The sequence below is a fragment of the Chanodichthys erythropterus genome, chromosome 7 (genome assembly GCF_024489055.1).
Source record: "Chanodichthys erythropterus isolate Z2021 chromosome 7, ASM2448905v1, whole genome shotgun sequence".
NCBI lineage: Eukaryota > Metazoa > Chordata > Actinopteri > Cypriniformes > Xenocyprididae > Chanodichthys > Chanodichthys erythropterus.
In genome coordinates this window covers 41,114,010-41,538,911 of record NC_090227.1, presented here as the reverse complement: position 1 = coordinate 41,538,911, position 424,902 = coordinate 41,114,010, and the positions used below count along the sequence as shown (strand labels likewise).

Genomic DNA, 424,902 nt, shown 5'->3' with positions numbered 1-424,902 from the left:
GGAAGCAGTCCCTCTCTCCCTACAATACTTCCTATTTACCAGATTGCTAAATTATTGCTAAATCTCGCGTCGGAGAGAGACATATTTGTTTAAGGTGTGTCTGGAAGAGACAGGCAAAGAATGTGCGTGATTTCAGATATTTGACTTCTTATGTTGATTTCAAATATTTGACTTCTTGTTTGCTTCTTAGAGGAGGGTTAGGCTCGGGGGGGAAACCAGAAAGAGCTCACAGAGAGCTCTATGATGCTTGAATCCCCGTACTTCCTGCTCAACCCAGTTCCATATTGCTCCAATGACGCCCAGCTGCAACCAATGAACATTCCAGATCACTTTTTTCATCATTTTGAAATTTCTGCCATAAGCCCTTAAGAGCAACAGGGACGGGCCAAATATGGGAAGGAGATTGTGCCCTGAACTTAGTGTGACCTTAAACCCAGCCCTGCTCTGCATGACCTCTGCTTTCTGCCCTAAAGAAGGCGGCTTTAACAGCCAGTTTTCCATGCATGGTCAAGCTCAGGATTTTCCTGCTGGATTTCTTCTTTGCACGCTTCCAATTCATCTTGCCATCTCGTTTTCTTTTATCTACTGCCCTTTTCTCTGTTTTATCTCTTTTTCTTCTTGTGGGGAAAGAGCATTCTGAAGGGCTTGGCAGTTTGACGGAGCAATCAAGTTGTTCTTTCACTTTTCTTTGGGCCATCTACCTGTCGTTGTCTGTTTCTCTAATTGGATTTTAAAGTAGGTCAGGCAGGGGAGCAGAGAAGTTAGAACCAAGGTTATCCAGAAATGGACTCATTTGCTGGGCAAGAACTTGATAGGAGTCTGAATTGGACTGATGAATATATAGCGGCTCTTTCCAGAGGCCAACAGGTTATCATGTACTTCTAAGTCCAGAGCTCTGCTTCCATTTCCCTGTTTTATGCTGATAGCTCACTCACACACACTTCCTACTGAGCAGTAAATCTTGGGTGTTGTGCAATACATGTGAATGAATTGCTTACTCAGTAGTTTAGCTGTCCTGAAACATTACTACTTTCATGATGATTATTTAGTACCGTTTCAACCTCTATTGACAGTCTGTGCTTTCAGTTGGTTCTGTTCTCTCAGAAAATCCATCTGGAGGATTAGGGCTGGAGGCAAGGCGAGGACAGGGGGAAGAATGGAGAACAGGAAGGAGGAGGATGAGTGAGGCTCATTGCTAGTGTATACAGGTGGAGTGAATGTGAGGATCCTGAAGAGATCTCAGCCTGTTTTTAATGCCTGATGGATTTGAACACAACTGCAACCACACACGCATACATCTTGGGAGTGAAACAAAATGCTTTTATGATCACACAAGCAGAGTATAGTTTCATTCTGAGGGTCTTCTACTGGGCCTCTACTGCCCTTTTATGATATTTGCTCCCTTGTGTCTGAAGCACTATGCAGGCCAATTGGAAAGAAATCATAAAACTCCTACCTCCAGGGAGGCAGCCCTGCCTGTGTATCGTCATGAGCACTTGGTTCATGGCTGGGCAGGGTTGTTGGTTGTGACAAGCCCCTGGTACCATTTCCTGACTGGAGCAATAGGAGGTTCTGGAATATGCTGGGTGCCCATAGGAAGGGTAAAAAGAGGGGGGAGGTGTGAAGCCAGGGGCAGCGTACGTGCCGCACAGCTTGAGACTGGTGCTGGAGGTGGAGACAAAAGGAACAGGATGCTGAGCCCTGCAAGAATGCATACGCCCCGGCAGTATGTGCATAACACTCATCCCTCCCACCCATGACCATGCTGGAAAAAGAGAGAAGAAATAAGACTGACACTGAGAGGACAGGGTGAATGAGGAACTGCACTGGGGTAAAAAGAACTTGCATCTCTCGTAAAGGAAATGATCTCTGCAGATAAAATTGCAGGGTAGAGTCGACTCTTGCATCACAGTTTCTGGTTATCACAAGAATCAGGGCTGATCAACATGCCACCACTGTGATTCACAGGACGTTTGCATTTGAAAACAAAAATGTTTATGCTTTGCAGGATGTACCTGATTAACATAGAGTGTGAATTAAAAGGCCACTGAAAACACATGTTTATTGTCACACTAAATACACACAAAATAAATAATTTGGAAATGCACATCTGTGTAAACACACTCTTTAGCTAAAGCCATACTTTTCCCACACACTCGCATACTGTCGAATATTTGGACGCAGCTGCTCGTGCCTTAATTATTACTATTGTGCACATTTTAGTTATAGTGGTATTGGGATGGCAACTTTAAGCAAGACATTTGAATTCACCAAAGAAGTCTATGAATAAAGAGCATTCTGTATCTTCAGAGCAAGAATTCTTGAGACACTTAAATTGTGTGTTCGAACTTTTGACAAGCAGTTCCACATTGTTGTTCCCTAAATGTATGTTCCTATGAACAGTCAGTGTTGGGGGTAACGTGAGTTACGTAATTAGTTTTTACTTTTACTTTTTTTTACAATTACTTTTTTCAGGTAAACTAGTAGCCTAAAGTAACACATTACTTTTAAATATACAACAAAAAATCCAAATAAGTAACGCAAGTTACTTTGTTTTCCCATTTATTGACCGACAGATCTCCTGTTCCCATGTTGAGAGAAAGTGTCAAGGTGTTGTTTGATGGTTATTGTAGTTCTAGACTAATGTGAGCAGGCATTTACTCATCTCACTTGCACACAAAAAAGATTCAGTATTCCTCAAAATGAATAAAATCAGTGAAAAGCAAAATCAGAATACTACGCAAACCTCCAATAATTAAATAAATAATACAAATATATTTTATGCATTTAATCTCTTTTTATTGATGATTCAGTTAAACTATAAGCAAAAATGACTTTAATTTTTTTGCTTTTATTCTTGAAGTAAGTGTTAAACTTTCTTCTCCTGCATCCTATTTTTCTGCAATCCAGAACAGAAGCACAGCTGAAAAGTTTGTTTGAGCTGCACCCTTATCTGTACATGCATTCATTTGCATTTCCTTCAGCCTGAGGCCAAAGTGTACTTCACTTTTTACGTGTACGTGAGGGTCAGCGTACAATGCGTGACATCGATTATATATTAATTATATATAATCGATTTTTAATCTCTATATTAAAAATGTACAATTCAGATTTTGATCTCCATATACATTTACATATATATATCTTCCAAGGGGTTTTTTCCCTCCTAGGACTTTTTTCCCAGTGCTAGCACGCTGGGTTTTTCTCCTAGGGGGTTTTTTCCACCCCTGGAAGTCAGCCGACATTGGCTTAATGTAGCACCATCTTGTATATGTTACATATTACCACGCTTGTTTGTACAGTTTTAACCACTTCCCTTTTTTTCTGTGCTTCTAATATGTAAAGCTGCTTTGAAACAATTACCAAATGTAAAAGCGCTATATAAATAAATTTGACTTGACTTGACTTGACGAATTTCGTCATCAGAAGAGTACATGCATAATGTACACGTACCATCGAATTTTTATAACTGCGCGTACTTTGTATGCGCAGCTTGCATGTGCATTTCATTTTTTGTAGTAATTAGTTTAACCACAAGGTGGCAATCGTGCTCTGGGGGCGTCAAGGTTGCTGAAGAAAACGGGCATGAACAGAACAGACCAGAACGCATGCAAGCTACAGCAAAGATGGAAGCCTACATAGATGTGAGATTGTGCGAAGACGTTAGAAAGTACCCTCATTTTTACAACTCTAGTATGAGAGAATACACAGATATTTACATGGGTTGTAACTTATGGTGAGAAATTGCTCAAAACTGCACATGCGTTGAACGCCTGTGTATACTTACGAGTCAAGTGAACTATACTTTGCAAGGCTATGCTTTCAACTGTGACGTAAAAAAACAAAGTGTACCCAGGGCTTTATTCGCCAATTTCGGTGTAAAAAAGGGCCTTTACATTAGCCCAAAAATTGAAATTTTTTGTTATTAAAAAAACAAACAAGCCCAGCCCAGATGAGAAAAAGTAATGCAAAAGAATTACTTTCCTTAAAAAGTAACAAAGTAACACAATTAGTTACTTTTTATGGAAGTAACGCAGTATTGTAATTCATTACTTTTCAAAAGAACTTTCCCCAACACTGCCTACGAAAGCCTGAATGCTAAGCTAATGTGTTCAAAAGCCCAGCTGGATTCCAGGCCTGTGCTGTACAGAATGCATGCTGCCGCGTCAAGTGTTGGCCTGCCTGGGTGTTGCTTACAAATGTAACTTCCCCTAACCTGAGGGATCTCAATCAAGTCTCTAACGCCACATAACATTCCTCAGTCTTAGTCAGCGGTAACAGTTTTCAGTGGAGGCACACAGCACCTTATATAAACCAGAGAAATGACTGACTTGGTTTGGACCACAGCAAATGTTTGTCACCCTGGAGGCCACTTTTGAGTGTGTTTGGTGACATTATAAAAAGGAGCATAGCGTTAATCCAATCAAGCTTTGAACATAGAGGCCAAACCAGGCCTGGACACAGAAGAATTGTCTCCAAATTACGATCTCAAATCCTTTAATCATATTTCCAAAATATTGCTGAGGTCTTCCTCTCAGAGGAGTTAGCTGAGAGATGTGGTTGATAAAGGGAATTGAAACATGCATTTGTGTCATTCATCTGTTTAAAGCACCACACACCGCCTGCTCGCCACGTGCAAGACAGTGGCAGTGGGATCAGTGAGGAGGTAACAGGTGACAAAGTACAAATATGGGCTCCCTCCACTCAACTGATCCAACATCAGAGAGCTGCTCTTTCTACTCGCACAGAACAAGCCCAGGCAGGTTGTCACGGCAACAGTGAGGGCACATAGTCTCACACTACCTGCGTCACCGGAATTCTATGTATGTGTGTGCGTGTTGAATTAAAGCAGAAGAAGCCTCTCATGATCCGCCTTGGAGAGAAAAGGCTGAGAACTTCAAATTCCTCTCACATTCATGTCCCTATGATGAGCGGCCGTTTTTACTGCTGTTGGCTGGAGCCGCAATCAGTGTTTCCAGCAGTGCTTTAATTACCGATCCTGGGCTGCGTCTTAAACAATGGGTTTATTTCAGAACTTTGTGACACTGTCACTCTCTCAAAAGTTTATGCAGTACAATCACTGTGCAATACAAATGTAAAAAAATTATGGGGTATTTTTTGTTGTTCACAACAACCCAAATTTCGGTTGGGTGGTTTTAACCCAATGACTGCGTTGTTTTAACCCAGCGAATGGCTGTTTTAACCCAGCGATTGGGTTGTTTTAACCCGGCGATTGGGTGGTTTTAATCCAGCGATTGAGTTGTTTTAACCCAGCGATTGGGTGGTTTTAACCCAGCGATTGGGTGGTTTTAACCCAGCGATTGAGTTGTTTTAACCCAGCGATTGGGTGGTTTTAACCCAGCGATTGAGTTGTTTTAACCCAGCGATTGGGTGGTTTTAACCAGCGGATTGGTTGTTTTAACCCAGCGAATGGCTGTTTTAACCCGGCGATTGGGTTGTTTTAACCCAGCGATTGGGTGGTTTTAACCCAGAGAATGGTATGTTTTAACCCAGCGAATGGCTGTTTTAACCCAGCAATTGGGTGGTTTTAACCAGCGGATTGGTTGTTTTAACCCAGCGATTGGGTGGTTTTAACCCAGAGAATGGTATGTTTTAACCCAGCGAATGGCTGTTTTAACCCAGCAATTGGGTGGTTTTAACCAGCGGATTGGTTGTTTTAACCCAGCGATTGGTTGGTTTTAACCAGCAGATTGGTTGTTTTGACCCGGCGATTGGGTTGTTTTAACCCAGCGATTGGGTGGTTTTAACCCAGAGAATGGTATGTTTTAACCCAGCGAATGGCTGTTTTAACCCAGCAATTGGGTGGTTTTAACCAGCGGATTGGTTGTTTTAACCCAGCGATTGGTTGGTTTTAACCAGCGGATTGGTTGTTTTGACCCAACGATTGGGTTGTTTTAACCCAGCGATTGCGTTGTTTTAACCCGGATGATTGGGTTGTTTTAACCCAGCGATTGGGTGGTTTTAACCAGTGGATTGGTTGTTTTAATCCAGCGATTGGGTGGTTTTAACCAGCGGATTGGTTGTTTTAACCCAGCGAATGGCTGTTTTAACCCAGCGATTGCGTTGTTTTAACCCGGACGATTGGGTTGTTTTAACCCAGCGAATGGCTGTTTTAACCCGGCGATTGGGTTGTTTTAACCCAGCGATTGGGTGGTTTTAACCAGCGGATTGGTTGTTTTAACCCAGCGAATGGCTGTTTTAACCCGGCGATTGGGTTGTTTTAACCCAGCGATTGGGTGGTTTTAAACAGTGGATTGGTTGTTTTAATCCAGCGATTGGGTGGTTTTAACCAGCGGATTGGTTGTTTTAACCCAGCGAATGGCTGTTTTAACCCGGCAATTGGGTTGTTTTAACCCAGCGATTGGGTGGTTTTAACCAGCGGATTGGTTGTTTTAACCCAGCGATTGGGTGGTTTTAACACAGAGAATGGCTGTTTTAACCCAGCAATTGGGTGGTTTTAACCAGCGGATTGGTTGTTTTAACCCAGCGATTGGGTGGTTTTAACCCAGAGAATGGCTGTTTTAACCCAGCAATTGGGTGGTTTTAACCAGCGGATTGGTTGTTTTAACCCAGCGATTGGGTTGTTTTAACCCAGCGATTGCGTTGTTTTAACCCAGCGATTGGTTGGTTTTAACCAGCGGATTGGTTGTTTTGACCCAACGATTGGGTTGTTTTAACCCAGCGATTGCGTTGTTTTAACCCGGACGATTGGGTTGTTTTATCCCAGCGATTGGTTGGTTTTAACCAGCGGATTGGATGTTTTGACCCAACGATTGGGTTGTTTTAACCCAACAATTCCGTTGTTTTAACCCAGTGATTGCGTTGTTTTAACCCGGCGATTGTTGTTGTTTCAACCCGGCAATTGGGTTGTTTTAACCTGGTAAATGGGTTGTTTTAACCTGGCGATTGGGTTGTTTTAACCCAGTGGTTAGGTTACATGTTGGCCCAACCTGCTGGGTAGTTTTATTTAACTCAGCTATTGTTTAAAAATGACTACATAGCACACTTAAAATGAATCCAAAATATGTTGGAAATTAACAAGAACATTTATTAATAAGTTTAAAGAACAATAATTAAACAATAAACATTCATTAAATTGCTTATAAATAAATGTTCACATTTTGATTATTATTGTTGCCTCTAATAATTATGCAAACATGTAACCCAATCGCTGGGTTTGTCCATTTTCAACCCAACTTGTGTTGTTTTCCACCCAGCATTTTTTAGAGTGTACAGTTTCATATTTCTCATTTCCATTTGGCTGATATAATCAGGAGATGTTGACCAGAAGTGATTCAGTCAGTGTTTTATGTTCGCGTGAAGTGGAGGCTTTGGGCTCGAAACCAGTTCCTAATTAGAAACTGCAGTTTAAATTCAACCATGCCCAACAGCAAACTAATCATAATCAACAAAAACAACTAAACCACTTCATGGGTCACATGCAATGTCACAAGAAGCTTAATTTCTGCTCTGAGAAAAAAAGTAATGCGAAAGTTTAAGCAATAGATTCATATTGTGACGTATAATGTCAGAATTGTGAGAAATTTTTACTTAATTTTTACATAATTTTTTTATTTTTACTCTAAGGCTTCCATATGTAATGCTGACTTGAATGTTGTTTGTGTACAGTATGCATTGCCATAATGCTGAACCATGTCTAAAATGAAACTGCTTGATTAATGTCAAATTGCATGCAAAGAACCTTGTGAAATATTAAACTAAACAGATGCAAATTAAGTTTGATGCTAACTCCTTAACGTTCACCAAGATAAACCTGTTCCACAGAAACAATCATGAAAAGTCACCTGTCTTTGTTCAACAGGGCTTCAAATGTCCTGATATGATCAGTTATATTTAATACTGAGGCGCAAACTGAAACCTGCCTTATCATTATGCAGCATCACACACATTTATGTCACATTTAACGTGGAAGATTCTAATCAAGCAGACACACACTACCACTTCCTTACTGTCAGCTTCAATCAATCCATTTAATTCCCCCTTTCTCCCATTTAAACGCTTGATTAGATTCTTTCCACAACAATCTTTCCCACCAGTCTCTCACAGAGCTTAGTAGTAAACATCCACACAAAAGCCACTGCAAAGAAGCAGCTATTGTCACTCAGAGTGTTTGCCTTCTCACAGAGGAATCTCTTTCTTTCAGGGCTAGAGGACTGTTTTTCCCTTTTCCCGCCTACATCAGGGGTGGTCTGGTGGAGATAACCTAACGGAGAGGTGCTGATAGAGATCAGATTTGGGAGGACTGGCTGGAGAATGGCCCACTAAAACAGTCACAGTTGAAAGAGAGAGGAAGATTGAGTTCTTTCAAAAACCCGATGCTCATGAATGGGAAAATGTTGTGGATTGATTATCTTCTGAAGAGATGTTAGGCAATGGAATAATTATAGTAATGACTGGACAGGCTGATTGTTTAGCCACAGCTTGACTTCTTTTTAAGCGACCGGGAAATTAAGACAACCAATCATAAACTAAATAGTGCTTACTTTGGTTATTTAAACAGGCTTCATGCATCCAGTCAACTGACCTCATTAATATGCAAATAAGAACGTTAGCACATGGGTTTGCAACTTTCAAAATATCAAAGGTGACACATGATCCTATTCAGAATGGTGCTCGGTTTCAATTTCAAGTGTAAACAGCCCATTAAAGTCGCCTGTTACATGTTATTTGAGATTCATGGTTATGGACGGGCAGATGATTTATAGGTTTGATATTCAGGAAATCCTCATTACCTAAATTTTTCCGTGGTTTATTTACTCCAGACATACACTCTGTCAATGATTAACAATGAAATTTTAATCCATTCATTAACATAATGCGTTAAAGTTTGTCTAAGGTCACCATGTTGAGTCCAGCCCTGTTATTTAATCTTTTTTAATTACGCTGTTCAGCATGGACTACAGCTCTGATGTGTATTGTCTTCGGGGTCAGTCTGGTCATTTGATTAAAAAGCAAGAACTTCCTGAATTCATTCAATACAATAATCGCATACAAAATAAAAGTTTGAGTTTGCATAATACATGTGTGAGTACTGTGTAATTAATATGTATATATATATATATATATATATATATATATATATATATATATATATATATATATATATATATATATATATATATATATATATATTTAAGAGAAATATGTTATTTATATACAAAATATTTTATTTATATATAATATAAATTATATAAAAATATAAATACATATACTTGTAAATATTTCTCAAATATATACATGAATGTCTTTGTATTTATATATATAATAATTACACACAGTACACCCACATATATTAGGCAAACTCATACTTTTATTTTGTATGTGATTACTCGCGATTAATCGTTTGACTGCCCTATATATATATATATATATATATATATATATATATATATATATATATATATATATATATAAACAAAATATGAAAATAAAATGTAACATATACATATATACATATAAAAATTGTTGCAATTATTTGAATTTTTTTTTCATATATATATATATATATATATATATATATATATATATATATATATATATATATATATATATATATATATATATATATATATATATATATATATACGTATATATATATATATATGTATATATATAAAGACTTTAGATGCAAAAGCCTCTCAGTGCTGTCTAAGATTTTCTTCTAAAATGAGCATTTTTATCAAGCTCATATATTTAGGCTCGGTAATTTCACTTTAATGGCAATTAATAGGTCCTTTTCATTTCCATTAAAGTGAAATAACTGAACATAAACATACAAGATTGATAAAAATGGTCATTTTAGAAGAAAATTTCAGAGAGCACTTAAAGGCTTTTAGGGCTTATATATATTAGAAATAATGCAGAATCTTAAATGTGTGTCATTATTTTGTTCTATGTCAGTTGTTGCATTTACAGAAAACATTTTTAATTATTTTAATTCATTTTAATAATATATTATTTTGTTTGTATATATATATATATATATATATATATATATATATATATATATATATATATATATATATATATGCACAAAGACAAACAAAATAATATATATAGCCTATAATTAAAATAATTACAAATAATACGTTTTCTGTAAATGCAACAATTAACACCTAATGCAGCTCACATTTTACACCAGTTATTTTCTTTGTGGTGACGAACCATAGACTGTAAAAAAAGAAGAACAGGCAGGATTTATGGCGGTTGTGACGCATTTGTTGAGGCCACGCCCCCTGTGCTTGATGCGTGACTGTGTTCTGTAAGTCACAGCGGTTATTTGAACTGATATGGCGGGGGATTGTCACGACATCCGCCGCTCAAATGTGTAACACAACGCGCTGCCGTGAGTTGAGCCGGGTCGTTTCTGCGTTTCTCATGCAAATCGATTCACAAGGGCGCTTTTAAACCTCCCTTCCTCCATCCTTAAACACACAGGCACGCACGAGTTCAGCTTGCTCCGTCAAAAATGTACGTAGTCTGTTGGCTATTCTTAGCCAATAACCGTCTGGTAAACTCATATTCCTGTCTTCTTCTCATGTATTAGGGGCTACGTCACGATCATCCCACTCCTCAGTTTCATTTAGCCCAAATCTGGGTGTATTTCCTATAACAGGCTGCTTGCAAGTCAGGTGTCTTGATACTTTATCGCCCTCTCTCACGGAACTGGGACAAGAAGTGCGCAGCAGTCACGCCATTCGTTGCCGTGTACGGCCTGATATGAGAAGCGACATACTGGCAATCAGCTTTAATTGATTCGCGAGATTGGGTTAACACACGTTTGCGTGCAGACAGCACAAAAAGACCATTTGGTGTTTAGGTTCCCTGGGAGGCACAAATCCCCCAGGGCTGAGCACAAGGCTGAAAAGTTGTATGTGGAAACAAACAAACCTCAGCAATCCTATTTATTGCACAAAGGAAAACATGCCCTGCTAGGCTATATATAACAGTCAGATGGAGAAAACAACATAACGTGTTATGTGAAAAATATCCGCACACAGATATACAAATAGACACATATGGCAATAGTTTTTTTAATATTAATTAACTGTATGGACTATCAGCTCCTGCAAACTGTGGTGCTTTTTTCATTTTCAGACAAGAAACAACCATGGTTACATGCACAAAAATATCTCAATATTAATCTGAATTGGTCATATTTCTATATGCATCATGAAAATGGGTCAATGACGGGTCATTTTTTTGTCCAGAGGCCTTAATAATGATAAAAAACAAAGTATGACATCCAACTATAGATCTCTTTTATTGAATCCAAAAGGTTTTAATTATATTTTGCTAAATATAAAGGTATTTTAATAATTTTTAATTGTCAAAAGGTCATTCGGTTTGACCATCCAAAGGCCAATACAGCCATTTCATTTGTGATTAAAATATATTTATAACATCATATATCAACATTAAAATTATGTGTAGAAGTCGTTGCTTTGTTATGAGAAAGAATGTCCGGAAAAATGAATTTCGTTGATGTCATTCGGAGTAACCAATATAAAGGGACCATTTTGGATCAAGTCATGTGATCAATATCATGTGACAGGATGTGACATCATTCAGACACCTGCAAAGGACCACATGATCGTGAAGCAAAGTAACTAACTCTTAACTATTTGAAAAATTAATGTTTTCACTCTCATACGCATGTCCAGAAACATCAGGTCATTTGGTACAAGCGCTATAAAACATGGAAAATGTTGTAATATTTAAAAAACTTGTATTACATATAAAATGTTTGATTGTACTTTTGCTAGCTAGATATCATCCTGTTAGCATTGTTTGAAAATATCGTCATATGGTATAACCAAAAGTGTCATTCGGTAAAACTGAAACTTTGGTTAAACCGAATGACTTTTTGGTGACAAATTTTGTCCATCTTGTAAAAAATGACAAAAGCAGTGATAATTGATTATAAAAACCACATAATCTCATTGTTAACACTTAATAAAACTTTATATCTATTATTAATTAAATCTCCATTGTGTGTTTTTTTTACACTTTTAAAATCCTTATTCGTCAATGACCCAAATATGTTAAAACAGTTGCTGTACTTGGATTAAACTAATATTTCCATTTCTAGAAATCAGCTGGCATCTGGGCTACATGTTACAATAGTTTACAGAAAATATATATATTTTTATGGTTTTTGCTTAATAGCAATTCTGGGTGATTGGAGATAAAAAAAAAAAAAAAAAAATCAGTACAAACAGGTGAATGCTCTTCTTTGTTATTTTTAGGGCAAGAACAACAATGTATGAGTTGATTAAATGAACAGAAAGGAAAATATTTGGAATAATGTTTGTAACCAAGCAGATCTCGCCCCCCTATTGACTACCAAAGTAGGGGAAAAAAAAAAAAAAATACTATAGTCAATAGGAGGCAAGATCTTCTTGGTTACAAACATTCTTCCAAATATCTAAATGATGGGTAAATGATGACAGAATTTTCATTTTTGAGTGAACTATCCCTTTAAATTCAAAATGAGAAAAAAATACTGCAATTTATTTTAAAAAAAGCAGTGCAATAATTGGCAAGAGCGAGCATGTCCAATATTTTCAGAAAAAAATGGTCAGTTTATTCATATTCATCCCATACGACAAGCGCCGTATATTCCAAGTGGGTATATGATAGGGTTTCCTGAAAAACAAACCAAAATTGAATGTATTTTTAAACGAAATTCTTGACCTTGACAGTTGGTCAAGTAGGTCACCGGCGGAACTCGACTCTCTCGTGAACACGTGGACGGCTGTTGCTGATGTAGTGATAAATTGTCCTCCCCCCACCAGGGTTGCCAGGTTTTAACAACAAAACCCGCCCAACTGTTACTCAAATCTAGCCCAAAACTAGCCCAATCGTGTTTCAGTCGGGGTCCCATGGCAAACATCACGTTCCGGGGTTAAAATCCTCTATTAAAATTTGCATTCCAGGGGCTAAATATCATGTTATTTGGGGTCGCTTCAGCCTGCGGACATGAAAAACAACCTGCGGCAACAGTGTAAAAGTAGTCCAATTCTAGGGTGACCAGACGTCCCCGTTTTCCGGGGACAGTCCCGGTTTTTGGTGTTCTGTCCCCGACTGGGGCTGTCCCTGGAAATGTCCCCCTTTTAAAGCTCCTTCAAAACAACCCGCAAATACATTACAAAAAAACCCGACCAGCATACAGCAGTCTGTTGGTTATCGGAGCAATTGTGTAGTGATCAGGTTCACCAACAGGGGGGCTCTGTAGCTACACTTGTTCGCACGCACGCACGCCGCTACTTCATGAAGAACGTAATCTGGAATGCGCCATTATCGTCAAATATCAAAATAAACATTGTTACCGGTTTAAAGGTAGTAACATACTAACTATTCATGTTAAATTAAAGTAATACTATTTGTATGTTTTATAACAGGGCCTCAACAGGGTGCGAGATTGTTTTGCACAATCTTAAACGTCCACAAAAGTTTTGCATATCATGTGGTGAAGGTACACTCTCAGATATGAATATAAATAAAATAAAATAAATAATACATGTGCAACTTACTTTGTGCTTAAAATGAGTCTAAAATGCAAAATAATAGTTAAAAATAGTTAACAGATGTAATTAAAATATTAAATCCAAAATGTTAAAAAATATTTGTTAAATGCCGTTTTATTTGTCTTATCTTATACTTATGTTTTATTTTTGTAATGTAAAGTCATTTTGTAAAATCATACTTGCGTTATAACAAGCATATTGTTTTGAACTGCTTTTACAATGCCTTTATTAATCGTGTAATAGTTTTTTGGTTAATTGTATTAAAACCAGAGCAAAAATCCTAATAATCAAACTAAATCATAATAATTATTAATGTAATAATATAAGGAACCCACAACAATTAAAAACAAAAACATTCAAAAATGTATTGTCCCTGTTTTTTAATATTTAGATAATAACAAATTAGATTTTGGTGATATTTTGACCACTCAAATAGGAAATGTCCCCAGTTTTGATTTCAGAAATCTGGTCACCTTAGCAATTTTGTATTAATTAGCTTATGTATTAGCATAGCATACGGATACCCGATTAGCCTGATAGCTTAGTTGATACACGCATTTACACTTACCCGACATGTCTTCACAATCATCTTTAATGTGTGAAATTAAGTAATGTCCAAGTATTTCAGTTATAAATAAAACAAATGAATGATGTTCAATTTTCACTTAATATATAGACTATTATTATTATTATTATCAATTAACAGTTAATCAAGTATAAGAAACTACATTCAGTTGGTTTTTATTATGCACTAATTCGTTTTCTTACGCATTATATTGTAAGCTATGTGTATTTTAAATGAATATAATCTGTATATATACGAATTAAGGATATTTATTAACTGACAGTTTGGGGAGACCTGATTTTAAGGAAGGACCTGATTTGTCATGACACCGGAAGCCAGTGATTATAGTTTATAAAGTTTTAAATATGGATATTTTTCCTACAAAAACACTTGCTTCACTCCAGAATGCATCTATTAACCCACTGGCCTCGTATGGATTATATTTATGATGGATTAATACGCTTTTTAGAGCTTCAAAAACTATTCAATGCCGTTACAAAGCTGGGAAGGATATTATTTAATATAACTCTGATTGTGTTCAGCTGAAAGAAGAAAGTCATGTAGCCTATAGGATGGCTTGAGGGCAAGTAAATCATGGGAACTATTCCTTTAACGTATCACAACCAGTACCAGTTGAATAATTCATTCTCACAACTTTGTATTATATTGCTTGCATTGCTCGATCTGTTAGCCGAGCATGTGTAGGCTTTCTGAGGTGTGTTGTTTCCACATACAACTTTTCAGCCTTCATTAAAAAACAAAATCTTACAAACATTGACAAACAGCATCCATAAAACCATAGGTAAACAGCCTGTAGCGAGAGCTTCTGAGAAATACAAATAGCAGTACAAATAACAGAGGACATATCCAATACCTCTATCTATGTATGCATTTTACAAATCAATAAAACAACTTCAGTGTCTTTTCATTTTTTTCCTCTAGACTCCACCCATTCATTCCTACTCTCACGCACAGACGCAAATACGCCACAGCATGCACAAGGGATCGCACGCACACACTCAGTCACATCCTAACGCACGCAAACACACTCATTCAGTGACTTGTCCTCTCGGCAAGGCTCTATTTACTTTACACACTTCCCCACACACATAGCGTGCCTGGATGAACTCCATAAACGCAAGCTTCCCAGTCCCGCGGGCACACCGCCATTAAACAGTAGTGGCTTTCCATTGGATTAACACGACATGCAATCATCCATGATCCTATACTATCGTTATTAATGACATTTATGTAACATTGGTACTATTCAATCATGACAGGATCAAAATCTAGAGACGCATTACGCGCAGAAAGAGTTAAATCCCGAATGCCCGGACATTGCGTGTCTTCTAGGGTTTAGCACAGAGAGACACATAAGGTCGGGGTTTCGAGGATTTTCTCTAAAAAAATCCCCTCAAAGCCCACTTGTTTTATTTTTATCACACACATCCTCGCTATTCTGCTGTAAATGCGGATCAGCTATATCACGAAGGCACAGTCGAGCTAATCTGCATTGTAGACACGATTACCGACCTAGATCTAATGAGCCCATGCTGTCAAAGAAGCGAAACATGGGCACGACGATGTCCTTAAATAAACGCGGTTCTGTTAGTGCGTGGGTTGGGTAAATGAATCACTCTCAGCGTTCTAGTCTCTACGCTGTTTGCGTAGAAACCTGCGTTGTCGTTATAGTGACTGCGCAACGCTCAAGTTTCACTTCTGAGGCGAGCTTTTAATGCGCATTGATTTATACGACTTGAGTTTAAACGATTTTGTAGCAAACGGACAAAATAATGGGTATGTAAATACTTTTTACATGTAGTTACACTTTTTAAAATCGAGTCTTTTCACTAAACCGTTGAAAGCAAGCAGAAATGTCACCAAATATGAAAGTTTTAGAGTTCCAGCTAGCGTGTTTTGTTATGCATCGTTGCTAATCTGTTTATGTTGAAAGGATTTAAAATGAAAAGCAAACGCTGCCGTATTAAAAGCCAAGTGTTTCGAAAGGATGAAATGAGACTAAATATTCATCTCTGGTTGATATATATATATATATATATATATATATATATATATATATATATATATATATATATATATATATATATATATCAGAGAGAGAGAGATAGATAGATAGATAGATAGATAGATAGATAGATAGATAGATAGATAGATAGATAGATAGATAGATAGATAATATTCTATAATATTCATATTCATTGCTTATGGGCTTATGTGGTTAATTTAGTATTGATGAGATGCTATTATAGTTTTTATTTTATTTTTTTATTTTTATATTTTTTCGTCTTTCATTTTACTATTAAAGTTTTCTTCATTTCGTTGTGTTTTTGTCATGTTTAGATGTCATTTCAAGATGTCTATGTAGTTTTAATGTTTATTCACCCCCCCCCCCCCCACTTTTTCACTTATTTTAGTATTTCTTTTTAAACTAAATGAAAATTGTTGCCTAGACAACTAGCTGAATAAAAAAACTTAGTTTTATCTATTTTATTATATTATATCTATTTTATTATATCTATTTTATTTATTATATTGTTATTTTATTTCAGTTAACATTTATTTATTTTTTTTAAATTTTTTAAATATATGAGTATAAAAGAGTATGAGTACTTACAACAACAACAACAACAACAAACAATTTATTTCGGTCCTTGCAGTCAATTATTCACAACAAAAATATACATAATAACTGAAAAAGTGGCTGAAGCCACTGCTTATTATGCCTACCCTTTATACATAGGCCTATATATCAAATGAACGTCATACTTTTTTTCCCTTGGACTTGATTACTACAAGATAACACAAGACATTTTCCAAAAACACACATAGATAATTTCAAAAATACACATTTCAAATAATAATACAATAGTTTAAATATTACATACTCAAATATTTCTTATTAAATTATATAATTATTTATCACCTTGTTTTTAAGCATTTTCTTAAATTTACAAAGTGATGTACACAATTTGAATTCCTTGTCACAATTGTTGTATAAGTTTACCCCTTTAACTTCTACTTTTTATATTAGTTCTTGCCCTTATTTTGCTAAACATACATAATCCTCTTAATTTATACTGACTTTTTCTTATTGTGAACAACCTTTGGATACAATTTGGAAGTAAATTATTATATACCTTATACATTACCTGTGCAGTATAAAATCCACTAATCCAGTATAGTACTATAGTAACTTTGATGTGTGATGGTTTGTATTATAGTATCACTATCAGTAAATTCAGTAAAATTAGCATTTTTTTTCTTCTGTCCTATAGAGAAGATCCCTATGGAGATGGCTGATAAAGACGACATGGAGATACACACCCCCTCATACCCCCTACCCCTGGAAATACAGCAGGTAAATAACATTAATTTCTCAGATTTTACACCCCTGCTGTGCAGGTGTAATTGCACAGGTTCTCAGATTTGTTGCTATTATACTCCATCATAATCACAGACACTTCTCATCTCTGCATGATAGAGAGGGAAGTTTGATATTTTGTGATCCGTTGTGCTCTGGGGCAGCTGGAGAGAGATATGAGAAGATCAGCATTCATTCTGTCTGATTTATCAGGTGCATTTGTGTCCTAAAGAGGTCATGTTGCGTTGGCTCGTTCAAAAGAGGTATATTATAAAAATCTACTTTGTTGTAGAAAAAACGTCTCGGTTACGTATGTAACCCTCGTTCCCTGAAGGAGGGAACGGAGACGTACGTCAGTAGTGACCGACGAATTGGGATATCGCTAGAGAGCCCCTATCAGCTTTGAGAGAACTAAAACAAGCCAATGAAATTGGCGTGCGATATTTGCATAATTCGCACCTCCCCTAACAGGTGGATATAAAAAGGGGGGCAGATGCAATCGCACTCTGTTTTTCGCTGAGGAGACAACCGGTGTCCGCACTGCAGCGAGGGTACAGAAACTGTGGCGACGGGACGTACGTCTCCGTTCCCTCCTTCAGGGAACGAGGGTTACATACGTAACCGAGACGTTCCCTTTCAGTCGGTCACGTTCGACGTACGTCAGTAGTGACCGACGAATTGGGATCCCAACTAAAACGCCACAGTTACGAAACCCCTTCCAGTGCCCAGCGCAGGCTCTAGCCGCCCGTCGCACCAAGGGGACGGAGAAGGGGGCGAGCTTACGCCGGGAAGTCTACTGCTGTTCCGATATACCCGCTAAGTACACTAGACTACACTGGGGAAGCGAACCCGTAAGGAACGCTGCGGAAACCACTACCTACCCAGAGGGGAAGGAATTTACATGGAAAACATATGGACTGGCCCGCAGGGCAGAACGCATATGAGTCCCTGGGATGGCTCCACCTGAGTAGGGGAGACTCATCTGACAGGAGAAAGCAGAATCTCTGCTAAGGGAAAGACACGGGCTCACCGTAGGGAGTAACCGTGGACAATACACATATGGAATCACTCACGTAGAGGGATTGCAACATATGGAACCCAACCAACAGACAACATCGAAGATGGATGTTGGTCTGGCATCAGACACTCCGCAATGCCCGAGCCGAAGGTGGAGGTGGAGGAACTCGACAGGGTTCACCGAACGGGGAACACGACTGGAGTCAACAGATGCACATATCCGGCCCAGGGGGCGGGAGTGGCATTGCAAGCCGACACGAGCACAGGTTCAACGCGTCTACCGGCTGGTGGAAGCGATTACACGGGAAGAACCAGCTTACACGTAAGCTAAAAACCCTAGCAAACGTGTTGGGTGTCGCCCAGCCCACAGCTCTACAATCTGTCAGCGAGGCGCCATGAGCCAGCGCCCAGGAAGAGGCCACTCCTCAGGTGGAGTGGGCTCTCAACTCGAACGGGCAAGGCACGCCCTGGGAACATAAGCCAGGGCGATGGCATCCACTAACCAGTGGGCCATCCTCTGCTTGGAGACAGCCTTTCCCTTCTGCTGGTCTCCGTAACAGACAAAGAGCTGATCTGAGGTCCTAAGCTTCAAGTTCTATCCACGTAAACACGCAGGGCGCGAACTGGACAGAGCGAAGCTAGGGCTGGGTCTGCCTCCTCCGAAGGCAGCGCTTGCAGGTTCACTACCTGATCTCCGAAGGGAGTGGTAGGAACCTTGGGCACATATCCAGGCCGGGGTCTCAGGAAGACGTGAGAATCCCCAGGCCCAAATTCCAGGCACGATTCGTCGACCGAAAATGCGTGCAGGTCCCCTACCCTCTTAACATGAGGCCAATGCAACCAGGAGGACGGTCTAAGAGACAGTACTTTTAACTCGACTAATTGCAAAGGCTCAAGGGATGACGCCGAAGTTAGCTAAGAACTAAGGTGAGATCCCTAGAGGGTAAGGAGGGTGGGCGAGGAGGATTCAGTCCCCTCGCCCCCCTCAGGAACCTGATGATCAGACCGTGTTTCCCCAAGGCTTGCCATCAACTGCATGGAGATGTGCAGCGAAGCGGCAACATACACCTTGAGGGTGGAGGGAGACAGCCTTCACTCCAAGCCCTCTTGCAGGAAGGAAAGCACAGATCTGACCGAGCATGATCGGGGGTCCTCTCGTCTTGCGAGAGGAGCACCATTCAACGAATAGGTTCCACTTCAACGCATAGAGGCTCCTCGTGAAGGAGCTCTAGCGGAAGTGATGGTGTCTACGACCGCCTGCGGGAGATCACCCAGAACCTCCGCATCCCGTCCAGGGACCACACGTGGAGGTTCCACAGGTCGGGACGTGGGTGCCATAGGAAGCCCCATCTCTGAGTCAGGAGGTCCTTCCTAAGAGGAATCGGCCAAGGAGGGGCTGTCGTGAGGAGCATTAGGTCCGAAACCCGGGTCCGAGTGACTAATATGGAGCCACTAACAAGACCTGCTCCTCATCCTCCCTGACCTAGCACAGGAGCTGTGCGAGAAGGCTCACTGGGGGAAAACGCATATTGCGTAGGCCCCGGGGCCAGCTGAGTGCCAGGGCATCCGTGCCGAATGACTTGCCGGTCAGGGAAAACCACTGGCCGAGGGCAGTTCCTGGGGAGGCAACAGGACTACCTGGGCCTCGCCAAGGTAGTGCCAGATCAGCTGGACCGCCTGGGGATGGAGCCGCCACTTGCCCGCAAGTGGAGGCTGCCGTAAGAGCTCGTAGGCTGCACGGTTAAGCACACCTGGGACATGAGTGGCCTGAAGCGACCTCAGATGCTTCTGACTCCAAGCAAGAGATGGCAGGCGAGTTGCGATATGCGACGGGAGCGTAGACCAGCCTGATGGTTGATGTACGCAACGGCCGCAGTGCTTGTCCGAGCGGACCAGTACGTGCTTGTCTGACAGCAGCTCCTTGAAGCGGCCCAGTGCAAGACATACTGCTAGCAACTCGAGGCAATTGATATGCCAATGCAGTCGAGGCCCCGTCCAAGACCCGAAACCGCATGCCCGTTGTACATGGCCCCCCATCCGGTGGTAGACGCATCTGTGTGGACCACAGCGTCCAAGGGGCACTCCCGCCCGCAGGAACAAAAGGGTCCGACCACCGGATGAGGGTAGGGCGGCAGCTCCGTGTCACGAGGACACTGAGCGTGCTGCGCTGCCACGGCCATCTCGGGACCCAGTCGCGGAGCCGGTGTTGAAGCGGCCTCATATGGAGCAACCTGAGCGGCGTGAACGCGGCTGCAGATGCCACATGCCCCAGGAGCCTCTGAAGTCTTTCAGTGGGGCCGCCATCCTGCGCTTGAGCGAACTCAGGCAGTTCAACACCGACTGGACGCGCTCCTCAGAGAGGCGCACAATCCGGGCGACCGAGTCTAGCTTGAGACTGAGAAAAGAGATCCTCTGCCCGGGGGCGAGTTTGCTCTTGTCCCAGCTGACCCAAAGACCCAACAGGCTGAGGTGAGCTAAACCATCTCCCTGTGTACGCACAACTGCTTCGCGAGCTGGCCAGGAACAACCAGTCGTCGAGGCAGTCGAGAATGCGAACGCCCTGTTCCTTGAGGGGAACAATGGCCACCTCCGCAACCATGTAAGGCGTGGAGCGACAGGGCCAGCCCGAAGGGTAGGAGTTTGTACTGACATGCTCGACCCGAGCGCAGAATCGAGACATGAAAGTATGCATCCTTCAGGTCGAATGCTGCAAACCAAACCCCGGGACGGACGCACTCGAAAATGCGCTTCTGCATGAGCACCTTAAACGGCAGCCTGAAGGTACCGGTTCAAGACGCGCAGATCCAGGATTGGCCATAGCCCACCGCCCTTTAGGGTACAATGAAGTAGGGCTGAACCTGACTTCAAATCGGCTGGAGGGACCGGCTCGATTGTATCCCTCGCCAGGAGGACAGCAATCTCCACTCGGAGAACAGGTGCAATGTCCAACGACACCCAAGTGAAGTGGACACCCCTGGACGCCGGAGGACACCGGGCGAACTGAATCGCATAGCCGAGTCTGATATGCGAATGAGCCAGCGGAACGGGCTGGGGGCACTAACCAGGCCTCCAGGCACCGAGCCAGCTGAACCAAACGCACCACAGACGTACCGGGGGTGGGGCAGCGAACCAGAGTACGGGGACCCGACTCGGGCAGCATGGTAGCGGCCCAGAGTGTGATCAGACTCTGCGAGGTAGCAGTGCGTATGGGAGACGGCACACGGGGCGCGGCCTGCACCAACACACTGACACCTGCTGGCGAGGTGAGAGGGGGCTGGGAGTAGCAACGCGGGGCGCTGCACACCGCCAGCCACACTCTTGGGACGTAGAGGATCGGAAAACAGTTCTTAGTGGGTACCGCTGGACTCCGGAGAGCCAGCGGCGGAACAGACCAATTCTCCACCCGGCCCTCCTCCGGGGAGGGAGCGATGCGAGCATCGTCCCCCGAAAGAACCGTTTACGTCAGCTCCAGGTCGCCATATCTCCAGGACCGTCTCCCGCTAGTCAGGTGACTGCGGGTTGAGCGGGCTGGGTTCAAGGCCAGTTTGTGAGATGAGCGCATCGAGAAAGCCCACTTTGACGACGGCACATCCCAGCAAGACTCGCCAGGGGTGTTTCTGGACCACCATGGTGGACATTGTCTGGCCAGGGGCCTGCGCTATGATTTGCATCCTGCGTAGCTCAACCCCGACTCAGAACTACCCACATGCAATGAGTGCTTTGACCTACTGCAGATTTGCCAGGGGCCAAGACTCATGCAGGGCAGAGGTGGTGTGCCCGTAGCACTGCCACCCCACCCTAGGGGGTAGTGAGAGAGAAAAAACTTGTAGTGCAGATTATGACCCTCTTGGTGTTCCATATTAACGCCAAAAAAGGCCACAAACTGCCAAGTTTTTTCATGCACATCCGGGCTAAGCCAGGGGGCGGGGCAAGGCGAGTACGCGTCGCACGACACCCCCAGGGGCCCGGGAAAGCATGGTTGCAAAGTCTGAATCCGATTCGGCATGAGCACACCACAACCGTGGGACGCTCAGCCTCATCTTCATGTTCAGAGTCCAACAATACTCTCTCCAATGTAGCAGTCGACATCTGATCCTCTGCTGGAGCCCTGACTAAGATGTTAGGTCCTCCATATTTATTTTAAGGAGGACCAGCAACACATGCAGAAGCTATCAGCCATGTTGGACGGTGAACGTGGCCGCCCAACTGGACGACACACGGCACCCTGGGCACCGACGTGGCCATGTTGTTTCTAAACATGATCCACCCACGAACATAGTCACAACATGTTTGCGATGCACTAGAGGAGTGGGGGGCCCACGGAGAATGACTCGGCGGGTATTGCCCCACTGTGATCCTCTGGTCACCCAGGCTTATTAACCAAAGTAGCACTTTTCTGATTCAGAAAAATAACTAGATCGGGGAATAAGTGAGGGGACTCCACCTCATTAAAGGCAGCCGAGTTTCGACCGTGCATCTAGAGCGCCAGACAGCGCGCAGGGTTGCCGTGGCAACGCGCGCTGTCAGCCGGCAATTCGACGGCACACGGCGCGCTGAGCGCTCAAGCCCTTACGAGAAAGGCGAGCAAACAACGTGCCGACGTGGACATATTTCCATAAGAAAATATGACCACCCACAAACACAGTCTCAGCACGCTAAGCAGACATGAGAGAAAATGATCGTGGCCGTCAGAGAGGATAGGAAACGACCGCCTCCAGAAACGCACAGACAGAATGACATCTTGAAAAAGACGCAGTGTCTGTCTGTGAAGCTCTTTTAGAAGGGGAAACTTCAGCTCTTTTGTGTCGAGACACACAGGGAGCGTCACGACGTGTTTAGAAAAACACAGGAGGAACCAGACCAAATCGCAGGCCATGTTTGTGGAATTACAGCGGAACGCTGGGAAAACAGTAGATGTTTCCACCCGGCTCACTCCAACTCGCGACCAAAAGTTTGCTAGGATGAAAGTCTTGGTCAATCAACAGGTTTTGAAATACCAAATTGTTTTTATTTTTTCGTTTAAAGGGGTCATGACATGAGAAATCAAATTTGCCTTGATCTTTTGGCATATAAGAGGTCTTTGTATCATTAAATATCCTGCAAGTTTCATAGCTTAAAATATCCTCCCCATTATAAACAAAGCATTTATTTAATCAAGCTCCAAAAATGGCTTGTTTGGATTTTGTGGCATTTGTGACGTCACACGGGCAAATACATTTGCATATGACTTCCTCAAAAGCAAGACATCGATGAATAATTATATCATCGCACCATAGGCCCCGCCCACTGGCATTCAGTCGCTTAATGGCTGACATTTGCCTACACTGGATGTGTTATTCTTAAATGACAGCGATTTACCTGTGTCTATTAAACCCTTGACAAGTACGATCACAGCGAACATTCAAATCTGTGTTTGTTCTGCCGCTGAGCCAGAGAGAGCAGTTGTCATGAATAAGTATGAAACAGCTTCTCAAACAGTCTTTTCAACCACACAGTATCATTATTTCTGTCTTACAATAATTCAAATCATCACAGAAGTAAAAGTTTATAGTTCAGATATAAACACCGATGTCTACGGTAGTGATGAAAATAGACTAATCACCTTTGGAAAGTAGCTTGACGCTTCAAATAAAGTATCAATTACATCGTAACACCAGTAGGTGGCGACAAGTGACTGTTAAAAAATGTTTGTGTCATTGAATCATTCACTCAATTGATTCATTCAAAAACGAATGAATGAAACAAGTGAAATGTTTATGAATGAGTCGCTGAATCATTCATTCAAACTGTTAAATATTTTTTTAAAATAGAATTTACATTTTGTCAGAACTTTCATTAAATGTCATGTTATTTTATTCAGTTGTCTATTCGTGGGAGAATTGTGATCCATATTTTAAACAAAAAAAAAAAAGTGTGATTCTCAATGAATCTATAATTGTGTAGATCTATATACAGTAGGGATGGGCATTTCAAGCAAAAATAATATTCGAAAATTGCTGGGAATTATTCGATTATTATTCGAAAATCGCACCCCTCCCCCACACCCGCGCATCAACACACAAACAGTGGGAGAGAGACCATTCATGGTTTCAATCTGTATGATATTGATAAACTGTTTAATTCATTGGAGATTATGCTGTCTTAACTCAAGCCATATAATGATTGTAATGTGCTAAAACATATTAATATGTTCGTTAATATAAGTGAAAGTAAAATCTGCATGGCCATTCATAACAGTGCGAAGCAGAGCGAGCGCTTTCAATTAATTCCTACGTTGAGCTTCCGGAGGAATAAACTGAAAATGCTCGCTCTCCGCCAGTGTGGACTATCAGTGACGCTCGCTCGCGGCGTTCGCCTCGCTTTTGTCCAATCCGGCACCTTTTTGTGGACACGCACCATGAATGACTGAGGGGATTTTACTTTCACTTTCAAATTAGCGCCAATTCGGGAGCGGTGACAAGTTATGATACCGATGTTGTTCCTGAACACCGGCAACACTGACTATCGCAGCAAGCTTACCTCAAGCCATATTGATTTTAGTCTGCCCAAACTCGTTATATCATTGTGAACAGCCTGAATGACGGCACGTGTGTCGTGTGAACACTGATTTTAACGTCTCTGTTATATGCCACGCTTGTCTATGTTCTGCTGTTAACAGCTTTTTAGGTGCGTTATTGGCAGCGTGCGCGCCTCCCTCTGGTTACATGAACGTGTCACCATTGGAAACATGAGGATTTTTTTAAGACGACAATCGCACAACCTATGCAATATTCTATAATTAAATCGACTAATCGAATATTCGAAAATCGTGACACATCCCTAATATACAGATGCGTGTTCAGTTTCTGACATACTCCATGCACTTGTATGTTTGTTCGGAGCATTTGACTGAAGATGTTTTGTAAACGAGGCACAGTGTAATGAAGAGTTTGCAAAGAAAAATTTGTTGAAAGATGAAGCAGCAACTGTATTGGATCTGACAGCAGCTGCATCACAAACTTTGTAAACAATAAACAATTTGAAAATGCTTTGTCTGTAAATGACGATTTTATATGGATAATATTTTCAAAACACTCGTGTGCAATAGCGAGTGAGCTATGCAATGATGTTAGCCAATCATAACAGTGACCATTTACTGACAAGCCTTAAAGGAGTCGATATTAAAATAATAAAAATGTCATGACACCTTTTAAAGTAAAAAAAAAAAAAAACTTTTTATTTAAAGCCTTATATGGATATTTAAATAGACTGTCTATCAGGAACATCACTGCTATTTATATGCATAAGGTTATTTTTGCTCTCTTGTTCCACAAAGGAACTGAAACTCGGTCACTGAGATACCTAACCTACGCTGACCATGTTTATCTCAGAGGATAAAAGCGTAAAAGTCACATGTACACGTTTTGTCCTAAGATGCCCTCAGTTTATGCAACGTATTTACATAGGGAGGATCCCAATTAAATGAACACCTCATGCTATTGTTTTCTATGGCCTAGATTCACTGCGTGCCACTCACAGGTTGAACACAAGGTCAAAAATGGCTTCAAGCTATAAACAATTAATTTAATGACTTTTATATGACTCGTAAATGTGACGTTTCAGATATCAAACAAAAATGATAAAGTACATCTGACTTTTAACAAACACCAACACTAACTTCTCTCTCTTAGGAATTTCAGATTGAATTCCCTTCCTGTTTTTTCCTTTCTGGCTTTAACCCACATCCGCCGGTTTTATAATGTTCAGCCTTTCCACTATTCATTTTTGATGTTAGCGTGGCAAGTGGCTCCACTGTGACAAGAGAAATGATGGAGATCCCACTGAGTCTCACTATGGTGCCTCTCTCTAGCTCTGCTTCTCACTAAATAATGAATGGGACAAAAACCAGCCACATTTTCTACCTTGGGAGACATGGGGGGATAATGGCGGCACATGTTGCTTGTTCAAAGGCATGATAGTAACCTCAGCTCCCTCCGCTGCTCAGCTTCCACACACAAACAACACATTCTCTCGCCTCTCACCTGTCTCTGCTGTGCATCTTGGGCTAGGTCAAAAAACGAACTAATCTAGTGCAAGATGCAAGTATATTTTGGTATATTGTGTAAATAACATGCGAGGTAACTTTATCAGGAACTGCAGTATAAAGCATGTGGTTTAAATGGCAAGAATGATGTTCTACTTTTACCTTTAAAATTTGGCATCACAGTTTTATTGAGGATGTCTTAAGATTTTTTTTTCTTCCATCCCAAACTCCATATGGCGACACATACGTGAACTATTACTCCCTTAAAGCCACCAATACGTGAGTTCAGATGTTTTTATTAGAGGAAGTCTTTCACATAGAGACTGGCTCAGACTTTCACAAGTCTCTGAGTCAAGTCTCAAACCCTTTATGGTAATAGTTTTCCCAGTTTTTGTTCTGGAAAAAAAGGGATTTCCTTCTTCATTAAGTCATGCATACACTATCAATAAAATGTTGTTTTTTTGTTGTTGAAAGAAACCAGTACTTTTATTCAGCAATGATGCATTAAATTGATCAAAAGTGACAGTAAAGGCATTTATGATTTTACTAAAGATTTTGATTTCAAATAAAAAAAAACACTACAGATTTAATGAGAAAACACTCATCAATGGTGTTGACTTATGAAATCGCACATGGCTTGTTTGAAAGCATATTAAAAACACCACATAGACATATAAACAACTTTAAAAACTTGATTCATCTACTTAGCAATGTTTTTAAAGACCACTTTAAAAACATTTTAAAAAATTAACTTTTGAATGTTGTATATCTAAAATATCAATGTTTTAAATGTTTTAGAGAACATTTACCTAAAATATATGATACTGCGAGTTGCCTCTGCATTGCTATGTAGATTCATATTTATCTGTATAACAATGCAATTTTTTTTTTATTAAGGAACTGAATTTATATATATTTATATATATTTTAAATGAAAATTTCTGGCAAAATTTCTCTCTGTTGGCAGGTGTAAATTTGTATCCTGTTATCATTGGCTTCTAAGTAGAATGTATAGATTATGGATGAGTTGTGAGCTGAAATTTCCTCCTTTATAACTCAAAGCTTCTGTGAAAAAAGCCGTAGCAAAAAAAGAAGCGTTCTTATTTCTCTCCCATAAGAACAATAGAAGACAACGCTCCACCCCCATCACTTTCAGTTTGTTTGTCTCCATGTGCATTGGGCTGTAGATCAACATGCGGGCAAAGGTGATTCTTCCCAGCCACTGCCCTTCTTCTCCCACCACGCAAGGAAGTGTGTGTGAAGGCGGAAGAGGAAGGAAGGAATTGGGGAACTCATCCAGGCGTCAAATTCGCCCATGAGTGCTGAAGGCCATCGTCTGCCCCCTCCTTGCCCCAAGTCCTATAGTCTACACCCCCTTCCCCAATTCAACAGCCATCCTGCTGTCATGTAATGTGTTGGCACTGTGGGTCCAGATGAGAATCTCAGCATTGGCTCATGGTACAGTGAGCACCACGGGGGGTCTTTATCTCCATGAAAATCCACAAAGCTGCAGTCACGAACCGTCCTCTCATTCACGTGCTCCACTCACAAACACCCACATGCTTGCTTTGAAACATACTGTAATTTAGGGAAATTAAGGAAAAATCAAGGAGAAATTCCTTAGCTGCTTACTCTTTTTCGTGATCAGCGGTGTCCAAGGCTATTTCATGGCTAGGAGGAGATGAGAGAAGATCAAATACAAAGGAAATGAGAGGCAGAAATTGACACTGGAACCAGTTCTGGAGTCTTAAAAGGATAAATTAAATTCTTTTATATTTACTCACTGTCATGGAGTTTCAAACATGGCCGTAACCACTGTAGACACTGAGGGGGACAAGTCCCCCCCAATTATAAGATGTGGCCAAATTATCCCCTGCCAAATATTTGATGTTCTTGCAGCTGCTCTTCTTCACTTCATTACACTCTGACCTGTTTGTTTTGATAAAAAAAAAAATAATAATAAAAAAAAAAATGTAAAGGTAGGATAGAAAATTTCAGAGAGGCTTTTTTAATATTTAGACTACTTCTGTTATTGATTGCTATCAGAATATTAAGAGAGTTTCAACCAGTATAACAAAAGTGTTTGTGAAAATCATTGCCTACATTAGATTTAAAAGTTACAGTTTTAGGCTCTTCTTCCTCAGTGCTCTAACAGCTCGACAATTGCAAAATATCTTCACTTTTTTCCTAAAATAACTTCAAAATATAAACTTCAATATGTTTTAAAAACAATTTACTATATAATTGTTTATCATTAACAGTAATATCCAATGACTGTCCATTTTGTAATTGTCTATTAAATTTTGCAGTTTTGAACTGAAAATGTATACTTTTTTATATGATTAATATAATAAATTATTGAATATATGTGACAAGAATCATCAACAGAGCAGTTTGCAATATATTAGATGTTAAATTAACAAAATACTATAGTATGTTATGCAGTATTAAAGGAAGATTTTGGCAAAATGAAAATTCTTTAGCTGTTGTTCACTGCAATGGTAAAATTTGTAGTAAATAAACATTTTTTTCTGGCTGTTCATCGCATAAAGCTATCATATAGCTTCAAGAAAATAAGCATATAGTCATATTAACTTCTTTTATGATTTTTTTGTCCTTTTTTTAACAATATACAGTATGTTAATCGAACACACACATGCACAAAAACGTAGGTTTTCTCTCACCAAAATGTTTAAGACATAGCCTTTGTTTCAAACAATATACTTTTATTTTTTAGGTGGACACAAAAGTAGAATTATGATATATGAAGCTCTTACATAAAATGTTCAGTTCATAGGTTATAGTCAAACGTATAAAAAAAAGTATAAAAAAATCATAAAAGAAGTTAATATGACTATATGCTTATAGTCTTGAAGCTATATGATAGCTTTATGTGATGAACAGCCAGAATTGATGTTTATTTACTAAAAATGTTACCATTGCAGTGAACAACAACTAAAGAATTTTCATTTTTGGTGAAATTCTCCTTTAATGCTGCATAACAATGCTGCAAAACATATTACACAGACAATTTCAGGTGTAGCTCTGTCATGTTTCAAGCATCTAAAACCTTTGCTTGTGACCCAACTTAACTGTACCATCACAAAAAAAGATTTAAATTTTTTTATTAGAGGAAATTCATAACAGGTTTCTTTGTGTAGCGGTTGGAGAGGGTTTGTTAATTTGCTGAGGTATTGGGGGTATGTTGCGTGCCTGTAACACTGACCCACTTCTGACACCGGATTTGATGGGGGCAGATGAGAAGAGGGGTGGGGTGGGTAGAAAAAAGATTAGGGGTCTGTTTTTAAAGACCGTGGCACGTAAACTGCTCTTGCCTAACTGGTGCATGAGACAATAACCTCTGATGCTTGATGATGGCAGAAAGATTCCATTTAAATTAATTATGGCTCTTTCCTTGATAAGACCTCTGCTGTTATTTTCAGCCCCCCTGCTATGTGTCATATGTTTAATTCAGCTCGTCCCTGGGAATTGTGGCAAGTGCCATCATATCAATTAAAAAGTCATAAAATAGGCTTATTTTGGCTTTGATGTGACCTTAAAGGGAGTTCACCCAATAATGCTGTCATCATTTACTCACCCTCAAGTTGTTCCAAAGCTGTATGAGTTTCTTTCTCCTGTTGTACACATGAGAAGATATATTAAAGAATGTTGGTATCCATTGACTGCAATAGTATTTTTTCTTCCTACTCTGGAAGTCAGTAGGTGCCATCAACTGTCTGGTTACCCACATTCTTTAAAATATCTTCTTTTGTGTTCAACAGAAGAAAGAAACTCGCACAGATTTGGAACCGCTTGAGGGTGAATAAATGATGACAACATTTTCATGTTTGAGTGAACTATCCCTTTAAGTGGGAAGTGTGTCATTTCTGCAAAACTAGCAGCATTAAAAGGAATTGCAGTCTATTTGTTTTAGTGTTTACAACAACATTGGCATCATTTGGGATGACCTCTTTGTCAAATAATAGAAAAAAGGGCTTGTCTGAAGTCATTATTTTTGCAATTCTCTTTAGTGCCGCTAATAGCATACACACTTCACCTTTCATTTGACTTCCCAGACTATTTTAAAATGTCTCCCCGGCATAAAATCTCAGTCAAATACATATGGAAGCTTGTTTCCTCCACTTAATAAAAAAATAAAAAAAGGTAATTGTGACTTTTTTTCTCACAATTGTGAGTTTGCATTTCACAATTCTGACTTTTTCTCTCAGATTTGCGAGATTTAAACTTGCAATTGCGAGTTAAGTCAGAATCACATGATATAAAGTAAGAATGGTGAGATACAAAGTAACAATTCTGACTTTTCTCTTGAAATTGTGAGTTTTTAATCACGCAATTCTGACTTTTTAACTTGCAAATTTGAGAGTTTATATCTCGCAATTCTGACTTTATAACTTCCAGTTCTGACTTTATAACTCGCAATTGCGAGAAAATACTCAGAATTGTGAGAAAAAAAATTGCAATTACCTTTTTTTATTTTTTGTTTAAAGGTGCACTCTAAAAAATGGTGGGTTAAAAACAACCCAAGTTGGGTTCAAAATGGACAAACCCAGCGATTGGGTTGTTTTAAACCAGCATTTGGGTTAAATATTTGCCCAACCTTCTGGGTAGTTTTATTTAAACCAACTATTGTTTAAAAATTGCTATATGGCTAGCTTAAAATGAACCTAAAATAGTTGGGAAACTAAAAACCAGATGCAATTAGAGACAACAATAATAGAGAAAAGGTGAATGTTTATTTATAAGCTTTAATATTTTATTAATATAAATGTAATAGTTTAATAGTTTATTAATATAAATTTATTAATAAACAATTTAATAAATGTTTACTGTTTAATAATTATTCATTGAACCTTAATAAATGTTCATTTCCAACATACTTTGGGTTAATTTTAATTAAGCAATACAGTAATTTTTAAACCATAGTTGAGTTAAATAAAACTACCCAGCAGGTTGGACAAACATTTAACCCTACCGCTGGGTTAAAACAACCCAATTGCTGGGTTTGTCCATTTTCAACCCAACTTGGGTTGTTTTTAACCCAGAATTTTTTAGAGTGTGGAAACAAGCTTCCATAAATACGTTTACTGAATCCGAAAGAATGATTTCTTTTTCCTTTATTCAATGAAGGTTATATAAAATGAACTTATATCTTTTCCCCGTGAGAAGAGATGTAGAAGCAGGGCCTTTCCTGTCTTGAAGTATCCATCCAGCTCAGTAAAAGGGATGTGTGTAAGCATGTGTATGAGGAGGCCAGTGTGTTTGAGCGCTAAGCGGATGTGTCAGTGCCAGGGGCAGAGGCCTCCCCGAGGGCCATCACTGTCACGGGAACACGTTCCTACTGGTGGCAGACATCGTCCCCTCAGGCCAGCATGTGCGTGTGTGTGTAAGCCTATGCATGCGTGCCTGTCTCTGAATGCGTGAGGGAGAGAGAGCGGGGGGATCAGGGCTTTCAGATTCCGTGCAAATGTCCACATTTCTCCGGGAGGCAGACAGTTGCGTGTGCATGTGTTTAGACAGTTGGGTAAGCAGGATCACAGACAGGCTTTAACTGAGATGGGGTCAAACTCGTAGAACCCAGTGTTGCATTTGTGTGTATGTGAAAAATCCAGCCATGATACACAACACTGTATGATTGATTAAAATTGGGAGAACGTAATGACTTGTTCATGATTCTACATACTGGTCAGTCCTGAAAATAAACATCACTGAGTAAAGGGGTGAAAAAGACTGGTGAGAGATGGGACGATACAAATGCAAATAAATCATTCAGCTTCCCCACTCTGCAAGAACCTCTCTATCACTTCTCTTTTCACAATGCTATTATCAGAACGAGTCGCAGACCGTATAGCTTTACAGTAAAATGACTGGAACGCACAGCTGCAGGCCCGGTCATCATAAACACATGTCTCTTACAGTAAGCATAACAGAAACTGATGCTGATACAAAAACTGAAACTGCCTGACCTTTTCTGTTAATTTCTGCTTGTAATCACAAATGCAACTGAAAGGGAAACACATCAGCTACATTGTGCTGTTTAGTGGGCTTTTGGTGTGGCATTTGCGCTCTGACAGGTCTCTTTCACACCGGGGAGGAGTGGCAAGGCTGGGTTGTTTGTCATTCTCAGAAGGTCTTTATAAAGCTGCCACTGGATTCAGTGAAGAGTGACGATGTAAAGAAATGACTGTGCAAATAATATCTATGAAATATAATCAGTGACTAATTTCTGGACTCCTGGCATTTGTGTGTGTGTTTGTGTGCATGTGCAGCAGCATTGCTAGATTTAAAGGTGCCCTAGAATTGAAAATTTAATTTACCTCGGCATAGTTGAATAAGAGTTCAGTACATGGAAATGACATACAGTGAGTCTCAAACTCCATTGTTTCCTCCTTCTTATGTAAATCTCATTTGTTTAAAAGACCTTCGAAGAACAGACGAATCTCAACATAACATGTTACGTAACAGTTGGGATCATTAATATGTACGCCCCCAATATTTGCATATGCCAGCCCATGTTCAAGGCATTAGACAAGGGCAGTCAGTATTAACGTCTGGATCTGTGCACAGCTGAATCATCAGACTAGGTAAGCAAGCAAGAACAATAGTGAAAAATGGCAGTTGGAGCGATAATAACTGACATGATCCATGATATCATGATATTTTTAGTGATATTTGTAAATTGTCTTTCTTAATGTTTCGTTAGCATGTTGTTAATGTACTGTTAAATGTGGTTAAAGTTACCATCGTTTATTACTGTATTCACGGACACAAGAGCCGTCGCTATTTTCATTTTTAAACACTTGTAGTCTGTATAATTCATAAACAACTTCATTCTTTATAAATCTCTCCAACAGTCTTTAATGTTAGCTTTAGCCACGGAGCACAGCCTCAAACTCATTCAGAATCAAATGTAAACATCCAAATAAATACCATACTTACGCGATTAGACATGCTGCATGATGAACACTTTGTAAAGATCCATTTTGAGGGTTATATTAGCTGTGTGAACTTTGTTTATGCAATGTATATAGAGTCGAGAGCTCGGGGGCGGGGAGCGCGAGATTTAAAGGGGCCGCAGCCTGAATCGGCGCATTTCTAATGATGCCCCAAAATAGGCAGTTAAAAAAAAATCTATGGGGTATTTTGAGCTGAAACTTTTGAGCTGAAACAGACACATTCAGGGGACACCTTAGACTTATATTACATATTGTAAAAAAAATGTTCTAGGGCACCTTTAATGATGGTAGGTGAGTAGGTAGATGTGTAGGTAAATGGGATTATAATAGATGGTAGGTAGGTAGATAGGTAGGTAGATAGATAGGAAGATGGGTAGATGGATAGATGGATAGATTAATGGATGAAGGGAAGGTTGGTGGATGGATGATAGATGAATGGATGATTAATGTGTAGATGGGTTGATATATGGTTACATACATTGTGGGCAGACAGACAAACAGACAGATAGATGGGGAGATGGGTGGGTAGACGGGTAGATAGTAGGGGTGTGATGAGGCGAGACACAAGATTGAGTTCACAAGAATGAGAGAACAATGAGATTTTTGCACAGTATTTTTAAGACGAAATACATAACTAGATAAATAGTCTGCAGGTGCATTTGAAATGTTTTAAATAATCATCTTGAAGTGAATGTCAATTCTACTTTCTGAGTATGAATTATGCAGTAAAAGACAACAATACTCAAGCACTGTAAAAGGTTTTATCACAAACTCAACTGACAGGCTTCTGTCCTGTATGATTTCATATGTGTCTCTTCAGACCTTACTGTACATGATTTATGAGCTTCTTCAACTTTTGACCCTTTTAACTGAACTCCTTTCCACAGAATTGTCATAGGAATAAAAACAGTATAAATGAAAATGAATAACAGTTTTCTCTTATTCTTATTAAGTGCAAACTATAAGTGCAACCATAATCAAAGTAATCAAATAGAGACCAAATTTTCCTTCAAGCATGACAAAGAGCTCAGAAATGGTTAAAACTACACAGCCCAGCCTAAGATAGCTTTCATATTGGGAGATATTTGCATGCATCAGGGAAACGCTTTCAAAATGCGGGGTATTGAAATCACATTTGAATGCGCTTTCAATTTGCAAATGCGTGTACTCTGTTCAACAAGATAAGACATTTGTCAGACACTTGGGATCTGCTGTGCAACAAATCCTCCGCCACGGTCTTGTCAGTCATCTTGTCACTTACTCTCATCACATGATCAGTGAACTCTGATTCCTGCCGCACTGCACACGACTATGGATGGAACTGAAGCGACTGTTATCCAACTCAATTAAATGTTTTTTTTTTTTTCTATAAAAATCAAAAAGACAGCAGAGGCATAATGTAAATGTAGAGGTTGCATATTCTATCCTAATCTCGTCACATTTGAATCTCGCGAGATCTCGTCACACTCCTGGTAGATAGATTTGTGATAGGTCATCTGTGTTTATATTTGTGTTTGTGTACAGATGGATCATTCAGAGAAGGCCTGTCGTTACTGTGGCGTGAGTTATTTGATCCTGCATGAGTTCCAGCGTCTGCAGGAGCGTTTGTGGGAAGTCGAGAGAGAGCTGGAGCAGGAGCGAGGAAGTGCGGAGAGAGAGAGAACCCTGAGAGAGGAGCTCCAGGAAGCCTACGCTCATCTGGAGAAGCTGAAAGCATCTGTGCTTCAAAAGGAGGAAACGTGAGTCTCAGTCACAGTTCCATGCCTGCAAACATCTGATTATTCTCAAATGAACATAAAACAGAATGTTTCATTTCATCTAGCAGATGTATTTTTAGATTAGGGTGAATGTTTAAATTAGGCTTTAGTTTTGGGTATCAGCATTTGTCTTAAATATTTATTCATTATTAGGCCTGTTGCACACATACTGCACCTGTGGCTCATGAGATTAATTTTGGCATCTCAAAGTGTAATGTTTGTATTTTTTGTTTTGAAAGGTTAGTAAACCCCTGCTGAAAAATCCAGCATAAACCAGCATGATTTCCATGTTGGTCCAGGCTGCTTTATGCTGGTTAGAGCTGGTTATAGTACTTGTCTAGCTGGAGGATCAGGATAGTCATGCTGTTCTCAAGCAAAACTTAGCTGGTGTACCCAGCACTTCTACTTCCCAGGCTGGGGACCAGCAACGTGTATCCCATGATGGACCCAGCATGCAAAACATACCAGCCGTGAATTTTAAACCAAGGCTTGTTGAGCAAAGCTGTGCTTTGAGTCTATGATTTAGATCCAGAATCATAGTGGGTTTTAGATGGGTACTTATCACTCACATTTTCTTCAGAAAGTGTAAAAATCTTCTATCTATCGTCCCATTGCAGTAAAAGAGACTTTATGGCAAAGAGAAAGACTAAATCCCATCATCCCCTTAAAAGTGTAGTTAGATTCTATAACAGCGCTGCACAGGAACTATGATTTTATGCCACCGATTTTCCTCTTGCTTCTCATGGTCTTTTTCACACAAGCTACAAAGTTGTTAAGCACCCACTGGCCAAAATATATGAATTCACTAATCTAGAAAATTTTACACCCACTGCATAACATACATTCAATCTTTCACTTCATACAGCATCCACCCACCTCTTACCCAGAGCGTTTATGGTGCTACAGTTTGGATTTACACGTCATTCTACCCAGTCAAACTAGTGAGTGAGTCAGATCATGACTGAAAACAAATTTTAGTATATAGTCATCTGGTTTACAAGCATATACAGTACCTAGTTAGGTCATGAAACTCTAGATGGCGCAGACTTATTAGTTCTTAACTCAATTCGGTAGAGATCACACTGTTATCTACATAGCGCAGCTGATTGGTTGCTGTTGCATTAGCGGCCAATGAGCTGCGAGCTCAACATTCAAACACTTACTGAAAATGTATTTTATTTGTTTATCAGCATGTCATGAGACAATTAACTAACATCAGAGAACCATGCAAATGTGTTGTTTAATTACTGAAATATTACTTTAAAGGGGTCATGGATTGAGAAATCATATTTTCCTTGAGCTTTTGACATATAAAGGTCATCATACTACAAGAATGTCCTGTCAGAACTGAAAACTTTTTTGTTAGTCCAAAAACAGTGGACTAACTTGTAACCAAGCCCAGATTATGACTGGTTGTTGAATGTGCCTATTTATTATGTAATAGAGAGGTGTAAAAGACGTTTTTTAAAACGTTTTTACTGTGTCACTATTGCTTTGTTACAGATCGTGTACTGATTATGTTTCTAACCAAAACCACCAGTTCTGATATGTAGTGATTCATGTACAGTCAGATGTTCTTTGTCTCAAAATCATTTATTGTCAGCAAGTAGGATAAAAATAATCTGTTATTTAAACTGTCATTATATATAGAAAGCGCAAGTTTATTGGTGACTCTCGCCAAAACTCCTGTTATATTCAACAAAACGAGTTTGCACTGTCAGTTATGATGAAAGCATCACTGCTTTCATGCGCTCAACAACATGTCTGTGATCAGCTACAGTGTTCATCACTGCAACCTTTCATGCTACGATCTAAATATAATGCTATAATCAAAACTTTTTACGGTTAGTTAACCTTGAGAGCTGTACTAGTAAAAACGTGCTAAAAGAGAGAGTAATACTAATACTCAGCTATTTCATATTGCAAAGATGTAAGCCAATCACAGCAGTGGGCGTTTACACTGAAGTCTCACAGCAGACACGCCCCTTAAAATAGAGCGTTCAAATAAGAGGGCTAAAATCAGGGTGTGAAAAATGCCTTTTATTTCTAAATTATGACATTTTCTTATTTAAAAATTATACTAACATTATATATGCACCCCAGGAAACATTATAAAATAATAAAATAATGCAGTTCATGACCCCTTTAAAATCTCAGAGGGTGCTTAAAGTATATATTTCGGCACACAAAAACATTTGGGAATCCCTGTCCTACAGGACCTTAGTGGGCCCCTCTCATCACCAGGTCGGGGACTCCGGTTCTCTGATGATGGCGTGTGTGTGTAAGTGTGATCACTATGTGTATATCTATTTGCGTATGTGTGAATAGTTCCTCGTGCTCTGAACTCTTTAGCTCTGGTTTCCCTCATGAGTCACTGTGGGAGAGACGGGCATGCATACGTCCTCTCTCCCAGCTGACGCGAATGCCAGGCATAATTATACCACCACAGCAATCAAAAATGAACCTCTCAACACCTACGCCTCCACAGCTTAGCACAGACAGAAATTCAGAGAACGAGGAGAGAGGTGCGAAGCGAGTGTGTGATTGTGGATCCTATTTCAGCGCTCTCTCCTACTGTTGCTGATAATAATAGCAGGTTGTGTTGACCGTGTAAGCTCACGAGAAAAACTGAACAGCACAGCGGTCGTGCTTCTAGATCGGCTCCCAACGATTCATTCACATCCAGCACATTCCAGACCCAACACGACAGAGCAGCGGGCGTAAGCGTGTGTGTTTGGGTTGTGTGTTTGTTAGTAGTATGCAGTGGACTTCTAAAAATTAGGACACAAGGTCACTTCTCTGCTTGTGGGCTTTTGAGCTGCATTTCAAAATCAGTCCAAGCTCTTTATTGTCATTGTAAGATTTTTTTCATTATATGTAAATACATAATTATAGATTTATAGTTGTGTATATATATAAAAGTGTGTAATGTTGCTGTTAGAACATAAATAACGTCTGCAAAGTTACCTATTTTACCAACCTGGTCTCAAAGGAGAGACGTACCCGTGCGCACGTTTTCGCGAGACACAAAATGATGTACCGACGAGTACGTCTCGCTGCAGTTTCCGACAGAAACGAACGCTAGAGGCCGGTAAAACGTCCATAAGCGCTTTTGCTTGTTTTGACGCACTTGTTTTCGATGACGGTCGGATTATGGATTCACAAAGACTTGTTTTCGCGCCTCCTCGCGCAATATCATGTCACGACTTCAAAACGCTTCTTACCGGAGTGCCCTGTTTGTAAACGAACGTACTTTGGACTTTCCGGCTCTATGTGTTTCGCTTTTTTTAACTGTAACCAAGCTTGCTCGGTAGCTTAGCTGATACGGAGTTGGACTTACGATGAGTCGTCGACTCCCCCCCGCCTGGGTACGAATCCTGTGAAAGGCGACTGACGGCAAAAAAAAAAAGAGAGAGAGCTGAAAAACGGTATAAGATCTTTTAGCGCCACTCACTGGACATTTCGCAGTGAAATTGCAGCAATATGTACTCATTGGTGCATTTTCGTCATGAGACCAGGTTGCATTTTACGCCGGACTGCTTCACAAATGAGGGTCAATTCAACGCTGGATTTGCACAAAAGATGAACATGACGGAACATGCTAGTGGATGAAATGACACTTTACTAAGCCACGCCCAAAAACCGCCACAAGCCAATCGTGGTTTAGCAACCGTTACTAGGCGCGGGAAGTCTGTCAAACTTTCGAGCGAGGGAAAATGCCGAAGCGTTGTCCGTATGCATTGTGTTAACCTGATACCCGGTATCCTAACAGTTTAGACGGGGTGGTGGAATTTTTTCCCTTCTCGAAACCTAAAACCCAAGGTGAGAAATGCCGGTGTTCTGACAATTTGTGCTACCCTGTTAGATTTTACTACCTCCCATTGAAACAGTGGGTAACATTAGCAAAATCTGAAAAATGCTAACGTTACCCATCAGATTGTGCTTCCAGCGTGATATTAACGTGGTTTATGGCTTTATTAACATCTACACTTTCCCCAACCCTAAACTTACCCTTAACAATAATGCAAGTACAGTGTTATTTATCATGACGACAATGATGTAATATTGATGAATGCATATGCAGTAAGTCCAGGTAACTTCGGTAAAGTTGGTTTTATATTTGCACATTCGGTTTCTGATAAATTCAGACTTTCCAATAAATGTGCAATAAATTAATGTTTGCGAATTTTAAGCAGCGACATGATATTGAAAACCAACGATTGTCAACTTACAACATTTTTCACAGTCGATCAAAATAGGCAAGTATTGTTTTAATGGCATATTTACTTGTGAATGTCCACTGAATGTCCAATGTAATGTGATTAACAAGGCTATTGAATACGGATGTCCGAATGTGCGAATATAAAACCAACTTTACCCAAGTGTCCAGGTAGCTAGCTAGCTAACTCAGCACATCATTGCTTGGAAATAATGACGGTTCTTTATATACATATATTTGAATGTGATTAAAGGCAAGACGGAGTACGTTAGCCTGGTGTGCTAAAATTATAAGCGGGAGAATGTTATCATTGCAAAGTTGTCAGGCTAATGCCATGTGTTTATTCCACAAGACTTATGGATAAGCTGTTTGATTTATAATTATTAGGTTATTTTCACAAATTTCACTTAACCTGCTGTGGATGAACAAAGCTTTTCCTCAATAAATTGTGTGTTTCCCATTTGAATGGTCAGCGTATGAGGTGGCTGCTGCTCGCGCTCGGAGCTTTAGCTTCAAATTTGATCAAATTATTTTCTAATCGGTTGCATATTATGTCATGGATATATCCCTCAAATGCATACTGCAGTCCCTTTTGTCTTGCTCTCTCAGATATTTCACCTGTTCGCCAAAAATGACTGATCATCTCCTTGAAAATGTCTGACACTGGTGCATACATACTGTAAATGACTTGCCAGGCTCGAAAGCTTGACAGGCGTAGCAACAGTAACTAAGGAGGGCGGGGCATAGCGAAGGGTCCATTGAATCAACTCCACAGCAACTACATAAATCTATCCACTAACCATTCAGAAACGTCCAGTTTCATTTTAAAAGTTGTAACTTCTTCCTGAGTCTCTCCATCAGTGTCGACTAATGCTGAACACCGTTACTGACAATCCTCATTTTGGCTTTCCCACTTCTGGAAAGCGGCCGGGAGCAGCAGCTCATTTGCATTTAAAGGGACGCACACCAAAACGGTGTGTTTTTGCTCACACCCAAATAGGGGCAAATTTGACAAGCTATAATAAATGATCTGTGGGGTATTTTGAGCTGAAACTTCACAAACACATTCTGGAGACACCAGAGACTTATATTACATCTTGTGAAAGGGGCGTTATAGTTCTACTTTAACAGACTCTCACAAAAGTGACATTTCGAGCAAACAGGCTCTTGACCTTTGTGAGAGTTTGTTAATGAATTTCTATATTGGAGCTTTGGTGTGCCGACTTTACAAAATCTCCTGATTCCAGAGGTTTCAGTAACTGAATGTTCTTCAGGGTTTACAGGCTTGAGGCCGTTCACACCAACAACGATAACTATAAAAATAACTATAACGATAACTATATTAGTGTCCGCAGATGATATCGTTCTGTTTATTCTAAAGCGTGTGCTTGTCTGCTGCTTTAATGCTCAAGCTTGTTATAGCAGGATTGATTCTGATTGGCTGTCAATGTTTTTATCGTTCATCAGCAGGATAAAATCATTCTGAAAGTGATTTTAATGATATTGTTTTTCTGTGCCGTTATCATTATAGTTGTGGTTGCTATTCTTTAATATTAAGAACTATTTTTAGAACTACATCTTAATCGTAAACTATACAGTTATCATCCTTGGTGTGAACGTGTCTTTAGTGACAAAAGAACTTACATGACTTATGCATTTACATGACATGTCTTTCTTGATTACAGGACAAGCCTTTTTGTTTTTACACACAAATAGCAATTAATCTGCAATTTCTACCCAATAAAATATTGTAGAGCTTGATATAACTAGAAAAATGTAAATTCATTATAGAAACGTCCATGATTTTTTTTTTTCCTGGATTTTTCCAGGAAAAAAAAAATCACACTTTAAAATAAATCCCTCACATGTCCAGATTTTCCAAGACTGTGGAACCCTGGTATCAATATGTTATTTATTACTTTTTTTCAACATAATACATTTTTTCATATATTTAAATATATATTTAATATAGCTTTTATTTATTACTACTAACTGTTGTTCAGCTGTTATTGTTACACACCACAGGTGTCATGACTCATGAAGGTCACAGGACCTTAAAAGCCCAAAGTATACTTCACATTTTACACACTCAGCGCACAGTGCACATGACACGAATTTCGTCATCAGAAGAGTGCACGCGTACTGTACATGCACCACCGTATTTTTGTAATAACTCACTAAAAACATGCTCACTCACAGATTTCAAATCATTTCAAGTTCATTTTGATTCTGATGTGATTAAAAGTGTTGATATCTAAATAGGTGAATTGTTTAGGCTGTAATTTTCATTAGTTTGAGACAGATTAGCACATCTGATTCAGAATGAGTCAGTCACAACCATGGCACTGCCTTCTTTAATGTGATTGTCATATGTAAGTCACCTTCAGTAACCTTATGAGAACACAATGAGTTCAAGGGAGGCAAAAGAGATGCTGCCCTCCTCTAAAACCTTTGGAAGAATGAATTCTTTGCATACTATTTGCTCTCATATATTCTTTTTTTTTCTTTTGCACTCATTATCTTTTTTAAAGGAGCATTTCATTTGTATTTTGGAAGATTGCCTCCATTTTCCTTCACATAAAGCTTAATCATACCTGTATTAACAGCTCAAAACATGTATCACAGTGAAAAAAAAAAAGAAAAAAAAAGTGGTTAGAGCTCAATATGCTGATGACAGACCTTTTTTTCTTTTTTGAAAACAGCTCTAGTTGAGTCTTTCGGTTTGACTCAGACAGTTTTGCGACCTGCTAGTGAACCCTCTGAGGTGACACAAAGCAGAACTCAAAGCTATGAAAGGAAGAGGCAGATGTGAGATGGCAGTAAATGGGTCGTGGGAGAGATGGCATGTGGTTGATTGTAGATATTTTAGTGGGCAACAACATCCGGGAGAGAGGTGTGAGAATGGCACAGACATGTTGCTTTGACGAAGAGCGTCGGCTAGGCTACAGTGCGTGCAGAATTATCAGGCACGTTGATTCGTACCAATTCCAAACCACATTAATCTTGATAACTACTATTAATTTTGTATTTAATCATTTATAAGTGATATATAATTGTTCATGAAGGCTGGAAATAAAAAACGCCTTATGTTTAGGTGTGCATAATTATTGGGTATGTTTTCTTTTACAGATAAAATGAGCCAAAAAAAGAGATTTAACACAGACTGAAAAGTCAAAAATGATTAAATACCCATGAGAAGGATGCAATACTAATGCAATACTAGAAACTGCAGTTAAGGCATGACCATTGGACAGTGAAACGCTCAGTGGGTCAGCAGGGTCAGACAGAAACAGGTGGAGAAGAAAAGAAACGTGTTAACTAAAAAAGAATTAAAGGGTTAGTTCACCCAAAAATGAAAATAATGTCATTAATTACTCGACCTCATGTCGTTCCACACCCGTAAGACCTTCGTTGATCTTCGGAACACAAGTTAAGATATTGTTGATGAAATCCGATGGCTCAGTGAGGCCTGCATAGACAGCAATGTTACTTCCTCTCTCAAGATCCATTAATGTACTAAAAACATATTTAAATCAGTTCATGTGAGTACAGTGGTTCTATCTTAATATTATAAAGCGACGGGAATATTTTTTGTGCGCCAAAAAAACCCAAAAACGACTTTTTAACAGTATCTAGTAATGGCTGATTTCAAACAATGCTTGTGAGCTTTATGAATCTTTTGAGTCGAGTCGTGATTCGGATCAGGTATAAAACCGGCAAACTGCTGAAATCACGTGACTTTGGCGCTCCGATCCACTGATTCGATTCGTAAAGCTCTGAAGCAGTGTTTTGAACTCGGCCCATATAGATATTGCTGAAAAGTTGTTTTTTGGTGCACAAAAAGTATTCTTATCGCTTCATAATATTAAGGTAGAACCACTGTACTCACATGAACTGATTTAAATATGTTTGTAGTACATTAATGGATCTTGAGAGAGGAAGTACCATTGCTGTCTATGCAGGCCTCACTGAGCCATCGGATTTAATCAAAAATATCTTAATTTGTGTTCCGAAGATGAACGAAGGTCTTACGGGTGTGGAACGACATGAGGGTGAGTAATCATTATTTTGATTTTTGGGTGAACTAACCCTTTAAGAATTAAGGTGAAGAATTAAGCGTGAAACCATCAGGAAACCTTTAGTCTCCACCACCACTAAAAATGACCCCCACTTAATAAGAATCACAAGCTGAAGTGTTGTTTTTATAGGCTTTATAGACAGACAGATTGAGAGTGACTCTTGAAGGACCAGCACCACATCCTCTTGTACCACTGTTTGAAGAATTTAAGTTTTGGAAGATCGGAGATGGACTAAAAATGATCTTCCAAAACTTAAAAGAGGATGTGGTGGATGTAGTCCCTCTCAATTGCATTAGTATTGCATCCTTCTCATGGGCATTTAATAATTTTTCATTCAGTCTGAGTTAAATCTCTTTTTTTTATCTGTAAAATAAAACATACCTAATAATTATACACACCAGAATATAAGGCATTTTTCATTTCCGGCCTTCATGAACAATTATACATCACTGATGCAGGTTTTAGAATTACAGCTGCACAGGGAACTTTCAACCACACAAAATAAAGTTAAAGATGAAGTGTATCATTATTACACCACTATCATCAAGCGCGTAGCTTTTTTAAGTGTGTCTGTGTGCGTGTGTGTGGCTTTCGCAATGATATAGATTTATCGGGCTGACGGCACTGTACTGGCTTTTGTGGATTTCACTTCCTCATAATGCATCACTCAGCTGTAGAGAATTTTTGATCTCAGTACATCTTGCACGCAAGTTTACCAAATGCTGTGTGTCTGTGGTGAGCCTGTATAAGTGTAGCTGCACCTCTGTCACTGCGAGGGTTAATGTGTTTGCATCAATGCGTATGTGTCACAGCTGCCATATATGCACATCCACACGTACAGCATGCAGGAACAGAGACACGCTATTTGCCTGTGGTTGGTGCAGGAAGTGGAAGAGTATATAGGTGTGTGCTATTTTTCTCAGCATGCTTTTCTGCCCTGCAAATACACAAAACACATACTTAGACATTCTGACCATCTGAAATGTAAAGAATAAAGTAAACACTCAAAGTGATTTGAATGCTTGCTTATTCAGATGGGATTTTGCACTTGTCACATCAAGGTGCGAACATACTTTATATGGCGGTACATTATTTATATGCTAATGCGTGTTTGCGAGGACTCTCGGTGATGGAAAAGGCTTTTGTTTTTGTGAAATTATGTCTGACAGCTTCAATTAGTTTTGAGATATGAATGTTGAAAGGGCCGAGCTTTGTTCTCACCTTAACTAATGGAGATCGACGGGCCAGCTGTGGTACCTGCTCTTCAAAAAAAAACATCCTAAAATATTCAGATTGGTGTATTTTTTGGTTTTTCTTTACTATCATTGTTAAAATAATTTATTTTTTGACCTCATATGCTTTGTATGTGGTCGCCAAGCCAGTGAGCAGTGAAGCAGTTCCTGTTTTCTGTCTGCGTGAGTTCAGACAGAGGTCACACAATGGCTTCTTTCATTATTGATAAGTGGTTCCCTTAGTCGTGAGAGTGTGTGAATTTAAATGACCCTCTGGGTCTCCCTGTAGGGCTTAAGTAAGACCTCATCAGCGTCATATCATTAATGACTCATCAGTATCCATGTCAGATTTCCATGTAACGGGCATAGGGTTGACAGGGTCAAAAGATCAACTGATGCATGATGGGATTGGATTTATACATGAAGACTGATGAGGTCTGGGTTTGCAGAATCGATTAATCTAGATCCAGTCTGTCTAGGGCTCTACAGGGGATCTGGCAGGTTTAAAAGGGAAGCATGGAGAATGTAAATCAGACACTCTGGGTTTGATTTGTCCAAAAGAAGCTCTGAATGAGTCAATGGAGTGATTAGAGATTCAAATCAGGCCCGTGTCATGCCACTTTAACAGGGAATTGCCCTAAACGTTTTCCTTTGATATGCCACAATATGACCTTTAAGCAAAAAAATGCAAAGCATCTTTTAGAAATGGATAAAGAGGATAAACTGTCTTTGCCGATTCGTACTGTGATTATGAAAATTACACTTTCTATACTGTATAGTAATAATTACTCTGAAACACATAAATACTGCAAGGAGATCAGTCTCAATCAACGATTATTCTTAACAAAAAATTACTTACTATTTTTATTTTATTTTAAGTTCCCAAGCCAGACTTTAGACAGTCAGTGTAGCTATTGTCAAAAATACTACCGCTAAAAAATGTGGGGTCAGTAAATTTTAATTTTTCAGTGAGGATATGTCAGATGATCAGTGACAGTAAAGGGGTATAATGTAAAAAATGATTTTTATTTCAAATAAATGTTGTTTGTTTGAACTTTTTATTCATCAAAAAATCCTGAAAAAATGTTTAATGGCTTCCACAAAAATATTAAGCAGCAAAAACTGTTACATCGATAACACATTCACATTGATAACTTTAATAATATTAGAAAATTAGTTTCTTGATCATCAAATCAGCATATTAGAAGGATTTCTGAAGGATCATGTGACACTGGAGTAATGATGCTGGAAATTCAGCTTTGATCACAGGAATAAATTAGATTTTAAAATATATTACAATGGAAAACAGTTATTTTAAAAGTGTAATAATATTTCACAATGTTACTGTTTTTTTGTTTTTTAATGAAATACATGCAGCCTTGGTGAGCAGACGAAACTTCTTTCAAAAACATAAAACATTTTACCATTCCCAAACATTCGAACAGTGATGCAAGTAAGTAAATAAAAAGAAATAATAAAAAACACAATTAAAGAATTAGTTCACTTTCAAATGAAAATTAGCCCAAGCTTTACTCACCTTCAAGCCATCCTAGGTGTATATGACTTTCTTCTTTCTGATGAACACAATGGGAGGTATATTAATAAATATCCTGACGCATCCGAGCTATAAAATGGCAGTGAGCGATATGTTAATAAAGGCCTTCTGAAGCGAAGCGATGCGTTTGTGCGTTCATAACTTCAAGTTATGAAGTCAAATATCTAGCTTCCGCCAGACCTCCTTCTGGATTCTTCAAAAAGCTTGCGCTGTGCGTCCTACACCTTCCCTATTCAACGGAAAAATGGAACTGGCGTCGCATCAGTTCCGTACGTGGCTCTCTCGCACTGTATTCGGTTGTTAAGTCTGACGTCACGCTGCAGTGCTTCCGGGTCCAGCACTGGGATCTCATACCACAAGAAAACAACAAACGCTGCTAATATACGCACACGATGTGGTGTAATACTTCCAAAAAATTATAATCATAACCTTTATCTCCATACCAGAATCCCAGATGACCAGACAGAGATTCATCTTTAAAAAATCGCTAAAATATTAATGTCTGTGAGCATGGAGACTGTTGTGTAGACTGTAAGTATTTTAAATGTTTAACTTTAAAATGTTAAACGTTTAATATGAATAAATAGCGCTCGCAAATGGTCGTCGAGATGCCATTCTCAAGTGAAATGAGTCGAGGCTTGGACCCGGAAACGCCGTTCCTTACGTAACGACTTAACAAGCGGATGACGAAACAGACAACTAGTTGTCCAGTCCTGTTCCGTTCACACAGCGCAGAGTTTCTGAGAATGCGGTTGAGTCCTGAAAATATACGGGTGTGAGTTCCGTTATAGAATGCGGTTGTCACTCCTGTAAATAACTGTACTGTGTGTGAACGTAACCGTGTTAAGGACCCAAATACAGGACTGACAACCGTATTCTGCTGCTATGTGAACGTGGCCCATGTTTTTTCCCCTCTATGCTTATCCTGCTCTCTTCTTCAGACCTTTATTGTAATGATTAACACACACACACACACACACACACACACACACACACACACACACACACACACACACACACACACACACACACACACACACACACACACACACACACACACACATATTTTAACACCTGTAAGTATTATTAAAAGCTCAGTTAATTGTGCAGTTTTTGTATGTGTGTAGGAGTGTATAGTTCATGCATCATATCTGTCTTCATAATATATTAAACCTAGACTTGACAGTTTAATATGGCCACAGTAAATGTGGTGACAGACATATCTTCATGCACATGCATTCATGTTTGTAAATGTACAGTGAGGTCCAAAAGATGAGAAAATCTGAGATGTTTTTCCTTTAAACCTGGAAACCAGGTCACTGTCTAGGTCAGACGTTCTTCTATTGAAGCTCAGATGGTGGTCGTATCCTCTCAGTGCTGGAGATCATGATCATCAGGTTTGACATGCAGCTCGAGTGCTGCTGGGCGACCAATCAAATACATTCACACATTCATGGACATTTTTTCAATTCAAATTTGAAGTCAAATTGTCATGCTGATAATATTATTTGTATTGGCGTTAGTAACAAATGCAAAATAGATGAATTCTCACTTGTGCTCTCAAACTTTTAGGCCACATTGTACATTTACACATAACGCTATAAAGCAATGCAAAAGGACATTTGGGCTGAATTACTTCAGCTGAAACAAAGAAAGCTTATGGAGTGATGATTAGATTACAATAATTCAGATACATCCTGGTCCTGTTGTTACTGCCATAGCAACCAGGCAAACAGTGAAGTCTGGCTGTGATCCTGCTCTGCTGTGGTCTGAGTCAGCACTCGTCATGCAAATACACCATTCCTCTCTCTCACCGGGGACTTCTTTCTTTCTTTCTTTCTTTCTTTCTTTCTTTCTTTCTTTCTTTCTTTCTTTCTTTCTTTCTTTCTTTCTTTCTTTCTTTCTTTCTTTCTTTCTTTCTTTCATTTGTCCTTTTTTATTTTATTCATACTTTCTTTCACCATTCTTTCTTTCTTTGTTTCTTTTATTAATCTTTCTTTCTTTCACTTGTTCGTCTTTTTTTTCTTTCTTTCGTCCTTTCATCCTTTTGTTCTTTCTTTTGATCTTTTATTATTCATTCTTTTGTCCATTCTTTTGTTATTTTGCCTAATTTATTCTTTGTTTTTCTTTCTTTCTTTCTTTCTTTCTTTCTTTCTTTCTTTCTTTCTTTCTTTCTTTCTTTCTTTCTATTCATTATTCTTTGTCTGTTCTTTCATCTTTTTTTGTCTAACTTCTTTCTTTCATTCATTATTCTATTCCTTTGTCTTTCTTTCTTTCTTTCTTTCTTTCTTTCTTTCTTTCTTTCTTTCTTTCTTTCTTTCTTTCTTTCTTTCTTTCTTTCTTTCTTTCTTTCTTTCTTTCTTTCTTTCTTTCTTTCTTTCTTTCTTTCATTTGTCCTTTTTTATTTTATTCATACTTTCTTTCACCATCCTTTCTTTCTTTGTTTCTTTTATTAATCTTTCTTTCTTTCACTTGTTCGTCTTTTTTTTCTTTCTTTCGTCCTTTCATCCTTTTGTTCTTTCTTTTGATCTTTTATTATTCATTCTTTTGTCCATTCTTTTGTTCTTTTGCCTAATTTATTCATTGTCTTTCTTTCTTTCTTTCTTTCTTTCTTTCTTTCTTTCTTTCTTTCTTTCTTTCTTTCTTTCTTTCTTTCTTTCTTTCTTTCTTTCTTTCTTTCTTTCTTTCTTTCTTTCTTTCGTTTGTCCTTTTTTATTTTATTCATACTTTCACCATCCTTTCTTTCTTTGTTTCTTTGTTTCTTTCTCTCTTTCATCCTTTCTTTCTTTCACCCTTTTTTGTTTCGTTTGTCCTTTTTTATTTTATTCATACTTTCACCCCTTCTTTGTTTTGTTTGTTTGTTTGTTTGTTTGTTTCTTTCTTTCTTTCTTTCTTTCTTTCTTTCTTTCTTTCTTTCTTCCTTCCTTTCTTTCTTTCTTTCTTTCTTTCTTTCGCTTGTTTGTCTTTTTTCCTTTCTTTCATCCTTTCATCCTTTTTTTCTTTCTTTTGATCTTTTATTATTCATTCTTTTGTCCATTCTTTTGTTCTTTTGTCTAATGCATTCTATGTTTCTTTCTTTGGTTCTTTCTTTGTTTGTTTGTTTCTTTCTTTATTTCTTTCATCCTTTTTTCTTTTGTTTGTCCTTTTTTATTTTATTCATACTTTCACCATCCTTTCTTTCTTTGTTTCTTTTATTAATCTTTCTTTCTTTCTTTCTTTCTTTCTTTCTTTCTTTCTTTCTTTCTTTCTTTCTTTCTTTCTTTCTTTCTTTCTTTCTTTCTTTCTTTCTTTCTTTCTTTCTTTCTTTCTTTCTTTCATCCTTTTGTTCTTTTCTTTTGGTCTTTTATTATTCATTCTTTTGTCCATTCTTTTGTTCTTTTGTCTGATTTATTCTTTGTTTGTTTGTTTCTTTCTTTCTTTCTTTCTTTCTTTCTTTCTTTCTTTCTTTCTTTCTTTCTTTCTTTCTTTCTTTCTTTCTTTCTTTCTTTCTTTCTTTCTTTTGCTTTTTTGACTTTTTTCCTGTCTTTCATCCTTTCATCCTTTTGTTCTTTCTTTTGATCTTTTATTAATCATTCTTTTGTCCATTCTTTTGTTCTTTTGTCTAATGCATTCTATGTTTCTTTGTTTGTTTGTTTCTTTCTTTTGCTTTTTTGTCTTTTTTCCTTTCTTACGTTCTTTGATCCTTTTGTTCTTTGGTCTGATTTATTCTTTGTTTGTTTGTTTGTTTGTTTGTTTGTTTGTTTGTTTGTTTGTTTCTTTCTTTCTTTCTTTCTTTCTTTCTTTCTTTTGTCCTTTTTTATTTTATTCATACTTTCTTTCACCATCCTTTCTTTCTTTGTTTCTTTTATTAATCTTTCTTTCTTTCACTTGTTCGTCTTTTTTTCTTTCTTTCGTCCTTTCATCCTTTTGTCCTTTTTTATTTTATTCATACTTTCTTTCACCATCCTTTCTTTCTTTGTTTCTTTTATTAATCTTTCTTTCTTTCACTTGTTCGTCTTTTTTTCCTGTCTTTCATCCTTTCATCCTTTTGTTCTTTCTTTTGATCTTTTATTAATCATTCTTTTGTCCATTCTTTTGTTCTTTTGTCTAATGCATTCTATGTTTCTTTGTTTGTTTCTTTCTTTCTTTTGCTTTTTTGTCTTTTTTCCTTTCTTACGTTCTTTGATCCTTTTGTTCTTTGGTCTGATTTATTCTTTGTTTGTTTGTTTGTTTGTTTGTTTGTTTCTTTCTTTCTTTCTTTCTTTCTTTCTTTCTTTCTTTCTTTCTTTCTTTCAACTGCATGTTTTATCCTTCTTTTTTCGTTCTTTCTTTCATCCACTCTTTCATTCTTTTCTTTTTCTATAATTCATTTTTTCTTTGTCGTTCTTTAATCTTTTGTCCATATGTTCACTTACTCACTTACATGTCTACATACACTCGTCTATGCGAATGTGAGAGATATTTTGTGTATGCAAACCCCAGTCCCTCCAGGATTTCGCGGGCCTTTTTTGTGATTGTTGCGGCCTAAAATGCCTGATGTTGCGTGAGCTTTTCCAAAAAATTGCGATGAAAGTTGCGGTGCTTTTTAGGTTTTTGTTGTGATTATACTGCGGAAGGAAATGAACCCTAGGTAGTGGAAGTTGAACGATAGTTGCGATTTTCCATTTTTGTAATTATAATGAGTAATATGTTAAATATTAAATTATTAAAAACATTAATTATGAAAAAAACATTAATTAAAAGAACAAAGACACTGAGAAATGATCCTATAAACAATCTTACCAATATGGCAAATAAAAGATTACCAGGATTACAAAAATGCAGCAAAATAGGCTTTACTTATCCAAATGTGGTTCAAAAGTTAAAGTGCACAGAACAGCACTACATGAAGTAAAACATGAATGTCTCAGCCTTCATATAAGTAAAACAAAACAAACATTAGTACTAGTACTGTGTGCAGGCAGTCTCTCCTGAAGACTACATAAAATAATAATGAACTAATAATATAAATGGCTCAGTATTCATATCAGAAATAAAAAACAATCTCAGTTCAAAATTTGAACAGAACCTCACAGCTTAATGCTGAAGATGCCTAAACAATGGAAAATAAAATACAATTTTGGCATCCATTAATTTCTTGAATTATCTAAAAAACAATGTAAAGTGCACACAGTCCTTCACTGTAAACATAACACACTTTCAGTAACACTGTGGAGAACTTAAGGGTATATAAACACTGACTCCAAATTCAAAAGGTGTCGATACATTCCTGGTGTCAGCACAACACAACACAATACAACATACAAAGATGACAAGGTTAAACACCTAGGCCTCATCAAAAGACTCAAAGTCCTCCTCAAAGTCTTTGTCCTCAAACGCTCCACTGGCAAGCCTCTGGTTATGGTACAGAAAGACCAAGGCTTTGAGGTTGTCATTTGTGACCGATCTCCTTCGGCTTGACAACACCAGCTTGTAGATGCTGTTACTCCGCTCAGCGTCTGCTGAGTTCACAATGACAGATTTGTATCTTATGGCCAGGCCACTGAGTATAGGCAGTCTCTCTTTAAGTCCATCCCAGAATATATCTAGATCTACAACTCCACATGCTGCAGCATGGACTGCAGCTGGACCAAGGCGTGTGAAGTAGGCATCCAGTTCATTTTTAGGCACATCACTGAAGCCTGGGATGGATTCGTAGCTGGACACACTATCACTCATAAATGCAATGTGACGAGGATCAAAGACCCTGACCTCTTTCAGGAAACTAATGGCAGGTTGCCCATCAGAAATGTACTTGCTCAGTTTGTCCTCTGCATTGATGTATGCCTGTTCCACTCTGTTCAGGATCTGCATTTTGATAGCAAAAGATAGATCAAGTCCCTCAAAGTATTCTGCGCATGTTTCATAGCTGAGATCTTTGTTGGCCTCTAACTTCATATGCAGATCCTCCAGGTAGTCAAAAGCTTTGGTGACTATAGGACGTCTGCTCTGGAAGATGTCCAGAAGTCCAATTAACACTCTACACTTATTTGCCATGATGCTGATCTGGACCTGTAGACTTTCAGCCATATTTGGATCCTGGAGCATTTCATGGAGTCTCTCCACTGACTGGGGTGTGGTTTTTCCACAGGTCTTTGAATAGAAAAAAACAAATGAGTCAAAATTATGTTCAGGCAATCAATCACAAAAATACATAGCATTTCATTCATCATTTTGGACATTTTGTGTATTTCTCTGTGTATGTGTTGGTATGTATGTCTTTGGTGGAACTGAAATGTATATTTGCCTGTAAGGTGCCATTGAGGAATTTTTTATTTGTAATATGGCGCTGTATAAATAAAACTGAATTGAATTGAATATATTTGTAATACTGTATTATGAGCAAAGAGAATGCCACTTACATCAATTTCCTTCTCAATAAATTCCTTGTACAGTCCGAAGTGCTCTGAATGGTACTGTACAGCAGTGAACCATGAGTTCCATCTAGTTGCACATGGATTTGGAGCCATGGTTGCTTTCCTTCCTGGTGGTAGATTTTTTGTCATGAATTGAAGATATCTTCTTTTGCGTGAGCCAGCATGGTAGAACATTTGCGAGAAACTCAGCATGAATGAATTCAATTGATCAAAAGGTCTCCGAAAAGCACTTCCGACAAGGTTCATAATATGAGCCATGCATGTTACATGCACTGAATTTGGGAATAAGGACTTCAGCGCAGCAGTATAGGCCTTCTTCATATAGGCTGCATTATCCGTGTTAAACACAATGACATCATCATTATCAATGCTGTATTCTTGAAGACACTTTACAACAGCCATTGACACAGTGGAGTGGTTACACTGCTCAAGGAACACTGTGTCTGCAAGGTACGCCAAAATTCTTCCAGACTCATCCTTCTCTAGTGGTGCAATTAGAATGTTCAGTACACATCTGCCCTCTACATCTGGAGTTTCGTCACAAATGACTGCAACAGGCTTTTTGGTTAAATTAGTCTTGAGAGTTTCTTTCTCCTGCAGGTAGACATCACCCAAGTATTTCTCTTGGAGCTGGTGGCTCCCAGGAATCGCTCCACCATTGACAACCTTCTCTTTGAGGAACTTCCTCAAAACAGGGTGGTCACTCTTTGAGAGTGGAATATTTACAGCTGTACATGTGGCTACCCAATCTAAACAAATCTAAACAGAAAATAATAAAAACATCAATACATCAACCACATTCTGGGATGGTATTGTTGGTGTATGTATGTATCTACATCCATCTCTCTATCTCTCTCTCATATATATATATTCATATATATATATATATATATATATATATATATATATATATATATATATATATATATATATATATATATATATATATATATATATATATAAATCAAACACGTACAGAGATAGCCATTAATATACTGACTATCATTTCCATTAGTTTAGTCCTGCTTATAATAGAACAAAATTTTCTGTTTTCTTTCTTTTTGTTTCTTTGTTCGGTGTAATGTAACCCTGGCAAAGAGAGGGGGAGAGACAGGGAGAGGGCTATTGATATGCAAACGAGAAAGCACACCAGCGCAATTAGCCTTTCGCCGAGCCCCGCCCCCCTTAGTTACTGTTGCTTTGTCCGACAAGCCGTGGCGCTGTCACGCCACACGCAGTGAAAAATACATCGCGGAACAAAGAGGATACTGACCACACATCGACAGACAAGACAGAGCAGGTTACTTATGATATTAAACAAAGTCCCAGCTTTTAAACCGTGTAGTTATTAAAGAAATTCAAACAATAAAAAACGTTTTGTTGCTCTTTAATGTGTCGTGACCATGGTCGTGACAGATTGCTGTAGATCCTCAGCTCAACCGCTCGTAAAAACCGATCATCTCTTCCTATTAGTCCATGAACATGAGAATGAATGTTGTTTCAAACGCGGAAAGACGTCAATACACACCATTTTTCAAGTTTAACTCCACCGAGGTTAATCTTTTAACTACTGGCTGCTTTGTCGGACAAAATGGCGGATGCGGCGTTCTGATTGGTTAGATCGCTTGTCAATCAAACTCTCGGCGAAAGGTCAATTACATGATAATATATACCAACTTTAACATTAACGATGCATGCACATTTAAAATAACTCACCTTAATTCTTTCAGAGCTTGCAATTGACTTGGATGCAACAGCCTGTGTCATTGTGATCTGTCTCGTCGTCTGACGTCCTGCCTGCATTTCTGCACATCTCATGTTATGCTTTGCGGTGGCAAAATGCTTGTCAATCGATGATTTCCTTTTGTGTTCTACCACAATGTTGCATGCAGTGCAAAATAATTTCCCCCCGCTTTCATGCAGAATGCCAGGGTACTGCTTTTGGCGATCTATTGCTGTTATTTTGCTCGGCAAGTGTGAAACGTTTGACTCGCACATGCTGCTTTTCTTAACACGGAAGTAAGGCGGAAGGTAATTTGTCGACGTCAGCTCCAGACGACGCCAATGATTGGTCAAATTTGCGGGAAAGTTGCGGTGATTGGTTAAAATTGCAACACCGCCCCGAATTCGCGGGGATTGGTTGAATTTGCGTTGATGTTGCAAATCGCAACATCGCGAAATCCTGGAGGGTCTGAAACCCAGAGGCCTCATTCATCCACCTGCACATAATATGCATTTAATATATTTTTTGTGTCTTGCTTGTATAAGGAAATCTAGGAGTAGGCCACACATTTAGCTCCAGGCACACATTGAAGAGGGTTGTGATGACAACAGAGGAGTAACCTGCAAAAGAATAAACAAGAGTAAAGGCCTCCTGTTGTGGCTTTGCAGGAAAGGAGAGTGTCACAATCATGCATAGGATTTTCATATTTCAGCCAGACAATTTGTGATCTCATTCAAGACCCAAATGCATACACTTTGGTAAGCCTGGGGAAAGGCGGATGACTTTTTGACTGAAATAACATCAGAGGATCATATCCCTGAGCGAAGGAGAGTGTGTGGTTTAGTGTGTCACATTAGTGTTTGTATGTATCTTGTTTGTGTTTTATGATGTTTGGTTTCCATGAATGATGCCATAGCAATGATTATAATCAAGGAAATACTTTAGGATGGGAAGGACAGGCTCTTTCTCTGTTACACATACACTATTGCCCTTTGAAATTTGCGTGCTACTTCTATTCTTGTTTTCACATTACCGCTTCATTTGCTCATCAGCGGCAAGTAATAAAATTAGTCAGACCGTACATGTCATTTCAGTTAATTAGGATAGGTTTTGTTTGTCTTCACAATGATTAAAGCAAACTTGCGTTATATCTCCAAAGGTTTGAGAAGTAATCCAGTGTAGTCCACATAGCTGCTTCTCAGTAGCCTGGATCTTTCAGTAAGACGGTGATTTAGACTGGAGCTCTTTGAACTTCTCGACTGATCGGGAATGCGGCCACGAGTCACGTCTCTGTTCTGTGTTCATTTCTCTAATGCTCCCCAGCTTCACACTGCTGATCAAAACCTCACGTTCAAACGCAGAGCTGTTCAACAGAGGGGTGAGAAGCCCACCGGGTTTTCCGGCATGCCGAAAGAAGTGGAAACTGCACATTTTGTTGGCATGATGCTGTATCAGACTTGGTAATCATTGCATAATTGGTTTGCTGTTAGATGATGTGATGTTGCTTCTGTTGTTCACAATGACTGGCAAGAGATGGTTGGATGTGTGGTGGCAGAATAGACTCGAGAATACATATTAAATTAGGTCCTTGTCGAATTTCATTAGATCATTAAATGATGACTCTCTTTATTTAATCGTTCTTTATGTGACAAACACATGGTATTTGCTCACATTACAGCTGCCAAGTTATTTTCTAACTCTGGTTCAAATAATAGATCTGGCATCCCTCTGCTTCATATCTGGTCAAAAATGAGTTGCAGGTTTGTTAGGGTGCAGTGCAGGCTATATTAATGTGGAACTTTGCCAATTTTCAACCTGCTTTATAATTTGTCAGTGTTGCTAAATGTATAACATATAAGCATTCATCAACTCACACATCAATTGTGGTAAACGGAAGCTCAAGTATGTTCGCTTGACTTGAGAGAAACAATGAGGTTCATTCTCGTGTGTTACGCATCACATTTGAGCTTCCGCAAGAACCAATGAGGTTCATTCTCGTGTTTTACGCATCACATTTGAGCTTCTGCGAGAACCAATGAGGTTCATTCTCGTGTGTTACGCATCACATTTGAGCTTCATCAAGAACCAATGAGGTTCATTCTCGTGTGTTACGCATCATGTTTGAGCTTCCGCAAGAACCAATGAGGTTCATTCTCGTGTTTTACGCATCACATTTGAGCTTCTGCGAGAACCAATGAGGTTCATTCTCGTGTTTTACGCATCACGTTTGAGCTTCTGCAAGAACCAATGAGGTTCATTCTTGTGTTGTGCATCATGTTTGAGCTTCCGCAAGAACCAATGAGATTCATTCTCGTGTGTTACGCATCACGTTTGAGCTTCCGCAAGAACCAATGAGGTTCATTCTTGTGTTGTGCATCATGTTTGAGCTTCCGCAAGAACCAATGAGGTTCATTCTCGTGTTACGCATCATGTTTGAGCTTCCGCAAGAACCAATGAGGTTCATTCTTGTGTTGTGCAGCAAGTTTGAGCTTCCGCAAGAACCAATGAGGTTCATTCTTGTGTTGTGCAGCAAGTTTGAGCTTCAGCAAGAACCAATGAGGTTCATTCTCGTGTGTTACGCATCACGTTTGAGCTTCCGCAAGAACCAGTGAGGTTCATTCTCGTGTTACGCATCATGTTTGAGCTTCCGCAAGAACCAATGAGGTTCATTTTCGTGTGTTACGCATCATGTTTGAGCTTCCGCAAGAACCAATGAGGTTCATTCTTGTGTTGTGCAGCAAGTTTGAGCTTCCACGTATCAAGCAGGTTCGGTTGAGCTTCTGTTTATGTTCACTGATCAATGTTTATATGTGAATAAAAGCCTAAAAGTGGTATTTGCATAGGCTGCATATGGAGGGACAGAAAGCTCTCAGATTTCAACAAAAAGATCTTTATTTGTGTTATGAAGATGAACGAAAGTCTTACAGGTTTGGAACGACATGAGGGAGAGTAATTAATGACAGAATGATCATTGTTGGATGAACTAACCCTTTAAGTGTAATTTTTAGTATATTTCTGAGACGTGCATAAAAAGTAGACTGAAAGTATTTTAAAATTACACCAATAGCACATTTTAATAAATTTGTTTTTTGTAAGAATCTAGGGAAAGCAATTGTATTATGCATTTCAAGGTGTCAAAAATGTAAATTTAATGAAAAAATAGTCAAATTAATTAAAATTTGCTATTTTAATGAATATTTCTGTTATGCATTTTTATGTTGTTAGCTTAGCAATATGGTGACAGTAACTCTACTAAAAAAAATTGAGTTGATTCATCTGTGTGAGCTGCCTGAGTGTAACAAATCACTCACTTATAAGGTTCCATTTCAGCTTATACCACATCTACACTGGACGCGAGCAGCACAATGTAAGCAGTAGAGAGCAAGCAGCTCACTTGGTAATCGAACAAAGCCAGTGACATAAATGTCTGTAAGTAGCATAAAATCATTATAGTGATTCACCATTGCATGCACTCGCACTGATAAATGTACGGAAGCACACGCGCACTCAGCCTCCCACTCAATCACACGTTAATAGAAAGAGCAGGTCAGTTCACCGGCTCGCTCACGCACAGCCAGTTGCTATCTGTTATCACGATTCTTTCAGCCTCCTACACCGTCCTGTAGATGAGGGAACAGCAGAGTCTGGGATTTTGCAGCCCATTATCACGACTCTTGGTACACACACACACACACACACACACACACACTCTGTAGGCAGCTGAAGCTCTGCTCTAATTCTGATCGAGTAACGTGAGGTAATGAACCAGACGTCGTGCGCTATTGAACTGTCTCTCATTAAGCCTCGCTTTGAGACAATAGGGCCAACGTCTGCTACATTTACCCACCGCTTGACAATGCAACAGCGTGCTGACATCAGTCTGCACTAAAGCTTAATGTATGGATTTATGCTCTGATGAAATAGTCTGTAAGCTGCTCATCTCTGCGGCAGTGAACATTTGAAGCTTTCTAAATACCCATAAGCCTCTGTATTTACCTGTGTGGATGGTAGGAATACAAAACGCAAAAAACAGAGACATCTGGAGATGAATATAATGTTTTGTGTTTCTCTCTCAATGCCCTTCAATAAGTGATGAAGATCCTGGATCAGGTCTCTCATGTCCTTACAAGACTGTAGCGTGTGTAATTTCACAGACAGTTCTGGGTACAGTGCATTCCGAAGCCATCTGTGGCTGCGCCATATTTCAGCATGGCTGGATCGTCTGACAGCAGAAGTGAGAACAGTACATTCTCACTCTTGAGAATGATTTGTTAAGGGAAAATCAAGAGTCAAAAGAGCCTCATCTTTCATTTCCTTTGTGGGGTTTTTGAAGTCCTTATTTCACAGTATGAGCAGAGACTCTAAGCATTTAAGCTCAAAGGGCCGTATATCAGACAAGTCAAGCTAAGAATGTTAATCTGGAAGCAGTTTTTGCCACTTGTGCACTTACAACCTCTATACATGCCATAAATTGATCTGGAAATTTAACATGATCCATAACAATAGAGTATATCCATTAGGAGAACTTTTATACAGTCGGTGATTGTTTTTAGGGATTTTATTGGAAAATGGCATCTGCTGAGATTTCATAAAACGTTGTTTGTTTTGTGTGTGTGTGTGTGTGTGTGAGAGTGAGTGAATTCCCTTCTGTTTTCATCCCTGGTATCCTGTAATCCTGTCAGTTTCATTTTCTTGCTATTGAGATTAAAAGATCATCTTTAAGGTTTTTAATGGGTTCATAACTAAAGAAATCTTTTTTTTTTTTCTTCTTGATTTGAGATATATGTACAGTGCTGTTCAAAAGTTTGGGATCCGTAAGATTTTTAATGTTTTTAAAAGAAGTCTCTTTTTCTCACCAAGGCTGCTTTTATTTGATCAAAAACAGTAAAATTGTGAAATTTTATTACAATTTAAATTTTTCTATTTTTAATTTCTAAATTAAAATGTAAAATATAATTTGTTCCTGTGATCAAAGCTGAATTTTCAGCATCGTTACTCCAGTCTTCAGTGTCACATGATCCTTCAGAAATCATTCTAATATGATGATTTGCTGCTCAACAAACATTTCTGATTATTATCAAATATTAAAAACAGTTGTGTGCATTTTTTTCCAGGATTCTTTGATGAATAGCTTTTGTAACATTATACACTACTGTTCAAACTTTTGGGGTCAGTAAGATTTTTTTCTTCTTTTGTTTTTGGAAAGAAATTAAAGAAATGAATACTTTTGTTCAGCAAGGATGCAATAAATGGATCAAAAGTAACAGTGAAGACATTTATAATGTTACAAAAGATTATATTTCAAATAAATGCTGTTCGTTTCAACTTTCTGTTCATCAGAGAAACCTTAAAAAAATGTACACAACTGTTTTCAACATTGATAATAATCAGAAATGTTTCTTGAGCAGCAAAGCAGCATATTAGAATGATTTCTGAAGGATCATGTGACACTGAAGACTGGAGTAATGATGCTGAAAATTCAGCTTTGATCACAGGAATAAATTACATTTTAAGTAGAAAACAGTTATTTAAAATTGTAATAATATTTCACAATATTACTGTTTTTTTAATATATACACTACCGCTCAAAAGTTTGGGATCAGTAAGATTTTTAATGTTTTTAAAAGAAGTCTCTTTTGCTCACCAAGGCTGATTTTATTTGATCAAAAATACAAAAGGAAAAAAAACAGTAATATTGTGAAATTTTATTACAATTAAATTTTTCTATTTTTAATTTCTAAATTAAAATTTAAAAAGTAATTTATTCCAGTGATCAAAGCTGAATTTTCAGCATCATTACTCCAGTCTTCAGAGTCACATGATCCTTCAGAAATCATTCTAATATGCTGATTTGCTGCTCAAGAAACATTTATGATTGTTATCAAATATTAAAAACAGTTGTGTGCATGTTTTTCCAGGATTCTTTGATGAATAGAAAGTTCAAAAGACTGAAATATAAATAAAGAAAGTTCTATTTATCTGAAATGGAAAGCTTTTGTAACATTATACACTACCGTTCAAAATTTTGGGGTCAGTAAGATTTTTTTCTTCTTTTGTTTTTGGAAAGAAATGAAAGAAATGAATACTTTTGTTCAGCAAGGATGCAATAAATGAATCAAAAATAACAGTGAAGACATTTATAATGTTACAAAAGATTATACTTCAAATAAACACTGTTCTTTTGAACTTTCTATTCAATAAAGAATCCTGAAAAAAAATTGTACACAAATATTTTGTACAATTGTAAACAATAAATGTTTCTTGAGCAGCAAATTGACATATTAGAATGATTTCTGAAGGATCATGTGACACTGAAGACTGGATTAACGATGCTGAAAATTCAGCTTTGATCACAGGAATAAATTACGTTTTAATTTTTTTTTCAAATAGAAAACAGTCATTTTAAATTGTAATAATATTTCACAATATTACTGTTTTTACTGTATTTTTAATTAAGTAAATGCACCCTTGGTGAGCAGATGAAACTTCTTTTAAAAACATAAAAAATCTAAATGCCTTGGTTTAAGCCTTAATTTTTTATTTTTGTGGAGATCAACTATAGCTCAACAGTCAGGATGTGTTAAGCTTTGAAGAACAGAAGTTTGAAGGGCATATCAATTTAATTTTAAGAAAAATTGATTCAAACTACTTTCTTAACCATTTTCCATTGTAGAGGGTTATTATCTGACATTCATTATTCAAAATGCAATTTAACAGCTTCCCCACAACAAAAAATGACCAAAACACAAAAGATTTAAAGTGTGTACACACACACTAGAGCCTTTCTGAGTTCAGCTACTGATAGAAGGGGAAAGCGATCCATTGAAGTTTTTTAGATTTCTTACACACACACACACAAACAGATGGTGTGAATGAAATACATGACTTTACCACAAGAACCCAAGAATCTGCAGCTGGGAATCTTCTGAAGGTCTAAATTTATTCATAGCCATGCCTTTTACCAGCACAAACACAAACAATAGCGCTCACTCACTCTCTCTCACGCTCTTGTTCCATCTTACACAAACACGAGTCTGAATTAGGCACTGAAATGGGCACACGCAAACATAATGACAGACAATTACGTTTCCAGTGATATCGCACTAATATATCAGCTATTGGTTCGGGTTCGATAATCCCCCGTTCGTGTCAGGGATCTCCCGTTGCTATAGCGACCTTGTCTGTGTGAAATCCACAAAAGCCCATAATACTCTGCAGCCTGTATATATATGCTTGTGTTTCATTTAGTCGCACACACTCCACAAACACAGCGCATAACGCAACCCTCCTGCTCTGTGGTTGGGCCTCTCTCCTGCCATTGAACTTTTATTGGGAGAAAAAGAAAGACTTTTTATATTTGGAAAATCAACAAGTGAAATGTTTCCACACAAACAATATTGTTCCTTATAAAAAAAACTCAACGTAATAATTATTGTTCCATCGCTGCTTTCTCTACATCACATTCTGTCTCTTTTCCAGCACGAGGGCCCTTGACCTGCAGCTGTGCGTGGTCATGCGTGAGATGGAGAGCGCGAGGGCGGAGAAAAACACCGTGCTTACAGAGCTGGAAAACGAGCGCTCTTGCCGCCTGCACCTCAGGTAAGGAAATGAGGGAACAATGGCGTAAAAAAGACAAAAGAACAAGCAGCTTTCATTGGGTCGTGAGAGCGCGTGTGGAGTGTCTGCAGTAGCCACCTCAGCCACGGCACGACAGGAAGAGCTCTGCAGATGGGAAACAACTGTGTGCGTGTGTGAGTACACTTGTGGGTGTTTGCAGGCACAAGTGTGAGAAAAAAATACAAAGTGAAAAGGGAAGGAGAACTAAAAAGAGAACAAGCGTACATTGATTTGAGCAGAATAGATTTCTGTGCAGTTGTTGTAAAATGGATTTCAAAATCCTTTGAACATGACTGTTGATATGCTTGACCATTGTATTTCTCATTTTAGTCATATTGCTTATGTAACGACTTATTAGGGTTCCTTATCTCTTTTAAAGCGTTTTTTTTTTTTTTAAAGTTTCCAGCCACCGTCACCATTTTTGATGATTTGAACAAAGCTTTCATGGCCTCCAGAATATTTTGTTGTATGAATATCTGAACATGCAATATATAAAAAGAAAGAGCTTTTAATCCAAAACCTTCATGGTTCTTTTTTATCAGCACATATATGTGGGTAAGTTTCATAAAAAAAGGAACATTTTAAAGAAAATTCTCAGAAAATCGATTTTCCCCCCCAAAAAGAATACATTGTTTATAAGCGATGCTTTTATCACTTGTTTCTGCCCCTTTTTTTCCTGTGTTTTGATTTGGAGATTCTCTACTCTTCCAGAAGATGTGTAATAGCGCCTCCTACCTTATAACAGTGAAAACATGGAAACAATGGCAAGGAAAGAGTTATTTTAAAGGAACACTCCACTTTTTTTGAAAATAGGCTCATTTTCCAACTCCCCTAGAGTTAAACAGTTGAGTTTTACCGTTTTCGAATCCATTCAGCCGATCTCCGGTTCAGGCGGTACCACTTTTAGCATAGCTTAGCATAGTTCATTGAATCTGATTAGACCGTTAGCATCGCGCTTAAAAATGACCAAAGAGTTTTGATATTTTTCCTATTTAAAACTTGACTCTTCTTTAGTTACATCGTGTACTAAGACCGACAGAAAATGAAAAGTTGCAATTTTCTAGGCTGATATGGCTAGGAACTATACTCTCATTCAGGCGTAATAATCAAGGAACACAGCGTCTCTCACAAACGTCTCCATGGTTGCAAGGCACGTTCCCTGTGCAAGCAGAGGCTCACGGGCGCTGCGTAATATCATTGCACTGCTGCAGCCATGGAACGGCAGCAAAGTTCCTTGATTATTAGGCCTGAATGAGAGTATAGTTCCTAGCCATATCAGCCTAGAAAATCGCAACTTTTTATTTTCCGTCGGTCTTAGTACACGATTTAACTACAGAAGAGTCAAGTTTTAAATAGAAAAAAACATCAAAACTCTTTGGTCATTTTTAAGCACGATGCTAACGGTCTAATCAGATTCAATGAACTATGCTAAGCTATGCTAAAAGTGGTACCGCCAGAACCGGAGATCGGCTGAATGGATTCGAAAACGGTAAAACTCAACTGTTTAACTCTAGGGGAGTTGGAAAATGAGCCTATTTTCAAAAAAAGTAGAGTGTTCCTTTAACTATCTAAGAGCATGGTCTGAAGCGCATGGCGCAGGTGCACTCAGGGCGTGTCCGACACTTTTGCTAGTTTAACGAGGGAAAAAAACGGTCTGCATGTCAGGCGCACGGTCCAACAGGGTTGCACCTAATCTCTTAATGAGTCATGGGTGTGTTTGGGGCGTAACGTGCAATTAACCAATCAGAGTGTCATCTCCCATTCCCTATAAAAGCCAGGTATGCTTGCACCATGGTGGATTTCTATTTACATGGTGGAATATAGACACCCTCAACTCGGTGAGTCAGTTTAAATAAGTATTGCCACGACTGGTCAAAATTGTGCAAATTTTATCCCATCGCCTGAAAACTGGCATCGTATATTATATTCCGAGTTGTTTTGTGGTAAAAATAGCAACAGGGCAGGGTCAGTAGCTCACAGAGTGCAACCATGATAACCAGAGTGTCCAAGAGACATCAAGCCTTAATAACCGGGGTTCCCTTTAAAGAGGAAATATCTGATTTTTTTCATGTTTAAGTGTTATAATTAGGTCTCCGGTGCATCTACCAACCCAGAAAATGTGAAAAAGGACAACCCAGTAACTTTGTTTTGGCAAGCCTTTCTCTGCAAGTTTGTGAAAAAATGCTAACTGGTCGTTGGCTGCACAGATGAGCACAGAATGCTATTTAGAGTCTCTTTAGCTAGGATAGCCTGCAAGTTGACCCTGGCAAGCTCGATTGCCTAAAAGGAGCGTTTCTGTCCGAGCGATATTTTGGAAAAAATATTAGACCATTCACGGCATTTGATAGCAATCATAAACATTAGCCTGGTGTGTAATAAGTATTGCCACGATTGGGCAAAATATTAGCCAATTTTATTCGTCATTACTGCAAATAGGTAATTCTGATACATGCAGTGACTATGCATTTTTACATTGTAAAATCTTTTACATTGTAATCCTTTTATTTTTAATATTTGGCATGTTTGTGTGCTGCTGTGCATCCCTGTGGCCCATCTGGTCTATATATATATAATAACAAATATTTGTCTTGTTATTTACTTTTAGTTTATTCAAGGCTTGTTCCTCCTGCTAATATCTGCTGTTTGTGATGTAAACCGTTAATAATCATGTGTTGTGAAGTGAAGCTGTCATGAACAGCAGAGGTCTCGGTTGACTGGCAGGTGATAATGCAGTCATGATCTCTCTGACAGGCCTTTCTGTCTCCTCCAACCATCACACACAAAGGCCACGATGGCGTCACACTGCAAAGTGCTTTCAGGAAAGGTGTGTGTCGGGGGAATGAATGCGAGTAAAGGAGTGTGTGGAAAACTTTTATTGGTGGTTAGTGTGCATCAGCTCAGTGACGTAAAATACCTGGAGTTACTTGAAAATCTTTTTATATAATAATCTTTTTCATTGTTTGCTCTCTTTCTCTTTGTCCCATTTTGACTTTGATTGATTATTTCGGCTGATGGTTCACACCTGCACAGGTTTTTAGAATCTATCAAATTCATAGTTACCAGCTTTTAATATATTGCCAAAGCTTACAGAGTATTAATATTACAGAAATAGACAATGCTGAAAATAAACACACAGGCAATTAAAGGTACATTAAATTAAAAATGTAAACAAAATGTAATTTTCTCTCATGAAAATATGCTATTCTGACATCATAAAACCCTAATGACCACAAGAGCTACAGTATGTTCACATAGTCAGTTTTTGGGAGTGACAACCACATTTACTTATAGATGTGAGTCTCAAAATGTCCTGTTCACACAGCGACTTACAGTTGAGTCACGAATAGTGTCTATATGAATGTGCAACGGGTGTTGTGCCCGTATTCTCAGACAAGTAACCATCACGAAGGTGACCAAAGTAATTTCAAAGATGGCGATGTCCAAAAAATGAAAAGTCTTATCACTTGACATGACAAGAGTCCAATCGAGCTGCGATCTGTCAGATCTTCATTAGCTGACATCAATGTTTATATCTGGGAGGAGAGCGGACCGCAATACATGGTAAACATGCATTTCTGCAGCGCAGAGCGGCTCTCTCGTGTGACGTGACAGAAAACTAGTTGTCCAGTCCTGTTCTGTTCACACTGCGTGGGATTTCCGAGAATGCGGTTGTGAGTGGGGGTTGCACTGACTAATCGACTTAAAGGTGCTCTATGTATGTTTTTGACTGTACTAAAGCATAAAAATACCATAATATGTTTGCAGATATTTATTAAACATGCTGAGTTCACATACTCGTTTCTCTGAAAACCATTGCTACAGCCAGTTATTTTACTTTGAAATTTGAGTTCTGTGTCGGAATTTCTGTTTTTGTTTCGGTCTGTGCAACACTCCACGTTGCCAATTTACCCAATAGTATTTCACCACCCAGGGTTGCCAGTTGGCGGAAAACACATGCAGCGAATTGCAGCCATGGAAGCCAGTGAACAAACTGGGTCAGAGATCGCAGACTCTACCCGACCTAAAAAGACTCAGCATCCATCTAAAAATCTCTATGAACGGGAGCATATTAAAACGCGATATCAACTCATCATAAATCAATAAATCAACGAATTATCTTACACTGTGTAAGTCTCCTCGCCTTCCAATGTCAATTGAGCTCGCTCCTGTTGCATGTCTTCAAACTGGCAACCCGCGAGAGCATCAAGTCTGAGGAGGAGGGGGCGGGGCAAACAATATTTTGAATTTGGACTGCAGTACCCATTTCAACCACTAGCTGCCATTCTTACATAGAGCACCTTTAATGCTCTGCCATGACGCTTTGAAGGGGACATCTCATGAAAATCTGATTTTTTCCATGTTTAAGTGCTATAATCGGGTCCCTGGTGTACCTACCAACCCAGAAAATGTGAAGAAGGACAACCCAGAAACTTTGTTTTGGCAATAGATTAGATTTTAGATTTCGCTCCCCTAGGGACATAGGAAGGGGATCTTATTATGTTTCCGCCCCTTAATCTGCATGTTTCCACCCACAGCGCCACCATTTTGTTTTTTTACTTTATCTGTAACTGATTTAGAATGAGCAAGAATCTATGCGAAATATAATAACCCAAAAACTGAAAAAAATAAGCTGTAATGTCGGAGCAATAGCCTTGTGGGCAGCACTGTGTCATATGCCATAGCTGTGCACAAGGCAACCCGCGTTCCAATCTCAGCTCGAGGTTCATGCTTATTTGTTCATGACGTCATCAGCGACTTGTTGACATCGACTTGACTTTAATCACATAAATGTCGACTTTAAAATAGCTGAAGTTGTTCAACCTTTAGTTGTGAGTTCTGAAAATTTATGGGTGTGAGTTTGGTTATAGAATGCGGTTGTCACTCCCTTAAATAACTGAAATGTGTGTTAACGTAACCACACTAAGGATCAAAATACAGGACTGACAGCTGTATTCTGCTGCTATGTGATCTAGGCCAAGGTCTTACCAGGTTATTCATTCAGTGATAATGATTGCATCATTTTATCACCTGTAGAACGAGGAGCTTATTTCCCTGGGTGCCCTTATATGTCATGACCTATTATATTGGAATGTGTGGCGTTGGTGTTAATATTACATCTGACTTTCTCAGGACGCCTTTTACATTTACAAGTGTCAAGATATGATCAAAGTGCTCTTGTGTGGTCTTGCCTTGCACCCCATAAAAATGTATCCCTGGAAAAACAAAATGTTCTATTCTGTGTTCCTGTGATGATAGGGATTGTAATGTTTCAAGATGGTTAAAGTGTTTCTCTCGCTCTTACATTCTCTGTATTTATTTATTTTTTTGCCTGTCCCGGTTGTGCAGGACTCTAGTGATGTGTTGCCAGTCAAACAACGGAACAGAGTACTCAACTTTCAAATCATTTAGTTTTGACCCCATTTGCAACATTTTATCAGGCAGTAATTACTAAACAATTTGCACATGATATGTACTGTCTGTCTTCTGAAAGACAAGTTTAAGTTTGCTCCTAAGTTACAAATGATTAGTCTTTTATTTTAAGAGCAACAAGAAATGTTTAAAAACTGTCAAACTTTATTAAGAGCTCTTAAATGCCTTATCTCCTTTTATTCAGTTTGATTTATTTTATTGTTTCCAAGACTGTCCCGAGACCTCAGTTCACCAAGAGCATCCCGAGTACATTTTTGTTAAACTCTAATGACTCCATTTTCTCTTTCTGCACAGCAGTTGCCAAGCATTTTTTCCCTGTTCTAAGCTCAAATACATGTTTTCACTGTTTACTGTACATACTTCACACTTTCCTGCTACCTAGCAATCTCGTAAAATCTTCCTTTTGATATGTTATCTTACATTTTTTCATGTGGATGTCAAAGCAGAGCATGACCCTTGTTTTGAATAGTGTTGACTTCATCTAGCACAATTTGTACTACAGACATGAGTGATACTTCAAAGCGTGCTATTATTTTAATCAGACAAAAATGGAAATTATGTTATCATTTAGGCCCTATTTACACCTGGTATTAGGATGTGTTTTGATTGATCGGATCACAAGTAGACAATTTTATCCACTTTCAACCTGATTTCTTTGAGGTTATGGTCTATGGGTGGGTAAATGTATGGGCTTTTCAGACCTTTTGACCTAATGGACAAAATAAGGGTGCACAATTTACATATGAACATGCCCGGAGATGGCGGAAGAGTATGAGTGTGTGTTAGAAATCAAGAATGGTGAGAGAACATTGTGCTTGGTACATTTTTTTGTCTTCAAACCAAACTTGGGGCTTTAGCCCAAGTTTAAATCCTGTCTGGCTAGCGCGCTTCCCGTAATGTTTATGCATTAGGTCAGTAGGTTGAGCCGAGCCTTCAGTTGGAGCTTCTGTTGAGGTCAGCAGGCCAAGTTTGTTTACCATTAACTAAGACCGGATGGGCAGGCAAACTCATGAAACCATATTTCACACTTGAAATGATAGTGAAATCAGTGTGGAATCGAGCCTGTAAGCTAAGCAACTACAAAGAACACCCAAACAACTGCTAAGAAACTTGCTAAAAACACTCTGAACTCTATAGCAATGCTCTGGCAACCACCCACCACACCCTAGTAGGGGTGTTGCAATATACACTCTTGACAATAACCATGATATTTATAAAATGAAATCTTGATATCAAATAATATTACACATACAATAGTATTATAAGTAATCCAGTGCCAGTAACTGGCTGACACTCCAAGATGGGTGTGGGTTTATTGCACCTTAATGCAGCATCCCACCATAAAATTGAAAAAATAAGAAAAAATGATGTTAAAGGACATGACGGATGAGACACTCAACCCTCACCTGAAAAAAGTAGGATTTCGTAAAAAAATAAGGGGAGTTTGAACCCCAGTGAACAGTTCTATTTATAAGTATAAGCTGTTTTTGTACACTTACACAGTTATGATTACAAACACTCTCTAAATCTCCCTACATTCATATGTGTGATTAATTGTTTATTTTGTGTTTTCTCTTTTTTTGGGCCATAGTTAAAATAAGCTGACTGATGGTATTATTATAAATGTCAATAGATATTTCAATAATATTGCTATTTTGAATTCCTTTGATGATAATTGTGAGCTGAAAATCTGATATTGTGACAACCTGCATTGTGGCGGTGACTTCCACTGAAAATCATTACTCATATTTTCATCAGAAAATATAAAACTGTAGTTGTGAAGAAGTCTTTCCCTGAAGGTCGGTAAAATGAGCGCTGAAGTATGCTGTCTTTATTCTCTACTTCACAAAGATATGAAGTAGATTTCACATCTTTGAACTTCCTCAGACATCAGAGCAAAGAAAAAATGAAATGGTGCGATTCTTAGATGTCTTTCCTCCTTAACCCCCAAGCTGTAATGTTAGCGTCACTTTAAAGAGCCCTTTTCATGTCTTGTGTGTGTGCATATTTATTTTTTGGAGTCAACTGTGCGTGCTCCACATATGGGGCATGTGCGTGTGTAGTGCGAGCTCACTGTAGCGTGAGGTCTAGCAGTCTGTTCGGTCAAAAGGTTTGTAGCCTGATTATAGACTACGCCCCAGCGGTTCAGAGAAAGAGACAGGGAAGGACAGCGAAAGAGACAGGAAGTATAAACTGTTTGATCCATGATCACCCCCCCAGGAAGGTGAAGAGCACCAGAATGCTGATAATGTTAATGATGATGATGATGATATGGGAGGTGATTTATAAAGACAGTTGTGATGAAGTCATGGATCTGAAACCGGACAGGCTGAGAATGCTGAGAAGCAGGGGAAAGGCGGGTTAGCAGCTGGCCAGACGCACACATCAAAAACAGACCCATGTGCTGTCCAGACACACTCCAGAAACACTTCAAACCCTGAGAGCGAAATGAGAACTAAAGAGACGAAAGGAATGGGGAACAAAGACAGAAAAAAAGCATGAAGGGTCAATCTGAATGGGGTCAGTCATTGCACTGCGGTCCAGTTTAACTGACAAATCCAGATGTGCTTCCAGGAAAGGCACACAGCTGTTGGTAGTGCTGATCAATCAGGTTTATTGGTGAGGTTCTTGTCTCTTCTCATCTCTCGTCTCGTCTCTGGTCTGGTCTTGTCACTGGTCTGGTTTGGTCTTGTCTCGTCTCTTCTCTCGTCTTGTGTTTGGTCTGGTCTGGTCTGATCTTGACTGGTCTCGTCTTATCTCTGGTCTGAACTCTTCTCTCACCTCGTCTCGTCTCTGGTCTCGTCTCTTTTCTCATCTCGCCTCTGGTCTCGTCTCTTCTCATGTCTGGTCTGGTCTGGTCTGGTCTGGTCTGGTCTTGTCTGGTCTGGTCTGGTCTCGTCTCGTCTGGTCTTGTCTGGTCTAGTCAGGCCTGGCCTGGCCTGGCCTTGTCTCGTCTCGTCTCTTCACTGGTCTGGTTTGGACTCGTCTTGTCTCTGGTCTGGTCTCTTCTCTCATCTTGTCTCGTCTCTGGTCTCGTCTCTTTTCTCATCTCATCTCGTCTCTGGTCTCGTCTCTTCTCTTGTCTCATCTCGTCTCATGTCTGGCCTGGTCTGGTCTGGTCTCGTCTCGTCTTGTCTTGTCTTGTCTTGTCTTGTCTTGTCTTGTCTTGTCTTGTCTTGTCTTGTCTTGTCTCATCTCTGGTCTGGTCTTGTCACTGGTCTGGTTTGGTCTTGTCTCGTCTCTTCTCTCGTCTTGTGTTTGGTCTGGTCTGGTCTGATCTCGACTGGTCTCATCTTGTCTCGTCTCTGGTCTGGTCTGGTCTCCTCTCTTATCTTGTCTCTGGTCTGGTTTAGATTTGTCTTGTCTCTGGTCTGGTCTCTTCTCTCATCTTGTTTCGTCTCTGGTCTTGTCTCTTTTCTCATCTCGTCTCTGGTCTCGTCTCTTCTCTTGTCTCGTCTCATGTCTGGTATGGTCTAGTCAGGCCTGGCCTGGTCTCATCTCATCTCTGGTCTGGTCTGGTCTCATCTCGTCTCGTATCTGGTCTCATCTCTTTTCTCATCTTGTCTCTGGTCTCATCTCTTCTCTTCTCTTGTCTCATCTCATGTTGTGTCTGGTCTGCACTGGTCTGGTCTGGTCTCGTCTCTGGTCTCATCTCTTTTCTCATCTCATCTCTGGTCTGGTCTCTTCTCTCATCTCATCTCGTCTCGTCTCTGGTCTCATCTCTTTTCTCATCTCATCTCTGGTCTCGTCTCGTCTCGACTAGTCTCATGTCTGGTCTGGTCTGGTCTGGTCTGGTCTGGTCTGTTCTGTTCTGGTCTGTTCTTGTCCTTGTCCTTGTCCTTGTCTCGTCTCTGGTCTCGTCTTTTCTCGTCTACGGTCTGGTCTGGTCTCTTCTCTCATCTCTGGTCTCGTCTCATCTCTGCTCTCGTCTCTTCTCTCATCTCGTCTCATGTCTGGTCTGCTCTGTTCTTGTCTCGTCTCTGGTCTCATCTTTTCTCCGGTCTTGTCTCGTCTCTGGTCTCGTCTCATTATTGGTCTCGTCTTTCACCTTATCTCTGGTCTTGTCTCATTATCTCACCTCATCTCTTCTTGTTTAATTACTACTTTTATCTCTTTCTTCTCCCATCTCACCTCTCTTCTTGTTTTATTTCCTCTTATTTTCTCATCTTTTCTCATAACATCTCTTTTCCTTGCATCTTGTTTTTTTTCATCCTATTCTTCCTTCTCTCTTTTCCTCTCCTCTTGTTTCAACTCCTCTTCTAGTATCCTGTCTTGTCTTGTTTCATTTCCTCTTTATTTCTCATCTCTTCTCATACCATCTCTTTTTCTTACATTTAATCCTTTACCTCTTATTTCATCCCATCGTCTCGTTTCCTCACCTCTCTTTTCGTCTCCTCTTCTAGTCTCCTTTCTTCTTGTCTTGTCTCTTCTTGTTTCATTCCAATCCTTACCTGTCTTGACTTTCTCATTTTGCCTTTTTACTGTAATTCTATTTTCCTTTCCTCTGACAATAGCCATTTTTCTCACCCTGTGTTATTCCCTTGTTATGAAAAATTAATTCCCATGATTCTCTGATTCCCACTGTTTTGCTCTCTCTTTCTCTGCCTCTTTTACTGTCTGTCTGTCTCCATGTCTCACCCTAACACTGCCATGTTTACCCGTTTCCATGACTCCTAGTCAAGTGGATGAGTGTGTGCTTGTGTATGTTTGTTTATGTGGCGACAGACTGAGATGGGGGGATGGATACACATATGGTTGGTGTGTGGTCGCTGAAGAGATTTCATACGTGTGTGTGTGGAGTTGGCGTCCTGTTTATTCACATTGAGAGTTCTGGCTTATCTGCCGCTGTCTTATTATGATGATGTAATGCTGGTGGGGATGAGAGGGGTGTGATGTAGGACAGCAATGCAGCCGAACTGACACAGTACTTCAAATCTACAAACCTCAATGAATCACCCAACTGAACACTGATGGTGCTGACACCCAGCCAGAAACTACACGAGGCCAAACCCAAAGAGACACAGACTGTCCCATAGAAAATTAATGGAGTTGTAAATGAAGGTCCAGCAGGAGCATGTTCATCTAATCCTGTTCATCACAACACTAGCGTGTACTGAATAAACAGCTGCTTACCAAATGTGTTTACCTTCAACTTACTCAAGGATTATATAAAAATGTGAACTCATAACAAATGAGACGTAGCTTAAAACTAACAGGAGTACAAATATCCCACCCACACATAAAGTGTAAACTTTATTTATCTAGGCTTATAGAGGTTTGTGTTCAAGGACTTGACTTTAATGGATCAAACCTGGTTGATTCAGAATCAAGTGTGATTTCAACATTGATTTTATTTTAATCAGTATTGATTGTGCTGGTTAATTCCTGTATTAAAGACAGACTGAGATCTCTTTATCATCTCAGTTGTTTCTTCTGAATACAATTGCTATTGAATATTTAATGAATGTGCTCAGACTGGCAAAGATACAAAAGTGTGCAATAAAATGTCAGAGATTTCAGCATGTTCTTGATTTTTCTTGTCTCTTTGCTTCTATTCTCATCTCGTCTTATCTCTTTTCTCTTCAAAATGAACTAAATTATTCAAGGCCCCGATAAACTCACAGTGAAGTTCTTTTTTGTTCTTTGTTCTTTCTCTGCTTTTAAACGACAACAAAAAACTGTTTTATTCAAACTTTATGCATTCTTTTTTTAATCAACACTTGAATATGGGTAAGTTTCATAAAGCAACATTTTGAGCAAAAAGCTGAGAAAATCACATTTTTGTCAAAGGCTACATCTGGATTGATTCAGAACGATGATCAAAACACAGACGGAGTACATCAAGTCCATCAACATCCATCCCTAATGCTTGCACAGTCCTGTAGCTCATCCTGGGTCAACATTTCATTCATTAACAATAGGCAGTTTTGATTTACATGCTGTTTAATGTTAGTGATCACGTTGTTTTACATATGATTACATATGATATTGCTTGTTTATGCAGCTTTTTTGCATGTGCTTTGATCAGGAGATTAAGTAGTCTTTCAAAAGTTTTTTTTTATAGCGCCCCCTAGCGAATAAAAGTGAAAACATGGAAAGCCGGAGTTTGGCAGGGAAGTGTTTTCTCACAAATAACATATTCCATGTTTGGGGGGGAAAGAGTTAAACATGAAAAGTGTAAAGCTGCTTCCAAAACTGCGTACTGTCTGAGTAGTTGATACATTTGAATTTAAACTTACTGTGCGACCTTTAAAAAAGTACGTTCTATGTAGTATGAATGAAATCTGGACATACTACATCTGCCATGTTGTCATTATCACATGACCTACTGCCGTCAGTTACGTCGATTCACCTCTATTCATAAATCTTCTCCCATGGCCTCATGGGATAGTAAAGTATCCATCGAATGCGCACTTCAGAATCTTGCCGGAAGTAGTAGGTCATTCGGGGACTTTTCACATACTGTTTTTCGAATACTATGAATTCGGACATACTAATCTGTTGACGTACTGTTTTTCATGTACTATACAGTAGAGCAGTATTCGATTTCGGACACCGCATAAGTGTCTCATTCAATTAGAATTTTTCTACAATGAAGCGGGAATCCGGTGTGTCCATGTTTTTACTCGCAGACGTCTGATCTAGACGGACTGAACAGAAGAAATGAACTGGAAGATTTCGACATCAAAGAAGGCGGGGCCTCAGATCCACACCTACCTTTTACATAATCGCCACAAACCAATGGTAGTATGAAGGTGGAAAGCTACCAGAGCGAACTTTTCTGGAACATTCCCAAAACAAACTGCAAATGAACTTTGTTTTAGCCTGATTTTGTTTGAAATTATGTCACAGCGGTTTATTCTTCGATTTCGCTTGAACCATATCGGGGCCTTTAATGTAATTTCTTCTCTTCTCATCTAATCTCTTCTCATTTAAATTAACTAACATTTCATGTAGTCTTCTCTAGTTGCCTCATCTTGTCTTTTCTCTTCAAAATCAACTCAAACTTTTCATGTAGTCTCTTCTGATCTTTTCTCTTTTCTTCTCATTCTTTAAAATGAACTAAAAAGTTTCGTCTCTTCTTTTCTCATCAGCATTGAATGTTTCTTCTCAATTTTTCGTCATCTCGTCTTGTCTCTTCTCTTCAAATAGAACTCAAATGTTTCATCTCGTCTTTTCTCATCGTTTCTTCTCATCGCTTCTCTTCAAAATCAACTCAAACATTTAATGTAGTCTCTTTTCTTCTTGTCTAGCCTCTTTCCTCTTTTCAAAATGAACACAAACATCTCATGTAGTCCCTTTTCTTATATACTTTTCTTTTCTCTTTCCTTCTCGCCATTTTATTGCCATATTGCCATTTTCCTGAGCCAGTATTGTTCTCTTGCGCTACAGCAGTGTAGTGAAGATATGTAGTATTCTTCTGTACTAAATTATATTCTTTGTGTGTGTGTATCAGATTGAGGTTTGTGCAGCAGCAGTGGCGTCTCAGGGAGGCTCTGGCCCTGCTGCAGTCGTCTCGTGGGGAGATGACGACTGTTAAGAGTCAGTTAACTCACTTCCTGGAGACCTGGGATAACAGCAAAGCACCAATACAGCAGAGTTGCATCAGTGCTGACGCAGGTAATTAAACACACACACAAAACAACCACTGCTCGTGTCCTGTGAACTCTGTCTTTCTTCAGAAAACATTTGCTCCTGTGATTTGTACATCTGTTACAACTTATAGGACGTGTATGTTTGTGCATGTCTTTTACACACGTGTTCTGAGCAGATGCAGGCAGATCAGAATCAGAGCACACACTCCTACACACCAAGGATGACAGTCACAATATATCTTGTCATGGTCTGAAATTAAAATAGAAAACACTCTCCCTCGGCCTGTGGGTGCGTGTTGGTGACTATGAGATGTAGGGCACACTGTTCCCGCTGTGCTGAGATAATTGCAGTATAATGATAATAGAGGATATGAGACATTTGCTATCGGAGCTGGAAGAGAGGAGAGTGTCGATGGATGGCAGGACTGTATGTGCCGCACAGTACTGTTGGTAGTCTTGTGGGGCTGAAATTTATTAAGCTCATGAGGATAGTAAAACCTTTTAGGAAAAAATAATGAATACACTCACCGGCCACTTTATTAGGTACACTTGTCCAACTTGTTAACACAAATATCTAATCAGCCAATCACATGGCAGCATTCAGGCATGTAGACATGGGCTGAATCCGAAATCACCCCCATTCCTTTATTCACTATTCTCTACATTAGTTCACTAATACAGTTCACTTAAAGAAGTGACTGAAAACGAGTGAGTGAATTCGGACCGCTTTTGCATAGTTTGTGCTTGCTGTTTAATAATCATTTGAAACTAAGCAAACTGGCAGCTGAAGTAGTAAGGTGAATGATTTATCTTGCAAATTATGTATAAACCTTAGATAAACAATTTAATATTAAACTAAAAATGAATTTATACCTGAATTACATTACGCTGTATGCTGTGGATGAGCGGTTTGTAAAATGAATGAATGAACGGATGAATGATTCAGCTGTAGGCGCCATTTTCTGGCGATACGTGGGAATGAATTCGGTGCGTGACTCTCACAGTGCATTATGGGTATTCTCTAGCCTCTCTAGCATACATCAGTTGTACACTTGTTATTGCACTAAGGTTGCACTAAAAGTGCACTCGATAATGTCCACTAAGGTTATGGACAACACTAAAAATGGCTGTTCCCTCAAATAATGCCCTATTTAAGGGTATGGGGGTGATTTCGGACATAGGGATGGGGTGTGTCTCAATCAGCTCCCTAGTTCAGTAATCAGGGGCACTGATTAGGGAGTCAGCCATTTTAAGGGCCGTCTCAATCGCAAAATCCCTCCAGTGCACTGAAACGTTCACACCCTAAAACGTCCCGCAATGCACCGTGAAAACCAGAGAGCATTGATGCTCTGAAGTTCTGCACTCACTACACTTAATGACGTGATAGATTTAAAAAAAAAAACAACAACATTATTTAAAGGTGCAGTGTGTAAATTTTAGCTGCATCTAGTGGCGAGGTTGCGAACTGCAGCTAACGGCAGCTCACCGATCCCTTTTGAAGCAAAATAGAGAAGCTACGGTGGCCATCTGGCTCACACAAGTCAAAGATGTTGTCGTCTGAGACTGCAGAGAGTATGTTAGCCAGTCAAGCAATGAGGTTCCTTCTTACTTCTGACAAAGAATGGTCTCTGCTTCTAATAAACCAGATGAGTACTACAACTACTTCTTCTTTGTGCGTATTCAATATAGTGATGATGCAAGCTGCCTCTAAAAACACAAACGATTTTGAAGAACTACAACATAGTGATGAAACACGCTCTGTAAAGTGTTTGTCCATTTAGGGCCGCTGTAGAAACATGCATCCACAGTTTGGAAATTTGTATCTTCGAGAAAACCAATGGAAAAAAAGAGAAAATAAAAAGATTACATATGATATATATAATGATAAAAATAATGCAGTATCAACCATTTATGTTAAATAAGGTTTTAAAAATCTACTGATTCTTCAGTTTGGAAATCTGAGTGTGGAAAGTATGGAACTTTGAAATGAAAATTATGCAGGAACCGTGTTCTGGATGTAGGAATTTTTTTCTTCAAACTGTGAGCTGGCACAGCCACGCTGATCAGGACACCACATTTGTATTCACTGCACTAAAAAGAGGGAACAAAAAAGACAGTGAAATTCAAAACAATATTATTCTGTTCATTTTATGAAGGATATCCTCAGAATGGCTTGTTTTGATGCTGGATTCAGCGTTCCGGCTTCATGCTGTCAGTAATGTAACCAATCTGTCAGAGCAGTTTCAAGCACTTCTTGAGAAATGTTTTAGTTAAAAATGTAGTATTAAAACAAATTTTGTATTAATGTGTTTTAATTAGACATTTAAATTATTCTGAGTGGCTGAGTTTTGCCATGACAAGCTGCTTTTGATGCAAGTAAAATTTACATACTGAATACAATTCATAGTTCACTCCACGCGGTAAATAATCTACTTTTATTTTAGATGTGCAGGAAAAATAAAGCGCTTGAAGCCACTACAACGTGTCACACGCAGGAATGTGTTAACTGTTTGAATGCATGATGCATCGCTGCGTTGGCTGTTTCAGCTTTGTTGATTGAAATGTGAGCAATCTAGTTTTGTTTTACGTAATTATCACCAGACTGAGATGTTCTGAAAAAACTTGGTGAGAAAATCAACCCATCCTCTGTGTCTGGGCAGTTCCTTGTTTCAAGACTAGCAAGTTTGAGGGGTCGGTGCAGATTTTCCTTTTCTGCTGTGTAATGGTTCCAGGTTGGGCACTGGATTAGGGTTGGTTGGTTAGTTGAGGTCTCAAGTTGTAGTACTCGAGACTGGTCTTAAGACCATTTTTTGAAGGTCTTGGTCTTGTTTTGGTCTCGGTCTTGTCTTGGTCTCAGACTAAAAGGACTCTGGATTTTATTTCAAGACTGGTCAAGACCACAACCAAGGGGAAATCACTAACTTGCCATTGCATTGTCTGATTTCTTTGTTAACATCATTAATTTGATTGGATGTAAAACTTAATGCTTTAAATGCAATCAATATCTTATTTCTAATTTCATTTATTTTGTCACTGTTGTGCCGAATCAGAAATCAACAAGGCATTGTCACCAAATGTCACCAAAATTAATACAAATGCCCACAAAATTCAAGATTGCAAAAAAGTACTTTTATAAGATCTTGATATTTATATTGTAACATATGATATATTTAATGCACAAAAAAGCACAGCCCTTCACAACAAAAATATATATGAACACTGTTGCATCTTTAATAACTTTTGAGGCTTATTTTATGGCATGGTGTTTGATCAGTTATAGAGATTAATTACACTCTGGGTCTATTGAAGAAATTTATGCGACGCAAAAACTCTAACAGCAAAAACAAATTTTTGACCCATTAAAGGATTAGTTCACTTTCAAATGAAAAAAGCCCAAGCTTTACTCACCCTCAAGCCATCCTAGGTGTATATGACTTTCTTCTTTCTGATGAACACAATCTGAGATGTGTTAATAAATATACTGACACATCTAAGCTATATAATGTCAGTGAACAGGACCAATGAGTTTGAAGCTCAAGAAATTGCATCCATCCATCATAAACGTACTCCACACGGCTCCGAGGGGTTACTAAAGGCCTTCTGAAGCGAAGTGATGCGTTTGTGTAATAAAATATCCATATTTAACAAATTATAAAGTAGCTTCTGCCAGACTGCCCTCCGTATTCACCTTACGAAGAAAGTGTAAAACTCTCGCATTTCAAAATGCTTACACTACATCCTACGCCTTCCCTATTCAACTTATGAAAAAGATAAGCTAGATATTTTACTTTATAACTTGTTAAATATGGATATTTTTCTTACATAAACGCATCTCTTCACTTTATTAACCGTGTGGAGTACGTTTATGATGGATGGATGCACTTTCTTGAGCTTCATACTTGTTGGTCCTATTCACTGCCATTATAAAGCTCGGAGGCGTCAGGATATTTATTAATATAACTCCAAGAAGAAAGTCATATACACATATGATGGCTTGAGGGTGAGTAAATCTTTGTGCAATTTTCATTTTAAAGTGAATGAATGCTTTAACGCATCTCTCACTGTATGTGATTTCACTGTTTAAGGCCCTTATTATTTTCCTTAATGCTGTAAAAAATAATATTTTAAAAGTTAAATTATTTCTGTTTTCATCCAACTTTAATCTTGTTCCACTTTTCATTCACACTGGAGCCCAACAAACCTGAATAATATAATATAATATAATAAAAACTTAAAGCATGAGACACAATTTCATGATTCTGGTTGTTGGGGGTTTTTTTTATAGTTTGTTCAACTTTTACTTATGGACAATTACTAGTGAGCGTAAAATGGATATTGGACCTTTTTTGGCCTGCAAAATTGCATCGAAATGTTGCTCATGTGACTACAGCTTAAGAGAGAATACTGTAGTTAAAGTGAGGGCAAAAGTGTCAGTATTTCGACAAGCATGTCTGTGCATACATGTTAAAAGATAATTTGCATGTTTGAAGGCATTCGTTCAGTTTATACATTGACATGCAAATCGCTTCATACACTGATACTAGCACATGGATACTTGTGTGTCGCTCAACATAGTTTTGGTTAGCAGATGATTCAGGTGCCGTAGGGTGAGTTAACCTCTCGTTCACCCCGTGAGGTGTGTTCCTCCTCCCCACGAACGTTTGGAACCGCCTTCCTTCTGCCTGTTGCACGTTCCATAAAGCTGCCAAATTCCTGCAAGTGCGTGCGTGTGTGTGTCATTGAGAGGTGAATGAGTACAAAAGACTAGAATCCTTTGAACCAACAGACAGGTATTTTGTTTACAGTTGCCTAAGGAGTGTTTAGGCTTAGTTTTTTCTGCCTCCCTCTACCTGTATTTCAGAATGTACGCGTAACACTTGCATTTTTTTTTTAATATGTGTATGTTACACTGCTCATGTCAGTTCAACTGAAAGCACTTCTAGGATGTTATATTTGGCTGTTTGTGTGTATGCAGGTTCTGCTCTGCTCAAAAAGACTGCTTGTTTATGTGCAGAAATGTGTGAGTGGGTAAGGGCCAAACCGATATGGGTGTGGATACAACAATTATGCGCTGCTACCTGTCTGTCTGCTTTCCACGGTTATGAGACATGAGGGGGAGACAAGATGAGAGCAGAAAGGTATATAAAGGCAGGATAAAAATATGACAGAGGAAAAGTTGAATAGAAAAGTTAAGGTTGTGTAATGTGTTGTTTTCAACTGCTGCTAAAGCTCCATGCTAAAGGACTAGGTTTGGTCTTACCTAAAGGGATAGTTCACCCAGAAATGAAAATTCTGTCATTAATTACTCATCCTCTTGTCATTCCAAACCTGTAAGACGTTGGTTCATCTTCGGAACACAAATGAAGATCTTTATAATGAAATCTGAGAGCTTTCTGTCCCTCCATTGACAGTCTGCACAACTACCACTTTCAAGCCCCAGAAAGGTAGTAAAGACATTGTTAAAGTAATCCATGTGACTCCAGTGGTTTAACCTCATTTTTATGAAGTGACACGAGTGCATTGTTTGTGCAAAAAACATAATTTACCACTATATTTACAAAATATTAATCTCTAACATGCATTCATGTAACAACGAGCGAGTTGGAGATTAATATTTGATCAGGAATACTTGAAAATGATAGTTGCATGGATTGTCAGTGGAGGGACAGAAAGCTCTCAGACTTCATTAAAAAGAACAATTTGTGTTCTGAAGATGAAGTCTTGTGAGTTTCGAAAGACACGAGGGTGAGTAACTAATGACAGAATTTTCATTTTTGGGTGAAATAACCCTTTAAAGTAAAAATAAACTATACAAATGAACCAGGTTTTTACCTACAACATTCTGATGCTCTAAGATGAAAAAAAAAGTAAAAAAATTCTGAGCCTAAGACACAATTCTGACATACAGTGGCCCCGTCCCAAATGGAACCCTAAGCCCTCGCGACCTTCCTCCAAGTCCATAGTTTTGTGACATAATGCCGGGTAGAAGTCAGCAATAGAGCTCTGGGCTTGCAGACTTGGCAAAAGTGCACATCGAGGGCGCATTTTGGCCACAAATAACCCTTTTCCACCAACATGAACTGGGTGCTATAGTTCAAAGCCAGTGATTGCCGGCTCAGAGTTGGTTCGACTGACGAGCGGGTTTGCCTTTCCAGAGAAAGCTTCTAGAGAGCTACCACAGAGCCAGGACTTACATCACTGTATGCGTCTCATCTTTCACAGCAACACTAGCACAGCAGCATCAAAACACAAACACACCAGGCTTGTTCGAGATGCATCCGAGCTGCACAGACGGTTCGGCAGATGACATCAAAGCACCACGAGAACGATCCAAAAGCACATCTTGTGAACTTACATTGGCATCCAAACACGGCAAATCCAACACGTTCGTGCAGTTTGCCGTAATTTGTATAGATGGAGATTGCAATTGAGCTACTATTAGCTCGATTAGCTGCTATTTCAAAAATGTTTGTCACAAGTTTTCTTGTTGGTCATGGTAACCCCACCCTCAGCCCCTGACGCAAGCGGTTTTTACTTATAGACCAGCAGTGTTTTGGTGCTACTTACAAAACACTGCAAACTGCCTTGGTGTAAAAGGGGTAACTCACAAACACCCTTCTGAAACCTAAAATGACATATGGCACACCCTATATCAGGGTTGTCCAGTTCTGCTCCTGGAGAGCCACTGTCCTGCAGAGTTTAGGATTAAACCATAGACTGTAAAAAAAGATGGACGCCGTGACGCCGCTTCCTTCCATTGTATTGAACTGAAGCCAACTGGACGCCAATGGGCGCTGACAAAAAAATTTCAATGTATGCATGCGTAGAAAGAATCTTCAGTGGAGCCCGGAGGCGGAGTCGTGGTATCAAACTTCCGCCCAGACGACTGCGTCATCATTGATGTATTTTAAATAGGCTATATAAATTATACACAATTTAAAATTCTACTTATAAAATAATAGGCTATTCTGTTTCTAGATCAATAATATTTTTGAAACCACAAATTCAGTAGATAAATGCCACTAGAAACAACTCTAAATCATCAGAAACGGTCCTGCCATTTTAAATAAAGGGTTAAACTAACATTACAGGAGATCGATTGCTGTAAACAGTGCTCTATAGAGTAGGCTATCATTAGTTTTATCCTGCTAATGATTATTTTATACCAGGGGCGGATCCAGACATTGTTAACATTCGGGGCTTAGCCCAAATCTATATTTTTCCAATGACATTTAAATTTTCTGTTAACAGCTTTACTTACATGAAAGGAGCTTTTTTTTTTATATATATATAGTATTCTTGAGTAAAGTTCATAAAATGTACATGATTTGGCACTTTAATTTGTAAAAGTTTGTTAGGTATACCTCCCCTAGGGGGGTCCAGGGGCATGCTCCCCCGTAAGAATATTTAGTACATTTTAAGGTTAAATGCATCAATCTGGGGCACTTTGAGAGCTCAAATCTGAGAGCTTATGCCCATACAGTGTGTAAATTGACCAAAGAAACAGCATTGTACCTCAACATGAAAGAGGGTTTAGTTTAGTTTTTAGTATTTTAGGATGCCAAACAATTATTACAATGAAATAATAATATAATAATGTTTTAGGCCTATATAATTATTCATATGACTAATATCCATACATTGTAAAAAAAATAAAAAAAGCTCTCTAAGTAAATTAAACTTTTTTATTAGAAATTTAAAGACTTTTGTACTAATTTCTAAGATAGGCCTAAATCCTTGAGCTTTTATTTTGATCACCAGATCACCAGCTGATCACGTGAGCAAATGTGCGCACTTGCAGCGCATACAGACTGTATATATACTTAATCATTGTATTTTGCTGTTTTATAAAGGCACAAAGACATATCACGGTTTCGATTTTAGTTCGTTGGCAAAATATAACGTTAGAGACCATTTACATGTTTTAAATTTTCGGTTCATTATGAAACGGTGGCACCAGGTCATTAATGGGAAACATGAACGTTTAGCTGACAAATGTGCCAAAGTTGTATTATCAGCTGTTATATCATAACAAAAACCCTTCAACCGGAGCGAAAGAAAGTCTTGAGGCCTGCCGCTGCTCTGAGGGAGTGACAGGGGGCGTGGCTCTGTACATCTGCGGTGTGCGTGAACTCGCTGTCGGAGAGAAGAGAGAGAAAGCGTTACCGGTAACGCTGTATGTATGGATAGTACTGTAGAAGAGCGGTATTGAACTGTTTAACATATTATAATAGAGAGAGATGTTTAGAAAAATGATATTTTGACAGCACTGTTAAGGGGCTTGACTCAAAACATTCAGGGCTGAAGCCCCGGCAAAATCGGCTAGCGCCGCCCCTGTTTTATACCCATAAAAATAATTAGTAACTGCCAGATAACGATCACCTGCTTTTTTCCTGTCATGGCTAATGTTAGGCGTGTTATCTTAACTAATAATGTTTATTAATTAGCTTATGAAGCACACATTTAACGTTACCAAGAAAAGCTCAGATATCCGTCAGATCCTGTAGGTCGGTTAGTTCAGTTTACTGCTGAACAGCTCATTTTGTCGGTGTGAAATAACACAGAAATTGAAAATTAATAGTTAGTTATATATCTTCAATCTCCCCTTGAAGCCCCGACAGTCCTCAGACAAGCTGTCAATCAACTGTGAATCATGACGACACGCCCCGTTTCTATAGCACCAAATTGCTAACTAAAATCAAACTTAATCCAAAAACGAACAAGTGAATATATATCAGTGTGATAACAACTACCTTAAATGACCAAAACCATCTTTTGGAAAATTTTATTTGAAGCATAATTTATTTTTTATGTTTTAACTTAAGTCACATTCGCCTGCATTGAGAGTTGAGAGGGCGGGGTTCATGACCTGTACTGCATCCAGCCTCCAGGGGGCGATTAAAGAGCCCGCAGCTTCACTTTTCAGGACGTATGTGGCACACCCGGATTAAACACATCTGAACCAGCTAATCAAGGTCTTAATAAGCATACTAGAAACTTCCAGGCAGGTGTGTTGAAGCAAGTTAGAGCTAAACTCTGCAGGACTGTGGCCCTCCAGGACCAAGTTTGGACACCCCTGCCCTAAAGTCTTGTGGACTTAGCAAACACACACACACACAGCGGCCATTGTAAGTCCACAAGACCACAAGTGCACATTAAGGCCCTATTCCAAATATCTGGGTTTCAAAAAAGCTTGTGACGACACCTTGGTGGCCGATATGCGCCCTCGATGTGCATTTTTGCCAAGCCTGTGATCTCCACAGCTGACTTCCACCCCTACTGTCAAAGTGGCATTACATCATGAAAATGTGGATTTAGATTAAGGCTTAGAGTTCCATTTGGGACAGGCTGAAGTGTGACATTTGAGGCAGGGACAGTATTTATTCTGGATGTTGAGTGTTTTTGTTGGTTTGTCCACCTTTTGCAAATTATAGTGAACAATTAAAGGGGTAGTTCACCCAAAATAGAAAATTCCCAAAATGTCTTCTTTTATGTCCGACAGAGGAAATGCATACTGGTTTGAAATGACATGAGGGTGAGTAAATTAGTAAATAGTTGAATAAATACTTTGCGTAGGGTAAAGGCAAAGTGCAGCAAAAGAAATTATTTTCCCAGCTATTTCTTACAGGTTCAGCTGATATTTTCTCCACACTGCTGCCTGTTGTCTGTAGAGAATAGTGCAGCCGAGCATCTAATATAGCCTCAGAGGTGCACACGCCGTCTTCGGTGCTTTGTGCCAGAGCGAATGCGTCAGACTTCAACAAGACTTAACTTGTGCACATACTACACCCGTCATATACTACACCACTGACATTGAATCTTCAGATTAGAGCTTGATCAATGACCAAATCTTACACATTTACTTTTGGTCTCCATCCCAGTCTAGTATTTGGTTACGATTTGGAGCTCTAGTTACACTTATTTAAAATTACAAAGGTATATAAAATACTTTCATTTTTAAAATTGAGGTTTTAGGTTTTATTTGGTAGTCTTTGGTACGGACGTGCCCCTGCAGTTCACACAACCTGGGAAAACCAAAAGCAAGTTCAGACACTCACACAGGGCAGGGCTTTAGATTGCGAGCACACACACTCACACACACACACACACTATACACTAGTATGCTAACGAGTTTCATCCAAAGCGTTCATTGAACCCTAACTCACGCTGGGTCAGCACTAGCAGCTGCTGTTCAGGTGCTTAGTCAGCTGAGAGAGACAGGTAGGGTTTTAATGTGTTTGAATGTGTGTGTGCATGTGTGTCCATGAGACAGCAGGTTTGGGACCGAATGCAACTGAGCTGAAGGTAACCACCCCATGACCTGAAGTGCATCAATCAGCAGGCAGAGGCTCGGCCTCTCTCTCTCTGTTTATGTGAAAGTTCATTGGTCTGGGTTGCTGACATGAATAACTGCGCCCGCTGTTGTGGTTAAAAGTTCTCTAGTATTTTCTCACCCATTAGATAATTTGCTTTGTTGTTGTCTTTGTTATGCCATGCTCAAGCGCTTGAGAGATTTTCTAGAGTTACTATGTGTGTCAGTCTTATCTTACTTTATATCAATGGATCAAAGGATTTACATAAAATATTTTCTCAATTGAAAAAAATAAATAAAATACTTACTTAAAATACAAACCATATGTGGTGTGAATCACTTATCTGAAGATACAGGGGCCCCAAAAAATATTAAAACACTTTAAAAATACACTCAAAATTACAGTAAAATGTAATTTATTCCTGTGATAAAATCTGAATTTTCAGCATCATTACTTCAGTGTTCAGTGTCACGTGATCCTTCAGAGTCACATGATCCTTCAGAAATCATTCTAATATGCTGATTTGCTGCTCAAGAAACATTTCTGATTATTATCAACGTTGAAAACAGTTGTGCAGCTTCATATTCTTGTGGAAACTGATACTGTCACGCTGGTTGTGTATAAATATGAGAACAAGACGAAGAAGATCAGATAACAGGTATTTTAATCCAACACCGATTGGCAGGTACACAACTTTCACATAAAGATGAGATCTGGCAAACACAGAACAGAACAAGGAGATTATATATATAAAGGAGCTAATGAGGGAGAATGTAATCAGGGAGAACAGAAACAGGTGTGGATAGTTAACTAATCAGGATACACACAATGAGGGCAAATGAACAGAACAAGACATGACAGAACTAATTGCAAATATAACAAAAGTCCATAGGTGTGTCAGATGCATTTTTTCAGGATTACATAAAAAAAAAAAAAAATAGAAATCTTTCGTTACATTACAAATATCTTTACATTCATTTTTGATCAATTCAAGGAAGGCACTTTTTTTTTTTTAATTATAGCATTAATTTGATATTATATTATTATATAATAGCATTTAATTTAGTATTTAAGCATTAAATCATTAATTGTATATTAATATTTATTTTATATTATATAAATATAATATGTGTGTGTGTATATATATATATATATATATATATATATATATATATATATATATATATATATATATATATATATATACTAACTTTTTTTTATTTTTAATTGTGGCCTATGTGTCCATACTTTATAAATAAAATAATAATAATAATAATAATAATAATAATAATAATAATGTTTTTAAATGTGGCTTACGTGTCTATACTTTTGGTCCCACTGTGTTTATGTACTTTAGCCCTGCCCCAAATACTCTGAAACTACCAGCATCCATTCAAACGGCCTGTTTACTGTGTCATTATACAGTCTGCTTTAGAGGGTGGGAACCATGCTGACTGGATTCCCCTGCACCTCACTGAACTCATTGTCTTTCCAGCAGGTCAAATTATTCTACGCTTGGGTATCTTGTTTTTATCATTATTCTTTTTTTTTTCTGAACAGTCTGCTTTGCATTTGAATTAATCTCAGGAATACTTGCAGGACAAAGCACTTCCACTACATTATGAGATTGTACCCCACAATGATGACAAACAAATGAAAAAAGTTAAAGTCCGACCACTTTCCCCAAATATATTTATTTTCAGAGCGTGCTCGTCTGAAACAGGAAGTGGATGGGTTGCAGGCGGAGCTGAAGAGTCTGCAGGTGGAGGTGCCAAAGTTGAGATCATACCTGGATGCAGCAAGAGAACAGATGCTGCAGTTGGAGAACCAGGTCCAGTCCCAGAAACTACTGCAGAACCAAAACCAAGAAGCCCAGTCTCTCATACAGGGTGTGTATACCAACAGTTGAAAGGATTAGTTCCCTTCAGAATTAAAATTTTCTGATAGTTTACTCACCCCCATGTCATCCAAGATGTTCATGTCTTTCTTTTGTCAGTCAAAATGAAATTAAGGTTTTTAAAGAAAACATTCCAGGATTTTTCTCCATATAGTGGACTTCAACAGGGTTCAACGGGTTGAAGGTCCAAATGTCAGTTTCAGTGCAGCTTCAAAGAGCTCTACATGATCCCAGACGAGGAATAAGAGTCTCATCTAGAGACACCATCAGTCATTTTCTTAAAAAAATAAAAATTATATACTTTTTAACCACAGATGCTCATCTTGCACTGCTCTGTGAGGCGCCACGCATTACGTAATCATGTTGGAAAGGTCACGTGTGACGTAGGCAGAAGTACAGCGCAAGTGTTTACAAAGTGAATGTGCAAAGACTAAGTCAAACAGCCTTTACAAAAAAAGGTAAAACAACGATGTTGAACGATTTTGAAATTGGAGGAGAAAATTATAGTTTTTAGCCCTGCCACGGTACTTCCACCTACGTCACGCGTGGCGCATCAAAGTGCAGTGCAAAACAAGTATAAAAGAATATAATTTTAGATTTTTGATGGTTTCTCTAGATAAGACTCTTGTTCCTTGTCTGGGAACATGTAGAGTTTTTTGAAGCTGCACTGAAACTGACATTTGGACCTTCAACCCGTTGAACCCTGTTGAAGTCCACTATATGGAGAAAAATCCTGGAATGTTTTCCACAAAAACCTTAATTTCTTTTCAACTGAAGAAAGAAAGACATGAACATCTTGGATGTCATGGGGGTGAGGAAATTATCAGGAAATTTGAATTCTGAAGTGAACTAATCCTTTAAAGGTGAAATGTGTCATTTTAGCGCCATTAGTGGCGGCAAACAGAATTGCAATAAGAATAATACATTTAAAATTCTCGGGAGTTTCCCCATTCAGCTGCTCAGCAGTTTTCACTTTCATTCTCTCTGTTTCCCCTGTTTATCTGTTTGCCATCCATGGAAATCCATGTACATCTGGTGTGTGTGTGTTTGTGTTGGACAGGTGTTTTGGGGATGCAGTCTCACACCATGTCAGTATCCACACATTCCTATGATGTGTTTCATCAGCTTTTTCAGTTCTTGTGTGTGTGTTTGTGTGATGTTGAGTGTGTGCATGGGGATGTTTTTGTTAGACAGGTGTTTAGGGGTAAGAGTCTCAGCCTCCCTGCTTGTTTCTTTATGGAGCCTCTGAAACTCTCAGTGGTGCAGTTAACACTTTTGAAATGTTTCCCTCATCAACAAGCCAACGGCCCCTAACCTCCATGAGCGGCCTGATGGGAGATGCTTCTGAAACAGAGAGAGAAACTTAAAGAAAGAAACATCACAAATGATTCTGTTGTTTTTTCTAGATCAAATGAGACTTTTTTTCTCCAAAGAAAAACACACCAATAATCTCTCTTTCTCTTTTGGAATAGATCTTAATGTCTCAAACTATGCCCAGATTTGTAAAGATAGAAAATACACAAACATTTAAAAGTTTAGGGTCGGTATATGATTTTGAATGTTTTTGAAAATCACTCACCAAGGCTGCATTTATCTAATTGAAAATAACAAAAGAAGTACAAAATATCATGGATTTTAAATAAATGTTTTCTATTTATATAAGAGTAATATATTTTAAAATGTAATGAATTCCTTCAATGCAAAGCTGAATTTTCAGCATCATTACATTACTATTAGTTTTCAGTGTCACATGATCCTTTAGATTTTTCTAATATTATGATGCTCAAGAAACATTTCTTATTATTCTCAATGTTGAAAACCGTTGTGCTGCTTCATATTTACACTGTGATGCATTTTCAGGATTTTTTAAATAAACTAACATAGAAATATTTTGTGACATTATAAATGTCTTTACTGTCACTTTTGAGTAATTTGAGTAAAATGTCCTTGCTAAATAAGCGTTTCTTTTTTTAATTAATCTTACTGACCCCAAACTTTTGAATGGTAATCTATCAAAAAAAGTAGTTCTTTCCAGGCCAAATTACCTGAGATGTACCATTCACATTCATTTTCAAGCTCTCGTATTAGATTTTTATCTATTGTCATGTTTGTTTTCTTAAAAATTTTTAGAAAAACTAATGAGACAAAATTAATTGATACATGAAATGTGGCTAAGAACTCCATTAAGTCTCCTGAACTATGAAAGAGCATAAAATGTTCCTCTGAGAAGCACTCATTGAACATTATTGAAACTAATTGATTTTTTCCCTCCAGTGTGAGACAAAAGAAAGGAAAAAATGGAGCAAAGCAAAAGTGTATGCGGGTTTACCTTGCTCTCCATCCTGCCTGGTCATGTTACGGTGACCAGAAAGCAATTATCTGTATGCTACTAAAGAGGCGAAGCCCCCCTCTTCAGCACTCTTTTACCCCATCAAGTAAATGTCACACTGACACGGGCAATGCAGTAGAGAGCACTTTCAGCAGAAAAAAGCACGACGTCACCTTAACCGGTCTCAGCCTCTCGGAGCCAGCCAGACAGCCGATTCACCAACAAACAGACAGAACAAAACAGCCCATTTTTCCTCTGAATAAAAGCCCTCTGGATCGACCCCCCCAGGCTTTATGCCGTTCTGGAATACATCCTGTTGTGAGTTAGCAGACCTGCTCGCCAGCACAAACAGTTTGAGAACAGAATGACCGCTTCCTCTGGACTGTGGTTTCAGGTGTTTATGGCTTGGCCCTCAGTTCCTTTAGAAACAAACACATTTGTTTCCCGTAATTTACTGTGGTTTTACACCCCCTTTTCACTATCTCTCCTTCTGCAGCTGCTGTTTTCAGAGGGATGACGCAACAACCTAATTATTGTCTCTTCATTCGGTAAAGACAATGTTGTGCTTGGTGATTTTCCTCAGGAGATGTGCTTCAAAATTAGACCAGTGTCTTACAAATAATTTCTCCCTGGATTTCTGAAGTCCCGCAGCCTCTCTGGGGTATTTTTGTACTCTGGTTTACAATGCTAATCATTAGGAGAGTGAGAGCGAGACAGAGAGAGGTCAGAATGACTTGCTCTGGTCGGTGGCAGTAAAGGGCAGCCTCTCATCGACTCCATCTATTCAAATACTGCCAGAACCTGTGTGGCTCCTGGCTGCGGTTACATGTGTGACCGTATGTTCCTGCTTGTTACATTGGCACCTTTGTAAATGTCAATAATTCTTCATGCAAATTGGTTGATCTTATCTCTCGTGTGTCTTGTGTACTTTATCTGTTCATAGGTAGATAGTGCCTGAAAAGAGCTGTTTATCCATGCATTATTAATAACCATTGACAGTCATATAACCACAACTCTGAATATAGTTAGAATATAGGCAATAAGAAAATTACAAATAATAATATTCTGTAAAAAAAAAAAAAGAGCCATTTCCACTTTGTCATATGTCATATATTTGACTTAAATAGTAAATAGTATATTTGACAGACCGTGTAATTAATGTTCATGTAGTGCATTTTCTAGATTTTTTTGACAAGACATTGTCACAAAATGTGATGCTGATGACCTCTATTGATTTCATTTCAAATAGTATTTCCATTTTAAGTCTGATTAAAAATTAAGGGAGCTAAAATCAAACTTAAAAATGTATGAATTTGATCAAAATACTTTAATGGCATTTATTTTAACTAAAGATAGCATGAGCAAGCAAAAGCAGGAAATCTATTTAAGCAAAACTAATGAGACAAAATAAATTCATGTGAAATGTGGCTAAGAACTCCATTAAGTCTCCTGAACTAAGAAAGAGCATAAAATATTCCTCTGAGAAGCACTCATTGGCCATTACTGAAGCAGATTGATTTTTCCTTCCCGTGTGAGACAAAAGAAAAGAAAAAATGGAGGAAAGCAAGAGTGTATGTGGGTATACCTTGCTCTCCATCTCGCCTGATCATGTTACAGTGACCAGAAAGCAATTATCTGTACTCTGCTAAATAGACGAAGCCCCCCTCTTCGGCACTATTAAAATCACAAAATCACTTTAAAAATCTCTTAAAATCACACTTAAAAATGTATACATTTCATTAAATTACTTTAATGGCATTTATTTTAAAGAAAGATAGCATGAGCAAGCAAAATTTTCAAGCAAAATATGTCACAGTATAATAAATATTACCATAATATTTGAGCAATATGTAGTTGGTGAGATATTTTAGAACATGTACAAAAATATATATTCACAATAGAAATGTCCATGATTTCCAGGTTTCCATGACTTATGGAAGGTATTTTTTTCCACATTCTGGTTTTCAAACATTAGTGGAACGTGTTCACCATAACCTGTGTGGGTTTGAGGGGAACTTACAGCGGCTGAGAGAGCTCAATACACTGCAACTGAAGAAAACACATGCAAATAGAAAAAAACAACAGCAAATTAAGAAAACATCATCAGTTTGACAACAAATGTGCTGCAAATACTCACAACACAACCAATAACAGAAACATGCTGCAAATACTCACAACACAACCAATAACAGAAACACGCTGCAAATACTCACAACACAACCAAATACAGAAACGTGTTGCAAATACTCAAAGCAAAGAAATACAGAAACGCACTGCAAATACTCACAACACAACCAAATACAGAAATGCGTTGCAAATACTCACAACACAACCAAATACAGAAATGCGTTGCAAATACTCACAACGCAAACAAATACAGAAACACGCTGCAAATACTCACAACACAACCAAATACAGAAACACGCTGCAAATACTCACAACACAACCAAATACAGAAACACGCTGCAAAATACAGAAACACGCTGCAAATACTCACAACACAACCAATAACAGAAACACGCTGCAAATACTCACAACACAACCAAATACAGAAAAGTGTTGCAAATACTCAAAGAAAAGAAATACAGAAACGCACTGCAAATACTCACAACACAACCAAATACAGAAATGCGTTGCAAATACTCACAACACAACCAAATACAGAAATGCGTTGCTAATACTCACAACACAACCAAATACAGAAATGCGTTGCAAATACTCACAACGCAAACAAATACAGAAACACGCTGCAAATACTCACAACTCAACCAAATACAGAAACGCGCTGCAAATACTCGCAAAGCAAACAATTACAGAAACACGCTGCAAATAGTCACAACACAACCAAATACAGAAATGCGTTGCAAATACTCACAACGCAACCAAATACAGAAACACTGCAAATACTCACAACACAACCAAATACAGAAACGCGTTGCAAATACTCACAACGCAAACAAATACAGAAACGCGCTGCAAATACTCACAAAGCAAACAAATACAGAAACGCGCTGCAAATACTCACAACACAACCAAATACAGAAACATGCAGCAAATACTCACAATGCAACCAAATACAGAAACGCACTGCAAATACTCACAACACAACCAAATACAGAAACATGCGGCAAATACTCACAATGCAACCAAATACAGAAACGCACTGCAAATACTCACAATGCAAACAAATACAGAAACGCGCTGCAAATACTCACAACGCAAACAAATACAGAAACGCGCTGCAAATACTCACAACGCAACCAAATACAGAAACGCACTGCAAATACTCACAATGCAAACAAATACAGAAACGCGCTGCAAATACTCACAACGCAAACAAATACAGAAACGCGCTGCAAATACAACGCAAACAAATACAGAAACGCGCTGCAAATACTCACAACGCAAACAAATACAGAAACGCGCTGCAAACACTCACAATGCAAACAAATACAGAAACGCACTGCAAATACTCACAACGCAAACAAATACAGAAACGCGCTGCAAATACTCACAATGCAAACAAATACAGAAACGCACTGCAAATACTCACAACACAACCAAATACAGAAACGCGTTGCAAATACTCACAACGCAAACAAATACAGAAACGCGCTGCAAATACTCACAACACAACCAAATACAGAAACATGCAGAAAATACTCACAATGCAACCAAATACAGAAACGCACTGCAAATACTCACAACACAACCAAATACAGAAACACGCTGCAAATACTCACAATGCAAACAAATACAGACACGCGCTGCAAATACTCACAACACAACCAAATACAGAAACATGCGGCAAATACTCACAATGCAAACAAATACAGACACGCGCTGCAAATACTCACAACGCAAACAAATACAGAAACGCGCTGCAAATACTCACAACGCAAACAAATACAGAAACTTGCGGCAAATACTCACAATGCAACCAAATACAGAAACGCACTGCAAATACTCACAACACAACCAAATACAGAAACATGCGGCAAATACTCACAATGCAACCAAATACAGAAACGCACTGCAAATACTCACAATGCAAACAAATACAGAAACGCGCTGCAAATACTCACAACGCAAACAAATACAGAAACGCGCTGCAAATACAACGCAAACAAATACAGAAACGCACTGCAAATACTCACAAAGCAAACAAATACAGAAACGCGCTGCAAATACTCACAACGCAAACAAATACAGAAACGCGCTGCAAATACTCACAATGCAAACAAATACAGAAACGCGCTGCAAACACTCACAATGCAAACAAATACAGAAACGCACTGCAAATACTCACAACGCAAACAAATACAGAAACGCGCTGCAAATACTCACAATGCAAACAAATACAGAAACGCGCAGCAAATACTCACAACACAACCAAATACAGAAACGCACTGCAAATACTCACAACGCAAACAAATACAGAAACGCACTGCAAATACTCACAACACAACCAAATACAGAAACATGCAGAAAATACTCACAATGCAACCAAATACAGAAACGCACTGCAAATACTCACAACACAACCAAATACAGAAACGCGCTGCAAATACTCACAATGCAAACAAATACAGAAACATGCGGCAAATACTCACAATGCAACCAAATACAGAAACGCACTGCAAATACTCACAATGCAAACAAATACAGACACGCGCTGCAAATACTCACAACACAACCAAATACAGAAACATGCTGCAAATACTCACAATGCAAACAAATACAGACACGCGCTGCAAATACTCACAACACAACCAAATACAGAAACATGCGGCAAATACTCACAATGCAAACAAATACAGAAACGCGCTGCAAATACTCACAACGCAAACAAATACAGAAACGCGCTGCAAATACAACGCAATCAAATACAGAAACGCGCTGCAAATACTCACAACGCAAACAAATACAGAAACGCGCTGCAAACACTCACAATGCAAACAAATACAGAAACGCACTGCAAATACTCACAACGCAAACAAATACAGAAACGCGCTGCAAATACTCACAACACAACCAAATACAGAAACGCGCTGCAAATACTCACAACACAACCAAATACAGAAACGCGTTGCAAATACTCACAAAGCAAACAAATACAGAAAAACGCTGCAAATAGTCACAACACAACCAAATGCAGAAACGCGTTGCAAATACTCACAACGCAAACAAATACAGAAACGCGCTGCAAATACTCACAAAGCAAACAAATACAGAAACGCACTGCAAATACTCACAACACAAACAAATACAGAAACGCACTGCAAATACTCACAACGCAAACAAATACAGAAAAACGCTGCAAATAGTCACAACACAACCAAATGCAGAAACGCGTTGCAAATACTCACAACGCAAACAAATACAGAAACGCGCTGCAAATACTCACAAAGCAAACAAATACAGAAACGCACTGCAAATACTCACAACACAAACAAATACAGAAACGCACTGCAAATACTCACAAAGCAAACAAATACAGAAACGCGCTGCAAATACTCACAACGCAAACAAATACAGAAACGCGCTGCAAATACTCACAACGCAAACAAATACAGAAACGCGCTGCAAATACTCACAACGCAAACAAATACAGAAACGCGCTGCAAACACTCACAACGCAAACAAATACAGAAATGCGCTGCAAATACTCACAATGCAAACAAATACAGAAACGCACTGCAAATACTCACAACGCAAACAAATATAGAAACGCGCTGCAAATACTCACAATGCAAACAAATACAGAAACGCACTGCAAATACTCACAACGCAACCAAATACAGAAACGCGTTGCAAATACTCACAACGCAAACAAATACAGAAACGCGCTGCAAATACTCACAACGCAACCAAATACAGAAACGCACTGCAAATACTCACAACACAACCAAATACAGAAACACGCTGCAAAATACAGAAACATTGCAAATACTCACAACACAACCAAATACAGAAACACGCTGCAAAATACAGAAACGCACTGCAAATACTCACAATGCAAACAAATACAGAAACGCACTGCAAATACTCACAACGCAAACAAATACAGAAACGCGCTGCAAATACTCACAACGCAAACAAATACAGAAACGCGCTGCAACGCAAACAAATACAGAAATGCGCTGCAAATACTCACAACGCAAACAAATACAAAAACGCGCTGCAAATACTCACAACGCAAACAAATACAGAAACGCGCTGCAAATACTCACAATGCAAACAAATACAGAAACGCACTGCAAATACTCACAACGCAAACAAATACAGAAACGCGCTGCAAATACTCACAACACAACCAAATACAGAAACGCGTTGCAAATACTCACAAAGCAAACAAATACAGAAAAACGCTGCAAATAGTCACAACACAACCAAATACAGAAATGCGTTGCAAATACTCACAACACAACCAAATACAGAAACGCGTTGCAAATACTCACAACGCAAACAAATACAGAAACGCGCTGCAAATTCTCACAATGCAAAAAAATACAGAAACGCGTTGCAAATACTCACAACGCAAACAAATACAGAAACGCGCTGCAAATACTCACAATGCAAACAAATACAGAAACGCGCTGCAAATACTCACAATGCAACCAAATACAGAAACGCACTGCAAATACTCACAACACAACCAAATACAGAAACGCGCTGCAAATACTCACAACGCAAACAAATACAGAAACGCGCTGCAAACACTCACAATGCAAACAAATACAGAAACGCACTGCAAATACTCACAACACAACCAAATACAGAAACGCGCTGCAAATACTCACAACGCAAACAAATACAGAAACGCGCTGCAAACACTCACAATGCAAACAAATACAGAAACGCGCTGCAAATACTCACAACACAACCAAATACAGAAACGCGCTGCAAATACTCACAACGCAAACAAATACAGAAACGCACTGCAAACACTCACAACACAACCAAATACAGAAACACTGCAAATACTCACAATGCAAACAAATACAGAAACACTGCAAATATTCACAACAAATACAGAAACGCGCTGCAAATACTCACAACACAACCAAATACAGAAACACTGCAAATATTCACAACAAATACAGAAACACACTACTCACAAAGCAAACAGATACAGAAACACGCTGAAAATACTCAACAGAACCAATTACAGAAATGCGCTGCAAATACTCACAACACAACCAATTACAGAAACATGCACGCAAATATTCACAATGCAACCAAATACTCACAGCACAACCATACAGTAACACACTGCAAATGCTCACAACGCAACCAATTACAGAAACTCGCTACAAATACTCACAACAAAACCAATAAAAGAAACATGCTGCAAATACTCACAACCCAACCAAATACAGAAACGCACTATAAATACTCACAACAGAACCAATTACAGAAATGTGCTGCAAATACTCACTACACAACCAAATACATAGACACTGCAAATACTCACAACACAAACAATAACAGAAACACACATAAGATCAGGATGTTAAATAAACAAAAAACTCACCTTACAGGTCATCGACAACACCACTGACAAATAGACAGTGAATTGACATTTGACAATCGACATTTATTTTAGCATCCTGATCATATGTTTCTGTGCGTTTCTATATTTGGTTGTGTTGTGAGTATTTACAGTACATGTGTTGTCAAACTGATGAAGATGTTTTCTTAATTTGCTGGTGTTTTTCTATTTGCTTGTGTTTTCTTCAGTTGCAGTGGGTTGAGCTCTCTCGGCCACTGTAAGTACTTCATACAACCACTAAAAATCACCTTGACACCAGGTGGTGTCATTTGTTTGCAGACACCACTTGGTTTTGTCATCTAATTAAATGACATAAATTTTAAGTAGCTTGGCAACTATAAACACTGAATGCTGTCATCAAACAAAACAAGATGAAGATTGGCTTGCATGCCCATAATTTGTGATTTAGATGTCCTGCGTGTCAGGTGACTGCAGTAGCACAACTCTAAATCTGTGGCTAGTCTGACTCCTACAGTTTCCTGTCATCCTTTCCTCCCTCTTGTCTTTTAAAATGTCTCCAGTTTCAAACACTTGGCCATTTTTCCTCTGTCTCTCTGCTCCCTTCACAATAATGAGAGCAGGTCTGAGTGAATACGGTCTCCTGATGCTGCATCGGATGTCACTGAGCTGAGATGATGAATGAGAATGCTTTCACTGGCCCGTGTTTGGGTGTAGAGTTCACCTTCAATTGTGGCTGCTGGCAACTGATAGGCACCAGATTATGCTTCAGTGCTTCATGAGAGATACAAAGCAGTGAGGGAGAGACAGGAAAAAGAGAATTACATTTATTGGCAGAGGAGGAAATGGATGAATGAGAAAAGAAAAGCAGATGAACATTTATAGCAAGTGACAAAAGACAGTGAGACAAAAATCTGTTTTCAACATTTGCCAACAGTAGATGCTAAGCCAAGTTGGATTTATAATCGTGAACATTTCTGAGTTTCCTGAAGCATTCCTTAATCTTCTGATCAACACCGTAGCCTGTTAAGGGCACATAGTGTCATGTTATTGAATTTTTTCCGGTTACATCAAGGATTTTTTTTGTTCTTGTTATTTTTACAGGCTTGAGGGATGAGGTGAACACTCTGAAAATAGGTCTCCAGAACAACATGCATCAAAAAGAGCATGTAAAGAAACTCCTGGAGTAAGTCATTTTTGAATAATCTACACTTTCAGCACATATTCACAATGAGACATGTTTTGAGTATACAGCAGAATTACGTTTTTTCCATTATATTAAATAAGTGAGCTGTCTGCTGGTTGCCTTCTAAAGCATCCAAACTGAAATGAAACATAACTGACTGAAACAGCTATTTAGTGACTGATGTGAAGCATGCAGGAGACTCAACTCACAATTGATTCCAAAACAGTTTGACATGTTGCTAAGCTATCAGTGTGATGAAGCACAAATATTCAAAAAAATATTTTAAGAAAAATAATTTCTCCCTGATTTACCCAGAATTCAGTGTTCTGCTTTTGATAGCTCTACATCATACACACTATATCCAAAGATCTCAGCACAACTCATATCACAGCTCAATATAACACCATTATCTATAAAACACTCCCCTCTAAAATGATTTAGTGTGTGTGGGGAACAGGAAAGAGCAGCATTTTATCATTTGCTCAGTTGGGTAACAGCCATTAAACAGCCAGTATTACATTGGAATGCCAATGCACTGCCGTTCACACCAAACAAGAGTATTTATTCAACCAAAGAGATGAGGATATCTTCCTTGCAATGTGTGATGTATCTCCTCATGAAGGGAGTATATTTTTTTTTTTGCTGGTGGTGTAGAAAGGGGGGAAGGCTTGCTAGCTCTGTGACCTGGCAGTGCGCGAGGAAGAAACATTTTTGTTGAGTGTCAGGTGTTGCTTCACACTCTGCACACCTCCCTCCTCTGAGGTTCATCACATTACACACACTGACTCAACATTGGCTCATACTTCTTTTATAATCTGTCCCAACTTCTGTTTTTCGGGCTTCTTTTATCCCTTTTGTAAGCGAAGGAGCCTCTCTCTGTGCCTGTGGATGAGAGCTGTCAGATGGCTCTGTGGCAGGACAGTGTATGTGATGTGACAGGGCGAGAGCTGGTGTAGCTGTCAGGGCCGCTCTGGCATTGACAGCTGTGTATGTGTGCGTGGGACGGGGCTCGTCGCGTGCTGGTTCTTCCTGCCGTCTGCGCTAATGTAGTTTGGAAGGTTGATAAACAGATCTGATGCAAACGACAGTCCTCCATCTTTGCAAAAACACATTGTTTGCACAGTAACGTTCAAAAGTTTGGGGTCAGTATGTTTTTTTTAAAGAAAATAATACTTTTATTCAGCAAGGATGCAAGGAAGCTCAAATGTGATGCATAAAGAGAATGAACCTCACTGGTTCTTGTGAAAGTTCAAACATGCTGCATAACATGAGAAAGAACCTCATTGGTTGGAGCTTCCGTTTACCACAACTGATGTGTGAGTTGATGAATGTTTATATGTGAATAAAAGCCTAAATTAAATCTGTTCATCATATAAAGCAATTGTGTATCTTCAGAAAATCTGGACTAAACCACTCAATTCATATGGATTAGTTTTATAGTCTCTTTATGAACTTTTTGAAGCCTCAAAGTGGTTGTCAATGGAGGGACAGAAATCTCTCTGATTTCATTAAAATAAATTAATTTGTGTTTGGATGAATGGAAGTCTTGTGGGTTTGGAATGACACGAGTAAATGATGACAGAATTTTCATGTTGTGAACTAACCCTTTAATGCCAACTGCGTAAATCTTGGCAGAAGTGTCTATTTTTATTGGAATTTTAATATTTCACCTTCGTTTCCTTCCATAAATCTATTTTACACTGTAGGTACACAAATTAGTTACACTTAAACCTATTGAACTCCATTAAATCCTCATTGAATAGGGAGTTTTTGAGTGGTTTATGGCCTATCTTGCATGCTTTATATTTCATCTTATGAATTAGTTTTATTATTTTTTTATCCTCTATGTAAAATTGTACAGCACTTTGGTACAACACACATTGTTTTTAAATGTGCTTTATGAATAAACTTGAACTTGAAATCCCAGGGCCGTTTAACTCTAAAATGATGCAGTCTTTGTTAATAAGCTTTCATTGTGTTTCATTCCATTTTCTCAGGTTTGGTGAAGTAATTACTAGTTTTTTCTTTTTTCTTCTTCTTCTTCCCCCCCCCTGTTTTCCGCTTCTGCTGTATTATGGAGCCAATTGGATAAATTATGCAGCTATATTTGTGTGGGTGTGTTGGTGTTGATGTCAGAGTGTGATTTATATGTGTTTACTAAAAAAAAATGTGTGTGTGTGTGTGATGTTTGAGAGAGAGAAATTATACTGTACTGCAAATCCGAAATCTCACCACTGTGTGTACCAGTGAAGCTATGCTAATGGAAAAAAATGTCTGGTGTTGCGATTAAACAAAATCTTACTGAAAGCTCATTTTTTTGAGATATCAACTTATTTTTAGATTTATGGAATGACTCACTGTAGAACATAAAAGTGTTTTGGACAAAAATAGTTCTTCAAAATCTCTTCTTAGACATTAGGTTTGGAATGATGTGAGGGTGAGTAAATGTTGACAGAATTTCCATTTTTGTTTGAGCAATCCCTTTAACCTACTTTAAGTTATACATGCAAACAAGCCAAGAATAACACCTGAATTATTCAACATTCTCAGTAAAGACACTCCAATGACTTTAGACCTCATGAATTAGATTGTGCTCGGCTTCTTTAAAACAGCATGACGTGTGTGTGTGTGCGGATACATGTGCCAAGGCTTTGATATCTCCATATCAGGGAAGAAAGAGCAGTGTTTGTATGCAGCATGTGTTCCCATGACAACTACATAACCTCTAACCCTATTTCAGACATGCATATCACACACACATCTGCCGAGCCAGTTTGTTTCCGTGACTACGCTGATACATGTCAGAAATAGTTTGAGGCTATTTAAAATACTCATGGAGCGACAGACCACCAATGTGATTAACCTGCGGAGAGAGAGAATGGAAAAGAGCAAGACTGAAAGCGATAAAGAGGATGAAAACTTTTGTAAATGAGCAGGACCTCTGCCCGGTGAGATATGAATTGATAAACAGTATATTAACTAAGAAATGTGAATATGCAAAACATTTCACTGGACCTTCTCAACTGATGAACTCAGTTACCTGGAGTTCAGATGTCAAACCCTGTTATTTTTTTCCACAGTATTCCCTCCTAAACACAGCAGAAAAACCTGATACGTGGTCTTACATGTCTCACAACGCTCCAGTAGTGTGAGTGTAGCCCCTCAGGCCTAAATCATGCATGTGGAACATCGAAGCGCTCTCTAAGAAATAGACTCACATGCCACAGATTCCACCTCCATTTGTTACCCATTAATAAACCTCAAAGAGTGCTGGCCACTGATTATTATAGGAGAGAAAGGAAGAGAATGATAAGGAAAGAACATGTTATTGCACCATTATTTTGATTATAAATTACATTTGTACTTGTTTTGAAGAAAATATGAGTGGTTCTTACCCTTGCAAAAGTTTCCTTCATGATCCAATTCCACAGTGGATGTCAGGTTGTTGCAATGCATTTGCTAAGGTATACAGTCAAACCAAAATTTATTCAGACACCTTGAACATTTCTTTCATTAATACAGTTTATTCACTATAAAATGGTAATAAAATATGAAAAGTTAAACTGTCAGAAAAAAATAATCTTAATTATGTCAGATAACACTTAAGCAAAACATGGTCAGGTCAAAGTGTCTGAAGAATTTTTGGTTCCAAATTTGTATCAGTTTTACTGGTAGAAGTCCACTGTATGAATAATTTTTGGGTATAATATGCCACAGTTTACTTTATTTTGCTATCCTCACTTACATAAATGAACTATAGTGTCCTGCAAGTAAAAATATATAAAAAATGTCTGAATAATTTTTGGTTTGACTTATATGCATGCAGTAAGGGTAAAAAGTTTGGAAACTTTACAATTTTTTATGTTTTTGAAAGAAGTTTCTTCTGCTCATCAAGCCTGTATCTATCAAAAAATAAAGGAAAAAAAATGTAATATTGTGAAATATTATTTCAATTTAAAATAATGGTTTTCTATTTTAATATATTTTAAAATGTAATTTATTCCTGTGATCAAAGCTGAATTTTCAGCATCATTACTCCAGTCTTCAGTGTCACATGATCCTTCAGAAATCATTCTAATATGCTGATTTATTGCAAATGTTGGAAACAGTTGTGCTGGATTCTTCAGGATTCTTTGATGAATAAAAAGATAAAAAATATCAGAAGAATCTTAGATAGAAATCTTTTGTAACAATATACACTACCGTTCAAAAGTTTGAGGTCAGTAATTTATTTTCTTTCTTTTTTTTCTTTTTTGAAATAAATGAATACTTTTATTCAGCAAAGATGTGTTAAATTGATAAAAATGTGATAGTAAAGATAACTAAATGATTGAATAAATGCTGTTCTTTTTAACTATTTATTCATCATTGAATCCTAAAAAAAAAGTAGTGCAGGTTCCAAAAAAAATTTGAATGATTAGAATGATTTGACACTGAACACTGGAATAATGGCTGATGAATTAAATTATATTTTAAAGTATATTAAAATAGAAAACAATTATTTTAAGTTGTAATAATATTTCACAATATTACCGTTTTTTCTGTATTTTTGATCAAATAAATACAGGCTTGATGAGCAGAAGAGACTATTTTCATATATATACATATATGTATATAATATATATATACATATATGTATATAATATATATATACATATATGTATATAATATAATATATATATATAATATATATACACACACATACACGTTTATATATAGTCAAACCAAAAATTATTCAGACACTTTGATCAATCTGAGAAATAAGTCATTGTTTTGGTGGTGCCTATATCCAAATTATTTTGTGGTCCCTAGATATGGCTAGGTTCCTTTCTTCAAAGTCTGCTTTTGTTTTGCCATTTTCCCAGTCACTTATAATAGCACACCTCTTCTCATCAAGGTGCATAATTTGAGGGATAATTCATATCTTCATTGCATGTCTTAGAGATTTAATCAAATACGTTATCCTTAAGTATGAGCTAAAGATCATCTCAGATCATTTATTTCTATCAAATCTGATCCATTTGGTAGAGGCAGACTTCTAGTGAGCATGTGAGAGTTACAGATTGCGTTCTTGTTTTCAGGTCCACTTGACCTGACAGCTGCCATGTTTTCATCCAAACAGGGACATCCATCTTTAACATGTTAATCCCATAATCATTTTCTCTTTCTTTCTCTCTCCCTTTTCCTCTCCCCCTCACTCTTATCTCTAGTGTCACAGAGATCCAGGGGAAATAAAAGGTTATCTTAACCCGCTGTCAGATAGCAGTGTGTCACAGAGCTCAGCGAAACCTTCAGGCAACCACAATAAACAAAGGAAGAAAGGTCTTCACCAAACCTCCATAAGACACCATCGCTCTCGTTCGGCTCAGCTGGGAGACACGAACTCCCCAGGTTCTCCCTAGACTGGCGTTGAGGGAGTCGATGGGGTAGGATGGGGAGTGTTGGCGTGTGAGGGTGAAAAATATTTGTGAGTTGGGATGGGGGGATGCAGAATGCTTGACAGACGACACCCGCTGGGAATCTATACCGTGCTGACCTTGAGAGAGAATTGGAGAAACTAGAGAACAAGGGAATGAGATAGCGAGTGAGAGACTGATTGTTATTCAACTTAGCAATGCAGGGATTTCTCTGCTATGTTGTGCTTAACATCAGGCCCCAGGAGCCTCGGCTGGCGTAGATGATTTGCAGAGGGCAAAAAAAAAAAGTGGAGAGGAGAGTTTCCCGTTTATTAGCACCCGGGCTCAGACATGCAAGGTCTGTGCTTGTGTCCTGATCGACAGGAAGGTCAGTCTGAGAGCCAGAGGGAGAATATGTCTGTGTGTGAAGTTATCTGGGTTGAGTGGGTGTGAGAGGGTCAGATTTTACCTCCATTGCTGGAACGAGGGATGCAGCGATGTTAGTTACTGATATGCCAATAATTATTTTCATGTTATGGTTGAAAACCAGTAAATGACTGAGTTCTATACTATACTATCTTTCAAAAGTCACTGGAGTAAATTACATTTTAAAATATATTTACAATATATTAGTTAAAATTAGTTTTAATTTATTATATTTCACAATATTACTGTTTTTACTGTGTTTTTGTTCAAATGCAAATGCAGAACAAGAAGAGACTTCTTTCAAAAACATTAAAAACTATTAAAAAATCGTACAGAGCCCAAACTTTTGAATGGTAGTGTATTATTTTGTATAAATAAATCAATCATTTTCAATGCTACAACATTATAATATACAGTGTGAAAAATAGATATTAAAGGGATATCTCACCCAAAAATGAAAAGTATCCCATGATTTACTTGCCATCCTAGGTGTATATTACTATCTTCTGTCTGACAAACACAATCGGAGATATATTTAAAAATATCTGTATATAATGGTTGTGAATGGGGGGCTGCATTTTGAAGCCAAAAATAATGCATCCATCCAAAAAAGAAGTAATCCACACAACTCCAGATCTTCTGAACCGAAGCAATGCGTTTTTCTAAGACAAATATCCATAATTAAAACTTTATAAATTCAAATAACTAGCTTCCTGCAGACGACACAGAATGCGCAAGTCGATTTGCAGCGGAAGAGGATCCTTTGACTTGACGCACAACGTAATGATGAACGCGGAAGCACAGAGGATAGAGAGAAACAAAACACTGTTCATGGATTATAAGTCTAAAATGATCATTTTTAAAGTGAAATGTCAGAGGATTTCGATATAAGAGAAGAGGAGATGTCTAAGCTTACGATACTCCTTCATCCTACGTCATTCATCACGTCAGAGGATTACTCTTTTGGCACAAGTCCACTTGCGCATTCTACATACGGTCGTCTCCCGGAAGCTAGTTATTTGAATTTATAAAGTTTTAAATATGGATATTTTTCTTACAAACTGCATCGCTTTGCTTCAGGAGACCTTTATTAACCCTCTGGAGTCATATGGATTACTTTTTTCTATGGATGGATGCATTATTTTTGGCTTCAAAATGCAGCCCCCTATTCACAACCATTTTAACCTTGGAGGACTAAGGATATTTTTAAACACATCTCTGACTGTTTTCATCTGAAAGAAGATAGTCATATACACCTAGGATGGCTTGAGGGTGAGTAAATCATGGGAACATTTTTATTTTTGGATGAACTATCCCTTTAAAGGTCCACTTGGTAACTTTTGGCCCTCTAGTGGTAGAAAAACAAAACTGCATGCTTTTTTGCAGAAGAACATTGTTTTGGATGTGCTTCGACTTTTGGATGTGACACTGCGGGTTATTATGGCTCTCCTATTATTTATAAAATATTCACATTCAATTCACTGACTGCTACCGAAAATCTCTAATATATGTGACAGAAATGTGATGCAATATATTATGCCTCCTTTGTCACTTACATTGTGGAGACAAGCCAAAAGACTTAAAAATGGACCAAATGTTACAATAGAAAATGTAAAAATGCAGAAAGTTTTCACGAGGGTTAGTTTTAAGGGTTGGGGGTATTATATTTTATATTATATTATATTATATTATATTATATTATATTATATTATATTATATTATATTATATTATATTATATTATATTATTATATTATATTATAAATGAGCAAAATCAATGGCAAGTCCATTGTATATTATAATATGTTAGATTATATTATATTGTTTTTATAATTTAATCGATGGCAAGTCCCGACCATGAAAGAAAAACAAGATTGTAGGATTTTCATGTACATATGCAGCAAATGTTTAGATGTTGCATGACACAATCGCTTGACTAGCATGCAGAGTTTGAGAATGTCATGGTGAATTAATGAGCTAAAGCAATGACAGAGTGATAGACACGCATGTAAACGCTGTCTGGCACGCATTAAACAAAAGCACGCTCATACACACAGGAACACAAAAGCCCCCTGTTTGCATATTAATAGTCTCGCTTAGCCAGGCTTTTGACTTGCGGCAACAAAGTTTGGTCCACTTTGCAGATTATTGTGACATGAAGAGGCCATCTGTCTGACGTGTTTAGATACAGGTAAATCTGATTGAGAAAGGTAACACTTTACAATAAGGATCCATGTATTAACATTAGATTACATTAGTGAACATTTACATTAATAAATGCTGTGGAAGTATTATATATAACCCTCCAACACAATCCAGGACGCCATTAAAATAAACCCTAAGCTTGTTTCCGACGCTGGGATTCTTCTGAAGTCTGTACAGAGACTCAAACTAGCTTTTAAACTGGACGCATCAAAGCGAATGTTCTTTCACTCTTTCATTTGTCCTGTCGTCGACAGACTCAAGTGTGTGGAGTGTGTCAGAAACTGAACACACATCTGTATAATGTATCAGTGTAGACAGTGTCAGTGATTATAATGGGTTATATTTGTGACGCACACATCCAGTGTAGGAAAATGTCAGCCATTAAGTGACTGCCTGCCAGTGGGTGGGGCCTGTGGTGCGATGATGTTTAACTAATCATTGAGGAGGAAGTCATATGCAGATATATTTGCTGTCACAGATCCCGTAATATCAGTTGTTTTTGGAGCTTGATCAAACGACTGCTGTGTTTATACGGAGGATGTTTTAAGCTATGAAACAGAAACCCTCAGGATGTTTTAAAGCTACAAAGACCCTTTTATGTGTCAAAAGATCAAGGCAAATTTGATTTCTCATGACCCCTTTAACAAAAACCTTATTATAAAGTGTTAACATGATAAGTAAGTGAATCTGAAGAAGAATAGAATGACCTAAAAAAACATATCTGTGAATGGTAGTGCATAAAATGACTGAGAAATGTGTGACGTTCAAATAACTTTCGAATATCTTTCAAATGATTTCATTCACAAACTTTGATTATTTTTTCCTCAGAAGCGCTTATCATAATAACATAATATCACTTGACGCCACTATGGCTTTCATTCTGTTTTATAAGACTCCCACACTTGTCACTTCTGTGCTCACTAACCGAGTTTCTTATTATTACTCAAACTACAGAGCGATGTTACAAAAAAACATAACACTTAACAGCTGTATGTCAGATTGAGTTTCCATCTCTTTTCCACCTGCTTTCTTGTTTTCACCTTCTCCCTCTCGCTCAGTGAGATTTCAACACCCATTACACCCTTGCTGGTACCTGCTAACATCACACATGGACGTGCCCTGGGCTACACTCGTTTACACGCCATTGTTTAGCTGCTCACGCTGAGATACTGGTGTTAGAAGCGGATGCCAGAGGGACATGCTTGGGTGACTTTTTTTGGGGAAGGGAAATTTTTTTCAGTATCTCTCAGCTCCACAGGCAATAGAGGAAAGAGGGAACAGATGTTAGCAGCCGCTGCTTTAAATAAAAACACATCTCTGTTGTCTTTCAGGATAAAGTCTGTGGAGAAAGAGGATCTGCAAGCGTTGTGGAGCGAACAGACGGCCGCCATAGAGAGGTACAACCGTAAGAATGAAACATCACACAGTTGTGCTTCGTTTTGCCAAGATATAAAAGTCTGAAAGGAATCAGATCTATACAGGAAAGTGGAGGGTTTAGAGAAACACTGACCAACTATTTAAATGTTGAGCATCAAGCACATTGGCTACAGATGCACCAGGAACCAATCAGCTTGTGTACACTTAACAATGTAATTGTCAGCAGGCTGTAATTCTTCAGTCGAAAAGAAATTAAGATTTTTGAGGAAAACATTCCAGAATTTTTCTCCATATAGTAGACTTCACTGGGGTTCAACGGGTTGAAGGTCCAAATGTCAGTTTCAGTGCAGCTTCAAAGAGCTCTACATGATCCCAGACAATGAATATGAGTCTAATCTAGAGAAACGATCAGTCATTTTCTAAAAAAAAAAAAAAAAAAAACTTTAACCACAAATGCTCATCTTGCACTGCTCTGTGATGCACCACGCATTGCGTAATCACATTGTGGTTAAAAAGTGTATGTGATTATATATATATTTATATATGTATACATACATATTTTAGAAAATGACAGATGGTTTCTCTAGATAAGACTCTTATTCCTCGTCTGGGATCATGTAGAGCTCTTTGAAGCGGCACTGAAACTGACATTTGGACCTTCAACCTGTTGAACCCCAGTGAAGTCCACTATATGGAGAAAAATCCTGGAATGTTTTCCTCAAAAACCTTAATTTCTTTTGACTGAATAAAGAATGACATAAACATCTTGGATAACACGAGGGTGAGTATATTATCAGAAAATATGAATTCTGAAGTGAACTAATCCTTTAAAGACCCATCAGCCCAGTGCCATCTAGAGTTTCATGACAGAGTTTGGTTTTTAAATATGATAATTGTTGTCCACACTTTATATTTTGCTAACTAATTCAACTTATATCTCTGAGAAGAGAAAAGCAGTAGTTTCTCATATACACACAAATACTGAACTCACTCACCAGGTTATAAATAGAAGCATGTCAGGCATCTTTGGTCACATTTTGTCTGTTTTGATTGATGTCATGGTCCACTAAACTGTGCACAACCATGAACTATTGTGTATTTGTTTGACTAGGGTGTGATCATGTGTTTGTCTATGTAAAAGTGTGGTGAGTGTGTGTGTCTGTGTGTTTATGTGTGGTAGAGACAGAGTTTGTTAGCGTCTGTCAGTCATCTGCAAGTGTCTCCGTGGATTGATGCACATTCCAGGCTGTGGTTTGGAGTGCTGTGTGCTGTTTGTCATGATTGCTCACCAGTCTGAAATGGAGAGAGGACAACACAGAGATAAAGAAAGGCTAAAAAGACCTGAAAGCTTTTCACTGAGGGCAAAGCGACCTCAGACATAAAAACACACTGGCATTACAAAACCCATTACAGGCATTAATCATGTATTTAGACACGTCATCAGTTGGACTGTTTCTACAGCATGGATAGAAGACAAGTTAAATCTCATTTGATACACATCATTTTTTTTCTTTTAAACATTTTTGCAGTGCCTGGTTATAAAAGCTTGTTTCTGCCATGAAATAAACAAAGTTGCAATTATGTTTTTATTTTTTATCTCACAGTTCTCTTTTTTTCTTGCAATTGCAAGTTTATATCTCACAATTCTAAATTTTTTCTCAGAATTGTGAGATATAAAGTCAAAACTGCAAGTTATATAGTCAGAACTGCGAGATATAAAGTCAGAATTGGGAGTTATAAAGTCAGAATTGTGTGATGTAAAGTCAGAATTGCAAAATATATAGTCAGAATTGTGTGATATACAGTCAGAATTGCGAAATATGAAGTCAAAATTGCGAAATTTTTTCATAGTCAGAATTGTGTGATATAAAGTCAGAATTGCAAAATATAAAGTCAGAATTGTGTGATATAAAGTCAGAATTGCGAAATATAAAGTCAAAATTGCGAAATTTAAAGTCAGAATTGCGAGATATAAAGTCAGAATTGGGAGTTTTAAAGTCAGAATTGTGTGATATAAAGTCAGAATTGGGAGTTATAAAGTCAGAATTGTGTGATATAAAGTCAGAATTGCGAAATATGAAGTCAAAATTGCGGAATTTAAAGTCAGAATTGTGTGATATAAAGTCAGAATTGGGAGTTTTAAAGTCAGAATTGGGAGTTTTAAAGTCAGAATTGGGAGTTATAAAGTCAGAATTGTGTGATATAAAGTCAGAATTGCGTGATATAAAGTCAGAATTGCGTGATATAAAGTCAGAATTGCGAGATATAAAGTCAGAATTGGGAGTTATAAAGTCAGAATTGTGTGATATAAAGTCAGAATTGAGTGATATAAAGTCAGAATTGCGTGATATAAAGTCAGAATTGCGTGATTTAAAGTCAGAATTGTGTGATATAAAGTCAGAATTGCGTGATATAAAGTCAAAATTGCAGAATTTAAAGTCAGAATTGGGAGTTATAAAGTCACAATTGCAAAATATAAAGTCAGAATTGCGAGATATAAAGTCAGAATTGCGAGATATAAAGTCAGAATTGCGTGATATAAAGTCAGAATTGGGAGTTATAAAGTCAGAATTGTGTGATATAAAGTCAGAATTGCGAAATATGAAGTCAAAATTGCGGAATTTAAAGTCAGAATTGTGTGATATAAAGTCAGAATTGGGAGTTTTAAAGTCAGAATTGGGAGTTATAAAGTCAGAATTGTGTGATATAAAGTCAGAATTGCGTGATATAAAGTCAGAATTGCGTGATATAAAGTCAGAATTGCGAGATATAAAGTCAGAATTGGGAGTTATAAAGTCAGAATTGTGTGATATAAAGTCAGAATTGAGTGATATAAAGTCAGAATTGCGTGATATAAAGTCAGAATTGCGTGATTTAAAGTCAGAATTGTGTGATATAAAGTCAGAATTGCGTGATATAAAGTCAAAATTGCAGAATTTAAAGTCAGAATTGGGAGTTATAAAGTCACAATTGCAAAATATAAAGTCAGAATTGCGAGATATAAAGTCAGAATTGCGAGATATAAAGTCAGAATTGCGTGATATAAAGTCAGAATTGGGAGTTATAAAGTCACAATTGCAAAATATAAAGTCAGAATTGTGTGATATAAAGTCAGAATTGCGAGATATAAAGTCAGATTTGCGAGATATAAAGTCAGAATTGCGTGATATAAAGTCAGAATTGGGAGTTATAAAGTCAGAATTGTGAGATATAAAGTCAGAATTGTGAGTTATAAAGTCAGAATTGCGTGATATAAAGTCAGATTTATGTGAAATAAAGTCAGAATTGTGATATAAAGTCAGAATTGTGAGATATAAAGTCAGAATTGCGAGATATAAAGTCAGATTTGCGAGATATAAAGTCAGAATTGCGTGATATAAAGTCAGAATTGGGAGTTATAAAGTCAGAATTGTGAGATATAAAGTCAGAATTGTGAGTTATAAAGTCAGAATTGCGTGATATAAAGTCAGATTTATGTGAAATAAAGTCAGAATTGTGATATAAAGTCAGAATTGTGATATAAAGTCAGAATTGCGTGATATAAAGTCAGATTTATGTGAAATAAAGTCAGAATTGAAAGATATAAAGTCAGAATTGTGTGTTATAAAGTCAGAATTGTGATATAAAGTCAGAATTGTGATATAAAGTCAGAATTGCGTGATATAAAGTCAGATTTATGTGAAATAAAGTCAGAATTGAAAGATATAAAGTCAGAATTGTGATATAAAGTCAGAACTGCGAAATTTAAAGTCAGAATTGCGTGATATAAAGTCAGAATTGCGTGATATAAAGTCAGAATTGCGTGATATAAAGTCAGAATTGCAAAATATATAGTCAGAATTGTGTGATATACAGTCAGAATTGCGAAATATGAAGTCAAAATTGCGAAATTTTTTCATAGTCAGAATTGTGTGATATAAAGTCAGAATTGCAAAATATAAAGTCAGAATTGTGTGATATAAAGTCAGAATTGCGAAATATAAAGTCAAAATTGCGAAATTTAAAGTCAGAATTGCGAGATATAAAGTCAGAATTGGGAGTTTTAAAGTCAGAATTGTGTGATATAAAGTCAGAATTGGGAGTTATAAAGTCAGAATTGTGTGATATAAAGTCAGATTTATGTGAAATAAAGTCAGAATTGTGATATAAAGTCAGAATTGGGAGTTTTAAAGTCAGAATTGGGAGTTTTAAAGTCAGAATTGGGAGTTTTAAAGTCAGAATTGGGAGTTATAAAGTCAGAATTGTGTGATATAAAGTCAGAATTGCGTGATATAAAGTCAGAATTGCGTGATATAAAGTCAGAATTGCGAGATATAAAGTCAGAATTGGGAGTTATAAAGTCAGAATTGTGTGATATAAAGTCAGAATTGAGTGATATAAAGTCAGAATTGCGTGATATAAAGTCAGAATTGCGTGATTTAAAGTCAGAATTGTGTGATATAAAGTCAGAATTGCAGAATTTAAAGTCAGAATTGGGAGTTATAAAGTCAGAATTGGGAGTTATAAAGTCAGAATTGTGTGATATAAAGTCAGAATTGTGTGATATAAAGTCAGAATTGCGAGATATAAAGTCAGAATTGGGAGTTATAAAGTCAGAATTGTGTGATATAAAGTCAGAATTGAGTGATATAAAGTCAGAATTGCGTGATATAAAGTCAGAATTGCGTGATTTAAAGTCAGAATTGTGTGATATAAAGTCACAATTGCAAAATATAAAGTCAGAATTGCGAGATATAAAGTCAGAATTGCGAGATATAAAGTCAGAATTGCGTGATATAAAGTCAGAATTGGGAGTTATAAAGTCAGAATTGTGTGATATAAAGTCAGAATTGCGAAATATGAAGTCAAAATTGCGGAATTTAAAGTCAGAATTGTGTGATATAAAGTCAGAATTGGGAGTTTTAAAGTCAGAATTGGGAGTTATAAAGTCAGAATTGTGTGATATAAAGTCAGAATTGCGTGATATAAAGTCAGAATTGCGTGATATAAAGTCAGAATTGCGAGATATAAAGTCAGAATTGGGAGTTATAAAGTCAGAATTGTGTGATATAAAGTCAGAATTGAGTGATATAAAGTCAGAATTGCGTGATATAAAGTCAGAATTGCGTGATTTAAAGTCAGAATTGTGTGATATAAAGTCAGAATTGCGTGATATAAAGTCAAAATTGCAGAATTTAAAGTCAGAATTGGGAGTTATAAAGTCACAATTGCAAAATATAAAGTCAGAATTGCGAGATATAAAGTCAGAATTGCGAGATATAAAGTCAGAATTGCGTGATATAAAGTCAGAATTGGGAGTTATAAAGTCACAATTGCAAAATATAAAGTCAGAATTGTGTGATATAAAGTCAGAATTGTGATATAAAGTCAGAATTGCGTGATATAAAGTCAGATTTATGTGAAATAAAGTCAGAATTGAAAGATATAAAGTCAGAATTGTGTGTTATAAAGTCAGAATTGTGATATAAAGTCAGAATTGTGATATAAAGTCAGAATTGCGTGATATAAAGTCAGATTTATGTGAAATAAAGTCAGAATTGAAAGATATAAAGTCAGAATTGTGATATAAAGTCAGAACTGCGAAATTTAAAGTCAGAATTGCGTGATATAAAGTCAGAATTGCGTGATATAAAGTCAGAATTGCGTGATATAAAGTCAGAATTGCGTGATATAAAGTCAGAATTGTGAGTTATAAAGTCAGAACTGTGTGATATAAAGTCAGAATTGTGAGTTATAAAGTCAGAACTGTGTGATATAAAGTAAGAATTGTGAGTTATAAAGTCAGAATTGCGTGATATAAAGTCAGAATTGCGTGATATAAAGTCAGAATTGAGTGATATAAAGTCAGAATTGTGTGATATAAAGTCAGAATTGCACGATATAAAGTCAGAATTGGGAGATATAAAGTCAGAATAGTAATATAAAGTCAGAATTGCGCAATATAAAGTCAGAATTGCGTGATATAAAGTCAGAATTGCGTGATATAAAGTCAGAATTGCGTGATATAAAGTCACAATTGCGAGATATAAAGTCACAATTGCGAGATATAAAGTCAGAATTGTGATATAAAGTCAGAATTGTGATATAAAGTCAGAATTGGGAGTTATAAAGTCAGAATTGTGATATAAAGTCAGAATTGGGAGTTATAAAGTCAGAATTGGGAGTTATAAAGTCAGAATTGTAATATAAAGTCAGAATTGTGATATAAAGTCAGAATTGCGAGATATAAAGTCAGAATTGTAATATAAAGTCAGAATTGTAATATAAAGTCAGAATTGCGTGATATAAAGTCAGAATTGTGTGAAATAAAGTCAGAATTGTGAAATATAAAGTCAGAATTGTGTGAAATAAAGTCAGAATTGCGAGATAGAAAGTCACAATCCTGAGAAAAAAGTCAGAATTGTGAAATAAAAAATCGCAATTACCTTTTTTATTTTTTTATTTAGTGGTGGAAATAAGCTTCCATACCTAGTACTGCAAAAGGAGGATAAAGGACAGAAGATGAGAGAAAGAGGACCTGATGAAAGAGGACCTGATGCCTTTGAGCTTAGAAAGCGGCACATATGTGCGTGATGTTCTGTGTTTCGAGGTCTTACACCCTCCCCCTCCTCTCCATATATCACAGCTCTGTTTCAAACAGAGTGATATTATATAGATATTAAATTCTGTAATGTGTCAGCAGGATTAAGCTGCGTGTGAAGCTCTGTGATGGAAGATAGAAGCACTTCCCACTCACAGGGCTTCGGGTTTCAGAGTTTCCCGCACCTCACACACATACACACACTTCACATCTCATTTTTCAAAGCTCCTTTAATTTTCACCATCTCAATGGAGCCACGATATCTGCAAAGTGGACTCATATGTCACAGGCGCTAATGATTTATTCTGATGACAGATATCAGACTGAATCTATTTTAAATCCGACCCCTGTCATCTTTAACCATGGTTCTCACTCTTCTATACCCAAAAAGTATGGAAGAGTGACTCCTTGGCTCCGTAACGCCCACAGAAAAGCCCATGTGCTCCCCACATTGCTTTCATTCCGTATTCAACTTTATAGTGAACATATGTTAAGCTTCAGTATTTCCTTAATTGTTTAGGCATTCCAAAGAAGCCAGTGTGTACTTTGGGAAAATGTTTTATCCACGGGATTCAGGCATACAAAAAAATCCACAGATGTGAGCGTGCCTGTGGGATGGCGCTTATCTTTGTCTGACTTAAGGACACCAGCTCAGATCTAAGGCCATACCAGCCCATTTTTTTGGCTGCCTGGTGCCTCTTAGAAGGGCCAGACGAGATCTGCTGCCACACTGTCTTATGGAGGAAACTGTCTGATCTTAAAATGATAACTGTTGCTCATGGGAAGTGTGTCATTATCACACCTTTTCCCAAAATGTCTTCCTCAACCAGGGAGAGAGGAGGCTGGAGGCCAACAGATAAGATCAGCTGTGTTTGGGAATTTCCTAGTTTTGTCCTGCAGGAAAAAGATAGACAAGGAGAGATAGGAAAGGGAGAGAAATAGAAATGTGACCGTTTCTCCAGGAAGTCCTCCTTCAGACAGGTATAGAATTTTTTTTTTTTCCAGATAAGTTAGCTTCATGTCAACTTCATGTCATCAGACATAATCCTATTTAAAACGGTACAATCCTGCAGTACCGAAGGCTGCAGTTTCAGGGGCACCATAATTCTAGGACACTAGTTGTTTTGTGAGAGCGCCACCTACCAAATTGGATGTCTGAAAAAAAGTGCAACCAAAGCAGTATATCTACCAAATACTAACAACTTACAGTGTTGCAAACCTACAGTTTGTCTTGAAATTCATCTTGATTGCTAAAAGGCTAATACCCTACAATAACAGACCCTACAATAAAATACATCTTGGATGTATTTTAAAGAGTCTATGCTGCGATTTTCACATACTTTTCAAAGTCCAGATTTTAGTTGATCCCGACAAGCGCTCATTGTCAGTTGTAAACACAACAGCTTTCTTCTTCCATGAGGGATTGTGGCATCATGGCTGATTTGTTTCCAGGCAGACCTTTTGTTTAAAGGCGGCGACATACATGTTTCCTATCCTGTAGAATTCACACAATCAGATGATGACTTTGAAACTCTGATTTTTGTCTGCAAAATCCAGTCATTTTAATAGGAATCCACACAATCTGGAATGCATAAAGTTTCCCCACACAGATTCCCCAACAGAAACCTGCTTGGTTTGAAAGTGATTTATGTGTGAACTGTGCTTACATCACTAAAGAATTGACAATAGACAACAACTTTTTTTTGCCCACAAAATTTTGCTAATAACCACAGTAATATTCTGTGAATGTTATCCATCTTATATTAGTGTCCTGAAACTGTAGCCTCTGGTACTGCAGACAGACCCTAATGATTTTGTATAAGATCTCTTTAAGAGTCTGTTTGTAGTTTCCAAAACGTACAGTTAGGTGTCTACCTGATAACATTTATAAACATCATAGGTGTGCTCACTAGGCGGAGATACTGTAGGTATCAAGCAAGTGACTTTTTCATGGTTACATGGTTTCACCAGTAGGTGGCAACAGGTGACTGTCTTTTTGAGTTAGTCGTTGAATCATTTTTTCAACCAATTCATTCACGAGCAAAATGTTGTAATGAATCAGTCATTAAATCATTAATTTAATCGATCGATTCAAACAATTTGATTCATTCCGCAATGAAACTCCAAGCTCTGAGACGCTTCAGTTGATTCTGCTTTTACTTACTTTGGAGCTATTTACATTTGGTGGACAAAGAAACTGGTGATATTGTGTATTAAATGTAAGTTGCCTAATATTAAGCTCTTGTTTATTGAACTGTTGCATAAAATAAAATCACTTGTATGGCATTGTGTAAATATAAGTTCACATTAGCATTCAAAACTTTTTTTAAAGAAATTAATACTTTTATTCAGCAAAGACTCATTAAATTGATCAAAAGTGTCAGTAAAACATTTATTATGTTACAAAAGATTTCACATAAATGCGTTTTTTTTTTTTTTTTTTTTACTTTATATTCATCAGAGAACACAGAAATAAATAAAATTGGTTTCCACAAAAATATGAAGCAGCACAACTGTTTTCAACATTGATCTAATGAGAAACGTTTCTTGAGCAACAAATCAGCATATTAGAATGATTTCTTAAGGATCATGTGACACTGAAGACTGGAGCAATGATGCTGAAAATTCAGCTTGGATCACAGGAATAAATTACATTTTATAATATATTCAAATAGAAAACAGTTATTTTGAAAATTGTAAAAATAATTCACAATATTACTGTTTTTACTGTATTTTTGATCAAATAAATGCAGCCTTGGGGAGCAGAAGAGACTTAGTAGTTTATTTAATTCAGTACTAAAACATACAGATAAAAATAATTCCATCTACTAATTATTTAAACTATTATTTGTGTGTGCTAAGTATTGTTTGTGCTCAGTTATTGTGTTTGCATAGCAACATGTGCCATTGCCAACTCTATTGGAATGTACTGTGGATATTAGCACATGGATACCCAGCTTTCCAACATCCAAACCACAACATATACTGGTCATTTCAGCATGGTAGGATGTATCTAGGCAGTATGTCCATACCGGCGTGATGAATACGATCCTCAACTGGATTGAACTGGAATAAATACTTTGAATGTTGCGATCCTATCGGACTTATGATAGCAACCTGAATCGCAACAAAGCACTGTTTGCCAGAGGAGAACTGGCCCCCCGACTAAGCCTGGTTTCTCCCAAGGTTTTTTTCTCCATTTTAACACCTATTTGCCACTTGTTTGCCACCTGATGTCACCTGTTGGAGTTTGGGTTCCTTGCCGCTGTCGCCTTTGTCTTGCTTAGTTGGGGACACTTGACAATCGACTTGACATTTGATATTCAACAGTATTCTTGACATTTATTCAACAGTGTTTTGATCTGCCTGCATTGACACTATTCTTTAAATTATGTACCAGTTATCACTGTAAAGCTGCTTTGACACAATCTGCATTGTAAAAAGCGCTATATAAATAAAGGTGACTTGACTTGACCATGCAGTGAAGCAGAACTCTTAGTTTCAGAAGAAAGCTCTTTAATTTGTGTGTGTGCAGATATCTAGCTTTTATGTGGATGTGTCGTGAGTCAATGTGTTCACGCTTTCCCCTGAAGGCTGTCCCAAGACCTGAGGGAGAAGGAGGAGAGCCGGTTGTCATGTCAACAAAGATGCGAGTCCATGCAGGAGCAGCTGTTGGCGTGGCAACAGAAGGAGGAGGAGGTAACCCAGAGACTGGAGCGGGCGGAGGGCGAGATGAAGGACCTGAGAGTAGCCCGGTCCACTTTACAGCAGGAGAGGTCTGTTAGACAAACACACTCGCTAGTCAGTCACACTCCACAGCAGGAGAGAATAAATAAAGTGTTGCTTGCTACACATAAATACATTTGTATTCAGCCACACTACAGCTGTACAGCTTTTTTTCTCTTTCTCTGTTGCATCCCTCCAACCCACCTGTTCCTCTCAATAGTCTGTCGACATGTCGGGACCTGTAGGATATGACTCACTGTTTGCGAACCTGTTTCCTCTCTATCTGTCTTCATTTACTATGGTAAAACAAAATGAAAGCTGTTATGCAGAAGCTGTGTTCCAACTAAAGCTGTGCGTTACTGGAATATATCCAGGATTAAGGGGTGTTATTAGGCATGATGTGAAGCAGAATTAGGGCTGGTTCACACAGAACGCGTTTTTCGTTTAAAAACGTGAGACGCATGGCAATTGAATGGGGGAAAAAAAAAAGTTGAATTTATTTAAACTTGACCGTCGTATTTTTAGAAAACTGTGTCATGTGCAAGAAGTGAGTGCAGCCGTCTATCTAGTCTGTGTGATTGATTCAGAATGTTTATGCATTCCACTGTGCTGCTTTTCCATTGTTTTTCTATGTAAGCTTGCCATAGACAGATGTGTTTGACCATTGACACTTCATTCTGAAACGCAATCAATTCTGAAACGGCGTCTCGCATTTTGAAGCGCACAAAAAAACTTCCATTCCACTGCACTGATTTTTCATTGTTTCCACTGCTGTTTCAATATGCATTTGACTCATATGGTTGACCATTTCACATCTTCGCGCATGAAGCATTGTTCTAAAAAATAAAAAAAAACATATCTTTAGACCAGGGGTTTCCAATCCTGCTCCTGGAGGGCCCCAATCCTCCAACCCCAATTAAACACATATGAATCAGCTAATCAAGCTCTTAAGGTGATGATACACGGGGCAACTTTTTGAGCAATGTTGCTGTCAACGGGCAACCTGATGAGACACACGGCAACTAATTAGGGCAACAGACAGTTGGCAGAAACTAATCAGAGAGGAGCAAATCTATTGCCAACTCAAAAAATACTTTATTATAAACACTTGTTAGGCACTTTATTTCAACCTTTCAAATATTTTCTTCATTTTTATTAAAAATAAATGCCTTTCCGATCTGATTTGTGACAGGAAAGGGAGAAGAGCGAGTTTGGCAAAAGGCGGATTCGAACCCGCATCGATCGCATCAAAAGCTATTCAAATGTCAAACGCCCTACAGCCCAAAAATCCTGTCTTTTTAGTATTTAACTGAAATCATTCAATAGCTTCATTACAGCATACACACATTACTTTCGGACAGTTGTTGGTATTTTAAGCAATATATGAGGTAAATTCCCTGTTTTGGGTTGACGCATGACAACTTACTAGCATAAAAAGATAAAAGTTCACATTCCTTTTCTCCGCTCCACTGCCGCTGAGAGGCCGCCATCTTGTTTGAATTTTTTCTGAAATCTCCGAACCGGTCACGTGATCGGCTGCTAACATTCTGATTGGAGGATCTCAAAAAATTACTCACAACCCTAACGTATCCAGATATAAATTTGTTGCTCATTCTCAATGGGAAAGTGCCCAAGCAACGTTGCCCGGCAACATTGCTCAAAAAGTTGCCTCGTGTATCATCACCTTTACTCTGCATAGTAGAAACTTCCAGACAAGTGTGTTGAGGCAAGTTGGAACTAAACTCTAGAGAGTCGCCCTCCAGGACTGTGTTTGGACACCCCTGCCTTTAGACCTTGCACCAGGGTTGCCTGGTCTAGCCCAATGACCATATCCCAAATATCAAAACTCAAAATATGCCATTCCTATTTCTAAAATACATATTTTACATTCACAATTATGGAAATTGAAAACCACTATATCGTAGTGATCATAAACACAGCTCAAAGGCTTTCTACCAATGGCTCTCCTTTGCAAAACATAACATCCAGCACAGTTTTATCATTGGTAGAATGTAATAAATTCCAATACAAACATTTCAGTCAAATAATTAACCTGTGGCAACAATTTAAAAGTAAACCAAAAACTGTGGACTTGGCAACCCTGCCTTGCACTGTTTTTCATCCCACTGCCTTCTGTGTGGATGACCCCAAACCTGTTTTTTTGCATTTCAGTAGGTATGTTTACATGGACAGCTTTTCCATTCCGATTGAGGAATCTGAACGTAGTGTTTTCATTAACGCTAAATAAAGTGGTTGGCTTGATATGCAGTGAGCATTTATATGCTTCAAGCTTCAAATCGGAAGTGATTTTTTGACATGCGCACTGCACGAATATACAGTTTCCCGCTGTTTGCGCATACTAACCATTCTCCTACATTGCTTTGTTTCTTTGTTGTAAAGATCTTAATATTTATCTATATCAAATAGTAAAAATGCCCCTTCCCATTGGATGAGAGTCCGAAACAAGGACTGATTGGACGTTGTTCTGCTCCACTTCACAGACAATGAGTGGAAGGAGAATTTTAGAATGACTCGACAGTCATTTAAGACACTATATTCAACAACAACAACAGCTTGTTCCATGCGTCATACGCCATTACGCCATTTCTGTTCATTGCACATGCTCAGAACTTTCCAGTTTTGAGTTACAATCTTTATATGTCCTCTCGATTGGATTCAGTTTGGGTTCCAGTGTTTACATGTCCTCTCGATTGGATTAGAAAAGGTTTAAACCAGTGGTCGCCAACCCGTCGATCGCGATCGACTGGTCGATCTTTATCACTATTCAAGTAGCTCGCGAAAATAACAGAAAAATGAGTACAAAAATACATTACATTTCTGCAGTCTTTGTACTGTATTTTTGTATTTATTTTTATGTTATTTTCTGGAGCTACTGGGACAGACAGATAAAGGTAAATAGCCCACATCATGTGAGTCTGTAAATGGCCATTAACAAGAGGCCAGAGATGCTGAAGAGGAGAGGAGAAAAATCTGGAACTTAGCAGGCAGAGCAGCTCACTCAATATAGAAAAAAAATATATATATAAATATTGAATTGGGGTTGAGGTATTATGAATTCATCTCTAAAATGAGATCAGTCTTCAGGAAGATTTCGATGGCAATGGCATTTTATTTTCCTCTTACCTCCGAATAAAGTAGTTAATTATTAGCGCATTTCAGCTTTGTTTACAGCGCTGTATCACTGCTGCTCCATAAGCGCCACCTGCTGTCAGAGAGTGAATCTGCGTCTCATTCAGCCTGCTGTTTTTGTTTCATGCTTTTTTTGTGTGTGTAGCATTTATAATTTCACAAAGATAAAGTCAGACCGTTCTGTTTTTGCTTTAAATTCAAATAAAAAACAACTGCTCATGCAATTTTCGTAGCATCTTTGTTTGGATTGTGATTAAAAAGCAGTGGTTCCCTCTAATTTGAAATGGCTATGTATTTTTGTTTATTATAATAATATTAATAATAAATATCTGCAACCAGTATCAGAATTGGCCAATTTGCTTGTAAAAATAAATAAATAAATCAGAATCTACATCTTTTTCTATCAAGCAGATCTTGTCTTTCAAAAATGTCGAGGTCAGGGATTTTGGGCTTAAAAGGTTGGTGACCACTGGTTTAAACCAACCCTTACAATATGAATGAAATAGTTTGGTGAATTCATTCCGATTGACGTGGCTACATGTCACTTCTTTTGACATTTTTCCAACTGTGCTACTAGTCCGGTTACAAATGGATTATTTGGGTCCATGTAAACATAGCTACAATGCTGCTTTTCGATAGTTTTTCTGTAAGCATTCACTAGACAGACTTGTTTTACCATTGCGATTGTATTTTGCAGCAAATTTTGGTAGCAATTCTTTCATTCTACTGCCCTGTGCATTTTTTAAAACAAAAAAAAAATTTTTTTGCATTCCATTGTGCTGCTTTTCCATTGTTTCCTTATGTTTCTTAACATGCGGTAGACTGACGTGTTTGACCATTGTACTTACATCATCTGCAGCTCTACACTCATGACACATTATTCTAAAACTATGGCACTCAAGTTAAAAGTGTTTCAACTTTTAAAAATACATCTTTCCCATTCCAGTCTCGTGTTTTTAAATTCAAAAACACATTCTGTGTGAATGGCCCCTACACCCCTCATCTCCTTTTTTATTAGATCTTCTATTTTTCTTTTTCACCTGTTCATCAAGTCAGTTCACATCTGTCTTCTCCTTTATTAGGGCATAATTGTATCAATGGCCACCTGTGTATTGAGTTTCTGTTTTTCTCTCTGTTAGTGGGCTTTTGTTACGTCCCAGCTGTTTATGTGTTTGGATGTCTGATGTTGTTTGTATACACTCCTCGGTCCCTGAGGTACCTGTCTGTTAGCAACCGCAGCACAGGCTTGTCTTCTCTGTCTTTCGCTTGTTGTGTTCGTCTTCACCTGTTTACACCTCAACTGTTGAATCGTCTAATGGTCTTGTTGCCATGCCACTCACTTCCCACATGTTGATGTCCAGGCTTGTCTGATCATGGTGTTGGTTGGTTGCTATGGAATTGTTAGGTGGTTGCTAGGGCATTTTGTGTGGTTGCTAGGGTATTATTTGATCTGTTATCAGATCTTTTCAAGAAAATGACTGATCAGCTCATTGGTCAGAACAACTAGATCCTGTCACACCAACTGTATAATATTGTATGAATGTTTTATGAATGTTTTCTAGTGTTACAGTTGTAGAATGCAGTGTTTTCTACTGGTAGTCATCTACTCGTGCCTGACGTTCTGCATACTGCAGCAAAGACTCGTTCTCAAAAATGTTCCTTCAGTTTGTCAAGAGTCACCTGGTCAAGTGCTATTCAACACCATTCATTCCAGCCCAAGGCAAACACTTGCTTTTCTAAAAATGTATTGATCTAGTCATTGAGCAGATTTTCAGACATGGGCTTCGTTAGGCAGGCTCATACTTGTGCTGCAGGTGAGGTGGGGTCAGAGGTCGCAGGTGTTTGAGTAATGAGATGGAAATGAGTGCTTAAGCTGTCGTCCTCTGAGGAACAGCAATGTCAGACTCAGCCCAAAAACAGAGCTTGATTATATTGTTAATTCCCACTGCACTGACAGACACGACCGTTGTTGACAGTCACCAGATTACAGTATGTCACTTCTCAGACATTCCACAACCGCTGATTCAGCTTGTTCAAATGGTGAAAAAATAAAGAGAGCAAACCAATGGCGACAGGGTTAAAATACTGATCCGACAAAACCCGACGAAGTGTCGTCTGTGGGCATCTGTCTGTGCAGTGTGAATTGGCGTTTAACGGCAGCCTGCCCTCAGAAGCAGTAATAATTACAAATACTAGCAGTAAAAAGACATGCACAAATCATTATAGCTTTTCTTTTTATTGTAGATAAACTGAGCAGTTTTTGTATTATGTCAGTTCATATTGATTCTAAGTCCGAGGAATAGGGAGGCAGTGCAGCCTCTCATTGATTTCTCATAGAAATCCTAAAGCATGGTGTGAATGTGAAGGAGGTAATGGCAAAAAACACAGTTGTTTAATTTGCCTTTAAAGGGTTATTTCACCCAAAAATGAAAATTATGTCATTAATTACTCACCCTCATGTTGTCCCACTCCTGTAAGACCTTTGTTCATCTTTGGAACACAAATTAAGATATTTTTGATGAAATCCGAGAGCTTTCTGACCTTCGTCTGCAACATAATTACCATTTTCAAGGTCCAGAAAGGTAGTAAAGACATTGTTAAAATAGTCCATTTGACTACAGTGGTTCAACCTTAATGTTATGAAATGACGAGAATACTTTTTGTGCGCAAAAATAACAACTTTATTCAACAATATCTTTCCTTCAGTGTCTGTATGAAAATATGAAAATGTATGTACAGTGTACTGTCCATGTCCAGAAAGGTAATAAAAACATCATCAAAGTAGTCCATGTGACATCAGTGGGTTAGTTAGAATTTGTTGAAGCATCGAAAATACATTTTGGTCCAAAAATAACAAAAACTACGACTTTATTCAGCATTGTATTCTCTTCCGGGTCTGTTGTCAATCCGCGTTCATAGCTCCGCAGTGACGCTGCTTGTGACAGCGGTTGCTGCTGTGTAGGAGCTTCTTCCATCGCTCTTAATTCTCCGTCCGTGTTTTCGGGTTCAAATAAATATGGCTGAGCAGAAAAATGCAAGTCTTCCTCTGAGACCATTTTTTGAAGGTTTTGGTCTTGTCTTGGTCTCAGATTGAGAGGACTCAAGATTTTGTTTCAAGACTGGTCAAGACCACAACTGCGGGGATAACGCTAAATTGCCGGTGCATTGTCATCATTAATGTGATTGAGTGTAAAACTTCCTGCTTCAGATGCAATCAATAATACAATTTGCAATTTGATTTATTTATTATACTGGGTGAGAAATTGATAAGGGATTGTGTCAAAAATGTAACCAAAATGAATGCAAATGCCCACAAAATTCAAGATATTGTTGCAAAAACAGTACTTGTATGAGATCTGGATCTTTATATTATACCTTGATATAATTAAGCAATATCACACAAGCTTGCACAAATTTGAGCACAATTGTAAACTTGATATTGCTTTTATATAAACATTCAATAAACAAAATTTTATTTTGCATTATTTATGCATTTGTAAATTTACTAAGTCGGATGCAGCTTCTGTGCCACGTCTGCAGTGCAAAGATGAATTTTGTTGTTAATGATTTCATTTGATTGTTAACAGCTCCATATAGTGTATTCTAATAGTATTTATTGATTAAAAAGTCATTTTTCAGGTGGTAATGTATATCTTTTAGATGAATTTAAGGATTGCTGGTCTTGTCTTGGTCTCGACACACTTTGGTCTTGGCGCTGCACTATGTTTACAACGTGAACAGCATCAGAGACAAACACGGAAGAGAATAAATTGTGGAATAAAGTTGTTTTTATGCACAAAAATGATTCTTGTCGCTTCATATCATTAAGGTTAAACCACTGTAGTCAAATGGACTATTTTAACAATGTCTTTACAACCTTTCTGGGCATTGAAAGTGGTGATTACATTGCAGTCTATGGGGGATCAGAAAGCTCTCAGATTCATCAAAATTATCTTAATTTGTGTTCTTACGGGTGTGGAACGACATGAGGGTGAGTAATTAATGACAGAATATTAATTTTTGGGTGAACTAACCCTTTAACCCAAATACCATAAGCATCAAATGAAAGTGGGGTAAGAAAAACCCAGAAGAGGGAACTGTGCCTTCAGACGTCCACCACACACCACTGTTTCTGAGGCACTGTGGGAAAGAAGAATAAACACTTTGTTAAAGTGCAAAGAAGTTAACAGAATGTCCTGACCGTGTGCTTGAACTGAACATGCTGTTTTAGTTCAGAGGGACAAACGCCGAGGAAGCACAATAAAAGGCAAGAGCGCTGTATTCTCACACATATTCACAGTCATACAATAACAGGGCTCTGCAGTAACCACGCTTTGCCAATTATCACAGTCCCCACTCGTGCGTTTCAGTCAGCTAAAGCAGAACAGATTCTGACCCCTGTTCTGCTCTATAGAGGACATTTTGTCCCTCTACTCCAGTATTCCCGCCCACCAAACAACTACTGCTTCAGCCTTTTTATAAGCACTGAATCATAAGAACAAACCCCTCTTTCATGCATCCGCATGGATCACAATAACACTGTTGATGTGTTTTATAGACAGAGAGAGTGAGAGAGAGTAACACTTCACTTCTGGTCTCCCACACGCACAGCCCAGGGTCGTACAACCACAATCACCAAACCCCTGAACACAGCAAAAACACTTCAAAGAGTGAGAGAGGCAGGAAGACGGCGGCATCGCTTTAAGGCCATTTTAGAGACAAAGTTTTGCTCTATCATTCAAATGTTTGGGGTCGGTAAGATTTATTTATTTATTTTTTTTTAAAGTAATTATAGTTTTATTGAGCAAGGATGCATTAAGATAATCAAAAGCGAGATGGTTATTGTAGTTCTACACTAAATGTGAGCATGTGTTCACTCATCTCGCTTGCACAAAAACAGACTCAGCATTCCCCAAAATGATTAAAAACAGTGAAATGCAAACTCAGAATATTACACAAACTTGCAATTAAAGATGTTAAATAATACAAATATAGCCTACTTTATTTATTCTCACTTCATTAAACAATATCTTTCCTGCTGCCCTAATAATCAAAAATGGCTTTAGTTAATCACATTTGTGTTTCATTTTTATTCCTGAAGAGTCTTAAACTTCTCCTGCATCCTGTTCTTCTTCAATCCAGAATGGCTGAAAGGTTTGTTTGAGCTGCTCCCTCTACTGTACAGACATGAATTTGCATTTCCTTCAGCCTGAGGCTTATTCATTTCACTTTTGGTGAGAAGGGACAATTGCCAAAAATAGAGGACTTTTGTTTTTTTGTTTTTTTAAACAAGCAAGCAAGCCCAGCTCAGGTTACAGAAAAGGTAACACAAAAGTCATGTAAACTAAGTTTCTTTTTAGGGAGTAACGCAAAATTGTAACACATTACTTTTAAAAGTAACTTTCTCCAACACTGCTGACTATCATGTCTAGTTCTTTCTTTTTTTGTGAATGTGAGTGTTTACATGTGTTGTCAGAGACAGTGAGATATATCATATACCTGGACATACAGTATGAGAGATATGCATATTTCCCCAGGAAACTTTATTCCCTTGTAAAACTTTTGCGTTCGCTTGCAAAACCTTTGTGTTTTTTGCAAGCGAATGTGACATTTCTGGGGAGAACGTAAAAATTTTGCTAGAGAATGCAAAAGCATTGACATATTTTTTCCTTCCATCTCATAATTTTTTCTTTCCCAATGTCCCTTTAGTGGCTCCGTACAGATTGCGTCCACTATAGTGTTTATGCAATACATTTTTTAAAACATTAAACATAATGATTTTTGATCTGTCTTGATATACTCTCTATATATAACCACCATAGACATTGAGGGGGACAAGTCCCCTCCAATAATTAGAAATGGCCAATTTCAATATTTGAAATTCTTCTTCTTATTTTGTCTTCAACGAAAGAAAGAAATTCATAAAGGTTTGGAACAACATGAGGGTGAATAAATAATTTATATATATATATATGACAGGGTTGCCAACTCTCACGCATCTGGCGTGACACTCACGCTTTCAGCATCAATCTCACGCTCTCACGCACACGCAAGAAATGTCACGGTAAAATACCTCCATTTTTCTCCCCTCTCAATCCGTTAATTTTCTGTTGATGACTAGACCACAGCGTATTAATGACAGGAGAGGAGTTTAAGACCCACACCTGTTACATCTCGCTACAACGTTCTCACTGCAGTATTCTCTGATCGTTGATTGGCTGAAAACCTTGCACCTGATACGTCAGTTGCGTGTGAGAAGTGAGAGAGATGCTGCGTTCCAATTCACCTACTTATACTACGCCCTAAAAGTATGTACTCTTTCTGTGAACAAAAAGTAATTACTTTTGAGTGTGTAGTAAAAGAGTAGACAAGCTTTGGGACATACTAACACGTCATACAATCGCGTCTTTTCTCTCTGTCGCATCCTGTCACCGTAAACTGGCCTGTCAATCACCTTACTTCCTCCACATTTCATTCAGCTCATTTCCTACCGTATCGGAGAGAAATGCAGCACGTTGATCTGCAGTCGCGGGTCTTTCATGTGGAGAACTCTCCTCATATTAATGCATAATGATGCATTTAAAAGTTAATGGCCATTATCGGATCTTCATAAAAGTCCACATTGGTATTTGCAGATGAAAAATAACACGGGTAACATTACATATATATTTTCTATCAGGTTAAACTGATTATTAGTCACTCAAATCTCTCAGCGTCGATTGCATATATCCGCCATGTTTTGTAGTTTTTTAACACTTTTTACTCGTGTTTGTAGTTCTGAACTGAAACCTCGTCCAATGCGCAATGGGTTGTGGGCAATATTAGCCTCTATAGTGTGCACGGATCCACACTTCGAAAATCTACCGGAAATAGTAGACCATCCGGGGACTTTTGCCATACTCTTTTCAACATACTATGCTTTGGGACACACTTATTTTAATCTCACATACTATTTAGGGTGGATAGTATGGACATTGGAACGCAGGGAGAGCCCCGGCCGCGCGCGCGCACTCAATATACAGAGCGGCCAAAGCGTCAAGCACAGAACGTCTTCAGCACTTCCGGATCATGCACACTCCGCCGCTGGCCAGGCTGCTTCTGCTTTACACACCATGGCCGTTATTTTCTCGAGAAAAGGAGTTTTCGAGGTTACGTAAATAACCGAGTACGTTATATACGTTTTGTTATATAACAACCGATATGACAACTTTAGCACATTTATCAGCTATACATTCATTCAGTGTTTTCCATTAATGACCCTCTGCTGCCGCCACCGTTTCATAATGAACTGAAAATTTAAAACATACTACGTTTGCCAACGAACTAAAATCGAAACTGTGATATGGCTTTGTGCCTTTATAAAACAGCAAAAGACAGTGATTAAGTATATATACAGTCTGTCTGTGCTGCGTGTTTTAACGAGAAGTGAGCGCATTTGTGGAGTGGGGGTTCAATCTTCAACTGGCTGGCGGCAGCAGCCACTGACAGGTCACATGACCTGGTGGCAGCTGCCAGTCTGATTCTGGCAGGTCACGTGACCTGCCAGTGGCGCTGGTGGCAGCTGCCAGTCTTGATTCTGGCAGGTCTGTCAGCGGTGGCTGGCAGAGTGTAACGCGTTCCTTATTTCTATCGTTGCATGAAAATACATAATTGTATTATTATTAATATAATCTTATGACTCTATTCTTTTGTATAATTCACGTTTTAGATGGGTTTATCTCAATTAAAGCAGTAAAATGACCGTGATCTCAACTGGTGGAAAATGACGCATAGCCCAGCCAGCCACTGCTGAGACGCGAGTATAACGCGCTCTCTAATCACTCTCGCTGCATCGAAATACATAATTTTATTATTATTAATATCATATTATGACTCTATTCTTTTGTATAATTTACGTTTTAGATGGGTTTATCTCAATTAAAGCAGTAAAATGACCGTGATCTCAACTGGTGGAAAATGACGCATAGCCCAGCCAGCCACTGCTGAGACGCGAGTATAACGCGCTCTCTAATCACTCTCGCTGCATCGAAATACATAATTTTATTATTATTAATATCATATTATGACTCTATTCTTTTGTATAATTTACGTTTTAGATGGGTTTATCTCAATTAAAGCAGTAAAATGACCGTGATCTCAACTGGTGGAAAATGACGCTCAGCCCAGCCAGCTACTGCTGAGACGCGAGTATAACGCGCTCTCTAATCACTTTCGCTGCATGGAAATACATAATTTTATTATTATTAATATAATATTATGTCTATATTGTTTTGTATGATTGACGTTTTAGATGGGTTTATCTCAATTAAAGCAGTAAAATGACCGTGATCTCAACTGGTGGAAAATGACGCTCAGCCCAGCCAGCCACTGCTGAGACGCGAGTATAACGCGCTCTCTAATCACTCTCCCTAATTTGTATGCATACTGCTAATAGTTGTGACGATTTTATGTTTTGTAATAACACGAGTTATGCAATAATATATAGCATAAAAATGGCAATTAAAACGTGAATTATTCTAATAATACGACCCTTTCTCAACATTAATCCTAAATCTGGATACAATAATTTTAGTGGCTGTGGGGAAGTTTAGGTCTCATTTCTTGATTTCATTTTAAAAAGGTTTGTTTGATGTAAATATTTAGATACATTGACTTTGTTCATTTCTTTTAAGGTCACGGGCAGCATAAGCAACATGACCACCTGTAAATCTGCTCATATTCTGAGAAAACTTGTTTCACAAATATGTTTCACATATTTACAATATTTGGAGGGGACTTGCATGTTTAAAAAGTTGTTGTTGAGTGTTAGCTTGTAAGTAAGTGTAAGATAAAAATTTTGTGGAATGCAGCAACTTTGATTGACCTAATTATTCATGCCTCTTTTTTTAATGTTAAAAATAATAAAATACATGTTTACATTTTTTAATGTTAATGTAAACAACAGGCGTTTGGGTAACATTTATTTGTCCATTTCTCATTAATTATATATATATATATATATATATATATATGGGAGGATGTACAGTTTGTACAGTATAAATAAAAATCATGAGTCCCAGTGCATGTGTGTATGAAATATGATACTCAAAAGTATGTGCATGTTTTTTGTTGTTGAGCATCATATTTATACATCAGGCTTTTATAGCTCAATTTTTTGAAAATCAATCATAATAGAATGTTCCCCGAAAGCATGCTGTGTTATATTTGACACTTACATTAACACGAAAAAAGTAGTTTATTAGTAATAGTAATTTTTAGCATTAAAAATTGTGTATAAATATGAATAATCAAGTTGCTTCAGTACAGTACATTTTTGCCTTACACATACTTCATATGTAGGCTATGTACTGTCAATCAGAGGACAGAAAGCATTAAGTAGATTGTATATATATTTGAGGTAAACCCATCTGAAACGCCAACCATACAACAGAATATAGTCATAAGATTAGCTCTATTAATAATAATAAAATTATGTATTTCCATGCAGCAAAAGTGATTAGAGAGCGCGTTATACTCGCGTCTCAGCAGTGGCTGGCTGGGCTATGCGTCATTTTCCACCAGTTGAGATCGCGGTCATTTTCTGCTTTAATTTAGATAAACCCATCTAAAACGTCCACCATACAAAACAATATAGTCATAATATGATATTAATAATAATAAAATTATGTATTTTCATGCAGCGAGACTGATTAGAGAACGCGTTATACTCGCGTCTCAGCAGTGGCTGGCTGGGCTATGCGTCATTTTCCACCAGTTGAGATCACGGTCATTTTACTGCTTTAATTGAGATAAACCCATCTAAAATGTCAATCATACAAAACAATATAGTCATAATATTATATTAATAAAAATAAAATTATGTATTTCGATGCAGCGAGAGTGATTAGAGAGCGCGTTATACTCGCGTCTCAGCAGTGGCTGGCTGGGCTATGCGTCATTTTCCACCAGTTGAGATCACGGTCATTTTACTGCTTTAATTGAGATAAACCCATCTAAAACGTGAATTATACAAAAGAATAAAGTCATAATGTTATATTATTAATAATACAATTATGTATTTACATGCAGCGACAGAGATATAGGGAACGTGTTATACTCTGCCAGCCACCAGAACCTCTGACAGACCTGCCATAATCAGACTGGCAGCTGCCACCAGCGCCAATGGCAGGTCACGTGACCAGCCAGAACCAGACTGGCAGCTGCCACCAGGTCACGTGACCTGTCAGTGGCTGCTACCGCCAGCCAGCTGAAGATTGAACCCCTACTGCATTTGTGCACGCGATCAGCTGGTGATCAAAATAAAAGCTCAAGGATATATCTTTTAAAAAGAAATGAGTACAAAAGTATTGTAAAAAAAAAAAAAAAATGTTTGAACCCTTTTTAATGTCCAGGTACAAGTCAATGCTGTTTCTTTGTTCAATTTGCACACTGTACATGGGTTGAAGCTCTTAATTTTGAGTTTCCAGAGTGCACCAGATTGATGCATTTAACCTTAAAATGTACACAATTTTCTTCCGGGGGGGCATACCCCCGGACCCCCCTAGCGGAGGTACATCCAACAAACTTTTACAAATTACAATGTCAAATAATGTAAATTTTCATACGACAACAAAAGCTCCTTTCATGTCATTAAAGCTATTAATAGAAAAATGAAATGTCTTTGGACAAATCTAGATTTTGAATAAGCCCCTAATGTTTACAATGTCTGGCTCCGCCCCTCTCAGGTAACAAAACTGACAAAAAATAAAATAAATTATTTCACCCCAATGACACTAAGTAAACATGGACTGACATTGATTTTTAAAATTAGGGTTACCAAACGTTTTCTCCGCGCACACGCGCAAACTGAATTTTTTTTACAAAGTCTCACTCCAGCCAAAGTCCCAAAGTTGGCAACCCTGATATGAAGAGTTTGGTTCCAAAACGCGATAAACGCCATTTTCAAAAAATTTGAGTTTCCGCCAAAATCAGTATAGTATCTGGTCGGTATTGAAAAGTCATTTATCAATTTTGCGCAAAATGTGATATCCGTCATGTTATTCTGTCATGTTTTCTCCCTTTCTTTCCAAAATGCGACAAATGCCAGTCTCCTTTTTCTGCAGAACGTGATATATCCGCTCAACCAATCACAGCGCACCATTCCACCCACTGTAAACATTGAAGGCTTTTTTAAAAAGCCGTTTTAATACCAATGTACTCGACAAATGTGTTTATTTAACCGTGCGGTGGCGCCAGATACTTATGGAAGCCCGTTTCCGCCACTAAAAAAAAAAAAAAAAACGCCACTTAAAAAAAAAAAAAAAACCACTAAAAAAAAAACAAAAAAAAAAAGATTAATTGCGACTTTTTATCTCAGAATTGCGAGTTATAAAGTCAGAATTCTGAGATATAAAGTCGCAATTGCGAGTTATAAAGTCAGAATTCTGAGATATAAAGTCGCAATTGCGAGTTATAAAGTCAGAATTCTGAGATATAAAGTCGCAATTGCGAGTTATAAAGTCAGAATTCTGAGATATAAAGTCGCAATTGCGAGTTATAAAGTCAGAATTCTGAGATATAAAGTCGCAATTGCGTGATATAAAGTCAGAATTCTGAGATATAAAGTCGCAATTGCGTGATAAAAAGTCAGAATTCGGACTTTTTTTCTCGCAATTAACTGATGGTCAGTATCTCTGTCTGTAACAGTGCATCAACGATAGACGTGCTGCAGTGAAGTCTGAAGCTGTTGGATGTATTAAAATGTTCCACTTCAGCTTTGTCTGATTTATTGCGCCTCCGCCACAGCTGATTCTTCTTCTTCTTATGATTATTATGATATTGTTATTATCGTGCAAAATTCATTAGTGTACCCATTCTGTTAAAAACAACTTTTATTGTCCAAATACCTCGACTGTAATTTGCAGAATTGCATGATTCTATTTCTACCCTTGAGTTGCAAAGTTAATGAAACATGATAGGTATTGGTTGTTTTAGTATTAAGCCCACTAGATGGCAGTAAAAGCAGTTTTTCTCCTTGAAACGCTGTGTACAAGGTTAACGTGGAAACATTATATATGCATATTCCTGCGTAATGCATATGTCCGGAGACTAATCTTTATGTGTCTCCTCCAGTAAATTCAATATTTCTTTATTGGTCAATCGGCGCTAAAAATAATCCTTTATGATGTCCTCTATTTAATGTATAAAAATAACAAAGCAGTAATCCTGATGGTCAGTCTCAATGAAAGGAAACGCAAGCAAAGTAAGAACTGTGAGAAATAACGTTTCACAGTAGTGAGAAAAAGTCAGAAATTCTGACTTTATATCACGCAATTGCGACTTTATATCTCAGAATTCTGACTTTATAACTCGCAATTGCGACTTTTTATCTCAGAATTCTGACTTTATAACTCGCAATTCTGAGATAAAAAGTCGCAATTAATTTTTTTTTTTTTAGGTGGAGTTTTTTTTTTTTTTTTTTTTGTGGCGGAAACGGGCTTCCATAGATACTCGTTAATCGGTGATGACAAATAATTTATAACATTAACAAGATGATCCGTTGAATTCATTTTGGGAGCAACGGCTGAATGTATTTTTAGTAAAATGCCTGTATATAAAATAAATATTGGCAAAGTTTAGACTCTGTCATATATGTGAATTAACTTGCTTTGTTGTGTATTTTCAATTTGAAAAATAACTTTTATATTGATGGATTAATTGCATTTTGGGGGAAAAAATGTCATGGATTTATTGCATTTTGGGAAAAAAATTATAAGTTTTTATAATAAACTTTTTAAAATCAAAATGTAGATTTGAATGTTTAATGTTTTTATAACCAAAAGATGCTATGTGAAAGTTTGAAACAGAAAATAGTGGTTTTCATCTTGACACTTTCTTGGTAAAGAAAACACCTTTTTACTCAAATTAATCAAAATGGAGTTATTGCGTTTTGGAACCAAACTCTTCATATATCATTCAAAACGGCCATATATATACATGAAATTGCATGATTCACTTTAATTCCACGAGACAAGAAACATTTTCGACATATTAGGTATATATATATATATATATATATATATATATATATAATAAAATAGTTTTTTTTTTTCTTTACATTTTAATGCCAGCCTAGAAAAGATATCTAGATGTTAGTTAAACAAATCTTTATTATTGTTCTTTATAATTATATTCTTTTACACTTTCTTTGAACCATTTGTTTACTTTATAGATTTGTATTGTATTTGAATGTTCAAGGTTGTTTTTGTAATTTTTGAAAAAAGCAAGCAATCTTTTAACCTTTTTTTTTTTTTTAGTAATATAAAATTGTGATATTCAATAATGTGATATGGAAAATTGATACGTCACACGCCACATGCTTATTTTTCCCCTCACGCCTGTGAGCGGTTACACATTTAGTAACGCTGACCTCAAAGCTGTATTGAAAATCCTAGTTACACTAAACTTCTTTCAGAACTTTTTTTGTCATGTGATTTTTTTCCTCCTTCCTTCCAACTTCTTCCATTTTCTGAGCATTTGCTTTCTATCTGCCACTCCGATATTTTTCCATTGATTTGATTACACAAGTGCAGTGAAGTGTGGACATTCCAGACTGGGTCTATTTAACACTTGTGTTTCTGAGAGCCACTTCTTCCAGACATCCCCCATTATAGGCCAGCTCTCTGGAGAACCATCACACAACTGCTGTCAGAGAGCTGCGTGTCTGTCAGTCCCCAACCTATCTAACATTAATAGTATGCGGCCTCACGGCACGTAAACCCCTAGACCGGCGAGATGAGACATTCCCTCTCTCTTTGAGTGGAAAAAACGAGAATACGCCTGGAATCTTTTGCTCGCTCACTCTATTTTCCTCTTTGTTTGAGCGCCTCTGTCTCAGGGGAATTACAGCAACATCCATTAACACATACTAGGGTGAATCAAAGTTACACTCATTTAAGGTTTAAAATATTCTGAATATCGTATTCGAGGCACGTTTTAACTCAGAGAGGTTAGGTCAGGGTGTGTGGATGTAGGAATGCTGGTATGTGGCGATGTGATTCAGTCAATCTGTTTGGACTTTGATGTTTCTCCTGAGCTGTTTATGTTTGTTTGTGTGCGTCTCAGTCTTCACCAATCCAGGATGGAAGTAGTCTGTCTGTGAAGTCACAGTTTCTGTCTCATGGGAGGAATGTTTGAGCCACAGAGGAATGTGCTGTAAAAATGGAATTTCTGCCAAGCTGTCTGTCTGTCTAGTCACCGGCGTTCCTCATATCCCCGCTGTCTGTCTCGGCTAATAGCAGAAGAGCTTTTCAAAGGCTTTTGTTTAAATCTTGACAGTTTGATGAGTCAAAATATAATCACAGTTTAAAAATGACAACAAACAGGAAGAGAGACTGTCTGTACATGACAAAATATCCTATTCTCAATGAGGATTAATATCCTTATTTCCAGTTCTTAAATGATTATATTAAGACTTTAGAGAATGTACAGTATCTTTAATATGTGTGTATTTTATTTCACTTATGTATTATTTATGCATTACCATTCAAAAGTATGTTTTTGATAGAAAGAAGCCTCTTTTGCTAACAAAATCTGCATTTATATGATTTTAAAAAACAGCAAAAACAGTAATATATTATTACAATTTAAAAATAACTGTTTTCTTTTTGAATATATTTTAAAATATAATTTATTCCTGTGATCAAAGATGAATTTTCAGCATCATTACTCCAGTCTTCAGTGTCACATGATCCATCAGAAATCATTCTAATATTCTGAAGAGAAACATTTCTGATTATTATCAATTAGTTATTATTATCAGTTCTTAGTTTAGATAGAATGTCATATTTTAGAAAGAACAGCATTTTTAAAATTAGAAATCTTTTTTAGAAAAGTATCAGTTTCTTTAAAAAAATAAAAAAATAAATAAAAATACTAACCTCAAACTTTTGAATGGCAGTGTATATTTTTATATGTATTTTCTCTTATATTTTTACTGGAAAACAAGTCCAAAAAGGCAAATTAAAAAATTATTTCTTTGCATTATACTGTTTATTTCTGGGCATGAAAAAGATACATTTTACAGAGTGCAGGATATGGTGCAGATTAAAAAAAATCTCTAATGTGAAAGCTAATAGATCATTTTGGATTAAAAAAAAAAAAAAAAACAGGCACACAGTCTCGCCAGTTTTCGTAAGAAACAGAACTCTTTTTCTCAAACATGTATGTCTGCTGTGTTAGTTTTGTCTTCAGCTGGGATTAGCAGTTGTTGTGAAGTACTCATTACTGCGTCTGACTATGTTGACCTTGTTTTAGGGCCTCTTCTCCATTTCCTTTGTAATTTCTCTTCATCCCTGAGGCTACAGACCAAGATTAGTCATAGTTTTATATAAGAATTTTTTATGACATCTGACAATTAACAAAAATAACAATTATGTTTCCATAACAACTGTATCAAAAACAGGAAAATATTCTTGCTCATAAATGTGTCTCAGTAAATGTGTGACTGTGACTCTTTGAAGTCTTGTGCAGTTGTTTAATTAAAACACCTTGTGTCGCAATGGCCTAATATCTCTTCTCTGTCTGTCTTTGAAATATTAAGACATTCAATCACGTCGTAGTGGTTTTAGAGGACTCGTGTCCTGGCAGGTTTGACAGCATGAGTCAGAATTAGACGAGACATTTTCTTAATTATGCTTAAGTTTGATCATTTACTCAATGATTAAGTATTTGATTTGCAGCTGTGCTGCCAGATGATTAATATGGTTGGTAAATTTACTGTAGACTTTCTTTTCACAGGGAGGAGTTGAGAAGAATTCATGTGGGAGAATTGGAGAGACTAGAGGAGAGCTTCAGAAGGAGGCTGAACGCTGCAGAGGAGCATAGTTCAAAGGTGAATTTTCTCTTATAATGGGTAGATTGGATTTATGATGGGTAATTTGTTCATAATACATTTATCAGAAAGACAGCATGGCCCTTATTGCGCTATTCTGAGATATCACAGTTCACATCTTCACAATTCACAACTTTCGCATCTTTCACATGAGCATACTGTAATTCAAAACATTTGTGTTTGCAGAAGAACTTCACTTGCACAACTTTTGAGTTGCCCCAAGAAACTTTGCATTCACTTTGTAAAAGTTGGGGATGTTTAATCTAGTTTAATCTAGATCAAGTTTGTTTAATTCCAAATCGATTTCTTTATCGAGCCAATTAGACTTACACACTCAGTCCCGAATCATCAAAAAGTTGGAAAAAACCTACTTAAACACGATCGCTTTATATGATGAACAGATTTTGGCTTTTATTCACATATAAACTTTCATCAACTCACACATCAGATATGGTAAACAGAAGCTCAAGAATGTTTGCTTGACATGTGAGAACCAGTGAGGTTCATTCTTGTGTTACGCAGCATGTTTGAGCTTCTGTTTATGTTTGCTGATCAGTGTTTATATGTGAATAAAAGCCGAAATTCAACCTGTTCATCATATAAAGTGATTGTGTCTCTTGGACTAAACCGCTCGATTCATATGGATTAGTTTTACAATCTCTTTATGAACTTTTTGAAGCGTCAATGGAAGGACAGAAATCTCTCAGATTTCATTAAAAAAGTCTTACGGGTTTAGAACGACATGACAGTGAGTAATTGATGACAATTTTTTCATTTTTGGGTGAACTAACCCTTTAAGGCAAGTTCCACAGCGAGTCACATGGCTAGTTATGAGGCAAATCATGCAACAACAAAGCTGTTCTCCCTTTTATACCGTCATTCATTTATGGAATAAGCTAAAAAGTTAACCAGTGAAATAGACTGAAAAGTTTACCAATATAATAAGCTTAAAAACTGACTAATAACCCAGGAAATTTAGGCTTCAAAATTTACTATGATATATATATATATATATATATATATATATATATATATATAATATATATATATGTCTGTAAGCAATAAGGTACGCGAGGCTGTGCTGTATTGTGAATAAGTGCGTTGTTAGGCACGATGCGAAGCGGAGTGCCTGCAAACCCTTCAGCCATGATTTGTATTGTTACCACACAATACAAATATAAAAGCCAAAAATATGTATCAATGCAAATTTCATGAGGTAAACTTTCAATAAAAGCCTTCCTTCTGCCGGAAAAAAAATAGTCCCTGACCGTGAACAGCAACAGAAGTTACATTATTACGTCATTAGATGGCAGCAAAGACTGTCTTTATGAGTGTATCAGTCAGTAGTGAAGACTTTTATATTGAAAAGACTGAATTGTTGTGAACAAGGAACAAGACGCAAGTGACAAATGCTTTGACTAGCGCTGTCAGTCACGGGAAAATCCCTTTACTGTTAAAAGGGCAAGATAATACATTTAAACAGATTTTTTTATTATGAACATAGGACTGACTTGAAGGAAAATGCTAAATCTGAATGCAGATAATAAACTCGCTCACTTGTTCTCTTCTTCACAAAACTCTTCTACATAATACAGTGAGCTTCAGTGAACAACATCAGTTGAAAACATACAGTTTATGTTGCTAAAAGTGGTTGCTGAGGGTGGGTGAAGCGGTCATAGCAGTGTTTTATCATGAATAAAATTGACCAATCAGAATCAAGGACAGGAACTAACCATTATACATACATATATATATATATATATATATATATATATATATATATATATATATATATATATATATATATATATATAAACTGCTAGCAAAATCGTTGAAATATAGTTTTATATATAGAGAAAAAAATGTATTTCAATACTTTTGCATTCCCTGCTTCTCTAAAAAACTGGTAATGGAAATATTTTAAGATGAGAGTAAAAACTATATTTCAGTGCTTTTGTAGTTTGCAAGCCATTGGTGGAATTCATCACATTAATTATGAACATTATTCACTAACATTGAATGAAGACTTATTTTGATCAGTAAATCTGTTGTTTCATCATTTAATATCTAACAAACTTCTTTGTGTGACATTTTTTGCTTTACAAATGTTCTTGTGCAGTTTATAGTATATATTTAGAATAAACGCCACTTGTTTTGATATTTTGTTATCTGCATAATGACTTTTATGGCTTTTGGGCCCAATGTATCTAACTTTTACTATATATATTCCCTTTGAACACTGAAGACACAAAGCGTTTCTGTGCAGTCCATAACATCGCCATCCCAGAGAAGTACCAGCACATTTTCTTTCTTTTCCTTCCGCCTGTACTTCAGTATAGTTCTTTTTCTGTTTTTATTATTTGAATTTCATTGATTTTTATTTTTTTTTATGTGGGCTGAGGTCTGCCCTCAGCATGCTAGTATTAAGAGGAATGCCGTTTGATTTAGTGCAAATTACATTTAAGACCCGCCGGTTTCCTGCTGTTAACACAGACATGCATCCAAGTCTAGGTGGAAGTGGTCTCTCACTGTCACACACATAAGATGCTGTCTCTCTCACTGACACAGAGCCTGTTGTGTTCTCTCACACGCACACTGTCTGCACTCTGGGCTCCATGAAAAGCATGGTGACCTTGGTCACGCCTCACTAAAAATACATGGCATGCCACCATCTCCCTCTTTGCTGTTTGTAATTGCTCTAACCATTTTATTCAGCTGCTGACAGTTCAGTATTTCAAAAACCCACAGTTGGTGAAAAATCCTTGTCTTTAATATGAGGTCATATGATCACTGAAGAACTACACAAACAGCTTTAGTTGCTTTCTGCACCACCACATGAGGCCTAAATTAACCATAATGAAAGGAGATGTAATGTATTTCATATCCCATTTTGCCCTGTTAGCTGTTTTACTCTTCAGTTTTCAGTGAGAAATAAACACTGCGGTAAGCAAGAATTCAGTCAACATGTAAATAAGAAAGAATGTGATGCAAGTGTGCAGGTGTTCAGGGGATTTGCATGGGGCTTCCTATTTGGTTATGTATTATAATGTCAGTTTTTCATTTTGAATGTTTGTCCTTTTTGTCTATTTTGAAATTATATACTATTATTATATAATTTATTCATATTTTGAATTAGCATTTTAAATTTTAGGTTAAGTTTCTGTAATTTTCTTTCAGTATTTTTATTTAGCTTTAATTTATTGTTGTTTCAGTTTTAGTTATTTCAGTTTAGTAGTAATTTTTACAAGCAACGTTTCTCATTTCCCTTCCTTAGATTATGTTTTTTCTCTAGTATTTATATTTTATTTCAGCTTTAATTAACAAAAACTATTTCTTTTACTAACACTTTATTTTACAGTCCTGTTCTGCATAAACATACTATGAACTTATTGTAGTAATGATACTAAAAAGTACATTCTAAAAATGCTGAGTTAAAAATAACCAAAGTTGGATTATAAATAGACAAATCCAGCAACTGGGTTGTTTTGACCCAGCGGTTGGGTCAAAGGTTTGATTTAACTCAACTATTGTTTAAAAATGACTGTATTGCTTGCTTAAAATGAACCAAAAATAGGTTTGAAATAGACATTTATTAATAAGTTTAATAAACAATAATTAAATAATAAACATTTATTAAATTGCTTATTAATTTCCAACCTGTTTTGGGTTCATTTTAAGCTTGCAATATAGTAATTTTTAAACAAAAGTTGAGTTAAATAAAAAACTACCCAGCAGGTCAAACATTTAACCCAACCGCTGGGTCAAAACATCCCAATTGCTGTGTATGTCCATTTTCAACCCAACTTTGGTTCCCATTCAGAATAGGACGAATAGGAATCTCGCTAGAGAGGCCAATCTACTTCGAGTGTAACTAAACGAGCCAATGCACATTGGCATGCAATCATATGCATCAGCTGCTTGCCTCGCAGCGCGGGTATATAATGAGCAGCAGGTGCGTTGCATCTTCAGCTTTTCGCTTCGGAGCCAAACCTTCTCAACACTGAAGAAGATAGCTACTGAAACCACGAGTGTGAACGAGTCTGCTCTTCGAGACGTCTCTTGGTTGCGGTGCAGGCGGACAGCGCAGCAGCGGGGCCGATTTCTCCTTTGTTTTTCTTTGCCTTTTTTATTTGAGCAAAAGCTGTAATCAGCGTGAAGGCCGTTCTCACGGCTGGTGAAACGGTGCGCCTAGAGCGCTAAAAAGCTGTTATTACAGCTGGTAAGAGAGCGCCTTCAAGGAGAGTGCACACGACAGGCTGCACATTTCCCTGTCTGTGCTGCAGCGGCTTTTCCCCTGCGTGCTTCAGCACCTAAAAGAGTCAGTCCTTGAAAGAGCTTACACGAGTAGTTCGCGTCTTTTTAAAGATGTCGTTCTACTTGTGTGTTTCTGGATGCGGTCGTTACCTGGCGCCTCGGGATGGTCACCAGCGCTGTATCGCGTGCTTGGGCTTAAGGCACGCTGAGGCGGCGTTTGTGGACGAGTCATGTACCCATTGTGGGAAGATGACCGTCGCGGAGCTGCGGTCGAGACTCCACTTTCTGCAAAGGGGTGGAGTCCCGGTCCCGACGCCTCGTTCCAATCCTCCTCAGAGGGTTGCTTCGGGCGGCGGGGCTGGTGACTTGAGGATCACGGTGAGCGCGTTTCCTTCGGGGAACCAACCCCCTAGGAACCCTCACCCCTCTTGCGCTCCGCAGCCAGTAGAGCTGCCGGGGGAACGCGGTGGACCACCCCAGAGGTGTGTACCATCCGTATCCTTCGGAGCTCCCCAAGATGACCGGATGTCGATCGCTGCATCGGAGGGTGAGCCTGACGCTTCTGGGGATGACGATTCGGCGCAGCTGCCTCCCTCGGGAGTGACGACTGTGCCCGAGTCAGACCCGGAAATGATGGCTATGCTTTCCCGGGCCGCCAACAGGGTCGGGCTCGTGTGGAACCCTCCACCGTGTCCCGAGCCCTCGAGGTTGGATGATTGGTATCTCGGGGTGGCAAGGGCTGGTTCTCAGCCCCCCACCCCAGTGCCTTTCTTCCCGGAGGTGCATGAGGAGCTCACTGGCACGTGGACGGCACCTTTTACTGCCCGAAGCCGTGTCGGTGGGTCCTCCTCCCTCACCACCCTTGATGGTGGAGCGGCTAAGGGTTATACGCGCATACCCCCTGTGGAACGGGCCGTTGCTATGCAACTGTGCCCTAACTCCACCTGGCGGGGGGAGCCGTCTCTCCCTTCCCGGGCCTGTAAGTACTCGTCGGATCTTACTGGCAAGGCTTATCAGGCCTGTGGGGAAGCCGCTTCCACCTTACACGCTATGGCGTTGTTGCAGGTCCATCAGGCCAAGGCACTGAAGGACCTGCACGAGGGTGGTCACGATCCGCAAGTTCTACAAGAACTTCGTGCCGCGACGGACCTCGCGCTCCGAGCGACGAAGGTTACGGCGCGGTCAGTGGGTCGTGCGATGTCCACCATGGTGGTCCAGGAATGCCATCTCTGGCTGTGTCTTGCGGACATGAGGGATACCGACAAAGTCAGGTTTCTTAATTCCCCCGTGTCCCAGACCGGCCTCTTCGGCGACGCGGTCGAGAACTTTGCCCAACAGTTCTCGGCTGTACAAAAGCAGTCAGAGGCGATCAGTCACATCCTGCCGAGGCGGTCAGCTGCTGCACCTCCACCGCCGGCGGCACCTCAGACTGCCCGTCGCCGAGGTGGCTCAACGGCCAGCGTTACCCAAATTTTCAATAAAAGAGCAGTTTCCTCTATCTCCGGGTCCGAAGAGGGCTCGGAGAGCAGTGGGAGGGCTAGAACCTCACCACTCTCATCCACCTCTTCTGTCGCCAGCGGACAGCAGCGAGCAGCAGGTAGGCAAAACCTCGACTGCTCCCTCTGTCCACCCGTGGAAGCAGGTAAGTGTTGCACAGCACACTGTGACCCCGCTTCGGGCCGCCTCACACAGAGAGCCTCCCGGGCCGCATCCCTGCGTTCCACCTCGCTGCCCCGCGGCGGGTACGCCGGTGGTCCCCTTGGTGCCGCTTGCGCGGTCTCTGGGAGCCTGGCTAGCGCTCCCCAGTCCGTCTCGCTGGCTCCTTCGGACCATCAGGCTCGGCTATGCAATTCAGTTCGCCCGGCGCCCCCCCAAGTTCAGGGGCATCCTCTTCACTACAGTGAAAGATGCCGATGCCCCTGTTCTGCGTGCGGAGATCGCAGTCCTACTGGCGAAGGACGCGATAGAGCCGGTCCCTCCAGCCGATTTGAGGTCGGGGTTCTACAGCCCCTACTTCATTGTACCCAAGAAAAGCGGCGGGTTACGACCGATCTTGGACCTGCGAGTTTTGAATCGGAGCCTTCACAAGCTACCGTTCAAAATGCTCACGCAGAAACGCATTTTCGAGTGCATCCGTCCCCGAGATTGGTTTGCAGCGATCGACCTGAAGGACGCGTACTTCCATGTTTCGATTCTTCCGCGACACAGGCCATTCCTGAGATTCGCGTTCGAAGGTCGAGCATATCAGTACAGAGTCCTACCCTTCGGGCTGGCCCTGTCTCCCCGCGTCTTCACGAAAGTCGTGGAGGGAGCCCTTGTTCCCATGAGAGAACAGGGTGTTCGCATTCTCAACTATCTAGACGACTGGCTTATCCTAGCACAGTCTCGGGATCAGTTGTGCGAACACAGGGATTTGGTGCTCAGTCACCTCAGCCAGTTGGGGCTTCGGGTCAACTGGGAAAAGAGCAAACTCGCCCCAGTGCAGAGGATCTCTTTTCTCGGTATGGAGTTGGATTCGGTCGAACAGATAGCACGCCTCACAGAGGAACGTGCTCGGTCGGTGTTGAACTGCCTGAATACGTTCAATGGCAGGACAGCGGTTCCACTGAAGTTCTTTCAGAGGCTCCTGGGGCATATGGCGGCTGCAGCGGCTGTAACACCGCTCGGTCTGCTTCATATGAGACCGCTTCAGCACTGGCTTCACGGCCGAGTCCCGAGATGGGCGTGGCAACGCGGCACGTTCCGGGTGCCAATCACTCAGGAGTGCCGCCGAACCTTCAGTCCGTGGTCGGACCCTTTGTTTCTTCGGGCAGGAGTGCCCCTAGAACAAGTGTCCCGGCATGCTGTGGTTTTCACAGATGCTTCTGCCACCGGCTGGGGTGCCACGTACAACGGGCATGCAGTCTCAGGGGTTTGGACGGGACCCCATCTGCATTGGCACATCAATTGCCTCGAGTTGCTGGCAGTACGCCTTGCTCTGAGCCGCCTCAAAGGCCTGCTTCAGGGCAAGCATGTACTGGTCCGTACGGACAACACTGCGACCGTTGCGTACATCAACCGTCAAGGTGGTCTACGCTCCCGTCGCATGTCGCAACTCGCTCGCCATCTCCTCCTGTGGAGTCGGAAGCATCTGAGGTCGCTTCGCGCCATTCATGTCCCCGGTGTGCTCAACCGTGTGGCCGACGAGCTATCACGAGCTGCGCTGCCCGGAGAGTGGCGACTCCACCCCCAGGTGGTTCAGCTGATCTGGAGAGAGTTCGGAGAGGCTCAGGTAGACCTGTTTGCCTCACCAGAAACCTCCCACTGCCAGTTGTTTTACTCTCTGACCGAGGGAACACTCGGGACAGATGCACTGGCTCACAGCTGGCCCCGGGGCCTGCGCAAATATGCGTTTCCCCCAGTGAGCCTACTTGCACAGACCCTGTGCAAAGTCAGGGAGGACGAGGAGCAGGTCTTGTTAGTTGCGCCTTACTGGCCCAACCGGACCTGGTTCCCAGAACTCTCACTCCTCGCGACAGCCCCTCCCTGGCCCATCCCTCTGAGGAAGGACCTCCTCTCTCAGAGACGGGGCACTCTTTGGCACCCGCGTCCAGACCTCTGGAAACTCCATGTCTGGTCCCTGGACGGGACGCGGAGGTTCTAGGTGACTTACCCCCTGAGGTACTTAACACCATCACTTCGGCACGTGCACTGTCTACGAGACGTGCTTACGCCTCGAAGTGGAACCTGTTCGTCGAGTGGTGTTCTTCTCGTCGAGAAGACCCCCGAAGATGCTCGATCGGAGTCGTGCTTTCCTTCTTGCAGCAAGGGTTGGAGCGTAGGCTGTCCCCCTCCACCCTCAAAGTCCATACTGCTGCCATATCCGCTTACCACGACCACATAGATGGCAAATCTGTTGGTCAGCACGACCTGGTCATCAGGTTCCTTAGGGGGCGAGACGGTTAAATCCTCCTCGTCCCCCCTCCATACCCTCTTGGGACCTTACTCTGGTGCTCAGAGCACTCCAGATTGCTCCCTTTGAGCCTTTGCTGTCAGCAGACTTAAAGATTCTCTCTATGAAGACTTTGCTGCTGGTGGCATTGGCCTCCATCAAGAGGGTAGGGGACCTGCAGTCATTTTCGGTCGACGAATCGTGCCTAGAGTTCGGGCCGGGTGACAGCCACGTGGTACTGAGACCCCGGCCTGGCTACGTGCCCAAGGTTCCTACCACTCCCTTCAGGGACCAGGTAGTGAGCCTGCAAGCGCTGCCCTCGGAGGAGGCAGACCCAGCCCTGGCTTTGCTCTGTCCAGTTCGCGCCTTGCGACTGTACTTAGAAAGAACTCGAAGCTTCAGGACCTCAGACCAGCTCTTTGTCTGTTACGGAGGCCAGCAGAAGGGAAAGGCTGTCTCCAAGCAGAGGATGGCCCACTGGATAGTGGATGCCATCGCCCTGGCTTACCAAGCTCAGGGCGTGCCCTGCCCGCTCAGGTTGCATGCCCACTCCACGAGAGGTGTGGCATCCTCCTGGGCGCTGGCTCGTGGCGCCTCGCTAACAGACATTTGTAGAGCTGCGGGCTGGGCGACACCTAACACGTTCGCTAGATACTATAGCCTTCGTGTCGAGCCGGTCTCCTCCCGTGTTCTCGCCTCAGGTCAGAGGCACGGAGAGGCCCCGGCTTAGTGTCGGCTTGCTGCGCTACATGCGCATTCTATTCTCCAGAGAGTCCCTACGGGCAGACCCTGTTGAGTCCTCCGGTTACCCTTCGGCAGCCGACGTGGCGGAGCGTCTGGCGCCAGGCCTATACTCCGTTGTATCTTTGAGAACCGGATTTAGGCTGGGTTCCATATGTGTGACCCTACGGGGATCCCATATGGCTTTTTCCACGGCTGCTCCTAAACGAAGCCCGTGTCTTTCCCTCTGGGAGAACCCATCTCTCATCGAGTGGAGTCACCCCAGTTCTTCCATATGTTGTACAACCTACAAGGTTAGTCCATATGTACTTATCCATATAACTCCTTCGGGGAAGGATATGGCTTCCGCAGCGTTCCTTATCGCATGTAAGGCTACGCTTTCCCAGCGTTATCCAATTGTCGCACTGAGTGGGTTTTGGGAACAACAGTGATCGACCCTCTCTGCGTGAGCCTGGTCCCACCGTCCTTAGGCAAGGGGGTTCAGGTGGCTCACGTCAGAGCGCTGGAAGAGGGCAGCTCCTGTGGCGCTTTGGTAGGGATTCCTATTCGTCGGTCTGTCCGACGTACGTCGAACGTGACCGACTGAATGGGAACGTCTCGGTTACATAGGTAACCCTCGTTCCCTGAAGGAGGGAACGGAGACGTACGTCCCGTCGCCACAGGCGTTGTCCTGCTGATGCTGCCGCCTGCTCGGTTCGGCTCCTCAGCGAAAACCTGAAGATGCAACGCACCTGCTGCTCATTATATACCCGCGCTGCGAGGCAAGCAGCTGATGCATATGATTGCATGCCAATGTGCATTGGCTCGTTTAGTTACACTCGAAGTAGATTGGCCTCTCTAGCGAGATTCCTATTCGTCGGTCTGTCCGACGTACGTCTCCGTTCCCTCCTTCAGGGAACGAGGGTTACCTATGTAACCGAGACGTTGTTTTTAACCCAGTGTACACTGTAAGTAAACTGATCTGGTTTGGTTTAACTAATAAATTCATTAGACTGAAGTTTAATTTATGGGTCAAGTGCACAAATGATGATCTGATTCTTAATAGATCTTCTATCTGAACTATATTTGACCTCAACCCTTATTTAACCCGTATTTGTGTGCACGCAGATGGAGGTTTTACTCCAGCAGAAACAGGCTGAACAGGACAAACAGCTGAAACAGCAAGAGATGGAGTTAAGAAGAGAAGCTGAGATTGAACTGGACATCCAAAGACAGAAAAACCAAGAGCTGCAGAACAAATACCAGAGTGAAAACCAGCAACTACAAAACAAGGTACAGCTGGCTGACCTCTGCCACACACATGTGATCTACAAGTCTTGATCATGGGTCAGTGACTTCAGAGTAGTAAAGCAGTTTAGTTTTCAAATAAATGTCACATTAACTGCGCCTTAAATATAGTGTGTTATTATAGTGTATATAGTAATATAATGATGCCAATATCAGCTCTCTCTGTATGATTGAGAGCTGTCAGTTAATTCACATGTATTTGGTGTAGGAAAAACAATTCTAGATTATACTGCGAGATTAAATACAAGTTCATTTATTTTTTTGAAAATGCTATAAAGGTTTTTTCTATGAAAACAACACAAATACAAAGGTTACAGGTCATCATGGCACATGCATTTCAAACTATTCAAAGGAGTTTGCATCATCTTGGGCATTCTTATTTGTCCCTTTGATCTTAATTTGATGAGTTCACAATTTTATATAATCATGAGATAAAGAAAAACATGTTTTACTCACTTAGAGGGCTTGAATTTGAGACTTAACTCACGCTCTCAGTTTCCCACTGGACTAATTAATTAACTCTCTGATGCATGAGTTATTAAACCACAAATAATAAAAAATATATATCTTTTTTTTTTACTGCACAAAAGATGAATAGAATAATTCCAAAATGTTTTCAGAAAAAAATAAGTCAAAATTAAGTGAGTTTTTCCTTAAAAAAATCTGCCAGTGGGGTAAGCAAGATAAACTTATTTCAAACTGAATACAAGATTATTTTGTTTACCCATTGGCAGATTATTTTGCTTGTTTAAAGAAAAAAACAAGACAATCATATTTACTTGTCTAGAAAATGCTTCTTGGTTTAAGAATGTCTAGATATTTGAACTGGAAACAAGACAAAAAAAATCTAAGAAAATAATTTTTTGCAGTGTGGCGGTTGATTGACATGATCTGCACCTCATGTTTATCTCTCTCTCTCTCTCTCTCTCTCTCTCTCTCTCTCTCTCACAGCTCTCTGTGTCTGTTTCTGTGTTTTTCTCTCTGAGAGTGTTTGTTTTTTGGCTCACACCTCTCCTTTGTTCATGGCCATAAATGATGTCTGATTACTGTCTGTCCAGTGGAGCCCGATACACCCTGTGTGTGTGTGTGTGTGTGAGAGAGAGAGAGAGACTTTGGCCAGAGGAAGATTGGTGGAGGCAGGTCTACTGGTCCAGAAGTGATGTTGAGAGGTTTTGTCTGCCTGCATGCCACAGATGAGGGGTTGCTGGGCACCGCCAACATGGGGAGGGGATTTGGGAGCAAGGGGGTGGTTTTTAATGTTCAAGTTTTTAAAAATATTTTTAAAAGAAGTCTCTTCTGCTCACCTGCTGCATTTATTTGATGAATAAGAGTAAAACGGTAATATTGTGAAGTATTATTACAGTTTAAAATAGCTTTTTGAATATATTTTAGACTGTAATTTATTCCTGTGGTCAAAACTGAATTTTCTGCGTTATTACTCCAGTCTTCAGTGTCACATGATCCTTCATAAATAATTTTTAGAAAGATTTTTTAACTTTATTGTTATCTTTACAGGATTATATGGATATGCAGATGAAGTAATTAGTCATAAGCACAAATGTTTTTTGGTGTGTGTTATTTTACAAACTGTATTTACATGTCTGCCTATCCCTCCCTTTAGATTCCCGCTCTCATTCATTCAGCCACACAGGAGCTCCAGGAGGAGTTGGCAGAGCTACAAAAGCTTGTTAATAAGCAGGAGGAGGAGATGCAACATATTCGTAAGAGCGCCTCCCAGAGGCAGCAGCAGCTACTGCAGGAGCAGAGGACGGGAGAGGCACAGCTGCAGACGGCCCTGCAGGAGCTGCGGCAGAAGACGCAGGAGCTGAACCAGGCTCAGAATCACATACACAAGCTCAGAGAAGAGAGGGCCGCCTTAGAGGAAGAGGTGAGGCACATCTCTCCTCCACTCCACTTACAGATCTGACCGCAGAAGGTGGGAGTTTGAGAAGAGTCATCGACTCGCATGGGCCACAGCCTGTCAGTCCAGAAATTGATTTAACAGATGCACATTTACATTATTTCTGAGCACTTTTCTTCATTGGAAGAACTAGCTGCTAGAGATTTTAATGCAATGTTCATGTGTATAGTTTCTGGTGTGGGTAGACATGGATAGAGGCATGCTGGGAAATTATCATTTCTTTTCAACATAATACATGAGTTAAAATTAAAAGGTTAGGGATTACCTGTAAAAGTATTAGGGAAAATGTATTTCCACAAAAATATTAAGCAGCACAACATCAATAATGTCATGTTTCTTGAGCACCAAATCAGCTTATTAGAATAATAATAAGAATAGACACTGAAGACTGGAGCAATGATGCTGAAAACACAGCTTTACCATCACAGGAATAAATAATTAAAAATATATATATATATTAAAATAGTTAATAGTAAAACGGTTATTTTTAATTATAATAACATTTTACATTATTTCTTTTTTTTTTTTTTACTGTAGTTTAATCAAATAAATGCTGCCGTTTTATGAGCATGAGAGACTTTTAATTTATTTTTTTTATTTTTTTTTTACACAGAGCCTTAACCTTTTAAATGGAAATATATATTTTTAACATTTCAAGTTACAGAAATTAAACATTATTATATCATGAAGAACTGTGAATTGAAGGGGTCATGACATGTTTTTTATTATTATTAATTCAATATGTTCCTTGAGGTTCACTTATAATGTTAATAAAGTTTTTGCACAAAAAACATATATATATGTGGAAAAATGACCCGTTTTTAAGTCCTTTAAAGGTGCCATCGAATGAGAAATTTACCTCGGCATAGTTGAATAACAAGAGTTCAGTACATGGAAATGACATACAGTGAGTCTCAAAATCCATTGTTTCCTCCTTCTTATATAAATCTCATTTGTTTAAAAGACCTCCAAAGAACAGGCGAATCTCAACATAACACCGACTGTTACGTAACAGTCGGGATCATTAATATGTACGCCCCCAATATTTGCATATGCCAGCTCATGTTCAAGGCATTAGACAAGAGCAGAACGTCTGGATCTGTGCACAGACTAGGTAAGCAAGCAAGAACAATAGTGAAAAATGGCAGATGGAGCGATAATAACTGACATGATCCATGATATTTTTAGTGATATTTGTAAATTGTCTTTCTAAATGTTTCGTTAGCATGTTGCTAATGTACTGTTAAATGTGGTTAAAGTTACTATCTTTTCTTACTGTATTCACGGAGACAAGAGCCGTCGCTATTTTCATTTTTAAACACCTGCAGTCTGTATAATTCATAAACACAACTTCATTCTTTATAAATCTCTCCAACAGTGTAGCATTAGCCGTTAGCCAAGGAGCACAGCCTCAAACTCATTCAGAATCAAATGTTAACATCCAAATAAATACTATACTCACAGGAATCGATGCATGCATGCAGCACGAATGACAAACATTTTGTAAAGATCCATTTTGAGGGTTATATTAGCTGTGTGAACTTTGTTTATGCTGGTTAAGGCAGTCGAGAGCTTGGGGGCGGGGGAGCGTGAGAAGGGGCCGCAAGCTGAATCAGTGCATATATAATTATGGCTCAAAATAGGCAGTTAAAAAAATTAATTAAAAAAAATCTATGGGGTATTTTGAGCTGAAACTTCACAGACACATTCAGGGGACACCTTAGACTTATATTACATCTTGTGAAAACTGGTTCTAGGGCACCTTTAAGGCTCGTCAGTAAACACCCACTGTTATGATTGGCTAATGTCACTGCATAGTATCAACCCCCACTCGCTATTGCACACAAATAAGTGTTTTGAAAACATTATCCATATAAAACCAGTATTAAAAGTATTATGCAATTATTTACTTATGGTTTGTGATGCAGCTGCTGTCAGATCCAATACAAATCTGTTTGCAAAAGTTTCTCTGCAAACTCTCCATTACACTGTGCCTCGTTTACAAAACAAAATGCTCTGAACAAACATATAATCCTCCAATATGATCCAGGATGCCATTAAAATAAACCCTCCACTTGTTTCAGATGCTTGGATCCTTCTAAAGTCTGTTTAAACTGGACACGTCAAAACAAATGTTCTGTCTCTCTTCCATTTGTCCTGTTGTCGACAGACTCAAGCTCATGGAGCATGTCAGAAACTGACGCACATCTGTATACTGTATCAGTGTAGACAGTCAGTGATTATAATAGCTTCTATTTGCTTTTCATGCAACACTCACATCCAGTGTAGGCAAATGACACCCAATATCCAAACAAGCCTTTTTTTAAAGCTTGATTAAATAAATGTTTTGCTTATATTGAGGAGGACGTTTTAAGATATGAAACTTGCAGGATGTTTTAACGGTACAAAGACCTCTTACATGTCAAAAGATCAAGGCAAATTTGTCATGACCCCTTTAAACAATGAAGAGTAGTACATATGAATTAACATAGCCCATTTTTAGTTCATGATACCTAATGCAATAACTAATGTTAACAAAGTGAACCTTATAATAAAATGTTACCAAATGACAGTGAGTAGTGAAGCTTGAATGAGTTCTGCCTCTGGCCATTTGGACATTCCTCTTGCAACACAAGAAAAAAAGCTATAGCAGCCGTGAAGCTTTTAATATTTAATATTAGTTGGGCATGATTGTATGTTATTGAAGTTTGGATATAATATTTTCTTTCTTAAGCTACATTGAAGCAAAATCTGATTTTAAATGGCTTTTACCGACCCCTAGGGGTAAAAGAGTGAAGAGCACGAGCTCTGACACAATTCAAATACTGCTTACACACAGCAGACAATTAATAATGAAGGCTAATAGACGTACTAACAAAACTCTCAGGTGCTCATCTCTGATGTACAGACACATGTCATTTATATAATGGTGCAAAAAATGTTAAGCAAGCAACTCTAGACTCACATAGGTGAGACAGTCAATGCAGCAGATAACTAGCACACATGTCAGAGGAGAGAATGAGAATAAATATCCAGCACCAAAATAAGAAACAGCAGAGGTGACATGAGCATGCGTGAGAGTATGGGAGAGATGAGTGAATCATTCTAGTTAGAGCGAGGGAGAGAGTATTTGGGGCAGTATTCTGTTGACACGCATGCCTGTGTCTCCAGGGGGCAGTCTGTGGTTTCAGTCACGACACTCTTGTCAGTTCTCCCTCTCATATTCATATCCAAAAACCCTTTCCTCCGCCCCTCAGGGTCCGCCACCCACCCCCACCCTCTTCTCTCTCTCTCTCTCTCTCTCTCTCATGCATGTCTCGCCAGTTCGTCTAGTTCAAGGTGCCGTGACGTGAATTTCACAGCTGACATATTCTTTTATTCGGGCCCCAGAGCGCAGCGTCTCTCTCTCTCTCATCTCCCTCGCCACGTTCAAAGCAAATGGCTTTCTTTTGTGAGAAAGATTTCGCTGCATTTTAAGAATCCATTAAAGCTATCTAAGATCTGACTGTGATATAAAATCGATACCTAAGGGCATTTAACGCTTCACCTTTCATAAGAAGCACCTTCTTGATGTTCTTTTCCCTTCCTCCCCCTCTCACGCTCTCTTTTTCTTTCGCTCTTTTCATCTTGTCTTTGAACTGTGCCTGCGCTCTTCAGAGGCATGTGAGATATTTTCAGACTTTGGTTGATATTTATGAGGATTTATGAGGTTGCAGGTTCAAGAGCAGGAGGGAAGTTTTCTAAATTAAGTTAGCTGCCTACTTAGACAGTATTTTAAGGCATGATGAAAGTATTTTAAAATATGCTCCCTTTTCAAGAGACCTCATTTTGGCCATTTTAAAGGTATAATTTTTATCGTTAGCAGAGGCCAATCGCGGCGACGAGCGAAATAATTGATGAGTCATTAGAAATGTGATTAAAATTAGATTTCTTTCATTAAAAATAATTGAATCTAATTAGTAAATGATCAATTTACACTATTTCTGTGTGCTATGTATTTCTAGGCTCATCATCAACTTAGCAACAAAATGTATTAACTATTGTTACAGCAATAATTTAAAACAAATATTTAGTATTATTTTCAGAACACCTTACAGTATAATATTCAATACAACTAATATTCAGGGTTGTAGCTAGGGTTCACTCTAAAAACGCTGGGTTAAAAACAACCCAAGTTGGGTTAAGAATGGACAAACCCAGCGGTTGGGTTGTTTTAACCCAGTGATTGGGTTAAATGTTTTCCCAACCTGCTGGGTAGTTTTATTTAACTCAACTATTGTTTAAAAATTACTGTATTGCTCGCTTAAAATGAACACAAAAATTTACATTTTTTAAATGTTTAATAATTTAACATTTATTATTAAGTTGAATTAATAATAATTAAACAATAAACATTTATTAAATTGCTTATTAATAAATGTTAACCTTTTGATTATTATTGTTGCCTCTAGTAATTTCCAACCTATTTTGGGTTCAAGCCATATAGTGAATTTTAAATAATAGTTGAGTTAGATAAAACTACCCAGCAGGTTGGGCAAACATTTAACCCAATCGCTGGGTTTTTCCATTTTCAACCCAACTTGTTTTGTTTTTAACCCAGCTTTTTTTCGAGGTTTTTGTTGTGGGCCTCCATCTGTTAAAAACTCAGGCCTCATATAAACCCCTATATACAGTAGTTCAGCCATGAAACTCTAGAGGGCGCAATTTGATTGGTCCTTTACATGCAATTTGCATGCAGTCATATCATTACTGCATGACACAAGCTGATTAGCCTCTGCTGATCCTGCAGCCAATGAGATTGCTTGCTCAACATTTAAATAGTCTGGTTCAGTGTTTGCTGTAGTGTAGTCCTGAAGATTTACTCTGAAATTCAACTTCTTTGGATAAGTGAACTGTCCTTTATTATTCCAAATCACTAAACATTGTTACATGATCTGCATATATTGATTCATAAATGAAGCAAACATGCATGCTCAAAATCATGTTTGATGGTTTACAAGTTGTGTATACTGCATAATGCACAGGAGTGAATCATTAAGCATATAAGCAAAGCATAAGAACACGTATTTTCAGTCAATGACAAGAGAAGCAGGAAGAAAACCTTGCTCTGAGGTTACAGCTAATAGTTTGCATGATAGCACTTTTTTCATGAAGATAGATTGTACAGGTTTGCATTTTACTCTGTGGTTTGCTGTTTGTCACATGGCCATACATTTGGATAGGCTGTCTGAACACAGCAAAATATGAATACATGCATGTAGCATGCATGCTTGCTCAGGTGGATGCTGGGGGTTATTTTCTCCATCTCTCTCAGCTTGCAACATAGTCTAATTTGTTAAAATTACACACAGTGTGCATTCTAATTCGGTAAGTTTGAGTCATATTGGCTCAGGCACAAACAGCTACTTTAGGTTAAACCTGAGGGTAGGGCAACCAGGTACACATTGCTAAAGTCGATAAATAACACACACAAGTCAAACCGCTAGATTTTAAGCCAATTGGCAAAGCATGCCCAGACACACATGGATGACAAACATGTGGTTCTCGTGGCTCTTCTGAGCAGCAACAGTACATGTGTCTTGGCGAAATATCTGTTTGTGTTCGGGAGCTGGAAGTCCTATTTCGAGAAGTGACGTGCTTGAAATATGTAGTTCAGTTATGAGAAACTAAAGCAGTGGTCTCAAACTCAATTCCTGGAGGACCACAGCTCTGCACAGTTTTGCTCCAACTCACACCTGCTTGAAAGTTTCTAGTAATCTTGAAGATTGATTAGCTGGATCAGGTATGGTTGATTAGGGTTGGAGCAAAACTGTAGCCTTGTCCAAATACCCACACTTGCGGTCCTTGCACTTGACCACTTGTCTGCTTACATGACATATTCCCTGTATTTGGCCCAAGTGTTCAATTGTGCGTGAAGACTGCAAGGAATCTGCACTTGGGCATTTTTAAGACATGGGACAGTCTCGTACACTTACTTCCTGTCGTGTGCACGAGCTCTCAATTGGCCAAGACCGCAAGTGTGGGTATTTGGACAAGGCATGTGCAGAGCTGTGGCCCTCCAGGAATTGAGTTTGAGACCACTGCTCTAAAGGGTGCAGGCCTTTACATGCAGTCTGCAAGCAATCACATTATTACCGCATGGCACAAAATGATTGGCCTCTGCTGATCCTGCAGCCAATGAGATTGTATGTTTAACATTTAAATAGTTTGGTTCATTGTTTGCTGTAAGTTAGTTCTGTAGTATGCTACAACCCCTCCACCTCCCCAGCTCCACCTGCCTAGATCTGCTATGGGACCAATATTCAAAGGTTTGGGGTAAGTTTTTTTTTTTTTTTTTTGTTTGTTTGTTTCAGCAAGGAAGCATTAAATTGGTCAAAAGCAACAGTAAAGACATACAAACGTTTACAAAAGGTTTCTATTTCATATAATTGCTGTTCTTTTGAACTTTCTATTTCACAAACAATACTGAAAACAAAAATGTATCACAGTTCCATTAAAAAAAATGAAGCAGCACAACTGTTTTCAGTGTTGATAATAATCATAAATGTTTCTTGAGCAGCAAATCAGCATATAAGAATGATTTCTGAAGGATCATGTGACACTGAAGACTGGAGTAATGATGCTGAAAATTCAGCTTTCATCACAGGAATGAATTACATTTATTTGTGAGACTTCTTTCAAAAACATTAATAAACCTTACCGACGCCAAACTTTTATAATAACAATATAAAATGGATAAAACAAATCGGAGCTGGTTTATGGCTCAGGTTCAGGTTTATAGCTGCTGTAAATTTCACCTGCCACAAGATGGCACTGTTTCAACACTCCTGATGCTTTGGATCTTTGCCCGAAATAATAATAAAAAAAGCTTAGATTCAGGAGGGCTTTATTTCTTCATCCCTACTGCACACAACAGGCACATCAACACACTGTAACAAACACACAAAAGCACAATAGCAATTGAACAACAGCAAGTCTAGTTTGAGCAGAGCTCCCTCTTCAGGCACTGCAGATACTTTTATTGCTCCTTGGTCATATTAACACCTGGAGATCACTTTGGTCTGATCCAATCCTGTGAAAGAAAGGGAGGGACGAGAGAGAGAGAGAGAGCACATATACATAAACAATACATCTCAGGACATAACAATACTTAACATTATATTATATTATATTATATTCCACCAGCGGTGTCTCAGATGCATTCTCTGCATCACATACCACAAGCACGTTACTAATGAAGAGATTCTGCGCAGGGCTAAAACCAGCAGACTTTCTGCCATTGTTTTTGAGCGTCGCATCAAACTGGCGGGTCACGTTCTGTGGCAATCGGAACAATGGCTAGCAAAAATTGCACTGACATGGATGCCTCCCAATGGACGCCGGAGACGAGGAAGGCCGAAGAAGACCTGCCGAAGTAAAGGGAGTCGGCGTTAAATGTGAAGAAGCCGATTAGGCCGAATCCCAGTCAGCCAGTCGCAGCCAGCGGAATATGCTTGATGCCCAATGTGTCCTGTAGCACACATGGACCTAAAAAAGAAAAGATATTATATTAAATTATTTCTTCTGCCTCCCTTCAGCTCACTTTGCTCCCATTTCCTGTTGACAGTGTAATATAAATGCTGTCCTTCATTAGTCGCTTGTGGAGCTGTTTGACATGTATCATGGACTCTGCATTGCTCTTAAAATGACTCTTTATCCTCTCTCTGTAGAGATGTGTGTGCATCAAAGCCTCTCCTTTCACTTTCTTTCACATCTTAAAATTGTCTTTATATTTGTGTTTGTATAGTAAGACAATTTTAGTATTCCTCCTCACACTTCATCCCTTTGACAAAATAAACACAACTGTTTATCCATCCTTTACACACACACACACACACCTGTATTATGGTTTTTAGTGTTCCAAACCGCACAGACCAGCAGTGTGTAAGCAGAGCATCAGAGTCACTGTAACAGCAGAATTGTGGTTTTGCTTTTGTGGTTTCACGCTGACAGCGTTTCTACTTCATAACAGAAAGACAGTGATTTATGGGTTGCTACAGTGAAGATGTATTTTATATACACTACCATTTTGGATTTGCTTGGTAATGTTTTTGAAAGAAGTCTCTTCTGCTCACCAAGGCTGTATTCATTTGCTCAAAAATACAGTAATATTGTGAAATATTATTAAAACTTATAAGAACTGTTTTCTTTTTTGATATATGTTAAAGCTGAACTTTCAGCAGCTATCCTTTAGAAATGAAAAATGTTCAGGATTCTTTGAATAGAAACAACATTTATTTGAAATAGAATATCTTGAAACATTATAAAGGTCTTTACTGTAACTTTTGATCAATTAATGTGCTTTTGCTGAATCTTTAAAAGAGAAAGAAAGAAATAATCTGACCCCAGACTTTAGATCATCTGCCATAAATTATAAAATGACTAACAGGAGTGAGCCAATGGGAATTATAAAAAAAAATCTTACCTATTGGTGAATAATAAATTCCTATGTGAAAAGTTTGACCTCTTAGCCGTTGTCAGTAAGATCGTCATTCATCAGTTTCCCCTCAGCTGCTGGACTGCAGCTTTGCTGACTCGGCCTCATGCTGTGATTTAAACTCTCTGCGGCTTCATGTGTCAGACGAGGAGAGGAGTGAAGCAAAGGTCACTTTGTCTACACAAGATTCCCGTATAGCGATTGACCTTTACTGGCACACACTTTAGTCTCTCCGGTACAGTTAGAGAGTGTATGGCTTGTTAAGCAGGCGAGTGTGTGTGTGTGTGTGTGTGTGTGTGTGAGAGAGTTTGTTTATATTACATTGTGGGGACCAAATGACCAAATGCGGGGGGGGAGGGAAGAAAAAGGGTGAATGTTTTAGCTTAGCTCTGGTTACATGAGCTACACTCCAAATCAGTATTACCACCCACATTCATTGGAGTCTAGCTAGGGTGACCAGACGTCCCGAAAAATTTGAAATCTAAACTGTTGTCCCGAATCCCGAATCTGGCCCTAATTGTCCCGAAAATTATACTAAAGCAAAATCTTGAGTAGCTAGTTATTGTCTGATAGGCCTAAACATTAAAAACTGTCTGCTGAGGTTCAGTCATCCTGCAATCGGCCCCCGCCGGCTGCTCATTGGCTGCAGCATCTTTTTTCTAAATTCTAAAAAAATACCGTAGGCGGCTAGGCGCGAATTTAGATATGCATGCCCTTTTTGTTTTAAAGGGATAGTTCACCCAAAAATGAAAATTTGATGTTTATCTGCTTACCCCCAGTGCATCCAAGATGTAGAGGACTTTTTTTCTTCAGTCGAATGCAAATTATGATTTTTAACTGCAACCGCTGCCGTCTGTCAGTCAAATAATAGCAGTGGATGGGAACTTCAACTATAACAGTAAATAAAACTTGCTTAGACAAATCAAAATTAAACCCTGCGGCTCGTGACGACACATTAATGTCCTAAGACACGAAACGATCGGTTTGTGTGAGAAACCGAACAGTATTTATATATTTTTTTACCTCTAATACACCACTATGTCCAACTCCGTTCAGCTTCCTGTTAGTGAGGTCAAAAAACGCGTTCTGTTGACGGAAGTGATGTCTCGCCCATATACTCCAATGAGCGCGAGACATCACTTCCGTTGTCAGAGCGCGATCAGACCTCACTAACCGGAAGCTGAACGGAGTTGGACATAGTGGTGTATTAGAGGTAAAAAAATATATAAATGCTGTTCGGTTTCTCACACAAACCGATCGTTTCGTGTCTTAGGACATCAGTGTGTCGTCACGAGCTGCAGGGTTTCATTTGGATTTGTCTATGGAAGTTTTTTCAACTCTTATTGTTTAAGTTCCCAATCACTGCTATTATTTGACTGACAGACAACAGCGGTTGCAGTTAAAAATCATAATTTGCGTTCGACTGAAGAAAAAAAGTCACCTACATCTTGGATGCACTGGGGGTAAGCAGATAAACATCAAATTTTCATTTTTGGGTGAACTATCCCTTTAAGCCTTGATGAAGAGAGCGCAAGTTGCTGCATCCGCGAGGAGGACAGTGATGCACGCGTAAAAGGAGTGATTGATTGTTCGTGGCACATGTGTACAAAAAAAATACTTCACTACACAATTATTTTGTTATTTTCGTTTAAGGTTATACAGAAAGGTCTGATTTACGCACTGTTACTTACAACAGTCAGCTCATCAGAATTTGCTCATCAGGTGTGCATTATGTTTTTTTATTATTATTATTTATATGTGTTTTTATTGAAGTTCTAATCAAAACAGCTGCTGAAATTACCCTGCTTTTCATAGATGTTAAAATTAAAATAAGGGAAAAAAACAAATGTATATGCAGGATTTTAGATAATTTTATAATTTGGACAAGTGAAATGTGGCCTAAAAATGATTATTATTATTATTATAGAAAGATTTAAATACTCTGTTGTTGTTTTTTGTTGTTGTTGTTTTTAAATATATATTTCTTTTATTTTTAGATTTTTAGTTTTAGTTTAGAATTTAGTAATTTTATGTGTTTCGTATTATTAAAACTATTTGTTTTATATTTATTTCCAATTGGTAATTTTAGTTCTGAAACGTATTTTGGCAATTTGCCAAAGCAACATTTCTAATTGTCATTTAAAGTTTTTCATGTAATATTTATATTTTATTTCAGCTTTATTTGACTTAACAAAAATAGTTTTAGATTTAGTTAACAATAATAACTCCTGTAGCAGAGTTATTCTTGTTAAATGTACAATAAGTGCCTGTAACTGCTTCATAGCCTTGCAGTTATAGACCCCTAGTTAGAACCTCTGTCAGCCAATCAGAATCAAGCGTTCATATGCCATTATAAATGCTTACAGTTCGAGACTGTGATTTCATTTGTGTACTGCAGTGTCTCATTGTGACCACTAGATGACACAGTTTCACCTTAAGATTGTAGCTGGTGAGCTCATGCAGACAGATGCTCCTCATTGCCTCTGTGTTAACAGTTTTTCCTAAGTCCCAGAGCTTGAGTGTGAAGATGCTGGAGTTTCCCACAAACGTGTGTTCCCAAAAGCACGTGTGACCTCTCTTGTGCTCACGTCAGCATCCAGCTGCACAAGAGTCTTTCCAAAAGGAGTTTCCCAGTATTTTATAATTTCAATCTTTGATTTTGTCTTTGATATCAGGAATAATGTGTGTTCGAAGCAAAAGATTAGAGTGGGATGTTCATTATAATTATCTGAAGTAATATTATTCTCAAAGGGTTAGTTCACCCAAAAATAAAAATAATGTAATTTATTACTCACCATCATGTTTTTCCACACCCACAAGACCTTCGTTCTTCTTCGGAACACAAATTAAGATATTTTTGATTAAATCTAATGGCTCAGTGAGGCCTGCATCACCAGCAATGTTACTGCACCCCTCAAGATCCATAAAGGTACTAAAAACTTATTTAAATCAGTTAATGTGAGTTCAGTGGTTCAATATTAATATTATAAAGCTATCATTCTGAGCACCAAAAAACTAAATATTGACTTTTCAACAATATCTATATGGGCCGATTTCAAAACACTGCTTCATGAAGTTTTATGAATCTTTTGTTTCCAATTAGTGCTTCGGATCTCCTATCAAAAGGCTAAACTTCTGAAATCACGTGACTTTGGTGCTCCGATTCACTGATTCGATTTGTAACGCTCTGAAGCATTGTTTTAAAATTGGCCCATATACTAGATATTGTTGAAAAGTCATTATTTGTTTTTTTTTTTGGTGCACAAAAAGGTATTCTTATAGCTTTATAACATTAAGATAGAACCACTGAATGTTTTTAGTACCTTTATGGATCTTGAGAGAGGAAGTAACATTGCTGGCAATGCAGGCCTCGCTGAGCCATCGGATTTCATCAACAATATCTTAATTTGTGTTCTGAAGATGAATGAAGGTCTTACAGGTGTAGAACGACATGAGGATGAGTAATTAATGACATTATTTTCATTTTAATGGTTTGTTCACCCAAAAATGAAAATTATTACTCACCCTCATGTTGTTCCACGCCTATAAGACCTCGTTCATCTTCTGAACACAAATTAAGATATTTTTGATGAAATCTGAGGGCTTCTGAACCACAAATAGGCAGCAACATCATTGCAACATCACCTACCCAGAAAGGTAGCAAAGACATTGTTAAAATAGTCCACGTGACTAGTGGTTCAACCTTAATGTTATCAAGCTACGAGAAAATTTTTTGTGCACAAAAACAAACAAAGATGAACCGTCAATTCAGAAACCAAGTAATTTGACAATTCCAGGTCAGGAGGCTGATCTCTCAGATATCTTCTGGTTGACACGCACAAGCTGCTTTGACTGAAGTTTTGCTAGTTTTTGTGTGGATTTATAGTTTATGGACAGTTTTGATTTTGATAATTACATCTAGAAAGGAAAAAGCATCGATGGCATCAAAAAAAGAGATCTTTGAAAGAGAAACTGAAAGCTAAAGTGATGATTGCCTCGGCCAGCGCGCAGTGGAGAGGAGAGGACTCTGCGTTTGGTATGTATTACTGCATTTACAATGCTTATACTCATTTTTCATAGAATTATTATTATTTTGAAATTTGAAAGGACAGCAACTAATCTATTATTTGACAAAAAATGTCAAAATTACGATATGGCAAGGCTGCTTGCAGAGCAGTCCGCAAGTATGCAGACTTGAATAAAATTGTCATTTCAGTAAATCTACATTTTGAATTTGTGAAATTGATATTATTACAGTGCAATCTATCTATGTGCATAAACAGTGATTTCTTGGTTTCAGTTGCTGTTGAAGATTAGTGAGCAGCAGCAGCTGACATCACATCTCCAGTAATGCTGAGGTGATGCAAATGATGCACATATAATGAATTACATAAATCTGGAAGATGAAGATCCTGTTCTAGATTGTAATAGACCACATATGCCTTATAATTTAAAGAGTCTTGTGTCTCCTGAAAGAATAAAACTGATCAAAATCAAAAAGTGCCTCTTTTTTGTTTTGTTTATTATAGCACAGACAAAATATACTATAATATGAATGTTTTATGTCATTTCAAAGCGTTTTCTGTAAAAATGACACTGGGATACTGCATTTATACCACTGTACATGGGTATTGGAAGACCCTTAAGGTGCATTTGAATAATTTCTTGCATACAACATGATAGAGACAAAATTCCCCTTTATTTCCTGTCTTTGCTGAAATCTAGAGGAAACAAACAACCAAAAACTGCTGATTACAGCACTATAATTTGTATCCCTTTCAGCAGTGTTTTATGTAACTTCAATTTGGGTAGGCCAAATCTAGGTGGAAATCCCCAAAATGGTCCCAATGCTTAGGAGGTTAATGACCAGGAAAATATAATATACGATGATGGTCCGATGGTGAGTCTGAAGCATCTGGAAATCTTGTTTTTGTTTACAGTTTGGTCCACCCGACTTGGCACCCCTGCGGACTTGCACACAAACTGCTTTGCAATCATTTCCCAAAAAGTAATTTGTGCGGGAATATTACAAAGTCTGTAAAAAGGACATTAACACAGGCCACACGCGGACGGGGCAGACGCAAAGAGGAGAACAGAGATGTGGCAGCAGAGCAAAATCTGTATCAGGCACAGAAAGCTCAATGTTCATGAAATATAGGGAGAAAAAAGATAAATATTGAATATTGGGGGTAGAGTTTTATATGAATGTATCTATGAAGGGGAACTGTCTTTGATGGCATTTTCTTTTCCTCTTATCTCCTCCTATAAAGTAGTGTTTAGAAGTGCAGCGCTGCTTTGTGTGCAGCCAGCGGTAAACAAGGAAACGATATTTATTGCTGCTCTTCCATAAGCGCCACCTACTGACAGACATTTTCATTCAGTCGGCCTGCTGTTTTTGGTTTGTGCTCATGCTACATGTGTGCAGGATCTTTGTTTGCATCATGATTAAAATGTAGTGGTGCCTCTAATTTCAAATGATTGCAGATATTTTTTTTTTAAGGCCAGTTTAGCTTGTTATAAAGCAAATAAACAAACAAATAATTTGCTTAAAGAAAAAAAAAAGAAAAAAAATCCAGTATTAGAATCGGCCAATTTGCTTGTAAAAGATCGAAATCAGCCATGAAAAACAATAAGGGGGAATTCCTAGTAAAAAAAAAAATAAAACATTATTTTAAAGATGTAATAAAGTCTTAATGTAGGCTAAATGTCAGCTCACTTAGATTTAAAAAATCAATTAAATTTTTTTTTCCCATCCGGCCCTCAACCTAAAATGAGATTGACACCCCTAGTTTATAGGGAAACATATACTTTAAGAAAGTTTTGTTTATAACCTGAGAAGTGTGAATGTTTCACAACTTCAGGAACGCATGATTGGAGGTCAGTCATGCATCTTTGGCATATTGTATAAAGAAACTTTGTACTTGATACCCATTCTTTTAATACCACTTATAGATGATCTGAATGATGATAGCAGCTCTATAGCCAAAATAAACAGCATGGGTTCAGGCTTGCTGTGTGCCTCGAGACAGAGACAAATATTGTGGGTGGCTTATCGGTGACTACGACTGCCTTTGGTTGACAAAGCAGGCGAGCTCTGGAAATGAATGAGCAAAATCTAAAATTGCCTAATAAGGCAAATAAATAATTAGACCATTTTAGAATATTTTTTTTTATAAAACTTGACGGGAAATCAGTCTGGTCCTGGGGCTTTACCACACTGCATGAACTTGATTAAATCCTTTAATATCTTGTAGTCGTAAAGTTTCATCCAGATTTCTTTTTTAAACTTTGGGGAAGTTTTCATTAGCCAGGAATGTTAAAGTCCCCCGTGGTGAAAATCAAGTTTTTAATGCTGTTTATATGTCTATGTGGTCTTTTTAAGGCAAACCATGTGCAAATTCATAAGTCAACACCATTGCCAGAGGTGTAAAGTATTTGAGTAAATGTAATTATTTACTCTACTTAACTATCTTTTTGGCTACTTTATAGTTGTACTGAGTATCAAAGATATTACTAAGTTTTACTCACTACTTGACTACATTTTTGAACAAGTAAATGTACTTTTTACTCCACTACATTTGTGATGAGTAATGCAATTTCACCTTACATTTTGCACCTAACTTTTTCTGCAGCAGTTTGTTTCTGCTGTAAAGCAGCAATATCGCCATCTAAGGACATTGAAGGTACTATATCTTGTGAGTTTTGCCTTTACTCACCCAAACTTGTCAGCAAGGATACTTTGCATGAATGCAAGTGCATTAGCAGGTAGTTGCTGAATCACAGGTGTTTGATTTGGCAGCGAAGTGCAAGTAGACACATGCGTGTGATGCTGACACAGGAGCTGGCTAATACTGAGCTGGTGTTCAGACATAATCACGGAAGTGCTGCACTTTGTTTAATGGAAGAGAAGAAATTGTTGAATAATGTAATTATTTTGTTTGTTTTTTTGCACACAGAAAGTGTTCCCGTCACTTCATAACATTAATTTTGTTGCTCTCTACTAAGGTCTTGTGGGTGTGGAGCAACATGAGGGTGAGTAATTAATGACAGAAATTTCATTTTTGGGTGAACTAACCCTTTAACTGATACTTGACACTTTGTAGATATTTAAGAGGATGTTGTTGACCTTGATTTATTTCAGTACTGAAGTGTTCAGTTTTATTTTGATTTTAGAAAATTATTTTTAACCAAGATTATGCTGCTATATATATATATATATATATATATATATATATTTTTTTTTTTTTTTTTTTTTTTGTTAAAGGCTAACATGCAATTGTCCAAATTCCCTGGTTATTCCTATTAATTCCCATATATTCCCATTAATTCCCATGAAAAGAATTTTGCACACACTGTACAACTATCAGTCTTTGTGATAATTTTGCAAGAGCAACTACTATGTGTTTTGTAATACTGTGTGTATGATGTGCGTATGATGACGATGGGAAAATATGAGTAAATAAGATGAAACGTCATTGAGAGGTGTAAGAAATGTTTTTATATATCCAAAAATATCCAGGGTGTGAGCATTACCGTTTCTCATTATGAATCAGAGGATCAAGTCTGCGTAAAAAGGGAGCAGCCAGCCGATCATTTCCCCTTTACATCACGAAAAACACTCCCTGCATCCCAATGTGTTAACTATCCACCCTAAATAGTATTGAATATTACTAATGTCACATAGCCTATTTAGGATGGATAGGAACACTCCCTGCATCCCAATGTGTAAAGTATGAGTTTTTTAAGTAATGTGAACAAGGATGGTTTGAGTGAAACTAACAACAGTGAAAGTTCTTTTTTTTTTTTTTTTGAGTGTTGGTAAAAAATTTTTGGTTAATTATTAGGCCTAAATAAAAATATCACAGTGAGACTTGGTAACCGCAGGTAAAACCATACATGGATACTCTCTACACACCTTCACAAAGAAATTAATTATATATTCCCCTACCAACCTAATAAATATATTGCAATATAAATGGCTATAAAAAAATTTTCAACATAAATATTCCACATTTCCACAAACCATGGTAATATACTACAGTTTACTCATGGTAAAAGTTTGTGTGATTTGGGTTTGGGTGATTTTGGGATTTAAAAGTCTTCTATCTTCATTCATGGCATGTTTCTCCTGTGTTCTTCATCAGTCTTGTTGGGAATATTGAGGCAGTTTCATCCAATTTAAAACTAGTGTAATCATCGAGTGATTTGTACTTTGTAACCGAGAGATGTGTGTCGAATTGAAACACTTCTCATTTGATGTCGCTAGATGCTAGATATGAATAAATACGGTAACAAGGAAAATATCATCCCAACATGTGTGCGTTAACACCGACCAAGACTAGAGATGACCTGATCTAATAATACTGTCCTTGTTGATCTGAAATCATTCCAGACGCAGTGAAGTGTTCTTTTGTGATTTATTATCTCTGCGTCTCTACCCCTATGGTTAAAACTGAAGTAGTAGACATGGCCAACTCAAGTTTTCCTTTCTCTTATGATTTTCAGTATGTTTCCTGTAGAAAGGCTATTTCTGTGTGTAATCTCCTCAATCTCTTAATCTCTGTGTTTAGTCTTTTCATATAATACATTCTAGATTTGTCCTTTGTACAAAGATAACCGCAGCTAACCACCATCTCTCGCCTTCCAGTGATCCAAGTCCTTATCCTTTTGAGTGGTTTATTTTCCCCCAGAGTCCCCAATGTGGTGTAACCAAAAAAGCAAAGCATCAAATATAAAATCAGGCATTCAAATAAGTGGACCACAAGCACTATTAACAGACATCGCATTAAAAAAAAACATCAATTCTGGGCCAATCAACAGTAAAGTTGTTCTTCATCAATACAACTGAATAGCCTGTAAAAGCGATTTTTGAGAAACCACTGAAAATCACTAAAACAAACACACCCCTACATAAAAGGATATCTTGATAGCTCCACCCTAAAAAATGCACAAACATGCTATGCAACACAGGCACTAATGAGTGGACACGCCCCTCACTGCTGATTGGCTACAAGTGTGTTTTGGTGCTCGGGCTGATCCACTTTCAACAGCTTTTCTCAGAAATCACTTACTGCACTTTTAATTAGCATAGATGAGTAAAGTGTGTTATATAATGTAGCAGACCTATCACCTTAAAGTTCACACAAAAATGGAAGTGATCATGATTTACTCACTCTCAAACCATCGGTGTATCTTCTTTCGGACGAACACAATTGGAGATATATTTCAACCAGTATATTTTTAAATATATCTCTGATTGTGTTCATGTGAAAGAAGATGGTCATATACACCTAGGATGGCTTGATGGTGAGTAAATCATAATTTTCATTTTTGGGTGAACTAACCCTTTAAACCCCTGGTTTCACAGACAAGTTTTAAGCATAGTCCCAGACTAAAATGCATCTTTGAGCTGAAAGCAACTTGCATTGGCATATCTTAAAATATGTCAATGCCATTGTTTTGTTTCAAGATGTACACCAGCAATGTTTTTTTTTTTTTTTTTTTTTTTTTTTTTTTTTCTTAGGCACTTTTATAGGCCTAATCCTGGCTTAATCTAAGCCCTGTCTGTGAAACCGGGTCAAAGTGTTTTAAACCTGATATCAAATGCAGGATCAATTATATACTTAATGAATCATGAAAATAGGGCATTGCAATTGTCAAAGCAGAGAAAAGTATATAAACCACCCTAAAAACTGAAACTGTGAAAATGTCTTAGGCCTACCTAGTAGTCAACATCTCTCTTCTGTAATTCACAACATTGCTGCCATAATATCAAGAGTTATTCACATGTAGCAATCCGCTGATTGTAAAAGCTGATCTTCATTAAGCAATTGAAGAGCAATGATTTATCCTCAACGAACTCCAACAGTTGTCGCGCTATGAAGCAACTGGAATCGTATGTCCTTCTGGGACTGCAACTTTTTCCTGTTTTTAAAAGAGGCATGCTTTCAGGTGACATCGGCGGAGATGTCTGCATCAATCCTCAAAGTAGAGCTCTCGTATTTTGTCTCACGTTGTCTGGCCGAGTTTAGCGCTTTTCCTTCTCCTGGAATTTATGAAAAAGCACAACCAGTGGGCGAGGAGGTCCAACTTCCTGTAGTTTTGAGCTCAAAAATCAAAGAGTTCTTTCCAATTTTGGAGGTTTTTCAAAACTTCCTGAACCATGATGACACAAATCTTAAATCCTTAGGTTTGCTCTTTGTTTTCTCATCAAGTCGATCCAGAAGTGTTGCGTTTTGCTCTTTCATAGTTTTGATAGTTATTTCGGCCACAGCAATGTTATCGTCCGTGAGTCTCTCTTTCTGTCTGGATCATGGAGACATCAAATCTTTCCCTACACTATTGTGACTAACTAGCTATCTATACTGGTGCTCGTTGTTGGCAGGGCATGTACTCTTTTGTTACTCATCTTGCTATATCAGTGAGACTGTAAATAAGCACCACTTTAATGCTTATGAAAATGATTTAGATTTCTGCAGCTCTGCTGACACGCCTCTTAACTTTGCATTGCAAAATAAATACTTTTTTTTTTTTTTTAAAGAATGCTTAAGTGTACTTCTTTCTCTCAAGCATAACCAACAACATACAGTTGAGAAAAAAACATATTAGTTCAAAGGCATGAAAACTTTAGACCACAGCAGAAGTGTAATAGATATATTCTTTATAAACATATGTATGAAATGCTTGCTAAAAGTGTCCAAAAAATAAATGGGTTACAGATTTACTGTAAATAAAGACATTTTCTAAGTTACTGTAGCTACTTTACATTTAGCGTAGTTACGTAAGGGTTGTGTTGGCCTGATGCCTGTTTCTGTTTCCCACCCCTCCACCCTTTTTTCTCTCTGTTATTTTTAGAAGTCCTTTCTTGAGGAGACGGTAAGGCGTGAGTGTGAAGAGAGGGAAGAGCTGACAGCAGCGCTGACACTAGCCAAAGAACAACTCAAACACACCACCCAAAATCCACAGGACACCCACACACACACCCGGCTCTCCAGATCGACACTTATGAACTCAGACCTCCCCGTCCCCAGAGTCAATCCCAGCCTTTCCTGTCCTCAGACACGTAACCGCGGCACCTCGTCCACTCAGAGCAGCAGACAGCATTTGTCTGAGTGGCGTCCTGCTAGTGTGGGAAAAAGTACGGCATCTTGGCATGGATCAACACGGCTGGCACCCACCCTACCCAAAATCAGCAAAGGTCGAGTTGCATCAGTGAACAACTCGAGCAAAAGCATCGTCTCGGTGAGAAGCAGACAGGACAAACTCTGATTCTCCCTAAAAAAGACCTCTAGATTGTATATTGTCATAATTATGGTTCCTGTCTAGTGTCATGTGACTTGTGTGGTCATCTCGAGACTAAGGTAATTACGAACTCGCCGTTTAGCTGTCATGTTTGCATTGTGCCTGGTCTAGCTGCTTTTGGTGAATTCTGTTCAGGTCAAGTTCTGTTGACTTGTATTTGTTTAATATTTCAATAAACTGCATTTTGGTTATCATCTCAACTCAACTCAATGTCACAGATTAGCATGGTCCAGATTTTGATTGGCAGTCTCTTAGAATAGTGTTTCTCAACCGGTGGGTGGGTCACAGCAGGGCCGTAACCACCATAGACTTTGAGGGGGACAAGTCCCCCCAAATAATTAGAAATGTCCAAACGCTTAACATTGACAACTGTTTTACAATAGTAATGTTCATGTAATTACCGCTAGTAATACCCGGTGACAATAAATACTCAATTTTTTTAATGAAAGTTCAGTATTGAATTGAAAATATGCTATTATTTACATGATTCATGTAGTTCAGAACTGAATGTGGCAAGACAAGAAACGTTTTGTGTGTTTTACATATTGGACATGCGAGTAAGAGTGAATTTGTGTGTATTTCAAAATAAAATATTTAATTGATTACTTCATAACTACAATAGACCTGGAACTTTTATCATTCTTGTGTCTTTTTTCCTCTTAAATCCCTTTTATTCCTTTTAATTATTTAATTCCTTATAAAAAAATAAAAAAATAACCCCCCATAACTGTAAATGTTTTACTGATGCAAGACTTTTATTTTGAAAGTCGTGTGTGAAAGCTGTTCTGTCCTCCGTAAAATGTGCTGTGCACAAGCAAACGTCAAATGTTTGGATTGTACCACTTTATAAAAAAAATCAACATCTGAAAGCAAAAGCAGATTTGCTTTCGTATTCCTAACACACGCCGTCTCTCCACCACATGACGACAACACTACAATTCAACCTGAAACCTCGCCTTCTTTCTTTGCGTAGGCCTGTGGGCAGGAATTATGCTAATATTTCACATAATGACATGGACATTTGCTTCGTAACTTTGCAGATCATATACATGCATGGATACAGATACATTACACACTGAAGGAAAAATAAAACATTAAAAAGCATACCACCCCTTTAAGGAAATGTATGAAGTGCACATTCACTGAATTTGTATGTTATAGACTGCTGCAGTTGTAACAAGGGCAAACACTGAAGCCCTCAGCCAGCTTGGACCGGTTCAAAGCACGTACTCACTGATTCTCACACATATTTGAACCGCCCAAACACAAGTAATGTGCTGCACCACCCTTTGAACGCTCTTTTCTACACTCAAACATTTCCCTGAAATGGAACTCATAAAGACTTGCCCACATCCTCCCACACGGATACACACACACACACACACTCCTATTCCTCTCCCTGGAGCAATTATTGCGGCGTTTATCTCATGTCAATGACTTTGATTTGTTTCTTCCTATGCCTTTCCCTTTGTTCTATGCCTCTTTCCATTTCACATCTGAAAAATGACTTAGTGAAAGTATGTGTATCAAACAAACTAAAAAGTGGCCCAACTTGAAAGACTTGTACTGCCCTTTACTTTAACTTGATCTTTTTTATTCATCAAAACAGCACAATTGTTTGATTATGAGAAATGTCACCTTGTTAGAATGATTTCTGAAGGATCATGTAACACTGAAGACTGGAGTAATGATGATGAAAATTCAGCTTTGATCACTGGATATAAATTACATTTTAAAGCTGCAGTAGGTAACTTTTGTAAAAATTTATTTTTTACATATTTGTTAAACCTGTCATTATGTCCTGACAGTAGAGTATGAGACAGATAATCTGTGAAAAAATCAAGCTCCTCTGTTCGTCCCAGTGGTCCTATTGCCATTTGCTGAAATACACCGCTCCCAGTAAAAACCAACCAATCAGAGTCAGGAGGAGTGTCTTAGCAGTGTCAATCAAGCTTGTGTGCGCGCTGATCACACTCTCATGCACAGCCACAGTGCACAGCGTGTACAGGCGTTCAAATTCAAGATTACCGGTGTGCCGCAGCTTTGCTTACTGCGGACAAACAATCCAGTTTCGTACATATAATACCCCATAAAGTGCGTATCATATGCACGCGAAAAACTCATTTTGGCGTATATATTCTACGAGATTACAAACTCGTACTACTGATACGCATTTTCATGTGATGATTTCGTGTGTTCCAGGCTCTATTAAGTCATGATATGCAGTTTTAAGATTTTTTCAGCCGCTGGCTCCGTTTTGGCTGAGGGCAACGTGACGTTTCATAATTTTGTTTTATGGCTATTTAACTTTTGTATCATACTAAAGCGCTGATTTTGTACGCTTGACTGAATTGTTTGCTTTATTTCTTATTGTATATTTTTATACCTTTTATAATGGCTATTATTGAACATTAAAACTGACATTTAACAAAAAGAGAAGGTTGTGTTTTATGTTAAAGCCTATTTCATTTCATTACAGTGAAGATAATCAGAGTATGCACAAATAGTATTACATTTAATATGTTTGAAATGAAAACAAAAATAATGAAAACAATTGTTTAATATTTCGTTTTGTTATAAATAAGCAGACATTGCAGATAATTAATCACTCGTTGCCTGAGGCAATTAATATGTTTTTGTTTGTTTCTTTGAAATAAAACAAAAAGAGGCAGAGTGGTTTAATAACAAATTTTGTTTTATTCTTGGCTAAAATATACATACAGAGATAACCGGAGAAGCCAGTTATTTGCGTACTGTAACATTACCGTTATATTATCTTACTAGCTATTTATTACTTATAGAAATAGTGCATATACGTCATATAGTTACATTACATGTATTGCAAAATACGTAATGTTTTGAGGACCAAGTTTGTAGTCAAAGTATGGGAAGGCCATAGTCAATGTAAATCAAATTGTTGGTGTTTTGTCCGTATCAGTGAATGTGCTATAACTGTTTATCCGCCGTCATCGGTGGCCCTGCTGGCTCACTAGCCTGCGCGTTCACGGCAGGCTCCGTTCTGATGGGGGAGGAGCTGTGGAGGGAGGGCTGTAGCGCAGCAGAGAGCAAGGGGGAGTGACCTGTGAGTTGTGCTTGTTAAAATTTTCAGGCTAAGTCAACGTTTTCTAAAAACTCCCTACTGCAGCTTTAAAACTAGAAAACAAAGTTCTAAGAAGAACTTTGATGTAGGCTTGGAAAAGCCTCGATGGGCAGCATGAGTCAAAAGAGGCAACGCACATGTCTGTTCTGTGTTCTGGAAGTGGTTCCGCCACAAATAAATAATTAAAGAAAGAAAGGACTTTACCGCTTTAAAGCCTTGTTTACACTGCACGCGTCTGTGGCGCGTTACGGATCCAGCTAGGTTTTGTTCCATCCTCTGCGTGGTGTCAACTCACACCAGAAGCATTTGCAGACGACACTGATTCAGAAAACATTAATTTACTAATAAACAATTAAAATGTCTCCTTGCAGTTTTTTGTCACATTCTTCATAATCATTATGCGGTTCTTTATGGGATGCTTTATGTGTGCGCTTGAGTGCTATATAGTCTATATTACGTAAACGCTCATTACACACACCAGAGGAAAAACTTTGCAGGTCATATGGCTGAGAGAGCATACTCGGATTCAGTGAGCTTATAATGCCGCATTTTATTGCCAGTAAGGATAAGGGCATTGTAAAAAAAAAAAAAAAAAAACAAGGCATAAGTGGAAAAATTAAATATATTTTTTCATAAAACGGCTATTTATACATATTTTTTTTATAGGTTATACATAAAATACTAAATAAAGATAAAAAAATCAACGTTGTTGACGTGTTAAAATTCACATGTTTTGGCCCTTTTGGCCTTCCATTCGTATCAGCTCCGGTAGCCGCATCGCAGCCCAATCGTGCCGCAGACGCATGCAGTGTAAACGAGGCTTAATGCGCAAATCTTTGCTCAGATGCCACACATCATGAATACAGTGACACAGTTATACACTTAAGAAGCACAAAGAAGCTCTTTGATGCATTATTGTGCTCTCTTAAATGAGATTCGACATGTATTTTGGACATGATAAAGCGAGAATGGACGAGCTTCGGAACGCGAGCCGTCTCCGTGTCACTCAGAAACGCATCCAAAATCTAAATGTACCTCTTTAATGCGTTCTTGTGATATAATCTTGTCGAATTGCTGTAATGTTTTATTTAAAAAGGTTGAAAACCCATGTAAATGGCGAAAATAGGGAGGACAAAAAAGAAAGTAAGGGCTGCTACAATATGAGCGAATTCAGCAGGGATAAACTTACCCAAGGTGTAAGACGTGCAAAGCTTTTTCCCATTATTGCACCCATTTTAGAAATCTGATCTTTCAGTCGTATTTAATCACTTTTCACTAATTTCCATCGCTCCGTGCATCTCACGTGCTCTGAGAGCGGGAACCCCGCGGGCGCTGCCTGAGTTACATGAGACTAGCGAGTTTGTTTCTATTTATCACACCAAACATCTTTTAAGCTCTAAAAGTATCTCATGTTTTCAATTGATTGTATATTAATACATTTGCTAGAATGGTTCAAATTGGCAAGTTTTAAAACACGTACAAATGAGGAACTGACAAAACTGAAAGTGAATGCATGAGCGAATGATTTCTTATGTTGGAGCCGAGCGCCCCCGGAACCGCTCCTCTGGAGGCTCATTTCATGAAATCAATGCAATTCAATAGGGAAAAATGAATTTTGATAAATTATTATTCGAAAACTGTAACTCTCACGCATTTAGACGCGATATGTGAATGGCCCCTTACTATATTTTTATCAAAATAAATGCATCCTTGATGAGCAGAAGAGACAGAACAAACAAATATTTGGTACAATGATAAATTTTTATTACATTGAATTATTATGAACACTTTCTTTGTTGGATGGCATTTAATCATTCCTTTTTTATCATCTGCAGTTTGTGTGAAGTATTTGGGGTGTGTATAGCTTACAACCATATCATTTTTGGACATGATTGTTAATTCCATCCCGGTCATCTTAAGTTCAAGTTCACATGGTCTCTTCCAAATAAACTCTTGAACTTTGAACCAGAGACTTTTATCCTTCCCTTACAAAAACGATTTGTATTGAGGTGTGCTGTTAGTATAATTCTTTTAAACTAAAAATAAGAAAGTAAACTCTCTTTTATGTACTTCTCAGAAATATGCATAAAATTACACTTTAATATACTTCACTGATATTATATACTGATAGAAAAGTCTACGCATATTTGTATAACATTGATAGTATACTTAATACATAAAGTATACCTAAAAATATACTTGAGATATACTTAAATGAATCTTAAGTATTCTTATTTTCTGTAAGGGATGGCTGAGCTGGGTGGCCTGTGTGCGATCCTCCTCCACACTTCCTGCTAATCCAACCTCTTAACTTTTTCCTCATCCTGAAGTGAGGGGAAGTCTTTAAATAAGTGCCAGCCAAAGTAAATAATCCAAATACAATACGAAAACCAGAAGAATTTGTGTTCTGTATTATCAGTCTCATAAAACGGAAGGCAGGAAGTCCAGGAAAGGACATTTTTGTATGCTTTCATCTTCTCATTAATCATCAATTAATTGTGGGTTGAGAGGGAAGTGCAGTCACAGTGCATATATTGAATAATGGAATGTTCTGGCACTATTTCTTGACATACAGTAAAGCAGCAGGAAACCATCTACCGGAATGTCGGAGGGCAGTGTAAAATGTGAGTGAAAACTGAGTGCACGTTCATTGTGTAGGTGGATCTCTGTTGATATTCAAAATAAATGGGTTTCTTATGCCTGTTTTTGCCTTATAGTTTATGAAAAAGGCAATGGTGACTATTTCTTGTAATTGCAACTTTATACCTAACAGTATATCTCACAATTGTGACTTTGTCTATCTCACATTTGTGAATTATCACATAAATGTTACTATAGTTTTGGCTTTATCTCATAATTATCACTTCATATAGCAACATTGTTTCTCAGTTTTACTTTATTCTTTGTCTCACAATTATCTGGTTTATTTTTATAGGTGGAAACGAGCATCTATTATTAGTGCTGACAAAGTCACATCGATTAAGAGGTCCAGGGCGTTTCCCTGCCGTTGGCCCAAGATACGGGAATAGGCTTCAGCATCCCTGCGACCCAACATAGGACAAGCGGTTTGAAGTACGGACGAACGGATGGATGGATGGATGGATGGATGAACATGGTAAAATATTGTTTGATAACACCTCTGCCTCCATCTGCTGGTCTAGTGAAATCATTACAGTAACTCTTAAAAAACCTCTCAGTATGGCATTTAGAATTTAACTTAATAAGCCTTTTACATTTTAATTCCCTAACAGCCTTTGTGTGACAAGAACCGAGAAAAGTATTTTACTAAGCATACTTGAACATACTTAAATGAAAGTAAACATATTTCCAAACTGTACAAAATAATATGAAAATAAGTACAAACTTCCATTTCAAAATATTAGCTCACATGATGGATATACAAGGTACTCATCTGTGAAATTTAAACAACAAAGTTTGTGACTCAGGGATCCAAATAATTTACAAATGCTCCCATATTTTATTCATCTTAGGGTGTATCAGACATGTAAGGTATTCCAGTGGTATCAGTTCCATTAACACTTTTTGCCATTAGTTCACAAAAGGGGGTTTATCAGTGATCCCAATGCAAAAGAAACTTTTTCTGTGCTAAAGTCATGCTAAAGTCTGCTAAAGTCATAAGGCCTTGGTCTGAAGCGCATGGCGCAGGTGCACTAAGGGCATGTCCGCTGAATCCACTTTTGCTAGTATAATGATGGAAAAAACTGCCGTGCCGGGCACATGGTCCAAAAAGGTTGTAACCTAGTCTCTTGATGCGTCATGAACATACATCAGAGTGTCATCTCCCATTTCCTTTAAAAGCCAGGTGTGCTTGCGCCATGGTGGATTCGCTATTTATGTGGCGGAATATAGACATCCTCAACCTGATGAGTCAGTTTTAAATATGTATGTATTGGCACGATTGGTCAAATAATCAGCCAATTCCATTCGTCATTACTGCAAATAGGTAATTCTGACTATCCATTATGGGCATTTATATATTAAAGGGGTGGCTCATTATGATTCCACTTTTTTAACTTTAGTTAGTGTGTAATGTTGCTGTTTGAACATAAACAACATCTGCAAAGTTACGACGCTCAAAGTTCAAAGAGACTTCAAAGGGAGATATTTTGAACATAAAAGGTGTGAGGTAACGTTAATCAGAGCTGCTAAGTGCTAACACAAGCTCCTGAAACTCAACCCCCTAATGAGAGCAGAAGCTTGTTTGCATTTAAAGAGACACACACACAAATGGAGCATTCTTGCTCACAAATTTGTGTGCTGCTGCGTGTCCCTGTGTGCGTAACAAGCAGAGTGTATGCTCGTTATGCACCCTCCTATAGGTGCATAATGCTAACGCACCCTTTAAATAACAAACAAGTTAGTTGCGTCAAAATAGCAACACGCCAACGATGCCTGAACCTTGTTTTCAGACCAGCACACCCATGGCCAAACAGATGGGCACAAGTGCATTTGCTATTTAAACGTGGTGCTGGATGTGAAAATGATAACTGCGTCAGGCTGAAACTAGCAAAAAACAATTGTCACGTCTGCCGTCGCACTGCACCAGGTGTGTGATAGGGCCCATAATACTGAAAATTATTAGCTATTATTATTATTATTAGCCACAGAAGTTAAATTATCGCTAGACATGTCCAGTAACAGTGTCAAGGGATCCATAGCTTTTGAATTTGACTGATAAAATGGACAGATGATTTTCCCAGTGAAGGAACTTTAATGCTTACTTAGTTTTTCCCCCAGTGTTTTAACTAAACTCATCAAAAACAATAAATAAATAAACATTCTCTTACATTTAACTGCTTTTATCTCTAGCAAATGTTATAACATGTAAATATTTGTATGAGCATAAAAAGATTCAACAACAGAGACAAAAACTGATGAACAGAAATTGAATAATGATTCCCTGAATAAAGGGGTGTCGATATGAAAAGTAACAGTCAGAATCTGGTTTGGACGATCAGCCGTCGTTCTGTCTTCCTGTAGCGCTGTCTTACATTATGCACATTTCAGTTTATTGTTCTGTTCACATCTGCAGTCCTCATGCCTCCTGCAGCAGGTCTATGGTATGTTCAGTAGGTGATCAGGGACCCTGGACATCTTTCTCCTGGTGTTAGAGTCGGTAGAAGGGTCTCTTTAATGTCCTAAGTTATTGTAACTTTGACCATAACCCTCTGGAGTCTGAGGCTGATTTGGGGCTTGGAGAAGTTTTGACATGCCCTGACATTTGTGCTTTTTTCTGTTGTTCATAAACATATACATGACAAAAGTGTCATTACACTGTATTCAGCACAAACTAGGCTACAATAATATGTGAGGAACATGTATGTACATGTTTGTATTTTTGAAGGAATAATGTTTATGCGTGGTTATTGAAAAAACAAAAAAACTTAAGTCACTGAAATAAAGCCAAAAAAAAAAAAGTATATTAAATCTTTGTTCACAAGACTTCTGGGTATTAGAGGTTGTAGACTAGAGGTTTTTCTTCAGAATTATGTAAACATTATGCTGCCTACTGCCTACATATAATACAATATATTGATTTAGTTTTTGTAAGACACTTTTTGTCAAGAAACACAGTATGTGTGGAGGCGTGAATCATCATTAATAATGGGCCATTTACACCCGAGAAGACAAAAGAATCACATACCAATGACCTGAAATGACTTGCATATTAATGAGGCCTTTCAGTCAGGTAGGCTGTGAAAAAAACCTTCTGTAATCATGTCTCAGCTCATCATAAACAGCAATACTGTGAAATATGATTACAATTTAAAATAATGGTATTCTATTATATTCTTTAAAATATAATGTGTTTCTGTGATGCAAAGTGTCTGAACAATTATGTTACCTCTATGGCATTTCATATAGGCTTTTTTTCAGGTTTAGGGAAGGAGCGAGGACTCAAATGCAGGGAAGGAAGGGCTTTTTATTAATAATAAAAAAAATAAAACAAAACAAGACAACCAAAACTACCCCGTGGGGGAAAACAAACTAGACAAAAACAGAACTCGACTCAACTCGACTCGACTCGACTCGACTCGACTCGGCTTGAAGGAAACACGAAGGAATATACAACATTCAGTGACAACGAACCAGCACAGGACTGCAAACACAAGGAGAATAAATAGGAGCGCAAATAAGGCAGGTAATGAGGGAGGACAGGTGGGGCAAATCAACCAATAATCAGGTAACAAGGTGGGCGGGGTCAAGACAATAGACATGAGAGCACATGGCACAAAGAAACACATGACAAGCCATGTGCTCACACCAAACAAAACAAAGACACAAGCACATGGCCAATGAAGACAAATCACAAGCCATGTGCTTACACAAGACGAGACACGAACACGTGACTATGAAACTCATAAGCCACGTGTTCACACAAAACGAGACAACATGAAAGCACGCGGCAGGTGGAAATAACCGCGTGCTACACAAAACATGAGACAAGAGCGCACGGCAAGTGAACGTACACACAAACCATGCGCTCACAATAAAGAGGAGCGCGAGTGTCCGAATCCCGACACGAAACCGAAACCAAACTAGACACGAGTGCCGGGATCCGAACGCCACGCTCCCAACATGAAACAAGGCACGCAGACAAGAGAGCGCACAGCCCCGAGAACCCTCGAGACGTACGCTCACACAAAAACACGACAAGAACGGGAGTGTCGCTTAAAAGCATGCACATTTGGAGAAATATTGATGGATTCTTATATATTTATGTCAATTTTCGATACTGAGAAGTAATATTTATTGTCATCACTATGAGTTTAAGTTGATATATTACTTATGTCTCTATGATAAGAAATGGGAGCGTTTAGCAGAAGTTCTACCCGGAAGACTCTAATGCACGTCATTGCTCATATTCTAACCAATCATTACACGTCACCTGAGTATATAAGTTCTGTTCCCACCCACTATCGTGTTCGCAGATACCATCGCCGGCGTTCAGTTCGCAGTTGACGTTCCACACGACGCATTATTGTGATTATCTAAATATTCACACAGACAATGTTAGCGGTAGCCCGATGCACTACAATGTGAAAACGTTTATTTTAGATGGGATATAATGCTGTAGCGTCATTTAAGTTCACGTTAGCCTATTATTTTGAACGTTAATTGAAGCGGTCGCACTATGAGAGTGATCGTATTCACCGTCTCAAAATTCAGAAGTGTGCACGTCCACCCGCGGATTCCATTTTCGAATTTCGTTTCAGCAATATCATCAAAGGGCCTAGCTATCATCAAAGCAATCTTCAATATTCTCTCGTCATTAACAGCCACTTCATCTCAGTGATAAGTATTTTCATCGTGTTATGCATTTTGATGTCGTTGGGTGTATAATCATACTCTTTTGCTCTTTACATACATCAGCAGAGCCGTACAGTGCAGTAGCACGCATTTATTTGAGACGGAACGGTGCTCGTTCGCATTGTTACATTCATAGCATGTCTTAATGATCCGCATGAAAGCGGGTGTGTCTCATACGTTCTGAAAAGTGAAGCCACGGGCTCTTTGATCGCCCCCTGGAGGCTGGATGCAGTACAGGTCATAAACCCCGCCCTCTCAATGCAGTCAAATGAGACTTCAGTGAAAACTTAAAAATAAATTCTGCTTCAAATAAAACTTTATGAAAAATGGTTTTGGTCATTTAAGGTAGTTGTTATCACACTGATATATATTCAATTGTTCGTTTTTGTGATGATTTAGATTTTAGCTAGCAATTTGATGCTATAAAAACGGGGCGTGTCGTCATGATTCGAACTTGATTGACAGCTCAACTTGTCTGAGGACTGTCGGAGCTTCGAGGGGAGATTGAAGATGTATTAACTAACTGTTAATTTTCGATTTCTTTGTTATTTAACACCAACAAAATGAGTTGTTCAGCAGTAAACTGTACTAACCGACCTACAGGATCTGACGGATCACTGAACCTTTTTCTGTAACATTAAATATGGGTGTTATAAGCTAATTAATAAATGTTATTAGTTAAGATAACACACCTAATGTTAACAATGTCGGGAAAAAGCAGGTGATCGTTATCTGGCAGTTACTTATTATTTTTATGGGTATAAAATAATAATTAGCAGGACAAAACTAATGATAGCTTACTCTAATTACAGCAATCGATCTCCTGTAACATTAGTTGAACTTGATTTAAAATGGCAGGACCGTTTCTGACGATTTAGAGTTGTTTCTAGTGGCATATTATATTGATTTTATCTACTGAATTTGCTGTTTTAAAAGTATTATTGCTCTAGAAATAGAATAGCCTATTATTTTATAGGTAGAATTTTAAATTGTATATAATTTTTATAGTCTATTTAAAATACATGAATGATGACGCAGTCGTTTGATATCGCGACTCCGCCTCCGGCTCCACTGACGGTTCCTTCTGCGCATGCCCAGGCTCCAAACTTACGTATTGCGTAACATGTCAGCGCCCATTCGGTCGGCCATTTTGGCTTCAGTTCATTACAATGGAAGGAAGCGACGTCGCGTCGTCCATCTTTTTTTACAGTCTATGCATGAAAGCGGAGTTGGACTCGTTGTCTAACAGCAGAAAGAACGACAAGCTTTGTAACTTGGGTATGCATGGCGCATAGTGTCGAGTGACTTCCCTTCTAACATTAGAGGCAGAAACATCATTATTTATGTCCTGTGCGGTAATAAGGCTATGTCATTTACATACTGTATATAAAAAAATTACCTGTACGTGTTACTTTCTGCAGTTAAAGTCTCCGTCTATGTCCTGTGTGTTCAGCTTCATGCACGTGCACCAGATTTTCTTTGTGCAAAAGAGGGACAGTCGATTTCATTCCATAGTTATTGCGTTATCTTTCTGCGACTAACGTCATATATCGTGATATGACAAATTAAGATTATTTGAATAACCCTTTTCGGAAAGTAGCCTAATTCTAGAACATTTAGGGTGATTTAAATGAAATAAAGGGTGTTCGACACATTTCAGGTAAGTATTCAGATCCAGGAAATGATTAATGTAAATAACACTGCATAGTCTTTACTGTTTTAAATGAATTTAATTTACCTGTGCTAGAGGCACAATCTCATCGGCGCGGAATCGCGGGCGCGATTGCAACGAGAGACTGATTTCAGTGCCACACGCGAGTCCCAGCCTGCATTTCCAGGAATAGGAACGAGTCAATTCATTCTACTGAAGTAGGCCTACTTGCAAGTGCTTAAATTCTACTCATACAGGTAAGTTTATTTTATGAATCAAAACTGAGGTAACGCATCGCTGTTTAACTTGGTCTAACGTTACACTATCACATTAAATTGCACTTGAGTGTTAAAGTTGTAGACTGCTATTCTATTAGTCTGTTGACCGTAAGCAAGATCAACAGCATGATATTCCAACATTCCATCGTGTTGAGCCACAACACGCCATGCTGACGTTGATCCTCGCTCCAATTCTTATTCCAAGTTTGCTTGCCATGTTCCATAGTGTTGGATGAAACCGCGTGCCACTAGACATCACGCAGCTGTCAATACCTGTTTCCACGGTTACTATCAAAGATTATAGAATAAAACAAGTCGTGTCACTCGTTTTGTTTTGAATGGGAGAAAGTGTATTGCGCAATATGGCGGAATATGTCCCGCCTTCTAAATAAGGTCCAATCGCTGACTGCTAAAGTCATCACGTCACAGCAGCGCCTCTTAGAAGCACCGGTTTCTATAGAAACGGTCAAACGCGTGCCTCAGAAAGGAGGCACGAGACGCGCATTTAGGTCTGCGGCTGTCAACATACGGAAGCTGTAAGCTTTAAAGTCTCATTCTCACTTTTGAGATTCCCGCTACAAGCTCGCAAATATGTGACTGCTTGTGAAAGTAAACCGTTCGTTTTGCTTAATTTTAATAAAGTGATAACCTGAAGGAAGCCTGCAGTATTTCTATTGGAATATTTAATGAAAAAAAAGAAAAAAAAAAAAAAAAAAAACTTAACATTGACAAATCATGTGACACTAAGGCTACTAATTTTAATAAATACACGCGGTGAAATAAAAAGAAATAAAATGATATGTAAATAATGTCTATAATAATTTGAAAGAAATCTTTTAATAGGTTATAACATTTGTTTGTGATGTTATGTTGGATTTATTGTGCATTAGCCACTTATAATATCCTGGGGCGGTCAGTTGAGCTACAAGTTTGCATTATATCTCAATTCTTAAACAATACACTCTGTGTCCTTGTGTCCTTCCGAGTTCATTCTTTCAAGGTCGCTGGCAAGACCGGACTCCACAAGAACGCAAGTCCGCAACTCTGCGTTCTTGGAATCGAGAAACGGCCCGAGAGGTGTTTCAAAGATGGCCACCGAGTGAAATGACTGTCTTAAAGGGACTTATTACTTCGCAGTACAATAAGAATCCAGGGATAATGCAGAATTGCAGTTCTTTAAAATTAAAAAAAAAAAAAAATAAATAATAATAAAAAAAAATTATCATTTTTATCTTGCATATCATCTCTAAAGCTGCAAAGTTATTTCTCTGTACTTTGTTGGTTAACATGCATGATACAGACAGCAGCAAGCCTGCTGTAAGTTAAGATCGAATGTGTGGAACCCCTATAATGATACACATCAGTTTCTTCTTCACGTTACCTAAGCCATATGCACGGTGTACAAGGACATTTGACATAAATCTGCATGTACGTGGATATCCAGGCAAAAATGGATGCATAGTGAAAGCAATTCGTCTTCAACGTGTGCGCACACAGAATAGCGCGTAAACTGACAGGACCTAAACATGTGCAACTATACTATTCTTGCTTCATGACTTGTGGATGCGCACATCGCGACATATCTAAAGTTATATATTGTGCTGCCTACTACACATCGACATCACAGTTACTGTGCTCCGTAGGTTACTCCACACCTGCCTGGTCATAAGCATTTCACTTGTGCTCATTGTGCCCCTTCTGTGCAGGGCACTCCCGAATATCTCTTTTCTCTTTACTAAGGTATTGAACAACGATGCTCATGGTGTTATACTTTTGAAAAGGTTTGCTAGCTTCAGCCAGGTTCAGCATTGTCAAGTAAAGTGCTTCCCTTTTGCAAGGGCATTGTACAACAAGGTTTCTCAATCTTTATCTGCCCCATGCATTAAGTACTTGCGTCATGTCAAACTTAATTTCTTTGGGGGTTCTCTTAGCAGGTTCTGACAGTTAGACAAAGTTCTCTCTGCTTAGTTCTATCTAGCCGTGAGTGGGAGTCACGCCTAAGCATGTTGAATGAGTCTTTCCTATAGAAAACATATATACCTTTTCATTATTTACTTAAAATGACTCATGCTCATTCACTCATTGTAATTGCATTACGTCGATTATTGGTTGCTAGTTACTAGCGATGGTGTCATTGTTTTCTACTTTATCTTCAGCTTCGGTCTTCACAAATGTGTACCTTTTATATCATTGGCTTATCGTGACATTTAATCAGTATTCATTATGGGCCTTTCGTGGCCTTTACTTATAACAGCCTAATCATGGTTTCGTGTAACATAGCACATTGTTGCTTTGCTTGGAATGGTCCCATGACTTTTGCGGTACATAGAATATATCGAAGTATCATACTAAATTGCCTATTATTGCTTTGACTCTTAGCATTATAGGTATATTGTTGTTATCAGGCTTACTGTTGACATGTCATAAAATCACCTATCATTACCTTACATTGTATGGCCTCTCATTGCATTCACATTTGATGGCAATCATAACTTTTAGCTACATGGAATATTGCTGCTATAACATTAAAGGTTTAATATAATGGCCATCATGACAGGTTGTCGTCATCAGGCTTATCGTTGCCGTCGGCCATCGGGCATATCGTGGCCATCGGGCATATCGTGGCCATCGGGCATATCGTGGCCATCGGGCATATCGTTGCCATCGGGCATATCGTTGCCATCGGGCAAATTGTTTGCATCGGGCATATCGTTGCCATCGGGCATATCGTTGCCATCGGGCATATCGTTGCCATCGGGCATATCGTTGCCATCGGGCATATCGTTGCCATCGGGCATATCGTTGCCATCGGCCATCGGGCATATAGTTGCCATTGGGCATATCGTTGCCATCACTTCAAATGGCTCATTACCTCACATTAAATGGTTTTCATTTTTGCATCAAATGACATGTTGTGGTTCTACACAAAGGCCTGTCTTAGCTCTTCATATAATTAAAACCTGTCATGGCCACCAGGTAAGTCTGTTTTATGTAACTCCAAGGTCTTCTCGAATTGGCCTATATTGACTTTTCAAGGTACAGGACCTTTGCGGTCTTTACATGTAAAGACCATATCCTTATGAGTCAATATTATTCATTACGTATGCCATTTATTCGTCATAATTTAATACTAGTACGTTACTAATGCAAACTACTGGTGGTGGTGTTTTCATACGATTTAATATCACTCGTTATGATTTCCCTATACTCACTCAGGGTCAAGTGAACGCTATCTCTATGGACCATGGTCCTCATACGCAGTCTTCTAGTATCGCAGACTAACTTGTCTTTCTGACCATAGCATCACTATTCACATCACTGGTATTCTTTTGTTAATCTAGGATTACCAAGGTTATGTTTATAACAAGCATTAGGTAAGGTTATAGCTTATCATAAAATCCTATATTTAAATCTTCCGTGGTAAGTATCCTATTGAGACAAACTACCTGTTACGGTGTCAGTTTCTATTCCTACTATTTACATCTATATGACTTGCTTTATTCTGCATATCGGGGTATCTCATTCATCCACTCTGTCTTCCCCTCACTATGGCCTGTCGTGGCATCATACATGATCTACATGGCATGTTTATACGCTGGCCTATTGGCCTACTTGGCTTTCATGCTCGACCTAATGTGGCAATGTTATGGGTTATGCGGCATTCTTGACATCATTAAAGCTGTGACATAATGATTCTTTCTGTTAATGATTAAACATTCATTTATGTCTGTGCATTCATTATCTCTTTCTCTTTGGTAATATTTAGGAACGTATTCAAAGAATCCTCCAACTGGTGCGTATTTCATTCACATTCCCAGTTCTTTTGGGGGTAGGCTCCGCCCCTGCCTTCATTTTCAGGCAGGATCTGCAAACGTCTGCTACCCTCCGGATTGTACTATGGACGGGGCCTACGCCAAAGAACATTATCATTTATTTGATATTTACATTCATACTGTTGAATAAATTGTATTCAAATGTTTCTTTGCTTCCCGAGTCTTTCTGGTAGAAATGACGGAGTATTTTAAGTCTGTTTTGCTGCAATGTGAAAAAAATCCTGCAAAACGCGCCGGCGCGTTTTTGGACCTCAGGGAGTTAATTATGTACCACCTGTAAAGTGTCTTAAAGGTAGGGTAAGCAATTTTAGAGAAGCTAGCAATAGCAAGCTAGCTTTGAAAGTCATTATAGAGCTAGTAATGGAGGCTTGAGCCATTGATAGCAGACTAATGCAGTTATTAATGAGAGAATGAGATTAATGAGAGAGAGATTAAGCATGTGTGAATTACCTGTATCTGTGCGTCTCTCAACAGTGTTCGGCAGCAGCGTCTCTACTTATAGCAAAACTGTAAGTTTATCTGCTCCAAGAACAGCACCGTTATTACCTCACTAGTAAGAAATGTTATGTAGCTTTTAAGTTGTGTTACGATCTCCCCTCTTTAAGTCTAGGGCTGTGGTCGCCAAAACTGGCCCGTCAGCAATAATATCTGGCCCGTGCCCTCAGCCAGGTTTTTTTGATAGCGGCTGGTTTTAAAATAGATCTGTCAAGACAGCAACAGTTACTCACAATCACTTCGTCTTTAGTGATTTTCCCTTCAAAATAAAAGTACAAGAACATTATTGCAGCAATGTTTTGAGATAAATTGAAAGCTTTTAATTTGAAAAGTTCTGAAAGACATTCAAATCTTTGATCTATGATCAATAGTCACACCTCTAAAATAGCCATCATGTGTGGTATGAAAAAACTAACAGTGAACAATTGAAACGTTTGCTTATAACGCGGTGCCTTCACGTGTTGGTACACGTGAACAATAAGAAACCAAAATTAAGCTTCCTTTTTATCAAAAAGATTGACAAGACAATCAGCAAAAAAATTTCTTGATCATGGATGCAGAAGAGCTGGGGGTATCATAAACATGATAAACATAATAAAACAATAATAAATAATAAAACAAGTCCAGGCCTAGTCCTCTCTCGTCCTTTACTGTCACTGTCTTCGCTCCCCTTTTATGCTTCTGGCAGCAAGTCCCCCTTTCCCTGCTCCTCCCCTTCATGGCAGACAGCAAGCAGACTCCTGTCTAGTCCTCTCCCTCTTGGACGGCAGCCACCCCACCTCATCCCAGGAGCACGGCAGCAAGCTCTCTGTCCCACCTGATTTATACTCGCTCAAGCACCACCGCCTCGGGCAGCCACTCACGGTTTTCACACTCCCAACACTCTGACAGCATGTCCCTCCTTCCTCCCGGGTTTGGGCAACAATGTAACACAGTTTGTATGTACGGGAAGAAGGAGGCGGGAACCGGCGAATGTTCAAACCATTCTTTAATATAAAATAAACAAAGAACAAAATGAAAGTGAAGACCCTCACGGACGTCTGCCGGCCACACAAACATAATAAAACATAAAGTAAAGTCCAGGCCTGGTCCTCGCTCGTGCTTAACTGTTGTCGTTCCCCTTTTATGCTTCCGGAGCTCCTCCACGAGAGACTCGAGACCAGTGCAACGCAGAGCTGACTCTCATTATCATTCATGCCATTCCCTCACTGCTCATCACACTGACATCTTCCATCAGTCACGAATGTTTGGATGTTGGATGATATGGATGTCATTTTAATCCGCAGACAGTTCTCCGGGTTTTTATGTGATTTCTCTCGTGTCTTTATCGCATTCATTTATGAGAAGGTCGACTCGCATGTATAGGTGGAAGGGAACATTATCAGCACATTCAATGTGAGTGTTTTGATTGTGCTGTACTCTTCTGAGAATGCCACCCAAAAGGCACTGACAGACTCCACACTTCTGAGTGCATCAATGACCAGGGAAGTTATTTGGAAATCAATTTACTCCATCTGAAATGCTGCCTCGTCCAACAAGGGCATCGTTTTTTTCACCAGGGAGGAGAAGTCTGGTCGAACTAAGAGAGGGTCATACACAAAAGCAATACTATCCTTTGGGATAGAGTAGTCCTCAACCCTAGAGGTGAAGTTGGCCTGTAGCTGCTTGAAGAAGTCCACCATCAGCTCTGTCACATGTCCCAGGGCCTGTGTTTTTAGTGTACTGAAATGTAGCAGCCGGCCACTTGATATATCTGATTACAACAACTCCAGCTTCCTTGTGAATAATTTCAGTTTTTCAACCATGTCCGCTAAGGATTTGCCTCTCTCCTGTAGCTGCAGATTAAGCTGGCTTAGGTGGCCAAATGTTTCTGCTAAAATGCAACATTAGACATGAATTTTTCATCTTCCAGTAGGGCAAGGTGATCAGCTGCTTCCCTAATCTTGCTTAATTTAAGAAACGCCTTGACCTCATCCAGAAGCACGCAGAAACTGCCCAACGCGTTTCCTTTGCTTAACCAGCACACATCATTGTGTTTCAATGAAGAATGCAGAACAGTTAGTTCATGCGTTCATGACTTCAAGGTTAGATTACTGTAACGCTCTACTGGGTGGTTGTTCCTCCCGCTTGATAAATAAACTACAGCTCGTACAAAATGCAGCAGCTAGAGTCCTTACTAGAACTAGGAAGTATGACCATATTAGCCCAGTTCTGCCATCACTGCATTGGCTTCCTGTTAAACATCGTATAGATCTTGTTAATTACTTAGAAAGCACTAAATGGTTTAGCCCCCCAATACCTAAGCTAGCTCATAATGCATTATAGTCCTTCACGTTTATTGCGATCTCAGAATTCAGGCCAACTGAAAATACCTAGAATATCGAAATCAACCACATGTGGTAGATCCTTCTCCTATTTGGCACCTAAACTGTGGAACAACCTTCCTAGCATTGTTCGGGATGCAGACACACTCTGTCAGTTTATACATTATATATTTATATTTTCAAATCCGTTAAAGGATTATTAGGCTGCATAAATTAGTTCAGCTGGAACCGGGAACACTTCCTATAACACCAGATGTACTTGTTACATCCATAAAATAATGACATCTACGCTAATATTAGTCTTTCTGTTTATCCCGAGGTTTACCGTAGTCAACCAGATTCGGGGGCGTTTCCAGATGAGACCGAGGACCGGTGCCTTGACACGACCACAACGCAGCCCTGTATCAGCAGAGATCGAGTCGACTAGATCATCCATTGTGAAGACATCATCAACACGACAGCCAGTGCCACAGTTTCCTCAAAATTATAATCACGATTATTAATCATGTTTATTCTATCAAAAGAGTAATGAAACTATGGCTATTTTGCAAGTTCTTTACCAACCTACACTTCACCCAAAAGGCCTGTAGGTGGCACAAAGACTTACATTTAACCAACTATGATAACTTCTTTAGATGGTAAATCAATACAAAACATGGTTTTGGTGAGCGCTTGTAATATGTATTCACATTAGATTTTAAAGCAACACAATTCGTTTGCAATAAGACAAACAAGATTCAAATTGCCCGGCAAATTCGTAAAGCAAAGAAAAATCATTTCTAGTTGATCAACATTATGAAAACTGGTAAAACCTTTAGGAACGTCAAAAGATAAAACAGCGAAATTCCTAATATTACTTCCAATATTTCTAAATTATGTTAATTTTCATAGAGCGGGCCAATATCGTGACGATTATTTAAAATCAATCGAGAGAAGCAGATATCGCTATCGTGATAAAATACGATTAATCGTGCAGCCCTAATTTAATTTAATTTGACTTGACATTTATTCAACAGTGCTTTTGATCTGCCTGCATTGACACTATTCTTTAAAAGGAAAAATAATATACCAATTATCAATGTAAAGCTGTTTTGACACAATCTACATTGTAAAAAGCGCTATATAAAGAAAGGTGACTTGACTTTCAGCAAGTCATCGTGAGGGGCCTCTTCTGACTCAGCCATGAGTTGTCAGAAAAGATGATGCTGTGCATTTGATGTTCCCCCGACAAAATTAATGACTCGCATCACTTTATCCATAACTTCCTTTAGCTCACCGCTGAGCCTGTTGCAAAGGCCACTCTGGTGGATGAGACAATGCATTCCATGCATTCCAGGCGATCTCCTTCACTCTGCTTACCAGACCTCTGTGATTTCCCACCATAGCAGGAGCCCCGTCTGTCATGATTAGGTTAACCTTATCAAATGTCAATGAATGCAGCCACTTTCATAAATATATTGTCTCCAGTTGTGTGCCCTTCTAATGGAATAAGAAAAAGCAGCTCTGTTCCATCAAAGTATCTAACATAGACGCACATCTGGGCTACACCTGTGTTGTCAGTGCTCACAGGGCTAGGGAATATTAGTTGGCCTGAAGGGGACCACTTATCATAACTTCCTACACAGCATCCGACAGCAGATTTGTGCACTGGATAGCAGCTTTCATCGACTTTTCATCGACTTGTCCCTGTGTCAATGCATTGATGAAATTAAAAATTGGATGTGCCTAAACTTCCTTCAGTTAAATAAAGATAAAACTGAAGTCAATGCATTTGGAAACAAAGATGAAGTTCTCAAAGTGAACATGTACCTTCACTCTAGGGGTCAAACAACTAAAAATCAAGTCAGGAATCTTGGTGTGATTTTGGAGTCAGACCTGAGTTTCAGTAGCCATGTAAAGACAATAACTAAATCAGCATATTATCATCTCAAAAATATTGCAAGAATTAGATGCTTTGTCTCCAGTCAAGACTTACAGAAACTTGTTCATGCTTTCATCACCAGCAGGGTGGATTATTGTAATGTACTCCTCACTGGCCTTCCCAAAAAGACCATAAAACAGCTGCAGCTCGTACAGAACGCTGCTGCCAGGATTCTGAGCAGAACCCGAAAACATGAACACATCACACCAGTCCTCAGGTCCTTGCACTGGCTTCCAGTTGCATTTAGAATTGATTTTAATGTACTGTTACTTGTTTATAAATCACTCAATGGCCTAGGACCTCAATACATTGCAGATATGCTCATAGAATATAAACCAGATCACTCAGATCATCAGAATCAAGTCACTTAGAAATACCCAGGGTTCACTCAAAGCAAGGAGAGTCTCCTTTTAGCTGTTATGTCATCTGCAACTGGAACCAGCTTCCAGAAGAGATCAGGTGTGCTCCAACAGTAGCCACATTCAAATCCAGACTCACAACATATCTTTTTATCTATGCATTTGCTGATTGAGCACTGTGCTATGTCCGAACTGTTTGCATTTTATTTTATATGTATTATCTTTTTATTCTTTTAATCACTTTTCCTGTTTTTATTTCATTTTTAATGTATTTAATATCTTTTCTGTATCATCTTGTTATTTCTGCATTTTAAATATTGCTGTCTGGTTGAAAGAGGTGGGAGAATTAGGAAGAAAGCATTTGTGATTAGGTTAAAATTTGGTAAATTTGGATAAGGGGACAAACAATGGGGAAATTTAAGCTGGTGCTAACGGTCTAATCAGATTCAATGAACTATGCTAAGCTATGCTAAAAGTGGAGTGTTCTTTTAAATTAGCTCCAATTTACTGTTAGATGTAATGTAATTACCTTGACAAACTATACATCATTAAAAAGATCTAAGACTCGAGCTTCAATTTTTAATCTCTGTTTTACTCTCAATATCATATAGTGACCGTTATTTGTTAATATGCGTCGGGAGTTATGAATATGAGAAAGAGTCGTTACCTTTTCATTGAAATATGAGCGTCAGCTTCAGCCATTGAGAAAAATCTCTTGTGAGATCGTCATGAAAAAACTTGACAAAATAACATCCCTCAGTGGTTTTAGCTTAAAAGCATGCACATTTTGAGAAATATTGATGGATTCTCATACGTTTATGTAAATTTTCTATACAGAGGAGTAATATTTATTCAATTTTTACCTAAAACGAACTGTTGTCCTTATTACGAGTGCTGGATACTCTGATCTACTGTGTTTTCAAGTCATACTTGCAGCCGGAGGGCGCTCTGAGCACATTTATTCCACAAATGACACATAGTGAAGGACAGGCATACCATGTGACATTCCAGGAACTAACAGAGGCTTCTAAAGATCGCTAAAACCATGGATAACATGCATAGACACTTTTGAAAATAATACATGATTGTGACGATATGTGGTTTATCTGTGTTCTTCACGCCATGTCGGGTATTCATAATAATAGATTATATTTATATTGCAATGCTAATCGAGATAGCATTTCTCATTGTGCAGAATAGCATAAAATAATATATTTTCTGTCTCATTTTTGATCCGAAGCCACATCACATCACAGAGGGTTGTTTAAAACACTCGACTCGTAAGTTTGGAGCAAAAACATGGTTTTAATCTTATAAATTGTTGTGTTTTGTTGGTGTGCTAAGCTAACATGCTAACGAGCCCAGAGATGCACCTGTTCTGAGCAATTGTAATGCAAATAAATAATTTTGAATTGTAAAGCTCATAGATTTTTTTCCCCCCTTTTTTCAAGAAGGACATTAGATACAGTTTTAAAGAAGGTGAAGTGAGAAGTTCGGTGAAATAAATGAGGGTATGCATCGACGTCACTTTCCCGCCAGAACGTGCTGCCTCAGCTGAAATGAGTGGTAAAAGAACCCGCTTGAATGACTGGATTTAATAGGGGAAACTGCAAAAACATGAGTAAAACAAACAATTACACTAAAGGTTGGACTCGAAAGTGTTCCTTACAACTTGTCAAATAAACCATATTGACATGCACCCAGGAGTCGTGTTTTCTGATATTTGTATGTGCCTGATTTCAATGCCGGGAAAACACATAAAGCAAATCTGCCTGTGAATATTTAATATAACTACAATATAGGTATAGGTTTAAATCCGAGTAATCACTTATATTAATGTTATACATATCGTCATATTGTCCAGCCCTAAACTTGTTTGTTTTTTGTCAGTGTTTATTTAAAAACACCCAATTATGCAGAATATAAGATGGTAAATATTTAATTGATGAGTTGTCAACACAATATATAACAATACAATACAGTATGATTTTACCTCAAAATCCAAGAATTTGACAAAAAATTATTAACGTTACTGCAAATCCATGTTTCTCTGCCTGGAGTCCAGTTGTTTCTGTGAAATTGCAGTGATTCATTTGCTTCTTTTTCTGTAGCTTTTGGCAGTCTTCAAATACATACCTCAGGTGTTTTGTACCAAAGCTGTTTTGTACAGTCAACCACAAAGCTCTTTCCCGTTTTGCATGCGGTTTGTTTGTTTTTCGCTGCATTTATGCTGAAAACCAATGCTGCCATTCAGTCTTGTGCCTCGTAACCGCAGTCATAACGGTCGACGGTGACGTCACATGCATACCCTCTATAGCAGAGATGAACTTACCTGCAAAGTTTAGCTCCAACCCTGATAAAACACAGGTGAATCAGTTAATTAAGATCTTCAGGAGCACTTCATAATTACAGACAGGTGTGTTGAGCTGGCCTAGAGCTGAACTCTGTAGGTCTAATCTCTAGAGCTCTAATCTCCAGGAACAGGATTGGGCACCCCTGCTCTATAGAACATCATCAATAATTATAATAAAGACAATAGAAAAGAATAATTAGAGCCATAAGCAGACCGGAGAGGTGTGAATGTGTTCAGGGGAGACTGAAACTGAATGGGGCAGTTTGCACCATAACAAATGAGACAATACACTTGAATAGATGCTTAGATGATGACAATAAACATCAGTTAGCATTTTAGTGTCTTTTCAATATAAAATCACACGACATGGTCTTGAAAAACATGAAGGCGCCTGAGGGACGACTGTAAGACACCGGCATAAAGTGCATTACAATAATCTTGAGCTGATAAAAGCGTTAATAGCTTTCTCAAGCGATTCAAAAATGGTTCGACCTAGGCCAAAAGACGTAGTTGAAAAACTAGCTTTAACCACACAATTTGTTTATCAAATTTCAGGCTACTATCAAAAGTCACACTGAGATTTCTGATAGTTGGTCAAAGCTTTGAAATCAGCTCATCAAAGTCAGTAGTTACAGACTCTCCAAATAAAATATACTCAGTCTTTTCTTCATTTAAATGAAGGAAATTTTGCTCTAACCATAGTTTAATGTCATAAATGCAATCAATTAGTGACCCAACTGCATCGGCGTTTTTTGGACTCAAAGGCAAGTACATTTGCAAATCATTTACATAGCAGTGATAAGCTATATAATGCCTGGCTATGGTGGACCCGAGAGGCAGCATATAAAGTGAAAATAAAACAGGTCCGAGAATAGAGCCTTGTGGCACCCCACGAGAGAGAGGTGGTGGAAGAGTCCCCAGTCACTACAGAAAAAGTACTATTGGTCAAATATGACCAGAACCACTGAATTGCAGTACCCTGAATGCCAACATAGTGATTAAGGCAAGACAGAAGGACTTCACTGTCCACTGTATCAAAGGCCACCGTGAGATCAAGTAGCAGCTAGAATAACAGGACTCTTAGCATCAACAAACCGAGCAATAATTTAATATAAAATTAGACAGAACTGAGGGATCCAGGTTAGGTTTTTTAAGAAAAGGCCTAACTGCAGCATGTTTGAAAGCAGCAGGAACAGCTCCCGAGCTAAGACATTTATTAATGAAAACCAACAGAAAAGGCCCCACAGTGGTAAAAAAAATGATGTAAAACTCCGGACAAGTTTTCAAGTGCCGTCCATTTCTAACGCGTCTTGACTGTTGTACAGTCTGACATGTAGGACAGCCGAGATCCCACAGTGTGACACGAGGATCATGTTCGTACAGTCTGGCAAGCAACAATCGTAAAGGACTATTATAAATCGCACAGTGTGCACCCGGCTTTACTTGCCAATCCCTGGTCTAGGGGTTAAGGGAAGATGTAACAAAAATGAGAGAGACCATGGGGACTTCTCATCTCCAGCCCCAGCTCCAGAAAGAAACGCTGCCAATGTTGTAGTTTCATTGCATTTACATCCCAATATCTGCACCAATCTCCCCAATGTGGTCTACGAAAACGATTCTGATGTACAGAATTTCCTTTAAAACCCAAACACTCAGCTGAGCAATAAGGTCTAATAGAGGCACTTGCATGGCAAAAGTTTCTATTGAATACAGCGCATTTTTGATAATCATGTGGATTTGGAACTACTATTACCTTATTTAAAGGTGATTTAGAACATAGCAAGCAATTATCCATTCCTACTTCTCTTGCAGTAAATGTTGCCCATTTATACCATTCATGATTTTGTGCTGTTTCCCAAAAAATGTCTTCATTACTATAATCATCAATTTGTTAATCTTTAACATTTCTACGTTGCTTTGATATTTTTTGCTCAATTACCAATTCTTCTTCTATTGGGTTTATTATTGAGTTGTTGTTAGGATTTTTGAGGACTGAAAAGTCAGTACTTGGGAAATCTGAGTGGCGTTGAGACCTGTAGCTTGAGATAGAGCTTGTATCGTCAATAAGCATATGATGATCATCAGATGCATTAGTGGATGTATTATTCTCACTTTGTTGGTTTTCTCTGCTTTAATTACCAGAAAAATTGGAGTATTGCAATAACTATTTCTTTCTATTAACACTCCTGCTTTCACTAGTCCTTCAATAGTATCTTTTATACCTTCTTCTGCTTCAGGTTTTAATGGATACTGTAATTTTCTTGGCAAACATGCACCTGGTTTAAGTTGTATTTTTATCGGGCTGGCTGATTTCACTAAACCTACATCTGTTGCATACTGAGACCATAATTCAGTCGGTACTTGTTGTTCTAGCTCCTTAATTAATTCATTTTCAACAATTTCCATTGATTCGGATGTTGTTATCATTTGTGTTCGAATTTTGTGGTTTATAACTATTTCCTGAGGAATACCAATGGATCAAATCAAATCAATGGGTTTATTGTTGACTTCCACTGGCATTGTTCAGCTATTTTCATCAATGGACCCAAATCTTTTGCTTCTAAGTCTTTCCCTACATATAAGGAAACACGTGGAACAGAATTAGGCACATTGAACCAATTTTTTGTAAACTCACTTTCAACTGTTCCCATTGCTGCTCAATGTGAGGTTAACTGAATCTTTTTTTCTTCCAGTTTCTTCTTGCCATTTTGTTTCTATTTTTATATATCTCTGAGGGTCATATATCATAGTACAATGAAATTCTGATTTTGGTGACTGTGCTTCGACAATTTGTGCTTCAATGTATCTTCTCCATGTATTAATAACTTGTCTCACATCATTTTCTAGTTGTCCTATCCAATTTGCTTTTGGTTCAGTAATCACCATTTGTTTTCCTATTCCTTGTAAGTCTATATAAACTCCTTCTGGAGAACACCAAATTTGGAGTCCTAATCTGCATAATGCATCTCTTCCTAATAAATTTACAGGAGTATCATTTGATACAAGGATAGGTATGGTTACACTTTTATATGCAAACTGGAGCAGTCATAGGAATTAGCTGTATTTGTCCTGAGAATCCTATTGTCCTAGCAAATTTTCCAGACAAAGGGAGATGTGAAACATAATTTGATTTTATACAAGAATAAATTGCTCCTGTATCAATAAGCATACACAGCAGGTAGGGGTAGCTGCACAGTTGATGGTGGAACATTTACAGGAGTAGTTACCGTCATTTGTTTGGAAGCTCCTTCTTTTTGTACTGTAGCTTGAATCTTTTTCTTGTGACGACTTGTTAATTGTTCAAGTTGTAACCGAGTCAATTTTCTTTGCAAGTCTTTTTCTTGATTTTTTCAGTTTTTGTTAATTTTTTCTGTACTGTTCAACAGCATGAGTCACATGATCACAAATCTCCTTGTGTGTTTTGGAGTTTAGACCAACCACATCTTCCAGTTTACTTTTTACTGGTTGTGGCATTGCATTTACTATAGCATTTCTGAACAGTGTAGCCATTAATGGGTCTCTCTCAGGATTCCCTTCAGTCTTTTGCTTCCATTTTTTAATTGTCGCTTCAAGAATTTCCTCCATTTTTGTTCCACCTATCACTCTTGCCAGAAGTGCTCTGATGTCCCCCCACTGCTAACAGTTTGCCCATTGTCTTTTTCTCAAAGACTCTTATCCATTTTCCAGTCCCTCAAGGTCCTGTGTAGCCCATGGAACATACTGTCCCTGTGTTCCTTTAATCAAAATTGGTAACTGTTTTGCTACAGGTCTAAGTGTATCTTTTTCTCTACCATGTGACCACCTCCCTTCATCAAATAATTCCTCCTCTTCACTTTCTACATGTATACTTTCTAACAATTTAGTTCTATCCTTTAGTAATTTATCTGTATCTTTTATTAATTTTTCTGTTTCTCTGATTCTTTTATCTATTTTATCTTCAAGTATCTGAGCTTGCATACCAATTTCATTGTTTTATTTTCTAAGAGTTTTTATTTTTTCTAAAGCAGTTCGTGCCTGTTCATAACAGTCTAAAGGCAAAGTTTTGCTAGATTGTTTACTTTGTGTTGTTTTTCGTCTTGCATCTGGTCCCAATTGTCTTTCTTTTTCTAATTCCACTTGTCCCTCCATTTGCATTGCTCCTGACACTGCTACCAATCCCTTAAGTATTGGAAACTGACCTTCTGGAGGTAAATATGGGGGTGGTTTAGCAATCTTTTTTCTTTGTTTCTTTATCTACTTCTTTTAATATATTTCTTGCCTGTTTTATATTCTTTAATATTTCTTCTCCCTCTTTTTTTGAACAATGCCAGTACTGCCTTTTCTTTTTCTCTTTTTGATTCTCTATTTTTTTCTTTTTACACTTCTATCTGTTACTTTATATTTTTTTATGAGAGTTTCCATTTCTTCACACAATGACACATCAAATGTACCTTCTTTGGGCCATTTTGTCATATCTTTAGTTCTCTTTGCCACTTATTAGACATTTTGTCTATTAAGTCCTTATATAATGGGTATTTTGACCCTAACATTTCCACCGGTGTAGTGGCTGCCATTATTTTCAGTCAATTTAATTCTCTTTCTTCTAGCTTAAAATAGAATTTTCCATACTCATGCACACATTATTTATGATTCAAATTTCTGTATACACAGCAAACCTATTTAAAACCAGGCCTCATGCACATGAAGGCCTACTTCTGACATGCATATGATTTTAATAGTAAAGTAAAACACAATGTATTATGCTATATTTTACCATAACAAAATCTTCTTCACTAACCAAAGATCAAACTGAAGCATAATTTATTAAAACAGAAAAGAAATAGAAAATAGCTTCAGTAGGGAGCAAGGCCAAAATAATAAACAAAAAGGTTAAAAATAAATTTTAATCTTCCAAATTACCTATAACAAAAAGAAAATGAAAAGAAAAACAGCAATACTTCCTTGTCTCACTCAAAAAAACAGGAGGAAACAATGGCACTCATCTCCCCACAAGTTTCCATATAACTCAAAAAAAACAGAAAAGAAAGCATTTACTTGGTCAGTGTCATTGTGGGTTTTGATGAGATTCACAGGAATGTGATTTGAAAGATCTCAGTAAGACATATGTTGTCTTATATTGTTTATGATATTGACTATCTAGATTTTGATCATCAGATTACAGCTTGATTGAACTTCTAGTGGGACTAGTTTAAATCATTCAAGTCGATTATAAACACAACAGGTATAGAAAAGGTTGTAAGTGACTGAGTGATCCGAAACCATTAATACAATTTGAATGAAATATCACAGTGTGGTGTTTATTAATGTTAGCTTAGCTATTTCTAATAAATTCAACCATGAGGTTTCTGGCAGAGGCTACAGAAATGAACATGTAGTGTTGTACGTGCGCTCTGTCTTCTCTTCTCATCTCTCAAGGTTTCTGTATATCTGGGACAGCATGACCTGTTTCCACACTCAGGCAGTCTATTAGTCACATTCACATGGCTTGGCAAACTGCTCCCCTTGCAGACAGGCTTCCTCAGATCCAGCCCTGGAGAGCAACTTGTTTCAGTGGTTTTGTAAACAGACACTTTCTGAAGACTGCTGAATTCCCAGGAGTGGCTGAATGTGACGTCTATATATTAATAACCATAAATTCATTTACCAAACTGTTTGCCATATGGAAGATTGAACATATCCCGGAGTCTAGAGCCAAATGCACGGACGCACCCTTGAGGGATGGCCAATTATGAAAATTAATCATGGTTTTTCTATAGTAAAACTGTAGTAAGCATATTTTTTTAGCACAAACCAAGGTTTTGATACATGTTTCTGCTATTGTAATATTGTTGTAGTACTGTAGTTAAACTATAGTAACCATGACTGTAGTAACCATGGTTTTTAAACAATTGTACATCAAATTACATCAAGGTTGTATTTAGGGATGTCCAGATCCGATCACGTGGTCGGAAATCGGGCCCGATCATGTGGTTTCAGACTCGATCAGAATCGGACATTACCTCCCGATCAGGACTAGGATATATATGTATTAGGCGTGCAACGGTTCTAGGTAAAAAATCGAACCATACGGTTCTCCACTTACGGACCGCACTTGCACTGCGGTCCATCTCGAATGACGACGCATCTATTGGTTAATATGGTTTGTTTAAAATAGCAACGTGGAAAACAGACAGAGTTTAGATAATGTATGTTTCAGTCGATGGATGCACAAAACGTTACAACAACGATAATCAGAAAGCGTGGACAAAACAGTCACTCTCTGTAAACTGTTAACTGCGAGTGCCGTCTGCTGTAATCTTTTAGCTTGGTTAGGAAAGAAATGACACAAAGGGAGCGCCATAATTTAAGCCTTGCCGATTTAAACCTTCAAGAACAAGAAGTGAAAGAGAACTCGCACGCGCTGTGAGAAGATTTGTGCGCTCATGCAACGCGCGCACACGCCTATTCCAGTCAGCGCGCAAATACTGAGTTCTCTTTAACGCCTTGCGCTTCAGCGGACAAATTCATACAGAAATTAAGTTAGCATGCCCGTCTTAGCGAGTATCCTAGCAAACATAGTCGGTTATGTCTTAAGTGAACGTATATTAGTCGAGAAAGACAGCGCATGTGGAACAGTATATGTACTGGATCGTGCATGTCTTATAGGGAAAACATCTTGGGTTACGAGTGTAACCCTTGTTCCCTGAGTAAGGGAACGAGACGCTACATCAGTGACGTGATGGGAATCCTCTGCATTTTTGTGTTCGTGAAGCACTATTGTATCCAAACAATGAGAGAACGTGACGTCAGAGGCGGCGACGTCGCGGACCGGAACCTATAAAGCATGCCCAGAAACAAAGAACGCTAGCTTCTGTGATATGTCTGAAGTAAGCGCTCCAGGCATGCTGGAGGTACGGCAACGTGACGTAGCGTCTCGTTCCCTTACTCAGGAAACAAGGGTTACACTCGTAACCCAAGACGTTCCCTTTCGTGGGAACTATCGACGCTACATCAGTGACGTGATGGGAACGCTGTCCCCACTACGCCGTGCCTCCGAGTGCCTGGCTGCTATCTTGTAACACCAAAGCACCCGGAGTACTACTCACATTAAGATTATAAAATCTGATGAAGGTGTGCTGGGATGACCATCCAGCAGCGCCACAAATATCCGCCAAGGAAACTCCTGACGTGAGCTCTTGAAGCAGCCATACCTCTTGTTGAGTGTGCCCTAACATCCAAGGGGCACGGACGCCCCAGGGCTTTATACGTCAATGAGATGGCCTCAACCACCCATTTACTCATCCTCTGCTTAGACGCTGGGCCCCCTCGACTCGGGGACCCATAACATAAAAATAGTTGGTATGATTTTCTCCACAGGGCAGCTCTGTGAACATAAGCGTCCAATGCCCTCATAGGACACAGCAGATTAAGTTTTTCCTGATCCGGATTAGTGAACGGAGGGGGATAAAAAGCCTCCAAAACGATAGGACCTGGGACCCTAGTGGGGACCTTAGGAATGTAACCAGGCCTTGTATGTAGAAAGGCCTTAACCATGCCTGGTGCAAACTCTAAACATGATGGTGAAACCGAAAGAGCTTGAAGGTCACCTATCCTTTTCAAGGATGAGATGGCCAGTAAAAACACAGTCTTCAATGCGAGCATTTTATCTGACACATCTTCCAAAGGTTCAAAGGGCGCCTCAGCCAACCCTTGTAACACAATGGCTAAGTCCCAGGTCAGAGATTTTGGGCGTACTGAAGGCCTCAGCCTCAGTGCGCCACAAAGGAAGCGAACAACTAAGGGGTCTCGACCTACCGAGACACCACCCATAGGAACATGATAGGCTGAAATAGCAGCCACATACACTTTTAATGTGGAGTGAGTTAAGCCTTCTGAAAGCTTTTCTTGAAGGAATTGAAGCACATAGCTGACAGATGAGTGGACCGGGTCCACCCTATGAAGACTACACCATGTAGCGAAAACCCTCCACTTATACATATAAAGCTTCCTTGTAGATGGAGCTCTGGACTGAAGGATGGTCTCCACAACCTCGGTTGGGAGACCAGATTCTATGAGCCTTGCCCCCTCAGGGGCCAGGCCCACAGTTTCCACATTTCTGGACGGGGATGTAAAATCATGCCGCCCGCTTGGGACAGGAGATCCTGTCTGACTGGAAGCTCCAGAGGAGAGCCATGAAGAAGTGATACTAGGTCCGCAAACCATATTCTTGTTGGCCAGAAAGGAGCCACCAATATCAGGTCTACCCCTTCCTGACGGACTTTGTCCAGAACTCCCGGGAGCAGAGAGACTGGGGGAAAAGCATACAGACGTCGCCTCAGCCACGTCTGTATCATGGCATCCAACCCCAGAGGAGCTGGGTGCCTCAGTGAGTACCACAGAGGGCATTGAGTTGACTCCTCTGTGGCAAAGAGATCGACTTCCGCTCGACCGAATGTTTTCCATATGAGCTCCACTACCTCTGAGTGAAGCTTCCATTCCCCCGGACTCGCGCTCTGCCTCGACAGAGCGTCCGCCCCCATATTCAAATACCCCGGAATATACGCCGCCTTTAGCGAGAGTAATTTCCCTTGGGTCCACAGGAGGATGTGACTGACCAGTTTGCATAGTGGACGAGACCGCAGTCCCCCTTGGTGATTTATGTAGGAGACCACCGTAGTGTTGTCTGTCTGAACCAACACATGGTGGCCCCTCAGGTCGGGGAGGAAGTGCTTCAGAGCCTGAAATACTGCCAGCATCTCCAGCCGATTTATGTGCCAGGAGAGCTGGTGTACCTCCCAGTGACCTTGAGTTGAGCGACCACTCATGATCGCTCCCCAGCCCGTGAGGGACGCATCTGTCGTAAGCATTACGTGACGACATGAAGTTCCCAACACGGGTCTCTGAGACAGGAACCAAGGCTTTTTCCACATGACCAGAGCACAAAGGCACCGCCGCGTGACTTTGATCATGCGAAAAGGATTTCCCCTCGTAGAAAACCCCTTGGTCCTGAGCCACCACTGTAAGGGTCTCATGTGCAGAAGGCCAAAAGTAACAACGTTGGACGCAGCTGCCATCAGACCCAACAGTCTCTGAAACTGTTTTACAGTGAGTGGCCGGCCTAACTTCACCCCATTCACGGCCCCGAGAATGGAAGTCACACGAGCGGGAGTCAATTGCGCCCGCATCGTGATGGAATCCCAGATTACCCCAAGATAGTTGGCAACCTGACTCGGAACCAGCACACTTTTCTTGGCGTTGAGCCTCAGCCCAAGCTTCTTCATGTGCGACAACACAACATCTCGATGTTGAGCTGCCAGACGTTCTGTTTGAGCTAAAATCAACCAATCGTCGATATAGTTCAGCACGCGGATGCCCTGGAGTCTCCGCGGAGCCAAGGCTGCATCCACGCACTTTGTGAACATGCGGGGTGATAGTGAAAGACCGAAGGGAAGAACCTTGTATTGGTATGCTTCGCCCCCGAAAGCAAACCTGAAGAACTTCCTGTGAGAAGGATGGATGGAAATGTGAAAATATGCGTCCTTCAGATCTATCGCCACAAACCAGTCCTCGGATCAGATCTGTGGAATAATCTGTTTGAGTGTAAGAATCTTGAACTTCAACTTCTTTACAGATCGATTTAGTATACGAAGATCTATAATCGGACGCAACCCCCCATCCTTCTTTGGAACAATGAAGTAGCGGCTGTAAAAGCCCGACATTTTGCTGGGAGAGGAAACCCGTTCTATAGCCCCTTTTTGCAAAAGCGTCGTAACCTCTTGTTCCATTACCAGAGACTGCTCTGGTGCTACCACTGTGTGAATCACTCCACTGAACCTGGGCGGACGAGAACCGAACTGAATTCTGTAACCCTGTTCTACCATGAGCAGCACCCATTTCGAAATATTCGGAAGAAGTTTCCATTCCCCCAAAAATTCTACTAAGGGAACCAGCCTCTCGAGACTGGTCTCTGGTGTTTTTTGAGCACTTGACTCGTTTATCTGACGCGGCGCACCGGCAGATAAGCGAATCATGTGCTGGCCGACCCTCCTCGGAGGATCGACAGGGACTGCTGCGCCCTGTCGCACACTGGGTGGCAGGGTTGGCAGAACAGTCCCTTGAGGGCACCGATGGGGAACGATAGAAATTAATCGTTGAACCCCTTCGGAGGGGGCTGCCCTCAGAAACCCTGGCCCAGGATTTCTTTTGGGAAGCTTTGGCTTTGGCTGTGCAGCACGCTCCGGTCCCCAAGCTTTCCGCGGGGGAGCACGGGCGGCCACACTAGCCTTTTGCTGGGACCTGTGTCCCGAGGAGCCGGCTATCGGCTGAGGCTGCCCCCGCCCAGCAGCCTCAGGGGGATGAGATTTTCGGGGGAGGAACCTCTGGAACGCCGCTTTCTGCTTTTTCGCCTCCTCGAACCTGTCGACGACAGTATTAACTGCGTCGCCGAATAGGCCCTCGGAGGAAAGCATCGCATCCATAAGGATGTGTTTATCCTTCTCCTTAATATCAGCGAGGTTGAGCCACAGATGTCTCTCCGTGGCCACCAGGGCTGCCATAGAGCGGCCTACTGACTTGGCCGTCTCCTTGGTGGCACGGAGAGCTAAATCTGTGGCCTTCCTCAACTCCTGAATGGTTTCGAAGGTTACCTCCCCACTTTCGTCAATCTCCCCCAGCAGATCAGCTTGGTATGCCTGCAGTATTGACATAGTGCGTGCCTGACCTGCTGCCGAATAAGCCTTGTCCACCAGATTCGATGTTTGCTTTAAAGGTCTGGTGGGCAACGTCGGGGATTTCAGGGACGATGCAGACTCGGGCGAGAGATAGCTGTACATTGATGTCTGTGGGCTGAAGACACGGTACTGCACAGGTCTATTCCACGACCTCGACACCTCGGTGTGGAGGTCGGGAAAGAACGGCAGTCCCCGACGCTGGGGTAGTGACCTAGCTGGGAGGAAGCGTTCATCCAACTTGCTTTTAACTTTAGGAATGCTTTCCTCCGCGGGCCAGTTTATATTTAGTTTCTCTACTGCCCTGGTCACTACCTCCATAAGCTCCTCATGGGCTGGAGATGAGGATGACAGTCCCTCATCACCACCCTCGACACCTTCAACATCAACCTCCTCGGAGGAAGATATATTCAGTGCCGGTGCCTCCCTTTGAGGGGAAGAAACCGCAGCACGTGCTTCCACCACCAAAGGAGAGACACTAGATCTAGCAGGTAAGGGGAGCGATAAGGCAAAGCCCGTCTCTCCCCCCTCTGCTAGATCCATTTGTGAACCCCACGAGTGCAGCCTTCGCTGTGCCTCGGCAGCAGCGGGACCAGACCCGCGGGGAACACTCGCCGCGGCGCCCTCCTCAAAGAGCGCCCAGCGTGAGCGCAGCGCCCTGAGAGTGAGCCGCTCACAGTGCACACAGACAGCCCCCTCAAGAGCTGCCTGTGCGTGCTCAACTCACAGGCATTTCACACACATCTCGTGTGTATCTCCCTCCACGATGAATCGCGGGCAAGGAGGTGCACACTTAGTGAAACGCTGGCTTTTCTCCGTCATTTTCTTTATATATATATATGTCTTTTATGTGTCTTATTTCACTTGTTAGAAACTCTTGTCCTCAGACGAAGAGATCACTTTCTGGCGAGATGGTAGACAGACAACAGTAAATAAGACAGACAAGATACAAATAGCACTTACTGAAGACAACAGAAGCTAGCGTTCTTTGTTTCTGGGCATGCTTTATAGGTTCCGGTCCGCGACGTCGCCCGCCTCTGACGTCACGTTCTCTCATTGGTTGGATACAATAGTGCTTCACGAACACAAAAATGCAGAGGATTCCCATCACGTCACTGACGTAGTGTCGATAGTTCCCACGAAAGGGAACAACTATTCCTGCTGCCTGTATTTATGTTAAATCAAACAACAAATAACAAAGAAATCACTCACTGCTCTTGACTGAATAGTTTTTGTAACGTCAATAATGATTAATCTTTATTTATTTTATACAGTAAAGATAATATGCAGTGATATTTTATATTTGATCACTATTTGAAAACTGTTAGATACCTGAAAAACCTGAAAAGCACTGTTCCTGGATCTGTTTTTTCGCTCTTCTTTATTCTTTTTTATGTAGGCTATTAAGTATCGGATCGGGGCTCGGTATCGGCAGATACTTAAAATCAAATGACTCGGACTCGAGGGCAAAAAAACCTGATCGGGACATCCCTAGTTGTATTACCATAGTTTAACCATGGTTTTACTAAAGTACCTTGAATTAAAATTAACCACAGTTATTCAACAAATTATATGAGGCAGACTTTATTACAGCTGTTACATCATCCTAAAGAATGTTGAAATTTAAGTTTTGAATGTTTCAAAACAGTGATGACGTAATGAAGCCTTTAATAAAATCACGTGACTTTGGTAGTTTGATAAACTACCATGAAGCAGTGTTTCGAAATCGGCCATCACTAGCTGCAGAAGTGTTACAGAAGAACTGACCGATAACATGGATCTAGCAGCAGTACAAATCTCTTCGTCTCCCAGGGGGCTCTGTCCCTCGAGGCCCACACACAGAGGTATTTGGACTTAGTTCCTTTCATGCATTATGATGACACCAGCCTCATGTGTGTTTTTCAATGCTGAGACCAGAGAACACCTGCCCGGAGATGGGCCTCCAGGATTTTGTTGAGTGGGTACTTGTTCACAACAGATCCCCCTTTAACATCGTGGAGAATGAGGAGGAAACCAAAGCTTCAGCCCATGACTATTTTTGCGAGATGGCTGCCACTCCAGAACCTTGTTGTAAGGTGGCCGCCGCCACGCCTGAGCCCCCGGTCAAGATGGCCGCAGCGGTTCTCTATCTCTTCCTCACCCAGGATCCAGTCCCTGACATCAGTCCAGTGATGGTTCCCATGCCTTACCTGAGTCCAGAGGGGGCTCCTGTCTCCGTCCAGAGTCCAGCCCAAAAGCCTATTCCTGAGACAGCTCCAGCCCAGCAACCCACTCCTACCCTCAACCCAATAGACCCTCCCAAGAAAATTTTGGGGAGTGCAGTATGTCCTCTGCACTGCCATGGCCCCCTGAACAGCCCAAGCTGTGTCTTGTTAATTAGTACCGTTAGATCTTCAGTTCACTGTGTATTTAAGCCCTGTGTTTGTTCTGTTCAGTTGTCAGTTCTCTGTTGCATATACATTGTTGTGTTCTGTTCCTGCCTGTTTCACAAGTCTGTTTTGGAATTTATTTAATAAATGTTCTGCTGCACTTAGATCCTGCATCCCCTATTTGATCTCAACCAAGTGTTACACACACAGTGCAGTGTTTATTGAGGTTATATTGGCTGGTCTGATTATTATAAATTCAAGCATGAGTTTGCATGTTTGCATTACAGAAATGAACAGTAAGTGTTACTTCTGTAATTTCCCGAAAGCGTCGTTGGTGAGCCATGGTCTTAAGTCCCATTAAACTCTATTGTAAACAACGGAACTTGTGACCATAGTTTGCTTTTGGAAACTCACCCCTGGTCTCCTTGCTGAACAGGCCATGATAATGACAATCTTCCATCAGGGTTCCTCAAATCCAGGCCCGGAGAGCCACTTATTCCAGGGGTTTTGCAAACAGACAGATTTTGAAAACTGCCGAATTGCCTGGAGTGGCTGAATGTGACATTAAATGATTCTGAACAATTCTGAACTACAATTGCAAAGAAAATATAGGTGATAAAGTACTGCAGTGCAGTGGTAAAAAATGGATTTCAATTGTTAATTTACAAATAAAAAAAGAGCAACTTGTTGCACAGTAATAAAAAAAAAAAAGTCTCACACATACATAATTTCATAAAATAGAAAATGGGTTGCAATCAAGGGAAAGAGATGGATTTAATCTTAAATGCTCAAATAAGGAAATGAGAAGCTCCCAGACACTTCCATGTTTTGGAGCAGACTCATCAATATTGCTCATATCTGATTGCATCTGAATCCACCACCTTTTCCTGACATTTCATCAGTCACTTTCCTAGCTCCCTTCCAATAGCCACTTCAATTTCCGTTTTATTGCAGGTTTTTCATTCGGTGACACTTCGGTGTTTTTCCAACTTCATTCTCAACATCTTCCGAGTTTTTCTTGCTAAGTTCTCCATTATCATGTCCATCTTTTACTTCTGCAGTACTGGATCTCCGTTCTCTAGGAAAGCATGAATCATATTGTCCTTCCTGTTGACAGCCAGAGCACTTCATACATTCTGAAGGTGCATGGAACACATAATTATAAATGTCCATCTTAAAGGGTTAGTTCACCCAAAAAATTCTTTCATTAATTACTCACTCTCCACATTTGTAAGACCTTTGTTCATTTTGGGAACACAAATTATGGTCTTTTTGATGAAGTGTGAGAGCTTTCTGTCCCTTCATAGAGATCCATAGCAACTACCACTCCAGGGTCCAGAAAGGCAGGAAAAACCTCATTAAAGTACTCCATGACTCCAGTGGCTTAAACTTTATAAAGTGATATGAGTGCTTTGATGGTGCTAAAAACAAAACAAAACAAACAAACAAAAACATATTTTACCACTTTATTTCAGTCATGTGAAATCATTTAGATTTTTTTAGAATCATGTGTGTCTGTCTTCTAAATGAAGCCACATGTTTCAGCTGAGGTGACCCACAGCCTAACTATATCTTTCTGATTTTAGACACACTTTTACCATGGCTCATTAAATCTCATGTCACGGTCACTGTTATATTCTTTTTGTTTTGATTGTCATCTGCTTCTCTGTTCCCGCCACTCATTAGTCACCATGGACATTGATCCTCCTCACAGCTGTTCTTTCATACCTTTGTGTATTTAAGTTTCTGTCTGAGTTCAATTCTTTGTCCGGTATTTTTTATGTCACTAACTGTGTCCTGTCTACTTATATATTAAACTATGTCTTCCGAGAATCTTCATCTTCCTCGTCTGTTTTCCAGCGGCAGTACCTGACAGTACATTTGAAAGCGTAGTTATACTCCAAACGAAATCGAAGAAAGAACTGATGTTACGTCATTTCGAACAAAATCAGGCCAAAACGAAGTTCATTTTGTGTTCTTTTTGGAAGTTCGAAACGGCTTGCCAAAGCAAACTTTCAGGAAAAGTTCGTTCCAGCACCAAAACACCTTCGTACTACCATTGGTCAGTGACGATAACGTAACAGGAGGAGTGCGCTGAGGTTTACAGTATATCGCTGCTCACGCATTTCGAACTTCTTTTTACCCCTAAACGAAGAAAAAAATAAGTTTGTTTGAAGTATACCGGAGCCTTAATCCTTTTGCCGGCTGGACCAGAGGTATTACCAGGGTAAACACATTGTTAACAACAATCTTTTTCACTACAACGTCATCAACTTTCTCCACATTATTCAAAAAATCACTATATTAGTTCTAGCTGCAGACAAAATGCTAGAGTATCCTACTACTTCAGCAGCTGCAGTCGTGCATTCCTCAAGAGAACAATGCTCCTCGAGATGACTTTAATGCTATGCCTTCGCATTAAAGGTCACCCAAAGGTCACGTTTAGATCACCCAAAAATTAGAACTTTGTCATTTCCCAGATGAAAAAAAGTTTTCAATAATGTAAAGTGCTCTATTTTAATGCACTAATTTTGTACTTAATATACTAAAAATTCTTCTTTAGTACTTAAGTACTTCTTAAGAACATCTAAGTGTAGCCTACTCAACTGTGCTATTTTGAGACGCCATGAAATATGAACTTAAATGTGCTTTTAATATACTATCTCTGTATTTAAAAAATATATTTAGAAACTACTTATAATACATTTGAAACCATAGTGTACTACAAGTGGTAACTAAATATACTGCTTTTAATATACTGTCTCTGTATTTAAAGAAATATATTTAGTTACCACTTGTAGTACACTATGGGCTCAAATATACTATAAGTAGTATCTGAATACATTTTTTTTCAATACAGAGTATATTAAAACCACATTTAAGTTCATATTTCATGCTGTCTCAAAATAGCACAGTTGAGTACACTTAGATGTTCTTAAGATATGGTAGTCGTGTGGGTGGTCTACCGTATGGTAGTCAATGGGGGTGGCGAGATCTGCTTGGTTACAAACATTCTTCCAAAAAACTTCCTTTGTACAGCAGAACAATGGTGTAAGGTGGAAAATGTCCAAAGATATTTTAAAATGATCAAATACATTTGCTTTACTGTTCCAACCCCCCTCTCTCTTTCTACAAGGGCCATTTGGAAAGCACAAATGACTTGATAGTGATCAAGCCCTATAGGCCAAAATGTGTGTACATTGGGGGTCTACAAATTGTCACACCTTACAGTGGGGGAAGTTTTAAACTTCAGATTGGTCAGTTTGAATGTCTCACATTTGGGTTTGTCACATGGCCAAGGAAGGGATAAAAGAAGATTGTAATTGTTGCTCTATCTCTTTGATTCTTGGCTTTCCTTGGGCACTCTCTGGCCCTCTCTCTCTCTCATTCTCTCTCTATCTCTCAGGTAAGGCTGGGTACTATTAATGGTATATGATTGTATCATCTCATACATATATTTTGTAACTATTTTAAGTGAAACCATAATCAGATATTGTCATTAAACCCTTTCAATTACAAATGATGTGCTAACTTGTTCTGATTTGGTATTAACATTAATGTGCGCTTATTTCCGTCATTGGTATATGTTGCAGTGGGTGGTAATAGACAAGAAATGTACAGTTTCTACGATCTTGCTGATAAAGTTTCTTTTGTCATTCGGCGACCCTACAGCCTGTGTTCCACCCTTACAGAGTGTTATGATTCTTTTCCAAGGAATGCATCAAAATCAGGGAAATGCCACATAACCACTGCTCAGTGGTGCAAAAAGTGGGTATGCGCTATATGCGGCCGCCGCACCATGGGGGCGCCAAAGCGATGGTTAATTTTTTTTTTTTTTTTTTTAAATAATAAAAGTTATAGAAATTGATATAAAAGTTATATATATAAAAAAAAAGTTATATAAAGGCTAGAGTAGGCGCCGGTGCGCTCATAAGATTCCATCATAGAGGCGGTGCTAAGATGGCGGGTTGAGCAGTCGTGTTTTCCGAGGCTCGTGATAGTTGTTCCCAAAAGTTTGATTAAAGTGAGTATTTCTAACAGCTTATGTCAAGATGTCTGCACAAAAACTGATTAAACCTGCCAAGTTGAAATTAGACCCCAAAGGAAAAGATCTGTCACCTAATATCGAAAAGAAAGACGAGGCCAGAGAAGCGGAGCACGATTACGCGATGGAGGTTACTGTGCTAAATAAAAGAGAACGAGGTAATGGCTCCCTTCCTTCTACGCCATGTAAAACTCCGGCAGAAAAGAGGGTTAAGTCAGCAGCTGAAAAAGAGAAGAATGAGATTTCTAACGAAACCATTCTGGATGCAATTTTAAATTTGGAAAAGAGGGTGGACGAGAAGTTGGCGGATTTGAGTGAACAAGCCAAGCAAAGTAGCGCAATGATTGCAAGCTTAACGAAGGCGATTCAGTTCAACACGGAAGAGGTAAATGAATGCAAGAAAAGAGTAAAGGACTTGGAGACACAAAATGAACATTTGCGCAAAGACAACTGTGATCTTAAAGAGAGAGTGAGAGAACAAGAAAGATACAGAATGAGGTGGTGTCTCCGTATCAAAGGCATAGAAGAGAAAAAAGATGAAGATATCAGATCACATGTCATCCAGTTACTCTGTAAAATTGCACCGGAGATGAACGCAAAAATGGATGAGGCCGTTGACATCGTCCATAGGCTGGGAAGAAGAATGGACAATAAAAACAGAAATGTCATCGTGCTGTTCACTCAAAGGCGGGTGAAAGATGAAATCTGGCGTAGCACAAAAACTTCTCTTATCTGCAAGACGGAAGGAGTTCGATTCGCCGAGATGCTTCCAAGGGAGGATTTGGAAGACCGACGAAAGCTGTGGCCTCAAATCGATCAAGCAAGGCGGGCAGGAAAACTTGCTTTTTTTCGTGGCCCATACGGTTTCATAGATGGACGACGGATCGAGGTTGACGGATGAAGTGATACGTTTCAAATTGTCAGGTAGTTGGTAACTTTTCAATGGGACATGGGAGCGCTATCTAAGGCTTCGGTTCACACAGAGACTGAGTTATTAGTAGTAGTTCAATTGGTGTTTTACTAGTTCTCTTCATCTGTGTTTTTGTTTTGTTTTAACGTTGATGATTAAGGACAAAATTAGTTTTAGTTCACTGAATGTTAGGGGCTTAAAGGACATTGTTAAAAGAAAAGCTGTTTTTTTATTTTGTAAAGGGCAAAAGGCTAACTGTGTGTTTCTACAAGAGACTCATTCTTCAGATTTAGATGCTTCTTTTTGGTCTAATCAATGGGGCGACAAGATATTTTTTAGTCATGGTTCAAATCGTTCTGGAGGAGTGGCAATATGCTTCAATAAATGTCCTGGAGAAGTCATCACTTATAAAGCTGATGAAAGCGGTCACTGGTTGATGGTGGTACTCAAAATTGATGTTTTTTTTTTTATTTTAATTAATATTTATGGCTTTAATAATGCAGCCCAAAATAAAAAATTAGTTGAAGATATTTCAATGATAATTTCAGAAACCAAAGTTTTGTACCCATCAGATAATGTTTTAGTTGGAGGGGACTGGAATATGGTTCCAGATGAATGGAAAGATCGGTGGCCTCCTAGACTCGACAAAGGGCGGTTTAATATTAGTGTGGATTTTTTGAAAACAGAAAACAATTTGAATGATGTTTGGAGATATTTAAATCCTGAAGTTGAAGGCTTTTCATGGTTTAAGCCTAATGGGGAGAGTAAGTCTAGAATTGATTATTGGATGGTCAGTGACAACATTTTAAAATATACTTCACAATCTACAATGTCTAAAGCTCCACTAACAGATCATTGCTTTATAGATCTTGTTTTAGAACCTAAATTTAAGCAATTTAGAAACAAAGGTTACTGGAAGTTCAATGCCTTTCTTTTACATAATGAAGAATTTTGCAATAAAATCAGAGAATTAATAAGGGCTATAGAGAGAGATAATTCTTTTGATTGTAATATAAGTAAATGGGAATTTCTTAAATTTAAAATTAGGGAATTTTCTATTACTTTCTCTAAGAAACTAAACAAAGAAAAAAGGGAATATGAAAAGAATTTAATTCGTGAAATAAGTCAGTGTTGTAACAAACCAATTTTAAATAATTATGAAAAGGAGAAGGTGATGGAGCTCCAATGTAAATTAGATCATTTGTATCTGGAGAAGGCGCAAGGTGCTTATATAAGATCCCGCGCTAAGTGGATTGAGGAAGGCGAAAAGAACTCTTCATATTTTAGTAATTTGGAAAAAGCAGACAACAAAGAAATACTATAAGTACTTTATTGATCCTAGATGAGGAATGTAAAGATTTTAGAAGAATCGAAAAAGAAGTGTTCCAGTTCTATTCAAAACTTTATTCTTCAGATTTCTCCTCAGTTGAGTCAGATCTCTTTTTTGCTAAAATTCAAAATAATATTCCACGTATTGAGAGCTCGTTTAAAGTCTTATGTGATTTAGATCTTAAGATTGAAGAATTGGATTCAGTGGTGGAGAGGATGCCTTTAAATAAATCCCCAGGGACAGATGGGCTCTCTAACAATTTTTTTAAATTTTTCTGGGGAGATCTAAGAAAACTATTATTTAATTCCCTATTAGAATGTATTGAAAGAAAAGAACTGATAGAAAGTATGAAACAAGGCTTAATTACATTGATTCCCAAAAGTGGCAAAGATAAAAGATTTTTAGACAATTTGAGGCCTATCACTTTGCTTAACACAGATTATAAAATTTTTTCTGGGGCTATCGCTGCGAGGCTAAAAAAGGGTATTTCTACTATAATTAGTGAAACACAATCTGGGTTTATGGGAGGAAGGTCAATTCATAATAATATTAGATTGGTGTTAGATCTAATTGACTATAGTGATGTGGTTCAAGGGAGTGGATTTCTTATTTTCTTAGATTTTTACAAAGCATTCGATGTGGTTGAACATCCATTTATTTTGAAAACTTTGCAACATTTTGGTTTTGGAGCAAGATTTATAAGTTTAATTGAAATGTTATATAATGGAATAAATAGCTCGGTAGCTCTTGGTCATGGAACCTGCACAAGATTCCCAGTTAAAAGGGGGATTCGTCAAGGATGTGGTAGCTCACCACTGCTATTCATAATGGTTGCAGAGCTTTTATCTATATTGATAAAAAATAATAGTATTGAAGGTTTAACAGTGTTGAATAGGCAAATAATTATTAGTCAGTTTGCTGACGACACAACGTTGTTTTTAAAAAATGAACACCAAATTCCACTAGCCTTAAATGCGGTTAGTCAGTTTTCCAAAGCCTCCGGGTTACATTTGAATCTTAAAAAATGCGAAATGTTAACATTACATGACTTCCCCTTACAGTCATTATTTAATATAGAAATCAAGAGGGAAGTTAAATATTTAGGGATAATTATTTCTAAAGATAAAGAAACACTAGAGAGTAAAAATGTGTTGAATAACATAGATAAATGTAAATCTATACTAAATAGATGGCTGCAGAGGGATCTTTCAATCTTTGGAAGAGTTCTTTTGTCTAAAATGGATTGTTTGTCTAGATTAATCTACCCAGCCTTTTCCTTGCCCATATCGACACGAATGATTAAATTAATAAATAGGGTGAATTTTAATTTTATTTGGAGGAATAAATGTCACTATATCAGAAAGGATGATATGATTAAAAATTATGAGGAAGGTGGTGTGAATGCGATTGATTTCGACGTTATGAATGGGGTTTTGAAATTGAAGTGGTTAAAATCCTTTGTTCAAAATAGTAACTCCTTTTGGTTTATTGTCCCCAATGCAATTTTTAGCAAATTGGGCGGAATACAATTTTTTTTACGTTGTGATTTTGAGTGTACCTCGCTACCAGTTAAACTTTCAACCTTTCATCAGCAAGTGTTGCTGTATTGGAAACTATTGTTCAAACATAACTTCACTCCTCACAACACTCCAGTTTGGAACAACAGATATATAAGGTTTGGCAGAAAATCTGTATATTTTGAGGAATGGAAAAGCAAAGGGATTTGGGCGGTGGCCCATTTCTTAGATGTTAATGGAAATTTGTTATTGTACAGAGAATTTTGTGAGAAATACCAACTGCAGTGCTCAGTTAATATTTATAATAGAATGATTAGAGCTATTCCAATTGTTATAAGATTAATGGTTAGAGAAGACATTTTGTTTTCCAAGGTCTCCCCACAATTAAGGCAGCTCTCCTTGGAAGGTTGTGACTTTTGTGATAAAAAATGCACAAACAGAGTCATTAGAAAACTAATTTTACATGCTTATTATCCAAACCCAATTAAACGGGATTATATACTTAAGGATTTTGATAACTCTGAAATTAAAAGAATAAGAAAAAAATATTTGTCTTTTCCCCTCCCTCCTAAAGCGAAAGAAGTGAATTTCAAAATTTTAAATGAGATTTATCCACAATTAATGATTTCTTAAGATTAAAATTTAATCTTGATGTGAATAATTGTGTTTTTTGTGAAACAAATATAGAAAATTTAGAACATGTGTTCTTTTTTTGTGATAGGGTGCAACCTTTTTGGAGAGATATGCAAATCTGGTTACGGTCTAGGGAGGTTGAACTCCCTTCCCTTACTGTAAAGACAATTAGGTTTGGTATTTTGTTGGAAAACAAAGAGTTTGAGTTTATTTGTAATTTTTTGTTATGTCTTGGAAAATTTTTCATTCATAAGTGCAGATGGTTTAAATCTAGTCCTAACTTTAACCAGTGGCTGAATGAGTTTAAACTCTTGTGCAAATCCTTAAAATTAGTTAAACACACAAAAGCCCTTAAATTGATTTCTCTGTTAGTTAGATATAAATTATTTTAAAATTAAGCCCCTTTTGACTTATTTTATTATATATATATATATATATATATATATTTATTTATTTATTATTATTATTATTTTTTTTTTTTTTTTTTTTTAGTTTGTTTTATTGTGATCTATGTTTGTTATTGGCTATGCTCAACCTATGGCTGATCATTGAAATTTTATTTTGTGAATTGATTATGTACCTTATTTGTTTGTTTGTTTGCTTGTAACTGGTTCATTAAAAAAAAAAAAAAAAAAAAAAAAAAAAGATTCCATCATAGAATTTAGACATAGAAGGGTAATATCGCGAGTGGGCGGGGCGCAGCGCTGAGTGAGCAGCAGTAACGTTAGTGAGTTGTAATTGAAACTCGAAAAAGATGGATAAAGCAAAAAAGCTATCGGGGGCTAAAAATAGAAAAAGAAAGAGGGAAAAGGAGATGACATGTCAAAGGATGCGACAGCAGCTAAATAAGTGGATGGTGAAAGGCAACAGGTAGGATTTAAAATGTGACGTCTATGCTTGGAGGCTTGCAAATACGTTATTCATGTTAACAGACTAGCTAGCATTTGCTAACACTGGGAATGTAGCAGACAGAATATGTAGCTAGCTTAGAATATGCAAAACCGAGGTTGCTGAGCTGAAAACTGAAAAATATAAGGTAGCATGTACAGTAAATGACAAGAATCTGGAAAACAACTTTAATATCTCTGGTTTACCGTGGAATCATGCATATATTTGCTACCAAACTTGGAGGCTTGCAAATATTAATGTTGACTGACAAGTGTTTACTAACTTACTGCAAAATAATGTTGCTCATATGTACATTTAGATGACACATCTCAATTGTATTAAAGTAAAATGACAACTGGTAAATATAAGGTAGCATGCATCAGGGGCGATTCTAGGATTTTGATTTTAGGGGGGCTCAGCCCCCAATAAGGGTATGATTAAAAAAATATTATTTGACTGACTGTTGCTCATTTGCAAACCTACTCCCGCATGACAAGAAAAAATGTCGTATATCCATCTACAATGAAATATAAATTATTTTAGTTTTTAGCTTTTTAGCCTTTATAATCAACAATACGGTTGGATATTCATAAAGTCACCCCATGAAAATTGATGTCATTTTAAGTATTTTAACTAACCAGCTAATATTCATTAAGAATATAGACAAACCATGTATTAATGTAATTGTCTATTGGCAATATGATTAATCTGTTCTATATTTATTTCTATTTATTAAAAATAACAACATGAATTATCAATTTGCCACTTCTATAAATCAAGTACAAGAAAATCAAAATCCCTTTACTCTACGCTAACTCTAGTTCCCATTCAGTCGGTCACGTTCGACGTACGTCGGACAGACCGACGAATAGGAATCTCGCTAGAGAGGCCAATCTACTTCGAGTGTAACTAAAACGAGCCAATGCACATTGGCATGCAATCATATGCATCAGCTGCTCGCCTCGCAGCGCGGGTATATAATGAGCAGCAGGTGCGTTGCATCTTCAGCTTTTCGCTTCGGAGCCGAACGGTGTTTGTTCCTGTTCTCTGCAAGCGAGTGTCTGCTAGAAGACGAGTCAAGCTTTTTGGTTGAACTTCTCTTTTTTTTCGAGTGCGGGCGAACAGCACAGCAGCGGGGTCGAAGTCCTCTCTTTTTTTGTTTTTGTTTCGTTTGCCGTTTTTGAGCAAATAGCTGTTTGACAGCGTCAGAAGGCTGTTCTCACGGCCGGTACGGTGCGCTTTTGATCGCTGAAAAGCCGTTTTTACGGCTGGTAAGAGTGAGCGCCTTCAAAGAGAGAGAAAGCACACGACAGGCTGCACACATCCCTGTCTGTGTTGCGGTGGCCGTTCCCCTGCATGCTTCAGCACTTCTAAAAGAGTAAAGTCCCTGAAAGAGCTTACACAAGTAGATTCGCGTCTTTTTAAAGACGACATCCTACTTGTGTTTCTGGATGCGATCGTTCCTGTCCTCCCTGACGGCCACGATCACCGTTTCGCATGTCTGGGCGCGTGCTGAAATGATGTTCGTGGGTGTTCATGTTTTCATATGAGAACATGATCACGTCGACACGCCGGTCGTGACTCTTCTTTCTCCGGGAAGCTTGAGTCCCCTCTGTTGTTGGCCAGCTGCCGCATGTGTGTAAAAGCACAGCCGCGGGTCTGCCCGACACTCTGGGAGACCGTGGAGATCAACGAGAGCAAACCTCTCGCTCCTCTGCGTGTCGTGTGCCGTCGAGCTGCCGGGCTGCAGCGCGGGTTGTCACGGCAACCCAGCGCTCGCTCGGCGCTCTAGATGCGCGGTTCCCTTGCGTAATCTCCATTGTAGCGCCCTCTCTGGTGCACCAGAAGAGGTCTACTTTGCTGATATGGCTTGGGTGACATGAGGTTGAGGGGTTCCTTCGGGGAACCAACCCCCTAGGGCCCCTTCCTCTCTAGCGCATTGCAAGCTGTGCAGTTTCTGGATTGGATTGCTGGTCCTTTTCATAGGGGAACCTAGCATTTCATTCAAAGCTCCAGCTGAGGGACAGACGTCGATTGCAGCATCGGAGAGAGTGCTGTTATGCTCTGGAAATGAGGGTGACGCTGCCCACTGTAATGGTGTGTGCTTATGCTGACTCAGATTCAGAGTTTACAGCCATGCTTTCCTGGGTCTTCCAGATGTGCATGGAAAACTTGGCAGTATGGGGGTATATTGGTGCCATAAATATGGAATAAGCCAATCTGCATAAGTTTTTCCTCTCTCACTACCCTCTTGGATGGGGTGGCTGTACACAGACCACACCCACCCTGCATGTGAGGCCAAGGCACTCTTTTTGCATGAGGGTAGTTCTGTGCTGGGGTTGAGCTGCGCTTGTTGACTAACCGTGATCAAAGTCACGGCGCCTGGCCTCAGCCAGACGATGTCCACCTCCGTGGTCCAGAAGTGCCCCCTGGCTTACCTTGTGAGGTGTGAGAGGTTGTCAAGCTAAATGCTTTCTCAATGCTCCCATCTTACGAGGTGGCCTTTCGGTGACACTGTCGAGGACTGAGCCCAGCGGTTCTCCTCAGTTAGTAGCAGATCGGGGAGCTTCCCATGACAAACCATTGAGTTCCTCTTGGGCCGCCCCTCAGTCTGCTCGTCGCCAAGGGTGTCGTCCCCTGCAAGAAACTCCGGCCCAGCAGGCTCTGCTGTATCCATTGTGGGGAGATGACGCCTCCCGTCTCTGCAGCTGTTTAACTGGTTGGTGAGAATCACCCCTGAGACGGGCGACCCAGAGATGGGTGGGGCTGCTCTTCCACCCCTGGAGGAGGGCCAGGTGGTAAATCCTTTATTGGGTTTGTTTCTGTTCCGCCACTGACCCAAGAGGCAGCGGTACCCAAATTTTAAAGAGCAGTTCCTCCATTTCCAGGTCTGAAGAGGGTTTGGAGAGCAGTGGGAGGAGAAAAACCTCACCACTCTCATCCCCTCTTCTGTCGCCAGCGGACAGCAGCGAGCAGCGGGCAGCCGAAGCCTCGACTGCTCCCTCTGTCCATCCGTGGAGCCAGGTAAGTGTTGCCTAGTAAGTGTTGCCGCTTCGGGCCGCCTCACAAAGAGAGCCCCCCGAGCCGCGTCCCTGTGTTCCACCTCGCTGCCCTGCTGCGGGTACACCGCTGGTCCCTTTGGTCCTGCTTGTACGGTCTCCGCGAGCCGGGTTAGCGCTCCCCAGTCCGTCTCGCTGGCTCCTTCGGACCATCAGGGTCGGCTTTGCGATTCAGTTCGCCCGGCTTCCCCCCCCAAGTTCAGGGACGTCCTCTTCACTACAGTGAAAGATGCCGATGCCGATGCCCCTGTCCTGCGTGCGGAGATCGCAGTCCTACTGGCGAAGGACGCGATAGAGCCGGTCCCTCCAGCCGATTTGAGGTCGGGGTTCTACAGCCCCTACTTCATTGTACCCAAGAAAAGCGGCGGGTTACGACCGATCTTGGACCTGCGAGTTTTGAATCGGAGCCTCCACAAGCTACCATTCAAAATGCTCACGCAGAAACGCATTTTCGAGTGCATCCGTCCCCGAGATTGGTTTGCAGCAATTGACCTGAAGGACGCGTACTTCCATGTTTCAATTCTTCCGCGACACAGGCCATTCCTGAGATTCGCGTTTGAAGGTCGAGCATATCAGTACAGAGTCCTACCCTTCGGGCTGGCCCTGTCTCCCCGCGTCTTCACGAAAGTCGTGGAGGGAGCCCTTGTTCCCATGAGAGAACCAGGTGTTCGCATTCTCAACTATCTCGACGACTGGCTCATTCTAGCACAGTCCCGGGATCAGTTGTGCAAACACAGGGATTTGGTGCTCAGACACCTCAGCCAGTTGGGGCTTCAGGTCAACTGGGAAAAGAGCAAACTCGCCCCGGTGCAGAGGATCTCTTTTCTCGGTATGGAGTTGGATTCGGTCGAGCAGATAGCACGCCTCACAGAGGAACGTGCTCGGTCGGTGTTGAACTGCCTGAATACATTCAATGGCAGGACAGTGGTCCCACTGAAGTTCTTTCAGAGGCTCCTGGGGCATATGGCGGCTGCTGCGGCTGTAACACCGCTCGGTCTGCTTCATATGAGACCGCTTCAGCACTGGCTTCACGGCCGAGTCCCGAGATGGGCGTGGCAGCGCGGCACGTTCCGGGTGCCAATCACTCAGGAGTGCCGCCGAACCTTCAGTCCGTGGTCGGACCCCTTGTTTCTTCGGGCAGGAGTGCCCCTAGAACAGGTGTCCCGGCATGCTGTGGTGTTCACAGATGCTTCTGCCACCGGCTGGGGTGCCACGTAATACGGGCATGCAGTCTCAGGGGTTTGGACGGGACCCCATCTGCATTGGCACATCAATTGCCTCGAGTTGCTGGCAGTACGCCTTGCTCTGAGCCGCCTCAAAGGCCTGCTTCAGGGCAAGCATGTACTGGTCTGTATGGACAACACTGCGACCATTGCGTACATCAACCGTCAAGGTGGTCTACGCTCCCGTCGCATGTCGCAACTCACCCGCCATCTCCTCCTGTGGAGTCGGAAGCATCTGAGGTCGCTTCGCGCCATTCATGTTCCCGGTGTGCTCAACCGTGTGGCCGACGAGCTATCTCGAGCTGCGCTGCCAGGAGAGTGGCGACTCCACCCCCCAGGTGGTTCAGCTGATCTGGAGAGAATTCGGAGAGCCTCAGGTAGACCTGTTTGCCTCACCAGAAACCTCCCACTGCCAGTTGTTTTACTCTCTGACCGAGGGGACACTCGGGACAGATGCACTGGCTCACAGCTGGCCCCGGGGCCTGCGCAAATATGCGTTTCCCCCAGTGAGCCTACTTGCACAGACCCTGTGCAAAGTCAGGGAGGACGAGGAGCAGGTCTTGTTAGTTGCGCCTAACTGGCCCAACCGGACCTGGTTCCCAGAACTCTCACTCCTCGCGACAGCCCCTCCCTGGCCCATCCCTCTGAGGAAAGACCTTCTTTCTCAGAGACGGGGCACTCTTTGGCACCCGCGTCCAGACCTCTGGAAACTCCATGTCTGGTCCCTTGGACGGGATGCGGAGGTTCTAGGTGACTTACCCCCTGAGGTACTTAACACCATCACTTCGGCACGTGCACTGTCTACGAGACGTGCTTACGCCTCAAAGTGGAACCTGTTCGTCGAGTGGTGCTCTTCTCGCCGGGAAGACCCCCGAAGATGCTCGATCAGAGTCGTGCTTTCCTTCTTGCAGTAGGGTTGGAGCGTAGGCTGTCCCCCCTCCACCCTCAAAGTCCATATTGCTGCTATATCCGCTTACCACGACCACTTAGATGGCAAATCTGTTGGTCAGCACGACCTGGTCATCCGGTTCCTTAGAGGGGCGAGACGGTTAAATCCTTCTCGTCCCCTGTCCATACCCTCTTGGGACCTCACTCTGGTGCTGAGAGCACTTCAGATTGCTCCCTTTGAGCCTTTGCTGTCAGCAGACTTAAAGATTCTGTCTATGAAGACTTTGCTGCTGGTGGCATTGGCCTCCATCAAGAGGGTAGGGGACCTGCAGTCATTTTCGGTCGACGAATCGTGCCTGGAGTTCGGGCCGGGTGATAGCCACGTGGTACTAAGACCCCGGCCTGGCTATGTGCCCAAGGTTCCTACCACTCCCTTCAGGGACCAGGTGGTGAGCCTGCAAGTGCTGCCCTCGGAGGAGGCAGACCCAGCCCTGGCTTTACTCTGTCCAGTCCGCGCTTTGCGACTGTACATAGACAGAACCTAAAGCCTCAGGACCTCAGACCAGCTCTTGTCTGTTATGGAGGCCAGCAGAAGGGAAAGGCTGTCTCCAAGCAGAGGATGGCCCACTGGATAGTGGATGCCATCGCCCTGGCTAACCAAGCTCAGGGTGTGCCCTGCCCGCTCAGGTTGCATGCTCACTCCACGAGAGGTGTCGCATCCTCCTGGGCGCTGGCTCGTGGCGCCTCGCTGACAGACATTTGTAGAGCTGCGGGCTGGGCGACACCTAAAACGTTCGCTAGATACTATAGCCTTCGTGTCGAGCCGGTCTCCTCACATGTTCTCGCCACAGGTCAGAGGCACGGAGAGGCCCCGGCTTAGTGTCGGCTTGCTGCGCTACATGCGTTTCTTTTCTCCAGAGAGTCCCTACAAGGCAGACCCTGTCGAGTCCTCCGATATCCCTTCGGCAGCCGACGTGGCGGAGCGTCTGGCGCCAGGCCTATACTCCGTTGTATCCTTGAGAACCGGGTTTAGGCTGGGTTCCATATGTGTGACCCTACGGGGATCCCATATGGTTGGTTCCACTGTTGCTCCTAAACGAAGCCCGTGTCTTTCCCTCTGGGAGAACCTACCTTTCATCGGGTTGGAGTCACCCCAGCTCTTCCATTTGTAGCACAGCCCTACAGGGTTAGTCCATATGTACTTCTCCACATAACTCCTTCGGGGAAGGATGTGGCTTCCGCAGCGTTCCTTTCCCAGCGAAGGGTACGCTTTCCCAGCGTTATCCAATGGTCTCACTGAATGGGTTTTGGGGAACAGCAGTGATCGACTCTCTCTGTGTTAGCCCTGTCCCACCATCCTCAGGCAAGGGGGTTCAGGTGGCTTACAACAGAGCGCTGGAAGGGGGCAGCTCCTGTGGCGCTTTGGTAGGGATTCCTATTCGTCGGTCTGTCCGACGTACGTCGAACGTGACCGACTGAATGGGAACGTCTCGGTTACAAGGGTAACCCTCGTTCCCTGAAGGAGGGAACGGAGACGTACGTCCCGTCGCCACAGTCGCTGTACCCCGCTGATGCTGCCGCCTATCCGGTTCGGCTCCTCAGCGAAAACCTGAAGATGCAACGCACCTGCTGCTCATTATATACCCGCGCTGCGAGGCGAGCAGCTGATGCATATGATTGCATGCCAATGTGCATTGGCTCGTTTTAGTTACACTCGAAGTAGATTGGCCTCTCTAGCGAGATTCCTATTCGTCGGTCTGTCCGACGTACGTCTCCGTTCTCTCCTTCAGGGAACGAGGGTTACCTTTGTAACCGAGACGTTTATGTATCATGACACTCCTCCTGATTCATTATTACTTAATACATACTATATAATACAAACTATATTTAATAATACAAAACAAAATAACTCCACATTCTCTCTCTGGGCCATCTAGTGCTTTCAGACAACGATGTGTGTCATTTCTGTGCATGGCTGCATAATGTAATGTCAAAATACATTATAATATGTCTGTAATTGTAAAAAGTAAATTAAAATAAATCATGATCGTTTTCTGAATCTAAAGTATGTTTTCATGGGTGTTAATCACTTCATTTTTGTAGGGATAAAAAACAACTATCACACAAGGGCTGAAGGTGAACGCAGCGAAACGTAGGCCTATTGGTATTGGATGAGAAACCGAGCCGTCCCGTGTGCTCCCAATGCTCCAGTAACATTACATTATGTAAACTGCAATGCATTTATGACAAAGAACTGCACCGATGCAGATGTAATATCATAGCATTAGCAATCTATCAATAAATGCACGCACACACGAAACACACCTTGTGCTCTCTGATGTTCGCTCTGCTCGGCGCCCCTGACGATTGAAAAATGCGCTAAATCCAAGCAGACTCAGATAAGGGGAGGAGCCGAAACTTGACGCAGCTTGCCGCCGTTTCAAATTAGTTTTTTTAAAGGGGACTGAAGCGATCAAAAATTTATTAATCAAATATTTTTTTTTAGGGGGGCTGGGCAGAAGTTTAGGAAGCCCCCCTAAAAAGGGCCTAGTGACGCCCCTGGCATGCATAATAATAATGACTAGAAGCTGGAAAACATTACTCATGCAATAAGGCTGGTTTATCATGGAAAGAAATAGTTTTTTTTTTAACATATGTATAAACCATATAATTATGGTAGGCTTACAGTGGCTGTCTGATATACTTTAAAATAAACATTTATTATTTCAAACCCATACATGATGATGTCCAGCACACTTATTTTTTTTGAAGTGGGGGTGGGTGGGCGCCAACATTTTTTGCTGCATACCCCTCTAACACTGGATAGTAGCACCCCTGCCACTGCTTAATAAAACAATTTATTTAATTAAAGAAATAAACATTAAAAGATGAACAAAAGATAAAAATCCAAAAATCCATTCTAGGGAAGGTCATTCAGAACGAGAACTCCTCGAGCGCGGCGGTGGTCTCCCGCTACCTCCATATTCCCGAGAGCTCCGATAGCCTCATGACAAACACTAGCAACAAGCAACTCTCTTCCTGCTGTCAGTTTGAATGAGTCCCTTTTTGTAAGCGCATTGATTCAGTCCAGGTGCAAAACCACGTCAGCCAGTCACCTGTAGCTCAGGTACAGACCACAGTCACTCACTGAGAAGTCACAAAAGAAATGTATACAAGTTTGAAACAACATGAGGGGGAGTAAATGATGACAGAATTTTCATTTTTGGGTGAACTTTTGAGATGCTGCCATATTGACTAGCTTTCGATCATCGACAGCGCACCTCCAATTGCTTAAGACACAGTCAAAAAACTGACACAAACAAGCTGCAAAAGCAACATGTTCTCTAACCAATATGCCAACATAAGTCGTTTGTCACTTCCCTGAAATATGACCCATAGGAGCGCAACTTTAGTAAAAGCTCCAATCTACAACAGGACACTTTCATTTTAATGCATTGTTCCCTTTTATCTGCGTCATATTTCAGGTTTTGTGTAGCTCAGTTGGCAGAGCATTGCAATGTAGAACAATATGCAATCATGCAATCGTGGGTTCGATCTCAGGGAACGCATTGTGCTCACAAAAAAAATCACTAAGGGTAGGTTTAGGGATGGGGTGGGTGTAGTTGTTAATAAAAAAATTTAAAAAAGAGTTTTGGTAAATGGAAACAGGACAAATGGTGTAAAAAGTCCACACATTGCATTTAAATGAACAAACATTTTGATTGGTAACGACAGTCATACGTCAAAAACATAAATAAAGGTCGTAATAAGGTGCTTGGAAAAGCTACTTAAAGGGCCTTTTTTTTTTTTGGGAGGAGGACAGTCTGTGTAAAAGATAGAAGAACTCACTCATACAAAAGCGTTTTCTTCATCTCACACACGCTAACTCACTCACTCTCAACATCTACTCAGAGAGAGAGAAAGACAGATTAAGTATGTGTGAATTATTAGTCTGTCTGTCTCTACACAGTGTTTGGCAGCAGCGTCTCTTCTAATAGCACTCGTCTAGATTTTGATCCAAAACTATTAATAATATTCAAATGAAATGATCACAGTGCTGTGTTTATTGAGGTTAGCTTGGCTGGTCTGATTATTTCTTATAAATTTTAGCATGAGTTTTTTGGGTAGTCAGTAACTGTTTAGACTACAGAAATTTACAGTAAGGGCTACCTCTGTCTTCTCTTATAAAAAGCTTCAAATAAGGTTTTCTATAAATATATCTTGGAAGACAAGGCAGTTTATTAGTCATCTTGAATTGGCAAGCTGGTCACCTTGCTGAACGGGCCATGATAGGGACAATTTTCCATCAGCGTTCCTCAAATCCTAGCCTGGAGAGCCACTTATTCCAGGGAAACTGCCGAATTGCCTGGACTGGCTGAATGTGACATTAAATGATTCTGAACAATTCCAAACAACTATAATTGTACAGAAAATATTGGTGATGAAGTACTGCAGTGCAGTTGTTAAAAAAGGATTTCATTTGTTAATTTACAAATAAAAAAGAGCAACTTGGTCCACTGTAGAAATGTTTTATCTCTACAGAATAGGCCTTTGGAAAATAAATAAAATGAATGTATACTACATTTGTTTGTTTGGCCAGGAAAACAAGTAAACGTGACATAGTGCACCTTTACATACAAGTCAAGATACTGCCTACATCCCCTAAAATATCTTTCTAGACCTGTAAACACATGCCCAACACAAGATGTTTGCATTCTATACTCTATATCCATACATGTCCCAAAAACATTACTTACAGGTATAAAAGGTTCCTTTCACTGAAAATGTTTTAAAAATAGCCTACTACAAAATATATTCAAGTCAGCAGTACTTTTAAAAATTTTGAAGATGACCTATAATGCCCCTTTTCACAAGATGTAATATAAGTCTCTGGTGTCTCCAGAATATGTCTGTGAAGTTTCAGCTCAAAATCCCCCACAGATCATGTATTAACGCTTATCAAATTTGCCCCTATTTGGGTGTGAGCAAAAACACGCCGTTTGTGTGTGTGTCCCTTTAAATGCAAATGAGCTGCTGCTCCTCGCCCCCTTTCCAGAAGAGGGCGGAGCTTTAACAGTTCAACAACAACAAAGCTGGAGAATCTCACGCAGCCAAAATGAGCATTGTCAGTAACGTTGTTCAGCCTTACATTGTTCAAACCGGAGTCGACACTGATGGAGAGACTCAGGAAGAAGTTACAACTTTTAGACGTTTCTGAATGGTTAGTGGATAAATGTATGTAGTTGCTGTGGAGTTGATTCAACTCATCCACTAGCATGTGCTCAATAATCAAGGAGCCCTTTAAAATGATATTCACTCAAACAAGATAAAGACTTTAATCATATTAGTGGCCTAAAGCAAGCTGATTTATTCTAAATGGAGGCAAATGAAGGCCAGACCAACACTCTTTCTTGGTCAAGATAATGCTGAACAGAAATTAAATGAACTAATTTAATAATTGATGATCTTTACAACGGAACTGAATCAACAATGATCTGACTTCAGCTGAACAACAGCTGAAATCCATCTTTTTCTGTTATCTGCTTTAAAACAATTTGTACTGTGTAAAGCGCTATATAAACAGGTGACTTGACTTTACTATAGAGAATGATGTGATTGCAAGCAGATTTAGTTAGGCACCTGTCAGCCTGCGCCGTCTAGAGACAAACCTTTTAACATTTGAAATCTCTTGTTTAGGCTAGTTTAGAATACTAAAGTTGAGTATTTCAACCATACTCATACAACTATCATTAAAAGATCAAAATAAACATAAGAACAAAATAACTCTAAAATTCTGATCAAATGCCTTACTTACAAATCAAGTGCATATTTATTCTCTGGATGCTAAATAAAAACACTTCTATTGCATTCCTGTCATGGGTGAATATAGTAGGAATTTGAGACAGCTGCAGTCTGGAAAAATTATTTGGCTGTATTTGCTTTTATTGAAACAGGGCAGTACAGAGAACTGACAGGAAACTGAGTTAGAGAGAGGAGAATGGGGTCAGGAATGGGGCCACAAGCCGAGACTCGATCTTGCATTGCCTGAAACAACCTCAGACTATCGTCTCCATCTGAAGCCTGGAAACATCAGAGACGAAGTAAACCTGCTCCAGGAACAGTTTTTCTGATGGCAGAGCATGAAAAGTTGAGCAATCAAATTTAACAAGGAGACACTGTATAGACATAAACAGCATGCAGGATGCAGCTGCTATAGTCTGAGAATTCAGACATGTGGAGCAAGTTGCAGACACCACGTCTCATGACATTTCATCTATCAGACAATAACTAGACCGTTCAAGTCTGCATTTTAGCCAAATAGAAAACAGATTCAAAAGTGCCTAATTTTTCAACAACTCTAAAATGTGGTCTGTTAGTGAACAGGGTGTGTAGTCTTTCCATGATCATCTTTAGCTGGAATAATTGATGTAGTCATAATAAAATCACTATTGTGGTGGGAGTATAAGAATATTTCCCAAACCATGTTTTAAAATACGGTAGTGGCACCATAATACAATGACAGTATCAGAGATGACACACTGATATATACCATGGTAAATATATGGTAGTGGTAGCATATAGTATAACATGTCATGCCCATTGAGACATCAAATTTAAGAGTCAGTGGATTTTGAATGTTTTGAAATGTATTTCTTTGCACTGTAAAAGTGTTTATATGAAACTGAAACGCTGTGTCAAGTACACATTTTGTCAACTTTCTGTATAGGCCCTAGTGCTAAGATGACGTTCAGTCTATCCCATCAAAAGTGGTCAATCAAGACCCATTTCACAGTAAATGTGTCTACTGCCTACATATTTTTCTTTGGTTTGGGCTGAAGGCCCAGATATCCAACCATAGAAAGCACATGTTTTTTTTGGGATTTCAGCTGCCAGATTTGAAATGCCACAATGTCCCACTGTGATTACGTTATGAAAAAGCAGGAAAGTTGTCCTTTGCAGCAAAAACTTTCAATGCTTTTTGTAAACGGTTTGTCATTCAGTTTGACCAAAACACATTTTAATGTGGGGTGTAAAATTAGAGAGTGGTTTACATGTTATTTATAAATCCTCTTATTCTAGAAGCCCAACAAACATTAGATTTCAAAATGTAAACAGACATGCATAATTAAAAGCCCCCAGAACGGCAGCAAATAAGTGTCTATGCAGAATCAAATCAAGGTAGCAGGCAAAAAGGTGTGTAGGTGTGACTATCAGTTGAACTGTTTATGACCGTAACCTGAAAACAGAACACAACTGAAGGCATTTACAGTACATGACTTTACATGTCGTCATGTGGTGTTATTGGTTCGCGATCAAGCGTGTAAGTTTAAGTTGAGCTTTTTACCATCTATGGGCACAGATTCAATTAACTAAAGAAAAAAAAGAGATAATAGGTTGTGCCAATTTAAAAGTATAAATGTTCACAATAGTATTTGTGCCTTCATGTAATCAATAATTTATAGTCATTCATTCAGGGGAACATTTAAATTAACTACTAAGGGAATGAATAAAGGTCTCTGAATATTTTTTAGTACGAATGTGGGCAGATGTGCTTGTGGCTGGCTAGTATCAATTGCTGACCATTTTTTTCCCCCCTCTGATCCCTCAGTTGTATCTTGTAGCAAATAAAATGCAAATTACAATTAAGGGCCCAAAGAATATTATTTTTCCCTGATCCTGGAAAAAAAGAAGCCCATAACATTTTTAAATCAACATTTCTAGCAAAGAGAAGTCCAATATTTAGCATCTAAACCACATTCAAGAGAAATTGGCTTAAATTCCTTTGCGCTCTCAAAACCTACTGAACCACAAGATAGCTCTAAGTTTTGAAAATGGAAATTTTTTAGTTTATGATATGATGAGTGGTGTGTTTTCTGCCACTGTTTTCTGACATTAGAAAAACTAGACATGAAAGAGATGGATGGATGGATGGATGGATGGATGGATGGATGGATGGATGGATGGATGAATGAATGGATGAATGGATGAATGGATGAATGGATGCATGGATGGATGGATGGATGGATGGATGGATGGATGAATGGATGGATGAATGGATGGATGCATGGATGGATGGATGGATGGATGAATGGATGCATGGATGGATGGATGGATGAATGGATGGATGAATGGATGCATGGATGGATGGATGGATGGATGGATGGATGGATGGATGGATGCATGGATGGATGGATGGATGGACTGTCTGATGTAGATCCTTCTTTGGGTACACCAGTGCAGGTCTCTGCATGTAGTCATGATATCAACCTTACTCTGTATGTTTGTTTTTTTTCTTCAAAGATCTGAACTTGAGGATTAGTTCACCCAAAAATGAAAATAATGTCATTTATTACTCACCCTCAAGCCGTTGCACACCCGTAAGACCTTATTTCATTTTGAGAACACAAATTAAGATATTTTTGTTGAAATCTGATGGCTCAGTGAGGCCTCCATTGACAGCAATGACATTTCCTCTCTCAAGATCCATTAATGTTAAATATGTAATATGTTATAAACATATTTAAATCAGTTTGTTTGTTGCACCAAAAAAAATTAAATAAATAACGACTTATATAGTAAAGGCCGATTATAAAAACACTGCTTTAGGAAGCTTCGGAGTGTTATGAATCTTTTGTCAAATCATGATTCGGATCATGTGTCAAACCGCCAAACTGCTGAAATCACATGACTTTGGTGCTCCGAACCGCTGATTTGACACAAAAGATTCATAACGCTCCGAAGCTTCATGAAGCAGTGTTTTGAAAATGGCCATCACTAAATAAGTCGTTATTTTGTTTTTTTTTGGCGCACCAAAAATATTCTCGTCACTTTATAATATTAATATTGAACCACTGTACTCACATGAACTGATTTAAATATGTTTTTAGTACATTAATGGATCTTGAGAGAGGAAATGTCATTGCTGTGAATGCAGGCCTCACTGAGCCATCGAATTTCAACTAAAACATCTTAATTTGTATTCTGAAGATTAACGAAGGTAAGGGGTGCACATTAGAGGTACGCAGGTACGCATGGTACGCATGCGCGGTAAAAATAAACTATGCGTACCAGAAAACATGGAGGGAAGCGCTTTTGAGTACCGGTCCACAGGGATACGTTTACTTACTGGATTAGGATTTTTCTCCATCTCTGGTAAGATAGTAAGCAATCATGATAATATGTGTGTTCTTTAATTATTAGGTGTGCAACGGATCGCAGTTAATCCGTGATCCATACGGATAAGGTCCAACGGTTCGGCACGCATGTGATTCGCGGATTAACTGCTATATTTAACCATCATAGAGTGAAAGTTTGTAATTTGGACGTGTTTTGTCTCGCCAATTAGCACATTCAAACGACTTTAAATTCGGCAGCACCTGCCGCTGGCCATTATATTTCAATGTTGTTTTTTGTTTATATTCATGTGCATTTCAAAGCATGTGATTTACTTTCTCTTATGTAGTGGAGCATCAGAACGTTATTAACAAAATTTGTGATAAATGCTTACAAATGATAGTCTTCTGGTATATTATGTTATTTTGATTAAATGTAGTTTTTAAAATAAAACAAAAAACAACATTGAATTATAATGGCCAGCGGCAGGTGCTGCCGAATAAATCCCTGGCTGCTCTAGATGCCGATGCCGCTCTAGCAACAGCTGCCGAAGAAGTCCCTGGCCGCTGGAGATGCCGCCGGAAGTGCCGCTGCGAGATGCCGATGCCGCATTTTGCGCCAGCCCTCTCTCTCTCTACCATTGAGGACACCGAGGTCATGTCCTCTGTATTTTTTCCCTAAATTTCAAATTAGTCAAAGCTGAAATCCAGCAGTGATGATCAATGCCAAACACAGAACCCGGTCCGTGTCCGAATCCATATGTCGTCTGTATTTTCCATGGGCGTCGGAACCATTGTATGTGGGTGGGACAAGACCCACCCACTTTTTAAGACCAATGATATTGGACCCACTCACTTTTACTGTCTCTAATCCCCCCCAGGTGTTGCTACTCCACAAACCACCAACAGAGCATAAAAAATACCAAAAATAAAAATATTTTTTAAAACATCGCCAAGTAAAACGCTGCGTTTATAAAGAAATGTCTCTTTACGACCACAACAAACGGGACAATTTCAGACGCGCATTCCACCTTCGGCTCAGCGCCAGGCGCAAGTCAAACGAGCTCGGAAAATGTAGCTTCATTTGAACAACAGTGTACTGTGGTCAGATGAGATGTTGTCAGGCTATTAGGCTATAGCCTATTGTGCTCGAAGCGTGAACTCAAGAATTGCTTGCGTGCTGCATATTACTGCATTATAGTTTAACTAAAGCGCTACGGGCATGCACCATCATTATTCTGAGGTAAATGAAGTCATGAAATTACCAAACATGCGATTAAGCTGCCTCAAAACTGTGCATGCATGTATGTATTTGTTGACATGGTTTTAAAGCTATTGTTATCCAATTTGTTGGCCTTAAAACGTCTTAAAATGCATATATGTACATCAAGGAAATCAAAATTTTCTCGGGGGAGCATGCCACCAAACCCCCCTAGCAAAACACATTTTGTGACCTCGGTAAATATAAAACCCTGCGTACGGCCCTGTTTGCTGTCATTAATGTTAGTAAAGAAAAAAGAAAAAAATCATTATCATCATCTACCATGTTCAAGAGAAAAGAAGATAGTGAGGAGAGCAGTCAGGAGGAAAGTGATTAGGACAGCTTTTAGGATGTGTCATGTAAAGTGTGAGTACCAAGCAAAATCTCCAGGTACTCCCTTGAGAACCAGACCAAAAAAGTTATGTGCACCCCTGCTTATGGGTGTGGAACGACATGGGGGTAAGTAATAAATGACATTATTTTCATTTTTGGGTGAATTAACCCTTTAAGCAGCCTAGTAAGGGTACGTCAACACCAAATGCTAGAGACCAGCACTGCAGCAGTCCAAACAACCTGTGATGGTGTGATGAACAGGTGTGGCTCATGCTTAGGTTTTTTGGATTATATGGAAGCATTGATTTGATGAAAAGATTACTCACTGACATGGTAAGAATGACATGAATTTACACACACCCAACAAACCACCACAAAGCTTCAGGTGCCAGAGTGAATACAGCATCTAGTAAAAAAACAAATCAGCCCACACACTGGTACAATGTTCCCATGTATTCTTCAAGATTTTAAACCAATGAATCAGACACTTTGTAAACCCAGGTATGCATTTTCACCAATGTTTTGTTTTTTTGTTGACATCAGGGTTATGTACATGAAGAGTTCTTGAGTTGGAATAAATTAGGTATATCTTAAAAAATGTACACTGACTTTTTCCCATTTAAAACACATTGTGTTAATCTATTGGGAATGTAAATAGTCAGAAACATTTATGGACGGAACTGTTAGAGCCAGATTTGGGCAGTGATTATTCCCAGTGCAGCGTCTGGACATTCCAGACATTAGTAAGCACCCACATACTTAGACCCTGGAAGATGCCAGAAATGTTTGGAATTTTAGAATTTAGGAGGGAATCAAAGGGTAATGATACTGGATTGTGCATACAGTTTTCCACCTTATTTTGCAATCAAGAAGTAAGCTATTTTCTGTAAATGTCTGAGACTTCAATAAAAGTACATAACTAGAAGAATAACAAAGTGCAGTAAATAAGAATGAGAGAGTGCTCAGATTAGCCCGGTAGGCACATTTCAGGAGTTCAGTAAATCTCCCAGCTTTGACCAATGTGAGTCAATGAGTCAATTTTACAAAACCACCGTCCAGGAAAATTTGAAACCACCTTGTACACCCACGTTTCAACACTGCAAAAGTATTTTCTGGACTTTTCCCTTCAGGCCATCCAGGCCAGGTGGCTTGTGCAGTTTAATGAAGCATCGTGATAACCTCTCTTTCCAGTGTAGTCATGTGCAACGTCCCAATTCATATATGAATTTATTCAAAATGAATGTGTGATTGATAATCAGTATCTGTCCTCACTCACTCTGATTGAGTGAGTTCTTGAAGAAGTTTAGCTTGCAGGCAGGACGATGGTCGGTCCGCTGACTCAACGAAGGCCAAGGCGAAAAAGCACAAGCAAAGGCAAAAGCGAAAACACAATGCACGGTATTGGATTTTTAACAGTTTGTTGGTTCCACCTTTCCAAGTGTTTTAGCCAATCAGGTCAGGTTTTGGGCGGGTCCTACGCCCAGTTCTCCTGTTCATGTATGTAATTAACATAATGTCCTTACAGTCTTTTGTTCCCAAACTTGAAATGCAAAGCTGGGCAGGTGTAGGTGATTCCTGTAGATGATTCCCCGTGGCCTGCTGTGACTTTCACCTCGAGATGTGTCGCAAGTCCAAGTTTCCTGATAACACCTTGTGTCCTGTGTCCTCAACCCAAACACAAGCACTTCACCAAAACCAATAACATAACAGAAACTTCTAAATACCTAATAGAACATTAAACATTAACAAGTCTCTCCATTTTCTCATCTTGCTAAAAATAAATGCATAAAACAACACATTATTTCAACATTTACTCTCCTAATTCAGTCCCATGCAAAACATGATGGGAAGGGAAAGTCACGTTTGAATTGGATACTTGATTTAAACGTGTTATGTTAATGGTTTTAAAATCAATTATACATAAAGCAATCACATTTGAACCAGAAACCTAATACAATGGTGTTAAATCAAAATGTTCATGTATGTAATTAGCATAATGTCCTTAGTCTTTTGTTCCCAAACTTCAAATGCAAAGCTGGGCAGAGGGAATGTTTCCTGTAGGTGATTCACCGTGGCCTGCACCTCAGATGCTGAGCCATCTGTTTTCTTAAAGTCTCTTTGATCTTTTGCTCTGTTACCACAATCAAATGTATTTGTAATTAACGCAGACATGGAGGAGCCGTCTTCGATTGGCCACTTTAGTCCCCAGGTTCAACTTTATAGCACACAAATGGTTTGGTGGGCAGAGTTGAATCTCTTTGATCTTTGGGATGTGGAGTTGTGTTCATTTGGTGGGCTTCGTTCAGGAATAATCCTACAGCTCGATAATATTTTTTTTCCAAGAGCCCAGCCAAAATAATCTCTGTCCATTCATATTCCTGTTTTTACTGTGAAGCTGCTTTGAAACAATCTGGATTGTAAATAGCACTATATAAATGAAGATTAAATGAAATGAAATGAAATGAAATGTGGATGATTTTAACTGTGACAAGGCAGTTTAAATGGTGACAGTATGCACATAAGTGGAAGAGAGTCAGCTGAAAAAATGTAGTTATGACGAAATATGCCTACTCTCAAAAGTATGTACTTTTTCCCACATGTGCATATTTTTAGGTCATAGTATAAGTAGGTGGATTGAGACACAGCTATAGGCTGAGATTGAGTCATGTTATTCATTACTAATTGTCAAATCACTTAAATTATTATCTAGAATACAAAATGTTAAGATTATTTGCAAAACAATTAGTTGAACTGGTTTCACATTACATTCAAACCCCTCTAGCATCTCTTGCATTTCCTGTTCTGATTTTCTCCTCAACATTCTCTTTATATTCCTTCTTCATTTAACTGCATTATTTAGCTTTTTTAAAAATAATTCTTTGTTTGAACAACAACATTTACACAGAAGTCAACATTACAGGTTACTGTATCATTCAACAATTCATAATTTCTGCAACAGTCATGATCAATAATAAATAAGTTCCATTCGGTACATTCAAATTAAAAAAAAAATAGCTCTTTGGTTGAGCATGATTCAGTCTTGGACAGTGATTTCACAAGTAAAACCCAATAGAATCAACAATGTACAGTGGTGCTCAGAATTAACCCTTGGTAAATATGAACAAAGAAGCTTGTAAAAATAAATCTGCATTAATAATCCTTTTGATCTTTTATTATTTTTTTTAATCACAAAAATCTAACCTTCCATTGAAGTGAAAGATTTGAAAATGTAGAGAAAATCTCTTTATGAAATGAATGTTTTCTCTAGTTCACGTTGGCCACATGCTGTGTTTGGAGAACCCCTGACAAGAGATCAGAGATCATTCTTTCATGCAGAATCTCTACAGATCCTTCAGATTCCCAGATTCATGTTGGTGCTTCTTCTCTTCAGTTCACTCCACTCATTTTCTTTAGGGTTCAGGTCAGGGCACTGGGATGGCCATGGCAGAAGCTTCATTTTGTGCTCTGAGACACATTTTTGTGTTGGTTTTTATATTTGTTTTAGATCATTGTCTTAAAATGGAATAATCCGACCGCGGCTCATTATAGGATTTCTAACAGAAGTGGTCAGGTTTTGATTTCTTAATCTGTTGGTATAGGCCCACACGATCCGGTAGTATATTTAACCCTGGGCATAGGGTACTTTTTATCCCTGTGTGCAACAAAACCATCTGGTGGGTTTGCTGCCAAAAAGCTCTTTATTTAATTTGATATGACCATAGAAGCCGGTCCCTTTTGAAGTTAGCTATTTTCTTACTCTCACTTTCTATTTTGTGAAGCTAAACAATCTTTTGCTGCAAATCAGAACTATATTCTTTGGTTTTACTCATTGTGATGAATGATTAAAAGAATTTGGTCTTCGTGTTTCCTCATGTTTAATCTTACAGTCAACTTTGATCATATCTACCAAGGGTGCCAATAATTCAATAATTACATAACAGCAACCTAAATATAACTTTTCTTTACACTTTAGCTGTCTGGAAGTGGTACCGGTTTCATCTAGCGCACTACCATAGTGGTTGCTTTATTATTTAAATTCTTATTAGCAGGTCCTCAACCCAAAAACAAGCACTTCACCAAAACCACTAACATAACAGAAACTTCTAAATACCTAATAGAACATTAAACATTAACAAGTCTCTCCATTTTCTCATCTTGCTAAAAATGAATGCATAAAACTACACATTATTTCAACATTTACTCTCCTAATTCAGTCCCATGCAAAACATGATGGGAAGGGAAAGTCATGTTTGAATTGGACACTTGATTTAAACGTGTTTTGTTAATGGTCTTAAATGGTGTTAAATCAAAATGAATTGTTTTAAAATAAAGTGAACAACATAAAAAAAAACATTTTTGAGTCTTCTATTGAGTCTCTGGAACATGCTGATGAATAGGCTTAATCCTCTTTAGTAGCTGCCTATATTATGGTAAAATATGAATGACATTAAGATTTCTCCACTCCTAGTTGTCATGGTCACCTTTATTATGATTATTGTTTACCAGCTGTATTTAGTTAATTAGTCTCGTTTAGTCCTCTGTTCTCCTTGTATTTAAGCCCTCTGTTTCAGTTAGCCCCTTGTCTTCCATTGTTGTATGTTTATGGTGTTTTTGGGTGGCAGTTAGAGTATACTTTATTGTCCTTTTTCAGCTAATTTGTTATGGACTCAAAGCTGCAATTATACGCAAGCATACATACACAACACACAATAAAAAAGAAAGAAAAGATCAGTAATAATAATAATAAATTGCATCTTACTATTTAAAATATCAATAGATACAGGTAAAAATTATTTTTTGTAATGGTTACTTTTACAGATTGGGACTCTATAACATTTCCCTAATGGCAAAAGTTGATACATTGGAAATAAAACATTATTAGTCCTGTTATTTACATAACAGCAGCCTAAATATAACTTTTCTTTACACATGATGTTTGATGTTAGCAGTCTAAAAGTTTATCTAGAGTACTACCATAGTGGTTGCTTTAGCAGTCCTCAACCCATACAAACACTTCACCACATTGGTAACCCCCAAAACCACTAACATAACAGAAACTTTTTAAATACATAATAGAACATTAAACATGAACAAGTCAATCCATTTTTTCATCTTCCTAAAAAATGCATAAAACAACACATTATTTCAACATTTACTCTCCCAATTCAGTCCCATGCAAATCATGATGGGAAGAGAAAGTGATTTGGTTACTTGACTTGAAACGTGTTATTTCAAAAAGAAAACCTCAAGTCAAAGAGTAATGGTTTCAAGTCAGTTATACATGAAGCATAGTGTGAAATCAAAATGAATTGTTTAAAAATAAAGTGAACAGCATCAAAACAGTCTTCTGTTGAGTCTCTGGAACACTTTGATGAACAGCAGGCTTAATCCTCTTCAGTAGCTGCCTATATTTTGGTAAAATATGGATGACATTAAGATCCGAGCATCCTTCCATGTTACTAAAACATTTACCCAAAGTCTTAAAGGTGCCCTAGAACCCTTTTTCACAAGATGTAATATAAGTCTAAGGTGTCCCCTGAATGTGTCTGTGAACTTTCAGCTTAAAATACCCCATAGAGTTTTTATTATTCAATTTTTTAACTGCCTGTTTTGGGGCATAATTATAAATGCACCGATTCAGCGTGTGTCCCCTTTAAATGCTCGCACTCCCTGCCCCCCGAGCTCGCGACTCTATAATATATTGCATAAACAAAGTTCACACAGCTAATATAACCCTCAAAATGGATCTTTACAAAGTGTTCGTCATTCAGCATATCAGATCATGTAAGTATAGTATTTATTTGGATGTTTATATTTGATTCTGAATGAGTTTGATAGTGCTCTGTGGCTAAAGCTAACATTACACACTGTTGGAGAGATTTATAAAGAATGAAGTTGTGTTTATGAATTATACAGACTGCAAGTGTTTAAAAATGAAAATAGCGACGGCTGTCGTCTCCATGAATACAGTAAGAAAAGATAGTAACTTTAACCACATTTAACACTACGTTAGCAACATGCTAATGAAACATTTATAAAGACAGTTTACAAATATAACTAAAATATCATGATATCATGGATCATGTCAGTTATTATTGCTCAATCTGCCATTTTTTGCTGTTGTCCTTGCTTGCTTACCTGCATAAAGTCCAATTATTCGGCTGTGCTGCGCCAGACGTTAATACTGGCTTGTCTAATGCCTTGAACATGGGCTGGCATATGCAAATATTGGGGGCGTACATATTAATGATCCTGACTGTTACGTAACAGTCGGTTTTATGTTGAGATTCACCTGTTCTTCAGAGGTCTTTTGCACAAATCAAATTTACAAAAGAAGGAGGAAACAATGGAGTTTGAGACTGTTTGTCATTTCCATGTACTGAACTCTAATTATTCAACTATCCCAAGGTAAATTCAATTTCAATTCTAGGGCACCTTTAACCAGTCTCGTTGGACAGGTGTATGTATATATTGCTCAAAATTTGGCAACCACATGGATACATCGCATTCATTGAAATGGCTAATCGAAAACACGAGGTCATCGGCAGAGTTGCACAGCGCTATGTTTTAGTTAGCATCTATGCATTCAGCAGTATGACCCAGCCACATAAACTAGGACAACTGTTATTTCTTTTATTTATTTGAGGCAGATAGTATAGTCTGAATGAGACAGTCAGCAGTTCTGTGATATTCGTCACCCACCTGCTTGACAAATAAGCACAGTCCCCCTCCGATAGTTGTGCTTGATTAGGCACTGTCGCTGTCCAAACAAATTAATGAGTATCCGTCCAGTTTTATGTTGTCAATCACTTCCATCAGCCTCTAATTATGTCATTAATGACTCACCCTCATGCCGTTCCAAACCTGTAAGACCTCCGTTCATCTTCGGAACACAGTTTAAGATAAAATCCTTTTCATTGAATTGATTCCATTGAATTGATTCGTCTTACGAAAACAGCGTCACTGCGGAGTCGTGAACCCGGATTGACAACAGACCCGGAAGAGAAGACAATGCTGAATAAAGTCGTAGTTTTTGTTATTTTTGGACCAAAATGTATTTTCGATGCTTCAAAAACTTCTAACTAACCCACTGATGTCACATGGACTACTTTGATGATGTTTTTATTACCTTTCTGGACATGGATAGTATACCGTACATACATTTTCAATGGAGGGACAGAAAGCTCTCGGACTAAATCTAAAATATCTTAAACTGTGTTCCGAAGATGAACGGAGGTCTTACGGGATTGGAACGACATGAGGGTGAGTCATTAATGACATCACTTTCATTTTTGGGTGAACTAACCCTTTAATCACAAACAAAACTGTATTGATTACTTTGTGCTTTGTTCATTTGTTTTCACATTAGATTGAGAAGTGGTTCAGCTGCACATGAGACAAACCACAGATCCAGATTCCTCCACAAATGCAAATTCATACAGATCCCAAAAAACAAACAACATACTCATCTTTTTTTTTTTCTTTAAGCCATTTTCATCTTTGATATGGATAAACAGCTGTGGCTAATGCCCAGTTCAGACTACATTATTTTAGCCTGATTTTGCCATGATCTGCTTGACATAGGATGCCATGGACGACACACTTTCACTCTCTTCCATTGTTGTCCCAGTGAAGCCGCCAGTGTGTCAGTTTGGCGCTGACATCTCGAGTCTGGAGTCTGCGCATAGTGAACTTGGAGCCCGAGTCTGCGTAGTAGTGAGTGCGAAGTTGAGCTCAATATCAAGATCCCGCCCACACTCCTGCAGAATCGGTCAAAACTGCAGAACAGCCCATATCGGTATGAAATGAACAGTTCTGGAAATGTAGAAATTAAAGTTAAAGCTCCAATTTGCTCATAGTTGACGACAACTGATGCTGCTTCGGCGATGCGTCATGACGTCACAGTATAGGTCATAAACCCCGCCCTCTCCTTGTAATTTAATGGGACATGAGACAAACTAAACAATCAAATTACACTTCAAATAATTTTTTTTCCAAAGATGGTTTCTGTCATTATAGGTAGTTTTTATCACACTGATTTAAGTTCAAGTGTTCGTTTTTAAAATAAGTTTGGTTTTAGCTAGTTATTTGATGCCATAAAAACAGGGGGTGTGATGTCATGATTGACAGCTTCTCTGAGCTAGACTTTCTGACTTTTTGGGGGATTTTCAGGAGAAGATTGGAGCTTCAACTTTAATTTCTACATTTCCATAACTGTTTATTTCACATAGACATAATGAGCTGTTCTAAAAGTGCAGAGAGTGCTTGTGCATGGTTGCCAGGTTGGGAACATTAAGTGAAACAAGCTGAAAACATTTCTCTTTTAAGAGAAAAGCTTAATTTGGGGAATTTAAGCTCTTGATGTCTGGCAATCAGGAAAGAATGTAGAAGCTTGTTAACAATGCAAGATAACGTAAATGTCTTCATCATTTGTAATATGCACAGTGAAAATAAATCCACCATTTTTTACTTTTACAACCATATTTAAGATGTTCAGGTTCTAGGCCACTTACTTCTAGGCCACAGCTTGCTTATAGCTTGATACACCTCATGTGACGTGATCACTATTGGATCATTAACCGCAATACTGTCCACATTACACAAATCCTTTCAGACACAATTCAATAAATAAATTAATTCTGTCTCCATAACTCTGCAGTATTTTCTACTCCAGAGACTTCATCTAAAGTACATGGAAGTGATATTCTGCAGTTGATAAAAGTTCTCACTTTTTTCCAAAAATCTGAAATAGTTATTTAACAGATTCATAGCCATAGAATCAGCTCTCAAGACATTCTTACAGATGAAATTCATAGAGCATTGTATCTTGCAGTAGTACATTCCTTATACTCAAGCTCTTGTCTGGGTCTACCTGCCATAACCCATAATTTAGTAGCTTCCTGAGCTTCAGCATGGTGCTCAGCTATGAACTTACTCAAACCGGGCCTGTTGTTATGTACAGTATCTTACATTTATGCTTATAGTATGGCTTACTACATTCATACAGGGCATTTAATATATCATATATTGAGCAGATGTCACTCATCCATGCTTTACATCATCACAGTTTACTACTATGGCTCGATTTTAATCAAATCTCATTTTTAAGAACCAATATTGGGTCTTAAATCCCAAGATCAGTCTTTAGTAGTGTGTATTAACGTCCCCATTTATCAGCAACTGACAGGGCATTGAGTTCCCCTTGAAAGGAAACAATATGTCCTGAAATGTCTCCATTTGATGGTCGTGTAACCTCATTTATGTCAAGACGATCCCCCGGGGTATTTATCTCATACTTAGCTTCACTTATGTACCCCTTTCTTAGTGTGTTTGGAAAATTTGCTACATGCAGTGTTGGACATTGAAGATAAATTTAATTTACAAAATACCAACGGATGGTAACATGTCCAACACATATACCTCTATTAAAATCTCAGACAATGTCAAACATTTGACATCACATGTGTGAATTTCTCACGCTTGTTTTTTCCCCCTGCAGGCATCATGTCCAGCCACATGTGCGTCACTACGTCTGATGCATCTGCTCATTAGTGTCACACAAGTTGTATGAGTATCTTGTGGTCTAGAGTTCTGTTGTCTGGACAAGCCCTCTGTCCTTTGCTAAATTGTGCAGAAATATTTTCAATCATATTTTCTTAGTAGGATTGTTTTTTTGCCAATAATTTTGCTACCATCCCAGAAAGATCTCAATAGTTTGATTGTTCTAGCTTCTCTCCCACACAGTCACTCTGCTGCCATTACCCTGAGGGTATAGTAATGTGGGTGTACCTGTATTTATCATTTCATTTGACACTTGCCATTTACTCTGGTGCTTAAGGTTATCAAAATTAAGATCATGATATCCAGCACTTTTTCACACCATTATCTGATTTACAAATAGATAACTCTAACCCAAATGAGACCTAAAACAACAAGATGTTATGTGTGTCTCCATATAAGTGACATTTCAAATTCATTTCATAACCTGATTAAAAAGTAATATCACCATGAACCTGTTAACACTAACCCTTACAATAAAGTTCAGTGCATCAGGGATAATGAACTAATGATCAACAATATTTTTATAGCACTTATTAATACTGGTTAAAGTGATCGTTCCCCAAAAATGAAAATCCAGTCATCATTTTAACACCCTATTAATGTGCAGTAAATGAGATGCCTGCCAAGATGCCTGTAGGACATCTGAATTTGTTTCATGCCTGGGTGCAATTCTTATACATGTTTCTTATCTCTTATTTCGCAATAACCAAGTGATTTAATGTTCTGGTAAGATTCGCTGCTCCTGTTTCACACAGAAAAGTCTTTCTTTCAACTTTCTCTCTGATTGTGGAAACTTGCCAATTGATGGCCAACCTTTCATTAAAGGCAAGACATAACATTCCCCGAGGACAACTCTTACCCAGAGGCAAGAAGCCTCCATGTCACGCCTTTTAATAACGGTCTTATTCTTTGACAGCCACCTGTTGTTTACTGGGGAAAAAACCCTGACTAGGCACACCGTAAAACTCAATAAGTTCAGAATACTCAAAACATTTGAGGAAACATATTACCTTAAAACATTTAAGTAAACTAACTCAAGTTGGGTGACAAGTGGGGTGGGGCCAAGAGTCGTGGAAGCGGAGCAAGGCCAGTATGCAGGCTCTTCTCTTCACTGCAATGCTACCATAACAGAACCCCTGTAAATTAAACACTAACTTATGTCTCACAAAAACACAAAATAAAGGCTCATACACACCAAGAGGATTATCGATTATCACCAGCATTTTTCGAGACATTTTTTGTGTTCATACCCAAGCGATTTTCACTGGAGATGCACCGAGTGAAAGTGCAACTCACTCCCTGACAGTATATGGCACTTGTCCTTAGTGCAAGTGAACAGTAGTGCAAATAAACATATTTATGAATAAGACATTAATAAAATTAAAGTAGATAAAAATATAAAATTACATATATATATATCATATACATGACATGAGGAGATAGTCAGAAACGGTAGTCACAATGACAGTAGTGCAAGTGAACGGTAGTGCAAATAAACATTTATATGACATAGACATTCTCAACTATATTTTTTTAATATAAAAGAAAAAAAACAATAAAAATACAGAAATAAAATGGCATATAATACACATCTATTGGTGTGGCAAAGAACTGGTAGAGCACCCATAGTTTGTAGCTTCCATGTCTGCTTACTTCCTTGTCGTTGTCTTGGTATCATTGTGCAAGACCTTTTTGTACTTGAGTGCCACCAAGTCATGTTTTACTGTAACTTCCGCAGCTCCAGGCACATGAACAAAAGCACCAATCTCATTGGTCGGACAGTTTTTAACGCGGCACGTCAATCCAAAAAAAACGAACCCGAGGCATTTTTTTTTAAATGACGACGCTTTTACACCTGCTGTTTTGCATGTCGGTAGCCACACTCACATTGGCGCCTTTTGTGTGTACAAGGTGTGTACAAGCCTCACACTTAATTTCAACATTTATTTATACTGTGTGATGCACAGCATGCTGGGAAATAGAATTCTGCTGCAACTCAACTCAATCATATTAAGTTCAGCTTACTACTGTGAAATTTTGAGTTCACACAACTATTACGTACAATGAACTTTCATTATTATTTGAATGAAACAAACTGATTTAATTAATTTCACTGTTTGGTTTTACAGTGCAAAATCTTTTACAACTGATGAAGACAGACACTAGGATTAATAAACGCAAAGCTTTAATGGGGATACTTCAAAGGAATACAACTCAGGAACGTAAGACAATGTTAAGTATCCAAACAGGCAGTTTAACTTGATAATAACAATGTCTCTTTCTGATGCATATCCCAGGACTGAAGAAGATTCCAAGACTGTGAAGTGGATGAGGAGGAGGATGAAGACGGGGGGAAACAGGATTGCAAATAGGCAATGTGAGTCACAGGTATGGGCAACGACACCAGACAGTGAGTGTTTGTGAGAAGGTGGTTTATGTAGCAGTCCGGGATAAATGACAGCAGGTGTAGTAGAATAGAATTTGAGGGATTGGGAATGAGTGGGATGGATTCGAGACAACTTGTAATTATGCAAATTATGCATATTATTAAGATCATTTGGGTGTTGGCTGTTCTTACATTTTTGGGAAATGATTTTATATCCTGTAGAGGATGTGACGAGATCCAAATTACCATCTTTATTTTTATGCTCGGTATTGTGAAAGCCAACAGATAATCCTAATTATCAGGAGGGACAACAAACAGACCCTGCAGAAAGGTTCCGCCAGCTCTCAGAAAAGCCCCGTTGCCTTTTGAAATTCTTGTGGTTTTTTTATTTTGCTAAGTGTAGCACTGCTTAAATCTGTTTAATAAAAACAAACCAGACTGAGATGGATTTTCTTATTGACCCCAGCTGTTATCTGCAAGACCAAGATAAACAGATGAGTGCATATTCATAAAAACACTCTCTGTGTCTGTCACTGCTATTAAGTTGGCCATGGCTTCCTAAAAATGCAAGTTGACCATGATGTGCGTCATTAAACTTTAGCCTTAGCCAGGTCATGTACACAGACAGTTAAGTTATTAGATAAACAAGCTGCAGAGATTCAAGGCCCTTGTGTATGGAAGCCGAAACCTGCATAAATAAATAAATAAATAAAAATCTAACTTTTTTATATATATTTTTTTTCAGGTTCATGCCTCCATATATGCGCACATAGTGGGTAAAGGCAAAGGGGCCATATTTACTAACAGCTTGTGCCAGCACAAACCCTCTTTCGGTGTTTAAAAAACACTGGCAATATTTACTAAAGACACAGTGAAAAATTAGTGATGAAAAGACATGGACACAATTATTTTTGCAGCTGACCTTATTGCAGATGCATTTGTAAGAGTTCCCTTTCATGGGAACATCGACGCTGCGTAGTCGCTTTGGGAACGCCTCTGCGTGATTACGTCTTGAAGCACTCGTGAAATCAAACCAATAGTGTAGCGGGACGTCAGAGCGGGTGACATCACGGACCAGGAAACTATAAAGCACCCCTGAGAACAAAGAACGCCAGCTTCTGCGTCTTCAGCAAAGCGCTCTGTGTTGTGTGTCTTATTTGGTGTTGTCTGTCGTTATTTGCAGCAAACAAAATATCTCTTCGTCCGAGGACAAGAGTGTTTTAGTCACCAAGCATATATATATATATATAATATATATATATATATATATATATATTATTTTATATATTGCAAAGACACGATTATGGCGGAGAAAGACAAGCAGCAGTTTACGAAATGTGCTCTTCCCTGCCCTCGTTTCATCATGGGCGGGGATACACATGATATGTGCGTTGCTTGTATGGGAGTGGAGCATGCACAGGCAGCTCTCGAGGGAGCTGTCTGCGTGCATTGTGAAAAACTAACGCTCTGTGTACTCCGATCACGCCGCTCGTTCTTTGATAAAAAAGAGGACACTGCGGCAAGTGTTCCCCAGGGCTCGGGTCCTGCTGCTGCCGAGGCACAGCGTAGACTTCGTTCCTGGGGTTCACAAATGGATCTGGTGGAGGGGTTAGAGACGGGTCCTGCCCTATCTCGACCCTCACCTGCCAGATCTGCTGCCACTTCTCTGGCCGCGGAAGCACGCGTAGCGGTTTCTTCCCCCAGAGTGGAGGCACCGGAGCTTCACTTATCTGTCTCCGAGGAGATGGATGTAGTGAGCGCCGGCGCTGGAGATGAGGGCCCGCCACCCGCATCTCCAGCATATGAGGAGCTGTTAGAGGTTTTGACTCGGGCAGTTGATAAACTAAAAATTGAATGGCCGGAAGAAAGTTCTGAAGCGCGAGTTAAAAGCAAACTAGATGAGCGCTTTCTCCCTGCCCGAGCTCAACCTCAGCCCCGGGGATTGCCATTCTTCCCAGATCTCCACACAGAGGTGTCGAGATCGTGGCAGAGTCCGGCACATTTCTGTGTTTATAACCCTACAACGTCTCTATACAGTAACATCATGGGGGGGAAAGAACACGGTTATACGGCGATGCCTCAGGTTGAAGAGACGCTCGCGAGCTATCTCTCGCCTGAGTCAGCATCGTCGTTAAAATTCCCGACTTTGCCCACCAGACCCCTGCGTACAACATCAGCATTGGTGGGCAGGGCTTATACCTCAGCGGGTCAGGCAGCAGCATGTCTGCATACTATGTCGGTCCTCCAGGCATACCAAGCTGACCTGCTGCGGGAAATAGACCAGAGAGGCGAGGCGTCTTTTGAATGTATTCAAGAGTTGAGAAAGGCGACTGACTTAGCTCTCCGGGCCACCAAGGAGACGGCAAAAGCAATCGGCCGGTCTATGGCAGCCCTGGTGGCCACGGAGAGGCATTTATGGCTGAACTTGTCAGATATTAAAGAACGTGATAAGGCAGTGCTTCTCGATGCGCCAGTGTCTGTTCAGGGCCTCTTCGGCGACTCCAGGAGGTTCCAGGAGGCAAAACGTCAGTCTGCGGCCTTTCAAAAGTTCTTCCCTCGCCGCTCTGCTGGGGCTGCTGGCGTCTACAAGCTCCTCATCTGCGCATAGGGCGCAGCAAAAACAAAGTGTTGCTACCTGTGCTCCCCCGAAAAGATCTTGGGGACCGGGTAGGACAGCACAAGTGAAGCCTTCCCGCGGTAAATCAGATCTGCGGGCTGTTATTATCGCCAGGAAGGCTGCGAAAAAGTCCTGACACGAGGGGTCCAGGACTTCTGAGGGCAGCCCCCTCCGGAGAGGGTCCAGAAAAATTAAAATCTATAAAGTTGACCCATCTTCGGTGCCCTCAGGGGGCTATCCTGTTAACCCCGCCACCTCGTGTGTCGCGGGGCACAGCAGCCCCTCCCGATCCTCTGAGGGGGGTCGGTCAGCACCTGATTCGACTGTTCCCTGCCGGTGCGCCGCTTCAGGGCGTCGAGCCAAGTGCCAAGTGCATGGAACAGGAAGTGATGACACTTTTGCAGAAGGGGGCTATAGAGAAGGTTCCTCCCGCCAGCATGCAGTCAGGGTTTTACAGCCGATACTTCATAGTTCGGAAGAAGGATGGAGGGTTGCGAGGTTTTATAACCTCGATTTGGGCTCCACTCCAGGGTCCTCAGTCCTGTCATCCTGAAATAATAACACAACAGGCATTTGGTCTTATGGCCTAGTTGGGATAGCGTTCCCAAAGCGACTACGCAGCGTCGATGTTCCCATGAAAGGGAACGTCTCGGGTTACGTCTGTAACCCTGGTTCCCTGAATAAGGGAACGAGATGCTGCGTAGCTTAGCCATACTCCCTGCACGCCTGTGAGCGTCTGCTTCATCCATATCAGAAGCTGGCGTTCTTTGTTCTCAGGGGTGCTTTATAGTTTCCTGGTCCGTGACGTCACCCGCTCTGACGTCCCGCTACACTATTGGTTTGATTTCACGAGTGCTTCAAGACGTAATCACGCAGAGGCGTTCCCAAAGCGACTACGCAGCGTCTCGTTCCCTTATTCAGGGAACCAGGGTTACAGACGTAACCCGAGACGTTTTCCTTTCAGACGCACAATGAATGAGAGGAGAGTACTTAAATAAATCCTACAGTTTGTAGTCAATTAACTATTTTTTGTGGCATTATTTAATGCCCCAAAAATGCATGTCTTACTCCGAACTATCTTTGTGCTTGACATGGCTGCGATAGTTGCTTTTGAAGGAGGCACCGCAAAAAACAGTTCATGGTAGAAGGAAAATAATTTTCTCCACTCATTATCAGTTATTTGAAATGTGTCACTTTTAGTCCAAGGATGAAGATGATAGGCGATGTAGATCAAAGTAAAAGCGTGTTTATTAAAGTAATCCAGGTAATCCAAATGGGGGAACACATACGAAACCGATTGCTAAACACAAACAATACTGGACCATGAACAAGAGGAAATGAGGAACTTAAATACACATGGTGACAACTAATTAATCAACAGTGGTAACAAATGAATAGATGCGGGTGAATATAACAAAGGGAAAAGGTAACTGAAGAGGAACAAACTATGAATGAAATGAATAAATCAGGATGTGGAGGCAGGAGAGGGAGGCTGAGTGGGATCACTGAATGTGACAAACTTGATACAGGGTGACGAAGTACACTCATAATAGTTATATCCCACAGAGTCCAGTTTTAGCTAACCCTCAGTGGCGGTATTGTCGTTGGTTGGTTTTCTCCATTCCCTTGTATTCCACCAAAAGTACCACGGCGTTGGAGCATAAACAACATCTGCAAAGTTACAATGCTCAAAGTTCAGTGCAAAGGGAGATATTTTCTTTTACAGCAATCGCTTTTTAAGGACAACAACAAACGGCTGGTAGGGACTACAATGAGCTTCTTCCCGGGTTTGTGACATCACTAACCCTTAAGATTTACATAAACCCCGCCCCCGAGAACACACAACAAAGGGGGTGAGGCCATGTTGGGCTCCTTTAGAGAAGGTTATCATGCCGTCATTTTACGCTGGACTGCTTCACAAACGAGGATCAATTCAGTGCTGGATTTGTTCAAAAGATTAACATGACGGCACATGCTAGTCGATAAGTTGAATCAACTCCACAGCAACTACATAAATTTATCCACTAACCATTCAGAAATGTCTTGATGCATTCTAAAAGTTGCAGTCTCTCCATCAGTGTTGTAATGATTCTGTACAGGTTTACTCAATTTATGGGTGAAATATATGAATATAATAAATCATAAAGCCTTGATTATTTATGATGCATATATTAACCCAAGGGGGAATTAACACATATTGTGAATTAATTACAACAAATTATAATCAATTACATATATGATTAGTTCTGGTTTAATAATTATTTAGAGAAACTATATCAGTTTGTCCAGCAAACCGTCCTCACAGATGATTATAAAAAGAAAGGTTATTCTCTGGCCACGAGAATGACTTCCTATTCTAGCATCAAAGCGCAAATCGAAAACGTTAAAGTGACCTGGTTTTTGTTGAATGAGCAGCTGAGCAATCGAGCGTGAATAATGTGTTTAATATATGAAAAGGTTATGCATCTAAATATATACACAGGATATACACATATATACAAGAGCGAAAGTAAAAGCAGGAAAAGAGAGAAGACAAGTAATCAAAGATTGGCAAATTACAACAGTTGAACCTCTGAGAGCCAGCAAGGAAACTCAGTACACAAAATCTTAAAGAAGTTAATACTTGCATATAGGTTCGTGCTGTGGTTTAGAGTTTCAGTTTTGGTCAGGTTTGGTCATTGGTCCTTCTTCAGGAGGGTGTTTCTTCGGCGGGTTGTTCAATCGAGGTTTCAACTGAAGAGTAATATAACCGGAAAAGAAAGAAGAGAGAGTCTGTCTCCTGGGTGATGGCAGATGACGAAAGGCTTGACAAAAGCAAAGCTTGTGCCAAGAAGATGGTCCTCCCGATGCCGAATAGCGAGTGATATGAGCGCGGTCGCCTGAGCCGTCCAGGAGAGACGTTCACGAGAGAGGGCGATGGATGATTCAGAGGCAAAACGTAAGACAAAGGAAAAGTTGCGTGTTGTTGCTTTTATGGAAAACCAAGATAACAGGCCTCCTTGGTTGGAACGGCCAATAGATGCGTGGCAATGTTTGGCTGGCAAACTTCCCTTTGTCTTGTCTTGTGGCCTGGTTTGCATAATTTATGAGTGTGTTAGATCAGGGTACATTTTTCTTCAAAGTACCATTCAAAATAGAACAATACATTTTATAGTTATATGACATACATACATGTGACATACATAGCCTACATATGCTCACCCAGTTTAAATCTAGATTAAAAACACACCTCTTTAGCCAAGCATTCACATAATGCATCTTATATCAGATCAATTGCACATGACTATCTTTGCTTAATGTTATGAACAGCAGCTACGCTAATTATTCTCCATTTGCTTTTCTGTTTTACCTCGGGACACTCGTCCTGAGGTGACTAGAGAGGACATCAGCTTCAGTTTGGATCCAGCCTCTTAAGAAGACCTCGGATGACCAACACCTATGAAGAGATGGTGCCAACTCCTGCGAGGACTTCAGAAGATGCAATCATCTGGATCAACATGCACACTGCACAATTTCTATATCCTAATTATTGTTAATGTAATTAATTTTTCCAGGAGCTCATTGCTTCTATGTTCAGTTAAACTGCAAACAGTGATTGTAAAATGAATTGCCTAAATTATTTGCTAACTGCATTCTTTAAATTGTGGTGTTTCATTCTCTGTAAAGCTGCTTTGAAATTATATGTATCGTGAAAAGCACTATACAAATAAATGTGAATTAAATTGAATTGATATACATCGTTGAATGAGGCTTACAGAGAGCTTTATAACGAACCTAAACTTGCCATGTAAGAAAAGCATATAAAAGAAGTTATAGTTTACAGACAAATTTTTATCATTAGAAATGACACTAGCACAAAGTCTAAACACCAGGACAACATACATGCACTTGACATACATGAGGAGTACATTTTAGCACAGTCATATTTTGAGAATAACTGTACATACCATTTCTAAGCATGTTTCTGTGTATTTGTGGTGTATGTTGGAATTTGGCTGGTCTCTCTTGGCCGACAAAGGGAGGGTGATCCTTTTGAAGTCTCCAGAGCTAGTGATAGGGTTCTCTAGTTAGTTTCTGACAGAGTAACAAAAGTGCCAAAGTGTCTGATTTTCCTGGACCAGCCGGTGCCGATCCGTGATTTACAAACACAGTTCAGCAGGCTCAAAGCATTCTGAAAATTCCAAAGTTGATTGACCATGCCGGATCTATCCAGATGCTACAGTGTCTGGTACAGTACAGTGTCGACTCTGGTTTGAACAATGTAAGGCTGAACACCTTTACTTACAATCCTCATTTTGGCTGTGTGAGATTCTCCAGCTTTGTTGTTGTTGAGCAACCGAAGCACGAGATGTTAAATCTCCACCCTCTTCTGGAAAGCGGCCGGGAGCAGTAGCAGGATTGAAGGCTAGATGGATTTTACTATGGAATGCTAGTATGCTAGTAACAGGAGAACTATACAGATGGCAGTTGCTTACACATTAAATCTGCAATTTTACTGCTAAAGGCACCATATGCCAATATTAGTGATTTTCAGTTGCTATCAGTCGATAGTGGATATTAAATTGTACATTTCCCCTATTTTTACATTACCTTTTCCATTCTATCACCTTTTCAGAATCATTTTAAGTTAATCTTTAAAAGGCTAACAATTGAATGACACTATTAAATGTAATCACAATAACATGAAAATAATTAGTGCCTTATCAGTATAATAATGGTTATGTTTAGTGTTTTAGTTTGGTTTTCCCTGTTTCCTGAGGTTTTATTCCTTGTTAATTTCCTAGGTTTCTGATTAATTACACCTGTGTATCATTTAGTTACCTTGTTTGCTTCTCTGTATATAAACTCCCTGTTTTGTTAATTCATTGTCTGGTATCTTCTTAGATTAATGTGTTTGTTTACATTTTCTCCACTGATCTCCTGCTTCTTCCCTTTTTGGACTTATTATTATCTATTTCCTTGTGCGTTTCATTACAGCCAGTAAAGCCAATACTGGTCCCAGAAGAGATTTTTTTGCAGGTTTTTTCTTTTTTTCTCCCCCCTCGCCAATGGACCAGCAGAAGGACGTTCACTGGAGGACCACACTCTGGACTTTTAGATCTGTTGTGCATAATGAACTATCCGGACAACATCACACCTCCCAGTGAATGGTCCTCGGGGAGATTTCACCACATTTGTGGAGTGTGTGCTGGTGAACAATGGATCTGGATCTGGACCTCAGATGGAGAGTGTAACACAGTCAATGTTCGTAGATATAGGAAGGAAGGGGATAGGGTCGGCATTTAACTGCTGACTGAGCTTTATTCAGTAAATACAAATGTCCAACAGAAAAACTGTGCAACGCACAACAGCAAAACAAAATAATCCACAAAGGGCTTCACTCCAGTCTCGGTATATACAATCCACAATGGGCTTCACTCCAGCAGTGTTGTCGTGCACCAGCGGCTCAGTCAGCAGTTCCCCTCTCTTTCACACACTCCTGCTTCTCACGGCATTTTATCCTGTCTCCGCGCCAATTACCGGAATGAGAAACAGGTGTTCGTGAATTACATTTAACCCGCTCACTCACCAAAGATCTCCCGACGCTCTCTCCCGTTGCAGACCTCGCCGAACCACGCCCCCCTCGCCACAGAGAGCTACAGCCTACCACGATCACAGTGCCAGCAGGCAGGACTGAAACATGGTTCATCCCAAAGTCCAAGCCCATTGCCCGAGCCCAACGGTTCACCTGACCAGGTCAAGTCGAGTCAAGTCACCTTTATTTCACCTTTATTTGGCTGCACAGCAGCTCTTAAAGAAAATGGTGTCATTGTCCATCTTAAGTAAATTTAGTATTGATTCATTCGGTTGTAAGAATCAGTAGTTATTAATTTAGTTATCAATATCAGCACTGGAGTGAACAGTGATGTCATCATCCAGCTCAGTTCAGTTTGCATACATCAAATGTCAAGTGTCCCCAACTAAGCAAGCCAAAAGTGACAGCGGCAAGGAACCCAAAGATCCCCTGGCTCCACCTCCATGCATCGATCCAGTCTCTCTACCTCGGCATGTCGACCTGTCAGTTTTGCCTTGGCTCCCTCCTCCCTCGGTTCCACCTAGGACCATCATCTTTAAAGCTCCACTGGGCTCCCTCGTCCCTCCAACTCTGCCTTGGTCAGTTGGCACTCTACATGTGCCACGAACTTACAGGCCTTAAGCTATGGTTCATCCCCCCATCCCTTCGGCTCCGTCGTGTTCCGCCTTGTTCTTCACTCACACTGGCTCCAACTCAGTCCTCTGGCACCCTGGCTCCACCACGGATGCTCATCACTGCAGCTCCGCCTCGGCCTCCAGGACCATCGGTGCCAGTCTCGCTGGCTCTTTGTCTATGCCTAGGTCCATCGCCTCTCTCTGCGATCTATCATTTAGTTCCCTTGTTTGCTTCTCTGTATATATACTCTGTTTAGTTCATTGTGTGGTAAAATAAGTTGTTTATGTTTTTTTCCAGTGATCTCCTGTTGTTCCCTTTTTGGACTGAACATTTAAATTCTGTTTTTGTTCTCTCTCTTTCCTTGTGTGCTTCATCATAGCCAGTATGTGACAAATATTAAACTGTCCTGGAACTGGGCCCAGCTGAATGCCAGTGTGAGGCTTATGTTCAATGTTTTGGAAATTAAATAAACAATATATTAACTTCTCAAGCAAAGTTTTGAAGTATCAATTCAATGCTTTGCTGTTCTGTCATAATAATGTAATCTCTATGAAAGAATCTTCATTTGGACATTTCTCAGTTAGTTGCATTTAGTTCAATGAAACAGTCCTTTATATTGCACTTCTTTGTCGTTTTTTTGCACTGCCATTCACTTTTTTGTTTTTCTGGCCTTGCTTGTCCTATTGCATACCTTTATAGCTAAACAAAGTCTTCTGTAGACAAACCCAAACATTAAATTTACATTTAGTCATTTGACATACGCTTTTATTGCAAGGAACAAATGAGAAACTTCAAAAGCAAGTTATCATACAAGACAGAACAATATTTGCAGTAGCGCAAAGTTTGAGAAGTAAGCAAAAGTCATACAAATGCAAGAGCACAAGTGACCATTCAGAAAAGTAAAACATAAAAAGTGAGATAATGATAAGGTTTTATTGTTATCATTAATAATTCATAGAATGTATTCATATAAAGGTGCTTTGTGATTCCCCTGTTCAAACAGTGCATATACAGCCATCTAAATGCAGGGCAGGGCTTGTATTGCTCCTTAGATCACTTACGCTCCTTTCTCCGTATTCCCTCCCCTTCAGATTTTCTTTTTAATTTTGACAATATTTGCTGGTCTTTTTATCTGCTGAAGGAGAAGAATACAGACCACAAGGCAGTCATTCCAAAATCAGAGCCTGCAATTTAGAGATTTTTTTAAGAAGACACCAGATTTTATTCAAGTAAGTCTTGCAGAATGCAGTTTTTGTTTGAATGTTCCATTTTGTCTCTTTGAAGCCCTTGTGTTGAGCTATTTGGTGTGAGCTTAATGTTAAATGTTTCCCACTAGCTTCTGTTCAAGTCTGATTAATGAAGGCATGAACATTGCATGTTATGTCTATAAGAACCCTAAGATTCTGAAGCTTAGAGTGAAGTCCCCATATATATACATCTGAGTGCCCCACAAGAAAAAACTGTCTGTGAAATGCAAGTGTACATTTCAGTATAATAATTTAAAGCATGAAGTAAGCGTGTGTGATTCCTCCTGAAAAATTTGGCATTGCTAGATGTTTTGCATGCTGGGATGCTGTTTTGCCGGTGCGCAGCATGGGAAGCGCGAGTGCTGGTTTACTAGCTAGAACAGACCTATACCGGCTCTAGTCATCATAAACCAACCTGGACCAACATGGAATTCATGATAGTTTATGCTGGATTTTTCAGCAGGGATACAAAACCCTTCCACACCACCACCAACTATTTCAGACAAAATTTGTCTCTTTTTAACAGGCTCAGTCCTTGGAGACACTTTGATGTACATAATCGCACTCATTACTTCAACACTGCAATGTTTATACATCCCATTGCCAAAGTTGAAACCTTAATGAATAGTAAAAGCCTGAAAATGTAAATTTTTAAAATGATATACATAAGCAAAATTCTGTGTTTAAATAAACCATAGCAGGGTAAAGATCTATAGAGGAATCTAGGAGACCATAGCAAATTCAATTTTAACATTACCATTTGCTCCAATGGTGAAAGAAAATAATCAAATATTGCCTTTCTTTACAATAGATGAAAACAAAAAAAGAAAGAGATGGATCATGGCAGTCAGAGAGAAAGATGTAAAATTTACTATCACTCCCTCTGTGGCAGTATTAGATACACCCTCGCAGCAATGTTTGTTTGCTGTTGTTGTTTTTTGACACACAAATGTGTGTATTTGATAGATGGGTGGCTTCCTGTGCGCAAGCTTCGAGTGTGTGTGCACAGAAGACTGCCTGTCAGTGTGTGAGTGATGCAGATCTCTTGCACGGTTTATTGTGATTTTAATAACTTATCAAACATGGTTTGCATTTTATTTTCTCATTCACCCATTTTTCTTTATCGCTCTTTTTTTTTTTTTTTAGATTTCAGAAAGCAACGAGTGAAAATTTGATTTAAATCTTCATTTCAGTGATAGTTTGGTTGCATTTTAATGCTAATGAAGGCCTAACTAATTTAAGAATTTTTAAGGATCCGGGGCGTGGATCCTGATTCCAGCTTATCTCTAATGTCAATTTATGACAACATTTACATGGCCAACTACCACTCAAAGCTCAAAAAAGTAGGAAAACAAACAGTGCGTGAGAGGAGAGAGCAGGACACTGCACACAGTGACACCCTGTGTCTGAAAAGTTCATTGGAAAAAATGCACAAATCTATTTGGAAACTCCAAAAGGTTATCCAGCATATTTCAAAAGGTTTCCAGATAGATTTGTGCATTTTTCTATCTTCTTAAATACTCTGTGGTAATTTGGGTGGTTTCTGTTCTATTACTTGTTGGGTGGAGACTCTCTCTCTCTCTGTTGTTCACATACCTTCTTGAGTATACAATAAGTTTGGCTTGGAATGTCAGTAAATACTGTTCAACTCCGGGAAACAGAGAGGAAAAAAAGGTAATCATATTTCTGATGGCAACTAATGAATTTCACGGATATTCCCACACCCAGAAGCAGCACAAAACATATTTCTACAGGATGCATCTAAGAAGAGAAATATGTAGAATGTCTTAAATCCAACAGTTTCTGGTTTGGGTGTGCCTTAGTGCCTCAGGTTATTACTTCAAAAATATTTTTCATTTCAAACAGCACCTGACTTCATTCTGTCAAAGAGGTCATTGTGCCTGCTAGTTAATGGTGTGCATTAATACAAAATATGTTCATATTTTACAGCTCTCATTAAACATATGACCTCCTGTTTTATTATTAACCTTAAACAATGATTTCTACTGGATAAGCATAACCTGTACTGTACCTGTAGCTAAACTTACAAATGATTACAAAATGTGTCTAATTGCTTAAATATTTGTATCTATAGGATTAACAGAGTAGAATAGGCATTATTCATGAAATAATTATTATGACTGTAGAGGCTGCTGTTGACAATCCCTCCAGGGTTGCAAAATACTGCAGTAACTGACAGCGATGGAGAAATGAGCTGTGCATCAGATCCAGTCACTGTCTTCCACCTGAGCTACTCCTGTCAGTTTTGTAGTCTGCACACAGTGCAGGATAGTAACTGATACACATGTAATCTGAATTGCATAATCAGATTCCAATAATTAAAGTAGCATACATGTAATTCGATTATATTACCTCATAATCAGACTACAGTAACTTTTTTTGATTACATAGATAACATTCCTCTCTGAGTTAATCATAAAAAACAGACATAGACCTAAGTCCTCTTTGCCACTGTTAACTTTGTTGTGCCTGAAACAAATGTTTGTCTCTCTCTCTGTGAACACTTTTTGATAAGATCACTTTAGTAAGATCCCAGATGATTCTTTCTTTGTATGCCTCATCTGGTGCTACATCCTGTTCCTCTACATGATCTGTTTTCAAGCCCATCTCTTTGCAAATATGTAAAGATATTATAGACCACCTAAAGCTTAACATGTGCCTATTGCTATGGATTCTAGGAAAGCTCCTGTGCATTGGGATACCACCAGCACCAAATCCAAGGCTTTTCATTGTACCCCCAATGTAATAATCAGCAGTACATTTTTGATATCCTATTACCATATGTCTATCACAATAATATCATATTGTGACTTCAATATCGTGATGTGTGTCGAATCGTGACGTGAGGGTATCGTTACACTGTATATATATGCAAGTGAAAAGCGACTGCTACGTTCACACTGCAGGGCTTAATGCTCAATTCCGATTTTTTGAAAAAATTCGATTTTTTTGCAAGGCCGTTCACATTTTCAATTAAATGCGACCTTTTGTGATCTCCTGCGTGAACGTGAAATGACCCAAAAGTGACCCGCATGCGCAGAAGAGTACGCAACGGTCAACGACGTCACTCGTTGTTTGCGGAAGTAGACGGCCACTTCGTTTGTTCCAGGCTTTAACCTCCTTGTATTTGGCTCGGAGGCTTTTTATTTTTCGCTGGCATTGGAGCCAGGATCGTCTGTAACCACGCTCGGCCATTTCGCTGGAAATGTTTTCGTAAACCGCCCGGTTCCGATAAAAGCCCTCGAGTTTGGCCTGAATAGAGCTGTCACCCCAAATATTAAATTAAATCTGTGACCTCGCTTCCCTTCCATTGACTGGTCTCAGCAGCATCGTCCGCCATGGTTGTTGTTTATCTTCTCGTTCCCGCCTACTTCAACGCACAATTATGACATTTGTAGCGTATCAATGACGTACGGGTCGGATACATGTGGTCTGGCCGTTCAGACGGAGGTCGCATTTCAAAAGATCGGATACGTATCGGATTCAGGACCACATACCCAAGTGGCCTGGGTCACATTTGAAAAGATCGAATCTGTGTCGTTCAGACTGTCATGAAAAGTTCAGATACAGGTCGCATAGGGGCAAGTTGGGGTTATATATATATATATATATATATATATATATATATATATATATATATATATATATATATATATATATATATAAACAACCAAACAAGATTCTGTACACTCGCAGTGCTGTGCACTTCTGTTGTAGTGTACGTGTACCACATGGCTCTATTCTTTGCCCTGTAATGTTTTGTTTATACATTCTCCCTTTAGGCTCTATTTTCAACAAATATGAGGTCTTTCCACTGTTTAGATGATACTCAGATCTATTTCCCCCTAAATTATACCTTACAGTCGCTTATCACTTAGAAGAACATGGTAATCTCGATCTTGATCTAGGCTCTCTTGTCCCATATAGTTCTGTATGCCAGACATGTAGGTGTTCTGTTTGACAGTAGACTTTCACAAACAAAGAAGCTCTGTATGTAAACGGTGTTTTTATCATCTTCATTTATTGGGCGAAAGTCAATTCCGTCCTGTCCTTGAGAAGAATTCAAAACCCCGATTCATGCTTTTGTTTCCTTTTGCCTTGATTACTGCAACTCTCTCTGTTTTGGAATTTTTCATTTCTCTCTCATGTTAAATGAGTCCAAAATGCTGCTGCCAGACGAAACGCAAGTTATCAAATATAGTATTGATTTTAAAATGTTATTATTTTTGTTTTTAAATCTTTAACAATCTGGCCCCATTATATCTCTGAGTTTCTACACCATCATATACCATCTAGTTCACTTTGATTTAGTGAGCTTGACCTTTATCCAAAGGTCCAGACTAAACTGCAGAGGTGACGTAAATTTGCAATTGCTGGTCCAAAATTCTGGAGTATCTTGATTAACATTAGAACTGCTCCATCTGTTTTGATTTTTAAAATGTTAAAGGGTTAGTTCACCCAAAAATAAAAGTACTGTCATTTATTACTCACCCTAATGCCGCTCCACACCCATAAGACCTTCGTTCTTCTTTGGAACACAAATTAAGATATTTTTGATAAAATCCAATGGTTGCCAGCAAGACAGTTAACACTTTCAGATGCCCAGAAAGCTACTAAAGAAATATTTAAAACAGTTCATGTGACTACAGTGGTTCAACCTTAATGTTATGAAGCGACGAGAATACTTTTTGTGCACCAAAAAAAAAAATACTTTTTTCAACAATATCATGATGGGCGATTTCAAAACACTGCTTCATGAAGCTTCGAAACTTTACGAAACTTTTGTTTCGAATCAGTGGTTCAGAGCGTGTATCAAACTGCCAAAGTCACGCCCTCCAGTGGTGAAATTTCGAAACACTAGTTTATCGAAATCACGTGACTTTGGGAGTTTACGGAGCCCCTAAAGGGACCTGGTGGTGGGAAAAAAAAAAATAGGAAGGAAGGAAATGTTTGCTGGTGGAAAAAAAATTTGGGATGTGAGGAATTTTTCAAATCTTTTGCGTTCCCTCGCAAAACCTTTGTGTTCCCCCGAGAAACTTTCCCTCGCAAAACTTTTGCGTTCCCATGCAAAGATATTTGTGTTCCCTCGCAAAGTTATATTCATTCCCTTGCTGTGAGCTCGGACAAACACTTCCTCTTTAATGTCCCGCTGGCTGGCAGTAGTGTTTCAGTTAGTAACATACGTTAATAATGCACACAAATAATGCACAGCTCATAGAGTTTGAACTTGTTGGACTCAAATATAAAGAAATACAGTCAGTGTTGGCAATATATTCACAGATTCGAGCTTCCCGGATTAATAACTTGTGAGCTAAATGTTGTTAAAACACAAATGCAGCTACTTCCAATCATATTACCTAGACAACAAGCTACTAAAACCCAATTTTCCTCAAATGTGCTTTGTAATAAATTGGTCTCTATGAGCAGACGGCGATATACACGTCTGAAGGGACCATCTGAAAAGTGCAAAACCCAAAACCCTTTTGCTCATTTTATGTTATGAAAAATACTCAATAACTTCACTGTAACACACTGTACTGTCACCAAATTCAATTCATACATCACTGCTCTCCTGCTGGTTAGGTACTACAACACTTCCCAGACAGCAACATAGTGTGGCCCCGATCCGGCCCATATCTGATTCATGTGGTTTATTATAAACCAATTTATTATAAAGCATATTTGAGGAAAATTGGGTTTTTGTAGCTTGTTGTCTAGGTTATATGATTGGAAGTAGCTGCATTTGTGTTTTAACAACGTTTAGCTCACGAGTTATTAATCCGGGAAGCTCGAATCTGTGAATATATTGCCAACTTTACTGATCTGCTAGACATAAGCACTGACTACATTTCTTTATATTTGAGTCCAACAAGTTCAAACTCTATGAGCTGCGCATTATTTGTGTGCATTATTAACGTATGTTACTGAAACACTGCCAGCCAGCGGGACATTAAAGAGGAAGTGTTTGTCCAAGCTCACAGCAAGGGAACGATTACAACTTTACGAGGGAACACAAATATCTTTGCTTGGGAACGCAAAAGTTTTGCAAGGGAACGCAAAAGATTTGGAAAAAAATTCCTCGCATCCCAATTTTTTATTTTTTTTTCACCAGCACTTAAAATTTCCTTCCTTCCTAATTTTTTAATTACCGCCACCATGTTTGATAAGCGCTCCGAAGTATATAAATAAACATCGTATTGTATTATACATGTTATTCACAGAATGGCAGTAAATTGTTCATAATTTGGCCGATGGATTTACCTAAAGCATATGGCAAAAACATGTACTGTTCAGTATATGCTGAGTTTTCTATCGACTGCAAAGGATTACAAATCAAATCTAAAAAAAGACTTTGGATGCTTGTTTCCTCAACACCACATGTATCATAAATTCCTGACAAAACCTTTTATTTGATTTATCACTCAGTGAATCATTAAATCATGTTACTACTGTATGCCATTAAATGGCTTGTTCTGTCTATCAAAAACTAATTTCATATTTACAATGTAAATCACACATAGGCCTATGATAAACCAACTAGGGCTGCATTTCCCAGAAGTTTCGCAAACATAAGCAGACCATAGAGATCACTAGTCCCAATGGCTTCTATGGTATTTTTAGGCTTACAATACTTTTAGGAAAAGCCTAGAATGATAATGTTAGATTTAGTTCTACTTCACTTCATTCTGTACCACCAGAGCACTATCCTAACTTATTAGTATCAGTGTCAGAATCATCACTCCCATGACAGCCTATAAAAGCTTGTCATTAAATAATGTGCATTCCTTTTCCAATTTTCATCTTTACTCAGTTCCTTAAAGTGAAGCTATGGAACTTGATTTATAAATATCTTGGGAGACTCGTAGGCGAGTGATGTATTTTTCTCATTTATTTCTTTGCTGTACTGTTAAACAGCTGTTAAGATTGTGACGTCCACCAAAGTGCGAGTCATCAAACGCTGATTATTTTGATGGGAGACACCACACAGATTGGGCTTCATTAACTAGTAGTTCTGTCAACAGGCATGCATAACACTAATCAATATTAAAAGACAGTATAATATACAGTAATAACACACAGAATGTCCTGGGGAATACATGTTCATTCATTCAGACAGATTTGTCAATGTATTAGTGGATAGAATTCCATTTCTATGGGACTGCATGTGTTTCTGCATGTGTTTGCAGTGCTGTGGCAAATGTAGGGCAAATGTCGAATACATTAGCACAGTTGCTGTTGGCACTCAATGCTTCACTACCTTTATCCAACAATTCAGCTTGTGGTAAAATTTTACAAGCTTCATTAGGGCAGCTGCATCAGATTGTGGTTGGTCTCTGGGCCTTCTGAGGCGGCTGAGAATGAATGGGCGTCTAGCCCAGACTCGATTGCCAGAATCTAGTACGAAACATTTTACATAAACTTCCCCTTGTTTGGTGCACAGCTCAGAGAGTTTTAGACAGACATCTCCTTGTTTCTGAAATGCGTTCTAAGCATGTAAGGCAGCAAACTATCTTCAAGAGTCCTCAGGAGCTCAGTTTTTTCAGTATTCCCATAGAGGCCCTTATCCTTATCTTCAACAACATAGTACTGGTTTTGCACAGGGCAGAATGCAGCTGTGGCACCCCCACACCAGCTCTGGGCGGCCTTACAATGTAATGTTTTGTCCAGTTCCTCATTTTGGAAGCAGTCTTCCACTGCTGGGGCTCTTCAGCATTATACCCAAGGGTGCACAGACGGCAGTGGGATGTTTCCTTCCTTTCCCTCCCTTGGAGTCCTGTTAGGCAATAAAATGAGATACATGGCTGTTAAAGGGTTAGTTCACCTAAAAATGAAAATGATCCAATAAAAATTTAAATTGTCCCATTATTTATTCACCCTTAATCCATTCTAGGTGTATATGTACTTTCTTCTTCAGCCAAACACAATCGGTTATATTAAAGCTCTTTATAATGGGACTGAATGGTACCCTACATTTTGAAGCCCAAAAAAGCATATCCATCCATCATAATAGTAATCCATACAGCTCCAGAGGGTTAATAATGGCCTTCTGAAGTGAAGTGATGGGATTTCTAAGAAAATTATCCGTATGTATAACTTTATAAACAATAATCACTGGGTTCTGGTAATGGCCATATGAAGTCGAATTCCAGCAGAAGTGTGACCCGACAGATGACGCAGGATGTAGGACGCCTCTCGCAATTTAAACAAATGGGGCTGGGCAACAAACTAAAGCTGCTATTCTCGTATATTGAAATCCTCCAATATTTCTCTTTAAAAAATCTTGTTTTAGACTTCTAATTTGTGACTGGTGTTTTGTTTTTCTCAATACTCTGTGCCTCTGCGTTCACCAGTATGTCAGGACTAGACTTGTGCATGGCCATTACCAGAAGCCAGTGATTATAGTTTGTAAAGTTATTCATATTTTTCTAACAAAAATCCATTGCTTTGCTTTAGAAAGCCTTTAATAACCCCCTCAGCCATGTAGATTACTTTTATGATTGATGGATGCATTTTTTGTTTGTTTGTTGATTTGTGCTTTAAAATCTTGGGTACCATTTATACCCATTATAAAGCTGGGAAGAGCCAGGATATTTTTTAAATATAACTCAGATTTTATTTGTCTGAAAGAAGAAAGTCACATACACAGGCTTAATGGTGAGTAAATCATGGGATTATTTAAACAACCTGTCAACAGGATACAAAATTCAAGTTTAACCGCAGTTTCCACTTCCAAATACCAGAGTTGGTGCAGAATCCAAAGCAAATTGAGTTATTGCTATTAGACAAGCCACAGAAATTGTCCATGGCCCAGACCAGTTAAACATATTTTTCTCCAGGTACTTCCAGGTATTTTGTTTGTTTGTTTTGTTTTTTGTTTTTTTAAAGGATTTATTGATTTAAAAAAAAAAGAAGAAGATCCAGCTTTAACCAAGAATTTTGAGCATTCTCTAACCATGTCATTTGATAGGAAAAAAATAACCTAGTCAGGGCTGGAACAGGCTCAATATCTCCTAAATCCCTTTAGCAAATATTGTTGAATTTAAACTTTGATCATTTTTGATGGAGGGAAGATGCTCCCTCTATTAGAGACACACACCTGCTGCTATTGTAAAGATTTCTTTAAAAACTCAGAGAAACACTTGATGTCTGATGAAGGCCTTTAGGTTGTCAAGATTTACTAACCCTCAAGCCGTCCTAGGTGTATATGACTTTCCGATGAACACAATTGAAGATATTTTAATAAATATCCTGATGCATCCGAGCTTTATAATGACAGTGAACAGGGGTCACGAGTATGAGCTGAAGAAAGTGTCTCCATCCACATCCATCCATCATAAACGTGCTGCATACAGCTCCGGTGGGGTTACTAAAGGCCTTCTGAAGTGAAGCGATACATTTGTGTAAAAAAATATATCCACATTTTATTACGTAGCATAAGCTTTTTGAACTGGAAGAGTTTTACACTTTCTTTGTACGTTGAATACGGAAGGCGGTCTGATGAAAGCTAGATATTTCTTCATAACTTGTTGAATATGATTAGTTTTTTTTCATGGATGCATCATTTCACTTCAGAAGGCCTTTAGTAACCTCCCGGAGCTGCGTGGAGTATGTTTATGATGGATGGATGTGGATGGAGGCACTTTCTTCAGCTCATACTCGTGGCGTGACCCCCGTTCACTGCTTGGATGCATCAGGATATTTATTAATATTTCTTACACACTTGTCAGACCCAAACAATGAAAGTGGTAAATGTAGTCCATAAATTGATAAGGATACACACACACACGTCTGGTTTGCTATCTTTTTAGAGAGTCTCCACAGACATGATGGGCCCTATAATACACCCGGCGCAATGCGATGCAAGGCGCAGCGCAAGTGTGTTTGCTAGTTTGCGTCCGGCGCCGTTCGCGTTTTTTCCGTTCAGCACTACGTCCTTACATTAGTAAATTAATTTGCGCCAGTTAGTGCGCCCATGGTCTAAAAAAGAGGTGCGTTCAGGCGCATTGCCGGTGCATTGCTAAACCTGGACTAAAGTCTAAAGTCAATGGCGCAATATTTTTTTGTTAGAGCGCGTTGGTAGAAACTGCGCCTCTGGGCGCGTCCACAGTGCGCGTCGACTTTGCTTATTACACACAGGGATGCGCATCACACAAACATGCCAAATATTAAAAACAAAAGGATTACAGTGTAAAAAAATATTATTGTGTAGGCTACATAAATATAAAAATGTAATGATGAATAGTCATTGCGTGTATTAGAATTAGGCTACCTATTTTCAATTCAGCCTATTACTACTTTTAATGATGAACGAAATTGGCTAATTAATTTGACAATTGTGCCATTACACACACATATACTGTATATTAACTGACTCATCGCACGGAGCTATTTGAAAGCCTGCATTTGCAAGCCCGCTTTAACTTCGCGCACGAGCAGATCGGTTTCTTCGCTTGAAAAGCGTTCAGCTTTTCCGCCAACAAATTCCGCCATGTAAATAGCAATCCGCCATGGCGCGAGCGCATCTCGCTCTTAAAGGGAATGGGAGATGACACTCTGATTGGTTTATTGAACGTTACGCCCATTACTCATTAAGAGAATAGGGACAACCCATTTCAAAAATGCGCCACCTCGTTAAAATAGCAAAAGTGGATTTGGACACGCCCTGAGTGCACCTGCGCTGTGCGCTTTACACTTGCATTTAGATCGTTAAAATAGGGCCCAATGATTTTTATCCTGTACAAACTGTATATTCTATCCCCTACACCAACCCTGCCCTCTTTTTGCAGTTTTACACTTTCGAAAAAAAATAATTCTGAATGATTTATAAGCTTGTTTCCTCTGTGACCTCTCTTTCCTCTTGTTTCCTCGTTTCCTCTGTCTCCATGAGTCTGTGTGCATTCAGGTTTAAGTCCCTACTGGGATAGAAAAACATACACACACACACAGACAGAGAGAGAGTCCCACTAAATCAGAGTATTAAACTCTTCATCTACTTAATCTCACTTAAAATCTCAGCTGGTGATGTCATACTGTATTTACTTATGTGACAAAATTGTTTATACTTTGCTCTGATTAGAATCACTGCATGCTTCCTTATGCGTGGATAATGCAGGGAAAACACCAATGATGGTAGAATGGCTACATAAGAATACTGTTGCCCCTCTTCCATTGATCTGGCATGAGTGGACTGGTGACCACAGAAATCCCTCACTCACAGGTGTTCTCCATTTACCACTTATTACTGGTTACACTGAACAGTCTTTCTCTGTTGATCATTGTAATTCAATTCTGTACAACAAAACATCAAAACAAACTTTGACTTGTTCCCACAGTGGATGAAACAAGTTAAACAATATTTTTGACAAAGGAATGAGGTTGTTTTTCTCATCTTTCACACGACTAGATTTTTAGTAGTTGATTTCACAGGGGATTTTTTATTGCACTAAAAGTGGGCAATTACAAGCCTAGCATGATGTCATACATTGTTTTAAACGTCATTGGGGTTTTCCTGCATTCCCCACACATAGTTTACAAAGTACAAATCAGTCAATGTTCCCTCTAAGTTGTTTTCTTGCTGAGCAAAACTTTTCTCTACTGAGTGGATATTATTTTGCCACCTGAACAAACACCTTCTTTATACTAAACTTGTAGAGTGTATGTAAACACACACACACGCACACACACATACACACACACACACACACACACACACACACACACACACACACACACACACACACACACACACACACACACAAATGGTTTCATCATGCAATTGTAACTTTTAACTTTTTAAAGTTTTTATTGATGTAACTTAGTGATATATTAAAGCATTTTCAAAAACAAGCAGTTCAGTCACTAAATTAAACACGTTTTAGGTTACTTGAGTTTTTTTTTTTTTTTTTTAACAGTGCTGTGTTAACTGTACCAGTCTTTACCAAGTAATTCTATTTAAGAAAAAATCTCCCGCAGGACAGTTGAATTCTTTATAATAATAATATGAGCAGTTACACTGAGATGGTTTGGGACAACCTTAATGTGTTTTTGTACAGTCAATTATTAGCCATAGACAGCATTAAACCATCAAAATTAGAGATTTTCTGTATCAGGGGGTTTCAAACTTTTTAATGGCAAGGCTTTATTAGGCTTACTATATAACATAATAAAAAATAAAAATAATTGAAGTATTTAAACTGATATATTATATCGGTTCTAATATCTTATATCAGTTTGCTTCAATTTGTTTTACCATTATATTATTAAAATATGAAAACAAACTGACGCATTTTAAACAGATAATAGCTTAAAGTTTATTCAAGAAAAGTTAACGTGAACTTCTTTAATAGTTATCTAAACATCCCTGGAACCCACACCTCACACAAAAATCTATTTAAACTGAGGTAACTGAGGTATTTTGAGTTTGCACGCAACACCTGTGATGGGTGTGTATTCATAATATCTCAGTTTTGTTAGCTTTCTGTGCCCATCATCTGTTATTTCCACCGCTTAACTCACTCTTTGCGTTTCGCTCTGCCTCTCGTATTGAGCTATTTATTCCGCAAACATTACAGTACTCTTACAGCGACTGATTTGGCTCAGGCCCGCTCACATGCGCTCAGATCATTCTCTTTCTATGAATGAAACCTGTAAACCGCATTTACCGGTTCTAACTTTATAGCGACAATAACTCTATAGTTGACCAGAGCACTGCAATTCCCCATGCATTTCTGTTCTGCGTCTGTCCTCTGCGTGGCATTTATTCTTTCTGTGTGGCAGTGGCATCACGGCCGCGCACACACACAGCTTAGAGGGAACATTGAATACAGTGCATCTCAGAGCAAAGTGAATATAGTATGTCATCACTGGGTTAGAGATTAAATCAGTTTAAAATTCAGCAGGTTCAGTTTGCCATGTGACCAAAGCCCGAATTACCATTGAATGCCCAATAAGGTGCCTACATTTATTAGTTTATGTTTGTTTGATCTGTTCAGTTATATGACAGTCAGAAATGAAAAGGGGCTAGTTCAAGATAAAGCCCTAGAATCTTTTCTGAATGAATCAGCTTTCTGAAAAAATGGTTGAGTGAATGATTCAATGACCCTTTTTACAAACATACCTTGTATCCCAGTGTGCATACTATCCATCCCAAATGTGCAGAGATTACAATTAGTTTGTTCCGTAGCATAGTATGTTGGAAAGGGTATGTCAAATGTCCCCAGATTGTCTACTATATCTGGTAGATTTTCAAAGTGTGGATCATGCCGAATCTGCCGATACTAAATTTGCTCGGAACAGATGAATCGACTGTCCATAAAACAAATTATGCTATTTTTTTTTTTTTTTGACTTATCAGCAAAAAATTGGTAAATATCAGTGACAGCATATTATGAATGTATCTGAGAAGTTTGAAGACAGCACCACCAAGCATTCTGGAGATATAAGGACTTTTACAAAACTCATAATTTTTACAAATATTGTCCAAAATTCATTGTGTGTATCTGTGTCAACAGATTCCTTGATTTACAGTGGGGATTGAAAATTTTCAACAAAACAAGAGAGATCATACAAAATGCATGTTATTTTTTGTTTAGTACTGCCCTGAGTAAGATATTTTATATAAAAGAGGTTTACATATAGTCCACAAGACACAAAAAATAGCAGAATTTATTAAAATAACCCCGTTCAAAAGTTTGGGAACCCTTGGATCTCAATACTGTGTGTGGTTACCTGGATGATCTATGACTGTTTTTTTGTTTTGTGATGGTTGTTCATGAGTCTCTTGTTTGTCCTGAGCAGTTAAACTGAGCTCTGTTCTTCAGAAAAATTCTCCAGCTCCTGCAGATTCATCAGTTTTCAAGCATTTTTGCATATTCGAACCCTTTCCAGCAGTGACTGAATGATTCTGAGATTCATCTTTTCACACTGAGGACAACTGAGGGACTCAAACTCAACAATTAAAAAAGGTTCAAACATTCACTGATGCTCCAGAAGGAAACATGATGCATTAAGAGTCGGGGGCTGAAAACTTTTGGAATTTGAAGATCAAGATAAATTGTACTTAATTTTTCTGCCGAGAAACATGCAAGTGTCTTCTGTTGCTTCCGAAGGGCAGTACTAAATGAAAATCAATGATATTTTAAACAAAATAAGAAAAATTTGGACCTCTTCATCCTGTTCAAAAGTTTTCACCCCCGACTCTTAATGCATCGTGTTTCCTTCTGGAGCATCAGTGAATGTTTGAACCTTTTTTAATAGTTGTGTTTGAGTCCCTCAGTTGTCCTCAGTGTGAAAAGATGAATCTCAAAATCATTCAGCCACTGCTGGAAAGGGTTCAAATATGCAAAAATGCTTGAAAACTGATGAATCTGCAGGAGCTGGAGGATTTTTCTGAAGAACAGAGCTCAGTTTAACTGCTCAGGACAAACAAGAGACTCATGAACAACCATCACAAAACACAAAAACAGTCGTGGATCATCAGGTAACCACACACAGTATTAAGATCCAAGGGTTCCCAAACTTTTGAACGGGGTTATTTTAATAAATTCAGCTATTGTTTTGTCTTGTGGACTATATGTAAACATCTTTTATGTAAAATATCTTACTCAGGACAGTACTAAACAAAAAATAACATGCATTTTGTATGATCTCTCTTGCTTTGTTAAAATTTTCACATTTTCACAGATTCTGAAAGGGGTTCCCAAACTTTCAATCCCCACTGTATGCCAATTCCGATAATATCCCTATTTACCATTTTTAAACTGTTTGTTTTTGTGGGCAGTGACTAGGCATACTGACATTAAAAGAGGTGGAGGGCTATCTGCAGAGCAGCTGGAGGATCATGTGATGTCTAATGCAGTATCAGTCATATAAAATCATGTTTCGACTTCCCATGAATGAAATCCAGCATACTTCTGCCAAGTCACGTATCAGCTGACTCACAACTGATCCTATAGGGAAATGACGCCTATCACAGCATCATAAGGTCCATCCAGTATTACCAGCAGCTTCATTGTGTTGCTAAGGAGCTAATTACCGTCCTCCCCTTGTCCACAGTCAGGACTTAACCGTCTGTCATTCATCATGATTCATGTTGTTACATTAAGCTTTTTTCATTAGGAACATTAATGATATCTGTACGTCACACACTGAATGTTCTGTACACACGTGTGATACACAGGAAGGGTTAATATTCACAAGAAAAGTGCTAACTAATTGGTTGGACAGCGCTAACTGAGACATTTCATTAGTATGGCTTTTGGAAATTAACTTGAAATAAGATAGAGGGCCGGTTTAGCTCACACGTCATGTGTTTTATGATATGTGTGTGGGTCGCCTAGTGGAGGGCAGACATGTTGTAATCACATAACCAGCTGAATATTACTCACTTTTTTGGCAAGTGTCTGTTATTCACTAACGGCAAATGGCCTGGGCTCCATCACAGCTTTAATTGGCCAAAAACCACCCACTAAGACAGGACTGTCTTAGCGGGTGGTTTTTGGCCAATTAAAGCTGTGACGGAGCCCAGGCCATTTGCCATCTGACTCAGCCAATTTTGTTAAATTTCATCTTCGGGGAAGACCACTGTAAATAATTTTATATACATATATTTTATTGATTTGTACTGTAAAGCTGCTTTGAAGCAATAAAGTGCTATATAAATAAACTCAATTTGTCTTAATGGTGTACAATTTGACAACTGCCATTCCAACTCACTGTTAGGAAAAAAGTGCAAAACTTGTCAGCAGCTTATCACCCTTTACACAAAGAAAATATATTTCATATATGAACAATCAATATGTATATTGGAAATGTACAGAACAATATATTGCATTATATTGAATAATAAATGAGGAATTGTGTATAAATATACTTGGGCAGTTATTTTGCCTTTTCTAAGTCTTGAAACTTCTTGATTCATGAAATGCTGAAGATCACTTTACGTCTACATTAATTCTACCTGTATAAAGATTTTGGATGATATCTGACTGTTTGTTTTTTTTTTTTGTCTCATTTCCTTTGAAACCCTTCAAGAAGTGGTTAACCAGTTAAAGCGCCCCTATTATGCTATTTTAAAGGTTCTTAGTTCTGTTTTGGAAGTCTTCTATAACAGGTTTACTTGCATCAAAGGTCAAAAACACTTTAATTTTCTCATAATATACATTGCACATTACCACATTTTTCAATGATTCTCAAATGACTTGTCAGATGCTTCACGCTTACAACGCTTACGGAAACAAAACGGTCATTACCATAGTTGATCTTCAGCTCCATAGGCTTCCTAAAGCTCAGCGACTGTGCACAGTGTAAAGACAGTAACGATTGCGTCGATTTTACCATATCAGTCCGAGCATGAGTCTGTTGATGAAACATTGGAAGAACTAATTATTCAACCCAAAACTCCATCGCAAGGATGACTTCAGCAGGATGTTTTTCAGTGACTCTATTCAGTTTGATGTACAAAATGAGATGTTGCAACTGTAATTCCTCATCAGCATACACAAGTATGTTTCTCAACAAAATTATGTGTATAATTTATTGCGGTGCACATGTAGGAACTGTACACTGCGTTCCAATTTATTATGCAAGAGACAGATCAGTAAGATTTCTGTACAATAAACATTCAGATTTTAGTTTTTCTAAGAAAATGTTTGTTTGTTTGTTTGTTTATTTATCCATGTTTTTTTAGATAACTGGTATCAATCTCAGATATAATTTGCCAGGTCTATGGAAACCCTACTTAGAGGTTGTTCCACATTATTAAGCAAGTCACAGTTCTCATGCAATATGAAGAAAGATCTTTCTGAAGATGAAAAGCATGAAATGGTGCAATGTTGTGCAAAAGGCATGAAAACAACTAATATTGTGTGAAACTGAATGGAGATTTTTTATCAAATTATCATGATATTTATGAGTGAATTAGAGCACAGAAGAACTCGGTCAGATAAAGGCTTATTAATGAAAGTTCCTGTCAAAAAATGTAATTGTATTAAAATGGCAGCTATAAAAAAGCCAGTGTTGAGCAGCAAACAGGTATTTGAAGCTGCTGGTGCCTCTGGAGTCTTGAGAAGCTCTCCATGCAGGCTGGCAGTCATGCGTAAAGATGCATTTCAGCCACTCCAAACCAAACCTCACAAAGAGAAACATTTACAGTGGGTTTAGAAATACATGAAGACTCATTTTTAAATAGTTTTATTCACTGATTAATGCTGTACTACAATGGATGGTCTAAATGGATGGATTCTTGGATGGTTGGTGAATGGCCACCACGTTCCAACAAGACTGTGACGTCAGCAAGGAGCTGGTGGGTGATGATTTGGGCTGGAATATTGGGAAGTGAGATGGAGGGTATTAAAATGACTTTTGCAAGATATGTGGAGCTCATATGTGGCCATTTTCAGCTATGGTATAAAAAGGAGGATAGTGCATAGTACAATGCACTATTAGTACAATGCACTATTCACTATCCCATGCTGCAAAAAAACACCACAGCAATAAAACTGTTTGAAAATGTATTTCTACACCCACTGTAAATGTTTCTCTTTGTTAGGTTTGGTTAGTGGTGTCTAAAATGCATCTTTACGCACAACTGCCAGCCTGCATGGTGAGGCTCTCAAGACTCCAGAGACTCCAGCAGTTTCAAATACCTGTTTGCTGCTCAACACTGGCTTTTTTTATAGCTGCCCTTTTAATACAATTATTTTTTTGATAGGAACTTTAATTAATAAGCCTTTATCTGACCGAGTTCTGCTGTGCTCTAATTCACTCATAAATCTTATGATAATTTGATCTCCATTCAGTTTCACATAATATTGCACCATTTCATGCCTTCCATCTTTAGAAAGATCTTTCTTCCTCCCCATATTGCATGAGAACTGTGACTTGCTTAATAATGTGGAACAACCTCTAAGTAGGGTTTCCATAGATCTGGCAAATTATTTTGTCTGAGGTTGATACCAGTTATCTAAAAAGACATGGATAAATAAACAAAGAAAAACTTAGAAAAAATAAAATCTGAATGTTTATTGTACTGAAATCTTACTGATATGTCAATTGCATAATAATTTGGAACGCAGTGTAGTAAGAACAACAGTCTTCATTAATAGACACAGTTTTAGGCAATAGTGGGCCACAGCTCATTTAAGTATTTCAGTAAGACAGTAATAGCATGTTTTAGCTGTTTAACCAAAGACATACACAATAAAAAAACACAAAACTATGTATTTTGAACACCCAATAGTTGTGTTCCCTTTCAGTCGGTCACGTTCGACGTACGTCAGTAGTGACTGACGAATTGGGATATCGCTTAGAGAGCCCTATCATCTTCGTGTAAACTAAAACAAGCCAATGGAATTGGTGTGCGATATTTGCATAATGCGCACCGCCCCCCGACAGGTGTATATAAATAGGAAGCAGATGCAATCGCACTCTGTCTTTCGCTTCGGAGCCATTCACTGGTGTCCTGTTTAGAAGACTCCTTTCTTCGTTTGTTTTATTCTAAAACATTGCCTCAGAAGAGGATTTACAGCGAGCTATCGGTGCTGGTGAAGAGGGCACGTTCAGCGAGGTCGCGAGTGTATAAACGGCTTACGTGTGTGGCCCCTTTAAGACTTGTTGCCCCTTTAAGAAGTGACGCAGCAAAGTTGTGTGGAGGAAATGCAAGCCGATCCAAGTTGGAGTGTTATATGTGTGCGTGCATCTTATAAAGTGAGTGATTCACTGTTAATATACACTTAGGATAAAGTTTAGCTTGTAATCTTGCATATAATTAAGTGTTGAAGTTAATGTAACTAAATTCGAGTGATTAAGCGTGTTTATCTAGCGATTGGTACATGCACGTGCATATTTACATCTGTCCTCAGATTATATGATCACTTTAATTATACTGATGTTATATCTTCTGTTGAGAGAAATTGTTATTCACATTTTAGATGTTTGTAGGAAATTGCAAATATAAATGTGAGTTGAAGATTATAGTTAAATGGTTATTCAGATGCTAATATGTCTAATTATAGTATTTCATTCATTGCACGTAATATTCCACACTGTGTGAATTATTGTTTAATATATAGGATTGTTAAATAATTGGATCTGTATTATTTACTTATTGTAATTATTTATCTTTGTACAGACCACACACCTAATGCTTCAGTAAAAAAGACCTCAAAGAAAGAACTGTGGTTGACTGAGTTCCTGGGTTCTGACCGGCCCACCAGGGCGAGTGTTTCCTATCAAACAGTCCTTAAGAGATAGAGCTCAAAGTCCAATTTCCAATCCTACAGCGAGTGTCCGAGGAGCTGAGCTATAAGCTCTAAAACTGCTGTTTTCACAGCAACACAAAGAGTGTGTGTGTGTAGCGATTTGGGCCGGTTCCTCGGTGTGTCAGGGAGTGGTGTACCTGACACATCGCGTCGCTCCCTGGGTGCTTCAGCACGAGTGAGTTGACTTCCCCTTCTAAAAGAGCTTTACAGACGAACCCTGACAGTATGTAATTTCGTCTGTGCGTTGATGGGTGCGGTCGTTCCCTGGTCCCTGCTGATGGGCACAATCGTTGCATCTCGTGTTTGGGCGTTCAGCACGCTGAAGCAGCTTTTGTGGATGGTTCATGTTCCCATTGCGGGAACATGACTATCGCGGTGCTGAGGTCGAGACTCTCCTTCCTGAAGTCTCAGGAAGCGGGGGTCCCCTCTCCTATGCCGCGTACGACCGTTTTTTCCGGCCCCGGGAACCGGAATGACGGTACGGCGCTGTATAGGAAGGGTGACCTGAGGATTACGGTCAGGGCTTCCCCGCCGAGCGGAAACGCTCCTCGGGCCCCTGCCGCCTCATCAGCACCGCAACCCATCGTGCCACCGTTGGTTTCCGCTGGGCCCTCTACGGACTGTCCAGCCGTTACCTTTGGTGTGCCGGCGGCGGATCGGATGTCGATCGCTGCATCGGAAGGTGAGCCTGAGTCCTCGGGGGAGGAAGATTCGGACACGCTGCCGCCCGGGACGGTAGCGTTGCCCGAGTCGGATCCCGAGCTCATGGCTGTGCTCTCCCGGGCCGCCTTGTGCGTCGGGCTTGAGTGCAACCCTCCACCCTGTCCCGGCCCATCTCGGTTGGACGATTGGTACTTGGGGGGGGGGGTCGCGCTGGTCAAATCCAGCGTCCTGCCCCAATGCCTTTCTTCCCGGAAGTACACGATGAGGTGACCAGGTCTTGGCAAGCTCCGTATGGGGCTCGTACAGGGCCTGGTCCCTCGTCCGCCTTCACCTCCCTGGACGGCGGGGTAGCCAGGGGGTACGCGAGGGTCCCGCCAGTCGAGCGGTCCGTTGCGATGCAGTTGTGTCCAACGGCCGCTGGCTGGCGCGGTGAGCCGCGTCTCCCGTCCCAGGCCTGTGAATTCTCAGCCGGTCTGACTGAGAAAGCTTACAGTGCCTGTGGGCAGGCTGCCTCTGCCCTGCACGCGATGGCCCTTTTGCAGGTCTATCAGGCAAAAGCGCGGTCGCAGATGCCCCAGGAAGGTCCTGACCAACAGCTGCTTGGGGAGCTGCGCGCTGCCACTGACCTTGCCCTCCGGGCAACGAAGGTGACAGCGCGTTCTGTTGGCTGGGCGATGTCTACTCTGGTAGTCCAGCAACGCCACCTCCCCTTTGGGAGAGTATTCCATCTGCTCTCCCACCCCCGGAGGAGGGCCGGGGGGGATTTTGTGGCGGCTGTCCATCTACCGCCGCTGGCTCTCCGGAGTCCAGCGGTACCCACTTTGCCACAAAAAGAGCAGTTTCCTCAAACTCCAGGTCACAACAAGGGGTGTCTGCCAGTGTGCCAGGCTCTGCCTCGCCGCTGACAGCTCCCTCCCCATTCGCCAGCAGGTGGCAGCCTGTGCCCGTGCGCCGTCTCCCATGCACACTGCTGCCTCGCAGAGTCCGACCCCACTCCGGGCCGCTCCCAAGCCGTCCGAGTCGGGTCCCTATCTGCCTTGCTGCCCCACCCCCGGTGCGTCTGTGGTGCCTTTGGTCCCGCTGGCTCAGTGTCTGGAAGCGTGGATAGCGCTCTCCAGCCTGTCCAGTTGGCTCATTCGTACTATCAGACTCGGCTATGCGATTCAGTTCGCCCGGCGTCCCGCGGTCTTCAGGGCTGTCCACTTCACTCAGGTGTCATTGGACAGTGCACCTGTTCTCCGGGTGGAGATTGCTGTCCTCCTGGCGAAGGATACAATCAAGCCGGTCCCTCCAGTCGATATGAAGTCGGGGTTCTACAGCCCCTACTTCATTGTACCGAAAAAGGGCGGTGGGCTACGGCCAATCCTGGACCGTCCCCAGGATGGTTTGCAGCAATAGACCTGAAGGACGCGTACTTTCATGTCTCGATTCTGCCTCGACGCAGACCCTTCCTAGGTCGGTCTGCGTTCGAGGGTCGAGCATGTCAGTACAAAGTCCTACCCGACATGGTTGTAGCTCCCAGCCGGTTGGGTCTTCAGGTCAACTGGGACAAGAGCAAACTCGCCCCCAGGCAGAGGATCTCTTGTCTCGGTCTCGAGCTAGACTCGGTCACACGGACTGCGCGTCTCACCGAGGCGCGCGTCCAGTCGGTGTTGAACTGCCTGAGCTCGCTCAAGCGCAGGACAGCGGCTCCACTGAAAGATTTTCAGAGGCTCCTGGGGCATATGGCATCTGCAGCCGCGGTAACGCCGCTCGGATTGCTTCATATGAGACCGCTTCAACACTGGCTCCGCGGCCGGGTCCCGAGATGGGCGTGGCAGTGCGGCACGCTCCGTGTCCCCGTGACACCGAGCTGCCGTCGCACTCTTGTCCGGTGGTTGGACCCTTCGTTCCTGTGGGCCGGAGTACCCCTCGAACGAGTGTCCAGGCACGCTGTGGTCTCAGATGCCTCTGCCACGGGATGGGGGGCCACATACAACGGGCATGCAGTGACAGGTCTTTGGACGGGGCCTCAGCTGCATTGGCATACCAATTGCCTCGAGTTGCTAGCGGGTCGTCTTGCGCTGGCCCGCTTCAAGAAGCTGTTGTCAGGCAAGCACGTTCTAGTCCGCTCACACAGCACTGCGGCCGTTGCGTACACCAACCGTCAAGGTGGTCTACGCTTCCGTCGCATGTCGCAACTCGCCCGCCATCTCTTGTTGTGGAGTCAGAAGGATCTGAGGTCCCTTCGGGCCACTCGTGTCTCAGGTGTGCTCAACCGTGCAGCCGACGAGCTGTCACGGCAGCATCCACTTGCGGGCGAGTGGCGGCTCCACCCCCAGGCGGTCCAGCTGATTTGGCAGCATTTCGGCGAGGCCCAGGTAGTCCTGTTTGCCTCCCCGGAAACTGCCCTCTGCCAGTGGTTTTATTCCCTGACCGGCGGCACGCTCGGCACGGATGCCCTGGCACACAGCTGGCCCCCGGGTCTGCGCAAATATGCGTTTCCCCCAGTGAGCCTTCTCGCACAACTCATGTGCAAGGTCAGGGAGGACGGGGAGCAGGTTCTGTTAGTGGCTCCGTACTGGCCCACTCGGACCTGGTTCTCAGACCTCATTCTCCTCGCGACAGCACCTCCCTGGCCGATTCCTCTGAGGAAGGACCCCCTGACTCAGAGACGGGGCACCCTGTGGCACCCGCGTCCCGATCTGTGGAACCTCCAAGTGTGGTCCCTGGACGGGATGCGGAGGTTCTGAGTGATCTCCCGCAAGCGGTCGTAGACACCATCACTTCCACTAGAGCTCCTTCCACTAGGAATCTCTATGCGTTGAAGTGGAACCTGTTCGTCGAATGGTGCGCCTCTCGCCGAGAGGACCCCCGATCATGTTCGGTCGGATCCGTGCTTTCCTTTCTGCAAGATGGGTTGGAGCGAAGGCTGTCTCCCTCCACCCTCAAGGTGTATGTTGCCTCTATTGCCGCACATCACCATGCAGTTGAGGGTAAGTCCCTGGGGAAACACGATCTGATCGTCAGATTCCTGAGGGGGGCCAGGAGACTGAATCCTCCTCGCCCTTCCTCCGTACCCTCTTGGGATCCCTTTGAACCTTTGCAATCAGTCGACCTGAAACTAATGTCTCTTAAGACGGTTCTTCTGGTTGCATTGGCTTCCCTGAGGAGGGTAGGGGATCTGCATGCATTTTCGGTCGACGAAACGTGCCTAGAATTCGGGCCCGGTGATTCTCACGTCATCCTGAGACCCCGGCCTGGATACGTGCCCAAGGTTCCTACCACTCCCTTCAGAGATCAGGTAGTGAACCTGCAAGCGCTGCCCTCGGAGGAGGCAGACCCTGCCCTAGCTTTGCTCTGTCCCGTCCGCACTCTGTGCGTTTACGTGGATAGAACGCAAAGCTTCAGGACCTCAGACCAGCTCTTCATCTGTTACGGAGGCCAGCAGAAGGGAAAGGCTGTCTCCAAGCAGAGGATGGCCCACTGGATAGTGGATGCCATCGCCTTGGCGTACGAATCCCAGGGCGTGCCTTGCCCGCTCGGGTTGAGAGCCCACTCCACCAGAGGGGTGGCCTCTTCCTGGGCGCTGGCTCATGGCGCCTCGCTGACAGATATCTGTAGAGCTGCGGGGTGGGCGACACCAAACACATCCGCTAGGTTTTATAGCCTACATGTAGAGCCGGTATCCTCACGTGTACTCGCATCCACTAGTCGGTAGACGTGTTGTACCCACTCTAAGTGTCAGCTTGCAATGCCAGTCCCGCCACTGGCCGGATACGTGCATACTTTCACTCCAGTCGTGTTCCCCGCTTGGCGAACCCTGTCGAGTTCCTCCGCCTCCCCCTTCGGCTCGGACATTGCGGAGTGTCTGATGCCAGGCCTACATCCGTCGCTGACGCTGTCTGTTGGCTGGGGCCCATATGTCGTGACCCCTCTACGTGAGCGGTCCCATATGTGTATTTTCCACGGTTTAAAACTCCCTACGGGCCGAGTCCGTGTCTTTCCCTTAGCAGAGCCAGCTCTGCTGTCACCTGTCAGATGAGTCTCCCCCTACCAGGTGGAGCCATCCCAGGGACTCCATATGCGTACTGCCCCACGGGCCAGTCCATGTGTGTATTCCCACGTAAACCCCTCCCCCATTGGGTAGGTAGTGGTCTCCGCAGCGTCCCTTACGGATTCGCTTCCCCAGTGTAGTCTAGTTTACTTAGTGGGTATTGGTTAGACAGCAGTAGACTCTCTCGGTGTAAGCTCGCCCCCTTCACCGCCAGCCGGTGCTATGGGCGGCTGAGCTTGCGCTGGGCACTGGAAGGGGTTTCGTAACTGTGGCGCTTTAGTTGGGATCCCAATTCGTCGGTCACTACTGACGTACGTCGAACGTGACCGACTGAAAGGGAACGTCTCGGTTACGTATGTAACCCTCGTTCCCTGAAGGAGGGAACGGAGACGTACGTCCCGTCGCCACAGTTTCTGTACCCTCGCTGTAGTGCGGACACCAGTTGTCTCCTCAGCGAAAAACAGAGTGCGATTGCATCTGCTTCCTATTTATATACACCTGACGGGGGCGGTGCGCATTATGCAAATATCACACGCCAATTCCATTGGCTTGTTTTAGTTTACACGAAGATGATAGGGCTCTCTAAGTGATATCCCAATTCGTCGGTCACTACTGACGTACGTCACCGTTCCCTCCTTCAGGGAACGAGGGTTACATACGTAACCGAGACGTTATGTTAGTATACATAAATATAGTTTTGATTCTGATGAGCAAGTTGGTCCAAATAAAGTGTTTATACTGTACCATCTTTTATGGTGTTTTGTAAATCCCATTTTGACCTTACAATAATACATTTTAGCCACTGACCCCATCATTTGGGAGTGTTTACAAAGAGAATTTGCTTTTGCAGAGCAGAAAACAGCATCTTCTCAACATGTGTACCATGATTAAAGTGCTTCAGAGTGCAGACCTTTTTTGTATTTTTATATTGACATATAGGTCTCAGCACCAATTACCTGGGAGAGCACAGCGAATGCTTTGATTGGAGTCAGGATCAGCTACAGCGTTTGAGGGCAGGTCAAAGTAGACATTGTTTGCGGGCAGCCAATGAAGACCATAGGCGGACATTAGACAAACGTGTTACCCGTGTGGCTGTCACGGAAGTGCGATTTGCATTCCTAATGACTCGTTTAGGCTGTCGATTCTTCTTTTTGAAAGACAATAACTATTTATTGTGCACTTTCAACTTAAAAACTTTGCAAATCATTTACTTTCACAGATAACCGCATTACACACTTAAAGGTAATATTTGAAAAAGCATAATTAAAACTTTAAAGCTTACCTCCCACCATAACAGATTCTACAGATCTGTTAAAAGAGGTACTAGGAAACATGAGTAGACATGAGTGCAGCACTCATGACCATAATATCCTCACGTAGACCATAATATCCTCATTTCCCGCCTTGATCATTGTGGAGGGAGATAAGTGTGCTAAAATGGTTTAGCTCTTATCTATCAAACATCAGTTTATCTCAAGGGTTTTCCTGCTGTGGTTCCCTTCATGTTTATTTTCCCACAAGGATCTTTATTCATGCTCCCATTTTGTTGTTTTGCAGATGACACTCAAATATATCTGCCATTGACATTGAATTAATAAAAAGCCTTTATTGGCTTGCTTGACTGATCTAAAGCTTTGGATGCCATAAACTTTCTAAGCTTAAATTAATCTAAATCAGAGATTTATGTGTTTAGTCCCTCCAATGAGTATGATCTTAATCTAAAATCTCAATCTAGAACAGTTGTCTTGCTTCTAAACTTGGGTGTTCTATCCACCTGTTTCCAGGGGGCGCTATTGTAAAAATGTGAGGCAGTGGAAGTAGCATACCAATGATATTTTGTGTGCTAATTAGCGAAGAGGCTAAGTGTTTTTCGGATCATTGTTGCTTTGTGCATTCTTGTGATTGTAAATGGAAGCAGTTGCAACTGAATAGGTGTTCTCTTTTAAAAGGTCAATATAAATATCAATTATCAGCATGTTTGATGTGAATTCCTGACAAAAATTAATAAATTATTGTTACATTTTTTATTGTAAAACATTGTTCAGATATTGATGTTGGAATCTTAAGTCTTTAAGTAAAGGTCAAACATTCGCAAGTTTTGATGGCTAAATCTTGAATGACTGTCAACAGTTGAATGTCACTTCCCACTTGTTTACTTAGAACCAGAAGACACTCACACTTTTGACGGAAGGCCTCATGGGGCGTAGGACACTTGTGGATACTCCCTTGATAAGCAGTTAAAAGTGCCATTGAACGTTTTTTTACAAGATGTAATATAAGTCTAAGGTGTCCCCTGAATGTGTCTGTGAAGTTTCAGCTCAAAATACCCCATAGATTTTTTTTTTAATATTTTTTTTTAACTGCCTATTTTGGGGCATAACTAGAAATGCACCAATTCAGGCTGCAGCCCCTTTAAATCGCGCGCTCTCAGCCCCCTCCCGAGCTCTCGACTCTATCACTGCATAAACAAAGTTCACACAGCTAATATAGCCCTCAAAATGGATCTTTACAAAGTGTTCATTATGCAGCATGTCGAATTGCGTAAGTATGGTATTTATTTGGATGTTTACATTTGATTCTGAATGAGTTTGATAGTGCTCCGTGGCTAAAGCTAATGCTACACTGTTGGAGAGATTTATAAAGAATAAAGTTATGTTTATGCATTATACAGACTGCAAGTGAGAAACGATGGTAACTTTAACCACATTTAACAGTACATTAGCAACATGCTAACGAAACATTTAGAAAGACAATTTACAAATATCACTAAAAATATCATGATATCATGGATCATGTCAGTTATTATTGCTCCATATGCCATTTTTCGCTATTGTTCTTGCTTGCTTACCTCGTCTGTTGATTCAGCTGTGCACAGATCCAGATGTTAATACTGGCTGCCCTTGTGTAATGCCTCAATCGTACATATTAATGATCCCGACTGTTACGTAACAGTCGGTGTTATGTTGAGATTCGCCTGTCCTTCGGAGGTCTTTTAAACAAATGAGATTTATGTAAGAAGGAGGAAACAATGGAGTTTGAGACTCCTTTGAGACTTTAAACTCGCCAGCTTTTACCCCAAGGTTGTTATTGCCAAAAGTCAAGCCCAGGGGGCAGTTGCTTAATTTTATTCACTTTATATTATTCATCTTATTCACTGTGTCTTAAGAACTAGTTTGACCAATTTTCAATTAACCAAGGGGTAATCAATGTTATTTTTCCAATTCAAATTACACCAATCTACCTTTTTGTGTAACAGATTTAAAAAAATTAGGACCAAAATATTAGTGTCTTACACTTTAAGACTAGTCTGAAAAATCCATTGAGATCCCTCAGATCTTCAGATCAGAGGTTGTTGACCATTCCTAGGGCATGACTAAACTTAAGGGATAGGGCTATTTCCATAGTTGCCCAAAACTGTGGAACAGCCCTCTATTGTGTGTTTAAACTGCTCAAACACTTTCTGAATCTAAGATAAACACTCATTTGTTTTTACTAGCTTTTAATGTATTGTACAGATTAATGTAATCTCATGTTCTGTGTTTTGTTTGAATGTTGAATGTTCACCTGCAAATTCCACAGATATTCGGTGGTTTGTGCAGTGCTTCATGTTTTGTATTTATGATGTGAGAGAACATACAACTAACAAAACTGCAGCACTCGCAAGTCTTTAATTGTGTTGACCAAGCAAACCGTATCAGCCTTGGAATTTTTTAAGTATAGCTTTGTTTCCCTGGCAGATGCCTAATGAACGCCTCACACTAGATTCCTGGAAATTCTGTAATGGTCAGCTAATCTGGGGTGCGTTTACCAAACGAACTGTGGTCGCAAGTTCTGTCGTTACCAGTAGAGTTCATTGGGGCTGACAACCATAGTTCACCAACTATGCTTTCAGGAAACGCACCCCTGGTTAGGATAAACCATTCCCAGTTTAGTGTACCATATACATATGATTGTCATCAAACGGTTTTTGGGTGGTTTATAGAGGTGTGATGTCTGAAAGACCCAATTACTTCCATATCAGTGCAACTTAAACAAATAACGAGGTGCATCGTTCAAGCAGAAGAAACTGGATAAACTATTCTGAATTATATCAATCCACAATCTGACTTTTGATGCAGCCTTGTCTACTAGTATATCGACCACCCAAGGGCCTTGAATCATAACCACACCATGTTGGTTTGCCTGGCCTCTCCATTCTCTCACCAGTACAGTTATTATGGGAGGCTGCTATACCTCTAGACAGTATTAACTGGTGGAGATTTTGGACTGTTGTTTCTATCCTGACTACATTCACATGATGTGTCATCACGAAAGCTTATCATTCGAATGCATTTTTAAGCCTTGCAGTTTAAAGAGAAGTGATTCAACCATTCAAGCACAATTAGCAGTAGAACAGGATTCATTTCGGTATATGCACAAGCTGTCTGAGTGACTGTTTCTGAGAGTGCACACCTTGCAGAATTCTAGCTTTATCTCCTGTATTAAAAGTAAACGTTTTTGCTCTCGTGTCTGTGAGATTGGCAATAGCTTCAAATTACATGCTGGTGGCTGCAGGTGTAGATCCTGACTCCAATCAAAGCATTCGCTGCGCTCTCCCAGGAAATTGGTGCTGAGACCTATATGTCAATATAAAAATACAAAAAAGGTCTGCACTCTGAAGCACTTTAATCATGGTACACAGGAGATAAGATGAAAAGTCAAAGTTTTTGCTCTCATGTCTGTGAGATTGGCAATAGCTTCAAATGACATGCTGGTGGTTTTTACTGCGCTCTCCCAGCTAATTAGGTGCTGAGACCTATATGCCTTGATTGTTGTCAGGATCTACACCTGCAGCCACCAGCATGTCATTTGAAACTATTGCAACAGACATGAGAGCAAAAACTTTTACTTTTCATCTTATCTCCTGTGTACCTTTTTTGTATTTGTATATTGATATATAGGTCTCAGCGCCTATTAGCTGGAAGAGTGCGGTGAGTGCTTTGATGAGAATGTGAAACACATGCATATAAAGCCGCTGCTCATACAGCACTCGAGTACTGAACTGATTTCTTTTCAGAATCAGAAAGAGCTTGATGGCCCAGTATGCTTACAAATACAAGGAATTTGTCTTGGTGACAGAATCTTCCACAGCACAGACAGAATAACAGCGACAAGACAGATGATAAAAATAAAATGTGATTAAAGATAAATATATAAAAAATACATAATGCACAATTTATGTATGTACAGTGCTGCTTGAAAGTTTGAAAGCTTGCAGAATCTGTGAAAATGTGAATTTTTTTAACAAAATAAGAGGGATCATACAATATGCATGCTATTTTAGTACTGTCCTGATTAAGATATTTTACATAAAAAAATGTTTACATATGGTCCACAAGACAAAAAAAATAGCTGAATTTATAAAAACGACCCTCTCAAAAGTATGTGAACCATTGATTCTTAATACTGTATGTCATTACCTGGATGATACAAACGTTTTTTGTTTGTTTGTTTGTTTGTTAGTTTTTTTTGTAGTGGTTGTTCATTGTTTGTCCTGAGCAGTTAAACCAATTGCCCAATATTCTTCAGAAAAATCCTTCAGGTCCCGAAAATTCTTCATATTTCCAGCATCTTTTGCATATTTGAACTCTTTCCAGCAGTGACTATATGATTCTCAGATCCATCTTTTCATAATGAGGACAACTGAACTATTAAAAAAGGTTCAAACATTCGCTGATGCTCCAGAAGGAAACACGATGCATTAAGAGTCAGGGGGGTGAACACTTTTGAACAGCATATAGTTTAGTACATTTAGTACTGCCCTTCAGAAGCAACAGAAGACATTTAAATGTTTGCCAGAAGAGAAATTAAGTACAATATTCCTTGATCTTCAAATTCAAAAGGTTTTCACCCCCCACCCTCTGCACTTAATGCATTGTGCAAAATTTTGATATCATAATTTATTTTAAGCAAAAATAACTTTGTGATATCTATTGTTATCATGCAATAAAATCCCTAATATCAGGATATATGGTTATTTTGCTCACCCCTACTCGAAATCATGATCAGCAATGCAGCGAGTGGCTGTTGTCTAAAGTATTCAGCCATGCAGACAAAATGACTAATATATAAATGCAATGTGTAAATGTTTGTTACACGATTCCCAATTATGTCCATTTTCTTTTTCAGTGGCAAGAGTAGCCTATTGTTATTAGCAATTCAGAGAATTGAAAAATCTCTTTTAGAACTTATTCAATGAATAGTAGATAAGAATTAAGCCTATCATGTCTGATCGTGTTCTGATTCAATCCCCCCTTTTAAACAATACGTTTTCTGTTCTTGGCGATGTCCTGTCCATTGAAAAGCTAATCAAAAACCACAGAATACAATGCAACACTACATTTATTGAAAATGAAGGATGTTTATGAAGGAAGCAGTATCAACTGGTATGTTGGTATGTTCCTGGACAAGTCAGGAAAATACCTAGTATCATAGTGGCATTTTTCGATTAAAAAAAAAGAGGATCTGATACTGAATCGTGACACCAATAGGTTTTCCCCTGCTTCAAGCATTTTTGGTTGAGTATGCATGCTCTCGCAATGATGTTGGTTTCACCCGTATTTCAAAAAAAAAACCCAAAAAAAACATGCAGGATAGATGGATAGGAGGCACTAAATTGTACAGTACATAGCAGTGGTGTAGCAAGTCAGCCATATGCAAAAAAAAAAAAAAGTTAACGGGACCCAAACAAGTGCAACGAAGAGGGGTATTTTCGACCTTCACTGTAGCTAAGTATCAAAAAAATACCATACCAAACACATTGCTTTGCAAAGGACACATCTCATTATTTTCATCCGAGTAGCCTGATAAATACATAGGCTAATCTCTGTAAAGTAACAGCCATCCAGATCCAACACAAGAGTAGTATTAGTAATAATCAAAAACTGTCTACTGAGCAAGATACCTAATAAATCTAAGAAACCAATGAGCGCTGCATAAAACGCAACCTAGTGGCATACCTTTACTAAAAAAAAATTCACATCCAGAAGGGTACTAATATAAATCTGAACTAACATAACTAACATATTAATCACTTCTGAATTACGCCTTTTTATGTCTTGTACATCCTGAAGTTTGCAAGGGATTACTTGTAAACTCTGCTGATATTTGAAATCAACAAAGCAAAGCACCACTGTCACACCCTTATCTTCATGCCTCTGCCCCCACATTCATTTATATGGTGTGCAACACAAGAAACCACTATGGCGAAATCTGCTGAGGGTGTGATGTCATCTATACTATATAATTTTGAAACTGGCGGACATGACAGCATGGAATAAAACCACCAGCCTCTTATGTTTCTGCTGCCACTTGCTCATAAGACGCAGTCCAACATACAGCAGCTACACATTGTCATGTTGTAAAATTCCCTCCAAGTTGTTGTTGCTATTGTAATTTTTGGCATATGCCTACCAATGCAAATTCATTGCCATTGAAACCATTCCGGAAAACGAAAGAGCAGCATTGACATACAAATCGGATCTGAACAGATGTGATACACATTGTGGACATTTTAGTGAATAATTTTAGATCAGATTCCAATCAGAACACAAAAAAAAAAAAAAATATCGGACTTGGACTGACAGTGTGAACGTAGCCTAATTGTTATTTAGATCTTTTACTCCTTCGATGGCAAAGTCATCCTTTCCATCCCAAAATAAACAAACACCATTTTCATGAACAGCTCCCTACATAACACGATAGTCCAAGTAACTAATATACACTGCCCAGCCAAAAAAAAAAAAAAGTCTGCGGATCCTCCTGATGATAAAAATTACATCAGGTGGATGGCCAAAGTATACTTTGGGCTTTAAATAGGCAAATGCTTAAGAGTCTATGACTGGATCATTATTGCAGTGATTATTATTATTTCTAGCATGTTAAATGTTTGGCAACAGTTCTTCTAACTCTAATTAATGGAGTGTGAAGCTTTTAATTTCTTAAACAACCATGTATGAGCACACACCATAGCCATATTACAGGATGACAAAGCCAAGAGTCATCAGGTTCAAACTGTGAAATAATGGTTAGGAAGGAGCATGAAGAATCATTTTCACACATGAATTGGAACATCTGAGGCAAGACTTTAAAGGATTAGTTCACTTTAAAATGAAATTAGTTCACTTTGAAATTAATGATTACTGAAAGATTTACTCACCCTCACGTCATCCCAGGTGTATATGACTTTTTTCTTTCAGATGAACACAATCCTATTATTGTGTTGGTCCCCCTTTTGCTGCCAAAACTGTCCTGACCCGTCGATGCATAGACTCCACTAGACCCCTGAAGGTGTGCTGTGGTATCCGGCATCAAGATGTTAGCAGCAGATCCTCAGACTTGTTTGTTCAGCACATCCCACAGATGCTCAATTGGATTGAGATCTGGGGAATTTGGAGGCCAAGTCAACACCTCAATCTCGTTGTTGTGCTCCCCAAACCATTCCTGTACCATTTTTGCTTTGTTGCAGGAGCATTATCCTGCTGAAAGAGGCCACAGCCACCAGGGAATACCGTTTCTATGAAAGTGTGTACATGATCTGCAGCAATGCTTAGGTAGGTGGTACGTGTCAAAGTAACATCCACATGGATGGCAGGACCCAAGGTTTCCCAGCATTTCCCAAAGCATCGCACTGCCTCCGCCGGCTTGCCTTCTTCCCATAGTGCATCCCGATGCGATGTGTTCCCCAGATAAGAGACGCACACGCACCCGGCCATCCACGTGATGTAAAAGAAAATGTGATCCATCAGACCAGGCCACCTTCTTCCATTGCTCTGTGGTCCAGTTCTGATGCTCACGTGTCACTGTTGGCTCTTTCAGCAGTGGAGGACAGGGGTCAGCATGGGCATCCTGACTGGTCTGCAGCTCCATACGCAACAAACTGTGATGCACTGTGTATTCGACACCTTTCTATCAGAACCAGCATTAACTTCTTGAGCAGTTTGAGCTACAGTAGCTCGTCTGTTGGATCGAACCAAACGGGCCAGCCTCCAGTGAGTCTTGGCCGCCCATGACCCTGTCGCCGGTTCACCACTGTTCCTTCCTTGGAGCACTTTTGATAGATCCTGACCACTGCAGACCAGGAACACCCTAGAAGGGCTGCAGTTTTGGAGATGCTCTGACTCAGTCGTCTAGCCATCATAATTTGGCCCTTAGCCAAACTCGCTCAAATCCTTACACTTTCCCATTTTTCCTGCTTCTAACACATTGACTTTGAGGACAAAATGTTCACTTGCTGCCTAATAAATCCAACAGGTGCCGTGATGACGAGATAATCAGTGTTATTCACTTCACCTGTCAGTGCTCATAATTTTATGCCTGATCGGTGTATATTAATAAACATCCTGACACATCCAAGCTTTATAATAGCAGTGATCGGGACCAACGAGTGTGAAGCTCCAGAAATTGCATCCATCCATCATAAACGTGATGACTGATGTCGTATTAGTTAGGCTTTTTTTGTCATTTGAATAAGGAAGGCGTAGGATGTAGCATAAGCATTTTGAACTGCGAGAGTTTTACACTTTCTTTGTAAGTTGAATATGCAAATTCATTGAAAGTCTTTGGGATCTAATGGAGGAGACTTTACAGATTGCTTGACTCTTGCATTGTCAATAAAAGATCTTAACCAATAATTGATGCACCTCTTGATGAAAATAAATGTTGTGATGTTATTTCCATCAAGAGTTGCATCAATTTTTGAATTTAGAGTTGGTTGTTAGTCGCCAGCAGCACAGCAGCTCCAGACAAACAATGACACTCAAAAGTGTCCTGTTACTACAGCTAACATTAAAACAACAGTATATCTTGGTTCTGTGAAACATAGCAAAACCAATATTACTCACGTATGGAGCAAAAACAACGCAACCTTGGCATTTGTTTTCAGGCCCTCCAACTTAGGTCTCTCCAGTGCTGGAAAGCTTTTCTTATAACACGGGTCCAAAGGTTTTTGCCTGATCATAACCCTTCTTAATCGTAATTCCTCTGATCTTTTCTCTTTTGTAATGTCTCTCAGCCATCTCTCGTTCTGCAGGCTTCAAATCTCCCACTTGCTTACTCTATCTCCTCCCCCACCACGAGTGGACACACCCCCTCCTGCTGATTGATTGGGGCAGTATAATATGCAGTGGGAGTATTTACAGATTTGATTATCTTATCCAGTTTATTATAATCAATAAACTGGATAAGTATGAAATCAGATGGGTTGTATATGATTGAATAAAAAAAAGTATCAGATTTCAATTTGTGAAAATAGGGGAGTACAGATCAAGGTGCTTGGATATCAAATGTGGAGTCCCACAGGGGTATATTTTGGGTCCCAAATTATTTATTATAAATGTATTTATCATTAATTTATAAATGATATATGTAGGGTGACAAACCTCTTAAAATTTGCTTAAAAATCTGCAAATTTTTGCTGATGATACTAATATTTTATTTTCTGCGGAAATTTGCAGCAGCTTTTGAAGGTGGTCACAGCGATAAATAAATCGATAAATTTAGATAAAACCAAACTTACTCTATTTGGAAGCCGTAAAAGTGATATAGAAATAAAAGTAAAAATGAATGATGTTGTAGCAAATTAACTCAAAGGGGAAATATTAATAATTATTCATAACTCAATATGATTTATTAATTATGATTAATTATGAATATGTAAATCGGTTAATCAGATTTACTGGATATAGCTACATTATAATTAACCTGTTGTCCAGGGAACACTTAGTGTTGACTGTTTAATAATTCTAAGAAATTTTTCAGGTTAAAAAATTTCCAGGTTATGGAAAAATAACATTCGTATTGCACCATGCTACTTAGAACATAGGTTCGAGATCTAAATCACTTCAGAGGCCATTAATTAGCAGATGGAGTCAGAACCAAACATATATTGTGCACAATCTTTATTAACTAACTCACAAACACATAACATACAACAAAGGTCACACACATATTCATACACACACACACTCCGTTGAACCGGAGGAGGTACTGTTACTAGAACTATAGGAAAAGTCAAAGGCAATCTGGAAAGGACTCATCAGTTTCTTTTAGCAATATCAAAGGTAAGTCTTACAAATCAATACTAAATCGCTGCTTAGCACGATACTTGCAAGATGCCTTTAGGCTGAGGAGCATCGGATCTGCAGGTTGAGGATAAATCTTGAGGTTATCGTCTGAAGTTGTTGCCAGTCTGTTGGGTGATGAGCACATGGTTGGGTGTTGTAGGCCGGGGGCCTACCAGACCTGTTCAGTCGTCCAGAAGCAAGGAAGAAGAGAGGGAGTGGCACTGTTCGCTGGTTTTTAACCTCTGGTCAAAGTCACACCTCTCGGTTGTTGACCGGACCAATGAAGATGTTGTAATTCCGGGTGGCAACACCCCACCTGTCAGGGCTTTTACAACCCAGAAAAAATTAACAAGCTGAGTTCTTGAATCAGAACTATTAAAGATTCTTGTAATACTGATGTGTTGCACAGGTATGGACATACCGCATACACAAACATTTAAATCTTCCCGCTACGAACGTATAGACACTAAACATGGCATGATTGAAGTTACCTTAAATGTCATATAACTTAAAAATCATAAAACATGTAAATACAATGACTGCAATACAACACAGTAATAATAGATACTATTTCCTGGGACTATGCCTGTTCATTTATAGAATTAATGCAGTAACGTCTGTTCTGTGTGGAAAATGCAGGGAAGATGCAGATTTCCTGTGTCTCTTCTCTATTCTCAATGTGGCAGCACATTCCTCAGTGCAATAAACTTCTCGGGGGGTGGGGACAGTCAAATCCCAGAGTGAGCTTAAAACTATTGGTGAAGTAACAAATAATTGTGTCTGATTTGTCTCAGTCATTACAGTGTTGAAATAGAAAGTGTCTATAACAAAATCTGCTGGATACCCCATATTAAACATGTTAGAGCAAAAGTAGCACAGAGTATTGGAGTTATGAGGAAAACAAGGCATGTGTTGAATGAGGAAGCTTTATATTTGTGATGAGGTACAAAGTTTGGAAGGGAGAAGACAGGGTTAGTGTGACTGGACCTCATGGTTTATTCAGGTCTTAGTGGTACAAGTGGCCATTATTCTCTCTCTCCACCACATCCTTTTTCCTGGTGGCTTTTATCTGGTGTATCCATGCCAATTACTAAAACGAGACCAGTGTTTCTCATTTGCACTTGACCAACTTACGCACTGCTTGTCTCCTGCCTCCCTCACCACAATATTTTGTATAGTTCACTTTTTTCCGTAGATACATCATTGTGGTGAAGTATGGGGCAACATGTAGGATAACATGAGCATACCAATTTACTGTATTTAAAATGACATACTTTAAAGTTTAAATATATGGTAGAATTTAAGACTGCACAAATAATTTATAAAGCAAAAAACAGCTGCCTGGGAACATACACTATATTGCCAAAGGTTTTGGGATGCCTGCCTTTATGTGCACATGAACTTTAATGACATCCCATTCTTAATCCATAGGGCACCCACATTCAACCACATTCCTGGAAGCCCCCATACACTGCACATTTTGCATGTCTCCTTAATCAAGCACACCTGAATCAGGTCATCAGCTCATTAGCAGAGACTCCAAGAACAGAAATAGTGGCTGTTTCTCAATATGCGTTCTTCAGCGATCTTGCCTCCTTGTGTTCTTGCTTTACGTCATCATCAACCGTCGAAGTTCATTCCAATACTCAAGAACGCAAGAACGGAGGACGCATGAAAGTACCCGGATGTGTTCTTAATATCGAGGATGCATCGAATGCAAACTTGAGGGAATCGAACCGTTAAAAATCCCAGAAGACGCTGCGGTGGTCGACGTACGGAAGCCTTTAAGCTTTGAAGTTCTCGTGAGATTCCAGCTACAAAGCTCGCAAATAAGTGACGGCTCGTGAAAGCAAACCGTTTGTTTTGCTTAATTTTAATAAAATGATAACCTGAAGAAAACCTGCAGTATTTTTATTGACATATTAAAAATAATCTTAACATTGACGAAGCATAACAGCCAACTCATTTTCATAAATACACGCGGTGAAATAAAAAGATAATTATATGAAAACAATGTCTATAATTATATGAAATATTTTTTTTGAACAGGTTATGACATTTGTTTGTGATGTTCTGTTGTATTTACTGTGCATTAGCCACTTATAATATGCTGGGACGGTCAGTTGGTCAGTTGAGCAACAAGATCGCAGCACATCTCAATTCTCAAATGATGCGTTCTCTGTCCTTGCGTCCTTCCGAGATCGTTCTTTCAAGGTCGCCTGGCAAGACCGGACTCCACGAGAACGCAAGTCCGTTCTCTGCGTTCTTGGAATTGAGAAACAGCCAGTGTGTCAGACAAAGGAGATATGATAAATGTGCAGTGTTGGGGGGCCTCCAGGAACGTGGTTGGGAACCACTGGTTTAGGAGTGTGTTTATGGGATTTTTTGACCATTCTTCTAGAAGCGTATTTGTGAGGTCAGGCAGTGATGTGGCATTCTCCACTGTAATTCATCCCCAAAAGTATTCTGTCGGGTTGAGGTCAGGACTCTGTGCAGGCCAGTCAAGTTCCTCCACACCAAACTCGCTCATCCATGTCTTTATGGACCTTGCTTTGTACACTGGTGCACAGTCATGTTGTAACTGGAAGGGAGCATCTCTGCAGAAAGTTGGCAACTTCTGCGCACTGTGTGCCTCAGCATGCGCTGACCCCGCTCTGTGATTTTACGTGGCCTACCACTTCGTGGCTGAGTTGCTGTTGTTCCCAATTGCTTCCACTTTGTTATGATACCACTAACAGTTGACCGTGGAATATTTAGTAGTGAGGAAATTTCACGAATGGACTTATTGCACAGTTGGCAACCTATCACGGTACCACACTGAGCTCCTAAGAGCAATCCATTCTTTCACAAATGTTTGTAGAAGCAGTCTGCATGCCTAGTGCTTGATTTTATACACCTGTGGCCATGGAAGTCAAGTCAAGTCAATACACCTTTATTTATATAGCGCTTTTTTACAATGCAGATTGTGCCAAAACAGCTTTACATTGATAACTGGTATATAATTTTGGCAGCTCTTAAAGAAAATGGTGTCAATGCAGGCAGATCAAAACACTGTTGAATATCAAATGTCAAGTGTCCCCAACTAAGCAAGCCAAAGGCGACAGCGGCAAGGAACCCAAACTCCAACAGGTGACATCAGGTGGCAAACAGGTGTTAAAAAGGAGAAAAAAAAAACCTTGGGAGAAACCAGGCTTAGTCGGGGGGCCAGTTCTCCTCTGTCAAACAGTGCTTTGTTATGATTCAGGTAGCTATCATAAGTCCGACAGGATCGCAACATTCAAAGTATTTATTCCAGTTCAATCCAGTTGAGAATCGAACTCATCACGCCGGTACAGACGGTTTGTTGAGGAGCTGTGCCACCGGCTGTCGTGTCAATGAGGCCTTCACAATGAGATGATCTAGTTGACTCAATCTCTGCTGATACTTCAGGGGTGCTTTGTGGTCATGTCAAGGCGTAGGTCTTCAATCTCACCTGGATACGGCCCGGATCCCGTTGAATATGGTAAACCTCGGGATAAACAGAAAGTCTAATATTAGCATAGATGACGTTCTTCTTCTGATGTAACGAGAACATCTAGTATTATAGGAAGTGACTGGAGCACCTGAATTCAAGTGATTTGGAGGGGTGTCCCAATACTTTTGGCAATATAGTATACAACAATTGTTCACAGAGAGGAGGGCTATAACTTGAGACGGGCTTTAAATTTGAGACAACAGAATGCAAAGCTCAAAAGTATGTGTAATTCAATCTGTGGGGTGATTTTGTGGAATAGTCAAAGTAAAAATATCTTGCAATAAAAAAAAGGTATAAAAGGTTTATTTTAGATAAATGCAGAAGTAGGGAGGGAGAGTGATAATACAATCTCCAATCTCCTTGAACCGTTTCACTCTAGATTTAGATCAGGTCATAGCGCTGAGACTGCTCTTGTCCGGGTGATCTCTGTACCAATCATTGTACCAATGATCTCCTCATTGCTGCTGATATGGGGGTTTGTAGTATTTTACTTTTATTGGACATTACTGCTGCTTTTGACACAGTATCTCATGATGTTCTTCTTGAAAGGTTGCGTGTATGTGTCGGAATATCAGGTACTGCACTTGAATGGTTTACATCTTAGTAATAGATTTCAGTTTGTGAGTCTGGGGAAAAATCAATCCGAACCAACATTAGTTCAACAGGCTGTCCCACAGGGGTTTGTACTTGGGCCCATCCTGTTTAGCATTTATATGCTGCCTCTGGGTTCGATCATTCACAAGTTTGGGTTAGGGTTTCACTGTTATGTTGACGATACACAGATCTATGTCAGCATGCACCCTAATCCAAACCTTGCAGTCACAACTCTCACGGCCTGCTTGGACGAGATAAAAGCTTGCATGATCATTTTCTTAAGCTCAATGAGACAAAAACAGAAGTTCTGGTCGTCGGAACTCCAACGGCCTTGCGTAAATTTAATAGTTCCAATTTAATTATTGGCAATGACTTTGTTACCTCGTCTGCTCAGGTACGTAATCTTGGCGTTATTTTTGACCCACAACTATTGTTTGATGGCCATATAAAAATGGTATAAAAAATTGCATTCTTCGATCTAAGAAATATCGCCAGACTTCGACATTCTTTATTGCTGCCAGATGCAGAAAGACTAATTCATGTTTTTATTACGTCGTGGCTTGATTATTGCAATACACTTTATGTCGGTCACCTGAACAAGTCCATCAAGAAATTACAATACATTCAGAACTCAGCCGCCCAGCTATTGACTTATACAACTGCTTGTCAACATACCCCCCGGTACTTTATAACTTGCACTGGCTTCCCATACAAGCACGAGTTGATTTTAAAATACTTATTTTAACTTATAAAGCGATTCATGGGACTGCCTCTGATTATATCTATATCTGCAGTTTAGTTGCCTCCTACACTCCAGGCCGTTCTCTCCGCTCCTCTGGGTCATATGTTCTTCAGCAGCCAGTATATAATTTAAAGTCTATGGGTGATTGAGCTTTCTCTGTTTCAGCTCCACGTTTGTGGAACACATTACCACCTGTGATTAGAGACTCTACAACACTAGACCGTTTTAAGAGCTCTTTAAAGACTCACCTTTTAGAGCTGCTTATTGTAATTGATTATGTCTTTTCTTATTGTATTGTCACTGTTGTTATTTTGTAATCTGTAAATGTAGCACTTTAGGTCTAACACTGTTTTTAATGCTGTTTGATTTTACATAGTTTAGTCCTATTCAGTTTCTACCCTTCACTTCTTAGCAATAGTCTGCAAGCATTTAAAGTTATCTGCACTCTTCACACAAGTACAAGGCACCTCTACTCACTTTTGCTTAACTGCAATGTGTCCCTTTGCAAAATCAAACACTGACATAAGAGAGCACAACACTGTATGATAGGGACAGAAAAATCAGTTCCTGGATAGTCTCAGGTTGAATCCCAAATGACACACTTCTATGCACTTTCAGTCTTGTGGACTTACATTGGCTGTGGCGTGCATGTGTCTGTTAAGTCCATGAGACCGTAGGGTGTCCCATTCATCATTTCAGGTTTCAGAAGGGTGCTCGCAAGCGCCCCCTTTGCGGCCGCTATGTGCACTTGATGCACACTCAGAGGAAGACTGTGAGGGTTTAGGGTGCCATTTGGGATACAGCCACAGCCCTACAGAGTTTGGCTTCAATCCTAATTAAACACACCTGATCCAGCTCATTCAATCATTCAGGCTTATTTAAAAACTATAGGTAGGCTATGTGTGTGTGTTGGAGCATGAAACTAAACTCTGCAGGACTGTGACCTTCTGGGAATTGACTTTTGCACCCCTTCTGTATGATTTCTAGAGCTGATAGGGCAGCTTGCTCGGCAGATGTTTTGTTATGATTGCATCATCCATGACTTCATCCATGGTCATGATCCATCATCATCCATGATCATCATCCATGACATCCATGATCAAGAATGATTGAATTGATTAATGATTTAATTCATATAATCTATGACGCAATATCATTTTAAGATTGCATTATTCATTATTTTGCCTAAAATTAAGTACTTTCCATACTAGGTCATAGATTTATTCATAGATTTACACTTTATGAAATTGCATCATTGACATCATTGCTGACACACGAAATGCAGCTGGAGGGCAGGAAGTGATTTTTCTCTGTTTATGGTTGCTCAAACAGAGAAACCACAAGGAGCTTTTATAATTTAACTTTTATTGTTTTTTTTTTTAACTTCAAAAGTTGTTGCCTTTAATAGTATTTTGTGTCTGCTGTTGATCTAGTTATCATGAGAACAGTGCCATGCTCTGCTGCTTCAGTTCAGTGTTTCCATATGGTAGATGTCCAAATTAAAAATGTGTTTAAGAAATGGCAGAAGTTGATCCATTTCTTTGTTGGAAGGGTGTAACTGTAGTTTTAATGTTGTCTTTGTAAATATTCACTTTTTCATATGGCCATGGAGGAGAATTAGAGGGTCACATTCAGTGGACAGACACCAACACTATATTTTTTTTTATTTTTTTTTAACAAATGATAACCAAAATCAAACCCATAGAAGCTCGTGAACAGTTTTGAAGTGGCTGTTTGGAGGTTATACTCATTCACAAGCCGAGTGAGAGTCATGCTCGCAAATGTAATGTTACATATTAAACCAAACAAAATACAGAACTTTCAAAAAACACTCCGCTATGTGAATATTTAAATGAGTGATAGCGAGTGGGTTCAATTAGTGACATTAGATTAGCTATACGGCGTCTTCCGATCACCTCCTCAACCTGCTTCCCTTAGCGTTTTTCACGTAGAAAAGGCAAAAGGTCTTGTCATGTCTGTCTTCACCTTGCGCTTGCCCTCACTCCCTTGTTGGTTACTATTTCTTGCCTTGATGATTTTTCCCCTCCCCCTTGTTACCTCGTTAGCCTTCTCTGTATAAATAGGTCCCGGATTTAGTCAGAGTTGGACGGTTATTGTTTGAGTTTCTCAATGTAATGTTTGTGCTGTTCTGCTGATCATGCATTGCCTGACCTGGAGTTAATGTTCTTGCCTTTTCTGGATTTATGGATTGTTTGTATTTAATCATTGCCTTTCCTGGATTCATGTCTGACTGATCTGTGGATTACTTTGTCATGTCTGGAACCAAGTTTATAGCAATGTGACTTTTCAAATGGAATAAACTGTTTGCATTTAGATCCTCAGCTCTCTTTACTTAAGACAACACTGCAGACGTTACAGAATAACCAACCCTCACAGATGGATCTAGCAGCAGATTTTCCTCCTGGAGCTCATCTCCTCCTGTTACACCAAGGTAACCGTTCCATAGAGGATCACACTCAAGATTTCCTGGACCTTGCATACCAATCTGACTTTCCAGTTAAGTCACTTGCTGCTTTTTATCGTGCCAGTCTTAATGCACCCTTGAAAAATCAACTCTTAAGTGGAACATTAGCTGACACTGTTGAACTGGCTTTATTCTTGAGTGGTTCTGTGTTTACTGTTGGATATGCAGATGAGGAGCCCCACAATCATGCACTACCTGCTATCCCCGAGCCTGTCCACGTCATGTCAGGACTTGTTAATGTCATGCCATGCAGGTGCCCTCAACTAAGATTGCTACCATGCCAGAGAGTAGTCACGCCATGCCCGCCATGCCAGAGCCTCTCCAGGTTTCAGACGCTACACCAGAGTCATTGACCAGGATGATGACCATGCCACAGGCTCCAGCAAGGATAACTACTAAACCAGAATCTCCAGCCGTCAAGGAAGTCACTTCAAGGTTCCCAGTCGAGTTACACTTTGCTAACAAAGTTAAGACAGGTTGTAGGCACAAGAGACTGGTGTCAAGTTTGAATAATGTACCACTTTTGACTGCACGTGCTGCTGGTATCACTGTAGTTGTCCCAAATTAAGAGGTGAACCCACTGACAGCAACACTCCACATAACTGCAATGGCCATTATGTGTCATACTGTTCATCAACTCAAGAGTCTGTTTCAAGGTCTGCTTCAAAACTTGCTTCAAAGTCTGCTCCAGTCCAAGAGTCCGCTGTGACTTTTCAAATGGAATAAACTGTTTGTTGCATTTAGTCACATGATTGCAAACAAGCTATACAGCATATTGCTGTAAACTGTAATGCATTCTGTGGTCACGTGGCGGTTTAAATCAGATGTGCATAATATTGCTGTAAATTTCAAACATACAGAGTCATTGTGTGATCTTCAATATTTGAGAATCAGCAAACGTGATTTGCAATTCAATATGAACCCAATAAGTACATTGTACCTTTTTTTTTTTTTTTTTTTTTTTTTTGATATAAGTACATAGTAGTTAAGGCCACTTACAGTTTTTTCCATTGGTGTGGCTAATTTCTTGAAACAGAAATTACATTCTCAAAACAACATGGACAAACCTCCAAACTACGGCTGGGCGATATATTGCATGCGATTGTCACGCGCATTTCATCAGTAAAGCCGGTTCCCTGATTACCGCTAAATCGCCATCACCTGTTTTCAAGTGGAGCGGCATTTAATTGACAGAACCGTAGATCACTGACAAGCTTCGCAATATCGCATTCATTGTCGCAGATGAATCGCCTTTGATAATGAATGCGATATTGCGTAGCTTGTCAGTGAAATACGACCAATTATTTTTGTGTGATCTATCCTTTTATCCTGACTTGTGCCACCTGACTGCTGCAGATTCATTTTAGGACTGATAGTGTTGACATAAACTCATAAATCCAAGTCTGAGGATGAACCGATGTCCACGTCATGGGTTGCCATCTTGTAATTACGGTTACAACATGGCGCGAATGCAGTATAAGCTTGTTGTTTTGGTTCAGGATGAACTGTAAAGGTCACTGCAGTTTGTTTACAACTGCATAGCCTGATGTCTACACGAGCAGGGTGTGCAGAGGTACACAAATACATAGATTGACAGGCAGATAGGACATCCTATAATTTAATTCGGTCCTGTCATTGCAATTAGATGGAGGAAACACGTTTTTGGTCCTGAGACTCCTATAGAAGGTGTTTTAAATAGTTAGACCACTTGGTAACACTTTACAATAACAGTACATGAATAACCATGAACTAATACCTGAGTTAATAGTTACTTCACCATGAACTCAAGATTAGTTAAGATATGAACTAATGAAGAGTGATCCTTAACTACGACAGGAGTCATAGGGATTCATGCATGAAAACAGAAGCCTTAACTACGCGTTAATACATGTTTGATAATTAATGCATTAATTAACATTTAGGGTAAACTAAATCAAACAGTCTCTATAAGAAGGAATAATACATATTTGGACTTTGAAATAGATTTAAACAATTTATTATTGTCAGAATTTAAACTACTGACATCAGCAGCTTCATTATAAACATTACTGAAAGGCACAGGATTAGTTTGTAATTATTTTCACTGACCCTCCTTATCAAACGTATAAAATACTAAATACACTATTTAAATACACTATCTTAAAAGGTCTTAATCTGTTTTGTGATATTCTTTCCTATCAAACTAAACTACTGTGACTTACATCAGTTCCAGAGGAATCGGTTCCCAAAAAAATAACCAAACAGGAAACATGAACTAAGGTCAGGGAGCGTTTGCTGGGATCAGATTCAGAAGTTCATTCTCCATCCAGACACAGGCCGTGATCATATACTGTACCTCCATTCTCTGACTTTTTGAAAAGTCACACAACATCACTTAACTGGGCTGAATACTTATATAGTTGTGTTAGTACAAGTGTATTTGATAGTAAGTTAATGATAATCATGAGCTGAATTTGGTAAGTAGTTAACAGTGAATTAATTATGATTGTGCCCCCTCAAGTAAAGTCATGACATGAGTATGCATTAACAAGCTAATAGTTGATGTTAGTATATGGTTAGTTAATAATGAGTTAATTATGATTGTGCCCCCTCAAGTAAAGTCATGACATAAGTATACATTAACAAGCCATTAGTTGATGTTAGTATATGCTTAGTTAATAATGAGTTAATTATGATTGTGCCCCCTCAAGTAAAGTCATGACATAAGTATACATTAACAAGCCATTAGTTGATGTTAGTATATGCTTAGTTAATAATGAGTTAATTATGATTGTGCCCCCTCAAGTAAAGTCATGACATAAGTATACATTAACAAGCCATTAGTTGATGTTAGTATATGCTTAGTTAATAATGAGTTAATTATGATTGTGCCCCCTCAAGTAAAGTCATGACATAAGTATACATTAACAAGCCATTAGTTGATGTTAGTATATGCTTAGTTAATAATGAGTTAATTATGATTGTGCCCCCTCAAGTAAAGTCATGACATGAGTATGCATTAACAAGCTAATAGTTGATGTTAGTATATGGTTAGTTAATAATGAGTTAATTATGATTGTGCCCCCTCAAGTAAAGTCATGACATGATGCACATATCACACATCATTAACTAATATATGAATAAATACTATAGAGTGCCATCCTTATTCCTTTACACCCAGGTACAAAAAAACTAAAATAAAAAGTATTTGTATTTTATTTTTATTTACATAATTAAACATATATGGACTTGAAAGCAAGCCATAAACATACCTGTAAAGACACACATAAGGCACATTTACATGTAAGATAGCGCACGTCCACAAGCTAATGCTAATCAAAGCATATACATTTAAACGACAGAAATACAAATACAGTTAATAACTGCACATAACCTCCTGAAAACCCCAATAAAACATACATGTAAATATGTCTTTAATTATTAATTCGGCTTACCAAAGCAGTCAACATTTATTAGTTTAAAATGCCAGCAACACAACAAACGCGCCAAGAGAACACCTAGCGTGCGCCACTAATGAGTGTCCCACCAGAAACAAACCCTTCATACTTTAGTTCCGGGAATAAACTAGGCCTATGACTATTTAGCTATGACTAAATGTAAATGAACTATAAAAATCAGAAAACAGTTTAGATCAAATTAAATTTATTAGTGGTAGTTAGTCTATTTTCCACATTTGATTAGACAGATCTATGTAATTAATGGCTAAATAATCATGTGCCATTGCAATTATTTGTCACAAAGCTGCAGATGGCAGATTCTGATATTACAGTGTAAATTATGACAGTATTAAATCACGTTTAATTCAAATTAAGAGTACAGGCTGATTTATTTAGTTTACCCCTAAATGTTAATTAATGCATTAATTATCAAACATGTATTAACGCGTAGTTAAGGCTGCTGTTTTCATGCATGAATCCTTATGACTCCTGTCGTAGTTAAGGATCACTCTTCATTAGTTCATATCTTAACTAATCATGAGTTCATGTTGAAGTAACTATTAATTTAGGTATTAGTTCATGGTTATTCATGTACTTTTATTGTAAAGTGTTACCGACCACTTCATCTCTCACATGATCATTAATCTTGACTGCTATCAGGATGTGAAGAGAGTTTCAACCAGAATAACAAAAAGTGTTACAAAAACAACATTGCCTTCAAGGGATGTGACGATGAGGAAATTTTCCCACCGGATGCATGACGTGTGAAAAAACCTGTAATACTGGTATCACCAGGGGGTTGGGGGTTTTCACTCTTTTCTACCTTTCACTCTTTTACCTTTTGAATGCCTGTGTGCATTTTACTTTCTCTTTTGAATTCGTGGCAATTTAGGGTCAGCAATTGCTTGAATGGTGGGTTCATTAAAACACAACAACAAAACAATCCAATGACAGACTCGCTTATATATAACATAGAACTTTTATTAACAAAAAAAAATAAGACTGCAGCTTTACAGAGAATGCATGTCAACATTACAATTTAGAGAATGCAGTTAGCTAACAATGTAATAATTTAGGCAATTTAATTTACGATCACTGTTAGCAGTTTAATTGAAGGTTGAAGCAATGAGCTCCTGGAAAAAATGAATTACTATTAACAATAATTAGGATATATAGAAAATGTGCAGTGTGCATGTTGATCCAGGTGTTGTGTCATCTGAAGTCCTCGCAGAAGTTGGCAGTGTCTCTTCAAAGGTGTTGGTCATCTGAGGTCTTCTTAAGAGGCTGGATCCAAACTGAAGCTGATGTACTCTCTAGTAACCTCGGGACGGGCATCCCGAGATAAAACAGAGAAGCAAATGGAGAATAATTAGCAAAGGTGCTGTTCATATTAAGCAAAGATAGTCATGTGCAATTGATCTGATATGAGATGCATTATGTGAATGCTTGGCTAAAGAGATGCGTCTTTAATCTAGATTTAAACTGGGTGAGGGAGTCTCTCTAGTATCTTAATAATTCATGGGTGTGTTTTGGGCATAATGTGCAATAAACCAATCAGAATGTCATCTCCCATTCCCTTTAAAAAGCCAGGTGTGCTTGCACCATGCAGATTCATTATTTACATTGTGGAATTGATCAAAAATGTTTGTGTGCAGCTGTGCGTCCCTGTGTGTGTAACAAGCAGGTTGTGTACGCATGTTGTGCACTTTAAATAGTAAATAAATTTTAAAGGTGCCGTAGAATGAAAAATTGAATTTACCTTGGCATAGTTGAATAACAAGAGTTCAGTACATGGAAATGACATACAAACTCCATTGTTTCCTCCTTCTTATGTAAATTTGATTTGTTTAAAAGACCTCTGAAGAACAGGCGAATCTCAACATAACACCGACTGTTACATAACAATTGGGATCATTAATATGTACGCCCCCCAATATTTGCATATGCCAGCCCATGTTCAAGCCATTAGAGAAGGGCAGCCAGTATTAACGTCTGGATCTGTGCACAGCTGAATCATCAGAGTAGGTAAGCAAGCAAGAACAATAGCGAAAAATGGCAGATGGAGCAATAATAACTGACATGATCCATGATATCGTGATATTTTTAGTGGTGTTTGTGAATTGTCTTTCTAAATGTTTCATTAGCATGTTGCTAATGTGGTTAAAGTTACCATCGTTTCTTACTGTATTCACGGAGACAAGAGAGCTGTCGCTATTTTCATTATTAAACACTTGCAGTCTTTATAATTCGTAAACAAAACTTCATTCTTTATAAATCTCTCCAACAGTGTAGCATTAGCCAGTTAGCCACGGAGCATAGCCTCAAACTCATTCAGAATCAAATGGTTATATATATGAGAGTTATATTAGCTGTGTGCACTTTGTTTATGCTGTTATGCACTTTTATGCACTTTTATGTCGCGAGCTCGGGGGCGGGGAGCACAAGAATTTAAAGGGGCCGCAGCCTGAATCGGCGAATATTTAATGATGCCCCAAAATAGGCAGTTAAAAAAATGAATTAAAAAAAAAATCTATGGGGTATTTTGAGCTGGAACTTTACAGACACATTCAGGGGACACCTTAGACCTATAGAACTTTTGAAAATGCGTTCTACGGCACCTTTGAAATTCCTGCGCCACTGACTTTAGACCAGATTTTTGTTGGTCAATATAGCAGTAGTTTTCGAATAGAGTACCTCAGGGATGACGTGTCTTTGTAGGCCAACCCGGAAGTTAGCGGCGCAGGGGTTCCCTCGATCAAAAGCCTATGCATTTTTCCCATAGGCTTTTGGAAAATCACAATAAATAAGCTCTGTGTTTAACAATGGGTTATGACACTTTGTCTCTCAAGATAATCTTTACAAGTTAACACAGCATTTATACATTTTGGAGCCTAAATAAATTCGTCAGATAAAAAAGATAACAGTAGGCTATAAATTTCATGCGAAATGCTGTCCAAATGTCCTGTTTGTCCCCATATGAAAAAGTTTTGTTAAAAACATATGTGATTCTTATACATTCTAACAGAATATTAAGGGACATATATGCTGCAAAAAACGCATATACAAATTGCATAATATTTATGTATTTTCAATCCTATATGTCATATATGTCCAACATATAACTAAAGTCTTACAGATTTTCATGATGTAAAAACAGGTAAATAATACAAATTTAATAGGCCTATGAATGTCCACCATATCTCTTAAGATGTGTATAAAACATAGTGCATCAGTATAAGGCTTTACTTTACTCATGTCCTCACTCTTATCTTGTCCTAAGTGGAGTCCTACGCCTGTCAATCACAGTCATATAATGTATAATCATAGACTTTCAATCTCAGATGAAACACATATAAACTACACGCAAGCAAATATATTAATAACAAAATTAACATTTTAATTACAAAACTAATTAATTAAATTAACATTTTAATGTGGGATGACACTTGGTGACTTTAGTCGCATTAGCTAGCCTATGTGAACACAAAAATCATGGACATGATTCAGATATGTTAAAGGGCCAGGAGAAAAAGTCACACTTGGCTCCTTTGTGGTTAAAAATGGCCACCATAGGAAAATAATGGGAAATACGAAAACACACAAAAACTCTGAGAATCTTTTGGTGGTACAAACTACAAATCAACCACTGTGCAGAAAAAGTGCACAGCAATGAAGGGGTCACGCTCTAAAATATCAAGAGTGCAAAACAGACACATTACACTAGTGTGACTATAAAACAGAGCAAGTTTTTGCAAATGTGAAATATCAAGAAAATCAAGAATTCAGCCACTATGCAGGAAAAAACAGCAAGGAAGAAGTTTACAAGCACAAATGAACTACACTCTAAAAAATGCTGGGTTAAAAACAACCCAAGTTGGGTTGAAAATGGACAAACCCAATTGGGTTGTTTTAACCCAGCGGTAGGGTTAAATGTTTGCCCAACCTGCTGGGTAGTTTTATTTAACTCAACTATGGTTTAAAAATTACTGTATTGCTTAATTAAAATTAACCCAAAGTATGTTGGAAATGAACATTTATTAATGTTCAATGAATAATTATAAAAAAAATATATATATATTAAATTGCTTATTAATAAATTTATATTAATAAACTATTAAACTATTACATTTATATTAATAAAACATTAAAGCTTATTAATAAACATTCACCTTTTGTCTATTATTGTTGTCTCTAATTGCATCTGGTTTTTATTTTTTATTTTTACTATTTTGGGTTCATTTTAAGCTAGCCATATAGCAATTTTTAAATACTAGTTGGTTAATTGATGTAACCCGGGTAACCTATGCTACCAGCAAAGAGAAAAAAGTTAAGAAAAGGAAAAAAAAAACTAGAAGAAAAAGAGATTCATCCAATCACTGATCGTGCTGCAGTGAGAGACACCCCTAAGAGCCAATAGTAGCGGCGCATTCATAAGTCCCGCCCACTGGTCGCGCCTGCGCTGCTTTCAGCGTGAGCAGATCAGCACAGACGGACCAGACAGTTTCTCCAGAACATCCATTGATCTAACTGGAAATGTGAATGAGTGCACTAAAAGTGGAGCTTTTGAAGTTGACGCGTCAGCCTGAAGTGTTGTCGCCGGAGACAGAGATGAGAGACGGAGCAGATCCCAGCGTGTTGAAGCACTGCGAGTAATCTTCATTGTGTGAATAAAGATATGATTCTATTTTGCTTTAGTGAGCGAAATTTCAGATATTAATCCGAATATAATGTAAATAACATGTCGAAGTTTCTAAAATGATTAATTCTGAGCCGTTTTGAGCAGGCCGCGTGCACACAGCGCGCGCTGAACTGATTAGCACATGGGCTAAAGCTAACACGAGTAAACGTGATAATTGTGTCATGAAATGAGATAAAGAGTTATATATTAGTGTCGGTGTGTTTAATAACTGCCTATTAATGTTTAATTTGATTGTGTCAATTTGAGATATTCATATGATTTATGGTAATGTCTGAATCAAAAATAATATATGGTTTGCTAAATAATGACTAAAGGGCGTTTACTGTACATCCAGTTAATCATTAATTACTAGCTTATTTTTGTTTGTTTTTGCATGAAGGTGGATCCTTCCAATGTTTAATAAATCTTCAATAATGGCTAATATGCCCTTACCAGCCTGTATGTTAAGTTAATCATTAATTACTAGTGTGTATGTGCATAACACATGCATAATTGTGGACCCTTAAAAAACGTATTAACATCTGCCTCCCTCCCCTTCAGGTACAGGTTTGAGTATCAAGCACAACCTCGACAGAGACTCAGAAGAGGCTGAAATAATGGAGGAAAACGGAAAAATTGAGAAATGACAACAAAAAAGTAAGAAAAAAATGCACGTATTAGTTATTTTACTGTTTGGTGAATCAGCAGCCAGCTATCAAACTGTTTGGTGGTTTATTTTAGTAGTTTTTTTCTGTCTTTACACTTAAAACTTTTAAATTATTGTAGAACTGCTATTGTTTCAATATTATTATTCAACTTGCTATGTAAAGTTAAGACAAAGAACTTAATAATTATTGGTAATTAATTACATTATCAAGTATATGACAAGAAACCTGAAAGTTATCCAACCTCGCTAACATCTGGCATGATGGCTTTGCAAAATGCATCATTAACATTAAATTCATCAGCTTAGATGACCATATGTACACATAGGAGGCAGTCGAGTTGGTAAATAGGTGTAAGAGATTGCTTCATCATATTTTATTTTGCTATATTTTTGTTGCTAGAGCTACCAAATCTGTTAAATGAAGTGAAGATGGACCTGAAGTCTCAGTGTTCGACAGCATCAGTCACATAACTTGGATGATGGGATAGGATTTGCCACAGAGTAATTACAGAGCCCTTCCAAAAGAACAGGTAGTGTACTAGTTTATCTAGTCAATGAAGTGCTGAAACCCTGTTGTTATTACTACATTCAAAGTGATCCAGTTGGAGTTAAGTTTAGGTTAAAGGATTAGTTCAGTTTGAAATGAAAATTAGCCCAAGCTTTACTCACCCTCAAGCCATCCAAGGTGTATATGAATTTCTTCTTTATGATGAACACAATCTGAGAAATATTAATAAATATTCTGACGCATCCAAGCTTTATAATGGCAGTGAACGGGATCAATGAGTATAAGGCTGAAGAAAGTGCCTCCATCCATCATAAACATACTCCACACGGCTCCGGGGGTTAATAAAGGCCTTCTGAAGCGAAGCGATGCATTTGTGTAAGAAAAATATATTTAACAAGTTATGAAGTAAAATATTTAGCTTCCGCCAGACCACAATCCATATTCAAGTTACGAAGAAAGTGTAAATTGTGATCATGTCAGTTACACTTTTTCCGTAACTTTAATAGGGAAGGTGTAGGACGTAGCGTAAGCTTTGTGAGCTGCAAGAGTTTTACACTTTCTTTGTAAGCTGAATACAGAAGGCAGAAGCTAGATATTTTACTTCATAACTTGTTTAAATATGGATATTTTTTTACACAAACGCATCGCTTTGATTCAGAAGGTCTTTATTAACCCCCTGGAGTCGTGTGGAGTATGTTTATGACGAATGTGGATGGAGACACTTTCTTCAGCCTTATACTCATTGTTCACTATTACTGCCATTATAAAGCTTGGATGCGTCAGGATATCTATTAATATTTCTCCGATTGTGTTCATCAGAAAGATGAAAAGTCATATACACCTAGGATGGCTTGAGGGTGAGTAAACCTTGGGATAATTTTTATTTCATAAGTGAAATAATCTTTTAAGTGTCTTGCTAAATGCCACAATAGTGCCAATTTCTGTCAAACTCACAACTTTTTGGTTCCATTGGGAAGTCCAGATCCCCAAACATGCTGCTGTTGATTTGTCTAACTTGATATGTAGTAGGGATCGACCGATATGCATTTTTCAGGGCCGATGCCGATACCGATTATTACAGATCAAGGAGACCGATAACCGATATTTTGAACCGATATGTGTCTAGTGTAAAAATGAAAATTAATGTCAAAATTAAGAATAAAAAGGCCTCTGACAAAGACTCTCTTTAAATTATTTTAACACATCTTTAATTCTGAGAACTGTCCATAATAACAAAATTAATATTAATAATAACAACAAACATAAAAAGTGCTGGGAGCATCCATCAGCAGCATTCTATAAACAAAGTAAAACTTAAAGCAAATTTAAAAAAAAAACAGCAACAAATGAACAAATAATGCAAAATAAATGTAATCTAAGCATAGGGTTATTAGTCAAATGAGAGAGCGCGGCCGCGGAGATAACTAAATCAGGAATAGGGAGCTCGCGTCGCGTCAGAGCTCGCGCTTGATGCCCTTTCAGCTCTTCAAAATTGCATAATGGTAATTCTGAATCTGTATGATAAATTATTTTGCAATCATGTTAGAATAAAGCAATATTTCTTCAAATATGCGCAATTTTTTTGACTAAGAGCCCTAACGGAACGGACGCTGTTCAGTGAAGCTATGTGAACAACACAAAAAAAAAAAAAAAAACGCAGCAGACATGAGTGAATTCATTCGTGTTGATAATCTATTCACAATATAACGTTAAGTTGGCCGAATGGTGAGAGAAGTAGGTTTTAGTTTCACTATCTCAGCACTGATGTGATGATCCGTTAAAGCATATCACTGCAATGACGGACATTGACCGGGAATTCACAGTATAATAACTGAACGGGGCTTGTCATCATAAATCGATTATATTTAGGTGTTTTGCAACTTAAGTGTAGTGATTTATTGCAACTTCAGGAACGTTTACTGCATTCTTACCTTCGAGAGATAACTTATTGATGTGTGATGATGATCACTGAAGCAACTCCTGTGCTTTCGGTGTGAGAGCGGAACATTTTCCAGCCGCGCCAGCCGTATTGATTGGCCAGGCTCGTGACTCCCAACAAATCAGACGGACGATGGGCGGGGCTTAGTCTAGGCCACAGAGCGGTGCGCTCTGACTGAGGTGGCTGGATCAGTGCCAGATCGCGCATTTCAAAATAAAATGGTTTTATCGGCAAATCGGTTTTGAAAATGGCCGATGCCGATAACAATAAAAATGCTTAATATCGGCGCCGATAATCGGTCGACCCCTAATATGTAGTCATGCACTGTGGGCCACTTTGCTTCCTAACATCAGCAATGTTTTGCCTTTTATTTGTTTGTCTCACAGGAGCAACGGTGCAGAAAGTGTCCTCATGTGGTGCCTGCCAGCATTGGTACAGCAAATAATGCCAAACTTACTGAAATTAGAGGGAAGAATACACAAAAATATCTGAAAACCTTAAAGGTGATAAAGAGGATCTTTTCGTCGACTGAGAAACCAAAGACTGTTACTGAGTTTTTGAAACGAGCGCATGTGTAAGAACAACCCCGCCTCCTTTCGAGGGAACGCCTCCCAAAACTCGTGCACGAGTATTGGAACACGAGTGTTTACCACCGGCATTCGCTCGCTGTATTGTGTTTGTGGATTCATTATGTCGGACTCACCGCAGGTGACTCATAATCTGCAGTTGTTACTCCTGTCTCCTGACAAAAACTATTGCATGAGGCGCCTGGTGGAGTGTGGAAAGTTACTGGAGCACGCAGCCGCGCACGTCTCTCACATGGATCGTCATGGCAGTGATTGACAAGCCAGAGGGCCAATCGTTTACTGGATGATCACGTAAACGATTGGCTTATGTTTTTAAGGCCCTACCTCGTGCACAGATGATGTATATTAATATTATTCCTTTCAGTGCACCTAATAAATAGTCTTTTATCAGTTAGTAAAGACAGTTTCAAGTAATATTGCAAAAATGTATAAAACAAAAGATCCTCTTTAGCACCTTTAATGGTCTTTGATGATTTATAGCCGTGACAGTGTGTTCACTGTATTTTGTTGTTGTTGGGGTGTGTTTGTGTGTGTGTGTGTGTTTTGCTTATGCAAAGTTCAGTTTGAAATCAAGTTGTAATTTTAAATTATTCTTGTGGAGTATAATTTGATTGTCTCTTTGATTGTGTTGAAATAAAAGTATTTCTAATGTAAATTTGTGCCAGTCATTGTCTGAAATCATATATGATTTGTATATGCAGAGATATTGTAATATTTATAGAAATCATGTAAGATAATTATATGTAGAGATATGAGGAATTGAGTGGAAACATAAAATTTGAAGAACAGACACACAATTTACCTATTAAAAACATATAATCTGTATAAAATTCATATGAGCAAATAATGCAAAATTTAAATGAATCCTATATGACTTTCATATGATTCAATCAAGAATTTTAAATGATTTGTATAGGAAATTTACTGATATTCACACATTTTCTACTAAAATCATATAATATTACATACTGTTTTCATGTAAAACTCATGAGAAATTTGCAGTATTCATATATGACCTAAAAATCCCATATAAGTTTTATGTGTGCTTTTTAGTATGAAAGTGGCCATAATCAGTCTGATTTTGTATATGACATGTATTGGACTTATATGAAACACATAAGGAAATTCTGGCTGATTTGAGTAAGGAAGATATATGGTTGCTGTATATGAAACATACAGGTTTTTTTCATATGGGTCATGATGACAAAAGTCTAAAGTCCCCGCCAAAGGAAGTCCCTTTTAAAAATTTGTTAGCAACCGCCATTTTTAATACACCATAAAGGTTTTAAAAATCACAAGCGGGTTATAACTGGTGAGTTTAATGTCATAGATCAAAATATTGAAAATATTTAGAGGCTTTGTTAACCACAGACCTTATTTCAGGTGATTTAGCAAAAACCGCATCGTATTGTGCCGGGTGTATGATAGGGCCCTTAAAGTGCCTTAATGTACTAAAACAGAGTTAAAAGATCAAATATACTGTAAAAGATCAAGTTACTAAATTATTAAAGTGTTTTCTTTATAATGTTTTTCTGTGGAAAAACGCATAAAAGGTGTGTTTCATTTATATTATGGGTTCATCTGCTTGCATCATCAATAAGGTGTATATTGAATTTGGCCTTCTAATATTACTGTCTTACTTCATTAGTACTTTGTACAAACCTGGTAAAAATTTCTGGTGAGCAATGGTGGAAAGCCTTGTTTTGTCCTCCAGGTTCCAGTGTTCCAAAAGAATTTGTGATGTCACTTGAAAATTATGAATTAACAAAATAAACACCATACTATAGGCTTAATATAAAATAACAAATAACTTACACAAAGTTTAAATGAAAAACTGAAAATCCCAGTTGAACCAAATAAATAAGAAACAAATAAACTTGCTTATATTAAACATAGACTTTATTTAAACGAATAAAACAGCATGGATGCAATCCATGATCTGTGCTCTGACTCATGTTCGGCTCAGTGTGAATCATGCAGACGCATTCAGTTTTTAAGTGCAGTGTCTGTTCCCTAACTGAAATAAATGCTTTTTATTGCTAAAGTGAAATGGGGGGAGGGGCAGTGGGCAACTGACTAACACTCACGGGTAACACTGACTATCGCAGCAAACCTTTGCCCCACTTTTAAGAAACAAAGAGTAATTTATTGCTATGGTGTTAAAGCTAGATCATACAATAGTTACAGATGTGCATCTGTTTGGTGTTTAGGGGTCCTCAGGGACATGGCTGAGCCAAGACCAAGTCTTTTTTATAATAACAGAGATCTAGTTATACAATATTATTTACACAGGCAGCTGATGCAAGACTCTGCAATGACTTTCTAAAAAAAAAAAGAAAATTATTCACAACACGTGTAAAAGGCAGACATATGAACGTACTCGGTTACTAACGTAACCTCGGTTCCCTGAGATACGGAACGAGTACTGCGTATGGGGAAAGGTCTCCCTTTTTCCCCGCTGCTGAAGCCTTTTTCAATAACGCAGTGTAACTGCACCGTCATTGGTTCACTCATAGACAAGTTGTTGAACCAATGGCGGCGCGGCATAGCTGCGCGGCCTATGGCGACAAAGCGCGCGAATATTCCCGCCGAAATGGGCGGGGTATAGGGCTATATAAGCAGGCGTTTCGCCATAGGATTTCAGTGTCAATCGACTGAAGCGACGACCCTGAGCCGCAGCCTCGTGGCACGGCAAGTGACGCAGTACTCGTTCCGTATCTCAGGGAACCGAGGTTACGTTAGTAACCGAGTACGTTCCCTTTCGATACTTCACTCGTACTGCGTATGGGGAACGAATTCAACCACGCCGTGCCACGGCTGGGAACGATATAGCTTGCATTTGGCCACCCAGAGGGGGGCAAAAAGGACAAGCGGAGGCAAAGCCTAACCGAACCCATGGTACACTGAAGGAAGATACTTCCTATGGTGGCGTGAAGCGGGACCTGTTGGAAGCCGCTAATCACACCGACAGGACCCGAGCTTGTAAGGTCGGGACATCGAGGTGATAGAACCTGACAAAGGTGGACGGCGAAGACCAGCCGGCCGCCTCACAGATGTCTTGGATGGAAACTCCGTTGGACCAAGCCCACGAGGAAGCCATTCCTCTAGTGGAGTGGGCCCTGACTCCTATGGGGCAATTAGTGCCCAGTGAGGAGTAGCACAGGTTAATAGCATCCACTATCCAACGGGAAATGCGTTGTTTCGAGACCGGAGACCCTTTGGTGCGGCCGCCAAAACAAACAAAGAGCTGATCCGACAGTCTGAAAGACAGTGATCGGTCTATGTAGGTCCTCAATGCCCTGACTGGGCAGAGTAGCTGCAGCTCTGGTTCGTCCGCCGAGGGAGGAAGAGCAGAGAGCGAGATGACCTGAGCTCTAAACGGAGTTGAGAGCACTTTAGGGACGTAGCCATGCCTAGGTTTCAGAACGACCTTAGAGTCACCAGGCCCGAATTCGAGGCATGCAGGGTTCACAGAGAGGGCCTGCAAATCGCCAACACGCTTTACCGATGCTAGTGCTAGTAGCAGAGCGGTTTTTAGTGTTAGGGGCCTGAGGTCGGCTGAACCCATTGGTTCAAATGGGGCTCCTTTCAAGGCCCTGAGGACCAACGAGAGGTCCCAGGAGGGAATAGTGAGAGGGCGAGGAGGATTCAAACGCCTAGCACCTCTCAAAAACGGATCACGAGCCCGTTTCGTCCCACCGATTGGCCAGCAATAGGAGCGTGGAACGCTGCAATGGCTGCTACGTAAACCTTAAGCGTGGGAAGGGGAGCGCCCCATTTCCAAGCGTTCTTGGAGGAAAGACAGTATGGAAGATACGTCACTCTCCACAGGGTCTATGTTGCGTGTTGAACACCAATCAACAAAGACTGACCACTTCTGGTCGTAGAGGCGCCTCGTAGATGGGGCTCTAGCCTGAGAAATGGTATTTAGGACGTCCTCGGGGAGGCTAGTCGGCTCCCATCGAGGGACCAGAGGTGCAGAGCCCAGAGCTGCGGCTGTGGGTGCCAGATTGTTCTGTTTGCCTGAGAGAGGAGGTCCCGTCTCAGGGGAATCGGCCACGGGGCTCTTAGAGAGAGCCTGAATAGCTCTGAGGACCAAACCTGGTTCCTCCAGAGCGGGGCCACCAGAAGGACTCTGTGCTGGTCTTCTCTGATACGCCTGATGACCTGGGGGATCAGTGCGATCGGAGGGAAAGCATAAAGGAGCGTGCTGGGCCATGTGTGGGCCAGAGCATCTACTTCCTTCGAGAAAAATGTTGGGCAATGAGAGTTGTCTTCTGAGGCGAAGAGGTCTACCTCTGCCTTCCCGAAGAACTCCCAGATCGTGAGGACCACTTGGGGGTGGAGCATCCACTGCGTCGGAGGGGATGTTGCTCCGTGACAACATGTCCGCACCCAGATTGTTCCTGCCAGGAACATGAGTCGCTCTGAGCGACTGAAGCCTCGGAAGAGCCCATTCCAGCAGTCGTTTCGCCACAGCGCAAAAGCGGCTGGACGAAAGACCGCCTTGGTGGTTCAGGTATGACACCACCGTCATACTGTCTGACCGAACTAGAACATGACGTCCCGTCAAGTAAGCCTGAAAGAACTGAAGGGCTTTCATCACTGCTAGCATCTCTAGACAGTTGATGTGTAGATGGCTTTCCTCGTGGCTCCACGAGCCGAAGGCCGGTCTGCCCTCGCACACAGCGCCCCAGCCCAAGTTGGAGGCGTCTGTTGAGAGCACCGTCCTCCGTGAGACCGCCTGTAAGGGGACTCCGCGTTGGAACCATACTGGATCCATCCAAGGTTTCAGGGCTAGAAGACAGGCCCGATTGACCTTGAGACATAGGCGGCCGTGCCGCCATGCGCTGGGAGGAACCCGGAACTTCAACCAGTACTGAAGAGGCCGCATCCGAAGAAGGCCTAGCTGCAGCACCGGGGAGGCGGAAGCCATCAGCCCTAGCAGCCTCTGGAAAAACTTCAGAGGGAGATAGGCTTTGTTCGTGACAGATGCCGTGAGCTGCTGAATTGCCAGGGCGCGCTCTGGCGAGACTACTGCCGTCATACGGACCGAGTCGAAAACTGCTCCCAGAAACGAAATTCGTTGAGTGGGGCATAGCGAGCTCTTGGCTAAGTTGACCCTGAGACCCAGGCATTGTAGATGGCTGAGGAGCACGGATCTGTGGCGTTCCAGCTCGTCTCGCGAACGGGCTAAGATGAGCCAGTCGTCGAGGTAATTCAGAACCCGGATTCCCATCTGTCTCAGAGGGGAAAGCGCCGCGTCCATGCACTTGGTGAAAGTGCGGGGAGCCAGAGACAGCCCGAAGGGCAGGACCGTATATTGGTATGCCACCCCTTCGTATGCGAATCTCAAGAATCGTCTGTGACGGGGGGCTATCTGGATGTGAAAATACGCATCCTTCAGGTCCAGCGAGCAGAACCAGTCCTCGGGGCAAATGTGCGCGAGGATCTGCTTCAGCGTCAGCATTTTGAACTTCCGTCTCATGAGGGAGTGATTCAAAAGCCTGAGGTCTAGGATGGGTCTGAGACCGCCATCCTTTTTGGGGACCAGAAAGTAGCGGCTGTAAAAGCCTGTCTCGCTCTCTGACGGAGGAACCATTTCCACAGCTCCTTTTTCCAGCAACGACATGACTTCGGCCCGGAGGACATGAGCGTCGTCCGGATTGACCGATGTTTGAAGCACCCCGGCGAAGCGGGGGGCCGTCGTGCAAACTGGAGCGAGTAGCCCTGGTTTACGATCCCCATGACCCATTCTGACACATCGGGGATGGCCTGCCAGGCCTCGGCCCGAGTGGCTAGGGGTTGAATAATGTTGGGTGACAGACCGCCGTTGAGAGGGTCGTACACCGCGAGGGGTGGAAGAGGAAATTTGCTCTTTTTGTGATGAGGTAAAAATTTGTCCGCCGTGAAAACGGCGTTTGGAGTGGGCGCAACAGGTGTGGGCCCAGCTGTCACTTGGAGTATGTTTCCCACGCCCGGAAATAAACGAGGCGGAGGGGAAATTACCCGTGGGAGCTTTTGGGGTGGTCCGGTCGTAACGGGACGGTCCCCCATCCTCTTCCTGTCCGACGAATCAGGACGACTTCGGAGGCACCGGGTCCAGCACAATCCTGGGCCGGGGTCCCTGGCGCCTCGGGAAGGGAGGGCGCTTCGCAGGGCGCGAGCGCTGGCGATGCTCCTGGGGCGGCGCTGCCTGTGTTGCAGGTGGGGCTGGTTTGTTCTGCTGAGCCGGCGCAGTCCTGGGGCGGCTAGACGCAGAAGCGGAGCTGGAGCGCTTAGGCAAGAAATGCCTCATAGCCTGAGACGATTTCTGCGCGGCAGTAAAGCGCTCAGTGAAGCCATCCACTGCAGGCCCGAAGAGACCAGAAGGCGAGACCGGGGCGTCTAAGAAGGCCGTCTTGTCTAGGTCTTTGATCTCCGTTAGGTTGAGCCACAGGTGGCGCTCCAACACGACCAGGCTGGCCATGGAACGACCGATGGCCTGGGCCGTAGCCTTCGTAGCTCGCAGGGCAAGATCCGTGGCGCTGCGGAGATCTTTGAAGGCTGGCGCGTCGATTCCAGACTCATCCAGAGAGCGGAGGAGTTTGGCCTGGAATGCTTGAAATATGGCCATGGTGTGGAGCGCAGAGGCAGCTTGGCCCGCCGAGGTGTAAGCCCGTCCAGCCAGAGTAGAGGTGGTCCGACAGGGCTTGGAAGGAAGGGCCCTCTTCGTCTTCCAACCCACAGCCGCGGGAGGACAGAGGTGAGCAGCCACCGCTTCATCTAGGGGTGGCAAGCGCTCGTATCCCTTCTCCTCGGCGCCGTCGACGGCGGTGAGGGCGGAGCGGTGCGTAGTGTGGAGGCGGGCAGAGTAAGGAGCGCGCCACGACTTCGTCAGCTCTTCGTGGACCTCAGGAAAGAAGGGCGCTGAACGCTGGCGAGGTGCTTGGCGGCGGCCTGGCAGAAACCATTCGTCCAGGCGGCTGCGAGACGGCTCCTCTGGAGGGGCCCACTCGAGGTCCAGCTCTTCAACGGCTCCAGACAGGATGCGGAAGAGCTCGGCATCCATGCCCTGGCCATGCTCGATGGGTTCCAAGGGAGGCGGTGGAGCGGGGTCTTCCGGCTCGCCAGCCCATCCTTCCGCTTCGGAAGCCGCAAGAGACATGGAGTCGTCTTGTTCGTCGTCTGTTCCCCCGAATGAGACGAGGTCACTCGCTTCTGCGGAGGGACGCTGCTCAGGGCGAGAGAACAGAACTGGAGAGAGTTCCCTGGGAGGAGAGGGCGAGGCACGCGGGGGCTGGGCCGGCGTGAGCTCGCTCAACTCCTGGCGCTGAGTCGCTCTACCCCGCTGTCTTTTCCTCGCCGGACCGCGGGAGGAAGGAGACGGGAGGGCGCGAGCGGCGAGATCGCCCTCAGTGAAGAAGGCGACCCGCGAGCGCAGGGAAGCGAGACTCATGCACCCGCAGTGCGGGCATGAGTCTCCAGCGAGCGCGCGCCGTCTGCGTGGGGCTTGCCCAGGCAAGCGACACACTCGCTGTGTCCATCGTCGTCGTGCAGGGGGGCCCTGCAAGTACCACATGAGTGGCGGGGCATCGTGAGACGCCGCTGCCGTGAAAACGGCAATTGGGTGGCTCTTTTAGAGCGGCGAGGGCCGCGAGCTCTTAAAGCGGTGAAAACCGCTGGAAATCGCTCTTTAGAGCGGCGTTTAAGCCGCGGATGAAGCTCTCAGGCGGCGCGCCGGATGGCGGCAGGGGACGCACAGGAAGCGGCCGGAAGCGGGAAGCGGGAGGCGGCGGCTCGGCGACGGCGCTAGAAGCTGCAGTCCGCGAGGGCGCCGGCGCTTTCTTCCACCGGCGAGTCCAGGCGAGTCCGCTGCGGGAGCCTCTTCAGACGGCGGCGAGAGCAGAAGGCGGCGAGCTTCTTCGGCTTCAGGCGGAGATCAGCGAAGAGAAGTAGATGTCGTCGCTGAAGGAGAAAACACTGAAATCCTATGGCGAAACGCCTGCTTATATAGCCCTATACCCCGCCCATTTCGGCGGGAATATTCGCGCGCTTTGTCGCCATAGGCCGCGCAGCTATGCCGCGCCGCCATTGGTTCAACAACTTGTCTATGAGTGAACCAATGACGGTGCAGTTACACTGCGTTATTGAAAAAGGCTTCAGCAGCGGGGAAAAAGGGAGACCTTTCCCCATACGCAGTACGAGTGAAGTATCGAAAGGGAAACTGACAATAAAAAAAAATAGCAACAACAAAACCTTACTGTTGTGTTTCCTTGTGTCTATGGCATATGCATATGCGCTTGAACAACCAGCAGAGAACTAGCATGTATGTTCTGCACCTGTGTGAATGTGGATTATCTGCATACTTCTGATACAAATCATAAATGGAAGTAGTGATTGCTTACCCTTTACACACTAAATCCCACTTACTACAAACATATTTCATAAATGCTCAACATGCTCAGTCGGCCAAAAAGTCACAGGAGCAGAACACACCACAAAAACTATAAGCTGACTAGAATCAACATTGGCCTAAAAAAAAAAAAAGGTCACATCAGTAGAGCCACAGTGCCTTAACATTGAGATAATCAGATATGACCAAGACAAACCAACATAAAAAAAAAAAAGAATAGCAACAACAAAAGCTTACTGTTGAGTCTCCTCACGTCCACTGTAAGAGATGCACTTGAACACACTGCAAAGACAACAACCAGCAGAAAGTGATGTAACGTAGCCAAGTACGGTCTTCCATACTCAGTATTTGTGCTTTGCATTTCACCCATTTCACTCTGTGGAGAACCAGCACGTACATTCTGCACTTGTGCGAAAGAGAATAACGGCATACAAGCAGGAATACTGGCCCGGATTAAGTCCCCTAGACTCATTTGCTTGTTTTTATTGCTTCTGTTTTTGCTCTTGTGCACTGGTTAGCAAAGCTGAACAACCAATCAGAGTGTTTTTCTCACAGACAGGCATGCAGCTGACTCAACATTCTGTATCAGCCAAAGCAGTGTTGCCAGATTGGGCAGGTTGAGCGTTTTTTAATTTGTGAGGGTAATACATGGTTTGGACAGGTGGACAAAATTAGAGCTAGTTTAGGGTCAGTTGTGTGGTTTTCAAACATCTAAATTGTATAGGCTAGTAGGTTAAAAAACAAAACCCAGTGCATGGACTGCATCCAATCAGTCACCATGATGTTAACACACGTACCGTTTGCAGGTGCTAACATTGATGTCACCTGCGCACTTTTAGCCAATCACGTCGGTTGAGCAGATGGACGTGATATACTGTTCAGACTAATATCCTCGAAACCTGCTGAACTCCACTGCAAGAGATGCACTTGAACACACTGCAAAGACAACAACCAGCAGAAAGTGGTGTGACATGTATGGTGCTCCATACTCGGAATTTGTGCTTTGTTCTTGTGCACTGATTAGCAAAGCTGAAAAACCAATCAGAGTGATTTTCTCACAAACAGGCAGCTGATTTAACATTCTGAATCAGCCAAAGCAGTGTTGCCAGATTGGGTGTTTTTGAATTTGACGTGGAGAGGCTCTGGCATGGCAGCCATGGCTTGATGAGGCTCTGGCGTGATGACCATCTTGGTTGATAGCTCAGGCATGGCATCCATCTTGGCTGTGTCAAATATCTCAATTGTATAGGCTATTTGGTTAAAAAACAAAACCCAAGTGCATGGACTGCATCCAATCAGTCACCATGATGTTAATACACATACCCTTTGCAGGTGCTAACGTTGTTGTTGCCCATGCACGTTTAGCCAATCATGTCGGTTAAGCAGATGGACGTGATGATTCCTAAGTGATGGGTTTTTAGCGCAAAAAGGGATCAGATGTTGAACGTATAGCTAATACTCAAGCGATCACAATACCAGAGCTGCCTAAAGTGTTACACCATAAAGAATGACTCAATTCTTAAAACATGATTTACACCTGTCGAGGGAAATGCCGCGAGTTATGTTTTTATGAGTGTAACTCTCAAATCAAAGCACAGTTTAATCAAAATCAAAACTGAATATGGCACGATGCTGTCCTGCGTCAGGACATATTTGAAACTCTTCAGACTAATATCCTTGAAACCTGCTGAACTTGATTAATTTTGACTGTGCAAAGTTTTGTATTACTTTCTGCAATATGAACTTCAGGAAAGACGTGCTGTAGTTTTGTCTGAAGTTTAAGTGCAACACTAAGGTAAGCGCATTGTTGTTCATTTTTTGTTGTCCGGTTATCATACAGTATGTACAGTATCAATGAATGACACAGTTTTTACTGTCATGGTGTGTGCATGAACGAGTGTGAAATACATGCTAATTAATTTGCTTATTCCGATCACTAGTGTTGGGCACTTTTTGCATTTAAAGGTGCCCTATTTTTTTTCCACAAGATGTAATATAAGTCTAATGTGTTCCCTGAATGTGTCTGTGAAGTTTCAGCTGAAAATACCCCATAGATTTTTTTTTTAATTAATTTTAATTAATTCATTTTGGGGCATCATTAAATATACGCCAATTCAGGCTGCTTCCCCTTTAAATGTTCGTGCTCCCCACCCATGAGCTTGTGACTCTAATACATTGCATAAACAAAGTTCACACAGCTAATATAACCTTCAAATGGATACTTACAAAATGTTCGTCATGCATGCTGCATGCATACATCAGATCATGTGAGTTTATTTATTTGGATGTTTACATTTGATTCTGAATGAGTATAAGGTTATGCTCCGTGGCTAACGAGCTAAAGCTAACATTACACACTGTTGGAGAGATTTATAAAGAATGAAGATGTGTTGGTGAATTATACAGACTGCAAGTGTTAATAAATGAAAACATCTACGGCTCTGTGACTATAGTAATAAATGATAGTAACTTTAACCACATTTAACAGTACATTAGCAACATGCTAACGAAACATTTAAGAAAGACAATTTACAAATATTATTAAAAATATCATGGATCATGTCAGTTATTATTGCTCCATCTGCCATTTTTCGCTATTGTCCTTGCTTGCTTACCTAGTCTGATGATTCAGCTGTGCACAGATCCAGACGTTAATACTGCCTGCCCTTGTCTAATGCCTCGATCATGGGCTGGCATATGCAAATATTGGGGGCGTACATATTAATGATCCCGACTCTTACATAACAGTCGGTGTTATGTTGAGATTCGCCTGTTCTTCGGAGGTCTTTTAAACAAATGAGATTTACATAAGGAGGAGGAAACAATGGTGTTTGAGACTCACTGTATGTCATTTCCATGTACTGAACTCTTGTTATTCAACTATGCCAATGTAAGTTCAATTTTTGCTTCCAGGGCACCTTTCAAATTGGCTTATTCTGACTGTTGACCACTGATCTATATAGAGATTGTTATTATTATAGGCTTAGATCAGTACTGTTGACTTTGAAAATGATGTTTTTCTGAAGGAATCTGTTAATTTCTTGATGGTTTGACACTGTCTGCCTGGACATTTTAGTCATATTTATTAATAATAATAATAATAATACATTTATTTTGTATAGCACCTTTAAAAGTTGCTTAAAATCAATTCAAATTGATCCTGAAATAGTTTTAAGATGTGATTTAAAGATGACTGATAAATTTGCTTCCCTGATAGGAAAGAATTCCACAATTTGGGGCGGAAGATGAGAAAGCCCTATGTTTGGTAAATCTCTTTAATGCATTTGCCCTGATTTTATCATTTTTCTGGGAAATGTATCTGTTTGTTTATTATTTTGTCATGCAGAACACACAATACAGATTTTCTCAGAATATCAGTAAAACCACAGCGTCTTAACCACCATAATCATTGAGGAGAACCCCCCCAACAATCAGACATGGCCAAATTGTCTTGACAGAAACCGCATCTTCTTGCAAGCTTGTTTACATTGTCTAAAAGCATGTGCAAATGACAAACTTTTGAGGTGAAAGGGACAATTATGTCAACTGTCCCAAATGTCTTTCACACTGATCCCAGGCCATTGTCAAGGCCTGAAAAATGTATGAAAATATAGCCTATATTCCTATCATTTTAGCATACTCTGCTCACAGCAGGGCTTCTCTGAAAATGCAGTTATCACTCAAGTTTTGAAAATTCACCCGTGTGAATTTGGTTATAGAATATGCTGACAGAAATTACGTGTCAGCACCACCATGCAATCTGCAACGACTTCACTGAATATAGCTGTTGACAGAAGGAAAATTCTGATTGAAAGAATGAAAAAAGTTCTTCTCCCTATACAAAAAGTAGGTGTTTGATAAAGTTCTGTCAGTTACCGGTCTTTTACAAAATGAATGTGATGATTACAGGGTTCAAGAAGTGCAGCAACATGTGCAAAACATTTGTTGCAGTGCAACAACAATGCGGTAGTGTAGAGAGGGTTGATTGTTTAAGACTCATGAAATGAATCATCATACCCAGGACTGATTGGACTGATTGGACTGATTGAGGAGTGCAGAGATTTCCAGATAACACAGACTAGGGGTAGATGCGTAGGATCAGAAGGTGAAGCGCAAGTTAAGGTGTGGCATCAGGTGTGTGACTATAACTGTTAAAGCTTCCTGGTGAGTCAGGACAGATAAGCTCAATCTACTGGCCACAGGGAAGACGAATGAAGATATGTCTAAGGTCATCGAATCAGAAACTCCTATTGGTCCCTAGTTTCAGGCTGAAGAAAAAGGCTGACCGGGCTTTTGCCATAGCCGGCCCTAAATTATGGAACAGCTTTCGACTCTCTATTAGAACAATTGCAACAGAATCACTTTTTAAAGCAAAACTAAAGGCTCTGTCTCTTAGAAAAGGCTCATAGTACGTGAGCCAAATGGGGCTTATTCAAATGTTTATTTGGGTCTTGTCATATTGTCTTATATATTTTGATTTATTTTAAATGATATTGTTCAGCACAATGGTCAACCATTGTTGTTTTATTGTGCTTTAGAAATTAAATAACATGCGTTTGGTCCAGTGATTGACTGCAATTTAATATTGAACAACAAGAGATGATTGGCAAATTGTTATCCAAGCAGCAGAAGTTTTATGGGTACACCGATATGGTGTTGCATGTGTCATACCAACAGGTGATGCAACCACATTAAGAGAACGGTATAATAGAAGCGAGTATTAGGGTAAGGGGGTATGAGGGCAGGTTACTGTCATCTATACTGTAAATTGACAATGGCTACTGTATGTATTTAGTTTGAGTGGTATTGATGGTGTGTCCTGAAAATACACTGTCAGTTTGTTGAATGCTATCCATCATGATTGTGTTAACCTGAAGTCACCCTGGGTTTTAATATTATGATTTTAGAGAGTTGGTTCTGCTGGCACTCCCAGAACACCCACACACAGAATCACTTTTCAAAAGTTTATTTAAAGTAAAGTCTCTTATAACATTCAATGATAGTGCAGAATAATAAGGAGAACTCAAACAAGTAATTATAAATAACAAGACGCTTCTAGCTTCGGGAGGGGGTTAAAGCCAAAATAACAAACAAAGGAGTAAGTTAACTGGAGTAAGGGAGTCTAAATAACCGATCAAACAAAACATCAAATCTCTTACCGGACTGCCTTACTAACCAAAAACAGGGGAAAACAGGGGTTATTTAAAAAAAAAAAAAAAAAAAAAAAAAAAGGGCACCCACCTCCCTACTGCATCTGCAACAATGATAATGGGGCAATTACACACGGTCACTACAGCATATACAACAGGTCTTCTTAGAGAAGCTTTCACAACAGCAAATACAACAAAGGTTCTGGGAGGGAAGACAGGCCACGCTCTCTCTGGGGAAGAGGTGTAAAGCTGCATGCATGTCACCTCGTATTTACTAGAATCTTGAAATGACACGTCATGTGACGTTATATTCGGAGCTGTTCACGTCCTTTTGGTCCTTGGACTGGGAATTATGCGTTTCCATGGCACCACTATCAACGCCTAATAAGTCAATCTACAGCGGTCAGGTGGTACATCTCGGAGCTTTCAGAAAATTTACAAGCTGTAATTACGAGCTCTACGAGGACACGAACGCTTTTTACAAGCTAGAATCTTGTAACTACAGGAGTTACGAGACCGCGGCTGCGTCCGAAAACTGGAAAATGCTGCCTTCCGAGGACACATTTCAAGGTAGTAAGGCATCAAGGCACGTCCGAATCCAATGTTAGCTTAACTTCCTCTCTCATGAGATACCTTCCTCAGATCGATTTTTGAAGGAAGCATGTATCCTTAGCTGCCTTTGATATCCCACAATCCTGTGCTTTCCATTCTGTGACGGTTGAGCTAGAAAAAATAAAGATGGCGTCTGAAGGTTGCGTTTGCTGCTCAGTTTGTGTATAAATGTACGATTTTGATCGACATATTTCAATTTTGATATCATTTCTATCGAGAAATTACTACTGTAGTAATTAAATATTTGTTTAGTTCTCACCAAAGCTCGTGTTATTGCTGTAGATCATTAAACTGTTACACTGCCTCACAAGTCTGTCCGAAATCAATTTCGTGAGGTACCTTCATGCACACATGCTGCCGTACAAGTCATTCTCTTATAAGATAGCGAGGCAGCAAGATATTTAGGTTTTCGGACGCAGCTTGCGTGAACGCACCTTAAATGCAAGCTCCTCTCCATACTCGAACAGGTGGCATCAATTGGGCTCCTGCAAGAGGACAGGGAGGAACAGAGGAAACGGGAAAAAACTACACTTCCCAGCAGGCTGTTGGGCATCAGGGAAACTGTGTCACATACACATTCACAGAATAACAAAACAATGAACGATATACGTCCTGGGACGTAACACTTGCTTAAAATAAACCCAAAGTATGTTGGAAATTAACATTTATTAATATGTTTAATAAATGAACATTTACATTAACATAATAAGCATTTATTAAATTGCTTATTAATAAATGTTCACCTTTTGATTATTATTGTTGCCTGTAGTAATTATGTGTCTGATTTTTAATTTCCAACATATATTGGGTTGATTTTAAGCTAGTCATATAGTCATTTTTAAACAATAGTTGGGTTAAATAAAACTGCCCAGCATGTTGGACAAACATTTAACCCAACCACTGGGTTTGTCCATTTTCAATCCAGCATTTTTAGAGTGTGAAATGGCAGTGACACACACACAAATATGAAGTACTCCTCTAACAAAGGCCAACAAAGGTGTGATTATCTGTTTTTCTGGACCGTTTAACACGGCATATTGCTCACTGACTTATTGCGCCATCAGGTCACGTCACGCGGCTTCACAGAGGATGCGATACAGTCGTGGTTTTAGGGGATATCACGTGCCGTCTATAATTATCCATGGGAATGCCAGCTAGTGTATATAAAAAAACTTGATAAGATCTTATTTAATTTCATTTGGAGGAATAGATCCCATTATTTACGTAAAGATATTTTATGTAACTTAAGGAAAGATGGTGGTCTTGAAGTGCTGACTTTTGAAACCTTAAGTAATTCCTTTTTGGTGAGATTGTTAAGTAATTTAATTAAGGAGGCAGGGAGCATTTGGAACACCTTTCCCAAACAGATTTTTGATTCACTGGGAGGATTAAACTTGTTGTTGAAATGTGATTTTAAAATTGAGAAGTTACCTGTGAAGTTGGGCAACTTTCACAAGCATGCCCTGTTAGCCTGGAAAATGGTCTACAAACACAATTTTTCTCCCACAAACTGTTATATTTGGAACAACAGGAATATTCAATATAAAAATAAATCTATATATTACCAAAGATGGGTAGATAACAACATTCTATTAGTTGAACAACTCATGAACACAGAAGGTCAGTTACTAACATACGACGAGTTTCTTTCAAAAGCAAAATTTCCTATCTCCCACACAAGGAATTTTTCTTGCCGACATTGACATCACTACCAAAAAATGCCCAAACAAATACATTAGGAATCTAATGTACAATAAAACACTTCCTGCAGCAAGATCCTTTTGGGCTTCTCAGTTTGAAGGAATCAAATGGGAAAGAATGTGGTTAATTGGGGACAAGTTCCTCTTAAATAATAATAAAATTGTACATAGAATATACCCAGCAAAGAAAACTTTAGAAAGATTTAAAAGTGACATTGAATATTCCTGTACCTTTTGTGGTAATTATGATGAAACAATTTGTCATCTGTTTTATGATTGTATATATAGTATGATATTTTGGAGAGATGTTGAAAACTATATAAGACGTAAAACTGGACAAACTTTAACATTGAGGAGAAAAGATGTGTTTATTTACTTTGAAGATGGTGGAACAGATAAGGATTTCTCTTTTTTTGTCCAATTGTTTTTAGTCTTAGGAAAATTCCATATTAATAAGAAGAAATGGGCAGAGTCCAAACCAAATTTTGAGCACCTTTTAGTAGAGTTAAAACAATATCACGCCACTGTAAGAGGTATTAAAAATAGAAAGGCTATTAAGAGCGATCTTGTACTCTCTAAATATGTTTAATTTGAATCCTTTCATGTAATTTGGTCTCTTTTTATTTCTATTTTGTGTTGTGGTTATTGTTTGTCTTGTATGTCTATTTTAGTAGTGTATTTTGTGTATCAACCCTGGCATAAACAGATGTTGTTGTATTGTATTGTTAATACTGAATAAAAAAAAAAAAAACAGTCGTGGTATTAGAGGTACACTGCCCTAAAGAAGGCCAAAATTTGAGCAAAGAGATCTTTGATAATTAATGTGCATCTATACTTTCATTTTCTTTATAATAAAATGGCAGTTGTGCAGAAAGTTAATGCATAATAGCATAATCCGGACACTGTAACGCGTGCGCACGGGAAAAGTTTCGAGAGATCACGGAATAGTTTCTCGTGCGCACGAAAGTCTTTTTGAATTTTTATTTTATTTATTTTTTTATTTTTTCAAAGGTCCATTTATACGCTCCTTAACAAAGTGGAACTATAATAATCAATGTCATATTTTAACTAAAACTCTGCATTATAAATTTTCCCCCCACCATTATATTTTGTTAAAAAAAAAAAAAAAAAAAAAAAAAAAAAACACGTACATATTTCCAGTAAAGAAATCCAGTCACAGTTTGCACCTGCTGAACGCAAATTTCAAAGCTTCTTAAGTGAAACGTGATCGCCACGGATCCAGGAACAGGGCTGAACCCCTGTCTTATGATGTCATGTTATTTAACAATGCTCATGGATGCGTGCCAGTACAACAAACTAGTCCACATCAACTTGCAGTACACTAGTCATTACTAACGTATCTCAGTGTCTGTTCAGTTTACTAATCAACCTCATGATGCAGTCGGTGCCAAACTTCCGCCACCACGTGAAATATGAATTGATTTACCATCATGTCCATACTTGCTATTTCCGTTGTGTGCTGTTGGGTAGCTATCACAGTCTGTGGTCCTTCCTTATTTCAGTGATGCAGCTCAAAGAGGCGGGGCAAAGATTTATTTATAATAAATTCTCATCGCAACATCTTTGGATATTCAAGCTTTATTGAACAGGGATACACAATGGACGTCTACACAACTAAATGTATGACAGCCCATTTTTAAAAGTTTTGAGTTGCTTTAGATTTTTGTTTGTATAAATATTATATTTTAAAATTATATTTTATTGCAGGTGTGACCATGTTTTGCTTTTTTGCAGCATTCTTTGCACAAGGTAAGTAAACTAAAATTAAACTTTAGACATGCTTGTATTTAGGATGCTATTAGGTTTTTTTGTTTGTTTGTTTGTTTGTTTGTTTTTAGTGCTTGACATTCTTTTATTTAGGATACTATTGGTTTTTTTTAGTGCTTGACATTCTTGTATTTAGGATACTATTGGGTTTTTTTAGTACTTAAACATGCGTGCATTTAGGATACTTTTTTTGTGTGTTCTTGACATGCTTGTATTTAGGATACTATTAGGGTTTTTTTTACTGTCAGCTAATACTGTAATTTATAAGAATAATCCATTAAAATTGATAATTGAGTAAGTGTAATATTAGTGGTTTATATAGGCTAAAGCAATGTCTTGTTAAATGATTAATTTGTGTAACCACTTAAGTGGAGATAGCTACAATTTAGTGTGTCATGGTTTTCCTTTTTTTTTTTTTTTTTTTTTGGATGGAGGCGGGGACGTTTTGACGCGCTAGTATACAGCGAGCTCGAGCTTGAGTGTGGTCACGAGCCGTGCACTTTTTTCTGTTAGTCGAATGATGAAGTTGTTGCTGGCTTAGCGTGCTTAAATATCGCAGAGATTGTTGATTTCGCACCTGGAACTTTAAAAATACTGGCAGCCAGTGAACGAGTAACTGTCCCAAACTCACCGAGACTGGATACGGGTTGACTGGGCGTCGAGGGACAGCATTTTTGGCCGTGGTAGTGTAGCGGTTGATTAGTCTTGGCATGATTTGGGAACATTCACACACGGCGCGTTTTTCTTGGCTATTCCACTGCGCTACTTTGTTGTTGTTTTTCTTTGTAAACACGCGCGAGACGTGTCCACCGTCTTTTTCAGCGTGACAATGCGATCTAAAGAAGTTAAACTTAAAAAAAAAAACGCGTCTCTAGACTCTTCGGGAGGTTTTGTTTTCATTCCAGTAACCTGCGCCACGCGTTTTTAATAACGCGGAAAAAAAGTTTACTGCACTGTAGCTTACAAACGTTTGGATTAGATTTTGCGATGAATTCCGTTGTTTGGCTTTCTGTATTGACATGTCTGCTTTTTCTGCATTGCTGAAATATGATGCTAAGCATAGCTACTGTACTTCTCTGTTCTCAGAAAGAAATAGACTATATGCAATGTTTAATAATGCTTGTTGGAATGTGATGCTCATCATTTCTAATAAATTGTAATAGTAGCTATTCACCGCATGTGGCGAGGTAATTTTTTCATGCCTTTTTTATTAGGTAATAAAGTGAGCTAAGTTGAGCAGTTTTTGTAGTAGTGGGTGTTGTAGGTGTAAGTCATAGCCAGGTGAAAAAAGTGCATTTCTTTAGTAGGCTACTTCTTAAGATAATCTTAAGAACATAAGGTGCGTTCACACTTGTAGTTCGGTTCGTTTGGTTCATTTGGTCCGGACCAAAGAAGAAAAAAAAATTAGTCCTGGTCCGATTAGCGTTCAGATTGACAATTTTATCACCGAACAAAAAAAACACCGAACCTTAAAGCATGGGGATACATTCACAACGTGATTGGTCGGATTTGATCACGTATTGCCTATTTTGAGACGAAACTTACCGAACATCCAAAACAGTGCTGTTTGCTGAGATAAATCCGCTCGTTGTGTGTGCGTAACGGTGCGCAGCCTGCACGTGATGGTATTTTGGCCAGCTGGGAACTCGTGAAGAGCTTATAAAATGTGTAAAGTAGTCAAAACAACGGCGGGAATCCATCCGTCAAGAACACAAATGATCTGCTGCGTGCAGACGCGCGTCTGATAGCTGTGATGGCCAAGCTTACGACTATGACAAGAAAAACCGACATGCGTGAGGATTCTGTCCTTTTAGGGTCGTGTCTTCCTGTTTTTGGTTCGTTTACATGTCTTTGGTCCGTGTTGCGTTCATATATCATTTTAGTTTTGGAGTTTGGAAGTGGACCGAGACCCATCTTTTCAGCGGTCTCAGTCCGCTTGATTGGTGCGAACCAGGGTTCGGATGGCAGCGTTCACACGTTCAAATGAACCGCACAAACAGAGCAATCGCACCAGGGTTCGTTTTAATCGAACCAAACATGCCAAGTGTGAACACACCCTTAGTGTATTAGTGTAATATACTAATCTCTGTAATTAAATAATGTATTTAGATACTACTTATAGTACATTTGAACCCATAGTGTACTACAAGCGGTAACTAAATATTTATAGTTAGTATATTAAAAGCACTTTTTAGTTCATATTTCATGGTGTCTCTAAATAGCACAGTTGAGTACACTTAGATGTTCTTAAGATGATCTTAAGAAGTACTAAAGAAGAATTTTTAGTATATTAAGTACAAAATTAGTGCACGTTGAGCACTTTAAGTACATTATGGAAATGTACTTTTTTTAGCTGGGTAGTTTGAGTGTTTTTTTAGTAGAACTCAAATAGACAATTACCAAAAACATTAAGGAACAAAGAGGTCAGAAGCAGGATATTTACTCTGAGTGAATTAAAACATTTATAAAAGAAGATAAGAGAGTTTCTCATGGGCAGTTTACACTGCACTGACCTATCATGACAGTCAACAGATTGCACCAGATATTCCAAGACCAGAGAAAGGCTGATTCAGTGCACTCAGTCCGCAGAAACATTAAGCATGCACTAACAGCAACAGGCATTGACAAGAGTAACACACTGATCCAAGAAAACCCAACAAACTTGTCTGTTGCTGTTGGTTGGCGTCTGTAGGTGCAGTGTGAATTGGCAACAGGGCATAAGGAGGAAGTACACAAATTCAAATCATTAAAATGTGGAAACTGCTGCTTCAGATAAAAAACAAATCAAAAGGTGAAAATCAAACCAAAAAATCAACTTCACAACATGATTCCCATTGATAAAGTATGAACTTTTGCTATAATTTAGGTTAAAGGGATAGTTCAAGTGTTTCAATCACATCATGTCATTGCAAACATGTTTGTCTTCCTTCTGTGGAAAACAAGATGTTTTGAAGAGCTGTTTTCGTCTGCTCAAGGAAAGTCTGATGTTTTGGTCCTCTCTGACTTTCATTTTATGGCTGGGAAAAAAAAAGAGGAAACATTGTGTTTTAAAGAGGAAAGAATGTCTTGTTTGGAACAACATGAGGGCATCTTACCCAAAGGGCACCACTTTATTATAATGAATAATCTCTTTATTCCTCAGGAATTTGCCATCTTGACAAAGAAAGCCAGTAAGTGTCCTTACACAGAGCCTCTTAACACTGTTTCATGAGAGAGTTTTTTTTTTTTTTTTTTTTTGGTAAATATCAAATCTGAATGATTTGTCATGTTTGTAATGTCAGCAGAAACAAGGGTTTCAACAGTCATATGGCAAAGGGCCATCATCTGCAATGTGGAAATGAGTCTTACATCAGCTCAGAAAGTGCTTGCTGTAATGGTAGGAAATACTCCTTCAAACTCTCAGTTTATGACTGCTGAGTCACCAGGAAGATAATTCGTGGCCAATTTTGGAAATACAGGGATTGGACAACAAATCTGAAACACCTGGTTTTAGACCACTATAATTTCTTAGTATAAATTCTCCTTTTCCATTCATCTTAGAAATGACAGATACAATTCCTTCACAGTGGCCAGAGGGTTTCTGAGCCATTGCTTTTCCAGAACAGTGACCAGATCACTATGTGATGCTGGTGGAGTAAAGCGCCTTCTGACTCACTTCTTCAAAACAGCCCAAAGTGGCTCAATAATATTCATATGTGACCATGGCCACTTTCATGTTCAACAAACCACTCTGTCACCAGTCTTACATCAGTGGGAGTTATGGTGTGGAAAACTCACAAATAAGCTTAAAACCTCAACTGTTGCTGCCCAGAGTGAAGCGCGGAGTGGATCAGTGATGTTTAGGCTGCAATATCATAGCATTCTTTGTGGGTTTTCCACACCACAACTCCCACAAATGTGGGAAAGACTGGGAAAGAGTGTGGAGTCATCAGAGAACAATACATGTTTGATATTGTCCACAGCCTAAGATTTGCACTGCTGGAACCAATGAAACTAACATTTGACACTGGCACAAGTTGGGCTGGCTACACTCTAAAAAATGCTGGGTTAAAAACAACCCAAGTTGGGTTGAAAATGGACAAACCCAGCGGTTGGGTTAAATGTTTGCCCAACCTGCTGGGTAGTTTTATTTAAACCAACTATTATTTAAAAATTGCTATATGGCTAGCTTAAAATGAACCCAGAATAGTTGGGAAATTAAAAACCAGATGCAATTAGAGACAACAATAATAGACAAAAGGTGAATGTTTCTTAATAAGCTTTAATATTTTATTAATATAAATTTAATAGTTTAATAGTTTATTAATATACATTTATTAATAAGCAATTTAATAAATGTTTATTGTTTAATAATTATTTATTGAACATTAATAAATGTTCATTTCCAACATACTTTGGGTTGATTTTAATTAAGCAATACAGTAATTTTTAAACAATAGTTGGGTTAAATAAAACTACCCAGCAGGTTGGGCAAACATTTAACCCTACCGCTGGGTTAAAACAACCCAATCGCTGGGTTTGTCCATTTTCAACCCAACTTGGGTTGTTTTTAACCCAGCATTTTTTAGAGTGTATATGGCTGGCATAAATGTTCACATTTTGATTATTATTGTTGCCTTTAGTAATTGTGTGTCTGATTTTTAATTTCAAACCTATTTTGGGTTCATTATTTATAAATTATTTTTAAACTGGCATTTTTAGAGTATAGCTCTCAATACACCACAAAGACTTTCTGTCCTGGTCACAGATGAGCCAGCGAGATGCACCAACAGTTATGTTGGATTGCGATATTTTATGCTGTGCTGTTGCTCTGCTAATTCAACCTTCACACGCTTCTCTTACCGAAAGGAAAATCTGTGATGATTGGCCTCCAGGCCGCACATATATAGGCATGAAACCTCCAACGCTATATAGCCCAGTGTTTCTGATTCAGTGTCCAACCCCTGTATGTGACACATGTAATGACATGTAATGATTTACAGTGGAATTGCAAAGGCTGAACACTGTAGGATGTTTTTGTTTGTATTTTATTGTGTTACAGGTAAAATAACTAAGGGATTAAGCCAACTGGTGGCTGACTGCTGTGGTACCAAAGCTTACAATAGCCTAAATGAGATTTGCTGTGATGGCAGCCTTTTCACTCGAAGCAGTGCTCATGTGCAGTGCTGTGGCGAAGGTAGACAATCCACTTGAAGCAACATGAACACCTTGCATTGTTCAGTTTTGACACATTTTGGCATGGTTAAGATTTTACTGAGATTATTTGATCTTCATACTATTAGATCAAGGATGTAATCACTTCTTTTATAATGAGTTCTCTTTTACACTCCTTTACAGTCATGTACCTACCGACTCGTTCGTGCTGTTTTGATAAAAAATTAACTGAACGGAAGGAAAATCATGATTGTTGTGGTGCGGAATCATTTGACAAGACAACCCACATCTGCTGTAGCAACAGTCTTTCAGTAAAGCCCATAAAGGAGTCTTGTACAAATCTAACAGGTGTGTGTATACAGCTCTTATAGTTTTATGTTTATTTGTCTGTATTGATAGTATGTTATAATCTGAATCTTATTTGCACAGTTCCTCCCAGACCCCTGAGTTCTTCTCCGACCTGGTGAGTCATACAGTCCTGATCAAAAATGATTTCTTTACATGACATCTTTACACAGCTGATTTAAGGCTTCTCTAAAATTCTGTGTAAAGACATAATGCTTCATAAAAGCATGACTAAATCATGCCTTCTCTGACACACCTTTGCCCCTAGTATAAAGAATATCAGAATACTTCAGCACTTTTCATGATGAACAGTGTCCCTTCTTCTGTGATTAAATGAATGATTAAAGCAACCCGAAGTTTAAATTTAGGTTTAGGTTTCACAGACAGGGCTTAGATTAAGCCAGGACTATGCCTTACTTAAATTAGGACATAAAGTAGCATATGTAACATGGCTTAGAAAAAGCATTACTGGTGTGCATTTTGACACAAAACAATGGCACTGACATATTTAAGATCTGTCACTACAACAAGTTGTTTTCAGTTAAAACAGCTCAGACATGCATTTTGGTCTGGGATTAGTTTAAGCCTTTCCCAAGTCTGTGAAACCGGGTGTTAGAGTATCTGAATTTAACAGTATTTTACTCATACTTGTACTGAATGTTGACTCAAAGATGCTCTAGTCCTTGACTCTTGAAGGGATAATTCACCCAAAAATGTTTAAAGTTCTCTCATTAATTTACTCACCCTCATGTCGTTCCACACTCGTACGACTTTCGTTCATCATCAGAACACAAATAAAGATCTTTTTGATGAAATATGAGAGCTTTCTGTCCCTCCATTGACAGCTATGCAACTACCATTTTGACACCTCAGTCAAAATGTTCTGAAGAGACATAATTTTATATGATGAACAGATTGAATTTAGGATTTTATTCACATATAAACATTGATCAACGCACACATCATTTGTGGTAAACGGTAGCTCAAGCATGTTCGCTTAACGTAAGAACCAATGAGGTTCATTCTCGTGTTACACATCATGTTTGAGCTTCCGCAAGAACCAATGAGGTTCATTCTCATGTTATGCATCACAGTTGATCAATGTTTATATGTAAATAAAACCTACATTCAGTCTGTTCATCATATAAAGAAATCGAGTCTAAACCGCTGGACTAAACCGCTCAATTCATATGGATTAGTTTTACAATCATTTGTGAACTTTTCGAAGCGTCAAAGTGGTAATTGTGTCGACTGTGGTAGTTCTCTCAGATATCATTAGAAATATATTTGTGTTTTGAAGATGAATGAAAGACTTACTGGTTTGGAACGACATGAGTAAATGATGGCGAAATTTTAATTTTTGGGTGAACTAACTCTTTAAGTAGTCCTGTTTGAGTGAGTAAAGGCAGGAACACACCAAGCCGACGGTTGGCCGTCTGGCAGTTATTGTTTGTCGGCCGACTAAATTTTCTCAGTGTGCTCCGCACCATCGGCTGAAGTTGGTCCTCGTCGCCTTTTTTCAGCCGATTCAAAATGTTGAATCGGTGTCCGAGCTCGTCGGCCCGACAGGCCATCTGATCATTCTGATTGGCTGTTCAAATATTGCCACCTGCTGGTTTGGAAAAGCATTTAATCTCACGCAGGCGCAGAACTGACGTGCTACTTGGCCGTCGGTTGTCTAACGTTGGTTTGGTATGTCCATAGATATACATAATTAAAGCTATATGTCTCGTCCGTGCTGCTGGCCAATGGAGGTCGACGTCCGCACCTGGCGGCCATCTTGTCACAGTCAGCTCGCTCACTCGTAACATTGTGTTTTAATGGTGCATGTACATTTTAAATAACCATAACTTGATCAATTTTCTACCGATTTTCAAACTGTTTGGTTTGTTATAAAAGTCAGATGTACTTATAACAATGCATACTTATGAATAATTATAACCATTGACTTCCATATGAAAATAACATTGAACAGAACAGATAGGTGCAATGAATATACACACGCATAAGGTACATATGTTAAATCAATATATAGGCTACTAAAACTCAGTGTACAAAATGGCAACATGAGATATATATACTTTAATAATATGGATATTACTATTATAATAAAATAATCTGAATTATTACATGTTTATTTTAACTTCTTCAGGGTTGGGCCATTTACTAGGCTGCACAAAAGTCTGGCATCTTCTCCTATAAAGCCAGCAATTTCATGTATCATAATGTAAGATGTTTTTAACAAACCAAACCGATTGGAAAATCATGTGCAACTTAAGTTATATTGAAAAGAAAGAGCAATTCGGCCTCTCACTGTTGTAAAATTGCTGGGTAGCAGCTAAACTGTAACTACTAGGTCTCACTCACAGCTTCTTGTTATTGGCCAGCTAATAACTACAACCACATCCACAAAGATTGTAATTTAGACAAAAGATTAGATTAGTAAAACCTATATAATTGAACAGCTCGATTGTGGTCTCAGCCTTGATAACTTGCGCAAGTAGCCGTGATACACAACTATGCTGCACGATTAAGTCATTTTTCGAAAAGAAAAGCGGCAATTTCCAACATGTTCAAGCATCCAGAATTATAGCCATGTTAATAACGTTTGTAAGAAACCAAACCATTTGTAAATCCGTCGAGATTTCAGCGAGATAAGAGTATTTGTGTTCGTGCAGATCACTCACCTTACATCAGGTACCACAGAGCCCGCCAGAAAGCTTGCCTGTAACAAGATGGCCGCCAGTGATGACGTTAAAGACTCCGCCGTAAGACATCTAGCCTTTATTATGTATATCTATGGGTGTGTCAGGCCAACTTTGGACACATAAGCTGCCGACGAGAGCCAACCCCACAGTCTGCTTTCGTCACCACTAGTTCGTCGGCGTCAGCTTGGTGTGTTCCGGCCTTAAGGACAAAACGTACAAGATATAGTACCTTCAACAGTAATATCACTTCTTTTGAGGCAGAAATAAACTGCTTCAGAAAAAGTAAGGTCCCTTGCAAAATAAGTATATATATACTTATACTCTTAAACTATACTCTAAAACCAATGTTTGTTTGTGTTTGTTTGTTTGTGTGTGTGTGTGTGTGTGTGTGTGTGTGTGTGTGTGTGTGTGTGTGTGTGTGTGTGTGTGTGTGTGTGTGTGCGTGCGTGCGTGCGTGTGTTTATGCGTTACTGGAAATCTCTACAAGCACATCCTTCCAAATACCAGGTAAAGCTCTTGGCATCCTATATTTTCATATATTTATATAAGTTTCAACTTATGTAAATTTTTCTCGCCATCATTGGAAATTATGGTGATTTTTATGGTTATTGTAGCAATAATTACACACTCTCACTCATTCTCTTCTCTTCTAGAAGAGAAGTCTGAAACCTACAATCCCAAGGAAAAAATTTGTTGCTCAGGGCGACTGTATAAGGCATCAACACTTACTATGGTAGTATTGCCTTTTGACCTGATGATTAGCTTAGTTTAGCTTAGGCTTTATATGACATCCCAGACAAATAATTTGGGGATTTACCATGTGAACATCATGATTTTCAGTAATATGTGCTTATGAAGTATTTGGAGAAATTATAAATAGCCTAGTATTCAAAAACTCTGCAGGAATTAATAAAGTTACTATGTTTACCTGTGTCCTTTAGTGCTGTGGTGACAGGATTTACACTCCGTTCGATGAAAATGTGCTGTGCTGTAATGGAACCCTTCATCTCAATGTGCCAAAGCAATCTGAGTGTGTCGGAGGTGTTGTATATACTAACAATACCTGCGACCTGTCTGCCCGTACCCGTCTTGGCGAGCACTGTTGTGGAGGACAAACCTACGATCCTCGCACGCATATTTGCTGTAATGGACACAGGTAGGATTACAAAAGATAGATTTAATTTAAAAGTGCACTTTGTATTTTTTGCTCATTTTAAATCCAAATAACGATAGCATTCAGCTGGTCGTGCAATTTACATTCTCAAGGGCCATCTGCAATACTTTTTACTTCATCACAATACACAACTACTTTTGAATGACCTTCAGTGGGCAAAATGCCATAGATTTAGATTATACAGTTATCAGGATGGGATAAGATGCTAAAAAGCCAAACCTTGCACCTTGATTTCAACTACACAGCAACACATTAGGAGCCAACCTTATGTATAATGACATATTTGTCTAAAGTACTGATCTGAACTATATTTAGTGGTAAATCCCTTTATACAATGTAAAAAAGTTACACTCTGCTCTTTTTTATATATAATCCTGCTCAAATAAGTCAGAGAACAAATAGCAGTCATTCTCTGACAATCTAGTAGCTTTAGGGAAAACTATTAACAAATAGCTGACTGTACCATGCTGTCTTCTTGACAAATGAATCTCTGTCTCTATAACTTGAAATTCAAGTCTAACTGATGCATGTAGAGGCAAATGCAAAGACTTATTTACATGGAACTGCTTAAGATTGCAAGTCTCTCAGTCATTTAGGCCACCCCATAAACCAACACCTTTTAAAACTACTAACAAAAGCATGATTTAAATCAATAATTATAAAATAAATGCTAATAAAGGATACCATTTTTCCTTATCTCTGTATTTGTACTTTTACATTTATTGAGCCACCTAAAAACAATAGAGAATGACTAATGTTCTTACTACAAATTAGTTGAATAAATACAATTAAATTATTTACTTATTATTTACTCAGTAATTAAAAATGATGCAAATAATTGAACCTTAAATAAAAATCTGCTGATTTAAAAAAAAAAATGCAATGTTACCTAATTTGATGATGCTGAGTTAAAAAATCTGTCAAATAATAATAAAAAAAACTTTCCATCATCACAGTTTTTTTTTCACAAAAGAAGATTTTTTTTTTAAATTATATATGTATCAGATTTAATGCACTTATCTGAATAACAAAAGCTGTCAAAAATAAGTATTCAAAATGTATAATGTAACTTAGATTTGCAGGAGATATGTTCAAATGCCCTGTTTATGTTATAACAGAGACACCGGAGGCAGGAATAAAAGCAGTTAAGATGTTTATTGAGCAAACAGCAGAGCAAAACGGGTGGTGAATGAAGTGGTGGAAGATCTCAGAGGTGGAATGATAGATAATACTGTCCTTGATGTTGTTGCAGATGAATGAAGAGGGAGACGCTGGAGAAGGCAGATGGAAACACTCACACACACTGGTAGGTAGGCACACGAGGAGACTGGAGACAATGGAGACGAAGGAGATGATGAGGCTGGGTAAGTATCGCCTTGGGAGTCCTTGAGGTAAGTTTACAACTGGTGTAACACAAACGAGACCGGACAGTGAGTGTGTGTGAGTGTGGGGTTTAAGTGCTGGTGTTGATGACTGATGTGATGAGCTTCAGGTGGCGGTGATTAGTACGCTGGTGATTGGGTGCGCGGGTACTGAAGTGAGGTGGAACCTGACGTGTCTGTGACAGTACCCCCCCTCCCACGGCCCGCTCCTGAGGGCCGAGGACCCCGACGTCGTGGTGGTCGTCCTCGAGGTCGTGGGGCAGGCCTGTCTGGGTGGTTGGTGTGGAAAGCCTGTAACAGAGCAGGATCAAGGATATCATTCTTGGGGACCCATGAGCGTTCTTCGGGGCCGTAGCCTTCCCAGTCCACCAGGTATTCCAAGAGACCACCACGGCGCCGGGAGTCCAGGATCTCTCGTACCACGTAAGCAGTTCCATCGTCCAGGATGAGTGGAAGGGGGGGCTCGACGGCTGCCATGTCAGGTTCTGTGGAGGGAAGAACAGAAGGGTGGTGAGGTTTTAATAGTGACACGTGGAAGGTGGGATGAATTCTTTTGTACTGTGCAGGGAGTTGTAACCGGTAGGTGACGGGGTTGATCTGTCGCAGGATGGTGAATGGGCCAATGAAGCGGGGACTCAGCTTCTTGCAGGGCAGGCGCATCCTGATGTCCCTGGTGGACAGCCAGACCTTCTGCCCCGGTTGGTAGGTTGGAGCGTGGGAGCGCCGAAGGTCGGCTGTCATCTTGCGCCTGCGCAGGGCTCTCTGCAACTGGTGGTGAGCTGAGTCCCATACCCTCTCGCTCTCCCGAAACCAGTAGTCGACGGCAGGAACGTTGGAGGGTTCCCCGTTCCAGGGGAACAGTGGGGGTTGGAAACCGAGTACGCATTGGAAAGGTGTTAATCCAGTGGTGGCTTGACGGAGGGAGTTCTGGGCGTACTCGGCCCAACCCAGGTACTGGTTCCAGGAGTTCTGGTGGCCGTGACAGAAGGTACGCAGGAAGCGGCCGATCTCCTGGATCTTCCGTTCCGTCTGCCCGTTCGACTGAGGGTGGTATCCAGACGATAGGCTGACGGTCACACCCAGGAGCGAGAAGAAAGCCTTCCAGACTCGGGAGATAAATTGAGGTCCTCTATCAGAGACAATGTCCTCGGGGATTCCATAATGACGGAAGACATGGTTGAACATTAACTCGGCTGTGGTCATGGCTGTGGGTAGACCCTCCAGGGGAATGAGGCGGCAGGCCTTGGAGAAACGGTCTACGACGACTAGAATGCATGTGTTACCCTCAGACTCTGGGAGGTCGGTGACGAAGTCGACCCCCAGGTGTGACCAGGGCCTCTCAGGAACGGGCAGAGGATGGAGCTTGCCGGTGGGAAGATGGCGTGGGCTCTTGGAGATGGCGCACTCCCTGCAGCCCTGCACGTACCTTCTGACGTCGTTGGCCATGTTTGGCCACCAGAAGCGCTGTTTGAGCAGCGAGAGGGTCTCATTGACCCCCGGGTGACCAGTGCCAAGTGAAGAGTGAACGGAGTGCAGGAGTGGAGTGCGTCGTGTCCGGGTGATGTAACGCAAGCCCTGGGGGCAACCCGGCGGAGTTCGTGAGGAGGCATTGGAGGAGGGGAGTGTCTCTTCTGACCACTCGATGGGGCTCATAAATATGGATTCGGGCAGGATGGTGTCGGGGTTTTCATTCTTTTCCTCGGGTGCATGGAGACGTGAGAGAGCGTCAGCTTTGAGATTTTTGGAGCCTGGACGGTAGGATATTGTAAAGTTGAATCTTGAAAAGAACATCGCCCATCTGGCTTGGCGAGGGTTGAGTCGTTTGGCAGCCTTTAGGTACTCGAGATTTTTGTGGTCAGTGAGTACCTGGAACGGATGGTTAGCTCCCTCCAACCAATGCCTCCACTCTTCAAGGGCGAGCTTGACAGCCAGGAGTTCCCGGTCCCCGATGTCGTAATTGACCTCCGCCGGGTTGAGCTTGCGGGAGAAGAAGGCACATGGATGGAGCCTACTGGGATTCCCCTGCTGCTGTGATAGGACCGCTCCCACTCCGGTGGTGGAGGCGTCCACCTCAACGACGAATGGCAGGTCTGGATTGGGGTGGACGAGGAGGGGAGCGGTGGTGAAGGCTTTCTTGAGGTGTTCAAAAGCTTCGTTGGCAGATTGGGACCAGGACAGAGACTTGGGCTGATGACGGAGTAGGTTGGTGAGTGGACTGACGATGGTGCTGTAGTTCTTGATGAAACGTCGGTAAAAGTTGGAGAAACCTAGGAAGCGTTGGAGTTCTTTTATGGTACTTGGGGTTGGCCAGTTCTGGATGGCGGACACCTTCCCCTCGTCCATCCGGATGCCACTGTGATCTATCACGTATCCCAGGAAGTGGACAGAGGGCTGATGGAATGAGCACTTCTCTGCTTTCAGGAATAGATGGAACTGCCGTAAGCGTTGGAGGACCTCCGCAACGTGGTGGCGATGTTCGGCCAGGCTCCGGGAGTAAATAAGGATGTCATCTATATACACTAGGACGGACTTGTGGAGAAACTCCCGGAGCACCTCATGGATGAAGTCCTGGAATACGGAGGGGGCGTTGACCAGGCCATACGGCATAACGAGGTACTCGTAGTGGCCGGTGGGCGTGACGAAGGCGGTCTTCCACTCGTCCCCCTCGCGTATCCGGATGAGGTTATACGCGCTGCGGAGGTCCAGCTTCGTGAACACAGTGGCACCACGGAGGTGTTCCAGGGCCGCTGGGACGAGGGGAAGTGGGTACCTGAACTTGACGGTTATCTTGTTTAGGGAGCGGTAATCGATGCAGGGCCGCAAGCCTCCGTCCTTCTTGGCCACAAAGAAGAAGCTTGAAGCAGCAGGGGAAGTAGACGGGCGGATGTATCCTTGGTTTAGGGCCTCTTTGATATATTCCTCCATGGCCTTCTCCTCCGGTACTGACAGGGGGTATATGCGTCCCCTAGGCACTGGTTCACCCGGCAACAGATCGATGGCGCAGTCCCATGGCCGGTGTGGAGGAAGCTTGGAGGCGCGTTGCGGGCAGAAGACGTCACTGAAGTGGGCATAATCGGGTGGAATGTCGACGGAGCGCTTATCCACAGGACTTTCGATGGAGGTTGCGTTAATGGAGAGGTCTTTGGAGAGAGGAGATCTTGGAGTAGGAAGGTCTGGGAAGCAGCTGTAGAAGCAGTGGTCGCCCCACTTCAGGACTTCGCCCGTGCGCCAGGAGATGGTGGGGTTGTGTTGTTCCAACCATGGACGCCCTAGAACCACGTCAGCGGTGGATTCCTCCAGAACCAGCAGATGGATGTTCTCAGTGTGGAAGATACCCACTTGCAGCTGAAGTGGTCCAGTCATCCGTCGGATCATTCTTCGGCTCAGGGGTTTGCCCGTGATGGAGTGGACCTTGTAAACATTCGGAGAAGGCGAGGTCTTGAGCCCGAGGTGTCGACAGAGGGCGCCGGAGATGAAATTTCCTGCTGACCCTGAATCGAGGAGCGCCACCACTGAAATAGAAGCATTAGCAGCAGTAAGGTTTACTACAGTAGTGAGTGGTTTCATTTTTTGGATTGAGGGAATGATGGCACTCACCACGGGTCGAGGAGGACGAATTGGGCATGTGGAGATTACATGCCCAGGGGAACCACAATATAGACATAGATTCAGGGTCAGCCGTCTCTGTCTTTCTGTAGAAGATAAGCGGGAGTTATCCACTTGCATTGGTTCACTTGCTGGTTCTGGGGAGCTGACGGGTTCGAACCGACGGAGGAGTGTGGTGGTTGGTAGCTGGCTCTGGTGCTCTAGGAGGCACGACTGCATACGAGAACCCACGCGGATGGCGAGTTGGATGAAGCGTTCGAGTCCTAGGGAGTCCTCGTATGCAGCGAGATGCAACCGCACGTTGGGCTCCAGCCCTTGTCGAAAGGTGGTGATGAGGGCTTGTTCGTTCCAACCACTGGTTGCGGCTAGCGTTCGAAACTGCAAGGCATAATCATTAACACTCTTATTTCCTTGTTTCAGATTGTACAATTTCTCACCAGTAGACGAGTCGGTCAGGGGTTTTCCGAAAACTTCTCTGAAGTGAGAGACGAATGCAGGGTATGATTTAACGACAGAGCTTCCTTGAGTCCAGAGGGAATCCGCCCATAGAAGGGCCTTACCTTGCAGTTGTGATATTACAAACGCTATTTTAGCCGTGTCGGTGGGGTAGAGGTGCGGTTGCATCTCCAGAACCAACTCACACTGCAGAAGGAATCCGCTGCATTCCTCCGCCGATCCAGAGTAGGGCGCCGGTTTGGCCATGGGACTGGCGGTGAAGACTGGAGAAGCAGCCGTGGCGGTGGAAGCGGAAGCGGCAGCAGCGGTGGGTGCTGGTGATGGTGATGGTGGTTGTGAGGTGAGTGCTCGACGTAAAACGTCCACGAGCTCCTGAAAGGGGTCCTGATGGCTCATGCTGATGCTTAGCTGTTATGGTCCGGTCTTCTGTTATAACAGAGACACCGGAGGCAGGAATAAAAGCAGTTAAGATGTTTATTGAGCAAACAGCAGAGCAAAACGGGTGGTGAATGAAGTGGTGGAAGATCTCAGAGGTGGAATGATAGATAATACTGTCCTTGATGTTGTTGCAGATGAATGAAGAGGGAGACGCTGGAGAAGGCAGATGGAAACACTCACACACACTGGTAGGTAGGCACACGAGGAGACTGGAGACAATGGAGACGAAGGAGATGATGAGGCTGGGTAAGTATCGCCTTGGGAGTCCTTGAGGTAAGTTTACAACTGGTGTAACACAAACGAGACCGGACAGTGAGTGTGTGTGAGTGTGGGGTTTAAGTGCTGGTGTTGATGACTGATGTGATGAGCTTCAGGTGGCGGTGATTAGTACGCTGGTGATTGGGTGCGCGGGTACTGAAGTGAGGTGGAACCTGACGTGTCTGTGACAGTTTAATATAAATAAGCTTTTTCGCCCCCAAAAATATGTTTTTCATTCGCTGCTTGGATGCAAGCATAGATACGTAAAAGGAAATGTCTGGTCAGTTTTGCATTTTCGTCTGTCACTGGCTATAATAGTTTTTCTGGTGATTTATGTTTCTGTTTTTTTCTTTATTATTCCCTTAGGAGAAATTTGTCTTGTGCAATATTGTGCAATCAAAAGAGCAGGTCAAACATACAACAATCAGCTATTCAGTTAAACGCCATTCATACAGGGGAAAAAATAAAAATAATTAAAAAATAATAATAATATAAATCCTGAGAAACCCTGCACATAAACAAGTGAATCCGGGAAATCTCGTTGAAGCCAGCTCTCTGTGTTAATCAGGAGACATGACTCATGATATTCCGGCTCTATTGCAAATATCACTAAAAATATCATGTTATCATGGATCATGTCAGTTATTATTGCTCCATCTGCCATTTTTCGCTGTTGTTATTGCTTGCTTACCTAGTCTGATGATTCAGCTGTGCAGATCCAGACGTTAATACTGGCTGCCCTTGTCTAATGCCTTTCATAATGTTGGGAACATGGGCTGGCATATGCAAATACTAAAAAATGCTGGGTTAAAAAAACCCAAGCTGGGTAAAATATGGACAAACCCAGCAGGTTGGGTTAAAGGGCACCTATTATGCCCTCTTTCACATGATGTAATATAAGTCTCTGGTCTGGTCAAGTTTCAGCTTAAAATACCCCACAAATTTGCCCCTATTTGGGGGTGAGCAAAAACATGCCTTTTACTATATTAATATATTGCTGGCTAAAAAAATAAATACAAAATTGGTTGAAAAAAATGGATGGGTAAAAATAACCCAATCCCTGGTTTTGTCCATATTTAACCCAGCGGTTTTTAGTGTGTGGGGCGCACACCCCGACTGTTACGTAACAGTCGGTGTTATGTTGAGATTCGCCTGTTCTTCGGAGGTCTTTTAAACAAATGAGATTTACATAAGAAGGAGGAAACAATGGTGTTTGAGACTCACTGTATGTCATTTCCATGTACTGAACTCTTGTTATTCAACTATGCCAAGATAAATTCAATTTTTCATTCGAGGGCACCTTTAAAAACTTTCCGCTCTCTCATGCCCGCTGGAAGTGCAAAGGAGTTCAGACTGAAGGATAAAGGCCCCAATATACTCATGGCGAAGTTTTTTTTTGTTTTGTTTTCTTCACTTAGAGATAAAAAAGTTTAAAATATGTTTACTGCAGTACACTGTTAGCGAACATCCTAACACTGCCACACAAATAAAGACAACTAAAGGAACACTCCACTTTTTTTTTGAAAATAGGCTCATTTTCCAACTCCCCTAGAGTTAAACAGTTGAGCTTTACCGTTTTCGAATCCATTCAGCCGATCTCCGGGTCTGGCGGTACCACTTTTAGCATAGCTTAGCATAGTTCATTGAATCTGATTAGACCGTTAGCATCTCGCTCAAAAATGACCAAAGAGTTTCAATATTTTTCCTATTTAAAACTTGACTCTTCTTTAGTTACATCGTGTACTAAGACCGACGGAAAATGAAAAGTTGCAATTTTCTAGGCCGATTTGTCTAGGAATTATACTGTCATTCCGGTGTAATAATCTAGGAACTTTGCTGCCGTTCCATTGGTGCAGCAAGCGCAATGATATCACGCAGCGTCTCTCACAAATGTCTTCACGGTTGCAAGGCACGCTCCCTGTGCAAGCAGGGGGTTACAGGTGGAAATAATATCATTGCGCCTGTTGCACCCATGGTACGGCAGCAAAGTTCCTTGATTATTATTATTTAATATGCTGGGCATTTTGTATCTGTGCTGCCTATTGAATGACTTTTCTTTTCAACTTTCTTTTATTCAGCCACGACATGATGAATGGTAATTTCTGTTGTGGTTCAAACGTCTATGACCCCCACAACAAGTCTATGAAATGCTGCTCGGGTCATCTCTACAAAGATTTAGGAGAATATGCAGAATGCTGTGGAAACCGCCTCCTGAATAACACCAGTCAAATTTGCTGTTCTTCCTCAACCACTGCCATTATTTATCACACCAAATCAAATCACCATTGCTGTGGGCATTACTACTACAACGCGTCCCTGTGGAACTGCTGTGCTGAAAATCTCAAACCAACACCAAACCATGATAGCTTTCATCCAGAATACAGACTTAAACAACTAACGGATCTGATTCCTACAATATGCAATGAAACAGGTGATGTTCTTGAACAATTTATTTTGGTGCAACCTGAAAAACTAAATACTTTTTTTATTTTTATTTTTTTGGAATTTAAATAAATGGTATTGTCTGTTTGTGTGTGTGTGTTTCTAGTGCTCTTTGGCAAAGTGGAGAGTGTGGCACTTGGCAAACGTGACCGTCAAGTTATGTTGAAAGTTATCAATGACTTCAAGGACTCTTGGCATTACGAGTACCTGGATCACTGCAAAACTCCAGCCCTGGAGAACGGCATGACCTACCTTTGGAAGAATACCACCAATGGGTACAAGCCTATCTCTACCCCTGTTGAGCACATCTCTGACATTCATATGTTCTATACTGTATGTCACCAACATAAGTGTCAGAAAGGATAGGAATATGGATTGAGGTCTATTTCCAGTCAGTTCAAAGCAAATCTATGCTGTTTTTCATTAGATGTCTGATCTGAAGATAAATAATGAACTCAGTATGTGAAAGCCATTATATTTGAAAGCTAAAATCTTTATTCCTATAAGCAAGTTAACAATGTGTCAGCATTACATGTTTTGAATCTTGTGCTTTTTTTCCCATTGGATTTTTTTTTTTTTTTTTCATTCCATTAATGGATTGATCTTGTTTGCATTAAGCTATTTAGTCAGTCAGGTCATTTTAAGGTTTGTAATCCAGTATTCTGAGTTCTCTTTTTTAAAATGTAAATTGCTATGCAGTGTTAATGTTATGTATTAGTTGCACTGCAATACCTAATAAGCATTTTAATTGTACTGTATTTTGACATTTTATCAGTCTCAGGTCTGTTCCAATTTCTGTTCCATGTTTTAACAATTTGAAGGGCCATTATGTACTGTAGCTCAAAGGTGCTTTTAAATTTTTTGTTAATTAATGGCCTTTACCCTAAATTACAGGAAGACAGCAGTTTTTTCCTGTTTTTGGATATTTTAAAATTCCTATTGACAACAACTCAACTGTAATTTGTAGTAGCTATATATTTCTTTTCATTTTTTATTATTTCTTTTCATTGAATGTCAAATCTATAGGTTTGTTATATTTGCCCAACAATGGTTCTCCTTCACTAACTGTGCAAACGTGAATTTGTATGAATTCATACAAATGTTTTCACGCTGAAATCTAAACACCTGTGTTACACATCTGTGTTAAGACCATATATTAATTAACAAACATGCATACAATATGAACTATGTAATGACTTGGGATTTTTTTTTTTCCTGTACTGTGCAATTTCCATGTATTAACTATATATAACTGTGAATACAAGCTAATCACACAGCTTTATTAGTTGTGTGATGAAAGTTCACTCATTCAGTTTATTATAGAAATGCAGACATGGAACTTGCGAAAATTATATAATATATTGCCATTTGAGATTATATATCAAATCTTGTTATTTCTAAATAAAAATGTATTGAGAAGCACAAAGACTGCATATTTTATCAGGACTTTAAAACAGAGGTCTTTAACCCTGCTTCTGTCTTGCAATGTTTATTTACAAGCTGCTACTTCAGCACACCTTCATGTGTAGGTGTTAAGTTTGGTGTCGATAAGCTAAAGTGTTGCAGAGATAGAGCCAAAGATTCAGTTTGGCATCATGCCCCCAATTCCGTTGGTGTGCTAAATGATAAAGGCTTTGTCCATTGACACAGAACCAATAACTGTGTATTAACCAATAAATATGTTCTAAAAAGATAATTGGTATCATTGTTCTCAGTATGATTGTATCTATCTATCAGAGCAATCTTTCAAGACCAGTTGCATGATTGCTGGGCAAACCTTTCAGAAGTTAGAAATATCGTTAGCCTCATAGCATAATTGCCCAGATCATATTTCAAAGGCAGATATCAGAATTTGGCCAAAAAATGACTTAAGCAATTATGCTATGAGGCTAACGATATGTTTTCATAAGACCAGTCTTTCATACTGTATTTTAAAAATTAAGACAATTATGCCATGATTTACTCACCCTCAAGCCATTCTAGGTGTGTATATGACTATCTTCTTTCAGGCAAACACAATTGGAGATATATTTAAATATTCTGGCTCTACCAAGCTTTATAATGGTAGTGAACGGTCTGTTTTGAAGGCCAAAATAAATGCATCCATCCATCATAAATATAATCTATACGGCTCCAGGGGGTTATTGAAGGCCTTGTGTAGCAAAGCGATGGGTTTTTGTGAGAAAAATGTCCATGTTTAAAACTTTATAAAGTAAAAAAAATAGCTTCTGCCAGACATATTTTATTTATCATATTTTATTATTTGACTTTGTTCCAATTTGCTAAAAGGTGTCAATTCTGTAAAAAAGTGCTTTAAAATTCAATTTCCTGCCTTTCCTGTTATGCTTGGACCTCATTTCTTTGCTGCTTTCATTAACTGTATATTTACCTCTTAACTTGGTTAAATTGGCTTTACCTGCATAAACAGCATATCTCTGAAGGATTCACTGTTAATGAAATGTCTGGTTCCTCAGTGTCTCCCACACCACAAACAACTGTACAGCACACCTCACACATATTACAGCTGAAACTTGGCCTGCTGGTCACAGAGCCAGTGACAGTGTAAACAAGACTGTGTCAATAGTTTCATGATTGAGAGTTTTAAATCCAATTTTTATAAAAGTTACAGTGGAGACTGGTGCTAGATGTCACACAGGAAATTTACAATGGCTATATCTTCACAGACTTATTGTTTTTGCCAGACGCCGTCTCTTCATGTGTTGAAATGTAAAGTACGTTACCTGACCTATTTTGTCATGCCTCAAGACAACAAGCATGCTTCCAGCCAGTCTGTCTGCATCCAGTCATGGGGTTCCTGTAAGTCAAACACTACAACGATGCCAACTTTTTAAATAGGAAAATGGCACCTTGCCATGACAGATGAAGACATTAACACTATTCACATTCTGTAAACCCTATTCTTGCTCTAGACACCACAAATGACATAATTTATCTTCACACCCATCAACTGGGTTTAATTCTTACACTTTAATACAGTGGTTCCTAAACTTTTTCTTCCAAGCCCCTCTTATGTCAGAGAAAAATATTTTCAAGCCCCCCATCTACATGCACTATAAACATTCTCTGACAAGACCTTGCTTGCCTATAGGATTTATTTGAAACATATACAGTACTACAGCTTCTCATTTTCAATGGGCTTCTCTTTGTGTTCATGATGTTAAAAGGATAGTTCACCCAAAAGTGAAAATTATCCCGTGATTTACTTACCCTCACTTACCATCCTAGGTTTATAAGACTATCTTCTTTCAGATGAACACAATCTGAGATATATTTAAAAATATCGTACGCACACTGTGCAAGTCGACTTGCTGTAGGATGTAGGAGTATTGTAAGCTTAGATGCCTCTCGTGGTTTAAACAAATAGGGCCGTGCAACAACATTTCTCTTACAATTTCTCGTTTTAGACTTCTAATTTGTCACCGGTGTTTTGTTTTGCTCTATCCTCTGCACTTCCGCGTTCGTCATTACGTCATGCGTTGGGTCAGGGGTTACTCTTCTGCCGCAAATCGAGGTGTACAGCCATCTGCTGGAAGCTAGTTATTATAGCTAATAAAGTTTTAAATATAGAAATTTTTCTTACAAAAACTCATCATTTCACTTCAGAAGGCCTTTATGAACCCCCTGGAGCTGTATGGATTATTTTTATGATGGATGGATGCATTATTTGAGCTTCAAAATCTCGCCTCTATTCACTACCATTATAAAGCTTGGAAGAGCCAGAATATTTTTAATATATTTCCTATTGTGTTCGTCTGAAAGAACACCAACACTCTTTGTTACCCACCATTGTACTGGTGACTAAGAGGCCGTATTTTCTTGTCTTGAAGCAGTCCATGCTGGACACAACAAAGAGAATGTTGCAAATCTATTTGTCCTTTGCATCAGAAGTTGTGCGAACGCTTTGGAGTATGTCAGAAATAGGCATCAGTTTACTGTTGTGTCATGTCATTTTCAGTTTAGATAGCATCACTAATTTTAATGGGATCTATTTGCTTTTGTCGTGATGCACTGCCCGTGTCTCGGATACACACGTTGTTTTGGTAGTTGTGAAGTTTTAAGAAGATTCATTGTCTGCTTTACATTTATCTGGCAGTCCTTTCACAAACTTGTCCATGCTTAGTGCATAACCATGCATCATTCATTTATATTTCTATACGGCTTCCTGCAATACTAGTGCCATACCAACCACTCAAGTGGGTACTGTGAGTCATCTTGAAGTAAAAAAATATGTCAAATTAATATTTTCTGTTCAATTATTTACTTAGGTAGCAAGCAGTCACATAAAAAGCGGAATAATATTGTATCTCTCTGAAGAGATTTCTTTTGCATAATGATTTTCTAATTACCACCATGCAGCCAAGCGTAGGCTTCAGGAACTGGCAATGACTAGATTTATCCAGTTCTCAGTAAAAACCAAAAGGCCTGCTTCTCTGTATTCAGAACAGACCTGTGCTTTAATGTAAAATGTTTTTAGGTATTTTTTATTTTTTTTTGCAAGTAAGTTATTTCTGGCTTTCTACTACAGACTTTCTTTCATCCTCTCTTTCTCAAGCATCTTTTATCTGTCTGTACTCTCTTAGCTCTCAGTTAATCCACAGGAGTGATCAAAGGACTTCTCTTGCACTTTAACAACGGCCCACTATAGAGTACCTCAGGGATGACGTGTTTTTGTAGGCCACCACAGAAGTTAGTGGTGTACGGGTTCCCTTGATCGAAAGCCCATGCTTTTTTTCCCATAGACATTTGGAAAATTGCAAAAAAATAAGCACCGTGTTTAACAAAGGTTTATGACACTTTCACAAGATAATCTTTACAAGTTACCACAACATTTATACATTTTGAAGCCTAAATAAAGTCGTCAGATATAAAAAGCTAACAGTAGGCTATAAACGGACTACAGCACACCATGGACGCGGATCAATGTCACCACCACCAAGCTTCCTCAAATTTTATCTAAAAAACAACTTTATTTAAAAACATGTTCGCTGATTATGATCTGCGCTGTGTATGAATACTTATCCACGTTTTCATGAGAAATGCTGTCCAAATGTCCTGTTTGTCATGATGATGGTCTAAAGTCCCCGCCAAAGGAAGTAGTCCATTTTAGCAATTTGTTAGCAAATGATGTTTTTAAGACACAATAAAGATTTTAAAAAATCACAAGCAGTTATAAATGGTCTGTTTTATGTTATAGATCAAAAAATGACAATATTAAGAGGCTTTGTTAACCACAGACCTTATTTCAGGCGATTTAGCAAAAACCCATTCAAAAAACCCATTGACTTTAGGGCCATGGAACCGGAAGTCCTAAAATGCTAACTCACCTCAGGGTACTGTATTCCAGGTACTGTATACTCATCCCTGAGGTACTGTATTCTGTGTATGTTTGGAATTTTGAGATCACTTGTGTAGACGTCCTTGGTGAGCACCAGTAACCACACTAAAATACTTAAAATATTTAAAGAGGATCTATTGTTTTTTGTTTTGTTGTTTACTTCTCTCTTTTTTTTAACTTTCTTTAGTGTATATCGTCGCTGTCCGATGTAAACCACGTATGTCCATTTTGCCGATTTTGAGATTTTTCGACGGATTGAATGTCCAGGTTCATTTCCGTATACAGTATGCTTCACATATCTAAATGGCCAATGAAAAGTTGTGAAATCATGTCATCTGATTTTCCGAAGCTCAGCACTGGATAGCCGAATAACACTGAGGTTACATTGCCAAATAAACATAGCCTGGTGAGACAATGACTTTCCTTTATCGAGGTAAACGTTTCCCCCTTGATGCCAGACGTACATCTAGGAGTGAAAAATTATGGTAGGACTGTGCAAACAAAGTATCTGTCTAGCATTACCATGTCAGTGTATTGATTCATTGTCATTCATAGTTTGCAAGAGACATTTAATAAATTTATAATTAATATTAAATAAACTAAGCTGTAACGTAGTTCGTATATACGGGAAGAAGGAGGCGGGAACCGGCGAACATTCAAACAAAACTTTAATTCAAAATAAACAAAGAACAAAACGAAAGTAATGCCGGCAGACCCTCACGGACGTCTGCCGGCCACACAAACATAATAAAACATAAAATAAAGTCCAGGCCTGGTCCTCTCTCGTCCTTCACTGTAGTCGCTCCTCCTTTTATGCTCCCGGAGCTCCTCCGTGAGGGACTGACGGCCGGTTCGCCTCCCAGGTGAAGCTCATTATCACTCGCGTCACCGGCCTCGCGCCATTCCCTCACGGCTCTCACCCGCCCTGGTGGCCACATAAGCGTATTTAATAAACTAAGACGTAGGCTATTTAATAAACTGAGCGTATTCATTTGTCAATATGAAACGCGACTTGGCCATTCTAATTAATGATCGGAAGAACGCGTATCGACCACCGTTATTGTAAAATATGCACGTATGTCCATTTAAACTCAATTTTGGTCAAATGTGGATTATATCATTACACTAGCAAGAATATGATTACATGTAAAGATGCTGTACCAAGTATGACAACGCTACATTCAACTGCTTTTGAAATACAGTGTTTTTTTCACTTCCTGAAAAGTAACCGTTTTGGACATACGTGATTTTCATCGGGCAGCGACGATATAGTGTATAATGTTGCTGTTAGAGCAAGAAAAAGGTCTGCAAAGTTACAAAGCACAAAGGGAGTATGGAGGAAACAAGGATGTTACAATATTACTCATTAAATAATTCCTACTCAAGCCAGATGTAAACCCTCCGGTCCTTCTCACCACTGCTTCAAGCGGGACTCAAATCGGCATCTCCAGCGTGGAAGGGGGATGCGCTAACAAGGATGCTAAAGACCACAGTCTCTAGCATCAGTCGTACCTCTTGGGATCAGGGGAGTTAGGTTTACCTGCACAGCTCTCACTAGCCGGCCTCCGTTACACTCACCCTCCTAAACCTCACTCCCATCCGGGTCACGGCACCAATGCTGGGAGATCCACTTGCCTGGGCAACGCTGGAGACTGGAAATCCTGAGGCTTATCCACACAACAGAATGGTGTTAGAGGAGAAGTCAAGGGGCTATAGGGAACCAGCGGAGGTGGGGCTGATGGACAGGCAGGATAAGGATGTGAATTAGGATGTGGAGGTAGGGTGGGTTCAGTGATGATGACATAGACTTGATACAGGGTGACGAAACAGGCTTTATGCTGGAAAGGACCAGCGGCGATGAAGACACAGAAGACTTAAAACTGGGCGGTATCAGCGGTGACAGGAGATTCAGCAGAATGTCCATATCAAATTCCTCAACATAATTATATTCCACAGAGTCCATAATAAGCTCACGCTCAGCAGTGGGGTAGTGGATGGGGTTTTCCTCCAAACACTCGAACTCCACCAGTAACCCCACGACGACACACGCTGTAGCTCAAACACCTAGTCAGACTTACAACGGGGCTCTGGCTCCTTCATCGAAGGCGTAACCTCTCCATTTGTGGTGGACACTGGCTTAATCTTCATGCAGTCTGTGCAATCTTGGGGCAGTCATGGCCTAATGGTTAGAGAGTCAGACTGGTAACCAGAAGGTTGCAGGTTCAATTTCAATACCAGCAAGAAATGACTGAGGAGCCCTTGAACAAGGCACCTAACCCCCAATCGCTTCACAGCAAAATAGTTGCCCACTGCTCTGGGTGTGTGTGTCCACTGTGTTCACTACTCCTAATGTATGTGCATTAACTTGGATAGTTAAAATGCAGATGAAAAATTCCAAGTATGGGTTGCCTTCACTTTCAGTTTTTTTTTTTTTCCACTTTCAAGGGGGTGATGGTTGGCTGGGTTCTGGATTCAGTGACCTGGGGCCAGTTGCACTAGCAAGTTACAACGCAGACTAGTTTTGACGTAAATGGGCACTAAGTTACAACTTGCGCACTACTAAATATTTTTGTGTTGCACCATTAAACTTAGTTGAAGCGTAACTCTACGTATACACTAAATATTTACGGAAGCCTCCTATCAGGAGTAACGGTTGGAATAAAATAGCAGACTGACTGAACAGCTTCAATAAGCTCTTGTTTTACCTGACAGACTTCATTCTTTACACATATATGATGCTGCTGACATTTACACTCTCTTAAATTTTAAGAGAGAGAACATCATGTAAAAAGATTACTTTGTTAGACACTCTTCAACACGAACCCATTAAACAGCGCGCCGTTGTGTGCATCGGTCCTATCCGTGTTGTGCATGTCAAATAAAATCAGTCATAATCAATAAATGTAATTTCTTATGTTTTTTATTGATCCTTATTAATTTAGTTTCAAATACAGTTTCTGAATGTTATTTACATATAAAAACATTTATGATTAAGTAGTGGGCTATTATATTTAATGGGAACTTATTTTTACTGTTAGCTACGTGAGGCAAAATAAGTCAGAATGAAGGATAAACTGAAATTCACGGAATTTCAACAACTTCTGCTCCAGTATTTGAAGGATCACTGAAGGTAAACGTCATATTATGCGACTACGCATTACTTTACGGAGACCTTACGAGCTACTAGCTACGTCTGCCTTAAGAACAAATGGTGCAACCGAATAAAGTACAGAGTTAGTTACAAACTAGCTAGTAGTTACTAAGCCACTAGTGTGGACTTAACGTTCCAATTTAAGAAAGAACTTACGAATGGCTGGTGCAACCCTACCCTGACGACGGATGTTGGGCAGGGCTGGACGATAGCGATGTTCTTTTCTCCTGCTTTGCCTATGGTGAAGGAGGATCCGTTCATCCACAGGGCAAAGTTGATGTAATCCTCTAAATTCCAGCAGGTTTCCCCCTTGGGCATCAAAAAGCGGATGTCTTTGTCCAGCCCACACCAAAAATCCTCCATCAGGGTGACATCATGGCATGTCACTTGGTGGCAGGTGTTTAGATACTCCACATAAAACTACGGCCACCCTGGAAAATGCACCATTTGTACAATGTACCATTTGTAAATTTTAGGCTTCAGTAAAGCCAGCACCCCCTTTGCGGCCGAGATGCACCCTCGATGCGCACTTTTGCTGAGCCTGCACTGGTGTATTTTGAGCTGAAACTTCACAAACACATTCTGGGCACACCAGAGACTTATATTACATCAGAGTCCTGCAACGGGTCGGGTATCCGCGGGTACCCGCGGGTACACGCATAAAAGTGGGTAAAACGGGTTGATTTTGACATTCCTAAAATTCACGGGCGGGGATGCGGGCGGATAATTAACTCCTTGCGGGCGGGTAGTGAAAAATATGCGCAATATTTGTATGTCTAAATTACCATTATAGGCAAGAACGATATGACATTTGACCCATCACGTCACCACCACTGCGACAGTGCGACTGTTGATGCTTCTCATAGCCATAGTAGCCTAGTTGGAGCAAGCGTTGCATCTCCATGTTTTCTGTGCTGATGCGGTCATGATGAGTTCATGTACCGGCTAACATGTAAGGGTTGCGCTGCCAATAAAGCAACTAAAAGCTGTCACAAAGAACCGGCAAAAAATTAATGATTATGATTATGTATATAGCAAGGAGACATGTTAATTGTTTATTAATAAACATTTCTGTGTCAGTGGCTGCAAAAATGAAGTTGAAGATGCTGACTCGCGATCTTCGCAGTAATGAAATGCACATTTCATTCGGATTACATAAGCAGTCTGTTTTCTTTCATTTTGAATTGCTGTTTAAAAGTAGACATTCCAATAAAGATATATTCCTCAGGTCTGTGAGGCAAGTAGTACTGAGTTTTACTTCATTTATGATACGAGCTCCAGTTCTCACCGGCGCATCCGTGTCGTGATCATCTGTTGTCTGCTATATTTACTTCCTATTAATTAAATACAGACAATTGGTTGATGAAATATTGATTAAAATTAAGATACAATTAATACAAAACGAAATTAACTTTAAAGAATTTTTTAAAAGTTAAGAATAAAGCACTTTAAATTGGAATGATTTTAGCATGTGTGATTTATCGCGGGCACGGGTCGGGTAACGGGCCAAATACTAACGGGTCTGGGCGGGTGCGGATTTAATTTTGATATTATCACGGGTGACGGGTCGGATCTGGTGCTGAACTTTGCGGGTACGGGCGGGGGCGGGTATCCAAAAATGGACCCGTGCAGGACTCTGTATTACATCTTGTAAAATGGGCATTATAGGTATGGAAGTAAAATAATGCCAAATGTTTTTGAAATAAAAAGCTTGTTGAATTGCACTATTTGAAAAAAATATGCATTACATTAGCTGTACTTGCATTTAGATGCACTGTATTTTTAAGGCTTGCATTTTTATGGGCTGAAATTCAACATGGTCGTATATTTAGGCTGTGAATATTTCAATTAAAAATATTTCACACACATTTTCATTATTAAAAATTCAATAATTCATATTCACCTTTTAGATTTCACTTCCAAAATATTCATTCATGTTTAAAAATACAACCTATAAAATTCAACTAGCAATTTTCAGTCCATTTTATTTCGCTTTACAAATTCGCTTCCACAAATTCAGTGGCTCAAATTCGGCAGAAAATTCAACATTTCACATCCGGGAACTGCAGGAAGAGCAGTAGAGTGCCGATGCATCATCTCTATCTGCTGTTGGTCTTCTTCACCAGCAGGTGCCGCTAGCGGCTGTTTAAGACGAGATCACGGCTAGTAAGTCATCATTCATTCATAAAAACAGATTTACAGAATTAGAGCAAGCGGTAAGTGAATGTGTGATGATTATCAGGGCCAGTATAAATGCAGAAAAGCTGATAAAGACACAAAAGCTGCATTTATGTTTAATTCAGTGTATTTACGCTTACTTTCCCAGTGTAGCTACAGCTTTCTCTCCAGTGAACAAGATAACGTTATTGCCCGATGCTGGTGTATAGATCAAACGTTAAATCTGAGATAGACATATATTTCTCTCTGTTGTTTAGTTTCCTTAACTTTATATCGCAGCGCTGTGTTGTAATACTAGGGCTTCCCTCATCCGTCATAGCTGCCATCAGGACATATAAACTCTTAACACAGCTTAATGGACTCGTACAGTGATATAAAAGACCAAACTCGCACCTCATTTGTGATGTAGGTTAGACTATATAGGCTCCAAGAAAGCAGATACTGGCATTAAGTTGATTTGACGCTGAACGTTTGATTATGATATTCGCAAATTTAGGGACTGTCTCTAAAGTTACAACATTATGTATTAACGTTTCTACCTTCAATAGCATTTAAAGAGAATGACTTAGTCACAAAACCAACTGTAAATTGTTCATCTAGGTGTCAGGTATAATGCAAACCTTTTAGATTTTTGATGTTTATTAAAATAAAAGGTAACACTTTATATTAAATAGTTGATATGAACGAACACTTCACAACTGCACTTCTACAGCACTTACTAATCTTTGTTAAAGTTAATTCCAGCATTTACTAATACATTATTAAAATCAAGAGTTGTATTTGTCAACTTTAGTTAATGCACAGTGAAGTAACATGAACAATGAACTGCTGTATTTTTATTAACGTTAACAAAGATTAACAAATACAACAACAAATGTGTTGCTCATGGATAGTTCACATTAGTTAATACATTATGAACCTTACTGTAAAGTGTTTCCAAATAAACTGTCAAGTAATATGTAAAGATTGCTATGTATTTCACTACTGTATTGGATCATACAAAAAAATGCCATAATTTAAAGCTCAATAGCATTTGATGAGAATGATTTACAATCACCAAAACTACCTGTGAAGTGTTCATCTATAGGTGCCAGGTCGAAGAGTGATGCACCCTTCTCTCTCTCTCTCTCTCTCTCTCACACACACACACACACACACACACACACACACATATTCAAACACACTCAACTCAAAGTACATGCACATATACTTTTTCTTTTTTTTACACATTCATCACACAATTAGTTCTACTTAGTTAATTTTATTTCTAAATTTAATTTAAAATTTGTATAAGCAGGATAATCTATGATCAGGTAAAATAAAAAATGAACAAAGTAAAAAAAAATTGTGTGATGAACGTGTAAAAAAAAAAAAAAGAAATAGTATATATGCATGTACTTTGAGTGGGGTGTGTTTGAATATGTATATGTGCATGTGTGTCTACAAGAGTTTGGTAGAAGGTAGAAACGTGAATACAGAATGTCGTAACTTTAGAGACGGTCCCTAAATTTGCGAATATCATAATCAAACGTTCAGCGTCAAATCAACTTTATGCCAGTATCTGCTTTCTTGGAGCCTATATAGTCTAACCTACATCACAAATGAGGTGCGAGTTTGGTCTTTTATATCACTGTACGAGTCCATTAAGCTGTGTTAAGAGTTTATATGTCCTGATGGCAGCTATGACGGATGAGGGAAGCCCTAGTATTACAACACAGCGCTGCGATACAAAGTTAAGGAAACTAAACAACAGAGAGAAATATATGTCTATCTCAGATTTAACGTTTGATCTATACACCAGCATCGGGCAATAACGTTATCTTGTTCACTGTAGAGAAAACTGTAGCTACACAGGGAAAGTAAGCGTAAAGACACTGAATTAAACATAAATGCAGCTTTTGTGTCTTTATCAGCTTTTCTGCATTTATACTGGCCCTGATAATCATCACACATTCACTTACCGCTTGCTCTAATTCTGTAAATCCGTTTTTATGAATGAATGATTTACTAGCGTTGCTTTGGTCTTCCTAAACAGCCGCTAGCGGCACCTGCTGGTGAAGAAAACTAACAGCAGATAGAGATGATGCATCGGCACTCTACTGCTCTTCCTGCAGTTCCCGGATGTGAAATGTTGAATTTTCTGCCGAATTTGAGCCACTGAATTTGTGGAAGCGAATTTGTAAAGTGAAATAAAATGGACTGAAAATTGCTAGTCGAATTTTATAGGTTGTATTTTTAAACAGAATAAATATCTTGGAAGTGAAATTTGAAATGTGAATATGAATTATTTAATTTTTGATAATGAAAATGTGTGTGAAATATTTTTAATTGAAATATTCACAGCTTAAATATACGACTGTGTTGAATTTCATCCCATAAAAATGCAAGCCTTAAAAATACAGTGCATCTAAATGCAAGTACAGCTAATGTAATGCATATTTTTTTTCAGTTAGAGCAATTCAACAAGCTTTTTATTTCAAAAACATTTGGCATTAATTTACTTCCATATATAGGTCCCCTTTAAGTAATATAGTTAAGTATTTACCATGGTAATTGTTGTTTTTGTAACCCCAAAATACCAATTTATTTTTGCTTTGTGTTATTTTTTATATTTTTAAATGACTGTGGTGGCTCATACCAACTTACCAACTTGTATGAACACAAACTATTTTGGGGCTGCTCTTCAAGAGTGAGAATTTCAACACATTTGAGAGTGTTGAAAATGATGTTATAACGTTACTCTGTGCGTTCGCTTGGCGGCTGTTATGAGAAACTTGTTTGAAACACACTGCAGTAAGATAGATCGATTTTAGAATATCATATTAAATACTGGATGGCTTGTGTTGATAAATGGCATGCGATTAATTTTAAAACATATTGTATGATGGAGAAAATTCTGTATTACTGTTAATAAAAATAAAGATGCATCTGATTATGCTATGTTATAGCTACTTCACAAAATAGTGTTTTTCTCTGAGGCATTAAAAGAAGAAAATTAGATTTAAAAAATAAGACTAAACGTGTTGAGCTATATAACAATATTTAGTTTTCAGTTTATAAATATATCAAAACAGTTGTTGTCACAGTCACCATCTGTCTCACCTTCCCCGAACTCCATTTCCCAGCATCCCTCTGTTTCCTCACCTGCACTCAGTTACCAATCACCTGCACCTGCAAACCATCCACTCATCAATCAGGCACTATAAAGACTCTCACTCCCTGCACCACAGTGTCTGGTCTTGTCTATTGCACGCACTACATCTAGTGCACCTGGACTCCTTACCTGTGATCCCCGAATCCTCTTCCATCTGTCATCAGCTCTCTATTCCCTGTGGACCCTTCACCTGCAAAGACATTCATCTATTAACTCTCCAGCTAAGTCACTGTTTCAAAGTGCTTGTTCATTGACTCATACTCTCCGTTGCCAGTGTCCGTGCCTCTGTTTAAAGAAACACCTGTTGATTCTGACAAAGCTTGACAGTTGTTCCCTTGTTTAATAAAACGTGTAATGCATTAAAGCGTCTTTGGTGTTTCCATGGTTTCTACAAAATAAAACCAGAAACCGAGGGTATGATACAATTTCAGTGGCTCAAATAAGGCAAAAAATTCAACATTTCACATCCGGGAACTGCAGGAAGAGCAGTAGAGTGCCGATGCATCATCTCTATCTGCTGTTGGTCTTCTTCACCAGCAGGTGCCGCTAGCGGCTGTTTAAGACGAGATCACGGCTAGTAAGTCATCATTCATTCATAAAAACAGATTTACAGAATTAGAGCAAGCGGTAAGTGAATGTGTGATGATTATCAGGGCCAGTATAAATGCAGAAAAGCTGATAAAGACACAAAAGCTGCATTTATGTTTAATTCAGTGTATTTACGCTTACTTTCCCAGTGTAGCTACAGCTTTCTCTCCAGTGAACAAGATAACGTTATTGCCCGATGCTGGTGTATAGATCAAACGTTAAATCTGAGATAGACACATATTTCTCTCTGTTGTTTAGTTTCCTTAACTTTATATCGCAGCGCTGTGTTGTAATACTAGGGCTTCCCTCATCCGTCATAGCTGCCATCAGGACATATAAACTCTTAACACAGCTTAATGGACTCGTACAGTGATATAAAAGACCAAACTCGCACCTCATTTGTGATGTAGGTTAGACTATATAGGCTCCAAGAAAGCAGATACTGGCATTAAGTTGATTTGACGCTGAACGTTTGATTATGATATTCGCAAATTTAGGGACTGTCTCTAAAGTTACAACATTATGTATTAACGTTTCTACCTTCAATAGCATTTACGGTAAAGAGAATGACTTAGTCACAAAACCAACTGTAAATTGTTCATCTAGGTGTCAGGTATAATGCAAACCTTTTAGATTTTTGATGTTTATTAAAATAAAAGGTAACACTTTATATTAAATAGTTGATATGAACGAACAATGAACTGCACTTCTACAGCACTTACTAATCTTTGTTAAAGTTAATTCCAGCATTTACTAATACATTATTAAAATCAAGAGCTGTATTTGTCAACTTTAGTTAATGCACAGTGAAGTAACATGAACAATGAACTGCTGTATTTTTATTAACGTTAACAAAGATTAACAAATACAACAACAAATGTGTTGCTCATGGATAGTTCACATTAGTTAATACATTATGAACCTTACTGTAAAGTGTTTCCAAATAAACTGTCAAGTAATATGTAAAGATTGCTATGTATTTCACTACTGTATTGGATCATACAAAAAAATGCCATAATTTAAAGCTCAATAGCATTTGATGAGAATGATTTACAATCACCAAAACTACCTGTGAAGTGTTCATCTATAGGTGCCAGGTCGAAGAGTGATGCACCCTTCTCTCTCTCTCTCTCTCTCTCTCACACACACACACACACACACACACATATTCAAACACACTCAACTCAAAGTACATGCACATATACTTTTTCTTTTTTTTACACATTCATCACACAATTAGTTCTACTTAGTTAATTTTATTTCTAAATTTAATTTAAAATTTGTATAAGCAGGATAATCTATGATCAGGTAAAATAAAAAATGAACAAAGTAAAAAAAAAATTGTGTGATGAACGTGTAAAAAAAAAAAAAAAAAAAAGAAATAGTATATATGCATGTACTTTGAGTGGGGTGTGTTTGAATATGTATATGTGCATGTGTGTCTACAAGAGTTTGGTAGAAGGTAGAAACGTGAATACAGAATGTCGTAACTTTAGAGACGGTCCCTAAATTTGCGAATATCATAATCAAACGTTCAGCGTCAAATCAACTTTATGCCAGTATCTGCTTTCTTGGAGCCTATATAGTCTAACCTACATCACAAATGAGGTGCGAGTTTGGTCTTTTATATCACTGTACGAGTCCATTAAGCTGTGTTAAGAGTTTATATGTCCTGATGGCAGCTATGACGGATGAGGGAAGCCCTAGTATTACAACACAGCGCTGCGATACAAAGTTAAGGAAACTAAACAACAGAGAGAAATATATGTCTATCTCAGATTTAACGTTTGATCTATACACCAGCATCGGGCAATAACGTTATCTTGTTCACTGTAGAGAAAACTGTAGCTACACTGGGAAAGTAAGCGTAAATACACTGAATTAAACATAAATGCAGCTTTTGTGTCTTTATCAGCTTTTCTGCATTTATACTGGCCCTGATAATCATCACACATTCACTTACCGCTTGCTCTAATTCTGTAAATCCGTTTTTATGAATGAATGATTTACTAGCGTTGCTTTGGTCTTCCTAAACAGCCGCTAGCGGCACCTGCTGGTGAAGAAAACTAACAGCAGATAGAGATGATGCATCGGCACTCTACTGCTCTTCCTGCAGTTCCCGGATGTGAAATGTTGAATTTTCTGCCGAATTTGAGCCACTGAATTTGTGGAAGCGAATTTGTAAAGTGAAATAAAATGGACTGAAAATTGCTAGTCGAATTTTATAGGTTGTATTTTTAAACAGAATAAATATCTTGGAAGTGAAATTTGAAATGTGAATATGAATTATTTAATTTTTGATAATGAAAATGTGTGTGAAATATTTTTAATTGAAATATTCACAGCTTAAATATACGACTGTGTTGAATTTCATCCCATAAAAATGCAAGCCTTAAAAATACAGTGCATCTAAATGCAAGTACAGCTAATGTAATGCATATTTTTTTTCAGTTAGAGCAATTCAACAAGCTTTTTATTTCAAAAACATTTGGCATTAATTTACTTCCATATATAGGTCCCCTTTAAGTAATATAGTTAAGTATTTACCATGGTAATTGTTGTTTTTGTAACCCCAAAATACCAATTTATTTTTGCTTTGTGTTATTTTTTATATTTTTAAATGACTGTGGTGGCTCATACCAACTTACCAACTTGTATGAACACAAACTATTTTGGGGCTGCTCTTCAAGAGTGAGAATTTCAACACATTTGAGAGTGTTGAAAATGATGTTATAACGTTACTCTGTGCGTTCGCTTGGCGGCTGTTATGAGAAACTTGTTTGAAACACACTGCAGTAAGATAGATCGATTTTAGAATATCATATTAAATACTGGATGGCTTGTGTTGATAAATGGCATGCGATTAATTTTAAAACATATTGTATGATGGAGAAAATTCTGTATTACTGTTAATAAAAATAAAGATGCATCTGATTATGCTATGTTATAGCTACTTCACAAAATAGTGTTTTTCTCTGAGGCATTAAAAGAAGAAAATTAGATTTAAAAAATAAGACTAAACGTGTTGAGCTATATAACAATATTTAGTTTTCAGTTTATAAATATATCAAAACAGTTGTTGTCACAGTCACCATCTGTCTCACCTTCCCCGAACTCCATTTCCCAGCATCCCTCTGTTTCCTCACCTGCACCTGCAAACCATCCACTCATCAATCAGGCACTATAAAGACTCTCACTCCCTGCACCACAGTGTCTGGTCTTGTCTATTGCACGCACTACATCTATTGCACCTGGACTCCTTACCTTTGATCCCCGAATCCTCTTCCATCTGTCATCAGCTCTCTATTCCCTGTGGACCCTTCACCTGCAAAGACATTCATCTATTAACTCTCCAGCTAAGTCACTGTTTCAAAGTGCTTGTTCATTGACTCATACTCTCCGTTGCCAGTGTCCGTGCCTCTGTTTAAAGAAACACCTGTTGATTCTGACAAAGCCTGACAGTTGTTCCCTTGTTTAATAAAACGTGTAATGCATTAAAGCGTCTTTGGTGTTTCCATGGTTTCTACAAAATAAAACCAGAAACCGAGGGTATGATACAATTGATAGGCGGCGACTCAGACGTCCCAGAGCCTGTTTTAATTGCTTTTTTTTTTTTTTCTCTCGATTTACAAATAGTTAAAAACATTTGGGATATTGTAAGTACTCAAGTGAACAAAATATATAACACTGGCCTAGTGGTTTTTGGATATTTCACTGCAAAAATCTTACACATTGCACCTTTTAATAACCTTAAATTACCTTTTACTGTTTATTCATCAGTATTAGTCATATTCTTTCAATTCATGTGCATGTTTATATATATATATATATATATATAATTAGGAATATAATGGGATTTATATAGGAATGTGGGTCCCATGGCCAAACCACTGATCTAATTAATGAGTCATCAAAGAGACGAGTGTCAGGAAACTAAGAACAAAGGTAAACTAGATGACTAAATAGAATAAACAGAACTGATGAAAACAATGAAAATGAATACCAAACTGAACATAACTGTGACGGTCTTTCATCCACTCCTATTTTTCCTGCATTTTCTCTTACCAGTTTCACTGGGGAGGCGGGGTTTTAATGACAATTTTCATTCCTCTGAATCTGGATGTTAGTTTCTTGCTGCACTGACGAGGAATACACAATGGACATCTACACATCAAATGCATACTGTATGGCAATCCACCTTTTAAAGTTGGTTGTCAGTGGAATCCAGGTTATTTTCTTTTATATCTACAAAATAAATTATATAACTTTTTCTGCTTAATTTGCAGGTTTAATGACAATCTTGTTTGTGTTTTCCACACCCTCTGGACAAGGTAAGAATGGAATCATGATTATACTTTAGATATGTTTTAGAGGCATCTATAGGTTTTATTGAATTAACAAATATAGTTTTATAAGACATTAATAGGTCCTTTTCATTGCCATTAAAGTGAAATAACTGAACATAAACATACAAGCTTGATAAAAATGCTCATTTTATAAGAAAATTTCAGATGGCACTTTGGAGGCTTTTGCATCTGAAGTCTTCAAATGATTGATTGAGATAATTTCAGTAGTTTTGTTGATCAAAGGAGTGAAAAAACATTTAGCACATGAGAATAACCACTGATTGAAAAAAAGATGCACAGTAATTAGCAATGTGACTTGTAATTATTATTACTATTATAATAATTATTTTATCATTTTTACTTTAGAGTTTTCTCTCAATTTAATATTAAGAGAATCTAACATTTAGTTTTGTTGAAACAGAAGGAATAGGAAGAAATTAGGCATTGAGAATTTATCTAAATTATTAGTTTTGGTTAGGAGAAACAGCAACTTCTAATTCAGACAGTTTAATTTCACTCTCATTGAGTTAAAAGCTTCAGACAGTCCCACAAATGCATGCTGCAATCAACAAATATATTATGCATGGTTTTGCAAGCTCACCATAAATTACACCAATGTATACATATCCTGTGACAGCTATCATTTAATGCACAAATAACTAAAACTAAAATAAAGGCCTACTTAAGTGTACTTAAAGAGGGTACACTTTCATGACAATATAGATTTTTAACATGGTTAAGTTGTAATAATATGAAGGTGAAGTGTTTTTTATGTTCAAATAAATTCTCTTAACCTGGATTATCGTTCATTGACTAGTATTTGTTTATTCATATATCTTCCTTAAAAGGGTAAACATTGAGACTCCCGATCTCAGTTCAGATCTCTCTGTCAGTCTGAACAAAACATACACACACACAATGATCCCAAAATCCCAGTTTCGACAAAAATGGCACTGCTCCATATGTGTTCACGGTGTGTGTGTGTTCAATTGTAACTGCTGTGTGTGTACATGGATGGGTGAAATGCAGAGCACCATGGGACACCATACTTGGCCACATGTACAAAAACATTGCATTCAATTAGCACTTAAGTATATCCTATTAAAGTATATAATTCCCATGATAAGTGCTCTTTTTTACAAGTTCGTTTGATCATATAATCACAGGGCAATCATAGCCCTTGAGCATACATAGAGCGATGAATGTAGCTAGGCCAAAGGTGGAGAAGGGGAGGAGGAGGGATGGTTGAGCTATGTCATCGTAAAAGAAGGTAAGTTAAGACATTGCTTCGTGTTTAGATGCACATGCTCCTTTCAAACTTGCGTCATGGACTTCATTTAAAAGAATGCTATACAGACTCTTTCACAAGAATCAGTTTTGTCTTGTTTTTTTATAGTTATTCAAACTAATTTGTTGTTCCTATTATTTATTTGTCTCCTAGGTGATGTATCTAAAGGATTGAGTCAACTAGAGACTGACTACTGTAATTCTCTTCCCTACAATCCCGTAAATCAGATTTGTTGTAATGGCACCATTCAGACTCGAAGCAGTGCTCACACAGCATGCTGTGGTCAAGGTAGACGATACACTCGATCTGGCTTTAAAAATGAGTCAGTGTTTGCGTTGTTTTATCTTTTCCTGTTGCCTGTTTTTATGACATTTTTGACATTTTAAGATGATTCATTTACAGACTTGTACATAACAACAACTCAGGCATGTTGTGGTGACAACACAACCCTTGAACTGAAGGAAGATATCTCTTGTTGTGGCAGTAAATCATTTAACAGGATGACCGACTGCTGCTGTTCTAAAAATAACACTCTTGAAGTGAATCACAAAGATGAAGAATGCTGTCTGACATCTTCAAAAGGTTTGTCTTCTAGCTGTTAGAGGGATTATTTGCCTTATAATAACTGTTCTGTATATTTTGATTAAACTGAATGAATGACTGAATGAATGCATCTCTGTTTAAAGGTACAATTTGTGATATTTTTTTCCGCTAGAGGTCGCTAGAAGCCTATTCAAAACAAAGGCGTAGTTTGATGACGCCAAGTTTTAGAGCGGAAACTTGGGACATATGGTCTCCATCTCAATGGACGGTGCAAAAGCATAGGGATTGGAGTCTGGAAGAACTCATGTTCGTGGATGCGATTATTAACGTTACTGTAGTATGAAGCAGAGCAGGACCGAGTGTTGCGGGAGCTGAACGAGGAGCTGGAGCGATTGATCAACACACGCCTCACAAGCAGCGGGACTTTTATTATGACACAGTCGCCGGCGCCGCTTCCGCTTTTCCAGTCATGAGTTTACGGGAGCTGTCCTTGTCGACAGAACCAGCGGCAGATGGTAAACAGTAATTATGTTCCATAAATAAGTAACACAATCCACCATAAAACGTGCAAGAAGTAAATAAGGAACTGCTTGAAGCGAGCTAGTGGTTTGCTGGACGCTAGACACTACTTCCGCATTTGTCCACGGCACTGTTGTCATGTGGTTTCTACGTCGGTAAAGGCGGTAACAAAGGTAACTGACGTCATTGACAGGCGACTGCACTGCCCCGTGTCACTGTTAAGAATGGGAATTTTCTCATGATTTACAAGTAGTTGAAAACCTTAGAGATATTGTTAGTAATCAGCTGGACAAAATATATAACACTAGCCTAGTGGTTTTTGGATATTTTACTGCAAAAATTTTACATATTGTACCTTTAAGTACAGGTAAAGTTGTGTGGCATCCTCATTAGCCACTTAAACAATACATTGCAGTAAAATAAAATATGACAATAAATGTACCACATTTTTTATCTGTAATGGTAAAATGTTAACTTGGAATCATGTAATTTTCAACCTGAGAGAATTGTCACTCCACTCGAAACTCTGACACATCAAAAAGTTTAGTTATCGTAAAAGCAGTTTAATCTAAATGAGGTTTGTTCTCATGGGTCAAGCAAATACGTTTGAGCTTGTGTAAGGTGTTTGATGTGCTCATCAACATGTACGTGCACAGATCAATGTTAATATGCAAATAAAAACCTAAATTTAATCTGCACATCATACAGTGGATATAAAAAAGACTACACACCCCTGTAAAAAATTAAACGAAGATTAATCATTTCACAGTTTTTGCTATTGAAACACAATGTGACAGAGAAAAAAAACTTGGAATAATTCTGAAAGTGTGCACACCCCATAACTAATATTTAGTTGAAGCACCTGTTGATTTTAAACATCACTCATGCCTTGTCCAAATACTCACACTTGTGGTCTTGGCCACTTGAAAACTCGTGCATGTGACAGGAAGTAGGTGCGCAAGACTATCCTATGTCTTAAAAATGCCCAAGTGCAGTGGTCTTAATGCACACTAAACCCACACTATCTTGAATACCGCTTCTGAGAGCTATTCGAGGCTAAGCATATCCCATCATGCATTATGTTCGGGAACTCACATGCCCCGAAATCGCGAGATGTCATGGAAAACATACAACTGTAAGTTAATTATATAATACATATAATTTGGTAGTAAAATATAAGTGTTGCACATTTTATTGATGCAAAGATGAGTAGGCTATTTTGTACAACATTTGCAACTGATTTTTATCACTTAAAGAAGCACCACAATTTTAAAATAGTGTCTTCTGTTACATATTAACCACCACTGAACAGACATTTCGAAGTGTATTTTAAAATGCATAGTATTGAAAATAATAAATAAAAAAATAAAAAAACTGTAAACGCTTGCATCGTTTGCAAGATTATAAGTGTGTCCCATTAGGTACTCAAAAGTTCTACACACACTTGCAGGCTTCACGCCCACTTGAACACTTGGGTCAAATACAGGAAATACGTCATGTAAATAGACAAGTGGTCAAGTGCAAAGACCGCAAGTGTGGGTATTTGGACAAGGCTACAGTCTTCGCACATCTTGACTTGTGAATGTTTTTCCACTCTTCTTTACCGAATACAGAAATCTCAGCAGACTTACTTCTGTTCCTTGACAGTTTTCTAGCATTTTACAGGTTGAGGACACCCTGTAATGTTTGCATTTTGTTCTGTTTAGTTCATGTTTGGAGTGTTCTGAGTATCCATGGTTTGTTTTGAATAGCGTTTGAGTTCAGCTGTGTTTAGTTTAAGTGTGTTTCAGTCTGTTCTTTGTCGGTTCTCTGTACACTACTGCACTTAGATCCTCTCCATTTGCTGCAATCTCGTGTGACACACCTCTTTTCCTCACTTCTAACTATTCCTATCCCAACCTGAGAAGAGGGGAGTACGCCAAATATGCATAACCTTTACTCTATTTACAGTGGGTACGGAAAGTATTCAGACCCCCTTCAATTTTTCACTCTTTGTTATATTGCAGCCATTTTTTTTCCTCATTAATGTACACACAGCACACCATATTGACAGAAAAACACAGAATTGTTGACATTTTTGCAGATTTATTAAAAAAGAAAAACTGAAATATCACATGGTCCTAAGTATTCAGGCCCTTTGCTCAGTATTTAGTAGAAGCACCCTTTTGATCTAATACAGCCATTTCACAATCTACAGTCTTTTTGGGAAAGATGCAACAAGTTTTTCACACCTGGATGCAACAAGTTTTTCCTCAAGGCTCTTCTCCCCCGATAGCTCAGTTTGGTCGGACGGCCAGCTCTAGGAAGGGTTCTGGTCATCCCAAACGTCTTCCATTGAAGGATTATGGAGGCCACTGTGCTCTTAGGAACCTTAAGTGCAGCAGAAAGTTTTTTGTAACCTTGGCCAGATCTGTGCCTTGCCACAATTCTGTCTCTGAGCTCTTCAGGCAGTTCCTTTGACCTCATGATTCTCATTTGCTCTGACATGCACTGTGAGCTGTAAGGTCTTATATAGACAGGTGTGTGGCTTTCCTAATCAAGTCCAATCAGTATAATCAAACACAGCTGGACTCAAATGAAGGTGTAGAACCATCTCAAGGATGATCAGAAGAAAGGGACAGCACCTGAGTTAAATATGAGTGTCACAGCAAAGGGTCTGAATACTTAGGACCATGTGATATTTCAGTTTTTCTTTTTTAATAAATCTGCAAAAATGTCAACAATTCTGTGTTTTTCTGTCAATATGGGGTGCTGTGTGTACATTAATGAGGGGGAAAAAATTTACTTAAATTATTTTAGCAAATGGCTGCAATATAACAATGAGTGAAAAATTTAAGGGGGTCTGAATACTTTCCGTACCCACTGTATTATATGTAAGTGTGAACTCATGAACATTTGTTTTCCGAAGATGAACAAAAGTCTTATAGGTTTGGAAATTATATTAGGCTGAGTAAATGTAAATGATGACAGAATTTTTCTGTCTTTGAGTTCAGCTGTGTTCTGTTTATTAATTCCTTTGTTTGTTCAGTGTATTTAAGCCCTGTGTGACATAATTCTTACTTCCTATTTTGATGTATTTGTCTCACTCTATCATCCATTCTTTTTTTCTCTCTTCTCTAGGACCTGAAATAAAATCCCCAGAGTATATCAGTTGCTCAGGAATAAATTACAAGAGGGAATCAGGTCTTACTCAGGTCAGAATTCTTTTCATAGACAGTTTTAATTATGGCAGAGAGTAAGTTCAATAGCATTTACTGAAAATAGCAGTATACTGAATTTGCATTGTGTAAAATAAATAGTGTTAGATGTTAGGCTATTTATATTTGCTGCAAAGTGACAAATAGGCTACTAATTACACCTAAGTGAATTGTAGTAAGCTGTAAAACAGTTTGCATTAACAGTTTCATTATAGTCTACCTGTGGCTAATACCCAATTGGATTTAATTTAGAATTAAACAATGAAGAATGCTGATATTTTGAATGTTACTACTTAAAGGTGCACTATGTGAACATTTTTGGTTCAAAGTTAACCAAATTTAAAAAAGGAGTCAATACATCATTGTTTCTTTGTTTTACCCTGATTCACTATGGTAATCCTATTATAAGGAAATTACAAGGAAATTTTAATTCTGAAGTGAAATAATACTTTAAACCTCCCTGACAGCAACAGAGTGACAGCCCAGACCTGGCCCATATCCAGTCTGCATGTAATCCACATGTACCAGATGTGGGCTGGATATGTTGCTGTCTGGGCTATTAGGGAATGTTTCATGAGCAGTCGGATAATCTCTCACACTTTTTTAGATACGAGATAGAAACAAATTCATTCGCACAGTCACGCAAAGCCAAAGCATAACCAAAACAATGTATCTATGCAGTTTTGTTAGCTAGAGGGACAGAATTTACATAGTGTACATTTAACTAAAAAATATAGTCCATTTCCGAACAAACTTTGTATATATGTGTTTCAGTGCTGTGGTAAAAATCTCTACAGTCTGTCAGATGTCAATGTGCTGTGCTGTAATGGAATCCTTCATCTCAATGTGCCTGAGCAGTCAGAGTGTGTTGGAGGTCTAATATATACTCAAAAACAGCTCAAGATGAGCTGTGGCTCACAAATATATGACCACCACAAACAGAGATGCTGCTCGGGTGATCTCTACAACACAAGTAAAGCAGAATGCTGTGGAAACCTCTTGCTGGAACATAATAGCAACAAAATTTGCTGTTCTTCCTCAACCCATGCCATGCTTCACAACACCAAACCAAATCACTTTTGCTGTGGGCATTACTACTACTACGCGTCCGTGTGGAGCTGCTGTGCTGAACATCTCAAACCAACACCAAACCATGATAGCTTTCATCCAGAATACAGACTTAAACCACTAACGGATCTGATTCCTGACATATGCCATAAAACAGGTGATGAGCCCTGTTCAGGTTTTGATCCTGTGCAACATGAAATGTTAACACTAATTTTTTATTTAGTCAAATCAAATGAGTGATCTGTGTATGTGTTTGATGCTAGTGCTCTTTGGCAAAGTGGAGAGTGTGGTACTTCAGAATAATCAGCGTCACATTGTGGTGAGAGTCATTGTGAAGGTCAGCGGGATATCAGAAGGGCCTTTACTTTACCTGATCCTGGATCACTGCAGCTCTCCAGCGCTAGAGAATGGCATGACCTACCTTTGGGAGACAAACAACAACAACAGAGAGTACAAGCCTCTCTCCATCCCTGTTGATGTAACCACTGATATTCACATGTTCTTTACAGCATGTAACCTAAATCTCATGCAAGCCTTAAGTGTCAACACCTGTTCACAAACGCTCCATATTCAGGGTGGATTTTCATATCAGGGAAACTTTTGAATAGCATCCCTTAGGTGCCATTTATGTTTTTACCTTGTATACAGATAAAACTGCATTTCCTTTATTAAGATTTATTAAGCAAGTTTTTATGAATTAAGCTATAACAACATAATATATCTGTGCAAATGTTACTTTGAAGTGACTTGAATGAGCAGGATAGTTTAAAGATGTCTTTCCTTGATTCCTTTGTCTTATATCCTAGCATTCTGTAGCTTATACGGTCACAGAATTCAGTGTAACAGATTATATAGATTAATATTGGCCTGACTAGACCTTTCTGGTGCAATTTATCTCACATTAAGTATTAACAAAGACTATAGAATAACACAGGACGTGTCACTCAAATTGTTTTGAATGGGAGAAAGTGTAACACGCGATATGGCGGAATAAGTCCCGCCTTCTAAATAAGAGCCAATCGCCGACTGGTAAAATCATCGCGTCACTGCAGCAGCCGTTAGAAGCACTGGTTTCTATCCGCTTGTTAAGTCATGACGTAAAGAACCCAATTTCCGGGTCCAAGCCTCGACTCGTTTCACTTGAGAATGCCATCGACGGCCGTTTATGAGCGCTATTTATTCACATTAAACATCAATCATTTCAAAAAGTTAAACATTTTAAATACTTACAGTCTACACAACAGTCTCCGTGCTCACAGCATCACAAATATTAATATTTTAATGATTTATAAAAGATGAATCATTGTCTGGCCATCTGGAATTTTGATATGGAGATAAAGGTTTTAATTATATATTTTTTTGTAGTATTTCACCACATCGTGTATGTATATTAGCACCGTTTGTTGTTTTCTTGTGGTATGAGATAGAGCGTTAGGACCCGGAAGCGCTGCCGCGTGACGTCAGACTTAACAACCGGATAGAAACAGTCAGACGCGCGCCTCTGAAACATGGCAGTAGAGACACGCATTTAGGTCTGCACATGCGATTAGCTTGATCCAGCCTAAAAAATATGTTTTTTTTGTCATGATTCGAGCGTTTGGATAAAACATTTATAAGACAGCTGTTGTCAGATTTCATTGGTGATTTCAAATATGAAATGTAATCATAAGGTTGGCGAACAGTTTTGGAGAATTTGATGTTTCCCCATTCAAAGAGATAGGGCACGATGCCCAGGATGCCCGAGAGGCGTTTCAAAGATGGCCAAGTGAAATGACTTGTCTTAAAGGGACTTTGGTATTAATATGTCTTGAATACATCATTACTTACCAAACATAAATTGGCCGAACTTCTGTTGGATTATTTATCAATTAGGTAACTTTAAAAAGTTAAACTACTATGAAAATGTGAGCACAAAGAGATAATGAATTATCTATTATTTAATATCATGTACTGTATTTGATATTTAATCAACCTCAGGTCTATTCCAATTTACAGACAGGTTTTACAGTCCAAGTAAAAAAGGTGTTTTGATGATGTTTGATTCATTTTTGTTTTTATAAAAAAAAGAATTGTTCATTTAAAAGCTAAAAGTGGCTTGCGTCCTAATTCATCATTTAGAAGACAACTACATTAAATTTTATTTTGCATATGAGCTCAACCATACATTTGTTATACCATTACTTGACTGATTTATGTTTAATATTGTATCTTGTGTGAATACATAATATACACTTCATCTGTTATAATTGTGCAGCTACTATATACCATATATAAACTGTATTTATGCTATATACAATTTTAAAAAACAAATTCGTCATGCAGCTTTCATATTTGTTGTTGTTTCAGTATATTTGGTGATACAGTTAGACATGGAATTTTTTTCAGCAGGTATATTGTCATTTGTAAATGTACCAATCAAACCATTTATTTCAAAATAAATATATTTGTGAGCATTGTGAGCAGTGTTTTTTATGTATAAAGTGCTCAACAACCTAATATTCATCTTTGCATAATGGGTTTATAATATAGTGTCATCTAAAACATACATTAACCCAACTGAGAGGTAGAGTGAGCATAACAATGCTATGATTGACACAGTGAGTATTTGCATTGATAAAATAAGAAAGATTGGATATTTTATTCTGAATTCTGATTGCCATTACTGTGAAGCAAGCAGAGAGGTTCCTGAAGAAGATACAAGAAATGAGGACTCAAGGGGAAATGGTTATACCAGCATGGTGTATTCACTAGAATTTTGACTAAAAATAGTAGTTTTTAGATAACATATTGTGGCGAGTGGGGCGTGGTTCGGCGAGGTCTGCAACGGGAGAGAGTATCTGGAGATCCTTGGTGAGTGAGCGGGTTAAATGTAAATCACGAACACCTGTATCTCATTTCAGTAATTGGTGCGGAGACAGGATATAACGCAGTGAGAAGCAGGAGTCGGTGAGAGAGAGGGGAACTGCTGACTGAGCCGCTGGTGCACGACAACGCTGCTGGAGTGAAGTCCATTGTGGATTGTGGATTGTGGATTGTGGATTGTGGATTGTGGATTGTGGATTGTGGATTGTGGATTGTGGATTGTGGATTGTGGATGCAGAGACTGGAGTGAAGCCCTTTGTGGTTTATTTTGTTTTGCTGTTGTGCGTTGGAGTTTTTGTTGGACATTTACGAAAATAAAGCTCAGTCAGCAGTTAAACGCCGACCCTGTCCCCTTCCTTCCTATATCTACGAACATTGTCTATACTACACATATCTATTTACATATTTCCAGCATTGTGAAGGCTTAAGCTGACTGTTTTTTACACAGTTGTGTAAAATCTCATACTTCCCTACTATATAGTAGTAAGCGAAAAAATAACGAAAAAAATGACTATATGACAAAATAAGTATGTCCAAATTCACAGTACTCATAATAGGCAAAAAGTGTCCAAAAATATCCCATTAGACCACAGGAGAGGATTTGTGAATGGCGGTGTAGCAATGCAACTGACACTGGTAGGTCACATGATAATGACAACATGGCGAATGTAGTATGTCCAGACAACATTCATACTACACACATACTATATTTTCTTTTTTAGCAGTCGTGAGGTAATTACTTATTCAAAAGAAATACCTACTCAAGAGAGTATGCAATTTTGGACATAGCCCTATAGTTTATTGTATCGTTTATCATTTTCATTAGTGTAATTTTTAATTTAATTTTTAGAGCCTCATATATTGAACTAAATCAAGTTAACTTAAACATTTCAAGAGGGTTACCAACATGTGGGGATGGTTAGGATTATCAATTAAAAATGAAATAGGCGACTCTCTACAGAAACATTTGTGTTTGCATGTATGCTGGTTTAAAGTCTCATATCTTGATAGTAATCACTATTTTAAGCGGTCTAAATGTATTTTTATAAACATGCATCTTCAGTGGAAGGCGTAGGACCATAAAATGTCCGTTCAATCATTGCATTCGGTCCGAATGAAATGATAGCATGTGTTCCCTGTCAGTCAACATATGTTTGCATACCACTGACTGCGCAACCTGTTCATGCAGACATCGTCATCAGCGCGTTCATGTACAATGGCAGGCAAACAGCCTAACTTTAGTTAAAGGGTTAGCTCTCCCAAAAATTCAAATAATGTAATTTATTTTCCCATGCCGCTCCACACCCGTAAGACCTTCGTTAATCTTCGGAATGCAAATTAAGATATTTTTGTTGAAATCCAATGGTTCTGTTAGGCCTGCATAGGGAGCAATGATATTTCCTCTCTCAAGATCCATAAAGGTATTAAAAACATGTTTAAATCAGTTCATGTGAGTACAGTGGTTCAAAAATAATATTATAAAGCGACAAGAATATTTTTGGTGCGGCAAAAAAACTAAATAACGACTTTAGCGATGGCTGATTTCAAAACACTGCTTCAGGAAGCTTCAGAGCGTTATGAATCAGTGTGTCGAATCAGCGGTTAGGAGCGCCAAAGTCACGTGATTTCAGCAGTTTGGCGATTTGACATGAGATCCGAATCATGATTCGACACAGAAGAATCATAACACTCCGAAGCTTCCTGAAGCAGTGTTTTGAAATCGGCCATCACTAAATAAGTCATTATTTTGTTTTTTTGGTGCACCAAAAATATTCTCCTCATTTTATAATATTAATATTGAACTACTGTACTCACATGAACTGATTTAAATATGTTTATAGTACCTTTATGGATCTTGAGAAAGGAAATATCATTGCTCCCTATATGCAGGCCTCACTGAGCCATCGGATTTCAACAAAAATATCTTAATTTGTGTTCCGAAGATTAACAAAGGTCTTACGGGTGTAGAACGGCATGAGGGTGAGTAATAAATTACATTATTTTAATTTTTGGGTGAACTAACCCTTTAAAATTTCTCACCTGTGAACGACACATGATGTCCAGGCAATAATGTTGTCTCTGGTCGTCTCTCTTGTGGTCTGTGCACGTTCCTGTGTTTTGCAGTGGCTTTGGATGACGCTTTGCAGGGAGAGTGAGAGATTGTATGCTTTCAATGTTAGCAGGCTAAAGTTAGCATTTCCCAGATCGCCTACTGCACCTTTAAATGTAAATAATTAACTAAATAATTCTTGAAAATTAATACAGAATAAGTAATTAATATCGAATAGTACGTGCTCTAAAATAGTACAAACTGCTAGTACATACAAAAAAACGAGGGTCCTCCTAGAAATGCGATCCTGAAACTGCAGGCTCGGGTCTTGCAGGACCTTATTCAGCGCTCGTAACCGCAGTAACCGCGTCTCCATGGAAACGTAACAACAAACTACCACTGTAGAGAGTCGGTTTTATTGCTAGTAGGCTGGCTGTGGTCAACACTGCTGTTATTCTTTCTTTTTTTTTATTTTAAACACATAAATTATAAAGAGTGGCAATTACCGTTCACTTTGTTGTGGCTCTGTTGTCATAACTTTTATCCTATGAAGTGTTTCACATAAGCTCAAAAGAAATGGTAAGTAACTTAACGTTACACACACTATAACATGAATGTTATGAGTCGATTCTTTTTTTATTAGTGAATCAAAAAATGGACCAAAAACGAACTGTTTTGTTGTTGTATTACGGACTCGTGAGATTAAAATCATATAACTACTCACTAGTTGGTCATTTGACATTATTTCAGCCTCAAAGCGCTGCGTCTTCGAGTGGGAAGCTGTCGAGCAGCAGCAATTTGACGCGCCGCTATCGCACACGAGCCCTCACCTCTCATGTGGACGAGACCCTCTTTGGGACCCCCAAACAGGTAGACAAAAGCTTACTCTATGGTCTTAGACATTAAATGAAAAGAAAAGGAAGATCCAACAGCCTGTTTAATCTTTCTCAGCATTCTGCTGCTGATATGAAAGATGCTGAGGGCAGAAGCGTGAGGTCAAGGTCACTGTCAAGCTCTGCTCCTGCAACCAAAGAGCCAAAGATGGAGACGGTCCGTATCATCACCAAAGACCTCATCAGAGACCTCAGGCAAGTAGAAGCAGAAGGTTTTTACACTGTGGATATATGTAGTTATCCTTACTGACAGATTTATCTGTACAGAATTAGTTATGTTGGTGTAACCTGATTTGACTTGAACAAAACCAGTCAATTTGTTACCATATAAGTGCATGTTTTTATCCCTGAACTGCATATTTTGGCCATTTGTGTTATCGTTATTTTTTAAAGGGGTCATGAATTGACATATAAGAGGTCATTCATTGTACAATAAAAACATCCTGTAAGTTCTGAAACTTACAGTAAGTCCAAAAACCAAGATCTGAAAATGACCCATTTTTGATTTTGTCACATTTATGACTTAGGCTACTAGTGTGGCGAAAGACTCTCTTTCTGCACAATTAGATCAACGCCGACTTCTCCATCATCACATCTTTGGCCCTGCCCACTGGCCGATCAACTGACTAAAAATAACATTAGCTTCTAAAAGATCCTATTGTTAAGAACGTTTTTAAAGGATTATTTCACTTCAGGATTAAATTATTCAGAATTAGTTTAGAAAATGGTCTTTTATTTCTATATTATAAAATAATAATAAAAAATGCATGACCCCTTTAAGTCTGCTCTTTGCTCTTGTTTTGTTGAACCAGAATCCCAAGTGAGGACCCATCTGGGCAGTCTGTTATCCTGTCTTCAGCTGAGTTCAGGCGAATCATGGTGGAGTCTCATGTTCCTAGTGAAGAGGAGAAGGCAGCTGTGCTGGAGGCCCAACGCCAAGCCCGCGAGGAAGCCATGGTGAGCCAAGAATGTCATAATCTCAGTCTGCAATTGAACTTGAACACTTTATGGTTACTCATATGGAGGAGCGGATCTACCCAGGTTGCATTGGTTGGCCACGGCCACCATAAGAAAAAAACATTTGTAGCCACCCAGAATTATCCTAGTATAAAATATAAATGTTTCCTGTATTGCCTTTTGCCAGCTGTGCTTCATTGTGATGACAATAAAAAGCCACTCGGAACGGAAATAATAATCAGCTGAAATGAAACCGCAGAGCTGTTTGTATTTTTCTTCAGTTCCTGTGTCAATTCCTTACTGCATTGTGTTTACAATTAATTACTACATTATGAGAAATTATTTAAAAAAAAAGTTTATTCTTTGTGCATGCATGCACATTTTTCCAAGAATGAATTAAACAAACAATTATGTATGAATGGAATTGAAGAACTCAATGAAACAACAACACTAATGTTATCATTATGTTAGAATAAAACAATGAAACCACATCATCTCTTGGTTATAATTTATTTCCCAGGACACATTATACAGCGTACGTTTACACCATCACATTAAGAGTGCAAAGGAGAACAAGTAGGAAATGCAACATTACTTTAATAATATAATGTGTATGATGTGCCCTAATTATAACATATTTACAAAAATATAAGCGTCCAGCGGGTGAACGGTCCTACTTCTCAGGCAGCCTATGATTTCACGAAATTCACTTAAGTTTTCACATGAAGTGAGAAATGCACAGCCAGCACCAAACAGACATGCACTTAATTATAAGTGCCATCATTTAGAAATAAATGAACAGCCCGAAACTGACTCAAAAAGTGAATATATTGCTGGGTCTTCATGATAGTTGCGAAATGTTTGTGCATTATTGAGTAAGCATTGGCAGCTCAAACATTTTCATAATAGTTAATTTGTAAAAAGACTTTGATTCCCAAACTTGTTCTTGTTAGGCCCTGCCCTTGTTGTCAATGTAAAAACATTTCTTCTGCGGTTGCCAATCCGTAAGGCAGAAACACAGAACACGGTTATTGATCGTTGAATTATTATAGATGAAACACTTATTCCAAAAGTATCATGATAGCTCTGCAGCAGCATTTAACTTACGCAGAATAAAGCTTACCTTGTACACTTTAACAGGCTGTTCAAACAGAACTCGTTTTGTATTCCACTGTGCTGGTTTTCTGTTGTTTTTCTAATGTAAACCTAAATGTCACTGCCAAATCTCATGTTTTTCAACACAAAAAAATGTGTTCTGAATGACTGAGCCAAAAAACACTGTCTTCAAAGAACTGCTGTATGCTTCAGGAAATGAAAATCTAGTTGTTGTCAAATCAGGAGGCTGCAGAGCAGAGAAAAGCACAGATGCGTCAGGCGGACCTGTCTCGGCAGAAGAACCAGACTCTCAGTGAGCTCGAGGCAGAGGCGAGGGACCGGGCTCAGTACCTGTTGGAGCGGGCCAACACCCTGAGAATGGAACAAGAGGACGAAGTCAAGAAGCTCAATGAGGTAGATAAGACCACACTAACAAGCCAAACCATCACGACTGGTTGTTTCCTACATGCAAATGTTGTCATTGTACTCCTGCAGTTGATTCAGGAAGTTCAGTGCCATGTTATCCGCGATGCGCAGCTTGAGGAGAAGAAACAGAACCGCACAAAGTGGCTAGAGGAGGAGAAAAGATTGGATGCCATGATGGAGGTGGAGCGTCGCCGGGCTTTAGAAACGCAGGAACAAATCGAACAGCTGCGCAAACAGCAGATGATTCAGTAAGGATGTTAACGCTCTTTATTCTATATACTCGACATATAATGTATTCCTCCCTGTGGTTGATGGGTGGGTGTTATTAAAGCGGGAAGCTGCGCATCCTGGACCAGATTCAGATGCGTCTGGAGGAGAAAATGCTACAGGAGGAGGTGAAGGAGCAGGAGGGTCAGCAGTTGCTGGAAAACATGGAAAGGATGCAGATGGAGGAGCTCAAGGTACATGCAATTAACGTCTAGTTTAATTTGAATCTTAAGTAGTTTTCGGACTCACATGCAAATTCTATGTTAACACAGGCCATTGAAAGGAAGAAGGAGGAGCAGAAGAATTTGCTTCAGGAGATTCAGAAGATAAATGAAGAGAATCTGCTTGCTAAAGAGCAGAAAAAGGAAGAAGAGAGATTAGCAGATCTGCGTGCTGTAGAGTATACGCGCAAGAAGTTGGTAAGAAAAGTCTTTTTTATATATTTCTCACTATCTCGCTTCTCTTGTCGTCCACCACTATAATCTTAAACTTTAAAATCAGGGGCAGACTGTTCTGGCAGTTCTTACCTTGTAAATCAAATACAATAAATAAGGAAAAATTGTTGAATAAAGTTAATAAAGTCATTATTTTTGTTTTGTTTTTGCACACAAAAAGTATTCTCGTCGCTTCATAACATTAAGGTTGAACGACTGCAGACATGTTGACTATTTTAACCATGTCTTTACTACTTCTCTGGACCTTTAATGTGGTCATTTCATTGCTTTCTATTAGAGATAAAAAGTAAACTTTTGAAGCATCAAATTGCATAGACTGTCAATGGAGAGACAGAAATCTCTTAGGTTTCATTAACTCTTTCCCTGCCATAGACGGAATTTTCCGGCATTCCATGTTTTCACTGTTATACGGTGCGATTTGTGTTCTGAAGAAGAGCAAAAAGTATTACAGTTATTAATTAATTTATGAGTTAGATATATGAATATAATAAAGCTTTATGATTTATTATTATGCATATATCGACCCAAAGGGGAATTAAACATATATTGTGAATTAATTACAAGGAATTATAATCAATTACATATATGATTAGTTCTGGTTAGTTAAATCTGCAAGAACGAGTCTGCATCAAAAGATGCCGACAGGGCTAACACACTGATCCGACTGATTTAGGCTTTTATTCACATATATTAGTGGGCCATTATGTGGTCACACCATTGATTTTGAACAATGTTAGAAGTAGACCACAAAGGAAAAAATATGGTTTTAATACTCTGGCCTACTAATTCCTTTTCTGGGAACAGAAGAAGGATCAGATAATGGTGGATTTACTTTGGGAAAAAGCTGAGTCAAGCAAAACAAAGAGAAAAACTAGAAACATCAGCAGCTGCAGCTGGCATTCCCACCAAACTTAAATAGCCACATTAATCCCAGATGTGTCTAATGCACTTTAGGAACGAGAAGCAGAGTATGAAGCTGAGCAGATACGAATCAAGAAAGAAAAAGAAAAGGAAGTAGCGCGATTGAGAGCTCTTCAAGAACGGGACAGAGACCATAAAGCTGAGCAGGTAAAATGTTACAGTATGTCCTAGTGTAATATAGTGTAATACATTTTGCATTCTAGATTCTGAATTTCAAATAAATTTGTTTTTTTGTGAACTGTGAGGATGAGATCAGGGCAAGGAGGAACCAGGAAGCAGCAGCAAGGGAATGGAGAAGAAAGGAGAAAGAGCAGACTATGAAAAAGCTGGAAGTGGAAGAGAAGCTGAAGGTTGCTCGTTCGGAGCAAGTCACTCATAAGGAGCACCTGCTGTCCATTGAAGCTGGACGAGAGAGAGCAGAGTTTGAGAGGGTCCTGAGGTACAAACACCATCATGTACTATTTGTAGCGATTTCGTACAGTTATTAATTAATTTATGAGTTAGATATATGAATATAATAAAGCTTTATGATTTATTATTATGCATATATCGACCCAAAGGGGAATTAAACATATATTGTGAATGAATTACAACGAATTATAATCAATTACATATATTATTAGTTCTGATTTAATAATTATTTAGAGAAACTGTCGGTTTGTCCAGCAAACCTTTAGCTCCTCACAGAAGTTTTCTCTGGCCACGAGAAAGACTTCCTATTCTAGCATCCAAACGTAAAGCAAGGATATAGGATCGAAACGTTGAAAAGTGACCTGGTTTTTGATGAAATGAGCAAAAAGAACAATCGAGCATGAATAATGTGTTTAATATATGCAAAACTATGACTACAGAGGTTATACGACTATACACAGGATATACACATACAGCTCTGGAAAAAATTAAGAGACCACTCCAAGTCTCTTAATTTTTTTCCAGAGCTGTATATGCAAAGTGAAAGTAGAGAAAAAAGGAAAGAGAGAAGGCAAGCAGCAAAACTTACAAACAGTCCTTGAGGCTAGCATGGAAATCAGTTTCATTATCTAAGATTGAGAAACGGTAGTACTTGCATTAGTCTTGCGTGTCGAGTTTCAGTTTAGCACTGGTGCAGTTCGTTGGCTTCTTCTGTTCCGTGGGAAGGTTTGAACTGAGGACTTGAAAGTTAGTTTCACCAGAAGATGGTGGTTGCCGTGACGTCCGGGAGATACGTGCGTGAGTGGGCGATGGATAATTCAGGGCAGTCGGGAGAACACACAGCAAAATCCTGGTGCTCCTCTTTTATGGCAGATAAACCAACACACCTCCTTGAGGTGGAATAGCCAATGACATTGGTGCAAAGTTGGTGGGAAAGCTTTTCCTTTGTCTGGTCTCCTAGCTGAATTTGCATAATTGATGACTATCAGATAGGATTTCGAGATGGAGTACTTTCTTCACAATATCATTAAACAAATAGAACAATGCATCTGACAGCCATGTAATATACATAGGTGCATGAGATGTGGAAATAGCTTTAAAATGAATCTAAACTTGACATAAGAAAAGCATGTAGAAGAAGTTATGGTTTACAGACAAAATTCCATCATTAAAATGAACACTAGCACAAATACAGTCATTCAAACGATGTCTAAACACTAAGAAGCATATATGCACTGGATATACGTGACAGGTACACTTTGTGTGTGTGTGTGTGTGTGTGTGTGTGTGTGTGTGTGTGTGTGTGTGTGTGTGTGTGTGTGTGTGTGTGTGTGTGTGTGTGTGTGTGTGTGTGTGTGTGTGTGTGTGTGTGTGTGTGTGTGTGTGTGTGTGTGTGTGTGTGTGTGTGTGTGTGTGTGTGTGTGTGTGTGTGGAATTTGTCTGGTCAGTCTCTGGGCCCACAAAAGGGGGGTGATCCTTTTGAAGTCTCCAAAGTTAGGAAGTTGGAGTTTTCTGTTTAACCTCACGGGTCCACAAACATGCCAAAAGTCGCAGTCGGCCAGAGCCGATTTAGTGATATATAAAAACACAATTCATCAGGTTAAAGCATTCTGAAAATTCCAAAGTTTATTGACTACGAACGGATCCATCCAGACGTTACATATTAGAATGGCTGTACACAGGGTTTTAGAAATACAGGGGTCCAGAAACAGGGGTCCAGAAAAGAGTTTGCTAGAGAGATTTGGGGGCCTGAGGTGATATGATTCCCCTGATCTACATATCTGCATTTTAAATGCTGTACATTATTACAGAGCTTCTATTCCCAGTCTAATTTCTACAATGCTCCTCTTTCCAAAAAGCCTAGAGTGCTCTAATTGGCCAGTTGACCCCCAGTGCATTGTGAGAACTTCAGCTTCTTAAGCTTCTAAAGCAATAGTAAACACACAGTTAATAATGGCGTTGATATTAATGTATCAATAAATGTAATAAATGTATGGTCTCACGTGCCTCTCGTTCGACATGAACCAAAATGTTTCCATGACTGCGATGTCCCATTTAATTGCTAACCTATTATTTCTTCTGTAAACAAAGCTTTGTGCTTCACTCGTGTCATATTCACGTACATACTGCCACAGCCCTATCAGTGGGTACTGAATATAACCGGATTCTTGGTACTACCGGTACTACAGAAATGCTGGTATCATCACATTTTCAAAATTTCAGCACCGACTTGGTACCGAAGTACCGGTACTTTTGACAACACTAATCCACACACGTCAAATCATTTACTTATTGACAGAACGAGGGGAGAATGGACAAAAGCCACCAAAAATTAAAAAATTACCCAGAATGACTTTTTTCCCCCAGACCTGTTGCTGTCTGTGTTTCCATCGCGGTCTAAAGTACCGTGAAGATTAGGCACTTAGTCCAGTGACCTGGAACTGCACGCATCTGTCCAGTCCCCGCTGGATTTTGTCCTCCGCATATAAGCTTAATAAAACCTGAACCTTGTCATCGGTCCATCTGTCGTATTTTTTAAACTCCACTGTTGATTCAAATAGCAACTCTACCTGCATGCACCGCAACAGACTTTTAAAAATGGTGGTTAAAAAAAATAAAATTAATCAATCAAAATGCTGTGTGAACTCAACCAATCAGCATGTTCAGCACCCAAGTCCCACCCCCAAAAGTTCCTGAACTTTGAAAAAGTACTACCTCAGAAGCAGGGACTTTTTTTACCTGGAACTTCATTAAGACCCTGGTTCCTGCAGTCGAAACACACGAGTACCACTCCAAAGTGGTACATTCCTGCGGTGGAAACGCAGATAAAGATAACATTGAATATTGTATGCTTTTGTTAGATCAGATCAAATCTCCATGTCCCCAGACGCCGGATCTTGTGAAAAGATATCCATTTGTCTGGTGTGCAAACCAGCAAATCTGTCAAAAGAAAGTCTTGTATGGTATCTCAAGACTCAATTAACAGCCTTCTGTCAGCCTGAGAGTTTGACTGAAAGCCAGAGAATAGCAGAAGCGGGGGCCTGTACCATGAAGCCGGATTAGCTGGCTAGCCAGGTAAGTTTCAGATTAGTTTGTGCCAATCCTGGGTTTTATGCACCATGAAAGTGACTTGGCTTTTAGCGATGTTCATCGCCATAGTAACTTACGCCCCATGGCTAACCTGCTCCTGGGCAGGTTATGTTCTAGGTTAGAGATCTCAGTAGCAACACAACACACAGAGACATCCACCTGACGCCAACATAAACAAGACCCGGCACTGAACTAAGGAAAGGGAGGAACTTATATACACAGACGATTATCTCAAATGACAGACAGCTGTGATGATTAGTGCAGTGTCCATGGTGACTGATTGTGGCAGGAAAACAGAATAAAGGACCAAATGTGACTGATGAAAACAAACGTACTGAAAGTTCATGTGGTGTGAGGGTGTGACATTAATAAAGAAAATAAAACACCAATGTATGGTTGCTTGGTTATGGTTTTCAATAACAGGTTGTTATTGAAAACCTTTAGATCCGTCACTGTATACTTCTTTTCCAGGGCACAGCAGGAACTCATTGAGAAAGAACGAAAAAAAGAGGAGCAGCGTCATCAACAAATCCACAGGCATGCTGAGGCTGTGAGGCAGCAGGTACGGGAGAGAGAAATGCAGGCCGTCACCCAGCGCAGAGAGCTTTTCCGAGAGGGGGAGCGGCTGGAAGAGGAGGCGCGCAATCGCAGAGCCCGACTGGACGAGATTAAGGAGAAGAAGCTGCGGGAACTCAAGTATGTCCTGAGAGTAATGTAGACAGTGAAGTTATAAAAAAAAATGACTAGGGCTGCTCCCTAACAGTCGACAAGAAGAGGCTTAGTCAACCAAATTTTAATTAGTCGCTAAAAAAAAAAAAATTTATTAGCAAAGTCACGCAGTCCGACGGACAGATTGTTAACACGCCTGGTCCAAACGGAAGTCCAAACGTTCGCCATTTCATTCATCCACATCAAACATGGCTTATAATTTGTGAGTAACTTTACATGGCCGCTCACTCTAACATTAACGTTGAAAGGTTAGTTCACCCAAAAATGAAAATTCTGTCATTAATTACTCACCCTCATGTTGTTCCACACCTGTAAGACCTTCATTCATCTTTGGAACACAAATAAGATATATTTGATAATATCCGATGGCTCAGTAAATCCTCCATTGATTGCAAGATAATTAACACTTTCAGTGGCCAGAAACCTACTAAAGGCATATTTAAAACAGTTCATGTGACTACAGTGGTTCAAACTTAATGTTATGAAGCCCAAAATGTATCAAACTGTAACGTCATTTTAGTAAACGAGGCTTCGTTATGTCATAAGTATTTCGAAATTTCAAAGGTTCACCACTGGAGGGCGTGACTTTGGCAGTTTGATACACTCTCTGAATCACTGATTCAAAACACAAGATTCGTAAAGCTTCGAAGTTTCATGAAGCAGTGTTTTGAAATCGCCCATCACTAGATATTATACTTCAATAGATTGTTTTTTTTTTGGCACACAAAAAGTATTCCTGTCGCTTCATAACATTAAGCTTGAACCACTGTAGTCACATGAACTGTTTTAAATATGTCTTTAGTAGCTTTCTGGGCGTTAAAAGTGGTAATTAACTTGCTGGTGATGCAGGTCTCACTGAGCCATCGGGTTTTATCAAAAATACCTTCGTTTGTGTTCCCAAGATGAACGAAGGTCTTATGGATGTGGAACGACACGAGGGTGGGTAATAAATGACAGAATTTTAATTTCTTGGTGAACTAACCCTTTAAATATTTGGCATGTTATAATCTGTGTAAATGTTTTGTCAACATTCATAATTAAACCCATTAAGATAAGCATTGCATTTTACAAAGTGGTTAGAGAGTGTTTGGAATTCCACAGTGCAAGTTTAGATAGACAGAGGAAGCATCGTCAAATGTATTTATAAAATGATGATACAAGTGATTTTCCAGATTTAGGTAATTTATCTTGCTGTCTAGCAGATAATACATTCAGGTTTCATTTTATTTTGTCAGAAAATTTATGCCAGTGCATAAACTCTATAAAAGAACAACCGAAAACAAGATTATTATGTGAAAAGTTTTTCCTTGAGAATTGTGTTTGCACGATATTTCTGCCATTTAGGATTTTTGTATGTAAAGTAATGACGTTCACACTGTAAATTTTAAGTGTCCAAATGCAAAAAGGGCCACTATATGATAGAAAAATGTTGTGGGAAAGAAAAAGAGACAACGGAAGCTTTCCATGAATCATAACCACAAGAGTAAGAGATAATATGTTGAGGTCACTTAAATCTTGCAACGATTTAGCCAGGCATTTACACGTTTCCACTTTTGACCACAGGGCAGCTGGGCTCTCAGACAAGTACTGCAAGGAAGTTGAGCGTAAAGTTCAAGCCCTTCCAACTCTTTCAAACTGAGCCGGAGGAGCAACGGAAATGGAGGAAATGAGTACATCAAATGAATGAAAGAAGAAAAACAGTTGTGGTTTGCCAGTCAAGTAATCTCGACTGAATTAAACCATGTGTAAAGAATATATTTTTGGTCAGTTGTTGAAAAGATTGCATCATCACTAGTGGGAAGGAAATTAAGTTTATACACAAAATGTGCAATGACTCAGCATGACTTAATTTCTTGATGCCAAATGTGTTAGTCATTTAAAAGTCTACACTGCTTTCGTTGTTTTTAAGAGTTCTTACTGCATTTTTATATACTCTAAAAGAACATTTAGTATAAACTGTAATATTTTTGAACAGTTCATGTTAATTCCAATTAAATGAAAAATCTAGTAGTTTAAATGTACTGTATATTAAATACAGTTAGCTGAAATTAAGTGCTTCTTTTATCCCACTTAAATACATCTTTGTGTAATTGTATAATTATTTATATTTGTCTTTGAAATATGGTTAAAATGATGCAACCATTAAAAACCATGTGTAAAGCATGTATTTTGGGCCAGTGTTTTTCAAATTGTTGAAAAGAGTGCATCATCACTAGTAGAAAGGAAATTAAGTTTATACACAAAATGTGCAATGAGTCGTGGGGTTTTTCTCTTTCTGCTGTTGACTCAGCATGACCTCATTTCTTGATGCCAAATGTGTTAAAAGTCAATACTGCTTTCTTTGTTTTTAAGAGTTCTTACTGCATTTTTATATACTCTAAAAGAACATATTTCAATATAAACTAATATTTTTGAACAGTTAATTTCATGTTAATTCCAATTAAATGAAAAATCTATTGAAAGTGATTCCAATGATATCGTTCCTCTCTGCCGTTATCATTAAAGTTATGTTGTGTTCCTTGGTGTGAACGGGCCTTTAAAACTTCAGCATCATTATTTGACCAATAATTTATGCTAAAAAAAATTCACAGTTACAGTCATTTAATAATTCAGCAATTTAAATAATAAATCAATCATGCTGAATCAAACTGGTATTTATCATTATTTCACATAAACGGAAAACATATATGCTTAGTAAGTCGCACCTGCTTCTGTTTATTTGTGATCACTGAACTGTATAAAACAATTTCATTAGGGCTTTTATGTACAAAGGTGTCCTTATTTAGGAAAAATGCTGATAAATGCTCATGTTCACGGTTTCTATTCATTTTTCAGATCTGAGTTGCTGTTATTGATTTAATTCCACTATGGAATTAATTCAACGTTCTCTATGGATTGGGATACTACTACAAATGACTGTTTCCTCAAATAGTAAGGGTACAGAAGGTGATTGTGAACACAGCCCCTGTTCTTGTGCCAGATCGTTGTCGTTTGTGCCTGTCCTGTCCTATCTTATTCTTGGTGTTTGTGGTGTTTTCTCCATAATGGGTAGTTTTGTTCATTTTTGATTTTAATATAGCCCATTGTTCACTCTGCGGTTGAGTCCTTGACTATTCCTTGTGCCGCGTCACCCCCTGGGTGGTTTCTGCCGCGACCACGTAACACTATCTCGGTCATGAACCACTTCCTCTATTCATTTTACTCAACTCCTGTAAAAGGTTTACCTTTATAGATTCAGGAGGAGTCAGGTAGGCGAATAATATTTTCTTCTTAGATTATATTATCTCAGGGTCTACTTCTGATCACTACCGTACCACCTAGGCCTACGGTTCAGATATCAACCAAGCCTACCTGGGTGGGGTGGGTTAGCCTTCCGTTCAGTGCACCACAGCTGGCTCTTCGCCCTCAGAGGACAGCTATGCCTGCTAAAGCACTCCCACGGCCCACTCTGTTGCGACTGGTTGGAAACCTTGACTGACTTTGTAAAGTCCGTCGGGATATCTTTATAAAAATCTATCTTTTTCAGACAGTCAACTTCTGATACCCCAAATGGATTCTCACTCTACAACAATAAACAGACTGAGACAATACTATCAGAGTTTGAGGGCAGTCCCCATTCTCATTTTATTATTTCTTGCAAAGGCAAAAGCTAAATACACCAATTTATGCCAGCTAAGCTGGAAGTTCCATGAGCCAGATAAATAATTACATTTTTAAAGCTTACCCTCTTCTCTATTCAATATATGTTCTTCTCTAAGAAAATCAGGTGTCTTCTTTGATCTTCTGAGGGTTGTGGTCTGGCGACGGCTTCCGCTTGCTGCTTGCTTGTATGCTCTTTCTTTCTTCAGCAAAAACTACACAATATTCTACTACTCCTCTTAGAGCTATTGAGGCCCCTGTTTTTATATTCTCTTTTGACGCATTTTTCTCTTCATTTACACACATGCGGTTTCTTCTTGCGTTAGAATATTACCTGCATGCGTCAATTGCTATGTTACTTGTGTATCACCTTTTTTACTAGTGTCAATGCTTTTTCAATTTGCGTCAAAGGCTTAAGCAATACACACATTTCTTTATTATACATTTTTATCAGATTTCTACCTTGCTAGACATTTATTTCCTAACTGTCTTCATTCTTATCGGTTACACACAACAATGCCTCTGTCCCCCAGAACCCATGTTCACCTACACACATAATGCAACAATTGTCACCTTTACAGGATGTGGTATACATTTCACCCGAGCTCACAGCATGTGTTTTTGTCTAACTTATGAAAACTTCATAGACCCCAGAGATTCTTCAAGTTTAGCATTTTTTTGCTTTTTATTATATCTTTTAAAATCTTTATCAAATTGTTTGGAAGAGAACACTCCATTTCTCTTGACATCCTTCAACCCCAAACCTGCTTCACAATCAAACTATTTTGATTTTGAAATGTTTTGTTGTGTAATCTATTGCCTTTATCTTTTTTTGTCTAGAATGAAGAAATAAGGGCCCATTGTAAAGGATGTGGAGTAGACCACAACGTTATGGATCTTAGTCACCTACAACAAGGTTTTTTGTTTTTTTTTTCATGAGGTGAGGTGCATCCGATACAGGAAGTCAGACTGAGCAGTTATGTATTAGGGTGGCATGAAATTTTTCAAATTAGCTGTTGATATGATATGATATGATTGATTGGTTACATAATCATTGGGTGCTCAAATGCAAGAGAAATGATTTTGTCATAATTCCAGGATGTGGGGTTATAAAGCTATATAAAGGAAGACATAGTGAGAATTTAAATGAGCATGTCTTTAGGTGGCTGGGCTGTTAAAACTTGAAAAAAAACGTGAAATTTAGCATCAGAAAAGAGAGCGCTTGTGATGATACAGATCTGCTTTCATGAAAACACATACCCGATGTTAAGGTATGTGACTATCCAAGGGCAATAGCCAATGTGTACAGAAGCTCTTCCATCCTTTTGAAGGTAATTTACTGCATCCATCTGGAAAACAATGAATGGCTTTGTTTCCTCTACTATACAAACTCAAACATACGCGACGCTTACTGTGTTACATAACCTTCAGTTACTCCTCCATTTCATTTGGATAAACACGTCAATTCACCAAAATAACACTGAGATAAGTGTGAACTGATGTTAAGCTATCTATCATTTTGTTGGGTTTTGCTAAATATAATGTTAAGTGGCAGATCAGTGGGCTTGCTGCAGTTGAATATACTGTAGTAAGAGATGTTCTCTGTCCCAGACGTAACCTAAAATACTATGTGGAGGATAATTTAATAATTATAATAAGACTGCGTGGTCAACCTATGAACATAACTCGTATTTAAACAACTATTGCTTTGTGTTGTTGGCAAGATCAAATGACAGATAAGAAAAACGGATATACATTTTGGTTGTATTGTTTGTGGTTTGTATACACCCCTGCATTTTTAATGACTATTTTGATTGTTTTAGGATGTTTTCTTTTACAAAGTACCATGGCTGCCCCGTTCCAAAAAATTATTGTCCGGACCTCCGCTAGGAGGAAATATAAAGACCGGACCTCTGGGAACTTTAATTGAATACCCCTGTGCTATGTGATGTGTTCCATCAGAACAATAGTATGGTTTGGGAATACTTGAGGAAAAGAGTTTTTTTTTTTTTTTTTTTTTTGGTACCCAAAATGCATTTAGGATGATTTTACTCAATTGGAAATGCCCCAAAACCTCAGACCTGAAAGATTGGATTAATGGGATGAGTGAAATTGTTTCATATGGGAGCATGTTGTGGAGACTGCTTAACAACTGTTTCATTTCCATGTGCTTCTGTTTTGATTGTTTTTCCACTGATGGTGACCAGTGGCTGAGTAAGTTAAGTGAGGGGTGGATCAGAAAACCACAAAACAAGTTCTGCCAAGGCTATATCTTCTTCTTCGGAAATTACGAAAAAATATTTCCTGAGCAAGAATCCATCATCCCACATTTTCCTGTCTAAAAATATTTTGCAGCAGTCAATATCAAAAATAGCAGTCCGTATTTGCTGTGGCCAGCAGCTGCTTTAAGTATTACAGTGCATGTTACCACCGAAGCACTTGCAATTTCTCAAACACATCTGAGGGGACACATGTTTGAAACTGCAAGATCAATCAGCTTATTATATATATGTGTACGCACACAGTGATATATGTAATGTACCCTATAGTTTCTTCACACACTAAAGTGTTGCGTGCAACTATGAACCTTCACAAACTGTTGATAGTATGCGGTCAGCTTGCAGGTATGAAGGTGCTGTTGCGGTGCGAAGTTCCGGCATGTTGCTTTTGTTTTCATTTTTCATAGCTGCTGCCCAGCCACCATGATGTGAGGAGCTTAGATGTTAAAGTATGACCGCAAACCTTACGTGTCGAATACAGATCATTCTTGGGCAGTGGAGGACATTCTCCTAAATACACCAGTACCAGCACATCTTTAGAAAATGGAAACTCTTTTTAGAGGCCATCCCAAAATTTTCTAACTGGACCATATTTATGCTTATTTTATTTATTTATTTTTGCAATTTATATTCAGGTAGCACATGTATTGAACTCAAAGGAATGCATTGTGTCTCTTTTTATGCGTTCCGATTTTCAGATTCTTTGTGAAGCAATAATAATCATATATACACATATATATATATATATATATATATATATATATATATATATATATATATATATATATATATATATATACCAATCAGGCTAACAATATGACCACCTTTATTGTGTTGGGCCCCTCTTTTGCTGCCAAAACAGCCCTGACCCGTCGAGGCATGGACTCCTCTAGACCCCTGAAGGTGTGCTGTGGTATCTGACACCAAGCAGCAGATCCTTGAAGTCCTGTAAGTTGTGAGGTGGAGCCTCCATGGATCAGACTTGTTTGCTCAGCACATCCCACAGATGCTCGATTGGATTGAGATCTGGGGAATTTGGAGGCCAAGTCAACACCTCAAACTCGTTGTTGTGCTCCTCAAATCATTTTTGCTTTGTGTCAGGAGCATTATCCTGCTGAAAGAGGCCACAGCCACCAAGGAATACCGTTTCCATGAAAGTGTGTACATGGTCTGCAACGATGCTTAGGTAGGTGGTACGTGTCAAGGTAACATCCACATGGATGGCAGGACTCAAGGTTTCCCAGCAGAACATTGTCCAAAGCATCACACTGCCTCCGCCGGCTTGCCTTCTTCCCATAGTGCATCCTGGTGCCATGTGTTCCCCAGGTAAGAGACGCACACGCACCCGGCCATCCACGTGATGTAAAAGAAAATGTTGTTCATCAGACACAAGGCCACCTTCTTCCATTGCTCTGTGGTCCAGTTCTGATGCTCACGTGTCCACTGTTGGCTCTTTCGGCGGTGGAAAGGGGTCAGCATGGGCACCCTGACTGGTCTGCAGCTATGCAGCTCCATACGCAACAAACTGATGAACTCTGTATTCTGACACCTTTAATGTAGGAAGAGAACGTGCAAACAGCTACATACATTTACAGAGTGAAATCGCCTAGTATAAGAACACGCCATGTTTGCTTCCTACATTTCAGTTGATCAGGAGGTGGTGGTGTGCTCTGCAAATGTATCTGTTTGTATGTTCTCTTCCTACACTAAACATTGCTTTGCACTGTACATACCAATGTTGTTATGATCACCGTCTGTTCCTGTCAGTTCCCGGACTACATTACCCTCTGCCAATCACCTGCACTCACTCCACTAATCACTATCACTAATCACCACACCCAGCTGCAGTACATTAACAGGACTATAAAGGACTTTCACTCACACCACCTCACAGCGAGGTCTTGCTAACTCCCGTTACAGTTCTGAGCATTTATATCCTGTCTGTTTATTGTTATTGTTCCTGCCTGTTACCTGTTACCTGTTACCTGTTATTGACCCGTTGCTGCCTGTCCTGACCTGTGCTTTGTATACCGTCCTGTGAGTGATATCTGCCTGTCCTGATCTTTGCCTGCTTCCTGACTACGACTCTGCCTGTCCTTCGCTGTTCCTGTTTGCACCTGATTGACCCTGCCTGTACGACCACGCTCACCTTTTAATAAAGCTGCATTTGGATCTTACTCTGAGTCCCGCCTTCGTTACAGAAGACCTCGCCGCACAAAGATCCAGCAGCTTCTAGGAGCATTATCAGCTTCAGCATGGACCCAGCAATGTGTCTTGTCAGTCTTCGCCAAGGTAACTCTAACCTCGAGGATCATATTCAGAACTTTTTGGATATAGCTAACTTATCTGATCTGCCGGACCGTGCCCTCATTGACTTTTTTTGTTATGGATTAAATGAACCACTGAAGGGCTATTTAATCACCAACGGTCCCCGAGGATCATTCGTTGAACTTCTGGACTTTGCCCTGTTAACTGATGGTTCATGTTTTACTGTGGGTGTCGCGGAGGATTCTGACACCACGGAGAATCACGTAATGGCTGCCGCTCAGGAGAGCACTCACAAAATGGCGGCCACTACAACATCACATCACGTCTCCGCTGATCGCCCAGAGTCACGTCACGTCTCCGCTGATCGCCCAGAGTCACGTCACGTCTCCGCTGATCACCCAGAGTCACGTCACGTCTCCGCTGATCGCCCAGAGTCACGTCACGTCTCCGCTGATCGCCCAGAGTCACGTCACGTCTCCGCTGATCGCCCAGAGTCACGTCACGTCTCCGCTGATCGCCCAGAGTCACGTCACGTCTCCGCTGATCGCCCAGAGTCACGTCACGTCTCCGCTGATCGCCCAGAGTCACGTCACGTCTCCGCTGATCGCCCAGAGTCACGTCACGTCTCCGCTGATCGCCCAGAGTCACGTCACGTCTCCGCTGATCGCCCAGAGTCACGTCACGTCTCCGCTGATCGCCCAGAGTCACGTCACGTCTCCGCTGATCGCCCAGAGTCACGTCACGTCTCCGCTGATCGCCCAGAGTCACGTCACGTCTCCGCTGATCGCCCAGAGTCACGTCACGTCTCCGCTGATCGCCCAGAGTCACGTCACGTCTCCGCTGATCGCCCAGAGTCACGTCACGTCTCCGCTGATCGCCCAGAGTCACGTCACGTCTCCGCTGATCGCCCAGAGTCACGTCACGTCTCCGCTGATCGCCCAGAGTCACGTCACGTCAACGCTTATCGAAAAGTCACGTCACGTCTCCGCTGATCGCCCAGAGTCACGTCACGTCTCCGCTGATCGCCCAGAGTCACGTCACGTCACGTCTCCGCTGATCGCCCAGAGTCACGTCACGTCACGTCTCCGCTGATCGCCGAGAGTCACGTCACGTCACGTCTCCGCTGATCGCCCAGAGTCACGTCACGTCACGTCTCCGCTGATCGCCCAGAGTCACGTCACGTCACGTCTCCGCTGATCGCCTACAGTCACGTCACGTCTCCGCTGATCGCCCAGAGTCACGTCACGTCTCCGCTGATCGCCCAGAGTCACGTCACGTCTCCGCTGATCGCCCAGAGTCACGTCACGGCTCCGCTGATCGCCCAGAGTCACGTCACGTCTCCGCTGATCGCCCCGAGTCACGTCACGTCTCCGCTGATCGCCCAGAGTCACGTCACGTCTCCGCTGATCGCCCAGAGTCACGTCACGTCTCCGCTGATCGCCCAGAGTCACGTCACGTCTCCGCTGATCGCCCAGAGTCACGTCACGTCTCCGCTGATCGCCCAGAGTCACGTCACGTCTCCGCTGATCGCCCAGAGTCACGTCACGTCTCCGCTGATCGCCCAGAGTCACGTCACGTCTCCGCTGATCGCCCAGAGTCACGTCACGTCTCCGCTGATCGCCCAGAGTCACGTCACGTCACGTCTCCGCTGATCGCCCAGAGTCACGTCACGTCTCCGCTGATCGCCCAGAGTCACGTCACGTCTCGGCTGATCTCCCCGAGTCACGTCACGTCACGTCTCCGCTGATCGCCCAGAGTCACGTCACGTCACGTCTCCGCTGATCGCCCAGAGTCACGTCACGTCACGTCTCCGCTGATCTGCCCGGGTCTCGTCACGTCACGTCTCCGCTGATCGCCCAGAGTCACGTCACGTCTCCGCTGATCGCCCAGAGTCACGTCACGTCTCCGCTGATCGCCCAGAGTCACGTCACGTCTCCGCTGATCGCCCAGAGTCACGTCACGTCTCTGCTGATCGCCCAGAGTCACGTCACGTCACGTCTCCGCTGATCGCCCAGAGTCACGTCACGTCACGTCTCCGCTGATCGCCCAGAGTCACGTCACGTCACGTCTCCGCTGATCGCCCAGAGTCACGTCACGTCACGTCTCCGCTGATCGCCCAGAGTCACGTCACGTCACGTCTCCGCTGATCGCCCAGAGTCACGTCACGTCTCCGCTGATCGCCCAGAGTCACGTCACGTCTCCGCTGATCGCCCAGAGTCACGTCACGTCTCCGCTGATCGCCCAGAGTCACGTCACGTCTCCGCTGATCGCCCAGAGTCACGTCACGTCTCCGCTGATCGCCCAGAGTCACGTCACGTCTCCGCTGATCGCCCAGAGTCACGTCACGTCTCCGCTGATCGCCCAGAGTCACGTCACGTCTCCGCTGATCGCCCAGAGTCACGTCACGTCTCCGCTGATCGCCCAGAGTCACGTCACGTCTCCGCTGATCGCCCAGAGTCACGTCACGTCTCCTCTGATCGGACAGCCCCAAGTCACGTCACGTCTCCGCTGATCGCCCAGAGTCACGTCACGTCTCCGCTGATCGCCCAGAGTCACGTCACGTCTCCGCTGATCGCCCAGAGTCACGTCACGTCTCCGCTGATCGCCCAGAGTCACGTCACGTCACGTCTGCGCTGATCGCCCAGAGTCACGTCACGTCTGCGCTGATCGCCCAGAGTCACGTCACGTCTGCGCTGATCGCCCAGGCGTCTTCACGTCACGTCTCCGCTGATCGCCCAGAGTCACGTCACGTCACGTCTCCGCTGATCGCCCAGAGTCACGTCACGTCGCGTCTCCGCTGATCGCCCAGAAGTCACGTCACGTCACGTCTCCGCTGATAGCCCAGCGTCACGTCACGTCTCCGCTGATCGCCCAGAGTCACGTCACGTCACGTCTCCGCTGATCGCCCAGAGTCACGTCACGTCACGTCTCCGCTGATCGCCCAGAGTCACGTCACGTCACGTCTCCGCTGATCGCCCAGAGTCACGTCACGTCACGTCTCCGCTGATCGCCCAGAGTCACGTCACGTCTCCGCTGATCGCCCAGAGTCACGTCACGTCACGTCTCCGCTGATCGCCCAGAGTCACGTCACGTCACGTCTCCGCTGATCGCCCAGAGTCACGTCACGTCACGTCTCCGCTGATCGCCCAGAGTCACGTCACGTCACGTCTCCGCTGATCGCCCAGAGTCACGTCACGTCACGTCTCCGCTGATCGCCCAGAGTCACGTCACGTCACGTCACGTCTCCGCTGATAAGCAGAGTCACGCCACGTCACGTCACGTCTCCGCTGATCGCCCAGAGTCACGTCACGTCACGTCACGTCTCCGCTGATCGCCCAGAAGTCACGTCACGTCACGTCACGTCTCCGCTGATCGCCCAGAGTCACGTCACGTCACGTCACGTCTCCGCTGATCGCCCAGAAGTCACGTCACGTCACGTCACGTCTCCGCTGATCGCCCAGAGTCACGTCACGTCACGTCACGTCTCCGCTGATCGCCCAGAGTCACGTCACGTCACGTCACGTCTCCGCTGATCGCCCAGAGTCACGTCACGTCACGTCACGTCTCCGCTGATCGCCCAGAGTCACGTCACGTCACGTCACGTCTCCGCTGATCGCCCAGAGTCACGTCACGTCACGTCACGTCTCCGCTGATCGCCCAGAGTCACGTCACGTCACGTCACGTCTCCGCTGATCGCCCAGAGTCACGTCACGTCACGTCACGTCTCCGCTGATCGCCCAGAGTCACGTCACGTCACGTCACGTCTCCGCTGATCGCCCAGAGTCACGTCACGTCACGTCACGTCTCCGCTGATCGCCCAGAGTCACGTCACGTCACGTCTCCGCTGATCGCCCAGAGTCACGTCACGTCACGTCTCCGCTGATCGCCCAGAGTCACGTCACGTCACGTCACGTCTCCGCTGATCGCCCAGAGTCACGTCACGTCACGTCACGTCTCCGCTGATCGCCCAGAGTCACGTCACGTCACGTCACGTCTCCGCTGATCGCCCAGAGTCACGTCACGTCACGTCACGTCTCCGCTGATCGCCCAGAGTCACGTCACGTCACGTCACGTCTCCGCTGATCGCCCAGAGTCAGTATACCTGAGGGTGGGGAGCTTGTGGGTAGGGACCTTGCCCGGCCACTGCCGTCTTGGGTCTTTGAACTGTTATGGCCACTAATGGACTCTGACCCGCTGGGGTCATCTATGGACTCTGCCCCGCAGTGGCTGCCCAAGCCACCTGACTTGCCGTGGCTCTCCTTGGCACCTGACCCACCATGGCTGCCCGTGGCACCTGACCCGCCATGGTGGCCGAGTTCCTGGAACCTGCATTTGGGGACCCTGTTCATGTCTGCATACCAGTGCCCAATGCACCCACCCCCCCTCCCTAGCTGTTCCGTTTACGTCGCGAGGACGCGCCATCCGGGAGGGGGGCATTATGTCATAATCACCGTCTGTTCCTGTCAGTTCCCGGACTACATCTCCCATCATCCTCTCTGCCACTCACCTGCACTCACTTCACAATCACTCCACACTTATCACCACACCCAGCTGCCACACATTACCTGGACTATAAAAGACTCATACACACACCACCTCACCGCAAAGTTTTGTTTACCCAGTGTGACATTTCCGAGCATTATATCCCTGTTTACCCGTTTGTTACTGTTCCTGCCTGATTTCTGTTTTACGATCCATTGCTGCCTGCCTCGATCCTTGCCTGTACCCTGACTACGATTCTGCCTGTTCCTCACTGTTCCTGTTTGTTCCGGTTTTGACCCTGCCTGTACGACCACTCTTACTTCTAATAAACGCTGCATTTGGATCTTACTCTGAGTCTTGCCTTTGTTACAAATGTACCTTCCTCTTGTCATTTGTTGTTTTAGTGTTCAGCCAGTGAGGGAAGGTGGTTCACCTCACAAAAGATGTCTTCAGAGAGAGACAGAGCAGATGAAGCTGATTAATTCATTAACTTTTTTCAGCAGGAGGTGGCTAGGATTTTATTTATTTTAGTGCTGTTGTAACTGACATAGTTGTTGGAGTGTCCTTTTATCAGATGTGATTATGTACAAGTACTGTATTGGTCACCCACTGTGTTGGAGATGCATATTATTTAATAAATATTTCTTTGCAGTGGCAGAGCATGCAGCTATGAAAAATATATCAGGTTTGCCAGAGCCAAACTTGTCTGTAGAATCAGTGTTATCTGGTAGCCATAACACTAAAAGAAAGTGTATGCCCATGGAATGACCAGAATGTTTTTCCCTCCACAGAAAAAAAAAACAAGAGAAACCTCGGAAAGAAACTGGCTTTTCCTGGCTAGATAGTAAGATTTTGCTTTTGTTGTTCAAAGCACATTTTTTACCACATTTGTCTGGTGTGAGCAGGCTAGGTTTTACTCAGATGTTATGGCTATTGGACATCTGCCTGGTGTCAAGAAGGTCAGCAAATAAGTTATCTCCAAGAATAACATCAAGGACAGATTGGAATAAGTAGGATTGCAGCAGAAGACTGGTGCAAAAATATTTTCTCTAAAAGCCTACCAACTGTCCGGAAAATCCATTTTGAAGTAGATAAGGCAAGAATGAATCACCATCAGTCAGGGTTTTGTCCCAGAGGCATATCCAACATTTAACACTTTCACACACCCACACACACACACACACACACACACACACACACACATACATTACAGCTCTGCACTTATGGAAAAATACATAGGGTGAATTAAGGGTGATTGGGACAGTTTTGGAATTTCCACCTTATAAGCCTTTTTCTCTTCTTGAGTCCATGTTTATTTCTCAATGTTTTAAAAAAGTTTAAACAAGAAAAAGAAAAAACAAAAATGGTTTAGGTTTAGGAACTAAATTAATTGAAGTTAAACTGCGGATGAGCTTGGAAGCAAGAAAATGAAAGAGAAAATAAAGTTACAATCTCCCATTTGACCTTATGTCCCAATCACCCTACATTCCTCAGTCCCTCAAGTGTGTTTGAACGTTTGACTGCATGTGTTATTCTGGAGAGATGGCTGTTTTGTCAGTATATTCTCTTTTGGGACCTATTTTCAGCAGGGCTGACAACTATGACTCAACATGCACTAGTGAATACATGAAATAAACATCAGAGGGTGTGATTAAATTACCATTATAAAACAGTTAGTTCCTGTCCTTGATTCTGAGTGGTCAATAGCTGTGTTTTATTCAAAATAAACACAGCTATGACAGTTTCACCCAACAGTTCTATGTATCACTACACAACACCCTTAGAAACCACTCTTAGCAACATAAATTGTGAGTGCATCCCAATTTGCGTACTTATGCACTATTCTATGACGTTTTTCAGTACAAATAGTGTGAGTAGTGCGTTCACACTGAAAATTCCAAAAAGAAAAAGTGCACTTTAAATGCACGGATGATGCACTAAAATATAGCTGCAAGCAGCAATTATGGGGCCAAGCACAAAAACGGCACAAGAAACCAGCCAACACGGCTGGGAGCATCAGACCAACTGCAACAGTGAACAATTAAAGACGTATTAAGGTCATTTTAGGCATAAGAGCTGAAAAATTATCAAAAATGAGGATTTACTGGTTCATAACTTTCGACCAATAGGTGGCGCTGTGTCCAAATTGTTGTGGTATGGTCAGAGTGAGGTGACAATGACACTTCCAAAGTTTGGTGTCAATATGTCAAAGCACTGAAGAGATACAGCTTCAAGAGTCATTTTTGAATCATGCCTCAAATTCTTTGCTCTGGTATACAAAAACGGTTTGACATATGGACTTGAAATCCATAACTTTTTGTCGGCATGGTCTGAAGATGACATGGTTCAATTTTGGTGAAAATCGGAGCAACGGTCTAGGAGGAGTTCGAAAAAGTAGGTTTTTAAAGAAAAACAATATGGCGGACAGGACGTTTAGCTGACTATGGCAAATTTGATATCTATGTTCTCAGCATAACCCAAGGAATCTACAGAGACCAGTTTCATTACAATTGGTTAATATAGACAAAAGTTATTAGCATTTTTGTAAATTTTGTTATAACTTTTGACCACAAGGTGGCGCTGGTCCGAAACTTCTCAGGCTCCTTCAGGGCATTGTCCTGATGACCCATACCAAATTTATGAATTTTGGTCAAACTCATCAGAAGTTATGAGCAAAATAAAAAATTTTCATATCTCCACTCCAGTAGGTGGCGCTGCACCGAAACACTGTATAATGCCTCAGGTCATGCTTGTGATGACATGTACCAAGTTTGGTCTGAATATGTCAAAGCATTGTAGAGATACAGCTTCAAGGGTAATTTTTGCATCACATCTCAAATTCTTTGCTCCGGTATACGAAAACGGTTTGACTTATCGACTTGAAATCCATAACTTTTTGTCGGCATGGTCTGAAGATGACACGGTTCAATTTTGGTGAAATTGGAGCAACGGTCTAGGAGGAGTTCGAAAAAGTAGGTTTTTGAAGAAAAACAATATGGCGGACAGGAAGTTTAGCTGACTATAGCAAATGTGATATCTATGTTCTCAGCATGACCCAAGGAATCTACTGAGACCAGTTTCATTACAATTGGTGAATACAGTCAAAAGTTATTAGCAATTTTGTAAATTTTGTTATAACTTTTGACCACAAGGTGGCGCTGTGCCGAAAATTCTCAGGCTCCTTCAGGGCATTGTGCTGATGACCCATACCAAGTTTTGTAAAGATACGTTAATGCGTTCGTAAAATACAGCATTTTAGCACAAAATTCAAAATGGCCGACGGCCAAAATGGCCGATATGGGAAAATTGGATATCATTCGACTCGGCATGATTCCCCGAATCCAACGAGACCAAATTTATGATTTTTGGACAAACCCATCAGAAGTTATAAGCAAAAATACCCATTTTTCATATCTCCGCACCAGTAGGTGGCGCTGCGCCGAAACACTGCATGGTACCTCAGGTCATGCTTGTGATGACATGTACCAAGTTTGGTCTGAATACGATAAAGCGTTGCGGAGATACAGCCTTACTTCTGTTTTCGCAAGCACTACGTACAATTCGTTCGTGAGTTTTTCGAAAACGGTTTGAGGAATCAACTTGAATTCCATAACTTTTTGTCAGCATGGTCTGAAGATGATCTGATGATCTGATCTGAGTAACGGCCTAGGAGGAGTTCGAAAAAGTAAGTTTTTCAGAAAATTCAAAATGGCGGAAAAATTTTCATGACGGAAAATGACGTCATAGGGTGCGATCGATTCGTCTTGACCCAAGGAATCAGAGGAATTTTGTTTCTAGCCCTTATGGTTCAAAAGTTATTAACATAAACATAAGTGCAACTTTGGACAGCTGGTGGCGCTAGAGGGATTGAGATAGAGACTCCAAATTTGCTGTGGACAAAGGTCAGACTGTCCTCTAACTGTGTGCCAAATTTCACAACTTTCCCGCAAGCGGTTCTATGGGTTGCCATAGACTTCAAGAGCGGAAGAAGAAGAAGAAGAAGAAGAAGAATAAAAATAAAAAAAAGAACGCCAACATTAACAATAGGTGCCTCCGCACCTTCGGTGCTTGGCCCCTAATTAATGGAAAAAACTAAGTGTGGAATGATGGACACTTCATGCACTCAACTGTAATGGAAGGGAAGGGGCTGTCAGACTCCAAAGTTAAATGACAAAATAACCTTATACAATTCATGCACTACATGGAAAAGTGCATAAGTACATAGTGTATAAGTGCATAGTGCGTCATTTGGGACGCAACTTGTATGTTCTCAATTGATATTGTTAATTGAAGCTTACTGTATTATGTAGAAGAGTACTGTGAGAAAGAGATTGAGTGAGCAATTAAGTTCATTACCTGCATTACCTGTGTTCACAACAATTCAGTCTTTTCAATATAAAAGTCTTCGCTACTGACAGACTCACTCATGAAGACATCTAATGGCGTGAAAATTTAACTTCTGTTGCTATAAAAATATAATTACACCATTTCATTCTGTTCATCATTATTAATAGTCCATGTTTATTCCTGTTCAACTTTATTTCTCAATGTTTATTTCTAAATGTTTTCAAAAGGTTTAAACAAGTAAGAAAAAAAAAATGGTTGAGGTCTGAAGTTAATTAAAAAAAAAAAAAAAAAAAAGTAAATGCCCCACCTTGGTAACATTTGGAAAATAAAGTCTGTATAGTTATACTCTCCCATTTCACCTTATGTCCCAATCACCCTTAATTCACCCTACATTCAGTCTCCCACCTAGGAACATTCTCCACTTGTTTGAACTTTTGACTGTAATTCTGGGAAATTCTCTTCTGGGACCTATTTTCAGCAGGGCTGACAAATCTGACTCAACATGAACAAAAAAATGCATGAAATAAACACCTGAGGGTGTGATAAAATTGAAAGTAGAACTTATCGAAATGTATCATGTCTCATGTAATGCTTAAGAGCGGGACAGCACATCTGATCATTGATTTAGGCTAGTGTAAGCATATGTTTATTACACAAGTTAATCGTACTTTGATATAATTTCACCATTTCATTCATCATTATTAAGAGTCCATGTTTGTTCAACTTTATTTCTCAATGTTTTCAAAAGGTTTAAACAAGTAAGAAAAAGAAAAAAACAAACCTGGTTGAGGTCTGAAGTTAATTAAAAAAAAAAAAAAAAAAAGTAAACTACCCCACCTTGGTAACATTTGGAAAATAAAGTCTGTATTTTTATACTCTCGAATTTGACCTTATGTCCCAATCACCCTTAATTCACCCTACATTCAGTCTCTCACCTAGGAACATTCTCCACTTGTTTGAACTTTTGACTGCATGAGTAATTTTGGGGAAATTCTCTTCTGGGACCTAAATAAACACCTGAGGGTGTAATAAAATTAAAAGTACAACTTATCGAAATGTATCAAGTCTTATGTAATGCTCAATTTTTAACCACTGAAAGTATGCCTTGTATGCCTTTTTCTGTTTATTCCTGTCCAACTTTATTTCTCAATGTTTATTTCTCAATGTTTTCAAAAAGTTTAAACAAATAAAAATAGTTCAGTTTTGATGTGTGTGAATTCATGACAGCATTGATAAAGCACAACTCCATCACACCTCCAGCACTCATGCATCCCTATATAAGAGCTTTATTACCACTGAACTTTACTGTGGAAACCAGACACTTCTCACGGTACTCCTCCTCTAACAATAGAGGGTATGCACGTGACGTCACAGTCGACCATTATGACTGTGGTTACGCCCACTGAGTGGCAAAAGACTCATTGGTTTTCAGCGTGAATGACGCGAAAAAGACACAAAACACAAAACGGGAAAGAGCTTTGACACAAAACCTGAGGTATATTTTTACAGACTGCTGAAAGCTACAGAAAAAAGAAGCAAATGGATCACTGCAATTCACAGAAAAAGCTGGACTCCAGGCAAAGAAACATGTTTTGCAGTTATCATTTTGTGTCAAAATGTTGGATTTTGGGGTAAAATCATACCCTAAATATTGTATTGTTATATATTGTGTTGACAAACCATCAACTAAATATTTACCATCTTATATTCTGCATAATTGGCTGTTTTTAAATAAACTGACAAAAACTATACAAGTTTTAGGACTGGATGATATGACGAAATATATAACATTGATATAAGTGATATAAGTGATAAGATATAAGATAATATTGATATAAGTTTATATATCATATTTTCTGGCTAGTTTAGTTTAGTTTTCTATAATACACCATACTTTAGCCCAAACTGAATAATTAAAAACAACACTGTAAAAAAAAATTCCAGTAAAATTTACAGTAAAAAAACGGCAGCTGTGGTTGCCAGAACTTTACCGTAAAAAATACAGTAGCAATGTAAAAAAATCTGTTAAATTCACGGTAAAATAACGTATTTCATTAACTGATATAATGTTAATTTACCAACCTAATGAAGTACTAATATCTGTTTTGTACCTTTATAATACACTGACAGTCACCAAACACAGTGGTGATAAGAGTCACATGATGAATCAAAGTTCATCACAAGCAGCTTTTCCACAAGCTGAGAAGGACAACACTAACATATAGAAGGTGCACACAGTGTCATTCACACACACACTAAACACCATCATGGTAACATGCATGAAATTTAAAAAATGCAATAAACATTAATGTACATAACTGATTAGAAAAAAATGAGAAAAACTAAGAAGAAACAGAGTTATTTCAACGAAAATATGTCAAATGTGAAGTGTCACGCAGGGAATTGTGGGAATGTCAATTTATGGTTTTTCACTGTAAATTTTACAATGAATAGTTATTTTTCACTTCCAAAAACTGTGAATTTAACAGTATTTTACTGTAAAATTACATTAAATGTACCATTAGATCTATTACAGTTATTCACCGTATATAGTACAGAAACTTTCTGTAAACCAATTGACAGTTTTTCACCGCAGCATTTTTACAGTCTTTTACTGTTAAAATCAAGGTCATTTTTTACAGTGAAATTTAAATTAGTAAATCTTCTATAAATATTTTTTAATATTGATTTTTTTTCATGACTTACTTCAATTCTTGTTAAAACACACTAGATATGCTTATTCTGTGCATTTTGAGCACTTTTTGTGTGAAATCATATTTATTTTGTCCATCAAAGGTGTACTTTCACTTTAATTGAGCGTTAGCAGCGCAGCAAAAATAGACCCCGCGCAGAAACGATCGCTTTTGCTATTATAACTGCGCTTATTTCCGTCATTGGTATAAGTTGCAGTGGGTGGTAATAGACAAGAAATGTACAGTATTCTAATATCTTATAAAGTTTCTTTAGTCACTTGGCAAACCTTACAGTCTGAACCGCTGTAGGAGTTCCACCCTACATTACAGTAGGCAGATCCAGTGTGGACAACAACCATGCAGGGCTGCGTTTCCCAAAAGCATCGTAAGCCCACTAATGGAGCTACGATCAAAGTAAGCTTACGATGCTTTTGGGAAGTGCTGCCCGCAGGCTGCATAAACAGTCTCTCTTTTCATAGCTTTTGCTGGCTCTGAAACACTCACTTGGTATTTCTCCTGCTCTTTGTCTAGCAAAATAAATCAATCATCACTAAATGAATTAAAATGAAGGCCTGCTTATTACAGGTGCCTTGTCACAACTCTATTGTTTTTGAATTCCTGTGTTACTTTTGCTATATTTTTACACTATTTGGTAATCCTTTTTCAGGAGGGTGAAATGCTATTCATTGTACCATCCATGACTTGCCCATTTCAATTAGACTGGCTTCATCTCTATCTGTTTTTAAATCTAAGTTGAAAACAAATTTGTTATAATAACACATGTGTTGTCAAACTGATTAAGATGTTTTCTTTATTTGCTGGTGTTTTTTTCTATTTGCATGTGTTTTCTTCATTTGCAGCGTGTTGAGCTCTCTCGGCCACCGTAGGATAAGGGACAACACAAACTATGAAAATACATAAACAGTTTATACATAGAAAAATTTTTTAGATTCCTCAAAATTTCCACTGTTAGCAGCTATCTGACCTAAACTGGGTTCTGATTGGTTCATTGTATTCTAAACTTAATTGGCAATCAATTGTTGAAGCTATTAAGGTGTGCTGACCCAAAAATCTTTAACAAACCTGGGCCAAGTTTAAACCAGTATCCAGGCATCACAGCTGGCAAAGGGGCATGTCTGACTTTGACATGCATTTATTGCCATTATTATGTAATCAAAATGAAAATTATTATTGCTGGTCTTCAATGATAATGTCAAGTTACTGTAATGTATTTGCACCAAAAAAAAAAAAAAAAAAAAAAAAAAAAAGGATAAGGATTTATGCTGATATCGTCCAAAACCACACTTTGCCTGGGGTGTTTCCAAACTTTTGGAGGGCAGTGAAGAGTGTATTTAATTGTGCTATATAAATAAATTGCCATTGGCATGTAAAAAATGGTGTGAGTAAACCTAATAAAATTAGCAAATGTTTTGACAATCATTTTATACTTCTTAACCCTTTACAGCACAGTGTTGCCCTCAGGCAACAGAAAGTTTTCTTAAGCCCTATGTTTAGTAAATTTTTCTTTAAATGATTACAACCAATTAGAACGGTTGAGAAAGTACCAAAGAACAGGCCAGTAAGGTGTGGGACTCACTATCAAGCACCATTTAAATGTGGTCACAGGAGCACATGTGTGAGAAGAAGGCAAGATTATTTGCTTTAGCGATCTTATGTAAAATGACATGAACTGTCCATAAAAAATATATGTGTGTGTGTATGAAGGTATAGAGAAGCCTTTTGTCATGTTTTATGAAGTTTTTTTTTATTTTGCATGTTCAGAAATTCACTTTTTCTTTTTGTTGCCTCAGGGCAACATTGTGCGATAAGGGGTACTTTGAGGATGTTTTGGACAATACCTCACATTGGCAACAATGTGTTATTATAAGAAGGGAAGATTCCTGGGTGTGCAGGAACACCCAAAGTGATGTGCAAAAATTGTAACATACACCACTATTTCACAGCAGAGAACTGCTTTTTGAAGTTTCGTACGGAGTGAAATCTTATTACATGAAGTATATTATATGGCATAGCACACTACACAAAAGATTTCTTGAAATATAAAATATATTATATATATATATATATATATATATATATATATATATATATATATATATATATATATATATATATATATATATATATAAATATTTTGGGGTTGGGGGAAGGTGGGGGGAAACATTTTTTTTTTTATCAAAAAAATATACCCAAATGAACCAAAAAAAAAATATGTGGAATGTTTTTTTTTGTTTGTTTTTTTTTCATGTGCCATCAACATGTGTGCAGTACATGCTACATCATAAAATATCCAGTAAAGGGCTCCGACTGCTCCGACGCTGATGTGATGTGTGCTCCTTAAATGTGCCCCCCGGAAACATGAACGATTATTTCATCAGTGGTTCCCATGAGCTCTGAGAACAAATGCTAAATCAAACATTTCAGCAAATTGAAGACCAAAATCATTTTCCTTCCCTGTACAGCATGAGTACAGGCTCATGAGTGAGATCGCAGGTGAACTTACATCGACCTGTATTTCTGCATAGCTGGATCGTGTGGTTTGTTTTTAGCCTAGCATTATTAGCACAGTTTATGATGTGTGTTATTTCGTTTCAGACATCGCTGTAAAGCTCTGACCGGACAGTAATGGATTCACTGAACTTTGAGTCAGAGATGGAGACGGATGGGCAGGGCAGTTATTCCCTGTTTCCAGCGCTGGACAGCATGAGCAGCCTGACTGGAGCCGCTGAGAGTCTTGACCCGTGAGTTTGGGTGGAGGATCCACTGCGATCTTAGTCAAACATTCCCCTTCACTTACGCAGTGAAGCCACATAATTATAACCGAAAGGCTCTTCCTGCGGTCAGGTTTAGGGAGAGGTACCATCATATGGTTTGAAGTCATATAATGGGCACAGCACTGTAAGGTGACCAGATTTCTGAAATGGAAACCGGGGACATTTCCTATTTGAGTGGTCTAAATATCACCGAAATCTCATTTGTTATTAACTATTAATAAAAAACGGGAACAAAACATTTTTGAATGTTGTCTCAATGACTTTGACCAGTACAAATAAACACATAGAACATGCTCAAAAAAGAGGTTCAACATGTTAAGTCAGTTATGTTCAGAGATTAAACATGTTAAGCGAGTTATCTGCAGTATTCCATTCTGTTATCATGGATCTATGTGCAAGCCAGAGAAGGTTTGTTTAAAGTAAAGTGGTCTTGCCACTTAATGTGTTTTGATTGAAATGTGTATTGTTTGGATTGAAATAATTGTTTTTCCAAATTCTCTAGGCATGATTGTTTATATTTCCAGTTCTGGTTTGAATTTAAAAACTACAATCAATAATAACAATTAAGTAGTTGTGTTCTTATTTTTAGATAATCTAGTGTGACAATTTACCCGCCGATGGGGCAAATTGTCACAAGTGCACATTCTCTATTCAACAGTCTACAACTCCGTAATGAGATAAGATATGAAAATGTAATGAATACAACATATGTGCCCAAGACTTCCTTCTTTCATTTGGTATGACATTTATACCGTTGTGATGTATGGTGCTCAGTAAATGTTAGTCAGTGTGAAAAGTGTGACTCTGCTCTCCCCCCAGACCATGTAAATAAATACCATGGCACATTTAGTGCCACCATTCAGTTGTATTACCATCTCATGCTATCAGCACTGTACTTTTTTTTTTTAAGGTGAAAATTTACCATGGCTGTGTCTCAACTAAAGAGATGGCCACCTAGACAGCATTTTTAGGCACTATTTTCATTATTTTTTGATCCTGCTTAACTCAGTCTAAACCAGCTTTGATTTGTATGGTTTTGTCAACTCTAAACGTACTGAATTTGTTTAGCTAGCTTCATGCAACAGGCCGATTGAATACAATTAAGCACACTTTTATCATTAGGGTTGTGCATCTCACTGGGTTTAAGTATGAGGTAGGGATGCACCAATAGGATTTTTTGTGACCGATACCGATTTTGCTCTCTTATTTTTGTCATTAAAATAGTGTTTTGACTAGGGCTGTGCAATTAATCGCAATTGCAAAACAATCATGATTTGAGCACATGCAATTTCTATATCGCATAACAATGCAATTTTATTTATTAATTTATTTATATTTTAATTCAGAATATTTTGGATTCAGGAGAGAGGATGTGTCAGAGAGCAAGGTAATTGAGATTATTGCAACGAAACAGCCAATGCATCGGTGTATCTCTAGTATATTATTTTGTTCAGTACTATAAATAATATTTAAAATAACTTGGATTACTGCATTATTATGACCTACAACCTACCACATTGCAAGAACTATGGAGATGATTCTTTAGGCGGTGAAATAACCGCAGACAACAACAATCATGGGGAAGTCAGTGAGTAAGAGTCAAATTAAAAATGACAGAGAAAATTATACTACTGATTTGGGAAAAATTAAACAAAAACCATAGTGGTGCGCTGTGGTGAGCCAGTGTGGTTAAGAGATTTCTTTAATTAAAATCAAAATTGAAACCACGTGGTGAAAGCAGTGGCCAAATTAACTGAGTGCAGACTGGAGGGTCAGTCCAAGAGCTCTTCCTGGCTGATTTTAGCTGAAAAATCAGATCTATTGGAGATGTCCAACAGATTGTTTAGGTGACGAGAAAACCACAGAGAAAGACAGCCAATATGGGGAAGAGACAAAAATACATAATACAAAATACAATATATTGAAAAATACATAGAACAAATAAGCTGAGTGAATAACTCCTCAGAAAGGGGTATTCTCCGCTTTGTTACTTTTATTTCCTGTGCATTCCATTTTTATTCTTATGTATTTGTTTCCTTTTGATCTAAAGCACTTTGAATTACCATTGTGTATGAAGTTATATAAATAAACTTGCCTCTTTTTCAGTGAAACCCCCAGTGAGGTTGCAGACAAACCGAACCTCACATGGCTCGATGCTGCTCAGGTGAAGATCTCTCTTAAACCATGCTATTTCACACAAGTGTCATGTGATCAAATCAATTATTTTTGTGATTTTTAAGATTGTTCTGGAAGAGGCTGGGCGGCCCATGCACATCAAGGAGATCAAGCAGCGGATCATTGATCGTGGACTGGTGCAGTCAAAGTACAGAAGTGCTCCTCCATGATTTATAACGTCATGCACAAATGTCGAGATAAACACTGTTTCTCTTACTCTGTTCACAGCGCAAAGTCGAGCCTCGAGGCGGTCATGTATCGAGAGGTGAGTGGCACGGCATTATTTATGACACTGTCAGTCGTGCACCATATTTACTTTGGTTTCCATTCAGTACCAGCAATGTGTTTAATTTAGTGCATGATTTCATTTGTATGTGTCTTTCATTTTTACATTGATTTAAGTTTTAGAATGACTGATTTAGGAAAAAAGGTAAAGTCAGAGCAGTCTGTCACAGAGCGTCTACATGAAAAGTCAGCCTGCAGCGTTTTCTTTAGTGTCACGCTGTGTTACAGACACAGAAAGGGAGCAGACGCTTCAAGAGGATTGAGAGCAGAAATGGAGTTTTTGCCCTGTTGGTAAGTCGATGAGCACATGTCAGTTAGCTGTCAGTGTTTTACACTAGTTTTAAATTAGAAATTGTTTTCATTAGGACACAAGTGCCACATTGTTTTGTTGTTGTTAGTTATTTTTTTGTGCCGCTTTTTAGGCAACCGTCCAGTCATAATTTTCTTATTTTTATATGTTGTTTGGAGTCTGCATTAAACAACCACATATTTGATGATCTCAAATTATATTTGGTGTGGTCAACTTTAAAGGTGAAGTGTGTTTTTTTTTTAATCCTACAGGTTTGCCAATTTTTTGATCGAGGAAATTGGCACACAGTAGACCAATTTGAAGCAGATCTCACAGATATGTCACTTGCAGCTGCGTGCACATAATGGTGGCAGAAAATTAGCGGTAACAAGTGGAAGAAAATGGGCAAAATCCAAAGAATAAGATAGAAATTGGATGTCACAATCGGAATGCAAAAAATAGTGTTTATTTTGTTTATAGAATACCGTGAAGATGCCCTTTTAGGCTAAACGCAAACGTTTATGACTAATGAAACCTGCAATGATTAGTCTACTATTAAAGCTTGAATTTGATGTAAATGGTAAGTCTACATAATATTCACATACAGACGTGGGCAAATACCCTTGATAAATATGAGCAAAGATGACTATAAAAATAATTCTGCATTGTTTATCCTTTTTATCTTTGATTCATAAAATTTGCAAAAATCTAACCTTTCACTGAAGGAAAAGAATTGAAAGTTGGAGGAAATTCACATTATGAAATAAATGTTTTTCTCCAAAACACGTTGGCCACAGTTATTTGCATCCCTAGAATTTTTTATGAATAAAATATCTCTGAAGTACATTCCCATTCACATAATATAAATATATATATATATATATATATATATATATATATATATATATATATATATATATATATATATATATATATATATATATATAATATAATTTTTTTTAGCACAACAGGGTGATCATGAACATGAAATTGGCCAAATTCCCTTAATCATTTATCACAATGAGAAAAACCATAGAATATAGTTCTGATGTGCAGCAAAATATTGTTGAGCTTTACAAAATAGAAAGTGGCTGTAAGAAAATAGCTAAAGCATTGAAAATCCCCATTTCCACTATCAGGTTGATATCAGATGTTCCAGTCAACTAAAGATGTTACTAATCTCCCTGGAAGAGGATGTGTGTCTAAATCATCCTAATGTGCGGTGAGGAGAAGAGTTTGAGTGGACAAAGACTCTCCAAGGATCACAGCTGGAGAACTGCAGAAATGTTTGAGTCTTGAAAAATCCTCTGCTCTCATTCAGAAACAATCTCCAGCATATTCAGTTGTCAGACAAGACTAAAACTTCAAAAGGGACTGGCTTCTATGCTCAGATGAAACTAAAAAAAGAGCTTTTTGGCAGCAAACAGGGATAAAAAGTACCCCAAATAATATTTTAACCTATAACATTTACATAGTTAACTTTTAAGCATAGCCTATAACATTTTTATCTCAGAATTCTGACTTTTTTTTTCTTGCATTTGCATGTTTATATCTCCCAGTTCAGACTTTATAACTCACAATTGTGAGTTTATATCATAATTCTGAGGGGAGAAAAATCAGAATTGTGAGATATAAACTCACAATTCTGTTTTTCCTTCTAAGAACTGTGAGATATAAAGTCAGATTTGCAAGGAAAAAAAGGACAGAATTGTGAGATATAAACTCAAAATTAGCTTTTTTATTCTTTTATTCCATGGCTTCCACAGACTGCTACTGCAGAACTTTCATTTTCTCCCATCAGGTAGGCTGCGCCCATAAAAACATCAGTGTTGTTGGAAAACACAAAATAGGTCTGTTGGCCTGACATATTGGACCACTAAAACAAACAGAGCAACTGTGTTTCTACCTTTTATGAAGTCCACCTCTAATTGTCTTATTTGTATGTTCATTATACTGAGATGACACACTTCACCTTTAAATAGTTCCCAACAATTTAATGGCATAACCCATGTGAAGCTTTTTTCTGCTGTATTTTTGTCTGTTAAACTCTTATCTTTTTGTAACTCACATTTGCAGACTGATGAAGAGAGACAGCATGCATTGCAGGCATTTTCTGCTCAGTCAACTTTCTCAAGTTCAGGGTCTGGCTCATCTCTGGGACATCTGCCTTCCCCCACAAGCCATGGTGAGTCCAGGGCGAAGGTCAGGAAAGGTCCCCGCAAGAACCAGAATGAGAAGTACCGTCTGAAGTACATCCGTCTGCGCAAGGCTGCCCGTGCCATGATATTTGTGAGTACAAGTTTTTTAGTTTTTATACCAATAACACAGGCTGCGTTTCCACCACAGAACTTTCCCCAGGAACTAGTGACTTTAGAGTGGTACTCAGTGTGTTTTGACTGCAGGAACCAGAGTCTAAATGAAGTTCCGTGTAAAAAAATTCCCCCTCAGAAAGTCCCTGCTCACGAGGTAGTCTTTTTTCAAAGTTCCGGAACTTTCTGGGGTGGGACTTGGGCACTGAACATGCTGATTGGTTGAGTTCACGCAGCATTTTATTTCAGCCATCGTTTTTTAAAGTCTGTTGCGGTGCGTGCAGGAAGAGTTGTTTAATATTCAAATCAACAGTGGAATTTAAAAAATACGACCGATGGACTGACGATGGTGTTCAGGCTTAGATTATATAGAAAGATGATATGCGGAGGACAAGAAACTGGAAACTCGCACCCAGTCCTACGTCACCAGACTAATTTCATGGTACTTTAGACCACTATGGAAACACAGCTAGAAATGGGTATGGGGGGGGGAGTTTCTGCGAAAAAAGTTCCTGGGACAAATTGGTCCAGGTAATTTCAGTGTTCACACTGCCAGCGACCAAGTGACATGATCCTATTGACTTTAGTGGAGAACACAAGATATTCTCCATTCATTTTAACCAACAAAAAAGTGATTGCAACTTTCAGATACGATTTTATCCTTATTTTGATAGTTAATTTAAGGCCGTTTCTATGGTTATTTTAATGACAAAAGTTGAAAGCGCATCAATGTAATGAGTGAGCACACATCTCTCAGCTCCACTTAACACTGGATTCTTTGGGAAGCAAGGTTATTTTTCCCTCACAGCCAAAAACACACTTCTTTGGTGACATTGTAGATGTCGCTGTCGCTGCCGACGACTTCCGTAAACCTGAACGAAGCACATTGATGGGTGTGTTCTTGCTCTCTCCCTCTGGTTGATGTGTGCATGTGCTCTTCCCGGAGAAGTGCCCATACATGGAATTCCGCCCTTTATTACGTAATACAGGGCCATACCCGAAAAAAACATTCTGAAAATTGTAGGAACTCTGATGGGGTGTATTTAGCGCAGAAATACATCATCATATGTCTAACTTCTTTTTTGAATCTTTGGCCATGTTTAGCAAGACAATCCAACTCTTTAACAGTGTAAGTAAGTCAGAATGCATGAAATGGCATTAGACCCCCTTTTAAAAAATCTGAATAAATAGCCCTAATGGCAAAGATCACTCATTGTTTTTCCATCATCTTTTATGTACTGATTCCATTTATATTTAGTTCCCTGTTTTAGCAACAAGAAAACTGATTTGGTGTCTGACATTCATGAATGTTACTCCATGTTGTATTCATAAATATTACCAGGCATCAGTAGTGGGAACACCCACTAGCGACAGTGGGAACGCAGCTTAAATATGTAATTGCTTAGTTTGCACATTATCATGGTAACCATGCTTGAATCTGTGCCCTTTGACTCCCAGGAAAATGCAGCGCTATATGATGAGATTGCTCACCTGGAAGAGAAGTTTGTCCGGGCAAAAGAAGAAAGGAGGTACATCCACACTTAATTATTGTCATTACAAAATATTCTTTATTGAAAATTAAAATTCAGATTACTTATTCATTATTTTAAAAATTGTGTACTGACAATAACAGTCCAGTTTTGTATTTAATGCATATTTTTTTCCAAACACTTTAACAAAAACTAGGCCAAAATGCAAAAGCCATGTGTGACAAACTAAGGATACCCTTATTGTTAACATAGGAATTAAGATGGTAAGTAGCAGTCAGGCACTGATAATCAAATGTCTTTGTCTAATTGATAATCAGCAAATTTGATCGCCTCTATAAAAGCAGAAGTTTTGGCAGTTTGCTGTCCTGGAGCCTTCAGGTGTGTGTTAACACAATGCCAAGGAGGAAAGACATCAGCAATGATCTTGCTGTCATCAATCTGGGAAAGGTTATACGGCTATTTCCAAACAGTTTGAAGTCCATTATTCTACAGTGAGGAAGATCATTCACAAGTTGGAAGACATTCAAGACAGTTGCCAATCTTCCCAGGAGTGGACGACCCAGCAAATTCACCCCAAGATTTCACCGTGTAATGCTAACCACAAGACTTCTGAAACAAAGTCCTTTGGACAGATATGACCAAAGTGGAAATGTGTGGCCATAATGCACAGCACAAGGCTTGGTGAAAACTAAACAGAGTGTTCCACAGCAGAGGAGTCTCAATGTATATGAGTCAAATGTGAGCTTTCTGTAAAGCTTGGTCAAAAGTGAAGTCCTGACCTCATCCCAACTGAAATTCTGTGGCGAGAGCTGTGCATAAACAAATACCCATAAACCTCAGTAAACTTGAGCAACTTTGTAATGAAAGGCCAAATTTCCTCCAGAACTTCATGTTATTGCTGCTGAAAGTGCACCTTTTAGCAGATTCATAGGGTGTCCTTAGTTTGTCACCCATGGCTTTGGCTTGAATTTTGTTAAATAAATACTGTTACGGTGTAATAACATGTCATGTGGTGTTGTTCATCTGAGGTTTTATTTTCCAAATTGTAAGACCTGACGACAAACTAGATGATTTATATATATACTACCGGTCAAAAGTTTAGAAACATTACTATTTTTTTATGTTTTTGAAATGAAATCTCTTATGCTCATTAAAGCTGCATTTATTTCACAATAAATACAGAAAAAAAACAATAATATTGTGAAATATTACAATTTAAAATTATAGTTTTCTATTTTAATATACTTTAAAATATAATTTATTTCTGTGATGCAAAGCTGAATTTTTCAGTGTCACATGATCCTTCATAAATCATTATAATATACTGATTTATTATCAATGTTGGAAACAGTTGTGTTGCTTAATATTATTTCATAACCTGTGATACTTTTTCAGGATTCTTTGATGAATAAAAAGTTAAAATATAAAAAAAATATATATACTACCGTTCAAAAGTTTGGGTTCAGTAATTTTTTTTTCTCTTTTTTTAAAGAAATTAATACTTTTATTCAGCACGGATATGTTAAATAAAAAGTTATAGTAAAGATTTATATTGTTAGAAAATATTTATATTTTGAATAAATGCTGTTCTTTTTAACCTTTTATTAATCAATGAATCCTGAAAAAAGTATCACAAGTTCCAAAAAAAATTAAGCAGCACAACTGTTTCCAACTTTGATAATAACTGCATATCAAATCCTCATTTTAGAATGATTTCTGAAGGATCATGTGACACTGAAGACTGGAGTAATGATGTTGAAAATTCAGCTTTGCGTCACAGAAATAAATTATATTTTAAAGTATATTAAAATAGAAAACCATCATTTTAAATTGTAATAATATTTCACAATATTATAGTTTTTTTCTGTATTTATTATTAAATAAATGCAGCCTTAATGAGCATTTAATGAGACTTCGTTCAAAAACATTAAAAATAGTAATGTTTCCAAACTTTTGACTGGTAATGTATATAAGTCCACTTAATCTAATTTCTTTACTCCAGATTCCTGCTGAAGTCTCTGTTGCAGTATCAGTCTCTGGCTGAAGGAGAGGCGGTCTCGACTCCCAGCTGCAGCACACACACGCCCGTCAGTTTGAGCTCCAGCACACCAGGTGGTGTCGCTCTACCAGGGAGCCACAGCCAGACCACTGGACTCTCAGCATCTGAAGACAGCCTTTTGAAGAAACCCAAAAAAGAACGAAAAGAGAGAGGAAGAGAGAACGGCAGGGAAGAACGTGAGTGTTTCTCACCACAGTGTTTTCTACGTTATAGGTGTCTGTATTTTGACCAGATTCAATAGTTAGCATGTTTGCTTGACTTTCAGTCATGAAAAAGATTTGTAAGAAGAGGAAGGTAGCAGAGGGAGGACTGCGCAAGCTCGTGCAGCCAATCTCGCTGGACTCTTCCGGGAGGCCGCTCTTTCCCATCGTGCTCGGTGGACTGACCGTTTACAGCCTAGGAGAGGTCAGACAATCATCCAGTCCTGATGTGATATAACAGAGGCGTCAAACTCGGTTCTTAAATGGCAATTTCTGCAGAATTTAGCTCCAACTCTAATAAAAGGGGACCTATAATGCCCCTTTTACAAGATGTAATATAAGTCTCTGGTTTCCCCAGAATGTGTCTGAAGTTTCAGCTCAAAATCCCCCACAGATCATTTATTATAGCTTGTTAAATTTGCCCCTATTTGGGTGTGAGCAAAAACACGCCATTGTTTGTGTGTGTCCCTTTAAATGCAAATGAGCTGCTGCTCCCGGCCCCCTTTCCAGAAGAGGGCGGAGCTTTAACAGTTTTAACAACAACAAAGCTGGAGTATCTCACGCAGCCAACTAAGTTAATCAAGGTCTTCAGGATTATTAAAAACGTCTATTGAGGTGTTTTGCAGCTGTTTGGAGCTACATTCTGCAGGATAGTTTGGCATGTGTGAAAAGGTCGTAACTATTGTTTTCTTGGCAGTGAGAATTAGGTGTGAAATATTTTCTTCCTGAAGCTCACGTTTGTGTTTTTATCGTAGATCATCACAGACAGGGCTCTGTTTCATGACGACACTGCTATCTATCCTGTGGGGTTCTGCAGCACCAGAGTTTTCGCCAGCATGAAGAATCCTGATCAGAAGTGTCTCTACACCTGCCAAATCAAAGATGGTGGCCAAGGACCACAGGTGCTCACTTATGCATATCTATGCTTATTGACCTGATGTTGATGTATACACAAGCACTGAGGATTTTAAATGGAATATATGCTTTTAAATGCTATATTCCTATTAAATGCATCAGTTCTTGTACTTCTGTAAAGATAGTGAAATAACCCTGGTTATGAAGATGTCTGTAAACGTTTACTGCAGAAGTTAACCATATGAACTGAACATTCTTGTAATATTTAGTTTGAGATCGCACCGGAGGATGACCCACAGAATGCGATAGTGGCCACATCTGCCCTCGCCTGCCATGCAAACCTGCTCAAAGCCATTGCTGCCCGCAGGTAAGTTCTTGTTGAAGGATTTCTCAGAACATGGTATTCAATTTTATGTATAGCTCATTACTGAATGGAGTTAAATTAGTCTGCATATTGCAAACCAGCATTTATTAGTATAAATCTTCCATGTTTTCATCACGTTAAAGCACTTTGTCTCTCAACATCCTCTTTACTGTAATGCAAAAAAAGTTAATTAAATTGTAAAATACAGACGTGGACAAAATTGTTGGTACCCTTGAAAAATATGATCAAAGATGACTGTAAAAATAAATCTGCATTGTTTATCCTTTTGATCTTTAATTCATAAAATTAACAAAAATCTAACCTTTCATTGAAGGAAAAGAATTGAAAGTGGGAGAAACTCACATTTTCTCCAAAACACGTTGGCCACAATTATTAGCACCCTTTTATTCAAAACTTTTTGCCATGATAACAGCTCTGAGACTTCTTCTATAATGCCTGATGAGTTTGGAGAACACCTGACAATAGATCAGAGATCATTCCTTCATACAGAATCTCCCCAGATCCGGTGTCGGTGCTTCTTCTCTTCAGTTCACTCCACTCATTTTCTTCAGGGTTCAGGTCAGGGGACTGGGATGGTCATGGCAGAAGCTTCATTTTGTGCTCAGTGACACATTTATGTGTTGGTTTTGATGTTTGCTTTAGATCATTGTCATAATGGAAGATTCAACCACAGCCCATTATAGGATTTCTAGCAGTAACTAGGAACTTTTTATCCATGTGTGCACCAAACCCATCTGATGGATTTGCTGCCAAAAAGCTCTTTTTTTTTTCTTTTTCATCTGACCATAAAAGCCAGTCCCATTTAAAGTTCCAGTCGTGTCTGACAACTTAATATGCTGTAGATTGTTTCTGGATTGAGAGCAGAGGATTTTTCTTAATTCAGAAAAATCAGATGCTGTTTGATCTTTTTTTTTTTTTTTTTTTTTTAAGGCTTTCTGACTCCAAGATCATTTAATCTCTGCAATTCTCCAGCTTTGATCCTTGGAAAGTCTATGGCCACTCAAACTTTCCTCCTTCTAATAAATGCTGTTATTTTAAACATTCTATTCTGAATCTTGAAAACAATGTATCAAGGCTTCCATGAAAATATTAAGCAGTGTTTTTAACATTGATGATAATAAGATTTTTTTTTCTGAGCAGCAAATCAGCATATCAGAATGATTTCTGAAGGATCATGTGACACTGAAGACTGGAGTAATGATGCTGAAAATTCAGCTTTGATCACAGGAATAAATTACATTTTAAAATATATTACAATAGAAAAGTTATTTAAAATTTTTATAATATTTTTACTGTATTTTTGATCAAATCAAAAGTAAAAATGCAGCCTTGGTTAGCAGGAGAGACTTCTTTCAAAAACATTTAAAAAACAAATAATATTTTTGAATGGTAATGTGTAGAAAATTTTAATAAAATTAATTAAAACATAAAAAATAAAATCTTAATGAACTTGCATTTAGCTTTTTCCACCATTGTGACCCAGACATGTGTTTGATTCACTCTATAACCAGCTATTTATTTATTTATTTATTTATTTATTTTATCTAGTGCCAAACCCTTGATCAACATTGTCCCGTCTGGAGCAGACTTTTTTGGTTTCTCTCACCCCACCATTCAGAACCTGATCCAGAGCTGTCCTGGTGCTCGCAAGTGCAGCAAGTGAGTAACGTTCGATTCTATTCTACACACCAAAATAATGTGATCAGATTAGTTTTACTGCAAGCTTTGAAATGTCTAAGAAGCCACCATAAAACATTTTCAGTCATAAAAATGAATTTATTAATGACATAATAGTGGCCACTGTGCAAAATACTAAGTATCTTTTTGCCTCCCTTCTTCAGTTATCAGTGGGTGCGTTTTGAGGTATGTCGGCCCGGTGATGGTCAGGTGGCACATGGCCTTTCAGAAGATGATGCATCTGTGAACTTTGAGTCGTTTCAGCGAGTGCAAAGCTGCGAGGAGAGCCTGACCAATCAGAACCTTACGGCAGAACACAGCTGCACAGGTCAGACAGTTACCACAACAAATCATTTATGCATAATTATGTAATTCCCTGTCCTCAAGTCAAGACACATTTATTTATATAGCTCCTTATACAATACAGATCACTTCAAAGCAGCATCACATTAATAAAAAGGAAAATAACAGTTGTAAATAACAGAAATGTTGTAAATTCATCAGTTTAAGCTGTAAAGCATCTCTACAGAAGACAATAGTGTTATTCAGCTTCAATAATTCAGTTCAGTTCATTCAGTCATTATCCTGCTCAATTAATTTCAAATGTTCTCATCCAGCAGTGTCAGTGCAGTTAAATGTACTCTATGGCCCTCTAGCTGTTTAAAAAAAAACTGCATGGATTTTGCAGGAAAAAAAGGTTACATAGTGCACCATTAAATCAGTATTATTACTCATCTTTTAAACCCCAGGTTGTTGCCATAATAATTAAAATGATTGATTTTTATGAAGGAAATAAATGAAGTGTGTTTGTTTGACAGTGCGACCCCTACAGCCTAACATCTCATCTCATCTTCTGAGCTCGGCAGCGCTGCAGAACACCGTGACGTCTCTCTCCAACACTTGAGCTTATTCAAACACCTGAGGTTTGCTTTCAAATGGATGATAAGTTCATATCCAGATGGGTCCTGTTTACTGAAGTACAACTAAATTATGGATGCGCCTTTCACGTTATTCATCATGTGGCACTCAAATCTGCATTATGAAAAAATTATTGTTTAAATGCACCATGTCACAGTATTCAGTTACTGTTTCAGACTATTTTTTACATGATAAAAAAAGTCCTTGTCATGTCTGTTATTATTTGCACTCTTAATGTGTGTTATGAAAGTGTGATAATATTTCAGATAAAACAGACTGAAATGTGGGACTAAATCAAGTCAAGTTTTTAGTGTTAAAGCCTGTTCACTCCAAGAATAACTATAACATATATTAGTGTCAACACCAAAGCATGATATCATTCTGGTTATTATAAACACGCAGTTTTGTTGTCTGCTGCTTTATGTGCTTGAGCTCTTTAAAGCAGGATGGATTCTGATTGGCTGTTTTTATCGTTCATCTTTTGAAAAAATACGTTGAAAGTGATTCCAATGATATGGTTCCTCTGTGCAATTATCATTATAGTTAGATTTAAATTCAGAATGATTTTTATATCTTTGTTACAGTTATCCTCGGTGTGAACAGGCCTTTATAGTTTAAAATATCAACTTGTTTTGCCAGTTTTGTAGAGCTCAGCGGCTCTTTCAGAAGCCACACAACACAATTAGCAAAACCCTTCAGGCTTTCATCTTTTATTATGTAAGACATTCCATGTGTTTGATGAGAAGGCTACATTGAAAACATAAACTTGACATTATGCCTATTATCTCATTATGTGGTAAATATAAGACTTCACAACATTTTAAACTAAATGAAATTTCATGCCCTGACAGACATGCGATTGGATATCTTGAGGGAATGTGAAGGAATCTGTGATATTGTAATCTTTGGAGGTTGAAATACCTGAGAAAACCACCAAGTGTCACTGTAGATCTGTGAAATACAGATGCCTCATTGACAGTAACTACAGCTTCACGCTTCTGGCTATTGCACCTTGCTTTGAACAAAAGTCATGAAATCAGAATGAACCCTCTTAGTCTTTTTAATGTGTTTTCCTGGACTTATTGTCAATTATTCAACAGTGCCCATTCCCATTCAAATGTGCTTTGCCTCTCTGAGGACACTTTCCTTTTCAGATGACATCAATATAACTTCTCACATAACTTGACTTTAAATGATCCAATCAGTTACCCATGGATGATAAATCTGCTTTTTAATTATTTATTTTTACTGAATATTCTTTTTTTACTATAAATATGTTAGTGTATTGTGTGACAATTAGTTGCAAATGCTGTTTTATGATGATTTGACACCGTCACTAGCAAAGGAAGAAACAAAGCTTTTTGAAACTGAATCAATTGAGCCAATTGATTCGGAAAATGATTCACAGTTGCAGAGCAACCAGGATCAGAAAAGTTAAACAGCAATTTAAAAAAAATGAAACGCAAATGTGATGTTTATCTAGTCATTTTTGTTTATTAGTATGGCTGAATTGAAGGTCAGTGGTAAAACATTGGTAAATAAAATGAGATTAAATACATGAAGTGTATTTGTATTATTTACATTTAATTATTGCAGGAAAGCTGTCAATAAACTCCTAAATGGGAAAACAAAGCAAACTTGCTTTACTTATTTGAAAAAATAACTTGGATATTTTGTTTACAATATTTTGTAAATTTGCAAAAGTAATGGTACTTTACTAGTTACTTAAGAAAAGTAATCTGATTATGTAACTTGTGTTACCCCCAACACTGAAAACCACTGCCATAAATTACACTGTAAACCTGAATAAGTTGGGCTAACTCAAAACATTTGAGGTATTCCATTAAATATCTTTTGAGTTATGTTCCCAATTTTAAGTAAGCAGAACTATTAAGTTTTGAGTTTGTAGTACTCATGCAGGTTAATTGCTCCTAACTTGGAGTACTGAGTTAGCTAACTCATACATTTTGATAACAATCTTTTATGTTAATTGCTACTTTTTCTTATTTTGAGTTCTTGTAAATCAAATGTTACTGTAAATCTTAAGTTGTCAGAACTCAAAAACATTGAATAAGAATTTAAATTAAGAAACTCAAAGTTTAAGAAAGATTTTTATTATTCTTGAAATATTTGAGTACATTATACATTTAATTTAAAATGATCAGGTTATCTCAATGTGAGTATTTTGCTAGCTATAAAAAATTAATTCAGAAAATGCTAATTTGCCAATTTGCTATCATGTTAAAAATAGCGTGGTATACTGAATGAGTACAATTTAAAATATGTAATTTACCTGCTCTCAAACCAAACACCATGATGGTAACTCTCCAAAAACCCACATTAAAGGGTTAGTTCACTTTTTGTTTAGCGAACAAAAAGTATTCTTATTGCTTTATAATATTAATATTGAACCACTGTACTCACATGAACTGATTTAAATATGTTTTTAGTACATTTATGGATCTTGAGAGAAGAAATGTCATTGCTGTGAATGCAGGCCTCGCTGAGCCATCGGATTTAATCAAAAATCTTGTAATTTGTGTTCTGAAGATGAACGAAGGTCTTGTGGATGTAGAACGACATGAGGGTGAGTAATAAATGACATTATTTTCATTTTTGGGTGAACTAACTCTTTAACAGAAACTAAATTGGCATAACAAAACATTGATCACTACTAAATCTCCCTTATCATTAATCTTGCACAAACACATTATTTAACACTTAAAGGTACAATATGTAAAATTTTTGCAGTAAAATATCCAAAAACCACTAGGCTACTGTTATATATTTTGTCCAGCTGATTACAAACAATATCTCTAATGTTTTCAGCTACTTGTAAATAATGAGAAAATTCCCATTCTTAACAGTGACACGGGCGGGTGTGTCTCATACGTTCTGAAAAGTGAAGCCACGGGCTCTTTGATCGCCCCCTGGAGGCTGGATGCAGTACAGGTCATAAACCCCGCCCTCTCAATGCAGTCGAATGAGACTTCAGTGAAAACTTAAAAATAAATTCTGCTTCAAATAAAACTTTATGAAAAATGGTTTTGGTCATTTAAGGTAGTTGTTATCACACTGATATATATTCAATTGTTCGTTTTTGTGATGATTTAGATTTTAGCTAGCAATTTGATGCTATAAAAACGGGGCGTGTCGTCATGATTCGAACTTGATTGACAGCTTCTCTGAGGACTGTCGGAGCTTCGAGGGGAGATTGAAGATGTATTAACTAACTGTTAATTTTCGATTTCTTTGTTATTTAACACCAACAAAATGAGTTGTTCAGCAGTAAACTGTACTAACCGACCTACAGGATCTGACGGATCACTGAACCTTTTTCTGTAACATTAAATATGGGTGTTATAAGCTAATTAATAAATGTTATTAGTTAAGATAACACACCTAATGTTAACAATGTCGGGAAAAAGCAGGTGATCGTTATCTGGCAGTTACTTATTATTTTTATGGGTATAAAATAATAATTAGCAGGACAAAACTAATGATAGCTTACTCTAATTACAGCAATCGATCTCCTGTAACATTAGTTGAACTTGATTTAAAATGGCAGGACCGTTTCTGACGATTTAGAGTTGTTTCTAGTGGCATATTATATTGATTTTATCTACTGAATTTGCTGTTTTAAAAGTATTATTGCTCTAGAAATAGAATAGCCTATTATTTTATAGGTAGAATTTTAAATTGTATATAATTTTTATAGTCTATTTAAAATACATGAATGATGACGCAGTCGTCTGGGCGGAAGTTTGATATCGCGACTCCGCCTCCGGCTCCACTGACGGTTCCTTCTGCGCATGCCCAGGCTCCAAACTTACGTATTGCGTAACATGTCAGCGCCCATTCGGTCGGCCATTTTGGCTTCAGTTCATTACAATGGAAGGAAGCGACGTCGCGTCGTCCATCTTTTTTTACAGTCTATGGACACGGGGCAGTGCAGTCGCCTGTCAATGATGTCAGTTACCTTTGTTACCGCCTTTACTGACGTAGAAACCACATGACAACAGTGCCGTGGACAAATGCGGAAGTAGAGTCTAGCATTCAGCAAACCACTAGCTTGCTTCAAGCAGTTTCTTCTTGCACGTTTTATGGTGGATTGTGTTACTTATTTATGGAAAATAATTACTGTTTACCATCTGCCGCTGGTTCTGTCGACAAGGACAACTCCCGTAAACTCATGACCGGAAAAGCGGAAGCGGCGCCGGCGACTGTGTCATAATAAAAGTCCCGCTGCTCGTGAGGCGTGTGTTGATCAATCGCTCCAGCTCCTCGTTCAGCTCCCGCAACACTCGGTCCTGCTCTACTTCATACTACAGTAACGTTAATAATCGCATCCACAAACATGAGTTCTTCCAGACTCTAATCCCTATTCTTTTGCACCGTCCGTTGAGATGGAGACCACATGTCCCAAGTTTCCGCTCTAAAACTTGGCGTCATCAAACTACGCCTTTGTTTTGAATAGGCTTCTAGCGACCTCTAGCGGAAAAAAATATCACAAATTGTACCTTTAATGTTAGCATTTACTCTCCCTTATGAGTGCCATGAGAAATAGAAATCCCAGCCCAGTTTCAATTAAACTTAAGTCCATCTAAATTAAAAGAAATGAGTTCATACAACTCAAAACAATGAAACAGTTCATATTACTTGAAATATGTCAATGCTGTGAACTCAAAAGAAAAAGAAAGTTCAAAATACTCATAACAGTAACTAATTTGTTTAATTTAAGTTTGTTTTACTCAGACCAATGAAGTATTTTGAGTGTTAGGTTTACATTCTGTGGGCAGTTGAGTGTTTTGAACAGAATCCATTGGGAAATCCATTGTTTTAACAGCGTGCCAGAGTTTTAAAGATGTGGCGCTTCTCGTCCAGTGTGTAACACACTTTACACTTTGATATGTGACCTGCCATGATTAAACTCGCACTTGGCTGGTTGGTGTGTCTTAATTTCAAACCCTGAATCCTTTTGTATATGATATTGGCCACATCGTTGTCTCTTTAAGGGCACCTAACCAAACACCTCACAGTCATTGAGACCTCACCCTGTTAAACACAATTGACAGCTTAAGACAGGAAAAGGACTAATTCAGAAACTGACCTGCTGGTCTTGAGCACAATGCTGTCAGTGAGGGGAGGGCTGGGTATCCTGAGGCACAGCAGGTGTGGAGGGAGGGGGTCCCAGCTTCATCCCTGTCAGTGTGTGTATGACACGGGGCTCATTAATGTGTTTTAAGAGGACTGAACTTCCTACATTTCCTCACGGACGGGTGGGAACAGGAAGGCAAGAGTTATATCCGCCCATTCCCTGTCAGTAAGAGGTCAGAGTTCACATTTGTCATACCCACGAGTCTGGCACTCTCCCTCGCTGCTGACCTCTGACTCACTTTTACTATATCTCTATCATCGTTCTAGATGAGCAGGGATTTATTTTAGTGAACCACTATTTTGGACTGATTTACAAAACATTTGTAGTTATGTTCATATGCACTGAGAGTTAGCTTGATTTTGTGAACTACACTGATGATAATGATTCTGTGGTGAAGTAAATCCTACAGAAAAAAAACGTAATTTACATGAAAAAGTTAGTTCAGGCAAAGTGTAAATATCAACGTTATAAAATTAAGTAAAACTAAACTTTTCTAATATGGTGTTCCCATCATGCACCGGGGCATGAATAATTAAAAGGTTGATTTGAACTGTTTTTCACTGTTTTATCATTGCTTTGTTGTTAGGTTTAACTTGCCATTGACATCTGGAGTTCATTTTCTACTCAAAATGACACATTCATACTCAAAAACTATCCTATGAATGTTACCATCATTGTGTGTTGTGTACCAAGTATTGAGGTCTATGTTACTTTTATTATGTAGGTTTGGTGTCTACACAACATCTACTGTATTATTTACTTTGCAAAGGAAACTTCAACTAAATAGAAATTACTAAGACTTTTACTGGCCAAGTTAAAGTTACTTTTTTTTTTGTTAAATTTATTTAACTTAAATAGAATTTATTTAATTCCAAATGTGAAATTTACTCAAAAAATGTGTGCAAAAACTTGCAAAAGAAAAATTAAGTAAATTTAACTTATTGTTCAGTGTATAAAAATAGGGATGAACAGCATGTTGCTACTAAAATGAAACGTAAAATCAGTGGTTTAAAGTGTTTTAGTAGTACTTCACAACCGTATTTGTAAGTAAAAATTATAAATATTATTTTGGGGAATCTGTACTTTTCTTGAAATGTTAAAACCCAATACTTGTACAGTTACATTTTAAAGGAAAAATACTTTTTACTCCATTACAATTTCATGTAGACTTAAATGCACAAAGTACTTGCCATCATGACTTTAATCTTTCATCGATTTAATTAAAATTGTATTTTTCTTTCATAACTTGACTAACAAGACAATCAATCATGCTCCCATAAGTTTATCTACCCTTTTAAACAGCCAATGAATATTTAAAATAGTTCACCAAAAAAACAAATTTCCCACGGTTACTGTCATTCCAAACCTGCATGACTTCAGTGGATCATAAAAGAAGTTCTAAGAAGTTTTTTCTGACCATCATAAAAGTTCCAAAAATGACCAAAAAAGCTTCACAGCATGAATCATGAATCAAAGCATTTCAGCATGAAAGCATCGTAAAAGTAGTCCATACAAGTCATGTACTGTATCCCAAGTCTTCTGAAGCTATATGTAAGGATCTCCATTGACTTTTATATACGCAAGAGCAGTTTTTCTTTTTTTAATAACTCTTTTGTGTTCCATTGAAAAAGTCACAGTTTTGAAAGATGAGTGAAAGTGATAACAGAATGTTCATTTTTAAGTGAGCTGTGCCTTTTTAGACACTATAGTAATGTTTTTATAATACCCTAATTTGTAGATGAATGAACTTGAGCTAAGGGAAAAAACTGTTCATGATCCATTCTTGATTATTCCTCTAAAAACCACATATTCAAATGTCAAAAACTCTGTAAAATCATCTGCTGAAAACAATCAACAGGTTTGACTTTATAGATGCATCAAAAATATGCATCTCATTTCTCAAAAAAGTACGATTAAAATGTGTTTACTTTTTATTTTCACAAGTATTTTTGACAGTATCTGTATTGTAACCAGTGTTGGGTAAGTTACTCTAAAACAGTAATTAATTACTAGATACTAATTACATCTTTAACAGTGTAATTCGATTACTCTGCTAATTACTCTCTAAAAAGTATTACTAATTACTTTTTAAATCCCATATCAACCTCGACCAGATGAACAATACAATGACCGTCATGAAACTGCTCCTTCAACGCTATCTCACGACCAATTCGTACTTATTCTACGAGGTGGCTATTTCGTATAAATTCATACGACCTCACTCGTGCGAATTCATACGATTTGTCTAAACCCCAGTGACGGTTAGGTTTAGTGGCGGGGT

The 424,902-nt window shown here is 39.4% G+C and overlaps 6 protein-coding genes and 1 long non-coding RNA gene across 24 annotated transcripts; 6 read left to right on the top strand and 1 right to left on the bottom strand.

Moving 5' to 3' along the window:
• Nucleotides 1-15,841: 15,841 nt before the first annotated feature.
• Nucleotides 15,842-243,860, top strand: lekr1 (Leucine-, glutamate- and lysine-rich protein 1). Of its 14 annotated transcripts, none has more exons than XR_010895534.1 (17): nt 15,842-15,933; nt 17,433-17,515; nt 35,057-35,271; nt 61,972-62,091; nt 74,996-75,159; nt 87,151-87,336; nt 98,291-98,372; nt 107,729-107,794; nt 117,948-118,130; nt 137,008-137,101; nt 147,135-147,299; nt 148,936-149,202; nt 164,717-164,743; nt 168,566-169,071; nt 174,688-174,736; nt 175,048-175,227; nt 242,792-243,860. XR_010895534.1 is itself a non-coding variant. In XM_067390613.1 (16 exons), the coding sequence occupies exons 1-15, from the start codon at nt 15,930-15,932 to the stop codon at nt 174,688-174,690; spliced, it is 2,046 nt and encodes a 681-aa protein (XP_067246714.1). In that variant the 5' UTR covers nt 15,842-15,929; the 3' UTR covers nt 174,691-174,736; nt 175,048-185,480. The 14 variants fall into 14 exon arrangements, 6 of the variants coding, with proteins under 6 accessions (XP_067246714.1, XP_067246713.1, XP_067246712.1 ...); XR_010895536.1 differs by lacking the exon at nt 242,792-243,860 and adding an exon at nt 188,345-190,972 and having other exon boundaries at nt 175,048-175,184; XR_010895535.1 differs by lacking the exon at nt 242,792-243,860 and adding an exon at nt 185,140-185,480.
• Nucleotides 50,570-52,867, bottom strand: LOC137022965 (uncharacterized). The gene is made up of 2 exons (XM_067389444.1): nt 52,755-52,867; nt 50,570-52,485 (listed from the first exon to the last, which is right to left on the bottom strand). Exons 1-2 carry the CDS (start codon nt 52,860-52,862, stop codon nt 51,679-51,681), a joined length of 915 nt encoding a protein of 304 aa, XP_067245545.1. The 5' UTR covers nt 52,863-52,867; the 3' UTR covers nt 50,570-51,678.
• Nucleotides 243,861-304,068: 60,208 nt separating the features above from the next.
• LOC137022964 (uncharacterized) lies at nt 304,069-307,729 on the top strand. Its single transcript, XR_010895452.1, has 3 exons — nt 304,069-304,122; nt 304,533-304,662; nt 306,966-307,729. It is a non-coding gene; the product is annotated as an uncharacterized lncRNA (long non-coding RNA).
• Nucleotides 307,730-324,626: 16,897 nt separating this feature from the next.
• Nucleotides 324,627-344,439, top strand: LOC137023465 (galaxin-like). Of its 3 annotated transcripts, XM_067390606.1 has the most exons (12): nt 324,627-324,664; nt 324,752-324,793; nt 327,954-327,981; nt 328,093-328,187; nt 329,853-329,987; nt 330,149-330,313; nt 330,395-330,428; nt 333,506-333,525; nt 333,672-333,751; nt 333,960-334,174; nt 342,411-342,763; nt 342,881-344,439. In XM_067390606.1, the coding sequence occupies exons 1-12, from the start codon at nt 324,643-324,645 to the stop codon at nt 343,138-343,140; spliced, it is 1,449 nt and encodes a 482-aa protein (XP_067246707.1). In that variant the 5' UTR covers nt 324,627-324,642; the 3' UTR covers nt 343,141-344,439. The 3 variants fall into 3 exon arrangements, with proteins under 3 accessions (XP_067246707.1, XP_067246709.1, XP_067246708.1); XM_067390607.1 differs by lacking the exons at nt 324,627-324,664; nt 324,752-324,793 and adding an exon at nt 325,257-325,494; XM_067390608.1 differs by lacking the exons at nt 327,954-327,981; nt 328,093-328,187 and having other exon boundaries at nt 324,633-324,664.
• Nucleotides 344,440-362,989: 18,550 nt separating this feature from the next.
• si:ch211-195m9.3 (galaxin) lies at nt 362,990-370,502 on the top strand. The gene is made up of 5 exons (XM_067389443.1): nt 362,990-363,123; nt 363,238-363,417; nt 367,018-367,091; nt 367,869-368,319; nt 368,426-370,502. The coding sequence occupies exons 2-5, from the start codon at nt 363,336-363,338 to the stop codon at nt 368,764-368,766; spliced, it is 948 nt and encodes a 315-aa protein (XP_067245544.1). The 5' UTR covers nt 362,990-363,123; nt 363,238-363,335; the 3' UTR covers nt 368,767-370,502.
• A 3,010-nt stretch (nt 370,503-373,512) lies between these two features.
• On the top strand, nt 373,513-384,845 carry cfap45 (cilia and flagella associated protein 45). The gene is made up of 12 exons (XM_067389442.1): nt 373,513-373,653; nt 373,825-373,944; nt 374,026-374,162; nt 374,780-374,924; nt 376,263-376,433; nt 376,515-376,693; nt 376,777-376,906; nt 376,985-377,131; nt 378,122-378,235; nt 378,334-378,527; nt 382,061-382,285; nt 383,882-384,845. The coding sequence occupies exons 1-12, from the start codon at nt 373,651-373,653 to the stop codon at nt 383,955-383,957; spliced, it is 1,641 nt and encodes a 546-aa protein (XP_067245543.1). The 5' UTR covers nt 373,513-373,650; the 3' UTR covers nt 383,958-384,845.
• Nucleotides 384,846-404,372: 19,527 nt separating this feature from the next.
• Nucleotides 404,373-419,084, top strand: tbrg1 (transforming growth factor beta regulator 1). 3 transcript variants are annotated; one of them, XM_067390603.1, is made up of 15 exons: nt 404,373-404,540; nt 404,643-404,788; nt 406,928-406,985; nt 407,062-407,144; nt 407,225-407,261; nt 407,510-407,572; nt 409,647-409,859; nt 411,338-411,408; nt 413,372-413,604; nt 413,694-413,833; nt 414,384-414,530; nt 414,753-414,850; nt 416,417-416,527; nt 416,710-416,873; nt 417,364-419,084. In XM_067390603.1, exons 2-15 carry the CDS (start codon nt 404,673-404,675, stop codon nt 417,447-417,449), a joined length of 1,620 nt encoding a protein of 539 aa, XP_067246704.1. In that variant the 5' UTR covers nt 404,373-404,540; nt 404,643-404,672; the 3' UTR covers nt 417,450-419,084. The 3 variants fall into 3 exon arrangements, with proteins under 3 accessions (XP_067246704.1, XP_067246703.1, XP_067246706.1); XM_067390602.1 differs by having other exon boundaries at nt 407,492-407,572; XM_067390605.1 differs by lacking the exon at nt 407,510-407,572.
• The last annotated feature ends 5,818 nt before the right edge of the window (nt 419,085-424,902 follow it).

What these genes read in the sequence shown, in the direction of transcription:
- lekr1 (XM_067390610.1), top strand. An exon ending in CAGACGGCCGCCATAGAGAG is followed by an intron (nt 107,795 to 117,947) that starts GTACAACCGTAA and finishes TTTCCCCTGAAG; the next exon opens with GCTGTCCCAAGACCTGAGGG. An exon ending in GGGTGTGGAGCAACATGAGG is followed by an intron (nt 164,744 to 168,565) that starts GTGAGTAATTAA and finishes TGTTATTTTTAG; the next exon opens with AAGTCCTTTCTTGAGGAGAC.
- LOC137022965 (XM_067389444.1), bottom strand. Translation starts at nt 52,862, where the DNA reads ATGGCTCCAAATCCATGTGCAACTAGATGGAACTCATGGTTCACTGCT. An exon ending in TTATTGAGAAGGAAATTGAT is followed by an intron (nt 52,486 to 52,754) that starts GTAAGTGGCATT and finishes TTCTATTCAAAG; the next exon opens with ACCTGTGGAAAAACCACACC.
- LOC137023465 (XM_067390606.1), top strand. Translation starts at nt 324,643, where the DNA reads ATGGACGTCTACACAACTAAAT. An exon ending in GGACGTCTACACAACTAAAT is followed by an intron (nt 324,665 to 324,751) that starts GTATGACAGCCC and finishes ATTTTATTGCAG; the next exon opens with GTGTGACCATGTTTTGCTTT. An exon ending in ATTTGCTGTAATGGACACAG is followed by an intron (nt 334,175 to 342,410) that starts GTAGGATTACAA and finishes TCTTTTATTCAG; the next exon opens with CCACGACATGATGAATGGTA.
- si:ch211-195m9.3 (XM_067389443.1), top strand. Translation starts at nt 363,336, where the DNA reads ATGACCGACTGCTGCTGTTCTAAAAATAACACTCTTGAAGTGAATCAC. An exon ending in CTGTCTGACATCTTCAAAAG is followed by an intron (nt 363,418 to 367,017) that starts GTTTGTCTTCTA and finishes TCTCTTCTCTAG; the next exon opens with GACCTGAAATAAAATCCCCA. An exon ending in GGGAATCAGGTCTTACTCAG is followed by an intron (nt 367,092 to 367,868) that starts GTCAGAATTCTT and finishes TATGTGTTTCAG; the next exon opens with TGCTGTGGTAAAAATCTCTA.
- cfap45 (XM_067389442.1), top strand. An exon ending in GACCTCATCAGAGACCTCAG is followed by an intron (nt 374,163 to 374,779) that starts GCAAGTAGAAGC and finishes TTGTTGAACCAG; the next exon opens with AATCCCAAGTGAGGACCCAT. An exon ending in AAGAAGCTGCGGGAACTCAA is followed by an intron (nt 382,286 to 383,881) that starts GTATGTCCTGAG and finishes TTTTGACCACAG; the next exon opens with GGCAGCTGGGCTCTCAGACA.
- tbrg1 (XM_067390602.1), top strand. Translation starts at nt 404,673, where the DNA reads ATGGATTCACTGAACTTTGAGTCAGAGATGGAGACGGATGGGCAGGGC. An exon ending in CTGCCCGTGCCATGATATTT is followed by an intron (nt 409,860 to 411,337) that starts GTGAGTACAAGT and finishes TTTGACTCCCAG; the next exon opens with GAAAATGCAGCGCTATATGA. An exon ending in CGGGCAAAAGAAGAAAGGAG is followed by an intron (nt 411,409 to 413,371) that starts GTACATCCACAC and finishes TCTTTACTCCAG; the next exon opens with ATTCCTGCTGAAGTCTCTGT.